Source organism: Ursus arctos, unplaced genomic scaffold (assembly GCF_023065955.2).
Source record: "Ursus arctos isolate Adak ecotype North America unplaced genomic scaffold, UrsArc2.0 scaffold_9, whole genome shotgun sequence".
NCBI lineage: Eukaryota > Metazoa > Chordata > Mammalia > Carnivora > Ursidae > Ursus > Ursus arctos.
Genome location: NW_026623111.1, coordinates 5,377,844 through 5,954,559, shown reverse-complemented (window position 1 = coordinate 5,954,559; position 576,716 = coordinate 5,377,844). Strand labels below are relative to the sequence as shown.

Here is a 576,716-nt window from a genome sequence, read left to right as displayed (position 1 = left end):
GCCCCTGAGCAGGTGCGGACAGGACGTGGCTGCCCATGCCTCCTAGAGCAGCGTCCCAGCCTCACCCCAGGAACCTCAGGCCAGTCATCGGATTTGATTCTACGAACCATTCCTTGAAGAGGGCACAGCTGTCCTCACTTTCTCTAAGGAAACAGAGACTCATCATTTTTCAGCTTTACCACTGACAAGCATCACACCCGACAAATGATATCTGTTTGTTCGATAGCTCTGTTTGTGACTATTCCTAGCAGATTGAAATCCCCATAGAGAGTTCCTGCAGATTCCAGACTTCAGTCTCCAGAGGACAGGGAGACATCTCAATCATCTGGGGCCTCCTGCACCTGGATGTTGGGGGTGCCAGGCGAGTGGTGATTGGAAGCAAACCACTCCCTCCAGAGGAGAGCTTTTACTGAGGCCTCGCAGAAATTTCTCACAAGGACCCCTTGTTGGGCTTCTGGGTCAGTGAAGTGGACAGGCTGATAGGGGGAACTGGAGGGACTGCCTTCCCTTCCCTGCTAATAACCACTACCTTGCTTTCCCCATCTGCAAAAACAGGGGCCGAGGTCTCTACCTTCGGGTGCACTTGGGGGGAAGCAGGGTTTGAAGAGTGAAAGATGCTTTGTCTGTCTGCCCCGGGGAGCCAAGGTGGGACACGAGAGATGCCGGTTTGATCCCCACCCCGCTGTGGACTCCCCCGCGTGGAAACAGAGGGGCTGGTCCAGCATCAGAACTCACAGCATGGAGATGGAGAGGCCCCTTTTACGGGTCTGTGCGTGGCAGTCCTGGCAGGGCAGAAGTCATCCTTCGGGAGGGACGCCCAGACGTCTCCAAGCCAAAGAACATCAGGAATTTGGGCGGGGATGACTGGTACTCGGGGACAACCATTTCAAAGAATTCAGTGCCTCAGCCCAGGATCCCTTAAGACCTCAGTCATGTGTGCAAGGCACTGAGAAGTCACCTAGAGTAGCTGGTGTCTCTCATTTTTCCACATGAGGAAACTGAGGCCCAAACGGGGTGAGTGGTGGCCCAGCACCTTTAGCGCTATGCTTGGCACAAAGCCCATCTTCCCTGGGCCCCTAGTCTCCTTACATTCATCCTCTTGGATTCCAGACACACGCCCAGCTCCCAGACGTCACTGCAAGAGCAGGGCCTTGTCAACGTCACCTGTTTCTCTTGCAACCCTGTCACCACTCCCGGCACACCACAGGTGCTCGTGGGACAGCAGGTGCAAGCGGGTGGAGCGTGGAGACCTAGCGTTACCTCACGTGCCACCACCTAAGAGCTGTGTGGCCTCGAGGGAGTGACTTGACCTCTACAGGCTTCAGCTTCCTTGTCTGCAAAATGGGGAACACACCCCCAAGCAACGTGGCTGGATTACAGGAGGCAGTGTCACGACAGGGCTTAGCAGAATGAACAGTGCGTAGTAGGGGCTCCATTGCCGGCATCCTCCCAGTGCCCGACTTGGAATCTGGTCACGAAACACACCAACGTGTTGCTTCTCTCCACCCCAGCGTCGGGCCTTCGGTGATGACCTCACGGCTCTGTACCTGCCAGCCCAGCGGCAGATCATCACTTTCTTTCCTCTGAAGGGGCAGCTGTGCTGACGACCACCAGGCCTTCTCACGCTGGGACTTCTGCCTGCAGGGCCTTCCCCGCTCTCCAACCAGCGAGACTCTTCAGTCTCCAGCAGCGCCTCCACTGGGAAACCCGACGTCCACTGGTGGATCTGGTCACCGCCACGGGCGGGTCTGACCACTGCCTCACTTGCTCCCGCCGACCTGCGAATCCGTGTGTCTCTGCGTGTGTCAGCCTGGCCCACGTGTGCTCGACCGCTGTGTCTCCGGGACTCGGCACAGGTGGGGCGCGCCCGTGCACCTTGGGCAGCCTTTTGTGCCGATCTCAAGGAGACAGAGACTCGCCCCGGAGTGGAGGTTTGATGTATCCCCGTGATCAGATCATTTCAGTCAAAGGCAGTGATGCCTCCCTGGCTCCCAGTCAGCCCACTTGGCTCTCCGCTGGTATCTCTCCCCTCCTCAAACCCCACGGAAACCCCCACCCACCCACCATGAGGAGTCAGGCCCTGAACCAGCCGCCGGGCCGCCTAAGAGTAAAGCAGCGTAATTATATCTTAATAATTGTTTTGCAGCATAGGATTTATAATTACTAAATGTGTGGTAACTGCTCCTTAAACGCCCATGCTCTTTAAAAAACCTAATTTATAATTTAAAAAGCTGACACTTCTCCGAGTGCTTTATTTTATCTTGTCGGGAGTAATGGAAGAGTAAGTTATTGAAAACCTTTATTTTTCATTAGCCTTAAATTCAACGACAATTAATGTGCCCAATTTGATTATAAACTGCACAAATTAAACAATAAAGAGCTGTCTAATGAGAAATTAATTATGAGGAAGGGAAGGGGAGCCGGGCTGGATAAAAGCAATAACTTATGGCCCGTGGCAGGATGTGTCAGGTTTTAAAGGAGATGAAGGGCCCTTTCCTCAATGTGTGTCTTTGCTGATAGGACCCATCACAGATCAGTTGATCCAGAAACCATAACAGGCTAGTAATTGAAACTGCCAAAATCAATAGTGCTGACAGCCTTAATTAAATTAAATATGGCTGTGATGGGCTCCCAGCGCCCGGCGGCGGCGGGCCACTTGACCCTCTGGCTGAGCACGCCTGATCGAGTGAGGCCGTGGTGTGATGGATCTGACCCCAGGGGACAGTTGGGGACCGGGCTCCTGCAGAAACAGGCTCCAAGAGGAAGGGGGCCGGCGCCCCGCCCCCTGCTGCCGACTGGGCCTGGTGGGGCCAGGATGCTTTCCTCCTGGAGGGCTGGCTCCTTCTGTGGGAAGTTGGGAGGTCTGTGTCCTGTGGCATCTAATTTGGGAGGTGGGGTGGGCAGAGAAGCCTCTCAAGTTGGAGGAGCTGGAAATTAAAACCGCTGATGAATCCTTCTGCGACAAAATGGGGCTGTTTACCACCCCTTCCGGGAGAGGCACTTCATTGGCTTGTCACAGACATCAAGAGAAATGAGACAGGCCTGAGTTTAAATCCCAGGTCTGCACTTAGGACTCCAGGGACCTTCCACAGGTTCCTTAACCTTGCCAAGCCTCACTCTCCTCTTCTGTGAAATGGGCACATGTGCCCAGAGAGTTGTAAGAGATGGTGCCTAAAACGCACAGCGTCGGATGGGGAGTCCAGCCATCCCATTCTGCAACGAGCACGTGAAAGCCCAGAGAGGTGGCATAATATTCAGATCACGATGACTTGGAATCAGAACCTTGATCCTGACCCGGCGTCCTTTCTTCATCACTGTGAACAAAGCAGCTATAGTGTTTGGCAAGCACTTTTCTCCCCCATGCAGAATCCTAACCTATGAGAAAGGCATGAGGTTGTCAGCTCCATTTTACAGATGAGAAAACCAAGGTTCAAGCGGGTTAAGGAACTTACCCAAGGTCATACAGTCAGTGAGTGCTGGAACAAGGGCTAGCACCTTATAAATCCAGGGACAACAGGGCCCAAAGATGGAAACCAAGGATGGATGGAGGAACCCTAAATCCTTGGCTGGGAGGCCCTGATGACACCCAGCACTACCAAGCTCCTAGAATCTGGAATCTTCCCTCTTACCCCAGAGCCCTGATCAAGGAATTTAAAGCCAATAGCAACTGAGTTTTGTTTTTGTAGCTGCTCTTATCATTCATTTTTGCAAAAACATCATCGAGTCAATGATAATGAAAAACCCTGGCAAGATCTAGGTCACACAGTCCCCTCCTGTCACTACTGCAGATTTGGGGTTTAATACAGGTCCTTTGATACCCTACAGCAAGGCCCCACAGCACAGGGTAGCAGAGAGAGCTCTGGATTTTTAATTGAAAGCCTTGGGTGGATTCCTATCCTGACTCCATCAGCTGTGTGACCTTGAGTATGTGACTCAACCTCTCTGTTTCTCTCCTCTGCATCTGCCCATGGGAACAAGAGTGGGTGCTCTGCCTTCCTCTCAGAGCTACTGCATCATGGAAGCTGCAATGCCCAAGGAAGTGCTCCATGAGCCAGACCGTCTGGCACCCACGGGATCTCCCGGGTTCGTTCTCAGACCTTGATCTTCACTTGCCTCAGCTGACGGTGGACGGAAGGAAAAAAAATGCATGATCGCTTTCTGAGATATTGTTATTTCCTTACCCCAAAAAATCAACGACTACAAAAAAAAAAAAAATCCTGGCCTCATAAACCTTGGTTTTCACCATAGGAAGCTGAACAAATAAATATCTTCACAGTTTGCTCGGCTGTCGGCTGGCTTGAGCTGACTTCTGAAACGACGTGAAATCGGCGGCTCGGGTAACCCAGTGTTTATGTCAGCGCTAACAAACTGTCCCTTCATTACTGGCCTGCCAGAGATCAGAGGCCCAGATTATTGAAGGAGACGCCTTTGAGATGCCCACGCGGTTGCCGTGACAACTCCCAGGGGGTGGGAGGAGGGGGAGGGCCGCCGGCTGTTGGCGGGACAGGCTCCAGGCTCTCCAGCCCAGAGTGGGGGTGATCCTGCCCGGGCTGCTTGGCAGGGGGCTCTCTGCACCATCAGCACCTCGGCGGGCCGGCTCTGGCCATGGAGGCCTTGGTGAAGGTGGAATCTTGGAAAGCCACTGGGAAGCCAACAGGCCATGCGGGTCAATGCCACTTTTCTTAAGGCCAATGAAAGAGCAATGGGGGTAAACATTCCCAACAATGACGGCCACTATTTATCCTTCACTGCTGCGGTTCCCCCACGGAGCTGAGAGCTTGGGCTTTGCTTCCGAGCCATCTGTGCTGAATCCCAGTCCAGCTGTGTGACCTTGAGCAAAGTCACTCAACCTCTCTGAGCCTCAGATCTAACAGCTTCTGCCTCTGGGTTTGCTGTGAAGGTCATGGGCAGCCCTGTCCCAAGGACCGCACAGAGGTCAAGCTTGTGGGCTCTGGGGCCACGCCATCAGGGTCTGGACTCTCTACACTACTCTCTAGCTGCGTGATCTTGGGCAAGTCACCTAGCCTCCGGAGACTCCGTTTCCTCGTCGGAACAAAAGAGAATACAGCATCCAACAAAAATGAATTGATATATGTAAAGCACTGATGTAGTTGATAAATATGTATTATTATTATTTTTAAAGGTTTATTTATTTTTTTGAGAGAGAGACAGAGGGAGCACGAGCAGGGGGAGAGGCAGAGAAACAGGCTCCCCGTTGAGCAAGGAGCCCAATGTCGGACTCGATCCCAAGACCCTGGGATCATGACCTGAGTGGAAGGCAGACACTTCACTGACTGGGCCACCTAGGCGCCCCTATAACATTTATTACTACTCAGTACCAGAACCATCAGACAAGGAAGGTCCCGGCGTCCCCTGTCTACACTCCGAGAGGCACCAGGGCTCCCAGGGCCGGGCTGCCTCCTCTCTTCCAAGGGAGATCGCAGCGTCTCGTTGCTGCAATTGACATTGCAGCACGTCTGCGTGCAAAGCCGGTGCTCATTCCACTGTGAACCATGGTGGCTGCAACAGGGAATAATTCATCACACACACACACACACACACACACACGGCCATATATCATGAATTGCTGGTGAAATTATGGGTCCACTGGGGAAAAATTGCAACAGGGGGAAAAACGCTCACTGACTCAGAGCGCTTCCATCCCTGACTCAGGTAGCGCACCCCCCCCCCCCCCCCCCCCACTGCAGGCTGCCTGTGCCCTGCAGCTTCTCCGGGGCTCCAGGAGGAAGGGAGGGAATGGAATTTGCTCCCCTGGCCTGGAGCTGTACCAACTCCAGTAAAGAAATTGTTGGTGGGAATGCAGGCTGGTGCAGCCACTCTGGAAAACAGTGTGGAGGTCCCCTAAAAAGTTAAAAATTGAGCTACCCTATGACCCAGCCATTGCACTACTGGGTATTTACCCCAAAGATACAGACGTAGTGAAAAGAGAAGGGCCATATGCACCCCAATGTTCATAGCAGCATTGTCCACAATAGCTAAATCATGGAAGGAACCGAGATGCCCTTCAACAGATGACTGGATTAAGAAATTGTGGTCCATATATACAATGGAATATTACTCAGCTATCAGAAAGAACTAGTTCTCAACATTTGCTGCAACATGGACGGCACTGGAGGAGATAATGCTAAGTGAAATAAGTCAAACAGAGAAAGACAATTATCATATGATTTCTCTCATCTATGGAACATAAGAACTAGGAAGATCAGTAGGGGAAGAAAGGGATAGAGAAAGGGGGGTAATCAGAAGGGGGAGTGAAGCATGAGAGACTATGGACTCTGAGAAACAAACTGAGGGCTTCAGAGGGGAGGGGGGTGGGGGATAGGCTGGTGATGGGTAGTAAGGAGGGCACGTATTGCATGGTGCACTGGGTGTTATACGCAACTAATGAATCATTGAACCTTGCATCAGAAACCAGGGATGTACTGTGTGGTGACTAACATAATGTAATAAAAAAAATTAAAAAAAAAAAAAGAAATGCAGAGAGGTGGTTCACTTGATGAGGTGGGGGGTTCTTAACTGAGCTTGGCTGCAGAATTCATCCGAAAAACTCTCCGCTAACCCATTCATTCATTCATTTATTCATCCGGCCTGGTGTTACTGGGCCTCCTACCCCACGTCCCATGGTGCCAGCACTAGGGATGCAGGTTGATAAAACGTGGTTTCTTCCCTTGAGGAATATGGACCGCCAGGTGTGAAAAGGAGCCTGATCGAAACCCCAGTGAGATATCAGCCCCCCACGACCCCCCGAGTCAGGATGGCCACTATCAAAAAGAAAACAAAGCAAGGAACCCAGTGCTGGTGAGGGCACAAGAGTTGGAACCCTTGTACATTGCTGCTGGAAGAAAAAGCAGTAGCGAAAGAAAACCTAAACACAGAATTGTCATAGGACCTGGCAATTCCACCCAAAGAATTGCAGACATATTTGCACACCCATGTTCACAGCTGCTCACAACAGCCAAAAGCTGGAAACCACCCCAAATGTTCATCAGCAGATGCGCAGATAAGTAACTGTGGTCTATCTATCAGCTCTGAAAAGGAAGGACATTCTGACACGTGCTACCACGTGGATGAACCTGGAGGACGTTATGCTCAGTGACACGAGCCAGTCAGAGAAGGACGAATACCGTGTGGTTCCACTTACATGAGCTCCCAGAGCGGTCAGGTTCATTGACGGAAAGGAGACGGAGGGCGACGGGGCTGGAGGAGGGGACACTGGAAATGAGTGTTTCGTGGGGACAGAGAATCAGCTTGGGAAGATGAGAAAGTTCTGGAGCTGGAGGGTGGCGATGGTTGCACCATACTGTGAATGTACTTAACACCACTGAGCCGTACACTAGCAATGGGTCAAATGGTAAAACTTGTGTTTAATTTTATCACAATAAAAAAAAATCTGGACAAGAAAGAAAAGACAGTGGATGGAAGGGCTAATTCTAAACGTCAGGGGCTAGGCATAGACCAACGCATGAGGCAATCTCGGTCTAGGAAGTGCCTGCGGTGTCCCAAAGCAGGACGGCCAGGGCAGAGAGCGGATGGGAAAGCCACTGCCACTCAGAGAAGCACCTCTCACTGCACCGTGCTTCTGCGGCACGTCGCCTGGGGTCTTGTTAAAGTGCTGTTTGGGTTGGGTAAGGCTGGGCCCTGATTTCTGGCCTGCATTTCCAACCAGCTCTCAGATGACGCCAAGGTGCTGTCGCTCCATGGGGGGCACCGTGCATGGTGAGGGTTCAGAGAGGACCACGTGCGCCTGGCTCGCCTCATTCAGAGGGGCCCTGCGGGCGGGAAGGCGGACGGAAGCTTGGGGGCGGGCAGCTGAACCACTGCGTCTTTGTGTAGTCCTCAGGGTTCTCCAGGGCATGGGGGGGAGAGAGGGACTGAGGGAGAGAGAGAGTGGGGAGAGATGTTAAGGAATTGGTTCACGTGGTCGTAAGCGCTGGCAAATCAGAAATCTGTAAGGCAGGCCAGCAAGCAGAAAGAGTGGATGTCGCAACCTTGAGGCCAAAATCGGCAGCCTGGAAACTCAGGCAGGGTTTCCATGACGCAGTCTTGAGGAGAATTCCTCCTTCTTTGAGAAACTTCCGTCTTTGCTCTTAAGGCCTTCAGGTGATTGGGTGCGGCCCACCCACATAAGGGAGGCTCATCTGCTTTACTCAAAGTCTACGGATTTAAATGTGCATCGCATCTAAAAAAAATAACTGTCCAGGCCACATCTAGACTAGTGTTCGATCCAGCAAGTGGGCCCCGTACCCTAGCCACGTCGAGGCATAACATTAACCACCACGCAGCTCGCTGGCCAGCAGCCGGGCTGCTCTGGACTACGGCACCCGCCCTCCGTCAGCGGAGATAACCAAGCTCATAGCACGCGGTGATGGGGAGGCCTCAGATCAGAATGTGCTGAGCACAACGCTTGGCCCACCAGAAGTAAGAAACAAACGTCCGATCCTCCCAGCCTCCTCCCAGGGCACTCGGAGCTCAGGAGCCAGGAGCCAGGTCTCATGTGTGACCCCCTCGGGAGCCCCAGAAAGCGTGGATGGCAAGAGCCAGGCCCAGGTTGACAGAGGCGAGGGTGGCAGCTACATCCCCTTCCGGAGACGAGCCTCTGTAGGAGGAAGAAACGCAGACCCGGACACCAGGAGAGAGCTGCCTCTGGCGTGGCCGCCTTTCCCCGCCTTACCTGCTGCCGGGGAACAAACCGGTAGGTGCTGAAGAGCTGCAGACGTACCAGTGAGGAGGAGGCCAGAGGCCCTGGAGTTCACACAGCCCTGCAGATCTGAGGTCCCTCTCCGCACGATTCCACGGGGGGCTCCTGCTGCGAGGCACAGCGGCCTGTGTGCTGTGGGAAAGGGATGTGTGTTTATTGATTTTGCAGTTTGGGTCCAAGGCTCTCTGCGTGGCCTATCAGGGCCTCCAGATCCGGCCTCCAGCTCTGAGCCTTCCCGCCCATGCGGGCCAGCAGCCTCCCCATCTCAGATGACAGTGTCAGTCCCGCTGAGCTGTTCACAGTTTGAACTGCATCAAATCGTGCCCCCCCCCCAATTCACGTTCACCCGGAAGCTGCCCCTGTGGCCTTCTTCGGGAACCAGGTCCTCGCGGGTGTGATTCAGCAGAGTCCATGCTCGTGGGCTGTGTCCGAATCCAGCATGGCGAGTGTCCACGTGAGAACGGGAGACACACAGAGGCCCACAGAGACGGCCCCGTGAAGACAGGCAGAGACCAGAGCCACGTCTACAAGCCAAGGGGTGCTGGGAACCATCCAGAGGCTGGAAGAGCTGAGGAGGGACTGCTTCCTAGATTCTTCAGAAAGCATGATTTTGAGGACTTCGGTCTTGATTTTGGACTTCCGGTCCGCAGAAGAGTGAGAAACAATTTCTGTTGTTTGGAGCCTACACTGCCCCCCACCCCCGGCCCATCTGTGGTTATCACAGCAGCGCCAGGAAACCGATACACAGTTCAGCAGCAGCTCGCGGTCACCCCGTCACAGGCAGAGCCCCCCAGACCGCCCGATTCCAGTCGTCAGGAAGGCCTTGCCGTCTGGGGAGCCCCTGTGAGCCCCCGCCCGAGTGCCCTCTTCCCCAGTGCCGACTGCATCCCTTGTCCCAGCCGGGGCCTGCCTGCCGCCCCCAGACATAGTGCCCTTGGCTCTCAGCACGCAGGAGGGGCCCCGTAGACGAGTGTGGCCCCTTCCCCCGTGACCCAGCGTCTGGAGGGCAGACCTCAGCCCCCCACCTCTCCAGCGCCTGGGCTCGGCTCTGAGGCCGTGACAGTGTTTATTTCTGGCATGGCTGACCTGGAGGTGTAAACACATACCTGGTGGAGACACAGCCTTCCTATCTTGGACTTCAAAACAAACTCATCTCTGTAATTGATAGTCTCTGCACACCACAGGCCCTTAGTAAACCTGGCAGGACCTCTGAAGGGCAGGCAAGGGCACCCAAGGGCATGGACAAGAGGCTCCTGAATTCTCTGGGCAGATTTCTCTCACCCCCCAGCCCCTAGTGAGGAGATCAGCTCTTCCTCCTCCTCTCTCTCCCCCTCCTTCCCCTGCCTCCTCCTTCTTGCCTTCCATCCTTCTCTTTCCCCTCCCTCTCCTCCTCTCCCTTTTTCCTCCTGTCCCCTCCTCCTCTCCTCCCTCCTGCCTTCTTACTTCTCCTTCTCCTCCCGGTCCTCCTCCCCTCCCTCACTCTCCTTCCCTTTCTTCTCCCCCTCCTCCCCCTTCCTCCTCCTTCTCCTCTTCCCTCCTTCTCCTCCTTCTCCTCCCCTTCCTTCTGTCTCCTCCTCCTCTCCTCTCTCCCGTCTCCATTCTCCTCCTCCTCTCTCCCCTCCTCTTCCCTCCTCCAGCCTTTCCTGGCTTTGAAGGGACCACTGTCACTCACAGTCACTGCCCCCAGGAGCTCGGCAGGCGTTCTCAACACACTCCACTCCCTCGCCACCTACATTTTCCTATTTTCTGGAGTCTGCCACCCCCACCCCCATCCCCACAGCCCTCCCTGTGTTAGGAAACAGCTTCGAACCTGCTCAGGCTTCCTCCCTCGCCAGAGCCGTGCTCTTCACTCAGCCACAAGTGTCTCTGCCTAGGAAGTCGGCCTAGCGCCTCCCCCTGCCCAAGCCCTTCCAGGGCTCCCCGTTGCCTCTGGGTTAAAGGTGTGGATGTTCAGTCCCAGCTACCAAACCCTTGAGCTGTGGCTGGTCGCTCCTTAATCACCGCCCAGGGCTGCCCTCCTGGCCTGCGCGCTGCTCCAACCAGAATGAGTCACACAGCAACCAACAAAGGGCAAACCCCAGGCCTTTGAAAATGCTGACCCCTCTTCCCCAGGGTTTCTGTCCTGCTCACCCTTCCAGGCCCCGATCAGATGTCTGCTCTCTTTTAAGTCCATCTGACCGCAGAGTCACGTACCCACCTGCGGCCTTCCCAGCTCCCTTTGTGGCAGTCCGATGACAGGGCCTAGAACTTGCTGGTGGAGGGCTCCTGTAGGCCAGCCCCCCCGCTCAGCCGCGGCTGGGGCAGTTTCTCCCCGGCAGGCAGCCGAGTGGGCACCCACACCGTCGTGACAGTGTGAAGCAGTTGGCCCCGAGAGCCTGGCCTGTCCCTGGCACACTGTGGACCTTTATTCCCCTCCTCAAGGATGAAGAGGAAATGTCTGACTTATCTTTGCATCCCTAGAAGCTAGTCTGAGTCTGGACCAGACCATGTCAATAAATGTTAACTGGATAAAGGAGAGAAATCATCAGGTGTGTAAGGGGCAGACAACAGAGGAGAGAGAGGAAGCAGGGAGGCTGGAAGCAGGAAAAGACACACGCAACACACGCTCATCTCGGGGCACGCTCCCAGGGCATGCACTGCAGTACCCATTTCATAGATGTGGAGCCTGAGGCCAGAGGAGTCCAAGCGAATCACCCTAAAACTACCCACATGTGTGGCCCTGTGACTACATCTGTCTTAGTCTTTGAACGATTTATGGTCACTTTCACAAGCCATTGTCAAACCTCCTATTCGTTCTCCCATACCTGCCCCAGTTTTCCAAAGCTGCTTCCAACTTACAAAGACGGCTAATTTTTGTTCTTTATGAAAGGAGTGTGGGCTTGTTTTTAAAGAATTAAGAAACTAAAGAAACATATGTATTTTAAAAAAAGACTTATTTTAGAGAATGTGCAAGTGGGTGGGTGGGGGGAAGCGCGGGGGGGGGGGGAGCAGATTCCCCTCTGAGGGTGCAACCATTGAGGGGCCCGATCCCAGGGTCCTGAAATCACGACCTGAGCCGAAACCAAGAGTCAGACACTTAACTGTCTGAGATACCCAGGTGCCCCAGATACCCGAAAAGTATTTAAAGCAACAAATTTCCATGAATCTCATCCCCCCAGGACAACCTCTGTTAAAATTGTTATATTTTCTAGAGATGCCTGGATGGCTCAGTCAGTGAAGCGTCTGCCTTCGACTCAGGTCATGATCCCAGAATCCTGGGAGTCTGTTTCTCCCTCTCCCTCTGCCCCTCGTGGCTCAGATGCACATGCTCTCCTCTCAAATAAATAAATTTTTTTTAGAAATTGTTATATTTTCGAGCCTTTTCTCTGTGTTTGTTGCCTAAGTGGTTAGCAGTACGTTTCTATACCATTTTAAATCCTGCTTTTTCATGTAATACTGCATTATAAGCACGTCTCCACATCATTAGAAACTCTTCAGAAGCGTAGCTGGTAACTTTCTCGTTAGGCACGCACCAAGTGCCGGGTCCCGTTGTAGGTGTGGGTCGACATGCATCATTTACTGTGAGGACGCACCATAATTATTTAGTCTTCTCCTGCGGTTAGGCATTTCAGCGGCTTTGGCTTTTCACTACGGTAAGAGTTCCACAATAAACTTTTATGAGCATAATTTTTTTAATGATTTTTTATTATATTATGTTAGTCACCATACAGTACATCCCCGGTTTCCGATGTAAAGTTCGATGATTCATTAGTTGCGTATAACACCCAGTGCACCATGCAATACGTGCCCTCCTTACTACCCATTATGAGCATAATTTTTTATCCATGCTTGAATAAGCAATTAGGTTTGAAAAGTTAACCATCGCAATAGACTGAATTGTGCCCCCCACCAAATTCCTACAGCTCTTCTTTGACTTGCAATGGGGTTACATCCTGACCAACCCATCGTAAGCTGAAAATCTTGTGAAGTCGAAAATGCGTTGACTCTGCCTGAGGCGCGCTAAGGCTAGCCGACCGTAAATGCTCTCAGAACACTTGCATTAGCCTGTAGTTGGGCAAAACCATCTAACACAAGCCCACTTTATAAAAAAGTGTTGAATAGCTCATATAATTTGTTGAATACTGTCCCGACAGTGACAAACAGGATGCTTATATCAGTTGTTTACCCTTGTGGTTGTGGGGCTGCCTGGGGGCTGCGCTCATCGACCCCGCAGAGCATCACGAGAGAGGATGGTACCACATGCCACTAGCCCAGGAAAAAGATCAAAATTCAAAATTTGAAGAGCAGGCGTTACTGAATGCATATCACTCACATTCACCACTGTAGAGTCGAAAAACCGGAAGCGGAACCATTGTAAGTCAGGGACTGTGTCTGCTAAAGCCCGAACCACCCAAGTGACTGTGTTTGGAGACAGGGCTTCCGGGAGGCCATTCAGATTAAACGAGATCATAGAGTGGGGTTCTCATCCGCGAGGACTGGTGGCCTGGAGAGAAGAGGAGGAGAGAGATCTTCTTCTGTTTCCATGTACACTCATGGAGGAAGGCCCACGTGAGCCCACTGCGAGAGCACACACGTGAGCCCACAGCGAGAAGGCAGCCGTGGGAAAGCCAGGAAGAGACCCTTACCAGAACCCGGCCATGCTGGAACCATGAGCTCAGACCTCCAGCTTCCAGAACGGTGAGAGAGTAAAGTTCGGTCGGGTAAGCCCCCCACCCCTCCCCGATCTGTGGTGTTCGGTTATGGAGCCCTGATGCAAGATGGATTTCACGTGCATGGTCTTGGTGGTGGCGAAGACTTTATGGCTGTTTGAATTTGTAAAACTTAATACATTGTACACCTTAAACATATCTATATTTTATCGTAGTCAATTATGCCCTGAAAAAAGTTTTTTAAGGTAAATATCAGTGTTTAGATGGAACTGATTGAACTGCACCATATTTCATCCTCTTAAGTCCTTCGTTTTGGGGAGATTCTTGCAGGATTTCCACAACACCCTCTTCAACCACATCAGTAACGTTTACTGGTTGGTCATTCATCTCGTCCCAGTATGCGAGACCAAGCTCCCCAGGGGCTCCATCGCTCCCCAGGTTGATCCCTGGGTAAGTCCTGTCTTTCTGTGGGTCAGTTTCCTCATCTGGAAAGTGGCGATGCTGACACGCTCCTCTGAAGTCACTGCGAACTGAGACCGCGAGCCCCAAGAGTTTGGTGCAAGGACGTGCTTCACACTGTGTTTTTGGCATGATTGCCGTGAGAAAATCACAAGCGCTCTTGTCAGATGCCGAATTATTCAGGCAGACCAAGCCCTCCACCTTCTCGGAGCTCACCATCAATCAGTCTCCTCAGTGAAAACGGGGACCCGCTTTCTTAGAGCGATTGCACCACGTCACCCAGGAGGCTTGTTTAAAATGCAGATTTCTGGCTCCGGGCCAGGTGCAGGGAATGAGACCCTCTAGGATTGGACCCTGGCATGGGCATTGTCACATGTCCTGGAGCGATTCAGACAACTACCTCCCCGGCACACTGGTCATGTTAATAAGACTCTCAACAGCTCCTGCTTATACGCATTTACCCAGCTCCAGGCACAGCACTGAGGACACGGGGTGGGTAGACGGCCTCAAACCACCTGTGGCACCTCCACGCGCGGTGGGTCCCGTCGTGGCCCCATTTGACAGAAGAGGACAGCGAGGCTCAGACAAGTTGCACTGGCTCAGAGGCGCGCTGCTCAGCTGGGTTTCCGATCTGGGTCCGTCTTACTATGAAAGGCGGCGTCGCCACTAACTGCACGCTTGTGCATCCACCTGTTCAACAGAAGCGCTTGCTAAGCGCCAGGGGCAGTCTGGGCGCCAGAACCCAACCGGGAGCAAAACAGGCAAGGGTCTCCCTACATGGTAACCATGGGAACCGGGCATTTGAAAAGTGTACTAGTCAGGATAGAGGAGGTTTTGCTGCTGTCACAACACTCCCCTCAATGTCCAGGCTCGAAACGACAAGAGTATCTCTTACTCACACTGCCCATCCACCATGGGTCGTGGGCCCCTCTGTTCATCACTCAGGGGCCAGACAGGTGGCGTAGTTACCTCGAAAACACCGCCGGGCCCCACGCCTGTGGGAGAGAGCGTTCTGGAGGATGCACAACAGCTACTAAGTCTTTCTCCCCAGAGTGACATGAGTCAGTTCTGCTCACAGATCACTGGCTAGCATCAGTCACGTGGCCCCATCCACCCAGGAGGGGCCAGGACTGGCTCGGTTAGGACCTGCCATGTGCCTGGGGGCAGGGAGAACACATAGGCGGTAAACTGCTGGCAGAGGAAGAAGCTCATTTACAATCAGGATGCCTGCCAGCGAGGAACTAAACCAGGGTGTGGGGGTAAAGAGATGGGAGTGCACAGGGCAGGGGGGCGCCTTGCATGGGGTGGTCTGGGTGACTGACGCTGAAGGAGTATCAGCTTTAGGTTAAGGGAGGCCCCTGTTTTGATAAGCTTTTATTTGTTTGGTGAATAATGTGGATGTATCAGGTTCAATTTGTTGAGAAAGCCCAAAAGATCTTGGCGCTATTCCTGAATGTGTTGATATTCTCCCGAGCAACCCTGGAAAAGCCACTGTCCTTTCTGAACTCAGGTTCCTCATCTGTAAAATGGGCACGATGGCCCTGCTAACAGGTCCTAGGTTGGCTGCCCCCGTGACAGATTGCATCTAAAGAGCTGTTGCGGCTGCTGTTAGCCAGTGTGAGACAGAGTGTGTGTGTGTGCGTGCGCGCACGGAGGGCAGGGAGGGGCAGAGGGAGAGAGAGAATCTTAGGCAGACTCCATGCCCAGCATGGAGCCCGACACAGGGCTCGATCTCACAACTCTGAGATCATGAGCTGAGCTGAAATCAGGAATTGGACACTTAACCGACTGAGCCACCAGGGCGCCCCCAACGGCCAGTATTTTTAAATTGAGAAATTTGTAATCAAAAGTTCTCCCCGAGGGCCGGTCCCCACCCTGCCCGGGTCAACCTGCCCCTTGGGGAAGTGAGTTCACTGTCTCCCGCCCAGAGGGCCTCTGAGGTTTCCTCCTAGTGTTAGGAATCTCGGGGTCTGTACACTTGCTCAGTGAGAGCTGGGAAATCGTGTGTGTGCATGAGTGTGCAAGCCAGCTGTGTGTGTATACATGTGGTGTGGTGCGATGGTGAGACTGCACGTGAGGCATGATCAAGAGTGTGTGTTAGCACTGCGTGTGAATGTGTTACTACTGGTGTGTGGACGTGTGTGCCTGTATGTGGTGTGTGCGTTGTGCTGTACATGTGTGTGCATGCATGCGAGTGTGTGCGTGTATGTGATGTGTGACAGTGCACGTGGGGGGCATATGAGTGCGTGTGTGTATGGTGTGCGGACACGTGTGCCCGTATGTTGTGTATGGGTGTGTGCTTGCATGTGAGTGTATGTGGGCTGTGAGTGCACGTGCCTGCATCTGAGTCTGTGCGTGTGTGATGTACGCGTGCGTGCGTGTGAGCGTGCGGCGAGTGTGCACGTGTTTTAGGAAGGGTGCCATCCAACGATACAATTGGAGGTTGCAAACCAAGATTATGGCGGATTGCCTCAGAATGAGAATAAAAACATTCATTTTTCAGACCTGGGGCAGAGGCAAGAAACTCTAAGCCCCGTTTCCTCTATGTCCTTAATCAAACCTTTTAACGTCATCGTATCGCCTGTCTTGCAAATCCTGGTCCTTACGGGCTAAACCTCTGGACCCCATGAGGAAAGCAGTCTCTCGAAGGACTGAAGCGATAGCGGTCAGTCTCTGGGGAGAGGGACGAAGAGAGACGAGCCACTGGATGAGAGAGGCCGCATTACCGCCCCGCCTCCCCCGCGCTGTCTCCACGTGCAGCAGCTCCCCCATGCCCCGCCCCCCTCCGGCAGCAGGAATCAGGCAAACAGGTTTTGATGGGTGAGAAGTCCTGGTGCCCTGCGCTGCCTCCTTGCGCTGCCTCAAGGCGGGTCTCCAGCCCCCAGCCTCCCCCTCCGCCCCCCGCGGCCCGGCCTGGTCACCATAAAACCCTGCGGCCGCTGCTGCATGAAAGGGGAGCGGGGAGATGAAGAGCTACCGCGCAGCCAGGGTCGGGCGGCCGGGTCCGGAGAGCAGCCTGAATCACGTGCACCTCTGACCCCGCGGCCTCGAGTGTGTCCTCCTCCTCCTGCCCCGGGGCTCGGCCTGGGGGCCGCTGAGAGACGGCCCCGCACGCACGCGGCCCTGTGCGAGGTTGCAGGGGCACCGCCCCGCCCCACAGGAAGGAGCCGCGCTCGGATTCCAAGCCTGCGGTTTTCTCCTCCTATTTGTAATCGTTTGAATGAGGTCAGAATTAAAATCCGTTTCCATGGTGAGAACGGAGGGAGGGACTTAGAAACCGACACAGACCGGCTCTGAGAGAGACAAGAAAAGGGGCAGAGGCTGAGAGACAGGGACTGGGAGGCAGGAGGGCGAAAACGGAAGGGCCCAGGGGGCTGGGCGGGGACCTCGAGGCTGGTCCCGTCCGCCCTTGCAGGTCGCCGACTGCTTCTTTAGCGAGCGCGGGAGCCTGGCGCTTGCTCGCTGGGACGGGGTGAGAGGTGTCAAGGGCAGGGGCTCCGGGCTCTGAGGCACACCTGGACCTGGACGGAGGTGGCCTCTGGGCCTCCGCCAGGGATCTCTCCCCACCGGGCCCTGGCCCCGGGGAGGGGAAAGGAAAGGAGGGGCAGCGGGAGGGGAGGAGCAGGGAAGGGAGGGAGGGGCAAAGAGGGCCTGGGTTCAGACTGAGAAAAAGGCAAGTGGGAAAGGGGGCACGAAGGCACGGCCATCTGAAGACAGAAGCAGAGGCGGGGTGAGGAGGCGGCCAGGGGAGGCCAGCCCAGGCAGGAGGGAAGGAGGGCTCACTGCCCTTGGCCTTGAGCGCTGCTGCCCAGACCATACCCAGGGCCCTGTGACCCGGCCTAGGGGACCCCTTGTCAGACACAGGGAAGGATGATGATGGGGGGACTAGAGTCCACCTCCCTAGAAGTCCCAGGAACTTCTCCAGCTCAGCTACAGAACGGTGGAGTGTCACCCGAGGGCCACAACTGGAAGGAGTTTGATTCAGTTATCCACCAGGGTCAAAGTGTGGCTCAGAGATGTTAAGAAATCCACCCACAACCAGAAAGCTGACCAGTGGGAGAGAGGAGGCGAGCCAGGGCTCCAGTGGCAGAAGTGGCAGAAGGCAAAGCTGGCCTCCTCCTGCCACAGCCCCCATGGCCCTTCCTGAGCTGGGGGCTGGCGCCGTGTCACCGGGCTCTGTGCACCCACAGGCTCAGTCTGCAGACTTCAGCGCACGTTCAGGCTGTTGGAAATCTTGTTAAAAGGCAGATTTTGCTTTGGCATTCTAAACAATTTCTAGAATGAAAACGTTCATGGCTAACCAGTGCCCCGCGAAGGCTGCCGCTGCTGGTCCAGGGACACACTCGGAGCCGTGAGGTGTCATGCCCTCCTGAGGACGGCAGCCCTTCAGGACTCAGTTTCCCAAGTTATTCAACTGGAAGACTAGGGGTAGCCTGGGGAGCAGGAAGGGGAGAAAAGGAGGAAGAAGAGAGTCCTGGGGTCAGAGGTGTTCTGGTTTAAGTGGTGCTAGGCTGTTAGCACCTGCTTCACAGGGAGGCCCGAGACAGGAGCAAAGAGAAAGAGGTCACAGTGCTGGCCGCCCGCCCACCAGTGGGTGCTTCTGGCCAGCAAGGCTGTGCCGGGACACCTGCTGTTTGGGCTCAGACACATCTCGCTGGGGATCCTGGTGACCCCTGGGTCCCAAGCAACCCTGGGAAAAGCATTCAACCCCTCTGACTCTCAGCCTCCTCCTCTGTGTAATAGGGAATAATACATAGTCTGTCCTTGAGAGACTAACGCGAAATATGCACTCACTTCCTAGGGGTGACATAAGAACCAGTAATGGGGGGGGGGGCTTTTAAACAACACAGCTTTCTCCTCTCACAGTCCTGGAGGCCAGAGCCCCGAATCGAGCTGGTGGCAGGGCCATGTTCCCTCTGAAGGCTCTAGGGGAGATGCTGTTCAGTGCCTCTTTCTGCTTTTGGTGGCAGGGGTGGCGGGGAGCGGGGGCGGCATTCCGTATTTCCTTGTCTGTGGCTGCATCATTCCGATCTGATCAGCCTCTGTCATCACGTGTCGCTGGCCCACACTAGGGCAGGAAACGTGCCCTGTCCATCCCTCCCTACAGAAGGTCTAGAGGCAGAAACGGACAGAATGGGGAAGGGGCAGGTTGCTCCCTGCCTGGGTTCTCCCCCTTCCGGAGCTGCTTGACTTCCCTTCCACCAGCTTGCTCAAGGGCTGTTTTGAACTCAGACCTGTTTCCTTCTCTCTGCAGGCTTCCAGCATCCCCCCCAGGTCTGACCCCCCGGGGCTGCCTTCCTTCCTCCGCATTTGCCCCCAGGGGAGGAGGGCACTCTGCGATCTGTGGGCAGCTGCTGCTGGCCCCAGGACACACTCTTCTTTCTGGCCAGTGTTCTTCCTGCTAGAATCACATCCACAGCCTCATTTCAGCATGAAGGAAGGGATGTCAGTGCCTCCCTGTCTCAACCATTCATTTCACCTCCATTATTGCACACATCGCTCTTGGCAATACCCCACTGGCATCAAATCCTCTGGGGTTTGCTGGGCCCCAGCATTTCTCATTCAGCAGCAGGTCAAGGGTGGGGCCCGACGGTCAGCATTTCTCACAAGTTCCCAGATGATGTTGCTGCTGTTGGTCCAGTTGTGAAGTGTTCTGAGATGAATTTCTAAGGTGGGTGTCATTATCACCATAGTATAAATAAGGAATGACAGATTCAGAGAGGTAAAGTGATTTGCCCAAAGCCACACAGCTCTATGGGTTAATCCCTGTGGATTATGACACCAGTCCCCAACTGATCTTCAGCCTCCCTGTTCACTGCCCACCTCGGTGCCTGCCATCCTCCCCCCACTCCCCAGCACCAGGCACACCCCCACAGGGCTCTGCGCTCATGGAGATGGAAGAGATTGACCGTGAACACAGCAAATCCAGCACCAGGTGGGAAGGGCGGAATCCTATGAATGGAGGGCCAGCCAGGAACTCTGGAAACACCTGGGGAAAGGGACAGCTTCCATATGGGAATGAAGGAGGGCCTCACAGAAGAGGCACTTTTGAGCTGGGTCCCAGAGGACAGCTGAGCTGTCAAGGTGGAGTTGACTTCCTCATGCTTACAGATCCTCCACTTTCTCAGTGGAACTCCCTCTCACCCCACCAACCGCCTCACTCAGCTCCCCCAGCGCAGAAAGGAGGAGGAGGAGGAGATGCACATAGAGGGAGGGGTAGAGGAGGAGGAGAAGGGAGGGGGTCCCCTCTAGGGCTCTGAGGCACAGTGACTTTGCAGACACCCTGGGAGCCAGCGCAGGTCTGCGTGACTGGTGGAGGTTGAATGCGGCCACGAGGCCCAAGTTGGGAAGCCATCCTTCAATTGGTAATAAACCCCTGAAGTAGGGATGACATGCCATAAATCAGCAGTCCATGAGTCCCAGCCTGGGGTAATCTTTTCAATTATCTGCTTGCCCAGTGCGTGTCTCCTAAGACGATCAGAAATGTGCAACAGGGATGCTGGACCTGGCCTGGAAGCACTGAGGCCCGAAGGGTCAGTGTTGGACTGAGACGCCCCAGGCACCTCCCAGACCCCGCTGGCCACAGTCAGAAGGCAGCTAAGCACTGAGGCTCCCAGGGAGAAAAGGGCTACAAGGACTGGGTCAGGGATCGGTGCATTTACAGCATCTAAGGAGAGAGGTCTCTGGGCACGCACAGTGCTCCAGACTCCGGGGACTAAGCAGCAGCAAGGCAAGGTTCCTGCTCTCACGGAGCTGACCTTCCAGTGCGGGAGAGACAACAGACACAGGCAGACGGAGGTGTGACAGAAGCTGGGCAGCCCGAGCCGCACGAAGGCCTCTCTGAGGAACTGCGATTGAGCTTCTCGAATCCTTTCTACCACTTATAGGCTGGGTGATCTGGAGAAAGTCACTTAACCTCTCTGAGCCTGTGTGAGATCTCCACAAAGGGGAGGAGACATCAGCAAGTGGTGAGGGCCGTGGAAAAGTCAGTTGCTTCCCAGCTGCCTCTTTGCTCACCTCTCCTGCCCCAACTCCCCATTTAGTTCTTGCTTCTCCTGGGAGCCTTCTCGGGGTCCCAAGTGTAACACTTGTCTTTCTTCCGTAGGCCCCGGTACATGTCATCCCTTCCCTTCACTCGCTCCCGCACATCACATTCGCATTCATGTTTGCTCACCCCTACAAGGCTGAGAATTCCTTAGGGCCAGGGTCCCAGTCCGACTTGACACCGTGGGCCCCTCAGAGCCAGTACAGGACATGGTGGCTAAGGGACAGATGCGCACATGTCTACTGCCCTGATGGGTGGATGGGGGAGGGGGGTAAATGGGTAGGTGAGTAAGTAGATGGGTAGATGGAGATGTGGATGGGTGGGGAGTGAATCGGTGGAGGGGTGGGTAGATGAATGGGTGGATGCATGGGTGGATGGATGGACGGATGAATGGATGACGGATGGATAGGTGGGTGGATGGATGGATGGAAAGTTGGATGGATGGATGGATGAGAGTGGATGGATGGGTGGAAGGATGGGTGGCTGAATAGCTGGGTGGGTAGATGGCTGAGTGGTTGGGTAGATAAATGAAAGCCAGGGCTTAGAAAAATAAGAGGATTAGAATTAAGGGCTCTGAGGAGGGGCAGCTTTGCGGAAGAGGTGGAATATTTCTTCCTCAAAGACAAGAGAAATTTGTTCTGAGACAGAAAGGGGGAAGTTGAGAAAACTTTCATTTTTCCTTCATTTATCCAAACATTTCTCTGGTGCTGTGCTGGTTTCCAGGGATCTAAAGAAACAGGCTTCAGGCAGATTAGGGAGAGAACAAGCGAGCAGGCACTGAGTATGTGTTGCAGGCCGCATGATGTGAGCCGAGTTTAGGGGACGGGGAAGAGCCGCTGATCTCCCGCGGGCCGCCACAATGAGGGCCGCTGCAGCACTCCTCAGTGCCAGGTGAGGCTGCCTTGTAAGTGGCCTTGGCTCTTGGCACCATTTCTTCGCTACGTCTGGCAAGCCTGCCCACGCCTGAGCCCCAGCTCTGGAGCTAATGCCTGCCTGGGCCCCCTGGGGACCGCCATTTGGCAAATGCTCCTAGAGGCCAGGGGATTTTCTTTGGTGGTTTCCTGTGACCCACCCAGGGATGGAATATTCTCCTCCCTCTTGTATCTGAGGAACAAGCAGCTCAGGAAGGTGAGTTGTTTCACCCCAGGTCACCAACCGGTGGAGTTGAGGGGCCAGAATTCGCACCCCGGGCAGGGTAACCCCAGATCCCATGCCCGTCCCACCACGCTGTGCCGCTGCTCTGCATGGCTGTCCCGTCTCGTTGCTAGGATAACCTCCCTCCCAGCCCAGCAGTCGCCCCTCCTGGAGCGTGATTCTTGCACCTGACATCATAATCCTCTGTGACATCTTAATCAGCTCCCAGGCAACTGACGGTGCCCAGCAAGCAAGCCCAGTGAGTCAGCAGGGCCTGGACTGGGCCCACCTGCCCTGCCTCAGCCTTAACCCTTGCCTACCCACCCCAACCCTGGTTTGGGAGTCAGGCAGATCCGGTTTCAGGTCCAGGCTATGCTACGCACCCTGCTAAACTTCAATTTCCTCGTCTGTAAAATGGGCATAAAGATTCCTGTCCAGCTGGGTTTTGCCCAAGGTGGTGAAGGCACTGCGACGCCTCAGGGGGCTGTGGGTCCCGGGAGTTGTTATCGCCATCATTCCGCTCTGAGCTGGCTGCTCTTGGGGTCTGAGTGTCCGGCAGCACCACAGAGCTCCGGGAGCAAAGGGGTACAAGCATACTTTCTGTGGTGGGCTGCATTGTGTTCTCCCCAAAGACACGTTGAAGTCCTCACTGCTCCCCACACCCCCGTACCAGCCAGTGGGACCTTATTTGAGAAATGGCATCTTTGTGGAAGAAATCAAGTTAAGACAAGGTCATACCTGAGTAGGTGGGATCTTAATCCAATATGACAGGTGTCCTGATAAGAAGAGAGAAATCTGGACAGACGCACAGAGGCAAGATGAACACAGACCCCATGAGGGGGAGCCTGGAAGTTGACAGACACAAGCCAAGAAACACGGAGGGACCCTGGCCACCACGGAAGCAGGAAGAGACAAGGAGGGATTCCACCCAGAGAGCGCAGGGCCTGCAGACACCTTGATCTTGGAATGCTGGCCTCTTGAACTATGAGAAAACGTATTTCAGTGTTAAGCCATCCATTCTGTGGTAGCCCCTTTGCTGCCCTAGGAAATGAACACGTGTCCTAAGGGGACAACCTCAATTCAAAGTCCCATGTGCTGGGGCCAAGTCTCACGGAATCACGTGGACCCTTCTGTACAGTGGGGATGCCACTCTGCTAAACGGCTTTCAGCAAGCCACTTAACCCATCTTGCAGAAGTGGGGACCATGATGCCCCGTCACAGGTCAGAGGTGAAAAGTCTGAGAAGGGTCGGAGTTGATGGGATTCCTTACGTCCTGGCATTCTGTAGCATGATTTCTATTTTTAAAAATTCTCATGGGAAGCCCTGAGTCTCTGCTCAGGAGAGCCCTGGAGCCCAGTAGAGGATGGTCGAGCTCCTCAAAGGCTCCTCTTTGAAGCCCCCCATCCCACCCTGGGCCTTGCACATAGACCGCAAACCTGGCAGGGCAGGAGGCAGGGCCCCTCTGATGCACCCTCATTTCCTCCTCTGCTCTCCTCACCTCCCCCCTCCTTTGCACCTGGCTCCTCCCTAGCTGGGCCCCAGCGCTGGCTTGGTATTTGAGACCATTTCTGCCCCCCACGCATCAGCTGATCAGAGCAGCCTTTGACGTCCATACACACATGGGAAGGGGGCCAGCACAGCACCAAACATTGTTTCCTTTCCTTTTGGCTGCCTGAGCCTTTTTGAGGAGCGTCCTTTGCAAGGTTCAGATCCTCCCTCACCTTCGAGTAGCTGAGTGGCCTTGGCTCCTTACAGGTCACCCTCATCACCTTTGCCTCCCTCAAAGTGGAGAGCACAGCACAAACCCCATTTGGCCGGAAGGATCCAATGAGATGATGTGAGTGAAGAGCCCACCCAAGCAAGTTTCCTTGTGGCCACCATTACCCCATTAGTAGTCTCCTCACACGTGAGGTCAGACACAAACCCAGCCCACTGAGCCCCTTGCCTTCAACCACAGCCTCTCGATGCCTCTGTTTTCTCATCTGTTAAATGGGTTAATGGTGCCTGGGTGTAAGGGCTGTGGGACGCCTTTGCCGAGATGATGAAAGTGCTTAACACAGAGCCAGCATCACTGCTTTCTCTCTCCACTGCCTTCCTCGCACTGTGAGGGTGAAGTCTAAATGTCACTCCAAAGAATTCTTCCAAATTTGCCCTGCAGGATAGAAAGCCCTCAATACACCCTTGCAGGCAACCAGAGGCTCCAGAAGTCACTGCCCAGCCCCAGGAGAGTCTCAGGGAGAGGTTTTCTGTCTGCGCTCAGAAAGTACAACCAACACCCCTGCCTGTGAAGTGGGGAGGGGTGTGCTGAGCTGGTTTTGTTTTTCTGGAAGGTTGTAAACACAGGATAATGAGGGCTTGAGAAGGCAGCTGTAATGACTGTTATTGCTGGGGAATGGAGTCCATGGAAGCCCCACGCTGTCCCATACTGCTCTCCAACCCAAAGTCCAGAGCGTCTGGGAATGCCAGAAGGCAGGTGGGGCTGCTGCCTTGGGGTCGGCTCCCTGGCCTGCGCCCCTGCACGCCCTGCCCCTTCCTAGCTCCCTGCTGTTCTTTTCTGAACTGGCTTATTCTCCTCCACCTGGCATGTCAAACCCTGTCCGGTCCTCCGCGCCCACACCTCATAGGCTGCCAGGGCCCCAGGGTCCTCCTGAGAATTACCCGACACCTGAGAAGGAGCCACACGATGTGAACACGCACGCCAGTCCTTCCAAGAACAGCACCCAGCTCTGGTCCGAGGGTCCTGGCCCACAAGCCTCCGGCCTCTGCATGGGGATTTGGAGCAGGGCCGGGAGAGTTGTCTTGGGAATGTGAAAGAGTTCCCCGGCTGTGCCACCCCTGGACAAGTGTCTTGACTTCTCTGGGCCTTGGCCTTCTGCCTAGAAGAAGATTCAAATATCTCCTGGGCAGCTCAGGCAGTCATGGCAAGGCTCAGTTAACGTGTGAGATGGAAAGTGGCTGTATCTTCTGGGATGTGCTATTAAAAAAATCCATCACCGCGGCCGTTCCTGTCACATCACTCCATTGCATGACGGGAACCTTCCGGAAAGCCCACTGACCTCTTTTAGTCAGAAAACAAGTTTTACCTCAGGTTTCCTCAGTGCCAGTCACCGTGCCAAGTACTTCACATGCTTTATCTTGTATATTCCTCACAATATAAGGTGGGTAGATGCGTTAGGCCCATTTTCCAGATGAGAAAACTGAGACATGAAGAGAACAACAACTTTGCTAAAACCACAGCAAGTATGTGGGAGATTTTTTCAGTCATTCGAAAATATTTCCTGAGCATCTGCTATGTGCTGGGCTCCGTGCTTGGTGCTAGAGAGACTGCTGTAAACAAAACAAGCGTTTGCCCTGATGGGGCTGAATGTGAAGGGGGGGAGAGAGATAACAAAGAAAGAAAGAGAGATAATAAAATGTCAAGTGGCAGCGTGTGCTATGGAAAAAATCAGCAGGCTAGAGGGACCTGTTGTCTGGGGGAGAGTTCTGGTGCCTTAGAGAAGGTGGTGGAGGGAGTTTTCTCTGAGAAAGGCGCATTGCAGCAGAGATCTGAGAGGCATGGAGCTGTGAGGGTGTCTAAGAGAAGAGAATAAAGGGCAGAGGGAACAGTCAGTGCTCCCCCCCACCCCTTGCTTGGACAACTTCGAGGAGCCAGGGTGGCTGGAGGATTGGGCCAGGCTTCAGGGGAGGGGCGAAAGGGAGGGAGGGAGGGAGGGAGGGAGGGAGGGAGGCTTGGGAGAGGTGGGCAGAGGAGGATCCCGAGGAGCCTCACCCGCCCTGCTGAGAAGTCTGCGGACCCCACCGCTCCACCTCCACTGGGCCGTGCCCCTCCCTACACTGCGCAGGTGCAGGGCCCCAGAGGTGGGAGCCAGGCTCAGGGTGTGATGGGGACGAAAGGACACCCCTTGAGGGTCCCAGGGCTGGTTTGGGATGCTGTCTCTAGACACTGGCCCACCTAAGTCACTGTACTTCTCTGGACCCCTGCTTCCTCATCTATTTAAAAGGGCATAGCAGTACCCGCCTGCGCGGGGTGGGGTGGGGTGGGGTGCGGGGGGCGCTGTGTTGGCAGGAACCTAGTGGCCAAGCACCCCACTGAGCCCCCGGACTGTGTCAGGAACAGCTCCAAACACTTAAGAGGTGTTCTTATGCAATTAATCCTCACCCAGAACAAGAAAGGGAGCAGGAGAGGGTCCGTAACTCCGCAGGCACCCACGGAGCGGACTGCGGAGGCTCCTCCGGGTTCCAAAGGTGGCCTCCCCCGCTTCTCTCCCACCCGCCCCGCTCCCTCCCCCAATCCGGAGCGGGCCTCCCCTTACCTGGCAATCACGCTCCCTGCTGGCTCAGGTTACTGGAGGCCCTGAGGGGTCTGTTTAAACAAGTGTGTCTGAGCAGGAAAATCAAACAGACAGCGACCCTCCGGGACCGCCGCGGGACCACCGCCGGGGACTACCCCTGAACCTGATAAGGCCGGATCCCTTTTCACTTAATTGGGCTGCGGCCAGGGGCCCACCTTTCTATCAGATAGGAGGTCTCCCCAGGGGTGGAAGGGGTCCCCTTCAGATGGGGCTGTCGCGCACCCCTGGCTGGGAAAGGAGAAGCCCGAGGGCGTTGGGGGCACCGCCGGCTGGAGAGGTGCCATGTGAGAGTTTGCTCATTCTTGCCTGAAAAATTGGGGAGGGGGCTGTTGGGAGAATACTTCCCCTCCCGGAAAGGCCCAGGGAGGGAAATTCAGCCTCCGGGGAAGGGTGGGGCCTGTAGATGAACGCCCCACGGCCGTGTCCCCGCAGCCTCCGCAGGCCCCGCAGTTGGCGTTCCCCACGCGGCCGGGGGAGGCGCTGCGGAGCGCAGGAGGCCTGCTTGGCCCGGGCACACCGCGGCACTTGGAGTCCATGCAGGCCTTTCTGAGCGACACCAAGCTCGTCGTGTGACCCCTCTGGGCTTCAGATGCCTATCTTCAGAGGAAGAGGCAGCTCGAAGTCCCCTTCAGGTCCAAAGGAGATTTAAAGGCGGCAGAGCCGGCAACTGAGGAGTGACTTCAGTGTCCTTTTAAAAGCGTCATTCAAGAACTATTCGATCAGCACTAAGATGGACTGTCTTCACCCTTGGCCCCAAGGTTCAGCTCTCTGGCCCCATCTCCTGCTTCAGTACAGCTGGCCCAGTGGGGGGTGCGCTGGGCTAGAAGTTTCGCTGGTGCTGACGGTTTTCTGTCACCTGCTAGTCATCCATTCCCCTCTCCTCTGAAGTGTCCCCTCTTTAAGGCAGGCCCTGTGCTAGCCTCAGGGGCCCACACAAGCTTGCTATGGCGGCTAGACCGATGCCCACTCATGGGGATCAGAGCGGGGGCAGCCGGAAGCGCCACGCCTTGTGGATGGGCAAGGCTTTGCAAGCTTCTCTGCCTTTCTCCCGTCAGGGAGTCGAGGGCAGGGGTCTCCAAGGTGGGGTAAGTCTATGCTGTGGGACGCACTGAAAATCCCCTGGGGTGCCAAGAGAAATCTTAGAACACTTCATGCCTTTATGCTGGTCTTTGCTCCTGTAAACTACTTAACTCTAGTTTCCCCATATTGTAAACTAGGATTAAAAACAGTTGCTGCCAGGATTAAAAGCGTCAAGATACTTAAGAGCTCAGAACAGTGCTCGGCAATAGTCATAATTGTCAATACGTGTTAACTACTATTAACAAGACTTAGTGTCCATCCTGGCCTTCCGCTCTTCAGTTTTCCAGTTTCCCTGGACTCGGATCCTCCTCAGACGGTCGCAGGAGCACCGCAAAGCGGGGTCCATTACACGGGTGCAGGAACTTGGGGTCTAGGCGGGCGCTGTCCCCTCGCCCGGATCACTGGCAGGCGGGGCCGGGAGCCCCATTCCGGAGGGGCGTGGCTCCGCAGGAGTCGTGGCCCCGCCCCCTCAGCGCGCTCCCGGAACCTGCGGGTCTGGGGACCCGGCCGTGCGTCTGGACAACGCAGCGCCAAACCTGCTGGAGGTGGAGGAAAATAGAACTGGATCAAAGCCTCCGGCATTTACAGCCTCCACGGCCCACCTACCCCGTGACACCAGACATTCCACTCTCCCCATCACGCGTGGTGCAGTGGAGACCGCCCCGGCGCTGAAACCGGTCCTGGTGTCTGCGACGCCCAGCTGCGCGGCCTGAAGCACGCGGCTCCAACTCTCCGAATCTCGGTTTTCTCATCTGGAAAGAGAGATGCCCACCTCGGGGGCTTTTGTGAGAAGTAACTGTCGTGATGCCCTTGAAGAACCTAGCACATCGCCGGTGCTCAGGCAGGGCGGGTTCCCACCAGCACCCACCGTCCCCGGGGCGGGGCGGGGAACGATGAGCACTGGGTTAGGGTTGGGGAACCCGCACTGTAGTGCCAGTTCTGTCAGTTCTCTCAGTCTGGGCCTCAGTGTCCCTATCTATGCAAGCGCGTGTTCCGTTGCGCACTGAGAGCTTACTGATGCTGGAGGGTTCCCAGCACTGCCGCCCCTAACCCTTCACTCGACCCAGGAAGGCGGCTGCGGCTGCGGGAGCGCCTCAGCTCACTTCATGGAATGGACCTCCTGGTCCCACCTCACAGGCAAGGAAGGGATGCTCCAGGACCTCGGAGGCTGAGGGAGGGAGGGGAGTATAGGGCAGAGGCCAGTCGCTGTCTTTTCCTAACAGCTGAGGTTTGGTGAGAAGAAAGTGCAAAAGGGCCAAGACTCTGGGGAGGAAGGGTCGTCTCCTTCCAGGGGGCAGGCCAGGCCGGGAGGGAAGGGGCAGGTGGGGTGGGGTCTGGTGTCCTTCACTGGGTCCTGAGCTGAGCAGGGCCAAAGGCTTCTCGGCAGGGCAGCCCCTCTGCCATCCTGCTTTCCTATCCTCCACCTGGCCCTAGGAGGAAGGTATATTGTGCAGTTCACCGTCCAGACTCAGAGGAGAAACTACTAGCTCCAGGCCTTTGGCAGGGGAGGCAGGAGCCAGGGAAGGGAGGGACGCTTCCCGCTGCTCTTGAAGGTGTGAATGGCTGCTCCAGAAATCGGACACTCTCTGCAGAAAGAACTGGCTGCTGTTGCATTAGCTTCTGAGCGACTTGAAGGCAGTAATTCTAACTGAATCATGGCGGGGGAGGGTGTGTGTGTGAGAGAGACTCCATCCGAGAAAGGGATGGACAGGTAGGGCTTGAGAAAAGAGACACGGCACTGGAGAAAGACAGAACCACAGACAGAGATCAGAGAGAGGGAGAGATAGAGGCTGTGAGATCCACTCAAAAAGACCAAGAGAGAGACCCAACTGGAGAGAGAGAGAGAAAGAGGCTGTAGGGAAGGAATGTCAGAAGCCAGGGACCCAGGGGAGAGAGACCCGAAAAAGAGGAATGGGGTGGGAGTCAGGGTGGGAGGGGGCCGTGGGCTCCCCCAACCTCATTCTCCATCCCTTCTCCCAGAAAGGGTGCCTCCCACAAAGTCCTGTGGGCTGCCCTGATGGCAAGCGGGGACCACGTTACCGAGGGCCACTCCCTAGGCTCCCCTCCACTGCTCTCTTTTCTAATGTCAGCTCTGGATTTCCTCGGCACCCCAAACTGACCTTCCATTTCAGTTAATATTAGTCTCTGGGAAGTGCCTGGATCACCAGAGGCTCTGGCTGTCAGCATGGCTATATCCATGGCTCTGCACTGAGTCTCATTTTGCCTAGGCTTTTCTGCCTTCCTGCCTCTCTTGTTCAGTGTGCCTGCCCCTCCCTCCCTACCCTGTCTGGGTCTCTCCCTCTGTCTCTTTCCCAAGGTTACAGAGCTGGGGGTGAAATCTGAGGTTCCCCAATATCACAGGTACCTCGGCCTCCCTGGATCTTCCTGCAAGGGTGGAATCCGCCGGCCCAGAGGAAGGCCCCAGCTTTCCTCCCCCCACCCCCTGATGCCAAGTGCTCCCAGCGCCAGGAACCTGCCACAGAGCGGAGTCAGCCTCGTGGCCTGACGAGCAGCAGCAGGAGCAGCAAGGGCCGAGCTCACTGTATCTGAGCTGGGGAACAGCATGCCCATTTCTAAGTGGATAAATCGAGGCTCAGAAAAACTGACCCTCAGCCACGGCCTGCTGACACATCTTGCAGCCCGCATCTGTTTCCTTCTCTGACAAACCTGAGATCTTGGCATTTGATAAATTCATAGAAAAACTTAACAGTCTTCAAGATTCTCAAGTAGGTGGTAGGCAGGGGGAGGGGAGGAGCAGGAGAGAACTGTCAGCTGAACCCAACACCCATTTTGTGGATTGGGGGCAGGGCTAGGAGGAGGTGCCGCTAAAAGTTGCCGGCATCTGCGGTATTTCAGTGCATTCATTTGTCTCTTGAAAGCGCAGTGAGAGAGATCGCTCCCTGCCGTGTAAGGAGTGAATTTCAGGGGTTCAGACCCACCCGCATCCAGATCCCGGCGCTACCACTAACTTGCTGTGTGACCCTGGGCAATACACTCTACCTCTCTGACTCTGTTTTCTCATGTGGAGGCGGGGTGGGGGTGGGGGGAGCCTATAGTAATGCCTATCTCCCAGAGTAGAGAGGATTAAATCGGATAAAGTTTTCGAGACCTCCGAAGAGATGCCTGACACCAGCTCAATAGAAGTCAATTCTCTTCTCCCCATTCCCTCAATCCCCTAACCCTTGCCGGAACAGAGACGGGGCGCTCAGCGGGCTGAGCAGCGCCTGGCAGGCAGAAGGGCGAGCCTTCCTTGGCCAGGGGTGGGCAGAGCCAGGATGGAAGACGTTTGGTCGGCCCCCGGAGCCTCGGGGTCTGCCTGACATCTCCAGGCTTAAATAACCGTGCGCCTTTGTTATTCGTCGGCAGCAAAGTGGTTCGTTACGCCTGATTGGTCTAATTGCTTTGAAATGGGATATATTATCTATAATTATAGAGCTCTAGGAGGAGCCGGCCGGCCTCCGCTTTCATCTTCCCCAAGTGCACCCTCATGTCGCGATCACATTAATTTGGGCCATTTGAAAGGGGGCCCCTCTCTCCCCCGCGGATCCAGGCCCCCTCACCCGCTTCCGAACTTAAAGACACAAGGAAGCCCCAGCTTGAGCGAGGGGAAAGAAGCGAGTGGGGGAAGGGCGGGAAGGGGGGAAGAAGCAGGGAGTCGGACTTGTCTATTTCTTCCTGGCGCTGGGTGAAATCCACCGCACTTGGGCAATTCCATCTTACAAGCTGGGCCAACTTAAGGTGGAGGAATTTGCAAGGAGGAGAAAACAGTTTTTACAGTAGTTTTTTTTTTTTTCCACTTTGCGTTAAAGAAGGGCACCTAAACTCTTAAAAGGCTTAAGTTCTGCACAGGTCACAGGAAAGCAGAAAGCGTGTTGATCTGGATTCGTGCTGTGGATTATTCAACCAGTAGCTGAAGACCCCCTGGAGTTCCCAGCTCTTCGGAGTTTTTCTCTGGGAAGCTGTGAAATCCTCCCGAAGAATACCATCAGTGACTCCCAGACAGTTTCTCAAAACTCTAACTCCCAGAGGTTCACTTCTAGGCGGCAGAGGCCAAAAGACTGGAAGGCGCGGGGTTGGGAGGCCCCCTCCGCAGGTTGGGGGATCCCGAGTTCGTGCTTTCTGTCTACCCGTCAACCTCTCCACCCTCCCCCCCCCCCCCCCCCCGCAACCTCAGGACAAAATACCTCCTCTCTCTCCCCCTCCACCGCCCTCCTGGAGATTGGTGAATTCCCACCAAAATAAATCGTTCCGGGTAATCGGTTTTCATAGCACATTCATTCTATTAAAGAGGACTGTTTGGGGCTCGCTAATTGCCGGGGGATCCCACTGAGCTGCACATTTTTAAAAATGCACGCGGGATTCCTGGGTCGAGGCCACAAAATGCATTGGAAAGGGGGGGGCAGGGGCGTAAACAAAAACCCGACGGAGGCGACAACGAATGCCCAAGTGAGGGGCCAGCCCGCAGGCTCTTCCAATCCTTGCGGCAATATCCAGATAGTGACAGAGCTCTTCAAGATGGGATCCCTCTAAAAACTAGTCTTTGCCTACGAAGGGGGAGTTTAAAAACACCCCCCTTCCTCCACCGCCGCACACCCTCCTAAAATAGGCATTTGGAGGAAAAAGACCAAACCCATCACCAGCCTAGTTGCCCAGAGAGTGGACGCAAGGCAATCCGTCTTTAGAATCCTAAACGCCAAGGCTCTTTGTTGGGGACGGAGAGTGATTTTAAGACTCCTCGGACTGAGGAGGATGGAGCGAGGAGCGAGGGGAGGGGAGCGGAGCGCGCGAGGATGCTAGCCGAGCCCCAGTTCCCGAGCTTTATCTGCTGCGGGCCAGCCCTGCCCTTGCCAGGCATGAATTACAGCCCGGCTTTCTCGGCTGCTGCGGCCGCGCGGAGAAATGCAGGGGTAGAAGCGCCTGGGGGTTAGTGCTGGCGGCGAGATAACGGGCGCAGCCCCCCGGCTCTGTCAGCTCGAGAAACCCACCAACCGGGAAATCCGGAAAGGCCCAGACAAAAATAAACGCAGAGAATGCTCCTTTTCGCCGCGCCAAAACTTATGCCTCCTCCCGCGGGCACCACAAGCTCGGAGAGACACATAGACGTTTTGTTTCCGTGCTCTAATTCCTTTCTCTGAGACCGCAGGCACCCCTATTCTGCAGCTCTAAGGCAGCTCCGTGGAAGAGCCGCGCGCTATTCTGAGCACGGACTCCACGTGGAATCTCCTCGGAACCCCTTTCCCTCTTCAGACACACGCTTCTCGCCTTGCAATGCATGCAGCCGGCTAGCCCGCCGCTCCCGGCCAAGAGCAGACGCGAACCCAGACCGAACCTAAAAAGATACCATGGGGTTCCGGACGCGCTTGGGATGCCTAGGGGAGGGCGGCAGGGCCGGGGGCTGCGGGCGCAGGCGGTCTGCTCCCAGGAGGCGGGGGCGCGACTTCAAGGGCCCCTGAGCCGGCTGCTGCCTTTGATCCGGCCGCCGCTGGCGCCTAAAAACAACATCCTCGTCTGCCTATTAGGCGCGCTGAGGGATCGTGACAGATTGTTTATCCCCGCAATTAGCGATGCGGCCCTTCTCCCGCCGCCCGGCTGGCCGGCCCCCGGCCCGCGCTGGGCCTCGCTGCGCCGCTGCCAGAGACAGCCCTGAGACCCCTCTGCGTCGCGCGGCTGCACTCTCGAGGTTCGAGCCCCTGCTCTGTCCTAAAGCAGGGGTTCTTCGCTGGCGGACTCCAAGTGGGCCCAGAGCCCCTGAAGTTGTTTTTACTGATGCGTATTTTTCTACGGAGGAAGCTCTTAGTTATATCGAGTTCTCAAAGTGATCTGAGAGTCGAACAGTTGAGAAGGGAGACGACGGTGGAACAAAGCAAGCCCGGGTCAGAAAGTCACATTGCTCGCTTTTGACACGATGACCGAAAAAGCCAAGGGCCCTCGGTTTCCTCTCCCCCTATACCCCCAATGCAGAGTGAGATTCCCGTTGGGCTGTAGGGTGCTGTACCAGGGACAGATACATTTAAAATGTAGGCAATGGAAGTTCGCTGTCCGAGCTGGGCTGCTCGCAGGGGTTCGGCCTACAGCCTTGCTGAGCACCATTTCGGTCAGCCCTAAAATGGGCCGTACGGTCTCCTATCCTTGCACCCTCAGGCGTACCTCCCGGACCTCAGTTTCGCTGCCGGGTAGAAGGATTCTCTCTTCCTCCTGCCCGCCCCCCCCCCCACCCCAGGGGTACGGTGAGTTTAAGATAGGCCGCGTGGGTGCACCCGGCCTCCAGCTGGGCCCGAAGCGCAAGCTAGAGGCCCCAAACCCTGCCCCATGCTTGTGTTGCAGTCTCCGGTGAGTAAGAAACCTGGAGACGTAAATATCACAGATGCAAGAATTCCTGAACCTGCCCCAAGGCCTGCACATATCTCCGGAGCCTGCGGACAGATGTGAAGCTGCCGATCACCCTGGCGTCCGCAGCCCGACCCCTCCCGCCAGACCCCGGACGCCGTCAGGGTAATAAAGTTCCCGCTCTAGCAATTCATTTTCCTTAATCTGGACGCCCCTAATCTACAGCTTTTATTGGGCCCAGTTAAAAGGCGAGGGAATTCGCTGTCCCTCCGCGCTCGGATAATTACCCCTAAATGGCCGCGGCAGCCCCTTGTGTTTCCTGGAGATTAGAACCCCGCAGTCATCAATGGCCAGTCCCGGTGAGCCGCCAATCACCGCCGCTGGCTCCCCGGGAGCCGCCGGCCTGGGCCCCGGGATAAGAAGCCATAAAGAGGAGGCGCAGAAAACTGCCGAGCCCCGACCCGACTTTGCATAGATCTTAAGTCTCCCCACACTTTCAGCTCCCTTTTCTCCATTTTTTTTTTAAGCAGGAAAAAAAAAAATCACGTTTCCTCCGAAACTGGCAAAATAGAAGTTCCCAAGCCCAGCTACCAAGGATCCATCCCGGGAACAGTCCTCTTTTCCTCCCTGCCCCCCTCCCACAAATGTGCCTCCCCACCCTTGTACCATCCTGGACCCAGAGACAGGGATGTGTTTTTGTTTCCGCGGACGCGTTGAGGTCACGTTAAGGCCAGACCAGTGTTTTGTTGACGTTTCTGCTGGTTTTATTTCAATAAGTTCTATATCAAAAGGACCCGGCGGCTCCTTCCCCCAGCTGGTTGCCGGTATAGGTGTTGTAATCCTCCCGGGGAAGTTCACAGCGGGGAAAAGGACACATCCTGAATGAAAATCGATTACCGACCCCGGATAATATTATATATTCTTATCCTTAGCATCCACAGCGCCACAGGAGCGTTGCTTCTGTACGCAAACTTCAGCCCAGCGCTTAGAAAGAGACAAAGGCCTTTACTCGGACGTAAAGTTTGCAAGATTGAACAGGGGAAGAAAATAAAGGTGTTTTTTAAAAAAAGGAAATTAACACTCAGTCTTTCTACTACAGTAAATAACCATGAGGATTTTTTAAACTATAAAAGAAATACTCATAAAATGATTCGTCTCAAATGATCATGTAGAGAAGAGGGGAGGCAGGTAGAGGAGGGGGACAGAGAAACAGACCCAGCAGCTGACTGAAGAGGAAGGTCAAGAAGCCTTGGTAGACGGAACCAGGGAAAGAGTAGAGAAAAAAGGGAGGCGTGGGAGAGAGGGGTGGGCAGAAGAGAAGTCCCCCAGGAACACAGAAAAATAGAGACCGACGGGGACCCGGAAAGAGACAGGCGGCCCAGGCAGCAGTGCGGAAGAAAGTTTCTCCCGCGCCCCCTCCCCTGCTCTGCCCTCCCGGGGCCGGGCCCTGTCCCGCGCGCCCCGCGGCCCAGTGCGCCTCGGGGCCAGTCAGCCGGAGCGCTGCCCAATGGCTTGCGCCGGGCCCGCCCCCTCGCGTGCTGATTGGCCGCCGCCGCGCCGGCCTCGCCTTATTAGCAAGTTCTCTGGGGAGCTGCGGCCCGACCCGGAGCCGGCGAGTGCGCCCGGGAACTCGGCCTGCGCGGCGGCGCCAGCGAAAAACCAGGCCCCGAGCGCCGGAGCTGGCCTTCTGGGGAGGGGCGGGAAGCGCGCGCGCGAGGGCCCGCCCGGCCAGGGCCCCGGGCGCTCGCAAAGGCCGGCCGCGCTCCCAGCCCGCCCGAAGCCCATGCCCGGCGGCTGGCCCGTGCTGCGGCTGGAGGGGGGGCCCGGCTCTGCATGGCCCCGGCTGCTGACATGACTTCTTTGCCACTCGGTGTCAAAGTGGAGGACTCCGCCTTCGGCAAGCCGGCGGGGGGAGGTGGGGGCCAGGCTCCCAGCGCCACCGCGGCCACGGCGGCCGCCATGGGCGCAGACGAGGAGGGGGCCAAGCCCAAAGTGTCCCCTTCACTCCTGCCATTCAGCGTGGAGGCGCTTATGGCCGACCACAGGAAGCCCGGGGCCAAGGAGAGCGCCCTGGTGGCCTCTGAGGGCGCCCAGGCGGCGGGCGGCTCTGCACAGCCTCTGGGCGCCCGGCCGGGGTCTCTGGGAGCCCCAGACGCGCCGTCTTCGCCGCGGCCGCTGGGCCATTTCTCGGTGGGAGGACTCCTCAAGCTGCCAGAAGATGCTCTGGTCAAAGCCGAGAGCCCCGAGAAGCCCGAGAGGACCCCGTGGATGCAGAACCCCCGCTTCTCCCCGCCCCCGGCCAGTAAGTAGCCAGAACCCAGGCGGCGGGGGAGGGGGCTGGGCGGGGATGCCGGACCCGAGGGCGCCAGGCCGAGCGCCGGCGCCTGCTTGTCTCCAGCGGCTGCGTACCTGCAGCTGGGTACCTGGAGCCGGTGCTGCAGATCGGTTGGGGGGGAGGCCCGGGTTTACTCCTCTCCCCACTCCCATCAGCTAAAGGGGTGGAGGCCGGGCTGAAACCCAACTCTCGGTCCACTTTCGCGTGCTCCTCGCCTTGGCCAGGGGACGCTGCGGGTGGGAGTTAACTTGTAGGACAAGATGTCTGGGTACCCTCTCCTCCAGCTGCCATCAGAGGACCCAGGAGTCCCCACTTCCCTATCTGCCCTCAAGCCCTGATACTTCGCCGTTATCCCTACGGGTGGCTCCAAGTGGTGCGGACATCCTCCCTGCGCGCAGAGTTTCACTTTCTCGTAGTAGAAGACTGCCCTCACCCCCCGCATTGAAGTATCTCTTTGCCCAGAAGTTCTTAACCTCTTGCAAAATTCCCCCTTCCCCCTTCTAGTTTCAGGCAGATACTTCCTACTCCTGGTGGATGGGTCATTTAGTGGGAGGGGGCGCTCAGGTTCCAGTGGAGGGGGCGGGGCACCAAGTCATTTAGTGGGAGGCGCCCCCTCGATGGCGGTGGGAAGCTCCCAAACCTCGCAGACTGGGCCATTGAAGCGGACTCCAGCCGTCATAGGCGCGTTCGGGGTCGTTCCAAGGCCTTATGGCCCCCCGGCTTCTCTGCCTAGCAAACACGCTCGGAGATATTTCAGGAGCACGGGAAATTCCCAAGTTTTCCTCGTTTCCTCCGATTATTTTGCGCGGCATAATAGCAACCCGAATTCAATGGCGTGATGCTGAGGAATGATTTTTATCTGGGGATTAAAAGTCTTTGAAAGGCCAGCCCCTCCCTGGGCCTAATGGCTGGAGAAGGTGGCCCAGGGCTGTGCTGTCGCTACCGAAGGGAGTGACGTTTTCCTCGGCGCCCGCCCCTCCGGCGGCCGGGCGGAAAGCGAGTCGGGGGCCAACTGCTTCCCGGACTCTCAACGGCCTGGAGCAGGGAAGAAGGGGGGATGTTAACACGAGGTTTCGTTTGACTCATATCCTGGTGGTCTGTGAGCCCAAAGGATCATTTAAAAAAAAAAAAAAAAGCCAACGAAAAAAATGCATGCTTAGGCAAAACCCGCATGGTGAAATATTCTCGACTTGAATTCATTTTTCCCGAGGGAAGCTGCTGGGTAGGGAAAGCAGCCTTTCCAGGACTTGGGAATTCGATTAGGGCCTCCGCCCAGACCCCAAAGTCGTTGTGATCCCCATTGTCCTGGAAATAATTTGTTCTACATTTTATCTGGCCCCGGCTGCCCGATGTGGCGGGGGTTGACTGGCGCAGAGGACTCAGTCTCGGACCTGCGGGAGCCCTCTGTCGGGGTGCTCGCTCACCGCCCATCCTTGAGGTATATTTTGAAGCCATAAGAAATAGGTTGGCATCTTTGATCTCTTCAAATGGAGACCCAGGTCGAGGAGAAGTGATTGCAGTCCCCCTCCCACCCTCTCCCATTTGTGTGTGACCAGAGGGCCAAGGCGCTGGGGGTGGGAGAGACCCAGGAGACAATTGAGACAATCAGAAGCCCCCCACCCCCATTGGCACTTTATGTATTTGAGATATGGCCATGGTGCCACCTCCCCATCGCCTGACAGCCGGCTTTGCTCCGCCTCTGGGTCCCCTGGGACTGCCCTTAGAACCCTGTAGGAACATGCTGTTCCAAGGGAAAGAGTGGAATTTGGAGATCTGGGTTGGATGCCACGAAGCGGCCTACCCTAGCGCCAACACTTGGTGGGCACGGATAAATGTTTGGCCAATTCATGAAACTAGATGAGATCTTGGGTTGGGTGCAGGGCCTTTGCGCGTGTTTCATCAACCTTATGAACAGCTACCGTTCCGACACGGGCGTCGGTGGGAGGAGGCCCGCCCGGAAGGCCCTCCTGAGCAGCCACCTACCACGAAGGCATCGCACCTCTTCCCAGTTAAGTGCGGGCCTTGAAGCTGCGCTTGTTTCCCCTGGAATCTTTGTTTCCTCGTTTGCAAGAAGTAGACAGGAACGTCTACCCCGTGGGGCGTGGCAACTGGAAAAAACCTTTTCCAAGGGTCTCTCCCAGTGCCTGGCACCGAGGTGCTCCACGAAAATGAATAGTTGGTATTGCTATTGACTACGGTTACTACTTCGTGGGCAGATGACTCTCCCGCGCCGCTATCTTAACCCCCTGCCTTTTTCTCGGTCCCCTAGGGCGGCTGAGCCCCCCGGCCTGCACCCTGCGCAAGCACAAAACCAACCGCAAGCCGCGGACGCCCTTCACCACCGCGCAGCTGCTGGCGCTGGAGCGCAAGTTCCGCCAGAAGCAGTACCTGTCCATCGCCGAGCGCGCCGAGTTCTCCAGCTCGCTCAGCCTCACCGAGACGCAGGTGAAGATCTGGTTCCAGAACCGCCGCGCCAAGGCCAAGAGACTGCAGGAGGCAGAGCTGGAAAAGCTGAAGATGGCCGCCAAGCCCATGCTGCCCCCGGCTGCCTTTGGCCTCTCCTTCCCGCTCGGCGGCCCCGCGGCGGTAGCGGCCGCAGCCGGCGCCTCGCTCTACGGGGCTTCGGGCCCCTTCCAGCGCGCCGCACTGCCGGTGGCGCCCGTGGGACTCTACACAGCCCATGTGGGCTACAGCATGTACCACCTGACATAGAGGATCCCAGGGTCCCCTCCCTGTGGTACCAGCCAATTCCTCCAGCCCCGTCTCCTGCCAGCCGCAGGAGCCATCCCCCAACGAGCTCCCTTGTTCGGCACCGCCCGGCTCCTTCCCCTTTAACCCCCAAGCTGCTCCGGTTTATCTTCGGCTGCTCCCTGCGTTCACTCTCCAATGTCTGATCCCCTTCCCCAAAGTGGCTGGAAGGGGCCCTTAACACTCTTCTAGAATCTAGATCTACCCTTTGTGTTACAGATGGAGAAACTGGGGTTAGAGAGGTGTAGACTTCCCAGCGGTCCCCCGCAGAGTTAGCGGTTGGACCGGCACTAGGCGGCTGTGTCCTGTCCTGACACCAGGCAGGAGGAGCACAGAGAAACTCACGATTGAAGATTTTGGAAAATAAGAACAGTTGGAGAAAAAGAAAAGAGCAAGCCAGGGGAGATGGAAACCCCGGTCCTTCCATCGGAAAACTTCAGAGACCTTCAACTGCAAAACGTCTGCTTTTGGTGGGGGAGGGGGTTACACAGATGCGTTGCCAAGGTAGGTTGAAGGGACCTCTCTCACCAGTACCAGAAAAAACTGTAAAATAAAATTTAAAACTCCTGTTTCTATTTAACAGTACATTTGTGTGACTCTCACGAATCCCTTTGGAAGGGGTTGTGTGTAATATACTGTATATTTGAAATTTTATTATCATTTATATTATAGCTATATTTGTTAAATAAATTAATTTTAAGCTACAAGAAACGATCTCTTTATTGATTTAGGCTTTTATTTGAACTTCTTGCCTTCTGTTCACATATACAATTGCTTTTCAGCATGATAGTAGTTTTACACTAGCACCTTTCAAAGGTGACAACAGGATATTCAGGGATGGGGGGAGGTGCCTTTTTGAACATGCAGGACAGATCTGCGTTAGCAAAGTCAAGTGGAGAATTGAAGCAATTACCTAGGATAATTAGGCTCAATTTTCCAATTCACTTTAAGCTGAAATCGACACTTGCCCAGGCGACCCATAACCGACTCTTTCTTTTTTCTTCCCTTTTAACCTGTCTATGAAAACAAAGCGAATCACCCAAATGGTTTGATGACTGCAGACAGCTAATCCAGACAATTCCCACCCCCGCAAACCTGTTTTTCCCACAGGAGGCCAGGTGGGGGGTGGAGGCCATTGCTTTGCTTCTCCAAATCCCCTCGCTGGTGTAGACCCGGTTTGTGGATCTAATTTTGAGCTGCCAGAATGGGAACGCCTTCACACCCCCTATTAGGACCCCTAAAAACAAAACACTTTATTGAAAACCCAAGGCCACAGTACACTTCCCACCTTGCCGTGTCCTTTGCATGAGCCCCTGCCTCCAAACGCTCACAAACTTGGTTTTTCTTTTACAAAGTAGGTTAAATTCAGGCTTCCAGGAGAATATATTTGAACGAGCGCCAAGTTTAGCCTTCTGGGGGGAATTCTGCAAGGATGTTAATGGCAGAAAACGACCTCATAGTAAACAGAGCCTACTATGTTCCAGGCATCGCTCTGTTCCCTTTCGAGTTGGGGGCCCTGGCATAATTCTCTCCAGATCTGCGTGCCCTCCCTCCCCCAGCCCTGCCTCAGTTCCGCATTGGCCCGCACTTCCAAACTCCACGCTGGACAGCCCCAGGAAACTTTTGCTGCGAGCCCTTAAACCTGAAAGCCAGCAGGCCAAGGGTTATTAGAACTCCAGGGACCTGGCGTTGGACTTGGGAAGGGTGGACGTCTCCACAGCTAGAGGCCCGTGGTGCAGGGTGGAAACCGAGTCTGGGACACATGGAGCTGTTTCTAGCCCCAGGGGCCGGAGCTCTGCCTAGGAATTCCAAGAGAGCGCAGGGCTGCGCGCATGCACTCCGGGCGGGCTCTGAGCTGGCGCCGAGCAAGTTCCACGGTACCCTGGGTCTCGGATCCTCCAATCTCGATAGCTCCGGCAAACGTTCCCTCCCGGAGGCTGGGGCTGAAGTCCCAACATGTCACAATTCCCCTTCCTTAAGAAAAGAAAGCAAGCTTGCTGTGAAGCGCAGTTCCGCGGCTCCAGATTTCTGGGCTCCTAGAAGCGCGGTCAGAACCCGAATCTGGGCTTCTTCGTCCCCAAGAGAGAGGAGTTAGATCTAAAAAGGTCTCAGACTCACGTAGTCCTTGACTACGCTTGAGGGCTGAGGTACATCGCTACTTCTTGCAGACGCAGAAAGGACTTGTTTCCTCTTTATACACTAAGCAACCTGACAGTGACGGAGCGCAGGACACTGGCTCCTACAAATTTTTCGGGTTCCTTTCCGGAACACCCCTGGTGATTCTCCTGTCCTGGGGATAGTATTGAACTTGAAGCCAGACAAACCAACGTGATTCATCCCAGCCCTGCCGCTTACTGACTGCCTGACTTTGGGGAGAGATGATTCTCCATTTCTCTGTTGCTCAGTATTCTTGTCTGCGAAATGGGCCTGGGAATCCTCTCCTGGTCCCAGGATTTTGGGGGAAGTGTCAACGAATCCCCGCGAGAGAGGGCGCCCAGGGAATACGGGTGGATCTGATTTTTCTCAGTTCACGGGTGCGTCCGCCGCACTGGAGTCTTTTACTCTAGTGCGGGTAGGGGAATGGTGGGGCAGGATCAGGTGTCTCCTCTGGCTCGGACTCCCGGGCCTCCTGGCTCCTCGAAGTTTGGCAATTTAGGGTCGAGGCAAACTTAGAGCAACATAATTGCAGTAATGAGCAACGGCTCGCGCTCTGCAGACGCGCCGCGGCTCCAGAGAGGCGGTAGCTGCAGGCGAGTCGGGCGCGCCCCCTTCCCCCACGCAGCACCTCTGAGCGGTGGAGGAGGTCGCCGCCCCGGGACCCCCGCGCGCGCCCGCCTCCGCGCGCGCCTCCGCCTGCGTTGCCGGCTTGGGTCCGGGTTTCCTTCTACTCCCGTGCCCCTTAATTTTCCCATTTTTGTTTCTTTTCGTCTAGCTCTTTTTTTCCCCGCTTTTGTTTTCGAATTCCCTTTCTCAATACAGCATGTACACAGAAGGTGCCCAATAAATGTTTGCTAGATCGGAGCGGCGCACCGCTGTGGGGTGAAGACCCTGGGCCAGATTCAGCCAGGTCTGCTGGGAATTGGCGGCGGGAATCCGGGCACCGCTTCTCTCTCAGCTCAGTCCTCCGAACTCTGTTGCTTGTTTATCAAGCGAGGGCAGAGTGGGTAGGGGGTTCCCAGGCCTGGTCCTTTACGGATCAGTTTCCTCCTTTGGCAGGAAACACCGGATCATTCACTCCGAGTCACCACCTATGGCGCCCAGAGGAATTCCCGGCCAAGCCGGCTCCCCCGCGCCTCCCAAGAACCTCATGGGATTTTTTTTTTTTTTTTTTAAACAAGAGGGTGTATGGTGGTCCAGAGACATTACGTGATTTCCCAAGGTCACACAGCCCATAAGGGGGAAAGCAGGGATTCGAACACAGATTACAAGCCGGGTTCCACGCTTTCCACCACTGCCCAGGCCTCTCTCGTTGAGGGTCACCTAGTGCCTGAACGACCCTTTGGTTTTAGAAAAGGTCCACGGAGTGCGCGTATCGCTGGAAAACCGGCGTCTGGGAGCTCAGCCCTAGCTCCACGAATTTAACTCCTTTGTGCTCCGACCACTACCAAGCCCCGTCTCTTGGGGAACAAAAGCGGCATCTCACTTGCCCTGCGAGCTGTCTGTGAAGGCATTTTCGTTTTGTTGGGGAGGAGGCAAAGGCTTAATTTGCAAACTCAGCTTCTGACTACGCAGGCTGGACCGAAAAGGCCCCAGGTCCGTGGCGTGGAAGCCCGGGAAGGAGAGATTACTTCGCAGCAGGAGCCCTGGGGCGCTCTCGCTCCGCGCAGGTCCGCGGGGGCCGGGGCGGTCGCGGATCTGCGAGGCTGGGGTGGGGCCGGAGAACTCGCGCCAAGAGCGCCTTGTGTTAGGGTTCGTTTCTCCGCTCGTTGACCCCGGGGTTGAAGGCCCAGGTCGTGCAGGAAGCCCAGTGGAGACAGTTACTCAGGAGGCGGGGGACCTCGAGTGCGAATCCTACGGGCCGTGAGGCTGGCGGGGTCCTGTACCGAATGATGCCCCCCTTAGTGACCCGCGGCCCGGAGGTGAGCCCGGCCTGCGCCTCGCCTGGAGCCCTCGGGGGCGCAGTGGGAAACAGCGAGGAGAGGCTGCGGCCGCCTTTCAACTTGGCGGCTGGCGCCGGCCTGGCCGGGCCCCCGGGGCCGTGCGGCCTCCCCGGCTCCGTCCCCGCCCTCCCAGCAGCTCGCACCGCGGCACGGCCGGGACACTCCCCCAGCCCCGACTCCGGCCGCTCTTGGGAAACACCTTCACTAACCCCCTACCAACGACCACCAAGTGTCCATTCTCCAGAGCACCCGGAGTCCCCACTCCAGGCTCTCGGATTTCCTTTCGCTCCACTCAGCAGCTTCCACTGCGGCCTCGCGCCGCACCCCTGTTCCAGGCCTAGGAGGACCCTCTCATCACACAGGCCTGCCCCCTGCACAGCGCCCTCCCGCGGCCCCGCAGGCCTACAGCCCCTGCTCTTCGCGGCACAGGAGCAGGACGCTGGAGCAGGCTCCCTCCGAGACAGAGCTATTATGCTCGCGCGTCCTCGTCGTCCTCGTCCTCATCGTCGCATACATAACACACCAACATACCCTGCAACACACATCTGACCCACACACATCTAACACAACAATGCAACACATATTCAACCCAGACATGCCCCCAACACACTCACACCCAACCAGCGTGAGCTAGAGTACACACAGACACACACACACACCCAGCACACACCACCAACCAGACACACCCAGCACATACGCACATAGCCAACAAATTCACACACGCAGACAACACCTCTCAAACAAATGCAATGCGACACACATACCCGTACAACCCACAGACACCCAACCACACAAAATCATCATACGCTGCACACACAAAGCTAACATGCACACGCCAACACACACCCCAAACCCACAATCAACACGCACAACCCAATAAACACACAGCTCCAGCTTATGGGGGCAAACATACAACGTGAAGGCACCACCTTCAACGTCCCTATTGAAGTTCTGCTTCCCAGAACCTGGTGACACTGGGAGACGCACATAATATTGGTGACAGAGACCCAGAGATAGACGTTGAATGGGGTGATCAATCCCGAGAAATTATGGACATCCAGCCGCAGCAAGACACTCCAGGCAGAGGCCTCCCAAAGCCATTTGAAGCCACTGGACTGGGCTGATGAGCTTGACACGGGAGCAGGGCACCCAGTGCAGAACGCAGTGGGTGCCTGGCGGGAGATTCTCTGTGTGGAGGACCTGAGAAGTTCGTGCTTGTGCGTGGAGTGAATCTTAGGACGCAGCGCTTTTACTTGGAGGCTGCTTAGAATTGCCTGAGGGAACGCTGGGAGCTCCCTTACAAGAACCCTGTGCTGACCAGCTTTCCTTTCTCCTCCCAGGGCTCCTCCTCTGGGACCACCCCCCCCTCCACTTCCACCCCCGTCTGCACCCCGCCTTCTCCTGCCTCTGCAGTCTTAGAATGCCTTCCTGGGAATCAGATCCCATGCCTGCTCTTGCTGGGCTCAACTCAGGCCCAAGATCTGGAAATGTCCGTCCAGTCACCCAGCACTCCCCCCCTCCACTGCACCCGGCGCCCCTACTGAGAAGGCAGTGTTTTGAGAAGCAGCTAGCTACCCCACGGTTAGGACAGTGATGGATCGCCAGCCTGGAGTCAGACCATCTGGTCTTATGAATCCTGGTTTTGGCACTTACTAGCTGTGTGACCTTGAGCAAGTTACTTAACCTCTCTGAGTCTCACTTTCCCCATATATAAAGTGTAGAATCATGGTAACAATCTCTTCCTATTATTATGGGTATAAAACGAAATGCTCTGTGAGATGCTTGGCATTTTCATCATTAAACATCGGTTGTGAGTACTTAAAAGGGAGGAATTTCAAAGGCGTGTGTGTGTGTGTGTGTGTGTGTGTGTGTGTGTCCCCTACCGGGGACTCCAAAAGACAATCAGGCAGACACCTCAAACAGGAGGGCTGCAATCAGATTCTGCCTGTCTGGGTGGTGATCTCTAGCAAGTCGCCGCGCCTCTCCGGGGCTTTGGAATCTGTCCCTAACGCCTGGCTCATAAGGGCCTAGAGCACCGCGACAGGGGTGCAGCAGAGACAGGTTTTTAGGGATGGTTAATGCGAATTCAAAGCCTGTTCTTACGTTGGGGACTGACTGGGGGCCCACGGAGGGGACGCGCGTGACCTGAGACTCTGCGTCGGGTGGAGTTGCAGCCCCACGTGGCGGCCTTTGCTGCCCATTTTACAGGCGAGGAGACTGGCTCCAGGCGGCGCGGCACGGGAGCTGGATCGGAGCAGCTCGGGGAACCGTAGGGGCTGCCTCCTAACCCACCCGTGGAAAGCGGGTTTTGACCGACACGCAGGGCTGCGGTGTGTCTGCGAGTCTCCGCGAGCGACGCTTCTGGCTGTGTGCGCGCGCGCGGGTGGGCGTCGGAGGCTGCGTTTGCCGTGTTGCTAAGCATCCCTTCGGGTCGGGCGCGGTCGCCGCCGCGTGGTCCCGACGACCTCAGAGTCTCACCTGCACCGGGCATATTCCCTGTCTCCCCCTCCCGCGACCTTCTGGCAGTCCTTGCAGAACCCTGCCCTTTGTCTCCGCTCAGATGAGCTGCCCTGAGGGTAGGCTGGACTCTGGGGCTTTGGGATGTTATTTTTAAAAGATACCCCGTTTTCCCTGTGATGACGCCCTTCAACCCCCCAGTGGCAGCTGGGGCTCCTCCGCCGAAGAAACAGCTCCAGTCAGGGCCACATCAACTGGAAGCGAATGTTTAAGGCAAGCGGTCTGGTTTCCCAGTACAGGAGACCTGTCCCTGCTATAATGTGACAGCCCCTGACGTGTGCTGAGCCCTTGCCTGCTGCAGGACCACTCCAAGTGGTCCCTGGGGATTATGCCAGTAAATCCACACTACCAGGCGTGCAGGCACCATTGCATCCCCACTTCACAGATGAGGGAGCAGAGGCATAGGGAGATGAATGACTCAAGCAAGGTCACACAGCTGGTGAGAGCTGGATCAGAGCTTCTGACCCAGGCAGCCTTTGCTGAGCCCTGTCACTTAGCCTTTCTGAGCCTCCGTTTCCTGGTCTGAGGAATGGAATCACTCCCAGGCTAGTGCAGGGAAGCTGGGGCTGACCCCACTTGGAACATGCCCTGAGAACTACGGGGCGGGGGAAATGGCCACGTGCTCGCTCTTTGCTGGTGGCTCCCCCGCAGCCCTCCAGCCGCCCCTCCAGCCAGCCATTGGGAGGAAGGCAGAAGGTTCTGATCCTCAGAGGGCAGCAGCAGGGGTGGGGCCGTCCGGATGGCGGATGGCGGATGGCGGATGGCGGATGGCGCACTGGGGAGTGGTCTGAGGCTGGAGGGATGGGTGGGGCTGAAGCAGAGGTGTGCTCTTGTCCTTGGAGGGTGCCCAAAGGAAGGAAGACTACGGCCACTGTGGACTCAAAATTAAAAGAGATTCCTCCTTTAATCCTCTCTTGATGACTCAGGCACCATCATTAACTCACGTTAGCATTGAGGAAATCAAGGCGCAGAGTGGGTGAGTGACTTGCCAAAGGTCACACAGGTGTTTAAGACCAGGTCTGTGTCCACCGATCATGGCTGCTGTCTCCAGAGGTGTGAATGCAGAAATTCATCCACATGCCCATGAGGGGACCTGGAAGCATATACTGCAGGCAACAGCACTTGCCAGAATCCCCCTCCAACCACAGTCAAGGTTGAACAGGTCGCGTTGCTCTGGGTGCCTCAGGCACCCCTGAACCCAGGTGGGAGTAGAGAAACTGGTCTGGATGACGTCTTACAGATGTGCCATTGTCACCAATGGAGTCATGTACTCATTTACAGATGAGAAAACTGAGGCTTGAAGGGATAGTGGGATTTGGCCAAGGTCATGCAGAAAGTCTGGGTAGAGCCCACATCCCTGTTTTTAGTCCAGTCTTCTTTCATTAATTCATTCAACAGCAATGGAACAAGACCCACACACTAACAAATAAATATGAATTTCAGGTAGAGATGAGTGCTTGCAAGGGAAAAAATAACAGGATGAGGACAGGGAGCACAGCAGAGGAAGTCAGAGTGGACCCCTCTTGGGAGGAGCAGTGTGTGGGGTGAGGAGGAACGCGGAGTTCCCAAGAGCCAAGAGAAGGCTCTCCCATGGAGAGGCACCAGCAAGGGCAAACCTCCAAGGCAGGAACAGCCAGCGAGGCTGGAACTGGGCCCCTGGAGAGTTTAGAACAGGAGCCCCACAGGGTCGGCTTCGGCTTCGGTTTTCAGAAGCTCTGCGCGGCTTTAAGGAGGAGAGTGGGGGGGGGGCGGAGTAGGAGACATCTCCGCCCCAGTTACAGGAGCAGGGATCGTGGCCTGGACTAGAGAGAAGCTTTTTCCTTGACCTCTTCTCTTCTGTGACCCGCCCCCCTTCCCACACCACCAAAGGTGTGAGGGTAAGCTGAGAAGCCTGGGGGCTTCGCAGGGTGAAGCAGCCCCTGGGCCCCAAAGATGTTTTTTTTCTCTTGGATTCCAGACCCTGTGCCTTGGCTCCCAGCTCCGGTCCTGGAGTCCCCTGGAGTCCCCGGAAGTCTGCTGCGCCAGCCCCCTGGGGCCAGCTGAGCCTCCGCTGTGGAGCGGAGTTTGGGTGGGCTTCAATTCTTGCCCCAAGTACATCTGTCGATCTCCTCTTCTCCTGAGAGCTCTCTGAAGGCACGCTATGGTTTGACAGATTTAAAAAAATTTTTTATGTCAGCGCCTAGTATGGCCTCGGCCTCGGGAGGGGAAGCAGGTTCTCATCTCCTAAATGAGCGATTACTCTGAGCCAGCCTCTGTGCCAGGCGTCCAACACACATACTCTCACTTGATTCACAGCATGGCCTTTAAAGGAAACATTCTCTTTATTCCCTTTTACAGACGAGTCAGCTGCCGTCCAGAGTGTCAAGTGACGTGCCCAATGTCACCCAGCAGCTTCTGGGTGAACCCTCAGGAACCTGGACTCCTGACCGGGATCCCCAGTTTTCCCGCCTGTTCAGGGGTCTCCCGGGAGAGATTCAAGAGATAGGGAACCGCGCGGTGACTCCGGCAGGACACAAGGAGGCGCCGCGGGAACCTTCCCAAGCGCTTCTGCTTCTCCTGAAACTCCCTTGAGAGGCTGGGCCTTCGGGAGCAGAGATCTAAGGCTCCTCCCCCTGGAAAATCGGCTGCCCTGGGCTGGGGTTGGGGGCAGCGGATCTGCGTGTTTCCAGTCAGGAAATTCCCGGCCCAGTAACCGCTACCAGGTTTGCGGGGAGGGCTTGGGGCAGGTGTGCCCGGAGCCCCACCGTGTAAGGAGTTGCCCCTGCGCCGTGACCTCGACTTCTAGGAGGTGGACCCTGGGTCTGACTCCTGGAGGTCCCCTCACAGCAGGGCAGGGGAGGGAGGAGGTGGAGATAGGACGTGAGGACCCCTCAAAGGGGGTCTTCTCACTTTTTTTTCTTCTCGCTCTTCTTTGCCCCTCCAACTAACTTTCCTTTTCTTCTCTTTTATGTTATATCCAATATGATTATACACTTTCTTTTTTTTTTTAATTTATTTATTTGTCAGGGAGAGAGAGCACATGCAGGGGGTGTGGCAGGCAGAGGGAGAAGGGGACCCCCGCCGCCCCCCCCAGCAAGGATCCCCATGAGGGACTGGAACCCAGGACTCTGGGATCATGACCTGAGCCGAAGAAGGCAGACACTTAATTGACTGAGCCCCCTAGGTGTTCCGGATTAATATACTCTTTTATGTTAAAAAGTTGTAAAGTGTCCAGTAGAGGTGTCCGAGTGTCCTGGGACACTCGCTCATTTAAAGAATTATCACTGTGCCAGGCTGGCTGAGTGAGAGGTACTGGGGACAATGCTGTGACAAGACAAAGTGTCTGTCCCTGAGCAGCTCAGGATGAGACTGGACATCTCGGGACCGGGAATGAAAGGGAAGACAAGGCTCCAGGCCAGGCCATGCATGATCAGAGGGTGGGACTGGGGGGAGGTGCTTCCTGTGCAGGGACAGAGGGGACATTCGATTGAATAAAGGACTTCGAGGCCAAGGGACCAGCAAGCGCAAAGGCCCCCAGTCACTGACCTGGGCAGAATGATGACCCGTGACCATCCTTCAGCTGTGGAAAGTCACCGGCATGATTTCTCTTGATCAAGAACATCTCTGCTTTTAAACTGATTCGCGAATCGAGTCTTCTCTGATCTCTGATTCTAGCAGCCAGCAGGGGCAGGTGCTCACTGCCCATTTTTCAAATGAGGGAACTGTGGCCTGGTGGGGTGTCCTGGTCACTCAGGGGGTGAGGGGGTAAATCTGGAGTGGGAAGGCAGACCCCGGTCAATCGATGACACCCCAGCTGATTCCAGAGGCAGTGGCTTCAGGAGAGTACTTAGATCTGTGCAGGTACGTGTGTTCAGGGGGGGCCACAGGAAAGGCTCCAGCGCCCGCTGGAACTCAGAGCATGGAGCAGATGGAGGAAAGGCACTGCCTCACGACCTCTGGAAAGCGTCAGGAAGTATTGCTCTCTGAAGATCCACAATTCAGAGGTACTCGCTGATCTTGGGGGGGGGGGTCTTCACTTTCCTGTGTAAAATCTGCTCCTCCTGGGTGGGATTGGAAAGCTGCTGGAGTCCTGGCTTCCTTCTGGGAGGGTGCCCAGCCGCCGGTCTTCCTCTGTAGCCAGCTGCGTCCAGCACAGCACTGGCCAGGCTCGAGACTGAGAGGGTCTTTGAACTTGTTTACCAGATGAAGCCCCTCCCCCCACCCCACCTGGAGAGCGGCAGGGCCCATTCTAATTTAATTAGGTTGGCTTCATGGGTGTGACCAGGACAGTCACACAGTGACCAGGGACCCGCTGTCAGAAGGCCCTCAGCTTGGGGTCGAATGCTGCAGGTCCCACCCTGAAGCTCTTAGTAAGTTTAACTTTGAATTTCTGTTTTATAAAAAACGTCTGATGCTCTGGGGGCTTGGCCCTGCCACCAGCAGCTTCCATGGGACAGTTCTTGGCTGCATGCTTCTCTGCTCCCTGGTGAGTCAGTGCTGGGTGCACCCCCCCCCCATGACATTTAGAGGTTGGGCATGGCTGTGGCGTATGTTCGGTGGGCATTGGTGACGGCTAGCCTCTTGCCCACCTGCCATCCAGGTGCCCAGTAAGTCCCAGTACAGAGACTGCAATTCCCCCCCGGGGTCACCCATCTGTGATGGGTTGGGGCAGTGGGTCCAAGGGAAGAGGAGGTTTCTGACTTGAACTTCCCACCACTGTTCGGACCAGATGGCTGGCAGCAGGGCAGCCCGGCAGCTGGACGGACTGTGTGCTTGCATGCCAAGTCACAGTTTGGGGCCCTCAGGTGCCTGTGAGGGTCTGCACTCACCTGCCAGGATCTCCGTGAGTGCACAAGGGAGAGCGACATTAAATTGCAATAAAAAAGCCCAGGGCAGGTCAAGAGTAAGAAGAGCACAAGGAAAGGAAAAGTTTTATACGTGGGTACTTTAACAACACTTCCCCCCACCTGCTTTTTGAACTGAGGGCCGTGCATTTTCATTTGGCACCAGGCCCTGTAAATTATGTCGCTGGTCCTGCCCCCAAGTACTAGATGGCTTCTGGGTAGTTCTTTCTGGAGGCTCGTGTGCCGCTGACCCGGTCAGCAAAGCTGAACCTCCAGGGGTCTGGGCACAGGTAAGAGCAACCTCTCAGCTAATAAACAAGTCTTCATAAAATCGGACGCCTCTTTCCCCATGAACTTCAGCTTTACGAGGAGGGACTGTTGGCAGCATGCCAGCAGGCACGGCTGCCCGGTTCAGGGACGATGTGTCTGTAGCGGGGACTCTGAGAGTTCCATGCTTAGAATCCGAGAGCGAGTCGGGCAGGTGGACAGCCAGCCGTAGGTGAACATCCTGATGGGAGGAGGAGGAAACTGAGGGCCCGAGAGAGTCGGTGACAGTCTTGGTGTCACACAGGGAGGTGAAACAGAGTGAGGTCAGGCATTTGGGTCACTTGATCCAACTTAGTCTAAGACCTTTTGCTTCACCAGTCCATTGGGAGGGGACTCCCTCACCAGTTTTCCTCCTAAACCATGGAGGGAAGAAGGCATATTCCAGCTGGAAGGGATTCTGGAAGCCCCCAGTCTGAGCCTCTTCTCCGATCCTTGAAGAGAAGCATCTGAACATCTCTTTTTCATAGCTCTTGAGAGATGGCTGTGTGCCTCTGTAACTCTCTGCTTTCCATTCTTTTCCCTCCTAGCACCCGTCGCCCCCACACGTTATCTATTCCTTTCTTGTCTGGTTGCCCCACTGGAATGTTCAGTGCTGTGACCCCAGTGCACATGATGGGAGCTGACACATTGTGGATGACCAAGGATGACTATTGAATGAATGAATGAATGAATGAATGAATGGGTGAATGAATGAAGCCAACCTCTGTTCTTCTGCTTCCTTGTACATTTCCAGGAATGGGAGGCTCACTGCCTTGTCAAACAGTGACTCCATCCATCTCTGTCTACCCACTTACTTAGCATTTATCATACCCACAATGCACCAGGCACTCTTAACTCCTTTTACAAGTGTTTATTGAGCACCAAATATATACCAGGAACTGGGCCAGTGCTGGGAATGTACTGGTGAGGAGGGAAAAAGACAGAACCTGTGTCCTTATGGAGCCCAGAGTCTAGGGGGAGACAGACACTAGTTGAATATGACACAAATACACGTGAAATAATCATTTTAATAGGTAACATTCATTATGCTATTTAATAATCACCCTCAACGTAAGGTCGCTGCTGCACGTGGAGATATTATCCCTCTTTGGTCGGAAGGGGAAGTCCAGCTCTGAGAGCAGGGGATTGAAGCAAGGAGAAGGCAGACACAGGAGCGGAGCTGCCAGGGAGGATGCCAGCTCGGGCCCGGCGTTCACGTCCAGGACTCTTTCTACTGTGTTCCACGTGAGCCCTTCTACTTCTCCGGCTGAGTCTTGTTGCTTTGTCCCAAGTTCCTTTCTGCCCTTTGAGGGTATGGGGTGAATTCAGTGAAAACAAGCAGCGATGATGTCATTTGGTCTTCTCCATATTCAAGTCCCCGGCCGAGCCCTTGGACGCATCTTCTCACGCGTGCTGGGTACTGCCGTGAACTCGTTTCATGCGGGCTGAAATGCACCATCTGCGGCTCCGCTAGGATGCTTTCCTCACTAGGTTCACACGGCTGGTAAGCAGCAGACCCAGAGGCCTGGATTCCTGTCTCACTTCTGCCACTTCCTGACCAGGTGGCCTTGGGCAGCCAACTTTCCTCTCTGAGTGCTCATTTCCTCCAATGAGTACGTGCCATTTCGGCTCTGGGTGTCCAGCTCGCCAGGCTTTTGTGAGGGCCGCGTGAGGTCCTGGATGCAAAGTGATCTGTCTAGCAGTGTTGTCTGGGACAATGTGCTGTGTGTTGGACGCTATGCTTTGTTGTGCTATTTCGCCGAATCTTCTTGATGACCCATTTTATAGATGGGGAAACAGAGGCCCAAGGAAGTCAAGGAATTACTCCGAGGTCACATGACTTTTAAATATAGTTGCTGGGGCTCAAACCCAAGTCTGTCTGACTCTGGAGACTGGGCTCCATGCTCTTGGCCCCAGCCAAGTCTCTCCTTTGGCCAAACGTTCCCCTTACTTCAGTGAGTCCTGATATGGTTTCTAAGACCCTCTCATTTGCTGATTGGAGGGATCTGTTGGACATTTAAGTCCAAACACTTCACTCCCCAGGTCTGAACCCCTCAGTGGCTTCACATCTCACTCACAGTAAAATACAGGTCCTTATTCCAGCCCACAAGGCCCTACATGATTTGGCTCCCCTGACGCCTGTGATTTTCCCGACTCCTCTGGCCTTTTGACTGTGTCTCAAGCACAGCACACTGATCTGTGCCTCAGGGCCTTTGCACTTGTCCTTGCCTAGAATGATTTTCCCCTGGGTAGTTGTATGCCCACCCCCCTACCCCCCATATTTCTGCTCTGGTGTCTCAGAGAAGCTGTTCCTGTTCCTCTTTTTTGGAAATAACACTTTCTGCTCACCCCTAGCCTGGCTTTGTTTCTTTTTGTAGAAATCACTACCTGACGGCAGACGGCATGCTTATATGTTCGTATATTCTGTTTCTCCCTCACTTGATGCTTACCTTCAGGAGGGCGGTGACTCTGTAGTTCCCCACTGGATCCCTGGCACCCAGAGCAGCGCGTCAGTATTTATTAATTAGATGAAGACTTGCCCCATCTCGTACACAGGAGAAGCCCAAGGCTCTGAGACGTTCTGTGACCAGATCTAGGGCTCAGAGGTCCTAGTAGAGCAGCCGAATGGCGAACAGGGCTCCCTTGAATACTGAGCTCTTGGTCCCTGTCCTCTCTGCTGCCCATTTCTTAGAGGAGGCTCCAGGGGACCTGGGTGCCCAGGAGGCAGGAAAATGGGCATGAATGACCAGTAGCCTCTGATCTGACCGCTGGCCCTGGAAGGCCTGGGAACCCAGACTGGGGGAGAATGGTAGAGGAGGAAAAGGCCATCGTTTCCATGTGGGTCTGCCAGCTCCCACTGGTATCTTGCTACTTACCCATGCCAAGCAGAGGCAGGACACCTCAAGATTCAAAGAAGGCACAGACTCTGGGTGACAGGGTTTCCTGAGCAGGGGATGGGTGGGGATGCCATTCTCTGGAGCCGGGAAGCTGGGGTTCAAATGCTGCCCCCTCACTAACTGGCCATACGACCCTGGGCACATTTGTTGGCCTCTCGAGGTCTTATTAGTCTTCTCATCTTTGTAATGGTGTTTTAACAATCCCTGCCTCCTAGAACCATTAGAGGATTCTATGAGTTGATGCAGGCAACATGCTTGAGATAGCGATAGGGACTTAGGCCTCCATAAGCCACCAGTCACTCCTATCAGACCCCTGGGACTCAGAAACCAGAAAACCTGAGGCTCCTGCTATTTCCTGCCCTCCCACCCTCACCCCACATCAGCCACAGTGGGAGAAACAGAGGAGAAATGCTGGGAGAAGAGACACATGGACACCAGCCCTCTCGCCTTGGAGACCCTAACCACAAATCGGGTGAGCCTGGCAAAGCGGGGGTTAGGATTTTCTTTGCCAAATGAGGAAGCCAAGACCCAGAAGAGTTGAGGGATTTTTCCCGAGGTTGCACAGTAAGGACCAGGCTGCAGTTAGCCTTGAAGTCTGGATTCCTGGACCTGCGCTATTTTCCCAGCACATTTGCACACTGAACTGCTTCTCCTTGGATCTGCCTTCTTCACTACAACTACTGATGCTTTTGTGTTTTTTTGTTTGTTTGTTTGTTTGTTTGTTTGTTTTTTAAAACTTGGATGAGCCGGAGCCTTAAGATATCACTAATCCTAGACCAGGGCCCAATCACGAAACTATAAGGCTATCACAGAAGTTTTCACCAGGTCCTATCAGACTATGATGTGCTCAAAATGCAGGTGAATGTAGGAAATCCAACTCAGGTGGAATTATGATGAGTCATTCAAACCATCAGTGTTTGAGTACTTTTCTGTATATGCGGTTGGGGGAAAGGAAGTTATTTGTTTCTGGAGCACCGACTGCGTTCCTCATTCCTGTTCCTTAATTTAATATTTAATAATAGGGCATCCCGTCCTTGTTGTCCAGGGACTACGAGAGCCTAGGGTGGGTAAGTCAATTGCTCAAGATCCCACAGTTAACGAGCCAGTATCTGGAATTCATATTAAGTTCTGTGTGACTCTAATGCACGTCCTTTCTCTCTACCCACACTGGCTTTCCGTGCCTCTTTAACACATTAATGAGCTCAGAAAGCCTCTGGAAGTGGTGGCAAAAATACAGATCAAGTGAAATGTTTATAAGAAGAAGAATGTTTTTTTAAAAAGCAAACAAAAAACAAACTCCAAACCCTTTCCTGGTGTTGACGGTTTTCACTGTAGATTATAAAGAAACAGAAACTCTTAAAATCAGTCTTTGGACTTGTTAATAATGAGCTGGTAAGAGAATGCTAATGAAATGTTATTAGTTTTTTTCTTGTTAAAATCTCATTTCAAATAATTCTGTTCGTCATCCATTTTTTACGAGGAATGAAAACAAATGTTTTCCAAAGCTTCAAACCAAAGTCTCTGTGTGGGTTTCTTGTTTTAAGCCAAATATGCCATGTCTTTTCCCAGCTGGGAATTCCCTCCCCCTGTCCCTCTGTTGCTCCAGTCCTGCACGTCCTGTTGGTCCAACTTTTCCCTTTAGTCTCAGATGCTAGCCCTGTCCCCATAGAGTCAAGTCCTGGGTTCAAATTTGAGATCCTTCCTGTTAACCACGGAAACATTAGTTTTTGTTTTAATATAAGCCATACGTCAACACATTCCCACTGTAAAATAAACTGGAGATACATAAAAGTATAGGTCATATTTCACTATTATCTCCAGGGGTTATCAGTTTTTTAAAGTTGTTTTTAGATTTAATTTTGACTTTTTATTAAGGAAGTAAGTTTATATAGTTTTAAAGGTCAAATGGTTCTAAAAGGCTTGTTATAATGAAAAAGAGCAGCTTCCATCTTACCCTTGCCCTCTTCAATTCTTCTGCCCAGATGCAACCATTTCCAACTTTTAGTTATTTCTTCTGGCATTTTCTTACCTCTTTCTAAATAGCATCTCTACCTTAATAATCCTTGATTTTTTTTTCTGTATTAAACATTATCAGTGGACTTCCAATTACAAAGACGAAATTTGCTTTTACGTTAGTTCCCCCAGTTACCTTCTCACTGTTGTAGTTATAGTTTTATCTTTTTGTTAAATCAATATTCGGTGTTTATTATTATGACCATGTAGTGTTCACTAATACACTAATAGTAATGCCACATAGTGTAGTAATTTTAATTGCATTTCCTGTCGTATATAACTTTTTTCTTTTTCCTGGAGTTGATAATTGCCTTTATGTTTTATTTAGTTTCCTACTTGTCTGTCATTAATTCATGTCCTCAACTCTCTCAGAAGTGGAAACTATTCTGGGAAAATTAGCACATACCAGGTAATCTCTTAGATCCATTCCTGCCCCTTCCCCCGCTTGGAGTCATTTCCTGAGGAACACTGCCACAGGTTGCCCTCCAGGTTACTGCACAGCTCGATTATCTCTTGCGCATCATCCAGGAAGTTCCCTTTGCACCTCTCCTGGGTTGGATCCCCAATTTTCTGGGTTCCATGGCTTTCTTTTGTTTGGTTTGTTTCCTGTCTTGGTGGAATATCTCTTTCAGTAGCCTCCTGAGGCAAGATGCTTGGGAGTAAAAGTTTCAAAATTTTGTATCTTTAACACTGTCTTCATTCTGCTCTCACATTTCATGATAATTTGCCTGAATTTAAAATTGTAGTGCTTTCAACCTTGGAACTATGGCTCTGTAGTCTTCTCACTTTCAGCCATTGATAGTATGATGTCATTCCAATTTCTGTTTAATATCTCTGTAGGCTTTTGGGATCCTTTCCTTATTCTTGTTGCTTTTTGAATTTCACCATTATGTACCTTGGTGTGGTTCTTTCTTTATACTTGTGTTGGGCCCTAGGTAAATCCTTTCAATCAAGAAACCCATGGCTTTTGGTTGTAAGAAAGTGCCCTGAATAGTTATTCCATTCAATCTTTTTAGAATTCCTACTATGTCCTATCATTTGGATGTTAGGTTACTTAGAGTGATCCTTTAAAAATAAAGAAAATCTTCTTACTAATCTTTTTTCACCCATGTTCTACAGTGCTATTATAGAAGATTTCTATTTTATCTTTAATTCTTTTCTTTGATGTTTTTATTTCGGTTGTACTTGAGAGTTCTTCTGTGTTCATTGAATGCCCCCTTTTTGTAGTATCCTGTTCTCACTTAACAAATGCAATATTTTCTCTCTCTGAAGCTTTGAATTATAGATTAAAACATTTTTTTCTTCTGCTGCATTGTCCTTCCTTTTCTTCAAGTTTCTTTTGTCCTTAGTCTCCCTCTTTCATGTTAAGAGGTGTTCCCCAAATGGCTGGCAATCTTTGTGCAAAAAAGTTGACCAGAAGCTCTGTGCGCCTGGGCTGGGCATGTGGACAGGTGGGCTACCTAGCTGGGCAACAAGGCCACGATCCACCTTTTCCACTGGGGCAACCCAAATCACAGTTTCTTTGGGTCTTTCCCCTTAAGACAGTGGGTTTCCCAGAGAGGATCCCTCCACTTTCTTTCCTGGGGAGGGCATTAAAGACAGGACCTGGCCACTGGCTTTCTGGCAGTCGAGTAGACAAAGGTGTCCAGAGGTTTTACCATTCTGAGTGTAGAATTTCTCCTAATGCTGTTTTCAGCCAGGTGCCATGGCACCTTCTTCAGATGTATTTGGTGTCTGGAAGCCAGAGCCTGTTTGGGTCTGTCCCTCCGGAGAAGAAAGCTCCAGTGGTGCACTAGAAGAAGAGAAGAATATGTATCTTGCTGCATGTGAGGAGATACTTTCCACCAGTCCTGTGCTCACATCCATCTCTTGCCCTGTCTCTAGAGGCACCTGGGCCTCTAATTCTGAGCTAGTGCCCTCTGGTTCAGGGCATGGCTGGCTCACTTGTAGATGTTCTTCTCTAAATCTTGGATTTCACCTGAGTCTGCTCTGATTAGTTCTGTACCATTTGTCCACCTGCTTACCATCTTCTAATATTTTATTGACATCTCTTGATTCTTGCTTTCCTTGCTGGGGTATATTAATGCCTCTTTAAATTCCTTTACTGTCATTTTAATGAAAATAACTGTGTGCATTTAATCGGCAATGTTTACATGGAAATAGAAATTTTTTGAAATTTATTATTATATAATACTAAAGCTACTGATGGTAATGAAGCTAATAATAATAATAATAATAGCAGTAACTATTTTCCTATCACTTAATTTAATCAAGTATTTTGTAGCCACTATCTCATATCAACTCAGGAGCTAAGTATTGTTTCATCTCCATACTATAGGTGAAGAAAGGGAAGTTCTACGAGGCTATGTAGTATGCCCAAATCCAGTGTTGATGAGTGGAAAGGAGGGAGTTAGGACCAGGTCTGTCTCTGGAGTCTGGTTTCTAACCTCTACCCTGTGTAGCCTCCTAGCCTTGTGGGGACAGAAACACACAGATGGATAGAACATCACACAATCAGGTCGTAAACATCATTCTATAACTTCCCTTTCTAATTCAACCGTAGGTCTTGAATATCAGTCTGCATGAGCCCCATTAGATCAACCTTATTCTTTTTAATGACAGTATGATATTCCACAATAAACCATACCAAAATGCATGGCTCATCTAGAATGTATTTAACAACCCCCCATAGAGGGACATATATGTAATTGCTAAACCGCAAGACCTTTTAGCATGTGATTTGGGGTCAGTCAGGTATTCTCCTTAGGCCTCAGTTTCCCCATATTGAAAAAATGGAGGCATCACAAGAAGGTACATTCTAGTACAATTCCATTATGTAAAATACAAAGGTAGTTGAAAACTCAGACATGCAGCATAGAGGGTTGACTCGGGAATCCAAAAGATATGTTCATGTCCTAATCTCTGTAACTTGTGAATGTGACCTTATTTGGGAAGATAGTTTTTACAGATGCGATCAAGTTAAGGATCTCAAGATGAGTAGACCATCCTGGGTGATCTGTGTGAGCCCTAAATCCAATGACAAGTGTCCTACTAGAAAACAGAGATTGGAGTGATGCAGCTATAAGCCCAGGAATGCCCACAGCCACCAGAAACTGTGAAAGTCAAGGAAGGATCCTCCCTCAGACCCTCTGGAAGAAGAGTGGTCCTACCAACACCATGATTTTGAACTTCTTGTCCCCAGAAGAGACTAAATTTCTGTTGCTTAAAACCACCACATTTGTAGGTAATTTGTTATGGCTGACACAGGAAGATACTATATGCTGTTGGAAAAAGTTTAAAAAAATGAAAGTATCGGCTTGGAATATCTTGGGATTCTGCAATGTACAAAGAACTGGCTCCCTTGTGAAATCTGGTATGGTTTCAGGAGACCCACACAACAGTCTTGGGCCCGTGTTCCTTTCCACTTAAAGCTTGCCTATTTCTTATAGGCCCTATTGTTTTCACTGTAGAGTGTATGTGTCTCCACCCCAGAGCTACCTCTCTTGAGATGAGGCCCAGTCATGGGCATTTAGACAAGGTTCTATGAGTGATTCAGGTAACACGGTCCTGGTGAAGAATCATGGCTCCAAAATCAGCTTTTGGCCCCTAATATCCATGACACAAGACATGAGGTAGGGCCTGGAGAAGTTTCTTGGCCTGTTCTTGACCTCAGAAAATGTCAGGGTTGAAAGGTTCTTTGGAGACCCAACCCTGTTATTGAGAAACTGAGGCCCAGAAAAGAAAAGTGACTTGCCAAAGTCATGTGGCTAGCAAACTGTGGAGCTGGGATTTGAACCCAAACTAGAAGATGGGTTTATCGAGTATAATCTCCAGCCTGCTTCCATTTTCTTTGGGTGTGGATCTCTGAAACCCGGAAATATACCATCACAGATCCTTTCATGGGCCAAAGCCATGTGGTGAAATCTCATGTAGTTTTAACCCCATGTAGCCCACAAGATAGAAAGCGAGGCAGAAGAAAACAAACCCACTTTATTTTTATTTTTAAAATAAATTAATTGACAGTTTTCTTTTAAAATTAAGGCTAATTGCAAGCGTAAACATTAGTAAGGGGGAAAATATGAGGGTTTATAGTAATAAAAATTACTATTTTTATAAAAAGATTTTATTTATTTAGCTGAGAGAAGAGAGAAAGAGCACAGGTTGGGGGGGGGGAGCAGAGGGAAAGGGAGAAGCAGACTCTCCACCCAGCAGGGAGCCCAAATCCGGGCTCAATCCCAGAACCCTGGGATCATGACCTGAGCCAAAGGCAGACGCTTAACCGAGCCACCCAGGTGCCCGCCTCCCTTTCCCTTTCTTTCTTTCTTTCTTTCTTTCTTTCTTTCTTTCTTTCTTTCTTTCTTTCTTTCTTTCTTTCTTTCTCTTCTTTCTTTCTTTCTTTCTTTCTTTCTTTCTTTCTTTCTTTCTTTCTTTCTTTCTCCCTTCCTTCCTTCCTTCCTTCCTTCCTTCCTTCCTCTTAAAAATTCTACATACAAGAGAGATCACATAATAGTTGTCTTTTTCTCTCTGAGTTATTTAATTTAGCATAACACCCTCAAGGTCCATCATGTCACAAATGGCAAGATTTCATTCTTTTTTATGGCTGAATAATATTTCATTTTATATATATATACATATATCAGAATTTCTTTATCCATTCATCCATTGATGGACACTTAGGTTGTCTTGACTATTATAAATAATTTTGCAATGAACATGGGGGTGCAGATATCTTTTTGAGTTAGTATCTTTATTTTCTTTGGTTAAATTCCCAGAAGTGGAATTGCTGGATCATATGATAGTTCTATTTTTAATTTTTTGAAGTAGTGTCATACTGTTTTTAATAGTGGCTGCACCACTTTACTTTCCTACTAATAGGACCCTTTTCTCCACAGCCTCATCAATGCTTGTTATTTCTTATCTTTGTGAAGATAGCCATTCTAACAGGTGTGGGGTAATGTCTCACTGTGGGTTTGAGTCACATGTCCCTGATGATGAGTGCTGTTGAGCATCTTTTCATGTGCCTGTTGGCCATCTGGATGTCTTCTGTGGAGAAATGTCTGTTCAGATCCTCTGCCCATTTTTTAAACTGGATTGTTTGCTTTCTTGCTTTGAGTTGTATGAGGTTTTTTTTTTTTAATATATATTTTGGATTTTAACCCCCTATCAGACATGTAATTTGAAAACATTCAGTAGGTTGCCTTTTTATTTGTTGATAGTTTCCTCTGCTGTGTAGAAGCATTTTAGTTTGATGTAGTCCCACTTGTTTTTTTTTTTTTCTCTTTTGTTTCTTTTACTTTTGGCATCAGATTCAAAATATCATGCCTAAGACCAATGTCAAGCAGCTTACCACCTATTTTCTTCTAGGAGTTTTATGATTTCATGTCTTATGTTCAAGTCTTTAATACATTTTGAGTTTATTTTTGTGTGTGGTCTAAGATAACAGTCCAGTTTTATTCTTTTGTGTATGGCTGTCCAGTTTTCCCAACACCATTTATTGAAGAGACTGTCCTTTCCACATTGTTTGTTCTTGCTTCCTTTGGCATAAATTAATTGGCCATATATGCATGGGTTTATTTTTGAGTTCTCTATTCTGCTCCATTGATCTATGTGTCTGTTTTTATGCTATTACCATATTGTTTTAATTATGATAGTTTTGTAATATACTTTGAAATCAGGGAGTGTGATGCCTCCAGCTCTATTCTTCTTTTTCAAGATTGCTTTGGCTATTTGCTATAGGATTGTTTGTTCTATTTCCACAGAAAATACCATTGGAATTTTGGTAGGGATTATACTGAATCTGTAGATAGCTTTGGGTGGTATGGACATTTTAGCAATATTCATTCTTTCAATCCATGAAACACAACAGATGTTTGTATGTTGATTTTGTATCCTGCAACTTTACTGAATTCATTAGTTCTAACAGTTTTTGATAGAGTCTTTAGGGTTTTCCATATATAATATCCCGTCATCTATAAATAGGGACAGTTTGACTTCTTCCATTCCAATTTGGATGTGTTTTATTCCCTTTTCTTGACTGATTGCTCTGTCTAGAACTTCCAATACTCTGTTGAATAAAAGTGGCAAGACTGGGCATCTTTGTCTTGTTCCTGATCTTAAAGGAAAAGCTTTCCGTTTTCGCGCTGTTGCGTTTGATGTTAGCTGTGGGTTTGTCATATATTGACTTTATTATATGGAGGTATATTCCCTCTATATTAAAACACACTTTAATAAAAAAAGAAAAGAAAAGAAATCATCTTTGTGCCTCCTCCATGTCTGGTTCCACTCTAGGAGCTGGTGATGGAAGAGCGAACATAGTCCTTGCCCTTGAGGATGTGAAGGGAGGGAGGAAGAAGAGGAGGGAAGTTAAGAAGCACCAGACATCGTGCTGAGCCCATGACATGCATGCCACCCATAAGCACAGTCCACTTAACTTGCTTTAGGTATCCTCACTGGACAGGTGACTTCTCAGAACCAAGGCTCAGAGGGCAAAAGAACTTCTCAAAGGTCACACAGCCTTAAAGTGGTGAAGCCAGGTTAGAACAGAGCTCTCTTCAACTCACAGTTCCGTGGGCAAGAGGGAATGGAAACAGGTGCAACCAAGATGTGCAATCCCAGGCAGTTCACTTTTGCCAGAATTCCTACCTGTCTCCGAGCTCGGAAGGTAAGGTTCTGGGAGCGGAGAGAAAGCAGGATGAGCTACTCTGAAAAAGTGTCTGCCCCACAGGAGCCTGTTTTGAGTCTGAGGACTTTGACATAAGGTGTAGTATTGCTGAGTTATGTTTACTGATCCGTGTCTCCTGCTGGGGTGGGGGGTGGTCAGAATAACACTAAGCCTAGGGTTGGCAAGGATGTGTTCAGAGGCCAATTTGGAAGATTTTGCTCAGCCAAGGAGTGCCCCAAGAGGACACCTGAGTAAGTGGGTGCCAGGTAGGCAGCTTCCGACAATGTGGAGTTGCCAGCCCCACCTGCCGCAGGCCTGCCCCTCTTCCAGGATCCCCTGTGAGTGGAGGAAGCCCACACTGCACCGAGGGAGCCCTCTCAGACCTGGGGTAAGGCATGCCAGGCTTCTGGCCAGCTCCCTAACTTCTCTGAGCCTGTTTCCTCATCTCTAACATGGACCAACTACTGGTTATAACACAGTCGTACCGACCATGCAAGTTTGTTTAGAAGATTAAAAATGAGCATGGGACAACATGCGTCATAAAAACACCACTGCCAAACAAACACGCACGCTCGAGGCCCCTTCACCTCCACCCAGCTCCGTTACGTCGCTGTTATTTTTAATGCTCTTCTCCACCGTCAGAATAAGAGTCCTGCAGATAGGGGCTGGGGCTATGCCGCTCACTGTGGAAGTCTCCCTTCTACACAATGCCTGACTCGTAGGTGTGTGCTAGTTATCTGCTAAGTGAATCTGCTAATGTGATTGTTAATACGACATTGCATGATGTAGGATTAAAAAGGAATAGAGTATTACAGAGATTAGTATATACCTAGTGAATATAACTTATAGGAATAGAGCATTATATTGTCTTTATGAGCTGGGAGACTTTTGCTGATCATTCTCTGTCTCTCTCTCTCTGGCTCTCTCTGTCTCTGTCTCTCTCTCCCCTGGGTCTAGGCTCCCACAGTGGCCCATGGTTACCACTCTCTTCTTGCTCTGATGATCTTGGCTGCCCATATCCTCTCTTGGACACAGTCTGGACAGGAGCAAGCAGGGACCCTTCCTCTGTGGTGTTCTTAGGCAGCCCCCAACTTTATCACTGGGCATTTCCAAGCCCAGGCCTGGGACCCTCTAGAGCCCCAAATCCAGGTCCTAGTTCACCCCAGTGTTGGTCTCAGTGACGGGGCTGAGGCTGGGTGTGAACCTCCTGATTGAAGTGAAAAAGATGTCAGGAATCTGAAAAAAATACATGTTTTGGCCAGAGCCCCGCCTTAATTCCTCATGAGCTGTCTTGGTTGAAAGGCTTTTTCTTTCTTTCTTTCTTTCTCTTTCTCTTTCTTTTTTCTTTTTTTCTTTTTCTTTCTTTCTTTCTTTCTTTCTTTCTTTCTTTCTTTCTTTCTTTCTTTTTTTTTTTTTTTTTTGCGTGCAGATTATCTGAGAACTGTTTGGCACTTGGGAATTTTCCATTGGCGTGAGCTAAGCCTTCGGGTGCCAAGAAAGGAGAGAAGAAATATCAGACAAAGTGGGCCCCGCTTTCCTGCCAGTCTCAATTTGGGAGACTTTTTCCATCCTTGGGGCCATTTGTGAGAAACCAAGCTCCGAGGCCTTCTAGGGAAAATCTTCTGACTTTTTTTAATTCTCCTGTGAGGAAATTCTCCACATTTGAATATTAAGTGGTGACATGAGAAGGGTGTGGGGCAGTGAGGCCAAAAACGTTGTGTGCACTTATTTTTTTTCTCTTGTGATAGGGAGGCAGGGAGGTTTCTGCAGGCTGGACGGGCTGAACCGAACTGTGGCTTCACTGCCCACTGCAGCATGCGCTGGGCAAAGCACTCCTCTTCCGATCCGTGTTCCTGCTCTGTAGGAAGAGCTAATGGTACTTACTCCCTTGAGCTGCTGCAAGGAGTGACTGTGAATTCTGTGCTCTGCCTCTTTCTGGTGTGTGTGTGTGTGTGTGTGTGTGTGTGTGTGTGTGTGTGAGCTGGGCCCTTGGTGGGGAAGCTGGACCTTGGAGCGTGGGGTGGACGGGAGAGGAGAGATGGCACAGCCCACTGAGACACTGGCCTTTTATGTTACTCTCCACATTTATTCCCTTTCGAAATCTTTTGGCCTCTAGGGAAAATTCTGGATAGGAACTTTTAGCCATGTCTTGACTGTGCTATAGGACATTAAAGGGAAAGAATCTCTGTGAAGAGGGGGGAAATGTGTGGCAGCCCTGAGCAGGCTGACAATTGGCTCTTCAAATGGGCATTCTCTAGATAGTGACCTTGTGTTTATGGGGAGAGGCGGGAGGTGTGGGAAAGGACCCCCCATCCTGCCTCAACATCCCCTTGGCTGTCAGAGCAATTCAACTCTGGCCCAAACTTGCAGGTGTCGCAGGGTAAATAAAACAAAAAGCCTGCAGCGAACTAGACCCTCTCCCTCCCGAGGTTAGAGTTTATACCCTCCCTTTGATCCTCACACCTAACTTTGGCGGGGGGTCTTACTCCTTAGCCCGTGTGGCTCCTCCTGGGATTCTTTCCAGCCACACCACCCTTGAGAGAAGTTCTGCTGAACACAATTTCCTCCACCTTACCGTCCCAGGAGTGATCGGCGCTCTTACAGTCACTGCACTTGGGGGTCACTTGTTAAACGCTGCATCAGGATTTAGTTCAGACGTGGTCATTCATTGGCTTCCCCCTTGAAGAGCATTTTGCAGCAGGATGTAGAGATGGATGAAATGCAGTCCCTGCCTTACAGCCATGTGAGCTGGATTCCCGGGAAGCAGAGCCTGAGCCCCAGGCTGCTGTGTGAGCACTGTCAGGGCATGTGTCCCACGGGGCCGCGGTGGGGGACGGTGAGGGAAGCTGGGTGCAGGACGCTCTGGCCCCACCATGTGGGACTGTTTACCCGATTGACAGCCTCCATCTATTCCGTGAGAATCATCTCAGTGATTTTCCAGGGAAGAGATGGCAGAGCTATTTTCCATGGGCTCCTGACCCTTCTGGTCAAAAGTGAACTCATGCAATGCTGATTCCTGGCACTTCTGGCTGGTACACATGTGGGCGCGAGCCAGGCGCCGGAGCCCAGCGTGGGTGGGACATCACTGTCATTGGATTTAGGGTCCACTGATCTCATCTCAAGATTCTTATCTTAATTATATCTGTAAAAACATTCAAATAAGGTCAACTCTGAGGTCCTGGGTGGCCGTATATTTTGGGGCCAACCCACAAAACTCTCCCTTAAAAAAATTCCTCTGGACATTTTCTGTTTTAAGGGTCTGAAACTCAACACCAACTTACTTACATACAAGAGAAATAGACGTGAGACTGAGAAGGCCAGGGGTGTGACTGGCCTCAGACATCACCAGGCAATATCCTCCTCTCTCTCTTCTGCCTTTCTCTTGCTTCAGTCCCATCCTCTACCTGTGTGTGTGAGCTTCTGCCAGGTCTGAGGGAAAGGCAGAGTTACAGGCCACCGCCAGCACCAGCCAAGTAAGATAAAAGGGAGAGTGAGATTTACTCCGGAGGACCTGGATGAAGTCTCAGGCGAGGACTTCATTGGCCCAGCCTGGTCACATGTCTATCCCTCAGCCATGCCCCATAGTCAAGGGGGTGGGGACCAGGAGTCAAGCCCCAAAGCCACCTCCAGAGTAGCGAGAGGACATTGTGTAAGGACAAAAAGCCTGCTGTTGTTTGAAGGATGGGCAGGCAGGGGGCTGGGGGGCAGCAGATGTCAGGACACCCCACTCATCTGCTGGCTTTCACTCTGCACTCCCCCATGCCAAACCCTCTGTGCTGTCAAATGCTCTTTCCCCGCCTGCAGTCTTCTTTGGGAAGCCTTACTGCCCTCCATCCTGCCTCTTCCTGCCTACAGCCCCCAGGCCTGGCCAAGTTCGGTCTGCCTTCTGAGCTCCCATGACCTCCTCTGCTTCCAGCCATCACCGAGCTTACCCCACTGTGTCATGAAGACCTGAGTGTCTCCCTCACTGGACTGGGAGCTCATGGAGCTCAGGGGCCAGATCTAGCGATTGGTATATTCCCAGGCCTCATACAGAGCAGGAGTTTAGGGAGTGTGTGCTGGTTGAATGAATGAATGAGTTACCTTGGGCAATCTTGGAAAACTCATAGGAGGCAGTGTAAGTAAACATGGAAGGACAGCTCCCCCATATCCCCTCGGCCATGGTGGTGGCTGCAGCCGACATCTCTGGGGCTCCTATCACATCACCTCGGACCCCTCTGATTTTGACCGCAGCCCTTAGTTCTCTGCCAGCTCAGATTCATCCCCCTCTGAGGCGTTCCTGCTCAAGTCAGCTCTGTGAATCTTTCCGCATCTGTGCTGGGGACGTCTCCAGTACCCTGGCGCCTCCCTTGGCCCTTTTGCAAGTGTATCCGTGAAATGCAGGCAAATTATCAAACCCATTCAACCAGGGGGCTGGGGGCTTGTGCAGAGATGCCGCAGTTCTGCCCTGTGGGCGGGCAGTTATGGGAGGGTTGCATTAGTTCCCTGCGGTTGCCGTAAAAAATTACCACACACTGGGTGGCTTAAAACAGTAGAAATGTATTGTCTTGCAGTTCTAGAGGCTTGAAGTTTGAGATCAGGGTGTGGGCAGGGTTGATTCTTTCTGGAGGCTCTGAGGGAGGAATTGTCCCATGCCTCTCTCCTCGCATCTTGTGGCTCCGGCGGACTTGGTGTTTCTTGGCTTCTAGATGCATCACTACGACCTCTCTCTCTGTCTTCACGTGGCCTTCTTCTCTCCATGTGCTTTTACATGACCTTTCTAAAAGGACACTAGTCATTGGATTTAGGGTCTACCCTGATCCAGTATGACCTCATCTTAACTTAAGTGATTACATCTGCAAAGACCTACTTCCAAATAAGGTCATGTTCTGAGGTTCTGGGTGGAAATGAATTTTGGGAGAACACTCTTCACTTCAGTACAGAGGCCTTCTACATACTTCTCAGGAGGTCCTGGAGGAATGGAATCCCCATCTCCCACTTTGATAATGCTTCTCCATCTTCCCTATTCCACTGCCCCCTTGCCCTTTTCTTGACACCCCCTAAATGAACTACTTGCACCCAAGCCCTGCCTTGGGTTATGCTTTTGAGGGCACACAAACTAAGATAGTGGTAGGCTATCTGTCAACCTTAGATATCATCTTAGTACTAGCTGATGGGGCCACCTTGTTCCCCACCCACTAGCTGCCTCCCTGAGTCAAAGCCCAAGAGCCACAGACCAGAATTTTCACGAATTATTGTTAACGTTAACTGAGAATTCACTGTGTGCCCAGGACTGATCTAAGCAATTTATGTGCATTAACTCATTAATTTTCACATCAACCAGATAGCTATTATCATTGTTCCCACTTCACAGGCAAGGAAATGGAGGTCCAGATAGGTCATCTCACTTGTCCAAGGTCACATGACTAAAAATGACAGAGCCAGGTTTGAATCCTTGCAGCTCACCTCCGGAGCCCCTGCTCCTGACCTGTGTCTTCAGGGGGCATGGTGATCACTTGACTCACTGTGTCCTCAGGCCAGCCAGGGCACTGTGTAACCCCTGACATCGCGTGTATCACTGTCCAGTTCTGCCTTGAACTCGGGGGACATCGTGATGAAAGACGGGATTCTGGCTGATGTTCGCAACAGGAGATGGCCGAAAACACCCATGATTGTTTCCTTTTTATACTTTTCCTTAAAGTAAATGGTGGGTTTGCAAAGATGCTCTTGCCTTGATGGGGATCCTTTGCAGAGTGTGGCAGAGATCAGGATGAAATGTAAAATTACAGGCACTCCTCATTGTCCTGTCCGTCCTGCCTTCTAAGGGCTCTGACTTGCTCTGGCACCTGTCAGGCTCCGATTTGGCCGTCCAGAATGAGGGGTGGAGTGTACAGGAAAGCTGGACCAGGGGAGAGGAGGTGGGGGGAGAGGAGAATGGCAATTTTCACTGGATTTGGGGACAGGAGAGCAAAGAGCATGTCTTATTCTATTTGCGCAAAGGAACTCCCTTTTTGCCACTCCTTCAGAATTGTTTAGGAAGGACTGACATTGCTGTTCAGTGAATTGGAGTCTGACTTGTCCTTCTCTTGGTGATTCTGTGATGTTGAGGAAGTCCTGTAAAAACGACCCCGCAACATGTTGGAAATATCAGAAAGCTCATTTCCAACTGACTTACCTGGAAGGGTGGGGTGCATTAGCTCAGCAATTGGAGCTCAGAGGTGGAGCTGACTTCGGGGTTGTTCAGTCCAGAGTTCACATATCAGACTGAAGCTCAGTTTCTCTGTAACTCTCCTTGTCTGCTTTGCTCTGGGTGTCAATTTGTTGGCTTTGTCCCCAGATTGGCTTCTGTCAGAGAAGCCACGTGGCACCAGGAGCTCCTGGAGCTACACACTTTGTCCTTTGCATCTGGAGGAGACAAAAGGCTTCTCTTCTCTCAGCCACCAAATGGGGGTCCCGTGCCTTATTGTGATGGCACTAACTCAAGCCACTTGTCATCTTTAAGCCAGTTAGTGTGGCTGGGAAGGGATAGGAATTTTTCAGATGGCTTTGTCAGATCAATTCCACCCTCAGAGCTGGGGTGAGGGGTGGTGAGTCCTCACCAAACCACAGGGCTGCTATGCAGCAGGGCTTGGGGACATGGGCCACATAAGGTCTCCTGAGCCCATATGGTCCCTTAATGTGATTTAGGTAAAGGTGCCACATTCAAGGGTGCAGGAGGAGGTGGTTCTCAACCCTTATAACTGTAGGTGGCAGACCCGAGATTGGGTGAGGAAGGAGGGCAGGGCACAACCTCACTGTCCGTTACTGTAAGAATAAGGTGAGAACAAAGAAGACCAATCTTATTCAGGGTACAGGTATTTCCATCAAGGTCAGGACCCTTCCCCTCGAAGTGTCTTCATCTCCAGAGGGGCATGGTCCATCCTGAGCATGATCTAAAAGTACTTTCATGATATGGGGAGGAGCCTGTCCATCTGTCTCACAGAATTTCCTCTCTGCCCTTCCCCCACTCCATTACCCACACCTCTTCTTTTGGCTTCTACCCACGCTGAACAGCTTACAATGCTTTGAAAACAGTCTCATGCCTCAGTACATTGACATGTGCTGTTCCACTTGTCTGGGAATGCTCTTGCTTCCTGTCTATCTAGTTAACTAGGCCTCGGTGTCATCTCCCAGAGGGGCTTGCTGCTCCCTGTTGGGTCTCCACTTGCTTCGTCTACAGTTCCACCACCTTTTCCACTGCGTTGCGTTTGTTCAAGTGGGCATCTCTCTCACTCGGTGATGAGTTCCTTGAGGGCATGGACTGGGTCAAACAACAGCCGCAACAATCCTAGGATGATTTTTCCCATTGTGCACATCAGCAAACTGACCAACCAGACAAACCTCTGCCTCTGCCCATGAGTCTATGTATATCCTTACCTCAGTCTGCCTGTCTTTTCAAACCAAGTAGATGAGCTGATGCACTTCTGTCTTTCGGGGCCATCTTTGAGTTAAGCTATCAGAGAGGGCAGTCCATTTTGTCTCACGCCATTGCACCCAACTGACCTATCTGTGGGCCATGCCCAGGTCTTCTCTCCCCCGTCGGTCTTAGGGAACACCCATGAATAAGACGTGTGAGCCGAGGATGCCATGGGTGTCTGTGCCGCCTGTGTGGTCAGCACACTTATATCCTCTGGACTTGCTTAACCCAGTCTCAGATGCGCCACTTCCATCTTATAAAGGATTGCTGTTGGGCACCCCTGACTCCATGGCTCAGTGGGTCTGACAGTACTCAGCATGTGACAGGCACTTTTGCTGCACGGTCACTTGATACTCTGAGGTCAGACCCTCTCCACCAGGACCCATCAGCATTCTAGGACCTATTTTCCAAATGGTCTCGAGTGTTCTTCTGCAGATGGCATGGCCTTGCTTCAGAGTCCTGGGGGTTTACACTGCGAATCTCCTATTGCAGTTTGCCAGGGACCCCACATGGTGTCTTTCCCTACTATCGTACCTTTGGAACCACAGATCCACTGGTCCGTACAGCCCAAGCAGCAAGGCTGCTGGTACCACAGCCTGGAACTGCTGCTGAGCTGTTCTTTACTCTGGGTGCCACTCAAAGTTAACAAACAGCCTTTTACATCACTTGATACGTTGGAGAAGCAGTATTGCCAAGAGCAGAAGATGCTGACTCTCAAACCCAAAGGGGTGTACCAGTCGTTGTGCTTCTTTCCTAGTGGTAGGAGGTACAAAGTGCAATAGTTTGTCCTTCACTTTGAGGGCATGTCCCAGCACACCCTAGACCACTGGACCCCTGAAGTGGTCCTTACCTTTGGAACTCAGGTATTTTAACAAGGCATTAAGTCCAATGAGCACGGTGCCATCAGTATGGGGGATCAATATGACATTCTGAGGTATGTTCGGATTCTGACATGTGTTCGACTTATATTGTGACAGAAAGTGGGAGAACTAACCTAGACCCAGGGAAAGCTGTGAATGTGTGCTGTTGTCTGCCCCATGTGAATGCATACTGTTTCTGATTCCTTTTCCCAACAGGTATAAAAAACCTGCACATCAACAGTTACGATCCACATATCAGAAGCTGGATTAAATTTGCTCCGATAAAAACGCAATGTCTGGAGGAGCAGCTGCAACTCGAGGAATTAGTTGGTTAAATTTGTGGTCATCTACTGTGGTCTACCATGATCCATCCAGTTTTTCCAGAAGCCGCGCCTGACTCCCTTATGCCTCTACCCTTACAGGGGAGCCATGACAGCACTTTGGCACTTGGAGTGTCAACTGGGACTGCGTTTCTAACAATCCTCAGAAGATATGGGTATTTCTTTTTCCCCGTGTAAGATTAGCCATGCAAATGGTCACAGGTTCTTTTTGAGAAGATCTTGGTAAGTCATTTCTGTTTATCCTTGTTACAGTGTTACATGGTCCTTCCTCATGGGGACTCAAGCTCTTTTTTAAGAAGTGGATTCTTGAGAATCCATTCTTTAAAATAAGCAAGGGATTGTGACTTTTTATAAGTGATAGTGGCTGACATCAGCCTTCTGCTCATCTTTCTGCTTGATCTCTTTTGATAATATATTAATTTATTAACTGATGTCTTTTTTGGGCTTTCTATCTTGCCTTAGGAATGCCATGTCTTATTAGATATATTCATGGATATTTGTGGGTGAGGAACCTTTAGTTGCCTATTTAAAGTGATTATCCACACCTTGTTTCTGACAGTTAAATGCTGCCACCTCTCCTCTGCTATTTGGGGATTCTATCATTCCCCTTGCAACTAAGTAGTCCGGGTTATAAAAGCATGTCCTACCATCAGCCTAGATTACAGAAGACCATGACTATGGAACTTCTCAGTGATGCTTCTGCCTCTCATACCAGGGCATTGGGTCATTGCAGGGTCCTCTGAGCCTTTCCAAAGAGCACAACCTGGCAGTGAGCTTTCTAGTCTGATATATAGATTCATTATTGTATGCTCACTTCCGTTAGTCTTTTGATCTCTTCTTCTAGAATCTTCCATCACAGTCTGGAATCTCTACCTCACATAATGAGGTCAAGCTTCTAAGAACAGCATATTAGAATAATTTCCTGGGTCCCTGGTCAAGACATTAAATCCTGTGCCCCCATGTCAACAAAATCCTTACCCAGCTTTATATTCCGCCTCCATGATCTGGTACCTTCAGGCCTACTCCCCATGAGACGTTCAACTTCCTGCTACTATATGTTAGCCAGTCCTGAAACTTTTTTTGGACATATTACCCCTCTCCTCCCTTAGAAGACTTAGCACTTCCCCAGTTGGGTCATGCTGAGATTAACCCTAACTATCAATCTGATGGCTGGAAGAGAAAGTGGCAAAGATTCAGAGGAGTAATCTACCTGAGGGCTCCTGCATAGTTCTCCACCAAGGGATTCCCATCACCTTCTAATGAGGGGGGTGGGCCATTCAGGGTCAGAGGACTCAAGGGAACTTCGAAGTTCTTGGCCACACCTATTCAGATGTCATCAGTCCAAGTGTCAAGAGTCTGCGTTTTCCTTGCCCTGACATTGGCACAGGAGACTCACTCAGCCTGAGGCTTCAACCTTCCCTGATGTTCTGCCACCTGATAATTAAGTCTTGTGAGCAGTCTTCAGCACAGTCTGCACTCCCACTGCAGAGACGAAAGTTTCTAAAATACTGCCAAGGGATCCTCTGACTCCCACATTTGGCTTTCACTTGAAGGTTAATCAATCGGAGCCTGTCATTTTCTCCCTTCAGCTCATCATCAGTGTTTAGCCACAGCGGCTCAATTGCTCAGATGTTATAGTTCCTATTTCTCCTTTGCCTCCCAAACTTTAGAGACATGGCATAGGCTAATGCATCTCCTTCTGACCTGTGTATTGTCCCAATGAACACAGATAAAATTCTCAGCAACTGCACTGCTACAGCATGCCAGGGAACGGCCCTAGTACCAGTGGTGGGGTTCTCATCACCATCTGGCAGGCAAGGGACCCAACTCCAGACTCTGTCCTGACGATCTGTTTCCTAGGATAAATTCTCATAACAAATGTGTTGGCCTGGGTTCCCCAGGATCAGATCACGAGAAAGGGATGCTTGTACAACTGATATATTGAGGGAATGCTTTCAGATGAAGTCCATAAGAGTGAGAGTAAGACAGGGCAGGGATGCTGCTTGGCAAAGAAGTGGGTTCAGCTGAAGTCTATCCTTAACGTGATCCCACGGGAGCTCTGGGGTGTCTCATTTTGAGGCAAGGTGGATAAGACTTTGTTTACACATATTAGTCAGAAATTGGCTGCAGGCAGACCCTGGCCAGCATGGGGACAGGGTGTAACTCCTCAAATATATTCCAAAAATCAGAAGGCAGTTGTTCAGAGAAGGGGCAGCTGAGAGTTATCAGCAGTCACCATTACACCAGTGAGAGGGACAGGCACCCACCCTGGTGCATGGGGTCTGGCCAGACACCATCAGCATCTACTACAGTTTTTCTTTGGTTTTCTTTTTGTTTTCTTTTTGTTTGTTTGTTTGTCTTTGAAGATTTTTATTTACTTATTTGAGAGAGAGACAGAGACAAAGCATGAGCAGGGGGGCAGGGAGAGGGACAAGCAGACTGTGCACTGAGCAGGGAGTCCGACTCGGGGATCTATCCCAGTACCCTGAGGTCTTGACCCGAGCGGAAGGCAGACATTGACCAACCGAACCACCCAGGGGACCGTACAGCTTATCTTTGAATAAGTATTACTTGGTTCTCTTACCTTTTCAAACCAGCATCGTCATCAACAGCTTCAATTTTTGTCCCAGAAATCCTAAAATGAAGTAAAATTAATGAAATGATGACCAGAAAACAGGACAGAAGCTGCAAGAAGAACTGAACTTGGCCAGTGAAAATGCTTTGACTCAAAAGTTGTTTCCAGTTATTAACTAAAAATCATTTTTACTCCTTGGCACTTCACAGTTTGCAAAGCACACTCAAATCTCTTTGACTTGAGTGATCCACAAAGCAACCTTGCAGTGGGTGAGGGGAAGGGGAGGGCTCTTGGTTCCCAGAAGGGTGAAGTGACTATTCTAGGGTCACAAAGCTGGTAAGTAGCAGTGCCAGAGAGAGATGGGCCGATGACCTAACTCTGTTGACTTCTGTATGTTCATTTTGGGGCTGTCACTTGACCTTAAGTGCATACCTTTTCCTTCACTCAGAGGAAAATACAAGCCAAGTGTAGAGTGTGATTTTCTTGAACTGTAAGCTCATGTTTTAGAGTTGCACATGTGACTATATCCAACTTTTAAAGTCAGCATCATAAGTTGATCTCTCTATTTGTAAACGGACAATGGCCAGGTAGTCAAACAACCATCTGCATGTCTGGCCTCCAACGTGTCCATCCCTTTCTGGGCTGAAATCAAAATTTGCTTTGCCTCCACTTGAGGAAAGGGCTAGATGTTCTGACTAGTGGAAACATTTGGTTCTGTTACCAGTTGACAGCTTTTTGGCAGCAGCAGTTGGGATGATGGGCTTTGCGCACAGTAGGCAGGTTTTTCAAAGTTCTCAGTTTGGAGCTGGGCAGGCGGGGTGTCCAAGAAGCTGTCTTGAAGTCGCTGCGTTATGTGCCGCTGCAAATCACTACAGTATGTCACTGACATTTTCCACCTTTCAAACTGCGCCGTGACTGCTTCCCCCCTCTCCAGATGATAGAAAATGACAGACTTTAGCATCCAGGCCAGCGGCCCTTCCTCCCACCCTGGCTGCATAATCCCTTCTCTCTGGTGACCTCTTCATAGTCTGGACCATGTCTTGACGCACCATTCTAGTTATCCCCCCAACCCACCTCTTCTCGATGCTTGCGACTCTGAAACTTGAGTATCCATCCACCCAGTCACTATCTGAACAACCCATCTTAATTCTTTGCGTTGTTCTCATGACAACTATTTTTCTAGGTTACGTATTTATTTAAGGCCAGCTCCCTCCACCTCCCTTTAGAGCATAAGCTCCGCAAGGGCAAGAACTGCACCTGTCTTGTTCACTGCTGGATCCCTAGTGCTCTGGCACATAGTAGGTGTCCAATAAATATTTACTGATGGGTACCCCTTATATCCCTGATCCTTCCATTCCCCCACCCCCCTCACGGGGAGGTGGGCAGTGTGCCAGGCGTGGAGACAGCCTGGGCTGGTAGATGACTCTCCCAGAATTTCACAGGTGACCCCATCACACTCTCCCCAGAATGTCACGGAAGTGGGGCTTCCCAGTTCATGTCAGGCCCTGCCTCAGCTGACTGAAGACCCTCCACTTCTCCTGGGGGACCCTGTTGGCCACCACTCTGTGCAGAGAGTAAAACCAGACACAGCGCAGATGACCAGTCAGATGGATTTTTGCAGATGCTTTCTGATGGACAAAGTGTCACCCAGAGAAGCCAAGCATAAAGAAATGTCTAAGCTAACGCTACATCCGTTGCAACATCTGGGGATGACACTGTGTGAGGCCAGGGAAACGCGAATCAGTGGATGTCAACAGGACACCCCTAAAGGCCTACCAGATCCTTGACCTATGGAAGGAAAACCATTTCTAGGGCTCATCTGCCAGTGTGGCTTCTCTTGTATAGGTGAAGGGGACAGGGGGAGAAGGGGACAGGGAGCGAAGCTTGTTGCAGCACACATTAGGTATCACCCACCACGTGGCATGTTCCATGCTGATTTCTCGATCTCCTTGTGGAGTCACATGTTAACAGTCCAACTCCGACTTTGTCATCAGAAGACCTAGAGTGACTTACAAACACTCAAAATCCAACTTGATTTGCAGAAAGCTGAAGGAGAGAATTTCAGCTCAAAGAGAAAGTAAGAGTAAAAAACGTCAAAGGCAGCCAGGGTGAAGTTGATCCACAGAATGTGGGGACCTGGCAGCGGGTTGAAGGGTCAGTTCTCACCCCTCAGCCAGTGCAGAGCACATGAGGCTTGGTGTCCCCAAGGAAGAACTAGATGGGCAGCTCAGAAGCCAGTAGGGGGCTGAGTAACACTACCATTTCTGGTTCTGAAGTGAAGAGAAACGTCTCCCACAGGGCCTCAGAAAGATGACAAGGTGTGAAGCAGTGAGCAACGTCCTCAACGATGTCCTCACAGTAACCACAGTGGGCTGTTCCTTATGGCTCCCTGGTGCAGGCAAATAGGGTGACGCCAGCATGAAAACTCAGTAGGACGTTTTGTGATGGGGGGTGGAGTGGGATCGAATTTAGAGACAACAGTTAGACACGGTCTCCAGGAGCTCCTCCATCAACGCTTTGTTTTGCTTTCAATTGAGCTTCCACTACTCTTGGGTGGTAGTCCCGAGAGCTCTGTTTTGTGCTGTCAGTGAGATACTGCTTATCTGTCCATTTGTACAGTCAACCAAGCTGATCTTTTTAACCCTCACACCAACCCTGTGAGGCAAGTGTTACTGTCTCCGTTTTCAGCGGGAGTCAGGAGGACTAAGTGACTTGTCCGTGTCACCCAACTAGTAAGTAACAAAGTTGGGTTCCAAAGGCAGGTGGTCTGATCCCAAAGCTGTGGGTTTTTTTGCCCTACACCATCCTCCTCAGCTTTTGCTTCTCCAGGTGAACAGGCTTGGGAAAGGGAGAGCTGATGGGTTTTACTAATCTTACAAAATGGCGACCAAGCAGCTTCCATCTTACAAAATGGTGGCCAAGCGGCTTCTATCCAGCTATCAGGGCCTACTCTCTCACTCCTGTATAGTCCCTGGAACCCCTGGAACAGCCTGTTCTTTGGGCTGGAAGGAAACCAGGGCGAATTTCAATATTTTCTAACCAGGCCTCGCCCTTCTCACTCTTTGCCTTTGTTTGCTAATCTCCAGTTTTCCAAACCCAAACCCCCTGATTGACTGTGGGCAGCTGCCAAACACATCTGGCACAAAGGAAGTCCAGAATAACAGTCAGTCATCCAGGTGTTGGGGAGACCCAGCCAATGGGTCATCTGCGGTCAGCTGGGCAGCTTCCTGGTTGGTCAAAGTCTGGTCCTCCCCCCTTATCTTTGGAGCCTTCCTCCTGAGGACAGGCAGTGAGGGGGAGGCTCAGGCAGAGGGACTGGGCCAAACATTTGGAAACGCTTGCTTTGCAAAGACTCAGCCAAAAAAAGAGATTTAAACATTTCTTCTACCCACACAATTCAGGAAAGCTTAGCTTGGAATTTCCTAATTTTTATGCTTAATTAAGATAAAGTGTTGTAGAGAGTGTGCAGAAGAACTTGCCTTTGGCCCACAAAGGTAGGGGTACCATGGACCCCTGGCCTGGAGAAGCTAGTAGGATCCATGGAGGCCCCAGGATGGACCCTCTCACGTAGGTGTGGAAACAGCCCAGGGAGGACAGAGAGTGACTTACCTGTGATGGCAGAGTGGCTGCATGGACCGTCCCCCCCACCCCTGGTCCCAGGAAAACCCATCCTGGTCTCTCAGCCTCTCAGGTCCACCGGCCCAATGGAAGGGCGGGCCCAGGGTGGATGGTGCAGGCCGAGCAGGGGGTGGGGCACCGCATGCCAAGGCCTTGCTCAGGAATCAACAAGTCGCTGTCTGAAGATTGCCCGCTGTTCCTTTCCAGAAAATGCCATTGTTTTGTGGATCCTACTGTTGTTTAAATTCAGGCTCAGAGTAGCCAGTTTGCTGAGGATCCTTGGCTGGATGCGTTTGACATTATCACACGTCATCCTGCCCGTCAGCTGTGTGAAGTTACAGATGAGGAGACTGAAGCACAGAAAGATCATGTGACATGGCCAGTGAAGGGAGAGCTGGGCCTTGCCTCCAGACTAGTCCTTCTCTCATCTGGGCACCTGAGAAAGTTTTTAGCATATAACACTGTGTACGCCCCATTATGCAGGAAGCAAATTCCACGGCAAAGGGCCCAGTATAGAGCTGTGGGCAGGGTGAGGGAAAGTGTCAGGGATGTGGGGGCTCCCAGCACTAGTAAAACAGGAATTCATACACTGCTTGACTCCTGGACGTGTTCGAGTTTGCAACCTGGTCATCAGAAAAACAAATCCCCTTCTCCCATCCTTCCTCTTTCCCCCAACAACTGCCAGGAGCCCCCACTGTAAGACCCAGCCCGGGAGGCAGGACTCACAGGACCCTGCAGGATTGCAGCCTATGGGTCAACACCCAAAGATGGGCCTGGCTTGAAGCATGTAGTGTTTTCTGCAGAAAACAAAACAAAACCCACCAAAACCACAGACTTAATATTTTAACATTGCAGCCATCACATAAAAATCTGAATTTTAGGCTTCTTTTGAAAAAGCAGGAAGGGGGTCCTGGGTGGCTCAGTTGGTTAAGTGTCTGACTCTTGATTTCCACTCAGGTCATGATCTCAGGGTTGTGAGATCGGGAGCCACCTCAGGCTCATGGGCTAGGTGTGACACCTGCTTAAGATTCTCTCCCTCTCCCTCTATCCCTCCCCCTCCCCTAAAAAACAAAAAAAAGGCAAGAAGATGTGGTACCATTGGACCTGCACTTCTGTTTGGCAGGGAGCAGCTGAAGCAGGGTCCCCTGCCCTTCACATAAGGCTAGTGTGCTGGCCGGTCCAACATCCATTGTCTTACACCCTGGACCCTCTTTGCCTCTTGATGTTCCTTGCCTGGGCCTCAGAGTTGGTCATGTGCTCACAGCAAAGATGGTGAAACCAGAGCCAGTAAGGAGAGTTGATTTTCCTAAGGCCACCAGAGCTGGGACGAGCATGCGGGTCCCCCCGCCCCAGCTGGGTGTTCTCTTTCAAGGTACATGCTGCCATTTCCCCAGGAGCTTTGCTCTCTGCAGTGAAGCCCCCAGATTCCAGCGGGGCCTGGGACTCTGTGGGCTGCGACCGGGGCTGGAGACCTTTGCAGAAACCATCCATCTCTGAGTCCACATCAGAGAATCCCATTGCATTTCGGGGTCAGCGTTTACCAGGCATCCGGCTGGAGGAGAAAGCCAGCCCTCCCACGTGCACAGGGAGATTACAGGAATCTGGGCTCCATCCCTTGTGGGTTTAACGACGACAATCCCCCCACCACCCTGCTCTGGCCGTGACACACGTCGGAGTACTCTCGGCCGGTGTCCCTGTGAGCTCAGGACAGCCCTGTGGGGCCCACCCGATCATCCCTAATTTCATGGGAAAGGAGGAGAGCTCACCAAGAGACGAACAGTGGGGTCTGGGGCTGAGCTGGGATTTGGCCCCCAGTTATCTTACCAGGGATTCACTCAGTATTTCCCCAGTAATTGGGTCAATTGGAAGTGGATTCAGGGAGGGGTTGCCAATTTCAGCTTTCTGATTTCACCAAATTGGCTGCTCAGCTGTCCCGTGTCAGTTCACTGAAGGACAGGGGGCGCGGGGGGCGGCACCCGGACTTGCAGAGAAGCTCACAGATCTGCGGCACTTCCTGATGCGGCCACCCCTGCCCTCCGTGGCAGGTAGGCTGTGCGCCTGCCATCCGTGTACCGCGTTCTCGGGCATCAGGAGGTTTCTGTCGGTGACCTTAGCCCTGATCTGGAGTCTTCGGCCTGCAGAGACAGTGTCTGTGTTGCTCTTTTGGCCGCCCCATTCCACGACCTCCCTCTTGCTCTTCTGGTCTGAGACTGAGATGATCGCTCTCAGCTCCAGAAACTCACCCCATCCCCATTTCCTGGTTCAAGGAGGAAAATTAGCTAGAAGCTCCCTTGCACATCAGGCAGGGCTGGATTGGGAAAAGGCGCTGTCTTCCCACATCACAGGTTCCGGGACCCCAGAGTGCCAGGACTCCCGCCACTTCTGACCTCCGACTCCCACTGGACACGCCCCCCTCAGCAGAGGGATGAGGACTGGCCGTGAGCTGCAGGCTGCCTGATGGGGCTGGAGCCTCCTCTGCCCCTGCGTGACCCTGCGTGACCTGCCCCCTTGAGGCTCCTGTGATAGGCAGCAGGAGGCTACCACCTGGCAGATCTACGCCCCACCCCTTCCCTGCGAGCCCAGCTCACTGACTGAGCTCCATGAGGGCCCGGGATTGGCTTTGAAGGAACGTGTGTTTTGAAGCCAGGCGTGCGTGGGTGACCCTGAGGTCTTCCCAGAAGGCCTCCAGCCGTCGGCCCCTTCATCTGTCCAGTGGGGCTGGCTTCCTCCCTGGCAATGCTGGGACAGGTGGCACAGATGCCTCTCTCTTCAGTCTGTCCTTTGCTCAAATGCCCCCCCACCCAGGGGTCTGCCCCAACCCACCATCTGAAACCCACCTCCCACGCAGCTTCACTTGGCCTCACCATCCCTGTCACCATCGGCCACAGGATAGGTTTATTTGCTGAGGTTTTCACTGTCTGTGCCCCATGCCCCACAATGTAAGCCTCGAGGGTAAGACCCTGCCTATCTCATTCAACACTGTTCCTTTCGTGCCCCCAATAGTCCCTAGTGCCTAGTAGGCACTTAAAATATTTGTGAAATGAATGAAGAAACATCCGTGGAGTATTTGCCTCTTGCTGAGTGAGGGCCTGCCCCTCACCTGTCTCATCCGTCCCCGTCCCCTCCTGCTCCAGGCTGTCAGTCCTGCCCCACCTTCTGGTCGCTCACCTGCTTCGTACTGAACCAGATGCTGCCACCTCCTCATGACTTTGGTCACTTGCCACCCTCTAGAATCCCTGCCGGGTTGGGCCAATATGGGTCGCGAGACCCGGATTGATTAAGAAGCGCAGTGAATATTGTCCCTCCGATGGGCTGGGCTCTGAACCCTCTGAGCTTACAGTCTTAGGGAAGGGGGCAGAGGAAGACAAGCAGGCAAATGTGGGAGGTCCGTGCAATGCGGTCCTGGCTGGTTGTTGTGGGTAAGACCGTGTCTTTGGTTGCAGGTGCCAGATACCAAACTTACCAGCTGAATTAATCCAAGAGGAACACGTTGGCTTAAGGCATCAACCAGGGGACGAGCAGAGTGGAGACAGCTGAACGGACAGCCACAGCCAGACTTCCAGGTCTCTCCTTGACTCTGTCTATTTCTCTTTGCACACCGGGGGACTGTTGTCTTCCGCTGTGGTGGCCCGGGAGACACAGCCCTGGAGCTCTGAGATCAAGAGGACATGGTCTCCTGCCTCCCATTCCCATCTGATAAATCCTGGGGAGGCCTGTGGCGGCTCCGCTGGGTCTCAGGGGCCTTCCTTGATGTGTCGCTTTGGCCTAGGAGGTCAGGCACTAGATAGGCTGGGAGATCCCACTGCCACCCCTGTGGCTGACACAAAGAGGTCTCGGCTTAGATCTGGGTCTGCAGCCATGGCCCACCTCTCCGCCCTGTCCTGGCGTCTGTGCGCCCTCTGCTCCCATCTCTGCAGCGGCTGCACATGCCCTGCTCTCCAGATCCCTCCCCTAATTGAGCAAACTCCCAGGTGTCTGCTTCTCCATTCTCAGGTCTCCTGGCTCTCACTGCCTCCGCCCCCACCTACTTCCCTGGGTCTCTGAGCCCACCAGGCTGGGAACAATCTGAGGGACCCAGGGCAGGGCCTGGTGAGATCCGAGGGCTGGAGTGTGTCTGCAGAGCGGCTCTCTGGAGCACAGCCGGGGCACCTCGGGTCTAGTGCCTGGCCTGGGACATGTCTTTCTCTTCTCCCCTGCTCGCCGTGCTTTGTCCTTCCCAGGTGAAGGGACCAGCATGCGCCACAGTTTAAATGCTGTACAAAACACCCAGTGGCCAGAAAACTAGTGGAAAAGACAGCAAGGGTCTAGGCAGGGGGCTCAGATATATTCCCTTTGTCTGATTACCTTGGAGGCTCTCGGGAGCCTGTCTTGCTAAAAGGGATGCCGTCCCAGAGCTCTTGAGAGATGAACGCCTTGAGGATCCAGCTTCCCAAGTGGCTCCTTCTGGATTTACTTCATTGGAAGCAACGTGGAATTCTTGGTCAAAGTTGTGCCTGCCAACTGCCACCCAGGGCTGCCCAGAGATAGGTGGAGGACCCCCCAAGACAGGAAGCTCTCTGAGGGCAGAAAGGACCGGCGCTCAAGTGAGGGGTTAACAAAAGGCGCCAAGATATGGCAGAAGCAGCCCTCACCCACCACATCCGGCGCGTCCCAGCCCGTCCTGGCGCCTGCTGCTTCCCGCACGGAGCTCCCGGGCACATGGCAGCTCGCTGTCACGGGCCCTGACTCACCGCTCCCACCCGCACATCTGAGTCATGGGCCTCTGGTTGCCCGGGCCAGGTCCCCGGCCAGGCTCTCTGCACAGCTGGGTAACATTAAGATCTTGGCATCCCTCGAAGCGTGCATCAGATCCTCTGGGCCTTTCTCTTGTTGTTGTTGTCAGATGCTGATGGGAGTTTGGGAAGCAAGTGAGGAAGTGTTTTTCGGGGCCAGGTTGAAACTGGGCTGCAGGGCAGGGTCGGCCTGAGGTGAGGGCCTGCAGGGCATCGGGTCCTCCTCCAAGCGGTGGGCTCTGGGTTGCCAGCTCCAAGTGCTGGGCGCATTAATGGGCACCAGCTTCTCCATCTATAGAAGGGGACAACAGTGGGCCCCACCTCCCAGCCCCGTGGGAGGATGGAGTGAGAGCGTACAGGCAAGGGCCTAGAACAGCACAGAGGCGGCTGCTCCCGGGGCTTCAGTGTCCCCAGCTCTGCTCCTTTCTCCACACTCCACCTGCCTCCACCGTTACCCCCTTCGCACTGGCACAATTGGAGGACATCCACGTTCCTCAGTAGACCCCACCAGTTCCTGCCACCTTCTCCAGCCCCTCCTCACCACGATTTCCTCAGTTTTCCTGGCTGTAGAACATTCTAGGCTCTAGTACTCTAGAACATCCTAAGCTCCACAACAGAGCGTAAGCACTTCACCAAGCACCCCTCCGTGCTTTTGCTTACTTTCTTCCCTTCACGCCCTTCCCCACCATCTTCCTCTTCGGACTCCTCTTCTTCCTCTTGGGGCGGGAAGGTGGCTGGATGAGAGTTTGTACCCACTCCCCCGCCCCCCCCCGGCCTCCCGCCTCCATAACACATGAGAGTGATGTGCCTCAGTTCAAATCACTTCTTCTGAGAAGCCCTTCCTGACCTCGCCGGCCCCCAAGTGGACTTAGGAGATGTGGGCATGCATCCCAGCTCTGGGCCCACGTCCTGGGTCCCGTGTCCTCTCTCCTCCCTGGCTGTGAACTTCTTGACTGCAGAATCGGGACTCATCTCTGCACCACCGGGGCGGGTCTGCAGGGGGCGACCGCGGACATTCTTTGAGAGACTAAATGAAGGACTAACAGAGATGCGGCAGGGCTGGCATCCCGGGTACCGGAGCAAACTTCCACCCCTTGCCCCCCAATTTCTCGCCCAGACAAAATCAGTCCTCAGTTTCCATTTGACGATCTCGGATCTCTGAGAAGACCCAAATCAAGCGCTGCTCAGCCACCCGGTGAAACCCTCCGGTCATTGCAGAACATTGAACATGGCATCCCTGGCCTGCAGGTTGTCATGAAGGGAGATGAGTGAGAGACAGAATGGGGAAGACACCAGGGAAAGTCTTAGTGATGTCTCAGCTGGGAAGATCTTTGGACAGCTCTTCTCTTCAGTCCCATACGGGGAGTACATTTGTGGGAGGGGAGTGGGGTAGGCAGAGATGCGAGGAGGGGTGGGAGGTGCTGATCAACAGCTTCTGAGATTCTTTAAGACTAGCTTTTTTAAAGTTACTCAATGATACCTGAAAGATTAGATTTCTGGAAATGGGACAGGGTTAGTTCCTTGGAAACTGGACACTAAGTGGCTGATTTGTTCAAGTCAGACAGACATTTCTCCCGAAAAAGTTGCCCAGCCCTTGGGACTCTGGGAGACTGCTGGAGCCCTGGCAGGGCTTGGCGAAGGTTAGGGACCCATGCTCCAGCCAGCCTCTATTTTTCTCTTCCCTTGTCTTCCCATCATGCAGGCATCCATCATTGCCACCAGGGGCTGATGTTTTGTGAGTGATCCCAGCAAAGGGACTCTTTCAGTTTCCTCTCTTAGGAAAAGAAAGTGTCTCTTCCCTGCCATCTTCACAGGCATGCTGTGAAGACAAAATGGTTTAAGCCCAAGAAATAACTATTTTCCTCTTAAATGCAAAATGGTGAGTAGGGAGAAGGCGGTGGACTGGGAGCCAGGACACGCAGACTTGACTCTTGGCTTTCACTAATTCACAGAGTGATGGGTCCTTGAGTAACTCACTCGGCCTCTTCTGGGCTCCATTTTCCTGATCTATGACTAAGAGTGCTGGCTTTGCGCATTGCAAACACCCTGCCAGCCCCAGCCTTCCACAGGCCTGCACATCCCACTGCTTCCTGACTCAACAGCCCCTCCGGGTGGGGGCTTCCATCAGATTTGGTTCAAGGTTCTCCGTGAAGGATGCAGCCACAGAATATTGGCTCAGGATCCACTGAGAGGCCCAGACTCCCTCTGCCTGATGAGCCATGCCACTGAGACTGTGGGCTCCCAACCTCCCAGGCATGCTAGAGAATCTGACCTGGCCTGGCTTCCCTGGCAGCAGGGCTGGTCCTTCTGACTTGGTCAGTTGAAGGAGGACCTCAGGAGAGAGGACTCTTTCTCTGACACTGACTCATGTTTATGAAAGTCACTCATCGCTGTTGACTCTTCATGGGTGGGGCTCTCGATTCCTGGGAAAATTTCCTCCAGGATTAGTTTGTCATAACAATGGGCTCTCACGCCACTGCCACCTAGAGCCTCTGGCCAATCATGATGAAGACGGGGACTTGCCTCCCCAGTTGCAGCTCTGCCTCTTCCTATCTGCGCGGCCTTGGAAAACTCACTTCACATCCTAAGGTCTCTATGTCCCCATGGGCAGAATGGTAGGAAAGAAATATCTATGTCCATGTCATAGAATGGTGTGAGGCTCAGAGGAGATAATGGGTGGACAGGGGCTTCACGATCTGTGAAGAATTGTGGAGCCATGCTCAGGAGATGACATTTCTTTGTCAAGGTCATTTAGCAGTGTTAGCACCATGCTATGACAGTTGATGGGCAAAATTCCCTGATATGATGCACTGGAAGAACACAGGAGTGAGGGTCAACTGTACTGCCATTTATCACCACTGGGTTCATGATGGATCCCCAAATCTGGTGGCCCCCAAATCTGGCAGGCCCATTCATAGTAGGCACAGTAATAAAGTTGTCTAGTAACTAGGTTGGGCTCTCCCAAAGCAGACCTCTCCCCCCACATAGATTTGATTCAAAGAATTCATATGTTCTTTGAGAGAGTGTGCAGAACACACTCTAGAGTTGTCCCATGAGGGGCAGGAAGCTGGGGGGATTTATCCTCCTACTCTGGGTGTTAATGCCCCAGAACTACCCACCTGCCTGGTGTGTGGGCCAAGCATGGCCCAGTGACCTGAGAACACCCTCAGGAGAGAAATGCAGCAAGCCATGGATGCATCTGGGAATTCCAGGGCAGGCTGAGGGGGTGGGGGCCAGGTGTTGAGAGTAACTACTATGCCACCTATAGGCTATGTGAGAAAAAAAAAATTGTCTGGCACAGGCAAACTCTGGAGAACTGTGTGCTCTTATTAATATCTATCCCCCAACTTCTTCTGTCCCAACAGAACCCCAACAGAACCTTTTCCTTACAGCCATAAGTTTCAAGAGAGGCTATCTCCAGCCAAGCCACAGGGCTGGGATCTTGGTTCATCAAAATCAATCATGATGCCTTGGGCATCTTGTCCATGACTGGTTTAGACATGGACCTAGGATACCCTCCTGGTCCATGAGACATAAGGGGAGCCAGCCCCCTCCTAAGAGAGACCCAGGAAGAGCATCTTCTGAAAGCTTCTGTGTGTTCCTCTGCCTAGACTTTCCCCTGGGGCCATGGCTGCCATCTGGTCATGGTTCAGGTGGCCTCAGCTGAGGCAGAGGCAATATTCTGGTAGCTTCTAGAAGGTGGCCCCAGTCTAACATCTAAAACTTTCTTCAAGTGGGAAATCAGAGCACAAGTTCAGGTCCAAGATAAGCTTCCTATAGAGTCAGTATGGATGTGTTTCCTTCTTTAAGGAAAAGAAAAAAGAATATTCTGGCATTTTTCCTTTAAAACCACCCTCTCTGTCTCCACAAATGGATCAAATTTGCAATCAGTGTGCGTGTTTCCCATTCTAAAGGTCTGGCGGGCTGGGTCTGGAAAAGAGGAAGGCAATTTGTGACAGAACCGAGGAGGTTGGAGAGGCTTCCACATTCCTACAAATTCACACCTCTCTGAGACAGGATCGGAGCGCTGCACTTAGTGGTATCCTAAGGACTTCCAGTGTCTTCTGGGAGCCTGGGAAGCCAGATGAAATCACTGGGTTATGAAGCAATTTTACTTGGAATGAATGGTGAATTATTTTTCCGTTGACAAAGAAACACTAGATGTATCTGGCCTCTTTTTTCTTGGTAATTAATTTTAAGAAGGACTTTTGAATGCAATTAAGATGAGGTTGGACCAGGTCGTCCTTGGGGTTGTCTTGGAGCTGCAGAGCCCAGCAATGTCTGTAACAAACAAGGAGCTGGAGGGAAGGTTTATAACTGACCTGAGGCCTGAGCTGTGCAGGAGGGACATGAGGACTCAGGCCCCAGATTTGGGGAACCCCCAGGGCTGCAAGCCTCCCCCGGCCCCGTCGCTGGAGAAACAATGCATCAGAGAGAAGACCCATCACTTGGCTACTTTAAAATGCACTGGCAGAGTTGTATGAACCCTCCTGGTAAACTTAGGGCATTGGCCATGGTAAGATAGGAACACAGGAAGAGGGGACATCAATACTATTAATAATCATGATGGTGGTGACTCTGCACAAGGCACTTTTTCTATTTCCTACGGCTCTCCTGCAAGGTAGACATTATTATTCCCATTTTCATATTTGAGGAAATCGAGGGTCAGAGGGGTTGTGTAACTTACCCGGGATTGCCCTATAAGTGGGTAACCAATTGTCCTGGTTTGCCTGGGACTGTCCTGGGTTTAGGACTAAAATTTCCACGACCCTAGAAACCTTCATTTCTGGGCAAACCAGGATGGTTGGTCACCCTAGCGGTATCAGAGCCAAGATGAACACCAAGTCCACCTGGTCTCTAAGCCTGTTGCTCTCATGTCTACACTATGCCATCTGTTGGCTTCCAGGTCTCGTGAGATCCTCAGGAGCAAGGTGACGTTCTTTACCCAAGGCCACACAAGTAGGAATCTGGGGAGGACGAATTAGAACCCAGGATGCTTTTCTCTAGAATCTGTGTTTTTCTTATAAGGCCAGTTGTTGCTGCAAATGAGTAGGTAGGTCTAGTGGTTACACCTTGTGGGGGCAGTGCACACATGCTGGGGGAGAAGCGGAGGCTTTGCACATGTCCACATCCTTGCCTGACCTGCCTGGAGCTGTACCCAGGAGAGAGCAGGCACTCATTAAAACTTTGTGGAGCAAAGGAGAGGAGAGATTACACATGGGTTTGCTTTCATTTAAATAGCAACACAAATGTTCAACTAACTACTCAGTAATTGGCAGACATAAATACAGACATAAAATGAGGATCGGTTTTAAGAGAACTACAAACACATCAGTACAATGTGGTAACTTTTCTCATTAGAATCAACTGTTGTCCCTTGTTATGTGACATAATCCAATTCTGGTGTTCTTCCAGGGCTAGGCTAAAATGAAGCCTCTCACTCTCAATCTCTCTCTCTCTCTGTACATATCTTCTGTGAATATTTTTATATTCACAGAAGTTTTTCAAGCTGTTTCTCCTTCATTGAAGCTGTTTTGAATTTATGAGCAAGTGCAGTGGAAAACTTGCTCTTTCATTGTGGCTGGCATTGAATATCACATTTAGCTGCTTGTCCTAATTATCCTAAGATTTGTTTCTATGTTTTGCTACTCCCCAGCATCTCTGTCTTCCCAGCCACCCCGGGTCCAGGGCCCCCATATCCTCATTCCTCAGAGCTAGAACAGAGCCCCAGCAGAAGGATGTGCCAGCTGAGTCTATATTGAATGACTTCTGAGTCTTGGCTGTTGGCAGACCGCTCTTGTGTTCCGATATCCACTACTCCTGTCTTTCTATGGTAATAGAAGCCTGACATTTTGGCTGAGCACAGGGCCACCCCCAAAGTGAAGACTACATTTCCCAATATTCCTTGCACCTAGCTCTGTCTATTTGATGAAGGTATGAATGTGACTTGTGTAAGCTCTGAGTTGTGCCCTAAGATGGAGGGCTGTACCCTCTCTGGCACCTTTTCTTCCCTTCCTACTGGTTGGAACACAAATGTTAGTGGACTCTGTGGGAGCATTTTTTTCATTCATTTAACTAACACAATCAAGCAAACAAGGAAACAAGACTCCATGAGGGATAATTTGCAGAAATAACAGACCATAGAAATAGACCCACAGAGACATCAGATATCGGAATGGTTGGGGGCAGGCTATAAAGCAACATCATAGGGATGACAGAGAGCACAAGGACAAGCCTGCACCATGGCAGCTGCCTGGCTAGTCTACATATGTGAGGGAGAAACAAATGTTTATCCTGGGCCTCAGTTATAGTAGTTGAACCCATGTTCTGGTCATACAGGGATTTTTCTTTTCTGTTTTTTTTTTTTTTTTTTAAGTAGGCTCCACACCCAGCATGGAGCTCAACACAGGGCTTGAACTCACAACCCTGAGATCAAGACTTGAGCTGAGATCAAGAGTCGGACACTTAATCCACTGAGCCACCCAGTCATCCAGTACATGGCCTTTGTATAGCAGCTGTTGTCACTCATGAGCCATTGTCTTCCAATATTCACATATGCTATCATACCTACTAGCGTGAACATTTTTGTGGAAGAGCTTAAGCTGACACTAAACAAACTATTCACTTCCAGGGTTTTTTGATCAGAATTTTTATTAGAATCTAATCACTTCTTTCTTAAATGAAGACAGTTAGGAGGCAACTGCAGGGGTCCAGTGATGGGGATCTAGAAGTGGTTGGGGGTGGTAGAAAAAGAGACAAAGAGACAATGACGGTAAAGAAGAGAATGAAGAGAGAGGAGGAGGAGGGACAGGCGGAAGAGAAGGTGGCATGATAGCACATGCTTTACTGCGAGTGAACTATGCACCAGACACTATGCTGAGCACTTACATATTAACAATCCAGTGATTTATGTACTATTACAACCCCATTTTGCAGATGAGAAGAACAGAGGCTCTCTGTCCCGGGCACACTGATCTTCCTACTGTTTCTTGCTGATATAGCACTTCCTCCTGCAATCGTGGCTTTGCACATGCTGTTCCCCTGTCCTGAATACCCTTCCCACCTCGAGCTGCCAGACATTCAAACAAAACAAAACAAAAATAGGAGGTGCAGTTAAATTGGAATATCAGATAAACAATGAAAAAAAATTTTAGTGTAAGCATGTCCCATGCAACATTTGTTGTTTATGTGAAATTCAAATGTAAGTGGGTGCCCTGTGTTTTATCTGGCAACCCTCTTTTGACCTCAACCTCTTTACTTTCCCTGGGTGTGTTCTGTGTGTCCTGCCCATCTCAGCTCAAGTGCAGATTCCTTACAGGAACCCATGAACCCCTCATTATAGCTCCTCCCAGAACTGTGCCCCTTGCCTGCAGAGTCCTTATTTTCATTTGACTGTGCAATTAACCTCTTTTCCTCAAATAGGCTGTGAGTACCTTGATGGCAGCGTCCACACCTGCTTTTGCTCACCACTGTCTCTCTTCTCCCACCGTCAGCGCTATGCCTGGCACATTGTATGTACATAAAAATACTTGTGAAATGAAATAAAGTGTGGTTGAGTAACTTGTCTAAAACCATCCACTTGGAAAGTAGAAGAATGGGGGTTCAAATCTAGGGAACAAAGAAAATGCAGGCTCCCTAACATGGTGTATAAGGTCTCCTGGGACACTGTGGAAGGCAGCTCCTTGGGCTAGGCAGAGCTTTGTAGGAAGGCTACCTGAGACAGGATCCAGGCTCTGCTGCTAAGTCTGGGTGGTATCTGGACTTGCCTCTGCGGATTTCACCTTCTTTAACTGTAAAATGAAGATAAAAGGAAGAAGCCTTCTCTCATAGGACTGTTGTGAGGGTTGAGTCAACATCTCTGGAACCCTTAGGACAGCATCTGGCACATCCTAATTGCTCAGTAGATGTGAGCTGCTGTTTACACCATCTCTGCTGCTCACTGTACTCCTGCCACACCCAAAGAACTCTTTTCTATCTTAGGGCCTTTGCATGTGTCATTTCCGCTGCTATCAAAGCCTTTCTCATGCTTTTTTTTTTTTTTTTTGGCCTGGCCAGGTCCTTCTCATGCTACACATCTCAACTCCTTTCTCAGAAGAATTTTCTCTCCTCCCATGCATTGACAAGGCATCTCCTGCCCCATCTTGTCCTGTTGGAACCCTGACCCCAGCATGCAGTGAAATGTGTGTATTCGATATGCATTTATGTAGGGTTTTGTGAGGCTAGGGCCGTCTTATGGCTTGCTCCCTACGAGACTCACAGTGACCAGCAGAGTGCCAGCCATACCATAGCTCTCATTCAGTGTTTGGCAACCAAATCCATGAAGACAAAGCCAGTAGGACACTAGGACACGTAGCTGATGGTATAGAATGGGGAGAGGAATGGGTGGGGAAGGGGCTGGGAAGTGGGGATGACTTTGCCTTTAATGGAAACAGGGAAGCAGGGAGGGACCTGGATTACGTTCAGTTCAGTAAATGTTTATTGAGTGTTCTGCCTGTTGTTCTACTTCTTTCCCATCAGTTAACCACACAAGCCAGTACATGAAAAACATCTCATGGGCCAAGTAGCACAGATGAAAGCTCTTATGACCTTGAAAGCTATTTCCTCCCGTAGTGGCTGCCTTCAGATTTCTGTGTGTGTCTAGGGATGAAAATAAGAGTAGCAATGGCTGCCAGGAATTGCCAATTTTAAAATACACATTATATAAGATAATTTAAAAAAATCCCACAAGGTATTTCCCTCCCCCTTTTACGGATATGCTGAGTCTTAGAAGGGGCATGTGATTTGCCCAAAGTCACAGAAGGTAGGAGGGCTGCCAGGATTTGAACCCTGTCTGTCTGGCCCTAAAGCCCATGCTCTTACGTATCCATCCAACAGCCTCTGAAAAGCTGGACCGTGGCACGATTGGTCCAACTACCCGTCCCAGCTCGGCACAATGCAACAGAGTCTACTGCCAGATGGACGTGTCCACCAGGCCCTGCTACGGGGGAGCAAACTCAGCAGTCATTACCCTGGCTTGGTACTCTTTCTTTGATTCTTTCATCCCTGATTTATCAATCAATCTATTCATTCATTCAATAAAATGAATCGCACAAGGCAGACACACACACACACACACACACACACACACACACACAGGAAATTGCAATGAAATGTAATTACATGGGAGTCACAGGTATTGGGGAGAGTTGACACTTGTGTTGCCAAGGTTTCCAGGACTTGGGCATGAGACAAGCCCTTGCCTCTCTAGAACAGTGTCCAGGAGTCGAAATCCACAGAGGAGACATTGGAGCAAGGTGGTTCCTGTCAGAGTCTGAGGGGCGTCCAAGCACATCTCACCTCTAGCCTTAACAAAAAGTGATTGCAGTGTGTGCGTGTGTGTGTGTGTGAGTGTGTGTACAGGCATGTAAGTGTGTGTATGCTTTAAAAAGAATGGCCAAGAATGGCCATAATGTTTCTTTTCTTTTGTGGTTTCTTTCTTGACCTACCATGATGTTTTTAAAAATCTACTACTTGAGGGTTAAATGGGTGATGGGTATTGAGGAGGGTGCTTGTGATGAGCACCGGGTGATGTATGGAAGTGATGAATCCCCAAATTCGACACCTGAAGCTAATATTACACTGTATGTAAACTAGTTGGAATTTAAGTAAAAACTTGGAAAAAAAAATAAAAGTTTACTACTTGATAGCTATCTAAGTAAATACATATTATTAGCATCTATCTTTAAATTATGTGATACACTTGGAAAATGAAAATATAAGAGCATTTAACTCTGATGCAAATACTCAGGAATTGTATCTTTGTATCTAGTAGCCCCCCCCCCACATTTCTTTCTTCTCAGAACTGTGGAAACACTGCACAAAATTAACTCAACCATTTTTATTTCACTTCTTGGTACATGCAGTCTACCAATGCTCTCTGGCTTCAGTTCACTGATGAGTAGGGAAGCCCTGGAAGGAAAGATACGGTTACCCTATCAGTTTCAGTGCAAGTGATCGGCTAATACAGGGAAGTAACAAGAGCACGGAAGGCTGTGACAAGGATCCTTGGTCATTAGTACCAAGAATGCCAGAACCCTCTTTCTGCATCTGACAGAGGTTCTGGGTGTAATAAAAAGTCTGACCTCTAGGAGATGTTAGAGCCCCTGCTACCAGTCATAGATGTCACACGCTTACTTTGAACTTGCTTTGTGTCTTGCTGGACTCCACATTGTAAGTCCATTGGTATTCTGTGCTCACGGGGTCTCCCAAAGATCCTGTTTGTGAGTGCAAGGGCAAGGAACAGCAGGTGTCCACACTATCTGTATCTCCTCTGCTCAGATTCACTTACAAAACACAAGTTCAAGAATAAAATCATTAAGAATCTCAAGATGTTGATGGCAGAGCATGAAACCAAGCATGGGGCTCTTCTAAGTGTGGCGCCCTGTGTGCCTGAACAGGTCCCATGCCCATAAGGCTGGCCCTATCCCCATGGCCTTGGTGAACTTCTGCTGATGAATGAAAATCTTCCCCAAGGAGGTCATACTTGACTTAGGATGGATTAGCCAAATGGAAATCTCCCAGGCAGAGAAAGGGAGGCCTACCAGGCAGGAGAAGGCATTGCAGATGGGGAATTGTGGTCAAATTGGCACGGCTCAAGGGTCTTGTTCCAAGGAGGGAAGGGTGATGATGAGGCTGAATAGGAGAGCTGGAGCCAGATTGGAAGGGTCTTTGCATTCTAAACTAAGGAAGTTGGATTTCTTACCTATTGGCAATAGGAAAACAGTGAAGATGCCATTAGATCTTGGATTCAGAGAGAGGGCTCCGTTGCGGGGGAGACTGGAGGGGAGGGGAGCAGCAATGAAGCTGGTGAGCACAGTCAAAGTCAGAGGCAGTGTGTCTGGACTTGGGGTGGGGGGAGGTGGGGCTCACTAGGGGGAGAGGTCAGAGGTACCATCAATAGGGCAAATGGGGCAGCCCATGGAGGTGGGGCAGACAGATGAGTGGAGGGCGAACCTTGGGTTTCTCATTTGGGCAGCTGGCTTCTCTGGCATCCAGACCCAGAGGGCCTGGAGATACCACCAGACCTAGAGACTTCTGAAAATCTGTGTGTGATTGGCTGCTTACGAACATCCATTCACTGTTCCCTCCTGCTCAGAACACGAGCATGAAAGCAAGGCAAGGAAAACACAGCACAGGGCATGCTATTTTTAAGAAAGCCCAAGGCACACATAAAAACACGATATTTCAAGGCTTCATTTATTTGCAGGGAAGAGACCGTGTCAGCCTGAGGGTTCTGGACAGTGCCCCACCCCCACTGGCCTCTGTAAACACTCCTGAATGATGAATAAGAGTAGCGCCAGTGTTAGAGCCACTCGTCAGGGTCTTGGCATGAGCACGCCGTGATTTCAGAGGTCCCTCCTGAGCAGTGTGTGGTTCTCTTGAATTCCAAGAGACAGAACTGACTGCGTGTAGTTTCTAAGCAGAGCTATTGCTAGAGGAAGACTGAAAGGCATGTTTGTGCCAACAGAAACTTTTGTTGTTGTTATTTACTTACTAGGCCATAAAGTCATCCACACCGTATGCCTCTTGCAACATACTTTCCCTTATGTTACTTGATTTTCTGAACACTCCTGGGTGGGAGCCTGGGCCCATCTAATTAATGAGAGAAAAAGAGGCTCCTAGAGGCCAGGGGCTTGCTAAGGCCATGTGCTGGAAAACACTAGAACTTTCTCCAGGGCTTCTCGGCCCAACTTCCCCTGAGATCAATGCTTCATTTTCCCACAGAAGCACTTCCTGTCAGAGAGAGGCTGTCTTGGAGGTTCCAGAGGGAAGCTTACAGTGGTCCCCTCCGATCAAGAAAATGTACGTTAAGTCTCATATTTTATCTTAATGCATGCCAACCTCGCATCTTGTGGTTGACTATAATCGAGTATGTTTTTTAACATAGACATAATGCAGGGGATGTCTTAGGCAGTAAAACAGATGCTATGAGAAGACACGCTGCATTTCTCCTGTAGCTTAGCCACTGGGTAGGCGCTCGGGTACTTAACCGTGCGTAGGGGCAGATGGCACCACAGCGAAGCTGCCGCTGTAGTCTAAAGACAGATGAGATGATGCCGGAGTGTCCCCAGCCCTGCTGCACGACAAGAAAGCCAAGGGCCTCAGCAGCACCCAACAGTATGTACTCATCTAGCTCATGGGTCACCCGGAGCTTGTCCCATCTGAGCTGGGCTCAGTCACGTGTCTGCCCACTGATCTGGGCTGGGCTTGGCCCACAGATCTCAGTCAGCCAGGTGTGCTCCACATACCTCTCAGCCTGCTCCGAGATCCGGGGTGCTCACCCAGGCCACCCCATGCATCTTCTCCTCGTGGCAACGGCACAGCAGCCCGATCATGAAAACACATCCAAGCCACTGGTCGCTTCGCACCTGCTAACTTGACCAAAGTCATATGGTTGAACCCAAAGTCAAAGGGGGAGAAGTCTTCCTCTCTGAGAGGAATGAACTGAGAAATCATATGGTGAAGCGCGCAGACACGGAGAGGAGAGGAATTGGGGCTCCTCGCGAAATCCCCCATAACGGCGGGAAGAGGGGCGGGTGATTTGATGTCTCTCCTACTGGCTCGAGCGAGGGAATCTGGAGTTTTGCTGGCAGCTCAGCTGCTTCCTAGCCATGTCACCTCAGAAAAGACCGCTGCTCTCCCTGGGTGTCACTTTTCCCATCTGTATAATAGGGCCAATCAAGCCCCCACGCCTGGATCATCTTAGGAAAGAGAAATCCTCCCCCCCCCTTTTTAAAGAAGAAATCCTCCTCTTACTGAGGATGATGGATGAGCGTGCGTGTTCACGTATGTCCACGCCTCCAGCTGCCCCTGGCTCTGAGGGAGGCGTTGGTACCCATGATTTGCCGAAGGAGCTCTGAGCTCAGACAGATTGTGGAATTTGAACTTGGGGACCAGCTTAGGCTGGTTCCAGCTTCTTCCTAGGCCCCCACTGGCATTAAATACTTGTTACTTGATTGTTCCATCAACTCGTAGGTTGGAAGAAGCTACTATTAAGGTAATAGTAATTTGTCATGAAGCAAAATGTGGGAAAGAGAGAGCCAATACCCACCGCACCCCGGCCCTTTAGGATGGCGTCCTGCACTCAGAAGGGCTCAGTGAAGGTGAAGGGTGATGCTGCCGCTCTCTGGAAAAGAATTCTGGAATTCACTTTTTATCGAGCCTGGGATTTTAAACTAGGCCAAGCACATCCAGAAATTTCTAGGATTCTTCTGGGTTTGAAAACACTGTGGATGTGGTCCAAACCCCTCATTTTCCAGCTGAGAAAGCGAAGTCCCAAAACCGTGAGTGACTTTTCAGGGTCACTCAGCTAGTTCACGGCAGGGCTTGTCTGTCTCTGGTTCCCTGTCTGTCTGTCTCACACACACACACACACACACACACACACGCTCAGCCCAGCTGGGGACAGGGGTGGGAGTCGGGGCGGAGTGGTGGCCATCTTACAGTGAGTGGCCAGGACACAGAAAATGCCCAGTATCCCCCTCTGCCTTTCAGAGCGGTGTTGAGAAAACAGTGAAGGCAAAGGCCTCTGCTCCCCGGAGGCCAGGAGGGTGTGAACACTTAACTGCCCTTCAAACCATCCATTTGTGCAACTTTCCATGGACTGATTCCCACCTCCCCCGCCCCCCCCAGGATCCTCATGGAAACATGACTGACCTCCAGGAGCAGTAGAGCAGGCAGAGGGGGACTTGTCCAAGAGCAGTGACATGGAGGACGGCGGAGCTGTCAAAACAGGAAACAGATTCGCAACGGTTGTTTCAGGCTCGTTAACCGCATGTGCGAGGGAGCCAGCGTGATGTGACAGTCTGGCGAGCTTGGGCAGCTCGGGCTGGGTTCGCGCTTCTGTCCACGTGGTTTGGGCCTTCGCATGGTCCAGACAGCTGCCCCCTTCTGCCTCTTGGCGTGAGTGGCGGAATGGAGATGCTTCTGCCCAAGGACCAGCCCAGCTTCCTAAAAAGGAGGGCTCTGAGCCAGGGTGGCCGCGGGGGCCCCGGCTTGGCTGCTCACTGCTGTGTGATCTCGGGCAAGTAACGTAACCTCTCTGGGCCTGGGTTTCTTCCTACTCAAAATAGGGCAATGCCAGTGGGCGTCAAATTTCATTCATAGTTAAATAACTCCTCTACTCACAGTAGTGGAGGCTAAACTACATAATTAAGAATTCAGAACAATGTGAACGGAAGGCACGCGACCAATGTTCTCACTGTTTCTGACCCCATACTTGGTGACCTGGAGGCCAGTGAAAGGGAGCTTTGGCGACTTTAGCTCTGTCCAGGGCCATCAACACAGATTACTCGGACTCAAGCATCCCTGCACTCTTTCTAAAACTAACACCCATCACTAATTGAACACCTGCTGTATGCCCACCATTGTGTTGGGCACTTCCACACAGTACCTTATTTTTAATTTTTTTTAAAAAAGACTTCATTTATCTATTTATTTATTTGAAAGCGAGGGAGAGAGCACCAGCAGGAAGAGGAGCAGAGGGAGAGGGACAAGCAAACTCTGCAGTGAGTGCAGAGCCCTACGTGGGGCTCAATCTCACTACCTCGAGATCGTGACCTGAGCCAAGGTCAAGAGTCCGATGCTCAGCGGACTGAGCCACCCAGGCACCCCGGTGAAATGATGATATTATAACTAAAAATGGCTGATGACTATTACCTGGACTTTGAACACTTTGCGTGTAGTAACTCTCTTAGGTTTTAGGTCTTATCTCCTTCCTTTTGCGATGGGGAGCCCTTAGTCTCCTCTGGATTAAAAGCAACCATGCACACACACGTTCTCGCACACATGTGCAACTGTTCATGGAAACTTCATCACCAAATGGTGGGGAAGGGGTTCCAGGAGCTAATGACAGCAGCCCCCGCCCATCTGGAGGCCTTGGGCTGCACACTCATCCTTCCGGTGCTCAGCAGGGACTGAGCAGAGCAAAGAGGCCCAGGGGCTCCTGAGGCCAGGGCTGGGCCATCGGAGGGTGGGGCCAAGGCTGGAAGTACAGTTTTAAGAGCAGGAGCGGTGAGCTGGGCACTCGTCCATGGTTATGGATTGGGAGGATCTAGAGACAACATCGCAGTTTCCTGGAGAGTCTGGCGGGCTCCTTTCCATTTCCTCTGTCCTCTAGCCTCCCTCTGCTCTGAATGCCCTCAGCATCACCCGTCCCATCTCTCCCTAGGGAGCTCCTCTGTATCATCATCCCAGACCCAGCTCAGGGCTCCTCCTCTGGGAATCACTGTTCCTTCAAGAGAACGGTTCCCCAGACTCCCAGAGCATCCAGAACCTTCCTCCATGGAACATTTGCTTGTGGTCTGAGTTCCATTCTCGACCGAAGGGATCCTCTGGGGCTGTCCTCGGGTCTGCCCAACCTAGCACAGTGCCTGGCACTTGATGGGACAAGAATACAAGTTAGTTGACTGATGGAGAAGATGAAGTCTGGGGGAGGATCCAATCAAATCAATGGAAGGAGGAATTAATACAATAACCTCATCGTACAGATTAAGAGGCTGGGGCTTGGTGAGTGTGTTATGGGTGAATTGTGTCCCTCCCCACCCCCCAAGTTCATATGCAGAAGTTCTCACTACCACGACCACCTCCCCATTCTCCCATATCTCAGAATGGGACTGTGTTTGGAGAGAGGGACTTTACAGAGTAATTACATTAGGATGAGGTCACTGGGGAGGACCCTGACGCAGTGTGACTGTGTCCTTATAAGCAGAGGACATTTGGACACAGACACACACAGAGGGACAACAGTGTGAAGAGACACAGAGAGAACATGGCATCTATGGATGGAATGGGTTCTCCCTCACCGCTCCAAGGAAACCAGCCCTGCCAGCACCTGGGTCTTGGATGGCCAGCCTGCAGACGGGGAGACAATGAGTCTGCTGTTTAAGCCCCCAGGCCCAGGCACTGTGTGATGGCAGCCCGAGCAAACTCACACAGCGAGTTGAAATGACTTGTTTATTGTCACAAGCCTGGTGGCAGAGTCAGGATCTGAACCCAGCTCAGCTTACTCCAAGGTCCAAATTGGGTGAAGACTTGGTCATGTCCCACACGGTATGTCCTTCTCACCAGTTCTCCCATTTTCCTCTTAGAATAAGGTAGTTTCTCCTATCTGCTCAACATCTGTCTCCTCTTACTCGATACAGAGCCCAAGAGATCCGGGGACAACAGGGATCTGAAAGGAGCCTGGCACTTGCTCACTATTTGAAGTCGGTTACATTTTTATTGTAAAAACCGGAAAACTACATTGACCTTTTCCACCGGTAAAGAAGCGCCTCTCGGTAAGGGAAGCTTTCCTGGTGGCTGGACAAATGTGGGTGCGGTCCTCACGTCACCTGTGGACACACACGAGGGGGCAGCAGCCCGGACCCCGGCCGTGGCGCTCTTGAACCTGGAGTACAGAGGCAGACGCCCTCGGCCAACCCCACCTCCACCCGGGGGAACCCCCGGGATCTGTGCTCCAGTTTCCTCTTCTCAACCACAGGGGCAAGTATGGTACCCACCTCTTCCCTTTCGCCCTTGTGAGGATCGTGGGGCGAGCGGTACATGCCACGTGCTTAGAAGGGTGCCTGGTAGACCTCGCGCTTTGTCAGCGTGGCCTATTGTTCTTCCGCTGTGATCACTGGCATGACTACCCTAGGTCCAAGCGGGCTAGAAGGATACTAAAATAATATAAATCACTGAGGATTCCATCACACAAAGATACTTTAAATTCCCAGTTTTGCGTTTGGCTTGCAGTCATCACTACAGAGGAATGCAGGTGTTTGGCCAGGTTCTGCCACTCGGGGCTCAACACCTCCCGTGCGCCTGGCGCTTTCTGGGGGCTTCCTGCGGGTGCCGGCTTCCCCGTCGATGCCACCGCAACTCCGGGAGGCAGCCGAGCTGAGCCCCGTTTCCAGGGCAGGAAAGGACTCGGCGACCCGCCTAGCGCGCCGCCTTGGGAAGAAGCAGAGTCCGGGTCCCCAAACCCTTCCTCAGGATTCCTTCTAGAAGCTGAGTTTCCCCGGGGGGAACCAGCTTCTCATTCTCCAAAGCCCACCTTCCAACCTCTGTGGCTCCTCTAGGACCGCGGAGGACGCTGTGGTTCCTCAGAAACCCCACGTCTGGATTGAACTCATGAGCAAAACAAAGCCACGACAGGACAGATTAAATCCGCGCCCTGGCTCGGGGCCTGCAAGTCAGGCCCTTCGTGCTTTTCGTGACTTAACCCAAGCGCCCTGCGGAGGCTCTGCGAGCGCGGCAGGTAGCGGCCCCTGGCTGCTTGGGCCGGTCCTGGGAGGGCTGGCCCTGGGACTTGGCTCATGGCGGGGTGTGTGTGTGTGTGTGTGTGTGTGTGTGTGTGTGTGTGTGTGTGTGTGTGAGACAGTGGTGCCGCCATCATTTTGGAAGGAGAAGGAGCTCAGATGTGTCTCTTCTCCCGAGCGTCTCCCTGGGTCCGTGGTGGTTGTTCCAGGGAGGAGACACTCCATTTTCCAGGAACAGCGTGGAGAGGACACCACCTCCGGGAGCAGGGAGGACAGATCCATCACCCAGCCTTCAGGGGCATCTGCAAGGGGAGGAGGGAAGAGATGCACCCCGAATTCCCCAGAGCTCCCAGCACCTGAAATGCAGGTGTGTTGTCCCCCACCCCGCCCCAGGCTTGTGCGAAGATCTGAATAAACGCGGGCTGTGAAGCCCTCCCAGAAACCCTGGGCTGCTTAGAAGTACTGAAAATGGCTGGCGGGAGGAAATGGTTGCTTGGCCGAGGAGCTAGAGGGGGCACTAGAAAGAGCAATCCGTCTCTACATGTAAGGTTTAGTAATAAGGACAAGCAGAGCAATGTTAACTAGGGAGACCAACCTGTCCTGGTCTTTCTGGGACTGTCCTGGGCTTTAAAACTAAAAGTTCTGTATCCAGAAAGCCCCTCAGGGTTGGCACCCCAACAATAATGAGTGTCTTCCATCACCTGAGTTCAACCAGGCAGTTAGAAATGATCCATCTGTGAGACTTTCTGAATAAGGACTGAAACGTGTCATCCCGAAATGTTCCAGGGAGGGACTCTGGTGGCTGACGCCCTGATGACAGTTGGGAAAGTTCAGTTCCTGTTTGTCCAGCTCAGCTGTCTGGCTCTCTTGGAGCCAGCCTCTTCCGCGAGGTGGGTCCTGAGACCCCAGGACTCACCAGAAATGCCTGCCTCCCCATCACAGCCCTTGCCATTGGCAAAGTGATCTGTCATCGCTTGCTTTCTGTCTCCCAGCAGCCGAGGGGAGCAGAAATGGCAGGCCAGGTCAGTCCCGTTGAGCAGACTGGCAAACTGAGATTCAGAGAGGTTAAACCACTTGGCCCAGGTCACCTAGCCAGTGGTGACCCAGACAGGTCTGTGACCCCAAAGTCTGTGGCATTTTTTTCACTTGAATATCTACCGTTTCTCTGAGTTACTTCCCTCCTGTGAAAAACCAAGATCTCAGGCATCGAACAGCCCAAGACCAAGATGCTTCCGTTCAAGTGAGTCTGGTGCCCCTGTCTGAGCTGAATGCCCACATCTCCACGCCCAGCCACCCCGGGACCTCAGGTTCTCCTGGGGCTCTCACCCATGCTTCCTGACTCTGGCCAGCGGGGCTGGGCCTCAGGGGGCAGTGTGCAACAGAGGGAGGGTGGCTTTTGGAGAGAGAGATGGGGTGCACGTGGAGAGAGAGACCTAATGCAAGGCACGATGGCTGGGGCTCATAACGCTGTGCCAAATGCCAGAAATTCTCCAAGGGGGGATTTCAGGTGTCCTCATCACATACGCGAAGAGGGAAGTATGTGTTAAGTGGATGTGTTAAGTAGCCGGACTGTAGCGACCAAGTTACCGTGCATGTGAGTATCGGATCTTCACGTCGCACATGTAAATGCGTGCAGTTCTGAGTTAGAGGAATGTCCCTTACTTTGAGCTTCCGTTTCCTCCTGTAAAATGGAATTACGATAGCCGTGCAAGGTGGCTGCAGGAACTGAATGGGGTAACGCGTTTGTGAAACACGGTGCCCCCAGGGGATAGGAGCACCTCATTTGTTGAGTCAGACGTGGCTCTAAGCACTTTGATGGATGAACACATTTAATCCTGAGCACCCCTGTCTGCAGAAGAGGGGTAGGCTGGCCGTGGGTCAGATGCAGGTCAGCGTGAATGGGGCCGGGGTTGGGACGGGCAGGAGCAGGGGCTGGGCAGGGTTAAAGGATTTGATTTTCAATCTAACAACACCCCATGTGATGATTAGGATGTCTTTAGTCTCTCATGCTTCATTCCCCTTCTTCTCCTACCGATCTTCCTAGTTCTTATGTTCCATAGATGAGAGAAACCTATGGACTCTGAGAAACAAACTGAGGGCTTCAGAGGGGAGGGGGGTGGGGGAATGGGATAGGCTGGTGATGGGTAGTAAGGAGAGCACGTATTGCATGGTGCACTGGGTGTTATACGCAACTAATGAATCATCGAACTTTACATCAAAATAAATAAATAAAAATTAAAAAAATTTTTAAAAAAGGACATCTTTAGACTTACCGTTTACCTGAAACTCAAATTTAACTGGAAAATCTGGCGTCCATAGGTCTGAGTGGCTGTCCCCAATAGAACCAGAGGTTTTGTGGCTCACCTGTACCATTGTTCGGGCACTAGGGGGCTGGGGGGTGCAGTGCAGTGAGTCAGGAAGCCTTAAACGGACCAGGCCAGGGCCACCCTGTAAAGGCAGGTGCACAGCCCCCGGCTTCAGGGTCATCTTCCGGTCTCCTGTCAGTTTGGTTCCTTTGATTAGATCCCAAAGAGGTCATCAGCAAATACATCCCCTGCTTAAATCCCAGTTTCTCTGGCTTTCTACAGACCAAGAGGATTATTTGCCAGACCCCCACGTTTACCTGACCTTCTTTGGTGATGTTAGTTAATCATTCATCTGAACTCCTGTTTCACTTGGTTTCACAAGCCAGTCAGACGATTTGCCTAGTTCCCCGTTTTTTCCTGCTAGTCTTTGCTTGTACCCACAATTACTTTGACTATGAATAGGGGAAGGCAATGTTCTCTTTCGTTATCTTATGATACGTTTCAGGGTAGTGGTTCTCAAAGTGTAATCCTAGGACCACCAGCATCAGGGTCACTGATGAGTTTCATGGGAAACTCTGGGTGGGGCCCACAATCTGTTTCCACAAGCTTCTAAGGCGTGCAGAAGCTCAGGCAAGTTTGAGAACCCTTGGTTCAAGGAACTGCCTTGAATTAGGAAGCAGGAGGCTCAGATCCCAGCTTCATCCCTGCCTGGCTGGGTGTAGGCAAATCACTCACTCTCCAGACTCTTACCCTCCATAGAGGGCTGTGGTGGAAACTAGGATCCCAGAGCCCTGTGCAGCTCTGCTATGTGTCACACTTCCTCTGGCCCCTAAGCAGGCAGCATGCTGGGGGGGTCCCTGGGCACTGTGCCATGGGAGTGGGAGCAGTCCACTAGGTGGGGGCCCATGATGTCTCTTGTCCGGGCCCCTGCGCTGCCTGCTCCCTGCCACCCAGCCTGCGAGTCCCCAGCCAAGAACAAAACGACACGTGCTGCCAGTTGGCCTGGCAAGGCGAGGTGGCCCAGCGCCAGGCCCTGCTAATTGCTAATTTGCACTGAAACAGCAAACAAAACCCCGCATGTGAATGCCCTGGTTATTTGGCTGGTTCTCCCCCAGAATCCTTTAGTCACCACCCAGGGGCCAGCCCCCAAATCTGGAGCCATTCACCCCAGGATTCCAGGAGGCCAGGGGCACTCACCCAGCCCTGGGAAAAGCCAGCTTCTAACCCTGCAGCTAATTGGGACGGGGGAGGGGTTTGCTATCCCTGTTCTTTCTCTCTCCCATGTTTGTGCGTCACCATGAAGAAAAGAATATAATGATTCCTCTCCCATGGGCACGGAGCTTTTGAGAGAAAGCAGGAGAGAAGTGGAAAGAGCAAGGCCTCAGCTTGAATTGCACTGTAACCTCAAGACCCAGCTAAGTCCTTCAGCCTGCTGAGATTCCCTGCTTTAACTGCACTTGGGGATCCCTGGGGGCCTCTCCAGCACTTGAGACCCAGGTCAGATTGCCTCAACCCCCTCAAAACTCCAAATCTCCCCTGAGAGTCTGTTAAACCCTGGCTTTACCTTCCAGTGGTTCAATGCCCATGTCCTCATCCTCTGGTACCCTCACCCGGCATCTGAGGGTTGCACACAGCTCAGCTCCTTCACCAAGGCACAAGAAAGAAACCACCCGCTCTGAGCATTACCAGCTTCGTGTCATTGACAGAAAATTGGCGGGTGTGGAGAGGGCTGCGGGGTGACATGGCACAGCCCACCCTCTGGCTGCCCACCCCTGCCCCTGCCTGGTCCCTCGCAGCTTCCCAGGGGCTCTGAAGTCTGGGAACCAGCCCTCCCAGGTGCCCATCCAGCCTCCCTGACCTTGAGCAGGCTCATAAAGCCATTGGCCCAGCAGGCGTGGCTGTCTTTCTCAGAGGAACCCAGCGTCAGGAGAGCAACCTTTGCCTCATCTTGTTACAAGTCATCAGTGACAATGGAGCCTGCCCTTGGGGAGCCTGTGTTTCAGTGAGAAGAGAAGGAGAAGCACACAAGTAATTATAGAGCCCACACCCTTGGGTTTGGAATGATCTCCTTAGTTTGTGCTTTCTATTCCGCATGGCACTAGAATGTAAGTTCCAAGAGGCGGGATTTTTAAAAACAGCTTTATTGTGTACAGTTGACATGAAATTAAGCTACAGATAAAATGTCCTACTTGTTAAGTTTTGGCAGACGGGTACAGGTGACACCGTCACCACAATCCAGGTAGCGGATGGTTTCCTTGTGCCCTCGGCAGCTCCTCTGCTCTCTCCCATCCCCAGGCAACCACAGATCTACTTGCCGTCACCATAGATTACTTGGTATTTTCTGGAGTTCTAGAGAGTAAATGAAATTGTGCAACAGGTATTGTTTTATGGCCGGCTTCTTTTACGCTGCAAATTACTTTGAGATGCACCTGTGTTGTCGCCCTGATCAATAGTTTGGTCCTTTTTATTGCTGAGTATATTCCATTGTATGGACGCACCACAATTTGTTGGTGCATTCGTCTGTCGATGGACGTTTGGGTTGTTCCAATCTTCTAACTATAAAAATAAAGTTGCTATAAACATTCGTATGTAAGTCTTTGCACAGATGCATATTTCCATTTATCATGGGCCAATATCTAAGAGTGGAATGACTGGATCATATGGTAGATTCATGTTTAACTTTTAAGCAAAACTGCTAAACTCATTTCCAAAGTAATTGTAGCATTTTATGTTCCCATCCATTCTGTGTGAGTGTTCCAGTCGCTCCATTTCTTAGCCAAAAGTTGGTATTATCAATCTTTTAAATTGTAGGCACTTTGATGAGTGTGAAGTGGTATCTCATTGTGGTATGATTTGCACTTTGTAACGACTAATAATGTTGGGCCCCTTTTCATGTGCTTATGCCCTCCACACATCGTCTTGAGTGAAGTGTATGCTTTGCCCATTTAAAAAATTGGGTTGTTTCTTTTCTTCTTATTGAGGCTTCAGCCTTTGTACGTTCTGGATGTAAGTCTTTTATCAGATACATACTTTGCAAAGATTTTTTCCCGCTTTCTGTGTTGTATGTCTCTTTATTCTCAACAGTGTTATTTGAAGACATAAGCTTTACATTTTGATTCAGTCCAGTTTATCAATTTTTTCTTTGGTGGCTCATGCTCTTGGTGTCACAGCTAAAACTTTGCCTAACCCAAGATTGAAAAGATTTTTTCCAGTGTTTTCTCTCGGGTGATTTATGGCTGTAGGTGGTACATTGAGGTCTCTAATCCATTTTGGTTAATTATTGTATGTCGTGCAAGGTAGAGCTCAAAGTTCATTTGTTGCGTAAGACTTCCAATTGTTTCAGTCCTCATTGTTGGAAAGACTATCTTGGCTTCACGTTGAAAATCGACTGACCATATGTGGATGCCTTTCTTTCTGGAATCTAGACTCTGTTCCATTGATTTATTTGCCCATCTTTACATGAATAATGCACGGTATGATTAGTGTGGATTTATAATGTCTTGAAATCAAGTCGTGTAAGCCCTCCAAATTTGTTATTCTTTTTCAGATTTATTTTGGGTATTTTAGGTCTTTTGCATTTCTGTATGAATTTTAGAATCAGCTGGTCAATTCTACAAAAGAACCCGCTGGGAATAAGTTGGGAAAGGGCTGAATCTGTAGATCAATTTGTAGAAAATCGACATCAAACAATATAGTTTTCTGATCAATGAACACAGTCTATGGAATCATGAGCACAGTTCATCTCTCTATTTATTTTTTATTTTTTATGTGTTCTTTAATTTCTTTCAGCAGTGTTTGTAGTTTTCAGTATACAGGCTTGTATACTGAAGATTTATTTATTTATGAGACAGAGAGAGAGAGAGAGGGTATGCATGTGTGTGCCAGAGCAGGGGTGCGGGCAGAGGGGGAGGGAAAGGGACAAGCAGCTTCCATGCTGAGCACAGAGCCCAGCACAGGGCTCCCTCCATCCCACAACCCTGAGATCATGACCTGAGCCGAGTTATTGTTAACAACTAATATTTAGAAATATAATGGAATTTTGTATATTGATCTTGAAACTTACTCTATAAACTTGATAAACTCACTATTTCCAGCAGCTTTAAAAATCGTTTTGGTTCCATCATATTCTCTACATAGAGGATCATGTGATCTGTGAGTCAAGACCATTGTACTTCTTCCTTTCCCATACGGATACTGTTTTTTTCCTTTATTTGCCTTATTGTGCTGGTTACAATCTCTAGCAGAATGTTGAATAGAAGGGAGATGAAACCAAACATCTTTGTCTTGCTCTTGATCTTAGGGGAAAGCTTGCATCTTTCACCATGAATTATGACATTAGCTATAGTTTTTCATTGATACCCATTATCACATGGAGGAAGTTCTCATATACTGACTTTACTAAGCTTTTTAAAAATCAGAAATAGATGTTGGAGTTTATAGAATATGTTTTTTGCTTTTATGATGATGCTGTATGTTTTTTCTTATTTTTTTTGTTAGAATTACATTGATTTTTAAAAATGTTAAACCAAACTTATATTCCTTGCATAAATATTTTTTACATTTATGTTTATAAGGAATGTTAGTCTTTGGTTTTCTTTTTTTGGAAAGTCTTTGTCTAGTTTTGATATCAGGGTTATGCTGGCTGTGGAGAATGGGCTAGGAATATTTCCTCCTATTCAAATTTCTGAAGAAATTTATATAAATTGATATTATTTTTTACATGTTTGGTAGGATTCACTAGCAAGGCCCTCTGGGCATGGAGTTTTCTTTATGGTAAGATTTTTAACTATAAATTCAATTTCTTTAATAAGTATAGGACTATATAAGCCATCTATTTATTCTTGAGAGATCTTAGTACTTTGTGTCTTTCAAGGAATGTGTTCATTTCATCTAAGTTGTTGAATTCATTGGCATAAAGTTGTTTATGATATTTACTTATTATCTTTTTAGTATCTGTAGGATCTGTGGTGATGTTACCTCTCTCATTTCGACATTGTTAATTCATATGTGTATTTATCTTTCATTGCCTGGTCTGTCTGATTAGGAGTTTATCAATATTTGTCATTGAACTTCTCAAAGAACCAGTTTTTTGTTTTTTTGTTTTTATGTCAGTTATTTCACTGTGATCTTCATTATTTCTTTTCTTCTACGTACTTTGATTTCATTTGTTCTCTTTTTTCTAGCTTCTTAAGGTGGAAGTTGAGGTCATTGGTTTGAGAACTTGCTTTTTTAAAATATAGACATTTTGTGCTTAATATTGTTTCAGTATTGTTGTAGCTACATTCCAGAACTTTTGCTATGTTGTGTTTTCATTTTTTTCAGTTCTAAATATTTAAAATTTCTCTTTTGATTTCTTCTTTTACACTTGGGTTTCTTAGCAGAACAATCCTTAGTTTCCAAATATTTGGTGATTTTTCAGATATCTTTCTGTTATGGATTCCTAATTTAATTCTGTTACGATCAGAGAACATACTTTGTGTGATGTGAATACTTAAATTTTTTGAAAATTTATGCCCAAGAATATGGATTATCTTGGTAAATGTTTTATGTGTACTTAAAAAGAATGTGTGTTCTGCTGTTATTAAATAGAGTGTTCTCTAAAAGTAAATGGAGTTGAGCTCTTTGATAGTGTGGTTCAAGTAATTGATATCTTTTATTAATTTTCTGTTTACTTTTTCTATCCATCATGGAGACAGAGATCCACCTGTATTTGTTGGATTTCTCTATTTGGTCTTTCAGTTCTGTCAATTTTTGCTTAATGTGTTTTGAAACTCTGTTTTATGGGTGCATAAATGCATAGAATTATTATGTTCTCTTGATAAATTGACTCCTTTATCATTATGAAATTCCTCTTTGTTCTTGGTAATATTCTTTGCTCTGAAATTTACTTTGTCTGATGTTAATATAGTCACTCCAGCATTCTTTTGATTAGTGTTGGCATGGTGTATCTTTCCTTTTTTACTTTTTTTTTTTTTTATTGGAGCAAGGTTTAGGTTTCTCTTGTTTTGGTGGCAGCATATAGTTAGATTTTACTTTTTTTATAATTGGAAAAACTCTGTCTCTTAATTGGTGTGTTTAGACCATTTGACATTTCATTTGTTTATTGACATCATTGGTTTTAACTTCCTATTTCTTTTCTTTTCCTTTAAAGAGAGAGAGAGCGAGAGTGCACACAAGCAGTGGGGGGAGAGGCAGAGGGAGAGAGAGAGAGAGAATCTTCTGAGGCTAAGTGTGGAGCCTGATGTGGGGCTTGATCCCATGACCCTGAGATCATGACCTGAGCCAAAAGCAGGAGTCAGACGCTTAACCAACTGAGCCACCCAGACGCCCCTTAACTTACTGTTAATTTTCTATTTGTCCCATTTATTCATAGGTCTCATTGTATTCTTTTTCTGCCTTGTTTTGGACTAAATAAGCATTTTTAATGATTCAGTTTAATCTCTTTTGTTGACTTATTAGGTATAATTCTTTGCGTGTGTGTGTGTGTGCATGTGTGTGTGTGTGCATGTATGCTCTGATGTTTGCTTTAGTTGTTTATGTTATACACATTTAAGATATCACTACCTTCTAGTGATAATATTATGCTCCTCTGTGAATAGCATTAGAATCTTATAGCAGTATACTTCTATATCTTTCCAGCCTTTGTACTATTGCTGCTATACGTTTGACTTTTACATATGTTGTAAACCACATACTACATGGATATCAGTTTTAAAGAGTTAATTTTTAAAAATATTTAAATAAAAGTAGTAAAAGTTTTCAAATTTTCTACACAGTCATGATTTCCAGTGTTCTGTATTTCTTTGTGTAAGTCCAGACCTCATCTGGTATGACTATCATATCGTCCAAGGGATTTCCTGTAGTATTTATTGTGGTAGAGGTTTGCTATTGATGAACTCTTTTAGCTTTTGTATGTTTAAAAATATAGCTATTTTGCCTTCATTTTTTGATAGATATTTTAGCTGGGTATGGAATTCTAGGTTTACAGTTCCTGTTTATCTGTACTCTAAAGATGTTACTCTACTGTCTCATGGCTTCATTATTTCTGAGTAGTAGTCTATCGTCCTTATCTCGTCTTCTGTACATGACTTGTGTTCTTACTCTAGCTGCTTTTAATGTTTCCCTTAATCACTGGTTTGAAGCAGATCAGTTCATGATGCCCCTTAGTGTTATTTTTTAAGGTTTCTTGTGTTTGGGCTGTGTTGAGCCTTTTGGATTTATGGGTTTAAAGTTTTTAATAAACTTAAATTTTTGGCCATTATTTCTCCAAATAATTTCTCTTCCCATTTTTTTTCTCTCTTCTTTCTTCATGACTCCAATTACACATCTCCTTATTTTTAAGTATTTTTTCTGTCACTTTGAATAGTTTCTTTTTATGTCTTAAATTTCACTAATAGTTTCTTTTGCAATATTAAATCTTCCATTAATTCTATTCAGTTTATTTTTCATCTCAGACATTAGTTTTCATCTCCGGAAGTTCAGTTTGGGTCTTTAAAAATATCTTTTATGTTGCTTCTTCATATGCTCAATCTTTCATCTAGATTTTTGAACATATGGAATATAGTTATAGTAATAGTTTTGATGTACCAATTTTGTCATCCATGTCATTTCTGTGTCTGTTTGTATTGGTTGATTTTTTTCTTCATTATGTGTTATATTTTCTTATTTCTTTATACGTCTGGTAATTGTATATTTGACATCAAACATTGTGGTTTTACCTTGTTGAGTGCTAGATATTTTTATATTGCTATAAATATTTTGGAGCTTTCTTTTGGGATACAGGTAAGTTACTTGAAAACAATTTGAATATGTTAAGTACAGCTTTTAAGATTTATTAGGCAAGACCAAACCACCATTTAGTCTAAGATGAATTTCTCCCCAGTAGCAAAGCCAGTTTCTAAATACTCTACCTGGTGTTCCATGAATTCTAAGGTTTGCCACTCTGCCTCGTGGGAAGGAAAAGAGGGCTTTTCCTAGGCTTGTGTGAGTCCTTAGAGATTTTCCCTTTTAATCCTTTCTGGTAGTTCTTCCATAGCTTCAGATAGTTCCCTTACGTGCATGAGCAGACCCATGTTTAAGTAAAGATTGGTGATCCCCACGTTTTCTCTCTATGTGCAGCTCCCTCCTGTTTGGTGCTCTTCTCTAGCTGCTTTAACCCTCCTGGACTCTTAGCCTAACCAACCCACGGTGACCACTGGACTCCACTTAGGTTATCCCTTCTTGTGCCACTTCTTGGAAATTCTCTCCAGGCTAGATGGAATAATGACCCTCTAGAGATTTCCATGTTTTAATTCTTAGAACCTGTGAATATGTTATATCACATGGCAAGGGGCAAGGAAGGTGGCAGATAGAACTAAAATTGCTAAGCAGGTGTTCTTAACATTGCAATTTTAATTTAATGCTTGCTGTAAAAGGTTAGAACTTTTGGGAAACTTTAGATCGGGTGAATATGTTTTGCATGTGGGATGAATCTATATCTTGGCCTGAGTACAGATTGGGGTAAGGCAGAAAAATGGCCCCCCAATAATAATCTCCACCTGTATTATTATTTAAAAGAAGGGGCTTAGGAGGCTTTAACTCTGATCACCCTATCCTTATCTTATGTCACTTTATAGAAATACTTTTTATTATTTAAATTATATGTTTAGCTTTATGGTTGTGTTTGATTTTCTTTTTAATCTTCAAATTATACATTATTGTAATTGTCTTATTGAAGCAGTAATTGTTTAGATTTGTTATACATTTACCATTCTTTCTGGTATTTCAAATAGGTCTTCTGGGATTATTTTCCTTTTTCCTGAAATTTGCTACTTAAAATTTCCAGTAATGAGTGTATTTTTGTAGTAAGCTATCTCAGTTTTTGTGTGTCTGAAAATGTCATTATGTCACCTCATTTTGAACAATATTTCAATAAGGATGGGAGTCTTGGTTGAGTTGTTTTTTCTGAGTACTTTGAAGATACTATTCCTTTATCTTGTCATTTCTGTTGTTGCTGTTGGGAAGTCTCTTATCAGTCTAGACTTCATTCCTTGATAAATAACTTGTCCTTGTTCTCCGGATGATTTAGGATCTCTACTCCTTTCCCTTCTTCCCCACTCTTTTCTCTTCCTCTCCCTTTCTGTATTCTGCAACTTCATTATAATGTGACTAGAAAGGGAAGTTTCTTTCTTTCTCTTCTAAATGTATTATCTTTCCTGTAATTCTTGTGTTTCCTGGGTTTGTGTCTTACATCAATTCTGAGAAAATCTTAGACATTTTATAGAAAATACTTATTCCATCAAAATCCTAGAGGAGAGCATAGGCAGCAACCTCTACGACATCAGCCACAGCAAACTTTTTCATGACACACCTCCAAAGGCAAGAGAAACAAAAGATAAAATGAACTTGTGGGACTTCATCAAGATAAAAAGCTTCTGCACAGCCAAGGAAACAGTCAAAAAAAACTAAGAGGCAGCCCACGGAATGGGAGAATATATTTGCAAATGATGTTACAGATTAAAGACTGGTATCCACGATCTACAAAGAACTTCTCAAACTCAATATGCAAGAAACAAATAAACAAATCATAAAATGGGCAGAAAATATGAACAGACACTTTTCCAATGAAGACATACAAATGGCTAACAGACACATGAAAAAATGTTCCAAATCATTAGCCATCAGGGAAATTCAAATCAAAACCACACTGAGATACCACCTTATGCCAGTTAGAATGGCAAAAATAGACAAGGCAAGAAACAACAATTGTTGGAGAGGATGTGGAGAAAGGGGATCCCTTCTACATTGTTGGTGGGAATGCAAGTTGGTACAGCCACTCTGGAAAACAGTGTGGAGGTCCATTAAAAAGTTAAAAATTGAGCTACCCTATGATCCAGCCATTGCACTACTGGGTATTTACCCCAAAGATACAGACGTAGTGAAGAGAAGGGCCATATGCACCCCAATGTTCATAGCAGCATTGTCCACAATAGCTAAATCGTGGAAGGAGCTGAGATGCACTTCAGCAGATGACTGGATTAAGAAGTAGTGGTCCATATATACAATGGAATATTATTCAGCTATCACAAAGAACGATTTCTCAACATTTGCTGCAACATGGACGGCACTGGAGGAGATAATGCTAAATGAAATTAGTCAAGCAGAAAAAGACAATTATCATACGGTTTCTCTCATCTATGGAACATAAGAACTAGGAAGATCGGTAGGAGAAGAAAGGGATAAAGAAAGGGAGGTAATCAGAAGGGGAAATGAAGCATGAGAGACTATGGACTCTGAGAAACAAACTGTGGGCTTCAGAGGGGAGTGGGTTGGGGGAATAGGATAGGCTGGTGATGGGTAGTGAGGAGGGCATGTATTGCATGGTGCACTGGGTGTTATACGCAACTAATGAATCATCGAACTTTACATCAAAAACCAGGGTTGTACTGTATGGTGACTAACATAATATAATAAAAAAATAAAAAAAAAAGAAAATACTTATTCTATTTTATGTATAATATTTGTTATTAATATTTCCTCTTCTATTTCCTATCTTCTCCTTCTTTCATCTATGTCCATTACCCTGTATTTCATCTTTTTGTCTCATTGTACTGTATTTTGCAGAACATATTTAGATCTGCTAGTTTACCAGTGTTCTTGTCAGCTGTTTATAGCTTTCTCTTGAACATGTCTAATGAGAGCATTTTTTATATTTATTTTTAAATTTAAAATTATTTTTTATAATAATTTTCAAACATACAAAAAAGTCTAAAGAATTTTACAGTGAACAACACATTCTCACCACCATCATTAACATCTTACTACTATTGCTTTATCACATATAACTCCATGTATTTATTCCTCTCTCCATCCATAAATCCATCTGAATTTGTTGATGCACTTCAAAGTAAATTACAGATACCTGTACTCTTTCCATAAATATACTAGTAGGCATACCAGTGCCTAAAATTCAATGCTAGTTTTTACTTTCTTTTGGTATAATATATACATACAATAAAATGCACAAATCTCAAGTATCCACTCACTGAGTTTTGACAAATGCATAACCCAAAGCCTAATCAAGCTATAGAACATGACCTCAAAACATTTCCTCATGTTCCTTCCTGATCAGTCTATGACCCCACACCTCAAAAGCCAACTTTTTTCTTCTATCATAGATTAGATTTGCATATTCTAGAATGTCATATAAATAGAATCCTACACTATGAATTCTTTTGTGTAAGGCTTCTTTCACTCACATAATATTTTGGAGATCACCCATATTTAGTGGGGGTATTGGTAGTTCATTTTTTTTTATCACTGAGTACTGTAGCGTTGTGTGAATACCTTGTTCACCTGTTTCTCCATTAGTGGACACATGGACTTTTTCCAGTTTTGGTCATTATGTATAAAGCTGCTATAAACATTCATGAGCATATGTTGCCATTTTTATTATTTTATTTAAAGTTATGGCATTGATTAGGGAAGAGTGGGGCCTTAAGAATTGGAATATGGATATGTAGGCAGATTCCAATGACAACCTTGAACCCCTACATTTTGCCAAGTACCTTTTGCCAGTAGAAGCAGCCCTTCCTTACCTATCTAGGGAGGTCTACCTCTTGCTTGCTAGTCCAGTGAGGTTTTACATGGTAATTACCAATCAAGGGGCTGCTAATCCCTCTCAAGATCCTGTCCAACTATTTCTCATTGCTTTTAAGTCAATAACCACACGCCAGTCTTGGCATTACCCAGGGGATCCAGTGCAAAGTGTGACAGTACCATACATAATAAATAAATTGCAGGATTCTGCCAATTTATTTAAGAGAATCAAAATCCACCATATATATATTTCATATTAAGGATTCTGTATAAATATGGTATTAAGAGAATCTGGTGTTCTAGAGTGGCAGTCTTGTCGCTCCAATTACATATGCAGGTAAATAAATTGATTTACACTTGTGATTTTAAGTAGAAATCTCCTGAGTCTTATATATATTATGAGTTCATTGTTTTTATAAATTTACTTTATTTGACTTATAAAAATTACTTCAGGGGCACCTGGGTGACGAAGTCAGTTAAGAGTTTGACTCTTGGGGCACCTGGGTGGCACAGCGGTTAAGCGTCTGCCTTCGGCTCAGGGCGTGATCCCGGCGTTATGGGATCGAGCCCCACGTCAGGCTCCTCTGCTATGAGCCTGCTTCTTCCTCTCCCACTCCCCCTGCTTGTGTTCCCTCTCTCGCTGGCTGTCTCTATCTCTGTCAAATAAATAAATAAAATCTTTAAAAAAAAAAAGAGTTTGACTCTTGATTTCAGCTCATGTCATGATCTCAGGGTCCTGGGATCAAGACCCACGTCAGGCTCCACATTCAGTGGGAAGTTGGCTTGGGGTTCTCTCTCTCTCTCTCTCTCCCCCTCTTCTCCTCCCCACCCCTCTAAATTAAATGAATAAATCTTTTTTTAAAAAAATTACTTCATTGTCAGGAAGTTTTGTCAGACCTTTGAAATACTTAAAAGTAGTCAAGTGTAAGCAATTTATAAATGTAATTCAAACTTTTGAAGATGTTTAATTATGTAATTTGGTTAATGGGACCAAGTATTATTTTTAGATCTCTTATTAGTGATTGTGTAAGTTTGTGGGACACACAAAAAGCTTTGTAAACTCTGGTAGAAAATGCTGGTGGAGTTTTAAGATCTGTTTCTCTTCCTCCTTGGTGGATATTACCTTCCCCAGCCCATTGCAGTTAGGAGGTGGCCAAAGTCATTGAGTTTTCACCAAATGGACTTGAGCAGAAGTGATGTGTGCCATTTTCAGTATTGGCTCTTGAAAAACCTGTGGGCCTTCATTCTTTCCCTTTTTACAAGCTGGAATGGAGATGATGAAGGCAACTTTGCAAGCCACTGGTTGGAGGGGCAAAACCTTGGTCACTTGGGTCTCTGAATGAGAGAGAATACGGGGTACTTCCAGCCCCACCTCTTACTCGTGCTGTCCTGGCACTAAATGGCCTGCTACATAAGCAAGAAATATACTCCTGTTGTATCAGGCCACTCTGCGTCGAGGCTATTTGTTGCCTAGCTTTCTCTAACTAATGCATTGATAGGATGTCAAAGCCTAAGAAAAGATTAGGTGTCAGGATTTGTAACTTTATTTATTTATTTAATTTAATTTTTTAAAATTTTAATTCAATTAGCCAACATATAGTACATCATTAGTTTCAGATATGGAGTTCAGTAATTCATCAGTTGCATATAACACCAAGTGCTCATCACATCACATACCCTCCTTAATGTCCATCATCCAATTACCCCATCCCCCCCCACCTCCCCTCCAGCAACCCTTGGTTTATTCCCTAGGGTTAAGAGTCTGTTATGGTGGGGCACCTGGGGGCTCAGTCTGTTAAGCATTTGCTTTCAGCTAAGGTCATGATCTCAGGGTTCTGGGATGGAGCCCTGCATCAGACTCCTTGCTCAGTGGGGAGCCTGACTCTCTCTCTCCCTCTGCCATTCCCCCTGCTCATGCCCCGCCCCTCAAATAAAAAATCTTAAAAAAAAGAGTCTCTCATGGTTTGTCTCCATCTCTAATTACTTCCCATTCAGTTCTCTCTCCCTTCCCCTATGTTCTTCTGCTTTGTTTCTTAAATTCCATATATGAGTGAAATCATATGATATTTGTCTTTCTCTGACTGACTGATTTCACTTAGCATAATACCCTCTAGTTCCATCCATGTCATTGCTAACAGCAAAATTTCATTCCTTTTGATGGCTGAGTAGTATTCCATTGTGTATATATACCACATCTCCTTTATCCATTCATCTGTCGATGGACATCTGGGCTCTTTCCATAGTTTGGCTATTGTGGACATTGCTGCTATAAACATTGGGGTGCAGGTGTCCCTTTGGATCACTACATCTGTATCTTTGGGGTAAATGCCTAGTAGGGCAATTGCTGGGTCATAGGGTAGCTCTATTTTTAACTTCTTGAGGAAGCTCCATACTGTTTTCCAGAGTGGCTGTACCAGCTTACATTCCTACCAGCAGTGTAAGAGGGTTCCCCTTTCTCCACATCCTCACCAACATCTGTTGTGTCCTGAGCTGTTAATTTTAGCCATTCTGACCAGTGTAAGGTGGCATCTCATTGTGGTTTTGATTTTTATTTCCCTGATGCCGAGCGATGTGGAACATTTCTTCATGTGTCTGTTGGCCATCTGGAAGTCTTCTTTGGAAAAATATCTTCTTCCCATTTCTTGACTGGATTATTTGATTTTGGGGTGTTGATTTTGTTAAGTTCTTTATAGATTTTGGTTACTAACTAGCCCTTTATCTGATATGTCATTTGCAAATACTTCTCCCATTTTGGAGGCTGCCTTTTAGTTTTGTTGACGATTTCCTTTGCTGTACAAAAGCTTTTTAGCTTGATGAAGTCCCAAGAGTTCATTTTTGCTTTTGTTTCCCTTCCTTTGGAGACGTGTTCAGCAAGAAGTTGCTGCTGCCAAGGTCGAAGAGGTTGCTGCCTGTGTTCTCCTCTAGGATTTTGATGGATTCTTATCTCACATTTAGGTCTGTCATCCTTTATTGAAATTTTTTCAGACATACTGAAAGTACTGATAGCAAACACCCGTGCACACAGGAGAATTTTAAATGTTAACATCTTGTCCCATTTGTGCAAATTTTATTTGTGAAAGAAATGAAACACTCCAGATACAATTGGGATCCTATCCCACCCCTTCTCCAGGGCCGTTCCTCCTGCACCGCAGTAGAGAGACGTTTTCTGACGTGAGGGGAACTTTCCCATCTGGGTGTTTATATTGTTACGTGTCTCCATGAATTCCTATGTAATAGTGAGTGTTGTTTTGTGGGCTTCTGATTTGATGGAAATGTTTCCTGGTGGATGTACCGTTGTGTGGCATGGTTCTGTTCCCACCCAGCCTTGTTCTTGAGCTCTGCCCTTGTTGATCCAAACAGATGCTGTTTTATTTGAACTGCTCTAGAGTGTGCAATATGTAAATAGACTACTCCTAATCTTCCCATTTTCCTTTCGAGGGAACATGTCCTGCTGGCCGTTCTTTGACATTGTAAATGACATGGCAACCAATATCCTTATTTGTGTCTTCCTGTGCAAAGGTTTCTCTAGCGTGTGGCCCGAGGACGAACTGCTGGGTCACCGAGGATGAGCATTTGTCTCCTTCCCTCCCTCTCTTTCTTTACTCGTGCACAGAACTATTCATTGATTCACAACAATCTCTCATTATTGGCTTCTGTGTGGTCCACTTGGGTTACGTGTTCTTTCTCTCTCTCTCTTTTAATCATATTTAATAATGTAACAAGCAATTCAAAATCCATCACTGAAACATAGTCTAACCTAGATATAAGCATATATTCCCATCTCCTCCCGCCTAAAGAATCATCCAGCTGGAGGCAGAGGGACGTCTTGATTTCATTTTGGTGGCTTTAGGTTTCATGTGGGGTCCGAGAATGGCTACAACCCAGCCGTCAGACGGCCTTGTGGACCGTGCTCAAGGGCTCCCTGTGTGTTTTGGCACGAATCCTTTTTGTGTCCGTTGTGTGTATTTGCAACGATCTCCTCTAAACTGTGCGCATTTCCAATTTTATTAACGATTGCCCAATTGCTCTCAAGTGGCCGCGTCAGCTACTCTCCCGGCGTTGTGTGGAAGTTCTCGCCTGCCACGTTGTTGGTACCATCAGACTCTCGTGCTGTGTGCTTGTCCAGAAACAGTGATACCATCCCATCGTCTTTTGATTGTACATTCTGATGAGTCCTGGAGAGAAGGAGCATCTTCTTACATGTTTATAGGCCATCTGGATTTTCTGTTTCGTGAAACGCTCGCCCGTGTATTTTGTCCATGGATTTTCTACTATATTGCTCATCTTTTTCTTACTGGTATAAACACATGTTCACTTGTTGTCTAGTCTGAAAGTTGCATTGTCTTCTCTCAGGTTGTGCTTTGTCTTCTAACTTTTCATGCTGCTTTTCGTCATATAAGCATTAAATTCCTATATAGTTGTTTTTACTCACGTGTTTGTGATTTGTGTGTATTTTATTGTGGCAAAGTCTGCATAGTGTGAAATTTAACATTTTGAGTCTGCAGTTCGGTGGGACTAAGCACATTCACACAGGTGTGCAGTCGTCAGCACCCTTCCCCTCCGGGACCTGCTCACGTCCCACGGCCACCCTGTCCCCGGTGAACACGAACCCCACCCTCCCTTCCCAGCCCTGGCACCCACGGTTGTACTTCCTGTCTCTACGACTTTGACTTCCCTAGGCACATTGTATGGGTGGAATCGTACAGTGTTTGTCCTTTTGTGACTGGCCTCATGTTTTTTGTCATGGAGCATAATGTCCTCAAGGTTCCTCCACATTGTAACAAGAGTAAGAATTTCCTTCCTTTTTAGCCTGAAAAATCTTCCATTAGATTTCTATGTATATCCATATGTCAGTGTAATACAAAAATCCATGGACAAAATATACAGGAGAACAATTCTCAAAACAGAAAATCCAGATGGCCTATAAACATGTAAGAAGATGCTCCTTCTCTCCAGGACTCATCAGAATGTACAATCAAAAGACGATGGGATGGTATCACTGTTTCTGGACAAGCACACAGCACGAGAGTCTGATGGTACCAACAACGTGGCAGGCGAGAACTTCCACACAACACTGGGAGAGTAGCTGACGCGGCCACTTGAGAGCAATTGGGCAATCGTTAATAAAATTGGAAATGCGCACATTTTAGAGGAGATCGTTGCAAATACGCACAACAGACACAAAAAGGATTCGGACCAAAAATACACAAGGAGGGCTTGAGCAGGGTCCATGGGGCCGTCGGACGGCTGTATGTAGATTAGGTTGTGTATCTGTGTCTGCACGTCACGTTTCCCTTATGCATTCACCTGTCGAGGGACAGTTGAGTCACTTCTCTTTGGCTATTGTGAATAATGTTACTATAAATCCAGGTGTACAAATATCCCTGCCTTTACTTCTCCTGGGTGTACACCCAGAAGTGGAATTCTGGGATCATATTTTAATTTTTCTGAGCAAGTGCTATGAGGTTTTCCACTGAGCTGTACGTCACCACCAGTACGGCACGGCGTTTCTAACTTCTCCGCGCTCTTGCCCACCCTTCCCAGTTCCCATTTATTTGCTTTGTTTTGATAGCAGGCACCCTAATGGGTATGGAGTGGCTTATCTCATTGTGGCTTTGCTGTGCGCTCCCCTAGTGATGAGCCGTGCTCAGCGTCTTCTCGGGGGCTTATTGGCCATTTGCATGTCTTCCTTGGAGAAACGTCTATTCAGGTCCTTTGCCTATCTTTACTTGGGTTTTGTTGGTTGATGTTGAGCTGTAGGAGTCCTTTCTATGTTTTGGGTATCAGTCCCTTATCAGGCACATGACTTGCAAATATTTTCTCCCGTCCCCTGGGTGTCCTTTTCATTCTGTTCCTAGTGTCTTTGATGCACAAAAGTTTTTAATTTTAACAAAGTCCAACTACTTATTGTACTTTTGGTGTCACAGCCAAGAAATCATTGCCAAACCCAATCACGAAGCTTTTCTCCTATGGTTTTCTTGGTGTTTTAAGATTCCCCCCTCACTAGGGGTGCCTGGGTAGCCTGACTCTTGATTTCAACTCAGGTCTTGATTTCAAGGTTGTGAGTTCAAGGCCCATGTTGGGCTCCATGCCGGGCGTGGAACCTACTTGAAAAAAAAAAAGTATCCTCACCTACAGTAAATGTATGATACTTTCTTTAAAAATATTTCTTTTATTTTTTGTAACGTAGGCTTCTATTGAGGAATATGTCTTCATATGGACTACGTATGGGTTGTAACCAAACCAGCTCTTGAGTGATACCTTCTTCGTCCACCAACTCTTAATGCTGGCTTTGCTCTTGTACATGGGGGTGGAGGTGTCTATTTCTGGCCTTATCTCCATTCTCTTTGTTAACATAGTTCCTGTTCCTGGGTTGACGCCCCACTGTTTTCGTTCATATAGTGTTATAATAAGTTTTGATATCTGGTGGAGTCAGTTCCCCTTTGCACAGGGAAGAGTTATCATAGCCAGCCGGGGATGGCTCTGCTCTGAAAGGTCTGTGTGCAGGCTTGGCCCTGGGCTGATGTTGGGGAACATGGATTTCAGGAGGGTCCCCACCATTCCAGAACTGGTAAGAGTGGTTCACTGTGCCGAAACTGTTCGAAAAACCAATATGGTTCATGCAGACACCTGCTCTCCCTCCCTCTGGAGATCGGGAATCTTGGTACATGCCAGGCAGAGGGCGCCTCTGTGCCAGCCTCAGCTAAAAGCCTTGGGTGATGAGTCTCAGTCGTCTTCCATGGTGGACGACACTTCACGTGTGTTGTCACATGCATTGCTGGGGTAGTAAGCGTGTCCACGGGGAGAGGACTCTGGCGGCTGGTGTCTGGTGTCTTCTGGCTTTGCCCCATGTGACTTTTCCCTTTGCTGATTTTGCTTCGTATCCTTTCTCTATAATGCATTTTAGCTGTGAAGATGACTACAGGCGGAGTTCTGTGAGTCACCCCAGTGAACCACTGAGCCTGGGGTGGTCCTGGGGGACCCCAAACACACCTTTCCTCCGGACCCTGTTCCTCTTCCTCCTTCTCTTTCTTTTACGTTATGCTGGTTATCCTGGGATCTCTATTCTTCTTCATGAGTCTTATCACTCTTGAGGATTTGATTGGCCTCTCATTACGTGTGTAGGTAGATCGGGGGGGAGGAGGGTAGACAGCCGTGGCGGTGCCAGGTTCCATATGCTCGTTCCCAGTGCCAGCTTTGCCACCTGGCTAGCCGTGCACCGTGGTCTCGTGAAGCCTGGAAGCCGCACGCCTCCGACTCCCTTACCTTAGGTTCAGTGGGAGTCCACCTGTGAGGGGCACCGCATGCCGCTGGGAGGGAGCACTGTTTCCAGGAGGCCTCTGTGGGCATTAGGGAGCTCAGATGCGGGGTTTCAACTGTAGCTTCGAGCACCTTCCCAAGCATTACTCACATCACGGCCTCAAGTATTTTCCTTGTGATCTCTGAACCCTAGAATTCCTAGAAGTGTCCTTCCTGGGCCTTCCTCCCTCAGCTTTCCAAAGCCAGTGGGAGCCTCGACTTCCCGTATCACACTCTTCAGCTCAAAGTACCCAGAGCGTTTCTGGTTCCTTGATCAAACCCTGATTGGTTCTAAGGCCACAACAGGTTACCCCATAAGTTTATATGTGATGTCTCTTCATTTATTTAGGCCTTTTTAATATCATTTGATGAAGTTTGCAAGCTTCTTTTGTGAAGTCCAGGGCAAACACGGGCCCCCGCTGCCCCCAGCAGTGCCCACAACAGCAGACCGTCCCGTCCATGCTTCCCCCTTCCTGTCTCAGCTCCCCGCTCCCTTATTCCCGCTTCCCGGATCACCTGCCCAGGTCTTTGTTTCTGCCTGGGGGAAGCCACGTGAACATCTGCATCTACCCTGATGTCATAGAGACCTAGCCACCAGGTCTTGGGTGTTCACGGTGAGCTGGACAGTGGGGTCATCCTCCCAGCCGTGATCCTGGGCAGCTGTCACTGATTTTACAAACGAGGAAACCAAAGCACGGAGTTGAACAACTTGCTTGGGGTCAGAAGGCGGGGAATTGGCCCTCTGGGTTCTAACTCTAACCCAGGGCTCTCTGACTCCAAGTCCTTGAGCTGGTCTCCTCCACCCTAATGTCCAAGTCTGGCCCTTCCATTAACTTCTGTGACCCTGGCTGAGAAGTTCAGGACCCCTGAAACCTCGGACGGGGCTGGATGATCTCAAAGCCTCTTTCCACGTCACAGGCCACAGCCCAGTGATTCCAGGACCGAGCACCCTCCAAGCGTCCCTTCCCCGCAGGGTTGCGTGCAGCCGAGGAGCCGGTCTGCCTGTGACTGCACAGTCCCTGCAGATCACCTACACCTTGGCTGCCCCCATCCTTCCCGATAAAGGCTGCAGCCGGAGGCTGGAGATCCACAATCCAAGCAGAAAGACAGAATGAGGCTGGGAAGAAGGCACGGGCTCCCTTGAGAGCCCCAGTGGCACCAGGAGCCTTTTAACGCAGTGGCTTTTATGCTTTCCTGCAGAGTGCAACGTGCATAAATTAAGCACGGTTTACTATTTATTGCCATGCAAAGGCTTAGGAGTGCTGTTTTATATGTCTCTGTTTGCACGGCTTTAGCATCATATAGGCTAAAATTAATTCCACCAGACGGGCTGCTCACAGGCAGAGCCAAGAATTTCCTGGGAAGGACTTTGGTCTGGCTTTGGCAGCGGCTGTAGGCAGCGATAAAGCCCTTGCAGACAGTCTCACACAGCCAGGGGCATCCAAGGGTATTGTATTCTTTGGCCCCTGAGGGCTATTTCTCCCTTTTCCAGAAAGCTGGGTGTGGAGTATGGGCTTGGCTTCAAGGCTGATCACAGATGGGAAACGGACCCTGGCATTCTCCCTCATCCCCTTGGATAATTTGATCGATGAGGCTAGTGAGAAACAGGTCAGCTATTGCTCGGCCAGCTCCCCTGTGCAGACACCAGACGCTCTGCCCACAAGATGGGTTGTGTGGGTCCTTTGATTTGCAGAGAACTTTCTAAAGCATCGTCCTGAGCCTCCCCGGAGCCCTGGGAAGTAGACCAGGTGCTTAATGACAGCTCCTCATGAAAACAGTCATGGTGAAGTCCGGCACTTCTGAGCATTGAGTCTGTAGCAACCCCCGTTGGAAGAACGTTCTGCCCCTGAATGCACCGCTTCGCAAACGGGCCCGGAGAGGAGCATGAAGTGACTGAAAGCAGAGAGAGACCCTCCCTGAGCTCCAGTGCACGCCAGCCACCCTCCTCCCCGGAAATTTCACAATCCAGCAATTCTGCAAAGCTTGCAGCTTGCCAAACATATTGTGTTAATCTCATGGTCTGCATAGGCTCTTCCATTTGTCTAGCACTCCCTGAAAAATGCCTATTTATCCCTCAAAATCCAGTTGAGGCGGTGTTTCCTCCAGTGCACCCTCTTTGACCCCTCCAGATGATTCCATCATGCACTCATCAAGCATCACTGGGGAGACTTGGATATGGGGAAAGGACCCTTATGTGACACGAGCTCAGTTTAGTGGTTGCCGAGGGTCACCTGCCTCCCCGCAGAGCCACTCCCCTCCTCTGTGGGCAAGAGGAGACTGACTCTATCATCCGGACCCTTCCTTTCTGCTCCCCAGCTGGGTTTTGCCAATGGGAGACAGCAGCAGGAGAAGCCAGGGCAGGAGGGTGAGGGCTGGGCATCGTTCTGGCTCCTGGGTGCAGGCTATTACCGTGTCTTTTATTTTCTTTCTTCTGATGTCTTGACCTCTGGGGTCTTCCCAGGGCTAACCAGGTCTGGCAGATAGTAGACATCTCACTCACAAGCACACTTTCCAAGTTCAGACCAGCCAGTCCAGAGCCCACACCCTCCAACCACCTGCTTTATGGGGTTCACACACTCTGGGCCACTACCCACTTGTCCCCGTCACCAGGCACCAGATGACTGGGGCAGCCCCTCTGCCCCTGAGCCCGCTGAAATGATTCGAGGCAGCCCCATCCCCAGTCTGCTCACCCTGCTCACTGACTGCCTCACCCATTCCTTCCCATGGAAACCACAGTCAAGGCGCTTACCCAGTTTCCCTGCTCCCTCCGCCTCCGGACCCACCCTGGGGCTTCCCCAGGTGAGGCCATGGCGCAGCGTGTCCCCTCCTTTTGGGATCTGTGAGTACAGCAAACTCTCTCTCCAATGCTAGCTCTCTCCCAAGCTGCCGGCCCCACCACATCCACACGGTGATAAAGCATGTTCTTTCCTGTGGTTGCTTTGGGCCGGCTGCTGCCCCCGCGGGAGCTCCCACCCACCCACGCTCCAGCGGACCCCCAAGCCTGCAAGGCAACGCGGCTTCCTCCCAGCTCGGCACCATCCCCTGTGGGGTACCCGTCTCACCCACGCCTTTACACAGTCTTTGCACTGGAGTCTTCTCACTTACACAGTTTGAGAGCATCTCTTTTCTGCTGGAACCCCCTCTGGTGTGTGGGGCACAGACCTGGGAGCAGACGAGGAGAGTGCCTTCCTAGCCGACCATCCCGACAGCCGTGGTGCTGTCTGTCCTTGTTGCATGGCACCTGAACCTTCTGGCCCCAGATGGACCCCGGCAAGACACGGGAGCTCCCTGAGCCTGGGCCTCTCTTTGCTCACCCTGGCGTCTGTCAGCACAGGCAGACAGCATCTCGTGGGGCCTGACCCGAGGGCAGGAGGGCGACAGCGTGGTGGCTGGTAGAAGGGGAAGTCACGGTGATACCCAGGTTTCTAATCTCATTGACGGCGGTGGTGGTGGGCAGGGCAGTGGGCTTGGGGGAGGACGCAGGTGAATTATTTGGGGGTACATCAAGTTGGAGGCCCTCTGGTGTCCATATGGCCAGTGGGCCAGGGGAGAGGGGAGCCGAGGTGTGGAGAGCCCCCCCAGGGACCCTGCAGAGAGAGAGCCGAGTGGCCCAGTGGGGTCGAGCCTACATGTGGCAGCAGGAGCGCGGGGCCATGGCCGGGGGCAGTGGGAGAGAGCTGGGAGCAAGATCCAGACGGGCGGAGCCGCGGAGCTGAGGGTTCAGGCTGAGAGGAGCCCTTGGATTTGCCAACTGAACCGTCCCACGGGGCCTGCGGCTTTAGGTGAGGAGGGCGGAGGGGCGTCCGCAGTGGTGTCCGCAGTGACAGCGGAGAGTGAGTGAGTCCCGACTCCGTGCACTCAGGACAGACGTGGACACGACTGTGCGTGTGAGGAGCTCCAGGCGGGGTGAGGCCATCTGTTCCAGGTGGGGATGGGCGTGGGAGCAGAGACCTGAAGGATGAGGCAAGGGTGAGTGTTTGAAGGCGTGAAACGGCATTGCGGGCCGAGGGAGCGGCGTGGCCACAGCCAGACGTGGGGGATGTGGGCTCGTTTACGTGGCTGGAAAAAGGCCAGTTCAGAGTAGGATTTGCTCTGTGTGTGTGTGCACGCGCACTCGTGCGTGTGTGTATGCACGTGTGTGTGTATGCACGTGTGTGTATGCACGTGTGTGTATGCGTGTGTGTATGCACGTGTGTGTATGTGTGTATGTGTATGCACGCGTGTCTATGCATGTGTGTATGCATGCATGTGTGTATGCATACGTGTGTATGTGTATGCATGTGTGCATGTGTGTGTGCGTGTGTGTGTGTGACTGCGTATGGTGTTGCTTTATTCTTTTTGTCGTCCCATCCCTCAGGTGCAGAGGTTGAAGCATCCGCATCTCCTGGCGCTGCGCCCCGTCGGGCTGGGGAAAGCCTGTCTTTTCACTGATGCGCTTCCTTTTAGCCTCACACCCTCCTGCCCTCTTTGCGTGTGTACGTGTGTGTACGGTGTGTAGGTGTGTACGTGTGTGTACGGTGTGTACGTGTGTATGTCTTCTTATGTGGATGTTCTTACAAATTGCGTGTTGTTGCTTGTTGGATGTATTTATAATTTTTGAAAGAAGTATTGGGTCATGCATCCCATTTTCTTTCTCTTTCCTTCCCTCTCCTCTCCCCTTGTTTTTCCCTCAGTTTCTCTCCTTCTCTCTCTCTCCTGCCCCGCTCCCCCTACCGTGTTACTCTGTGGAATTCATCACTTGTGACGGCTGCATCGTACTCCAGAATGTGGTCACTTTACATCTCCCCTCCTTCCCCCGGTGACCGACACCCCAGGGCGTCTCCATCTCCCTGTCCCAGGGTGGTAACTTGCAGAGAGTCTGATGAAGTAGGGGTGGAGATGGGAGACCGGGAGCCCCTCAGGAACGGCAGGATGGGGAAGTGGCACTCGGGGTATGGATGAAGGAGGTGTGGAGGGCCTAGGCCTGTGTGGCTTTCTCCAGGGAGACCGTGAGTGGGTAGATCCGCCAGGGCTGGAGACAGCCGAGCTCCAAGTGGTGGCGGGGACGCAGCAGACGCCAGCACCTTCCAGAATACCAGCCCATTCCATCCACAGAGATTCCGTGAGCAGGAGGGCTGCACTGAGACCGGCTGGTTGACCAACCTGCAGGCCTTTGACGGATACTCTTGAAGTATTGGCTCAACGTTTATTTGGTGGGGGGCAGAGAGAAATTTCTTTGTCATTAATAAAAACTGCATGCTTCTCTATGTTCAAATTAAGAGATTTATTATGTGCATTATTATAGGTGATTTTCTAAACCAGACAGCACCTCGGGAGGCATATGAAAGAGTCTAAAATGTAGATAATAAAATAAAGCCCTCGTTTGGTGCAAGCAGCCTTGCATAATGCCTCTTTCTGCCTCCAATCTCAGCTGGCTGGGATTTGCAGTCCGTACTCCCTCTTATTGGCTGGAGCGAGCCGATGTAGCCTGCAAACCCGGTACGGGAATACCTAGCAGAGGGGGGTCATCCCCAGGGGGAAGCTGGGGCTTATTTCCACCCCAGGCAGCATCATGATAGCAGGACAGGGCTTACGCTCCCGCTCTGCCCGCCCTGGAAGGACTTCTGTGCAGAGATGGGCGCTAACTAGCACTGGGTGCCTGGTGTAGGCCAAGGATGCTTTGTGCCCTCGTGGATCGGTGCCCGAGGCAGATGTCTGGCTGGCCACATGTAACGCACCACTAGAGGTGGCTATGGCAGTTTCCGTTGGACAGCCAGTGGACAGTAGGTAACTGGCTGAAAGTCACACAGCTAGTGAGAGGTGGGCCTGGGGTTTAGACTCAGTTGACTCCAGAGCCCTGTTGTGCACTGGGCCTCACTGTGTGTTATTATATCTCTTATTTTCTCTGCTCTGATGCTTTCGCCGCTGGACTGGCTGACCCAGGAGGGACTGCGCCTCCCAGGGCTGGCCATTTCCTGCAGACAGTAGACAACTCACTCAGGAGAGCACTTTCTAACTTCCCGACCAGCCAATCCAAAGCCCAGAGCAACACCCGTCTCCTCTGTCCAGTTCTCACGCTCTGGGTCACCATCCCCCACTCTCCTAATCATCCCGGGGCCAGGCCCCAGACAACCGGGGACAGCCCCCAGCCCCGGAGCCCCGAAATTATCCAAACTCACCCGTCCTGAGCCTGCTCACCTTGCCCCCTGTTCCTTCCCATGGAAACCTCGGTTAAAAGCCTCCTGCATCCCCCCCATCCTCTCCCCGTCCCCACCCCGGCTGACCCTGGGTTTCTTTGTGGGGCCCTGAGAGGCATGGCACACAGTGCATTTCTGGGGGTCAATGAGTATAAAATTTCTTTGGTCTTGACAGGCATGTCTGGGTCCATGTGTCCTGCCATGATTACAACAGATCCTGGGTGCCCCTAAAACTCATGGATTTCCTAACAATCGGGAGCCTCCCCCCACCCTATGCCCGGCCTGGAGATTTCCCTTTGTATATATAATTACATACAGTAAAATGCCACGCGGTCATTTCCATGAGTCCAGCCACCCCTTGTTATCCCATTTTACCCACAGGGAGGTTGAACAGCAGAGAGGACGTGTAACTTGTCTGAGGGCAACAATACATCAGCGGCAGAGGAGGGAACCGAGTCAGCTCCCCGAATCCCCCGAATCTCTGATGACCAGACCAGGGCAACAAACCCCCTGCAGCACATCCTGCTGTCTGACTCAGTGCAGCTGACGGACGCGTCTCCAAATCCCGCCGGCAACAATCACTCGTTCATTCACCCCCTTGCCATCCTTCTCGGCCACCAGGTGGCCCACTGGTGGTAGAGAAACGACTCCAGTGTGGTCTTTGTCCCCAGGTATCCGACTCGGTGGGGCAGGGAAGATGGGACAACGGTCATGGGTTTTCACTCATTTTTGAGGGAAAAAGTAGTGTTCGTAATGTTATTTCTGTTTATGAAAGTGCAGGACGACAGGACCCACTTTAGAACAATTCAGAACGATTTTGCTCTTCTGAAAGACAGATTCGATTGTCTGTCATTTATTAGTTCCTAACCATCTCATTTATTTATTTAAAAAAATTTTTTTTAAAGATTTTATTTGTTTATTGAGAGAGAGAGAGAGAGAGAGAGACAGAGAGTGGGAGCACAAGCAGGGGGAGGGGCAGAGGGAGAAGCAGACCCCCCACTGAGCAGGGAACCCTATGACACAGGGCTCGATCCCAGGACCCTGAGATCATGACCCGAGCCAAAGGCAGATGCTTAATTGACTGAGCCACCCAGGCACCCCCTAACCATCCCGTTTACCATGAATAAAGCTCAAATCTGGTCTCAGCTATTTTGCTGATAGGGGACCCAATGCTGGGATTGATATGGGAACCCAGCATTAAGTGGGATTGCAGCTGGAATTGGGGAAGCCCAAGTGACTGGGGGCCCCCTGAACCCTGGGATGGAGGGAACATCACACAGCCCCTAGGTCGGGGCCACCAGAGGCCTTGCTGTACGTGTCCTCTCCTGTCATGACAAGCGGTGACCTGGAAAGCCATTACCAGCCGCCTCTGGCCTCTATTGCTGTCCTTTCCCCACCTGGCCCTCCTGTCTTTCCTCTCTGGTTCCCAGATCTCATTTGATGTGCCTTTCTCCTCCTCTGTCCTTTAGCCTCGAGGTCTGCTGGCTGGTGGCTGGGCCTGGTGGTTACCTCTCTCCAGGGAGATCTGGAAAGAGATCCCAAGAGGAGCCAAGGTCTCGTTCAGGCACACCCAGCCAGCGGCGGGAAGCGCTTGAGCCCCTCCGCTTCATGGGCAGGGAAGCCGAGACTCAGGGGGGCCAGGAGGGGCTCAGGCCCACAGCACCTGGCATCGCTCCCCCCAGGAGGCCATAGGTGCTGATGTCTTGGAAGCTGAGGTCCTTCTGGGCTTCCTGTTGCGTTGCCTTTAACCGCGGTTAAAGGGCTGTTGCAAATAAGCACGTGCACCTTAGTTACGAGGCTGTCCAACCGGCATTCTCAATCATCGGAAAATACAGAAATAACCTGAGCGTCCACCTGTCGGGACTAGGTTAGAAAACATTCTGTCATGGCCACACGGTGGAACACCCTCCCGCCGTCTCAGCTGCTGCACGGAGCAGCGACTCATGGGAAGTTGTGCGTTACGGTCACTGAGTTAACAAAGAACTTGCAAAGCATAATATGCATTCGATCCCATTTGGCATAATTTAAAAAAAATGTATTTATTTATTTGAGAGAGAGACAGAACACAGAGAGGAGGGGTAGAGGGAGTGGGGGAGAGAGTCTTAAGCAGACCTCACACTGAAGGTGAAGCTCATTGCGAGGCTGGATCTCAGGACCCGGAGATCACGACCTGAGCTGAAACCCAGAGTCAGATGCTTCACCGACCGCATCACCCAGGCGCCCCTCTGGTGTACTTTCTGAAAATGTATGCAACTGTAGCTGTAGATTGCGACTCAGGTGAGCTTAATCTTCCTTGGGCTCATCTGTGATCGTCTCTGTTTCTATAGGAATAGAAACAAACGCATTTTTGTTTGAACAGTCTCTCCCTGGTTTCTACCAAGTGTGTGTTCTCGGGCACAGAGATGGTCCCAGAAGAAGCGAGATGTGGGGAATACATGGGACCGTCCTGCGAGCTGGAGGCCTGCTTGTTCCCCTCGTCCTCCTGCTTGGGGTGAGCCCTGACGCGGCACCCTCGGGGCGGGGAGATGTCCGGGTCATGGCCTCTGCAGTAGAGATTTATCTGCAAAATAAAAGAATGGTCTCCACCGTCCCAGTTTGAGAACCGCGCGGCTCTCGCACAGGAAGCCACCAGCCCATAGCCCGGGGCATAGCATGTGCTCAGTGAAAACCAGGTCGGATTCAATGTGGGCAGGGCTTTTCTGCAGACTGTCCTCCTGCCTCTCCCCTTTGTCTACTCGTTTTCCTTCTGCCTGCCTCTTCCCATTCTGAAACCTCTTCCTTACCCCCATAACCCCTCCTGGGTTTCACTTTCTGGGCAGGAGGGCAGTCAACCCCTGCTGCCGAGCCTTCGCCGTCTCCCCAGAGCTGCTTTCCACCAGTGTGACTGCACTGAAGCCTCAGAAATAGATAGGGTCGTGCCCCTTTAACGGAAGAGGAAACTGAGGCCCTACCTGATGAGCTGTCCCCTGGGGCTCATTCTGGGGGTCTGTCTCCAGCGATATGGCAGCACTGAGGCTCAGGGCTGTGCCCCTGCACCCCAAGCATGGCCTTGAGGGAGTGTCTAGTCTTGTGAAGCCAAAGGCCAGCAGGAGCCGCAGGAGGGCGCAGAGTCGGGGTGGTTGGACCTCAGTGTCAGGGTCTGATGCCCATGGTCAGGTGGGGGCCTTGCACCCCCTGCTCGGGGAGGAACTTCTCCGAGCCTACTTTTCTCCTCCAGTACCAGGGATGACAAGGCTTCCCCGCCCACAGCAGTTGGGAGGGTTACAGGAGAAAACCTGCGTGAGGTGCTCAGCAGGAGAGCCTGGCACGGACAGGAGGGCGTGCAGGACAGACAGGCCAGCAGCATGGAGACGTCAGGGTGCTCTGGACCTGGAGGCCATGTGGCTGTGCCCTGCACAGGGCCGTCCCTCTGGGGCCTCACGGGAAACAATGACCCTTCCCCTGCCTTTCTTGCCTGACGTTCTGGACTCTGCCGTGGGAGGGAAACACGTGGGCTTGGGGGCTTTGCAGCAAGCTCTTTCCAGTCCCCCAGACCATCGGCTGCCCCCTTCCTTACCAGGACCATGAAAACCCAGCCGCATTTTTCCTTTGCTCTTGATGAACCAATAACCTTGCAAATTTGAAAATAAAATGTCTATGGCCGCACAGCCGGCTAAGGCTGCATGGCTTTGCAGACATTATAAAACATCAAATTAGATGGAAAATTGCCCGGGGTCCCTGTAAACGAAAATTACTCTTTTTATAGGGAAAAAATGACCCTTATAATAGCAACAAACAATTCTGGGCTCTTCCTTTTATTAGCCGGCTCACACGGTGAATGGTCTCTGCTCATTCCACTGCCCTGGCCCCGGCCAAATGTTTTTACAACATTTCGCTTTGCACATTTTCACAGCATTATAACATGAAAAATAAGGCTCTGCCTGTGTCTTTGGTTCCTGTCAAGAGAGGACTTTCTTACATCCCCCAAAGTTTTAGCCTCCTGACTGGTGCTGGCTGGATCCAGCCAAGGTGTGGGGCAGGGGGAAGAGCACTGGGTATGGAAAGAGGTGATGAGGTCTGCTGTGTGATTTCAGCCTGGTTGCTTAACCTCTCTGGGCCCCACTTTCTCCCTCCGTGAAAGGAGGGCATTGGGGGAAGAGGGGAATCAGGGATATTCAACACTGTTAGGTACCGGCCCAGCGATGCTGACGTGAGATGGCCTCTGAAAAGGCAAGCCAGGGCCTGGGTCCACCCATTAACAGACTCTTCCCAACATTATAATTAACGATATTTTTCCCCTGTTCCTAAAAATATTTTGGGAACAAGAAGGAAAAATGCTGCTGGGCCTAGCACAGTAGTTCTCAACCAGAGGATGATTTTGCCCCCCAGGGACACGTGGCAAGATCTGGAGACATCTTTGATGGTCACAACTGGGTGGCCCTCTGGTGATGCTCCCGGCATGGAGTGGGGATGGGCCGGGGAGGGGGTTACGCATCCCACACTGTACAGGACAGCCCCCCTCCCGAGGATGAACCGGTCCCCTCCGTGCACGTGCATAGGCTGACCTGCCCGGCACAGAGCACTCGAATGGGCCGTGGACACTGGCTGCCATGGCTGGTCCCCACCACTGGCCTGAGTCCCCATGATGCAAAGCAGGGCCCTGGGGACCCCGGAGTGCTGGCTGTCACGGCCATGAGTCACCAGCTGAGGCAGCCAGGGCACGCCTCTACCCTCCATGCTGTGCGTGTGCAGCCTGACCTTGCTGGGGGTGACAGAGCTGAAGCTGGGGGGTCACATGCTGGGGACCAAGTGGGGAAGCCCAGTGACGAAGACAGAATGCCGGCGTCACAGGCCGATTTTAAGGCATCTCAGCTCCTTCCCCCGCTCGCTTTTGACTGGTGAGGACCAACTTCAGCTTCAGTGGAAGCAAGAACCCGCACTCAACATCTCCATATCCACTTCTTTCTTGCAGATAAGAGGAGATAAACTGACCTGTGAAAAAAATCAGAGGTGGGACCTGATGAAGTGGCGTGAGTCCTGGGTGTCTGGGGTCTGGGGTCCCCCGGGCATGATACAAGTCTGTGTAAGCCTGTGCCACTCTCTGACCCTCTGTTTCCCAGTCTGTAAAACGGGCAAGTGGACACAGGCTCCCCCAGCCCTGCAGCCCTAACAGTTTAGGACATTTCCTGATGCAGAGCATGAATCAAGGCCCTGGGGAGGGCACACCCGGGCATCTCCAGGTCCACTCACGTCTGCCTTTCTTGGGTCGTTCGTGTCATAGATTTATGGATCTGTGCTCTGGGAAGAATGCCTGAGGAGTGCCTGCCCAACTTCAGATGCAGAAATGCCCTCTACTTTCTTCATGAGAGTTGACGTCTTGTCTCTTCTTGACTACTCCAAGGACAGGGAGCTCACCCCATGCCCAGACCAATTTCTCTGCTGGACAGCTCTGATTGGTGGACAGTCTTTCAGAACAAGTCAAACACTGTTCCCTGCAACTTCTATTTCTGCCTCTCAATTTTGTGTTTTGAGAGCAACCAGAACAAAGCTAATAATCAAACCAACCCCAAAACAGCAGCAAGGCACATAGCTTCAGAGAGCTCTTGTCTGTTCTGCCCTGATTCTTCCCATTTTTGGGTTGAACACCCCCATATTCTGCATCTGACCCTCCTAGCAGCTGAAAATGTGCATGTGTATTGGAAGGCCCTTCCTCTGGGTTGGAGTGCATGCCAGGACACATGCTCTAACTGTACCCAGTGGATATCACCTCCCTCATTCTGGCTCACTATCCCTATTGATGTGGCCGATGGTGGTGCGAGCTTTCAAAGCAGTACCATTCAGTGCATTTACACTGATATTGGTGAGGCCTTCTGGATTATTTTCTAAGTGAGAATAAAACAGGTTTTCATGGGCTTAAATCACATTAGTGGCTAACAATCCAAAAAGCTATTGGGAAATGTTACAGAAAAAAAGTCATTTGGGGACATGGGAGGTAGCTTCTATGTTACCCAGCCTGGTCATCTTGCCTTACAAGATCCAGGAATCATGCCTGTCCCCTCACTGCTCCTCTACTGAATGACCCAATCAGTTGCCTTCATACACCTCTACCTGTCACCAACTCTCCAGCGCCCCCTGCTGCCTCCTTGGAGCAGCCTCCTGGGCTGGGGGGGGGGGTCTTCTGGCCTCCAGTCCTGTCCCCCCACCCCCCCCTCCACACAGCAGCCAGAATAACCTTTCTAGACCACTACTGTGGTCAGACACCTCCTGTAATGTGATTTATAATAAGAAATACGTACTTGGTGTTCGTCCCTGTTTCTGGAGCAGTACTGCTAAAACTCAGTTTCTTAAGTGACAAGAGCAGCAAAGGGACCTTGTGTTAGGTTCATGAGGCGATGTTTGGAAAGCTCCTAAGGATGGGGGCTGGTTGCTGGTGGAATCCGCGGTGGGATGGGAGGGTTGAAACTTTCCATCCCCTACAACCTCCAGGGAGGGGAGATAGCTGATGATTGAGTTCCTTCGCCAATGGCCAGTAGTCTAATCAGCCGTTCCTAAGTAATGAAGCCTCCACAACCGCCCCCCCCCAAAGGATGGGGTTTGGAGAGCTTCCAGGTTGGTGACTATGGAAGATTCTGGGGGAGCGACGGCAGGGAAGCTCCATGCCCTCCGCATGCCTTTCCCCATGTGTGTCTTTCATCTGGCTCTTCTGAGTCCTATCCTTTTATGATAAACCTGTAATCTCATAAGCAGATTGGTCCCCTGTGTCCTGTGAGCTGCACTAACCAGTTACCCGAACCCAAGGAGGAGGTCGTCGGAACCACTGATTTACAGCCAGTCGGTCAGAAGCGCAGGTGACAACCTGGACTTGCGATTGGCATCTGAAGTGGGGACAGTCTCGTGGGGTCTCCCGAGGGGTCTGACGCCGTGTCCAGGTAGACGGTGTCGGAATCGAGCTGGATTGCAGGACACACGGCTGCTGGGGAGAACTGCTCGGTGGGGTGTGGGCGGGAGGGGGGGACTGATGTCACTGGTGTCAGAATCATACCTCTCCTGCTTCTAACTGTCCTGTGCCCCCTCTCCCACCCCAAGACCTGTGGGATGAGACCTGCTCTCTTTAATTCAGGGTTCGAAGCCCTTCACCAAGTGGCCTGACCACCTTCCTTCTCTCTCTTGGGTTCCCTGGAATCAACCCTCTCTGTCCAGGCACCGGGGGCTGCCGGCTGCTCCCTGCCCACCTGAGGTTTGCCTTCTCTGCTGCTCCCTGTACCTTCACACCTGCCTCACCTGACTCCTGCTCATTTCAAAACCTACTTCCTAGGTCTGTCACCTCCTCTCAGGAGCCCTTTGATGTTAGAACACTAAGACAGGCACCTCTGTGCCCCGCAACGGTCAGGACACCCCTCACCCAGAGTCATTTCCCTTTCTACGTTAGTTCAGAGCAAGATACTAGGAGCTCGCAGTTGCCCTGCCCAGGACGAGCCAACTTTCTACAAAGCAAAACCCTGTTCACTCATTTGTTTATTTATTCCCAAATATTTATAGAATTCCTGCAATGAGTACATGTTATAATAGATGCTGGGGACAGTGAGTAAAGCAGACAGAAGTCCCTGTCTCTGTGGGGCTGACCCTCCAGTAGGGGATACAGAAATTTGATGAAGTGAATTTGTAAAATACGTCATGGTGCATCCCAGGACGGGAAGTGGTCAGAGCAGAGAGGGTGGTGGGAGAGAGTTGAGGCAAGAGGTCCGAGAGGGTTGGCCCAGGTCTTGTAGGACCTTGGGGGTCATGGCGGGGACTTTGGCTTTTACTCCAAGTGGCACCCAAAATCACTGGAGGACAGTGAGCAGAAGACTTGTAGGATCAGATCACCTTTCCAGAGGGGACTTCTGTGACTGCTGCAGGCGAAAGGGGCAGATGGGGGGGGGGGGTTGCGGGGGCATAGGAGGGAGTAGGGAGACCAGAGAGGCGTGTTGGTGGCTTGGTGTAAGATGGCAGGGGTGGGCATGGCCAGAGGGACTGTGCTCGGGGTACAGATAGTCGTGACTATGGGCTGCACTCAGGAGGACGTTTTCCTTTTAGCCCAATTTCAGTGATGCAGAAATGAAGACAGAAATGTTAAGAAATGTGCCCAAGGTCACCTAGCTAAAGGTACCAAAATGTGGTACGCAGAGAGTCCGCACATCTGTCCCCCTCAGGCGTGAGATTCCTGGGGCGGGGCATGTCTGACCCGTCGCTGTGCCCACACTGAACACCCGGGGACCCGTGCACCCCAAGGACTCAGCGCCTTCCACGCAGATTTCTCTGCATCTCTCCTGCGGCCGCCGTTCATTCTGCCCAGTGGCCACTAGAGGGCAGCGGTGCCTTTCCCTCCGCACAGTTTCCAGGAGCCCCTTTAACCGGAGTCAACCCTGTCTGGTCCCAGGTCAAGGTTGGGAGGTAGGGACCCAAGTGGTGACCACCCTTCCACTAACCGCACCCCCCTGCCCCAGCCAGAGGCAAAGAACACGCTTGAGGACCCTGAAGGAGATCGGGCTGGTGCAAGACCTACATCAGCGTGCCTCCCTGAGGCCCCTCATCCCCTATGAGAAAGTCATGCCAGACTGGTCCAGGTCACCCAGGGACAGATACCAGAATGGCCGCTCGGTTCTCTGGGACCTGCTCTAGCCCTTCTCCCAGGTGACTCCATCCCATGCGTGACCCCAGGAGCTTCCATCAGCCTACACGGGGAGGCATGGGCTGGGGGTTTTGCAGGGGCACACGGTGGTCAGATCAGTGTCCTGAGGAGGTCCCTGGGGCTGTGGGTGGGACTCAAAGGCTGGGGGGGGGGCAGCCAGGGAGCAGACTGGCAGGGGCAGCCTGCTGGCCAGGCCGTGGTCTATTTTATTTTGTCCACAGACTGGAGAGCAGTAATGGTGGAAGGCAAACAACGCTGTTTCTCACTTCGGTTGTTGGTGGCATTAATGAGTGTGGATTGATTTTCAAACATCGACATACCACTGCAACTTGACCTTTGAGAATCTGCCGTCGCTTTAGAAACGCCCGTAGAAAGGTCACATGGCTGCTTGTTTCCAAAATCCCTGCATAAATATTTGCTCAGCCAGCCAGAGCCTTGTTTGCATGTGTTAGTCTGTTTATAATTAATTACATTCGGCAGGGTTTCCCCTCCGCAGCCCAGCCCCAGGCCAGTTTCCAGGACGCCGGCTCTCTGTTGATGGCCAGCACATCCAGGCAAAGCTTCTGGCCTTTTCCAGACAGCGTCCGCTCTCCCTGACTCATTCCTCAGGCAATGCCTGGGCACCGCCCTGCTCTCCAGCCTCACCTCCCTGCTTCCTTGAACCGTCTTAAGATTGGCAGGTGCTGACATTCCCTGAAGTGTCACTAACGTCACACTGGGTGCTGCCTCCTTATAAGTGTTCTCCATCCAATCACTCCCTCACATGACTCTTGGCGCAACCCCATTCAGTAGGGATGATGATTAACCCCATTTGACAGATGTGGAAACTGAGGCCAAGAGATGCCTGTAAGGGAAGGAATTAAGGTACAAACCCAGGTGTCTGGCTCCAGAGGTTATCTTCTTAACCTGTGTGTGGAATTCGGTCCTGCCCAAAGCCATCTGACAGTGTCCTAAACGCTCCGGGTGGGGTGGGGTGGACCCTGCCCACCCTCTAGCTGCTCCCTCCCCCACGCCCTCCTTCCAGTTCTTTCCTTGTCTGGCAACTGCAGCTGTCTTTCAGGTTCTTAGACCCTCACTCCAGGTCTTCCTAATCTCAGGGCCCCTTGCTGGTAACGGGGCAATTCTCAGTCTGCACCCAGGGTTCTTCTGCCGTGGGAGGAAGGAGGCTGGTCAGCACTGCTCTTGGCTATGAGTCTGCACCACTTCGCTTCTGCGCACGGGCAGGCCTTGCCCTGTCCTCCCAAAGCCGGACGCGTGCCGTCTTGTTCCCTGATCCAGTCCCCACGCGATGCCAGGGCCCAGTTTATCCTATTTGCTTTTCCTGGCCAGAGGAGTCATCAGAAATTGAGCGGACAGCAGCTAGGGCATTGCCTGTGGGGTCCAGTTAAGGACCCCCATTCCACCTGTGCCCCCGCCCCCAGCCCAGGGGTGGTAGGGTTTAACTATTTCACTCCTCCAACAGGAGCCACGAAAGAACTTCGCTGTGAAACGGTATCGAACAACGTGCATGCAGGAGGGTGACGATGATTCTGCGGCTGAGAGCCCACACGTGCTGGCGGGCAGCGCATCTTCAGGCCGGAGGCCTGGCCCGAGGCCGCTTCTGCGTTCAGGGAAGCCCCGCACCTTCCGAAGGCTCCGCTTGGTCTCTTTAGGATGGGAGAGATCTGTTTTGCTCTGAATACACCTGGGGGTTGTTTGAAACAGCAAATGGAACGTGGGCCAGTGTGTCTACCTGGGCTCGTAAATCACATAGTGTCAGAGGACCCGGAGGTTGGGGTGACTCCCAGGGCTGAGGTGGGACCAGGAAGGGTCTGGCTGCTCCCTCTTCGGGCAATCCGTCAGCCGTGCCCGTGCTCTGAAGGGGACACTCATTCCTGGGCCCTGTCTCCTCAGAGGAAGCACAACCTGGGGCCAGAGATAAGCAGGGGCTGTAAATGCACTCATCGAGGCCTGCAATCTCAGCCCTCTCGGGCCCCCCCTCTTGGCTTTATGGCGTCTGGGCTCCACCCCCAGTGCCGGGCTGCAGCCCCAGAGGCCGGGCCAGATGTGAGGGAGGCTTATCAGCGGTTTCAGGGCCCCTGCAAGGCCGATAAGAGGGAAAGGAGACCTTGTCGCTGCTGGCGGCTCGGGAGGGGCCAGCACTGCGTCCCTGGCAGCTCTATTTCTGGCAGTGACTTGTCCCCAGCACAGTGCTTACAATTCGCCCCTGTGGTTCTATGGTTCGCGATAAATTTTCCAGCCTCAAAACTACACATGGAAATTAATTTTCTTTGCTAAATGTGTGCCGTAACCATCCGCCTTCCGGAAAACGAGTTGCTGTGTATGACTAATTTTACAGTAACGATTCCTTAATTGTCTCCTCACTTTTAATCAAAACAAGAGCATTTATTTCTTATAAAATATGTTGTGTGAGGGTGTGAACTGGCTGACTCATTTCAGACCCTCCTGTTTGAAATGAAACAAAGGTGAACGAGGTTTGGGAGAGACAAAGAGCAGGTGGGAAGTCCATGTGGCCAGGTCTTGGAGACCCAGGGTACACGGGGCAGGGGGGTTCAGAGGGAATGGCCTAGAAATGTGGATTTATGAGTGGAGGGCCATGGCAAGAGGAAGGAGGGAGGGAAGGGAGGCTGACTCTGCCGCGTGAGAACACCCTACCTAGTTTCTGGGCTGGAGCAGAGAATTCTCACGGCAGGTGATCGAAGAGGCCAACATGGAGGGAGTGCACAGAATAAAAAAAATACGTGGAACGGGGTCTACCAATCACCAGGGGGATGTTTGAAGGAATGCCAAAGCCAGCAAAGATGTCAGGAATGTCATTTCTGGGCCTGAGACCCCTTCCATCTTTACTTTTTTCCTTTTCTCGGGGAGCACACAGGATCGCCAGGCCGAGGCGTTGTAAGATAACGCTCTCCCTTTAGGAGGCCAGGAGGTGGGTCTCCGTGCTGACGTCTTCTCGAACCTGGAGTGGATTGGCAGGTGCGCCGTGTGCTGCTGTGTGCTGACAGGTGCACCATGCCCTGGCCAGCCGCTGAGGTCGGGAGGGGGGACTCGGGTTTCTGAGTTTCTGCAACTGAGCAATCTCTTCTCGCAGCCTCTTGAGCAAATGTCCCATCTTCCGCCCGGCCCCTTATGCTCCTACAGGCACAGCACAAGTCCCGAAAAACCTCCCCAAAGAATCTTTTCAGCTAATTGCTCCACCAATGGAGAGAGCAGTGGGCTCAGGGTCTGGAACCTTCTGTTTGAGTTCCATTCTTGGAACTCCCCACTCCTTGGCTGGCTTACCTTTGGCAAATGACTGAACCTGTCTGCGTATCACTTTCTCCCAAAGCTCTATATGGTGCTGCGTTAAATCACGGAGTTCAGCTCTTCTTTCTGCAGGAAGAAATGAATCTGCATGTTAGAAAGTGGGGAAAGGTAATAATTGAATAATAATTATATCATTTATTGGAGGGTGATTTCAGTTGTCCCAATGAATGAGATGATTATTTTAATGTTTTAAATCCTGGAAAATGTGAAACACTGGAAAAAGGCAGAGAATGATAAGTGAGCACGATGGCCCCACCACCCAGATCCAGCAAATGTTCACGTTTTTGTCCTACACTCAAGTTTTTCTTTTTTTTTAGATCAAATGTTACTGAAGTTGAAATGCTGTTTCCCTTCCAGTGCTTCTCCTCCTCCTCTCTGCTCTCCAGAAGCAACTATTTTCATGCTCGTGATGTGTTTCCAGTCCATTTTGCTATGCTTCTGAGATGTTGTGAAAATCTCAGAAAGAGACAAATATCATACGGGACGTAGACTTGTGCACCTTGTTTTCTTATTAGGCAAAATGCTTTTTGCAATCAGTGCACGTTGAACCTAGGGCACTTGATTCATCACGTTTACTCTCATGTAATATTTCATGGAATGAAAATGTCAGAGTTTATTCATTTTCCTGAGACTTCCTGGATGTTTCTTTTTTTTTCCATCACAGCCAATAATGAGGCAGTAATGAACATCCTCACTTCATCTCCTTGTGAGAGCTTGCCTGACCTACGTCCCCAGAAATGAACTAGCTTTACCAAATATGATGAAACTGCTCTCTAAAAACATTGTATCAGTTTACAGGTCTGAAAGCAGCTCAGGACAGTTCCTGCCTCTCCTTACCCTCACCTCCAGCACCAGCGGTTGGTGTGATGAGACTTTATCTTTTTCCTATTTGGTGGGTATAAAATTGGATCCCATTGTAGTTTAAATGTGCCTCTCTGGTTGGTAGCCACGTTCAGCATCTTTCCATATGGTTAAATGGCCACTGTGATTTTTCTCTTCCTGATTACGCAGTCCACATTCTGCCCATTTCTCGCTCCCTTTGTGACTGATTTCCAGACAATTCGGACAGGAATAGCTGTCAGTCAACACTTTCTGCTTCCTGTGTAAGGGTTTTTTTTTAGCTTTGTTTATTGCGTCTGTTAAAGCCTTATACTATGTTTACTCGTGTTTTTCTTTATTGGAGGCACTCTTTGGGTCTCGTTTACAAATTTTTTCCTTATCCTCATAACACAAAAGCATTCTGCCATGTGTTCTGCCAAATATTTGAAAATATCGCTTTACTTATGACGTCTGTCAACTCTCTCAAATTTATTTTTGAAGATGGTGTAAGGAGATCACATTCCATCTTTTCTAAGTGGATAGCCAGTCGTCCTGGCAATTTTTATTGCGCTATCTATTACTTTTCTACTGTGTTCCCAGCCGTTTATCAAATTTCCATGAGTTTGTTTTTGGGCTCTCTGTTCTATTTCACTGGTTACTTTTTTAAATTTAAATTTAAATAAGTCAATCAATACCCCAGGACACTAATTTCTATGACTTTCTAATGAGTCTTCATACCTGCTAGCAAAATTCCCCCGTCCCTCTGTTCTTCTTTTACAAAATTTATTAATCTTTTATATTTTTCTATAAATTTTAGGCTCATCCTATCAAGATCTACCCTGCTGGGATGTTCACAGGATATGACACACTTATGTCAATTTAAGATTCATAAACATAGCTTATCTCTTTATTTACATATTTTTATGTCTTTTAATAAAGTTGTATAATTTTCTTCATAATGTTGTAAACTTTAAAAAAATTTTTTACACAGTCCAGAGGTCTTTTTTTTATATATATACCTAGCATGCCATGAACTCATAAGGCAAGGGTTCCAGCAGCCCAGGCTCCTTCCCATGGGTTCTGAGCTTCTCTGGGTTAAAGCAGGCTGGCTCTCCAGGTGAACCCAAGTACCTTTCCTTTGGCTTCTTTCTTTCTGGATCATTGTCTTTCACGTGCTTCAGGAAGCTGTCTCGGCTCTTAGAGGCTTAACATGCTCTATACATACATTAGTTCTCTCGGCAAGAATCTTGCCCTTCCCTTGTTTGTTTACATGATGCCAACAGCATGTGGGGTAACACTGGAGGCTCTTCCAGTTTTGCCGTGGTGACATCTGTGGGTCATTCTGTTTGGAACCGTGCCCATTCCCTCCATGTGCACGGCATCAGTTTCCTTGTAGATTCTCACGAATGTGGCCAAAGGCACAGTTCCATGTTTCCCGAAAGGCCTAGGGAATATGCGGGAGGGCCCCTTCTCTTCCGTTTGTGTTGGGTCATTTGGGCCAATTACTGGCGGTTCCGGCCAAAAGGGAGTTTGTAAACACGGTGTCTTATAGTTATACCTTACAGTTTTGCTGCTATTGTAAGTGGAGTTAGTTTTTAAATTGCATTTCCAATGATTTTTGGATGTTTTATGTGAATGCTATTTATTTTTATTCTTTATCAATTATTGGCAAAATTATGTGTGTGTGTTTCTAAAGAGTGACAAAATATTGAACCATTAGAAACCCATCAGGAAAGAAGATGTGTATATGTGTGTACACACACACACACACACACACACACACACAGTGGAATACTACTCAGCTAAATCTTACATTTACATCGACATGGATGGAACTGGAGGGTATTATGCTAAGCAAAATAAGTCAATCAGAGAAAGACAATTATTATAGGGTTTCACTCATACGTGGAATTTAAGAAACAAAACAGAGGATCAAACGGGAAGGGAGGGAAAAATAAAATAAGAGGAAATCAGAGAGGGAGACAAACCATGAGAGCCTCTTCACTCTAGGGAACAAACCCAGGGTTGCTGGAGGGGAGGGGGTGGGGGGATGGGGTCACTGGGTGATGGGCATTAAGAGGGCACGTGATGTGATGAGCACTGGGTGTGATATGCAATAGATGAATAACTGAACTCTACATCTGAAACGAATGATACGCTATATGTTAACTAAGTGAATTTAAATAAGTTTAAAAAAAAAAACGCATCAGTAAGCTTAAGAAAAAGGCGTGCTATTCCTTTGAAAGTCCTCTGTATCATCCTTCTAATATCCTCTTCCTCCACTCCTCAGGGGGATAGCTTCTGTCCTGAATTTTGTTTTAAACACTCTCTTGGAATTCTTCAAAGCTTTGTCCCACATGTTTCTATCCCACAAAATATATTTTATGTTTTGCCTGGTTTTGTTCTTTGCCTAAATGGAATCAACCTGTACGTCTTCTTCTGCTCCTCAACGTTGGCTACGTAGAGTCAGCCATACAGATGTTAATCATCGTTATCATTATATGACTACAACCACTTATTTTTTTTAGTATACTTGAAACTTTATTATTTTTGTATAATAATATTTTATTATATTATGTTAGTCACCATACAGTATATCCCCAGTTTTTGATGTAAAGTTCGATGGTTCATTAGTTGCGTATAACACCCAGTGCACCATGCAATACGTGCCCTCCTTACTACCCATCACCGGCCTATCCCATTCCCCCACACTCCTCCCCTCTGAAGCCCTCAGTTTGTTTCTCAGAGTCCATAGTCTCTCATGCTTCATTCCCCCTTCTGATTACTCCCCCTTTCTTTATCCCTTTCTTCTCCTACTGATCTTCCTAGTTCTTATGTTCCATAGATGAGAGAAATCATATGATAATTGTCTTTCTCTGCTGACTCCAACCACTTATGAATCCATTCTATTAGTGATGGGCTTCTGCATTGCTTCCAGTCACCTGCTATTGTAAACATTGTGTCATGAACATCCTTAGACGTATTTGCTGGGGCCCCTGTGCTGCAGTATCTCCAGGATATATTCTAGGGTTGGAATTGCTGACTCAGAGGGTATACACATGTCCAAATTTACCAGGTGATGCCAAATTGTGTTTCCAGGTATCCCCACCATAAGCAGTATGTCGGTTGCTTTGTGTCCTCGCCAATGCTGGATATTGTCAGATTTTAAAATCTTAAGCTTTTTTGTGGGCATTTTAAAGACATTTTAAAGGGTATTTAATTGAAGCTTTGCTTCAAATCTGTGAGTGGAAACAGACTGTGCCCCTCATGCACCCAGTTGCCGATGTTGGCATAAGGACTGAAGTCAGTAAGGGGAAAAACAGACATGGAAATACTTTGTAAATTGCAAACTTCTCCATGTGCTTAGGACATTAGGAGCATCAGTAAATTAAGAGCCCCTTGGAGAATCAATAAACAATGTTAGAGCACAATTTCAGCCCCTTCCCCTCAGCTGAACGATTCTCGAACTTGGAACGTCGGTAGCCAGAGGAAGGGCGTCGCACCGTGATGGACACGGCGGTCTCAGGCCATCTGCCAAAAAAGGAGCAGTGTCAGATTTCATAGCATCTTGAGCTGGGTTGATGCTGGAATCAACACAAGGTGAATTAAAAAGCAATAAATCCGGGCACCTGGGTAGCTCATTTGGTTAAGCGTCTAACTCTTGATTTTGGCTCTGGTCTTGATCTCAGGGTTGTGAGATCAAGCCCCGTGTCAGGCTCCATGCTGGGCGTGCAGCCTGCTTAAGATTTTCTCTTTCCCTCTGCTCCTCCGTGCCCCACGCTCTATCTCTAAAAAAAAGAAAAGAAAGGCAGGACCTCCAGAGCAGGTTTCCTTGTCTTTGTGTAGCAGCCAGAAAATTCTTTTTTTTTTTTTTTTAAAGATTTTATGTATTTGAGAGAGAGAGCACAGAGGGAGAGGGAGAAGCAGGCTCCCAGCTGAGCAGGGAGTCCGACGTGGGATTTGATCCCAGGACCCTGGGATCATGACCTGAGCCAAAGGTAGACACCTAACCAACTGAGCCACCCAGGAGCCCTGAGAAAATTCTTGAAAAATAAGTAAAGCTGCATTCTGGGAACTTTACTGCAAACGTTTTAGAAACGTATATCCAATGTCCAAATAATTCCCAGGATCCCTTCACTATGAAGGGATTGATACCTAAGTGATGACTGTGGACTTGACCATTTTCTGCATAACTGTGCTCTGTTTTTCTACTTTTTCCCTCTCCTCCTCCAACACTTACTCTGTGTCAGGGCAGTCCCTTACTTCATCCTGTAGTCTATACACCTGCTCTGACAATCTACAGACCTGAAACGTTCTGCAAAGGCAGAAGGTGATTTCATATTATGAGCACTTTTGCAAATCAAGTAGGCTTAAACCATGAGGATTTTTGCCTAATAATTCTGTTGGTTTAAATCGCCCGTGGGTGTGAAGGTGTGATGCTGGCTTCAGCAGTCCCAGTGCTCCGCAGCACCCCAAACCGATGATTAAGCTTTTAAGTGTACTCAGGAAGAAAAGATAAGGGTTTTGTTCAGGTCTCTCCGCTGCTGGCTGAGGTCCAGACAGTCCTGTTTCATGGAAGAGCTCTGTGAGAGCACCGTGAGAACAAGCCCTGCAAGAGACGACCTGTGTGTGCCTGTGCGTGTGAGTTACCGGGATTTTGAAGGGGACCAAACCAGTGAGCATCTGCAATTCCTGACAATAGAAACCGGCCTCTGAGGCTGTAAGTCTATGAGTATGTGCAAATAGCATGTGTTTCATGAAGGCGGAATGCACACGGACCACCTGGAATCACAAGATCTCAACTGTTGACTTTTCTTGGTCTTCCCAGGGAGCAGCATCCAGGATCCAAAAACACCCATAATATAGTTACGTAGCATCTGCTGTGTGTCAGGCATGCTGCTAGGAACAGGCGATAAATGTGGACAGAACGACACGGTCCCTGCCTTCCTGGGGCTGAACCTCTAGTGGGGGAGACACGACAGGTAAGTCAACCAGTGAACACGTGAGAGATTCCTGCAGCCCCTTGGGGAGCTTTACAGAGACTCATGCTGGGGATAAACGGGGCTATGCAGACCCAGGTGAGAAGTTCAACTTTCATTCAGAGTGGGAAGTGTTAAAAAGAAAACCACAGGCCCCAACCAGTGGTGCTTGGACCAGGCCACGTTACTAAAACCGGAGCTTAATACCTAACCTAATCGCGGTTTCACCCTCCCCGGAAATATGGGGCATCACCTGTCAGTCAGGAAGTTTCTGATAAGCGTGTGAAGTAATCCCTCAAGAAGACCTTCTCCATCCCCCAAAGGAAGATGAGTTAAGCCTCATAGGAAGATCTGCTGTCAGTCGGTGTGTCACCTGCTCAGATCTGGTCGTTCAGGCAGTGCAAGGACAATGGGGTGGGGGCAAAATAAATAATAGGTAAACACGCAAAATCAGAAGGTAAATCAATGTTTAATGAGAAATGCCCCGCAGTTTGCACCTGCACCAAACCCCTTTCTCCCTAAGATTTGATGCTTATCGCGATCAGGAGGAAGGTGGGAATAACGGTCATAATGGTGACATTGCTGAGCATTTGCTAAGGGTCAGGACTGTGCTCAGCAACTTACATGACTTATTTTACTGAGTCCTCAGCTCAGCTTTCTGGGGAAGGTGTTCTTACTGTTTTTCAGCTGCGGCCGGGAAAGTGAGGGGAAATTGAAAGACAGCAAGGGATTTGCTCAAGACCACACAGATAGAGGGCACATGAGGCCAGAGGGACAACAGAAGTGTGGGGGCAGCTGATGAAGGACCCCGTGACCACTGGCTGGACTTTGGTTTTTAATCTGAGTGAAATGGGGAGCCAGGGAGGGGTTCTGAGCAGAAGAAAGATATAAGGTGACTAATGGATCACTCTGGCTGATGTGCTGAGAATAAGATATATGGGGCAAGGGTAGAAACATCTCTGAGAGTGGGACACAAACGCCAGTGACCTTGGGCCAGGTCGCTAGTAGTGGAAGTGGTGAGAAGTGATCTGATTCTGGGTCTGTTTGGAAGTTAGAGAGACCAGGGTTTTTGATGACGCATTGGATGTAGATTATGTGAGAAAGAGAAGGATCGAGTTTGACCCCAGGCTTCTTGGTCCTGACATAAAGACGGTGTCTAGAGCCGTGACACCAGGGTGCTCACCAATACGGTGAGTGAAGACAGAGAAGAGGGAAGGACCCAGAGTTGGGCCTGGAACACACAGCTGCTGAGAGAAGAGAAGACGGGGAGTCCCAAAGGAGACAGAAGAGGGGACCAGAGAGGTGGGAGAGACCCTGAGGGTGGGGTCCTGGGCTCCAGCTGAAGGTGGGTGAGAAGGAGGAAGGGATCCACAGGCTTGAGTCTGATGATCGCGATGAGTATGAAAGTACAAAACAATTGCGAGACAGAGAGAGAGAGAGAGAGAGAGAGAGAGAGAGAGAGAGAGAGAGAGAGAGGTTGTCCAGAAACAAGACTTGCTCCTTCTTACCAGGGGTTCAGCATAGAAGTTACACTTGAGTGGAAGGAAGGGTTCTGCAGGTTCTCAAGGGGGGGATGGAAAGACAGCCCAGCATCTGACAAGATTTGCAGTGTTGAGGAAACACTGAGATGCAGTGCCTAAGGAGATGGTATGTGTATGTGTGTGTACGTGTGTGTATGGGGAGGCTGGGGAATAGCAGTGGGGGAGGCCAGAGAAGACCAGGGCCAGATCAGGAGAGCCTTATGAAGAGCCACTGGTGAGCATCCAGAATAATGGAAGTAGTTTTGCACTTTACAAACACCCCTCTGGCTGATGGTGGATGGACTTGGAGGTAGGGAGGAGGAAGTCAAGACACCGCTGCTGTTGTCCAGGAGGGAGGCTAGAAGAAGGGTTTATTGGAAATTGTGATTTCTATCTTGGAAAAGGGAGTACTCAGTACTTTTGCACTGCAAGTACTCTGGTGAGCGAAAGTTCATAAAATTTTTTAAAAATATTATTTAAGTTAAATTTAGCTAAATATATAGTGTATTATTAGTGTCAGGGGTAGAATTTAGTGATTCATCAGTTGTATACAACACCCAGTGCTCATTGCAGTGAGTGCTCTCCTTAATGCCCATCACCTAGTTAGCCCATCCCCCACCCACCACCCCTCCAGCAGCCCTCAGTTTGCTCCCTGTAGTTGAGAGTCTCTTACGGTTTCGTTTTTGAAAATTCTTAGAAGTTCATAAGTTCTTAAGCAGCTACTAAATTTACTCTTGATGTTATTAGAGCTAATTAGAATGAAGTAGAAATCTTACTAGGGGCCAGATATGGTAAGTGCTTTGAAAGCGTGTATTTGCATTATCCCCTAAACAAGCCTATGGAGGTTTTATTATTGTCATTCCCATTTCACAGATGGGAAAACCGAGGGACAATAGGCTAAGTAAATTGCCCACTGACACACAGCTAACAGGAGAGTGGCTCTGCTTTGTTTCACCAGGTGAGTTTAGTCAGTTGAAAAAACGGAACACAGGCTCTGTCAACCAACAACACCATGAGGTTATAAAGCAACCAGAAGCATTTATTTGGGGTTCAGGAATTGCTATCCAGGGGACAGAGTGGATAGACATTAGAAGTGTGCTGGCATGAGGGAGGGAGGGAGGTTACATAAGTTGTTTTGAAAGAATTACGATTGGTGCTGGCAGAGTTTGAACTCACCATCTAACACACGATTGGCTATTTGGCTAATAGACACCCAAAGTAGAAGGATGTGTTCCAGGAGGTGGTTGGAGTTTGCAATTGATTCGTGGGGTTCTGAGAATTGAAATAGGAGAGGTGCATAGGCCCTGCTTCCTAAATATCCTCCCGACTCTACTTTGAGTGACTCTCTTAGCCACGCTTACTTCATTCTGAATCTTCTTTCACAGCGATAACTATTAACAAGTCCATGAGAAAAAAAAAAAATCTCTCCTGACGGGACAGCCTCAGGGGAAAGGACCAGTGATAGCCAGACTCTCACGTGGGACCCACTCTGGTGGGTGAGACCCTTCAGAGGTCTGAGTTCTGAGCAAAGGATGTACGTCGAGTTTGAGAAGATTCGGAGTGGATGCTGCGGTAGTAAAGAGCAAATGTAGAAGCCAAGAAACACCGTGAAGATAGGGTTGACCAGTTGGCTGTAGATAGGGTTGACCAGTTGGCTGTGGAGCAAGGGGACGGGGAGAAGGCGTCCTGGGTGATGCCCCATCTGCTGGCTCAGGGATGCTGACACACAGGACTGGAGCAGTGTCTTTGATTGGTTGTACTTGAAATCCAAAGCACAAGGATCCCTTCTGATAACCCCCAACCACTGGATTCCAGTCTTCCTGCCTTGAAAGGTATTCTCCTTATGTGACCCTGCTTATACAACTGGTGTGGGACAGACACTCTGCCAAAGTGTCCCTGGCAGGCCTTCCCATAAGGAATGCTGTTTATAGTCAGACCCCACTCCATCCACAGCTCCACTTCTGGTCTTCCCCAACCGCACACTGGTGTTTGAACCATCCACGTCCACCTGAAGACGTCATGCTTTTGGCCGTGTTCCATCTTCCTTCTGTTCCACAAGCTCCAGTCATATTTCAAGAGCCTGTTTCTGTTCTGAATCCCCCAGAATCCTTGCTGCCCCATCTCAGGCAGAATTATTTGCTCCTTCCTCTGCTGTCTTCCTAGATTTTGCAAATGTCTCCTCTGCTAATCTAAGAGGAGGAATTCTTTACTTTTCGTCTCCATATTTGCTGAGTTTATAATAAGCACTCGGTCAATATTGAAGACGTGAGCAAACAAACGAACGTCTGAGATGTGGAAATTAGTCCTTGTCCTCAGTGGCTTATTTGCTACCTAGAAATAGCGAAGTGTTAGCAGAACCATGGAAGGAAGGTGCCTGGCACTTGCTCTTCGTCTGGAATCCCTCCACCACCACTTACCAGCTGTCTGGGGGAATCACCTATCCTTTGGACCTGAGTGTGTTTTCTTCTCCGTACATCCAGGTGGCTAATGCCCACCCAGGGACAACATCACTGTGAAGGTTTGGCTGGCGAGCGCGTGCGGTGTGGTTGGTACCAAGCCTCCATATTTGGTGTCTGTCAGGAAGTGGTAGCTGCTGGTTTTGGTGACAGAAAGTTAGTTTGTTGCATAATTTCCGTCTGTGAAGAGTTATCTCTTGAAGGAATGATTGTTGTGAGTTCAATTTTATCTCTCAAAAAGACACATTGAAGCCCTTACCCCTCGAGTGGGTGACTGTGACTTTATTTGGAAATAGGGTCTTGGCAGATGTTATCAAATTAAGATGAGGTTACGCTCCCCTAGGGTGGGCCCTGATCCAATAATTGGTGTCCTTATAAGAAGAGTGGATTTTGTTTCTTTGGTTTTGTTTCTTCAGCTTTATTGAGGTGTCACTGACAAAATTGTATGTATTTCAGATATATAATATGGTGTTTTGACATGTCATATTTTGTAGAATATTTACCACAATCCAGTTAATTAACATATCTGTCACCCCACAGAGCTACTGTGTGTGTGTGTGTGTGTGTGTGTGTGTGTGCGTGTAGTGAGGACATTTAAGTTCTACTCTTAGCAAGTTTCAAGTATATGATACAGTATTATTAACTAGAGTCACCATTAGATCCCTAGAGATTATTCATCTTATAATTGAAGTCTTGTACCCCTTGACCGGCATCTGTCCATCTCCCCCAGCACCCCAGTGCCTGGTAACCACCATTCTACTCTCGCTGTCTGTGGAATTCAACCTTTCCTCCCACACCCCAAAGTTCACATATAAGTGAGATCACACAGTATTTCACTTTCTCTGTCTGGCTAATTTCACGTAGCATGATGCCTTCAAGGTTTATCTGTGTTGTTGCAGATGGAAAGATTTCCTTCTTTCTCATGGCTGAATCATATTTCATTGTGTGTGTATATGTACATATCCATACCCATATGTGTTGCGTACATACATACATACACATGTCACATTTTTTAGGCATTTATCCATGCATGTACTCTCAGGTTGTTTTCATATCTTGGCTTTTGTGAATACACTGTAATGAACATGGTGGTACTGGTATCTCTTCAAGATACTGATTTTGTTTCTTTCAGCTATATATCCTGAGACTGCTGGCTCCTCTGCTAGGTCTATTTTTAATTTTTTGAGGAATCTCCATACTGTTTTCCATAATGGCTCTACCAATTTACACTCCCCCCAGCAGTGGACAAGGGCTCCTTTTTCCCTGCATCCTTGCCAACACTTACCTGTTGTCTTTTTGATAAAAGCCACCCTTGTAGGTATCAGGTGATGTCTCGTTGTGCTTTTGAGTTGAATTTCCCTGATGGCTAGTGATATTTTCAGGTACCTTTTGGCCATTTGTATGTCTTCTTTGGAAAACTGTCTACTCAGGTCCTTTGTCCATTTTTTTTTTCTTATCGATATGATTGTCTTTATTTTTTTTATAATGATTTTTTAAATTGGATTACTTGTTTGCCTTTACTTATTTATTTTTTGCTATTGAGTTACAGAGGTTCCTTATGCACTTTGACTATTAACCCCTTATCAGACATATGGTTTGCAAATATCTCGCCCCATCCCATAATTGCCTTTCATTTCGCTGACGGTTTCCTCATGTGTTTATTTTCCTTTTGTTGCTTGTGCAGCGACCAAAGACTCAGCGACCTGGTGTTTGTGGGAAGTGCCCGGCACCGCACAGCCCGTGGGTATGACACAAGGTGCAGCCTGCCCCCAAGTATACGTGACAGCATCTCCCAACGCTTTAAGGGCGGACATTCATGCAGGTGGATTGAAACAGACTCAGAAACACCTGTGTCTCCCTCAGAAAGAGGGAGAAGGATGCATCTTGCCAAGAGCAGCGACTTTTAGAGCGAGCATGAAATCAACGCTCTCATATCCCGCCTGGACAAATACAGCACGGCACGTGTTTCTCACCGTGGAGATGGCCTTTATTGGACTTTCATCACCTTTCAGTGAAAGAGTGGTTCCCACCAGCACTACATAATGATGAACCTTGCAAATGCACTTTATCTGGCAGTGAAATTTCTTTAACAATGAAAGTTTACTGTAAGGAAAGTTTGTGGTGGGAGAGGCTCTGAAAGAGAAGCTCTGACTATATGTAAGCAGACTCCTGTCGAGAAAGACAAGTGTTACCAGTTCTCCATTAAAGCACTAATACAAACCTACTGTTTTGCTTGTTCTCAAACTAGACATTCGTACAAGGGACGCGGGTGTGGCCTTTTGTTCTCGGGGATCCAGTAAACATCCTTGTGTATCTAACCATCCTGGCAGGACAAAACCAGGGGGAAATGAGAGCAAAGCTTCTAACTGTCTTCAAGGTAGGTTCTGGGAGAGGAGCCCAAGACCTGTTCGTCAGAAGATGGAGAGACGTGACAGCTTCTGGTGCTGTAGGAACAGAGAGGCCTCGTGGGGGGCATGGCTTTCTCCCACTGTGTCTGGGCAGCTGATGTAAATGTCGTCCCCCTGCGCTCTCTCTCTGGGCTGGACTGCCTTATCTCTGACCGTCTGGCAGGACTGTGGTCACCGGGATTGGGTATTCCAACGCATTGCAGTCATCCGAGAGGAACACCAAATCCTGAAAAAGATATGCAGTAAGCAAGAATGTCACTGAAAGTGTCCCTGTAGCCCTGCACAACTGGTTATCTTCAAAGACTGTTCAGCTCTTTCCTTTTGTGTGAAAACTTCCCATCCCTCACTCCCCCAAGGAGAACTGCCCACGTCTTCACATTCCCATAGAATGTGATATAATACTGCATTATAAATATAAATAATACTGTATTATAATGATATCTTCTTCCTGTCTTCCCTCCGCAGACCAAGGGGAGAGGGGAATGAGGAGGGCAATGGGTGTGGGGAGGAAATCCGTAAGAAACCTTCGATGCATGAACAAATAAATTAAACTCGATTGCTAATTATTTATCCTGATGACGTACTCTGGGCCAGGCCTGGTGCTAGGAATTCTATGTGTGGTCACTCTGCTAGGGCTCTTAGGATCAAGGGACTTACTGCAGCCCCACCCCCCCAACATGGTCAGGGTGTACTTCTTATTATCTTCCCAGTGATGGTGTGAGGTGGGCATAACTATGTCTCCAGTTCACAAATGAGGGAACCGTGGCTCAGAGAGGTGACGGATTGCTCCCATCTGGGCAGCAGGAAGACAGACGGGAGCTCAGGTCTCTCTGATGCTGAAGCCTGTGCCCCTGGGATCCCATGACTGCTCTCTTCAGTAGCGCCGATCTTCTGCATTTGTCCGTCTCCTCTCCCTCTTCTACCAGAAGCCCCCTATCACAGAGCATCTGAAGCCCCTCTTCTAGAAAGTCTCCTCTGATCCCGGCGCTCTGGAGCTCCCTGAATTCATAGCCCTCTCCCCCCAACCCCTACCCCATTTGGCTCCTGGCAGAGTCTGTCTTTCATGGTTAGCATGTGGTCCTGGGTGTTGTCCCTACACCAGGGTGAGCTCATGGAAGGGAGGGCCTTGTCCCGAGTGCCTATCACTTATCAAGGGTGACAGTCGTTGAAGAAGGGCTTAGCGAACTGGAAGCACCCTAACGTTTCTCTTCCTCCTCCTCATCTCCCCCGCCCCAGCCCTCCTCTTCTAAAAGCCCTGAGCATCTTGGCTGATAATAAGCAGAAAAGGTGTCTTCAGCAGTGTCGCTTACTCTCCTGCAGAATGAATTCATGATGGTGTACAGTTTCCGCACTTTGTCCTTCAAGGCATCCACCTGGGGCACCTTCCAGCACTGGGGCGATGCCACGAAGTCCCGCAGCCTGGACAGCACACAGTAGTTCTGAGAGTGGACAGCAGGGAGGGCGTCAGGGGGGCAGTCAGTAGCCAGAGGGACGGGAGTTGGGGGCTCCTGCATCCTTCTGCACGGGGTCTCTCCCCACCCCCCTGCCTCCCCCGACAGGAAGACCCTCTTACGTGTATATCCAGGTAGAGTGTGGGCAGGTATCTCACACACGGCTCCTGCGGAAGGGAAGACGGGTCATGATGACGCCCATAGGGATATACTCACAGGTGGTCACGGAAGGCTCTCGGCCATCCTCCAACAACCAGACAGCCCCAGGCCTTCCTTGATCTGATCTGCTTACACACACACACACACACACACACACACACACACACACACACACACACGTATGGATTTGAATCCCTATGCCTACTGGGAAAGCTGAAATACTCTCCCCCAGAATGTTAGAGCAGCAGTTACCTCTAGGTGGTAGGATGGCAAATAATATTTATTTCTTCTTTGTTTTTTGTGTATTTTCCAACTATAAAGTACGGTGGTCTCCCCGTTATACGTGGGGGATATAGTCCAAGGCCCCAGTGGATGCACGAAACCATGAATCGTACTGAACCCTATATATAGTATGTTTGTTCCTATACGTACGTACAAACCTAGGTAAAGTCTAATTTATAAATCAGGCATAGTAAGAGATTAACAACAAGTACTACTAATAAAATAGAACAATTATGACAACATACTATCATAAAAGTGATGTGAATGTGATGTCTCTCTCACAATCTCTTCCTGTACTGTACTTGCCCTTCCTGTGATGATGGAAGAGGATGAAGTGCCCACGTGATGACATGAATGACGTAGGCGTGTGACGTAGGCTTAGGCTACCACTGACCTTCTGACCATACGTCAGAAGGGGGCTCATCTGCTTCCGGGTCGCTGTGGACTGCGGGTCACTGAAACCACGGATATGGGGGGGGCCCACTACGTATGTCTTTTATAATAGGGAAAACATACACATTATTTCAGTTTTAAAAGAAAGTAAAAGGTGTTAAGGTACCATAACCCCACATCTGAGAAACTTTACATCTTGTTTGAAGTGTTTACAAGGGGTGAAGAGACACTTTCAGACACCTTTAAATTCTATCAGAGCTTCTTTTTATGGAGGAAAGGGGCAGAGGGAGAGAAAGAGTCTTAAGCAGACTCCCAGCTGTGCTCAGAGTCCGATGCTGGGCTCGATCTCACGACCCTGAGGTCATGACCTGAGCTGAAATCAAGAGTTGAACGCTCAACTGACTGAGCCCCCCCGCCAGGTGCCCCAAATTTTATTCAAGCTTTTAATAAAGTTTAATTTGTTTGTTTCTATATTGGACAAGCAGCCAAGGGGCCTGGGTTCTAGTTCCGGGCAGCCCCTCTGGAACCTGCCCCCACCCCCCACCCCCCAGCCCTGGGTCTGCCTGGGGTGTCCCCTGCCCAGCACTGTGCCTGCTGTGTCTCATTCACACCTTCACCCTCGAGGTGCCCGAAGCCGGTGGTGGGCGCTGTACCAGCCCTTTCATAGCCCAGCACACTGAGATTCAGGGGCTGAGCTGTTGGCCCAGGGTAATGAGCAGTAAAGGGTGGGCACGTCCTGGGGTCCCCCCCCCGCCCCCCACCGTGCACTCACTCACAATAACCAGGGTCCTGAAGAGAATAACCTTAATTCTGTGCTCCTCCTTAACTCCAGAGTTCCAGCCTCCTTGGGGAGGTTTTTTCTTTCTTTTACATTTTACAACAGATCCTCTGGCTGTTGCTGGCAAGTTACCAACAAAGACAAGGCATTGTGATGTCTCTGATAGATTTCCCTTGTATTTAAAAAAAGATGCAAACCACTGTCATTGTACTTAGTAGGATGGGAATAAAAGGCAAACCCTTGGCCAGAAAAGAAAAATAGTGTTTTGTTCTTTTTTTTCCTGGTCCACAGGCAAGTTTTGGAGAACGGGGTCTGCATTGAACCTCCTGGTGCGCGGAGGGCCGGCGGGAGGGGACTCACCGAGGGCTCCGTGGCCTGCAGGCTCTGGAAGTCACCAGCCACCTCCCGGCTCAGGGTCAGCATCCTGGAGTAGCAGGTCAGGGGAGCCGGCTGTGCGGAGGGGGGCCCGGCCAGGAGCAGCAGCAGTAGGGGGAGCAGCCCGGGCGTCATGGCGCAAAGGCAGCCTCACTGCGTCCTGCGGCTGGCGGGCGCCCCTTTAAGCAGCAGCCTGGGGGTGGTCCTCCACGCCGCCTCCTCCGCTTCCTGTGGGGCCCAGCCAAGGCCATCCAGCACGCCCACCTGGCCCTGGACACTGGATCCTTTCAGACCTGAAGCCCCCCCTTGTAAGAGGAGGGGCTGCCTGGGGGCATGTGGGACACCTGGAAGGGACGCACGGGCCCTTTCTCTCCCACACTTCCAATAGAAGTTTCTCTCCGGGCAGGGGCTTTCCAGAAATGGAAGATCCGGGTGGTGAGGGGGCGGGGGATGAGAGGAAGACAAGGATGGATGAGAGGTAGGTAGTCAGGCTCTGCAGTTAGAAAGAATGGGGACCCTGTCGTAAAGCAGAGCAGAAGTGGGGGAGGGAAAGGGGCTGGAAGTGACGGACTGAGCACCGGGCATCCAGGGCTTAGGGTCAGGCAGCCTGGTGTCAGCGTCCACCCACCACTGGCCACCCAGCAGCAGCTTGGGCAGTCATTTTCCCTTTGAGCAGCTGTGTCTCTGCATCTGGAAGCTGGGCTTATGCTGCGGCTGGAGGGGGGGGGCACGTGTGAACACCCCCCAAGCTACACTTCCAGCCCCGGGCACAGGCCCCAGTACAGAACAGACCCTCCCGAAGGTTGGTTTTCCAAATGCGCAGCTCGTTTAGTGACTAGGGTCTGCAGGCGGCACTCCTGTATGGACAACCCATTAAAAGATGAGCCCTCTCCTTAGAAGCTCAGTGCAGCGATGATTGCCCACTTCCGGTGATGCCGATGATTGCCCACTTCCGGTGATGCCGATGGGCAGGTTTCTCGACTCATTCCTCTCTCATTACATGTGCAATAGAGGTGATAAGAGCACCGTGCTCAGGCACTGTGGTCAGGAATAAAAGACGCCGAGCTAATGTCGGAGGCTCCACTCCCACAAGTGTCCCTGTGAGGCAGCTACCCCAGAAAACAGTCCCACTTTCCAGGTGGGAAAATGGAGGCTCAGACAGTTTCAGCAGCTTGTCCAAGGTCACAAAGCTGGAGGTGACAGGTCCTGGTAGGACTTTGTGCCCCGTCCTCCTCCATCCTTCCATCCCCCTATGAGGAGCGAGACCCTCACGGTCAGAGAAGAGTTGGGGTCCCAGGAACCAGCAAGGACAAGGAGGCGTCAGAGAGAGAAAGAGCGTCACTTGGCACCCCTTCTGTGACAGTCATCCCAGCTGTTGTCACACACTCCGTGAGCCCCACAAGAAGCGCTTCGGGTGAGCGGGGTTATTCCCATTTCCCAGACGACAAGGCGGAAGGTCTCAAGAGACATGAAACTGGTCGCCGTCACAAGGCGAATGAGGAACAGAAATCTGGGCCTGTGTCTGTCTGTCTCTGTCTGTCTCCAAGGTCTCTCTGGCTGTGAGGGAGGGTAGAAAGGATGTGGTGTCCGGCTCCAGCCTCTCCCTGCTCCGTCTGCCCTGAGAAACCCCATCCTGACCCAGTACCCGAGCAGCCCCTGTTTGTAAACAGAGTAGCGTCACCCTGGTCCCTTCCAGGCCTGAGGTGTTCTTTATCTAGCTTTCTGGTGCGGGGACCCCAGCCATGCCCTCCTGTTTGGCTGGTGAGAGTGTTCTCTCCACACCTTTATCGAGATGACCTGGGGACAGTCTCTGCGGGACCCTCCTGGACAGGCCAGGACTATGTGTGCTTGGAGGGGGGCAAGCAGCCAGTAGAAAGGTGGTTTTCTTCTGGATGAAAGAGTCTCCTCATGCCCTCCACGGAGGTGCCCGGGGCGTGGGACTCGCTGGTGGACAAGCCGGCCCGGCCAGGGACGCCAGGCCAGCTTTGAAACGCCCCGGGGCTTCTGGATGGGTTCATCGAACGAGCTTCAAATTCAGGACAGGGAAGAAAAACAAGCCCATGCACCAAAACAAGTCCTTGGACCGTTCAGATGGAGGGATGTTGCTGGAAAACAGGAGCTGTCTGGGCGTTTGAAGTTGAGATAAACATGTTGCTGGGAGAGCAGGCCTCGTCTCACTCAGGACACCATGTGTGGCTGTTGATGGAGCTTCGTGGGCAAATCAGAGGCTTCTGCTGCGCCCCGAGCTCCAGACCCTGAGCGGACCGGACCTCGCCCCCCCCCCCCTTTCCACTCCTTTCTCACCTCTGTTCAGCAGCCAGCAGCCAGCTGTCAGAGCAGACGTGCAAGGGACGCTGTGCTGAGTTAACCTGACGGTTGTTCCTCCTGTTCCGGGGAGCGGGGCATGATCCGGGGAGGAACACACAGGGTGCAACTGCCTCGGCCCCACCCCGGCCTCCAGAGAGCCCCCCGCCCTGCGTGCGGGCAGGCCTGGGGACCCCACGTGTGTGTTCTGCCGTCCAAGTCCCTCGCCGCTCCCTGCTCTGCTGCCCCGGCCCCAGCCCCTCCCACGGTGCCCTCAGGGTCAGGATGCTCCGTCTGGAAGGTGAATGTTAAAAATACAGGCAGGAATACCCCGACAGATTAAAGTGTTTGTCTTCCTCCAAAGGTTTCTCCCAGCCGCCCTTAGTGTCTCAGACAGAGTGTGAGCCCCATCTTGGTACCTCGTTCTGCCGGGAGAGCCGAGCATCCAGAGCTAATGAGCAGCGGACTGTCGGCAGACACCAGTCATTTTCTTTGAACGGATTCTTCGTTGATTCACTGGACACACAGCAATGAATGAGAGTCGGCAGTGCGCAGGCCTGAGACGGACAGTAGGGACAAGATGGTGAGTGAGAGAGAGGGACTTGCTGTCCTCATGGAGGAGAGGAAAGAGGGCCATTGAGTCACCACAGCACAAGGGGTGATGGCGGGACAGCCAACCTCGGGTCTGGCCTTGAGGAGGCTCGCTCTGCCAGGTGAGGGATGCTGTGGGGAAGTGGGATGGGTGTGGAGTGGGGGGGCGGCTGTGGTACATGAGCAAGAGAGAATTTGGAAGATCCTGTTCTGCTGGTTTGGAAGACCGTGGAAGCAGCCATGGCCAAGGAACACAGGAAGCCTCTAGAGGCTGGAAAAGGCAAGAAAATGATTCTCCCCTTGATCTCCCAGAAAGGAACACAGCCCTGCCCAGACCTTGATTTTAGCCCGCTGAGACCCAGAGTGGACTTCGGACCTCCAGAACTCAGTTCATGGGGATTTGTTACAGCAGCCATAGGAAATTCCTGCACTATCTCTCTGGGGTTCGGTAGAATAACGGAGATCAAGGTTGGAGGAACTTAGAAATGACCTCCATCAACCTGCCTGGTGCTTGAGCTTCCTTCCCCATCTCCCTGTCAAGTGTGCATCCAGAGTCTGCTTGCATACCTCCCTGGATGGGAAGCTCATTCCCTGTGGGAGCCGCTCTCCGGGCTCTGGGCGGCTCTGGCTAATGTGAATTCTGCCCAAGATGAAGGTGAGTTGTGATGACTCCCTGGGGCTGCCATCCTTGGCTTAAAACTCGGGTACCTTCTTCCACAGAACGGCCCCATAGATCTTAAGGCCACCTTCCTTCCTCCGTCTTCCTCAAGCACTCATCCCTGCCCCCAGACAGAGTCTGCTCTCTTTCAGATCAAACATCCCCATGTCTTGGATCCTTTTCCATAGAAGTGGCTTCAAGATCTTTTCCCACAGTCACATCATGATTAATGTCTCGCTGCCTGGAGTCCTTTCTCCTTCCAGGAGCCATCTCTAAAGCAGAAACCCACTCTTGCCAGCCCCCATTTCAAGTTCTTCCCTGGCTCCCACAGTCTGAGGTCTCTGGCCCTTCCTACCAGTCCCTTCCTGGTGATGATGGTGATGCGACGATGAGAGCTGCTCTGCTCCGAGGCCAGGGCAAGTGTTAATGCATTTATTCTGTCATTATCCCTTGAGGGCACCAAGGCCCAGAGAGTGACTTGCTCCAAATCACACAGTATCAGCAGTCACGAGGGCTTGTCAACACCATACCCAAGTGGCCTTTCCCTTCCAAATATGCCATTCCCTTTCCCTCACCTCATTTCCCTGGTTTGCTGCTCCTAACCCTCCCAGACAGAACAGAAATGTCACTTTCTCCAGGAAGCCTGCCTCGACCCACAGAAGCTGGATTGGGTCCCCGCTGCCTGCGCAGGCTCCCACAGGCCCTGCCCTCTCCTCTGCTCCACCACAACATTGTCCACTCTGGCTGCCGCCTGTTTGCCTACCCATCCCCCATGGGCAGAGCAAGTGTCCCCTCTATGTCTTTGTGTCCAGAGCGAGGAGCTCAGGGCCAACAGAGAGCACATGTTCAGTAAACATCTTCCTCTGAGTGGCAGTGACCACTCCTCTATTCACCCTGGTGTGTGACAATGTGTTTCACACTATCAGGGACCCAGACTGGAACACAACCCTTCTGGGAGGTTCGGTCAGAATGACGCTGTCACAACCTTGTTTTGGGTCCCTCTGGTGTCAGTTAGGACTGTAAGTTGCAAGTTACAGAAAACACAGCTTGAGATGCCAAAGGCTGAATTTCTAGAAAGTGCAACAGGAAAGTACAGAGGTAGTGGAGTTCAGGCATGGTTTGATCTAGGAACTCAATGAAGTCATTAAGAAATCATCTTTTCCTCTCCCCCTATTCCATACTATGATGGTCTTTTGATGTGTCAACTCTTTTAGGCTACAGTTCCCAGTTATTCAGTCAAACACAGATCCAGGTGTTACTGTGAAGGTATTTGTAGATGTGATTCAAGTCCATAATCAGTGGACTTTAAGGAAGGGAGATGAGCCTAGATATTCTGGGTGGGCCTGACTCAATCAGTTGAAAGATATTAAAATCAGAACTTTCCTGGAGAAGAAGAAATTTTGCCTGTGGAGCAGCTTCAGTTCATCTGTGAGTTTTACTTTGCCTTTCCTGACAGCCTGCCCTACTACTTTGGGCTTTCTTGCCTGGCCCCCACAACGGTGTCAGCCAATTCCTTATAGTAAATCCCTTACTCTTTGTTCTGGTTCTGCTTCTTTGGTTAAACCTGCACTGACACACATACCATCAGCTCCATCCTAAAGCCAGGCCCCCATGTGGTCACAAAGTGGCTGCCAGTAGAGTCCAGGACACATGCTATGTCATCCTGTCCAGAGAAGTAATGTCTCCCCCGTGACCCTCAAGAAAGTCCTGAGCTTCATGCTGGTTGCAGACCCTGCCCTTGCTTGTCTTGTGACCTAGCACTTTCATAGTCTGGGACTCCTTTTTTAGCATTTCTAGATAAAGAACATTTAATCTTTTCCTTCTCACTGTTCAGACTGGCATATTCCAATAAGGGACCCAGGTAACCAGGGAAATGCTCTTTTTTCCTGGCCCGACGGATTACGGGAAATTCCTGAGCAGACTCGCTGTTTTCCTCACCCCTCGTTACCTGGCTCCAACACAGAATCACACCTTCCCCGAAGGTTCCTTGTGTTCCTGTCCTGTGCCTGCTCATGATGGCAGCCCAGGTTGAAGTGGCCATGGCCAGTTTCAAACCTCTGTTCCCTAATGTCCAGCCAGTAGCTGACTTTGGCAGCAATAGTCCGCACCCAGGGGCAGCTTCTGCTCTGCATAAAACAGAGTCGCAGAGGTTAACGTCAGAGGCTAATGTTGGAGGTCACATCTCTGGCAAAAAGGGCCACCTCTGTGTCTCCGCACTCTTGCCCGCACTCTGAGGTCAGAAGCCGGGAGCCGGGGGTGCCTGTGCTGTCCGGACCCAGCGGTGACAGCCGGGACGTATTTGAGTTGAGGGTAGGTTGAGCCACTAGCCGGAACATTGCCTCCAGGGATCCTGTTGACATCAGTGTTCCTTTGATTAAAAGCAACACATCTCCCCCTGTTTGGTGATGTATTTTTGAGCTTGTTACTTGTGCTCTTGGCAAACCCAAGAGGAAAGTTGGCCCACATGGTCCAGAGTGAAGGAATGAAGACAAACACCAAGGCTGGCCTGTGCTTTTGGGCAGTGCTTATAAAAAGAATCCCATGTTTTAGAATACAGACCCTTCTCTAAGCCTCCAAAACATGGATTCAAATTTTAATGGGATACAGTGTACCGGACATGTTCTCCCAAACATTTTCCGGGGGCCTGTTTATGCAGAAAGGACTCAGAAAAAGTCTTTCAAGAAAGATCTCCGTTGGCTTAGCAGAAAGAACACAGGCTTTGGAGTAATACAGACTTGAAGTCTCACTTCTGTTATGATGTGAACGAATGTAATTATGTGTGCAAATCTTGTCATCCCTCCTCAGCCTCTGACGTGTGGAATTTACAACACTTACAATGCTTACTCCGATGGAATAAACAAGAAACAGCAGGGGTGACTGTAGGAGCCGGTGTTCCTTTTATCTTCTCTTTCTTTTCTTTCTTTCTTTCTTTTTTTTAATGCTTATGGACCTTATTCTTTAACACCCTCTCTGGCCAGCTCTTACCTCCCTGCTCTGGTGCTGGTGATGGGCATGGGGCCCCGGGTGGAAAGAGGGAGGAAGCAGCTCTCTCATCCCACTGACGTTCCCACTGAGGCCTCCAGAAGTTCTGTCTCTGCTGGAGGAGCAGGCCGGAAGGTGCATGAGCAGAGCTGGGGGCGGACAGAGGAAGAGTCTGGATGGAGCTGCAGCCCTGATTCCAGTCCCAGAGGCAGATTCGGGCAATTCCTCTGTGGACTCTATAAGCTGCCTGGGCTCATTTCTGGCTGCAGACCTAGGATTGGGGTTTCCCTAGAGCTGCTTTCCATGAGCTTTCTTCTTTCTCTTGCAAATGAGAGTCCTGACTACTTCCATCCCCAGTAGGGTGCCCAGCACAGAATGGATGCTCACACTTACTGCTTTCTCATCGATGACTCACTACTTAATGGCAGTCATTAGTACTGGTCACCAAAGATGTCCAGGCTCCTCTCTCCGGGCCCCGCGCTGGGATGGAGCTTCCTGCCCCCTTCAAGTTACACATGGTCATGTGAGCTATTTTGTGCATTGACACATAGGAGGACATGACGTTGCTGGTTTGAAGGCAGAGGGAGCACCATGAGAAGAAATGCAGTGGCCGTCAGGAGTGGATGGTGACCCCAGGGGGCAGCCAGCAGAGAATGGGAACCATAGACCCACAGCCATAAGGAACTGCGTTCTGTCTCTGAATGAGCCTGGAGTCAGATTTTTTTTCCCAAAGCCTCCAAATAGGAGTCCGGGTCTGTGAGACCCAGCTATCCCCCCAGACATCTGCCCTCCCGAGCTGTGAGCTAAAAACCGGGTGTTGTTTTCAGCCTTCAAGTTTGTGGGAATTTATTAAACAGCAACAGGAAATGAATGCACTGAGCCATGCGTTAGTATTTGAGGTAATTCATCAAGGATTATAATTTTCCACTTAATAACACACAGGTAACATTCCCCGTGCTGCTTTACAATGGTGTATTTGTCAAGGTCTTTGTCAGACTCAGGCTTCCTGGGGGAAGGAGCTGAGCTGGTCCTCTGTGTATTCCGCAGAGAGCACAGGCCTGGACGGGGGGCTTGAAGAGGACGTGAAGCGACACTTAGCAAAATCAGGAAGCTGATGCAATTCTTCCACCAGCTTCCACACCCCATAGTGCCTGGTGGGGAACGCGGGAGTGAGTGACGGCAGACAGGGGTGCAGGGCTTGCTGAGTGCCCGGTGCTGTGTTAGAACCCCGCTGGTAGCTTCTGGAATCACCACATCGCTGTGTTACAGATGGGACACTGGTGGGCAAGAAGTGGAGTAACTTGCTCAAGGTCACGCAATCCACAGTGGAGCCCAGGTTCAAACCAGACAGGCTGGTCCAAACCCGTGTTCTAACCCCCTCATGATGCTGCGGCCTAAAAGAAGGACCTTAATAAATATTTGCCGAGGGACAGAGAAAAGACAGAAAGGAAGAAAATAATTTCCCCAGATGCCAACAAGCTGTGTGACGTAGGGCAGCTCCTTACCGTATCTTGGAGCCTGAATTTCCTGGAGACGTGAGGGGTGACTGCATTTAAAGTGATGTTTTGGATTTTTTCTCCATTCTAAAGGCAGCAATCCCTTGCTTGTGAGGGGCCAGTCATGGGATACTGAGTCCTCTCCACCCTGGGCGGTCCCAGCCTGCTGGCTGCAGCGGCAGGACAGGCTCCTGGCCCCCACCTTGCAAGGTGCTTGACCCCCCCGGGCTCTCAGGGTCTTCAAGCCCCTCACAGAGTGGCGGTCATGAGGATTCAGGCAGAATGGGGGACGCTCACTCAAGAGTAATCTCCCTTCCCAGACCCCATCTCCAGAGCACCTGGAAAATTCCCTGCTGCTAGCAGAGAGCACGTTGTGTTAGAGATCATGTTCAGAGACCCAGGTCTCCCCCCGGTCTCGTTTCTAGAACACTGAACGATACACACAACACATTTGTTTTGAACAAGTGAACAGAATTGACTTAGCTGAACAGGTAGTTGTTTGTATCAGAGTGTCAAACATACACAACCTGACTTCCTTTAAATCTAGAACCTGGGACACCCGACCTGTTACCACTCCTGATCTATGGAAAATCTACACCTCGGTTTCTATCTTTAATGATTCCTTTTATAATGAAAGAGGATCCATTTCTTGTGCAATGTGGTGAGCATTTCTAGAACTCTCCTCTATTCCCCTGTACCTGTGTAAAACAATTTTCCTTGCTCACAGAGGGGGCTCCATGTGCCCAGCGGCTTTCACTCTCCAGCTACCTGACTTGACCTCTCTGTTCCTTGCCTGTGAATGGAGACAGCTCCAGTTGGCCCCTGGGGCTGAGAGAGGAGTCAGTGGTTACTTAGGCAGAGCCCTTAGCCTGGGGCAGAGTAAGCAGTGTGGGTTGGCTGCTGCTACGTATGTGATTTTCAGCCCCAGGAACACAGGGCGCACTCAGTGCAGGCCTCCATCCTGGACGACGAGGGGCTGGGGCCAGGGGCTGGGGCCGGCCCGTCTCCACCCCAGGAACCGGCCCCGGCCCGGGACGTGGGCCTAGCGGAGGGACAGGGAGGGTTGGTGGGCTGAGCGAATACACAACGCCCTTTGTTGTGCCGTGACGTGGAAGGCCACTTGGAGTCCCGCATGGCCCACCACCACCACGAACCCGACATCCACAGCGGGGGCCCCCCTGACACCCCTTCTGCCTTCCAGCTCTGGCCGCCTCCAGCTTCTGTGAAGTCAGGGCTTCCTCCCTTGGGAAGCTCTCTGAGTGCTTTGGCCTCTCTCCTTTCAGGAAGCCTCCGAGCCAACAATCACCCGGGGCAGGAAGCGGGCGCAAGTAACTTAACCCTCGGGCGGAAAGCATTTCAGAAACTGGCTCAGTGGCCTGGTTGCTGGCACAGTGAGCTGGGTCAAGCGTGCCCTCCTGCTTTTTTTTTTTTCTCTTTCGTTTGAATAGCTCCCTTTCTCCTTCCCAAGGAGGCTCCCGTGTCTGAGAGCGGGGCTTTGCTCATGCCATCGCACCAGGAAGGGAAGAGGGGAGACAGTTTTCCTGAGCATCTGTGGCTGCCTCTCCCAGTGTTTTCTCCCTTCCTGAGCAGTGAGCCCCCAGTCCCTGTCTACAGTCAGAGCTCCGAGGCTCAAAGCCACGCTGCTGGCCACAAAGCCTGGGTCTTTGGAATCCCAGAGCTGACGCTCTTTACGGTGTGGGATGTCTGTACACTGTCTTCACTTACGGGCTGCCTATACTTACCACCGATTTTCAAAAGACGGGGTGTTCTGTGAATTGAGCAAAAGTCACTGTGGCACAGGCGCTGCGAGACCATAAACATAGTATAAAATCGTACCATTGAAATGTTTCAGAACAAAGAAGGAAACAGGCAAAAAAGCCAATTGCAGAATATGCTTCCAGACCCATCCGAGAACTGGTGTGGTTACATAGATCTTCCTAAGTCCATTTCAGCTAGATGGGGAGTTAGACTCTAACTTAGTTGCTTATTCATTTGTTCAGCAGAGGTTTATTCTGTAGCAACTGTGCCTCTTACAACTACGGAATTAGTCTTTTGACAAATAAGCCAGCAAATGGATGGAAATTATTAGTCTTAGGGAGTGCACTCTAATAATATCCTCTTATATGGAGGTATCAAATGTTTATGAAACATGCATCTCAAACATGTCATTTTCCCTCTGACACCTAGGCTTCTGGCATGCTGTTCCCTGCCTGGAAAACCCTTCCCCACTCCAAGCCCTACTGTAGTCAGGCTCAGACTCCTGGGCATCTGGATAGTCTGTTTCCCGACAAAGTATTTCCTGACTCCAAGCAAGACAAGCCGCCTGCTGTGTTCTCCCCTCGATTCCTGCACTTCCCTGTCCTCACACAAGGCACAGACCTTTGCTTGCTTACTGTTCTGCCCTGTATTATGCCTCCTTCCCTGCTCACGGCTGGGTTCTGAGCACCCAACACAGGGATTGACTCCAGAAATATTCCATGGGCTCCCTTCCTCCCATATATCTGAAGAACGAAGAGCAACGCAAACACATTCTATCAGTAGCTTTTATAAGTACCATGCTCCTGCTGGGCTTCCTGACACGGCTCTCACTTCCACTCTGGATGCCACTCAGATCTCACCCGATGTCTTGTAAAACTGCATCATCACACTTAGAAACAACTTTGTGGACATGTCAGGGGTTTTGCAGACTAATCTGCACATTTTCCTGCTTGAGCCATCATTCAAAAAGAAGCAAAGGAAAGCTGTCCTCGCATCCTCACACTCATGCAGCTGATTCTCAAGTCGGTCCCAGCCCTTGATCGGAAGGTGGGCTGGAGGGGCATTTGGGGTTCTCGTCCAGGCCCCACCGTCAGACCCTGGTTCTAGATGTATTTTGCAGCCTCATCGCAGAAGTCTTACAGTAAGCGTGGTAGCAAGAGGCGTAGTGAACTTTTTTTTCCTGCTGGTGTCTGCTTTCCCCTCCCTGGCTATCACTGGCTCCCCTCCACTCATGCTAAACATGCATTTTTGTGGTTAGATTTGAATGTGGTTACAGAATCCCAGGAGAACTTCCACAGATGTCTTAAACCCTCTGCCTCCATTTCCAGATGCCGCTGGGGAGACATTTTAGTGCACGGCTGAGCACTTGGAATTTGGGCCTCGGCAGCCTCGGCTCGATCGCTCACCAGCTGTGGGATTTCAGAACGAAGTTCCTCGCGTCACCGGTAGACCGCAAGGACCGCACGTCCTCCCTTCTAGATTTGATTTACAGGAACCGGCAGGGCCCACTTCGTGGTGGGTTTCCACCCATGTTTGCCAAAGTGAGTGGATGAGCCAGTGCCTGAGCGTTACCGTTTACGTGTTACAGAGGGAGAGATGGTCTCTATAGGATGGTTCATGTAGTTAAGTGAAGGTTTGTCACAAGCTTTTTATAACACTTGGCACAGCATAATTGCTCAGTGAACGGAAAAATGGTGACTGATGGTCTCAGTTGCTCAGAGGGACTGGAGCAGTGATAGCAGGTCATGCAGTTGGGGGGAAAGGGGATGATAGTCCCTGTGTCTATGGGCTGCAGGCAGGTGGACGAGGAAGTCTGCACTTTGTCAGGGTCGGAGAGTAGAGTGGGGGCATTTCCAGATGCAAGATGGCTGAGGGCGGCTTGGGGACCGGGTAGGAGTCCCTGTTGGTTTGCAACCCTCTCCGGAGCTTCCCGGGGGTGATCTGAAACTGGCCCCCCGCCCACACACACAGGTCAGGGAGGGAGGAAGAGAGGCAGGCCACTCCGGGGTGGTAGGTAGAAGTTTTAGTAAGCAAGGGAACTTCCATACAAGGCTTGTCTTGGGCAAGATGCAAGATGAATGGATGCCAGCAGCCATCCATCAAATCTGAAGTTTGTATAGAGAGAGGCCTTAACTAGGTTCAGTTCTGCATATCGCGCAGGTGTTTTCAACACCACATCACTAGTTCAAAGCTATGTGCTCAGAACAGCCTCTGGGGGCAGAGCAGGGAAGGCAAGAGGAATCCACATTTCGAGGACCGGGGAAGGAGTGAGGAGCCTCTGAGTGCCCGGTCCAGCTCAGGGGTCACTCTTCTCGATGACCTTCCCCACAGCCCCCTGGTCAGGGAAGAGGGGCTGGCCATTCCCAGCAGAGACTTAGACTCAGAGTCACTGAGCTAAAGGATCTTTGAAAATATTCGTATTCAAAGTACAAAATTACAACGTATTTGCATCAGAAACACAAATTAAAGCAATTGTACAAATTTTAAAAAATTATTCTTCATGAATGTTTTCAAAGGTTACTTTTCTCCTAGAATATTCAAAATTATCTATTAAAACTGAGAGGCAGAGTGTACATTAAATGGAAGAACGACAATTTCAAATAAAAATTCCGTCCATCAAAATGGATTTATTTCTTTGAAAATGTAATGAAATCTCATCGAGTGTTTTTACAAAATAAAACTACTGACGAATCAAGGCTTCAATGTCCATCTAGTTGCCAACATAATCTGTATCACCCCTCAAACAAATTTTATCTAGACTTACCGTATTCAGATATAAGCGTAAGATGAATTTTAATAATGCGAAATGTTCCAGAATCATCCGTGTAATTGTTATCAGTACCATGCTGGTTCATGGGTGCCTCTGGATCTGCTTATTGGAACCAAAAGGAAGCAAGACAAGGACACTCTGCACTGCAGGAAAAAGCCGCTTTTGTTATGCAAGAACCTACAGCATCCTGCACTCCAGAGCAGAGAGGCCGCACCTTAACTCATTTGTCTTTTCTTGAAACGAAATCCTTGGGCTGCTCGAATCCTCCTCACACTTCGAAGTAGTGTCTGTCTCTGAAGTTGGCAGCAAAACTTACAAATCTTGGAAGCATTTGGGTGCAGCCATGCTTTGTTGCCAGGAGATCGTGCCAGAGATGCTGAGAAGCGTTCCAGGCTCCTGAACTGTGTTCAGGACCGCGGGACGTGCTGTGCCAGGGCCCCAGGGACAGAGGCCCCCACGAGTTCTTGCACACGCCGAGAGCGTGTTTATGATTTGCAGGCCCTCTGAAGAGTGGGAGGGCCCAGCGCAACAGCCCCTCTTGCCTTGGCCAAAGGGGATGGAGACATTCTTTTCTACTAGATTCTGATTGACGGTAGTCACTGCATTCTGGGATCAGCTTGACTGGGGGATAGGGTGATTTCAGTTCTATACAGTACTTCTCACTTCCCTAAATCGTTTGTTTTTCAAAAACAAAAAAAAGACTATTTTATTGCCCACCTTCTTTCTCCTTTAGAATGTAAAGTCTAAGAAGGGAGATTTTTTTCTGTTCTCTTCCCTGACTTGAACGGCCCGCAGTAAGACCTTGAAGGACACAGAGTGAACGACTGCAAAAATAAACGAAGGTATCTTGATGGCTCACCACTGCCCAGGTGTGGCTGCTGCTCAGGAGCCCACACAGAGCCCGGCAAAGCAGGGAGCACGAGTAAGGGATTCTGGAAGAGACTCCAATCCAGCCTTACCTGCCTTTCATTCATTCACTCACTCAGCCCATGAGCCCACATCTCCCTCTCCACTGACTGGAGGGACGTCTATTTCCAACGGGTGACTCAGAGGTGCCCAGGTGCTAGGCAGCAGGTGTTCCCAGGCAGGTGTAAGAGCTAGATCCAAAATCCAGCTGGGTGCCAAAAGGGTTAAATTATGCCCGCTTTGGAAGAGTTGCCATTTTGCCTGTCCTGCACACAAAAGAGCAATGAAGGTCAGGGGACCTCCACTGGAGAGTAGATGCAGTCCGGGTGTCCAGCAGAGGAGCCTGGCTCAGCATACCTCTCTGAGGATGTCGCCCCTCCTCATGCTGACCTTGGCCTGACTAGCTTCCCTTCCTCGAATAAAGTCTGTTCCTTCAGCCACATCATGTGGCTTTTGTGGAACTTACCCAAAAGCCGGGTGCACAACCTTCAGGATCTATCGGGTATTATAGTCTGTCCATCATCAACCCCCCCCCCCCATCTTTTCTGCTGTCTTGAGGATTTAAGAAGAAAATGCCCTTCGATAACTTAGGCTAATGCGGGAGCAAGTATGTAAAACTGCACATTCTAGACAGCGTGATATATTCTGTGACATGGAGGTGAGCACAGTTTGAGGGGAAGCACTGAGTTTGAGATAAGGACTTACTCTGTCCTGGTCAATCTGAGAGGGCTTCACGAAGGAGGTGATACCTGAGTGTTCCAACCTGGACACCTTCTCTTCCTGGGTTCATTCCCTTATTCCCCTGTGAGGGTTGTTTGGGGTCACCTCCCCAATAAAACACTGCATTCACATCCTCTTTTCAGGGTTGCTTCTGGGGGAACTGGCCTAAGACTTATCGTTTCTTAAACATCAAACTGACGTCACAGCCAACAGATTGCCATCATCCGGCGTGGTGCTCCCTGGAGAGGCAGGACTCACTTTCCCAGCTCCCCCTGCAGGTAGGATGGAAGCATGTGACCTAGACCCCACCAATCAGGAGCAACCAAAGGAGATTTGGCTTCGAGGAAAGAAATTAGTGGCAGCAGCTCTACGTCCTGCTCAGCATCTCCAATGCTGGTGCCTGGAAGCAATGGGACCGTGTGTGCAGCCTGTTCAATGGCGTGTTACAATCACAGCTCCTGGCTATGTCATGTCCTGCTTGATTCTCTGGGCATCCCAGGGACTGTGTAAGCTCATGCATATCCGTTAATACTCTCCTTTATGCTTATTGGACTGAGGGTTCATTCTGCTCTTTTCTGTTCTTAAAAGGTTTTTAAAATTTATTTATTTGACAGCGAGAGAGGGAACACAAGTGAGGGGAGTGTGAGAGGGAGAAGTAGGCTTCCTGCCAAGCAGGGAGCCCGATGCGGGGCTTGATCCCAGGACCCCAGCATCATGACCTGAGCCGAAGGCAGGTGCTCAACGGCTGAGCCACCCAGGTGCCCCTATTCTGCTCTTTTCGACAAAGAATCTCGGTTGTGAGTTGTCCATAAGTGTCTTTCACCTGTGACCAATACCCTTCCTGCCTATCTCAAAAGTGTGCATAATTGTAATAATACATGCGAAAGCCACCTGAAAGCAGCTAGGTACAAAACCCACAAGGACTGTGTTTGCTCTATTCTCCACTGAATGGCCAGCCCTTAGCACAGTGCCTGGAATGTAGTAGATGCTCCGTGACCATTGGCTGAGAAAAGTGCTATAATCATCACCCCAAACACCCCACTCCTTCTCCACACAGCAGGCCCCTTATGGTTCTGATTATGTGAATTGGGCCCAGGTGTCTCCAAAGTCAGACAATAAACTCCACAGTTGTAGGCCAGACTGGAAGACGGTGATGTTTCTTGATGAGTAATCAAGTGGACCTGAGTGAGGAGGGTCAGGTTTGGCCAGCAACCAGTCATTTATGGATAGAAGGAACTGAAGCTTGCTGCTGGTGTTTAGAGGCCAAAGCTCCCAAAATTCCAGGTGACAGTCACAGAAATACTGTTTTATAATTATCTATTAAATATCAAGGCAAGGGTGGCATTTTAAATTGCGCCCAAGCGATCTCTAGCAAGAGTGTGAATGTCTCATGTTGAGACCGGTGTCTCGATGGACGACAGCAGAGTCACCCAGGGGTGGGGGGCTGTCCTGTGCTTGCAGGATGTTTAACAGCGTCTCTGGTCTCTCTCCACTAGAAGTCGGTAACACTGCTTCCCCCCACTCAGCCGGGACAATCAGAAGTGTCTCCAGATGTTGATCAATGTCCCCTAGTGGGAGATCACCCCTGCTGAGCACTGCCAGGACTGAGCCATTCTTCTAATGCCACCAGACTACCAAACCAGCAGCATGTGTGTGTACTGTGCCTTGGTAGGCCGGGCACTCTGCTGGGTGTTTGCATCTGAAGTTCACAATCACGTCGTAAGGCAGGAGAAGTTATCCTCTTTCCAGCTGGAACTCTGACCCTGCCGGAACCCAGGCTCACTGCTAACTGAGGAGCCATGCAGACAGACAGAAGTAGCGGCCCCAGACTGAGGATGCTCCGAGGACTCTGAGACGAGGTCCTACAGGTGAACTTCCCAAAGCAAACCAAGAACGCCTGGCCGGGTTAAAGCCGGGGAACATCAAGATGGTTCTTTTCTCCAGACCAGCTCTGGGGAGACTCTGAGGACTCAAAGCTGAAAATGACTTCCCGTTTCAGCCCATTTGGATGTCTACACAGTTACATCACGGCTTTTATTTGCCACAGCACTGTTTCTTCACTGGTTCGTGAGGGTTGGCATGGGGACCTGTTCCTTTCCGTACTTGCTGGCACGAGGTAATTAGCGCATGTTTGTTGAGTGAATGAACGAACGACTGAAATGAGCAGCACAGATGGTGAGGGAGAAGAGTGTATGTGACATCTCTTTGATCTCTTTTAGAGCCTCCCGTCCCCATCCTTTGGGAGACAAGTGGCCAAGACAATGCCAGTCACCGCTGGGTTTCCAAGTCATCCTCAGTTCTGAGAAGTAACATAACAGAATCTTGGTATTGGAAGGATCCTTAGACATGACCTCATCCATATTCTATCCAGCCTGTGAATCATCCTGTAGCATTTCTGACGTGCCCATTAAACCCATTCTGTGGTTCATTTGTTCATTCATTCTTTGTGTTTGCGGGCATGTCTGTTATATGCCTATGTTGTTCGGGATGTCAGGGAAGATGATGAACAATGATGAACTTGGAATTCATCCTGTCTGTATTAGTTATATAATGGGCTAACCCAAAAGAAATCCTCAAATCAGTTTAACTGTGATGGTGTACTATCTCTTAACGGCGCAGAAGTAGCCAGGCCATCCAAGTCCAACAGGGCATTCTGCTGCACGAGTTTACCCGGGACCCAGGCTCCTTCTGTTTGCTCTCTTACTTTCTACGGTGTGGTCCTCTCTGGCAGGGCTGAAGCTGGCTCCGGCTGTCATGGCAGCATCACAGCCTACAGCCACTAAGTGGAACTTAGTCACATGGCCACTCCTACTTGCAAAGAAAGATGGGAGATGTAGTCTCTAGCCTGTGCTCAGCTAAAACTGGCTATGTGTGTTGTATTTTTTAAAAAAGAGGGGACAAATGGATACCAAAGATCAAGTCATAGTCTTTGCCATACAGCCCAACTCCTTCATTCTTTCAGTTTACACATAAGGAAAAGGAGGCCCAGGGAGGGGAAGTAGCTTATCTGAGGTTCCATAGTAAGGCAGTAGCAGTACAATTTTTAAGGCCACGGCATCTTTTAGTAAATCATTATTATTACTCCTGCAACGTGTGGCTTCGCTTTCCAGAAGAAAGTATTCTGCATGATATAAATTATTCTACAGATCAGTGGTTCTTGATCCCTGTCTTTGGTGGGGAGGGGTGGGTTCATGGAGCCTTTGAAATAACTGTGGAAGATTTTAACTGTCTCCCCATAAAAATATTCTAATGTGTGTGTGTGCACACACATGCATACATACAAGTACAGTTTTAGAGTGTTCATGACAACTCCTTTAAGCCTCTAAGAATCCCTATAAAACCATGCGGAAACACAAAGAAGCACACCCCACCGATGCCGCATCTGGCAGCTACAGAGCCTTCCTTCTGATTCAGCCTGGTTCACATTACAGCTAGAATTTTCTGCAAACACTTAATTTGAGGTCACCATGGAGCTACTATGCAAATTGTCTCAATGTAAGAAGGAGAAGCTCAGACTTGCTGGTCTACCAAGTTCCAAACTATGAAAATGCCTCCAGGGAAGTTTTATAATGCCAAGAAATGCAGATACACCACATTAGTAGCAATTTATGGGCCCTTATTTTGTGCAAGAGCACACACACACACACACACACACACACACAGACTCTTAACAACAAAAGGTTACTCTTGAAATTACTACTTTTTTTAAAAAAAAATCATTAGGGATAATTTGCTATCCGAGTGTGAGGATTTCCAACCACAGAACTGGATGTGCAAACTGTGCCTTATCTTGGTATGCCACAAAACAGCCTTTATCATTTTTTTGTTTATAATGTACAATGCTGCCAAACAGAACATATTGAAACCTAGCACAAGCAGACGGTATTTAAGTGAACCAGAATCAAGTTTTAAATAAAATAGGCTTAACAGAAATGATAACAAAATCTGATCTAGCAGACTCTAAGAAATGGTTTGGCACACAAGACACCCTGCCCTGGGGAATCACATTAGCCTCTACAGCACGATCGTGTTACATAAAATTAAAGGTTACAGCCGCTGGATCCAAGCATGAATGCTTAATCATGTTCTCAATGAGAGGAATAGCAGCCCCAGGAATCAACTCATGAAAGTTTAAGGCAGGAAAAGAATCCCAGTTCTTACTTCTGTGCTTATATCTGGGATTCGAGAAGTCATGTGCCCTGTCCCTGGGAGAATCCCGTAGACCATAACTATCATGATCTTTTCAAAGTCGACCTTCTGAGAAAACCAGATAGGCTTGGCCCAGAGAAGCAGATGGCTTTTATTTTGCTTATTTATTTTTGCACAGAGTGAGAAGACCATACCGAGCCTTATCAGGACTCGAGCCGGGCGAGAGGGCAAGACCCAGAGTTGGCTTCATTTGGAACACGGATGAAACCAAGTTCAGCCATTCTCTCTTGAGGAGACTAGCCAGCACGTGACATTGGCTAGGAGGTGGGGGAGAAATGTGCTTACTCCAAAATAATTCAGCCAGATTGGGTCAGTAGTACATGACCAATCCCTTCACAATGGAAGAGTCATGACGGGCGTTTCTGAAGGCTCCCACCCTGGAGTTCTGCAGGCCCAAGGCGAAGAATAAGAATGCCTGGAACTGAGCCCCCCTCGAAGCCTCCAGAGGGAACCCATCCTGCTGACAACTTCACGCTGGATTTCTGGCCTCCAAACAGTGAAAGAAACTATTTCTGCTGATTGAAGCCAGCCAGTTTGTGGTAACAGGATGGGAGGAAGCCGTGGGGGAAGGAATGTCATAGTTGTGGTGTGGAGGACAGGCTATTTGAATCCTCTGAGCCCCTCTTCCTTCATCTGGAAGGTGGGGCTTTTGGTAGCACCTTTTTCTGTTGGACAGTAAGGACAGCAACGGGCTGTGAGACACGCCTTGCCAAGTCAGGGGCAATTGAGTGTTCACGAGATTTCTTTTTTTCAAAATGAAAATATTTTTTTTACCAATTATTAAAATAATGTGATTATAAAATAATTCTTTATAATAGCAGTTGTACAGTCATACAAAAGCACTTAAAAAATAAAAATAATCTGAACTTTCCAACTCCAGAAGCAGCCACTATTCCACATGTCCTTTGTCTCGGTTTTGATGTTATGTTTAATTTATGGATCTAAACCTTCACGGCTCCACTTCTCAACCAGCGGGCCTCGGCATCGCTGTGTGTCCTTTAGTACAGGGATGACAATAACACCGACCTGCGGGGTCTGTGGTGAGGGCTGTCAGGGGTAATCCACAAAATTATTTGAAATAACAGGGCCGGGTACTTTCTCTGTAAGTGGGGAGAGGAACAGGGAAGGGGTTGCCTGCAGGGTCGAGCATCCTTAAAGTGGTGGCCCGGAGCTTGGTGTGCGGAGAGCGCTCGACACACGGGCACTGTTGTCACTATCCTGGCCATTCCGCACGCTGATCTGTGTTCCAGTGATGTGCAGCTGCTCTCAACTTCGCCAGGATGCCCTTCTCTCTTGGCCTCGGGGACTTTGCCGAGGCCAACTCTCTTCTTTCCCTATGGCTGATTCCTCGTTGCCCTTCCGGACTCAGCTGTACACCACCTCTTTTGGGGTGCCTTCTTTGGCCCAGAGCATGTTTCAGGTGCCTCCCCTCTGCCCTCACAGCCTATGCTTTTATAATCTATGCATCCACTCCCGTCAAAGTGTGATCCACTCTGCATTTGTTCTTGTCCCACACTAGACTTCTAAACTTCAGCTCCAGGAAAGCACACCCTGTCTCACCCATGGCTGGGTCCATCTCCAGCACCTAGCCAGGGCTCGGCCCACCGGAAGAGTTCAGAAAATGCTTACTTGACAAAGGAGGGAGGGGAGGGGGGAGGGAATGATGCTCTGACTCCTCTTTGGGGGTCCTTCTGCCTTCCCTGGCTCTCAGGGTTGGAACCAGTGCCTGCTGTGTTCTCACAGCCTCCTGGGCTCCCTTCCACAACACAAACCTCCAATCGTAGTCTTTGCCTGTGTGACTGTTAGTATATATATTAATCAGCTCTGTCTGTGATGCTGTGAAACAAACAGCCCTCACACCCAAATCTCAGGGCCTTACAAAAACACATATTTTTCTTAGTCATGAGTCTGTGCTCTGCTTTAGGATACATGTGGGGTTCAGGTCTATTCCTTGGATCTGTCATTCTGGAAACAGAGGATCCCAGGGCCAGCTCTTCTCATAGTAGATAGCAACAGCACAAGAGAGCAGAAATGTGCACCATCTCAAGGCCTTCTTACACTCAGACCTGGGGCGCTGTCACTTCCTCCCATATCCCACCAGCCAAAGCAAGCCCTATGGCCAAGCTGACACCTGCAGTGTGAGAGAAGCAGGAAACGATAGGAAGAGAAGGAAGAATTGTGAGTGGTTAGTACAATGTACACAATTGCTCCTTATCAGAGATAACTAACACCTCTGTTTTGCTTATTATGTTTTAGGCACTAACAGCAATTCATTTATTCCCCATAATAACCCTAAGAAGGGGGAAGTACTATGCCTACCCCCATTTTACAGATGAACAAACTGAAGCCAGAAGGGGTTAAGTAATTTACCCAAGTTAACCTGCTAGAGAGTAGCAAAAGTGGGATAAACCTTGAGCAGAACAGGGCCCAGAACCCTGGCCTGTGACCATTTCCTCCCCCTGCCTCTTGAGGGACACAGAGGCTGTGTCTCTTTCTTCTGCGTTCAGTGTGTTGCCTAGTGTAGACTGGGCACTGAATCAGTGCTTGTTGGCAGAACGAAAGGCAAGAAATATTTATTGACCATTTACTACACGCCAGTACTGCTACCTGCCTCTGTAAATAGTTTCTGACATAATCTCCAAGCAGTCCTGGGGAGTAACTATCGATCTCCCCATTTCACAGATAAGGACTCCAAGGTGAAAATGAAACTTGTCCCACCCCAAGGCCTGGCAGCTTTGGCCAATCTTAAATCTAGCTGGATCGTGCTGGATGGGGCTGGCTCCATCTTTTCAGCTTTTTCCCCTTGCCTCTGGGAGTTTTTTTGCTGTCCTAGACAGAGAGACATCCCCCGACCCCCAGCATGCCTGAGAGAGAGAGAGGGAGAGAAAAGGAAGGATGAGGGGAGGGGGAAAGAAGATGGGGACACTCAAAAAGAACCCATGTTTTCTATCAAAGCACAGACAGTGGCTTAAGGCGCCCAGCAGATGGCAGGAGGTGGCCAAAGATCCCCCGAAGCCAGTCGGGCTGTTCGTGCGGGACCACACCTCTCGGGTAACCTGCACCTCCCCCAGGGAGAGTCTCCCAGGGTCTGTGCTCGACCCACGAGCCTCGAGGCGCACCCATCGTACCCAGCACTTAGCACCCTGGTCCCGGGCTCGTCTCCTCCCCGGATCTGGGCTCCCCAGCTCCCGCTGCAGGGGACCCGCGCACCCAAATTCGAACCGACCCATCCATCAGACACAGTTCTGGGGAATCCCGAGGTACTTGTCCAGGCACTCCTCTTCTAGGGACAATGGTTTGGGGCAAACTACACCCCTTTGGGGCCTCAGTTTCCCCATGTAGAATGAAGGGGGCTCTAAAAGGTCTACACTTTACTTTCATTCATTAAATATTTAGAAAAACATAAAGAGGAAAGGCGTCTTTTGGAGAATGGGTAGACACACCACCGCCAGTGTACCAGCCCGAATGCCAAATAAAGCCCAGTGGGGCTTCCTGGGGGCTCCCTTCGCAGCCGGGGCGGACTGAGAGCTCCTTTCCCTCCAAAGCTCAGGCTACCTGACTCTAAAACGGGGAACAATGATTTTTCTAACGGTTGGGTTGTTAAGAGGTGACGGAGCACGGTGTTTATAAGGCGCTTAGCCTGGGCCTGGCACATAGTAGGCCCACACAAATCGCTTACTGCGCGTAGGAAGAGCCCCTACTCCGGGATCGCCATTCCTCCGGGCCCACCCTGCGCTCAGTTCGGCATTCCCCACCGGCCGGCTGCGCTCACCAGCCGGGGCCCGCCGCGCCCCTCTTCTGGGCGTCCCCTGGGCTGCGCTCGCCCCCCGCCCGTTCCCTCCTTCCCCTCCTCCTCCTCCGCCGCCGCGCAGCCTCCCGTCCCCCGCCCGCTGCAGCCGGCGAGGAGCGCGGCTCGGTGGCCGGCGGCGCCGGGAGCTCGGGGCTTCGGGGCGGGGCGGCGGGGGCGCGGCAGGCGTGCGAGCGCAGCTGGGGGCGCCGGGACGAGGGGGCGCGGCGGGCGCGGTCCCGCCCCTGCGCGGCGCTCGGCCCCCTCCGGCTGGCTCGCGGCTGCAGCTTGGGCTGGACGCTCGCCACGCGTCCCGCGTCCTGCTCCCGCGTCCGGCTCCGCGCTCCCCTCTCCCTGCTCCCCGCTGCCCGCTCCCCGCGGTCGGGCATGTAGCAGCGGCAGGCGCCACAGCGGAATATGGGCGGGAACCACTCCCACAAGCCCCCCGTGTTTGACGAGAATGAGGAAGGTAAGAGCGAGGGGTGCACCCCTCCTTCCCCCTGCGCGGCGCGGGGCTTCCGCCTTGGTTCCGCCTGTGCGCCGCTGCCCCTCCGGGCCGGCGCGCTAATCGGACAGGGGGTGCAGCCCAGCCTTCACTTGGGGAGCGGAAGGAGGAGGTGCCTTGGACGCAAGTCCGGGTGCTGCTCGGCTCCAGCTCCCCAAGCCCCGGTCTCCTTCAGAGCCGGAGGCTCAGGGAGGCGGCCTGTGCGTGTGTGTGTGTGTGTGTGTGTGTGTCCGTCCACGACGCGCTTGGTCTCGTGCACGGGCAGGTTCCACGCTGCTCCTTGCGCCCAGGACAGCCTAGGGAAACTTTTCTTGGTCAAACTCCGTGACTCCAAGGGAGGCGTCCCGCTTGTGGCAGCCTCCCTGGCGGAGGGGCTTCGGGGCTGGGCTTCCTTGTGGCTCAAGTCCGTAGAGCTCCGTGTCTGAACTGGCAAAACGCCATTTGCAGCGCTGTGTGCCCTGGGCAACTTGCTTAACCTCTCTGAAACCTTTGCTTCTTCACTTATGAGATGAGAATTATGATACCACGTGCTACCGTAGGATGCGGGATTGTTTGAGGCTTAACCACACTGGTAATCCATGTGAAAAGTGCCTTAGAAAGATACTCAGTACAGTATTGTTGGTTATCTATTACCTCTGCCTTTAAAAGCTTGGTTTCCTAATGCTTTGGTGTCTCGTCTCCACCATGCCCAACACAAGAGCTAGGATGTACTGAGCACATACTGTTCCAGGCACTGTTCTAAGGCGCTTAGCCTGGGCCTGGCACATAGTAGGGGGCTTTACAGGTTGGGGGCTTTACATGTGTTCTGTCAGTCCTCACAGCAACCGTATGAGGTAGGTGCTTCTGTTGTTCCATTCTGCAGTTGAAGAAAGGGATGTGGCCTGGTCACAGCTTCTAAGGAGCAGAGCTGGCTTGGGGGTTGGTCAGTCTTCCCTGGAGCACCTGGAGGGGGTGCTTCTCCTCACCGCCCAGGCCTAGGCTTGTGGGTACGGATCATGGTTTCTAGAATGGCCAGGGCTGCGGGTGGTAGTCACATGCTGGCCCAGACAGCCCCTTTCAAAAGGCTACGTGAAGACAGTTAATGTAAATTAAGTGGGTCAGCCCTATTTGGTGCTTTCCTAAAGGAGTTCCTTGTCTAGTGGCACCGAATAACCCATGACCATCCATGGTGATAAGGGTGGTGCGTGGGGCCAGTGCAGGCACCTGGGCACCCACGGAGACAGGAGGCCTTCCTCATTCTTTAGTCTGGAGCACAGGCAGGTGGGGAGCCAGGCATGGACAGAGGAGAGGTAGGCAGGGAGGTGAAGGAGGCCCTTGGGTGTCCCAGGAAGAGTCTGGACACATGAAGCTGAACTTGTCCCTGGCCAAGTTCACACTAACACTGAACTTGTCCACGGAAGTCAAAGTGATCTTGAAATCAGTGTTTGTAGGTGTGCTCTGCTATTTGACAGCCTGCTTGGGGTGGCTCTGGGACAGGCTGGTCCCCTTTGGAGCACTTTTGTCCTTCGAGATGACATTCAAGGCTGCTCAGGTCCTATGAGAAGATATATACTCATTGACAGGCAGAGAGCATGACTTGGTGTCAAAAACCTTCTATTTGCAGCAAGTCAAAACTCTGCTCTCTGTCTTGGTGATGGGATCTGTATTAGTCTGCACAGGCTGTCATGACAGAATGCCACTGATGCTTAAACAACAAATTTGTTGGTGCTGGTGGCCTCCACAACAGAGATTTGTTTTCTCACCGTTCTAGGGGCCAGAAGTCCAAGATCACGGTGCTGTCAGGGCTGGTTTCTGGTGAGAGCTCTCTTCCTGGTTTCCTCTGTGTGCTTGGGGAGCTGGAGAGAACTGTCTGGAGTTCTTCCTCTCCTACATGAACACCAGTCCTATCAGATCAAGGCCGCACCGTTGCGACCTCACTTAACATCTATCTCCATAAAGGCCCTATCTCCAAATGTAGACACGCTGGAGGTTAGAACTTCCGCATGAAGTTTGGAGGGGACAACCACTGAGCCCATCACGGGAGCCTTTCATGAAAACCATGGGCTCCCTTCATAGAAGAAAGTACATATGTGCATATCACCTCCAATAATTATAGGGGTTCATGGTTCTAAACTGGACCAAAGGTCGCACTTCAGGTAGTTTTCTTAGCATTTTTCTTTCTTGCATTTGCAGAGGAAAGTTGCCTCCTTTATGTTGACAACTGCCTCCATCCTTTAACCCAGAAAATATGCTTTAAAATATTGATTGGCAAAATAGTTATATTTGGTGGAACCAACATTTGATTTTCCTGCTGTTGTTCCTCATTCCAAAAGCAGATTGGACCCAAGGTTAACTGCCTGTTTCAGGGCTCTTGAAGTGCAAGGTTAGGACTCGCCTCATTTTGCCGGCTTCCAGCCTGGTGAAACATTAACCTGTTTGACTTGCCAGCCTAGCTCTCCTATGTTTTCCTGTGCAAGTAAAGCACTCTTATTGGCCACCAGTTGATTCATTTAGTCTGCAGGCATTGACTGATGATCTTTTTTTGCACCCACCCCTGTGCTGGGCACTAGGAATATGGAGAAGATGAAGGCAAACATCCTAACCCTCAGGGAACTCCCAGAGCAAATAAATACTGAGGACAATGCAGGGAGCTCAGAGAACTCTGGTAATGTAGAGGAGGGTCGCTAACCCTGGGGCAGAGAAGACTTCCTCTTAGTGTTGAGTCTTGTGCAAATGGCAAGCGTTACCAGTAAGGAGGGGCTGGTAGAGAAGGGGAAGGGTGTGTTAGAAGGAGGGAACAGAATGTGCAAAGGCAGATGGTAAAGAGTAAGCAGGGCTCACTGGCGACGTTGTTGGGGGTGGTTAGTACTCCTGCGGTGTGGAGTGTGAGGCTAGAAGTCACAGAGATGAACCCCAAGTGCTGGACCAGCCTTAAAGCCCCAAGTGGCCATGTGTTTGGACTTGATCGTATAGGCATCTGGAGTCACTGAAGAATTTTAAGCAGGGGGGTGACATGGTCCAGTGAACGCACATGCTCTCCCAAACCAGAGTTGGTGGGTGTTGAAGATGCAAACACCTACCTGGGCGAAAACAAGTCTGGTTTGTAAGTGATTTAATACTAACCCCAGCGGAAAGTTTGCGTTGTATAACTGTATCGAGCCCATCTGCATTCGGATGGCAGAAGTTTAATTTGCATCCAGGTAATATTAACAACTAACTTCCTGACACAGTGCACGGGCTCCTTTTTATGCCTAATTGGGAATCATCACAACTCGGCCTGGGGAGGTCTCAGAATCTGCGTTGTACTGGAGAGGTAACTGAATCGGGGACGCCAGGAAGAGCCCGTAGCCTGTGTGTGGATGAGCTGGGACTCACACCCAGGTCTGTTGAACTCCGGAGGTGGGCACCTAACAGGGTTCCCCGTGCTGCCTCTGGAGGCCCAGGGGCAGTGTGAGTCTCACAGATGCATATGGCCATGCAGAGTGAGCCAGCACTCAGGTCAGGCTGAGCCACGCCACCCCACGGGGCTGTCTGCACAGACCTTGATAGGAAGATAGTATCTGACAGCATCTGGTTGTTCACTATAATCATCTCACATGCCATCTTCAAAAAGCATTTGTTGGGTAGTCACATCCCAATACAACCTCTGGGAATGAAAACAAAATCCTCTCCCATTCCAAATTCATGTCAAAATTACATTTACGTTTCTTGCTTTTCCCCCACACGGTCCTTATCCACGTCTAGACATTTTCGCAGGAGGATCCACCTCCTGTAGGTACACGCTTCCTGCTCTTTCTCGTAGCATTGTGTTTAAGGGGCTTAGGTTGCAACGGTGTCTTCAAATCGATAGTTTCATGGGCCGTAACAGTCCATCAAATGGGACTATTATCATTTACTTAAATATTTTCTTATGGTAGACATCGAGGCTACTTTCATTATTCCATCTTTATAAATAAGTTACTTGACAATTTCATACATTTTTTCCCTTCTTTTAAAGGAATTCTTGGGGCACCTGGTGGTGCTGTCATGTTAAGTGTCTGACTCGTCATTTCAGCTCAGGTCATGATCTCAGGGTTGTGAGATCAAGCAGGGCGTTGGGCTCCCTGCTGGGCATGGAGCCTGCTTGGGATTCTCTCTCTCTCTCTTTCTCTCTCTCTCTCTCTCGTGTGTGTGTGTGTTTGAGTCTGTGTGCCCTCTCTCTCTCAAATAAATAAATAAATAAGTAAATAAATACCTTAAAATAAAGTGCAAGGGGAGGGATTATTGGATCCAAGGGATTGAATATTTTTTAGAACTCCAGAAACATGTTGTAAATTATGTTTCCAAAGGGTTTTTAAAAAACTTTTTTTATCAATGTCCTATAAACTTACGGCACGGCTGCCTCCACACATTTGAGGGTATCGATTTAACAACCTGATAACCAGCTCTGGGTATTTTCATTTTAGAGCATCATACATTAAGGGTCATGAAAAATAAGTGTTATTTCTGTATTATTATTGGCCCAGGTAACTTGACATGCAGCTTAGAACATGCAAACATCTTGGTCTAACCAAATCTGCAACAAAAGTTGCTTTCCTCTGGAAATACTCAGACACCCACGGCAATTAAAGAATCACCCCTTAACGGTGCAGTCATGCTTCACCTGGAGACCGTCTTTTGTACCTGGGGTGTCTCTGTCATTTGTGATTCACACAGTGGCTGACATCGGTGCTGCAGGCTTCACTCCCAACTTTGCTTCAGCTTTTTTAGCACTTTAGGCAAACTCAGTCACGTTACGCCGGGGTTTCCATACTTGTTACAGTTGTGGCTTGGGCATAAGGTAGAAGCTAAAAATATTCCAAGAAAGCTCAGAATTGCCTGGAATAAACTTTTCTTTTACAATGCAAGTCTCTACAGAGGTAGAGGCTGGACAGGTGCCAAGTAAGGGATGTGGGTTTGGGGGCTCGGTGTTCATACCTGTATTGGGCATGCACATATTCCGTGCAGGAGTCTAGGATGTGAACCGTAGATTTTAAGATCTAGACCTCATTTGAAAATGTGTTTTGATTTGTCTTTCTCAGGGGTTGGGGGGGGTGAAGAAAATAGCCATAAATCAGTATGAGATGATTTAGTAGAAATGAATAGTAAGATCCATCTCTACCTTTCAACACTCATAGAAAACAGTATGAATTTTATAAGCTTAAAACATGTGTCAATCATCTCTATAAAGTCAGACACGTGTGTGGAAACGATTGTATGTCATTGATTCTAAGGCGCTCATTTTTCCATGTTGGAAATCTCTGAAGTGGGGATGCAGTTTGGCCAGTGTGGTATTTGTGATGTAGTTTTATGATTTGCATGTGGTCATCGCTGTTCACACGAGCATTATATAAAATAGGTCTAAAAGAGCTTTTCCAAGGGACTGGAAAGAACCACGTCGTCGGTTCATTGGCAGCCTTTCCCTCTCAGTGGTACGTAAAATGATGGTGCATTTCACGTGGACGGCATCTGAGAAGAGGGCAGCATGGCGTGGGAGATGAGCCCCCTTCAGTTAACCAACACGAGGTCTTTTGAAGGGAACTAATTGGCTCTAGTCACTTCTCACCACCTCCATCTCTACTACCTGGTCCAAGCCGTGGTCACATCTCCGGCTTAGATTATTATCATAGCCTCCCTAACTGGTCTCCTTGCTTTTGCTCTACTCCCCGCCCCCCTCCCCCGCCAGCATCACCTCAATGCAGCACCAGAATGAACCAGCAGAAGGGGGCGTGGGGCATGTCAGTCCCTGCTCAACCTCCTCTCCTTCTGCCCTTGCAACGAATAAAAGCAGAAGTCCTTTTAGATGCCCATCAGACCTGGCCTCTCTGACCCCATCTCCTTCCTTTCTCCAGCCCTCCTGCCTCCCTCAGACACACGGGCGCCCCATACTGTGGCCTAGCACCTGCTCCCTCCCGCAGGGCTTCTCCCCCAGGACCCACTCCCCCACCTCTGCTGTGTCTTCACGCAAATGCTACCTTCCTTGTGAGGCCTCCACGGACCCCCCTACTTACGATGGCACGCCCAGCCCACCTTCCTGGCCTTCCTTTCCTTCATAGCAATTCTCATCATCTCTCATACTATTTATTTTACTTATTTCCTTAGTGATGGTCTTTCTTCCCCCCTGTGTGGTCACAAGCTCCCTTAAGGTAGGGATGTGGTGGGATTTATTCACTGCTGTGTGCCCAAGGCCTAAAAGAATACTTGGGACACATCAGATGCCCAATAAGGTATCTTTTGAAGGACAGATGAATAAATGAATGACTGAAGATGTGCATCTCCTGGTTCAACCAGGTTCTCAGCAATGTCACCAGGAATCCGCCTCCTTGGATTCTCTGCTCTCCTCTGTGTGGCTCCAGGCTGCTCTGTCATCATGGGGTTCCTATGACCTCGCGGCTCGGAGCCTTACAGCTCTGAGTATGGAGCATTGTCGCTGCAGAAATAAAATCCCAGGGTTCATTCTGATCAGTCGTGGTTAAGTGTTCAGCATTCTTGGACTGATCACCGTGACTGTGGAGAAATGATGGTCCCCGTGGCCAGGCTGGGTGGCACGCCCACCCTCTGATCCTGGGGGTGCAGTTGGCACCACTGGAGGCCTGTGGACTCAGAAAGTCTGGGAAGGATTTTCCCGAGGAGTACTGGGGTATCAAGATAAGAAGGGTGAGTGAAATAAACAGAAAGTTCTACACCAGCCCCTGGTTTACCATGTTCTTGGAGACATGGTTTGGAACACTCTGGCTCATCTCAGTTGACTACATGTCCCTCTTCTGCACTAAACTGAGACCTTCAGAAGAGCAGGAAGCATTTCTTTCTCACCTTTGTCTCTGCAAGGTTTGGAACGGGGCCAGTGAAGGCACATAGCAGCTATTGGTTGAATGAAAGATGAGAGTAGTCTCTTAATGGGGTCGATTTCTTGCGTTCCTCCCGGTTCAGAGGTTATTGAGAAACAAATGCAGAGCGTTCACACTTATCATCCCTAAAGTGGGTTTGGAGAAGGTGCCTTGGATTTGAGTCCAGAATGACTTTTCAACTGTTGTCCCTCCGTTTCGCCCTGGGGACTTGCTTGGGCAGACTGGAGACTGCCAGCAGCTCGGTGGCTCCCAGTTAGTCGCACAGAGAACTCCTGAGAAATGGCCCCACATGTCAACCTGTAAAGATTAATGGATATCAGACTCCTGCCTATCACGATGCGGGATATCACTTCTCTTCCTACTGAGAGAGAAGGCGGTGATGGTTCCGTTACTTTCTGGGTAAGACAGAATCCCTGTTTTATGGGACAGCAGAAGGTAGAGAGAGGGGAGATGGGTTTCCCATGGTATGAGCTGGAGTGAAGAGGGTGTTAAGATGGAGACAGGATTTATGTTGAGTCTTGAGGGAAGGGTTTAAATGCCTTAAGAGAAAAAGGATTAGTATTTTAGGAGGATCAAACAGTAAGCTAGAACTGAACTCAGGCATTTTCCTGAGAGACTTGGAAGGAACAACATATTCTTAGCAGTACTCAGTTGTCTAAACTCTGCGCTGGGAGCAATTGCAGATGGAGTTGGAGAAACTGTTCTAGAAAGAGTGGCGGGGGTCCCGACACCCCAGAGGAATAATCCCAGGCAGAAAACAAAGGGGCTTCCTCTCCCTTGCGGTAAATCTTGGAGTGCCACAAAACTCAGCCCTTGGGCCTCTTGCTCAGCCCTCTGTCCTGTATCCCCGCTGATCTTGTCACCCCTGCATGCCCAGTCACCCCACATCTGTCCGGGTGCAGTCAGGAGACCGAAGCCACACCAGTGTTCAGAAAGGGAACATGTCATACAAAGAATTCGTCTCGTGAAAAGGCTAACTGTGAAAAGGAGTCTGAGAGGGCTCCAGGAGTACCGGAGTAGCAGCTTCAGCAGAAGGGCTGCTCCTGGCAGGGCTGAGGCTCAGGGAGCAAGGAAGGCACTCAAGAGCTGGAAGAGGTCCCCCCTGTCCTGCCAGGCTGCCTTTCAGATCTCTTTGGAGAGGGCGCGGGGGCTAGAGGAACAGGCAGCCTACTGGGGGCAGAGGAACTTTCCGGAGGGTGCAGCTCACCCATGAGGGCCACTGAGGGGAGGGTCTCCGGGCTCCCTGCACACCTGCCAGCTGACAGGTGGACAACCAGGTCTAAGAAGGGAAGTCCCTTCCCACGCTGGTCCGGCAGTGCTGCCTCTCTTGCGCCCTCTGTTGGCAGTGCCTAGCGTGAAGCCGGCTGGCAACGCAGAATTGTCTGTGAAGTCCTGCCCCAGCCTCAGGAAGCAGTGGATCGGGGCTGAGGGACAATACGTTAATAACTGGTGCCTGTTTCTTTCTTTTAACACTCAGTAATTTATTTCCTTCATTCCTACTTCTCTGGACTCCAAACCTGTGTTTCTATATGTAATTCCACTTGGATGTCTCAAAAGAATACCTCAAATTCAGAATAATTTCAGGGAACCTGGGTGCCTCAGTCGGTTAAGCGTTGGACTCTTGATTTCGGCTCAGGTCATGATCTCAGGGTCATGAGATCGAGCCCCACGTCGGGCTTTGTGCTCAGCTGGGAGTCTGCTTGTCTCTCGTCTTCTCCTCTACTCCTCCCCCAGTGCAATCTCTGTCTCTCTCTCAAATAAGTAAAATAATATGTATAAACAAACAGACAAATAAAAAAACCCCAAAGCCCAAAATAATGTCAATCAAACTCACGTGCTTCCAGAGTCTCCCAGCTTAGCATCTCTCCAGTTGCAGAGGCCAAAATATCTCAGGTTTTCCTCAACACTTCCATCTGCCTTCCCCCCACAAGTTCAGTTAGGCACCTGGCTGTGTTGATTTTACCTCCCAAATCTCTCCCAAAGCTGCCCCGTCTTTCCGGCCACACGGCTGCCTCCTCCACTCAAGCATTGCCCCTCAGGGGGCCTCCCAGGCAGCCTCCCACCCAGACTCATGACCAAAGTCACAGCAATGGTGGTAGTCCTGTGCTCAGCACTCGTGAGTGGCTCTCGGGCTAAAGATTCAGACTGTGATATGGTCCCCAAGGCCCTGCGGGGGCAGGAACCTGTCCACTTCTCCCATCCCATCCCATCCCACGTTCTCCCTCACTCGTGAGTTAAATCACTCTGCGCGCTTCAAGTTCATAGCTCAAACCCCGGCTCACTGTGACTGTGTGACGGTCCCATGCAGTCAGCAACCTTCCTTCTGCTTGTGCTCAGTGCTGCTGTTTATACTCTTGGACCACAGGACATCCTTTCAGTTTCTGGCAGGTTTCATGCCACCCTGCCCCAGGGCCCTACCACGTGTTGATGTCTCTGCCTGACATGCTCCCCCATTCCACCCCACTCAGCTTGGTCATCTCCTGCTCATCCTTCTCCAGAGTCCCTTGTCTGATTCCCAGGCTGGGTCAAGGCCACCCGCACATTACCACATACTCCTTCATTGCATTTATCACAGTGCTAATTCTACATTTATTCACGTGAATACTTCATTGGTGTCTGTCTCCCCCGTGAGACTGGAGTTTGCATGAGCACGGGGCCCCTGGCTCTTGTACTGTCTAGTATGGGTACCTCTGCTTTACAAAATGTCTGTCCTCATAGCTGCTTGTCCTTGAGCAGTTTTCAGAAAACACAGAGAAAAATCACTGTGCAACTTACGAAAGGTAACAGGTTCCCTCCCAGTGTCTGAAGAACAGTGCTGTGTGAGGAAGGTATGGTTAGCGGGCGATATTGTGGCTCGGAAAGGGTCACTCAGTGTCAGGTGGTAACCTTGCGGCACTGGTCCCACTTCTTTCTGGGTAACTGGAAAGCTCTTTCCCTCCTACCCGTCTTTCCCCAGCTCCATCACTGGCATCCCCTCTGGGGAAATATTTCCTACCACAGCCCTATATACCCCTGTTGTTATTTATTTAATACTGTTTTTTATCCTGCCTGGTTTTACTTTAACAGAACCTTCTACCGAGGAACTTCATGATTCTTGCTTCAATTGGAAATGGATTAAGACTTCTATAAATAGGAACGAGATGAAGTTAGGGAAGGTGGATGCAGAACAGGGATGCTCAGAGTGGCTGTGTGTGTCTTTTGTAGACCCTTCGCTTTGACTTGCTCCGTGGCTGTTTATGAATGGATTTGTAGTGATGAACAGCAGGGCCTGCCCGGCTCAGGTGCTGGGAAGGTAACAGCAGGCCCCCGAGGACGTACGTGCACCACGCTCCGGCTCCCACGCTGGAGTGCAGTCTGATGCTCTTGCAGTCAGCTCCCCTTAAAGATGGGGTGTGGGCCTCTGGGCCTGTGTGTCTCTGGGATCCCCCAGGTCCCCTGCCCGGCTTCCTCATGGAGTCTTCCAGCAGGGAGGCCCCTTACCTAGCAGAATGGTTAAGAGCACAGACCCGGGGTCAGACTCCCTGGAGCCCCATGCTGGCTCTGCCACCTACTCGCAGAGTGGCCTCCAGTAAGTTTCTTTTCCTCCCTGACTCCTGGTTTCCTCTTCTGTAAAACGAGAGGAAATGGGCGTTACTTCGTAAATCGTTTGGCGGAGTAAGTGAGTTACTCTATGTGATGTGCTTACTGCACAGCCTGGCACGTAATAAAGTAAGTGCTATATAAAGTTCATTAAGTAAGGTTACATTTTGTGACTCAAGGAGGTCACTGCATGGCGGTTAAGAGCAGAGATTTGGGGGTTCCACAAGGTGAGATCCTGATTTTTCTGTGTATTGTCTGTGTAACTGTGGGCCAGCGACTTCACCTCCCTAAGCCTTAGTTTCTTCCTCTCAAGAATGGGGATAGGACTACACGGTTGCCATGGGAACGGAGTGAAGTGATGTCAGCACCCAGCAGCGTAAGGTCTGTCATGTGAGCATAGGGACGTCAGGTGAGAGCCACTGTTTCTTGAGCCCAAAAAAGGAGGCGTTCTGACTTTGTCCCTGCTGACTGCCTGGCACTGCTGTCAAGAGGGTCCTTCCCATTTCCATTCTCCTAGGAAACAGCCAGTCCTGACAGACTCTGCCCTCAAAACTTCCTTGCCCGAGTCCTTATTACATCTGTCAGGAAGGGCAAGGCCTGTGTTCAGCAGCCCGACTCTGGCCAAATCGTGTGGAACAGTGACCAGGGAGCAGGTGTCCTTTTGCTGGTGGTCAGTGTCATTGATGTGGATGAAGCCACCTTTCAAATCTTGTGTTTGCTAAATCCCTACAGAGGGCTGGGGCCTGGAGTGGGGTTTTAGGGAGCATTAGATATTGGGCCCCTGTCTTTTAGAAAATGTCTGTCCTCTTAGGTGTTTGAGGGGAAAGAAGAAGAAGATTTCTGGATGCCTTGTGGTGTGGATGGAATCGAGTCCCCCAGAATAAGTAAGGAAGCCTAACCCCCAGTACCTCAGAATGTGAGCTTATTTGGAGACAGAGATGCAATGAAGTAAGGATGAGGCCACTAGTGCGGAATCAGACTACTGATTTCATGCAGTAGAACTGTGTTCTTATAAAAAGGGGAAATGGGGGCACAAAGGCAGACACGCACACGAGGAGAATGCCATGTGAACATGAAGACAGAGATTGGGACATTCAGTCATGCACCTGCGAGCCAAGGAGGACCAAAAATTGCAGGCAGTCCCCTCGAAACTAGGAGAGAGCCATGGAAGAGATGTCCCCTCACCACTGCTGAAGAAACCAACCCTGCGGGCACCTCGCTCTTAGACTTGCAGCCTCCAGAACTGTGAGGGGATACATTTCTGTTGTTTTGAGCTCCCCCTCCCCCCATCTGGGGTGCTTGTCATGACGGCCCCGGGAAACAAATACACCTAATTTTACCATTATACGGTAACTTCAATGCCCCAAACCAGGTCTGGGAAGTGTTTCCAGAAACCCATCTTGAACAAAGGACAGGTAACAGCCAAGGGGATGTAATGTGGGGAGGAAGGAAACTAGGAAGATGGTGTGGGAATGGGCCCTTCCGGGCAGAAGGGGCTACATGTACAGAGGCAAGGTGGGCAGAGGGAACTGGAAGGTGTTCAGTACCCCAGAGTTAATAGGGAGCAGGTATGATGGGGGAGCGAGGAGGCAGCCTTAGAAATGGGACTGGAGTCTAAGGCCAGCTCCACTAAGGCTAGCACCAGGCGTTCAAGAGCCTAGAATGTCGCACTATGTATCTCATCTCAGGCTGTTGCAACAAATACCCCACACCGGGGGCTTAAACAACAGACGTTTATTTCTCACGCTTCTGGAGGCGGGAAGTCCCGGATCAAGGTGTTGATGAGAGTTCACTTTGGGTTTGCAGACAGCTATTTTCTTGGTATATCTTCATGTGGTGGAGACCAGGGGGACCTCTTTTCTCTTCCTCTTCTAAGGACACTGATCCCATCCCAGGGGTCCCATGTTCATGACCTCATTTCCCCCTGATTACCTCCTAAAGGCTCCACCTCCAAATACTACCCCATTGAGGGTCAGGGTTCCAGTATATGAATTTTGGGGGTATACAATATGCACAGGTCGGTAACACTGAGGAATTTGACTTCTATTCTTAGCAGGGCTGTCTACCTAATTTGTGGGACTCAGCATGGAAGAAAAATGGGGGTTCCCTTGTGCAAGAACCATAAAACTGCCATTAAAGGTACAAAAATATAAAGCTTTTTCCTTTCTTCCATGGTCGTCTCTCTCTCTTGGTTTGTCGTGTTTTTTTTTTTTTTTAATTTGCTATTTAATAGCATTCTAGGCAAACAGTATTTAGAATTTTAAATTATCACAGAAAGAATACTGTGCAATGCTGGTTTTAAATGCAAATACAAGAGCACTTAACTCATGCGCGGAATTGCCAGAACTACACAATTCATAGTTCAAAGCACATACATGCATACGTATGTTGTTCTTACCAGAACAGAGGAAACGCTGTGCAAAATGAACTCAACTGTTTTAATTTCTCTCCTTGATATGTGCACGATGTGCCAGTGCTCTCTACCTTCAGCTTACTAATGAGGAGGGAGACAGAGAGAGGAAAAGGAGCTTTGGTTGGTTGTCCCATCTTTTCCTTCCTTTCTGTGTCTTCAATTCAGCATCTGTGATTAGCTCACATGTGACTCAGGGAAGAGGGTATCTTAGGGTTCCTTGGTCCCTCGTGCTCCCTAGAATGTCACTGCTCTTCATTACTGAGGTGTAGACAAAGCTCGTCTGCCTGGGTCTTGCTGAACGTGCACACATTGTGGTTCTACCAGAATTCTGTGCTTGTGGAACATTACAGATGAGTGGGGGCTGCACACGTTGGGCGCATAGCCTCTGCACATGCACATGTGTCAGTATAATCTCTTAGGGAGCAACATTTCAGGGATAAAAGCAACTGGGTGTTGAACCAAGTGCAAGGCCCTTCTGAGCACAGAGCTCTGTATGACAGCTCAGGTTGCACTTCCATGAAGCTGGCCTTGTTAGTAGAAGATGAAGAGACACTAAAGCTTAATCTGGGGGGTGATGTGACCGGTTTTCATTTTAGAATGATCACGATACCTGCAGAACACAGAATGGGTTGGCAGGGGGAGAAACTGTTGACTACGAAGGCGTAAAAATCTACAAGAAAGGGAGGAGGATCATAAATGTCCACAGTGGAATATATTTGCACAAATATAGATAGTTACTTTAATCACTATATATTGATGTACACGTAAACAAAACTACAACTAAAGATGCTTTACAGATCTTCCAGTCCCATCACCCTGTGGAAAATGCCAGTGAGTTCCTACTTAGAGGTGATACAGCTTATCAAATTCAACAAAATCATGGTGCGGCAGGGTTTTCTGCAGTTCACTTAAGTGATATAAGAAATTTATGAATTCCATTTAAAATGTAATTATTTTTAAGCATACTTTTTAAACAAAATCGAAAAGTCGCTGCATGTCGTATTTAATAAGTTCCAACACAGCTTCTTAACCCTCCTCTCCAGAGTATAATTACTCCATCAATCTTCCTGGAGAATCAAAGGGAGTTTAGTGGAACACACCTTTCATGCGTTAAACCAGAATTATGCTTGCTTTGGATTTACATTTGAAAGTAATTTGCATTGGCATTTTATTTCTTCCAGAAAATAACAAATGTTTCTGTTCTTTCCTAGGTATCATGGTCTTAAACTGAGGTTATAAATCTTTCAGAGCTATTATTTGCCAATCCCTTTAATTTCTGGGGCATGGTGGGTGGGAAGAGAAAGAAAACTATGATTTAGGATTATTTTTCTTTGTTTCTTTGTTTTTTTAAGATTTATTTATTTATTTGAGAGAGAGAGAAAGAGCATGAGCAGGGGAAGGGGCAGAGAGAGAGAAACTCAAGCAAACTGTCTACTGAGCACACAGACTGACATGGGGCTCAATCCCATGACCCTGGGATCATGACCCTGACCCGAGCCAAAATCAAGAGTCGATTGCTCAACTGACTGAGCCACCCAGGCACCCTTGGATTATTTTTCTTTCTTAGCCAGCAGGTAAGACACAAGATCAGGCCCTGGTATGCAGGTTGGCAATTTGGTTTGTTTTTTGGCTTACCCTGAGTTGCCTCCGTGGGAGATGCACCCACTCCTCATCTTGCTAGATGCATTTATGTGTTTGTAAGTAATGGGAACATTGTGTTAGATTTTGTTTTTTTAAAGATTTTATTTTTTTGACAGAGACACAGCAAGAGAGGGAACACAAGCAGGGGAAATGGGAGAGGGAGAAGCAGGCTTCCCATCCGTCGAAGGGGTGTCCTGATGGAGGGCTCGATCCCAGGACCCTGGGATCATGACCTGAGCTGAAGGCAGACGCTCAACGACTGAGCCACCCAGGTGCCCCCACATTGTGTTAGATTTTGATACAGATTTCTGGTTGAGGCCAATAGGGCAGAGGGTCTCAAATATGAGGTTGTTTGAGATGGGGTGGAAGAAATACTATTTAAAATACCACCAGTATATTATCTGCTGACAACTACCTCATTTTCCCCCTAGGCTCAGCCTCCACCTTGCAGACTTAAATTTTCAATTGCCAACCCAACTCAAAGGTTGTACATGGATATCTAGTAGGACCCTTACTCTTAGTGCTTCTCAGTTGAGCTCTTGCTTCTCTGCCCCCTCCCCAAATATGGTCCTTCCTGTCTTCCCAACTTCAGCAAATAGCAGTTCCATTCTTCCAGTTGCTCAGGCTAAGACATTAGAGTCATCCTTGACTTTTCTCTTATTTGCACATCACACCTGCCCTCTGACCTATAGTCCTCCTGTTCCTGTACCTGTATTTCCATCTTCCAAGCCCACCATTTCAACACCAAGACACTGAGAAAACTAGAGCAGGAGTCCACAGAGACTCACCTCTCTCCTTTGTCTGAGGCTCCCACTCCCAGTTCCATTTATTTTCAGTCTTTAGGAATTTATTTAGACTTACTTATTATGTATTGGCATTTGACATATCTTGGCTAACTTGCCATATATTCTTTTTTTTTTTTATTAATAATGATTTTTTATTATATTATGTTAGTCACCATACAGTACATCCCCGGTTTTCGATGTAAGGCTCGATGATTCATTAGTTGTGTATAACACCCAGTGCACCATGCAATATGTGCCCTCCTTACTACCCATCACCGGTCTATCCCATTCCCCCACCCCCCTCCCCTCTGTAGCCCTCAGTTTGTTTCTCATAGTCCATAGTCTCTCATGTTTCATTCCCCCTTCTGATTACCCCCCCTTTCTTTATCCCTTTCTTCCCCTACTGATCATTCTAGTTCTTATGTTCCATAGATGAGAGAAATCATATGATAGTTGTCTTTCTCTGCTTGACTTATTTCACTAAGCATTATCTCCTCCAGTGCCGTCCATGTTGTAGCAAATGTTGAGAACTCATTCTTTCTGATAGCTGAGTAATATTCCATTGTATATATGGACCACAACTTCTTAATCCAGTCATCTGTTGCAGGGCATCTCGGCTCCTTCCACGATTTAGCTATTGTGGACATTGCTGCTATGAACATTGGGGTGCATATGGCCCTTCTCTTCACTACGTCTGTATCTTTGGGGTAAACATCCAGTAGTGCAATGGCTGGATCATAGGGTAGCTCAATTTTTAACTTTTTAAGGGACCTCCACACGGTTTTCCAGAGTAACTTGCCATATATTCTTGAAAAGGATATGTAACCTATAGTGCTTGCTGCAGTGTTCTATAAGTGTCACTTAGAGACGTTCAGATCTCTTATATCCTTAATAAGTGTTGCTGCTTTTTAGAAAAAAGAAAGATTACTGAGAGAAGAGTGTTAACATCTCTATACATGATTGTGAATTTTTCTATTCTCTGTAGTTTTGTCAGTGTGTATGACTTTTGAAATATGTTAATAGTTATATGCACATCGAGGATTATTTTGATGAGATGATGCATTTATCATTATGAAATAATCTTTTTCTTTGGAAGTATGGCTTGTTTTGAATTCTGCATGTTTGTGATTAATATAGTCACCCCACTTTTTAATGCTTAGTGTGTGTGTGTTGTACATCTTTTTCTATCCTTTCACTTTCAATTTCAGTTTTCTGTATCTTTGAATTTAAGCATCAATTTACACAGCTTATGGTTGAATCTTCCTTTTGTTTTCTCTGAAAATCTGTCTTTTAGTTGGAGTATTTAGTTCATTTATGTTTAATATAATTTTTGATAAGTTTGGGTTTAGTTCTGTCACCTTGCTATTTATTTGTCCCCCCTGCGTTTTGCTGTTTTTTTCCTTTAGTATTTTTTGTTCATCTAGTGTGTTCTTATCACAGCCTAATTTGAATTAATATTATATCACTTCATATATAATGTTCAAGTCTTACAAGAGTATAATTCCATTTTCCCGTTTTTGACCTGTTTTATAATATGCTTTTATTTCTACATATGAAGAATCTATTGTACATGGTTATTATTTTTCTTTAAATATCAATTGTCTTTAAAAAAAAGAAAAAATATTTTATGTTTGCCCAGATGTATACTGTTTTCAGTGTTCTTGATTACTCCTTGTAGATCAGAGTTTTACCTTATGTCATTTCCTTTCTGCTTAAAAATTTGCCTTTACCCCTGTGGTAATTCAGGTCTTCTAACAACAATTCATTTTTACTTTTATTTAACTAAAATGTCTCTATTTCACCTTCATTTTTGAAAGGTATTTTCATTAGACACAATTCTAAGTTGATAGTTTTTTTAGCACTTTAAAGTTATCATTCCATTATCTTCTTGGTTCTTGTTTCTGATGAGAAGACAGGCATCATTCAAATCATTGTTCTGTATGTAATGTGCTTTTTTTATCTCTGGTTGCTTTGACAATTTTTCTTTATTTTTGACTTTCATAGTTTACCTATGATGTGCCAAGAGGTAATTTTCTTTGTATTTATTCTGTGTAGGTTTCACAGAGCCTGTTGGATTGTGGATTAATGTTTTAAATAAAATTTGGAAAACTTTTGTCCAATATTTTTCTCTATTTTTCTCTTTCTTTCTCTTTTCCAGCACTCGAATAACATGCATATCATACCACTTGATAGCATTCCACAGATGGTTGGGGACTTTGTTCATTTTTCTCTCTGTATGTGTATTAAATATATTTTCTCACTTTGTTTCAGTTTGGATATTTTTCCATTGCTGTGTCTTCAAGTTTGCCGACTCTTTCTTCTGCATTATGCAGTCTACTCTTTCTGTTAAATGAATTTGAAAATTTAAGATATTGTATTTTTCAGTTCTAGGATCTTCATTTGCTTTCCCAAATTTTCCATCTTTCTCCTGAAGTTCCTCATGTGTTTGTCTTCCATATTCGTTTTTTCCCTTACAAATTCTTTAATAATTCTGCCAATTTCAAAATTTTATTTGTGTGTATCCATTTCTATGGACATTGTTTTTTTAGACCATGGGACCGATTCTCTTGTTTCCTTACATACCTAATAATTTTCTTTATATGCTAGGCATTGTAGATGGTACATTGTGGAAGATGATACATGTAAAGCACTAAACACATACCAGGCACAATAAATATTAGCTAGCATTATTATTTTAGAAGGTTTTATGAATACACCATTTTATTCAATTAATTTTATATTTCAATTTTTTATTTTTATTTTTCAGTTCTAGGATTTCCACTTGGTTACTTTCTTCTTCTGAAGAGTGTGAGTTTTGTTCCATCAGGATAATAAATTGATGACAGTTCATTTTGATCTTCAGAGTTTTGATTTTAAGTTGTGTTAGGATGGGTATCTTTTGGTTTTACTTTTCGTTCTAGAGTATATATAGCTTTTGTTTCTGGGACTTGATACTTACTCTTAGTGGACTTAACTTGAACTTCAAACTTTGTGTCCCCAACTCTGGAAAGCTTCTGAAATGTCTGCTCATTTCTTCCAGTTTTTCACCTGTTGTTTCACTGGGTTCCTTGGAGTCCCATTCCATTCATGCTCATGTTGGGAGTCAGCCAAGGACTCTAAGCAGAATATGTAGGCACATCTTGGGCATTACAATTAATTGTGTCCTGTTGAGTTATTTCTTTAGTATAAATTCCAAGTGTGATTATTGAAATAAAGAGTTTGAATGTATTCAGAACTTTATAACTTGTAAGACATTGGCATCCCAGAACATTTGTTTTAAGTTTTATTGCCAGCAGCACAGCATAAGTATAGCAATTCTACCAGACTTTCTCTCCAAAAAGTGTTAGCATTGTTAAATTTGTTTTCTTAATTTAGTAGATTTGATTTGGGACTTGAGAATTTCATTAATGTCCATGATATTGATTCCTGAGAAGAATGAACCCCTTTTTCATGTCTTCATTCACTATTTATATGTCCTCTGTGAAAATTGCCTTTTTGTTTGCCCACTTTTTCTGCTGTCTTTTTTTTATTAAAAATATATCTAAATAGGCTTTTAATTCATTTAACTATTAACTTTTTAATCAATTTTTCTCTCTCCTTTAATGATTAGTTTATCATTGGATAAATTGAATGTTAACCCAATTCAGTTCCGGTGCATTATTTTAATTCTTTTTATAGTTAATACATGCTCATTATAGAAATATTTAAAAATTTCAAAAACTTGAAAAAATTGTCAATAATCTTTTTTTGATGGATTTCCTAGTGTTTTCTTTCTGAGCACAGGGACCCCCATCCTCCCCTCTTAGACTGAAAATGCCATTTTTATTCCACTTTTCACTTAACAATGTCACAAACATTTTTTTAATCTTTTAATAAATATTTATTGCTGGGCCTCTACCTTGCATAGTACAAGGTTCCACATAGCTCCAAATTTGCTTTTTTTTGGTCAGTTTTTGCTGCATAACATTCCCACCCATCATTCAAATACATACAGCAGTAGGCATTCAGAATTCTTGTTCATGTTTCTGAAGCCAAGTCTGGAGATGCAGAAGCAATATGGGCCAAGTCCTCATGGCAATGGCAGAAGTGCATGAGGTCAAGCCCAACTGTGCAAATGCATTTCATACTTCTGCTTGGGTGACTCTGTTACCATCTGCTGGCTGAAGAAAGTCACATGACCAAGTGAACCCAAAGTCAAGGGGTGAAGGTACACTCTGCTAACCATGAAGTCATGGCACCCATATGTATGTACAGTGTGACTATGGGGGAGTGAAAAATTGGGACCAATAATCCAATTTACAACAATAAGAGATAAATGTTATGTTTTAACCATTGTATATCATCCTGTCATATGGATATACTGTAATTTTCGTAAATTCTCTCTTATTTTTGGGTATTTAGCTTATTCCTAGTTCTCTTCTCATAAATGATGCCAAATTGGCCATCTTTTAAATAAGTTGTTCCCTTGCATTCAGCACTATTTTCTTACAGTTGTAATTCCCTGGAGTCGAATTATTGGATCAAAGCGTAGGGGCATTATTAATGTCTTCTGAGCCACAGTTTGTTACTCTGTACTGCTGACAAGCATTTTTCCTGTGGATTATTTTTTTTCATTGACTAGTAAATGAAATTTACTTGCATATTCACAAGGCTGATCTATATTGACATAATCTGCATTTTGCATCTTACAGCTAATGCTGTGGGAAAATATGCTAAAAAGATGTTAAATTTTAAGCTGGTGAACCATGTACACAGTAATTGCAGGTTGTACACAGTAATTGCAAGATGATAATGATGATAAACTCTGCGTGTGTATGTAAATCTTTGCCATGGTTACAGTGGCCACAATTATGGGAAGAGATATTGACATCATAGACTTCGTGGACCTTTTTGGTAACCAAGTCTGGGTCAGAAGGGAAATCTTTATTTTTCATTGTGAAAGTTTACTGGGCAGTAATTTTTCTTTCTCTGAATTGTTATGGGAAGGATAGTTCACTGGGGGAAGAAGGGCAAGGAAAAGAGAAAAAGGGGTGCTTATTTGCTCAGGCCTCACCATCTGCAGGGATACTCTCAGGACGGGCTGCTCTGTGATGCTGGAGGACTCCCATGTTTCAGGGCTGCATCCCTGGACTCAGCTCCGCCTGAGTAGGGGCTTTGCCCACCATGTTTCACCTTACATTCAGCAACTACAACACTGCATGGTACTCTACACAGTGGTCCCCAAAAAATATTCACTGAAAGAATAAATGAGCCTCCAAGTGTTCGTTATAGTTAGTGTGGCCTTCCCCATGTCAGTTTACCAATGACAAGAATGTCATGGTTATGAGACATGACCATGAGAATAAGCAGAATCCCGGCAAAAATCTGGTAATGTGTCACTACCCTGTCCATCTCCCTGCTGCACACAGGCACTGTCTTTTAGAGCCCAACCCTTTTGTTGGTCTGGCCTTATTTCTCAATCTCACCCCAGCCACTAAAAAAAATGTCATTGATGTGTGCCCACTTCCCCAGCCAGCTGTGAGGGCAGACCCCACTAGTTAGTTATGGCAGCGCTCTCACTGACCCCCGATCAGCTTCAGAATCCTCCCCAAGACACCTCGGGGTAGCTTCTGCCCAGTGACCAGAGAAGGCACTTGAAAACCTCTTCCTGGTCGACCCATTATTCAGCCTTCCTAGGGGTGTACCTCTCAGCTGTCTTCAAAAGACCTCCTCTCCTTTCTCTTCTACCCGTGGTTAAATGTTCAAAATATGTCCTACCTATCTGTTTGCCTAAGACATCAGGCAGCTTTGTATAATAACCCAAGTTTCATGTGATGCTTAGCAAGGAGGCTACATGGAAAGCAGGAAATGGGTTCTTTTCTAACATCAGGGTGTCCTGGGGCCCTGGAGGACCCTTACCAATGTAACAGTTTCAAGCCTACTTTAGAGCAGAATGTGGCAGGAGCTCCTATTGCTAAAGAAAAAAAATATTCAATGACACCTGTTGAATACAGTAAGGAAGACCTTATTCAAGGGGCGTGGGCATTGTGATAGATGGAGGTACCATTGCAATGTGGTCTTGCAGTGGGGAGAGATGGGACTCAACTCTAAATATAGTATGGGCAAGTGGGAAATTACAGCCAAGGAGCAGGGTGGGGATCAGTGGATGGAAAATTACTGAGAGAAAACATGATGGCTAATGGTGGGGGGTGGGGTGGGGGTCTCACTAAACTGAGCTAACAGGATTCTTGCTGAAGGCAGGCCAAGGTGATCAGACATCACCTGGAGGATGGTGGTGAGTGAGGAACCCAATTATATGTTGAGGGTGATCAGGTGTGTAGGATGGAACTTTCTAGCTAAACCAGTGTAAAGGATTCTTGCTAAAACTGGACAATACAGAGGTGAACACGGAAGCTCAAAATTCAGGCCTAGGTGAAAAGTTCAGAGGAGCCTGGGTAGTTTGGTCAAGGAGAGAATCTTTGTCCAGTAGGATGCTTTGTTACTAAGGAAGACTCAACGAATAGTAACTGGAATTGTAAAGATAATCTCTCATGTCACTAAGAAGAAGTCCAGAAGGATGTGGTCCATGATGCAGTGACATCTTTGAAGATCCTGGCTCCTTCTGCCCCACTCCACTGTGTTCCAACTCTTGGCTCTTTTTCTCAGGCTCATCTCTCCAGGTTTCAGGATAACAGCTGCAGCATGTCCCCACATAACACATCCTCACAGGACATATCCCCAGGTGACAGTGTCTAAAGCAGAAGAGAGTGAAGGGAGAAGGGGGGCTTTTTCCCCTTTTGCTTCTTACTAGGGAGGACAGTACATCCCAGAAGCTACCTGCACACCTCCCCTTGTAGTTCATTGGTCATAACTAGGTCACATGTCCATACCCTCGACCAATCACTGGCCCAAATGTACTGGACTGCCATATTGGTCCTGGATAAACAAGAATTCACTCCTTAGGGCTGTCTAAAGAAGCTGGAACTTTCTGCCAGGAGGGGGTAGAATGGTTTTAGGGTAGAGGAACTCTGTGTCTGCCACCATCTTAAAAAAAATACTATACTTGCCATGATGTGAAAAGTGGAGGCTAAAAAATTGAACTGAGTCAAATGTAAGGCCACATTACTGTGAAGTTTCCCATTAGCTATCTAGTGGGAACTTCTGCGGGTCCAAAAATTCTGGGGGATCTGAATCTTTCCAAGCTCCAGATTCCATTTGGCCTTCCTGGTGGCTTTTGTCTGCTTTGGCTTACATGTCACCAGGGTCGCTTCCTGTTGTCAGGTTGAGGGGCAAAACTTGGGAGGTGGGGAGCCACCTTCCACCTCCCAATTCCAAGTCAAGGACACCAGCATTTGCTTCCTGGCCTCAGCCTCCCCTCCAGATCCCCCTGCCATCCACTTCCACCGGAGGGTCAGGCTCAATCTGCCTTTGAGATGAGGGCCAGTACGAGGAAGGAAGCCCTGTAGTGAAGTTGGTGTTACCATAGCTTTTAGTGTACGTTGTGTTACAGCACGGCACCTTCTGAAATTAGAATATTTCTATTAAAAACGAAATTGTTTTTCTTCATGAAACTGAAGTATTGAAAAGACTGCAATTAGAAGGAAAAAAATATTCTCGTCACCCAGAGACAACTGCTATGCCTTAGTAATTTTTTTGCCGAACATTTTTAAACTGGTCTCTTAAATTTTTTTTAACACTGTAGCCGTACTGTATTACATTTTATATTGCCATTTCCCTTTCATAACTGTTTTTTAGGGCATCTCGGCTCCTTCCACGATTTAGCTATTGTGGACATTGCTGCTATGAACATTGGGGTGCATATGGAGCCGAGATGCCCTTCAACAGATGACGGGATTAAGAAGTTGTGGTCCATATATACAATGGAATATTACTCAGCAATCAGAAAGAACGAGTTCTCAACATTTGCTGCAACATGGACGGCACTGGAGGAGATAATGCTAAGTGAAATAAGTCAAGCAGAGAAAGACAACTATCATATGATTTCTCTCATCTATGGAACATAAGAACTAGGATGATCGGTAGGGGAAGAAAGGGATAAAGAAAGGGGGGGGTAATCAGAAGGGGGAATGAAACATGAAAGACTATGGACTATGAGAAACAAACTGAGGGCCTCAGAGGGGAGGGGGGTGGGGGAATGGGATAGACCGGTGATGGGTAGTAAGGAGGGCACATAGTGCATGGTGCACTGGGTGTTATACGCAACTAATGAATCATCGAGCCTTACATCGAAAACCGGGAATGTACTGTATGGTGACTAACATAATATAATAAAAAATCATTATTAAAAAAAAATAACTGTTTTTTAAACTCTTTACACAAATTTTTAATGGCTGTACAATATTCTGTTGTGTGGGTGGGCACAATAATATGTTTTACTATATCTCTATTGTTGGACAGTTGGGCTCTTTCCAGTTTTTATTTTTAGAAATAATAATGTACCAACTAGGTACAGAAATCTGTGCACTTTTTACAGTTTTCCTAGAATAGATTACTTAAAGGAAAATTAGCAAGGTAAAATTTGTGAACATTGCTAAGAGTCTTAATTTTTATCCCTAAACTATTTTTCAGAAAATGTAAGCCAGTGCTTGGTTTACCACATTTTAGCCTGCAAAGAAAATTATAATATTTTACATCTTTGCTAATTAAAAGGGCAAAAATTTAATCTCATTGTTTTAAATGGGATTGTTATTCCTTAGTGAGCTAGAATATTTTTACGCATGGTAATTAGCTACGTATCTAAAATTAAACTTTTGATCTTCACCCCTCAACAACTCCTGTCTGCTACTTTACTCTTGCAGATGCTCGGGCCAAAACGTTGCTGTGATCCTTGACATTTCTGTTACTGTCTTAGACCCCAACCCTCCCTCCCCAGTCTGCAGCAAACCCTACTGCACCACCCCCTCCACTCCCACCTGGACCAGGCCCATCATTTCTTCTCTGAATCAGTGCACCAGCCTGCTGATTGTTTACCCTACAGTCAGGTCTCAGCAGAGCAGCCAGGGTCATCCCATTAAACTGTAACTCAGATAATGTTGCTCCAGTGGACAGAGCCCTCTGTGGCTCCCCATTGCAATCAGTGAAAAAGTTGGAGGTTCAAATTCTGCAAGGCCCTTCATGATCAGACTTCCTGCCACCTCTCAAATACCATCGCCTTCTACTTTCCCATCACTATCTTGCCGGCCCTTGAATATACCAAGGCCATGCTTACCTCAGGGCCTTTGCTCTCACTGTCTGCTTCTGCAACATCCACTCTCTTGCTGTTCTTTGGATACCAACACAGCCACAGGGCCTTTGTACTTGCTGTTCTATTTGCTTGACATGCTCTGACCCCAGATACCTGCATGACTGGCTTCCTTGCTTCCTTTAGGTTTTTTCTGGAATGTCATTTTCTCAGTGAGCCTTCTCTGGCCTTCCTTTTTAAATTCTCCATTCCTCCTGACATTCACCTCACTCTTATCACTAACTCATATAGGGTTTACTTACGTATATTAATCGTTGTTTGCACCCTCACTAGAATTAATTTACAGTAAGATAGGGACTTTTTTCTTTCTGATACACCCCTGTATCCCCAGCATTTCGTGGCTTCTGGGAATTTACTAGCAGCTCTAAGTACTTGAATGAATACATGTGCATTTCCTTCCTAGTGCGTTGTCTGCTCAGATCCTTTTGCATTTGTTTGTTTGGGGTCCCCATTAAAATTTCTTCAATAATAAAATCAATACATGTTCATGATTTAAAAAATTGGGGAAAATTCATGGGGAAAAAATTACTGATGTGATTCTAACTTTGAGAGAAAACCAGTGTTAATTTTTACTTTATTTCCTGGGAAGATTTTTTTCTGCCTATTTTTAAAATGTATTCATTGTACAGCATAGTTTTACACTCAGATTTTCTACTTCCATTATGGCTGACATGTATTTTCCACATAATGGCAACAATTAACAAATTTTTAGAGATTCAGAATATCACATTGAATGAACTACTTTATCTTCCTTATGTATTGTTGGCTGTTGGTGTTATTTCCATTTTATTTGCTATTATAAATAATGCTGTGATGAACATCCCAGTTCATATCACTTTATTTTGGTCTTTCAGATCATTTTCTTGGACTAGACTTTCTAAAGTAGAAAGAGGTTATGAAGTTTTAAGGCTCTAACATTTTGTCATCTTTCAGACTTCCCTTGGGGAGTTCTGGAGATGATGAGAACTCAATTTCTTTTTTTTTTTTTAAAGATTTTATTTATTTATTTGACAGAGAGAGGGACAGCCAGCAAGAGAGGGAACACAAGCAGGGGAAGTGGAGAGGAAGAAGCAGGCTCCCAGCAGAGGAGCCTGATGTGGGGCTCGATCCTGTAACGCCAGAATCACGCCCTGAGCCAAAGGCAGATGCTCAACCGCTGTGCCACCCAGGCGCCCCTAGAGAACTCAATTTCAATTAGTAGTTACCTTTCAAAATATATTTAGAAATCTGTATTCTGTTTGCTTCAAGTGCCTTTTGAGATGAGTTCATTTCTTTTTATGGAGTTTATCAAAGAGAGGCCCCTTGGTATTGTGGAATGTAACGGGCTCTGGCCTGAGATGTGTTTTCAACGTGGACTCCCTCACTTGTTGCTGAAAGACTCTGGGCACGTTACTCAACCTTTGAGTCTCATTTTCTGCATGAGTCAATTTTGTATTAATTGAATCTGCTTTGTGGTGAGCGTTAGATGAGATGGAGTGTGTACACTGTCTTGCACAGAGGCTGGCACGTGGCACACACTCAGTAAGTGGATATGGGCACCGCCTCTTTGGTTTATACGGGTAAGGACTAGACTTAGTCCTGGTGTTCCCCACACACAGAAGTAATAATTGGCCAGACTGTGGAAGGAGCCGAGATGTCCTTCAACAGATGAATGGATAAAGAAGATGTGGTTTATATATACAAAGGAATATTACTCAGCCGTCAGAAGGGATGAATACTTACATTTACATTGACGTGGATGGAACTGGAAGCTATTACGCTAAGTGAAATGAGTCAGTCAGAGAGAGACAATTGTAATATGGTTTCACTCATATGTGGAATATAAGAAATAGTGCAGAGGATCATAGGGGAAGGGAGGGAAAACTGAATGGGAAGAAATCAGAGAGGGAGACAAACCATGAGAGACTCTTGGCTCTGGGAGTCAAACTGAGGGTTGCAAAAAGGGAGGTGGGTGGAGGGATGGGGCAAATGGGTGATGGGCATTAAGGAGGGGACCTGATGTGTTGAGCGCTGGGTGTTATATGCAACTGATGAATTATTGAATACTACATCTGAAACTAATGATGTTTCAGCCAAAATATATTGGCTAATTGAATTCAAATTAAAAAAAGAAATAATAGTTGGAACACTGTTTATGCACATGTTTTTTTAATAGCAAAAGGGAGGGATAGCATCTGTTTTGCTTCCTTAAATGTTGACAGCTCCTGTTCTGCTACCTGATTTGTTGAAGTTTGTCTATTTCTCCAAAAGATGATACTTTTCAGTAATAGCCACCCCACCAACCCCTGCTTTTAAGTCCTGTGGTTTTAGTGGGTGTTTCATGTACTTGATATAATTCTCTTTGCTGAACTTGTGGATTCTTTAAATATTTCCACAAATCTCTCACTGTGTCACATTTGTCCTTTCTTCACTTCACCGTGGCTGAAGATGTGGTTGCCACCTGTCGCCTTGTCAGGTGGCATTACTGTGTGTGTTTGACTGTGCACTTGCTGCCTGAACCAACCCCTTGTATCATTCCGAGATGTTGTCACAGCATTATGTAAAACATGGAAGATAGGTAACAACCTAAATAGTCAATCTGAGTGGAAGGATTCAGTAAATTATGATACTTGCCTGTAATGAAATATTTTGAAGGCATGCAAAAGAGACATTTATGAAGACTTTTAATGGTATGAAAAAATAATTATAATAATAAAAATCATATTCATGGCAGGATTCCAAGGATGAAAAGAAAATGAGATACTCAAAATGATAGAGCTATGCTGACAAAAATTACCTCTGAGTAGAAGGAATTAAGATTTTTGTTTTATATTCCTTTACATATTTTTATTTTCTTTTTTAAATTTTTCTGAGTTGAGAACAAATTATTTTCTTGAAAAAAATAACCTGTGCAAAAAATTGAAGAAAACCAATCTTTAAGATGGATTCAGTAAAATTATATTGTTAAACCCTGCCTCAGGGTAGAATCTTCTGGTTTTGTTTTTGCTTTGCTTTTTGTTAAGGTAGCCTTTAATGCCTGTGCTAGAGGAGACAATAAAATTCAGAAGCTCCTATGTATTGATAATCTGTAGGTTGGAGGACTCCATGTTCCCTTCGTCAATCAATATTTAATGTTGTAGCAAGGGTCTATGGCATGATTTATGACAACAAAAGTGTCAAGAAAAGCACACACTGATTCTTCATTTATTAGGTGTGCTTTAGCTCAGCATTTTCCAGAGTGGATTGTGAGACACATTAGTTTGCCAAGATTCTCTCTGAACAGATGTGTCTGTGGTCCAATTAGAGAAATCCTTCAGTATGGTACACTGACTTAGGGCACATGCTGGAAACTACTTTGATTAAATTCTCAACTCTGGCAATTACTATTTGGGGTCATTTACTAAACTCCTATGCTTCAGTTTCCTTGACTGTAAAATGAGAATAATATATATGGTGGTGTGATTCAAATGATATAATAAATAGGAGTATCTAGCACTGTTCCTGGCCCACAAATTACCTGCTGTTATTATTTATATATATATATGTACTCTGTTCTCCTATTTACGCAGCATCTTTAGGATAGCATTTTATGGACTCTGAGAAATCCTGTGGTAAGGAAACATATTTAAGCAGTATTTCCACAGAATATAGCGATAGTTGTTCTCTCATGGGACTGGTGTTATAGGGAACAAGATAATTTCGAGGGAATAAATTGTAAAATCCAAACGCACCCTTAGCCATGTTCAAAACAAGCACCAACATGTCGTTAGTGAAAGTGGCAGAGTAAGGAACTCTGAAATTCTGAAAAAAAAAAAACAAAAAAACTTTCAAACTTTCAAACTTTTTGGAAGTCTGGAAATTGAACAAAGATTTGTAGAACCTATTGGGCACTTATTTAAAAAAAAAAAAGGTGAATCTTAGTAAGAACAGCAAGATTTGTGGTGTTTTAACTTACCATAGCCCCATTTCCCACTTCTTATCCCAGCAATAGCCTTGAAAATATCAGCTCTTTTTCCTACTGCTAGAGGGAACAGTCCAGATCTCATTCACAAGGAATTGTTGTTTAATCTGTTTTTTCCCTGAAAGAAGACTGGCTGGAATGCCTTATCTTTATTTCACCTGACTTGGAACTTGCCCACTGCTACCTGGGGTGTGATCAAAATCATTTACAGGCAAGTGTTTTAGTCCTTGCTGCACAAGGCAATAGATAATGGAGTGAATAATAGACTAACCAAAAGTCTTGGGTGGAAATGCTGGAGAATGAAATGCTTTGGGGGAATAAGGGCTTTGGAAAGCTCCTTCATATTCCTAGGATTCTAGAAGGCTATATGCACTTCCAGAGCTGTGCACATGCTCAAGAAAGACCTGAGAAGGTCCTAAAACTCTCACCTTTTGCTGACCTCGAGAGTTCGTACCAGGAGGAAGTGAAGGCTAAGGTAGCACTGTCAACTACCTGACTGGGTGTTGAAAGTGTGCTTCAACATACACACGGAGCCCTTCTGCAAAGAATGAGAGGTGTTTTTTTTTTCAGTCCAAAAGTGTAAGAAAATCTTTTTCCAATCACTAGCTGACCACTAAGCTAATGAGAAAGAGATCTCATGGCCACACATGGTGAGGAATACAGACTTTACAGAATTCCTTCAGAAAAGTCATGAAACAGGGTGATGGGTATTAAGGAGGACATGTGTTGTGATGAGCACTGGGTGTTATACATAACTAATGATTCAATGAACACTACATCAGAAACTAATGATGTACTACACAGTGGCTAACGAACAATAAAAAAATTAAAAAAAGAAGAGTTACACTAAAAACAAAACAAAACAAAAAAAGAAAAGTCATGAAACAAACAGCTATAAGAAACAGTAACAAAAACAAACCTTGAGAAGTTGGAAAGAGTCTGATTTCCAGAGTTGCCACAATATAACATTGTGTCCAGTTGTCAACAAAAATTTGCAAGGACTGTGAAGAAACAAGAATGTATAACCAATACACAGGAAAATAAAAAAGGCAATGAATAGCAACTCTACCCAAGGAAGCCAAGAGATTGGATTTTCTAGGTAAAGACTTTAAATCAAGCATTTAAGCTATGTTCAGAGAGCTAAAGAAAACCAAACCTAAAAACCTAAAGGAAAGTATAAGTATCACCGAACAGAATTATGTTTCACCAAAGAGCATATCAATAAAGGGATAGAAATTATAAAAATGAACCAAATACAAATTATGGAGTTGTAAAGTACAATAACTACAGTGAAAAATTCACTAAAGGAGTTTAATGTTGGATTTGTGTAGGTAGAAGAAAGAAACCATGAACTTGAAGATAGGTCAGTTAAGATGATTCAGTCTGAGGAATAGAAAGAGAAAAAAATGAAGGAAAATGAACAGAGCCTTAGAGACCTATGGGGTACCATCAAGTGTATCAACATACTCATATAATGGGAGCCCCAGAAGGAATCAAGGGAGAGAAAATGGCAGAAAGAAGATTTGAAGATCTAATAATGGTCAACAACCTTCCAAATTTGATGAGAATGTTAATCTACACATATAAGAAGCTCAAAAAAACTCCAAATAAGATAAATTCAAAGAGATATACCCTTAGATTAATCAAACTGTCAAAGGTTCAAGATGAAGAGGATCTTAAAAAGAGAAAAGTGACTCATGATATGCAAGGAGTTCTCAATAATATTAACAGATGATTTATGATCACAAGACATGGAGGACAAAAGGTAGTGAGATGAAATATTCAAAGCACTGAAAAAACATATTGTCAACCAAGTATTGTGTGTCCAACAAAACTATTCTTAAAGAATGAAGGAGAAATCAAGATAGCCCCAGATAAGCAAAAATTGAGAGCTTGTTGCCAGCAGACCTACTCTGCAAGAAACACTAAAGGGGAAGTCAAACTGTCTCTCTTCGCAGATGACATGATACTCTATATGGAAAACCCAAAAGAATCCATGCCCAAACTACTAGAAGTTATAGAGCAATTCAGTAATGTGGCAGGATACAAAATCAATGCTCAGAAATCAGTTGCATTTCTATACACAAATAATGAGACAGAAGAAAGAGAAATTAGGGAATCCATCCCATTTACAATAGCACCAAAAATCATATGTTACCTTGGAATTAACAACCAGAGACGTAAAGGATCTATATTCTAGAAACTATAAATTGCTCTTGAAAGACATTGAAGAAGACACAAAAAGATGGAAAAATATTCCATGCTCATGGATCGGAAGAATTAACATAGTTAAAATGTCCATGCTACCCAGAGCAATCTACACTTTCAATGCTATCCCGATCAAAATACTGATGACATTTTTCAAAGAACTGGAACAAATAGTCCTTAAATTTGTATGGAACCAGAAAAGGCCCCGAATCTCCAAGGACCTGTTGAAAAGGAAAAACAAAGCTGGGGGCATCACAATGCTGGATTTTGAGCTGTACTACAAAGCTGTGATCACAAAGACAGCATGGTACTGGCACAAAAACGGACACATAGATCAATGGAACAGAATAGAGAACCCAGAAATGGACCCTCGGCTCTTTGGGCAACTAATTTTGATAAAGCAGGAAAAAACATCCAGTGGAAAAAAGACAGTCTCTTCGATAAATGATGCTGGGAAAATTGGTCAGCTACATGCAAAAGAATGAAACTTGACCACTCTCTCACACCATACACAAAGAGAAACTCCAAATGGACGAAAGACCTCGATGTGCGACAGGAATCCATCAAAATTCTAGAGGAGAGCATAAGCAGCAACCTCTATGACATCAGCCACAGCAACCTTTTTCATGACACATCTCCAAAGGCAAGAGAAACAAAAGATAAAATGAACTTGTGGGACTTCATCAAGATAAAATCTTCTGCACAGACAAGGAAACAGTCAAAAAAACTAAGAGGCAGCCCACAGAATTGGAGAATACATTTGCAAATGACACTACAGATAAAAGACTGGTATCCAAGATCTACAAAGAACTTCTCAAACTCAATACACGAGAAACAAATAAATCATAAAATGGGCAGAAGATATGAACAGACACTTTTCCAATGAAGACATACAAATGGCTAACAGACACATGAAAAAATGTTCAAAATCATTACCCATCAGGGAAATTCAAATCAAAACCACCTTCAGATACCACCTTATGCCAGTTAGAATGGCAAAAATAGACAAGGCAAGAAACAACAATTGCTGGAGAGGATGTGGAGAAAGGGGATCCCTCCTACATTGTTGGTGGGAATGCAAGTTCGTACAGGCACTATGGAAAACAGTGTGGAGGTCCCTTAAAAAGTTAAAAATTGAGCTACCCTATGACCCAGCCATTGCACTGCTGGCTATTTACCCCAAAGATACAGATGTAGGGAAGAGAAGGGCCATATGCACCCCAATGTTCATAGCAGCTCTGTCCACAATAGCTAAATTGTGGAAGGAGCCGAGATGCCCTTCAACAGAGGACTGGATTAAGAAGTTGTGGTCCATATATACAATGGAATATTACTCAGCTATCAAAAAGAACGATTTCTCAACATTTGCTGCAACATGGACAGCACCGGAGGAGATAATGCTAAGTGAAATAAGTCAAGCACAGAAAGACAATTATCATATGGTTTCTCTCATCTATGGAACATAAGAACTAGGAAGATCAGTAGGAGAAGAAAGGGATAAAGAAAGGGGGGTAATCAGAAGGGGGAATGAAGCATGAGAGACTCTGGACTCTGAGAAACAAACTGAGGGCCTCAGAGGGGAGGGGGGTGGGGGAATGGGATAGGCTGTTGATGGGTAGTACGGAGGGCACGTATTGCATGGTGCACTGGGTGTTATACACAACTAATGAATCATAGAACCTTGCATCAGAAACCAGGGATGTACTGTATGGTGACTAACATAATGTAATAAAAAAACATTTAAAAAAATAATAATAAAATAAAAAAAATAAATAAAGCTGAAAAAAAATACATGAATTTAGCAAAGTCACAGGATATAAAATCAACATACAGAAATCTGTTGCATTTCTATACACCAATAACAAAGCAGTAGAAAAAGAAATCAAGGAATCAATCCCATTCACAATTGCACCAAAAACCATAAGATACCTAGGAATAAACCTAACCAAAGAGGTGAATGATCTGTATTCTGAAAACTATAGAACACTTACGAAAGAAATTGTGGAAGACATAAAGAAATGGAAAAACATTCCATGCTCATGGATTGGAAGAATAAACATTGTTAAAATGTCTATCAGAATACCAACAGCATTTTTCATAGAGCTAGAACAAACAATCCTGAAATTTGTATGAAATCACAAAAGATCCTGAATAGCCAAAGCAACCCTGGTCAATAAGGTTGTGAAGACTTTGGTTAGAATGACCAAGAGAAAAACAGAGATGATTCATATTGCTAAAATTAGCAATGAAAGTGGTGGCATTAGTATTGACCTTATAGAAATAAAAACGATTATCAGGCAATACTACGAACAATTGTATGCCACCAAATTAGAAAATCTTGGTGAAATGGACAAACTCCTGGAAATACACAAACTATAAAATCAAATTAAGAACAAATAGAAAATCCAGACAGAGCTTATAACAAGGAAAGAGCATTTGGTAGTAATCAAAAATCAAAATCTTTTAATAAAGAAATATCCAGGACCAGATGATTTCACTGATGAATCTACCAAACCTTTAAAGAAGAATTTACACAATCCCTCTCAAACTCTTCAAAAAATGTAAGAGGAGGGTGTACTTCCCAACTCATTCTTTGGGGCCAGTATTATCCTAATACCAGAGCTAGACAAAGACAACATCAGAAAAACAAAATACAGAGCAATAGCTCTTAATGAATGTAGATGTAGAAGTCCTCAACAAAATACTAAAAGCTGAATCCATATAAAAAGGATTATGCACTATAATCAAGTGGGATTTGCCCAAAGAATACAAGTTTGGTTCAATGTAAGAAAATCAATTAATATAATATGCCATATTAATAGAATAAAAAAATATGTCACACAATCATCTCAGTAGATACAGAAATATCATTTGACAAAATCCATAGCTGCTTATTATAAAAAACATTAAGCACACTAAACGTAGAAAGGAATTTCCTCAGTCTGGTAAGAGCATCTATAAAAAACCCAAAGCTAACATTATACTTAATGGTGAAAGATTGGATGTTTTCCTCCTAAGATTAGGAACAGAAAAGGATATCTACTCTTGCCACCTTTTTAAAGATTTTATTTTTAAGTATTCTCTGTACCCGATGTGGGGCTCAGACTCACCACCCGAAGATCAAGACTCACGTGCTGTACTGACTGAGCCAGCCAGGCGCCCCTGCTCTTACCACTTCTATTCAGCATTTTTTGGAGATTGTAGCCAGGGCAATTGGGCAAGCAAAAATAAATAAATAAACAAAAAAAATGTTAAATAAATAAGCAACTAAGTAAATAAATGGCATCTAGATTGGAAAGGGAGATGTAAACTTATCTCTATTTGCAGATGACATGATCTTTTTATTTTTTTTATTTTTATTATGTTATGTTAGTGACCATACAGTACATCATTAGTTTTTGATGTAGTGTTCCATGATTCATTGTTTGTGTATAACACCCAGTGCTCATTACAAAACGTGCCCTCCTTAATACCCATCACTGGGCTGCACCCTCCCTCACCCCCTCCTCTCTGAGACCCTCAGATTGTTTTCTGGAGTTCATAGTCTCTCATGGTTTGTCTCCCCCTCTGATTATCCCCTGCTTCAGTTTTCCCCTCCTTCCCCTAATGTCCTCTGTGCTATTCTTTATTTTCCACATATGAGTGATACCATATGATAATTGTCTTTCTCTGCTTGACTTATTTCACTTAGCATAATCTCCTCCAGTTCCATCCATGTCGATGCAAATGGTGGGTATTCATCCTTTCTGATGGCTGAGTAATATTCCATTGTATATATGAACCACATCTTCTTTATCCATTCATCTGTTGAAGCCACAGTTTGGCTACTGGGGACATTGCTGCTATGATTGGAGAGGATGTGGAGAGAGGAGAACCCTCTTACACTATTGGTGGAAATGCAAGTTGGTACAGCCACTTCGGAAAACAGTAACGAGGTTCCTCAGAAAGTTAAAAATGGAGCTACCCTATGATCCAGCAGTTGCACTACTGGGTATTTACTCCAAGGATACAGATGTGGTGAAAAGAAGGGGCACATGCACCCCAATGTTCATAGCAGATGACATGATCTTATATATAGAAACCTGCAAAGAATCTGCAATAAAGCTGTTAGAGCTAATAAAAAAGCTTGGCAGGGGTGCCTGGGTGGCTCAGTCGTTAAGCATCTGCCTTCAGCTCAGGGCGTGATCCCAGAGTCCTGGGATTGAGCCCCACGTTAGGCTCTTCTGCTGGGAGCCTGCTTCTTCCTCTCCCACTCCCCCTGCTTGTGTTCCCTTTCTCGCTGGCTGTCTCTATCTCTGTCAAATAAATAAATAAAATCTTAAAAAAAAAAAAAGCTTGGCATAGTTGTATAGTACAAGTTGTATGGTACAATATGATGCATATTAAGTCAGTTTCACTTTTATATGCTAGCAATGAACATTTTGAAAATGAATTTTAAAATATTCCATTTACAATAGCATCAAAAATATTAAAGTACTTAGGAATAAATTTACTGAAAGAAGGATAAGACTTGCATAATGAACACTATAAAACATGTTGAAAAAAATTGAAGTCTACCTAAATAAGTAGAAAGGCATTCTATGTTCATGGATTGGAATATTGTTAAGATGTCAGTAGTTCCAAAATTGATCTACAGGTTAAATGCATCCTCTATACAAAAATCCAACTGCCTCTTTGGCAGAAACGGAGAAACTGATCTCAAAATGTATGTGCTGATGGAAGGGACTGAATAGCCAAGAAAAATCTTGAAAAGGACAAAATTGGAGGACTTGTACTTGATCATTTTAAAACTTAATACAGAGCTACAGTAATCAAGAATGTCTGGTACTGGCTTAGGATGGACACATAGACCAACATAATAGAATTGAGAATCAAGAAATAACCCCATTCATCAGTGACAAATTGATTTTTGGCAAGGGTGCCAAGATCATTCAATGGGAGAAAGAATAGTCTTTTTAGTAAATGGTGTTAGGACCACTGGATATGCACATGCAGAAGAGTGAATTTAGACTCCTCTCTCACAGTATATGCAAAAATGAACCCAAATGGTTCAAGGACCTAAATATAAAAGCTAAAATTTCAAAAATCTTGGAACCATAGGTGTCACTCCTCATAAGAGGGTTATATGTAACTCTCAAATCATAAGAAACCAAAGAAAAAATAGGTAAGTCAGACTTCATCAAAATGCAGTACTTTTGTGCATCAGAGTACTCTATCAAGGAAGTGTAAAGATGACCCACAAAACTGCAGAAAATACTTGCAGATCGTGTATTTGATATGGATCTAGTACACAGAATATATAAAGAACTCTTAAAATTCAAAATTAAAGACCACTCAATGTAAAAATGGGTGAAGGATTTGAATAGATAATTCTCCAGAGATGTATAGGGGCGCCTGGGTGGCTCAGTTGGTTATAGCATCTGCCTGCAGCTGAGGTCATGATCCCAGAGTCCTGGGATCAAGCCCCACATCAGGCTCCCTGCTCAGCAGGGAGTCTGCTTCTCCCTCTCCCTCTGCTACTCCCTCTACTACTCCCCCTACTACTCCCCCTACTTGTGCGCTCACTGTCAAATAAAGAAAGAAAGAAACAAAGAAACAAAAAAGGAAGAAAGAAGATGTACAAATGGTCAATAAACAAATGAAGAGATGTTCAAGATCATTAATCATTAGGGGAATACAAATCAAAACCATAATAAGACACTATTTCATACCTACTAGGAGGGCTATAATAATAATTTTAAAATTAATTTATTAATAATTTTTAAAAACGTGAGTATAGTTGACACATAATGTTATATTAGTTTCAGATGTGTAGCATAGTGATTTGACAAGTTTCTATAATATGCTGTACTCACCGCAAGTGTAGCTGTTACCCCCTGTCATCTCACAATGCTCTTTTAATATCATTGACTATATTCCCTATGCTGTGACTTATTCCTGGGACTTACTCATTCCATACCTGGAAGCCTGTATCTCCCACTCCCTTTCACTCATTTTGCCCTTCCCCCCACGTTATTTTTTTTTTAATGGAAAATAAAAAACATTGGCAAAAAACGTGGAGAATTGGAGCCCTCGTGCATTGCTGGTGGGATGTGAATTGGTGCAGGTGCTATCAAGAGCAGTTTGACAGTTCCTAAAAAACTCGAACTTACAATATCACCCAGCAATTCCCCTCCTAGGTATATACCAAAGAATTGAAAACTCATGTCACACAAAAATGTGTATATGGGTGTTATGATAGCATGGTTTTTAATAGGCAAGAAGTGGAAACGATTCAGATGCTCATCAGCTGATGAGTGGATAAACCAAATGCGGTTTATGCATACAAGGGAGTATTATTTCAGCCATGGAAAGACGGAAGCACGGGGGCGCCTGGGTGGCTCAGTTGGTCAAGGGGCCGACTCTTGATTTCAGCTCAATCATGATCTCAGTGTCCTGGGATCGAGCCCCACATTGAGCTCTGGGCTCAGAGGAGAGTCTGCTTGAGGTTGTCTCTTTCCCTCTGCCCCCCCCCCCCCCCCGCCAGCTGTGTTCTCTCTCAAATAAATAAATCTTGAAAAAAAGAATGAAGCACTGATACATGCCACAACATAGACAAACTTGGAAAACATTGTGCTAAGTGAAACACGTCAGTCACCAAAGGCCCCATCGTGTATGATTCCGTTAATTTCAACTGTCTGGAGTAAGCAGATCCATAGACACAGAAAGTACATGAGTGTTTGCTGAGGGGGTGGGGAAGGGTTGTGGAGGTGAGAGGGCATCAGGAGTGACTGCCGACAGGTACGGGGCTTCTGTCTGGGGTGTTGAAATTCTCTGGACTTAGAGGTGTGGTTATACAACATTGTGAGTTTACTCAAATCCATGAACTATACACACCTTAACGTGATGAGTTTATGTTGTGTGAAACGTATCTCAGTAACAATATTGTAAAAAATAATAAAACAAGCATGATAGTTAATTTTATGTGTCAGCCTGACTGGCTGTGGGATGCCTGGATATCTGGTTGAACATTTATTTCTGGGTGTGTCTGTAAGGGAAGAGATTATTAGCCTTTGTATCAGTAGACTGAATAAAGTACCCCAACATGGGTGGTCAATATCCAGTCCATTGAGGGTCTGAATGGAACAGAAGGTGGAGGTAGGGAGATGTCCCTCTCTGCTTGACTGCTGGAGTAGTCATCACCCTGCAGGTGTCATAGGTGCTCAGCCCTTCAGACAGACTGGAACCTTTGCCATTAACTCTGTGGCTCTCAGGCCCTGCAACTCTATTACCAGCCTTCCTGGGTCTCCAGCTGATAGCAGATTATGAGACTGCTCAAACTTCCTATGTATGTGAGCTAAAGCTTTATATTAAATTTTATATAGATATGGCTGTAGATCCCATAGATTCTCTTTTTTTTTTTGGAGACCCTGATTAATGTGCCGGAACAAAGAAAAAAATCAGCAGAAACCATATATTTATTTTCTGTTCCTATTACTTCTGAATCCACAGCGCAGTCTTAGGGCAAGTCCTTACAATTTATTAGTTCATCCAGCCTGCATTTACTGCACATCCATTAGCTGCCAGCCCCTCTAGTGCAGAGAGGAATGAGACTCAGGCTTCCCTTTGCGGAGCTCACTGTTTCGCAGGTGAGAGAGACATGAGGTCTCATGGTACTGAGGGCAGATATTCCTGTTGGCAGCAACCAGCTTTCCTTGGGTGGGTGGGGGGGGCTTTGGGAATGAGGGGTAGGGGCCTTTTTACCAGGAGAGGAGAGTCTGAAGGCATAGAATGGTGTGGTTGGGGTCCATGCAGCAGTGGCTGAGGGCCCACTAGGAGAAGATCATCCTGACCTCAGATACCAGGCTGGGGGTTTGAACTGTGACTTTAATGCTAAGCTTAAGGTGATGTGGCTTTAAGAACATTAATAGACATTGCATTCTAAAAACATAACGGGGATTGTTCGTTAAAATAGTGTGTGTTGTTCTAGGCCCTGTACTTGGTTTGGGTAAATGTTGGCCAGTAAAAGAGGCATCCTTTTTGATGACGGCATGATTTATAATGGGGAGCACATGCATGTTTCCGTGTCCCTTCTTAATAGAACGGTTACGTAACTAGGGGATATATTATGATGAAGTGCTATTAATCACTCAAAGTGATGTTTGTTGGTAACTTGGATGGGAGGTGTTTGAGATTTAAGTGAGAAAGCAGGTTGCAAATATGAACTAAAAAAATTATTGCTGAGAATTATAGCAGTTATTTCATTGGTTGGTGGAAATACAAATGATGCTCATTGTCTTTTCTCTACTTTTCTATAATTTTCTCGGTAGGAAAATAGTTTCTACAACATGTACAGTAACATAGTAAAAATGTTGGTTAACTCACCTTAGAATACTCCTAAGAAAGCTAAACCTTCAGATCTATACTAAAATATTCTTTTAGAATTTTCAGATAGCTGGTATGAAGGATAAAGAGTACAATCTTAGGACTTTAGAATTTTTGTACTTTCCTGTAAGAATAATAATAAAGCAGCCTCTCCTTTCTCAGCATGGTGAGTTGTTTGTGATGCTGAAGGAGCCAGCAGGTGATCAGCATTTCTGCAAACCCACTGTTGAGAGTGACCACGTTATCCAAGAAAATTGATCTGCAGGTTTCCTTCACTCCAGATGGCATTTTGACAACAAAGATAAAACGTTCACACAGCCACAGCACACATCCTGCTCAATTAGACTCCCTCATCTCACCCTGGATCTGTTGAAGGGGCTGCTTTATTTTTAGATCTTCACTTTGAATTTGAGGAGCACTTTTTTTTTTTAATCGAGCTATACGCCTGAGTGGTGTTTTACCGCGTGGTAGCATTTAGAAACTTGGTGTCTTTGGCTTGCTAAAGCCAGCTGAGAGCACCCTGAGGTTTACCTGAGATTGTGGGAAGAGGGAGGCTGAAGTACACATGTGTCAGCCCACAAGGAAAGACTCTGACTCCCTTTGCAGATGGGCTGTGATGCATAAAATGCCAGGGCGACTGCCAATGGGCAGAAAAATAGCAAATATTAACACTCATAGCAACTGAAATGACTTCCACGATGTTAGCCATTTGTAAAAGGGGAGGGACTAACATTTATTGAGTTCCTGCTAAGTGCCGGGCACATTGCATGCAGAAGCTCATTCAACCATCACAGTGGCCCTTCAAGATGTTTTTATTCCACTTTACAGAAGGTGAAAGTGAAGCCGAGAAAATAAGGAATTTCCCCAGCTCATAAGTGGCAGAGCTGAGATTTGAACCTCTACCATTTCAATTCTAAAAACCCTGTTTTTTCTTCTTATCCTGCTGTTGCTTTATTTTTTTATTTATTTTTTAAAAAGATTTTATTTATTTATTTGACAGAGAGAGACAGCCAGTGAGAGAGGGAACACAGGCAGGGGGAGTGAGAGAGGAAGAAGCAGGCTCCCAACAGAGGAGCCTGATGTGGGGCTTGATCCCAGGACTCTGGGATCACGCCCTGAGCTGAAGGAAGACGCTTAACGACTGAGCCACCCAGGCGACCCCTGCTGTTGCTTTGTGTACATGAAGTCTCATTTAACCAAATTGGCTTTCTTGCCCATGATACTTTTATTGTGGGATGGAAAACAGAATATGGAAACCATTATTTCACTAACTAGGGAAGCCTGCCTGATTTTTGCCTTAATTGGATGTGGTCACACTCCATCAATGTTTGTTGAATGAGTGAATGAATGATATACTTCAAAAGCATAAGCCTTAAAAATGGTGCAAATACTGCTGCTTCTGATACTCTTGTGTACACATATATGTATACGTGCACGTAATTTTGTTGTTGTGAAACACTTAACAAGAGAGCTACCTTTTAAACAAATTTTTAATTGTGTAACATACTACGGTTGACTACAGGTGCAATGTTGTACAAAGAACTCTCGAGCTTTTTCATCTTATATAACTGAAATTTTATTGTCCCTTGATTACGACTCCTCATTTCTCCCATTCTCTCAGCTCCTGGCAACCACCATTCATTATACTCTTTGAGTCTGTGAATTTGACCTTATAAGTAAAGTCAATCAGTATCTATCTTTTTATGACTCGCACAATTCACTGAGCATAATATCTTCAAGGTTTATCCATGCTGTCACATATTACAGAATTTCCTTTATAAAGAAAGGGTTAGTATCCAAAATATATAAAGAACTTATAAAACTAAATACCCAAAAAACAGATAATCCAGTCAAAAAATGGGCAGAAGACATGAATAGGCATTTTTTCAAAGAAGACGTCCAGATGGCTAACAGACACATGAAAAGAGGCTCAACATCACTCATCATCAGGGAAATACAAATCAAAACCACAATGAGATATCACCTCACACCAGTCAGGGCTAAAATAAAAAAACACAAGAAACAACAGGTGTTGGCAAGGATGTGGAGAAAGGGGAACGCTCTTACACTGTTGGTGGGAATGCAAACTGGTGCAGCCACTCTGGAAAATAGTATGGAGGTTCCTCAAAAAGTTAAAAATAGAACTTCCTTATGATCCAGCAATTGCACTGCTAGGTATTTACCCAAAGAATACAAAAATATTGATTCAAAAGGACACATGCACCCCAATGTTTATAGCAACATTGTCAAAATAGCCAAATTATGGAAAGAGCCCAAATGTCCACTGACTGATGAATTAATAAAAAAGATGTGGGGTGTGCATGCGTGTGTGTGTGTGTGTGTGTATAAATACATTATATATGTACATATATAAAATATAATAATGGAATGTTTCTCAGCCATAGAAAAGAATGAAATCTTGCCATTTGCAATGATGTGGATGGAGCTAGAGAGTATTATGCTAAGCAAAATAGGTCAGTTAGAGAAAGACAAATACCATATGATTTCACTCATATGTAGAATTTAAGAAACAAAACAAATGCACATAGGTGAGGGGGAAGAGAGGCAAACCGAGAAACAGACTCTTAATTCTAGAGAACAATCTGATGGTTACTGGAAGGAGGTGGGGGGAGGATGGGTGAAATAGGTGATGGGGATTAAGGAATGCACTTGTGATGACTACTGGGTGTTGTACGGAAATGTTGAATCACTATATTGTACACCTGAAACTAATATTACACTGTATGTTAACTAATTGGAATTTAAATAAACATTTGGAGAAAAAAATAAAAGGCTGAATAGTATTCCATTGTACCTATATATTACATTTTGTTTATTCATCTTTTGATGGACATTTATGCTGTTACCACATCTTGGCTATTGTGAATAATGCTGCAGTGTTATAGGAGTGTTAATATCTCCAAGATTCTGATTTCAATTCTTTTGGGTAAATGCCCAGAAGTGGTTTTGCTGGATGATACGGTAATTTTATTTGCAACCATTTGAGGAACCTCCATACTGTTTTCCATCGCCACTGTGCCATTCTGTATTCCTACTAACAGTATGCAAGGGTTGAAATTTCTCCGTATCATTGCCAACACGTTTTTATGATAATGGCCATCCTAACAGTTGGGAGGTGATATCTCAGTGTAGTTGAGGTTTACATTTATGTCATGTTTATTGATGTTGAGTATTTTGTCATATATCTCTTGGACATTTGTATGTGTTCTATGGAGAAATGTCTATTCACATCTTTAGCCTATTTTAAAATTGGGTTATTAGGGTTTTTTTAAACTATTGAGTTGCAGAAATTCCTTATATATTTTGGAAATGAACTCCTTATCAGATATATAGCTTGTGATATTTTCTCTTATTCTGTACGTTGTCTTTTCACTCTATTGATTATTTCCTTTGCTGTGCAGAAGCTTTTTATTTTTAATGTACTCTCACTTGTTTATTCTTATTTTTGTTGCCTGTACTTGTGGTGTCATATCCAAAAAATCATCAACTTCATGTCATGAAGTTTTCCCCTATGTTTTCTTCTAGAATTTTATGTTTATGTCTTAAACTCTTTTGAGTTGATTTTAGTGTATGGTATAAGATGAAGGTCCGATTCCATTCTTTTCCATGTAGATATCCAGTTTTCCCAACATCATTTTTTGAAGAGACTATCCTATTCCAATTGTGTATTCTTGGTGCCCTTGTCAAAGATCAGTGGACCATATGTGTGGATTTATTTCTGGGTTCTCTATTCTGTTCCCTGTCTATGTATCTGTCATTATGCCAGTAAAATCCAGCTTTGTTCTTCTTTCTCAAGATTGATTTGACTGTTTGTGGTCTTTTGTGGTTCCATATGAATTTTAGAATATTTTTTAAAAATTTCTGTAAGAAATGCCAATGGGATTTTGATAGGAATTTTATGGAATCTGTAGATTGCTTTGGATAGTATGGACATTTTGTTAATAATGTCTACCAATGTCAAGCAGAGGAAGACAATTATCATATGGTTTCACTGATTTATGGAACATAAGGAATAGCAGGGAGATCGGTAGGAAAAGGAAGGGAAGAATGAAGGGGGGATAAACAGAAAGGGGAATGAACCACGAGAGACTATGGACTCTGGGAAACAAACTGAGGGTTTCAAAGGGGAGGGGGGTGGGGGATTGGGATAGGCCACTGATGGGTATTAAGGAGGACACGTATTGCATGGAGCACTGGGTGTTATACGCAAACAATGAATCATGGAACACTACATTAAAGACTAATGATGTACTGTATGGTGACTAACATAACATAGTAAAAAATAAAAAAAAATAATGTCTACCAATACATGAAACAGATGCCTTTCCATTTGTTTGTATCTTGTGCAGTGTTCTGTAGTTTTCTATACAAGTCTTTCACCTCCTTAGTTAACTTTATCCCCAAGGATGTTATTCTTTTTGCTACTATTGTAAATGGGATTGTTTCTTGAATTTCCTTTTAAGATAGTTCATTATTAACATATAGAAACACAACTGATTTTTGTAGATTGGTTTTGTATTCTATAACTTTACTGAATTTATTAGTTCTAGTAGTTATTTTAAGTCTATAACCATAAAACTATAGTCATGAAAACTTAACACTGTAAAACTTTGGTTTTTAAAATTTATAGCATGTCATCTGTAAACAGGGACTGTTTTATGTCTTTCTTTTAGTTTGGATGCTTTTTCTTTTTCTTGTTTAATTGCTTTCTCTAGAATCTCCACTACTGTGTTGAATACAAGTGGTGAGAGGAGGCATTGTTGTCTTGTTCTTAATCTTAGAGGAAAAGCTTTCAGTTTTTCCCCCTTTATATATGTATGTATGTATGTATTATACATTTATCTTTTACTAAAGTAGTCACACAATGTTTCAGGTTTACAACATAGTGATTTGACAACTGTATATGTTATGCTATGTTTACAAGTGTAGTTACCATCTATTGTATTGTGTTGTAATGCTATTATAATACCATTGACTATATTCTCTATGCTGTACCTTTTATCCCCATGAGTTATTCATTCTATAACTGGAAGTCTATATCTCTCACTTCCCTTCACCCCTTTTTGCTCATCACCCATCTCAGGCAACTACTAGTTCTCTGTATTTATGGGTCTGTTTCTGCTTTCATTTGTTTTGTTTTTTAGATTCCACATATAAGTGAAATAATACGGTATTTGTCTTTCTCTGTATGACTTATTTCACTTAGCGTAATACCTACTGAATATTATGATGAGTATGATGTTAGCTGTAGGCTTGTCATATATGACTTTTATTACATTGAGGTAATTTACTTCTGTTCCTAGTTTGTTGAGAATGTGTATTATGAAAGGGTGTTGAATTTTGTCAAATGCTTTTTCTGCATCTGTTGAGATGATGTGATGTTTATCCACCCTTCTGGTAATCTGAAGTTATCACATTAATTGATTTGTTTATGTTAATCCATCCTTATATCTCAGGAATAAAACCACTTGGTATTGGTTGGTGTATGATCCCTTTAATGTGTTGTTGGATATGATTTGCTGGTATTTTCTTGAGGATTTTTGTATCCATATTCATCAGGGATATTGGCCTGTAGTTTTCTTGTGGCGTCTGTCTGGCTATGGTATCAGGGTAATGCATGACTCATAAAACGAGTTTGGAAGAAGTCTTCTATGTCACTTTTTTGGAAGATTTTGAGAAGTATTGGTTTTAATCATTCTTTAAATGTTTGGTAGAATTGACAGTTGAAATCATCTGGTCCTGGGCTTTTCTTTGGAGGTTTTGATTATTGATGCAATCTCCATGTTAGTTGTAGGTCTGTGTAGATTTTCTGTTTCTTCATAACTTAGTCTTGGTAGGTTATATGTTTCCAGAAATTTATTCATTTACTCTAAGTTATCCAGTTTGTTGGTGTATAACTACTCCTGCTAGTCTCTTATGATCTTTCTTATTTCTGTGACATGAGTTGTAATATCTCTTCTCTCATTTAGGATTTTTAATCTGAGTCTTCTCTCTTTTTTCATAATTAATCTAGCTAAGGGTTTGCCAATTTTATTTATCTTTTCAAAAAACCAACTTTAGTTTTATTGTTTTTTTCCTTTTTTATCTGTTTAATTTCATTTATTTCTCTTTTTCCATTCATCTATTTTTTTAAATTTAAATTCAATTAGCCAACATCATTAGTTTCAGATGTAGAATTCAGTAATTCATCAGTTGCATATAACACCCACTGCTTAAATATTTATTTCCTTCCTGCTGTTAAATTTGGGCTTAGTTTGTTCTTCTTGTCTTCTTTCATGAGATGTAAAGTTGGGGGGGGGGTTGTTTGTTTGTTTTTGTTTTTGTTTCTTGTTTTTTTTTTTTTTTAAGTGAAGTGAAAGTTTATTAGGTGAAGGTGAGAACAGAAAGTAAAGAAAAGGCTTTCTGGTGTGATTGGGGTCCCGAATGAGTGGCCACTGAGGGCTGTCACTGGAAGTCTTTTTTGAGAACTGAGCAGGAAGCTTGAGCCCTTGAGATTCTGGTCCCGTCTTCATTTGAGCACAGACTATATTGATAACCCCCTTAATGGCTTACTTCTTTGAGGTCTGGTCATTTTCTGTGATTACAGTGTAGCCACCAAAGAAAAATACTCCCTAACATCCGGGGCCAGATGGTCTGTTCTGGTCTGTTCCCTTATCTCTCTTTCTCTCTTTTTTTTAAATTTAATAATATTTTTTTTATTATATTATGTTAGTCACCATACAGTACATCCCAAGTTTTTGATGCAAAGTTCAATGATTCATTAGTTGCGTGTAACACCCAGTGCACCATGCAATACGTGCCCTTCTTACTACCCATCACCAGCCTATCCCATTCCCCCTCCCCCCTCCCCCCTCCCCTCTGAAGCCCTCAGTTTGTTTCCCAGAGTCCATAGTCTCCCGTGGTTCATTCCCCCTTCTGTTTACCCCCCCTTTCTTCTTCCATTTCTTCTCCTACCAATCTTCCTACTTCTTATGTTCCATAGATGAGTGAAACCATATGATAATTGTCTTTCTCTGCTTGACTTATTTCGCTTAGCATTATCTCCTCCAGTCCCATCCATGTTGTAGCAAATGTTGAGAACTCATTCTTTCTGATAGCTGAGTAATATTCCATTGTATATATGGACCACATCTTCTTAATCCAGTCATCTGTTGAAGGGCATCTCGGCTCCTTCCACGATTTAGCTATTGTGGACAATGCTGCTATGAACGTTGGGGTGCATATGGCCCTTCTCTTCACTACGTCTGTATCTTTGGGGTAAATACCCAGTAGTGCAATTGCTGGATCATAGGGTAGCTCAATTTTTACTTAAAAAAAAAAAGGTACAAAGTTAGGTTTCTATTTGAGAGCTTTCTTCCTTTTTAATGTAGGTATTTATCACTATGAAGTTCACTCTTAGTACTACTTTTGCTGCATCCCATAAGTTTTGGTATATTGTGTTTTCATTTTTATTTGTCTTGAGGTATTTTCTAATTTCCTTTTTGATTTATCCTTTGACCCAATGATTGTTCACAAACATAAGTGTTTAATATCCTCAGAGTTGTGAATTTTCCAGTTTTCCTTTTGCTATTGATTTCTAGTTTTCCATTGTTGTCAGAAAAAAAAATACTTAGTATGCTTTCAGTCTTCTTAAATTTGTTAGGACTTGTTTTGTGATCTAACATGATCTGTTCTGGAGAAAGATCTCTGTTTGCTTGAAAAGAATCTGTATTCTGTTACTCTTGGATGGAATGTTCTGTGTATGTCTGGTAGGTCCATTTGTCTATAGTGTTATTCAAATCTTTTTTTTTCATTTTTTAATTGTAATGTTAGTCACCATACAGTGCATCATTAGTTTTTGATGTAGTGTTCCATGATTCACTGTTTGCATATAACACCCAGTGCTCCATGCAATACGTGCCCTCCTTAAAACCCATCACCAGGTTAACCTATCTCCCTACACCCTTCGCCTCTAAAACCCTCAGATTGTATCCTGGAGTCCGTAGTCTTTCATGGTTCGTCTTCCCCTCTGATTCACCCCCCACCTTCAGTTTTCCCTTCCTTTCCCTAATGTCCTCTGTGCTATTCCTTATGTTCCACATATAAGTGAAACCATATGATAATTGTCTTTCTCTGCTTGACTTACTTCACTTAACATAATCCCCTCCAGTTCCATCCTTGTTGATGCAAATGGTGGGTATTCATCATTTCTGATGGCTGAGTAATATTCCATTGTATATATGGACCACATCTTCTTTATCCATTCATCCGTTAAAGGGCATATCTACTTCTTCCACAGTTTGGCTGTTGTGGGTATTGCTGCTATGAACATTGGGGTGCATGTGCCCGTCCTTTTCACTACATCTGTATCTTTGGGGTAAATACCTAGTAGTGCAATTGCTGGGTCGTAGGGTAGCTCTATTTTTAACATCTTGAGGAACTTCCATACTATTTTCCAGAGTGGCTATATCAGCTTCCATTCCCACCAACAGTGTAAGAGGGTTCCCCTTTCTCTGCATCCTAGCCAACACTTGTTGTTTCATGTGTTGTTAATTTTTGCCATTCTAACTGGTGTAAGGTGGTATTTCATTGTGATTTTGATTTGAATTTCCCTGATGGCTAGTGATGTTGAGCAGTTTTTCTTGTGTCTGTTAGCCATTTGTAATTCTTTTTTGGAAAAATGCCTATGTCTTCTTCCCATTTTTTGACTGGATTATCTGTTTTTTGGGTGTTGAGTTTGTAAGTTCTTTATAGATCTTGGATATTAGCCCTTTATCTGTAATGTCATTTGCAAATATCTTTTCCCTTTCCGTAGGTTACCTTTTAGTTTTGTTGACTGTTTCCTTTGCTGTGCAGAAGCTTTTTATCTTGATCAAGTCCCAATAGTTCATTTTTGCTTTTTCACTTGCCTTTGGAGATGTGTCTTGAAAGAATTTACTGTGGTCGATGTTGAAGAGGTTACTGACTATGTTCTTCTCTAGGATTTTGATGGATTCCTGTCTCACATTTAGGTCTTTCATCCATTTTGAGTTTATCTTTGTGTATGGTGTAAGGGAATGGTCCAGTTTCATTCTTCTATATGTAGCTGTCCAATTTTCCCAGCACCACTTATTGAAGAGACTGTCCTTTTTCCATTGGATATTTTTTCCTGATTTGTCAAAGATTAGTTGATCATAAAGTTGAGGGTCCATTTCTGGAGTCTCTATTCTGTTCCATTGGTCTATGTGTCTGTTTGTGTGCCGGTGCCCTGCTGTCCTTGTGATCACAGCTTTGTAGTATCGCTTGAAGACATATTTCCTTATTGCTCTTTTGTCTCGATTTTCTGTCCGTTATTGAAAGTGAAGTGTTGAAGTCTCCTACAATTATTAGATTGCTGTCTATTTCTTCCTTCAATTCTGCTACTGTTTGCTTTCTGTATTTAGGTGCTCTGATGTTTGGTGCATATATATTTATAATTGTTATATATCTTCCTTGTGGATGGATTGTTTTATCATGATATAGTGTTTAATCTTTATCCCTTGTGACAGTCTTTGACTTAAAGTTTATTTTGTCTGATATAGCCACTCCTGATTTCTTTTGGTTATCATTTACATGGAGTATATTTACCCATCCCTTCACTTTTAGCCTAAACGTATCTGTCAGTGTCAAGTGAGTTTCTTATAGGCAGCATATAATTTTTAAAAAACTTATTCAGCTACTGTACGTCTTTTGATTGGGGAGTTTCGTCTCTTTATGCTTAAAATAACTATTGATAGGCAAGGATTTTTTATTGACATCTTGTTAGTTTTCTGTCAGTCGTGCAGTTCTTTCTTGTATCTTTTCCTCTCTTGCTGTGTCTTCCTTTGTGTTTTGTTGATTTTTTTACATTGATATGTTTTGATTCTCCTTATCTATTGTGTAACTTCTGTAGGTATTTGTGTTTGTGTGGTTACCTTGGCGCCCTGATAATTTATTTTATAGTTATAACACTGTGTTTGAAGTTAACATCTTCAGTTCAAGCACATATAAAAATGCTGCCCTTTAACTTATACCTCTCCACACTTTATATTATTGTTGTCACAATTTGTATCTGTTCATATTGTTTATCTTTTAAGATATATTTTTTTAGAGATTTTATTTATTTATTTGACAGAGAGAGAGACAGCCAGCGAGAGAGGGAACACAAACAGGGGGAGTGGGAGAGGAAGAAGCAGGCTCACAGCGGAGGAGCCCGATGTGGGGCTCGATCCCATAACGCCAGGACCACGCCCTGAGCCGAAGGCAGATGCTTAACCGCTGTGCCACCCAGGCGCCCCTTTCCTTAATTTTTGAAGGACATTTTATAGTACTTTTGGTTGGCAATTTTTTTTTCTTTTGGGACTTTTAATATATCATCCTACTGCCTTCTGATCTGCAAGGTTTTTGCCAAAAAGTCTGCTGATTGTTTTAGGGAATTTCCCTGTACATGACAAGTCACTGTTCTTGTTCCTTTCAAAATGGTCTTTTTATCTTTTTTTTTCTTTATTTAAATTCAGCTAGCCAACATACAGTACATCATTAGTTTCAGATGTAGTGTTCAGTAATTTATCAGTTGTGTATAATACCCAGGGCTCATCACATCATGTGCCTAAATAATCCAGTCAAGAAATGGGCAGAAGACATGAACAGACATTTCTCAAAAGAAGAAAAAAAAAAGTTCTCTTTTTCTTTGACTGTTGACAATTGGATTATAATGTATTTCAGTGTAGATTTCTTTGGGTAACTCTTTTTTGCTTGTATTTTTTGGGCTTCTTAGATCTGGATGCCCATTTATTTTCTCAGAGAGAAATTCTGGGGAGTTTTCAGCCATTATTTCTTTGAATTATCTTTCTGGCCTTTTCTGTCTTCCTTCTAGAATTACCATAAAGCATATATCAATCATTTGGGGGTATCTTATAAGTCCCTAAAACTTTATTCATACTTTTTCTTTTTGCTCCTTGAATTATTTCTAATAGCTTATTTTTGAGTTCACTGATCCTTTCTTTGGTTTTATCTAATCTACAGTTATACACCTCTAGTGAATGTTTTAGTTACATTACTATGCCCTTCAGCTCCATGATTTCTGTTTGGTATTTTAGAAAATATTTTCTGTCTCTGTTAAAATTCTCACATTGTGCATGTGTTGTTATCTTGACCTTGGTGAATATCTTTGTGAAAATTATTCTGAATTTCCTGTCAGATAAATCATATAACTCTGCCCTACTATGATTAGATTTTGGAGGTTTATCTTTTTCCTTTAAAAGGAACATCTTTGCTTGATTCTTTATTTTCCTTGACTCTCTGTTGGAGTCTGTGCATTACACAAAGCAGGCAACTCTCCCGGTATTTACCAACTGGCCTCACACAGTGGAAAAAACTTCACCAGTCCATCTAGCCAGACAATCTGGGGGCTTCTACCAATTCTTTCCCTCCACAGGGAGAAACTTGCAGCTGTGGTTTTTGTCTGCTTGGTCTTTGCTGATCCAGGGGATGGGGAGCTATGGTGTTTACCAGTCCAAACCACCATCTCTGTTCCTAGGTATCTACACTGTACCAGATCGGTCAGGATTTTTAAACTGGAAAGTCAGATGCCTGTTCTTTGGGGATCCCTGGAGAAGGTGGTGTATTTAATGTACACATCAACTTTTTCCCTCCTTAGGAGGAAGCTGAGAGCTGGGATATTTTGTTTGCTCACTCCATGCTGAGCAGAGGGGCAGATCTGTGGTATCTACCAGCCAAATCATTATCTTTCTTTTCCCCCAGGTGGCTAGACTTGCCAGACTCATCTTAACTCCAAGGTTGGCAAGACAAAACCCAGTTCTCTGGAGAGCCCCCCCTTGAAAAAGTTGGGGTATGGGGTATGTGAATCGACCCTCCCACAGGTGAAACTGGGAGCTGGTGTTCTCCCTGATCATATGGCACTCTGGGGGGGGGGTAGGCATTCTGGTAAGAGGGTGTCCCAAGTTAACCCATGAGTTTCAGTGACTCTGATTTTGCTTCCTCATGGGGTGCAGTAGCCTTTCAATTAGTTTCTGGATTTATCAGAAAGGCAATTTGCCATGAATTATTGCTGAATCGGTGTGTCTGTGTGTAGAAGGAGGATCCAGGACTATCTATTCTGACTTCTCAATGATATTACTTGCTGAATTTGGAGAATTTAAATGATGCCATCCAACTTCTCCCTTGCTCAAGAGGACACATTAGGTTCATCCAGAAGGTGCTGTTGCAGTGGTAACTCTACCTGTCCACAGAGGAAGAGTCCCTGCCTGCTCCTCAGTGGACTGTTAGTGTTTTGCCAGGCACCTCCTCATCTTGCCAGTCCTGTCTTGTTACTGATATTCTAGACTCCAGGCACTAAAGTGCAGCCAGGAAGGGGAATCTGGGAGCCAGGACTCTTCATGAAGTGATCTATGAATTTTAGTCTCTAACTTGGATGATTCTTTTTTTTTTTTTAAGATTTTATTTATTTATTTGATAGAAATAGAGACAGCCAGCGAGAGAGGGAGCACAAACAGGGGGAGTGGGAGAGGAGGAAGCAGGCTCATAGTGGAGGAGCCTGATATGGGGCTCGATCCCATAACGCCAGGATCACGCCCTGACCGAAGCAGACGCTTAATGACTGCGCCACCCAGGCGCCCCTAACTTGGATGATTCTGATCAGACTTGTTCCAGAGGAATAGTTTTCATAATTTCTAAAGGCCTTAAAGGTTAATACAAAAATAGCGCCCTGGTCACTCACTCATTAGTCATCTAGATATGCGATTTAGATGTTTCTTTATTCACTAGTGAGTAAGAAAGGAACATGTATCAGTTAGCTATTGCTGCATAACAAACCACGCCAAAACTCAGTGGCTTGTAACAGTAAACTTTTTATCACTGCTTAAGAGTCTGTAAGTCAGCTGGGCAGTTCTCCTAATGTTGACTAGGCTCAGCTCGTCTTGTGTGGGTTCACCCAGGTGTCTGCATCAGCCGGTGGGTCAGCTAGGCACTGGCTGTTCTAGGATGGCCTTAGCTGCGGTGAATCATCTGTTTCACATGGTCTCTCATCTATTAACTGGCTAGCCTGTGCTTGTTCATAGATAGTGGCAGGTTCCAGGAGAAAGGGCTTCACTGTGCAAGGCCCCTTGAGGCCTAGGCTTGTAACGGACACACTGTTACTATCACCACATTTCATTGGCTAAATCAGATCTCTAAGCCAGCTCAGATGCAAGATGCAAGGGATAGGCTCCATCTCTTATGGGAGGAGGCAAAAGTTGCAGTGCAAAGGGTGTGTATGGAGATGGGTAAAAATGGGTGTCAAAGTCAGTGACTTAGAGCACAGAGTTGTTTTCTTCACAGTAGTGTGGGGGAGGAGACAGGGCTTTAAGATCTGCAGGTATTATTCATGTGACAGAGGAACCTAGAACAAGTGCACTCCAGTATCTCTTGGCTGAGAACCAGAGCTCTTGCCTTGGTTATAAAACCCACCATCGGCAGCAGAGAGTGGGTTGAGACGCCCTTCTAGGGGTTTATAATGAGTATGTGGTGTTTATGTGTGTGCCAGCCATTGAAATAATTCTCATGGGTGTCCCGGTTTCTCATCACAGTAATTCTGTAGGGAGTGCTGCTAACCCCATCTTACAAGTAAGGAGACTGAGACTCATTGGTGAAGAAACTCACCTAAGGTTACCATAGGTATGAGGTGGTGGTCAGGATCCTAGCCCCCATCTTCTGAAGCCACATTCCCTGTACTTTGCCTATTTTCCAGCTGCTCTCTCTGTTCTAGGCAGGTTTCTCGTTAGGAGCTCAGTTCTGTGCCCTGGTGACTCAACAGTGTGGTGTGAGGGCCAATGAATCCTTGTCCTTATGTGGTTCTGGGACCCAGGGGAAGAAGATGCTGTCAGATTCAGCATCCATAGGCAGACATTGAGCACCTGCTGTGTGGAAAGTGGGTATATTAGGTTCCTATTCTGCCCTAACAAATTACTGCCACCTCTGGTTAAAGCAACACAAATTTATTTTTTTATAGCTCTGGTCATCAGAAGTCTGAAATGGGTTTCACTGGGCTAATATTAAGGTGTCAACAGGGCTGCTTCCTTCTGGAGGCTCTGGGGGAGAATATGGTTCTTGCCTTTCTAGCTTCTCTGTGTCACCCGCATTCCTGAGTTGGTGGCTTCATTCTGTTTTCAAAGGCAGCAGTGGCTGGTTGAGACCTCTCGCAGTGCATCACTGTGACTTCTCTGCTTTGCCCTCTACGTCTTAGGATCCCTGTGATTACATCGGACCCGCCTGGATAACCCAGAAAAATATCCCTAACTCCAGGTCAGCCGATTAGCAACCTCAGTTCCGTCTGTTACATTAATTACTCTTTGCCCTGTAATGTAATGTTCACAGGTTCTGGGAATTAGGATGTGGGCATCTTTGGGGAGCCCACCATAGAGAGATTGTGTTAAATTGGGAGCACAAATGAATAAGGGCCTGTACTGTCAAGAAGTTCATAATCTGGTGTGTGTGTGTGTATATATAGATGTGTGTGTGTGTGTGTGTGTGTGTGTGTGTGTGTGTGTGTGTGTGTTCACAGCTAAGTGGATACAAGGGACGATGTGAAAAGTGACATGGCGGTGTTAAGCCTCGGAGTTAGAGGCAGTGAGAGGAGGGAGAATGCCTCAGATTTGGGTATTGGGGTAGACAAAGGCTGTGTGGAGAAAGTGGTCTATGAACTGGCCTTGAAGGATGGATAAGCTTCCGAAGGGTAGAGTTGGTTGAAAGAACATCCTAGACAAAGGACTTGGTCCGGAAACCCAGTTAGTACCAACAGGATGAGTGCTGTGTTGGACGTGTGTATGTCGTGGTCCCTGGCTCAGCTGCCCTCGGGGCACGGCACTCACAGGAACGAGAGGAGCCTCCTTCCTGCTGGGTGGCTCCTGTGTTTTCAGGCGGGGTCTGTCCCAGCCAGAGTGGCCAGCCGGCACCCAGCTCCAGCAAATTGATGCCTTGAAGGAAATTGTGTCAGGGGCGTCCAGATTATTGCTTTTCTGAAGAAGCCAGAAAATCTGGATTTTTATGTCAAAAGTTTGGATTTTCAACACATTTAAGACTCTAAACTGAGGCCTCAGGTCAAGGGAATGAGATCAAACCTGTCCCTCATGTGTGCCAGACCCCCTGGCAAAAGGATACATAGAGGCCCAGGGGCCAAGTGTCTAAATATTTTAGTTATAAACCAAGTGAATAAACTGTTCAATAAAATATAAAAAATTATAAAATTTAGTATTTTTATAAACACTGAAAATTTATAAAATTCATTTTTTTTAAAAAACAAGAACACTGACTAGGCCGAATAGAAATCAGAAGGCTTCCATGTGCATCCTCTGATGTGAGGTACAGAGGTTGAGTTACTCGTTCGAGGCCACACAGTTGTGAAGTGACAAGGCCGACATAGTCAGTGATCCTGGGTTCTTGATCCCATGATCCAAATTACATGACCATCATAAGCATCCTCTGGAGAGGTGGGTGGGCAGCTGCCATGGGCCACGGGAGGTGTTCAAGCCAGGAATAGATGGCCGCTGATCAGAGAGATGGCCTTGTAGGAACATCGGTGCGAGCGGACAAGATTTCTTTCAATCCTGGGATGCTGTCATTCCAGGAAGATTTGGGGCATGCCCCATGTGGCTTCCCGGGAGGGTCTGCACTGTCCCACAGCACGAGATCTGGTGCACTCATTCAGGAGTTTACATACGCACGTTGTTTCTCTGAAAGGTGGAGGGTGGGGAGGGAGGACGGGAAGGAGGAAAGAAGGAGGAGAGAGAAGAAAGAAAAACTAAAATTACCTCTTTGTTTATGCCAAAAGAAAAGGCATTTGGCTCACAAGAAGGGAATAGATAATTAAGACCATTATTGATATGAAAGTTCATTGGAAACGCCATTATTTTTTTCAAGAATGGAGCGATAGAAATGACTCCTTTATCATCATCTCTGATAGAATAAAAATTTTATCCCATCTTGTACCCCAATTACGGATCATAATGACTTAGCCTTCTGAAAGAGTTTTTTTTTTTTTTTAATACAAAGCATTTCTTTAATTTGCATTTCCACCCTCTGGAGCTGAATAACAGTTTGTGCAGTGATAAAATTGCAACAGAAATTCCTGTCTGATGTGAATTGCTGTAGATTTCCATCCAGGAGCATGCTTTTTTAGCAAATGCCCCATGTAAGTACAGTTTGGTTTTGCAAATACATCTTGCTAAGTCTTATGTGGTGACTAGAGTCTGGGTCCTTAAGCAGGACAGGCTTGAATTCATTCATTTGACATATATTTATTGATAAAGTAACCTTACATCCCAGCATTCCCAGAACTGCACTGTTTTTCCAGTGTCCTCTCAATTTAGTGTCCCTCTTATTATCACAAGTGTTCTGGTTCTAACACTAAAAAGTATTTGGTCGTGTTAATGCTGGCGTGCCTGCTCTGTACCAGGCATTATTCTAAGCCCAGAGGGAAGGGGTAGATAGGGCAGACACATCCCTGCCCTTTCCCGATATAATCACCTCATATCGTTGTAACTCTGGGTAAGTTACTTTCAACCCCGTGCCTCAGTTTCCTCATCTGTAGAACACAGATGGTTGTATTTAACTTGTGAGGTTGTCATGAGAATTAGATGATCCATTCCTTGCAAAACACATAGCAGAGTCCCTGGGACAGAGAGAGAGTTGGAAACATGTTAGTTACCATTGTTAGCTGGCACTTCTCTTGAATGGAGGGGAATGTGCCTGGTCCAGATTGTGGAGGAGGGGTGGGCACATATAGATGTGCTGTTGACCAGTGAAGGAGAAAGGAACATGCACAGAAAATCACCGAGTCCAAAGGCATTTTTTAATTCATTCATCTGTTTAACAAATAAGTTACATGTTTTCTACCAAATCCAGGCTCTGAACTGGGCTTTGGGGACTCACTGGTGAACAAGAAACAGTCCCTTTTAATATGGCCTGATAGTGCTGGGATGCAGCTGAGGCCCCCGTGCTGTGTGAGCTCCAAGGCGGGTCTCCGGGTTAGTTAGACAAGTTAGGGAATCCTTCTGGGTTGTGTTGAATTGTATCCTCTTGAAATTCATATGCTGAAGTCCTAACCTCCAAGACCCCAGAATGGGACCTTCTTTGGGGATAGGGTCTTCACAGATTAAGGTTTAAATGGGATCATCAGAGTGGGCCCTAATGCCATATGACTGGTGCCCTTAGAAAGAAGGGAAATTGGGACACAGGCACACACACAGGAGAACACCATGTGAAGATGCAGGCAGAGATTGCGAGATGCTTCCACAATCCTGAAAACAGCAAGATAGCCAGCAAACCCCCAGAAGTTGGGAAGGAGACCTGGGACAGATTCTCCCTCACAGCCTTAGAAGGAACTCATTCTGCTGACATGTTGATCTCAGAGTTGACGGTCAAGTTCTGCTGTTTAAGCCCCCCAGTCTGAGGTACTTTGTTGCCCCAGGGCACTGACACATGCTCCTAATGGACCCAGCGTCTAAGCAGGTGTTGCTGGGTGAGCCAGGAGCATTTCCAGTGATGGGACCTGCCACTTGGCTAGCATTCCTGTGGGGCTAGCCCACTCTCAGAGCTGGAGTCCAGCCTGGTTACTTGACATGACGCCACATCAGTATCCCAGTGTGACGAACAAAGGAATTAGGCTCCAAAAGTGTGTTCTGAGGGAGAAAGATGCAAATGGTTTTCCAGAGGCAAGATACGCCACTGGATCAGATGCAGGAGGAAGAAACAAAATTGGCTTCAAGTGAACCACAGATTTGGAGTTCTTGGAAACACAGCTGCTCTGTTGTGTGCCTTCATCATTTCTGGTTTCTGTTTTCTGCCGCGGTTCCAACGACTGGCTGGCTGACTGCTTTGACCACCTCACAGAAGGGAAGGTGTTCAAGTGTGTGTTCCACTGGCTCTCTCTAGACCTGTGGGGAAACGGTGACATCTAAGGGGTGGCCAGATATAGCTGACCCTGGACATTTGCAAGGGTATGTCTAGAGTCCCTTAAGAATTTGAGGATTCAAGAATAATATCACTTTTTTGTGAATGATTTTTTTAATGAAATGGGTCAAACACAGACAATAGTATAATGTACACCAGTGTATCCTTCCCCAGTGTAAGAAATGAAACATGGTAGACACAGTTGAAGCCTCTTGTCTATCACACTCTAATCCCCTCCCCACCCATTACTACAAACATTTCCATGGGGATTTTTATTATTTTGCTTAATGTTATGTAACTCAAAGCAATATATCCTATTTTTAAACTCAACCAAAGTGAAATCGGATCATTCTGTCTTGCTTTTCTTACATCCCATTATGTCTTATGTTTATTCATAGGATGCATTTCATTTCTTTTAACTGCTCTACAGTGTTGCCTATGATTATGCCACAATTTATTGACTCATCTCCTCATTGATGGTAGATGTGAGCATTCTTGCTTGGGTTTCCTCCTGCACACCCATGGGAGTTTCTCTAAAGCACATTCCATGGGATACACACTGAGGAATAGTAGAATTGCCAGGTCATAGGGTTTGCCAACTTGGAATTTACAAGATATTAACAGATTATTCCCCTGAAGGGTAATATGTACTTCCACCTGCAATTTTTTAAATTTAAATTCAATTAGCCAACATATAGTACATCATTAGTTTCAGATGTAGAGTTTAATAATTCATCAGTTGCATATAACACCCAGTGCTTATTACATCATGTGCCCTCCTAATGTCCGTCACATAGTTAGCCCATCCTCCCACTTCCCCTCCAGCAACCCTCAGATTGTTTCCTAGAGTTTAGAGTCTCTCATGGTTTGTCTCCCTCTCTGATTTCTTCCCATTCTGTTTTCCCTCCCTTCCCCTATGATCCTCTGAGCTGTTTCTTATATCCCACATATAAGTAAAACCATATGATAATCGTTTTTCTCTGATTGACTTATTTCACTCAACATAATACCCTCCAGTTACATCCACATTGATATAAATGGTAGGTATTCATCCTTTCTGATGGCTGAGTAATATTCTATTGTGTGTGTGTTCTTTATCCATTCTTCTGTTGATGGACATCTCAGCTCTTTCCACGGTTTGGCTATTGTGGACATTGCCGCTGTTAACATTGGGGTGCATGTGCCTCTTCAGATCACTACGTTTGATTTTTGGGGTGAATACCTAGTAGTGCAATTACTGGGTCATAGGTAGCTCTATTTTTAACTTTTTGAAGAACCTCCATACTGTTTTCCAGAGTGGCTGCAGCAGCTTGCAATCCCACCAACAGTGTAGGAGGGTTCCCCTTTCTTTGCATCCTCCCCAACATCTGTTGTGTCCTGAGCTGTTAATTTTAGCCGTTCTGACTGGTGTGAGGTGGTATCTCATTGTGGTTCTGATTTGTATTTCCCTGATGTCAAGTGATGTTGAGCATTTTTTCATGTGTCTGTTAGCTATTTGTATATCTTCTTTGGAGAAATGTCTGTTCATGTCTTCTGCCCATTTCTTGACTGGGTTATTTGTTTTTTGGGTATTGAGTTCGAGAAGTTCTTTATAGATCTTGGATACTAGCCCTTTATCTGATAAGACATTTGCCAATATCTTCTCCCTTTCCAAAAGGTTACCTTTTAGTTTTGTTGACTATTTCCTTTGCTGTGCAGAAGCTTTTTATCTAGATGAAGTCCCAAAAGTTCATTTTTGCTTTTGTTTCTCTTGCCTTTGGAGGTGTGTCTAGCAAGAAATTGCTGTGGCTGAGGTCGAAGAGGTTGCTACCTGTGTTCTCCTCTAGCATTTTGATGGATTCCTGTCTTACATTTAGGTCTTTCATCCGTTTTGAGTTTATCTTTGTGTATGGTGTAAGACAATGGTCTGGTTTCATTCTACATGTGGCTGTCCAATTTTCCCAACACCGTTTGTTGAAGAGACTGTCCTTTTCCATTAGATATTCTTTCCTGCTTTGTTGAGGATTAGTTAACCATAGAGTTGAAGGTTCATTTCTGGGTTTTTTGTGCCGTTCCATTGATCTATGTGTCTGTTTCTGTGCGGGTACCATACCGTCTTGATGATTATAGCTTTGTAGTAGAGTGTGAAGTCAGGCATTGTGATGCCCCCAGCTTTGGTTTGCTTTTTCAACATTTCCCTGGCTATTTGGGGTCTTTTATGGTTCTATACAAATTTGAGGATTATTTGTTCCAGCTCTGTGAAAAATGTTGATGGTATTTTGGTAGGGATTGCATTGAATGTGTAGATTGCTCTGGATAGTGTAGACATTTTAACAATATTTATTTTTCCAGTCCATGACCATGGAATGTTTTTCCATTTCTTTGTGTCTTTCTCAATTTCTTTCATAAGTGTTCTATAGTTTTTAGAGTGCAAGTCTTTGGTTAGGTTTATTCCTAGGTATCTTATTGTTTCTGGTGCAATTGTAAATGGGATCAATTCCTTAATCTCTCTTTCTTCTGCCTCATCGTTAGTGTATAGAAATGCAGCTGATTTCTGTGTGTTGGTTTTATATCCTGCCATGTTGCTGAAATCCTGTATGAGTTCTAGCAATTTTGGGGTGAAGTCTTTTGGGTTTTCCACATAAAGAATCATGTCATCTGCAAAGAGTGAGAGTTTGACTTTTTCTTTGCTGATTTGAAAGCCTTTTATTTCTTTTTATGGTCTGATTGCTGAAGCTAGGACTTCTAGTACTCTGTTGAACAACAATGGTGAGAGTGGGCATCCCTGTCATGTTCCTGACCTTAGGGGAAAAGCTCTCAGTTTTTCCCCATTGAGAATGATATTTGCTGTGGGCTTTTCATAGATGATTTTTATGATATTGAGGAATGTTTCCTTTGTCCCTACACTCTGAAGAGTTTTAATCAAGAAGGAATGCTGTACTTTGTCAAATGCTTTTTCTGCATCAATTCAGAGGATCATATGGTTCTTTTCCTTTCTTTTATTAATGTGATGTATCACATTGATTTGTGAATGTTGAACCATCTTTGCAGCCCAGGAATAAATCCCACTTGGTTGTGGTGAATAATCCTTCTTTTTAAAATTTTATTTATGTATGTATGTATGTATGTATGTATGTATTTATTTATTTATTTATTTATTTATTTATTATGTTCAATTAGCCAACATATAGTACTGGGTGTTATACGCAACTAATGAATCACTGAACACTCATCAAAAACTAATGATGTACTATACGTTGAATAATCCTTTTAATGTACTATTGGATCCTATTGGCTAGTATCTTGGTGAGAATTTTGGTATCCATGTTCATCAGGGATATTGGTCTGTAATTCTCCTTTTTGGTCAGGTCTTTGTCTACTTTTGGGATCAAGGTAATGCTGTCCTCATAGAATGAGTTTGGAAGTTTACCTTCCATTTCTATTTTCTGAAACAGCTTCAGAAGAATAAGTATTAGTTCCTCTTTAAATGTTTGTGGAATTCCCCCGGGAAACCATCTGGCCCTGGACTCTTGTTTGTTGGGAGATTTTTGATTACTGCTTCAAATTTCTTGCTGGTTATGGGTCTGTTCAGGTTTTCTATTTCTTCCTGTTTCAGTTTTGGTAGTTCATAAATTTCTAGGAATGCATCCATTTCTTCCAGATTGCCTAATTTGTTGGCATATTTTGCTCATATGTTCTTATAATTGTTTGTATTTCCTTGGTGTTCGTTGTGATCTCTCCTCTTTCATTCATGATTTATTAATTTGGGTCCTTTCTCTTTTCTTTTTTGATAAATCTAGCTAGGGGTTAATTGATCTTATTAATTCTTTCAAAGAACCAGCTTCTAGTTTCGTTGATATGTTCTTCTGTTCTTTTGGTTTCTATTTCATTGATCTCTGCTCTAATCTTTATTATTTCTTTTCTCCTGCTTGGTTTAAGCTTTATTTGCTGTTCTTTCTCCAGGTCCTTTGGCTGTAAGGTTACCTTGTGTATTTGAGACTTTTCTAGTTTCTTGAGAAAGGCTTGTATTGCTATGTACTTACCTCTTAGGCACACCTTTGCTGCATGCCAAAGGTTTTTGAACAGTTGTGTTTCCATTTTCATTTGTTTCCATGAATTTTTAAAATTCTTCTTTAATTTCCTGGTTGACCTAGTCATTCTTTAACCTCCAAGCATTTGAGTTTCTTTCAAACTTTTTCTTGTGATTGAGTTCAAGTTTCAAAGCATTGTGGTCTGAAAATATTCAGGGAATAATTCCAGTCTTTTGGTACTGGTTGATACTGGTTTTGTGACCCAGTATGTTATCTATTCTGGAGAATGTTCCATGTGCAATTGAGAAGAATGTGTATTCTTTTGCTTTAGGATGGAATGTTCTTAATATATGTGTAAAGTCCACCTGGTCCAGTGTGTCATTCAAAGCCCTTGTTTTCTTGTTCATCTTCTGCTTAGATGATCTGTCCATTGCTGTGAGTGGGATGTTGAAGTCCCCTACTATTATTGTATAATTGTATTGTAAGGTGTAAACCTTATACCTAAAGGACCTGGAGAAAGAACAGCAAATAAAGCTTAAATTTCTTTAATTTTGTTATTAATTGGTTTATATAATTGGCTGCTCCCAATTAGGAACATAAATATTTATAATTGTTAGAGCCTCTTGTTGAATAAACCCTTTAAGTATGATATAGTGTCCCTCTTCATCCCTTACTATTCTTCATCCCTACTAGTTAAAATCAGACTTGTCTGTTGTAAGGATTGCTACTCCAGCTTTCTTTTGATGTCCGTTAGCATGATAAATGGTTTTCCACCCTCTCACTTTAAATCTGGAGGTGTCTTTGGGTCTAAAATGAGTCTCTTGTAGACAGCATATGGATGGGTCTTGCCTTTTTATCCAGTCTGATACCCTGTGTCTTTTGCTTGGAGCATTTAGTGCATTTACATTCAGAGTAACTATTGAAAGATATGAATTTAGTGCCATTGTATTACCTGTAATGTGACTGTATTTTCTCTGTTCTCTTCTGGTCTATGTTACTTTTGGGCTTTCTCTTCGCTTACAGGATCCCCTTTAATATTTCTTGCAGGGCTGGTTTAAGCTCTTTATCTCTCCTTCCATTCTGAATGACAACCGTGCTGGAAAAAAGTATTCTTGGTTGCATGTTTTTCCCATTTAGTACCCTGAATATATCATGTGAGACCTTTCTGGCCTGCCAGGTCTCTGTGGCTAGATCTGCTGCCAGTCCAATATTTCTACCCTTGTAGGTTATGCACCTCTTGTCTTGAGCTCCTTTCAGGATTTTCTCTTTATCTCTGAAATTTGCAAGCTTCACTATTATATGTTGGAGTGTTGATCTATTTTTGTTGATTTTGAGGGGGGTTCTCTGTGCCTCCTGGACTTGATGCCTGTTTCCTTCCCTAGATTAAGGGACTTCTCAGCCATGATTTGCTCGAATATACCTTCTGTCCCCCCACCTCTCTTTCTTCTTCTTCTGGGACCCCAATAATTCCAATAGCATTTTGATTTATGGTATCGCTGATTTCTTGAAGCCTCCCCTCATGATCCATTAGTTGTTTTTCTCTCTTTTCCCCAGCTTCCTTACTTTCCATCATTTCGTCTTCTATGTCACAGAGTCTCTCTTTTGCCTCATTTACCCTAGCCATTAGAGTGTCCATTATTTTTTCTTTTTTAAAAAGATTTTATTTATTTATTTGAGAGAGAGTGAGAGAAAGAGAGTGAGTGTGAGAGAGAGAGCACGAGCAGGGGTAGGGTCAGAGGGACAGGGAGAAGCAGGCTCTCTGCTGAGCAAGGAGCCTGAGATCTTGACCAGCCGAAGGCAGACGCTGAACCGACTAACTACCCAGGTTCCCCTAGAGTGTCCATTTTAGACTGCATCTCAGTTAAGGCATTTTTTATTTTGGCCTGTGTAGATTTTAGTTCTTTTATTTCTGCACTATGGGATTCTCCAGTGTCCTTTTCTGAAGCCTGGTAGTATTTTTATAATCGTTATTCTAAATTCAAGGTCAGACATTTTACTTATATCTGTATTGATTAAATCTATTGCAGAGGGTTCTTTCTGGTTCTTTCTTTTGTTGTGAATTTCTCCTTCTAGTCATTTTGTCCAGAGAAGAGTAGATGAATGAGAGAACAAAATGAAAACTATGACCCATGACCCCAGCAAAATATACACTAGACAAATCCAAAGAGATCAGAAACCAAAAAAGAAAAAAAAATTGGGGTGAGGAGAGAGATATGATGTAACAGACACTAGATCCCCAAATTGAAAAGAAACCAAAACTTATATATATACAAAAATAAAATTGAATACATGAAAGGAAGCCAAAAATGAAGAATATATCTATAAAATGTACATGCAAAAATGAAAAATAAAAAAAGACTTATAAGAAAGAGTTGATAAAATAAGAAGCTAGTTGAAAAGAAAAAAAGAAAAAGAAAAAGAAAATTTGAAATCAAAAGACTAAAGAATCATGAGAAAAAAACCTGAATTCTAGATGCTGTTTTCCCCTAGTGCAGGCATCTTTCAGGTCTGTGTGATCTGTAAACTTGGTGATAGCCTGATGTTCCTGCTGGTCTTCTGGGGGAGGGGCCTGTCACATTGATTCTCAGGTGCCCCCCCTTTTTTTATAATAATTTTTTATTATGTTATGTTAGTCACCATACAGTACATCCCAAGTTTTTGATGTAAAGTTCCATGATTCATTAGTTGCGTATAACACCCAGTGCACCATGCAATACGTGCCCTCCTTAATACCCATCACTGACCTATCCTGATCCCCCACCCTTCTCCCCTCTGAAGCCCTCAGTTTGTTTCCCAGAGTCCACAGTCTCTCATGGTTCATTCCCTCCTTTTTTTCACCCCCCCTTCCTTCTTCCCTTTCTTCTCCTACCGATCTTCCTACTTCTTATGTTCCATAGATGAGTGAAACCATATGATAATTGCCTTTCTCTGCTTGACTTATTTCACTTAGCATTATCTCCTCCAGTCCCGTCCATGTTGCTGTAAATGTTGTGAAATCGTTCTTTTTGATGGCTGAGTAATATTCCATTTTATATATGGACCACATCTTCTTAATCTCAGGTGCCCTTTGCAGAGGGTGAGCTCAGTGTAAGCTACTTCCTCTTGCTGTATGTGGTTTTTGGTACCTGAAGGCTTTTCCTGCCACTTTAGAGGATGAAAAAGAAAATGGCAGTGCCCCGATCTGCAGCCCTGGTGGCCCCCACTCTTCAGTGCACCCTCAGGGAAAAGAGTCAATCACTTTTGTGTGCGCTGAACTCTGCAGACCCCTGTGGTGCACATCCACACCAGTCCTCCCAGGGGAGGCAGGGGGGTCTCACCGCAGCCCACTACTCTCTGGGCCCCTGCTCCAGGAGCAATTGCCCAATTGCGAGGCAGTTCACGGTTTAGGGCAACACCTCGCTGAGAGGCCACTCTGGGCTCACTAATTGTAGCCAGCCACCCCTCTCCGCTGCTTGGGGACTCTGCCACACTCAGGCACCCCCATTCTTTCTGTGACCCTGGCGATCCTGAGACCACACTGTCCTACCTAGCGTTCTTCTCCACTTTGCCACCTGAGCACCTTTCAGGCAGGGACTTCCCTCATAGGAGCAGACTTCTGAAAGTTCAGATTTTGTGCTCCGGGGCTGTCTCACTTTCTGGTAGCCGGCTTGTGGAGGCTCCCCCCTCCCACAGTTTATCTTCCGATAGATCCCCTCAGATTCATTTCCCCGCACCTCCTACCTTGCAAAAAATGGTCGATTTTCTATTTGTAGAATTGCAGCGATTCTTTTCTTAGAGCTCAGGTTGAATTCACAAGTATTCAGAATGATTTGATAGATATTTACTGAATTCAAGGGACCAGATGAAAGGAGGGTCCCCTACTCTTCTGCCATCTTCCCTCCATCTACCCCACCTGCAATTATTATTACTATTATTATTATTATTATTATTATTATTATTATGTATGGTTAGTCACCATACAGTACATCATTAGCTTTTGATGTAGTATTCCATGATTCATTGTTTGCATTTAACACCCAGTGATGGGTATTAAGGAGGGCACATATTGCATGGAGCACTGGGTGCAATTTTTGATAGTTCTTCCTTATCTACACCTAGACAACACTCTGTATTATCAAACCTTAAATTTTTGCCAGTGTGGTAAGTTTTTTAAATGGCATGTTCTGTTACTAGTGAGGCTGAATCTGTTTTGAAATGTTTATTGTTTATTCAGATTTCCAAAATGGGGAAGTAAATTGTCTATTTATATCCTTTGCCCGTTTCCCCCAATAGGTTGAATCACTGGATGGCATCAGTAATAGAGGGCATTCTTTCTTATTCCTGACTCCAGTGGAAATGCTTCTAAAGTTTTAACATTAAGAATGATGTTATATGCAACTGATGAATCATTGAACTTTACATCAGAAACCAGGGATGTACTGTATGATGACTAACATAATATAATAAAAAAACATTAAAATTAAAAAAAAAAAAGAATGATGTTTATTGTAGGTTTTTGATCTTCAAGTGTTGCCAGCTTAAGGAAGTTCACTATTTTCCCAGTTTTCTATGCGTTTTATAAAGCATTATGAATGGGTGCTAATTTTAACTTTTTGTTTCTTTTTAAGTGGGCTCCATGCATGAGCCCAATATGGGGCTTGAACTCACTTACCCTGAGATCAAGAGTCACATGCTCTTCTGACAGAGCCAGGCAGGCATCCCTAATTTTAGCTTTTTAATTGAAATATGACACATATAAAAGTGCACAAGGCATAAGTGTAAAGCTTGATACATTTCCAGAAAGTGAACACACCCATGTGATCAACAGTCAATTAAGAATAGAACATTAACAATAACCCTTAGAGCTCCTCTATGCCTTTACCCCTCAAAGAGCCCCTACTCTGTCTACTCCTCAAAGGTAATCTTAATTATGACTTATAAAGCTATAGATTAGTTTCTCTTGTTTTTGACCCTGATATACATAGAATCAAGAAATATGTTATTTTGTGTCTGGCTTCATTTCTTCAGCATTGTTGGTAGTTTTCATTCATATTATTTCATGTAGTTTTAGTTTATTTTCATTGTTGCTGTGTTCATTGTGTGACTGTTCCAAATTATATCTTTCTGATTTGATACGCATATGATGATAGAATGGCATTCACTGTTTGTGCATATGCCCTAGAGTGAAATTTCTAGTCATAAGATATGCCTGTGCTCTATCTGCCAAAGCAGTTGCAACAACTTAAATTTCTACCCATAGTATAAGGGAATCCTCGCTCCACATCCCCACTGACAATTGTCATTGCTTGTCAGTTTTGATTTGGCATGTGTGCAATGACATTTCTCTTTTTTAAAAAAAATACTGGGTGTTATATGCAACTAACGAATCGTTGAACACTACATCAAAAACTAATGAGGTACTATATGTTGGCTAACTGAACATAATAAAAAATATTTAATTCAATTTAGTGATGAGCACTGGGTGTTATATGTAACTTGATAAATTTTTGAACACTACATCTGAAACTAATGATGTACTATATGTTGGCTAATTGAATTAAAACAAAAACTATATTCAATTTAGTTAACATATAGTGTATTATTAGTTTCAGGGGTAGAATTTCATGATTCATCAGTTGCCTAGAACACCCAGTGCTCGTTACATCACATGCCCTCCTTAATGCCCGTCACCCAGTTACCCCATTCCCCCACCCACCTTCCCTCCAGCAACCCTCAGTTTGTTCCCTATAGTTAAGAGTCTCTTATGGTTTGTGGGGCGCCTGGGTGGCTCAGTCAGTTGAGCAGCTGCCTTCCATTCAGGTCATGATCTCAGGGTCCTGGGATCAAGCCCCGTGTGGGGCTCCCTGCTCAGCAGGGAGTCTGCATCCCCTTCTACCCCGCCCTCTGCTTGTACTCTCTCTCTCTCTCTCAAATTAACAAATAATCTTTTTTTTTTTTAAAAAGAATCTCTTATGGTTTGCCTCCCTCTCTGTTTTTATCTTATTTTATTTTTCCTTCCTTTCCCCTATATTCATCTGTTTTGTTTCTTAAATTCCACATATGAGTGAAATCATATGGTATTTGTCTTTCTCTGATGGACTTATTTCACTTAGCATAATACCCTCTAGTTCCATCTATGTCGTTGCAAATGGCAAGATTTCAATTTTTGATGGCTGAGTAATATTCCATTGTGTATATACGTCACAATTTCTTTATCCATTCATCTGCCAATGGACATCTGGGCTCTTTGCATATTTTGGCCATTGTGGACATGCAATGACATTTCATTGTGGTTTTAGTTTACATTCTATCTATCATTAGTGATATGATTTTTAAAAATCTTTTTATATGATTATTTTGATCTGGATATCTTCTTTTATGAAATACCTGTTCAAGTCTCTTTGCCAATTTTTTATTGAGTTTGTCCCTTGTTGACCAGTAGAATTTTCTGCGTTCTCTGGATATAGGCTCTACCATAGAGGTTTTAGCTCTCCAATGGAAATATCTTTTCCTATTCTGTATTGTGCATTTGAACTCTCTTAATGGTATTTTTTGATGAATGGATGTTCTTAAATTTAATCTAATTTATTAGCCCTTTTTTTTAAGGCTAGTGCATAAGAAATCTTTGCCTGCTCTAAGATCATGAAGATATCCCAAATGACAAAGTTATGTTGCCCATTGGTATCCTTTGTCCATTTTTTTCCAGTAAGTTGAATTATTAAAACGCATCAGAAATAGAGGACATCCTTGTTTTATCCCAGACTTCAGTGAAAATACTTTTCATGTTTTAATTTTTTTAAAAGATTTTTAAAAATTTTTAAGTAATCTCTATACCCAGGCTGGGGCTTGAACTCACAACTCCAAGATCAAGAGTCACACACTCTGCTGACTGGGCTAGCCAGGTGCCCTCAAGTTTTAATATTAAAACCTATGTTTGTTTAAAGTTTTTCATTGTTACCTATGATCACATTAAGGAAATTTACTATATCCCCAGTTTCCTCTAGAAAACCTATGGTTTTACCATTTGTACTCAGATCTATGACCTATGTGGAATTGATTTTTGCGTAAGGTAGAAGATAGAGGTCTTTATCACACATAATAAAATTAACAGTAGTTCCTTAATATCATTCAGTCCATATTCAGATTTCCTCCATTGCCTAAAATATGCCTTTTGTCGATTATTTGTTGAAATCAGGATCCAAATGAAGGCTCTGCTAAAAAATTACTTTCTCATGCTATTTACTTGTGAAGGAAGTAAGTTGTCCTGAGAAATGTTTCATGTATCAGGTTTTATTATTGCTTCATTGTGGTATCATTTAATTTGTTCCCCTGGCCCGTATGTGTCCTGAAGGTCTTATGTTAGAAAAAAAGAGTGAATTAGGTTTAACTTTAATAATTTTTGGCATGAATACTTCACCAGTGGTGCTATGCCTGGTATCCAGTTTGGGGTTGTGTCCTGTTTAGTGATGCTAAGCTTGATAAGTGAGCTGGGTGATGACAGTCTCATCCTTTCCTTGTAAAATTCCTCATTAACTGTCCACATAATAATTTTACCATCTATCATTGACCATTGCCTGAATCAGCTATTAAGTGAGAAATTGCAAAATTGGAAATTTTAATTTGCCCACTCATTCTGTATTTAGTAAGTGAAATCAGTTTACTTTATTACCTTTGATATTTGGTACTCTGAAGTAGCATTCATATTAGATGGCAGAATACACGTGTAACTTCTTCCCTTTGTCAAATTTCAGAGGAGTTGGTGTCTTTGCCAGTTTCAGTGTCATCCTTCCAGTGAGTGAGTTTCTCTCTCTCATTGTTTATTGAGGTTCATTATGAATTCATTGCTTTTCATATATTCCACGTGTTTTAGTAAATTGCAGTCTTTTTTTAAAGAGATTTTATTTATTTATTTATCTGAGGTGGGGGAGGGGCAGTAGGAGAGGGAGGGAGAGAATCCCAAGCCGACTGCCCGCTGAGCACAGCCCTACACAGGGCTCTATCTCATGAGCCCAGATCATGATCTGAGCCAAAATCACGAGTCAGATGCTCAACCGACTCAGCTACCCAGGCACTCCACAGTCTTGTTTTTTATGAATATTTTTATTGAAGCACAGCATACACGTGCTATGGTCACATGAACCATTAACATACAACTCAAGGTTATCGTCACAAGATGAACATGCTTGTATGACCACTGTTTATGTTGGGAGATACAAAATAGAAAAGCATCTTGTGTTCACGGATTAGATTTAATAATGTTAAAATGCCCATACTATTCAAAGCGATCTACAGATTCATTGCTATCTCTATCCAAATCCCAACGACATTTTTTACAGGAATAAAAAAAAAATTCTAAAATTCATATGGGGGGCGCCTGGGTGGCTCAGTCGTTGGGCATCTGCCTTCGGCTCAGGGCGTGATCCCAGAGTCCTGGGATCGAGCCCCACATCGGGCTCCTCTGCTGGGAGCCTGCTTCTTCCTCTCCCACTCCCTCTGCTTGTGTTCCCTCTCTCGCTGGCTGTCTTTCTCTGTCAAATAAATAAATAAAATCTTTAAAAAGAAATAAAATTCGTATGGAACCACAGAAGGCCACAAGTAGCCACATCAATCTTGAGAAAGAAGAACAAAGTTAGAGGCATCACACTTTCTGATTTCAAAATGTTATGAAGTTATGGATCCAAATAGTCTGGTGCTTTTCAGAGCACAGGTTTATTGTATCTTACTGTTTCTGGTGCAGTTGTAAAAGCGATTGATTCCTTAATTTCTCTTTCTGCTGCTTCATTATTAGTACACAGAAATGCAACAGATTTTTGTATGTTGATTTTGTATCCTGCAACTTTACTGAACTCGTTTATCAATTCTGGCAGTTTTTTGGTGGAATCTTTTGGGTTTTCTATATATAGTATCATGTTATCTGTAAATAGTGAAAGTTTTACTTCTTCCTTCTGATTTGGATGCCTTTTATTTCTTTTTGGTGTCTGATTGCTGTGGCTAGGACTTCCTGTACTACGTTGAATAAAAGTGGTAAGAGTGGACATCTCTGTCTTGTTCTTGTCCATAGATGAAAAGCTCTTAGTTTTTCCCCATTTAAGATGATACTAGCTGTGAGTTTTTCATATATGACCTTTATTATGTTGAAAAATGTTCCCTTGAAACCTACTTTGTTGAGGGTTTTTATCACGAATGTGTGTTGTACTTCATCAAATGCTTTTTCTGTATCTGTTGACATGATCATATGGTTCTTATCCTTTTATTAATGTGGTGCATCACATTGATTGATTTGTGAATATTGAACTACCCTTGCAACCCAGGAATAAATCCCACTTGATTGTGCTGAATGATTTTTTAAATGTATTGTTGGACTCAGTTTGTTTGTATTTTATTCAGAATTTTTGTATCAGTGTTCTTCAGGAATATTGGCCTGTACTTCTCTTTTCTAGTGGTGTCTTTATCTGGTTTTGGTATGAGGGTAATGCTGGCCTCTTAGAATGAATTTGGAAGTTTTCCTTCCTTTTCTACTTTTTGGAATAGTTTGAGAAGAATAGGTATGAACTCTTCTTTAACTGTTGGCAGGATCACTTGTGAAGCCAGCTGCTCCTGGACTTTTGTTTGGAGTTTTTTGATCACTGATTCAATTTCTTTCTGAAAAACAACTGATGAAAGAAATTGAAGATGACACAGAGAAATGGAAGGACATTCCATGCTCATGGATTGAAAGAACAAATATTGTTAAAATGTCTATATTACCCAAAGCAGTCTACAGATTTAATGCAATCCCTATCAAAATACCAACAGCATTTTCACAGAGCTAGAACAAACAATCCTAAAATGTGTATGATACCACAAAATACCCCAAATAGCCAAAGCAGTCTTGAGAAAGAAAAGCAAAGCTGGAGGCATCACTATTCTAAACTTCAAATTATATTACATAGCTGTAGTGATCAAAACAATATGGTACTGGTGGAAAATTAGACACATAGATCAATAGAACAGAATAGAAAACTCAGAAATGAACCTACAACTATATGGTCAATTAATCAACAAAGTAAGGAAGAATATGCAATGGAAAAAAGACAGTCCCTTCAACAAATGGTGTTGGGAAGACTGGACAGCAACATGCAAAGAATGAAACTGGACCACTTTCTTACACCACACACAAAAATAAATTCAAACTGTGTTAAAGACCTGTATGTGAGAATTCAAACTGTGTTAAAGACCTGTATGTGAGAACTGAAACCATAAACATCCTAGAAGAAAACACAGGCAGTAACTTCTTTGACATTGGCCATGGCAACCTTTTTCTGGATATGTCTCCTAAGGTAAGGGATACAAAAGCAAAAATAAACTATTAGGACTTCATCAAAATAAAAAGCTTCTGCACAGTGAAGGAAATAATTGACAAAACTGAAAGGCAACCTACAGAATGTGAGAAATATTTGCAAATGATAAAGGGTTAGTATCCAAAATCTGTAAAGAACTTTTTTTATTATTACGTTCAGTTAGCCAACAAATAGTACATCATTAGTTTTTGATGTAGTGTTTAACGATTCATTAGTTGCATATAACACTCAGTGCTCATCACAACATGTGTCCTCCTTAATACCCATCACCTGTAAAACAAATAATCTAATTAAACAATGGGCAGAAGACATGAATAGACATTTTTCCAAAAAAGACATCCAGATGGCCAACAGACATATGAAAAGATGCTGAACACCATTCATCATCATGGAAAATTCAAATCAAAACTACAATGAGACATCACCTCACACCTGTCAGAATGGCTGAAATTAACAACACAAGAAACAACAGGTGTTGGTGAGGAAATGGAGAAAGGGGAACCCTCTTGCACTATTAATTAGGAATGCAAAATGGTACAGCCACTGTGGAAAACAGTACGCAGATTCTCCAAAAAGTTAAAACTAGAGCTGCCCTATGACCCAGCAATTGCACTACTAGGTATTTACTCAAAGAATACAGAATTCTAAATCAAAGGGATACGTGCACCCTAATGTTTATGACAGTATTATCTACAATAGCCAAATTATGGAAACAGCCCAAGCGTGTGTGTGTGTGTGTGTGTGTGTGTGTGTGTGTGTATACCCACGATGAAATATTACTCAGCCACCAAAAAGAATGAAATCTTGCCATTTGCAACAGCATGGATGGAGTTAGAGTATTATGTTAAGTGAAATAAGTCAGTCAGAGAAGGACAAATACCATATGACTTCACTCACACGTGGAATTTAAGAAACAGATGAGAAAAGGAAAAAAAGAGAGAGGCAAACCAAGAAACAGACTCTTTTTTTTTTTAAGATTTTATTTATTTATTTGACAAAGAGAGAGACAGCCAGCGAGAGAGGCAACACAAGCAGGGGGAGTGGGAGAGGAAGAAGCAGGCTCATAGCGGAGGAGCCTGATGTAGGGCTCGATCCCATAACGACGGGATCACGCCCTGAGCCGAAGGCAGACACTTAACCGCTGTGCCACCCAGGCGCCCCAAGAAACAGACTCTTAACTACAGAGGGAAAACGGATGGTTACTAGGATGGAGGTGGGCGGGGGGATGGGTAAAACAGGTGATGGGGATTAAGGAATGGATTTGTGATGAGCACTGGGTGTTGTATGAAAGTGTTGAATCACTATATTGTACACCCAAAAGTAATATTACACTGTATGTTAACTAACCAAAATTTAATCAAAATTAAATAAAAACTTAAAAAAAAAAGATTAGTGGGCTGGAAGGGAGTGTGGTATGCATATGTGATCTACCAATCACAATTCTGGGTATTTATCCAAAAGAACTGAAATTGTTATCTTAAAGAGATATTAGCATTCCCGTGTTCATTTCAGCTCTGTATATGTTAGCCAAGAGGTGGTAACAACCTAAATGTCTATCAACCAATGAATAGATAAGGAAAATGCTCTGCGTGCATACCTTGGAATTCTATTCAGTCTTAGAAAGAAGGAAATTCTTTAATATATAACAGCATGGATATACCTTGAGGACATCATGCAAGTGAAATAAGCTAGTCACAGAAAGATAAATATTACCTGATTCTTTTTAAATGAATTATCTAAAATAGTCAAATTCATAGAATGGAAGAGTGGAGTGGCAGTTGCCAGAGCCTGGAGGAGAGGGAAATGGGACGTTACTAATCAATGGGCATAAAGTTTCAGTTAAGCAAGATGAATAAGCTCTAGAGATCTGCTACAACATTGTGCCTATGCAATATTGTAGGCTTAAAATTTTGTCAAGAGAGTAGATCTCATGTGAGGTGTTCTTACCACAAAAAATAAAATTAAAAACAAAACTAACATAGCATGATAGTAATAAAAATACATGTCCTAATACTAAACTAAACAAACAAACAAAACAAAAATCAACCGAGTCTCTGGCACACCAAATAAATAAATAAATATATATATATATTACTGACCCCCTTCCCAGAAGCCCCCCTCATGCTCTTTCACTTGTCTGCTCCCAAAGGTTACTGTTGCTCTGACTTCACGACCTTCATTTGTTTTTTTTTTTCAGGTTTGGAACTTTGTATAAAAGCAAACCCATCATGTATTTTCTTTTGTAGGTGACTTTTTATTCACCATTATGTTTCTGAGGATCACTTGTTTCGTTTCATGTAGTGCTAAGAGTGTTTATTCTTGTTGGTGTGTTGTATTTCAGTGTTTGAGTATGTTGCAGTCTCTCTGTTCTATTGAAGGGTTTGGGGTGTTTCTGGTTTGGGACTGGAACAAGTCTTGTGTATGTCTTGCACATGGTTTTAGATGTACCTGCAACTCTTTGGATATTTACTTTAGAATGGAATTGCAACGTCGCATGCAAAAGCTCAGCCCTGATTTTCATATTTTTACCAATTTCCACTCCCACTAGCAATACGTAAGAATTCTAGTTTTTCCATATCTTTGCCAACATTCAGTGTTGTCATTCTTTTTTTTTTAATGTTTTTTTATTATATTATGTTAGTCACCGTACAGTACATCCCTGGTTTCTGATATAAAGTTCGATGATTCATTACTTGCTTATAACACCCAGTGCACCATGCAATACATGCCCTCCGCACTACCCATCACCAGCCTATCCCATTCCCCCACCCCCCTCCCCTCCGAAGCCCTCAGTTTGTTTCTCAGTGTTATCATTCTTTATAATTTTAGAAATTCTAATGGGTGTGTAATAACATTCTACTATGATTTCAATTTCTATCTCCCTAGTGCCTGATGAGATTGAGCGCATTTTCGTACATATATTGGCCATCTTGATACTCCTTTTTTGAAGTATCTGTTCAAATCTTTTGCCAATAATTTTTCAGATCACAGTATTTCTCTTCTTTTTCCTGATTTCTAGGTGTTCTGGATGTGCTTTAAATGAGAATCATTTGTCACTTACATGCATTGCGAATATTTTTCTCACACTTTGGCTTTTTTACTCTCTTAAAACTCTCTTTTAGTAAATAGAAATTGTTACTTTAATGTAGTCAACATAATACATTTGTCCCTTATAATAGATATTTTGTTTTTCCTATTTTAAAAATCTTTGCTACTTCTAAGTCACCGAGATTTTTTTCCTATATAACCTTTGAAGGTATATTTTTACCTTTCATTAATGATTTTCTGTCCATACAAAGTTGACTTTTATATTGTGGGGTGAGGGGATGCTATTTGTTTCCAGTTTACCGAGTACTATGTATTGAGAAGACCATTGTTAAAGTTTGCCATCGCTGTAAGAAAAACCACCAAAAACTTAGTTGCTTAAAACAACTACTGTTTATTTTGGTCACAATTCTTTTTTTTTTTAATGTTATGTTAGTTACCATACTGTACATCATTAGTTTTTGATGTAGTGTTCCATGATTCGTTGTTTGCGTATAACACCCAGTGCTCCATGTAATATGTACCCTCCTTAATACCCATCACTGGCCTATCCCAGTTCCCCACCCTCCTCTCCTCTGAAGCCCTCAGTTTGTTTACCAGAGTCCATAGTCTCTCAAGAGAAACAAAAGAAAAAATGAACTTGTGGGACTTCATCAAGATAAAAAGTTTCTGCACAGCAAAGGAAACAGTCATCAAAACAAAGAGGCAAACACACAGAATGGGAGAAGATATTTGCAAATGAAACTACAAATAAAAGGCTGGTATCCAAGATCTATAAAGAACTTCTCAAACTCAATACACGAGAAACAAATAATCAAATCAAAAAATGGGCAGAAGATATGAACACTTTTCCAATGAAGACATACAAATGGCTAACAGACACATGAAAAAATGTTCAAAATCATTAGCCATCAGGGAAATTGAAATCAAAACCACCTTGAGATACCACCTTATGCCAGTTAGAATGGCAAAAATTGACAAGGCAGGAAACAACAAATGTTGGAGAGGATGTAGAGTAAGGGGAACCCTCTTACACTGTTGGTGGGAATGCAAGTTGGTATTTTGGTCACAATTCTGCACATCAGCAATTTGGGCTCAGACTCACTCATACCTCTGCAACTAACTCCTGGGTTGGCCGGGGCCCCTTTCCGTGCGGTTTGTCATGTTATAGCAGGATAGCTTGGGCTGATTCACATGGTGGCTGGGTTCTAAGAGTGAAGAGAGACCATGTCATAATATGAAAGCATTTTTTAATCTCTGCTTATATTATATTTGCTGTCATCCCTTTGGCCAGAGCAAGGCTACTGGTCAACCCGACTCCATGTGGGAGGGGACTGCTCTATGTCACGGATGCAGGGTGGTGTAGTCATATTGGGGTCTGTTCTGCAACCATCTACCAAAACCATCCTTTCTTCATGATACTGCAATGTCACCTTTGTCTCAGAAGAATTGACTGTATATATGTGAACCTCTTTTGTTTTTGGACTCAACTCTTCTTTATTGTTCTGTTTGCCAGTTCCTCTACAAAAACATATTCCCTCAATTCCCCTAAACTTCTTTTTTATAAAAAAAGATGTATTTATTTATTTATTTATTTGAGAGAGAGAGAGAGAGAGAGAGAGAGACCGGGGGTGGGGGCAGGGGCAGGGGCAGGGGGAGATAGAGAATCTCTAGCAGACTCCCTGCTGAGCATGGAGCTGGACACAGGGTCTCGATCTCATGACCCTGAGACCATGACCTGAGCTGAAGCCAAGAGCTGGATGCTTAACCAACTGAGCCACCCAGGCACCCCAGTTCCTCTAAATTTCTAAGTTTAGGTATGACATTTTAACTTCTCTAACTATTTATTCTTCTTGACGATTGCATTGGCTACTCTTAGTTCTTTGCATTTCCGTACAATTATAGGAGCAGGTAGTCAGTTTTCTTTCAAAAATGGCTAGGATTCTGTTAACTAGGCAGACAAGTGTGGATGACAGCGAGCATGTTTGAAATACTGAATTTTCCAATCTGTGAGCATGGTATGTCTCTTTTTTAAGTCTTATTATTTTTCTCTCAGTAAGGCTTATAGAGATCTTGCACATCTTTTTAAAAATGTATTATTAGATATTTAATTAATGCTCTCTGAATGTGATTTTATAATGATACATAGAAATATAATTGCTTCTTGCATATTGATCTTATGTTCTCTGCCCTTTCTAAGTTCACTTATTAAGTATATTAGTCTGTAGATTCTTTTTGACTTTCTACGTATTTACGTATCATGCATAAAGATGTTTGATATTTTCTTTTTTTAAAATTTTTTATTATGTTAGTCACCATACAGTACATCATTAGTTTTTGGTGTAGTGTTCCATGGTTCATTGTTTGCGTGCAATATGTGCCCTCCTTAATACCCATCACCAGCCCAGCCCAATCCCCCACCCCCCTCTCCTCTGAAGCCCTCGGTTTGTTTCTCAAGAGTCCATGGTCTCTCGTGGTTCATTCCCCCTTCTGATTACCACCCCTTTCATTCTGTTCCAAACCTATACCTTTTATTTTGCATGTGTGTCTGAGAAATTGTCCAGCACCTCTAGTAAAATATTGAATAGAAACGGTGGTAATAAGCATTTTTCTCTTTTCCTTTTTTTTTCTCTTTTCTAGAGTCTTTAACTATCTAACCATTAAGTGAAATGTTTACTGCAGTTGTGTTATAGATACTCTTTTTCAGATTGAAGAGAATGCTACTCCTAAATTTATTGTTTAACCCTGAATGGGTATCGGATATTATCGAACATTTTTATACATCAATTAAAAATTATTTCAGATGGCTTTTCCCCCTTTAGTCTGTTAATGTTATCTTTTGCGTTTCTGGGATAAACTGAATCTGGTCATGATGTAATCACTTTTTTCCATATTGCCAGATTCAATCTGCTAATATTTTGTTTAGAATTTTTGAATCTATATTCATGAATCAGATTGACCTGTACTTTTCCTTTCTTACAATGTTCTTCTCATGTTTTTGCCTCAAGATTATGCTGATGTCATAAAGCACATTGGGAAATGTTCCCCCTCTTTCTGTTCTCTGGAAGAATTTACATAATTTTGGTGTTCTTTTTTACTTCCAATGGAATAATTCACCATTGAGGCCATCTGGACCTAAAGTTTTATTTGTGGCAATATAGTTAATTGTAGATTCAACTTCCTGATAGATATAGGACTCTTCAGATTTTCTCTTTATTCTTTTGTCTGTCAGCCAGTCAGGGGACTTGCAGAGTGGGTGATTCAAGTTCATATTCAAGTTCCTGTGACATTATGCATCTTTACATGTCATGGCTTTAGGATCACCTGCAAACCTTAAATCTGCCGATACTGAGGGTCGTTGACTCCAGGAAGCAAGCTCGTCTTTCTACCTCCTAGAATCACAAGTAGAAATCATGAGGAAAAACAGGAGAGTGACTAAAACAGTAATTAGTAGAGAATAGTTGTGTTTAAGTCTGAAACACTCATTAGTCTTGAAGAATGGAAACCTTAAAAGGCAATTTATATGCAAACACTCCAATGTCCCTGCTGCATAAGGCTGCACTCCATCATTAGCCGCCAAAGACCACCTCGAAGGAGGATTTTTTCCCCTTTCCCTTCCCCCCCTCCTAATTGCCATGCTCTCAACAGCTTCCTTGTCAAATTAATGCAGACGAAGCCACGTTCTTATCTAGAGTCTTGTCCAGCAACAAAACCATGAGCTTCGTTATCCTGCAGCTCCTGACATCTCAGAGTCTCGGGATATGAAAGCCAGAAGCGACCTCCCAGATGGCAGGCACAACTGTTTCATTTTCCCAATGAGGGAGCCAAGGTTTGGGAAGAAGACACATGTTTGGGGTTAATCCTTCCTTCATTCATTCACTCGACAGGTAATATTTATTGAATGACGGCTTCACACTAGGCACAAGAGAAACAAAAATAGACACTGCCCCTGTTAAGACAGACGATGAGCTGATAAATACACAAAAATGAGAGAATCTGATAGACGCCAGGAAGGAAAGAACAGGGTGCTGTGACAGAAAATGATGTGCGCGGACGTCCTTGAGTGGGTTTGTTTCAGTTTGGGTTTCTCTAGAGGTTAACCAGGAACCCTGTGCAGGTGCTTTGTGTAGGGAGGTAGGGAAGTGAGGCAGCCGAGAAGAGGTGTGTTAGTTACCACTGTGGGCACCTGCAGACTTTGGGAAGCAGTGTAGAATGTGCCTCAGAGTCATCCCGCCACATGTTTCAGGGGTTGGGGTAGTGATCCACCCATGGCCATTAGCCAGTGGTTGAGGGTTGCTCGATTCTGGGCATTTCCCACCTGCTGTGCAGGACAGAGCAGGGTCCCGTCACCAGAGAAAGCCCTCCAGCCAAATGATGCAGCTGTTTGCAGTGTGTGCACCCAGATGGTGAGGGATTGAAGGGAGATGGGTGGGGCACCAGCAGGGCCTGCTACAAGTGCTATTAGGGAAAACAGAGACAGAACCGATAGGATAGATAGATTCAGATAGAGAGATACATAGACTTATAAGGAATTGGCTTGTGCAGGTATGGAGACTGAGAAGTCCCAAGACTGCAGTCGGAAAGTTGGAGAGCCAATGATGTAGTTCCAGTCTGAGTCAGAAGGCCTGAGAACCAGGAGAGCCGAGGGTGTAGGTTCCAGTCTGAAAGCCAGCAGGCTTGAGACCCAAGAAGAGCTGATGTATCAAGTGTGAATCCAGGAAAGACTGATTTCCCAGTTCAAGGCAGTCAGTCAGGAGGAATTCTCTCTTACACGTGTGAGGATTAGCTTTTCATTTTATTCAGACCTTCAACTGATTGGACGAGGCCCACCCACACTAGGGAGGACAATCTGCTTTATTCAGTCCGCTGATTCAATTGTTAATCTCATTCAAAACCACCCTCATAGACACACCCAGAATCCTGTTTGACCAAATATCTAGGCCCCTCATGCATTAAGTTGACCATCACAAATGTGGTCCAAGGAAGTTTTTCTGTGGAGGAGAGATCTAAGCTGAGACCAGAAAAATGAACCATGGCTGGAGTTCACAGAGAGCTGGGGAAGAGTAGTTCTAGGAGTAGGAAGAGAGGTGAGGGGCTGACTCTCAGGGTCAACTGATGGCTGTGACCCACCAAAGTGAACAAGATGAATTTATTTAACAGATACAGTAGAATGCCCACAATGTGCCAGGCACAGGAGAGAAGGGAGTGAACGAGACATACAAATATGCTAGTTTTGAAGAGGAGAGGCAGACAGTAGTGAAAGGAGTAAAATACATAGTGGTTCAGATGCAGCTTCTGTCAACCTGCGTCCCTGAGTGAGTGCAGTCAGCAGAGCCACGGACTGGTTTGTGTGGACACGTAGTATGAGTGAGAAAAATGAGCATTTATTGTTGTAAGACATCAAGATTTGGGGTTTGTTTGTTACACAGCACAACCTAGCCCGTACTGATCCATGAGCCATTTTGTTAAATGTCAAAGCCCAGCACTTTACTCCATCCTTTAACACACACACACAGTCACACGCACACACGCACACATTCCTCTCTGGCACTCAGCCCTGTAGTGTCTCCCGTTGCCCTCAGGGTAAGGAGCAACATCTTCACCCAAGCCTTGGTCCCTGCCGCCTCTCCAGTGCCATCTCTCACCACTCCCTTCATCCGAGCGTCTTTGAACCTGCTGTTCCTTCTGCTTGCAATAATCTCACACTCTCCCCAGTCCCACCCCTCCTGCCGTACTTCTGACATTGCCCAACTCCTGTGCACCCATCCAGTCCCAGTTTTGAATTCGCTTCCTCATAAGAGCCTTCCTTGCCCCCCAGGTCTATTCCTTCTCACGATATGTCTTCTTACAGCACTCACTTCTTCTCCAGATTACAGGTGAAATTCCTGTGTAGTGTCAGGCCTCCTGTTAGATTTTAGGCTCCTAGAAGGCAGGGATGATGTCTGTCTTATTTCTTCTCAGCACAGAGCACTGACAATGTTGGAGAAAAGCTCCCAGTAAATATGTATCAAATGAATAAATAAAAGATCTTTCTGACATTTTCCCACCAGAGAGCTTTTATTAAACGCAGATTTTCTTTCAAAAGAAAGCTCAAGTAGAGAGACATAGGACTTCCTTTTGTTCCATCCAGATCCTTTCAAAGAACTCCTTCCGGCTTCCCATAAAGAGACTTTAGTCTCTGGGAAGCCCATCTCCAGAACACGCTGTTCCTCCTACATCTGCCGGTGGCCGCTCGGGGCGACGTGCGGTGCTCTGATGGGGAGCAGCGCGGGCTCATTATTTCATGGGCTGGTGGCATGCTGAATGTCACAGGTTGGAGCTTGTCATTTGTTTGGGATTACTCAGCAGCCCCAGCTCTTCCTGCACCCCTGACCCCACGATAATGAACCCTGTCGGGGAGAGACCAGCTGTTCAGACAACTTTGTGAGTCCATAGTTTGCAAGAAACACATTCTGCAAGTGAGAGAGTAACTGGGGACGTTCCCTTGAGATGCTGTCATATGTTTTCAGAGATCATGGTGAAATTAGGACTTAATTTGGTTGGGAGCTCAGGGATTTGGGAAATTCGCATGGGCAGTTCTCTGTGAGTGTGTCATCACAAGCCGTCCTGTGTTGTTGGTAACCTTCACCCTGTTGCTCTGCCACCTGAATGGGAGACCCCTTCTCCGATTCCTCAGGGCTCTCCTGGTACCCCTGGGGCCTCTTGTGTTCATTTGCACACAATCATCCAGTTGAGCCAAACCCAGGTCCAATCCCTGGACCACCAGTCTTCTCAAACAGCCCCTGCCCTGAAAACAATCACAGTGGGGGAAAACGTGTGTAAGCTTGAAAGTTGTTGTCCTACCTTATTCTAGAAAAGATTAAGTTGGCTCAGCAGGTCCTTGAAGCCTAAGAGGATGGCACCAAAGAAAACATGAGTGAAGACAAAGCAAAACAAGGATGGGACAGAAATGACATCAGGGTCAGGCTTGACATGCGTACCTTAAAAGCCCCCATGTGCATTTCAGCTCCCTCACAGCCAATGGGAAAAGTGCAACTAGGACGGCTACCCAGTTCACAGGTCTTTACGGGGAAACCAGACGTGGAGCTGAGGAGAAGCACATGGACTCCCAGGCCTGAGGGGCAGCCCCTGGACCCATCATCAGGAGAGCTTGTGCTCGCTGTGGCGCGGTGGCTTTGCTGGTCATAGGACCTTCGCCAGGTCCTTTGACTCCCGGGAAATCAAGGACGAGCATCTCTGCGCTGCCCTCCTCCCAGGGCTGCCATGAAGGTCAGACAAGGGTGAAAACACTTTTGAACCAGAAAGAACTACACAAGCATGAGATGTTATTATCTATGAGAAATTGATGGCATTAATTAACCTCTTGGAGCTCCGGTTATCCTAACTGTAAAATCAGACCTAATGATAACTCATTGGGTTTTTGGAAGGATGAAAATTATCTGATTGATGGCAGGACCTCTCGAATTCTTAATTCTGTCCCTCCCCAGCTTTCTCTCATGAAGCAGGAGGGTCAGCCCCTCAGACTGAAGAGGTGAATGGACCCAAATCATCATGACATGGTTTCTGCTTGGAACATTTAATGATCTGTTAAACACTGTGCCCGCATGGGAGGCTCTGCACACTGACAATGCTGCACTCAACACGTGCACACACACCGTGCAATTTCCTGCATCACCCGTGAGCACGGACAGCTACGCGGGTGTGGGACCAGGGCTGTCCTACGGGCCTTCCCACTCACAGGGGCCCCATGCTGGGCTGAATGCTCTACCACTGTCTTGGAATATTTAATAACTTCTGAATGTTCACTTCACACCGAAATTTCACTTTACACCGAGCCCTGCAAGGTGGGTAGCTGGGCCTGCCTGCAAGAGTGGACGGCCAGCACGGCGTGTAAGGAAGAGACTGTTCGAGTTGGAGGCTCGGGTTCCTGAGCGGAGCAGGAAGGGGTGTCTTCCTCTGGTGTCTGAGTGTCTCTGCCTGCCGGAGGCCACCCCCCCCTCCCAGAGTTGAGGGCTTCCACCTGCTTCTGGAAAGAAGCAGGCACATGGTGAGACGTGTCCTTAGGCAGGGCCGGTGCTTGCTGAGTCTTTCACGTCTGCTATCTTCGTGGCTCCCCCTGGCCTCCCAGACACGCCCAGGGAGTGTGTTCTAACAGGGCCTCTGATCCTGTCATTGTTACTGGTGCCGCCATGTCTCTCGTGCCTGGTGCTGTGGGGCCTGGGCTTTCAGTTCAGCCTCTGGCGCTCATGGCCTGGGTGCAGGTCCTGGCCCTGCCCCTCGGCACCTCGGTCCCACAGGGCAAGGCTCTTGGCTCGTGCAGCTCTCAGCTTCCTCCTGTGAAGAGCAGAGAGAGGTGTGAGCTCCTTGCTGTGAAGGCTCCGAAGCAGGCCCGGCCCAGAGCCCTCTCGAATGTCAGGGAGATTCACGTTGCTACTGCATGCTGTACGTGACACCCCCTGTTGTGTTTGCCCCCAGCCCATCCACTTGCCGCAGGCAGCAAAAGGGATCCTCTGAAAACCTAAATCGGGTCACGTGCCAGGTCAAGTTGGGACTCTTAGATAGCTTCCCATTGTATTTAGATGCACTCCAAACTCTGACTAGTGGCTGGTCTGGCCCGCGTGAGGTAACCTTCCTGCCTCTTGGACCTCACCTCCTGCCTGCCCTTCCCAGCACTCTCTGCTCCAGAGACACACGCCTTTTTATCAGGTCCTCGGGACACCAAACTTGTGCCTGCTCTGGGCCTTTGCAATGGCTGTTCCCCGAGCTAAGTACGAATGTGCTTCCCTGTTCCCAGACAGCTGAGACTTCTTTCCCTCTAAGTCCTGTTACAGAGGCTGCCTGCTCCGAGAGGCCTGCCCTGGCCACCTGTGCAGAGTCATCTCCCCTGTGACTGGCTACCCGCCCCCCTGCCGTATCTCCTTTATGCAGCTTTTTGCCACTTGCAATTATCCTAGTTATTTGATTACTTCCTCCCAGACTTCTTGCTTAGAGGGTAGATTCCACAGTGGTGGAGGCCCGTCCTGTCCTGGCTGCTGCTCTTTGCCAGGCACCCAGCCTGTGTCTGCCTGTGTAAGTACTCGTGCGTGAATAACTAGGGTGACTTACAGATGCTTGGCCAGATGGCACATGGTCGCCTCTTCCTCCTCATGCTGTCTGGTCTCCACGGCCCTGTGCTTCTGTACCCTTCTCCGCATCATCACTTCCTCACCTCTGCCTTTTGGACATTCGGAGGCTTTGGGGACACTGGCTTTCTGAATTGCCTCCTCCACTCCCGCCCTGCCGTGGTTCTTTGATAGGACAGATGTACCGCATACCTGCGTGTGCTCTCTGCGTACGTCCGTGCTTTGCACATACAAGAATGGGACGATGTTGCCCCCAGAACCCCCAGAATTTCATGTCTGGGAGGGATTGCACGCTGCAGGTGTTCCTGAGGGCGGAGCCCTTCCACACCTGAGGCGGGCTCCCCAGTTTAGGAAGCTCCTCTGTGCCTGGTGTGTGAAGCCCCGGGGGCAGAGTGGAAATGAGAAGCTTGATGCCCTGTTCGCTGGGCGAGCTCATGGAAGGAGGGGAGCATGTCCACCCGCGGGGGCAGCAGGCCGATGTCATACCAGGCGGGGGTGTTTTCCATTTCCATGTAGACAAAGGAGGAAATCGTTTAGTCTTTTTCTTTGCAACTTTCTGAAAAGGAGCACTTTGGAGCTCTGCTCAACAGTGGGGAACAGAAGTCCAGAGAGCTCTCATTTCCTTTTTTTTTCCGCTCTCAAATATCGTCAGTTTTTTCCTCCCCGACTTCTGTTCTCAAGGTTTTATCTCCTTCCAAGAATCTGACACAACCCGGGCGGATGCTTAGCAATTTGTGTTACGGCTGTGTGATTCTGTTACAAAATGTTCCATTTTTAAAATAAATTAGATAAGGACATTTTCAGTTTTGAAAGAAGGCACTCAGCTTATAGCTGTGAGGAAGGAGCATCGTATATGAGCTAACCAAATTGCAAGGAACACATTTTTATAGTCTGAAAATAACGTAGTCACTTGAGCTACAAAAGTTGCTTTTTTTTTTTTTTGCACAGATTCCATTATTTGCTTAAAGTTTTAATGACATCTCCATCCTCCGCATGCATGTGTTTCAGGATCCCATCGTTTTATAAGCTTTACACGTAGACGCAGGACTCACATACACATAGACACCTGTTGAATGAACGCATGTCGTATTTAGGGATAATGTGTGAAATCCTGAGAATTTTTGACATTTCCTATCTGTCGGTAACAGAACAACGACTAAATGACTAGGGACAGTGATTGGGAACCTACCTGGCACTGTGCTTTGATCTGAGAGCTTTATGAATAGCATATAATTTAATCCTGTAACAAGCCATCATATAGCTGCCGTTACTATCCCCTGTGAGAGAGGAGGCGGAGGGTCACAAAACTAGGAAGGGAAGAGCTGGCTTCAAGTTCGGTGTTTGTAATCATGTCATTAGAACGATGATTAACGATAACAACAACCAGCGGTCATGGTGGGAATCGTAATAACGTCAAGAACAAAGGACAACGGCCGGCATACTTTCTAGAGCAGGTCTGATCAGTCAGGTAGAACACTGGATGTTTCCTGAAATTCATCTCTAAGTTTTATAGTGACTTTTGAAGGTTAGCAATACTGCTGATCTTATTTTGCAGGCATGGAAACAAAGCCCACAAAGGTTAAGGAAGCCCCAGGCCAAGCAATGTGGATGGAGGGGCTGGGGCTGGGTTTGGGCCAGCCTGCACCTGAGTCTGTGCTGGGTTGCCCCCTCGTGAGAGCTGAGGAGACTCCAGCCCCTGATAACAGGCAGGAGACAACCATCTGCTCAGGAAACGTCTCCTGGACACCATTGGTGGCCAGCCACGTTGAGGGGCCGGGGAAGCTGAGTAGTATAGACACAGGCTTGTCCATGCAGATCTCCTGGGCCAGTGGGGAGGCCAACAGGAGAAGGGAGAAGCATCCACAGAAATGTGGCTGCGTGGCCATGTGTTCTCTGTGACCATTCATTCATTCATTCATCGGTCCATTTACCAATGCGTCAGGGCCTGCTTTGTGCAGGCCCTGTTCTACCAGAGATGCCGAACACGTTCATGCCTGTGGCACTTGTCTCCGTGGACCCTTCTGTGGACTCTCCCCTGCTGGGATCTTGTATGAACTGAATTATGCATCCTCCCCCTCCAATTTGTATGTCAAAGCCCTAACCCCTAACGCGATTGGGAGGTGGGGTTTGGGAAGGTGATTAGGTGGAAAGCGGGTCATGAGGGTGGGGCCCCACGATGGGATTAGTGCCCTGGTAAGTCGAGGGAGAGAGGAGAGCTCTCTGTCTTCACCATGTGAGGGCACCGTGAGAAGAGAGTTGTCTTTGAATCAGGGAGCGAGCTCTCACCAAGAGCTGAGCCTGCTGGTGTCTCGATCCTGGATGTCCCGGCCTCCAGACCATGATAAATAAATGTCTGTTGTTTGTGCCCCCGGTCTGCGATATTTGTTATAGCTGCCCAAGCTAAGACAGGTCCCATGATATGCTCCCCGTTCCCTCCCACCTCTCTGAGCTCAGTTTCTCCTCTGGGGTTCCTGCTCTGTGTGCCTTCAGCTGTTGGCATCTTCCAGGTTCCATCCTCAACCCTTTGCTCTTGACTCAGCATGCCCCACCTGGGCCAGCTCGTTCATTTCAACCATGTTCCAGATCCCAGCCGCTTTCCAGGTGGGTCCTCCTGCCATTCTTTATCCCCACGGGAATCTCAAGATCAACATGCCAAGCCAGGCTCTCTTCTTTCCCCACAAATGGTCTTCTTTTCTCCCCCAGTCTTTATCTCCTCCGGAGCCTTTACTCTCTGTATCTCCCCCGCACTGGGGAGCCAGAAGTCATCTTGGATTGCACACCTCCTTCTCTCTGGCCACATCCAGTGTCCTCACTGATGTGTGTCCTGTGTCTTTCTCAGGTCTTCTCCTTTTCTCTCCCCCGTCCTGCTCCTGTTCAGGCTCTCCTACTCCCTTGTCTGGATACTGAATGTCTCCCTCTGCTCCTGGCCCTTCTTCCTTGGATCTGCACTGCGGTGGGCTTGGAAGATTATTGAATAGTTTCCCCTCTGTTAGCCTGGGTCCCTCATGATGCCTAGCCCCATGCTTTCCCAGCAGCAGCATCCACATCATCATCACTATTGTACTAGGCTGCTAGGACCACCATAACAAAGCACCATGGACTGGGGGCTTAAACAGCAGAAACTTACTGTCTCCTAGTCTTGGAGGCTGGAAGTCCAAGATCAAGGTGTAGGTAGGGCCGGTTCCCTCTGAGGCCCCTCTCCTTGGTGTGTAGATGGCTGTGTTCTCTCTGTGTCCCCACACAGTCATCCCTCTGTGCGTGTCTGTGCCTGTTCTCCTCCTCTTATAAGGACACCAGGCCTATTGGATTAGAGTCTACCCCAGTGACCTCATTTTAACTTAATTGTATGTCTAAGGCCCTGTCTCCAAACATGGTCATGTGATGTGCGGGGGGCTAGGCTTCAACACAGATTTTCAGGGAGCATGGTTCAGCCCATAATAATTACCATCATCATTGATCATGCCACTTTTGTTATCATCCTGTCATCTGCCCCATGACCATTTATTGATCACTTAGTACGAACTGGACTCTGGCCTAAACCTTTTCATGCACAGTCTCATTGATTTTACAACACACCCATGACCTACATTTTTCCAGGGATGGAGAAGAGAAGTGAGGCCAATCCCCCGTGTTGCCTACTCAAGAAAGTTGCTCTCTCATGCCCTGGTTCTGCCAAAATGTCATTATCTCCTCAGTCTGCAGGCCAGGGGAACCGCCATGCAGCCCATCAGCTTGCAAACCAGACCCATTTTTTCTGACTTATGTAATTTGGCTCTCTCACAGAGAAATCGTCCTGAACTTTTGACTATGTTTATGAGACGTCTGAATGAGCCAAATGTTTCACTGTGCTTGTCGAGAGATAGGATCTCTACCTTCTCCTCCAAGCAATCAGCATTTTCCTGGCCCTGAAGCCTCCTGATGCCATCCGAAGATGGTCCCTTCCCTGCCCCTTCCAAAGCCTCCTGAGTTCACCCCCATCGTGGTACTTCCATGGTGCTTGCTTACCCTCTTGACAGGGAGAGCATGGTGGCTAGGACTGACTTTGGTTTGTTTCTGGCCCAGAGCCTGGAATAGAACCAGATCTCCAAGAAGGTCAGGAAGGAAATACAGAATAAACAGAAGATCCTGTAAACCCAAAGGGACACCAGAGGCCACGGGTATTGAGTGTCGATGAGGCTTCTCATCTCATTATTGGGGTTTGTGTTAGGCTAATAAGGGATTAAGACTGTGCACATGTGTGCATGCCCATATGTGTCATGTGTGTGTGTTTCAGGGGACATCACTACTCTAGCAGTTCATGACAATGAAGTCATCATTAATTGACCTTGAGAAAGGCAGAATTTTACGATGGCCTCTTGACCTTCTTACGTACCCACCCCCTCACTTCCATGATTATGTCACTTTACCTTGTAAAAGAAGATTGTCAAGATGGACATGATCTAGTCACACGAGCCCTCTAAAAGCAGAGAGATTTCTCCGGAACCAGTCACTAAAAGGAAAGTTAAGAGAGATTTGGTGCATGAGAAGGATTTGATGCACTATTAGAAATCTCTAGATGCTCAGAGCCAGGAAAGAAACAAGGACCCTCATCCTTCAATCACAGGGAGCTGAATTTTGCAAGTCTGCCGCCAGGCCCCCTCCTCCTCCCCCAGACCTCACTGCAGGCCTGTGTCTTGTTCCTGTCCAGGCACATTGTCCAATGATCTGACCCCAGCCCTCTGCCAAAAGGCTCTTGCCTTGACTTAGGTGGAGGGCCGTTTTTTGGCCTGTGGATGTCCAGTTGCTCCATTTATTGAAAGGCCATTTTTCCTCCACGGAGTTGTTTTTGCACTTTTGTCAAAAATCAGTTGGGCATATCATGTGAATCTATTTCTGGGGTCTCTGTTCTGTCCCATTCATGCATATGCCTATCCTTCTTTCTATACCACCCAGTCTTTTTTTTTTTTAATGTTTTTTTTTATTATATTATGTTAGTCACCATACAGTACATCCCTGGTTTCTGATGTAAAGTTCCATGATTCATTAGTTGCGTATAACACCCAGTGCACCATGCAATACGTGCCCTCCTTACTACCCATCACCAGTCTATCCCATTCCCCCACCCCCCTCCCCTCTGAGGCCCTCAGTTTGTTTCTCAGAGTCCACAGTCTCTCATGCTTCATTCCCACTTCTGATTACCCCCCTTTCTTTATCCCTTTCTTCCCCTACTGATCTTCCTAGTTCTTATGTTCCATAGATGAGAGAAATCATATGATAATTGTCTTTCTCTGCTTGGCTTATTTCACTTAGCATTATCTCCTCCACTGCCGTCCATGTTGCAGCAAATGTTGAGAATTCGTTCTTTCTGATAGCTGAGTAATATTCCATTGTATATATGGACCACATCTTCTTAATCCAGTCATCTGTTGAAGGGCATCTCGGCTCCTTCCACGATTTAGCTATTGTGGACAATGCTGCTATGAACATTGGGGTGCATATGGCCCTTCTCTTCACTACGTCGTATCTTTTGGGGTAAATACCCAGTAGTGCAATGGCTGGGTCATAGGGTAGCTCGATTTTTAACTTTTTAAGGGACATGCACACTGTTTTCCAGAGTGGCTGTACCAACTTGCATTCCCACCAACAATGTAGGAGGGATCCCTTTTCTCCACATCCTCTCCAACAATTGTTGTTTCTTGCCTTGTCAATTTTTGCCATTCCAAACTGGCGTAAGGTGGTATCTTAGTGTGGTTTTGATTTGAATTTCCCTGATGGCTAATGGTTTTGAACACTTTTTCATGTGTCTGTTAGCCATTTGTATGTCATCATTGGAAAAGTGTCTGTTCGTATCTTCTGCCCATTTTATGATTTGTTTATTTGTTTCTCGTGTATTCAGTTTGAGAAGTTCTTTGTAAATCTTGGATACCAGTCTTTTATCTGTAGCATCATTTGCAAATCTTTCTCCCATTCCGTGGGCTGCCTCTTAGTTTTTTTGACTGTTTCCTTGGCTGTGCAGAAGCTTTTTATCGGATGAAGTCCCACAAGTTCATTTTATCTTTTGTTTCTCTTGCCTTTGGAGATGTGTCATGAAAAAGGTTGCTTTGGCCGATGTCGTAGAGGTTGCTGCCTATGTTCTCCTCTAGGATTTTGATGGATTCCTGTCTCACATCGAGGTCTTTCGTCCATTTGGAGTTTATCTTTGTGTATGGTGTGAGAGAGTGGTCAAGTTTCATTCTTTTGCATGTAGCTGTCCAGTTTTCCCAGCACCATTTATTGAAGAGACTGTCTTTTTTTCCACAGGATGTTTTTTCCTGCTGTATTAACGATTAGTTGCCCAAAGAGCCGAGGGTCCATTTCTGGGTTCTCTCTTCTGTTCCATTGATCTATGTGTCTGTTTTTGTGCCAGTACCATGCTGTCTTTGTGATCACAGCTTTGTAGTACAGCTCGAAATCCAGCATTGTGATGCCCCCAGCTTTGTTTTTCCTTTTCAACAGGTCCTTGGCGATTCGGGGCCTTTTCTGGTTCCATACAAATTTAAGGACTGTTTGTTCCAGTTCTTTGAAAAATGTCATCAGTATTTTGATCAGGATAGCATTGAAAGTGTAGATTGCTCTGGGTAGCATGGACATTTTAACTATGTTAATTCTTCCGATCCATGAGCATGGAATATTTTCCCATCTTTTTGTATCTTCCTCAATGTCTTTCAAGAGTGATTTATAGTTTCTAGAATATAGGTCCTTTACGTCTCTGGTTAAGTTAATTCCAAGGTAATGTATGGTTTTTGGTGCTATTGTAAATGGGATGGATTCCCTAATTTCTCTTTCTTCGGTCTCATTATTCGTGTATAGAAATGCAACTGATTTCTGAGCATTGATTTTGTATCCTGCCACATTACTGAATTGCTCTATAACTTCTAATAGTTTGGGCGTGGATTCTTTTGGGTTTTCCATATAGAGTATCATGTCATCTGCGAAGAGAGACATTTCGACTTCTTCTTTGCCGATTTGGATACCTTTTATCCCTTTTTGTTGTCTGATTGCTGTTGCAAGGACTTCTAGTACTATGTTGAATAATAGTGGCGAGAGTGGGCATCCTTGTTGTGTTCCTGATCTTAAGGGAAAGGCTTCCAGCTTTTCCCCATTGAGAATGATATTTGCTGTAGGCTTTTCATAGATGGTTTTTATGAGATTGAGGAATGTACCCTCTATCCCTACACTCTGAAGGGTTTTAATCAGGAAAGGATGCTGTATTTTGTCAAATGCTTTTTCTGCATCTATTGAGAGAATCATATGATTTTTGAATTTTTCTTTCTGGATAAAATCTAAGACACTGATAGATTTGCGAATGTTGAACCACCCTTGTATCCCAGGGATGAATCCCACTTGGTCATGATGGATAATCCTTTTAATGTACTGTTGGATTCTATAAGCCAGGATCTTGTTGAGGATTTTGGCGTCCATATTCATTAGGGAAATTGGTCTATAATTCTCCTTTTTGATGGGGTCTTTGCCTGGTTTGGGGATCAAGGTAATATTGGCCTCATAGAATGAGTTTGGTAGCTTTCCTTCTGTTTCTATTTTTTGAAATAGCTTTAGGAGAATAGGTATTATTTCTTCTTTGAATGTTTGGTAGAATTCCTCAGGAAAGCTGTCCGGCCTGGAGTTTTGTTATTTGGAAGGTTGTTTATCACTAACTCAATCTCTTCATAATTAATTGGCCTGTTTAAAAAATCGATTTCTTCCTGTTTCAGTCTTGGTAGTTTATAGGTTTCCAGGAAGGCCTCCATCTCTTCCAGTCTTGAGTTGTGTAGCTACGTAGTAGGTCTTAATATTGAATAGAGTGAGTCCTCCCCCTTGATTATTCTTTCTCAAGACTGTTTTAGCTATTCTATGGCTAAAATACCCCACTTCTCTTAGGTAGTCCTTGGGCCCTATATCTCTTTCCCTCCCTTCTTGTCTTTTTTCTTTTCTCCCTCCGTCCCGCTGTCCCTCTCAAATTCATTGTCAGTAATGTCATAGAGCAACTGCTCCAAAGCTAGGGGCTGACACCAGAGAGACTTCAGCTCCTTACTATGCAGGTTGGCTCTCTTGATTTCAGCTGGTCTGTCTCTCACTTATCTGGGGACTGGCTGGCTGTCACTCTGGGATGGCTTTACCCGGGAACTGCGCTGCTGGCATTGCCAGTATGTCACTGTCAGGAAAGAAGGTAGCCTGCCATGTCCCTCTGGTGGAGGAAGATAAGCCAGGGGGAAGCAGATGTACACAAGCACGTTCTCAAACCTCAGCTTGAATCAAGCCTGCTGACATCCCACTGGCTGAGTCAGTCCACATGCTATGGCTGAACGGGGAATCCGTGCGTGGGAAAGTATGCTTTATCTCCTGAGCAGAAGGTCACCTTGGACTTGGGTACAGGGAGGGGTGAAAAATTGGGGCAATTAATGTTGCCAGTCTACTACAGCCCCAAGCTCCTCCCTTTACTCTTGCCTTCTGGGAGCTGCCCTGGACCTGTTCCCTATCAGACCCTCCCACCAGGCCAACTTCACCTTTAAAGATTCAGCCCCAGGAGCTCGAAGTTTAAGGTCTTGGTGTGGTGAATACCCAGCATACACACTGAGGACCTTTAAAATTTCCAGGACCTCAAATATATGCCAGTGGAGATTGTTTGCTTATGTTTAATGAGAAGATAAATCAAAACATAATCATCTGAGTCCAAATACTGGCTTGTTTCTTCCTCCTGTCTGGCTAAGTTCCTTTCAGTGTTCATGATGAATAAAGCAGATAGGCAGAACCCGTTTCCAGAGCGCCTTTATCTTGGCATTGAGCAGGAGATTAGCAATACTATCACCTGTGCAAAAGAAGAGGCAACAGACATTTTCCTGACTATAGCTGCCACCTCCTTCCCGTTCTACTGATCAGTAGGTAAGTTGAAAAATACTAGTAGAATCTAAACCACGAATTAGGCCCCTAACCCTATACTGTTCTTTCCCTGAAAAGATCAGGCAATGGATACCTTTGTTTGCAGGAGAAATGGTCATGCTTTAAGTATTTGCAGAGCTCCTCTTGGGAGCCTTGCATGGAGAGTGAGCTTGGACCTAAGAGATAGATGATCTATTTGTATCTCTTCTTTCAAGTGATTTGTCCTAAGGTTGCACAGCTGGAAGTTAGTTTGAGAAGTGACCAAAGCCTGCGTTACCCAGAACTGGTTAGCTTTGATTCTACCCTACCAGGATGAAGAACCAGTTGACGCGGTGTTTCCAAAATATATTTTTGTTTCTATGATGCAGACAGATACAGGTGTGTACATACAGGTACACATGGATGTGGGCTCATTTGTTGGGTCAGCCAGCCAGCCAGCCAGCCATCATTTGTTGAACCTCTTCTCTGGGCCAGGTGCTGTCCTGGCCACCCTGGGTTGAATAGCATCTCTCCAAAATTCATGTCCCCCGGGAGCCTCAGAGTGTGACCATTTTAGGAAGTAGGGTCTTTGCAGATGTTATGAGTTAAGATGAGGTCATACTGGATTAGGGCCCTAATCCAATGATTAGGGTCCTTGTTAGAAGAGGAGAAGAAAGGTGGAGACAGACAGGGCAGGGAGAGGGCCATGTGACAGCAGAGCCCGAGACTGGACTAATACAGCCACAAGCCAAGAAGGATTGCTGATAGCCTCTGGAAGCTGGAGGAGGCAAGGAAGGATACTGCCCGAGAACATTAATCAGCACCTTGATTTCAGACTTCTGGTCTCCCTCCTGTGAGAGAGTGAATTTCTGTTGTTCTGAGCCCCCTGTTTGTGGCTGTTACGGCAGCCACAGCAAACTAAACCACAGGCTGTGGAGGAAGGAGATTGTCTTAGGTAGCCTTGCTTTCGAGGAATTGTTAGCCTCGCTGTTACTCTCCTCTCTCAAACACGTGTTTGACACTTTCCTTATCATGGATTCCACATTTCCACCAGCATCCAAATTAGCTTCTGTCTTGAGATTATTGCCATATGATGTTTTCCTGTATGAATTAGGCACGTGATTTCCTAAATGTTTATAGATACAGTGTTTACGCTGATAACAGTGCAGAGTGAGGGGGAAAAAAGGCCTTTTGGGCTTTATGAAACACATTTATCAACTAGAAAACAAAACCGTTTTTAATGAGGCTACAAGAAGTGTTTGCAGCTCAGTTCAGCAAGCATCGTTGTCTACTCCATGCTGGGGATATAAGCAGGAGCGTACGAGAAGTCTGTAGGCGCGACTGGTCCAGCTGTGGCTGTGGCTGTGGCCAGCCAGAGTGGACGCTGGCCAGGGGCTGGCTCCTTGTCTTCAGCTGAACATGAGTCCTGGGTGCAACCATGGCTGAGACCTACACCTTAGGGCAGAGGAGCCAGAGATGAGTGAGGGTGGCTGTGTGTAAAGGGAAATGGGCCCTTTGAAGTAATGCTTTTCCAACCTCTGCTGAGGCCTGATGCATCCTTGCCCTGAAGAAATGTCCAGTGATCTGGTGCATTAATCATCCCACTCATTTCTCTCCAGTCGCACCCTGGTCCTGCTGTTCTGAGAACTCATCCTGCTGATTCGTGCCCCTGGGTTCCTGCTTTGCTTGGACCCCTTCCTGAAATCCCTTACTGCTCCTTACCCCCTGCAGAACTCTTGTAATTCCTCAAACCCACATTCAGGGTCTTGTGCTTTTGAAAACTTTCCCGGACTGGGATGCCTAGGTGGCTCAGTCGGTTAAACATCTGCCTTTGGCTCAGGTCATGATCCTAGGGTCCTGGGACGGGGTCCCGCATCGGGCTCCCTGCTCAGCGGGGAGTCTGCTTCTCCCTCTCCCCCTGCTTGTGCTCTCTCTCTCACTTGCTCATTTTCTCTTTCAAATAAATAAATAAAATCTTTAAAAAAAAAAAAAGAAAGAAAGAAAAAACTTTCTCAGACGGTCCCTGCAGCATGGAGCGCATCCCCCCCGGGACCTGGTATCTAACCCTGCTATTCTCGAGCACCTGTGTCCATGTCTGCGGGACCTGGCTGTGTCCCCTGCTGGGCTGTGAGCTCTTTGTGAGCCCAGCCTGTCACCTCCGAAGTCCCGGCTCCCGTCAGGACCCACATACCGTAGACGTAGGAGACGTGAGAACAGACCTGAGTCTAGTGATGAGAATGTCCCTGACCCTGTTTCCCACGTACGGACTGGCCGGACCGACACCTCTGTGCACTTGCTTCTCCCTTCCCTGGGCTGCTGACTGACCACCCACTCCATCTGTTTTTTTTTGTTTTGTTTGTTTTAGTAGACTTTTTAAAAAAGCAGTTCAAGGTCCACAGGAAAATTGAAGGGAAGGCACAGACCTTCTCCCCTGCCCCCGGCTCTCACGCATGCGGCTGCTCCCCGTTATCCACTCCCCGCCAGAGTGGGGCGTTTGCGTAAGCTGATGAACTACACTGACGCACCGGCACCCAGAGTGCGTAGGTTACGTTCAGGTTCCCTCTCGGTGCGAGCATCCGGGGAGTTGGACGAACGTATGACAGGTATCCCCCACTAGGGCGTCCTGCAGAGTATCGTTACTGCCCTAGGAATCCTCCGTGCCCACTGCATCTCTCAGGGAAACTTGCTTGTAGCAGGACTGACACAACGGCTGGGAGCCGTGTCCTTCATTACCATCGTGTGGCAGTTTGTCCCTCTGGGTTCACACCTAAATTTGGATCTTTCCAAACAGCTTCAATAAACATCCCCAGACCAGTTTTCTTTCCCCTACTCAGAGCCCTCCAGCACTTTCTCATCGTGTTTAGAAAACCTCCCAAAGCCCTTACCCCAGCCCCCAGTGACCAGCTCCCCCACTTTCTCTTCTCCCCAAGCTGCAGTCCGGCCAGCCTTGCCTGCCCACTGTGCCCGGGGACCATCATGCACGTTCCTGCCAAGGGCCTTTGCACATGCTTTTCCCTCTGCCTCCGGTAACCCTCCCCTGGATATCTTTGTGGCGTGTTCTCCCACCTTCTTCACAGCTCGGCTCAATCGTCCTCTCCTTAGAGAGTCCTGCTCTGGCCATCCTGTCTGAAATAGTGGCTTCTCTCCCAAAGTAGTCCCTGTCTGTTCCTCTACCTGGTGGGGTTGGCAGAATAACAGTCCCCCAGAGATGTCCACGTCTTAATCCTGGAACCTGTGTATATAGTACATTACAGGGCGGAAGGAACTTTGGAGGTGTGATTAAAGTAAGGACCCTGAGGAGGGGAGGTTATCGGGATTGTCTGTGTGGGCACAATGAAATCACAAGCAGCCTTATGAGGGAAGAACGGAGGTGGGGGTCAGAGAAGGAGACACAGCCATGGAAGCATCGGTTGGAGTGATGTGGGGCAATCGGCCAAGGAATGCAGCTTCTAGAAGCTGGAGAAGCCAAGGAACCAGTGATTGCCTAGAGCCTCAGGAGGACCTCAGCCCTGGTGACACCTTGCTTTTAGCGCAGTGAGGGCTGTGTTGGGCTTCTGACCTCTGGGCCTGTAAGATCGTAAATTTGTGTGATTTCAGCCACTTCCTTTGTGGTAATTTGTTACGGTAGCACGAGGACACGAACACACATGGATTTGTTTCTCTTCGTAGAATTTACCACCGAGTTATGCATTAATGGGTTATTTGCCTTGTGCCCCAAAAGGTCAGCTCCAGGATGGAGGGTCATTTTGTCTTCTGTTTGCTGCTGGTCCCCAGGACCTGGAACAGGGCCAGGCACACAGCAGACACGCATTCAACAAGTATGAGTCCCTCAGTAGGTCTTATTTTTTCACCCAATAAATATTTGTTGAATCAGTGATTAATAGAAGCGTTCCATGGTGATGCCTGACGACGCTGGGTCACCCCTCCTTTGTGTGTGGAGGTCAGTAATTCCTGTAAAGAAGGTGACCCCGGGTCCCAGTCCCTGATGAGTCCCCTTCCTGTTCTCCCGCCTCACTCTCCAGTTCACTCCTGCGTGTACTCAGGTGTCTCGAGAGTGCGTAGTCTCTGTTACTTCCCAGGCACCTGGGATTCAAGGAGGCCCAGGGCTCAGCTCCATCCTCAAGGAGTCACCCGGATACCCACATTACCTCTGCTAATGACAGACAAAACCAAAGCGAAATGATCGCTGCCGTTCTGTGCTATTTACAGAATAGCCTTACTTTGAGAAAAATCCAACCAGATGAGCCTTACTCCATTTTAAGGATGCACAAACAGAGATTCTAAGATACTAAGTGGCCAGGCCAAAGGTCCACAGCTGGAGCAGGGGTTTGGATCAGTACCCTTCGGGGCACTCAAGGGTTTGGTCTGCTACTCTTCTGAGTGGCTTCTGTTTGCTGAGTCAGCCTTTTGCTTTGTCATTGCCTATGGCCCTGACCCTGACTTGGGGAGGTAGGCCTCACTATCCCCATTTTACTGATGGGAAAATCAAGGCTTGGGAAAGTTCATTTATTTCCTCAGGTCCACAGTGACTGAAATGGTGAAGCTGGGTTTAAAGCTAGCCGAGTGAGGCACCAAACCCTCCCTTCCACCTCTGCCCCTTCCCATCTCCCCCGTCTGTTAAGTCTTTTCCTGCTGCCATCCCGTGGCCAAAAGCTCAGGTGCTTACCGAATCAGGCAGGAAATAGAGATGCGGGAACTGGGCTGGCACGGACACTGGTGAATCATGAAACTGTTGTCCTATTGTCAAGGGGCATCATAGGGCCAGTTTGGGCAGATCTTCAAATTATTGAAATGATGTTGGAAATCAGCATTTTTGGGTGGAGTTTCCCACACAGGCATGGCCAGCCCATGCGCGATCTGGGTGCGTGACACTGGTGGTACAAGGAAGGAGCTTCCAGGTTAGCTTCTCAGGGAGGCGAGAAAGGGGCCATTTGCTTGCTTTCTTTGCCTGGTGCGTGCAGTACTCAAATGCGTATATTTTTATGGGATGTTGATTGGGGGTTACCTTCCATTAGAGATTGTTTGAAAGAGTTATTAGCTATCTTGAAAATTCACACTTGCCTCTGAATAAACTGCTTCCTGAAGATAGCACATTGAAAGAATGCTATGAATTTCCTTAGAAATAATTGGTCTGATGGAAATGAGAAGAGCCCACAGGCTTGAAAGGCAGAACCACCAGATTTCCCCAGTGTGATAATCACCATCAACAACCAACGGGTACTGATACAGTTCCAGCTTTTATCACCCCTGTGATGCTTGGTCATGATTTAATGAGACTAGCGTTGTATCGTCAAGGTGAAAAATGGGGACAAGCCTCTCATGCAGAATATTCATGATGCTAATGCCTACTCTTTGTAGCCTTGACTTCAAGGCCAGCCCCGTTCTAAATATTTTACCTGGATGGATTCGTTGCATGTGCACAGCCACTGCAGGTAAGCATTTTAGTACACCCATTTTATAAGTGAAGAGACAGGCACAGAGAGGTTAAGTGACTTCCCCAAGGTCACCCAGCTCGTCAGCGGTGGAGTCAGACTTCATACCCAGGCAGCCTGGCCCCTGTGTTTATACCCCCAAACACCTTTCTTCTTCTGCCTTTTAGCAAAATTATGATGAGGCTGGAAATCCAACAATAAAATAGTTGGCATTTACTAAATCCCTATGTAGCTGGCTTTGTGTGTCAGAAAGGAATGCTTCCAGCTTCCAGTAAATAGCAAACTTGACCCACAGTGGTTTGAACAAATAAGATTTGTGTGTGTGTGTGTGTGTATAATACAATAAGTCCAGAGGTAAGTGGTTCCTGCTATGGCTTCAGAGGCTCGACAATAGGGAGTGGTTTCTCTGCACCTGTCTTGGTCCATTGCCTCATAGTCACAATATGGCTGCTATAGCTCCTGACATCATATCCATATCCATTGTAGGAAGAGGCAGGAGGATTGAAGAGCCACTCTACCTGGAAGTGTCCCTTTTCATCAGAAAAAAAAATGCTTTCCCAGAAATACCTCCATAATCCTCTACTGAGATCTTATTGACTAGGCTTGTGTCACAGGGTCACTGCCAGCTGCTCAAGTGTCTGGGAAAGTGGGGTGTGCAGTTGTCCCCTGGACTATCAGTATTACCTGGAAACTTATTAGGGATGCAAATTCTCTGGCCCCTCTGCAGAAACTCAGGAGTGGGGCTGTGATCTGTCTGAAGAAGCCTCCCGGGATCCCGACCAACACCACTGGATTAGACTTACTGCCTGGGGCTGGCCACCCTGGTCTCTAGACAGACCTGAGGCTTCCTAATCCAGAAAGCAGGGAGAGTTGAGCCTTGCTGGGCAAACGAGTTATTTAATGTCCCGTGTGTCATTTCCTTGCCCCTGTGACAGTCCTCTGGGTGGATGCCACTTCTCTCTTGTTTGGGTGAGGTCACTGGCATGGTGTGCCCCTTGTTTCTACCTTCACAGCACACTTGTCACAGTGTCACCCTTGGCAGCTCCCTCTGTGTCTTGTCACTATCAGTGCTAAGACCAGGCAAGTCCCAGGCAAATCAGGATAAGATGGTCACCCTAAGAAACTCTCGTCAACCCCCCATGTCCCCCAGCCAAGTCCCCTTGCTCTGGGCCAACAACCCTATGTGATGATACAATTTCAAAGTCCGTCTTTGGCTTGGCACTGTCACTGAAGCCGTTTCAAACTGCTTATCAGCCGACTGGAAACCCTCCACTTATTCGAAGTGTATTCATGTGGGCACTATTTATGTAAGTAGCAGTATACCAGGCCTCAGGGAGATGCCAAGTAAATGGAAAGCACAGGCCATATGCTCAGTCATTTCAATCCCATCTAGTCCAATAAGCAAATAAACATTAAATAACTACCTATTTGTCTCATATATTATGTTAGAAGCCCACAAGGAAGACACATTTTTGCAGGGGATATGGATGAGTGAGATTATTTACAGCATTGTAATACTAATTGTTAAAATAACAACAGGTTTTGGCATTTGACAATGCTGGGTAATTAATACCTCTCTCCAGTTAAGAAACAAGACAAAAGTGGGGGGCATTGGAGAACCACACGTTACCTGGGGTTGAGGGGTGCAGCCCAGGAGGGCACCAGCAAGGGGCTTCCCAATGCTGAATCCCAGAATTAGCCAGACTCCCCCCGCTGTTCATGGCAGCTCTGAACCCTGCAGACCCCTGCGCATGGCGGCTGGCCCTAAGAAGCTTCTGGCAAGAAGGGTCAGAGGAAAACCTTGCTCCCTGAAGACAGACAGTTTGAGGAGAGAGACCAAAACAAGCAGAAATACATTTAGCAGTTCCTTGTCCAGCTCACCACTCAGAGAGCTCACACCACCTTTGACGGGGCAAGAGGCCATGGATGTTCAGGGAAGTAGCCCTCCTCGGAGACATCAGATGAGAGGGAGGACTGCTCCTCGTCCCCAGCACAAAGAACGAGGGCTTTTTGAGAGGTTGCGTTGTATCAGGCACTATTCTACACTTTGTGGAAGGCAGGCACTGATGCTCCCACTTTACAGGTGGGATAAGTGAGGCACACGGAGGCCCAGTGACTCACCCAAGGCTGTGGCAGAGCTGGGTTATAGAGCTAAGCAGTCTGACTCCAGCTGGGTTCTCCTGATGGGTGGCCAGATGTCTACAGGCGGTCCGGAGATGGCATGAAGGAGAAGGGGATGCATTGGGAGGGAGGAAAGCCTTCATGAGAGAGCATGTGAGCCATGTGTCCGAGGCCAGGCAGGAGTTGCGGTGTTGAGGAATGGCTTTCCGGGCCCGTGAAACCACGGCCCAGAGACATGGCCTCCCGACACTGCAGGGAGCCTTCGGGGAGACAGAGACGTTTGCTGCTGAGTGGGGGGGGGGGGGGGCGGCTGGCAGATGCCAGCAGTGATGACTGCCCTGGGGGGCCTTGGGGCTCACGAGAGGATCTGCACAATTTCCTAGCTGGGCACATGGCAAATGCAGTCCAGGCACCTTGTTTTTCTCTTCTCCTTTGACTTTTGGTGGGTGGGCAAGAGGTGAAAGCCCGAAATTTCTTTTCCTGGCAAGTTCTACGCAAAAGAAACCAAAATAGGTCAAAGAACGAAGGTTTTGCTGAGTTAACCATTAACGTCGTCTCTCTGTTCTAAGCACGTGAGGCGTTCGATGGCGCACCGGCTTCTGACTTGGCTCTGTAGGGACACAATTCAGCGTAATTGTCCTTCTTCACGTACGTTTAATACACAGGGAACTAATTGTGTTCATTCACTCCCGCACATCCTCGCCCCCATAATGTAGTGAACTAATCAATTCACTTCATCTTTTGTAAACGACATGTCTCTCCTAGTTATTGGGAACTGGCTGTAATTCAATCTAATTAAAAAATATTTACTGAGCACTCATTATGGACCAGCAGTTGTGCTTGGCACTGTGAATGTGGGCATCTGGTTTCAGTCGGCCCTTTAGTTGGTGCATAGCTGTTGAATACTCGCCGTGTACTAACACCGTGCTAGGTGCTGGGGATGCAGGAGGAACAAACATGTCCTTTGACTTCAGGGAGCTTAGCGTCTAGTGGGGAAAAACTGATTTAAATCAAATCCATGTACAATAATACAGAACGATGTATTTTGGAGGGAAGTCCCACAGCCCTGGGAGAGCGTAGCAGGGGAGCAGACTCGTCGGGAGGGTGAGCTCAGTTCTTTTCTGGATGCAGAAGGGTGAAGAGGAAGCAGAGTTTGCAAGTGTACAGCCAGGAGAAGAGCCTTAAAGGCGCGGAGAATGACTGTTCTAGGCACAGAAAAGAAGCTTGTGTGTCTGGAGCTCAGTGGGTGCGGGGAGCGTGGTGGGTCGTGCCACAGAAGTGGCAGGGGTCTGATGTGTATGGATTTGCTTTTCTGGAAAGCAATGAGGGGGCATCGAGGGGGTGGGAGTAGAGGACGAACAAGACCCCTTGCCTGCCACCAGCACACATCCCAGGGTGGGAGGGTCAAGAGAGGATGGAGGACTGGACCACAGGGTGGCTACCGGGGGACAGATGGGAGAGATAGCCAAGAGGTACAGTGGACCTAACCCGGTGAAGGGCTAACTAAGGGGTTGAGTGAGAGAGGGGTGTCGGATGAGGCTTTGAGTGCACGAGGTCAAATGCACGATGAAGTACTCCTCCTACGCTCCATTTGGACCTGTTGGGTTCAAGGTGGCTTTGAAGCCTTCAAGAGTTGTTGTGGGGCAGGCATCAATCAGTACATACAGGCCGGAGGCTAGAGAAGAGGTTCCTTGGAGAGTCATTGGCCATTAGGTGGTCGCTGAAGCCTTTAGAGCCAGCAAGGAAAGGAAGGTGGTAGACGGAGGCTTGACGGACTTTAGTTTTCAGTGGCTGGGAGGACGAAGCTGAGTGTGTACAAAGCATGAGCTGAAGCATGAACTGGCTTCCATAGAAGCCAAGCAGGTGCTTCAGAAAGGGCAGAGTGACCAAATACGAGGAGGACAGAAAGGTGTCCATTGGATTTAGTGGCATGGCCATGTGTTGTTGGTCTGTGTGCTGTAGGGATGGGGCAAAAACCAAACCAGGGTAAGTCAGTAAGTAGAAATAGCAAGAATGGGGAGACCTATGAAGAAGGGGGGGCATGAGACAGGGCGATACCAGGATGAGACTGAGGAATCATCATCTCCATTCTCCACTAGCTCACAATCGCAAAGCCAGACAGATGTCCAAGCAGGAAAGACCCACGATATGGTCGTGGCATTTGAGGGTTCAGATACCATAAAGGAGGCGGAACTAACACCTTGGACACTGGACAGGTGAGCTGAGTGTGTAAGATCCGAGTGTATAAGATAAGAATGCCAGGTGGACAAGACGAGAATCAGAGGTAGGAAAAAGTCATCCTGGCAAAGGGAACATCAGCAAATTACCAAGAATTTGGTAATCCAAGTGTCCAGATTTTTCTCTGTGAGCTCTTCCCCTGGGCTTATAAGATGTCTCTCATCCCGTATACCCACTGGGGAGCTGCTGAGCGGGGGGGATAAAATGTGGTAAGAAGTATCCCTTCCGTGGTGGAGTGCTGCCATGGCAGATGTAATGCAATTGAAGCCAGAAGCCCATCTGGAACACGGGGAGGTATGTAGGAAGGACTTTCAGGAACCCGTGCAAGGTTTGGCAAATCTGATGTGTTTCTTTCTTTCCCTCGTTTTCTTTTGCAGTCAACTTTGACCATTTTCAGATTCTGCGGGCCATTGGCAAAGGGAGTTTTGGAAAGGTAAGGATGACGGATTTTTAAACATTTCATTAACAAAATATGAAAGTCCCAACCCCTAGGGTCATGGGCCTGTGCATGTCTGTGTGTCTGATTCTGTGTTGGTTGCCGGGCACTGGGAATTTCCTGTTTGACAGAAGATTTCAGTTTGCCAAATTTGAAATGCGAAAGAAAGTCTGGATAGTTTCCTTTGGATCCGCTGTAATTTCATTTGGAAAATTAAGTTACCACGGCAGCCCTGGGTTCGGTGGATTACGATGGTAATTACTTCAAGATTGCTTATGCTGTTTCTTCCTGGAGGATCCAAATGAGGAAAGTGGAAAAACAAAAGCCACAAATTTAGGAGATGGCCAACATCAACTCTTTCCTGCAGCGTAAGCATTTTATAAAGAATTTTTATTGTGGAAAGAATCCTTGACATGAGATCTACCCTCTTAACATTTTTAAGTGCAATATATTATTGTTGACTGTGGGTACAATGTTGAGCAGCAGAACCCTGGAGCTTATGCAATATCTTGCATAGCTGAAACTTTATGCCCCTTGGTTAGTAAGTCCCCATTTCCCCAGCCCCTCAGTCCCTGGCAACCCCATTCCTTTCTTTGATTCTAGGACTTTGATATTTACGACTTTTTAGATACTTAGTATTTGTAGAAGCCTGCGGTATTTGTCTTTCTGTGACTGGCGTATTTCACTTAGCATGGCTTCCTCAAGATTCACCCATGTTGTATTACAGAATTTGTGTTGTAAAATTTCTTTCTCTTTTAAAGACTGAATAATACTCCATTGTACCTATATGCCACATTTTTTTAATAATAATTTTTTATTATGTTATGTTAGTCACCATACAGTACATCCTTAGTTTTTGATGTAGTGTTCCATGATTCATTATTTGCGTATAACACCCAGCGCACCATGCAATATATGCCCTCCTTAGTACCCATCATGGGCCTATCCCAATCCCCCACTCCCCTCCCCTCTGAAGCCCTTAGTTTGTTTCCCAGAGTCCACATTTTTAAAATTCATTCATCTGTTGTTGATGGACGTTTACATTGTTACCACATCTTGGCTATTTGTGACTAGTGCTACAATGAATACAGGAGTGTAGTTATCTCTTCCGGATCCTGATTTCAATTATTTTGGGTAAATATCTAGAAGTGAGATTGCTGAATCATATGGTAGTTCTAGTTTTAATTTTTTGAGGAAGCTCCATGCTGTTTTCCATTGTGGCTGAGCTGTATTACATTCCCACCATAGAAATATTACATATTACATTCCGATAGAAACAAAGAGTGTGCAAGGGCTCTAATTTCTCCACATCCTTGCCAACATTTGCTGTCTTTTGTTTTGTTGTTGTTTTGTTTTGTTTTGTTTTTTGATAGTGGCCATCTTAGGTGATATTGTGTGTGTGTGTTTTTTAAGATGTATTTATTTATTTGAGAGGGAGAGAGGGAGAGGGAGAGGGAGAGGGAGAGGGAGGGAGGGAGAGGGAGAGAGAGAGAGAGAGAGAGAGAGAGAGAGGGAATGATGGGAGGGGCAGAGGGAGAGGGAGAGAGAATCCCAAGCAGACTCTGCACCAAGTGCAAAGCCAGACATGGGGTCCCTCCCACAACCCCGAGATTAGGACATGAGCCAAAACCAAGAGTCAGAAGCTTAACTGACTATGCCACCCAGGTGCCCCTTATTGTAGTTTTGATTTGCATTTCCCTGATGATTAGTTCTGTTCAGCATGTTTTAACATACCTGTGAGCCATTTGTACATCTTTGGAGAAACATCTGTAAATCCATAGCCCATCTTAAAATCAAGTTCTTAGTTTCTTAATTTTTTTAAACTATTGAATTGAAGAAGCTCCTTACATATTTTGGAGATGAACCACTTATCAGATATAAGGCCTCTGAATATTTTCTCCCATGCTGTAGGTTGTCTTTGCATTCTGTTGACTATTTCCTTTGCTGTGCAGAAGCTTTTTAGTTTGGTGTACTTGTTTATTTTTGTTACTTGTGTTTTTGATGTCATATCCATGCAATCATTGCTAAGACCAGAGTCATGAAGCTTTTTTAAAAATGTTTTCTTCTAGGAGGTTTGTAGTTTCAAGCCTTAACATTTAAATCTTTAACCCATTTTGAGTTGACTTCTGCATGTGGTATGAGATCAGGGTGCAAGTTCGTTTGTCTCCATGTGGATATCCAGTTTTCCAGCACCATTTGTTGGAGAGACTGCATTTCCCCCTGTGTATTCTTGGTACCCTGCTCAAAGATCAGTTGACCATATATGCATGGATTTTTTTTCTGGGATCCGTTTTCTGTTCCATTGGTCTCTGTGTCTGTCTTTATGTCAGCCCCATGCTGTTCTGATGGCTGTAACTTTGTAATATAATTTGAAATCAGTAAGTGTGATGTCACCAGCTTTGCTTTTGCCCAAGACTGATTCAACTGTTTGTGGTCTTTTGTGGTTCCATACAAATCATAATTGTTTTTTCTATTTCTGTAAAAAAAAAAATGCCATTGGGATTTTGATGGGGGTTGCATTGAATCTGTAAATTGCTTTGGATAGTATGGACATTTTGATAATAGCAAGTCTTCCAGTCCGTGAAATGGGTGCCTTCTATTTGTTTGTGTCTTAATTTCTTCTGTCAATGTTTTATTATTTTCTATATACCAGTCTTTCACTTTATTAGCTAAATTTATTTCTAAGTGTTTATTCTTTGTGATGCGATTGTAAATAGGATAGTTTCCCTAATTTCATGTTCAGCTAATTCATTATTAGTGTATGGAGACAACTGATTTTTGTATGTTGATTTTGTGTCCTGCAACTTTACTGAATTCACTAGTTCTATTTTCTCTGTGGCATCTTTAGGATTTTTTATACATTGGATCATGTCAACTGCAAACAGAGATGATTTTACTTCTTCCTTTCCGATTTGGATGCCTTTTATTTTGTTTTCAACTAAATATTCTGGCTTGGACTTCCAGTACGGTGTTGAGCAGAAGTGGCGATAGTGGGCATCCTTGCGTTGCTCCTGATCTTAGAGGAAACTCAGTTTTTCACCATAATGTTAATTGTAGGCTTTTCATATATGGCGTCTGTTGTGTTGCGGTGGTTCCCTTCTATTCCTACTCTGTTGAGGACTTTTATCAAGGAAGTGTGCTTACTTTGTCAAATGCTTTTTCTGCTTCTATTCAGACAATCATGGGATTTTATCTTTTCTTTTGTTACTGTGGGATATCACGTGAATCGATTTCCATATGTCGAACCATCCTTATACCCCAGGGATAAATTGCGTTTGCTCATGGTGTGTGATCCCCCGAAGTGCTATTGATTCGATTTGCTAGTGGTTTGTTGACGAGTTTTGCACCCAGTACATCGGATAGATTGGCCTGGAGTTTGTTTTCTTGTGTCTGTCTTTGCCTGGCTTTGGTAACAGGGTCATGCCAGGCCTGTAACATGAGTGGACGTGTTCCCTCCTCTTCAGTTTTGGGAAGAGTTTGACAAAATTGGCATTAAATCTTCTTGAAATGTTTGGTAAAATTCAACAGTGAATCCAACTGTCTTGGGCTTTTCTTTGTTGGGAGGTTTGACATTTGTTTGTGGAAAGTACGTATTTGTGATCCTCGACTGTTTCCAGTGACGGGCTCTTGGAAACAATGAAAAGAAGGCAAGGACTTTTAGAGAACAAGAAGGAGCCTGTCTGTTCTCACTTACTCAGAAATCTCCTCTGGCAGTATTTGCTTTGGGTACATACTGAATGCCAGATATCCTTATATCCTCAAGGAAATATTATTTCTATTATAGAAGTGGAAAAACCTAGACAAAATACTTAGACTTGGCGATTCCAAAGGATGGAGTGGCCCACCCATGGTCACACAGGGAGGAAGTGTCCCAGCTGGGATTTGAACCAAAGACTGATGGATGACCAGGCACCTGCTGTTTTAACCACCCGACACTCTTGATTGGACCAGTCACAACTCATAGAGTTAAACTGAGATATTGATCTAAGAAGCTGGATAGAATCAGCCTCTCCTCTTTTGTTGCCTCCACTCCTCTCAGTTTCTCTTCCCTGCTCTCCTCCCTCCCCCCTCCCTCTCTCCCCTCCCTTCTCCTTCCCCCATTCCCTCATTCCCCCCTTCCCTCCATCCTTCCTTCCTTCCTTCCTTCCTTCCTTCCTTCCTTCCTTCCTCTTTCCTTTCTTTTCTTCTTTTATTAATTCAATCCATGACTATTGAGTGCCTACCCAGTGCTAGGAACTAGACTTTGATCCGAGTGTTTTTCCTTACATTTAGAAGGGAGAGAGAGGACAAACGGGTAAATGTGTATATTTATGGCACATTAGATAGTAATAAATACATTAAAATGTAGGAAGGTGGGGAGTATGGTATTCTGGAGGTAGTGGCAGAGGGAGGTTACTGATTTATAGAGCTGAGCTGTCATAGGGTAGCCACTAACCACATGTGGATATTTAATTTTAAATTAATTAATGATAAAGAAGATGATAAACATTCAGTTCCTCGGGCACCCTAGTCACATTTTCAGTGCTTAGTAGCCACATATGGCTGGTGGCCACCCTACTGGACAGCTCAGATTATGGGTCATTTCCATCATCCTAGACGCTTCTGCTGGACAGTGCTGTCACAGAGGGTGGCAGGGCGCCCTCGGTGGTGAGATGCTGTGTGAGCAGAGTCCTAACGGAAGTTACGGAGGAAGACAGGTTCCAGGCGAAGGGAACAGCAAGTTCAAAGGCTCTGGAAAGCAGTGTGGTCAGTACTTTTGAGGAGCTTCAAGGTGGGGAGAATGGCAGGACAGGAGGTCAGTGATGTCAGCGAGGACCAGGTCACATAGGACCTAGTCAATTGTGCTAAAGATTGAGAAGGGAAGGCCCTGGGAGCTCTGGCTGCAGGAGTAACACGATCTGCTTGTGAAGTTTGTAGAAGGTCACTTTGGCTGCCATGTTGAGAATAGCCTGTGTGGGTCCAAGGGGGCATTAAAATGACTGACCGTTTGCATTATCAAGTGAATTGAGTTGCCTGTTAATTTAACAGACATTCACTGAGCCACTGAGCAGGGCCATGTGCTGCTTTAGGTATTATGTTCCTGACAAGACTGAGGACTTCCTGAGGGCCGAAATCTTATTGAAAAACCAGGTATGAGAAACAGTAAATTGTGGCAGGGGATGTGATGGTTCATCTTACGGGTCACGTGGCTTAGCGGTGGCACTCAGATATTTGGTCAGACGCCAGACTAGATGTCCCTGTGAAGGTAGTTTTTAAATGAGATTAACATTTAAATCCATAGATTTTGGGTAGAGCAGATGAACACCCTCCCCCATAATGTGGGTGGGCCTCATCCAATCAGTTGAAGGTCTTAAGAGAAAGACAGAGATTCCCCTAAGGAAGAAGGAATCCAGGTGGCAACCCCAACTCCTCTGGGTTTCCAGCCTGCTGGCCTGCCCTGCAGAATTCAGACTTACCAGCCACAATTGTGGAACCAGTTCCTTAAAATAAATCTGTCTTTCCCTCTCTCCCTCTCTCTTATTCACTGGTTCTGCTCCCCTGGAGAACCCTGATTACCACGTGGTGCACTAAGAAAGACAAGAGCATGTACAAGGTCCAGCCAAGGTGGGGAGAAGGAGGGTTTGGGAAGAACTTCCTAGCAAGAGGCTGGAGCAAAAATCCCCCGGAAGCTGTTTCAGGCGCATGTACTCTGCTCTGGGCGCTTTGAACCCAATCTGACTCAGCGAATGATTATTCAGAAATAGTACTTCAGATGTGACCTGGTGCCACTTTGGAAATCGTGGTGAAATGCCCCACTCCTGCTTTTATTCTGGGCTCACCCACTCCCCGGGGCCCCCTTTCCCTAGCTCACACTTCGCAGCAGCCTGAGGAGGGGGATGACCAGTTTCCCAGGCCTGGACCGTAGGGTAGAGTGTCACTGAGGTTTGCGCTGTGTGATGGGGGGGACACACGGCCCTTCAGACTGACACGCGGGTCACAGCCCAGTTCCCAGATGTGTCTCTCGACTCCTCCCCGGCCCGTCCCCAGACCCCTCCCCGGCTCTTCCCCAGCCTGCTGTCCTGTCTGCTTTGACAGCTACACTGTCCCTCGGCATTTCCTGCCTCCACCTCGGCCAGAGCAGGACCAGCCTCTGGGTCCCCTCCTTCCTTTCTTCCCTGTGCTTCACAAAGCCAAGGCAGGTGCGGCTGGGACCGAGCTGCCAGAATCCCCAGAAGTCCGAGGAGCTGAGGGAGGCCCTGGGTTCCTGCTGTCCTTCCGCAGGTGGGCCCCGATGCCCCCACAGCGCTCTGCTCTTCTCTCTCTCTCTCTCTCTCTCTCTCTCTCTCTCTCGGAAGGTGGATCTTAGCAAATCTTCCCCTCCTTCTGTCCCCAACCTCCCGTAGTCCCCACTGGCCTCTTCCTCCATTAGGACCCTTCTCAAAAGGCAGCTTGTCGGATCACTATGTTGTACACCAGAAACTGATGTAACATGGTGCGTCAACTATACTGAAATAAAAAAAAATTTTTTTTTAAAGAAAAGTTATCTTTAATTGGCCTTCTCTATTGGCACCCCCGCTCCCACCAGCCAGGGTGCTGGGGAGTCAATGACGGTTTTCCCTTGAACCGAATTCTCTATCTGCACCTCCACTTACCTCCTCCATCCGACTGGCGTGGGCTGTATTTGGGAGGGGTGCGCCAGGGCTGACTGAGCCGTCCTGGTCTGGGTTTATGCCGAGCAGCTCATCCTTATGCAATATCCTCGGGCAAACAAGGGCTTCCCCTGGGATGGTTACTGCCCCAGGACGTCAGCCAGCAAGGGTTTCTGAGCGCGCAGACACTCAGGAGTCAGGCACACAGGGTTCACATGGCAGACTTGTAGGGTCCGAGCCTCTGTTTGCTCACATGTAAAATGGGCATGTCGATGTATTCCGTGTCAGGCTGCATGAGGTCTCAATGAGGGGGCACAGCTCAGAATCCAAAGTGCGGCTTGGTAGACAGTGACCCCTCAGGGTGTACGTACTTTTCCCCGAGGCAGCAGGGATCAGGTAGGGGAGGCTTTTACTGGATGTGCTTTTTTTTTTTTTTTTTTTTTGAGAAAGAGCGTGAGTGTGTGGGGGGGAGGGGGCAGAGGGAGAGAGAGAGAGAATTTCAAGCAGACTCCCCACTGAGCACAGAGCCCAATGCAGGACTCCATCTCGCGACCCTGAGATCATGACCTGAGCTGAAATCAAGAGTCAGACGCGTAACCAACTGAGCCGCCCAGGCGCCCCCCGAATGTGCTTTTTTGGAAGTAGGTGACATGCACAGTTCTTGCATGAAGGGTCATTTGTTTGGACGTAAGTATGACATTGGGGCAGGCAGGTACACCTGTTTTCCCAGAATATCTCACCGTGCGTGACGTCTGTCACTGTTGACAAATGGCAGGCCAGGCTTGGCAAGGCTCATGATCTTCCATGGCCCTCATCCTCTTGGCAAACCGTCTAGCTCTAGCTCTAACAGGACCCTTGTCATTGGGGTTTCTCTTAGTTTTCTTGTCCCCGAGTCCTGTCCTGTTATTGGCAGTTTCCGTGGGGCTCATATAAAACCAACCAGCTTTGGTTTGTTTCTTCCTTTCTTCTGTTGCCTCATTTATTCGCTCCTCCGTGGTCCCGCCATCGTATGGGGGATCGGTTTGTTCTGGGCCCTGTTCTAGGTTCTGAGGTCACAAAAATGAACCAGACGTGGCGCCTGCTTTCTAGGATCTCTTGGATACATGCAGGAGGCAGAGGAAGAAACAGATAATCAAAGTCCAGTCTGAAGAACACTGATGGAGAGAAGCCCAGGAGATTCAGGTGTACAGGGGTGGGTTTGGAGGATTTGAATTCAGGCTTCAAAAAGTACTTTCTGCAAAGGGCAGGGCTGACTGGATGTGTATTAATATTTTCTAACACTTTAGTATGAAAATTTGCAAAAATACAGCAAAGTTGAAAGAGTTTTATAGTCAGCACCCACATCCACCATGTACACTCTACCATGAACATTTTACCAAACTTATGTAATTCCTATCCTTCTGATTTCATAGGGAATTGCAAATATCTGTACACTTCCCTTAAATATTTCAGCAAAGAGATTTGTCTAGTTTTTCTTAATGTAAAGTGTACGTACAATGAAATGCACAAATCTTATATTTGCATTTGCTGAATTTGGAGAAATGCATATATCTGTGTGATTTGCAACTTCCCCAAGATAGAGAAGATTCCTGTCACCCAGAATTCCCCTGCTGAGCCTTTCCAGTCAAAACTCATCTTCACCCCAGTCTCTCCTCCTCCATAGAGGAGGTCTGCCTGTTCTAGAACTTAAGGCAAATGAAGTCCTACGTAAGTGCCGTTGTGTGCAATGCTTCAGAATATTTTGTACTTTGCATAACGATTTTGCAGCCTAATGTTCCTGAGTTCATCCATGCTGCTGTGTAGCGGGCACATTTTTCCTTTTCATTGATAAATAGCATTCCGTTCTATTAATATATCAGTTTGTTAATCCATTTTCATCATGATAGACTCCAGAGCTGTTCCTAGTTTTTGCTGTTTTTCATAAAGTTGCTGCAAAAATTTGTGTTGTCTTTTTTTCATACGTATATGACCTCATTCCTCTTGGGTAAATATTTAGGAGTGGAATTGCTGGATCATGCACTGGGTGTATGTTTAGTTTTGGGCAAAGCAACCAAAAGGTGTTCCAAGACAGTTGTGCCATTTTCTATTTCTCCTAAAAGTTCCTCTTGTTTCACATCCTTGCCAGCAGATTTTCACTTTCACTTTTCTGATGGGTGTTCCGTAGGATCTCAGTGTAGCTTGAATGAGCATTTGCTGATGACTAATAATGATCAACATTTATTTCATGTGCTAATGGCCAGTCATGTATCTTCCTTTCTGGAGTTTTTGTTCAAAACCTTTTGCCATTAAAAAAAAAAAAAAGGTTAATTGTCTTTTTTCCCCACTTTTCTAAACATCTTTATTGCATGTGTTTTGTTAGAAAAATGTATTGATATGTAATTGACATATACCATTGTGTAAGTCTGAGGTGTATGTGTTGATCTGATACCTTCATATGTAGATGTGATTACCGTCTCGTGTTAGCTGATCCGTCTGTCCTGTCACATAATTATCATTTCTTTGCTGTGGTGAGAACATTTAAGATCTAGTCTTTTTGCAACTTGCACGTGTTTGGTATTGAGTGTGATCACTATACTGTGCATTAGATCTCCAGAACTTACTCATCTTCTGGTTGCAGGTTTGTACGCTTAAACATCATCTTCCCAATTTCCTTACCCCCGGCCCCTGGTAACTACCCTTCTACTTTCTGTCCCTACCAGTTCAGCGGTTTTAGATTCCACAGAGAAGTGATATCATGCAGTATTTGTCTTCCTCTGTCTGGCTTATCTCACTAAACATAATGCCCTCCAGGTCCATCTGTATTGTCTCAAATGGTAAGATTTCCTTCTTTCTCAAGGCTGAATGATACTCCATTGTTTAGGAACACCACATCTTCTTTTTCCATTCATCATGGATGGACTTTTAGGTTGTTTCCATATCTTGGCTATTGTAAATTATGCTACAATAAAAGTGAGAGTGCATATATCTTTCTGGCACTAATATTCGACAAAGGAGCCAAGAACACTTAATGGAGAAAGGATAGTTTCCTCAACGAATGGTATTGGGAAAACTGGATAATCACATGCAGAAAAATTAAATTGGACCCCTATCTTACACCACCCCAAAAAATTAACTTAAAATGTATTAAAGACTTACACATAAAATCTGATAGCTTAAAACTCTTAGAGGAAAACAGGGAAAAATTTCCTTCACACCGATCTTGGCAAAGATTTTTTGGATATGATACCCAAAGCAAAAGCAATATAAGCAAAAATCAACAAGTGAGACTACATCAAACTAAAAAGCTTCTGCACAGCAAAAGAAACAATTGACAAAATGAAAAGGCAACCTACAGAATGGGAGAATATGTTTGCAAATCATATGTCACATAAGGGGTTAATATCCAAACTATATAAGAAGCTCCTACAACTCAGTAATAACAACAAATTCCTATTAAAAAATAGGCAGAGGAACTAAATAATCATTTTTCTGAATAGGGCATCCAGATGGACAACACGTTCATGAAAAGGTGCTCAATTAGCCATCAGGAAAATGCAAATTAAAAGTACAATGAGATATTGCTCACTCATGTTAGAGTGGTTATCATGAAGATAAGAGATAACAAGTGTTGGTGAGAATGCGGGAAAAGAGAACCCTCGTGCCCTGTTGGGAATGTAAATTCCTTCATCCACTATGGAAAACAGTGTGGTGGTTCCTAAAAAAATTATAAATGCAACTACTGTGTGATCTAGCAATCCCATTTCTGGGTTAAATATCCAAAGGAAATGAAAACAGAATATCAAAAGGGGTTGATTTCTTTTTATTATTGAGTTGTGGGATATATATACAGATAGCAGTCCTTTGTCAGATATGAGACTTTTTTTTTTTTTTTTAACCAGAATATGGTTTGCCTATTACTTTTACTAGTGGTGTGTTTTGAGACACAGAGATTTTATATTTTGAGGAAGTCTAATTTGTTAAGTATTTTTTGCTTATAAATGTGACTTGTGTGAGAAAACTTGGCTCAAGAAAATGTACTCAAGTCATGAAGACGTTTTACTGTGTTTACTTCTGGAAGCTTTGTGGCTTTAGCTTATAGGGTTAGTTACGATGCATTTTGAATTAAACTTTGCGTGTGTGTGAGGTAAGTGTTGAGGTTCATTTTTTTGTATATGGAAGTCCATTTCTTGAAAAGACTTTCTTTTGTTCACTGGATTGCTTTGGTGACCTTGTATAAAATGGGATACCTTCCATAAGTGGGAGGTCTACTTTTAGGCTCTTTATTTTGCTCAGTTGACCTACTAGTTGATCCTTAGGCAAGTCTTAATTACTGTAGGTTTATAGTGAGTCTTGAAATAAGGTAGTATAAATCCTCCAAATTTATTCTTTTTCAAGACTGTTTTGGGTATTCCGGGTTTGTGGATTTTCATAAAAATTTTGAAATTGCTTGTCAATTTCTCTGAAAAACTGGTGGCATTATAATTAGGATTACATTAAATCTAGTATCAATTTGAAAGTAACTGACATCTTAACAGTTTCAAGGTTTCTAATCCATGAACATTGTATATGTCTTTATTTCTACTTACCTCTACTTATTATTAGATATCTTTAATTTCTTTTAGCAATATTTTGTGCCATTTTTTTGTATTAAAAATTTCCTTAAATATTTCATGAGGATTTTTTGGACACTGTTTTTTTTTTTTATGAAAAATCAAGTTCAGTTTTATTGTGAAAATACCATATATAAAGAATATATGATGAATATATGAAGAATACCAATGAAAACCATCCATCAACCACCCAGCTTAAGAAACAGAACTATCAGTACCCCAGAAGATCCCATGTGCCCCCATCTAAATCACCTCCCCCTCCCTGCACCCATGAAAGTAATACTATGCTGAATTTTGCACTGATTAGTCCTTTGCTATGTAACAGTTTTACCATCTAACACTATAGTTTTGTCTGTTTTGATATTTATATAAATAGAATCATACCATATGCATTCTTCTGTGTATTTTAATTTAAATTCAATTAGCCAAGGTATAGTACATCATTAGTTTTGATATAATGTTCAGTGATTCATTAGTTGAATATAACATCCAGTGCTTATCATATCAATTTTAATGGAATTTTTAATTTAATTTTTCATTGTTTGCTGCTAGATATAAAAATACAATTAATTTTTATTCTTAATCTTCTATCCTGAAATCTTGGTTACTAATTTATTAGTTGTGATAGTTGTTTTGTGGTTTCCTGGAGATTTTCTGCGTCAACAGTGATGACATCTGCTAATAGAAGTAGTTTTCCCCCACCCCCGTATTCATTTTTTTTATCCTTGCCTTATTGCAATGGCTATAACCTTCAGTACATCGATGAGGAGAAGTCATGAATATGAGATTCCTTGCCTTGTTCTTAACGTTAAAGGGTAAGAAGCATTCAGTATTTCATTGTTAGGCCTCTAGGTTTTTCAGAGATGCCTTGGATCAGATTTAGCAACTTCCTTTCTATTCTGAGTTTCCTGGAGGTATTTATCATGTCTGGTTGCTGAATTCTATCAAATGCTTTCTCTTCATTTATTGAAATGATCATGTCTTCTCCTTATTTTGTTACTATGATGAATTGCACTGATTGATTTTTAGATTTTAAACCAATCTGACATTCCTCAGATAAATACCACTTGGGTATATTTTATCCTTTTACATATTGTTGAATTCAATTTACTAATATCTTACTAGAGATTTTACATTTATGTTCAAATGTTCAAAAGGAATATTAATCTGTAATTTCATTTGTTTGTAATGTATTTGTCAATTTCTTTTTAAGATTATACTGGTCTCATAAAATGAATTGGGACATTTTCCTCTATTTTCTGGAAGAGTTTGTGTAAAATTGGTGTTACTTCTTTAGATGTTGGATAAGATTTATGAATGAAGTCATTGGGCATGGGCTTTTCTTTGTGGAAAAGCTTTTGACAGGGGCGCCTGGGTGGTGCAGTCGTTAAGCATCTGCCTTCGGCTTACGGCGTGATCCCGGCATTCTGGGATTGAGCCCCACATCAGGCTCCTCTACTAGCAGCCTGCTTCTTCCTCTCCCACTCCCCCTGCTGGTGTTCCCTCTCTTGCTGGCTGTCTCTCTCTGTCAAATAAATAAATAAAATCTTAAAAAAAAAAAAAAAAAGCTTTCGACAACGAAATCAATTTCAGATTTTCTGAGGTTTTTCCTTATGTGAATTTTGTTAAGCTGAAATGCTCAAGGAATTTAGCAACTTTTCTGGTTTATCAAATTTGTTGACATAAGGTAGTTTATAATAGTCTCATATAATCCTTAAATTTCTATGCCATCTGTAATTATAACTTTTCTTTCATTTTTGAAATTAGTAATTTATGTTCTTTCTCTTATTCCCCTGATCAGTTTATATATTCTTAGATTGTCAAGATGGAGGCATAGGTTACAAATTTTATATATTTTAAAAAATACAACTTTATTAAGCTGTAAATCTCCAAGTACTGCTTTAGCTATATCACACAAAATTTGAAATATTGTATTTTTATTAGTATTTAGTTTATAGTATTTTCTAATTTCTCTTGTGATTTCTCCTTTGACCCATGAATTATTTAGGCATGTATTCTTTAATTTCCAAACATTTGGAGTCTTCTTCTAAACTTATTATTGTTCTTCATTCTTATTTATTCCATTGTGGTCCAAGAACATACTCTGTAAATTTTTAATCCATTTACATTTATTGAGACTCATTTTATGCCCAATGTATCGTTTCTTTTAGAATACACCATACATACTTGAAAGAAACATGTATTTTAAAGTCATTGGGTGTAATATTCAATAAATATCAGTTGAAGTGATTAATGTTATTCTGATCTATGTCATTACTGATTTTTAAAATCTAGTTGTTTATCCATTTCTGAGATAGTTGTGTAAAATCTCCAAGTTTCATTGTGGAGATAATTCTTCCTTTAGTTTTGTCAGTTTTGCTTCTTATACTTTGAATGTGTAGTTAGACATATACACATGTATGATTGTTATGTCTTCATGATGAATTGACCTATTTATCATTGTGAAATGTTCTTCTCTGTCTGTGCTAATAATATCTAATATATACTTTGATGCTTATTTTCTCTGAGATTAATATAGCCATTCTATCTTATTGGTGCTTACTGTTTCCATGACATAAATTTTTTCCATGCATTCACTTTCATTCTCTCTGTTTTTATATTTCACTAGCATATAGTTAGGTCTTGCTTTTTTAAAAATCCATTCTGGCAATCTCTGTCGTTTAGTTGGAGTGTTTGGTTCGTTGATAGTAAATGTAATTATTGATATGGTTTGATTTAGGTCTACCATGATTTTATTTGTTTTCTGCTCCTCTCCCTCTCTTTTTCGTATATTATTTTGGATTTGGATTAATTGGATATTTAGAAACCCCATTTAATTTATCTATTGACTTTATAGCTTTACTTTCTTATTCTATGTTTTAAAATTATACTCTAGGGATTATATAATATACATCCTTAATTTAATTCACAGTCTGCTTAGAGTTAATATTTTATACTTGGCATAAAATATAAAAATCTGACAACTGTATAGGTCCACTTACCACCTCACTCAAACTTTATACTACAGTTGTCACACGTATTACATTTTCTTAGGTTATAAATCACCAATACAATATTACAGCTTTCTGCTTTAAATATATATATATATTTTTTCATTGTTGCATATGTGTGTATATATATATATATATACACATATATATATATTTAAACTGTATAAACACACACACACATTAACAGTGCCTATGTATTTTTGAGAGGTTTTTAAAAATTAGGAGGAAAATAGTCCTTGGTATTTACTTATATCTTCCATGAAAGCCTGCATTTTTCTCTGATGTCATTTCCATTCAGCCTGAAGAATTTCCCTTAGTATTTTATGTGGTGGTCTGCTGCCAATGCATTTTCTTAATTTTATTTTATCTGAGATGTATTTATTTCACTTTCTTTTTTGAAGAATATTTTTATCGAACACAGATTATTGGGTTGACAGTTTTTTCCTTCATTACGGTGAAGATTTTATACCATTGTCATTTGACCTACATAGTTTCAGATGAGAAATTAGGAAATTTTGAATCATTACTCTCTGGTATGTAATGTCCTCCTTTTAAGATTTTTCTTTACTCTTTTACTTTCAGCAGTTTGACTATTATGCGCTTAATGCCTAAGTGGAAATTCTTGAGTTTTTAAAAATAGTTTTTCTCTGGCTCCAGTGAGCACACCGGAGCTCCGTGAAAAGTCTGGTCTCGCGTGCTCCCTGGCTCACGGTCTCAATCTGTTGTCTCGCGGGTGCCGGTCTGCGAGTCCGCCCACTCCCCCGTGCAGGTGGCTACCGCTTCCCGGCGCCCGAACGCGGTGGCTCCCGCCCCCTTCCGTTTATCTTCTGATATCTGTGCGCGGTTTCACGGCTCCCCGCTTTGTACCTCAATACTCAGGGCTGGAGATGTTCATTTGTAGAGATCCAGATGCATCTTCCTGCGTCTCAGGCTGGTTCCGTGGATGTTCAGGCTGGTCTGTGGTTTTTGACTGTCCAGTGTGTTTTGCAATCCCGTCTGTTATCATCATAACATCCCTCTTTTTAGAGAACACCTCTCCACTCCATGTGTGCCCAGGGCCCCCAACTCACCCTCGCAGAAGGGCATATGATATGTCTATGCCAGCCACACAGACCATATTCAACTAGACCAGTGTTTGCTCTAAGGAGTGGCCTTGAGACCCAAGCCCAGCCATTCAGAGACTTTCCATGGAATCAGCAGTGAAAGGCTTGTTCTCTTCCCCTCACAAATGACACGATGTAAGAAAACAGGTCTGAATTTGTTGGTTACTATTTTCCTCAGCAGTTGGTGAAGGCAAAGGTCTATTTGTTTTGTTTTAAGATTTTATTTATTGTAGAGAGAGAGAGAGAGAATGAGCAGGGGGAGGAGCAGAGGGAGATGGAAATAATCTCCTGCAGACTCCGTACCGAGCACAGAGCCTGATGCAGGGCTCAATCCCAGCACCCTGAGATCATGACCTGAGCTGAAACCAAAAGTCAGATGCTCAACATCTGATACCAGGAGTCTGGTTCCTGAGCCACCCAGGTGCCCCAGGCACAGGTCTATTTGTAGAAGGAAAGAATGAGGCCCCCAGTAAAGAAACAGACAGATATAAGAGGTGGGTGGAGAAGAGAGGGTCCCTGTTGGGTAGGGTCCAGACTAGAGTGAGCAAGCATGGCACCTGGGTGCAAAATTCAAGGAGGCATCGCTCCCAGGGTCCTGCAAGTGCAGGTCAGTACTTGCTTCCTATCCTTTATACTCTAGACTTCTTGCTTACCTCACTGTAGATGGTCCTGCTGGTCATTGCCTGAGCTTGGGTTCTTCTAGAAGCTCATACTGAAGTACAAGTGGTTTATCAGGAGGCAAACCCAAAAACTACCTGCAAGAGAAGGGGTGTGAGACAGAGAAAGGGAGGCAGGCAATGATAGGTGTTGGATGAAGCCACTCACCACTGTGGCACCTGGATTTACCTGGTCCTCCCCATGGGAACTCTGGGTGACAGTGCAGAATGTCCCCTGGGGGAAGCTGACCTTAGAGAAGCTGATGTTTTTATGCGCAGTTCCCTCTTCTTCATTGGTGGAGGGCTGCTCCAAGCTACGTTACCTCCTGCACTTCTGGCCTGTCCCGTTCAGGGCAGAAAAGATCCCCCAGCTGTTCATAGTGAGCTGTCTGCAGTGTGTGGAGGCGAATGAGAGGGGACACAGGCATGCACCCCCACTGTCGCCATCTGTGTGTCCTTCCAGTTTTCTGGGCTCTCCACTGTCTTGACCAGCTACTGAAACTGGCATCCTGTTTTGCTTACATGAGATCATGTTGGGTGCCCAACATTTGCAACCTATGGAGTCTTGACCAGTCAGAAACTCACAGTCATCGTCCTGGGAACCAGACTCCTGGTATCACCCTGTCCCCCCTAACAGCCCAATGTGCTGGGCATTATTATCTCCCTCTTACATGTAGGATGAATCTGAGGCCCGGAGAGGACACCACTGCCACACACAGCTTGTCTTCTTTCCACATGTCCCTCCCAAATACAGAAGTTAGGTTGAAACCAGCTTTTGTCACATGCTTATCAGTGGGAAACCGTAGTCGTCAGGAGGAGATTCCTATCAGGGTCCAACAACACTGGATATTTGGTTTTGGAAGCAGCAGAGCCCAGAAGAGAGAGCATGGGCTTTTGAGATGGAGAAGCCAGGGCCCAGATTCTGGCCTTGCTACTTCTGGCCATGTGAACTTGGACCCATCACGTAGCTTCTGCAGACTTGTTTGTTCTTCTGAAAAGAATGCCCGTAGTGTTCTTAAAGGTTTAATATGAAAATTAGGGGCAGAGACCATGCAGCTCCCAGAACCGTACCTGGCATATGGCTGGCATTTTCAAATGCCTTCAGTGTCTTCCTGAAGCCAGTGTGGCTGGGATTTCCCTGCATGACCTGGTGGGTTCTGGGAAGGTCTGGGTAGCCACCTAGGGGGACGTGTTGGGAAGACCTGGTTCTCTTAGCTTCACCTGGCCATCTCACCGCACAACTGGCTGGTGGGTGGTGCACCTTTACCGTCAGCTGAGAGTCCTGAGAGGCTGGGACTGGTCGTATTCATCCACCCCGTCCATCAGCGCCAGACTCAGCGCTCGGCACATGGCAAAGGCCTGATAAATGCCGCCTAGGGAATGGATGAGAGAGCGAGGAGAGAGCCTGTCCACATGGTGGCTGGCGGTATGATAAAGCGTAAATCTGATCGTGTGGTTGCTGCTTCAGATGCCCATCGGCTGTCCCACCGCTCAGAAGGAATGCCAGTCTCTCAGTGTCAGCCTGCAAGACCCCACAATCTGGCTCACGTTTTTTTTTCTGACACCCCTGTCCACCCACTCTGTCTTCCCGCTCATTGCACTCAGTCCTTCTTGTCTCTCAAACACGCTGAGCTAAACTCTGACTCAGAATCTGTAAGCTTGCTGCCCCCTCTGCTTGATTGCTCTTTCCTGGTCTCTGCAAACCTCACTCATACCATACAGATCTCTGCCTAAGTGACCCCTCCCTCTGCTTTGTGCCCCCCCCCCCCGCTTTGTGTCCCCTCCCCCTCCCCCCTGCTTAAGTGTCCCCCTCCGCCCTCCCCTTCCCTCTGCTTTGTGTCCCCTCCCTCTTCTTAAGTGTCTCCTCCCTCTTCTCAAATGTCCCTTCCCCCTCCCTCTGCCTAAGTGTCTCCTCCCTCGGGGTCTTCCCTGAATACCCACCCCACTTGACCACCCACCCCCCAAGTGTTCTATATCCCTCACCTGTTCTAGTCCCCTGCTTCACAGCACCTGTCGCTACCTGGGATTCCATTATGTGTTTATTCATGTGTGCTCTTGGTTGTTGGTCTTATGCACCAGAATATAAGCTCTGTGAGGGCAGCAGTGTTTCCTCATTGTTCACTGTTGTATCCCCAGCACCTTGTAAGCAGTATATATATGCACATATATACTTATGTACACACATATGTGCAAAAAGCATATATATAGTATGCAACCCACTAAGCAGGTATATAGAGATACATATACAGAGACACTAAGCAGTGTGTGTTTGTGTGTGTGTATATGCACACACATGTATGTACATGCATATACACACATGCAGTAATCAGTATATGTACACATGTGTGCATGTAGATGCACATACGCCCACATCTATAGATACGTATACACACATACAGTATATATACACATATATATACACCCACATGCACGTATATGTATATGCATGTGTATATATACACACATATATAGATATATACCCTATAAGCAGTATCTATATATGGTTTAATATATACAGTATATACCTTATATAATATATATTAGCATATGTGTTATGCCATATACTAATAATATACTATAACATATATTTTGCTGTAATATATTGATATAGTTATATATAATATATATTAAGCATTTGATATACAGCAGTAAATATAGTATATAGATACACACATATGTATATGTACATACATGTATACATATACCCATCAAGCAGCATATACACACATATATATATACATACCCACCAAGCAGTGTGTATTTGCCTATACGTATATGTGCGTATATATATACATCTGTGCTATGTATATGATACCTATATATGCATGAATATATGTAAGTGAATGAGGAACTTAACCAGTCGGCCGATGAAGTTGGCTGACTATCTCTGGGTGGGGGTCCTGAAGTGCACCTCTGTCTCCCCTGCTGCAGATTCATGTCTCACGATTGGCCCTCCAGCTATCTCGGTCCCTCTGCGGCCTCCCTCTCCACCCTCTGCATACACCCCTCGACCCTTCAGTGATGGAGGCAGTCCGAGTTTTCTTCTGTGCCAGCAGAGAGAGTGCAGGGTGAAGTGTCCTACTCTGAGTTAACTTTGAAGTCAATAGAGCATAATTATTTCAAGGAAGGAAGAGGAACCTTTGGCAGAACCTTCTGAGCAGTTTGCTTCACAAGTGTCTTTCTTGGATTGGCCATTGGGCCCTCTGCTTAAAGAGCTGCCGGGTTGAAGCAAAATAAACAGGAGTTAATTAAAATTGATAGAATAGCCAGCAGTAGTCTGCATATAAAATAGAGGGTGGCACAGAGTTATATGATAATAGCTCTTTATGTCCCCAAAGGAAGATTCTGGATAAGACTGAGCTGGACTTGCACAAATGATCATCCCAGCCTCCACACGGCCTTACTGTGCAGAGATGACCATTTCTATGCCCAAGCATGTTACTAGTTGTCTCATTCATCAGTCCAGACTTTCATCTGCATGTAAATTTGTGGTGTAAAAAAATATATTTGATTAATAGCAGACTAACCAATTTAGTGACCAGACTGTAATAAATCCATTCTGGAATTAAACAGAGATCAGATTTTCTATGTATGTTTATAAGTTTGAATATTTAAAAACATTTGACTTAGGTGTTTTTGGTTTTTTTTATTTAATGTTTTGGATTTTTTTTTTTTGATCTTTTTAAGTGCTGGGCCTCCAAGATAACAGGAGCATGGAGGAACACACAGCAGGAATCCAACAGTAAATGTTGATGGCAACTGCTCTGTCCTGGCATTATTCCAGGTGCTTGTGCGGGTGTGGTAAACAAGCTGGACAAGGTCCCTGATGCCACAGAGACTAACACACCAACATTAAACAAACACGGTGACATAGTGATGATCATTGCTCTACAGAAAATGTATAGAACCTAGGAGGGTAAGACTGCTTTCCTCGGAGGAGAGGACAACAGGGAAGGTCTGAGAAGGAGAAATTTAAGCTAAGACCTGATTGCTGACAGGAAAACAGATCATGTGAAGATCTGAGGGAAAGAACATCATGGCCAAAAGGGGCAGCAGGCGCAAAGGTCCTGTGGCAAGGGCAGTTAGCAATGGGGCAAGGAACAGCAGAAGTGTGTCAGATGCTCAGCCAGCACCATGTCTGCCGCAGTGGGGACTCGGTGTATACGGTTGCTCTCTTTAGGAAAATGCACAAGTTAATCAGTTTATAGCACCAGGGTTAGAGAGATACCACTCCAGAGCTGAGTTGGAATTCTGGCTCAAGCAGGTGACTCTGGGCAAGTCACCTGACTTCCTGTGCCTGTGAGCTGTTCCTCTTACGTAAGAATCATTTTTAGAATTCTTAAACATGATGCTTTTACTACAAACCTTTATTGTTTGCACAGGCATCTTTTATAAAAGATGGAATCCATTTCTTTTTAATGAAATATTTATTCATTTCATATTAATTAGGTCGTGTTTTGCTTGAGGCATACTTTGGAGGAATTTGCCAGCTCCTGGGGATAGCTTTATTAAGAGCTAAATATCACAGGAAATGCAGGCTTACTCATGAATGGCTTTCAAGCATCGACCAGAGCAAATGGTCCATTACCGACCAATCTGAGAGACCTCACTGCTCTCCTGCATTTCCTGACATCTTCCCATAATGATGTCTCATTCCGTCCTCTAGATGAGGATTTTCAGGCCTTGTCACGCCCATGGAGTGGTCCCCACTTGCTTCACCGGAAAGGATGCATTTCCAGTAGGGTCTCTGAAGCACCAGGGTTCGTGCTGGGGTATTGTTCCCATGACTGTTTTTGGCATTTCCTGACACTGTGGTGTCCCCTGTGACTCGGGCACGGAGGGGATCAGTGTATACGTAAGCATTCATTTTTTAGAGAACACAGGATCAGCTTTTGGAATGGCCTTCAAAGCCTCCTCCACCTTGCCATCAGAAAGAACTCCCCTCCTCCCCAAACCCTGATTTTCCATGTTGCTTGTTTATTCATTCAGTCAGTCACAATGGTACACCTAGATCCACTTTTAAAACCCTTCAGTAGCACCTTCACAGACACATCCAGAATGATGTTTGACCATAGACTTGGGGACCGTGGCCCAGCCCAGCTGACACATAAAATTACCGGTCGTGACAATTGTGAAATTGTTCCTGAGGTCTTTCTTGGGCCACTTCTGTGATCTCTGTGACATTTGCTGCTTCTACCTTCAGAACACACATGAATGATGATCAGAATGACAGCATCAGTAAATAATGGAGAAAGTGCTTGACTGCGCAGCCTTTGTGACCCCCCCTTGAGGACACTCCTCTCTCCATTTTACAGTTGAAAAAGCTGCTGACCCATGCTAACATGCGCCAGTGCATGTTCTATTTCCTTGTACTTCCAGAGGGGCTGTGGTAATACACTTCCCTCTCTCTCCTCTATACCTCCAACCCTTGATGACCCAGAAACAGTCTCTTCCAGAATGCCTTTCCCTAATCCCATAACCTGGTCAGGATCCCTCTTCTGGGTCCCTTAGACTCATGTGTTCACCTCCCCCATAGCACTGCCTTTTCCTAAATAATTATCCATTCATTCCTTCAGCCAGCCACACTTACCAATCAGACACCTGCCACGTGCCAGGCACCGTTCTAGTTACTGAGGTTGGAGCTGCAAACAAAAGAGACAAAAATCGCTATTATCATGGAGGTTTATGACACAGAGAGGAGACCAACAATGGATAAACAAATCAAGCCAGAAGCATGATCAGTGACAGGAGCTGGTCAGGTGGTAGAGGAGGGCTTAGCTCTCTCACATGGAGAGGTCAGGGATGCCAACCTGATTAAGGTGACTCGTGAGCCGAGCCTGGAGGAGGTGAGGGCCCAAGACTGGGACGTGTGGGGAAGGGTGTGGTGGACACAGAAGGGCATGGAGACCAGTGTGGGAAGCGAGCAGGGAGGAAAGAAACAGATATGTGTGGAGGGGAGGTAGGGCCAGGCCATGGAGGGCCCCGTGGCTAATGGTGAATGACTTTGGCTTTTATTCTTGAATATCGTCTGCTTATCCCGTTAACTTTGAGCTTGTGGTGGTGGGGGGGGGGGGCGGTGTGTGCCGTATCTCCGTAGCTAGCATGGTACCAGGCCCATGGCAGGCATTTCATAACTGTTTGCTGAGTAAAATATTCATCCAGATGAGTATTTTTCTTGAGGCCAACTTTTGATGACTCCAATGAGGCCACCACCGGTCAGAGGCCACATGTGTTATGAAAAATGACCGTATAGTTTATGTATCAGATGGGAATCTTCTCAGCAGCCAGAAACAGAAAGTCTGCCTTTTGATGGTTTGAACAAAGAGGGGTTATTTTTTTCACATACCAAGAGATCTGAAGGTAGGCGACTCCATGATAACAGGTTCAGCATCTCTATGATGCCGTTGGCCTCGTGGTCACAAGGGGCTGCTGCAGCCCCAGACATTACACATGTGTTCAAGATAGGAGGACAAGAAAAGTGGTGAAGGGGAGAGAATGGGTTCATCTGTAGTTATTCCCTGTTATCCAGAAAGCAAGACTTCCTAGACGCCTCCAGCAGACTAATATCTTATCGACCAGAACTATGGCATCCTCTGGCTACAAGTGAGTATTTAATGGATCACATTGCCTCCTTGAAGAAAATTGTCCTATTATAGAGGAGGAAGGGGGAGGAGGCATATTGTGCAGTTCACAATCATTATCTGCCAAAGACAGTCTTCCTGTCACGTAGGATATTTGAACAATGGTATCCCGCATGATCACTCTCTTTAGTGAACCTATTTCATCCTGATTTTTTTTCTTGCTTGTCGCCTTGTTGGTTGTATCCCAGAATCTCGCTCCTGCAAGCATAACCAGTGTGCTTTAATGCACACCATGGCAGTATATTCACTCAACAGGGTTCGCTAAGTGCACTGTAGCTGGGAGTGGGTGGGCAGCAGAGAGATTAACTGAGTCTGGTGGGCTCCAGGGGGGCTCACGGAAGGGCGGTGCCAGCCTTTGCACCCACAGAGCTCTGGGTTCCCAACTTGGCTCTGACCTCTGATTCGGGGTCCCCTGAACCCCAGAGGCTGGCTTGCCTGAGCTGTAACATAAAGGTTAGAGTGCTGACCGTCAAGGTCACTGAAATGCAGCCAGATAGAGACTTTCCTGGAGCCCAACAAAGGGATCTCAACCAGCTCGCACATCAGACTTTCCGGGGGAGTTTTTGAAAACCAGGAAATCCCAGGACCCTCCCAGACCCCTGGGTGTGCCGCAGAACCCGCATCGCCAGCACTCTGAATGTGAAGTGGGGCTGGAGATCCCCGGACTCCGGGGCTGTGAAGGTTTGCAATATGCATCGGTCCCCTTCTCCACTCCGACGTAGAGATGTCTGTGTGACGCGTGCCTTCCTTCTGGCAAGTCACCTGAAATTCACACTAGCTAGCATTTATTTATCTGTCCCAGTAAATTGTGATTCATTTGATAACCTCAGTTCCTAATTGAATTACAATAATGAGGAATGCTAATTGAGTGTTTGCCTTTTGGCAGCTTGGGTGGCTTTGGCCAAACTGCTCACTCTCTGCCTCATAATTGTGATTCCTCAGGGAAGTCTGTGCTGTGCCCCGAAGGAGCTGTGGTGCTGCTGGGGACACCTCTTCTCTTTTGAAGTTGGAGTTCCCAGGACCTGGGCAGTCACCTGGTGGGGAGGAGTGCTCACCTGGCTTCCAGAGCACCTGCCTTGAGCTCCTGAGCTCTCAGCAGATTCCCTCCATCACGAGGTTGCCAGGGGATTCGGAGCTGGGAGGAATGGAAGCCCCTTCTCTTCCGCTGTCAATATGGTGGCACCCAGGATGCCGACCCGCCTGCGGCCACACAGGGCGTGGTGGACACAGTTGTCAATGAGATCCAGCTCCTTTGTGGACTCTACCTCAGGCCTGGAGGTCAGCGTCAGGGAGGCCTTGGGATCAGGAGGCCGTGATGCCTGCAGGGAGTGAGGCCCGGGGAGGCCTTCAAGAAGGTATTCTAAGCAGAGGGAACAGAATATGCTCCTGCCAGGAGTCCAGGGCCAAGGTGATAAATTCACATGTCTGAGCCCCTGAGAGTGTACCCAACGTTAGACAATAAATAGGGACTTACAGTCCAGTGTAGGAAGGAGCACGGGATTCATAATCTAGCGTTTGAAACAGCACAGGATTCATAATCCAGGGTGTGAAGCAGCACAGGATTCATAATCCAGGGTGTGAAGCAGCTTGCTAAAAATAGGGGCTCTGGGAGCCCATTGGGAAGGGTCTAAATATGGACTTCAAGGATAAAGGGAAACCCCTAAAGAAGGCAAGGAACGGTCACAGAGTCAGTGGGGGGGGGGAGGAGGCAAGAAGGGTAGAAGGCAGTAATGGGGGTGGAGGAATTCTTTAAAGAAATCCTAGAGGGTTGGAGGAAGTTGACGTAGTGTATTTGTATGTGGTGTGTGTTTGTGTGTGCACACATGTGTTTGAATGTGTGTGTGTGCGTGGCATGTGTTTGTGTGTGCACGCATGTGTTTGTGTGTGTGCTCTCTGTGGGGTGTGTGTGTGTGTGGCGTGTGTTTGTGCTTGTGTCAGAGGTAACATGGGCAGGGAGGGCTCAGAATGCCAAGATACAGACTTTGAATGTTTCCTGAAAGTGAAAGAAAACCCTTGAACAGGGTTCCATCTTTCCAGTCCCATTTTTCAGAAGTCCCCACTAGGCAGCAGGACACCAGCAGAAACCAGAGCAGAGGTGGGATGGTCCGCTTAGGAAGCTGTGACAGTGAAATTTTCCCGTCTGAAATTTCACGCATTAAACTCTAAATAGCAGAAATTGCTCTGCTCACAGGGACTCGTGTGGAGAAAACACAAGTGTGGGCTTGGGCTGGAATGCGGGGTCCCGGGAAGCGCAGACTTTGGGAGCTGAGTGCACTCAGTGCCCCCTACTCCAGGGCCCAGGCGTCCGTCTGTCCATCACTCACCAGCCCATGTTTACTGGGTGCCTGCATGGACCACATGCTGGGCTGGGCTCCACGGACAGCTGACTGTAGACCCGGGAGCTCACGCAGGAGAGTAAGGATCACAGAGACGCTTGGTTGAGTCGGTCAGCCGCGGGTGGATGACCGTGAGGAACATGGACAGACTGTAGTTTCCTTTGGTCGTCATGACAAAGAACCACAGGCTGGTGGCTTAGAACAGAAGTGGATCTCAGGGTTCTGAAGGCTCAAGGGAGGAAGCCTGTGTGTGCCTCTCTCCTAGGGGGTTGCCAGCAATGCTCGGTGTTCCTCGGGCTGTAGACATGTCATCTCCCCCAGCTCTGCCTGCCATGGTCCCATCCCCCTCTCCTCTGGGTCTGCTCACTTCTGTTCTCTTATAAAGGTGCTGGTTGGATTTAGAGCCCACCCTAAGCCAGAGTGATCTCAGCTCAAGACTCTTGATTATATCTGTGAAGGCCCTTTGTGCTGATAGGATCACGTTCCGGGGCTCTGGGGGTTAGGACATGGACGTCTCTTGCTGAGAACTGCTGCTCAACCAGTAACTAAGCCTGCCCTTCCCCTGCCCTTCCCTTCCTCTCTGGTTTTGTTCATTCCATTCCCTGTGCTTCAGCCACCTGCCTGGGACAATGGCTGGGGTGGCTCCCAAGGGTCCCCACTTCCTTAATTCTGCAGTGTGAAGGGCTCCACCCAACCACCCCAGCAGGTCAGGAGGAAATGTTGCCCCAACCAGCCCAGAACCCTCCCTGCAGCACCCCTGGCCTTCCTTTAGGTTAACCCTCTATGACGGTTATGATGAAGGCCTGGTAGTCATAATAATAGCTGCCATTTGTGGAGGGCCTCTGTCCCAGGAGCATTATATGTGCATAATGCCGTGAGAAGTAAAGAAAACTAGCCCCAGTTCAGCACCTATGACGTGTGGCACCATACCATACCCTTCAGACACATCCCCTTCCGCGCCCGCACAACAGCCCTTGGAGGAAGGCCATATCATTCTCACTTTACTCATGAGCAGACTGAGGATCAGAGAGGGTGAATGACTTACCCAGGGTGACACAGCAAAGAGCTGGGTCATAAGCCCTGGTCAGAGTGTCCCCAGAGCCCAGACCTTCTGCGTGTCTGCGACTTCCCAGCAGACGTTCATCCTACACAGTGCATTAGACTTGCCTTACTCCTCTTGTGTCAGCCTCGATCTCATGGTCAGGTTGGTTCAGTTGTTGCTATGAGCCTTGCTTGGCCAATGAGGAAGCGAAGCCAGACATAGGTGGGTGGTCCCACTCTTGGTCAGCAGGAGGGCCAGGAGCAGGGCCCAGCTCTCCTGGCCCTGGGTCCAGCCTCCTGAGCTCTGCTCTTGAGAAACATAAGATACCTCTAAGATGCTTTAGAAAATAGACCCAAGCCCTCAGTTTACCCAGGAGGGAGTCAAAGTGCAGCCACACTCATTCATCAGTGTTGAGCTGGCAGGGCCCCATCCCTTGATTCCCCACCCTTCATTTGTTAGTGAAACCAAACTTCCAAGCTGTCCCCAACACCCTGTGTCGACTCCCCTTCTCTGTCTTGCTCTGCAAAGTCTCACTTCCAAGCTCCATCCAAATCCCCAGCTCTCTTTGAAAGCTGGAATGCTAATTGCACCTTGAAGAGCCTTTTCCAGGCCCTCCCCTGGTCCTGTCTCTAAGCTGCAGTGAGTGTCATGCTCCCCCCTGCCCAGGAGGTGAGAACCATCTCTTGGCACCTCTGTGCCCTGTAACTGAGGGCAGTCATGGAGGTCTTTATCTGCCAGGCCACGGAACCGGGTCCTTGCACGGACTTGAACTAATCACAGCCTGAGCTTCTGTAGCTGGTGCACGCGGCTCACTTGGCTGGACTTCAGGGCTCCCCACGCTGGCAGAGGCAGTGTCCGCCGAACATCTCTTCTGAGAAGTCACAAGAGAAGTGAGAGGGATAAGAAACCCTGCCTACCGCATGTCTGCCTGCAGATGTGGGTCTCAGGGACTCGGGTCCAGGGTGCCAGAAGTCTCTGCTAGGATGCCCACAAGCCAGGGTCCCCGTGGTACTTTTGCACAGCACACCTTTGCTTCCTTATGTTTTCAAGTTCACTGGAAAGGAAGTTCCACGGACCTTCAGTCTCATCAGTGATTTTATTGCCTGGGAGAACGTCCTTTCGGAGGGTGCATGAAATGTCCTATTTAAGACATTCAGATTCAGGACATTTATTGCCCCCCTGATATGTTGGGCCCTTCTACTTCCTCGGTCTCGTGTGGTCTCATGTAGTTTCCCCTCTCCAGTGTGCAGGTGGGCCTGGCTAACTCTGTTCAGACAGATCCAGAGACTGGGGCTCAGGGAGGCAGAAGTGAAGCGTAGCTGGGGTTCAGGTTTCCCCACCGTCTTGTATCTACCTCAGACACATTTACAGCATGTCAGAGCTAAAAGGAGTCCGATTCCCAGCAGAGGAGCAATGTGGCACACTGGAGAAGACCCTGAGCTCCTGAGGTGGCAGCCCAGGCCCATGATCTTATCCCTGACCTTGTGTCTCGAGGGTCCTGTTCTCACGGAGGAAGCGTGTTGGTGGAAAGTGCCTGCTGGGGAGGCAGGGTCTGGGTTTAAGTCCAGAGATGTGAGGAGGGTCTACAACCTTCCTGTGCGTCTCTCCCTTTATCTGACAAGTGAGGGTCATAGTAATAGCTGGCTGTATGGGGTTGAATAGTGTCACCCAAAATTCCTGTCCTCCTGGAACCTCAGAATGGAACTTATTTGGAAAACGATCTTTGCAGACGTAATTAGTTCCGATGAGATCGTACAAGAGTAGCGTGGGGCCTGAATCCAGTGACTGGCGTCCTTAAGAAGAAGGTGAAGTTCGGACACAGAGATGCAGACACACAGAGGGAAGAAGGCCACGAGACCGCAGAGGCCGGATCGAAGTGCCCGCTGCAGCCCCACAGATGCCCAGGGGTGCCGACCACCACCAGGAGCCGGAAGAGGCAAGGAGGGACCCTCCCCTGCAGCCGCAGAGGGGCATGGCCCTGCTGACGCCTCGACTTTGGGCCTCTGGCTTCTAGAACCGAGAGACAGTAGGCGTCTGTGGCTGTAAGCCGCCCAGGCTGTGGTTCTGTGTTACGGCGGCCCAAGGAAGTAAGGCCAATACCTCATCAAGTGTTTGGGAGGACTGGCTAATACAGCCCTTGTTAGCTGTTCATGGTGCACACGAACGTTCGCCGCCGTACCACACTCCTTGCTCCGTGTCCTCAGGCCCTCCTGTATGCCCCTCTGTTTCCCTAAAACTTCTTCCTTTCCCATCGTTCCATCCTCCTGTGCTCGTGCTCTGGCACTAACTCCTCCAGGGAGCCCTCCCTGATGGCCTGTCCTCCCACCTGCCCCCACGGCCCTGGCAAGGGGGTCATTCCAGAGTAGGACTGTCTGGGTTTGACGCTCTGTCCTGACACGTAGGGGCATGTTGGATGCTGGATGTACTGATTAGTGCACTCAGGGCCACTGCTTCTCGAGCTCGAGGGAAGACAGAGGATTTATTGGAGAGGCCCTTGAGTGGATTGTCAGCGAGAGCATTTGCTCGGCCTCTGGCCCTCAGTAAAGTGCTCAGTACTCTGCCCTTGCTCCCCCAGGGCCTGAGATTGGGGATCTCCAGGACCAGGGTGCAAGGCAAGGACTCGAGTCCAGGCACTGGAGAGGTGAAAACAGCATGGGGAGGTGAGCTGGGAAGTGAGTCAGGGGAGGAGAGGCAGGAGGACATCCCATAAAGGGTGTGCCATCAAGCCAGGTGCCCCATGGGCCACTTCTCAGACTTAACCCACGGAACAGGCAAGGGGCCTGGGGTCGAGGCGCTGCTCCTGCCGGCCTTGACTCTCTGGCATCGCCAGTCTGCTGCCTGGGCAGCAAAGTGGGCACTGCTGGCAGTGAGAGTCCTTGAGCAGAGGAAAGCGATACTGGCAGACAGGTGTGTGCTGTGGTGGGGCAGGCCAGGGGGTACAGCGGGCACTGACGCCACGTACTTCAGGGCTGCAGACGTGGGTGCATTGTCTGTTTTCCTCCTGGTCTGTGCACTCCTTGAGGGCAGGGCTGCTCCTTCTGTCTCCTGTACCTGCAGCTCCTTTTCCAGCACTTGGCACACAGCTAACGCTTCGCGTAAACATCTGAGAACAGAACAGCTGGAGCCGGTCCAACTCCTCCACTTCACAGCTGTGGGGAGGTGGTGGCACGGCCTGAGCCGCTCCGCCAGCAACTCCTCAGAACACGGGCTTCAACCCAGAGGTAGAAGCGCAGGGAGGGGCTGCTTTCTTTCTTTTTTTTTCTTTTGGCAAATGTTGGCCTGAATGTTCTCCGCTCTGGCTGTTGCTCAGGTGTGCATCGTGCAGAAGCGAGACACGAAGAAGATGTACGCCATGAAGTACATGAGCAAGCAGAAGTGCATCGAGAGGGACGAGGTGCGCAACGTCTTCCGGGAGCTCCAGATCATGCAGGGGCTGGAGCACCCCTTCCTGGTCAACCTGTGGTGAGTGACCGCGTGCCGGGCCCCTGGGGCAGCCTCGCCGCCGAGCCACGTGCAAAGCCCGCTGTGCTGGAAGGAAGCTTCTGCCTGGTAGAGAGACAGGGGTGAAACTTTCCAGGTGCAGATACTCCTTTGAATATTTTATACGGTTATGTTCTCTGATGGGTATTTTGTAAAGTACATTCTCTCATGGAATCTGGAAGCATCTGCTCACTTTTAATTTTAATTCTGTTCTCTTACCTGATGAATCAGACTTGAAAATAGATTTTGAAGCGAAAGCTTCAAATTTTGTGTTTCTGAGCAAATGTGCGGAATGCTGTAAGAGAAAGCCAAAGAGAGGGAACTTCAGCTTTTTAAAAAATGTCACCCGTAGTGTTGATGGCAAGAAGGCCTCAGGGTGGCTGCCCAGAACAGATATGCTAAATTCCAAGTCCTGAATTTGGCCCACAAGGCCTGCCATGATCCATGTTCTAGAACTTTCTCTCCATCCCATCCGTGGCTATTGTCTCTGCTTTAAATTGGCATCCTTGAAATGCCACCTACTGGTGGGTCCCTGCCCCTGTGCCTTTGCAGTGACATTTGCTTTTCCTGAACTTTCCACCTGCCTCTCCCCCTGACTCCTGCTGGCCCCACCTGCGCCGTGCCCACTTCCTCTAACCAAATCCCACCCACTCCTTTCATCCAGCTTAGGAGACACATGGGGGCAGGAGCCTTCCCTAACCTGCAGGCCGACTGAGTGCCCCTCACCGTCCCCACCGGCTCTGGGCTTGACCCACCCAGCACAGCCTTTCCCGCAGTGAGCCTGAACCCAGATATCTGGCCTCACCGAGGCATCGCTGGCTCCTCGAAGGCAGGGGCTCTCTTGGTTCTTTGTGTCTGGGAGTCTCACACGGTCGCAGGCATGTTGGGGGGGGCTGCTTGCTCAGTGTTCCTGGAGCTGGATTTAGTTGAAGGGCACAGAACAGGCTGTTCTAGGAAACAAATTCTGGCTGTCTCATTCTGCACCTCAGCTGAACATCACGAGTGACCCCCGAGGGGAAAGTCTAGTCTAGCGCGTGTTCCTAATAGGCTACCGCCCGTTATTTCCATTGTTCTCCACGCTCCGAGGCACCCCGAACAAGGGTGATAGACCAAGGCGACGTGAGTTTCCTACTTGGGAAAACCCAGCAGACGCCGTACACCTGGGTGTCTCCACGGGGACAAGACTCTGTGTTACAGCCTGAGTACCAAGTACGGGTTCTCCGTGTCTCCAGGCAGCAATCCGAACACTTCCGTGGTTTGTCGAAATAACGCCTTCCACGGGACTCCCTAGAGTGGACTGAGGGGTGTGCGTGTATGCGCGGTGCGTGGTGCGTGTTGGAGGGGTGAGGTTGGAGCAGCCCCTCTGAAGGCACCGCCTTTCCCTGCCCTGTTTATGTGCTCCTAGACACAGGTTAATGTCGCGCACCCATGATTACAGGACTGCGGGGTGAGGGAGGGAGCTCTCTGCAGTCGTTGGGCCCTGTGGCAGTACTTTCCCATCGTGAGCAAGAGGGAGTGACTGGCTGCTGAAATTTAGAGTCACATCTCAAACTGTCACCCATTAATGGTGATAATAATGTCCTAGCTGGGGGCGCCTGGGGGGCTCATCAGTTGAGTGTCTGACTGTTGATTTCAGCTCAGCTCGTGGTCCTCAGGGTCATGAGATCAAGCCCTGTGTCAGGCACTGCACTGGGTGTGGAGCCTGCTTGAGATTCTCTCTCTCCCCTCCCCCTCCCCCTCCCCCTCCCCCTCCCCCCCCTCCCTCTTAAAATAAACATAACTAATGCTCTGGCTTACTGCTAGGACCGTTTGGAGAATCAGCTGAGAGGGAAGGATATGAAGGTATGTTTTCTGTAAATGAAAATACTGCCCATTGTAAGAGGTTCTGTGTACGTGCGTCAGTGACTATGTGATGGACAGATGGGCAGTGCTCCCGCTAGCTCTGAGCCGACAGCAGGGAGGCGCCCCTCCGTCCGTTGGTCAGTCCTGAGCCCTTCGCACGTGGTATGGCTCATGGTTTATGCGGCTATAGGGGCAGAAACTTAAATTTGCTTCAGCGCAAAACAGAATCTCTTGGGTTTCATAGCGAAGAGGTCTAGAATTCCCGTGGCTTTGGTCCCTCTGTCTCTCTCTGGGTTTCCCCTGTGTTAGCTTTGTTTTCAGAGCCGTGGCTCGTGCTGACCGCTTCTTGCTCCAGCTTCTCCTGTTAGCCCAACAGCACCAACAGAGGACGATGGGCATGGGGGGATGGACCTGGTTCGGGTCACGTGTCCATTCCTGAAGCAGCAGGGGAGGGGCAGGAGGTGGGTCCCACCTGCGTGTCTGGAACCCAGAATGAGGGAGGAGATGGAGACCCGCAGAGGGAGACTGGAGCCTGTTTCCAGGAAACCTGTGCCTGCCAGGTGTCTGGAGCCTGTCACTTGTGCTCCCTGTCAGCCCGCGCAGCCTTCCTAACAGCCCTGCGTGGTGAGGGCCGTGGGCTCCCTTCCTCAGGGAAAGCAGGACTCAAAGCAGCTCACCGCCTGCCTGAATCAATTGAACGGTGATTCAAACTCAACACCATCCCATTGTGCCCTGAGGTTTCCAGTTCTGTAGGGAAATGACCTGTAACATTTTCTGATAAGGATCCCTTACTTCCCTAGTCCCGCTAACAGCCTCGTTGGTTTCCTACTGTCATCTTAATATTGTCCCCATTATATAGATGGGGTAACTGAGTCCCACTGCGAGTAAGTGGAGGAGACGGGACCGAAGCCAGGCTGTCTGGCATCAGCCCTTTCCCCACAGCTGCTGAGAGAAGGTCCCAGCCCTTACCCTCTGGACGGAGTTCCTCCTGCCAGGCCTCTGTTTGGCTGCCTCTCTGGCCCCTACTGGAAGGGAGCAGAGTGAGGAATTGCTTGATGGGTTCATAAGAACACTGGCGCTTTGCATTAATTATATGTCAGCTTTTCATCTCGTTACATGGAGGGTGAATTATCGCAGCCCTGGAAATCCTCACCGTGCCCCTTCCTGTTCTGCTTTTTTGCTGACGTGCTCTGTAACTGGCAAGGTGAAGTCTGGGCATTGATTATTTGCACGGCAGTGTTGCCTCTGAGGAATGAATGATGTGTGCTCCCAAGCCTGTGATGGTCCAAGTCTTTGTCAAGAGCAATATTTTCACCCGTTTTTTTGCAAAGGGAAAAGGCAATGAGAAATTACACCCACAGGAGGGTGAGGGTGCTGCATTAGCAGGGGTCCTGGAGAGGTGGGGGGGGCAGGAGAGAGGTGGGGGGAGGGCAGGAGAGAGATAGGCAGGGGAGCATTTCAGCACTCGGGGTCCAAATCTGACCTCCCGGGTACTCAGGGCAGCCCTGCCTCTTGCACACTGCGAGGCTGCTATGGACTGAACCATGTACCCCCCCCCCCCCCGCCACCCCCAGTTCATATATTGATGCCCTATTCCCCAGTGTGACCGTATAGGGGACAGCATTCAGATGGTTATTAAGGTGACATGAGGTCATTAGGGTGGGGCCCCGAACAGCACAGACAGTGGCCCGTGATGATGAAGAGGGCTCTCTGCCAGGTGAGGACGCAGCAAGAAGGCGGCTGTCTACAAGCTGGGAGGAGGCTTCCCGCCCGAACCCGACCATGTCGGTGCCTTGATCTTGGGCTTCCAGTCTCCAGAGCTGTGAGAAAATGACCTTCTGTGGTTGAACCCTGTCAGGTCGTGGACTATAGAGGCCTCGAGAGCGAATTGATTCTCTTCTCTGTGTCTCAGTTTCCTTCTTTGTAAAATGGGAAAAGAAGGATAGCTACGCCGTGCGGCGACTGGCAGGACCGGGCAGGGAACTAGCGAGCAGGGGCCGCAAGTCTCGGGCAGGAGGCAGCCCTGGATCGAGGACCGGAGGTGGTGTTGACAGTCTCAGCGCTGCTCACTCAGGAGGGCCTCCGCGGCTTGCACAGCTCACTTCCTCCCTCATTCTCATTATCAAACCCGTTTCCACTTACCGGATTGCCTACATGGACTAGACCAGCTGTTAAAATGCTTCACTTCAAATTGCTCGGGTGCCTCCCCTGCCCATGTTACCGCTCAAGTCACTGTAGGAAAGAACATCTGGTAGGGGAGGGTGAGGACAGACAACCTGCAATCATTTCACAGTCCTCATAGCCAGTGTGTATTTCTAGAAGCTTCCCTGAGTAGCGATGGACCGATTCAAGACACAGATCTCTGCACACCGCTCTGAGCCAAGAGAGAACCACTGACATTAGAGGCTGACACTGTTGTAAGTGCAGAGACTTTGACCAAAGTGAACTGCGTAAGGTGTTTCAGTGTGGGGCTGCTCTGACTTGAGCAGGGGGGCAGGAAGGAGTCCGGAGGGAGGACAGAGACTGCCCCCCCTGGGAACCTTTGATGAAGGGTAAACGTACTTTACAGTCCTTCGTTGCTGACCTTGACTGTTGCTGCATCCTCTCGCCTGGCATTTCGACTTTCAGCCGCCCCCCTCCCTGTCCATCACCCCCTGCCCTACCAAGGTGTCCCAGTCATTTCAGGCTGCCATCACGGATTCTGATAGACGAGGCAGCATTCACACGAAAGTGTATTTCTCACTGTTCTGGAGACTGCAAGTGGCGGTCAGGGTGCCGGCATGGTAGGGTCTGGTGACAGCCTTCTTCCTGGTGGGCAGGGGGCAGTGTTCCTGCTGGGTCCTCATATGGGGTAAGGGAGAGAGCGCTCTCTATCTCTCTTGTTCCTTCTTAAAGGGGCACTAATCCCATCATGAGGGCTCTACCTGTAACCTACATCTCACCCAAAGGCCCCATCTCCAAATACCATCACACGGGGGACAAGGTTTCAACATGTGACTTTTTGTGGGGGAGGAAACACCGAGTCCATGGCACAGAGCAAATCTTACCACAGTGCAAATCTGAGGCCACCATTTCTCGATGTAGAACCCAACAGTGGCGTCCCCACACCCACAACTTCATGTCTCTCCATGACCAGCCGTCTGACGCTATGCCAGCCTCTCCTGCTGACACCAACCTCTGCTACCGTCTTGCTGCATTTTTGTTCCAACCAAACCAACTGATGAATGACACCTGTCATTCGTCTTGCTGTCTTCCTCTCTCGGGCCTTTGCACAGGCCGTTCCTCCCGCCTGGAGCACTGTCTCCCTTTGTTCACTCTGAGAACTTCTGCTTCTGCTCCCCCAAGTATCTGTTCCTTACATAGGTGTGTGTTGTGTACCAGGTAATATCTTACTTTCTCAGGGTACAGGGATGAAGAGAACCTTGTTCTCTCGGAGTTTATAGGCCAGGTTCATGGACTCTGTCGAGCTCCCTCAGCGCTGCCAGACGTGCCCCCAGCTGGCGGTGCCTTCTCCTGGACTGTCCTACCGAACAGGGCAGCTCGGTCACATTTCCCGGCTTGCGGGTCTGTTTCCACCATCAGCAGGGAGCTGCTTGGGGGATGGGCCACATCTTACTCATCTCCGCATTCCCAGCATCTGACGTCCACAAAGTTCATGCATCCGGTGCTAAGGGCTGGCACGCAATACGGCAAAGACCGTGACGCATTGGAGACAGAACAATGAGCCAGAGTCGCTCTCTGTCTTCACATAGCTTGCACACAGGAGAGGACAGACGTTGAGCCAACAGTTGGTGTGCTCCTCTGCTCTCTTCCTGACATCTTGAGTACCCACTGTCCTTTGGGGTCCTGGGATAACTTAAAAATATATAGATGGCTCATGTCCCCCACGTTCCGGGGTCAGGTGATCTTCTGGTCCATCCCGGACATGCCGATGGAAAATGCTCATGGGGCTTTTCCCAGTCAGTAACCTCTTCAGGCTCCATCACCATGGAAACTGCCTTAATAAAGGGGGCAGGTGGTGAGGCTGTCTTGTCCAGGATCCTTTTCACAAACTTTACTATTCTAGGATTTGTTAACCTCACTTGTAACTTCCGGCTTGTGCTTTCAAGATGACAGATTTCCCACATTTTATTTTTAAGTGTCATAAGTTTGTTATTCTTAAGGGGACTGAGTTGGGGTCGTGCCTGTGGATTACCAGATGACCCAGGCTGCTTTCTGATATCCGGAGGGTGGGCCCTGGCTGTGGAGAGGGTTGGGTGAGGAGACAGAGGTTGTGCCGTGCAAAGACAGGGAGAATGGAGGGTGGGGTGGGGCCCAGGGTCCATCATCTGATGTATCAGACAGTCCCTGTGGGTGAATGGGGGATCCTTCAATCAATCGGGAAGGGCATGGGATTTGCCCAAGGTCATGTGGAAGAGCAAAGATTGACCTCGGACCTGCCGGTGGTCTTTGGGGTACTCTGCTTTCCCCATCTCCTGACCCACCACACCTTCTTGTGCCCATTTCTGACTGCTCCTGATGTTTCCTATGTATTTTTCTGTAATTAGGAGTGTCCTTGGCCCATGGGGAGTTACGAAATTCATCCCTCACTTCTTCAATGCCTGATAATATTAGTAACACTGCTCTTTATGGATTACCTACAGTATGTGGCTCTTTTCCTATTATATCTTGATTAATCCTCAGAAGCATCTCACGGGGTGGATGCTACTGCCCCCAGTTTACAGTTGGAGAAACTTAGGACCGGGGGGCTAAATAATTTGTGCAAAGCTACGGAGCTAACAGGGATTAGAAGCAATAACATAGCAGTAAATAAATCCTTAACAACCTGTGTCCCAGGGGAAAGACAGCAAGCCCTGAATCGTAGTTAGCTGATTTCCATGTCAGCGCTTGCTGTGGACTGAATGTTTGTGTCTTCCCCAAATTCGTATGTTGAAGCCTAACCTCCAATGGGATGATACCAGGAGATGAGGCCTTTGGGAGGTGATGAGGTCATGAGGATGGACCCTCATGAATGAGATTAGTGCCTTTATAAAAGAGCTCCCTTTCCCACCTTCTGTATGAGGACACCATGAAAAGCCATCGATGGACCAGATGCTGCTGGAGCTTCTAGCCTCCAGGAGCATGAGAAAGAAATTTCCGCTGCTTATAAGCCACCCATCTATGGTATGCTATTATAGCAGCCCGAACGGACTAAGACATGGTTGAATTCAAACCGACAGCATGATGTCAACCAGCTGGCAAAATTTCTGGAAATTTAACAATTCTTGTAAGCGGTGTAAGCCAGCTCCAGCACAACCCCGACAGTCCCAGATGTAGCAGCAAAGCCTTTGCTGTCTCTAAACCCAATGTCTGTGAGCTGGGACCAGGGGTGAGCCTGCCACACATGAAGATGAGCCAGGGATGAGCCCCGTCTCCATGGAGAGGGACGCTTCAAGAGGAGTGGAAAGAGGAATGTGGTGCCTGAACACTGGACAGAAAGGGGAAAGTGGAAAAAGGTCCTTCCCTTCCTAGGATGGTGTTCTTGGAAAGCCTCAGTTTTCTTGTCTGGAAAATGGGGACAGTAGCTCCCTCCCTTCCATGCTTTGTTTTTATTTTATTTTATTTTATTTTATTTTATTTTATTTTATTTTATTTTATTTTATTATTTTATCTTATTTATGTGAGAGAGAGAGAGAGTAAGCTAGGGAGCAGGAGTGGGGGGGGGCGTGTGGGGAGCGGAGGCAGAAGAAGACTCCCCACTGAGCAGGAAGCCATACTTGGGGCTCTATCCAGGGACTGGAGGATCGTGACCTGAGCCAAAGGCAGATGCTTCACCGACTGAGCCCCCCAGGCACCTCGCTTCCGTGCTTTGTGAAGGCCAAAGCAAATGAGATCCAGTGGATGAAAGCCCTGTGGAAATGATCATTTGTTGGAGAGATGTACCTTATTATACTTCCTTCTGATAAAAACTGAAATATGACTAATGACCTGTAAATCCTTTGAACGGTTTATATGCATGGAACTCTGCGGGGAGGCAGGGAGCCTGGTTATACCTGTGAGGACGCAGACAGAGCTGGCGGATTCTCAACCGCCCGGCAATTTCGTGTTAAGCTCACATCCCAAAGAGACACAAACATTACATTGGAATGTAATACATTTTAATGGGGAAGTGCTTACCTGCTGTAGTGAGCTTAATTAAACTGCAAGCAGCAGCGCCCTTGTTCCTCAAGTTTTTGGAAGTCACAAGGCAGCCTCCCTGATGTTCTTCTGCCAGCCAGGCGCCCGCCTTCCCCCAGTCCACCCAGGTCTCTGCTCTCCGCCTCCCTCTGCCTGGGATAATCTCCTCTGGCCACCTGCAGGCACAGCCCTTCACATCCCTCAGATCTTTACCAAATGTGACCTTCTATTTGAGGCTTTCTCTGACCGCCCAATTTAAAAACCCCACACTGGCTGTCCCAGTCCACTAGCCTTTACTTTATCTGCTATGGCACATTTCACCTTACAGCACACCATGCCTAGTATGTTTTTCTCTTCTTTTCTTTTTTTCTTTTTCTTTTTTATTAACTTATTTAAATTCAGTTAGTTAACATATAGTGTATTATTAGTTTTAGAGGTAGAGTTCAGTGATTCATCCATTGCATATAACACTCAGTGCTCATCACATCACGTGTCCTCCTTAATGCCCACCACCCAGTTACCCCATCCCCTCACCTACCTCCCCTCCAGCAAACCTCGGTTTGTTCCATAGAGTGAAGAGGCCCTCATGATTTGTCTCTTTCTCTGATTTCCTCTTAATTTATTTTTTCCTCCTTTCTGAGAAGGAAACTCTGGGACTGAGAAGTAAGTGGACGTTGGCATCCCTTCGTGACATCAGGGATGCCCCCTGAGGAATCGGCACCTTCTGGATGTCGTGGCTCATGGTGGCTCCCCGTGACAGGGGTTGTTACAGATGCAGAAACTGAGGCTCACGGAGGCTGAGTGGTTGACTGTGCAGGCCCCACAGTGAGTAGGGGCTGGATCCGGGACTCACGCCCTGCCTGTCTGACTCCAGAGCCTACTTTCTAGAACATGGCACTGCCTTCATTTTTCTGGCTGATGCCATACCATTGCTTAAAATGGTGAAGGAATTTCAGAGGGAAAACAGACCTGCCGTTGGGATCTTATCCACTAACCGGAAATGTGATGCTGTCCTTCTCTGGGCTGCAATTTTCTCAGCTGTGGACTGAAAGCCTTGGACTCTGTCCACTGGTTTTCCCTTGGTTTCCACAGAGCCCTAGGGGGTCCAGGAGGTTCCTTAAGGGTCACTGGGGGCTGATAGGGTTGAATGTGTCCTGCTGCTTTCCGCATTCCCTACTTTTATGTGTTAGTGGTTTACCTTTGGTTTTATTTAAGTAAGGGTTTTTGCTGCTTACCCGTTTGACAGCCAGGAGCCTAGATTGTTCTCCTATTCTGAGTCTGAGATTTGACAACCCTCAGGCTGCTCTGTGGGCTGAGAACTGGACCCAGGCACAGCTAGCTTTGCTAAGCAGAGAGGCATGACCTAGACTAGGTGATCAAATTAAAAAAAAAGAAAGAAAGAACGGGTTTAATGAAAATGAATCTCAGTTTGTAGAATCAGAGGCGGCACATTAATGGTGAAAGAGTGTTGTGTTCCCCGTGCAGCGTGCTGAAGGCTGTGCCCAGGCCAGTGGCGAACACCACAGGGGAGAGGAAAGTACCACTGTGCGTGCTCCCCACTCGGCCAGCGGCCTCGCAGCGCCCAGGAAGTCAAGTGGTATATCCAGACAGTAGAGACCAGAAAACAGATTGTGGTAAATGTCTGCTCTCAGGAGAGCATGCTTACTGATAAATGGCCCCTGGTGCTTCTGCTGGGAGAACCGTTGCAGAGATGACAGTAAATGACAATATCAGTTTAAAAGCCACATTGCCCATAAAGGGCAGGTGTTTGCAGGGTCTTATATCCAAAATGGTGGTATTTTCTTAGAACACCCATCACCAGGAACCACCGTGATGCTTCCTGCTGTCGAATCCCCAGCCAGACTTCTGCTCCGCATACCTGCTGGGGGACCATCATGTCTTCACATTCTCCTACAGCACAGCAGCCTGGTCCTCAGGGCCCTGGAAGGTCAAGGTCGGGCTTTTGATCTCCTCGGTTCCCCACTACTGCATCCTTTGCTGGCTGCCCCCGAGGAAGTGCCCACAGCCACTGCCCTCTCTAAGGCTCTGGCTGTGCCTCCCTGGGTCACAGGTGTGGGGGGCGGGTTCCCATCCCAGGACTCTGTGGGCCGTTGTCCCCCTCTGAGCCTCCTGACCTCCACAGTGCTGCTGGACCTTGCTCTCTGCTTGTGTTACTTCACCTCTGAAAGACTGGATTTCACTCACCCTCCATGCTTCCCAGCCCCTTCCCTCCAGTAGACCATGGGCCTTCCTCCCATGCAAAAGAGAAAGGAAGGATGCGGTGGTTAGCTTGGTCTGTAGATGACACAACAGAGACATGGAGGATGGAGTCATTTCCCCGGCATCGTGGGGCCAGCAAGGTGGGAAGTCAGTATTTTGACCCCTGTCCAACGGACAGATGTGCAAGAAGGGATTTTGGGAAGTCTGCTGACTCCAAAGCCAGATGTGTTTGCTGGGTTGTTGACGCACTGGACTGCACTGGGAACTTAACAAAGCCTGCCTTATCCTTCAGCGCCCTCCCTGCTGAGCACCTCCTCCCAGAGGCAGAAATCCTTCTCCCTGCAGCACGTGGCTTATGCTCGTGAGGCCCTGCCCTTCTTCCATCTGAGCCTCTTGAAAGGGGCCACAGCTTGTTCGTTCACGAGAGGCAGTCCCAGACCCATCAGCTTCATGAAGCTCCGGGCTTTCTCTGCCATGCTGTCCTGTTTTATTTATGAAGCGTAGTGCCTTTCTGTCTCTGATGTTAGCGTGTTTGCTCCTTTCTTTGTAGACTTTTTTTCAGAATGTCTAAAGCACTTAAAACGGTAGTAAGCATATGTCAGCACTTGATAATACATTCGTTATGTGGAATTGGATGTTTGCACCCGATCCATGACTTAGGGCATGGTAGGTTCTCAAGAAATGAAAGAGAAAAGAGGGAGGGAAGTTTGGAAGGAAGAGGGGAGCTACCTGTCCCCTCTAGTGGGTCCTTGAGGGCAGGGACCATGCCTTTTCATGGCTTCCTCCATGGCTCCTAGCACAGCAGCACACACTGCACATCTGATAAATCACCGCATAACACGCTGAGTTTAGTACGCAAACATACGTGTCAGAGCAATAGAACAATGCACTTCAATGCTTCTTGCTCTCAGAAATCTTTTTCAGCTTTGATTTTTAATTATTTTCTCCACCATTCATTACAGAATTGCTTTTTTTTTTTTTTTGATTGGCAGGGCATGCTCCATAGTTTGCCACTATGTTCTGCAAGATGGGTCTGAGGCCGTTTGCTTACACTAAAGAGGGAAATGGGGCATTTATAAAACGTATTTCTACCAGATTATGTTACTCCAGCCCTTTGGCTGCTGTCTCCCTTCCCCCACATCCTACTTCCTATGCCAGCAACCTGGCATTCCCCAGGCTCATTTCAACCAGTAAAACAGTTGTTGAAATGACCCTGCAAAATGATTATCCACGTTCTAGATGATAAATTGATTCTGTGAGGTCATGAAGAAGGAAGCTGGAGAGGCCTCGCGGTCCCTCATGGTCATGTGCACACCACCTTTGTATCTGCATGTTACAGACTTAATATTTTTATATCAACATGGTTTCTTATGTAAATGAATATGATCTTAAAAGCTTGGTATTACCCCTCTAAGTAAAAAACGAGTTTCCATGTCTTAAACAGAAGGTGACTCCATTTCATGGTATAAGAATATATAAGAGATAATATATTAAAATATATGAGATAATACATACGAATATATAAGAATAATATAATATATAAGAATATATACCATGGGGGCGCCTGGGTGGCACAGTGGTTAAGCGTCTGCCTTCGGCTCAGGGCGTGATCCCGGCGTTCTGGGATCGAGCCCCACATCAGGCTCCTCCGCTATGAGCCTGCTTCTTCCTCTCCCACTCCCCCTGCTTGTGTTCCCTCTCTCGCTGGCTGTCTCTATCTCTGTCGAATAAATAAATAAAATCTTTAAAAAAAAAAAAAAAAAAAAAAAAAAAAAAGAATATATACCATGAAATTTACACTGTGTCATTAAATGCTAGCTAAGTGCTGTTGTCTGCTGAGGTTGTGAACTTGAGACCAGGTCTTTCATTGTTCGAAATGGAGACTCTGCGGGTGGTGGGAGAGTGTTGAAGGCAAGCCAGCATCAAAGCCAGACTTTCTCCTTGTTATAATCAGGATGGAACTGCGATAGGAATGGGAGTGAGTAGCCTCCTTGTTCTACATTCAATGGCATTCAATGCCGTGCCAAAGGCACCAGGATCGCCTCATTGACAGCACCTATGATACACAGGCCACAGCCTCAGTGACACTGACGCTGAGAGCCCGCTGTGGGCCGGGTACCACTCTGAAGGGTCTTGCTCTTTCTCCCCACCCCCATCCCTCCCTCTTCTTTCTTTCATTCCTTTCTCACCCTATAGTTTTGTTCTAAAAATCACTTAAAGCCACCATCATAAATTTTTAAAAATTCAATGCAAGATATATTATTACTAAGTGAGAAAACATAGGAAGAACTCACGTGAGGACTGCAGGGAATGAACGCGTAGCTAGGACTCAGTCCCAGTGCGGATAAGAACACTGCTCCACTGCACAGGGTCGGGGTGGGGAGCAGCTTTGCTCTTGCTCAGGAGTATCTACAACAGCCACAGTAATGGGGGGCACCAAGGCAGATGTGCTTCTCCCTTCCCCCCATTCAAACCTCTTTGGAACCAGCAGGCACCCAGCCTGCCAGGACCTCAGTTGGTTTCTTTCCATGAGCAGGTAGGCTTGAGAAATGAGCCTTACTCTTAGGTTCTTGGGCCCAAGAGCCATGCCAAGTCAGGACTTACACATTCAGATGCTTGCAGGGGCAGGCAGATAAGAAGTGAATGAAGGAATGGAGTGCGAGGAGCTATTAGGGAGTGGTGGGGAGTGTGCCAAGTAGAGAGCTTATGCTGCTGATGGGCCTTGGTGCATTGCAAGGCCCTGTGGGAATGATACAGAGTGGAGCTATTAGCAGGTGCCCAACCCCATAGATCACCCGCTGTCCGGGGTTGACCCTCTGTCATCACTGGTCTTCCTCTTGGTCTTACCTTGCTACAAGGCACAGGGGAGGTAGATTGACCAACAGTTTTCAGGCCGAACTCTGTGGAGCCCTGTTGGTTGCTGGAGGTAGAGGGAGAATGTGCAGGGGAAGATTGCAGTGTTGCTGTCCTTCCGTCTTTCTCACTGCCCTGTATCTCTTTCTTCAGAGCATTCGTCACCGTCAGAAATTATCCTGTTTATTTATCTGCTCCGTTACCTATTTACTTCCTCCTCCAAAGTGAACGCATTGATTCTCAGCCACTGGAACTTGATCACAAAGACTTCCCTCTGGAAATGCTGTTAGAATGAATGAGTGATTGAAGAATGAACAGGTTCTGTTTTTCCAATAGTTACACCTCTTAACTAGTTCCCTTGTTTGGTTGCATCGGTAACAGTTGTCCTTACATTCCTGGTTCCCTGTTTTTTATCTTTGGAATTGATTTTGAATTTCATCAGATGCCTTTTGAAGAATTATCAAGAGGCTCAGATGCTTGGTTTTCCTGACCTGGAAGTATGGTCAGTTGTGTTAATAAATTTAGCAACAGTGCGTCGTCCCACCTGGGGTAGGTCCCACCGTGTGTGTTCATGGTAGAACGTGTGTCGTTTTCCAGAAAATAAGAGTGGCAGCACTAGCAATATCTAAAATACACTGCATTCCTGCTGCGTGTCAGTTTCTCTTTAAGGTGGTTGACGTATGCTCTTCTGTGTCACCCTAAGCACTTCTCAGGATGGACTGTTCCTACTTCCCAGAGCGGGAACCTCACAGAATCTAGGCCTGATGAGGGCATGGTGCCCAACAACGGTTAAATCTCAAAGTTAGCGATTATGATGACTATAAAACTTTTGCATTTCTGATTATTCGCTTAAAATATTAATTCCTAGAGTCAAAAGGTGTTTGGAATACACTGCGAAACTGTATTTTAAAATATGACCACTTGATAAGCAATCTGTGGGAATGGCCTCCTTCACCTCCTTCTCCACAGCAAATTAGATGGTAGGTTCTAGTGGTTTCAGTATATATTGTCTTCGATTACCAGTAAGACTGATCTTTCTAAGCAGATTGGTGGTCATTATTTCTTTTTTAGGAAGAGATTTATGTATCTAAGCTGGAGAGACCCGAGACGGGGGCAAGGGGATGGGCACAGAGAGAGAGGGACAGAGAATCCCAAGCAGACTCCACACCCAGCATGGAGCCTGACGTGGGGCTCGATCTCACAACCTTGAGATCATGACCTGAGCCGAAATCAAGAGTCAGATGCTTAACAGACTGAGCCACCCAGGCGCCCGTTAATAAAAGCTTTCTGAATGGATATTGGAGTTGGGTCCTGCAGGATAAATAGAAGAAAGTGTTGAACTTCACCCTGTGGGGGAATGGTCAGTTTGACAGGAGTGAGGGGTCAGAATGGGCTCCATACTCTGACCCCTGCACAATCAGCTCCATGGTCCACATTTCATCCTGATAGTCCAGGCGACGATGACTTCGTCCTCCACCCTAAAGAAGAGGTGGGATTTCGGGAAGCAGGAAAGAGGAAGCAGGAAGCTCTAGGCAGAGGGACGATGTGAGCACATGTGCAAGAGCTTGGCCTTCACGGCACGTGCACACGCCACGTCCTCACTTTGCATTTGGGGGAGTGGGCTGTGTGGGAGGCACGATGGCAGATCTTGGTGTCAGGCTGGCTTAACATTCCTGCTGTGCACAGCGTCGACACAGAGGTAGTTAACCCTGCTTTCTCTCCTAATCATGCACTTCTGTGTGAGGTGCAGTGAGAGGGAAAATCAGCCTAAACCACTCTGACAATTTCCATTTTGTCCACACCCTCGAGGTCTGTATGGGGAGTAATGAGATTTCTGAGGAACCACGAGCCAGTTGCAGGTTTTGTCTGGACGTTAATCTCGAAGGAGTCTTGGGCCTACAGAGATCCTTTATGGGGCAGTAGAATGCAGCTTGGTGGAGTGGGCTGCCCTTCTCTACGCCAGGCCCCGCTAAAGTCAGGGGCATGCAACGAGTGTCTTTTTAATTAAGGATGCAAGGTGGTTATTTGTACAGAAAGAGTCCAAGTGAGGCAGGCCCATGTACATCAACACCGTGCAGAAAGTAGAAAGCCTAATAAGGTGTAGACAGGAGCAGTACTACGGGGACCTATTTTAATGAATATATTAAGTGTTTGTCATTAGCATATCTTTGTTGCTATGTGACCACGTACTCCTGCGTATTTGAAAACCAATGACTGTCTATGTGGTTTTGAACTGTTGCCTCCAATCTTGCTTACATTATACATCAGCTCCACCTCCAGTCTTGCTTACGGTATTAATCAGCTCCTCCAATGCTCGGTTTTACCTCTCTGAATTACTGCATGTTCCAAATTAGTGGAGCCTGCTGTAATAAGATTTTATTCCACTCCTTTAAATTAAATTTTCTCCTCACTTCGCTTTGGTTTTCCAACCTGACTAGGCTTTCCGACGTTATTAAATTAGCGAACGTCACGTGGTGTACCGCAAGCACTGGGCTCCCTGGAGCAAGCTGCGACATCAGGTGGTTTTAGACGGTTGTCCAGGTGTTTGCATGTGCTGTTCCAATTCCCTGAATTCCTCCTCCGCCTGTTCACTTGGTGAGCTCCTTTCTGCATCACAAAACCCTGCCCACGGCTCGCCTGTGAAGCCTTCCCTGACTCCACCTGGATGATGCCTTTTTTGAAGTTAGTGCTTGGAAAAATGTTTGCTTTTTCTGGGGAGCTGGAATGCGTCCTCATCCTGATAAGGGAGATTGTGTGTCTGGCTGTGTCATCCTCTCCTCTCTGATTGAAAGGAAGCTCAGAGCTAACCCACTTCAGAGAGGCCACGTGGGGCTGCGAAACTAGAGAACCCCCAGACGGGCGGGCCTGAATTTGAGTCCCAGCTCACTGGCTGCGGGACAGTCTGTTGAGACTCAGTGTGTCATCTGTAAAATGGGACTAATATCTAGTTCTTAGATTTTATTTTTCATTTTTTTAAAGATTTTATTTATTTATTTGAGAAAGAGAGAGAGAGAGAGAATGAATGAGCAGGGGGAGGGGCAGAGGGAGAAGCAGACTCCCCACTGAGCAAGGAGCCCGATGCGGGGCTCTATCCCAGGACCTTGAGATCATGACCTGAGCCGAAGGCAGACGCTTCACCGACTCAGCCACCCAGGTGCCCTAGTTCTTAGATTTTAAGTGTATGTTATTAAGTGACACAATGCGTGATCTCTTGACATGTTTAAACAACATTCATTCTTTAACGTTTGTGTTCATTTCCTGCTTTGTTTTGGTCTGCATTTCTCTGATCTCCTTTTAAAAATTGTCTTGCTTTCTACTTGACTTTAAAATTCCTTGGTCCCAAATCTCTTTCTATTTTTATCATTTTGTTTTCTACATTTATATTGTTAGCTACCTAACCTCACCTGTGAAACTGGCCAAGATCTACTGAAATAAGCAATTCTATTTTTAAAGTGCTTGCAGTTGTCCCACGCAGATTTTGAGGGAGCCATGGTGCCCTGGTCCTCCCACACTGCTTTTCTCCTCCAGGGTTGGGGCGATGATGGAGCAGTCCACAGGGATGCTGAGCCAGATGGGCAAGTGCTGCTTTATTAATATATTGGCAGAACCCCCACACCTCATTGCATGATTCTGCCAAAAGCGGGTTTGCAAAGTTTGGCTTGGGCTTGAGGCCAAAAATGGAGACTTCTTCCTCCAGCTCATCTAGATGCAGGGATCCATGAACTCAGACGTAGCTGCAGAAATAGGAAGAGCCGTGTGAACAGACCCCGAGTATACGTACCCAGACAGCCCCTCTGAATACTGGATCATCGAGGTGGCTTTACTAACTATGGGTGCTGTGATCCCACTCAACAGGGTGTCAGTTGACCAGGATTCAGGCATCAGGGACTTGAAAGGTGATTCTAAGGTACAGCCAGTGTTGGATCTACTGAGCTGCTGAGCCTCTCAGCACCAGGTGGTGCATATTTGAATGGATGTAAGAAGCAGAGGCCAGATCCCTTTCTGGGACTCTGTGGATGGAGGAATAACCAACAGGAAGATACACACAGACTTGCTTTTTTGAGACTCTGCAGATGAATGTCAGAGTCTGACCAGCTGGATGGGCCTCTCCTCCCCTTTTAGGGAGATGCGAGTGGGGAGGAAAGAGACCAAGAGTGTTCTTAATGATATTCTGGAGTGAGAGAGGCATGAGCTCCCTGCTGTCCAGAAAGGCAACATTGCTCAAGGGGGACACCTGGGTCTGAGGGTGCATTGAGCATTCTTGCACCCCACCTAGCCTTGGGAGATCTCAATCCTGTGGGTTTCCACTGAGGAAGCTGTCAGCCCAACATCTTGCTTTAGGAAAAGTTCTCTTTGATATCCACACGTGCTGCTCAGTGATTGGAAGGCAACTTTACCCTCTCAGTTAACTGTACCCTAGTCTTAAAGTATGAGGAAGGGCATGAAAAGGAAGCAAAGTTCTTCTGTGCAGGGCACTTTTGAGGGACAACCAGTGTGGTTGCCCATCTTCTTTTGCTTAAGCTGACCAGAGTAATATGGAGCTGTCCTTAGATGTCCTTGCATTCCCTGAATGGAGGATCTGCAAGGTGTGGTACCTGCAGTTTAGCCACAGAGCTGTTCGTTCCTTCTACCCCCAGTGTCTGTCATTTCAGGACTCTTCTCTAGGTAATTTAGTTCAGATTCAGCTATTACTGTTCATCTTGGGAATGGACAACTGAGCTTGGTGCCAAATTAACTTGGCTGATGTTGACTTCAGCTTCTGGCTTCATGGCTCATCGTGGGACTGACTTGTTTATTCTTCTCAGGCACACACAGATCGTTCTCCAGGAGGACCACGTTTGGCCACTAAACAAGTCCAACAAATTTAATAAGGTTGAACTCATATGAAGTACCTTTACATCCATGATGGTATGAAACTAGAAATCATTTGTGGGAGAAAAATTCACAAATACATAGAAATTAAACAACAAAATCCCAAACAACCAGTGGGTCAAAAGAGAAACCAAAAGGGAAATTAAAAAATATATTGAGACAAATGAAAATGGAAACAAAACACAGCAAAAGTTAAATGATGCGGGAGAAGCAGTTCAAAGGGGGGTTTTATGGCAATAAATGTCTATGTTAAGAAAAAAGTAAGATCTCGCATAAACAATGTTAACCCCAAGGAATTAGGAAAAAATAACAAACTAAGCCCAAAGTTTGGCAGAAGGAAGGAAATAATAAAGATCAGAGCAAAAATAATTCAAATAGAGACCTAGAGAAACAATAGAAAAGAGCCATGGAACAGAGTTGGTTTCTTGAAAAAAATAAAACTGACAAACCCTTAGCTAGACTATGAAAAAAAGAATACTCAAATAAATAAAATTATAAATAAAGAGGAGATATTACAACTGATGCCATAAAAATACAAAGGATTGTAAGACACAGTTCAGCTACTATGAACAGCTATACCTCAACAGATTGGATAACCTAGATGAAATGAATATATTTCTCAAAGCATACAAACTACCAGTCTGAATCATGAAGAAATAGGGAATTTGCACAGACCAAAGACAAGTAAGGAGATGGAATCAATCATCAAAAACCTCCCAGCAAAGAAGAGCCCAGTACAACATGACTTCACTAGTGAATTCTACCATACATTTAAAGAAGAATTCTACCATACATTTAAAGAAGAATTATGCCAATGTTCATAAAGTCGTCCAAAAAAATGAAGAGGTGGGAACACTTCTAATCTCTTTTCACAAGGCTGGCATTACTCTGATACTAAAGCCAGATAAGGACACCATAAGAAAAGAAAATCACAAGCCCATATCCCTGATGTACATAGATGCAGAAATCCTCAACAGAATACTAGCAAACCAAATTCAACAGCACATTAAAAAGATCATACACAATGATCAAGTGGGCTTTATCCTTGGATGCAAGGATGGTTTAACACCCACAAATCTATAAATGTGATACACCACATTAACAGAATGAAGGATAAAAATCATGGTCATCTCAATAGATGCAGAAAAAGCATTTGACAAAATTCATTCTTTCTTGATATAAAATCAACAAGTTCAGTATAGAAGGAATGTATTTCAACATAACAAAGGTCAATTGTGACAAGCCCATGGTTAACATCATACTCAAAGTTTATAAACTGAAAGTTTTTCCGCTAAGATCAGGACCAAGACAAGTATGTTCATTCTCACCACCTTTATTCAACACAATACTGGAAATCCTAAATAGAACAATTAATGAGGAAAGAGAAATAAAAGTTATCCAAACCAGAAGGGAAGAAATTAAGTTGTCTCTGTTTGCAGATGACATAATCCTATACATAGAAACCCCTTAGGACTCCACAAAATCTGCAGAGTGAATTGAAAAAAGTTACAGGATACAAAATCAACATACAAAATCAGATGCATTTCTATGCAATGGCTACAAACTGTCCAAAAAAGAAATTAAGAAAATAATCCTATTTGTGATTGCATCAAAAGGGAAAAAAATGCATAGGAATGAATTTAACCAAGAAGGTGAAAGATGTGTACACTGAAAACTATAACACTGATGAAAGAAATTAAAGAAGACATGAATAAATGCAAAGATATCCCATGTTCATGGATTGGAAGACTTAATATTGTTAAAATGTCCATGCCAACCAAGGTGACCTAACAAATCAATGCAATCCCTACCAAAATTTCAATGGCACTTTTTACAGAAATAGAAAAATAATCCTAAAATTCATATGCAATCACAAAAGACCTCTAACAGTCAAAGAAATGAGAAAGAAGAACAAAGCTGGAGGCATGGCATTTCTTGATTTCAAACTATATTACAAAGCTATAATAATCAAAATGACGTGCTGCTAGGAGGTGCCTGCTAGGAGTGGTTCAGTTGGTCAAGCGTCTGGCTTTTGATTTTGGCTGAGGTCATGATCTCAGGGTCATGGGATCAAGCCCTGCATTGGGCTCCATGCTGAGCATGGAACCTGCTTAAGATTCTCTTTCTCCCTCTCCCTCTGCCCCTCTCATCCCCTGCCCCCCAAAACAAAAACAAAACCCCAATATGGTGCTGACACAAAAACAGATACATAAAGCAATGGAACAGAAAAAGCAACCTACAAAATAGGAAAAGATATTTGTAAACCATAGAATTGATAAGGAGTTAATCTCCAAAATACGTAAGGGCCTCCTACAACTAAATAGAAAAATATCCTATTTTAAAAATGGGTAGAGGATCTGAATAGACATTTATCCAAAGAAAATATACAGATTGCTAACAGGTATATGAAGAAATGCTCAATGCTACTAAGCATTAGGGAAATGCAAATGAAAACCACAATGAGAATCAGCTCACACCCATCGGGATGTCTATTATTTAAAAATAAAATAGATATCAATTGTTGGCGAGGATGTGGAGAAAAGGGAACCCTTGTACACTGTTGTTGGGAATGTAAATTGGTGCAGACATTATGGAAAATGGTATGGATATTCCTCAGAAAAATGAAAAATGAAACTACCATATGATCTGTATTCTCACTTCTGGGTATTTATCCAAAAACATTGAAATCAGAAACTTAAGAGTTACCCCTGTATTCTTTGCAGCATTATTCACAATAATCAAAATATGGAAACAACCTAAATTGCATTGATGGATGAATGGAAAAAGAAAATGTGACACACACACACACACACACACACACACACACACACACAGGAATATTATTCAGACTTTAAAAAGAAGGAAATCCTGATATTGGTGATAACATGGATGGACCAATGATAAATGAAATAAGCCAAACACAGGAAATCAAGTACATATGTTCTCACTTGCATGTAGAATCTGAAAGTCAAACTCATGAGGAGGGCACATGCTGTGATGAGCACTGGGTGTTATATGCAACTAAGGAACCATTGAACACTACATCAAAAACTAATGATGTACTATAGACTCGCTAACTGAACATAATAAAAGAATAAAAGTCAAACTCATAGAAGCAGAGGGTAGAATGGTGGTTCTAGGGGCTGGATGAAGGGGAAATGGGAAGGTGATGGCCAAAGTGTACAAAATTTCAGCTATGCAGGATAAGTAAGTTCTGGAGATCCACTCTATAGTATGGCAGCTATAGCTAACCATACTGTGTTGTAGACTTAAAATTTGCTAAGAGGGTGGATCTTATGTTAAGTGTTCTTAACGCACACACATCATCATCATCATCATCATCATCATCATCATCATCATCATGAGTAGGAAGCAACTTTGGGAGGTGGTGGATGTATTTATGTCCCTAATGGTGGTGATGACATCACAGGTGTAAACTCAACCCTATACTCATCCAGCTGTATACATTTAGTAGGTATGGCTTTTTACATATCAATCACACCTGAATAAAGTGATTTAAAAAAAAAACCTGTAGATTATTTAGCCTCGGCTTAGCATGCCTCCTATTGGCAACAGTCCTTTGGCTTAGAATTGTGGAAGGGGCTTGGCCTTTGGCAAGTGGGAAACCTGAAATGGCATCCTAGCTCTAGTAGGAATCAGTGTGACGTTGGGCAAGTTATTCAGCCTCTCTGGCTTCTTTGCACAGATGAAGCTATTGTTGTGATGAATAAGTAAAGTAACTGATATACTGTGTATCCTACCTAGGACAGAGGTGCTTACCCGCCGATAGTCTCCCCATCTTCCCCAGATCCATCTCTTTAGATTACCTTTAATGTTTTTCCCCCCAAACAGTTCAATTACCAGAATTTTTGTTTCTGACATTTTCTCGCTCCTTCTTTCATTTCACAATTTGCACACTCTGTTCCCTCTGCCTGGAATGTTGGTCTTTCCCCTCCCATTGCAGCTGTGCTTGCTTAATACGTCTCTTCCCTCAAAAGACAGTACATCACCCGTCTCTTACATGTTCTCCCAACACACGTGTTCCTCTTCTTGCAGCACCTACTACTGCTGTGACTTTACATGGATTTGGGTCATGCTTTCAATTAGTGCCTGCTTCTCACTGTAAACTCCATGAGGACAGAAACTAGATCCTTTTGTTTTCACTACTGTCTCCTCAGTGCCTAACACACTGCTGGTATACAGTAGGTATTCAGTAATTATTCATTGCAATCTAGAAGTTCTGTGTTTTCATTTCCAATGTTTGTATTTATAGCTAATCTCATGGCTCTAGACCTTTGAGATCATTCCTGTAAGTTCTTTCTGCCCAACCCCCTTCCTTATGTATCACCTCCAAGGGCTGCCACCTACCAGCTTCTTTAGAGCGTGTCCTTGTGCTGGATGGAGTTGCTTTGGCAATTTGCAGAGCCAGAAGTGCCTGGGAGCTTACACAGCCCTCCCAGGTGGTCCTGTATCCCATGATGGTGGTCCCAGGATTGTGAGCATCCAGCTGTCTAGCACTGAGGTATGGCATGCCCTCCAGTGCTCCCCATGGGATCAGGCTGGGGCTGCACTTGCGTGATGTCACCTTCCCTCCCTATCCTAATGGTCTTCCTGGGAGAACTCTTTAATGAATCACTTGCCAGCGAATCCTTATCTCAGGGTCTCTACCTGGAAAAGCCCAGCTAAGACAAATGTATATCTGAAAGGGTAGAATCATGGATAGAAACTTAGAACTTGAGGGCTGGACAGAGTCCTAGATGTTAACCAGTGAGATTCCTGTAATTCATTTCTTCAGACATTTTTTGGAACATGTGTCTTGGACTGGGACTGTGATGGGCTACAGATGGGTAAACTGAGGCCTAGAGAGGGGATGTGGGTCACAGAGCACATGAGTGGTAGTGACAGGACAAGAATCTGAGTCTCCTGGTTCTTGGGCAAAATACAGTCCTTGGCTCCAGTTCTTCCTTTATGAAACTCTGGTGGCTGTAGGTAGGGTGGGCTCTCAAGATTCCTCCCCTACTTCACTCTCTCCAAAGGCAAGGCAGTGTCCAGGGCACACGGAAATGTGAAAGATGAGGGGTGTTGCCCATGGACCCAACTGGACTGTTGTCGGTGGATGGAACCTTTTCTGACTGTCTGCTCTCTGCTTCTGTGGGCTCTGGTGATGGCAAGGATGGGTTTTCATCTTAGTTGAGCTGTAATTTCAGAGGTTTGAGTGTGGAGGGGTGGATGTGACCATGGGGGGTGGGGGGCTGAGATGGCAGTAGACTATGTGTGTCTGGGGTGCCCCGAATCCTAGGGAAGCCTAGGATTATACAGACTACTCATCCTCCACTTAGAGGAATTCCCTCCTCCTTGCTTTCATCCTTTCACCATCAGAAGATACTGGGACACAAGGTTAGGGTGGGGTTCGGGACAAAGGCTTATTTCAGGCTACCTGGGTTGTCTCTACCTAGGTCAAAAGGAATATTCTTAGCACCAGGTGGCTCAGTTCTGTCCAGGCTGTGAGGGGGCAAGACTTCCCAACTGATTTGTTCTGGAGTGTCCCCTTTGCTATTTTCTTCTCCAATCTGTGCCAGTGATTCAGAGCTGTTACAGGTTCTGAACAAATGTCTTACGCCATTGTGCCCAGCAGTAAAACAAACAAACAAAAAAATCAAGCAAACAAATCCCTTCTATTCCAATGAAAGCTGTGAGCTTCTTCTCTTGTAGTAGTTCACTGAAATCTTCCTTTCAATCCTGATGTTTTCTCAACAGAAGGATGGCCTCGCCACAGGACAGGCAGTGGCTTCCTGTGTGCACGTATCTGCAGGAAAATCCTACCAAACACGCACTCCCGGTTCCCTGACTCTTGTGCTCCACCACAGAGCGGCCATGCTTCTTGGAGATGATAACATGGTCAGTGGTTTACGGTGGTTAGCCCATGGTGAGATCACCACAGCTCTCCAGTCCCGAGCTAATAACACAGTCATTACCTCTCAGTGGTGACGGCTGGTGGCTGGTGGCCTGGCAAGGAGGAGCCCTGGCAGATGGAGGGGCTGGAGAATGGCAGCCTCTGTGATTGACATGGCTGACAGTGAGTCATGCATACACGAGCGGAGTGGGGGCAGCTGTGGAGGGGGGATGTGAAAAGGCCCATCTGTGGAGCATTTTCACAAACCAGGTCTGTTTCTGTGGAGACAAGGCATCATCTGCCAGAACCATTCTGCACCCACAAGGACAGAGACTCATATGAAGGGGAGCCTGAGTCAGGGGTCTGGGAGAAGACATGGTTGGGGGCTGGGCCTGGAGCACCTCTGTCTTCGAGTTTTCATTGGCTGTCTTCTCTCCCTTCTCTCTGCTCCCACAGATTCGTCTCTTTTTTTCTTCTTAGTTATCCTTTTCTTCTGCTTTCCACTCTGGCCAGCTGCTACCTGGACCAAAGTGCCATTGCAGATTCAACTCGTTCTTGATTTCAAACTGCTTCAGATGTTTCTGGTTTTTGGTCTTGGTGGGGTCAGCCAACTGTGACTCATGGGCCAAATCTGGAGTGCCTCCTATTTTTGTAAACAAAGTTTTATTGGAATACAACCATGCCCATTTACTGATGTATTGTATATGGTTCCTCTCATATGACAAAGGCAGAGCTGAGTAGTCCTCACAGAGACCATATGGCTGCAGAGGCTAAAATATTTAGCCTATAGCACCTAATCTGACCCCTCTCATCCCGCCCTTTGTCTCCCTTCTCCAGCATCTTGGGGAACAAAAGCCCATTTGATCATCGCCAGGCCTAGGTCCCAACCACCCTCCCACTTATCACAGCCCAGGCTGGTGGGGATAGACCTGGGAGGGGAGCTGGCCTATTATTTTTTCTAGCCAATAGCAAAGGGCTGGTCATGGCTGCCTAGAGCACCAAGAAAGGGTCTGAGTCTACATCGAATCTCATCAGGAAAGAGGACCATGATCACTTTTTGCTACCTGTTCTGGGAGTTCAAAGAGGGAGGCATGTGACATTTGTCATGTATTTGTTGTCCTTCATCTGGACATTTCCTTTCATTCCTTCCCTCTCCCTCTCCCCTCCTCTTTTATCCCCAATTCCTTTAATATATATTTACTCAAAAGAAAACATTCTGATTTGCTATTATGTTGTAGGCACTGCTGTATTCGTCAGGAGGGGCTAAGCCATGCTGCAGCAACAACCACCCCCGATTCTCAGGGGCTTGAAATGCAAAGCTCTCTTGGTTGTTCACACCACAGTACACCCATCCTGGCCTGGCAGAAGGCCCTGATCAGTACAGTGACCTAGGTCCGTAGGTCAGTGGTGTATCTTGAGAATTGTCCATGTCAGGGAGAGAGAAAGAGCTCAGCCCAAAAGTAGCATACACCCATTTCTGCTTGTAAGTTAGAATTACAGGGCTCCATTCAACCACAAGGAGGTCGGGAAATGTATTTCTACTGCGTACCTAGAAAGGAAGGAGAACCAGATGTTGCTGAGTAGCATAATGATCACCAAACACTGATGATTCGAGATAAATATTAACAAACCACACAGTCTGTGCTCTGGAGCAGGACCAGGTCTCAGATGTGACTTACTGAGTTTTTACTGCAAACCCAACACTCTGTAGTCATTATGACATCTGATCTTCGCACCAGCCATGAGAAATGTTCTCATTTACAGGTGATAAAACTGGGTCCCAGCAAGGCTAAATGACTTGGTTAGAATCACTCAGCTCATGGGCTTTGAAGGCTTAATCTTGATTTCAAAGGAAGACCTCCGTCCATGATGCCACAAGGGCTCCTAGTCTCACTGCTGTAGCTCTGGCTTTGGGTTCCTGCCTGTGGTGTCCCAGCCACTGGTGGGGCAGGGGGTAAGATCCATTTAGGAACTCATTGATCATGGTGAGTAAAGATGAGAGAACCAAATCCTGGCTTGGCTCACCTAAATTAGTCCCACCTGGTAAATACGATCATTTTGTTCAATGTCAGGTAAATCATCGTAATCTTCACAAGCAACCTTCATTAAATTCCATTTTTAGAAACCACTTCTTCCCCTCTGTGAGATCTTTTCATGACTCCCAATTGCCTTCAGGAAAAAGTCTAAATTTCTTTGTTTGAATTTCAAAGTCCTTCTCAGTGGGGCATTCATCCTCCTCACAGCCCCTCCTCCTTGTTCAGTGTGCTCCGTCTCCATCCCAGATTCCACCCCTCTGTGCTTCTTAGATGCAGAGGTTCAGGGCAGAGAAGGTGCAAGTCTGGATGAAGACATTAACAGTGGGATGGCTGGAGAGAGACTAAGGGACCATGTACGAGGAAGTAAAGTGTACATTTCTTGACTGGGGCAACCAATGGTCAAAATTCTAAAGACAGTGAAGGGAATAGCAGGTGCAGGAGAGTGATCTCAAGAGGTTGCTTTGTCTTTGCCCCATTCTTGTGTCCCAAGGAGTCAGGGACCCACCCTTCCTCCCCCTTGACTCTTGTATATGCGATCTTTTAGAGAACTAACTGCCTGGCACATAATTCACCATGTGACTCAGTAAATAGTTGTTAAACTGAACTGATTCGATAATGATGATACGGCAATAACCATAGGAGCAGCAGTCAGTATTGCACACCTACTATGTGCTTGTCTCCATGCTAGATCCCTCACCTACATCATCTTACTTGAGTATTGTAACCCCCGGAAGCAGTTGTAATACCCCCAGTCTACATATGAGAATATAGTTTGTAAACTTAAAAAAACCTCTGAAGAACCTGAATCAGGGTGTGACCCCACAACTGTCTACTTGCAAAACCCAGACCATTTCCTCTGCCACTACTTCGTCCAAGGACAATATGTTTCCTGTCGCTGATGCAAGGAATTTAGGTCAAATACATGAGTTTTTAGAGGCCAACTCCCTGGTTGGCACGTAACAGCAAAATTCCTAGAAGGCTTAAATTATGCACCATTGCAGCCATTCCATTAGAAAGTGAAAATGTCAGACACACACCCACAACTCAGCACATATGCAATCTAGCAGTCATTTCCTTGAAAATAGCATTCTTGTTACAAAGGCATAATGTCGCAGACTGAATCTCCAGCCTACATATGCAAATGTAGGTTTTCTATGTGCTTTTGAGGAAAGGGATGGAGTCTGCTCAGGGCAAGTGGTGTGAGGGCAGAGGCACCCTCTTTCCATAGCCCCAGGCATGTGGCACAGAGGAAGGGGGCAGCTCAGTCAAGAGCAGCTCAGCCAAGGGGAGTCGAGGGGTGGCCCTGGCTTACTCTTCCATGAGCCATTTCCTTCATCTCAGGATGGGGAGCAGTTTCAAGCTGTTCACATCACCCCGTTCTCTGGACTCATGTGCCCCTTTGATCACTGTGTTTGTGTCCATTGGATAAATACCTAGAAGTGCAATTGCTGAGTCGTGAGGTTTTTCTATTTTTAATTTTCTGACGAACCTCCATACTCTTTTCCAGAGGGGCTGCACCAGGTTTCATTGCCACCAGCAGGGTAAGAGGGTTCCCCTTTCTCCACATCTTCACCAACATCCGTTGTTTCCCGACTTGTTCGCTTTAGCCATACTGACAGGCGTGAGTGGTATCTCCTGGTGGCTTTGATTTGTATTTCCCTGATGCCGAGGGATGTGGAGCAATTTTTCATGTGCCCGTTAGCCATCTGTAGTTCTCCGCTTCTGCATCTATTAAGTAGGTAATAGTAATTGTATCTACTTAATTGGATTGTTGCTGAGATTAAATAAATACATGTAAAGTGCTCAGGACAATGAGCAAGCACTCAATGAATATTAATTGTTTACTGTCATCATCACGGTGCCTGAGTTCACTGTGGGATGAGCACTGACTTTGGAGTTGAATGCCCACTCTTTCATTGATTAGCTGTGTGACCTTAGGCCACTCATTCATGCTCTCTGGATCTCTGTTTCCTCAGTCGATGCATATTGATCTAGGACTTTCTAAATGTCAGGTACATTGCTGAGCACTTGCCATATATTATCTGTCAGCTTCCAACAATACCGTGAGATAGATTACAGATCCACTCTTACAGATACGGAGACAGAGGTTCAGAGAAGCTAAGCAGATTGTCCCATATCACAGTCAGTACGTGGTGGAGCCAGGTTTGAGCCCAAGTATTTCTGTTTCCAAAGCCCATGCTCTTCACCAATGCAGCGGAGCATTCCCAGCTCTGAGGGTTCTTGAGAGGTCTAAACAAATCTGAAATTGTCAAACACCTATTACAGGTGTAGACTGTAGTGGGTATTCAAACATGGGAGTAAAGCACCTGTATCATTGTGGTTATCAGCAGCTGTTCCTCCTCCTTCCCCTCCCCATCACCAGGCTTTCTCCGGGATGCCCTTGACCCACTGTACATACCTTGCCCTTCCTCATGCTGCACAATAACCTGGGCCCTGTGTTCTCCAGCCTTCTCGTCCTTGTCCATGCTGTTCTTTCCACTCCCCCATCTTTGCACGTTCACAGCTCAGCCAACCTTTCATCCAGATCACAAATACTTCTTTTCCATGGAGACTATACTTGTCCTGCCCTTGCCTCAAACTAAGCCTGAACTGTGGCACTTCTGCATCCTTAATGGTGTGTGTTATGAACTCCACTTGTGGGTTTATTGACTTGTCAGTCACACCCTTACTAGACTTCAGGCTTCATGAAGGCAGGGACCAGCTGTGGTGTTCACTGTCATGTCCCCAGCCCAATTGGAGGCATGACAGGCATTCAACAACAGATAAATGGGCATTTAATACATTCTTATACCTGTTCCTTGGAACACTGTTGCACCACAGTGTGCAAAAGTGTATTTTACCCAAGGTTTTCCTGGTCAACTGAGTTTTAGAAGTACTTCTTACATCCCCATTCCTGAAGAGCCATGTAAATAGTGACATGCCAAAGGCTCTGAGAAGTCCCGTAATAAAGAAACCCATTTTCATTTTCTAACCCTAGGAAACTTTTTTGCCCATTAATCTCCTTTTCATGAATGCCCACTACTCCTCAGAACTCTTCCCTGTGTATGTCATGAGAAATTAAGAAGATAAGGCTTTTCTTGTCCAGTGTTAATGGATAATATTTGTAATTCTCATCGAGAGAGAAGGAACTTCCTTCAACTTCAACTAGAGCTGCCCCATGGAAAAAGAAGCATCAGTGCCCACCAGAAGTGGCCTAGTCAATAGTGGGATGAGCAGAATTACCTCGCCGTCAGTGACAGAGCTGAAACCACAGGAGGTCAGCAGGAGGGACCAGGGAGAAGCTGGAGACCTTGTGTTCCTGGCCTGTGGGGCTCAGGGTAGGGGAGGGAGGGAGATGGAGACTGACAGCTGTGATTCCCTAGTGGGCATTTTGTTTGTTTTGGGAAGGAGAGACTGTCAAATGCAGACAGTTGCCTATTTGCCTGGCTTCTCTTGTGTTGACTCGTTTACTCTGTATAATGACCTCATGAGGTAGGCATCATCCCCTTCCAGGGAGAAATAAACAAAAACAAACGAACAAACAATCTTGTGTCACAGTTTAAAATGCAAGTTATATGCAACTGATGAATTATTGAACACTACATCTGAAACTAATGATGTTCTTTATGTTGGCTAATTGAATTTAAATTAAAAAAAAGAAAAAATGCAAGTTCTGTTATTTAGAAAGTAAATAAACTTGCATTTTAAACAGTGAATCAAGCAAGCTCTAAAATAATCATGTGGCAGGTTTCCCTGGTTTCATTTTTAGTTCAGTAAATGGGGCTTTTGAAGTTCATTTCATACCCACCAGTCATTTGGTATCTGCCATATTCTTTCCTCTTTCTGACAGCCTTGGGGGTTAATATTACTACTCCCTTTTACCAACGAGGATACTGAAGCTAGGAAGGCAGTGATAATGCATTCAACATCCATGCAATGAAAGATTGCTTGGCTCCTACTGGGTATTGGGCGCTGTATAGAATGTGCTGTAGGAGGAGATTATTTAAAGTATTACACGCTGGTCTTTGTTGTGCTGACAGAGGTATGTGTTCTGAGGTGCTACGGTGCTGTGACTCTTTGTCCCTCCAACATTCGTATATTCAGACCTAATCCCCAGTATAATGGTGTTTGGAAGTGGGGCCTCTAGGAGGTAATTAGGTCATAAGGGTGGGGCCCTTGCGAATGGGATTAGTGCCCTTATATAAGAGGCCCCGGTGAGTTCCCTCACCCCTTCCACCCCATGGGGACACAGTGAGAAGACATCTGTTTATGAACCAGAAAACAGACGCTCACCAGACACTGAGTCTGTTGGCTGCTTGATCTCGGACTTCAGCCTCTAGACCTGAGAGAAATAGAAGTTTCTTGTCTAGTAGTGAAGAGAAGGGCCATATGCACCCCAATGTTCATAGCAGCAATGTCCACAATAGCTAAATCGTGGAAGGAGCCGAGATGCCCTTCAACAGATGACTGGATTAAGAAGTTGTGGTCCATATATACAATGGAATATTACTCAGCTATCAGAAAGAACGAGTTCTCAACATTTGCTACAACATGGACGGCACTGGAGGAGATAATGCTAAGTGAAATAAGTCAAGCAGAGAAAGACAACTATCATATGATTTCTCTCATCTATGGAACATAAGAACTAGGATGATCAGTAGGGGAAGAAAGGGATAAAGAAAGGGGGGGTAATCAGAAGGGGGAATGAAACATGAGAGACTATGGACTATGAGAAACAAACTGAGGACTTCAGAGGGGAGGGGGGTGGGGGAATGGGATAGACCGGTGATGGGTAGTAAGGAGGGCACGTATTGCATGGTGCACTGGGTGTTATACACAACTAATGAATCATCGAGCCTTACATCGGAAACCGGGGATGTACTGTATGGTGACTAACATAATATAATAAAAAATCATTAAAAAAAAAAAAAAAAAGTTTCTTGTCTAAGACCCCCGTTCTCCCCCCACCCGTCTGGTCCTATAGTGTTTTGTTATAGTGACTCAAACCAAAGAAATGGTGTTTTATATAGGTCATCATTTTTAATCCTCACCATTAGTAGGCACAGAGATGGGATTAGTGGTGACATTTAACAGATGGAGAAACTGAGGCATGAGATTCAGAGAAACTTGTCCAAGGAGACATAGCTACCAAGTGGCAGGCCAGGATCCAGGCCCAGGCATTCAAGGTTACGTGCCCAAGTAACGCTCAGATGTGACATCTCACAGAACAAATGTTCCTTCTCTACAGCCTGTGGCCTTGCTGTCAGCCTTATTAATAAAGAGCTCCCGGGACATGATTCACGATTTTCTGCTCTTCAGTGATGATGTAGACGGCATGATGGGTACAAAAGATGTAGGTGAACCCTAGCCCCCTCCCCATGGTCCCTCTGAAGAAACACTGTCTGCTTAATCAAAGTTAACTGGCATCCCCCAAGTCAGAACGCCCATCCTGTGATTTAATCCAAACTTTACAATTTTGTTATCTTAGTAAAGGCCACTAGGCGATTTCTCCCACATTTGTCATCGTCCCTTAAAACATGATATAATTGGAAGCTGCTGTGCCAGGCTGAGGGTAGGATGACATTTTATGCACATTCAATGTGGACATAAATGTCATATTTGCACTAGGCTGGCGCTGCTTGTTGTAAGGATAAAATGTTCACGAGTAGACCCACCGGAGATCTTGGTGAACCAGAGGAAAGCAGCTTTTGGTGACCCAGGCAGAGAGAAATGAATTATTCCAGGCAGAAGGTCACCATGGTTCTCTTAAAAGCAAGTGCTTCCTCTCTTTGCACTTTCTTATTCAGTCCCTACAGAATATTTTCTCTCCATCATCCTGCTCTGTCAATCAGATAAAACCTGATCAGTAGTCATTTGTTCATTAAATATATATAATTTAAAAGTTATTGTGTGTCAGCACCTCTGTCTTCAGATTGTTTATATCCATTATTTTGTTTAGTTTTGATTTACTTCAAGGGCTCATCCTTGATGGCCTCCCCTCCCTCCCCCACCCACCCCATCCAGTACACCAGCAAAGCCTGTTGGCTCTGACAGCTTAGTTCTCCTCCACTGTCATCAAGCCACCCTCACACCTGTCCTGGGCCTGGAGGAAGCCGACTAATGATCTTTTAGCTTCCATGCTTGCCCCCTGCAGTCTATTCTCCATAGAGCCACCAGGATGAACTTCAAAAAAAAGCCTAAGTCAGATCATGTTATCCGTGTTCAAAACCATCCAAAATAAAGACATCCAAATTCCTTTCTGTTGGGATTTGAGTCTAATAAATAATGCCACTGCCTTCCTTTTGCCTGCCCTGGCTTAGAACCAACTGAGAAATGAACGCAGAAGTGAGACAGATAGAGATCCAAATATCATGTTTATTACTGATAAAGAGGTCATTGTTGAAGAACAGAGCTGGCGTCTGCTCAGCGAGTGGGCTTCTACAACTCCCCCCAGCTCCACTTTCTCTCCGTCATAGAAGCCTGCCTCGTTAAAAGCACAGAGCTGCCTTCTCAGGAAGACCTTCACTGTCTCCTTTCAGACTGCAACCCTCCCATCTATGTTCATGCCAGTTGCTCATTTTTAACAAAATTGCCTATTTCCTTATTGATTTAAGGGGGGGGGTTATATATGTTGGATATCTTCTTAAAATATGTAGCTTGTATTTACATGTTATGGTGACTTTTGAAAAATTGATTTTAACTCTAATGGAATTAAATGACCAATCTTTCCTTTTTAAAGTTAGCCTATTTTATGTCTGCCTTGAAAAATATTTCCCAGTCTCCGGGTCCTAATGAGATTTCCTTATATTTCCTTCTGACATTTTGAAGTTGGGCTTTCCCCATCGATTCTTCAAGCCGAGAAGCTTCTGTGTGCGGTGTGAGGTGTTGATTTGGATACGCTGGTATTTAGGTCCGTTGTTACTTTGTTCCTTAGAGAGAACCCTCTGTTGCAGCTTCATTTATCATAGTCCCTCTTGGGTAGACTGACCCCTTTTCCCCAGTGACCTGCTACGTGCATATCATTTCCTTGTACCTGCAGGTTTGTTTCTGGCTTGTCCCTTCTGTTCCTGTGATCTGTTTGCCCAACTCTCTACCTCAGTCACACTGTATGAATTATTACAACCTGATAATAATGCAAGAAAACTAAGAAGAAGTTATGTCTTTCATGATTCCATGAGATAAAGACTGTAGCTCGGGTTCTTTGGCATTTCTCTTTAGTCTTTTGCTTATGCTTTTTTTATACATTCAGGAGAGACAACATATACAGGTTGGAATTTTCATTCTTTCTTAACATCTGAATTTTCATTTTTCCTTATGTTTTGCGGCATATTGGCAAATGCTCCAAATTTATGTTTTTATTATGAGAAAGATGTGAACAAGGGTTCAAGTTTTAAGAAGAAGCAAGATAGTATTTTCGTCTAGGGAGACTGCATCTCTAAACACGTAGTTACATAGTTGTTTTCTTAATGGCATATGAACTGTAACAACATGGGGAAAGGCTTGGGCCATCCATTCAGGAGCGTGACATGAAGGCATATGGAAGTGATGGATGCATTCAAGGCTAAGCAATGTCCTTCAAGTCCTTTAGGTGAAAGCAAACCATTTGCCTTATGAGATCATCACTGAACTATTTATTTTGGAACAAACAATGACGCAAGAATATGTGGAAATCCCTTCAGCAATGGGTCAAGAACTGTAGAGAAATAATGTTTCCTCTGGGTTCTAAGTCAGAAGGGAACCATCCTGGAAGCTGTATGGGCAAAGGTGTGAACTGTGATTTCTAAACAGGGAGTTGATGCGTTGCTTGTAACTAGGGGGATGTTTAAAGATTTCAGTCACTACAGTCAGATTTTACAACTTTCCCTAATTTGACTACAGGACGTCCAACATTATTTCATCTCCAAATGATTATCTATTCAGTCAGCTCCAACTAGGAGATGAAGTGCAACCTTGAAGAACCTTTCACATGGGAACACGTTCCTTTTAACTTCTGGGGTTTCTGGGAGAGGCAGCTTCTCCCCTCAGTCTCCTGGAGACAGGGCTTCCTTGTTCTGTCAAATAGTTTCCTACTTGGATTTAATTGGGACTTTTATTTATAACCGTTTATACAATCCTCATTGCTTAGTTTCTCCTGAGGTGGGTTGGGTGAGTGTTGATGTTTTTGTGATATTTATTCAACATTAGATGTTGTTTTAACCCAAACAACTCCAAGCTTTGTTAGACTCCTTTAAACCTTCAGAACATAATTGTGGTGTCTCTGAGAGTCTCCAGAGTCTTAGAGGTGCCGGGAACTCAGAAAGCAGCTTCTCCTACCTAACTCAGGAATCTCTTCTCTAGCATTCAGGCCAACATTTATTGAGAGCTAACTCGAAGCCAACAAGGCACCTGCATAATTAAGTACCTGTTGTGCCCTGCTCACTTTCTCAAGTGCATTATGTTATGGAGTTTTCCTAATGGTGCGAAAATCCCTCCTGCCCCTTATCCAAACTTAGCCTGCAAAGGATATCCATACACTGGTTCCAGTCTTGCCTTTTGTGGTGGCACAGTCTGTCTTGCTTCCTGGATTGTGAGCACCTTCATGTTACAGACCCAGTTCTCAAACTGCATGTGCACCAGGGTCACCTAGAGGCTTTGTTGAAGCTGCTGGCTCTCACCCAGGACTTCTGATTCCATAAGTCCAGGACCAGACCAGAGAATGTGCATTCCTAACAAGTCTTCGGGAGATGTTAATGCTGGTGGTCTGGACCACAGTTGGAGAACATCTCTAAGAGACAAAGAGCATCCTCTTCTCTAGGTGCTAAGCATCTTATTAGCTGCCAAGGAGAAGCGATGAACAGAACAGGTACAGCCCTTTCACTCATGGACTTTATGGTCCAGTGGGACTTGTTGGAAATATAAACAGTAAGGTGAGGTGTGTATTAGGACAGAGAAAGGTTCAGAGACTCTGAGAATATAAAATAGGGGACTTCATCTGATCTAAAGTTCAGAGTCAGAGAGGCCTCTTTACAGAAGTGATTTTTGAGCTGTGACCTGAAAAACAGGTTGGAATTTCTAAGGCTGAAGAGAAGAAGATGGGGCAGGAGAAAGAGGAGTTCTCGTGAGAGAGCCTGACAGCAAGGGTGAAGATGGGCAGCACCATCCATTCAAGATGCATAGACAGCCAGTGCCATGGACACCGAGCAAGGAAGGGGAGGCTGCAGGAGTTGGAGGTGCTTTCTGAACTAGCTTAAAAGGTTTAGTTTTTATTCCAAGGTAAATGAAAGAGGAAGCCATTAAAATGCCATAGGGTGTTAAGCCAGGGAGAGTGGGTATGATTTTGTTTTAATTTATAAAATCAAGTCTTTTTTGGCACTGTTTCCAGTACCTAATGTGGGTGCACGGAGAAGCGTACATGCGCTTTGCTTTGGGTATCGAGAGTAAGCCAGAAATATTCCCCTAAGTTGGTAGATGGATGCATGTGTGTGTGTGTGTGTGTGTGTGTGTGTGTGTGTGTGTGCGTGCATGTGCATGTGTGTGCGTGCGTGTGTGTGTGTGGACATGTGCATGTTGAACATTGCGGCTTTTCAGGACATCCCTGTATATGTGGGTGCCAGTGACACAGTAAATAAATAGTTTACCTGCAGCAAACCCAGCCTATGTCGTAGTGCGAACTGCTAATGCTCAGGTTCCCTGAGGCTGATTGCATTGCCCGGTGATTAACACCAGGGCGCTGGCCCTCGAGCAGTCACTAATTCAAATTATAGAAGACACAGTTTTTCATTCTTTCAGATTTAAAGGCAAGGTGATGATTGACTGGTGTAATTTAAGGTTCATAACAATATTGCTGACCTATAAAACGGAAATATTTTTTATTCTCTCTTACCAGGAGATCATTCTGCATTTTATGAGAAGGAAGGGGTGGGGAGCAGTGAAGGTCATGGGGCAATGGGGAAGGAAGTATTTAAGAAGGTGGCACTGACTGCTACCTTCAGTAGCAGATTTTGCTACTGAAGCGATACAGGAATGCCAGTCCCTTTCTACCTCATTAGTGTGTTTTGAAGAGCAATGAAACGTGGAAGGAGAGAATGTGCAAATGTGTTTAGGGCATTGCTTAACATATGGCTTTAATTACAGGATTTGGCCCTTGTACTTAAGGGGAGTTTCTTAGGGTAGGAGAGATATCACAGGCATACCATGTGGCATCTGAAATATGATTTTAATAATTTGGAGAAAATAAGATCTCATCAACATTTGGACTTGTCTTTTCATATCAGTGTCTGGGCTTGGAGAAGAACATTTGCCACAGCCTCCAAATAGAGTGGATGGATGACTTGAGGGCTGGTCCTTCAGGTAAGGAAGATGGAAAGAGCTAGAGTGTCAGTGTCAGTTAGCCCTGGATTTGAAAATTAGTCTGCTGAGCCACAGTCTTCACATTTGAAAAACAAATTTAATATGGCCAACCTCAAAGAATTTTAGGACATAATGAAATTTATATATCTCAGGAGATCTGGGGTCTTCTAAGGATCCTTCTTAAATGGAAGCTATTATTATTATTATTACTATTATTGCTATTATTTTGTTGTAATTTTTTCCCCTGTGATGTATCAGTGGGTCAAGTGCCTTGTCATCAACCTTTTGGGGCTCTGTAAACTACTCACATCTATATGACTGTTCTTTTTTATTATTTTAATTCCGGTATAGTTAGCATATGGTGTAATATTAGTTTCAGGCATACAGTATAGTGATTCAGCACTTCCATACAACACCCAATGCTCATCACAAGTACACTCATTAAACCCCATCACCTATGCCCCTTCTCCCCCCACCTCCCCTCTGTAACTATCAGTGTGTTCTCTAGAGTTAAGAGTCTGTTTCTCAGTTTCTCTCTCTCTCTCTCTATTCTTCCCTTTGCTCTATATGACTGACTGTTCTTTAAGACTTAGCCCCAGAGGTTACACGGAGACACTTTGGCTGCATCCTGTTAGTTAACACAAGCCACTGCGCCAGCCCAGGTTCAGAGGAAGAGGAAATAGATTACACCTCTTGATGGAGCAGTGACAAAGAATTTAGTGTCCATCTTTAATTCAAGCTGGTTTGTATGTTTGAAAGACCGCTCTGGTTGCTGTGTGGAAGAACGTGGGAGTGCCAAAGCAAGCAGCCTACTTAGAGGGCTTTTGGAAAAGATAATAATGTCTTGAATTAGGTGTGTAATAAATAAATTGAGAGTAGATGGATTTGAGATACATTTTGAATGTAGAAGCAGATAATGGATACAGTCTTTCTAGGTTAAGAACTAAGGAGAGCATGTGTTGTGATGAACACTGGGTGTTATATGTCAGTGATGAATCACTAAATTCTACTCCTGAAACTAATATTACACTACATGTTAACAAACTAAAATTTAAATAAAAACTTGAGGAGGGCACGTGTTGTGATGAGCACTGGGTGTTATATGCAACTAATGAATCGTTGAACACTACATCAAAAACTAATGATGTACTGTATGTTCGTAATTGAACATAATAATAAAAAAATAAAGATCACCTTTATTGGGAAAAAATTTAAATAAAAACTTGAAATATTTAAAAATAAATAAATTACTTTTTCAAAAAGAAGAAGAAGAAGATGATGATGAAGAAGAAGAAGAAGAAAGAACTACAAAGCCCAGTCTGTGGGATGTGAGGGATTCCTAACAATTCAGAGTCCTAAAGAGAAGGTAGTATTCACCCCAGAACCCTCTCTCAATAATCAGAAACTTAGAGCGGAGAGACTCCCTGGGAACTGTCCAGAGTTCTGAAGTGCTCACTGGGTCGTTCATCCATCCAGTGGCCTCTGGCTTTGTGCCAGGCACTATGATCAGCATTGGGAGTATAAAGACCCATAGGACATGGTTCCCACTCTCAGTAAGCTCAGAGTTCTTTTGTGATGATTCACAAGTTTGCAGGAATTCCCAGGACGGTGTGATGAGTAACTGAGATAGAAAGTATAGGAAGGGGACACCTATGCCACCCTGCTGAGGTCAGATAAAGCTTTCTGGTGAAGATCTCTGAGCTGAATACTGCATTTTTCACATTCTTTTACCTTAAAATCCTCTAGTCTGTCTTGAAATTTAAGGGGCTCTTTTAAATATGCATGATTTTGTAACATAATACATTGGTAATTTGGACAGTTGCCACTGATTTATTTAGATCCTCTAAGCATTGGCACACTCCATTATACAATATTTAAAAATCACATTTATTAATTTCACTACTAAACTCATCGGTAACATCTTTGAGTATTGGAAAGCTTTCAAATTCATGTGACAGACACAAGTTTCTCAAAAGTCTAATTTTTTCTCGAAAACTCAAATTTTACCATTGCCAAAAAAATACAGTCAGTTATTTTTTCTTGAAATGACAGGCTTGCTTCATTCATCTTCAGTTTTGTAAGTAAGTCAATCTCTGAAATAAAAATGGTGTCCCTTGAAAAAAAGCATCTAGTTCAGCTTACAATTTAATTGCAAACGTGTTCTCTTTTGTTTTTCTGGAAGAGAAGTGTTTTATACATACTTTCTGTCACACAGAATATTCAGAAGACGTATTCAAAGATATACATTTAATATAGTTAATATTTTCCCCTGCTTTGTCAAAGCATTCTTAAGTGAAATTGGCTTTCATTTATGAGTGTGTGGCAGTGAGAATCACTTCTTCATTTGTGCAAAAGTGCCATCCGTGTTACCCATCACTATATTTGCACTGTCAGTGAGAACGCATTTCAAGATTCAAAAGTTTGTCAGTGCTTACAGTATTTCAGGACCACTGTTGCAAGGTATTTACGTCAAAGATTTTCTTGATGATTAGTTGGTGCTGATACCAGAAGAACATAAGCAATACTGCAAGTTATCCATGTCTGTAGGCTCATCCATTCGTAAGACAGAAATAAAGTCCTACAGTTGATTGGTTGACTCAGTCTTCATGTTTGCAATGAAATCTTTAATTCAAAGGGCTACTCTATTGTTGGAAACTGGAAACGCTGTGACTTTCCGTCCAGCAGGTGTTCAATAATGTCAAGAGCATAAGGCTGTATTAGTCTCTGAGCACTCATTTGTGTTTCCCCAGCCAATGAAATATGATAACTTATTCTATAAGGTGCTTCTGTGGCTTTTTCATTTCTAGTTTGGAAAACCATATTAAACTTTTTTTTGGCTTTTAAGGAACCTGTTTTATCTCTGCTTAAAACAAATAGTTCCTTTTTCTTTAAACTCTGTCATTGATATCAAAGAAAAAATAGTAACTTCCCAGTGGAGACATCTGGCAGACAACACCTCGCCCATATGATCAAAGTCAACAGTACCGGCAATGAGATTTCTCAACGTCGTGGACCTCCTTTCATGATGCATCGAGAAGGACACGACATCATTTCATAAGGCTCTTGCCAAAAATAGATCACCTCGGTGTAAACAGAGAACACATCAGCCAACCCCCAACCGAGGCACATTCTATTAAATTATTAGCCAGTATACTTCAAAAGATGATGAAACTTCAGGAATTACTAAAGAACTGTCCCAGATTGGAGGAGACAAAAACAGCCTGTGATCACGGTTTAGATCCTGGACCAGAAGGACATGAGTCAGGGAAAACTGTCAACATTCAAATAAGTCTATAGATAACTAATAATATCGTATTTAGATGATGAGCGTAAGCGAAGCCTGTATACTCTTTGTAAATTTTCTGTAAATCTAAAATTATTTCAAAATGAAATCCATTATTTTTTCAAAAAAACCCCCAAACTCTGAATGATTAGTCTGTAATGATGCCATAACTTAACTCGCACCGTCATACTATTCTCAAATACTCTATTCCATGAAACACAATAAGATACATGACCAACGTCTGTGAAGTTGAGGGAGAGAAAGTAGTTTTTGTTTTTAATTGCAGTTCCTTTTGTATTCTTACCTCATTCCTTGTGGTAGATTCTTTCCTCTATGAGTCAGAGTTCTCTGAAATGACAGTTTCATCTTTTTCAGTGTCTTCAGACATAGATGATTCAGCTAGGGATTGAGGGGGTGAGTAGTCTAAACTTTTCCATGCTAATTATTTATTCTTAAACATAAGAAAAATATAAGCTGACTCTTGTACAACATAGGTTTGAACTGTGTGGGTCCACTCAGACGTGGATTTTTTACAGCACAGTACTATAAATGTATTTTCTCTTTACATGTTTCTTAACATTTTCTTTTCTCTAGCTTACTCTGTTGAAGGAATACAGTATATAATTCACATAACATACAGAATATGTGTTAACCAACTGTTTATGTTATCAGTAAAGCTTCCAGTCAACAATTAGCTATTAATAGTTACGTTTTGGGAAGTCAAAAGTTACACACGGATTTGAAGCTGCTCAGGGCTTGGCACCCTAACCCTTGCATTGTTCAAAGGTCAACTCCATTGTAAATTAATGTTGGTTTATTTTAAAGCAAAATATTACAAAGTTACAAAATAACAATAGTTTACATATAAGGTTTACAATTTTATATTTCTTGTTTTCTAGAAACTGTTTAGAAATTATTTTCTAAATATTATTATGAAACAGAACAACAAAGTATAGTTTTTATATTTCCAAGTATAAGGGAAACCAGGATTTCAAATAAAAAATTAATTGTATGATAATGAGGCTACAGATACTAAGCACGTATACCCAAAGAGGGTTAATAAGAACATAGTAGAAATTTTAAGAACAAACTGAGATCATCTCTGAGAAGGTCTCTATTTATACCTCAAACCTACTATCTTAGAAGGTTCTAGGAAGCACAAGAATACACAAGCACACATTGATTTTGAATTGGCATCATTACAGGTCATGTAGCCTCTGGAAAACTCCACCACATACTCATGAGAGTATGAAAGTTTTGTAAAGTCTTAATCTTATGAAAATAGTTTTGGCCTGTACAGACCCTGGCAGGGTCTTGGGGGACCACACTTTGAGAACGGCTGCTGCAGAGCATTGAGTGCTTATCTGGGATAGCAATCTAGCGTTAAAGAGCATCTGTGCCCGTGGACAGATGTAGAACACTGAGTACAGACTCTAACACAGCACCAGGAAACATTGTCACTGTTATTACAGAGGATCGAGGAAGCCACAGAGAATTTTCCCATGAGATTACTTGACAATAAGGGAAGTACTTAGAAATGAACCTTCTGGATGCCCAGTGTTGAAGGAATTAATTAGCAAGAAGTTTCTGGAATGGTGGAGGTGGAGGACACTGGACAGAGGGTTTGGCTATCACAATGATGGGTGGAAAACTGCCAACAGACCTATCTAGAGTCTATGGAAAAGGATATAAAAATTTTTGGAGACAGAGAACAAAACACAGGAGGTAACCAACAAGCCGGCTGATGTAGGTAGTTTCCCAGGCCCTCCAGAGTTCCCCGTGGGGCATATGGCAGTGAGCACACTCCCCAGGGGAAGGACCTGCCATGCATGAGAAACTCTGTGCTCTCTGTCTCACAAGGATTTGATGCCCTTCTCATACCCCTCATCACACTTGTGATTACTTGCTTCGTTTGGGTCTTTCTGAGAGGTGAAAAGCTCAAAAACGACTTCTTCCATGCCCGAGCTGCCTTGCCCCACATCCAGCAGACACTCAGTAAGTATTGACTGATCAAATGAATGGATGGTTGTGACCTTAGAAAGATTAGTCCTTGACGGAATGCCTGGGGGTGGAAAAGAGAAGACCGATTACAAAGCACTGTGTGCTGATGGTCAGGGAAGAAGCAGAGGAAACGCACGCAAACAAATCTTTATAAAGAACCGTGACTGGGAAGAATAGGAGGGAGACAAATCAATAGTCTCGTGAGGATCTGGGGACAAGAGAGGAATTTTTTTAGAGGGGAGGGACTAGCAGAACTATATCTTGAGACAAAAGAGCAAAGTGAGACAGAGAGAGAGAGGAGACAAAAATACAAGGGAGAAGGAGTCCCATAATAAGATTGGTAAGCATTCATTCATTCATTCATTCATTCATCAAATATTAACTGAGGGCCTGCTATGTGACATTTCTTGTGCTGATTGCTTGAGATGGGGTAGCGAAGGATAGAAGTGTGTCCTTGTTGTGCAAGAATTCGGAGGGGAGTTTGACTTGGCTCTATCTTATACTAGTGAGTAGCTTTGGGCAAGGAGATCAGTCTCTGTAAACTTCAGATTGCTCATGTATAACACAGGTACTTTGCTGCCTGCTGTGTGAGGTCGTCGTGCAAAGTGCTGTGTATAGTGCCTGGCATGCAGCAGGTGCTGGGGGGCATAGCCTAGTGGTCACGAGCCTGTTCTCTGGAACCCGAGTACCTGATTTGGCATCCCATGTCCACCACTTATTTCTTGTGTGATGGAGGGGAAGCTACTTAATCTCCTTGTGGTTTTCTCACCTTGGAAAGGGAACGGCAGCAGTGTGTCCCTTCTTTGTGTTACGGTAGAGATAGAATGAGGTTGCCTGTGGCAGGTGTTTAGAACAGCCCTAGGCAGGGACTGGGCACTCTGGAAGTAGCTGCTGCTTTTCTCATGCCTTCCCCTCCCCTTCCCGAGGTTTGACTGTAACACTGTAAAGATGTGCTCTTCTGGGCCATGCAGAGGATAGTTTTTGAATATGAGTGTAGAAGAAGAACGTTGTCCTTCTTTAGATTACTCATCCTAGATTGCATGTCAAACAACCTGGTAGCTTCATCTTGTCCACAGGAGGAGGATTAAAGATGCATAGCAGGTTACACGTTAGCTAGAGAGGTCAGAAATCTGCCTACACTTGAAAAGTTGGCATCATAATTTAATAAATCCAAGTTATAGCACAACATGTTCTTTTTCCTGGTTAAGGTTTTTGTCATTGTGGAGGAGGGTCCGTTAAGAACAGTCTGCTCCAGGCTCGTTTTGCTAAAAATAGAATCTTCAGTTTGAACCTTTGAACCCAACAGCACTTCAGATCTTTAACAAGACTAATAACATCAGGTCCTGGTTATAACTTCCTCCTCCTGAAAGTGAGTCCGTAGAAGTGAGGACAGAGACGCAGCTGGACACAGAGGAGAGAAGACGGGCTGTCGGAAGGCAGACGTGGGCTGGAGACATATCCCTGTCACACACAGCTCTTCAAGCCAGCAGGGACAGCTGAGCATGCAGCAGGACCCTGGGGAGGACAGTAGGAGGAGACAGAACAGGAGGGAGACAGGGATGGCATGGGGTGACTGTGGTAGCATCTGCAGTCTTCCTGGTGGTCAGAGCCACCTCTCAGGGCTGCTCGTTTGTTTTGGGGAAGTTTTGATTCTCAAAATCTCACCTTTACACTCAGCCATCCCCCTTGTTCACTTTCCTGAACCTCATGCCTCCTTCTACCTGCCATTCTCTTAGATAATGTAAAGACTTACATTCTGCCTCCTCACCTAGTCTCCCCTTTTCCTGGATGAATAGCCTTTGTTCTTTCTTTGAGACTGTTTTGCTTTTAGGGGTGCCTGGGTGGCACAGTTGGTGAAGCCTCTGTCTTATGGTTTTTGCTCAGGTCGTCACCTCTGGATCGAGCCCTGTGTTGGGTTCCACACTCAGTGTGGAGTCTGCTTGAGACCCTCTCTCCCTCTGCCTCCCCCACGCACATGCACGCACACACACACACTCTCTCTCTCTCAAATAAATAAATAAATCTTAAAAAACTGTTTAGCTTTTAGAAAAATTACATACATACAGAAAAGTGTGCACATGAGAAGTTTATAGCTCAGAGTATTTTATTTTATTTTTTTTAAGATTTTATTTATAATTTGACAGAGAGAGAGACAGCCAGCGAGAGAGGGAGCACAAGCAGGGTGAGTGAGAGAGGAAGAAGCAGGCTCCTAGTGGAGGAGCCTGATGTGGGGTTCGATCCCAGAATGCTGGGATCACGCCCTGAGCCGAAGGCAGACGCTTAGCAACTGCACCACCCAGGTGCCCCAGTAGCTCAGAGAATTTTAAAACTGAACACACCCACATAACCAGCACCCAGAACAAGAAACAAAACATGTCAGCACCCCCAGGATCCCTTCCAGTCTCTGTTCCCCAAAGGTAGCCCCTATCCTGGCTTGGGACAGCGTAGGTCGGCTTGGCCTGCATTTGTACCTTACATAAACGCAGTTGTACAGTGGGTGTGACGTGCGGCTACCGTGCGCACAGCACCACGCCTGGAGCACAGCATGGGGCCAGAGCCTTGGTGTCTGGATTACCGGGTTCAACACTGTGTTTTGAGGTTCAGACAGAGTGTCATAGGCAGTTTAGATTACTTGTGCTCATTGCTCTGTAGTATTTCTTTTTTAAAAATTTTATTTAAAATCAATTAACTAACATAGAGTGTATTATTAGTTTCAGAGGTAGCATTCAGTGATTCATCAGTTGCATATAATGCCCAGGGCTCATGACATCAAGTACGCTCCTTAATACCCATCATCACCCCATTACCTATTCCCCCCAACCACCCCCCTCCAGCAACCTGAGGGTTGCTACATAGCATTTCACTTTGCACATACACCACGATTTATTCATTCTACTGTTGACGGGCCTTTTTGGAGTTATTTCCAGTTTGGGGCAATTACAAAGAGTGTGTCGCTATGAACTTCCTGCCCCAAGCCTTTCAGTGCCAACATATGCACATTCTGTTGGGTATGTACCTTGAAGTGGAATCCCTGGGTCACGGCACACAGGTGGAATGCACTCAGTTCAGTTTGAATAGAAACTCTCGAGCAGTTTGCCAAAGCAGCTAGACAACATCATCTGTTCTTTACCCCATTTGCTACTGACTGCGCTGCAGGGAGCTCTCTGATGAACTTGGTTTGTAGGATGAGATGTGGAGTACATAACCAAGAAGAAGAAAAGAGGTTGTCCAGGAGTTTCCAGGGTTGTCCAGCCTGAATTAAGGCCAAATTCTGCAACCCCCAGAAGGGTGTTCTCTGGCCAGGCTTGGTCCCGTGCCCGTCTCTGGGCTACTCCCTGTGACTGGCGCCATGGGATCATCTGGCCAGCTAGCTGGGCTGTCACGCTAGCTCCCTACTGCTCTGCCAGGGGCAGGACACTGTGGTTGACAGCTCCATCAGGAGAGAGGACTGTTCCCCTGCATTAGCAACTCGCCAGAGGCGAATAGGCAGTCGTGCTGGGCAGACAGACCCTTTTGATCACGGCTACCGCGACATCCGGGAGCCAGAGTGCTCCAGCACCGCAGCGCCTGCTTCCCGCTGCCTGGGGGGCCCGTTGGGAGCATCACGGGAGGAACTGGATGCCGCGTGAACAAGGAAAACATCTGCAGATGTTCCTTATTAATGTCCTGCTTCCGTGTAATCCATTACTGTGAAGAGTTTTCACACTCGGGAGATTAATAAGAACAAAACGGCCTTCTTCGATGAGTTCTGCACACCCAGCTGGATCTAATTGTTGAGGAATGAGGGGTGTGCAGATGTTTTCTCTGAGGCCTTACCAGGAATATGAAGACAACAAATCTAGGCTGAGGGAAAGGACATCTTAAAAAGAAAAAAGGAAATGTGCGTGGGATCCGAATGTGAGGTTTAACGAGAGGGGGTTGTGGCCGTGGAGAGAAACCGGCAGCAGCACACTGGCACCGACGATGTGTCATGCCACAGTCACCTTTCCCCCAGAGACAAGCATGGCAGGGGGAGGTCTGTCTGGACGTCTGTCTCCACTGCCAGGTGGCGTGTTTGGTGACGTGGGAGATCTAAAGTGGATCTTCTGGTCAAGGGCCACTGGACTCTTCCCTGGATAAGATGAAAGGGAATCAGAGTACCTGGGTCCAAATCAGAGTTAGAGGCCTTTCCTCTACACCCCAGAGACTTCCTTCTCTAGGTTTTGGCTTCCTTATTTGAAAACAGTAGAGTTTAATCTACATCTACTGAGAGGATCATAGGGTTCTTGTCCTTTCTTTTATTCATGTGGTGTATCACGTTGATTGATTTGCGGATGTTGAATCACCCTGGCAGCCCAGGAATAAAGCCCACTTGGTCGTGGTGAACAATCCTTTTAATGTCCTGTTGGATCCCATTAGCCAGCATCTTGGTGAGAATTTTTTGCATCCATGTTCATCGGGGATATTGGTCTGTAATTCTCCTTTTTAGTGGGGTTTTTGTCTGGTTTTGGAATCAAGGTAATGCTGGCATCATAGAATGAGTTTGGAAGTTTTCCTTTCATTTCTGTTTCTTGAAACAGTTTCAGAAGAATAGATATTAATTCTTTTTTAAATTTTAATTCAATCAGCCAATATATGGTACATTATTAGTTTCAGATGTAGTGTTCGACAATTTATCAGTTGCATATAATACCCAGTGCTCATCAGATCACGTGCCCTCCCTAATGCCCATTACCCAGTTACCCCATTCTCCCACCCACCTCCCCTCCAGCAACCGTCAGTTTATTTCCTAAAGTTAAGAGTTTCTCATGGTTTTTCTCCCTCTGATGACTTCCCGTTCAGCTTTCCCTCCCCCTCTATGATCCTCTGCGTTGTTTTTTATATTGCACATATGAGTGAAACCATATGATAATTGTCTTTCTCTGATTGACTTACTTCACTCAGCATAATACCCTCTGGTTCCATCCACATTGATGCCAAAGGTAAGTATTCATCCTTTCTGATGGCTGAGTAATATTCCAGTGTGTGTGTGTGTGTGTGTGTGTGTGTATTACATCTTCTTTATCCATTCATCGGTCAGTGGACATCCTGACTCTTTCCACAGTTTGGCTATTGTGGACATTGCTGCTATGAACATTGGGGTGCAGTGCAGATCACTGCATTTGTATCTTTGGGGTAAATACCCAGTATGTAACTGCTGGGTCATAAGGTACCTCTATTTTTAACTTTTTGAGGAATCTCCATACTGTTTTAAATGTTTTTGTAAAATTCCACTGGGAGGCCATTTGGGCCTGGACTCTTGTTTATTGTGAGACTTTTGATTACTGATTCAATTTCTTTGCTGATTATGGGTCTGTTTAGGTTTTCTATTTCTTCCTGTTTCAGTTTTGGTCATTTATATGTTTCTACGAATGCATCCATTTTTTACCAGATTGCCTAATTTGTTGGCGTATAATTGCTCTTAATAGTCTCTTATATTTTTTCAGTGTTGGTTGTGATCTCTCCTCTTTCATTCACGATTTTATTAATTTGGGTCCTTTCTCTTTTATTTTTGAAAACGCTGGCTAGGGGGTTATTTATCTTATTAATTCCTTCAAAGAACCAAATCTTAGTTTTGTTGATCAAAGCATTTGATGAAATATAAAGCATTTTCTTGATAAAAAAAGCTCTACACCGTGTAGGGATAGAGGGAACACACCTCAATATCATAAAAGCCACACATGAAAGACCCACAGTGAATATCATTCTCAATGGGAAAAACAAAGAGCTTTTCCCCTAAGGTCAGGAACACAACAGGAATGTCCGCTCTCACCACTTTATTCAACATAGTACTGGAAGTCCTAGCCTCAGCAATCAGACAACAAAAAGAAATAAAAGGCAACAAAATCGGCAGAGAAAAAGTCAGACTTTCACTCTTCACAGATGACATGATATTCTATACAGAAAACCCAAGACTCCAGCAAAAAATTGCTAGAATTCATATGGGAATTCAGCAAAGTGACAGGATATAAAATCAATCCACCGAAGTCAATTGTATTTTATACACTAAAAATGAGGCAAAAGAAAGAGAAATCAAGGAATTGATCTCATTTAAAATTGCACCCAAAACCATAAGATACCTAGGAATAAACCTAACCAAAGAGGAAAAGGATCTGTACTCTGAAAACTATAGAACACTTAGGAAAGAAATTAAGGAAGACACAAAGAAATGGAAGAACATTCCATGCTCATGAATTAGAAGAACAAACATTGTTAAAACCGCAAAAAAAAAAAAAAATTGTTAAAATGTCTATGCTGCTTAGAGCAATCCATACATTCAGTGCAATCCCTATCAAAATACCACCAGCATTTTTCACAGAGCTGGAACAAACAATCCTAAAATTTGTATGGAGCCAGAAAAGATCCCAAATAGCCAAAGGAATGTTATCAAAGAAAACCAAAGCTGGAGTCATCACAATTCTGGACTTCAAGCTATATTACAAAACTGTAATCATCCAGACAGTATGGTACTGGCACAAAAACAGACACATAGATCAATGGAACAGAATAGAGAACCCAGAAATGGACCCTCAACTCTATGATCTTCGACAAAGAAACAAAGAATATCCAATGGAAAAAATACAGTCTCTTCAACAAATGGTGTTGGGAAAATTGGACAGTAACTTGCAGAAGAATGAAACTGGACCACTTTTTTACACCATACACAAAATAAAACTCAAAACTGATGAAAGACCTAAGTGTGAGACAGGAATCCATCAACATCCTAGAAGAGAACATAGGCAGCAACCTCTTCGAACTCAGCCGGAGCAACTTCTAGCTAGATACATCTCCAAAGGCCAGGCAAACAAAAGCAAAATTGAACTATTGGGACTTCATCAAGATAAAAAGCTTTTGCACACCAGAGGAAACAGTCAACAAAACTAAAAGAAAACCTACAGAATGGGAGAAGGTATTTGCAAATGTCATATCAGATAAAAGGCTAGTATCCAAGACCTATAAAGAATTTATCAAACTCAACACCCAAAAAACAAAAGATCCAGTTAAAAAATGGGCAGAAGACATGAGCAGACATTTCTCCAAAGAAGACATACAAATAGCCAACTGACACATGAAGAAATATTCAACATCACTCAGCATCAGAGAAATACAAATCAAAACCACAGTGAGATACCACCTCACGCCAGTCAGAATGACTGAAACGAACAAGTTAGGAAACAACAGATATTGGTGAGGATGTGGAGAAAGGGGACCTCTCTTACACGGTGGGAATGCAAGCTGGTGCAGCCACTCTGGAAAACAGTATGGAGGTTCCTCAAGAAGTTAAAAATAGAGCTACCCTACGACCCAGCAATTACAATATTAGGTGTTTATCCTATGCAAACATAATTATTTGAAGGGGCACTTGCACCCCAATGTTTATAGTGGTAATGTCTACAATAGCCAAACTATGGAAAAAGCCCAGATTTCCATCAACAGATGAATGGATAGAAAGAAGTGGTATATATATTTAGTGGAATATTACTCAGTCATCAAAAAGGATGAAATTTGCCATTTGCAATGATGTGGTTGGAACTAGAGGGGTACTATGCTAAGCGAAATAAATCAGAGAAAGACAAATACCATGTGATTTCACTCATATGTGGAATTTAAGAAACAAAACAGATAAACATAGGGGAAGGGAAGGAAAAATAAAATAAGATGAAATCAGAGAGGGAGGCAAACCATAAGAGACACTGAACTCTAGGAAACAAATTGAGGGATGCTAGAGAGGAGGGCGGTGGGGGGAATAGGTAATGGGGTGATGGGCATTAAGGAGGGCCCTAGATGTAGTGAGCACTGGGTGTTATATGCAACTGATGAATCACTAAATTCTACCCCTGAAACTAATAATACAGTATATGTTAACTAAATTGAGTTCAAGAATTTAAAAAAAAGGAAGAGTTTAATTTAAAAATATCCAAGATTTTTTAAGCTTACATTCTGTGATTGTGTGATTCTTTGATGGAAATATGGAAGGAGGTGCAAAACATTGGACTGGTTTCCGATGGCCGCCATACCACACACTGGATGTGGTAAAGCAACGGACATGTTTCTCACATGGTTGTGGAGGGCAGAGTCTGAAATCAAGGTGTCGGCACGTCTCTGCTCCCTCTGAGGCTCCAGGGGAAGCTCCCTTCTGCCTTTCCCAGCTTCTGGGGCTCCAGGTGCTCCTGGGCTCGTGGTCGCACCATTCCGTCTCTTCTTGTGTCTTCCCATGGCCATATTGCTGTTTCTTTTCTTCCTTTTTGTCTCTTATGAAGATACTTCATTGGATTTTGAGCCCATGCTAATTCAGGATGATCTCACCATGAGATCCTTCACTTAATTACATCTGCAAACGCTCTTCTTTCCAAATGAGTTCACACTACAGATTTCACATGGACATGTCTTTTGGGGGCCATAATTCAATGCCCTACAGAAGTTTTGAGTGACATCTTTTTTAAGGGATTTTTAAAATTGTGGATAGAAAAAATGGAATATTACTCAGCCACCACAGAGGATGAACACCTACCATTTGCATCGACATGGGTGGAACTGGAAGGGATTATGTTATGTGAAATAATCCAAGCAGAGAAAGACAATTATCATATGGTTTCACTCATATGTGGAATATAAGGAATAGCGTGGAGGATCATAGGGGAAGGGAAAGAAAACTGAACAGGAAGAAATCAGAGAGGAAGACAAACCATGAGAGACTCTGGACTCCAGGAAGCAAACTGAGGGTTACTGGAGGGGATGGGTAACTGAGTGATGGGTGTTAAGGAGGGCACGTGATGTGATGAGTACTGGGTGTTACAGGCAACTAATGAATCATTGAACACTACATCAAAAACTAATGATGTATTATATGTTGCTAATTGAACATAATAAAAAATAAATTTCATTTAAAAAAGGAAAGAAAAAGTGTGATTTACTTGCATCTGTTTTGGCTTAAATCCTAGGTTCAAACCTGGCAATTTCATTGTAATAAGTATCAAGTTCAGCATTTAGAATCAAGCAATTAATTGCCCAGAAAATGGTGGGAAGACCTAGCTTGGCAATAGTTCATAAAACATTTAATTTAATAAAAACATTGCCACACACAGTCATTGCCCAGTAGCTGCTTATTGATTCATTCACTGATTAGACATGTTCTGACGTGTGCAACTGTCAGGCACTGGTGACCTTCTGGAGACAGAGAAATTACATGTGAGCCCTATCTGCCATGGTGAAACCAGCACCCAGCAAGCCTTCTTGGCTGAGTATTAAATTAAGGAGCCTTGTCTAGTGATGGATGCAGACCGGCCAGCAGACCGGTTAGCACACATTTATAGTTGATGTTTGCAGGAGGCATTGTAAAGGTTCGTACCTGTGCACAGAGGAGGCAGGCATCAGTCCTCCAGGGAAGGGGTAGAGAAGTGGCAAACAAATCAAGGTCAGTGTGCCATGGGGTTCTGTTCTGTACAGACCATCATGGCAGAAGTGGGGTCAACTCTAGGGAGCCTCATGTTAGGACATTGCACTGAAGGAAGATGAAGTGTGACAAGGGGCCATAAATTATGTCTAAGGAATTCTCTCTTTTAATAAGGTGAGGCCGAGGCAAGCCAGATGGCATAGTAGTGGGATGGAGATGACCAGAACACCTGGTCTGTGGGCAGGATGACCTTTCAGGCCAGTGTGAGGGGAAGAAGGCAAGCCTGGGTGGGGATGGGTTGGGGAAATGGACACACGTCCATCACTGGTCCTGGTGGTGCCCAGTGAGTGTCCACTGGATGTCGTAGATTCAGGCATGACTTAAGCAAGTGGAAGGAGGTAGCATCTAGAAGGTGGGCCATGATAAATCATTCATTCATTTATTCATTCACTCAACAAGTGTGTACTCAGCTCTAAATGTATGCCAGGGATTGTGCCAGTACCATAGGATGCAGATAGGAATATGCCAGGGTCCCTGATCTCAAGAAGTTCAAAGCCTAGTGGAGAATATGGGTGAGTGGATAAATATAAGGAATAAATTGAGTGCTACAACAGAAAATGACAAAGATACTATGGAAAATGGAGAAGGAACTGCTTAATGCTTTGTGGGAAGTGTTGGAGGTATTTAGAAAACATGATGTTTATCTTTAGTCTTGAAGGATGAGGGATAGAGATTAATCAAAGAAGGCATTTTTGGGGTGGGAGTGCATTTTAAGCTTCAAGAACAGCATGTGAGAGACCCAAAATGAGAGCAGAGTGAAGGTTGGTGTTACTGAAGCCAAGCAGCGAAGAGAGGGAGAGAGACAGGAGAGGTGAGCAGGGACGGGTGTCTGGACTTTATTCTGGGATACCATTGGAAGGGTTTAACTAGCAAAGAGAGAAGATCATATTTTCCTTTAAAAAGCTTTCTCTGGCTGCTGGGTGAGTAATGGATTGGAGTGAGCTGGGGTGAAGGTTAAGTGTGCCAGGGACAAATGTCAAGTGACTGACAGAGGCAGGAGGGCAGCATGGTATCTTTCCAGATGATGTATCCTTTACTGGTAGAACTGGGCTTGTAGCCTGAGGATGGGGGGATGGAAGGGTGGTTATGGGTAATAGGACTCAGCCCTGTGGGGAAGTGTGGCCATAATTTAGTACCAGGCTCTGAGTCCTGCTTAGTATTGCCTGGAGATAGGAGTTCTAGAGAGAGATTTTAGGGCTCTTCAGATGGAGATGCTGAGCACCTGCAGAGACGTCCTGCCCGCTCAGGTGCCAGGCAGGGCTGAGGCTGCAGGTGGCACCCATTCTCAGGCCATCCAGAGGCGATGCAGGTGCTGTGGAAAAGACTCAAAGGCAAGTTAAAAAGACAAATACCATAGGACTTCACTCATTTGTGGAATCTAAAAAAACAAAACAAATGAACATACAAACAAAAAACAGAAACAGACCCATAATACAGAGAACAGGCTGATGGTTGCCAGAGGGGAGGTGGGGGTGCAAGGACTAAATGGGTGAAGGGGAGCAGGAGACACAGGCTTCCAGTTATAGAATGAATAAGTCATGGGAGCAAAAGGCCCAGCACAGGGAACATAGTCAATGATAGTGTAATACGTTGTATGGTGACGGGTGGCATCTACACTTCGGGTAGGCACGCAGGGTGGATCACTATGTTGTACCCCTGAAGCCAATGTAACATTGTGTGCAGCTATACTCAGATTTTTAAAAAGTATATCCAATTGTACAGTTTGTTTAATATCACAGATGAACATCCTCAGTTATCTGAAAGATACTTTAAAATATTCATACATATTTATGTTAAGCTGGATTTTTTCAAGTACTTCAACCAAAATAGCAAATTAAATACAAGGCGATATGAAAGTCCAGCAGTCTTCTAAGAGACAGACAAGAAAGCAACTTGCGAAAATGCAAAATGTTGAAAAGATCCAATCTTTTCACTACATTGTTTTATTTTGGAAGATGGGATTTTTTTAAAATAAATATTCAATTTCTGTTCACATGTCAAAAAAGTATATACAAAATATATAATCAAAATATAATATATGTAATATATATAAAATATATAATAAAGAAATACACGAAGTAGAAATCAAAATTACTGTGTAATTGAATCCCTAGGAAATAATCACTGTTAACAGATAGTTTTATAATTACAGACCTTTTTCTGTATACATATATGCATACCTATTTAAAATGCTTAATATGAAATGGGTCATAAAATAAATATTATACTACAGCTTAAAGAAAATTGGGTGTTGACTATCAACTTTATTTATATGGCTGTGACAGATCAGAGGCAGGGTTTTCTTTTTCGGGTGACACTGAAGGTTAGCCTGGTCTCTTTTTCTCCAGCCTCACTCCCCAACAGTGCATCTGGTCCCAGCGATATGAATGACAGCGTCTGTTCCAGTGTGTTGTGCACACCTCCATGACTTGACCTTGTCTGTTCCCTCGGTCTGGACTCCCCATTCTCTGTAAGGTGGACCTCCCCACTCTTCACCTCCTCCCGGAGGCTTGCTTTCCCTGAAGCCGCCGGGTTCATTTGTGCCCTCATCTCGATCTGTGTTTCGTCTCCTTCACAGCACTTAGCAGGTGGCATTGCAATCGTTTGTCAACTTCTCTGTTACCTGCTAGACTAGAAGGTCGGTGGAGACAGGAGCCATGGCTCACCACCTACTTTTGTGGCTAGAGCAGTGATTTCGGCATAGGCTCTCATAAATGTTTTTGAACATGTGGGTGAATAGGGAGCGAGCAAGCAAGGGTACGAGTGAATGAATGAAACCAGAAGCAAGGATGACATTCTGCAGTAAGGAGGCATCTTTCCTCTTAGATGAAGAAAGAAGCTTCTCTCAGGTACATCTGTCCAGGGAATGAATAGGCTGCAGAGGTGGGAGTGGGCTTTCTGTATCTGGAGGACTTTACCTGTGGGCTAGATGACCATCAGACAGTCTCTGCCTTAAGTGGGAGGCTGGTTAGCAAGACTGCTAACTTTCAGTTTTAACTGTAAATTCTCTTAGGCTACTTGTTTGCAAAATGAGTCAAGTCAGGGATTGGGTTATATTATTTGTCGGAATGACACTTATTGGACTTTACAAATAATCAGATTAAGAAAAATTAATCTGTGAGATCATATGGTATTTGTCTTTCTCTGACTGGCTTATTTCACTTAATGTTATACCCTAGGTTCATCCATTTGTTGCAAATGGCAAGATTTCATTCATTTTCTTTTAATTTTCTTAAATTTTATTTTACTTAAATTCAGTTAATTAACATATAGTATATTATTAGTTTCAGAGGTAGAGTTCAGTGATTCACCAGTCTTATATAACACCCAGTGCTCATTACATCATGTGCCCTCCTTAATGCCCATCACCAAGTTATCCCCCCAGCCCCCTTCTTTCCAGCAACCCTCAGTTTGTTTCCTAGAGTTAAGAGTCTCTTTCCGTTTGTCTCCCTCTCTGATTTGTTTATTTTATTTTTCCCTTCCTTCCCCTATGATCCTATTTTGTTTCATTTTATGGCTGAGTAATAGTCTATTTTATATATATATATATATATCTCACATCTTCTTTATCCAGGAAGTTAAGAAATAAAGCAAATGAATAAAGAAAAACAAAGAGGCAAACAAGGAACCAGTCTTTTAAGTACAGAGAACAAACTGATGGTTACCAGAGGGGAGGCGGGTGGGAGAATGGGTGAAGTAGGTGAAGGGGATGAAGAGTGCATTTACCATGACGAGCCCTGAGTAACGTATAGAATTGTTGAATCATTATATTGTACACATGAAACTAATATAACCCTGTATGTGAAATGTACTTGAATTTTTTAAAAAATTAAGTTAATTTGTAAATATATCCATCAAGAAACAGGAAAAAAAAAAAACCCAAAACATAGGGTTTTAGAGGAGGGGGTGGTGAGGGGATGGGTTAGCCCGGTGAAGGGTATTAAGGAGGGCACGTATTGCATGGAGCACTGGGTGTTGTATGCAAACAATGAATCATGGAGCACTACATCAAAAACTAATGATGTGCTGTATGGTGACTAACATAACATAGTAAAAAAAAGAAAAAAATGAAGTGGAGAAATTTTGGCTTAGCTATTAAATATCTCTTGGCTCAAATAATCAAATTAATTCCTATCTTATAATTTTACCTATAATAAGTAAGCAATCATCTTTCTATATTTACCATAGATTTTAGCATGTTAACCTTATTAAAAAATGAATTGCTGAAATTTTTATCCTGAACGTCTTAATTTGTAGTTATTTCTAAGACTCAATTACCAAATCAACAAATATCTATTGAGTGCCATGTGCTTTTTCATATATTCTCTTCCTTAAATTTGAAAACAAATACTGCAAGAAATGTATCGTTATTCCAATTCAGATTTGCAAAAACAAAACAAAACAAAGAAACACCACGATCCCGTTCACCTTCCTTAAGAAATCATTGAGGATGGCAGATAGACTGAAACATGATCACCGACCCACCCAACCATATAAGTTTACATTACTTTTCTACATATGAAGTATCACTAAGCAACATGTGGTATGGTTTGCGTGTTTTTAAATGTTACATAAATGGTATCATAAGTAGGAAACTTTTTCAACTTGTTTTGTTGTTGTTTCGTGTTTGGAGGTTTATTCATTTTTATTGCAATAGAGATCCTATCATATGAAAATATCACAACATATTTATTCCTTCTCCTACTGGAGATTATTAGTGTTGTTTCTAGTTGTCTGTTGTCACAAATAATGCCACTATGAACTTTATACCTGCTGTTTGAATGTGTATGAATTAGTGTTTCTCTATGTTTATATGTTTATGACAGAAGTAAGATTGCTAGGTCCTGTGGTACAGCAACATTTAGCATTATCCGATAATGCCAGTTGCCTCCAAAGTGGTCTTACCAGGTTGTGTTACATCTAGAATGCTGCTTGTTCCTGTTGCTCCACATTCTTGTCAACACATGCTATTGTCAAATTTTAATTTTCTTGGCAATGTGATAGTGTGAAATATGTTTTATTATGTTATGTTAGTCACCACACAGTACATCATTAGATAGTGTGAAATATTTTCTTACTGTTTTAAATCTCATTCAACCAAATAATCAAGTTGAAAAATGGGCAGAAGACATGAACAGACACTTCTCCAGAGAAGACATATAAATGGCCAACAGAGACATGAAAAAATGTTCAACATCACCAGCCATCAGGGAAATTCAAATCAAAACCATACTGAGATACCACCTTACACCAGTTAGAATGGAAAAATTAACAAGTCAGGAAACAACAAGTGTTGGAGAGGATGTGGAGAAAGGGTTGGTGGGAATGCAAGTTGGTACAACCACTCTGGAAAACAGTATGGAAGTTCCTCAAAAAGTTAAAAATAGAGCTACCTTACCACCCAGCAATTGCGCTACTAAGTATTTACCCCAAAGATACAGATGTAGGGAAAAGAAGGGGCACAGGCACCCCAATGTTCATAGCAGCATTGTCCACAATAGCCAAAGTGTGAAAGGAGCCGAGATGGCCTTCAACAGATGAATGGATAAAGAAGATGTGGTCCATATATACAATGGAATATTACTCAGCCATCAGAAAGGATGAATACCCACCATTTGCATTGACATGGGTGGAACTGGAGGGGATTATGCTAAGTGAAGTACGTCAAGCAGGGAAAGACAGTTATTATATGGTTTCACTTACATGTGGAACATAAGGAATAGCATGGAGGACATTAGGAGAAGGAAGGGGAAAATGAAGGGGGTGAGATCAGAGAGGGAGATGAACCATGAGAGACTATGGACTCAGGGAAACAAACTGAGGGTTTCAGAGGGAAGGGGGTTGGGGGATGGGTTAGCCTGGTGATGGGTATTAAGAAGGGCATATATTGCATCAAGCACTGGGTGTTATACACCAACAATGAATCATGGAACACTACATCAAAAACTAATGATGTACTGTATGGTGACTAACATAACTAACTAACTAAATAAATAAATAAAAATACCACGTATGGATAGCATTGTCCAAGTAAGGAAACTGAAACAGATGTCAAGTAACTGCCCTAGTTTAAGTAAATTATTGATTGGGGAATAAATAAATAAATAAATAAATAAATAAATAAATTGCATTCAACCACTACTTGTGAAGTTGTCTTTTGTTTTTGTTGATTTGTAGGACTCCTTTATATATGCTGTGATCAAGTAAAATCCATGCATCATTTTGCTAACATTGAGCCCTTCAGTCTACAAAAATGTATTTCCCCATTTATTTAGAACTTCTTTAATTTTTTTTCAGTATGTTTTGGTAGTTTTGGGAAAGAGACCTTGCACATCTTTTTAAAATTTATTCCTATTTTCATGTTTTTGAAATTATTATGTCATCTTCTCTTTCACTTTCAATCATTTGTTTGTAGTGTATAGAACACACCTGACATTTTAATAATGTCTTTGTGTCTTAAAGCTTGCTAAATTATTGTGTGAGTTCTAGTGTTTGCTTTCATTCTTTTAATTTCTATATGGTTTTCTACATACATGCTATCTGTCACTAAGGATAATTTACTGTTTTTTTTCTCAATTTGTGTGTTTTAAATTTTATTGTAGTAGTCGTAGTGGTGGTGGTGCTGGTGATATTTTGCCCTTTCGGGTGGGCTAGAATGCTCAGTGCAGTGTTGAATAGAAGACATCCTTGCCTTGTTTTTGATACTGGGGGAGAACATTTAGTTTTGCACCCTTAGGAATGATGTCAGCCATAGGTTTTTCAAGGGTGCATTTTATCCAATTGAGGATGGTCCCTTCTGCTCCTTGTTGAGATCAGGACTGGATACTGAATTTTGATGAATATTGTTTTCTGCATGTATTGAGATGACCACTTAGCTTTTCTCTTTTAGCCTGTTGGTGTGGTGAATTGCATTGATTGGAATTTGAATGTTAAAAAAAACAACCTTGCATTACCAGGAAAACCACACTTGGTCTTGGTGCATTATCCTTTTTGCTCGATTCAATTTCCAAACGTTATTTATTTTTGCATCTGTGTCTATGTGGATATTTATCAATATTTCCTGTCTTTTAGTATCTTTTTAAAGTTCTGATACCCAAGTTATGCTGGCTTCATAAAATGAATTTAGGAATGCCTCCTCCTTTGTTTACTGAAGAATTTGTGGAGGCCTAGTATTGTGTCTTCTATAAATATTTGTTTAGATTCGCCTGGGAAGCCATCTAGTCCTAGAGATTTCTTTGCAGGATTTTTTTTAAATTAAAAAATAAATTCATTTATGGAAAATTTTCCATTTCTCTTGTGTCAGTTTTGGTAAGTTATATTTTTAAAGAAATATGCCTGTTTTATCTAAGTTGCCAAGCTTATTGGCATAAAGTTGTTCATAATATTCCCTTACCTTTTTAAATGTTTGTGGAACCTGTAGAATTCCCTCTTTAATTCTTGACGGTAATTTCATTTTCTGTCCCTTTTCCCCTCTGGATCAGTGTTGCTAGGAATGTTTCGCTTTTATTAATCATTTCAAATAAAGATCTTTGACTTGTTTTCTCTGTTCCTTCCCCTTTCTGTTTAATTGTTTCTTTTAATCTGGTTTAATCTCAGTTTTCTTTCTCCTCCTTATGTTGGATTTACTTGGCTTCTTTCTAGCTTCTTCAGGTGGAAACAGCATGGATTTCACACCTTTCGTCTTTTCTAACACAAGGATTTGAAGTTACACATTTCCCTCTAGACACTGCTTTAGCTACACAAAATAATGTGTTATTTTTCATTTCATTTATTTCAAAGCATTTAAAATCTTTCCTTGTTATTTCTTCTTTATATGATGGGTTGAATAGTTGATGACTGATGGGTGCCTTGTTCGTTCGTTTGTTTGAAGTACAGGTAACATACAGTGTTACATTAGTTTCAGTTTCCCTGCCTTTGGCAACCACCAGTTTGTTCTCTGTAGTTAAGAGGCTAATTTTCTGTTCGTCTCTTTTTTTTTCTTTCTTTGTTCATTTGTTTCTTAAATTCCACATATAAGTGAAATCATGTATTTGTCCTTCTCTGGCTGACTTATTTCACTTAGCATAATGCCATCTAAGTCCATCCATGTTGTTGCAAATGCTTTTCCAGAGAATTCTGTTATTGCCTTCTCACTAATTCTGTAGTGATCAAAGAATATAGCCTATTTAATTTCAACCCTTTGATATTTATTTGGGCTTCTTTTATGGCCTGTGATGTGGTCCACCTTGGTGGATATTCCACGTTCACTTGGAATGAGGAAGTGTTCTGAACTATTGACCAGAGCTTTCTACAAATGGCAATCAGGTCACGCCGGTTAATTCTGTTGTTCAAGGCTTCTTAATCCTTGATTATTTGGTCTGTTTGTTTTAAAAATTGCTGAGAAAGGCTGTTAAAATCTGAACATATATTTGTGAATTTGTCTAGTTCTCTCTTTAATTTTATTTTCATATAAAGTATATTTCTTATGACCACTACGTAGTTGGGTTTTGCTTTGTTATTCATTCTGACAATTTCTTCCTTTCGACTGGAATATTTAGTGCAATTTGCATTTAAGGTAGATATTCATATGGTGGGATTTAAGTCTCCCATTTGGGTATTTGTTTGATATTTATCCCATTCATTATTATCTTTTTCTGCTTTCTACTGTGTGAATATCATAGTTTTTTATTCCACTATATCATCTGTACTGACTTTTTATCTATAGCTCTTTTTAATGGTTACTCTAGAGATTATACGTCTTTAAGTTACCACAGTCTGCCTTCAAATTTTTTGTAGTCTGAATTAGCAACATAAGAACCCTACACTATTAAAATATCACTCATCCCCTCCTGCCCTTGGCCTTTGTTTGGTTTCAGTTGACTTACGGAGTTTTTGTTGTTTTGTTTTGTTTTGTTTTTGGCATGTTAAACATGCTGTACTGTCTTCTGGTCTCTGTTGTTCTTGGTGAGAAGTCAGCTGCACTCATGGGCGAGTTCACTATACCTAACTGCCATCCCGTCCACGTCCCCTCTTCTCTTACATGTTTCTCTTTCTCTTTAGCTTTGAGATGTTGGACTCTCATGTGCCTAGACCTGGTTTCATTGTATTTACCCTTCTTGGGGTTCATGGAACTTATTCTCTTTCCTTTCGAACAGTTCTTCCTTGTTCTCCCTCCTCTTTTTCCATGACCCCTATTACATGTATGTTAATCCACTGATGTCATCCCTCTGACCTTGAAGCTTCTGGTGTTTTTTTTTATCCCTTGTTTTTATTCTTTTTCTTTTTTTTAGCATTCAGTAATTTATCATTTGCATATAACACCCAGTGCTCATCACATCATGTGCCCTCCTTAAAGCCCATCACCCAGTTACCCATCCCCCTACCCACCTCCCCTCCAACAGCCCTCAGTTTGTTCCCTTATTTTTGGATGTGTATGTAATTCAGTTTAGGTCTTCCTATTTCCCTGACTTAAAATTGCCTGATTTTAATCAAGTTTGTTCTTTGGCCCATCTAATGGCCCTTTATTTCTGATGTTGTATCAGTTACGTTTAACTATTCCATCTGGCTCAATGTTTATAGTCATACCTCTGTTGAAATTCTCCATCCCCTCACACATGTCGTCTTTTACATGAAATAACTTAGCGCTTTACCATAATTATTTTAAAGTGTCTCTCTGATAAATCCCCCTTCTGGGCCATGCCTTTATGTGCTGCCATAGACGATGTCCTCGACCATAATTATTTTATATTTTTTGTGTGCTTTGAAATATTTTATTGCATCCAAAGAAATTTTGTACAAGAGTAGTAGATACTGAATTAAGTAATACTTATGCCCAGAAAAGTGTATGCTGTTACGTCAGGTCATTAGAATAACAGACTGAAGTAATCTGATCTCTAGCTGGGTGGGATCTCAGCTTTCTTAGAATTTAATTTGACTCAGGGCACCCCTGGCTTCAAATGTTTTGATTGTGGGGTCAGGACTTTCCTTTCTGTTGTGCTCAGAGACTGAGCACAGGTGGGATTCTGGAAACCTCTTTCCACTTAGCTGGGCTACCAGCTTTCTGGACCATGGGGGATTTCTCTCTTTGCTTTAGAGCCTGGTTGCTAGCTTTTCGTATCCCTGGGAAGTTGTCTTCCTCCTCCAGTGCTACCCCAGCACCTCAGGAGATGTCCCTACACCCTGAGTGCCTCAGAGGGTATCTCTTGCCCCGTCCCTCACATCCAGAGTGCCTATGATTTGTCTCTCTTAGCTCTCCTGCCCAGCACTTTCAGAGAGCAACTGTAATGGACTTGCGGAGGCCCCACGTGCCTCATAGAGGAAGTGCCTCTTAGCCCTCATCCTTTGCTGTCTGTCCCCTGAGCTTTGACGTAAACCCCTGGGACACAGCTGGCAGGTAGATGCAGACACGTTCGGTGGCCAGTGCTCCTTAGGTTGTAATCCGTTGTACCAGCTCACACACGGTGTTCCAAGTTCACTAAAGCTTTAATTAATTTCTCCCTGCTCCCATCTGTGATGGGGTTCTCCTTCTCCCGGTGTTCTGCCAGGCATGAGGACAGCTGGCTCATCACTTTCTGGAATGTAGCTCACATTCCTTTTACACCTCAGCTCTTTCTCATGGTTCAGAAAAGCTACGACGTTACAGTGTTTGTGGATTATTTTTCACATTTGAGTTGAGGGAAGTCTCTTGGGACTTTCTATATCCTAACTGAAGAAGGATGTCTTAGGTTTACTCCTTTGGGGTGTACCCATTTGACACTTGGAAATTCTTTCTGGACCGTTGTTTTTGTTTTTCCTTATTAACACATAGAGCTCTTCGTACAACCTGGATATGACTCTTTTGTCTGCCAGGAACACCGCAAATATATTCTTCAAGTCTGTAGCTAATTTTATTTTTTTACTTTTTTATTGTGCATTTTGACACATAGGGGTTTCAGTTTTAATACAGTAAATGTATCAGTCTCCTTTGCTGGTTGTGCTTTTTCACATCTGTCTTCACTGATGTACAAATGCTCCTTTGTCACTCATCATGTCTCCGTATGGGCTTGGGTCTGGTCCTCTGATCTATTTATTTATCCCTCCACCAACCACTCGCTCTTTCTAATTATAGGTTTTTTAAAATAAGTTTTAGGTTCTGGTTGGTAAAGATTTTTCCATCCTGTGTATCTTCACATTTTATCTTGGCTATTGTTACTCTTTGTTATATCCATACAGACTTTACAGTCAATTTGTCAAGTTCCATTAAAACTATCACGTTTTGACAGGAAACACATTGAATTTATAGATTAATTTGAGGAGAGCTGACATTTTTATGTTATTGAATCTGTGAACATGTTATTTCTCTCCATTTATTTATGTCTTTTATAATGCCTTTCATCAAGTGTTATAATTTTCTCTGCAAACAATTTTCTCCATAAACAATTCTCTGTCAATTGTGGAATTTATTCCTAGGTGTCTTATATGTCTTATATTTGTGTATCTTTTTAAAAGTATATATTCCTTAAGTTATTTTTTTTTATTTAAATTAAATTAGCTAACATATGGTACATCATTAGTTTCAGGTGTAGTGTTCAATGATTCATCAGTTGCATAGAACACCCAGGGCTCATCACATCACAAGCCCTCCTTAATATTCTAGTTATTTGTGCTGGTAACAATAATGCAATTTATTTTCTTTTATTGATCTTATATGCAGAACCATTCTAATAATTTGTATTCGATTCTTTTGGGTCTTTCTAGGTAAGCAAACATATTATCTGCAAATAATGATGGTTTTGTTTCTACCTCAACAGTTCTTACAGTTTTCACTTTTTCTCATCATACTGTTCTTTTTTTTTTTTTTTTTTTTTAAAGATTTTATTTATTTATTCGACAGAGAGAGAGACAGCCAGCGAGAGAGGGAACACAAGCAGGGGGAGTGGGAGAGGAAGAAGCAGGCTCATAGCGGAGGAGCCTGATGTGGGACTCGATCCCATAATGCCGGGATCATGCCCTGAGCCGAAGGCAGACGCTCAACTGCTGTGCCACCCAGACGCCCCCATCATACTGTTCTTAACTGGGATCTCTGCACAATGTTTTAGTGCTGATCTTAAATAGAATGGTTCTAATATATTTTTTGCCATAGGATTTCAGAAAAAACAAAACAAAAAACCTTATCAGATAAATTCCTACTGTATGGTTTGTTATTATTATGAATAAGTGTTGAATCTTATAATATAGTTTTCCTGCATCTATTAAAACTATATCATAGTTTTTCTCCTTTGTTCTGTTACGATGGAATATTACATTGATGGATTTTGTTTTGTTTATTATAATAGCTTCATTGAGATATCAATCCACCCATTTAAAGTTCACAATTCATGGTTTTTAGTGCATATCATCATCACGATATTGTTTTTTTACATTTATTTATTTATTTATTTATATCGAAGTATAGTTAACATACTATATTATATTCATTTCAGATCTTTATACAGTGATTTGACATTTATATACATTATGAAGTGATCACCATGATAAATATATCATAGACATAATCTAGCTATTGATGAGGTTGTGGGATATAGGTGAGGTTCAGTGGGGTGGAGTCTGGAACCGACCACCAAGAAAGAATTCTTGAGGCGGGCGTCCTTGGTGCAGAATGGTGATTTATTTAAGCACTGGGACAACCTGCTGCCCCAGGTTGTGAGGGGTGGCTGATTATATACCATGGGGTTGGGGGAGGTAAGGAAAAAGAGAGGTTGAGAAAATACTTTCATATGTTAAAGAAGATTCACAGGATACAGGAGGCCTTGCCATCCTCAAGTTAAGGCTGTTTTTCCCTCTTGCAAGGCATTAACATTAAGATGGTTGGGAATTTCCTGGAGGCTGCAAATTATAAGGACATTTAATTGTATCTACATTCCCTTCTGGAAGCTTGGTTATTGATAGAAATGCTTCGTTTTGTAAACTGCTAAGACATTTGTAAACTGAGGGAGACTTAAGTCTTGCAGGATTGTGGTATCTATAGGTTAACTGTTTCTTTGTCCTTTAGGGCAGCCAGGGGTGCCTGAGGAATGCTGCATACATTCCATGGGGGAAGGGGTTGCGGGGTGTCAGCCTCAGCTTGCCTTCCTTTTCCTCATCAGCATCATATCACCATATAAAGTTATTACAGTACTACTAACTATATTCCCTATTCTGTATATTGCATCCCGTGTCTTATTTATTTTACAACTGGAAGTTTGTACCTTTTATTCCCCTTCCGTTATTTCAACAAACCCTCACCCACCTCCCCTCTGGCAACCACCAGATTGTTCTCTCTATCTGTGAGTCTGTTTCTCTTCTGTTTTGTTTGTTTAGATTTTACATGTAAGTGAAATCATATTGTATTTATCTCTCTGTCTGACTTAATCACACTCACTGTAATACCTTCTAGGTCCATCCATGTTGTTGCAAATGGCAGGATTTCATGTGTTTATGGCTGAGTAGTATTCCGTTGGGTGTGTGTGTGTGTGTGTGTGTGTGTGTGTGTGTGTATACCACATCTTTCTCCATTCATCTATGGATGGACACTTAGGTTGCTTCCATATCTTGACTATTGTAAATAATACTGCAATGAACAATGGGGTGCACATATCTTTTTTAGGAATACATTTTTTCATTATATTCAGGTAGCCAGCATATAGTACATCATTAGTTTTTTAAATTTAATTAATTATGGTGTATTATTAGTTTCAGGGGTAGAGTTTAGTGATTCATCAGGGGTGCACATATCTTTTTCAGTTTATGTTTTTGTTTTCTTTGGATAAATACCGTTAAGTGGAATTTCTGCATCAAATGGTTGTTCTATTTTTAACTTTTGGGGGAACTTCCATACAGTTTTCCATAGTGGCTGCACCATTTTGCATTCCCACCAACAGTGCACAATGGTCCCTTTTCTCCACATCCTCTCCAACATTTGTTATTTCTTATCTTTTTGATAATAGCCATTCCAACAGGTGTAAAATGATGGTTTTCATTGCATTTCTCTAATTTTTTATAATAATTTTTTATTATGTTATGTTAGTCACCATACAGTACATCCTTAGTTTTTGATATAAAGTTCCATGATTCATTATTTGCGAATAACACCCAGTGCACCCTGCAATACATGCCCTCCTTAATACCCATCACCGGCCTATCCCAGTGCCCCACACCCCCTACCCTCTGAAGCCCTCAGTTTGTTTCCCAGAGTCCACAGTCTCTCATGGTTCATTCCCTCTCATGGTTCACTCATGGTTCATTGCCCCCCCCCTTCATTCTTTCCTTCCTTCTCCTACCGATCTTCCTGCTATTTCTAATGTTCCATAAATGAGTGAAACCGTATGATAATTGTCTTTCTCTGCTTGACTTATTTCACTTAGCATAATCTCCTCCAGTCCCGTCCATGTTGCAGCAAATGTAGGGTAATCTTTCTTTCTGATGGCTGAGTAATATTCCATTGTATATGTGGACCACATCTTCTTAATCCAGTCATCTGTTGAAGGACATCTTGGCTCCTTCCACGATTTAGCTATTGTGGACAATGCTGCTATGAACATCGGGGTGCATGGGCCCCTTCCTTTCACTACATCTTTATCTTTTGGGTAAATACCTAGTAGTGCAATTGCTGGATCATAGGGTAGCTCTATTTTTAACTTTTTGAGGGCCCTCCACACTGTTTTCCAGAGTGGCTGTACCAACTTGCATTCCCTCCAACAGTGTAAGAGGGATCCCCTTTCTCCACATCCTCTCCAGCAGTTGTTTCCTGTCTTGCTAATTTTTGCCATTTTAACTGTAAAGTGCTATCTCATTGTGGTTTTGATTTGCACTTCCCTGATGGTTAGTGATGTTGAGCATTTTTTCATGTGTCTGTTAGCCATTCGTATGTCTTCTTTGGAGAAGTCTTCTGCCCATTTCTTGAACTTGTTCCTTCTGTATTATTTTTCTATACACTGCTGTTTTTGATTTCTAGTTCAGGAATTTTTTTGTTAACTCTGCTTATAAATGAGACTGCCCTTATCTGGACTTTGGTCTCAAGATGATATTAGCCTCATAAAAATATTTGAGGATTATTATTTTCCCACATCCCATTATTTTCATCTATAAACACTTAAAGTTCAGTTACAATTTTTTAAATCATTTGTCCCTCCAAAAGGTGTTTGTCCTTGGTTCTGACAGGCATCAAGGAGAGAAAACAACTTGGGACAACTTTAAGTTAATTATTGAGCATGAGGGAGGTTCCAGGATCACGTGGGTGGAGTACGTTCGAATGCCAAAACTACAGGAGGGCAGGGCTATGGTTATACCTTTTTAGAGATGCCCTTCTTTCTTCCATCCAGAATCCTGGCCAAGATAATTTTTCTTTGTGTCTCCTTTCACTGATTCATGCTGTGTAGCTCTTATGTTTTTTTCGTATACTGCTATATCCCTGAGAATGTAGCCTTAAGAGAGGCCTGGCTTTATGGGGTCTCTTTTCCAACTCTTCTCGCATACGCAAGGCCTTGAATCTCCTTGGGATGATGGAAACACATGCCTGTTTTTTCCCTGAGATCAGCAAATATATCCAGGGCAGCCATGGACTTAGTTTCAACCCACCTCTTATTTCCAGCTGTCTTTGTGTTGGCAACCTCAGCTATGAACGTACTGATTTCTTCCAGCACTGCTAGGGTAATGCTGTGGGTGTCTCCAGGATATGCCATCTGCCATATTGCTGAGAAGTCACCTCCTTTCCCATTTTACAGGTGAGAAAATGAGGCTCAAAGTGATGAGAAGTGCTTTGATGAGTGTAACACAGCTCGTGATTACAGGAGCTGAAAGGCAGACTTAATGTGGCCGGGGCTCCAAAACCCATGCCCTCAGAGATGCGTGTTGTGCTCTACGCTGAGGACTTCAGGTGTGCAGATGTTCCATGCTTTCAGTGTCAGTCACGCTGATGTGGTTTTGCAATATAGGTAAGGTTCAGTGGGGTGGAGTCCACAGCCAACGACCAAGAAAGAATTCTTGAGACGTCTTTGGTGCAAAATGGTGGTTTATTAAAGCACGGGGACAGGACCCCTGGGCAGAAAGAGCTGCTGCCCAGGGGTTGTGAGGGGTGGCTCATTATATACTATGGGGTTGGGGGAGGTGAGGAAATGGAGGTTGAGAAAATGCTTTCATATGTTAATGAAGACTCACAGGATACCAGAGGCCTTGCCATTGTCAAGTTCCAGTTGTTTTTCTCTCCACCAAGCCATTAGCATTAAGATAGTTGTTCCTCCAGGAAGTTCCCATCACAAATCCCACCGAAGAGTGGGGTGGGGTGGGGGGTGGAGGCTTATGCTTTGTCTTCAGCTTGCCTTCTGTTTCCTCATCAATGCCCCTGGGGCAGCTGTGATGCTTTTCCAGGGCTCTCATGTTACAAAGAAGGGGACCAGAGATACAATGTACCCTGGTGTATCTTTGTTCCTTATTTTGCTAAGTGAGAAAGAGGAATTCTGGTATTTTTCCTTTTGCATTCTAAACCTAGGACCACCATTGCTAAACTATGTTGGTCAATTTCGTTGCTCATATTAGCCGAAGTGGTGATTTGGGAGATACGTACCCGTTTATGCAATGGGTTTTAATGCTGGACACTCTTCAATGGCTTATTTTAGGGTTTTTCCAAAATATGAATATAAAAATACCATGTGTTTTTACACCAGTACTTTTGCAACCACCACTGACTGCTCTTGCTTCTCCTCCTATTGATGAGGGAACAGAAGGCAAGCTGAGGACAAAGCAGAAACTGACACCCTGCAACCTCCTCGGCCCACGGAATGTCTGTAACATTCCTCAGGCACCCCTGGCTGCCCTAAAGGAAAAAGAAATATTTAACCTATAGAGACCACAATCCTGCAAGACTTGAGTCTCCCTCAGTTTACAAATGTCTTAGCAGTTTACAAGAACAAAGCATTTCTTATCAATGACCTAGCTTCCAGAAGGGAATGTAAATACAATTAAATGCCCTTATAATCTGCAGCCTCCAGGAAGTTCCCAACTATCTTCCTGTTGATGCCTTACTATAGGGGTGAACAACTTTAACTTGACAATGGCAAGGCCTCAGGTATCCGGGGAGTCTTCTTTAACATATGAAAGCATTTTCTCAACCTCCCTTTTTCCTTACCTCCCCCAGCCCCATGGTATATAATCAGCCACTCCTCACAACCTGGGGCAGCAGCTCTTTCTGCCAGGGGTCCTGTCCCCGTGCTTAAATAAACTACCATTTTGCACCAAAGACATCTCAAGAATTCTTTCTTGGTCGTCAGCCCGGTCTCCACCCCACCGAACCTCCCCGGTATCCCACACCCCATCGCTGCGGCGGCGGCTGCTGGAGGCGAGCTTTTTGCTGAATTTTGAGGTTTATGGGAGGTTCTACCTTCATTATCTCAGTTCCCAAAAGAATTCTGGCCATTGGGTGATGCCCAGACATAACTGATGTCAGAATGAGCCCCGGGGAGGTTGATTAATTTTAAGATTATACATACTAAGAGACAAAGCTGAAACTGAGAGAAGTTTGTGGAGTATTCGGGTTAATGAATGAATTGTGACAAGTGATTCAGTGTTAATTCTCCCATCCTCCCTCCTTCCTGTCCTTCCTGCCTTCCTGCATTCTCACCTTTCTTCACCTACTAAATATCTCCAGACCACCTACTCAGGCAGACAGTGTCTCTAGAGTTTTTATTTTTATTTTCTGATTGTGGTTAAAAAAAAAAAAAACAAATAACATATGTACCATCTTAACCATTTTTAAGTATAAAGTATTATTAAGTATATTCCCAATGCTGTACAACCAACCTCTAGAACATTTTTTGTCTTGTGAAACTGGAATTAAAACTCTGTTCCCATTAAACATTAATTCCTGATCCTCCTGTCCCTGCAACCCCTGGCAACCCCCAGTCTACTTTCCCTCTCTATGAATTTATTCTGGGGACCTCACAGAAGTGGATTCACACAGTATTTGTATTTTTGTGACTCGTTTCTTTCTCTTAACATAACATCTTCAAGATTCACCCATGCTATGACATATGTCAGAATTACCTTCTCTTTAAAGGCTGAATAATAAGGAGGGCACGTATTGCAATGAGCACGGGGTGTTACACACAAATAATGAATCATGGAGCACGACATTAGAAACTAATAAAGTGCTGTGTGGTGACTAACATAACGTAATACAAAATATTCTAATATATATTCTAATATATATAATATCCTGATATGTATAATATTTATATTGTGTGTACACACACACACACATACACACACACACACACGTGGTTTATTCATTCGTCCAGGAATGGACATTTGTGTTGATTCCACATTTTGGCTATTGTGAATGCCATAAATATGGATCTCTTTGAGATCCTGCTTTCCGTCCTTCTGAATATACATACCCCGAAGTGGAATTGCTGGATTGTAGGGTAGTTCTGTTTTTAATTTCTTGAAGAATCTCCATTCTGTTCTCTGTAGCAGTCGTATATTTTACATTCCCACCAACAATACATCTGACTCATTTGACGGCAGCCGTCCTAATGGGTTTGAGATGGTATCTCATGGAGGTTTTCATCTGCGTTTATGCTAACTTTTTGCACACATTTTCTTTAAACCCTACAACAATTCTGTTCACTAGGTATTTTCATTTATATATTATATTTGAGGAAACAGAGGATAGAATGTTTAACTGACTTGCTTGAGATCACACAGGTATTAAGTGGGAGAATCAGAATTTGAAACCGGGTGTATCTGACTCTCTAGCCTGCTGCCTCTCCCTTACCTACTAAAATATTAAAAACACATGCTGGCATGTATCATTTCACAAAAAACCCTTGTGTGGGTTATTTTACACAATTTGATCTCATTTATTTCTTTTAAAATAGACACAGTTTCTCTGTGTAAAGATTGTTGTGATTGTTGTTATTATTATTATTATTACTGATATTCTATCTTCCACACAAGGCAAATGAGGCTGAGGGAGCAGATGTGATTTCTATGAATCCCCCAATTATTGAGCACTAACTGTGTTCCAGGCCCTGGGGATGCAGAAGGAGACAGGCGTCCCTCCAGACCACAGCATTTGGGGATGAGATCAGACCTTGTGATTTTTAGATTCTTAGGGAAATAAAAAGTCTAATCAAATTACTGATGGGCTTGGAAGCATCTCTGTGGGGGGAAATGCAAAGCTTTGCTTGGGGTTAGTCGGCATGCGGAGAAAGGCCCATCTCCTATCCAGAGGTCCATGGGCTTTCCGGGAGGCACAATCTGTGATCCACAGTCTACAATCCGTGATTCGCAATTCGCGAACCGGGATCCACTGGGCATTGTCTCCTCAGGCAAAACAAGCCCCTGGCAGAGTAGGTAAAATTTTCTCCAATCAGAGAGGATTCGCCCCTTCCCTGTCAGACAACTAGATTGCTTCTCAAAACACTGCTGGGAAAACTCCTTCCAAAGTAAAATTTAATCTGGAATGTCAAATGGCAGGGGAGGATTTTCCTCTGACTCAAAATCTATATTCTTCGGCGGTTTAGAGCAAGCCACCAGCTGAGATTCTCCAGCAACTGCGCGTGTGGGAGGGAACTGCAGAACAACACCGTGCAAGACAACGGGGGCTTCAAACAGCGGCCGTTTGTTTAGCTCATGATCTGTGGGTCAGAATTTGGGGCTGACCTGACCGGGCTGTTTCTCAAGTGGTTCCGACGGGGCCATGTGCCCCCCAACCGTCCAGCTGGCTAGCTCAGGTTCGCTCCCAGGACAGACTTAGAGCAGCTGGGGGGTGAGGCCTGGCCCAAGAGCAGGCTGCAAGCCCCACCTCTGCATGTGTGTTGTTGTCCCGTTGGCCGGGGCAACTCACATGGCTGGAGGTCAGTGTAGGGAGTCAGGTGTGGGGAGAGGGGTGGAAACAAATGGAGGCCATTGCTGCAATCAGCCCATTATAAAGCGTCTCTTTGCCTGTGGCCGTGGCATAAGGGATGAGAACAGGACTTCCAATCACACAAACCTTTGCTTGGTCCTGGCTCTGTGGCTTGCTCAGCAGGTGGCCTTTGCCACCTCTCTAAGCTTTACTTTTCTTCTCCGAAAAATAGTAAAGCATCAGGGCGCCTGGGTGGCTCAGTTGGTTAAGCATCTGCCTTTGGCTCAGGACATGATCCCAGGGTTCTGGGAAGCCCCGCATTGCGCTCCCTGTTCAGCAGGGAGTCTGCTTCTCCCGCTCCCTCTGCCCCTCCCCCCACTTGTGCTCTCGCTCGCTCTCAAATAAACAAATAAAATCTTTAAGCATCATGTGCAGCTTAGTGATTCAATGAAATTGGTAAGCTAGCATAGAGGAAGGGTCTAGACTGTGACCATAAAGTATGTTTTGTAGCATTGGTTTGTAAACATCTAAAGCTATATTGATTATGTGTAACCTTTTTTGAATCTTTTTTTACTTTTGTGCATTACTGGAAGCTCCTTTATAGATATGGCCTCTGCTCTACCCAATATACTCCTTAGTAATCAGTTCTGCAGACGTAAGCATATGATCTTCTCTCATGTCTGTGTAACACTCGCAGTTAGATTATCAGAGCCCTAGAGCTTATAATCCTTCCCAGTCTCAGTACGCTGTAAGGTACTCCAGTCTGGCCTCCAGGTGCCTCCACGGTGACCCACCCAACCATAATCATGCTCGTGTTATTTCACCCCTTAAGAATCCACTGGCAATCTGTGTCTTACAAGATAAAGTCCAAACCTGAGCCAGGCATTCTAGATCCCAAATGATCTGGTCATTGTGTTTCTCTTCAGCTCCCACCCTTCCTCACGCATATCCTGTGGTGTCACACAGCTCAGATGTTTGCCTTTGGGTGTGCTGCTCCTCCACCTGAAGTGCCTTACCTTCTGTTTCTTTTCCTAACTCCTAATCATTTTCCCTCACTTCTTCCAGGAAGCCCTCCCTGACTACCCACCCCAACCCCACTAACTCTAGTTTGCATCATTGCTTCCACCTAACTCTCAGAGTCCCCTAGGTTCACCTTTATCATGTCACTTAACACACTTTATAAAAATTACCAGTTTACCTATCTGAAGTTTCCATCAGTCTCTGAGCAGCTTGAGGACAAGAACTGATAATGAATAATAGAATAAATGACCCATCTTTCTCCAAATTAGAGTTCAACCCATGGCTTCCAAGCCCATGATCCATTCAGTGTGATATGTGAGTTGTCTTGGGCAGCACAGAGCATGGTTTATTTTATAAGTAAGGAGACCGAAGAGAATGCTGGTTCTAATTTATATGAAACTTATGTGTATTAGAGCTAATTAAAAGATTTCTTATTGTAATTGATGGGAAGGGCGGAAGAAGCAAATGCCATTGTCACGCTTGAAGACTCCGCAGCCTCATTATCCAATTTCAAAGCATGGCTCTGTGTGAATGAGTGCTGTGTTTCTGTCCGTGGTCAAGAATAAAGGCCTCAGTATTTCATGTGCTATCATTTTGCTCCCAGGACTGCCCTACGCTGATTCCTTTTCATAATCCCAGCTGATAGAACCAAGCACTTTGCCGTCGTAGCTAAAATGAGTCGCTGAAGACTTTCATATTAAATTGTGTGGTGCCTTCACAGCATACCAAATATTCTGCAGTCAGCTCCACTCGCTGGAGGCTTGGTCACCATGGAAAACCCTCATCCCCTAAGTGCAGTGAACAGGAAAAGGATCTGTCTGTTTTCTGCCATCATTGGGGAGGCTGTAGGCTGAGACGGGAGGGGGCACAGGCTTTGCAGCCAGGCTCCATTACATCCTCACCGTAAAATCTCAGCACATTCCTAAACCCCCCAAACCTATGTCCTCATCTGCGAGGTGGATTCAGTGGAGCACCTCTACAGTGCTGGTCGGAGGTTGGGCCTGGATGTCTAGATTGTTCACACAGATAAGTGACTTCCATTGCTGAGAAATGGAACTCAGTCTCAGGCATTCTGATTCTAGAACCCAAACTCTTAGCGACTCTCCTCTCCTCCTTCCCTCCCTCCTTCCTTTACCTTTCTTTCTTCCTCTCTCCTTCTTCCTCCCCTTTCTTCCAAAGCTATTCATTGGATACTGTGTGTCAGACACTATGTTGAACATCAGGACACAGTGGTGACCGCAGTTAAATGTGGTTCCTGCCCTAGTGGGGGGAAGTGAGAAAAAAAATCAATTATAAAATTGCAAGGAGCTAAGACAGCAATTATTTTATTGCGGTAAGGGGAAGTATATCTGTGTGTATCTTCAGGGGCTAGCAAAAGCCCAAAGCAGCATAGCATTCCTAATAAATCATAGGTGTAGTGTTTATTACAATAATTTTCTCAGCATGATCTCACTTTTCTTTGATCTAGATATTAAGCACAGAGATAGGTGAAGAGCCTTGTCTCCCAGGGTCTGAACACCTGAGGTCTCAGCCTGGCTCTCTCACTAAATTGTTTTGTGACATTTGGTAAGATGTCAAACCTCATATCAGCACTAGTTTCCTTACCTGGGATATGAGACTGATAATCCAGGGGCACCTGTGTGGCCCAGGCAGTTAAGCGTCTGCCTTCGGCTCAGGTCATGATATTGGGGTCCTGGGATTGAGCCCCGTGTCAAGCTCCCTGCTCGGTTGGAAGTCTGCTCTCTCTCTCTCTCTCTCTCTCTGCTCCTCCCCTGGCTCGTACTCTCTCACTCACTCTCTCTCTCTCAAACAAATGGGTAAAATCTTCTAAAAAAATAAAAATAATGATTGATAACCCTGCCCTCGCTGCTTCTCGGTAGGTTATGCAGACGGTGGGTGATGTCCCTGAAAGCTCCCTGAGAAGGTACAAGCTGTGAATGGAGACATTTAAGGTGTATGTTAGGAAGCTCACAGTCCTTGAACTTCTTCAGTGCAGAGATCTCCAACTAGTCTACGGCAAAGCTTAGCCCAGGTGACTCTAGGCTGCAGTGCTCCTCTTCAGACATCTCAACTGAGGCACTTCCAGAAACAAGACAGGAAAGGAGGAGTTTTTGTGATGAGTTGCTTTTCTGTGCTCAGAATTACTGCTCTTTATCCTTTCCCCCTCACATAAATTCCTATTGGATATTTGTTATTGTTGACCATAATAGAACCATTTTGTGAGTATCTACCATGTGCCAGGACCTGTACTAGACATGCTGGACAAGGAATCTCTGATTCTTACAAGAACACTATGAAATCAGTTCCAATCCTCATTTTACAGGAAGTAAAACTGAACTCATGGGCACAACGTCCCATTGTCTGTTCCCCCTGGAAGAAGCTGGATCACCTTCTGTACCCATGGTAACAACAGCCAGTGCTGCTGGTCATCATGTCAAAGAATGATACTGGGCAGGTAGGTGATGCATAGCGCCATCTGTATATCTTCTTCAGCCCTGTGTCCTCCTTTGTCCCTAGCCCTTTGGCTGATCTGCTTCACAGCCTGTCCGTCCTGTTATACTTACCATGGGCTCTACCGTAGGCTGTCAATGTCATTCATTTCACTTTGCGGAGAGGGGCAGAGAATAAAGAGAAAGAAGCTGGGCTGGAGCCACACCTGGATACAAATTCCAGTAATACCACTTCTAACCTGTCTGATCTTAAGCTGTTTTTAGCCCATGCCTTGGTTTCCCCATCTGCAGAACAGAAGCAGTAATAACATAGAATCAGTGTGAAAGCCACATGCAGTGAATAATACAGTGCTTGGTATAATGACCGGCTTTTAGGAGGAGCTCAGTTAATGTGAATTTCTTTCCGTCTCACCCTGATTGTTGTAACCTGGCGACTGATCACCCTTTTCCTTTTCTAATCATTTGTTCCTTTTAATCCTTCTGCCACTACTTCTGCCTTAGTCTTCCAGGACTTCGCCTTGCTCTGCTCCTTAGCTCTGAAACACTGCCAACATAATTGCGGCTCTTCATTCTAACTTGTTAAGATCTGTGAAATTTGACCTTAACATCCCTTTCCAATGCTATCTCCTGGAAATCCCCTGGGGTGCCCAGGGCTCTTGTAACACAGGGTTTATCCACTTGCTCTTGCTTCTTGGATAGTTGCGTTGTTCCCTCTGCCTTAGAGTCTCCTCCCCTCCATCCACCTCCACCTGAAGAAAGCCTTCATAGTTCCTCCAACTATATTTATTTCTCACTGAGTGTTTCTCTGGGGCAAGGGCAGGGGCTTTTTCATCTGGAATGCTCTGAACCTGGCAAAATGTTTATAATTTCCTTTTTTTTTTTTAAGAATGCAGCTTTTTTCCCCTTTTTAAAAAAAATTTAAATTCAAGAATTTCTTTCATAGATATAGGACCACTCAGATTTTCCATTTCCTCATGTGTTAGTTTTGGTAAGCTACGTTCCTCTGGAGTTTTAAATTCATCTAAGATTTTCAAATTTATTTTCACAAGTTAATTTATGAAACTTCTTTATTATATTTTTAATGTCTGAAGGATCTGTAATGATGCCTCTTTCATGCCTGATGTTGCTTGTGTCTTTTTCCTATTTTTAAAATCAGTATTACCAAGGGATTATCAATTTTATGTGGTTTCTAAGAAATAACTTTTTAGTTTTATTGGTCTTTAATATTGTGCACTTGTCTATTTCACTGATTCTGCACTTTAAAAATTATTTCATAATTGTAATTTTAAAATTTTTTTTCTAATTTCTTTAGATGTATAGTGTATCATTAATTTTTAGCATTTGTTTCCCTTTCTAACAATGCAAATAAGGATGTAATTTTCTTCTAAGCATTGCTTTATCTGAACCACATGAATTTATTAGTTTTGTTGAAGAATAATTGATAATATTGTATTAGTTTCAGGTGTACAACATAGTGATTCTGTGTTTAGATACAGTATAAAATGGTTATCCTAATTCTAGTTATCATCTGTCATGATAGAAAGTTGTTTACAATATTATTGACTGTGTTTGCTATGCTGTACATTACATCCCATGTATTTTTATAACGAGAGGATTTTATAACTAGAAGATTGAAACTCTTAATCCCCTTCACCTATCTTATACATTCTGCCACCTTCTCCTCTCTGGAAACCATCAGTTTGTTCTCTATATCCTATGAGTCTGTTTCTGTTTTGTTTCATTTGTTCATTTGTTTTGTTTTTTATATTCCACACAAGTGAGATCATATGGTATTTGTCTTTCTCTGTCCAACTTATTTCACTTATCATAATACTCTGTAGGTCCATCCATATTGTTGCAAAAGGCAGGATCTCATTCTTTTTTGTGGCTAAGTAATATTCCCTTGCACATATACTCCACATCTTTATTTATTCACCTATTGATGGACACTTAGGTTACTTCTATATCTTGGATATTTTAAATAATGCTGTGACTGGTATAGAGATGAATGTCTTTTCAAATTAGTGTTTTCATTTTCTTAGGATAAATACCTAGAAGTAGGGGCGCCTGGGTGGCACAGCAGTTAAGCGTCTGCCTTCAGCTCAGGGCGTGATCCTGGTGTTATGGGATCAAGCCCCACATCAGGCTCCTCCGCTATGAGCCTGCTTCTTCCTCTCCCACTCCCCCTGTTTGTGTTCCCTCTCTCGCTGGATGTCTCTATCTCTGTCGAATAAATAAAAATAAAATCTTTAAAAAAAAATACCTAGAAGTAGAATTGCTGTATTGTATGGTTGTTCTATTCTCAATTTTTTGAGAAACCTACATATTGTTTCTCATAGTGGCTGCATCAATTCACATTTCCACCAATAGTGCACAAGGTTTCATTTTTCTCCACGACCTTGTCAACACTTGTTATTTCTTGTCTTTTTCATACTAGTAATTATGACAGGTGTGAAATGATGTCCCTTGTAGTATTAAATTGTATTTCCCTGATAATTAGTGATGTTGAACATCTTTTCATGTGCCTGTTGGCCATCTGTATGTCTTCTGTGGAAAAATCTCTATTCAGGTCTTCTGCCCATTTTTTAATCAGATTGGTTTTTTGATATTGAGTAGTATGAGTTCTTTATGTATTTTGAATGTTAATGCCTTATTGAGTATATAATTTGCAAATTTCTTCTCACATTAATCAGGTTGCTTTTTCATTTTGTTGGTGGTTTCCTTTGCTGTGAAAAAGCTTTTTAGTTTGATGTAATCCCAGTTGTTTATTTTTGCTTTTGTTCTCCTTGTCTGAGAAGATAGGTCAAAAAAAAAAAAAAATCACTTAGATATTACTGCCGGTGTTTTCGTCCAGGAGTTTTGTGATTTGAGGTCTTACATTTAAGTCACTAATTCATTTTGGTTTAATTTTTCTATACGTATAAGAAAGTGCTCTAGCTTTATTTAGCATGTAGCTGCCTAGTTTTCCAAGGACCATTTATGGAAGAGACTGTCTTTTCTCCACTGTATATTATTGCCTCCTTTGTCATATATTAATTGACCAAATAAGCAGGGGTTTATTTCTAGACTGTCTAATCTGTTCTGTTGATTTCTATGTCTGTTTTTGTGTCAGTACCATAGTTTTGGTTACTATAGCTTGTAGGATCATTTGAAATCTGGGATCATGATACCTCCACTTTGTTCTTCTTTCTCAAGAATACTTTGGCTATTTAGGGTCTTTTATGGTCTCATACAAATTTTAAGATTGTATATTCTAGTTCTGTAAAAATGCCATTGGTGTTTTGATAGGAGTTGCTTTGAATCTATAGGTTGCTTCGGGTAGTATGGACATTTAACAATATTAATTCTTCTAACCCATGACTGTGGTGTGTCAGTCCATTCGTTTGTGTCATCTTCAATATCTTTCATCAGTGTCTTATAGTTTTCAGAGCACAGGTCTCTTACCTCCTGGCTTAAATTTATTCCGACATATTTCATTCTTTGTTATATAATTGTAAACGGAACTGTTTTCTCAATTTTTCTTTCTGAGACTTCATTGTTAGTGTATAGAAGTGCGACTGATTTCTGCATATTGATTTTGTACCCAGTTATAATAGTTTTTTGGTGGATGCCTTAGGTTTTTTACATATACAATTATGTCAACTGCAAGTAGTGATGGTTTGACTTCTTCCTTTCCAATCTGGATGCCTTTTATTTCTTTTCCTTGCCTAATTGCTCTGGCTAGAATTTGTTGTTGTTGTTATTATTATTATTATTATTATTATTATGGCTAAAGTTTCTAATACTATGTTGAATTAAGTGGCAAGAGTGGGAATTCTTCTCTTGTTCCTGATCTTAGAAAAAGAGCTTTCAGTTATTCACCATTGAATAAGATGTTAGTTGTGGTCTTGTCATATATAGCCTTTATTATGTTGAAGTATGTCCTGTCTATACCCACTTTGTTGAGAGGTTTGTTTATTATTATTATTATCATAAATGGATATTCAATTTTGTTAAATGGTTTTTCTTCATCTATTGAGGTGGTCGTACAATTTTTATCCTTCATTTTTTAATGTGTTATATCACATTGTTTGAGTTGCAGATATTAAACCATCCTTGCATCTCTAGAACAAATCCCACTTGATCAAGGTGTGTCATCCTTTCTAGTGTATTGTTTGAATTCAGTTTGCTAATATTTTGTTGAGGAGGATTTTTGCATCTATATTCATCAAAGATACTGGCCTGTGATTTCCTTTTTTTGTTTTTTGTAGTGTTTATGTCTAGTTTTGATATCAAGGTAATGCTGGATTCATAGAATAAGTTCATAAGCATTCCTATTCTTAAATTTTTTGGAATAGTTTGAGAAGCAAAGGTATTAACTCTTTTTTAAATGTTTGGTAGAATTCACCTGTGAAGCCATCTGGCCCTGACCTTTTGTTTGTTGGGAGTTTTAAAATTGCTAATTCAATTTCATTACTAGTAATCAATCTGTTCAGATTTTCTGTTTCTTCCTGAGAGAGTCTTGAAAGATTTTATGTTTCTAGTAATTTACCCATTTTTTCTAGGTTGTCACACTTGTTGGCATATAATTGTTCATAGGAGTTTCATGATTCTTTTGTATTTCTATGATTTGGTTGTAACTTCTCTCTTTTTTTTAATTTATTTGGGCCCTCTCTCTTTTTTCATAATGAGTCTGGCTAAAGGTTTATAAATTTTGTTCATTGTTTTGTTTATTATTTTAACCAGCTCTTAGTTTCACTAATCTTTTCTCTTGTTTTTTTTTTCTTTTAGTCTCTATTTCACTTATTTACACTTGATCTTTATTATTTCCTTCTTTCTATGGGCTTTGTTCTTCTTTCTCTTTAATTTTTTTCTTGAGTTTTAAGTTTAGAGTGTTTTTTGAGATTTTTCTTATTCGTTGAGACGGACTTGTATTGCTGTAAGCATCCCTCTTAGAACTGCTTTTGCTGTGTCCCATAGATTTTGTGCTTTCACTTTCATTTTTCTCAAGGTGTTTTTTGAATTCCTCTTTAATTTCTTTCTTGACCCATTTTACTGGTTTTTTACGTTTTAGGTAGTTCAGCTCCATCTTCCACTCTGGAAGGAATAATCTTATATAGGAGATGGCCTCTGGGGCCCAGAAGCACCACTCCCTCTGTCCACTAGAGCAAAATACTCCAAGCATGTCCCTTGTGTGGGCCACATGAGCCCTCCAGTTGTGGTGGAGCTTTGACTGCTCTGGGTATGCTGGTGGGTAGGGGTGGCCCATGACCCAGTTGGCTGCAAGGCCCAGCTGTAATTACTATAGGCATGCTGGTGTGTAGGGTTGTCATCCTGTTGGCTGCAAGGCCTGGCCAAGGCACAAGGTCATGCAGGACTCTCAGCAGGCATTAGCAGTCTTGAGGGAGGATTTGGAAAAGGCATCTGCCAGTTCCCAGATCAGTAAGGCACAATGAGATAGTAAAAGTGGCTGCCAAAATGGCTACCTCCAGAGTCTCTGGCCACAGGGAGAGGCCCACCTGCTCCCTGCCTCTTTAGCAGACATTCCACGATTAGTAGGTAGGTCTCCTTCAGCTATACCCTAGGGACAGGTTGATCTGGTTTCCAGGTTGAGCGAGTCTGTGCACCAGCCCTTTTAAAAGCAGGGTTTCCTATTCCCACTGTTGTGTAGTTTTAATGGACATATTCCCCACTGGTTTTCAAAGCCAGTTGTTTTGAGGGTTTGTCTTTTTTGTGCAGGATCTAAGGGCTGAGGTGTCTGCTATGGAGCTTGAGACTCTCACACCTCAGGGAAAAGTTCTATACCATTGAGATCCCTCCTAGCCATGGAATTCTGGGCCTGCGGTGTGGTTTTTTCATTAACACATCTGTAGCTCTGCCTCTTGTACCCATTTCGGTCTGCCCTTGTGCTGGAGGCTCTGTTCATCTGGTTTCCATGTCCCCTTCAGAGGGAATTGTTCCATGTTTAGTGTTAGGTGTGTTGTGTCTATGGGAGGAAGTGAGCTCAGCAGTTTCCTGTGCCACCATCTTGAGCCCTCTCCTCCCACACAAGTTTTAATACATCATATTTTCATTATTATTCAGTTTAAATTACTTTACAATTTCCATGGTAATTTCCACTTCGACTCATGAATTTTTGAGAAATGTATTTTTAAATTTCCAAACGTCTGGGGATTTTTGAGTTAATGTTTTCTTATTAAGATCTAGCTTCATGGGGCACCTGGGTGGCTCAGTCATTAAGCGTCTGCCTTCAGCTCAGGGTATGATCCTGGCGTTCTGGGGTCGAGCCCCACATCAGGCTCCTCTCCTGGGAGCCTGCTTCTTCCTCTCCCACTCCCCCTGCTTGTGTTCCCTCTCTCGCTGGCTGTCTCTCTCTGTGTCAAATAAATAAGCAAAAATCTTAAAAAAAAAAAAAAAAAAGATCTATCTTCATTTAACTGTAACCAGAATGTAATCTATATGGTTTCAGTGTCCTTAACCAGAGTCAGGCCTTGCCTTCTGACTTCATATATGCTATGTTCTTTGATAGTTTTTCAGATTTGTCCTCATTTTTAAGGATTAGAAAAAATAAAGGTAAAAGCTTCAATAAGTGATCCATATATAGAATTCTCAGTTTATTGCTAGCTGCCATTATTCACTGAAAACATATTTATTGAGCACGTTCCACACCATAGGCACTTAGCTAGATGTTGGAGATTGCAGTGAGTAAAATCAGACATCATCCCAGATTTCACAGCCCAGTGGGGCAGACTGACATTAATTAAATAACCAGCATAATGGTGTGCTACTTTACGCTGAGGTAAATGCTCTGAGGGAAATGAATACAGTTCTCTGAGAGCATCTACCAAGGGAATCTTGCCCATTCGGGGTTGGTTGGAAAGGGGGGCAGGTCTATTACTCACATCCCAAGTCGTCATTGTATGTAGGAAAACTAATGGGATTTGGTGTATCAAGGACAACATGAATAACTTGCGTCAGCAAAGCTTTTGTATTATTTTGAGACCATTACAACCATCTGATTTTCTCCTTTGGTTAATTAACATTCACCTCATAGGATTTTTAAAAATTTATCCTTTAATGTATAACATACATAAAGCAAACTACGTTAATCTTAACCGTACAGCTCAATGAGTTTTTACGTCAGTATTTACTTCAGTGACAAGACCCTAGTCAAGATGTGGAGGACTATCACCGTCAGGAAGGCTCCCTTATGCTCCTTCCCCGTCAATACCCCACTAAGAGGGGATTAGTTTTCTAGTCTGTATCATTTGATGTTTGTGTGGCCTCTTTTTAGAACTTACAGGAGGGAATCATGGAATAAATATTCTTTTATGTTTGTTTTTCTCTTAACATAATATCTTTGAGATTCATGTGTCATTACGACAGAAGTTCTTTTCTACTGCTGGGTGCTGTTCTGTTGCACAGATATTTGTTCCGTCGTCCTACTATTGATGGGGCTGGGGTTGCTTATAATGGGGAGCTGCTGTGAGTGCTCTTGTCCATGGTGGACATGTGCATTCATGTCTCTTGGGCAGTTTATACCTCGGGGGTATTGTTGAAAGGAGCATGGTGTGCAGAGTACGTACACGTGGGGGTGTTGCCAGCCGCCATGCTGCACTACATGCCAACATTACTGTTACTGTTACCCTGAGGTTAGAAGAGGGAAACTGGGGCTTGAGCTCTAGAGGTGACGTTTGACCTCATCAGGCCTCCTGTCCATGTAACAGGTGCAGTTACTGAGCCAGGGAGAGGACATGACACCCCTGGGTGCACACAGGAATTTACAAATGGTTCACCTCACAAACTTAATTTCCTTTAAACCAGAGACTGTCTTTCATAGACGTGTATGAAATTTAATGGACAGAAAGTTTTGTAGGCTGAATATTATTGACAGGATGTCCAAGCTTGGACTTCTAGGAGGAGGACCTAAGGTTTTCTAGGAAAGTGGGGGTGGGGGTCATGGAGCAGAAGAGAGTTTGATACCTAAAAAAGCAGACCCATGGTGAGCATCCCTCAGAGGCGCTCCTTCCCTGACCCCAGCCCTTCGCTCCCACCTCCCCACCAAATCCTTCAGCTGTGCCCTTTGGTACAGACGTAGAGAACCACGTGCTCTCTGGCTGTTCAGCTACTTTGTCCGAGTGCTCATTCACTGCTTTCTAACTTTAAGGTCAGACATGCTGTGCCCTCTCTCACTGGGTTCCTGCAGCCCTGTATTAGCAGAAATCAACTTGGCCACACACCGGATGGACTCCTCTGATACATGCTCCATTGAACCCGACCTTCTCCTTCACCATGTGTATGCAGATCCTCATTTGTTTCTCGTCTCCTTCTGGTGAGGCGCTGATGTCCGTGAGGGTGTGGCTTGGGCCTGTCTTGACCCCACTCAATCCTTGGCGCCTAGTACAGAGCCTCACACAGGAAAGAATGGAGCTGCCTCTGTGAGTGGCACAAAGGGGACACCCAAGGAATGAATGAATGAGTGAGTGATCAGTGCAGAGTGCTGTCCAAACACGCAGCTCCTCTCCAGTCCACCATAACCACTCTCTTCCAGGCACCATTTCCTCAGCCCTTAGTGGTCTCCCTCCTTCTGCCCATGGCCTCCTGCAATCTCTCATCAACCACAGCAGCCACTGGGAACTTTTTACCTCCTATCAGGTCACTCTTCTGCTCAGAATCCTTCAGTGGCTCCCGTGTCATTTCAACAATATAATGAGGAAGAATGTGGGCCATGAGGTCAGACTTTAGAGTCCAGATCCCTGCTCCTCTGTATTGGCTGTGTGACTGTGCTCACTTACTTTGCCTCTCTGTGCCTCCTGATGACTCATTGAGAATACTCAGTGAGTCAGTTCCTGGGAAGCACTTAGAACAGTACCACAGCATCGCTAGTGCTTAATAACTACAGTTATTAGTGTTGTGAGGATCAAGTCAGAGAAGAGAAACAAAAATGGTGGTGGTGTTGAGAAGTGACGGAGCTTCAGGCTAGAAGTGCAGGTGCAGACAGTGCTGGGCTCCGGGCCTGGTCTGCCCCTTACCTGCTGCGTGAACTTGGGCAGGGTATGTAAACCTTCTGAGTCTTAGCTTCCTCATCGTACATTGCAAGAATCATAGCTCATCTCTTGCAGGTTTTGAGAGAATTGCGTAATTTGAGCAGTGCCCGACATGCACCCCACTCTCAATAATGTTGCAGATACATGTCTGTTTTATTCGCCTCCATAGCCTACCAGGGCTTACAGAACTTGCCCGTCTGCCTGTCTCAGACTTCACACATATCAGCTGAACTCTTGAACTTCTACGGAAACAGATTCTTTTAAAGGCATCTTTCTTTCAGTAGGCAGCCTTGTCTCCCCGACAGGAGGTCTCAAATGTCAGAGTGATCTTTGATTCTTTGCTGTCTCTCACACCCCGCACCTAATCCATAGGAAATCTTGTCTTTCTCTTCATTAGGTCCAGGGCCCACCCCCTTCTCACCACCTCCCAGCTCCCACCACCCAAACCACCATCATTTCTCCCTTGGGTGGTTGCAACATCGTCCTGCCTGCTTGCCCTGACTCTTCCCTGGCCTGCGTCAGTCCATTCCCAGTGCAGCCTGCGGGGCGATCCTAGTAAGACCTCAGCCAAGTCAACGTTACTCCTCTGCTCCCCACACACCAGGGTAAAGCCAAATTCACTGCAATGCTCTAGAAAACTCTGCATGATCCAGCCCTGCTCTTGCTCTAGCCCGTCTTCTGCTTTGCTTCCTTCCTTCCAGGCTTGTCGACCTCTGTTCCTCAGGCATGACAAGCACATGCCTGCTACAGGGCCTTTGCACTGGCTGTGCTTTCTTTCTAGAATACTCTTCTCCCAGATGTCCACATGGGGTTCCTCCTGTCTTCCTTCAGGTTTTTCTACTCAAATGACCCCTTCTCAAGGTCTTCCCTGGCCACTCCATCTGAAACTGCAACCCCCCAAATTCTCCACACACCCCTTAACTTTTTCTCAGTCACATCTAATAACACCTGCCATGTAGTTTTGTTTCCCTTTTTACTGACTATCTACCTCATTTAGAGTGTAAGCTTCATGAGGACAGGAATTTTTATTCCTATTTCTCCCCTACCGTGTTCTTGACACCCAGAACCATGGAACAGAGTAGGTGCTCAGAAAATATATGTTCACTGGATAGACATCCATGGACTACAGCCGAGTCAGAACAGCATCGTGGGTCAGAGGCCCAGCTCTGGCATCTGACTGCCAGCATCGTGGTCCAGGTTCTATCACCTGCCAACTACGGATCCTGGTCAAGTTAATGCAGATCTTTGGGCCATCATTTCCTCCTTATAAGATGGGGAGACGAACAGTACTGTTTGATTCAGTTATGTAAGAATTTAATAGTTAGCAGTCATGAAGCTCTTAAAACATTGCCAGGTACACAGTAAACACTCAGTGCATGTTACTTAAAGTTTCCAAAACCTCTTTCCTTCCTTATTCTTTCTAACAACCTGTAGCATGCTGCGCAGACTAGCAGATGCTGGGAAGGGGGTGTGTATAGCACAGACCTTTCCTGCAGGAAGATATACGCTCGTGGGTGAAATAGATGCACCCAGCCTGTTTCAATGCAGGGCAGTAAGGGATGGACTCAGGTGTGCCGCTGGGCACAGAACATGAGACTTCCTGCAAGTCTGCATCAAGGCAAGGAGGTTCCAGAAGTCTCTGAGTTTTCCCAACAGTGAAAATTAACAACGACCTTATCAAGTGTTCATTGGGTGCCCAGCACTAGGCACGGTGGGATTTTCATATATTAAACAGAACTTTGCTAAGCTCCTGCCACATACCAGAACCTGGTTGGGCACTGAGAGGAAGGTGCTCACAGCTGATGTAGGAAGCAGCTGGCTAAATTGGCAATTACAGCTTAATCAGCACTGTACAGAGACACAAACAGGCCTTGCAGACCCAGAACTTACCTTTGCCTGGGACAATCAGGAGAGGCTTCTCAGAGGAGGTACCATTAATTCCGAAGCTGCTGGAGGAGTAAGAGCTCTCTAGGCTCACGATTTCAAGGGGCCTGGAAAGGGTGAGCAACATGAGTAGCAACAGAGAGCTAGGGAAGGAAAGATATTTGACACATGCCGGACAGGACAGGTGGGGCACAAACTGAGATAGGTAGCTTATGTTACAAGTGGGTTTCTTGGGACATAGACTTTGAGGTAGAAATAAACAAGCAAGGGTTTACTAGGGAGCACCTTATTAGGGGGTACCCTGGGGATCAGCATCTGGGGAGGGAGCAGAAGGAAGGAAGCAGGGTTGAGCAGAGGGGCAACTGGCCTCGGTGTAGTCGTAATGAAGCCTCAGGTGACCCCCATGGGCACTGTGAAGCTGGTCAGCTATTCAGAGTTATCCCAAGTTGGGGTGACAGGGCCAGGTTTTTATACTCCCATTTCATCCACTCAGTGGCTATAGGCTCCCCCAGGGGAGAATGACCATGGTGGAGGCAGCTCTTTTTAGCTGAAGCAATTCTAAACACAGCTGATGGCTGATGGCTGTCTGCCATCAGCTCCCCCAGAAGCTGGGGGGGGGGGGGGAGTGTCTGCAGTCCTGTGAGGGGGTCTGTGTCATGGCCTCTGTCCCTGCAGCCTGGCCCTGCATGTGAAGACTCTGTGTCCTTTCGTGAGGCTTGGAACATGTCCTGCCGGCTGCAGAGTCATCAACAGCCTGTGAACATGGAAAAGACATGCTTCCAGTCTGTTTGTTAGAAGACTGGTATGTCTCAGCTGGAGGAGAGAGGAAGGAGGCCGTGAGACCGTTACAAATGTATGGCATCCATCTAGGTGCACCATGATGACGCCCTTGGCAAAGATAGCGGCAATGGGGACACAGAGGGTTTCTGGGTAAATTAGAGTAATAACAGTCACCCTCTGTAAGGGCCTGCCACATGTAAGAGTCTTTAACCTGTTGTTAGCTTTCACAATAATTATGCAAAGTATGCATTTTCACACAGGGTGAAATTGAGGATCAGAATGGTTTAGTAACTTTCCTAAAATCACAAAGTATAAGGAACCAAGCCAGGAATGAAACCCCATGTTATCAGGCTTAAAATTCTGCACTGTTCTGTATGAGGCAGCACCTAGGACAGCTCCTGAAACATGGGGGGCACTCCGAATGGGAGTCTTCATTGTATTGTTCTTATCACTGCTCTTGCCATCATTATCTGGATGAAATGAAGGCCCTTGTAGCAGATCTGCATTTCATTAGCAGAAAAAGCACTAAGGATTGCTGACAGCCGATGATGATCTTGATGGTATTAGCGGCAGACATATTCAAATGCAATTAAAAACTACAAATATAATAATCAAATGTAAATGAGCAGCACCAACAATTACTGGTGCAGCTACAATTAGCACGCGTGGTAATTTAGCGGGAGGCATAGCTCGATCCTTTTCACTGCCTCTAACAAATTGCTGATTCCCCGTCCCCCCTCCCGTCTTACCCTCCTCTTCTCTGCTGACAATTTCCTCTCCATGTTTGTCCACTCTCTTTGTTGGCAGACATGAGTCTAATTAGCTGGACTCTTTCAGAGCCAGGAAGCATCCCGTCGCAGCTCAGAGGAGGAGCTGGTAGCGCGGCATGCCTGGGGCCAGTGGGCAGAAGCAATTGGAGAACTTAATATCTTCTCTCTCTTGGTGAAAAATAATGTTGCTCATGGAAAATGTGGACCGTCTTCTTGAGCAAGTATTTGTTGAACGACCCCTGTGTTCCAGACCCTGGGCTGGGCACCAGGAAGACAGAGGTGCGTTGGTTCACACTTTTGTTTATTTATTTGCTAATGATTGGCTGATCACCTGGTGCGTATCAGCATCTGGACCAGGTGGTGGGGACACAGAGAAGAATGAAATAAGGCTGATATTTTTAGGGAACTCCCATCTTTTGGAGGAAAACAGAAAAACAAATAGGTAACTTCTGCACAGCATGTTGCGTGCACAGTAGAAGTTAGGGTTAGGTGCCAAGGCTCTGTGTGTGGTGTACCTGCCAAAGGCTCGGGCTGCCTGTGACGGGACCCTAGAACTTCCTCAGACAAGGGAGGTGACCGTGGGCACATTGCTTACTCACTCTGTGCATGTTTATAGTAGCAATATCAACAGAACTGACTCACAAAGGTGGGTGTGAGGATTACATGAGTCTGTACTCGCAAAGCACTTAGCATAGAACCCAGCACATGACAAGTGCTCAGTAAATGTCCTTACTGCTGCTCTTGGAACACAGAGGAGGGAAGGACTGCACTCCCACCCCAGGAGTTACTGAGCTCGGAAAGGCAAGAGAACATCTGAGAGGAGGTGGTAAATTGAGCTTGTCTTGTGGAAGGAACTGCGCTGCCACTTACTGGATGATGTCTTAAGCATTTTGACCCTCAGTTTTGCATTTGTAAAGTGTGGATGAGAATGCAAGCAATCCTCATTATCCGTGGATGCTATATTTGCAAATTTGCCTACTCACTAAAATTTATTTGAAAATCAATATTCATGGCACTTTCACGGTCATTCCTAGACACGCATAGAGCAGGAGGAAAAAAAAATGAGCCACCTGACATGCATGCATGTTCCCAGCTGAGGTTAAACAAGGGACACTCTTCTATGCTTCAGCTCCCACACTGAAAACAAGTATCCTTTTTGTAGTCTGCTTAGCACTCACTGCATTTTTCACATGTGTATGCTTTTTATTGTTGCAGTTGCTATTTTATCTTTAAAAAAAAGATTTTATTTATTTATTTATTTATTTATTAATTAAAGAGAGAGATTGAGCACAAGCAGAGGGTGTGAGGAGCAGAGGAGGAGGGACAGGCAAGAGTCAGACTCCCTGGGAGCTCCATGCAGGGCTCAGTCCCAGGACCCAGGATCATGACCTGAGCTAAAGGCAGATGCTTAACCGACTGAGCCACCCAGGCACCCTGCTGTTGCTATTTTAAATGGCCCCCAGCCTAGGCTGCAGGGCTGTCCACTGTTCCTAATCATAAGAAGGCTGAGACCTGCCTGACAGAGAACACCCCTGGGTTAGAGAAACATTGTTCAAGCATGAGGTATAGTGCAGTTAGCCGGCTTCTCTCTCTCCCTCTGCCTGTCCTCTGCTCATTCCCTCCCTCTCTCTCTCTCAAATAAATAAATAAAATCTTAAAAAAAAAAAACAACAACTAAATACACACAGAGATGAGTACAAGTAAAACTGGGGAAGCTGAATAAAATAGGTGATTTATATCAATGTCTCTACCAGGTTGTAATATTGCACCGTAGTTTTATAAAACACTACTATTGGGGGAAAAATGGGTAAGGGGCACATGGGATCTCTGTATTATTCCTTAGAACCCCATGTAAATCTAAAATCATTTCAATAAACTTTACATTAAAAAATTGCAGATATTACCTAATGATAGACATGTCTCCAAAGGCAAGGGACACAAAAGCAAAGATGAACTATTGGGACTTCATCAAGATAAAAAGGTTTTGCATAGGAAAGGAAACAGTCAACAAAATTAAAAGGCAACCTATGGAATGGGAGAAAATATTCACAAATGACATTTCAGATAAAGGGCTAGTATCCAAAATCTATAAAGAACTTACCAAACTCAACACCCAAAAACAAAAAATCCAGTAAAGAAATGAGCAGAAGACATGAAGAGACACTTCTCCAAAGAGGACATACAGATGGCCAATAGATACATGAAAAAATGCTCCACATCACTTCGCATCAGGAAAATACAAATCAAAACCACAATGAGATACGACCTCACGCCAGTCAGAATGGCTAAAATTAACAAGACAGGAAAACAGATGTTGGCGAGGATGTGGAGAAAGGGGAACCCTCTCACACTGTTGGTGGCAATGCAAGCTGGTGCAGCCGCTCTGGAAAACAGTATGGAGCTTCCTCAAGAAGCTAAAAATAGAGCTACCCATGACCCAGCAATTGCACTACTAGGTATTTACCCCAAAGATACAAATGTAGTGATCTGATGGGACACACGCACCCCAATGTTTATAACAGCAATGTCCACAATAGCCAAACGGTGGAAAGAGCCCAAATGTCCACTGACAGATGAATGGATAAAGATAATATGGTTCATCTATACAATGGAATATTACTCAGCCATCAGAAAGGATGAAATCTTACCGTTTCCTTCAACATAGATGGAACTCGAGGGTATTATGCTGAGCAAAATAAGTCAGTCAGAGGAAGACAATTATATGGTTTCACCAATATGAGAAATATAAGAAACAAGGCAGAGGATCATAGGGGAAGGGAGGGAAAAATGGAATGGGAAGAAATCAGAGAGGGCGACAAACCATGAGAGACTTTTAACTACGGGAAAGAACAGAGTTGCTGGAGGGGAGGGGGGCGTGGGGTAACTTGGTGGTGGGCATCAAGGAGGGCATGTGATGTCATGAGCACTGGGTGTTATACGCAACTGATGAACTACTGACCTCTACATCTGAAACTAATGATGTTCTTTTCATTAGCTAATTTAATTTAAATAAAAAACAAAAACAAAAAAATAAACGAAAGAAATGAAATTCTCTGGAGAAGACTCTGGATCTGTGTTGTATCAAGAAGAAGCTATTTCAACGTAAGAACAGAGGAGGTTGGGACATCAAGGACTGAGTTTTGCTTAAGATATGACTGTGTTTTAGCTCCTTCTTAATCTTTATGAAATCACCGTGAAATGAACACTTCTCTTGCATGCCTGCTTAATACAGTTGCCCCATGCCATGCCCATGCGACCAAATGTCCTCCCTTTTTTCTTTCATGGGCTATAAATGTATCATGTGTTTAGCTGTGGTTTGGTCAATGTACATGTCCACTGGTTGTGGTGCAATCAAGTGGCATAATTTCAGCACTGCTGAAATTACTTTTTATGTTTATTTATTTGTGGTCTCCCCCTCCTAAATGAAAGCTCCCTGAGGACAGGGTTTTGTCTCTTCTGCTTGCAGATATATTCCCATCGTTCAGAATGGTGACCAGTACTGAGTTTGGGCTATTTTGTTATCTTTCAAATTTATTGGGCTTTTTAAAATTCTCAGTTTCTTTTATTTTTGGATTTATGGCTTCTTACTTTTGTTTCTTTAAATATTTTGAAAATATCTATCTTGAACTCCTTTTCAGATTGTTCCTTTATCTCCATTTTCTGAGATGCTAATTTTTTTCAACCTGAGGTGTGGCTGAGGTTTGTGGTAGGCAATTCGTCATCAGCAGATTTTCCCTGTGTCCCTGAGTTGTAGAAATGTTTCACTCTTTCTTTTGCTGGCTTCTCAGGGTTTTCACTTGTTCAAGACCAGTTTTTTAGTTAAATTCCTACAAGATGAGTAGTATGAATTCAGTCTTCCAACTACATTTGATACAGACTTTTTATTTCTTGCAGGAGACTTTTCCCATTCTTGCAGAGTGGATGACATGGTTTTCTTGTATTTCCCTGGGCATATGGGAGGTGTTTTCAGTCTATTTCCATAGATGATGCAGCCTTTGAAGGCTCCCTGCTTCATGAACTCTCCATCCTCCTTCCTTACACTTAACCTCGGCCTAACACCCCATCTCCTTCCCCCTATTTGGACTAATTCTACCCTACCTTGAAGGTCTATTCTGACTTTGCAAGCCTGTTGACTTCATCTCCCACTCAGCCCTCTGACGTGGACACCCCACTTGGTTTCTGGAACTTGCTGCCTTTAACTTTCTTCCTCTTGAGCTTGTGCAGATTATCCAGAAGTCGTGGTTATTTTTTATTCAGAATGTATATACTCTGAGTGGGAGAGCGCTCATCCCTTGTCACCTCAGTCCCCTGGACTCTTTTCCTGTCGATCTTACTTCTTGCAGTTGTCCCCTAAAGCAGAGAGTGTCAGCCAAACCACATAATCCCAAACCTGCAATATGTCCCTGAGCCAAGCAATCTATCCAGGAGCCAGGTGTTCAGGCCTAAGGGAAAAAGCAGAAAGCTGAGCCAAACCCCAAAGGACAGCTGTTCAAAGGCCAAGGTATCCACGGGGAACAAAGCTCAGTGAAAGGAGTTGTTGGCTGCCTCTGGCTTATATTCAGTGCCTATGGTCTTGAGTGGGAGGTGTTTCCTAAACTGATGAGAATAGATACCCAGGATTTTCATTAGTATGTAAGGCAACAAAACGCTCAGGGAGGAAAAGATGACCTTCTAAAACCCAAATATACTGGTATCACTTCACTGACTTAGGTTTTTATTCACTCCCCGTGGCTTTCAGGATCTGGTACAAATCCCTAGACTGACCGCTAATGCCCTTTGTGTTTTGACCATGTTTACCTCTCCCATTTTGGCATTTTCACTCCATTGGAATCTTGCGCCCCAGCCTCACAGGAAGGGTGGTGTTCCCCAAATGCCTGTCCACTTGCCTTCTCCGTGGCTTTGTGTCTACTGTCCTTTCTACTCTTCCCCTCACACATCTTCACAGAAGCCCCTCGTTCTCCAAGGCCAAGCTAAAATAAACACTTGTAACAGTTGTAAATGATTATAAACAACTTAAAACAATTGTGGCTTACCCAGAAGGTTGGTTAAACACGGGACACAGCTCCCAGTGTGGAATCCAACACAGCCATTAAAGATGGCCTTGTGGACTCATATAGGCATGAAGAGCTAGCAAGAATATCTGGCTAAGTAGTTGACAAAATATGTGTAATATGATCCCATTTTCATATGAAACACAGAGCATATAGCATGGGAAGGTCTGACAAGAAAGACACGATCATAATGGTTACAGAGCTTATCTCTAAGTGATAGGATCTAGGCTAATGTTCACTTAATACTACACGCTTTCCTATACATAGTGCTGATTTTAATAGGATAACATTCCATAGTATAGATGTACCAAAATGTATTATCCATTCTCTTATTATTAGATAATGGGATCAGTCCAGTATTTGGTAATATATAAAATGGTAAGCATCTTTGTACACAAACCACTTTCCCCTTATTTTGACTTAGTTCTTTAAGGTAACTTTCTGGATCTTAGATTGCCATGGGAAAGGGATGTGTGAATAGGTATTTTTAGGTATTTTAGGAATAGGTATTCTGCTGATATACATGTAGTCTCCTGATAATACGGGAGTGCATTAAATAGGTTTGGGGTTCAAACCAAAAAGATGCTACAGTGAATGAGTTAACAATTTTCCTAATTACCTAAAATTAATAATAACGAAAGCACAACAATATTTGGAAGCAAGTTCTTGTGTTTGGATTTTGACAAAACATATTCAGAGCTGGCTCACAATCTGTCCCTGGAGAAATTAACTTTTTGAGATAGTACGCTTATAAAACTCTTTTGCAAACTGAGCATATAATGTGGGGTTAAAATAAACAGTTATCTTCAGAGCTGTTTGAAAGTCTCTGGGGATGGCTGAGGGTAAAGGGGTTAGGTCTGGTTTCAAGGAAGATCTTAATTAATGATCTGGAAGACCGGGACAGCAGCTGGTTAATTAAATTCACAGATGGGACTCCCCTGAGAGGTGGTGTGAACTCTGGGGAAAGGTGAAGAATTTCTATGAAGAACTCCGTTGTAATACCGAGGAACACAAAGTGAAAGTGAAAATTTTCAGTAGTCTGGATCAAAATAATTTGGTCTCCCATTAATCCAGTGTTCTACCTCCGTCCCAGCTCCCTCCTCGCATGGCTTGCTTAGAGGAGCATTGAGTTTGGAATGGCGGTCTGGGTGTGAATCCTTTCCCTCCATCTTTGTGACCTTCCACAATTACCCTAGACATTTCTGAGACTCAGGTTCCTATCTGTAGACGGGGAGTAATAGTTATACTGACTTTGCAAAGTGAAATAACAGGAAGAATGTGAAAATGCATGGTCAAATCTAGTTACTTTCCTTGTTGAATCATTATATTGCATACCTAAAACTAATATAACACTGTATGTTAGTTATACTCAAATATTTGTTTTTTAAATAAAGTTACCTATAATTCTTTAAATCTCTGACATCTTTTGCCTGAGTTTGGATCATACATATACTTTTTTTTTTCACAATTTTATTTGAATTCAAGTTAGTTCCCATCTAATGTACTATTAGTTTCAGGAATAGCATTTAATGATTCATCAGTTGCAAAAACACCCATGCTCATTCCATCAAGTATCCTCCTTAATGCCCATCACCCATTTACCCCATCCCCCCACTCACCTCATCTCCGGCAACCCTCAGTTTGTTCCCTAGAGTTAAGAGTTTCATATACTTTTAAATACTATTTTACGCCCTGCAGAGCATATTAAATAAAGCCCAACTACAGGACTCCCCAACTCAAACACCCAAACTCCTGGGGGCCAAGATAGAAACCAGAGGTTGGGTTCCTGAACCATGGAACAAGGAAGGCATGGAATGCTTGGGTGGAGAAATTTACATGGAAAATATGTCTTGTGTGCAAAAGAGCAAGCCATGTTTTCAATCATCTTGTTAAAACAGAGTGAGGAAAATCTGAAAGATTCCCAGGGAGCAGTGGGTGGTAAATGGGAAAGAACTGTTCAGTGTCTGTTATGGATGAGTCAGCGGGTACTGTGCCATTGATACACTCTAAAGTTTAGGTCAGTCTGTATCTTTTTAGAATTAAATGAAGGGAAAAATATTTATTACAGGCCATGACTTTGATTCCTTCCCTCTCCCCACCCTCTTGTCCCTATAGTTTGCTCAGCTCAGCAACACATTATCTTACATGGAGGACTGTATGCCTAAGCCTTATGTCTGAGTAGGGAAGGATTCCTCTGCTTCTAACATGGTTAATAACAGCTCCCCACAGAGAGGGTGGAAAGATGAGAACATCCTCATATCTCAGGGAAGGAAAATAATTCTCAAGTTAAATGACTTGCCCAAGGTCACAGAGTAAGTAAGTCACACAGCTGGGACTAAAATCAAGTTTATTCATATATTCTGGTTGTGTAGTTCTCTTGATGCCTCATCCGTTTTCATAGCCGAAGTATAGAGAGAGAACAAATTACACCAGAGTGCGGGGGGAGGAAACTGGAAAGTGGTTCTGCATGTTATTGTAAACAGCAACCCACTCTGAAGAGGCGCTGTTTGTATCACTTTTCCTAATGACAAGAGAACACTTGAATACTTCATCTACCCTAAGCTCCATCATCGTTGGAAGGAAATGGGGCAGCTACCAAACAGCTTGCCTCTCTGCCACTTGTCTTCTGGGAAGAAACATGAGAGTGGTGATGGCCTGTACGGGAACAGCTTGCCAGCAGTGCTTGGGGCGCACATTGGGAGGCTGCCTTGGATGAGGTGCAGGACAGCAGTTGCTTTAGGAGCCGATCTGTCCTGGCTGCCAGCAGTCGTGGGCTGAAAATGCTCTGCAGCCACAAGGAAGAGGGAGCCAACTGCTCTGCTGTTTGCTGTTCATCAGGGAGGACTATAAAGAAAGCTTCACTTTGGTATTTCTTTGTGTGCTGGACCCCTCCACTCCACACCCCTCTTCCTGATGTGTAAGACTCCAGCTGATCTGACCCCCTGTCTGCCTCATCTGTCTCACTACATGCCAACCCTTCTGACCCTCATTTTGCATTGCAACATGCTAATAAGCTCATTCCCCACCCAGGACTTTTATACTTACAGACTGTCTGCCTGGAATTCTCTTCCCCAGGACCTCTGCATGGTCACCTCCACCTCAACACTTAGCTCAAATCCCACCACCTCAGGGATGTATCCCCTGACCAATATCTATGAGGCTGTTTTCCCCATTCCCTCCCAGTCCCCATCATATCACTCTCATTTGCCTAACAGTATCTGAAATTGTCTCATTCACATGATTATTTTTTCCTTCATTTTGATTGGCTGTCATTTCCAACTAGACTGCTCCATGAGTACAGGAGTCTTTCTGTCATGTTCACTATACCTTCCTGGCACCTAGAACATTCTACAGTTATTAATTCCATAAACAGTTCTTTTGGAATATCTATTTTATCCAAAAGTAGGCTAAGGGCTTCTGGCCAAAGTGAAGTAATAGAGACCAGATTTACCCTCTTGACTGAAACAATCAAAGATAGGAAAAATTATGTAAAGCATAGAAGGGCATTAAAAGTTATTATACTGTATTCAGTATGTTCAAAAAGTTAAGTGGAAACACGGAAGGTATAAAAAGACCTATTTCAAACTTCTAAAGATGAAAACTGCATTGTTTATGTGGAAAATACATTGGATAGAACAAATGGCAGATTAGACCTTGCAGGAAAAAGATTAGTGAACTTCAAGACATAGCAGTAGAAGAATATTCCCCAGTTCATTCTGGGTCAAATATTACCCTGATATGAAAGCCAGACAAAGACATTACAAGAAGAAAAAAAACAGAAAACAGAGACACTATATTTAATTTTTTTAATTAATAGATTTTATTTCTAGAGCAGATTTAGGTGTACAGAAAAAATGGGAGCAGAAATACAGAGGTCCCATACCTTTGCGCCCACCCTCAGTTTCTCCTAATAACACCTTGCGTTACTGGTAAGGTACATTTATTACAATTGATAAACCAATATCAATACATTATTCTTCTTTGATGGAATAGTACTCAGCCATCAGAAAGGATGAATACTTACCATTTACATCAACATGGATGGACCTGGAGGGTATTATGCTGAGCGAAATAAGTTAATCAGAGAAAGACAATTATCATATGGTTTCACTCATATGTGGAATATAAGAAATGGCACAGGGGATCACAGGGGAAGGGAGGGAAAACTGAATGGAAAATCATCAGAGAGGGAGAAAAGCCATGTGAGACTCTTAACTATAGGAAACAAACTGAGGGTTTCTGGAGGGGAGGTGGGTGGGGGGTAAGGGGTAATTAGGTAATGGGCGTTAAGGAGGGCACATCTTGTGATGAGCATTGGGTGTTATACGCAACTGATGAATTACTGAACTCTACATCTGAAACTAATGATATTCTGTACATTGGCTAATTGAATTTAAATGTAAAAAAATAAAATATAGTGCAAAACTGTATATTAAAGGACATTGTAAATCACAAAGTGAAAAAAAAAGACACTATATATATTTTAAAAAGCAGACCAATATGCCTCAGGAACATGAATGTAAAAATTCTCCACAAAACTTTAGAAAGTCAAATCCAACAATATATGAAAAGGATAGTACATTATTTCCAAGTGATATTTATCCCAGGAATTCAAGACTGGTTTAACATTTGAAAACCAATCAATGTAATTCACCATATACACAGACTAAAAACAAATATGATCGTCTCCATGCATATAGAAGAAGTATTTGACAAAATCCAACATCTATTCCTGGTAGAACCTTCTAACAAACTTGGAGTAGAAAGGAACTTTGTCAACCAATAAAAGGTCATCATAGAAAACCTACAGACATCATATTTAATGGAGAATGATTGAATGTTTCCCTTTAAAATCTGGGCCAAGACAAGAAAATCCACTGTCACTACTTCTATTAAACATTCTACTGGAGGTTTTATTTAGCCAGTGCAATAAGGCACGGGGAAAAAACGTTTAAAAAGTTTGGAAAGGACAGATAAAACTCTATTTGCAAATGACATGATTTTATTGTTTATATAGAAAATCTGTTAGACTCTACAGAAAAACTAGAACTAATAATTGAGCTTAGCAGGGTTCCAGACAAGATCAATATATTAAAAGTAACTGTATTTCTATATGCTAGCAATAAATAATCAAAAATTGAATTTAAAAAATTTATAATAATGTCAATAATTTAGGGATGAATCTGAATAAACATGTAAAAGACCTGTAATACCAAATACCACAAAACATTGTGAAGAGAAAAGAAGGGAGACTTAAGTAAGTGAAGAGATATACCTTGTTCATGGATCTTAATAGTCAGTATTGCTAAGGTGTCAGTTCTTTCCAAATTGATGCATAGATACCACACAGTCTCAGTCAAAATCCCAGCAAACTCTTTTGTAGGAATTGACAAACTGCTTTGAAAATATACGTTTAAATGCAAAGCACCTAGGATAGTGAAAATAACTTGTTTTTTTTATTATGCTCAGTTAGCCAACAGACACTACATCATTAGTTTTTGATGTAGTGTTCAATGATTCATTAGTTGGGTATAACACCCAGTGCTCATCACAGCATGTGCCCTCTTCAATACCCATCACCTAGCTACCCCCTCCCCCACTGTAACCCTCAGTCTGGTTCCTGGAGTCCAGAGTCTCTCATTGTCTGTCTCCCTCTCTGATTTCTTCCCGTTCAGTTTTCCCTCCCTTCCCCTCTAGTCCTCTGCATTATTCCTTATGTTCCACATATGTGGAACCATATGATAATTGTCAGTCTTTCTCTGACTGACTTATCTCACTTAGCATAATCCCCTCCAGTCCCATCCATGTCGATGCAAATGTGGGTTCATCCTTTCTGATGGCTGTGTAATAGTCCATTGTATATATGAACCACATCTTCTTAATCCACTTATCTGTTGAAGGACATCTCAGCTCCTTCCACAGTTTGGCTATTGTGAAAATAACTTTAAAAATTAAGAACATAGTTACAAAACTAATACGACTTGATTTCAAGACTTATTATAAATATACGGTAATCAAGACCGTGTTGGCATCAAGATTGACAAACAGATAGTGGAACAGGATCGAGAGTCCAAAAGTATATCCACAAATACATGGTCAGTTGATTTTTTTTTTAAAGGCCTCTGCCTTCACGGAGCTGATTTTCAGTGGGTACAGAGGGACAATATTCAGATACAAGAAATAAATCATGTATGTGATATTAAGTGGGGAAGTAGGTTCAGCTTAGTCACTTCCTACCTCGCATTCATGTTCTTGCATTATCACAAAGAGAAAGAGTAGTTGATTCCGTTCCAATATGTCAGATCATATTTTATGGCAGATAGTTGCTTTCCAGTTATAATTTCAAAAGTCTGTTGTTTTCATTTTATTTAAGGAGGGCACTTGATGTAATGAGCACTGGGTGTCATGTGCAACTGAGGAACCACTAAACTTACCTCTGAAATTAATAATACACTACATGTTAATTAATGAAATTTTTAAAAAATAAAGAAAAAAATAAAATTGCCACTAATCAATTTTGATTCAGATATCTTCATACTGCAGATACGTCTTACTTGGCGTCTGTGCACTCTCTGCCCCAGCCTGTGGAGGGAAATGAGAAGACACCTTCTCAGAGGAGGTGTGCTGTCTTCCAGGATTGTTTTACCCTTTCCCCACTTCTGAACCCCCATGAATCCTTTGCTAACTCATGTTTACTCTTGAAATCTTAGCTCTAAGGTTGTTTCAGTGACTGCCATCATCGTCCCTCCATCCGTTTCTTCAGCAGCTGGTACACAGTGGGTGCTTTGAAGACACTGGAAGAATGGATGGAGGAATGGATGGGGCTCAAGGGTTGAGCTGAAGCCCTTCCCTGTGGGAAGAACCACCATGGAGCAGTTCACACTGAGGATAGCTGGCGCTCAGGCCACTGGTGGAATGAGGCCAAGAAGTCAGGGCCCACATTCAAGAAGTCAAGGAGGGCCTCATAAAGGATTTCCAGCGTTTTAAACAGGACCAGTGTTGGGGCCTTGCAACAGTCCCGCCGCCTCGTCTAGGTGCCCCAACACACCACGTCTGTCATCTGTTGTAGTGGTCCCAAAGCATCTCTTTTCTTCTAAGAACAAAGTGAGAATACAGTCAGCCTACATTTTAAAAGACATTTTATAATTTTTATCAAGTTTTGATGCCTTTTAAAAAATTGAACACCCTTGTTAAAATTCACATCCTACCCGGGGGCGTTCGGCTAGGGACCCTCTCTTCAGTGCTGTCTTGTCATGCAAGGGTTTCATTTCAAGCACTTACCTGGGACTGCAGCTTAAAGACAGAGAATTTGATGTTGCTGGAAACTCTTATGTCAAATCTTGGATGAACTCAGTAAAAGGATTGTTATACATCATGCTTCTTTGCCGAGAAGAAAACCAAAGGACTTAAAACACTGGCACATTCTTTTTTCTTTCATGTATTATTTTAATGGAATAGTAATTTCATCTAGTTTTCAGACTGCCTTTGATGCACCTTCTCGTAGGTTCCTCATAACCACACCGTGATTTGTTAATATTTTTGCAATAATCATACTACAAAGAAGGGAAATGCCGCTCGAAGACCTGGCGTACTTGCCTAGGGAGGCACCACTGGCAGATGGTGGGATGTGGTCTCCACCTCTGCTCTGTGCAGAAGCCCAGCTCTTGGGTGTTTCTGCAGCACCAGGTTGCCTCGCAGTGAGAACAGAAGCCTGTGGGGTTTTCCAATTTCCTTGTTAATTGACGCATATAGAGGACACTCTATAAATACTTGTTTAATTGCCATGCATTTGGACTGGTTCCCACTGAATATGAGTGCCAGACTTTGGAACTGGCATGGGTTTCTCCAGATAAATTTTTATCTCACTGAATTCCTTCTCTCCAAATCCAAATCCTTGTAATAAACGTGGGGCATTTGAAAGTCAGCAGCTTTACTTGTTTGTTGTTTGTTTGTTTGTTTGTTTGTTTGTTTGTTTGTTTTAAATAGAGTCTTTCAAGCACGTTCAGTTTTGCATTGCTGGACTGTCACGTATAGATGCAGAGTGCGGAATCAGTGCACATGCCAGGACTGGCTTCCACCTGCTGACTTCATTTCAATTATCGTTTGTGCAAGTGTGTATCTCAGTTTTTTATTTTCCGTACAGGACAGTGGAGGAACTGCTAGGAAACAGGTCATCTCCCAAGCAAAAAAATAAATAAGTAAAAACAACTGTGTGGAGTTTTTAGTTTTAGTTTTTGTTTTTTTCCCCATTAGTTCATTCTTTTTAAAATAACCTTGGAAGCATTAGAACGTCACAATCAGACAGTAGCAATTTCAGTGGCTCGCCCGTGGATGGGCTAATACAGATGTTAAGATGGTGATGTTTCATTCGTCGTTTATGAGTGTATTCTCAGAGTCCTTTTCTCCGTTCGTTAACATGTGGATAAAATCTCTTTTCACCTGCCTACCTGGCTGTGGTGTGAAAATTAACATGAGCTGTTGTACTCATCCAACAAAAAAATGACATAAAGAGCTGATAGGAATTTTTTGTTGTAGCAACATACACATAAGAGTTACCCTCTGATCCGTGTTTAAGGGTACGGTTCGGTGGTATTAAGTATATTCACACTGTCGTACAACCACCACCATGCATCTCCCACACTCTCCAGCTTGCAAAACTGAAACTCTCCCCATTAAACACTAAACCTCCATCCCCCATCCCCCAGCCTCTGACTCTCAGTATCCTTCTTTCCCTCTCTATGGATTTGACGACTCTTAAGTATCTCTTGTAAGTGGAATCCTACAGTATTTGCCTCTTTCTGACGGGCTTATCTCACTTAGCATAATGACCTCAAGGTTCAGCCCCTTCGTAGCCCGTGCGGTATTTCCTTCTGTTTTGTTTTTGTTTTTGTTTTATTTTCTTTTTCTTTTCTTTTCTTTTCTTTTTTTTTTTTAATGTTTTTTTTATTACATTATGTTAGTCACCATACAGTAGATCCCTGGTTTCTGATGCAAGGTTCGATGATTCATTAGTTGCATATAACACCCAGTGCACCATGCAATACGTGCCCTCCTTACTACCCATCACCAGCCTATCCCATTCCCCCACCCCTCTCCCCTCTGAACCCCTCAGTTTGTTTCTCAGAGTCCATAGTCTCCCATGCTTCATTCCCCCTTCTGATTACCCCCCTTTCTTTATCCCTTTCTTCCCCTACCGATCTTCCTAGTTCTTATGTTCCATAGATGAGAGAAATCATATGATAATTGTCTTTCTCTGCTTGACTTATTTCACTTAGCATTATCTCCTCCAGTGCCGTCCATGTTGCTGCAAATGTTGAGAACTCGTTCTTTCTGATGGCTGAGTAATATTCCATCGTATATATGTTTTAAGGCTGGTTGATAAGGTATTTCATTCTGTCATTTTGGTACTTGTTTTCTATACGCCTTATAGCTTTTTGTCTCTCATTGCCTTCATTGCTGTCCTCTTTCATGTTTAATTTTTTTGGTAGTAAAACGTTTAAGTTCCTGTCTCATTGCGTTTTGTGTGCTTACCATAGGGGCTGCATTTAATACCCTAAGTTGTAATGCTCGAATTTGGAGTCGTACCACTCTGACTTCAGCAGCACACAGAACTCTGCGCCCTTACGTCTCCCTTCCTGCCCCTTTCAGTTGTTGATGTCCCCAGATCACATCTTTATATGTTGTGTGTCCAAAAACTTAAACTAATATTTTTTAAAAGTAGATCAGTCTCTAAAGCTATATAGAAAACAAAATGTGGAGTTACCAATACAAGTTATAATACTAGCTTTTAGACTAATAATTGCTTTTTAAAAATGTATTAATCTCTTAAGTCTTACAATTGCCTATGCATTTACTTTTATTGAAGCTTCATTTCTTTGTTTGGCTTTAAGTTACTATCTAACGTCCTTTTATTCTAACCTGCAAGACTCCCTTGAGCGTTGCTTGAAGGGGAGGTCTAGTGGTAATGAACTCCCTCAGCTTTTGTTTATCTGGGAATGTCTTATTTTCTCCCTTACTTTTGAAGGACTGTTTTGCTGAATATAAGATTCGTGGCTGACAGTTTGGTTTTTGGTTTTTGATTTTTGATTTTAGCACATTGAATTTATCAGCTGCCTGACTTCTGGCCTCCGTAGTTTCTGATGAGAAACTAGTAGAAAATCTTCTTGAGGATCCTTGTATGTGACAAGTTGCTTCTCTTTCGCTGCTCTCAAGTTCCATCTTTGTCTCTCAGCAGTTTATAATGGGTCTTGGTGTGGGTCTCTTTGAGTTCATCCTACTGGAGTTTGTTGAGTGTCTGGGTTGCTTATATTCATGTGTTTCATCAGATTGTGGAGGTTTTCAGCCATTGCATCGGATATGCTCTCTGCTGCTGTCTTTCTTCTCCATCTAGGACTCCCACGGTGCATATGTTGGTCCACTTGATGGTGTCCCACAGGTCACTAGGCTCTGTTTGCTTTTCTTTAATCTTATTTTCTTTCTGTTCCTCAGACTTGATAATTTCCATTACCCTATCTGCAGGGTTACTGATTCTTTCTTTTTCATGCTCAAGTCTGCCTCTGAATTCCTCTAGTGGAGTTTTCATTTCAGTTATTGTACATTTCCACTCCAGAGTTTCTTTTTGGTGTCTTTAGAGTTTCTACCTCTTTGATGATATTTCCATTTTGTTGTCTTGACTCTCTCCATATTTTCTTTAGTTCTTTAAGCATCTTTAAGTTGCATATAACACCCAGTGCTCATTGCATCAAGTATCCTCCTTAATGCCCATCACCCAATTACATTCCCTCACCCACCTCCCCTTCAGCAACCCTCAATTTGTTTCCTATAGCTAAGAGTCTCTTATGCCTCCCTCTTGGTTTTTGTCTTATTTTATTTTTCCTTTCCTTCTTCTATGTTCACCTCTTTTGTTTCTTAAATCCCACATATGAGTGAAATCATATGGTATCTGTCTTTCTCTCACTGACTTATTTCACCTAGCATAATACCCTCTAGTTTCAGCCCTGTCATTGCAAATGGCAAGATTTCATTATTTTTGATGGCTAAGTAATATTCCATTCCACACACACACACACACACACACACACACACACACACACCACATCTTCTTTATCCATTCATCTGTCAATGGACATCTGAGTTCTTTCCATATTTTGGCTATTGTGGACATTGCTGCTATAAACATTGGGGTGCATGTGCCCCTTTGGATCACAATGTTTGTATCCTTTGGGTAAATACCTAGTAGTGCAATTGCTGGGTTTTAGGGTAGTTCTAGTTTAACTTTTTGTGGAACCTCCATACTGTTTTCCAGAGTGGCTAAACCAGCTTGCATTCCCATGAACAGTGTAAGAGGGTTCCCCTTTCTCTGCATCCTTGCCAATATCTGTTGTTTCCTCACTTGTTAATTTTAGCCATTTTTGACCAGTGTGAGGTGGTATCTCATTGTGGTTTTGATTTGTATTTCCCTGATGCTGAGTGATAGCGAGCATTTTTTCATGTGTCTGTTGGCTATTTCTATGTCTTCGTTGGAGAAATGTCTGTTCATGTCTTCTGGCCATTTCTTAATTGGATTTTTTGGTTTTGGGTGTTGAGTTTGATACGTTCTTTATAGATTTTGGATACTAGCCCTTTACCTGATATGTCATTTGTGAATATCTTCTCCTATTCCATAGATTGCCTTTTAGTTTTGTTGATTGTTTTCTTTGCAGTGCAAAAGCTTTTTATTGCATGGTGACTTTTTAATTTCCCCTTGTATATGTGGTTTTAAATGTCCTAGTCTTTAATCTCTGGATCCCAAAAGGAGAAAAGAGAAAAGTGAAAGGAGGGAAAATGGGCATTGGTCCTTTAAATTCTCTGTAAGTCACGTCAGCCAGTGGGGGAGGGGCTTGCAGCAAGGAGGGAAGGGGTCACAACAATGTCACCCACCTCTCTGTCTGCACCTCTGTGCTCCGAAGCAGCAATCAGCAGTCAGAGAACAGATCTCCAATGTTTGGAGGACAAGGTCCTTATTGCCTACCTTGACTTCTGCAAGCCATGTGCACCCCACTCCTGGAACCTGTGAGCAGCTGGGGGCTCTGGGGCTAGGGGTGGGGGATGGGTAGCTACTAATATGATAAGAGCTGAAATTGCCTGAAAATAACTGCAATTTATCATTCAAACCTTCCCCTGGAAATTGCAAGTTTTCATCAAACTCCAGAATTCCAAAATAGTTACATTAGATAAATTCTACCATCTTAACTATTGTCTGGGTGGGGATAGAGATTCCTGATGCTTCCTATACGACAATCTTTCCAGAATCAAGTTCTGTTTAAGCTGGGTAGTGGCTACACAGTTTATTTATTATTTAGATAATAATAAGGACAGATAAGTACAAGTACATGGGATACATATATTTTTCTGTTCTTTGAAATACTTCTAAGTGATGAAAAAATTGAACAAGATTAAAATAAAAATAAAATTTAATTCTAATGGCTAGGCTTTAAAAGAGTCTAGGCAGCAATAGTATAAAGGATATAGAGGAGGGGATGATTATGGTAAAACTGCTTAAAGGTCCTTGTGTATTTTTTAAGTAGAAACATTATTTAATTCAATGCCTTGTTAAGTAAGGAATGAATGCTGAATTTAAATGTAGGCACTTACAGTTTAGAAATAGGCTATATAACCAAAAGGGGAAATAAAGAAACTCAATTGATAAAATTCAACAGATATGAAGAGGAAAAAAAGTAAGAAAAAAGCATGGTAGAAAGGAGTATTATATGAAAAGGTCACAATAATTCAAAATTTATCAATTTCCACTATTGGTATAAGCATACTGAACTCGCTAAAGGATTCCTAAACTCTCAGTTTGGATATTTTAAAAATCTATGTATAGTCTATTTATAAGAGTCACAGAAAAAAAAAATGAACATAGTAAAAAAACTGAACATAATAAGATGTAAAAAGACAGACCAAGAAAAGAATATAGAACAAAATTGATGTCCCAGCAAAAAAAGCATTTCTTCAGGATAATGAGAATATAACTATAAAATGGTAAGAAAAGTTCATGTTTCTGAACTTGTATGCTCCTGATATAAAACTGAAAAATATCTGAAGCAAAAATTGCTGGAGTTACAAGGAAAAATAACAAATCAAATATTTGGTGAGACATTTTTAACTCACCTCTCTAATTGGTAGATAGATCAAAGGAACGGTAAGTGAGACACGACGAACAAGTTAAGCAAGTGCAGAAAAAAAGAACCCGGCAGGAGACAGAGCGAAGAGTCAGAGTACTGGCTGGGGGAAGGCGCTCTCAGCGTATATGCATATCCAGGGTTAGTCTCCAGTATATAAGTAGCTTTTGCAAATAGCAAAGGAAAGGTCAAAAAGCCCTGTAAATAAATGGACAACAAATAAGGACAGACAGTGAGCAGAAGACAAGGCCCAAGTGACCAATCTACTTCATCAGAACTCTTAATAATGGTCAGTAGTACTTAGTTTAGCTATTTTGTTGAGTGCAGTGAGATGTCACATTTTTATTTTAATTTGCATTTCTCTAATGGGGCCAAACATTTATCTAGCTGTCTATCTATCTATCTATCTATCTATCTATCTATCTATCTATCTCAGTTGTATATCCCCACTTTTTTTGAAGCACCTCTTAAGTCTCTTGCCCATTTTTATTTCCATTTAAATGGATGAATATGATTTTACTCATTTTCGAAGAGGTACCTTATGTGGTTCATTAGGCAAAAGGGTATATAGTAAAAACTCCCTTCTCGTCCTGAAACCAGGCCATCGAGTGATCCTGCCCAGGTCACAGTTGTCAGTCTTGTGAATATAATTCCATAGATCTTTAATGTATGTATAAATAGTACATATATTGTTTTCCCCTTTTTACACAATGTTCTTTGACCTTTACACAAATGATGATACTAAGCATAGTCGTACATACGGCTTTTTTGGTAACAATTTCACTGAGATATAAATTCCCATGCCATAAAATTCACCCTTTAAAAATGTGCAATTTAGTGGTTTTTTTAATATATTCACAGTGTTGTACAACCATCACCACTGTCTAATTTTAGAACATTTCATCATCCCTAAAAGAAATCCCATACCCATCAGCTGTCACTCCTTATTTCCTGCACCTAGAAACCTGGAATCTGCTTTTGTCTCTATAGACTTGCCTATTCCATAAAAATGGAATCACACAATGTGTGTTCTTGGGTGACTAATTTCTTTCATTTAGCATAATGCTTTCAAGGTTCGCCCATAGTGGTGTGTGCATCAGTACTTTGTTCCTGTTCATGGCTGATTTATCTTCCGTTGTGTAGATACACTGCATTTTATTTATTCATTCATTCATTCACTCATTCATTGATAAACGCTTTGGTTGTTTCAACTTTTGCCTATGATGAATAATGTTGCTATGATCGTTTGTGTACAAGTCTCTGTGTGGACGTATGCTTTCAGTTTTGGGGGGTATATATCTAGGAGTGGAAATGCTGGATCCTGTGGCAATTTTTTAACATTTTGAAGAACCACCCCGCTGAGTTTCACAGTGGCTACACCATTTTGCATTCCCAGCAGGAATGTATAAAGATTCCCCTAATCCATGTCCATGTGTGCTGTTGTCCATTAGCCATTCTAATGGGTGCAAAATGGTGTCTTCTTGTGATTTTGATTTAAATGTCCCTAATAACTAATGATGCTGACATCATTTTGTGTACTTATTGGCCACTTGAATATCTTCTTTGGAGAACTGTCGATTCAAACCTTTGCCCATTTTTAAATTGGGTTGTCTTTGTATTTTATAGTTTTGAATTATATTTATTTATATTATTGATATTTATACTTATTTATATTATTTAATATTTATATTTATATTACTGAGTTATAAGAGCTCTTTATACTGAATAAATGCCACTTAAGAGATATACGACTTGCAAATAGTTTCTGTTCCGTGGGTTGTCTTTTCACTTTTTTGGTTGTGTGCTTGCTTATTATTTATTTATTTATTTATTTATTTATTTATTTATTTATTTATATTTTAGAGAGAAAGAGAGAGAGAGAGAGTGCATGAGTAGGGGAAGGGGTAGAGGAAGAGGGAGAGATTCCTCACGCAGACTTCTCACTGAGTGCAGAGCCCAACCTGGGGCTCAATCCCCGGACCCTGAAATCATGACCTGAGAAGAAATCAAGAGTCGGATGCTTAACCAGCTGAGTCACGGAGGCTCCCCTTGGTAGTATGCTTTGAAGCACAAAAGATTTACATTTTGATGACATCCAATTTCTCTATTTTTCCTTTTGTTACTTGTGCTTTGTCATATCTAGGAAATCGTTGCCTAATCCAATGATGAGGTCATGAAGAACTAGGCCTATTTTTTTTCCTAAGAGTTTTTAAGTTTTAGCTTTATATTTAGGTGTGTGACCTATTTTGAGTTAATTTTTGTGTATGGCGTCAGGTAAGTGTTCAGCTTCATTCTTTCGCATGTGGGTGTTCAGATGTTCCAGCACCACTGTTGAAAAGACTTTTCTTTCCCCTATTGAATTATCTTAACATTCTTGTCAAAATCAATTGATACAAACGCTAACTTCTGGACTCTCAGTTCCTTCCATGGAACTACATGTCTGTCCTTAGACCGCTACTGTGCTGTCTTGGTTACTGTGACTTTGTAGTAAGTTTGAAATTGTTGGGGTGAGTCCCTTAACTTTGTTCTTTTTTTAAAGAGTTTTTGGTTATTATGTGTTTCTTGCGCTTCCATATGAATTTTAGTATCAGCTGGCAATTTCTGCAAAAAACTGTAGCTCGAATATTGGTAGGGGTTACACTGAATTAATAGATAAATTTAGGGAGTATTGACCTCTTGATATTTAGTCTTTTGGTCCATAAACATTTCCATTCATTTATGTCTTGTTTAATTTCTTTAAATGATGTTTGATATTTTGCAATTGTAAAAGTCTTGTACTTTTTTTGTTAAATTTATTCTTAAATGTTGTAATCATTTTTATGCTATTGTAAATGAAATTGTCTTCTTAACTTCCTTTTCAGATTGTTCATGTCTAGTATGTAGAAATCCATTTGAGTTGTTGCTTGATTTCTGTTTCCTGTGACCTTAGTGACTCCATCCATTCTGAAAGGATTTTTTTTATAGATTCTTTCAAATTTTCCCTACAAAATATCAGGTAATTCATGAATGGAGGTAGTTTTACTTCCTTTCTAATCTAGATATCTGTTTTTTTCTTTCCTAATTGCCTTGACTAGAGCTCCAGTACAGTGCTGAATAGAGGTGGTGAGAGTTGACATCCTTATTCTGTGTTATTTTTTAATTTAAATTCAATTAGCTTACATATAGTACATTATTCCTTATTTTTTAAAGAGAAAGCATTCAGTCTTTCCCTCCTAAGTCTTATTTGATTGTGTGGTTTTGTTTTATTTTTATTTTATTTATTTTTTTTGTAGATGCCCATTATCAGGTGGAGGGAGCTCCATTCTCTTCCTAGTTTGTTGATTAATTTCTTTTATCATGAAAGGGTGTTGAATTTTATCAAATTCTTCTGTAGCTATTGAGATGATCATATTCTACTAATATGGTATTTTACATTGATTTTTATATATGAAAACAACCTTGCATTTATACCATAAATCATACTTGGTCATGATGTGTAATTGTTTTCTATGTCGCTAGATTCTCATCACAGTATTTTGAGGATTTTTGTGTCTATAAAGGATATAGCTTTCCTTTCTTGGGATGTCTTCATCTGAGTTTGATACCAAGATAAAGCATACCTCCTACAATGAGTAGGATTATGCTCTGCCCATAGCAGAAACAAAAGGATTAAAAAGATAATAATTCTTCTATTTTTTTAAAGAATTTGCAAAGGATTATTGTGAGTTGGTTTTTGTTTGTTTGTTTTTTGAGTTTTTTTTATTATTATGATATGTTAGTCACCATACAGTACATCATTAGCTTTTGATGTAGTGTTCCATGACTCATTGTTTGCATATAATACCCAGGGCTCCATGCAATACGTGCCCTCCTTAACACCCATCACCGAGCTAGCCCATCCCCCCTCTAAAACCCTTAGTTTGTTTCCTGGAGTCCATAGTCTCTCATGGTTCATCTCCCCCTCTGTTTTCCCCCTCTCCATTTTTCCTTTCCTTCTCCTAACGATTTCCTGGCTATTCCTTATGTTCCATAAATGAGTGAAACCGTATGATAATTGTCATTCTCTGCTTGACTTACTTCACTTAGCATAATCCCCTCCAGTTCCATCCATGTCCATGTAAATGGTGGGTATTCATCCTTTCTGATGGATGAGTAATATTCCATTGTATATATGGACCACATTTCTTTATCCATTCGTCTGTTAAAGGGCATCTCAGCTCCTGCCACAGTTTGGTTATTGTGGACATTGCTGCTATGAACACTGGGGTGCATGTGCCCCTTCTTTTCACTACATCAGTATCTTTGGGTTAAATACCCAGTAGTGCAATAGCTGGGTCATAGGGTAGCTCAATTTTTAACTTTTTAAGGGACCTCCACACTGTTTTCCAGAGTGGCTGTACCAACTTGCCTTCCCACCAACAGTGTAAGAGGGATCCCCTTTCTCCACATCCTCTCCAACATTTGTTCTTTCTTGCCTTGTCAGTTTTTGCCATTCTAACTGGTGTAAGGAGGTATCTCAATGTGGTTTTGATCTGAATTTCCCTGACGGCTAATGATGTTGAACATTTTTCATGTGTCTGTTGGCCATTTGTATGTCTTCATTGGGAAAGTGTCTGTTCATATCTTCTGCTCATTTTTTAATTTGATTATTTGTTTTTTTGGGTGTTGAGTTTGAGAAGTTCTTTCTAGATCTTGGATACCAGTCCTTTATCTGTAATGTCATTTGCAAATATCTTCTCCCATTCTGTGGGTTGCCTCTTTGTTTTGTTGGCTGTTGCCTTTGTTGTGCAGAAGCTTTTTATCTTGATGAAGTCCCAAAGTTCATTTTTGCTTTTGTTTCCCTTTCCTTTGGAGGCATGTTATGAAAGACGTTGCTGTGGCCGATATCAAAGAGGTTACTGCCTATGTTCTCCTCTATGATTCTGATGGATTCCTATCTCACATCGAGGTCTTTCATTCATTTAGAGTTTATCTTTGTGTATGTTGTGAGAAAATGGTCAAGTTTCATTCTGTATATAGCTGTCCAATTTTCCCAGCACCATTTATTGAAGAAACTATCTTTTTTCCATTCAATCTGTTTTGTTTTTTTGAGAAAGAGAGAGCAGGGGAAGAGCAGAGGGAGAGAAAGAATCTTAAGCAGTTTCTATGCCCAGTGCCAGACTCAGGGCTCAATCTCACAACACTGAGATCATGACCTGAGCCAAAATCAAGAGCCCAGTGTTTACCTGACTGAGCCATCCAGGTGCCCCAGCAAAGGATTTTGGCTAATTGTTCTTCAAATGTTTGGTAAAATTCACAGTGAAGCCATGTAAATCTGAACTTTTTGTGGGCAGTCATTATTACTAATTGATAGTTCAATTTCTTCACTTTAAACTCTATTCAGATTTTCTGTTTCTTTTTGAATAAGTTTTTGTAGTTTACATATTTCTGTGAATTTGTCCATTTCATCTAGGCTATCTGATTTGTTGACATAAAATTCTTCATACTATTATAACCTTTCTATTTCCATGAAGTTGGTAGTAATGTTTCTTTTGTCATTCCTAATTTAATACTTTGTCTCTTTTTTTCTTTCCCTCCTCATTCTAGATAAGGTTTGCAATTTTCTTCCTCTCTCGAAGAACCAACTTTTGGTTCTGCTATTTTTCTTTACTGTTTTTCTATCTCCTATGTCATTAAATCCTGCTCTACTCTCTATTATTTCCTTCTGCTTGTTTGGAGTTTATTTTGCTTTCCTTTTTCAATTTTCTTAACATAGAAGCTTTGAGATTTTTCTTCTTTTTTAACATAGATGTTTATAACTAAACAGTGCGGGAGCCACATCCAACGTTTTATGTTGCAGTTTTGTTTCCACTCATCTCAAAATATTTTCTGTTTATAAATTTAAAAATAATTTTCATCATGATTTCTTCATTAACCCACTGGCTGTTTAGGATTATGCTGTTTAATTTCCACGAATTTGTGAATTTTCAAAGTTCTCTTCTGTTGTTGATACCTAATATCATTCCTTTGTCATCATGAAACACTATATGATTTCAGTCACTTTAAGTTTACCGAGACTTGTTTTATGGTCTAACACATGGTCTGTCCTGGAGAATATTTCATGGGTACTCAGAAGGTTGTATATTTGGCTCTTATTGGTTGGGGTGTTCTATCAATGGTAGTGGGGCTTTTGTCTTTGTTCTTTGGGATGAAATGCAGTTCAAGTCTTCTTTTTCTTTATCTTTTTCCTACTTTTTCTACTCACTGTTGAAACTAAGGTATTGTAGTCTCCAACTGACTGTTAGTTTGATCATTTCTTTCTTTAGTCATGTCAGTTTTTGCTTTGTTTTCGGACTTTGCTTTTACATACATAGTTATCTATAACAGTTTTTCTCTTCAAGTCTGTTTTGTCTGATAATAGTATAATCACTATAGCTCTCTTTTGGTTACTGCTTGGATGCTAAATCTTTTCCCGTTTTATCTGAAGCTTAATTATTTCTTTGAATTTAAAGTGTGTCTCTTGTAAACAGCATACAGTTGAATCATTTTTGAAAATCCAACGCACCAATCTCTGCCCCTTTCCTTTTAAAGATTTTATTTAGTTATATGACAGAGAGAGCACAAGCAGGGGAGAGGGAGAGAGAGAGGAAAAAGCAGGCTGTCCACTGAGCAGGGAGCCCAATGAGGGGCTCGGTCCCAGGACCCTGGGATCATGATCTAAGCAGAAGGCAGAAGCTTAACTGACTGAGCCACCCAGGTGCCCCTAATCTGCCCTTTAACTGCATTGTTTAGTCTATTTATATTAATGTAATTACTGGTAATATAGTATTTACATGTGCCACTTTGCTACTTTTCCTATATGTCTTATGATTTTTTTAATAATTTTTATTTTGTTATATTAGTCACCATACAGTACATCCCCAGTTTCTGATATAAAGTTCCATGATTCATTACTTGTGTATAACACCCAGTGCTCCATGCAATACGTGCCCTCCTTAATACCCATCACCGGCCTATCCCATTCCCCCACCCCCTCCCCTCCTAAGCCCTCAGTTTGTTTCCCAGAGTCCACAGTCCCTCATGGTTCATTCCCCCTTCTGTTACCCCCCCTTCATTCTTCCCTGTCTTACGATTTTTTCCCTTCATTCCTCCATTCCTGCTGTCCTCTATGTAATACAAATATTTTCTAGTATATTTTTAAAAACTTTGTTGCCATTTCTTTTACTGTATTTTTTAGTTATATTCTTATTGTTTACCCTGAGGTTAACAATATTTTAAATGAAAACAATCCCATATGTGTGTGTATGTGTGTGTGTGTGTTTTCGTAATTTTTATTTTGATTTAGTTTCAAAGTTACAGAAACTGCAAAAATATTACAAAGAATTGTATATGTTTTAAATGTATCCCCAAATGGAGAAAATCTTGCCCCATTTTTATTCTCTGTATATTTTGAGAACTGAAGTTCTCAATTTTAACCAAGTCCAAACCAATGCATTCTTATGATTAGTGCTCTTAATACCCTGTTTAGAAATTTTTGTCTACCCTGAAGTCATGAAGATCTGTTTATTTTTCTAAAAGTTTCAGTGTTTTACATGGCACATTTAGATCTATAATCCCTCTGAAATCGATACTTGTATACGATGTGTGGTGTTTGTCAGAATTCAGTTTTCCCCATAAGGATATCCAATGCCAGTTGATACAGAACCATTTTCTGAGAAGACCTTCCTCTTGCCCCAGGTTAAAATGACCTTCCTTTTACAAAATAAGTCAAGAGCCTGCCTTTCAGTAAGCTAGATTTTTTGGTGACGGCTCCTTAGTGAACTACGTATCACTGGGTACTCTGGAGTTACTATAAGGATTGTAAGAAGAAGCAGTGTGGTGCATGCGGGTCGCTCAGTATGTTTGCTGTCAGAATGCTGGCTTTCTTCACGATTCGCTCATTCTTACAGCCAGCACGTGTAGAGTCTCCTGTGTGCTGCCCACTGTGCTGGTTGCTCCGTTCACTTTAGGTGAGCCCGTGGAGACGGGAACATGGTTCAAAGTGCCTAGATCAGTGTCTGACATACAGTTGGCGCTCAGTGCATATTTGTTTAATCATTACCCTGCGCATGTAAGCACAAGAGGCACTCTTTGAGCACCTCATTGCAGCACTGCTTAGAACAAGGCAAAAGCAAAAACAATGTATATGTGGTAATACGATATAGAATATTAAAAATGGCCTGAACAATAATGAGGTATAAATGAGTCAAACATCGCAGCTTCCAAATACATGAATCACAAATTGATAGAGCTGAAAGGAGAAACAAAAAACCCCACAATTATCACTGGGGACTTTGACATTCATTCCTAGCCACCATTGATAGAACGTCTAGCTAGAAAGTCAGGGAAGATACAAGAACTGAAACACGATCGACCAGTAATACCTAACTGGCATTTACAGATCATTTCACCCAGTAGCAGCAGGATGTACTTGTTTTCCAGATGCCACGGGACATTCATATAGATGTACCAATTCCTGGGCCACAAAACAAACCTCAACAAATTTTAAAAAACAAGATCAGGGGTGCCTGGGTGGCTCAGTCGTTAAGCATCTGCCTTTGGCTCAGGGCGTGATCCCAGCGTTCTGGGATCGAGCCCCACGTCAGGCACATCCTCTGGGAGCCTGCTTCTCCCTCTCCCACTCCCCCTGCTTGTGTTCCCCCTCTCACTGGCTGTCTCTATCTCTGTCAAATAAATAAATAAAATCTTTTAAAAAAAAAATCTTAACAAACATGTTTTCTGCCCTTAACAGAAACAAAGTAGAAATAAATAATAGAAGGATAATAAGAAAATCTCCAAATACTTAGAGATTAAGCACAAACTTCTAATAATTCTTGGGTCAAAGAAAAAAGCATCAAAAGAAATAAAGATAAATACGTGAATGAAAAGGAAAACACAACATATAAAAATTTGTAGAATTCAGCTAAAGCAGTGATGATGGTGTTGATAACTCAAAATGCTGCATTGGAGAAGGGGAAAGGTCTCAAATTAATAATCTAGTTTCGATCACAAAAGACTAAAATTGAAGAGGAAAATAACCCAAAGCAAGAAGAAAGAAGGAAACAATCCAGAGTGGAATCAATGAAATTGAAAATGGGACAGCAATAGGAAAAAAAATCAATGAAACAATCAGCTGGTTCTTCAAAAAAAAATTAAAAAGTTTGACAATCCTGTGGCAAAACTGACCAATAGAAGCTGAGAGAAGACACGAGTCATGAATATCAGAAATAAAACAGAGCCTATCACTCCAGATCCTGCAGCCATTAAAAGGATAATAAAGGGGTACTGTGAACAATTTTATACTCATAAATTTGACAACTTACAAGAAATGGACCAATGCCTCAAAACCACAAACTACCAAAACTGAGCCAAGAAAAAAAAAAAAACTAACCCAAATAATCCTATAACTGTTAAGTGAATGGAATTCATAATTTAAAATCTCCTGAAAACAAAATTCCATGCCCGGCTGGTTTCCCTGGACAATTCTATCAAATATTTAAAGTATTAACACCAATTTTTTTAATACAGTTTCTTCCAGAAAACAGAAGAGAGGTAAATGCTTCCCAGCTCGTTTTACGGAACGTGAATTACTGTGACACCAAAAGCAGATAAGCGTAGTACAGAAAGAGAGAACTAGAGACCGATATTTCTCACGAATACAGATGTATACCAGAAGACCTCCACAGTGTGAATTACCATTATTCACTTCCCATTCTTCTACCCAATGCCCCTTTTTTTAAAAATGCAAGTTATACATTTCTTTTGGAATTCAGCCCAGTGGGGGGAGGTTTGGCTTCATCTCCTGTGCCCACCCAGAGCGCTGGGCTGTCCGTCCTGCTCTGCCCATTGCTTACTCGCCCTGGGACGGTCAGAGCTGCCCTTCCACACTCACAGTTTGTCCAGGTGAATGGTACATGTACTCCTCCATTATTCCACATTTTTCCTGTCTTTTCCCTCAGTCTTACTTTGTCACCACGGCAAAACCTTTAGAAGCACACAGGATACAAACTAAATAAAACCATTAACCATTAAGCCACAGGAACAGGGTTCTGCATTTACAGAGACAGACCCACTTGACGGTCTGCAAAGGCCTGCTGCATAGCGACAGGTGATGGAGAAGCTGAGCTTGCCTGGTCCTGGGACGGCTCCTGCCCTGGGGCGCCGATCGGTGTGAGAGTGTCCCCTTGCTTCCACTTGGCCCGCGGCAGGTACCTGGAAGCCAACCCGCAACACTGACTTCTGGGAAGGTGACAAGGACAGAATCAGCTCGATGTGGAGCACGATGAGGGCCAGGATGTATGAATGGCTTGAGCACTTCTGTAGCTCAATTCAAAAATTTTTAAAAAGGTTATTCTTGGGAATGTTATTAAAGACTTTTACGTATCAAGCACAATTCAGGTTTGATAAGCTCCTTGTTATTTGTACAATATGTGCCGACGGAAGGCCCCAACCTCCCATTATTGGATTTCGGAGCCTAAGAGGGTATTTTTAGCTGTTCTGTTGCTGCATGTTCAGTCTGGGAGAATCGCTGGCAGTGAGCGTGGTCGGCGAGCCCTCCTCTCTGTCTGCTCCCCCTTGGAGATTGGATTGCACGGGAAATGGTCTGAGAGATGCTCAGCTCCTTGTCCCAGCAGGTGCCACACAATAAGGACACAGGAGGTGAATGTCGGAGACATGTGGCTCGTCCCGGCTGCCGGGGCTTCCAGAGGACTAACCTACGGGGCGTCTCCTGGCTTGGCTCCTTTTGCCCAGGGAAGAAAAGTGGAGAACAGCGTGTGTTTCGAATGGCTGAGTGGTGCCATGCTGCTGGAGCTCTAAGAAAGGTTTACAATTTCGTGCATGAAGTGCCGTTTTTTTCCCACGACTCCCTGGCCACTGACAATACATGGTTGGCTGGCAGCTTCCTGGCACCAGGTATGAGCAAGGGGAGATGAAGAAAGAGGGGGAGCTGGGCCAGGTGTTCCCACTCGGGTTTCCCCCTGGACACAGTACCTCTCTCATATGTGCTCATGTGGCTTTTCACACGTGGTTAACGTGGCTGGCCTTCAGTGTGCAAGCCTCCTGAGGCTGGTTGTAGTGGACACGATGTGTTATTGAAGAAAGGCCTCACCTGGAATGGGCACAAGTCAGCCTCTCTTGACCTTGGTTTCCTCCATTGGAAAAATGAGAGGCATAATGCCCACCTCGCACGGTTAAATGGGATAAGTGCTGAGGGATGATTGGAGGTCTGCAGATAGCACCCCTCCTTCCCACCTGAGTGTGGGACCACTTAAGAGACGCCACGGGACTCACACGTGGGAGTCAAAGTATCAGCTTTGTTGCAGATACAATTGATTGAAGAACTTGGCTTTAGTTCTACACCCGAAGGGCTTGCTAACACTTTGGCTTTGAAAAGGAATCACCCTGAAGGTATGGGCTCATCTGCAAGCCTCCTCTCCACCGGCCAGGACCCTGGCCACGGCAGGGAGTGGACTGAGTACGAGCCCTCGGAGGGCAGATCCAGAAGCCCGGCGGGAACCCAGAAGGGGCTCAGCTGAGCACACTGGCCTCTCCTTCCAAACAGCTCATCAGACAGGTCACTTCTGCTCCCTGCATGGGAGTGAGGCTCTGGAAAGAGGCTGGGAGAGTCACTCTCAGACCAACAAGAGATCCTGGTCTCTGTGAGGAGAGGAGGCCAGATGAAAAGAAGGCTCCCGTAAGCAATGACATCAACAACATGCAGAGCCAGTGCCCGTAGCGCTTTGCGTCCAGTCAGTCCTCCACCTCCCCTGTCTCCTTCCACACTGCCTTCCCCCTCTTCCCAGCCTCCTGCAGAGAAAGACACAGACTAGCACGCTCACAGGCCACGGGTGCTTTGTGACCCGTTCATTCCTGAGTGTGGGATGCGCTGGGCGATGTGCGAAATGCAGGGGGACAGTGCCAAATAAGCCTGGTCCCTGTGCACAGAGAGATGGCTGGCTGGTGGGGAGAGGAGACCAGGAGAGAGAAGATCCCTGTGCCATGAGGAAAGTGCTGCCAGAGCCTCAGGCAAGGATTCTAACTTCTGGAAATGGGTTATCTTGGTTCAACTCCCCGCTCTGCCATTGCCCAGGAAATGTTCTTTAACCTCGCTGAGTCTTGGTGTCCAGATCTGCCCAAGACAGATCCTACAGACACCTACCTCAAGGGCTGTTGGGGAATGAAATGAATTAGCGCACGTAAAGCTCGTAGAACGGTCCTGGGTGCGTGGGCGGTGCCTTATCAGCGCTGTTCTATTGTAGGGCACCAGAGACCAAAAAGATTGTTACCCAACTCAGTCTTCCAGGGTTAGGGAGGGCTTCTAAGAGCAAGAGCGTGAATCTAAACCAGGGTTTCTCAGCCATGGCACTGTGGACATTTGGGGCCAGGTCATTCTTTGCGTGGAGGCTGTCCTGTGCCTTGGAAGAGGCTTAGCAGCAGCCAGATGCCAATAGCATCTCTCCCAGTTGTGACAACCCAGAGTGTCTCCAGACATTGTTAAATGTCTCCAGGGAGCAGTGTTCCCCTGATTGGGAAGCATGCTGCACACTGAGAAGGGAAGGATGGACAAGCACGGAGAGGTGGGAATCGGGGATGTTGTCAGTGAACTGGTAGTGGTGACCATGACAATATGGAGCTCCTTGGGAATGTAAGGTCCACGTCCAGGGTGAAAAATGGATCTCCAGGGTACTGGTCATGGCACATGACATCAAACTCCGGCCCCCTTTTGATTGTCGCATACTCAGGTGAACGATCTAGGGCGACCTCTTCCAATGAATCCCAGCCTTTGGCGTGGGGCAGATGTGCGGCCGAAGCCTACTGAGTATTTGTGGGTGAGCTCGCGTTGGTGACGTGATCCCTGGCGGCATGCACTGGGTGTTCTCTCCATTTATCTTTTCGTTAAGAGAGCTCATCTGTGAGCAGGACACCAGACCACTTTCCTTCCCCCATGTAGCACTCCTTTCACAGGCTTGGACTTTGATGTCTTCAGTGTACCTTGAAGAACATCATGCAAAAAAAATCCCTGTTAAACGTGTTACTCTGTGTAGAGCTGTTTTATGTAGATGGTTGTTTGTCACATTACAAAATACTGTCTTTGGGAGGATCTAGTGGGAGAAATTCCTTCTGGCTTCAGTACCAGGAATAATCATGCTCTTCCTAAACAACTGATTTTTCCCTGAATCGTAAGGCCGATCATGCTTCTCACTTTGCTCTGGTTGCCGGGAAGGTTAGGTTCACGTTAATGGCCCATTTCAGGCAAGCTCTTTGGGCATGAATTGGGGTAAGTTTGCCTGCTTACATTTTCTTGAATTCCCTCTTTATTTTTTGACCTAATCTATGGCTTACTTGTTTTTAATTTTATTAAGTTATATGTATTTTGCAAATAACTTTTAAAGCTTTTTGGAAAAAGATTGGAAATTAGTAAAAAAAAAAAAAAAAGTCTTAAAGCAGACATTGGGTTCTTTGTGCTGGTCTACTTTGATGTCCAGGCCAGGCCCAACTCCTGAACTTCTTTGATGTTGGAAGGAGAGCCTAATTGCCCAGATTTCTCCATGGGTTGGCATTATGACGATAGGATGTAGATTTCTCACTTGTGGTCTTCATCATTTCCACGACAATGTGCAGCATTATCATGAGAACATACTTATAATTCCAGTCCAAGAAGAGGCAAAAGGAAAAATGGCACAAAGCTTTGGAATAGCGCAAAACTGCAGAGATAAATGAAAGGTCATTCTCTGTTCTCTGATAACAGCATTGAGTCTCCTTGGGGATGTAGAGTCCATGGCCCAGGGCAAAAAAAAAAAAAAATGGATCTGCAGCAAGAGAAAGCCATAACCTGACTTATTGCTCAAATTATCGTTCCCTTTGCATTTTGGATTTCCTCTTTAGAATTCATTCTGGTCTGTAAGTTTCTCTCCTAAAAATTCGTGTTGCTCCTCCAAAGAGTTCTGGCGGAATATTGAATGAGATACCCTTTGACTGTCTAGCTGTGAACGAGGGTACAGAACTCACTGCTTATGAATGTAATGTTTCAATAGTCTTTCAACTATTAGAATACAAATTGGGCATCTGTAGGAGGCATTTATAGCTGATTCCTGTGGTTCCTTCCTGAACATCTATACCCTTCTCTCCAGTAGCAAAGAGGTGGAAGGATGTACCAGATGACTCTTTCGGTTCCAAATAACAGAAACACCGTGTCAAGTAGCTGAGGTCCGAAAGTGGACTCTTTGCCCATGAAAACGTGACGTTCAGGCTTCTGCCCAGGCTGGAGCCAGCACCTCCGACAGGACCCCTCTCTGTGTGTGTGTAGCTCTCAGCCTGCTTGACCCTCTGCAGCTTCATGCTGCCGATGGGTCGTACCCCCATTTTTGGCAGGAGGATTCCAGGCAACCTCTTAGTCACACAGCGTCTAGCCTGGCAAACCCAGAGGAGGAGGCTTTTCTTTTGTCCACCCCAAGGAGCACCCCCAAGGGGTCCTGACAAACCGACACCAGCAGCCAGGGGATATGTGTTCACCTCCTAGTGAGCCCAGGTCACTGATCTGCTCATCTCTTTGTTGAAAGGAAGGAGCAGGACTCCTGGGCCAGCACCAACAGGAGCACCTTCAGTGACTCAGAAGTGTGGGAATGGAGGGCATCAGGAGACCAGACTTTCTGCACGCCAGTGATGCCTCTCGTCAACTCTTCTTGAACAAACGTAGACCACTTCAGCATACAAGTCCGGTATTACCGTGATACCAAATGTGGGTCAGGGCAGTAGCAGTTAGGAAAATATGGGCTAGTGTCCCTTGGAACGTGATATGCAAAATCCTGTAAGAGATACTGGCAACCTGCGTCCAGGAAATGCCCCCGGCTTATAGAAACACACTGTGGGCGTCACAGCAGCCCCCAGGGTGTGTAGTCATCACAGCAGCCCCCAGGGTGTGTGGTCAGAGATGCTCTGGGAGTGGCGGGGTCTGGGTTCCTCTGGTTGACTTGCTGGGTCCCTTCGTCCCTCTGGGGCTCAGTTTCCTCTTCTGTCAAACAAGGGGGATGGCCTGGCTGGCCCAGGTCTGATACCCGAGGGTGTGAGACAAAGGTCTAGGCCTCCACGGTAACAACCGGCCATTCTGTGATTACCGCTCCGGCTTCCCTTGTTAGCTTCCGCGATTCTGCATGGAAGACGGTTCGCGACGCTGAGGTTCTGCTTGACAATTGGGTAACACCGTTCTGAGACTCATAGGTTAGCTCTTCAGTCCTTAGGAGCCTAAATGTGTTTTGCAAAAACTAAGTACTGGGTCAGTTCTCTATGGCTGAAAAAAAGACAACAAAACAGGAAAACTCCCCAAAACCAAAAACAAAATCCTCACAACATCAGTGGCTTAAAACGCAGCTCTTTTATTATCCTGTGTTCCATGTGTTGATGGGGCTCAGCTGGGCAGTGTTTCTGCTCCGGGTGACGCCAGCTGGGGCTGCCCTGGCTCCCAGCGCCCGAGGCGGCTGGCTCCCCCAGGGCCCGTTGGTGCTGGTTGTGCCTGGTGGCTCAGCCAGGGCTGTTGCCTGGTGCTCCTTTGTTTTCCTTCTCATGGTCTCTCCATGGGGCTTGGGCTCTGGCTGCGTCCTGGGAGGCAGTTCAAGTAGAAACCGCCAGCTCCCTTGAGCCCTGGGTGTGAACTCGCCGAGCATCGCTGCATACGGGGGGTGCAGAACCAAGCCCCGTGTGGGGAGTGGCGCGTGGGGCAAGGGAACCGGGAATGCTGGGGCGGGGGATGAAGCTTTGGAGACTACCTACTACTAGCCCTGAAAACACCCCCTTAAAGCAGTTACTAAAGACGAAGTAATATACACAATGGGATAGTACTCGGCCATCAAAAAGAATGAAAGTTTGCCATTTGCAACAACATGGGTGGGGCTAGAGGGTATTATGTGCAGCAAAATAAGTCAGTCAGAGAAAGACAAATACCACATGATGTCACTCATATGTGGAATTTAAGAAACAAAACAAATGAGCAAAGCGGGCACGGGGGGAGGAGAGATAAACCAAGAAACAGACTCTGAACTCTAGAGAACAAACTGATGGTTACAGAGGGGAGGTGGGTGGGGGGATGGGTGAAATAGATGATGAGGGGTTAAGGAGAGCACTTGGGATGAGCACTGGGTGTTGTATGCAAGTGTCGAGTTGCTATATCGTACACTCGAAACTAATATTACGCTATATGTTAACCAATGGGAACTTGGATAACAACTTTTAAAAATTAAAAAAAACAAAAACGAAGTCGTACGTTGGTGTCTACTATTGGTTAAAATGCCATTTGCCGGCCAGAGCCTGTGGATGGTGCACGGGACTTCAGGGGCACAGGTGCCTCTCTCTGAGGCTCAGGCTACGCTTCTGTAACATGGGGGCGTCGGTCTTGAGGATGCGGGAGTGTCTCCATCCCTCACCCCCTCTGTCCCTCCGCGCCCGCAGGTACTCCTTCCAGGACGAGGAGGACATGTTCATGGTGGTGGACCTGCTCCTGGGCGGGGACCTGCGCTATCACCTGCAGCAGAACGTGCACTTCAGCGAGGGGGCGGTGAAGCTGTACATCTGTGAGCTGGCGCTGGCCCTGGAGTATCTGCAGAGGTTCCACATCATCCACAGGTGATGGGCTGCTGGAGGGGTGCTGGGGACGGCGGCGTGGGGGGAGCAGGCCGCGGGGGCGCAGGGCCTTCTCTGGCTGGCACTCGTTACAAGTGGCCGCACGCGGAGCTAAGGAACGCAGAACAGCGCATTACTGCTCTTACGTTCTCCACCGACAGCCCGTTCCCTGGTCCCCTGCGTCTCAGGGGCAGCGCCCCACTGCGGAGAGATGTGTCGGCGGTTGGCCTTGGCTTCTCTCTTCCAGCGTGACTTTGGGAGGCTGGAATATTCTGTCCCTCCAGTCTCAGAAAGGTCATGTGGCGTTAGCTGGGAGAGTGAGGGAATCTACTCTCTTCCTTTCCATACCTTGAAATCGGTGCTGTGCCTCATGGAGAATTTCTCTCTCTTGGAAGCTTCAGTGCTGGCCCTGGGCTTGGGTTAGAAGCTCTGAATTTCTGCCTGTTCTTCAGGGCCTTTGCTTCTCCCCACCCGTGCACAGCCCTGCCACTCCAACCAGGCAGGCAAAGTGAGTTTGTCTGCAGAGGCAGGTGGCCAGGGAGAGGTTTCGGAAAGCGATGGTATCACGAACGACGTCTTCTTGCTCTTCCCAGCGGAGGGGCTGGCATGAGTGGCTCCAGATTTGTTCACCTGGGGTCTCGCATTGTGCCTAGTGGCTCTTCTTCTAACCTAGGCCATTTTAGAAGATGTCGTAAACAAAGCCTTGACTTTCTAGGTAGAGATGGTAGCTTAGGCACACACCCATGCACGCATGTCTGCAGTTGTCCCTCCTGAAACCCCAGTAAAACGACAGCAAGAGGATTTGAGAAATGACAAACTCCCAAGGATAGGGAAGACTAAAGAGGAGACTATAGAAACACGGGGCGGGGTGGGGGGGGGAGGTTCTGAAAGAAGAGGAAGACCAGTGAATGATTAGTGTCCAAGAACGTAAATTCCAGGCTGTCACTGGGGTGAGCGCTGATGGACACCGAAAAATCCCCTGAAGGTGCAGAAGTTGACAGTAATCAGCATCTTTGGAGGGAAGACAGGAGGTAAAAAGGAGGCTAAAGTAAGGTGAATTGTTTGAAAGCCTTTTAGGAAGTCCCGAGAACCCCAGAGCTGCTTGCCCACTGTGAATAGTTCGATGGCGGAATAGTCATCTGAGGAACTTCACCCAAGCAGAAGACGAAGGCTTGCTCCCTAGAGATAGCAGCTGAAGGACATCAAGCCTACTTTATTTTTTTTATTATTTTTTTTTAATGATTTTTTATTATATTATGTTAGTCACCATACAGTACATCCCCGGTTTCCGATGTAAGGCTCGATGATTCATTAGTTGTGTATAACACCCAGTGCACCATGCAGTACGTGCCCTCCTTACCATCCATCACCGGTCTATCCCATTCCCCCACCCCCCTCCCCTCTGAAGTCCTCAGTTTGTTTCTCAGAGTCCATAGTCTCTCATGTTTCATTCCCCCTTCTGATTACCCCCCCTTTCTTTATCCCTTTCTTCCCCTACCGATCATCCTAGTTCTTATGTTCCATAGATGAGAGAAATCATATGATAATTGTCTTTCTCTGCTTGACTTATTTCACTTAGCATTATCTCCTCCAGTGCTGTCCATGTTGTAGCAAATGTTGAGAACTCGTTCTTTCTGATAGCTGAGTAATATTCCATTGTATATATGGACCACAACTTCTTAATCCAGTCATCTGTTGAAGGGCATCTCGGCTCCTTCCACAATTTAGCTATTGTGGACAATGCTGCTATGAACATTGGGGTGCATATGGCCCTTCTCTTCACTACGTCTGTATCTTTGGGGTAAATACCCCGTAGTGCAATGCAAGCCTACCTTTAGTTGGGATACTGTACTGAAAACAGTATACCAACCAAATGCTAAAATACACAGCCTCCCCCCCTTCCAGCTGGGCTCCGAGAGTAGCACATTCAGGCCTTCCTCCAGGCTGGACACTGATTTCAGTGAGGATGCGACTTCAGTGGGGATTAGCCAAAAGTAAGAGATTGTGACATCACAGCTTCCCCACCACCCCTTAGCACGGAGTTCACAGCCCACAAGCCCCACTCACTTGCCATGAGCTGCCAGCTAGGTTACCGACAACCAAGGGTTATCAGACTCCCCAGGAAATCTGGCCTGAACAGTGAGATCGACACAATCAATAGACAGAGGGGGGAAAACTTGGAAGAAACAGACACTATGCAAGGGGAAGAAAATACCAAATAACTATGATCAGTGTTTCCGGAGGGAAAAAATATTTTTGCTATTATAAAATAAGGGAACACTGTGTTTATTTAAAATTCAGAGAACAAACATCAGAGCGCTTCTAAGTTGAAAATATGACAGTAGTAGTGAAAAATTCAAAAGATGTGTGAGAAGACAAAGCTGACATCCCTCATACAGTACAACAGAAAGACAAAGAAAATATGAGAGAAGATATAAGAAAATACGAGAACCAATCCAGTAATCCCAGCATCAGAAGAGAGAGAAGAGAGAAAACATGGCAGGAGAAATCGTCAATGAAATAATTACAGAATGTCTCCAGGACTTGAAACACATGCGTTTCCAGACTGAAGGGTCTACCAGGGATACAGTGCAGAGATCAGAAACAGACGCCTGTCAAAACAGACTTCAGATCCCGTAGGCTTCCACAGAAGAGCAGCAGGCCATAAAGGCTGAGGAATCAGATTGTTTTGGGCTCATCGGGCCCTAGAAGGCAGTGGAGACATGCTGGTCAATCAAGTGTGAGCGTGCGCATTTTCACAAGTTCAAGGTCTCCAAAAAACGTACCTCATGTTCACCTTTTCTCAAGTAACTATTAGAAAAAGAGGTGGACTCCACAAAAATGAGGGACTAAATCAAGAAGAAGGAAAAGATGGAAGACGGAAGTGGGGCTCTAGCCGAGGAGGGAGGCATAGGGAATCTCGAGGATGGTAGTGAAGGGAGGTTGGAGGATGTCAGCTGTGCCTAGGGTGTAGACCCTGACCCGTGCTATCTGAGTGGATCAGAAGACCCCGGCACAGACTTCTTCAGGAAGCATGGGATGACGGCATTCCTGATGCATCTGGATGCCTTGAGAGGAAGTTCTTTAGCTGGTGGAGAATCCAAAGTCGAATAACTGAGAAGTCTAGTAAAAAGCTCGACAGAAAATGATAGACATTATTAACTCCCGGGAATGGAAGTGTTGTACAGGATGTCATCTGTTATAGTACAGCTCACAACCCGAGCCAGCTCTGCATAGCATAATCATAATCCTGGCAGCCCTGAAAGTCAGTCTCACCAGAAATACAGCACTCCATTGGGGAATGACTGAATGCAAGGATGAGCATGTCTCCTGGGGGCTTCGGGGAGGAGAGACTGCTACATCCTCATCTTCTGCAGTGGGAGGCCAATGGATGGAGCCTCAAATGCAAAAGTTATCTCTGTCATTGAGAGAGAAGGGGCTAAACATACCAAAATTGTCACCTGAACGAGATGGATGGAGAGGAAGAGATGGGGAGAAAGTGGTAGGGGTTGTTGCTGTATTATAACAAAACTTGCAGAAGTATTGATCCTTTGAATGATAGCCATGCATAATTTTAATACAAATAACAAACACAACACAATGAATAAGAACAAGAAGGAAGAGGAAGTTGTAGTAGCGACAGTAATAGTATATACTAGAAAAGGGGTTGTTTGGTGCAATGCAGAGAGCGTTCGCTGAGGGCCGTTGTTCGTTCACTCAGTCACTCACCAGCCTTCGCACGCGGCCGTTTCTGGCTCCGTACTCTGTGTTTGCAAGCACTGTGCGATATTTGTTGAGGAAGGTTACCCCATGCCAGAGTAGCCTCTGTGGGCCAGCTGGGCTTTTTTGAAGGTGCTTAAAGGAGCAAGTTCTTTCCCAATCTGTTATACAGATGTCATTGACGAATTATTACAGCCGTTTCTGCACTAGTGTGCAATGGATGACCAATTTGCCTAATTTCCCCCAGACACTGAGTCATGTGGACATGGGGTGAGATGGATGCCAACTTCTCAGAGCAGAGCCAGGGATAGACCAGGCAGACGTTGGAACTGTCCCATGAGAGCATGATGGTTGGAACCTCTTCTTTACCTGAGCAAATGTTTTTAAGTCACTCGATGTGAGATCATCTGTCCTCAGATTCCAGATCTATCCTGGAGAAAAGGAGCTAGCCAACAATTTAAAATTTTTAAAAATCCACTAAGCAGGATTCTCTTACCATTTCTAAAATGGCAGAAATTTGAGTCAGCTTTTTGCCTTCCCATATAGTGCAATAAATCCCTTTTTCAATGTGTTTGTGTGTTCAAACTTGAAATTACGTGTTGTACACACCGTGCATAGGGATATTTGCTAATGCTGTGCAATGTGTTGTGTTAGTTCAACAGATGAATTTATAAATCTCCCACTTCTTATGTGCCAGAACTCCCAATGTCGTATTTTATACAGACAAAGGAATGTTGCTTTTTTCAAAGTAGCCACACTCGAGGGGTGCCTGGGTGATGCAGTGGGTTAGCCATCTGACTCCTGGTTTCAGCTCACGTCATGATCTCAGGATCATGAGATCGAGCCCCGACTTGGGCTCTGTGCTCAATGCACAGTCCGCTTGAGTTTCTCTCTCCCTCTCTATCTGCCCTTCCTGCTCATGCTCACTCTCTCTCTCTCTCATATAAATAAAAATAGATCTTTAATTTAAAAAAAGAATAAAACGACAAGAAAAACGAAGTACACACTTGAAAGTGGTAGAATCATCCTACAAATGCAAGCCTGGGTTGGATTGCCAAAAATCTGTGTCTTCCATCTTGGTGGGCTTGGGCAAGTTACTTGACGCCACCTACTTCACTTTTTTGGACCACAGTTTTCAAATCTGTAAAACAGACCTGATGATGCCTACTTTATTGGGCTATTGTGCAAATTCCATGAGGAAGAGGTCATAAAGGACTGAACTGTGCCTGCCATCTTGTAGCACGAATCTTTCCTTCGTCTGCAGCATGGACTTTGAAACCTGGTATTCAATCTTTCTTTAAAAAAGATTTATTTATTTGAGAGAGAGAGCAGGAGGAGGAGCAGAGGGAGAGGGAGAGAGAGAATCCACGAGCAGACTCCCCACCGAGCCCAGTGCAGGGCTTGATCCCAGGACCCCAAGATCATGACCTGAGCCAAAATCAAAGTTGGATGCTTAACCTACTCGCCACCCAGGTGCCCCTAATCTTTAATTATATATTTTCTCAGTAGTGACAACTCTCCATCCTTTGAGGATGGTGTTACAGATCTATAGAAAGTATAAGGCATTTCAGAGTATATACCCCTTGAGTTTCAAAGTGCCCAAGTTGAGAAATATTATTGTGTGTTCAAAATAAATCATTGTTTTAAAGCAATTAGAGATCGACATGTTAGAGCATTTGAGTCGGCCCTTCATTCTTCCAACCAGGAGGAGTGCCAGCCCCTGGGAAGAAAATGACGGCTAGGACACTGTGTGTGCAGCCGAGCAGCTTTCCCAGGTGAAGAGGCAACCATTCTAGGGGTCGTATTACTGCAATTCAGGATGAGGACCCAGGTCAGGGTGCCGCACAGCGGCTGCAGGAGCCCTGGGGAGGGGGTGCCCAGCCCAGACTGAGGGGGTGGGTGGAGCAGGGGGCACAGAGGAGGCCGGGAAGGCTTCCCCTGGGACACTTGACTTGTCCTGATTTGTGGGACAAGGAGGGATTAGCCCAGAGAAGAGGAATGCAGAAGGCTCTGGGCAGAAGCCCCCAGATGTGAGAGGCAGAGCCTGCACTGCTCAGGCTGGCAGGGAGCACGTCCTGAGGCCCTCACCGGTGTCATCCATAGGTGGGTTGAAGCTTGGGAGCGACATGGTGCAGCTGGTAATTGAGAATGACCTTTCTGAAGGTCCTGAAAGCCCTTCCCAAGGGGGCTCTTCAGCCAGGGTGGGGTCACTGGACTAAGTAGAAAAAGCAGGTGATGCAGAATCTAATGGGTAACAACAGTGGCGACAAATCAGGTTTATTAAGCTCTTGTGTGTCAGCACAGATACATACAAGCACACATGTGTACACACGCAAGTATCATCTCATTTAATCCTCACATCGGTGGAATGGGCTCGGGACCACAACTGTCTCCGTTTTGCAGAGAGATTGGGTGATTTACCCCCAGGCCCACCACTGGAGATCGTGGAACAGGTTTCAAACCAAGACACTCTGACGGCAGATTCCCTGCCGATCACCACTGAGCCCTTATTGTTCAGACCACATTGAACTGCTTCGAAGGGCTGATGAGAGTGTGCATGCACGGACAAGCATAAAAATAAGCACACGTGGATCTGTCGACTCCTCACAACCGCCCCCAAGGAAGGCTCTGTCCCATCCGCATGTGAAGCTTCTGGTGGTTGAGCCCCTAGCCTGAAGTCATGCTGTTTAAATAGCAGTATTATGCTTCTAAGTTGGAATATGGCTCTTTCCACCACACCTTGCCACCTTCCCAGATGCAAAAGACAAGCAAAGGTTATGTCCTAATGTCCTGTCCAGCTAAGCCTTAGACAGAGCCTGAATAAGGACAAGGACCCCACTTTTTCAGAGGGCGTCCCTGGCTGGCTTTTATCTAGGCAAGGTTCCTACCCCAGTTCCCACCTTGTTCTCTCCCCAAGCACTTTGTCCATTCCCTTCCTGGCATCCGATCCCCGTTGGGTGATCGAGGCCTTTGTCGTTGTTTCTGGGTAGCCAGAGAAAAACCTGGCTGTCTGCAGATGCTCTGAGGGCAAGCATCTAGTCTACCTTACTCATCTGCATATTTTCAGCACCTGACAGACCGTGGGGCATGGAGCAGGTGCTCCCTGACTACGTGCTGAGTCACTGAAGAAGTCATGAAGAAAGGAAGGAAATTCCTTACAAATACAAGTTCACAGTTGATAGGTCAATATCCATCTGTCGCACTGCTTCTTACAACTTTTCTGCCCATGACTCTTGGTTTGAACTCAAGTCATGATCTTGGGGTCGTGAGATGGAGCCCCGTGTCAGGCTCTGCACTCGGTGGGGAATCTACTTGGGCTTCTCTCTCTCCCTCTGCTTGCCCACATGCGCGCTCTCTCTCTCTTTCTCTCTCTCAAATAAATAAATAAATCTTTTGAAACAAGAAGTCTCTGCTGGGACCCAAAGTTGTGTGCCACAGACATGAAGTTCCTTTGAAATCTCATGTTTGATGTGACAAATGTCTCAATGTTTTCCATTCCACCCCATTGTGTAGTCATGATTCTTTTGATACATAAGATAATACTTTACCTTTCATAAAAAAGAAAAAAGAGGACATGAACAATAATGGCTTCTCGGCATCTCCTCGGTCTGTGGCAGATGCTGTTGCCTTATGTCCATCTATTAGGGGAAAGCGAGCTGATCTGAAGGAAGTTCATGGCTCAGGTGAGGTCAGGCCACCAGGAACCCTCTCCCCTCTTGCGTTTTTGATACAGTTCAGTCACGTAAATGTGAGCCGTAAAGGGCAACCGTGTAGTCACTGTCGTGAACTGTGCAGTGATCTAAATGCTAATTAGAGCAGGTTTGGGGCGGCGTTTTCGAGCTTCTTTTGGAGGAAATTTTCAGCAGAGGGGTTACTTCAATCGGATTTTGCTCTGAAATGCCTAACCCCCCAGGAGGGTGTCTTTGACCCCCTTGGGAAGCGCTCTCGGTGAAGTGTGGCTGACTTGTTCTGCCCTTTCCTGTGCTTCCGGCCCCGATTTTGCCGCACACGTGAATTAATGCACAGTCTCAAAGCTTCGTGGTCGCAGTGAAGCCTCACCTCGTCAGACCCCAGCCGTCCCTCCTTCGGAGACAGGAGTCCCGTCAGGGGCTTCACCTTGGAGTTGTGGGCGGAACATACTCAGCCTTGATACAGTATCTGCTTGCTGTCAGGTTTTTGTCAGGAGTAATTCTTTTGGTAACCTTTTGACTTTGGGAAACCTTTTATCTTTAGGACCGCTAATAGTTTAATCCTGCTGGTTTAACACTGGCAAACTCGTTTCTTTACTTTAAACTAGCATTATCTATGCAGCAATTCTTTTGCTACAGATTGTCTAAAAGTATACAAACTCTGATTTGTAGAAGTTTATCAGTTTTGTCACCTTATTGAATATACTGAGAAAATAAAGTGAATCCTTTTTTAATTTTTTATTTTTATTTACTTTTTTTTTTTTTGCTCTGGAATATAGGGTTAAATCCAGATCTTATATATATTTTTAAGACTTTATTTATTTATTAGAGAGCAAGAGAGAGCACAAGCAAGGGAGCTGCAGAGGCAGAAGGAGAAGGAGAAGCAGGCTTCCTGCTGAGCAAGGAGCCGGGCAAGGAGCCCGATGCGGGGCTAATCCCAGGACCATGACTTCAGCTGAAGGCAGACTCTTTTCTTTTTTTTAAAGATTTTATTTATATATTTGACAGAGAGACAGCCAGCCAGACAGGGAACACAAGCAGGGGGAGTGGGAGAGGAAGAAGCAGGCTCCCAGCAGAGGATCCTGATGTGGGGCTCGATCCCATAACGCCGGGATCACACCCTGAGCCGAAGGCAGACGCTTAACAATTGCGCTACCTAGGGGCCCCTAAAGGCAGACTCTTAACCGACTGAGCCACACAGTGGTCCCAGATCTTATTTTTTAATAAATAATATGTGTATGTTGTAAAGTTCAGAAGATTCAAAGGAATGTGTGTGAAAAATAAATGACAATTCTCCCATTTTTGTGAGCATTTTCACTGATTCAAAGCACATGCTTCAAACTTCCTCTTCCAGTTCACTATTTGTGTTTGCCACAGACGATTTCATTTTGAAGCGTTAACATGTAAAAAGGCACGCACGCAGGAGCTTTTTGACATTTTGTGTCTTTGGATGGGAATAAGATGAGGACAGGAGTCCTTTCCAGGGCAGGGCTTGGAACTGAGCCTTGCTCATATGTACGTGCAGTTAGCATTAAAATGTAGTGGGTAGTCCCCATTTTTGCAACATGTAATTGGAAGTTACCAAAAAAAAAAAAAAAAAAAGCGTGCTTGTAGGATGCTATGCCCATGATGGCCGTCAACATTTGCCAAGCACTCTGCATGTGCCTGGCTCTGTTTTATGTGCTTTACAGGTGTGACTTCGCCTGCTCCCAACAGCCAACTGAAGGGGGTCCCATGATCAGCCCCATTTTACAGGTGAGACCACTGGGTCTTGTGGAGAAAAGTAACTACCCAGGAGCAAACAGTAGGTGCTCACCCCAAGTCACCAGCTCTCACTGTCTCTGTGCTGGTGACCCATGGGAGCCCAGTCCTCCACTCATATTTACACTAGAATCTGTCCATTATCCAAGCTTTCATGAAGGAAAAAATCATGTGACCAACGCTCATTGTAAAGGCAAACCCCCAGGCTTTTGCTGGCACATGCAAATAAAAAAATATTTTAAGTGACAATATTCAACCTCCTCCCTCTTTGAAGTCCTTGGCATTCCCTGATGAGCTGCTTATTTTCCTGTGGGGACAGCACCCGTTTCCAGTTTGGGTTGCATGAATTGATGGAGATAGAATTTGTGTCCTTTGCTTGGAAGCTCGTGTGTTTATAGTTTAAAAAAATACTTTTTTTTTTGTAAATAGACTCACTTGCTTACATTTATGCTTCCTGAATTCTGTAAAGATAACTGTTTTAACTCCTGATAATTTGGGGAAATTGCCTATGTGCCTTTCCCAGGAAATTGCTTGCAGAATGAGGCTGGGATGATGCTTTTCATTGGCCAATCCCAGTTAATTGGGAAATCAAATTTGTCTAAGTGGTAGGAGTAGAGACTGTGCCAAGTGTTGAAATATGGCTGGGCTACTTATCTCATATCTTTGGCAGTGGGGACTTGTCACTCGTGTAATGGCAACGTAGGTAAAAGAAGGGAAGAGCCAGGATTTTCCTAACCAGTGCCTTTAGTGGCTTGAGTTGGGGAATGGGCAGTAAGTAGCCTGCCCTCCCTGGCTCCCAGTTTGGGTCTCATCTGACGACCAGTGGAATTTGTGAATAAACGAACCAAACCTCTGACCTAAACCCTCCAAGTGGTGGGACACGGGGAATGAGATTGTGAGGGAGAGAAACCCAGACTCTGTTCCTGACAGTAGGGTGAGGGGTCAAGGGCACCCCGTGTGTAGGCAGGGGCGTGGCCCACCACGCACCGCTGTGAAGGCTGGTGTTGAGAGTTCTCATGTTGTGTTCCCGGTGCAGAGGACCTTGGGCAAGTCCATCACCGCTCTGATGGGAGTTTGCTTCTCTATTAACAAGAGGAGTGATCTCCGTCCACAGGGCTGCTGGGGGATGGAATGATGTGTGGCTTACCTTAAACCCAGGGTGATCTCATCTCGAGTAACTTAATGTATTTACATCTTCAAAGACCCTATTGCTGAATAAGGTCACATTCGGAGATACCAGGCTTAGGACTCGGACATGTCTTTCAGGGGGTGCAGCGTAATGTACTGCAAATCATATTCAGCTCGAAGGCGGCTCCTGGATCAAGACTCCCCACTTCCTTGGGTGGTTTCTCCTTTGGGCATCAATGTCACTTCTGTTCATACTTCAGTGAGGACTTTCCTCTGGTTGTTTACTGTGTACAGGACCCCTGCTCCAGAAGATGCTTTCAGAATTATGTCTTTCCTAATTACCCATTATAGGTCCTGGCACATAGTAGATATTTATAAATGTTTATGCCTTAAATGAGAGCTTGAGGCCCAAGGCGTTGAAAGGATGTGTCTCGCTAGTGAGTTCTTTCCGCCCAGGCAGGCTCTGAAGTAAGTCAAATTTCAGGTTTATGTTCATTGAGTTAGTACGTATTTAATTGGCACTTACTGTGTGCCAGACAGCACAACAGCAACCCTGATACAGGGGCACCTGAGTGGCTCAGTCGGTTGAGCATCTGACTCTTGGTTTCAGCTCAGGTCATGATCTCAGAGTTGAACTCCAGCCCTGTGTCGGGCTCCACGCTCAGTGCAGAGTCTGCTTGTCCCTCTCCCTCCCCCTCTGCTCCTCCCCTCACTCTCTCTCTAAAAATGAAGAAGTAAAAAAAAAAAAAGGAAAGAAAGGAAAGAAACCCTGATACACAAGTATGTGGTCTCTTTCTTCAAAACCCAAATGCTTCATAAGTATGCATTGAGCACCTACTGTATGCCTGCCACCTGACTCACAGTTGGGTTAGGGAGACAGACATATAATGACCATCTCAGCCAGTGTGGCAAGTGGTTGGTGAGTGCCTAGTCAAAGCAGTAGAACATAGAGGAGGCAGGATAAAATTTGTCTCTAAGGATCAGCCAAGCTTTTGGGTCATCGGTGATGGTATCTGGACTGGGCTTTTCTTGTGGGATGAAAAGGGTATTTCCGAAAGCAAAGTGTTCTGGAAAAATGTTCTCTGGGGAGTCTGAATCTTATTTGCTGGTGGCAGAAACTGTTACAGCCCTTTTGGAGAGATCCTTGAGAATAAGAATCAAGTACTTGGTGAATATTCATACAGTTCGACCCACTGATTTCACTTCTTGGAATGTATGGTAAGGCTCCACTCTGGCCTGCGTTAGAGACTCTAAGTTTTGTACAGCACAGCTTATGATGACCGATAATCCTGAAATAACCCAAAGCAAAGAAATTGGCTTTGTAAACTGTATACCTCCTTTTTAGAGACTTGAGACTATGGTCCACCCATATGTAAGCGCTTCCTAGGAAAACCCTGCACTGTTAAAAGCAGTCATTGTTACGATCTTGAGAGGGAATTATAGCTTATAAAAATGCATGACCCTGTAAACAGATGTCTGCTTACTGAACAGAAAAGACTCGAAGGAGGTTTCCCCCTGGGCTGGCGTCGAAGGGAGATTCCATGCAAATCGCTTTCCTTTTTTTCTCCATTTCGAAATTTTCTGTAATGGGCACCTCATCCTTTTTAATGAAGAAAATCAAAGCATAAATAGCTTTCTCCCTAAAGGGAAGGTGTTTCTCAGACACTAACTTTATTTTTTGTTAGTTTTATTTTTTAAAGCAGCAATGTTTTATTTATGTATACATTAATAATCATGTTTATTCGAATATACAGCATAACTTTTTTCTGTAGATATTAATGTATTTTTGATGCTGATTAAAATTCTTATGTTTCATATATATTTCTATATATTATCTTATGTTTCATATATATATATATATATATATATATATATATATATATATATTTCTAGTTCTTTATTGAAAACTACATATTTGGGGAGAGGGAGCAACTTGGAAGGAAAGAAAATACATTCAATAAGAAACCAGAGCTATAGAAATCACTTTAATATCATCCTAAATTTTGGCACTTTGCACTTGGACTCAGCTGTGTCCTATGTCGTGTCTCTCAGACATGGGCATTGGATTGGACTGCCCAGTTTGGAGTCCTGATGCCACCACTCATTGCCAGCTCTGAGAGCTCAGAAAACTCATCTCATCATGCCTCAGTTTTGTCACCTTTAAAATGGGCTTATGTGGATATGGAATAAAGATCCGTGTTGAACTCCTGACACAATGCCTGCCTAGCACCCTCCAAGCCTTTGGTGAGATCCATAATAAAACAATAATGATCAATAAGCCTAGTATAAAACTGATAGGACCTATTTTTACAGGTCTGAATATCCTCCCGATCCTTCCCTGCCACCACTGTGCCAAGAGTAACCTGCTGGTTCTCATCAGATCCGAGAGGGACCGCAGCAGTACCTCTTCGTTACTGTGGTACTGGGGTCATAGCAACGAGAAAGAAATCTTCAGATGGAAAAAAAAATAGAAAACACGCAGAAGTGTCATTTAGGGTGGAAATTCCAATTCAATTTCAGGAGTAACTTCGTTATTTCCAGGCACAGAGCTTGGAACCCTTCTGTTACAGGCCGGCATTTTGAGAATTTATGGCTTCGTGATGATATAAAAGTGAGATACAAGAGAATCCAATTTATCCCTTAAAGGGACTGTTCCATCTCCTGGGTGTAAATTGCTCCTGTGATTGGGCAGAGAGTGTTTATGTTAGATAATAAATTGTAGAAATAAGGACCCGGGTCTCAACTTAACATCAGAGAAACTGGATTGAAATCTGGGAGCAGAATATGAAAGCGGAAAACAAACCCGAAAATGGATCCAATAAATTCGAGGCTGTTCTGCAGAAATTGTTCAAACCCGAGATGATGAATGCAGTGTCCGAAAATCGGCTCAGCGGTTTTGGAAATGTCAGCATGCCGCAAAAACACTAAGATTTCTGAAACTTTGTTTCCGTGCTGTTCCCCACAGCTCTGAATCCCTTCCCCGACTAGTATCCTTCATTCATTCATCAGTCAATAAACAATACCGGAGAAGGGTCAACGCTTGGGCACTAAGGACAGAAACACTAAGGCAACAAATATCTACCTCAAGAAGCCTCAGTCCTGTGGGAGGAGCACACTGGTTATTAGTAATAATAGTTAGCATATTTGGGCCCTGACCACCATGTGCCAGGATTTGTGTATGTATGTGTAGAAACACACACGCATATATACACATATACATACGTATAGTCACACAGTTGCCAGCGTATGTATCTCGTTACAATTCAGTGTAGTCTCCCTCTCCTTTTGCAAGTGAGGGAAAGACAGGGCTGGGAAGGATAGGAATCATAAGAGAGGTAAGTGGGAACACAATACTTGCAGAGTTCTGAGAAGTGACAGATCACATATGCTTTATGCCTTGCTTGGGCTTATGGAGAAGATGGGCTTTGAAGTCTGAACAGCATTTTAACAACAGTGACAGATGGTGGAGAGCGTGTTTCCAGGAAGACTTGATACAAGAAAGGGGTTGGCTTACTCATGTCTCCTTGTGCAGGACCTTGAGTGCAAGATTATTAAATGTGAACTCTGTCTTGTGACTGTTGCCACAAGGATTGTTGAAATAATTCCTTACGGTCACATGGGGGTTGAGATAAGGAAAGAAGAGAGGAAGGTGGTGTAGCGTTTCCATATTTACAGGTTGGTGCTACCACTGTGGCATTCCGCATTCCTCCCTTGTGCTGGACCAGACAACCTGTGCAGTCTTCATAGGTATTCATTCATTCATTCATTCATTCATCTGTCCATCCTTTCATCCATCCATCTATCTGTCCATCTGTCCATCCGTCCATCCATCCGTCCATCCATCCTTCCAACCATCCATGCATCCATGCATCCCTCCACTCAGTAGTGACTTACCAAGTACCTGCATCGTGTTGGGCTATGGACGCAGCAGTGAACAGTGCACTTGACCTTATCAAGTTTCTGTCTTCTTGGTGCATGTTTTCTAATGGTCAGAGGCGGACAACAAACAAACAAATATGTTTGTAATATGTCAGAGGATGACAAGTGCTGTCAAATTCTGTGGCAACATGGAGTGAACCACAGGTGGTGGTCTGGCTTGTTTCTGCTTTACGGAGAGTTATCAGAGAGACCTCTCTGATAGAGGGACATGCAAGCAGGGAGCTGGAGGAAGTGAGGGGTGAGATGTGGCAATCCTGGGGTGCCCTCTTGAAGTAGCAGCATGGAGACCCTGAGATGGGGTGTGCTTGGTGTGTCTCAGGAACAGCAAGGAGACCAACATGACGAGAGAGAGTGGTGGAGGTGAGGCCAGGGGGAGAGGTGAAACAGAAGGTAATAGGGATTTATCAGCTTCAGCTTTTATCCTGAGAGCGGAAAGCTATTGCTGGGCTTTCGACAGAGCAGTGACGTGATCTGATCTACACTTTCAGTAGGGGTGGGTGTTGACTGCTGTGTACAGGTTCATTCTGGCTGCTTTGTGGGAGATGGACCGGCGGGGGGCAGCCTTCCCTCCTGCAAACGAACAGAAGGCAAGGCTCCTGCTGGGAAGAGAGAAACATTTTGATGGAGGCTCAGTTACCCTGTCCTAATACCTCTATTGGCCAAACTGGACACAGTTCAGTTGCCTGGAAAGAGAGACTCAAAGAACACTTGTTGTCTATTGGACAAACTCTGCTTCGTGATGCCAGATCCAGCGCTGTGTTCTGGGGCGACAGAATTGGGCCAGGACCACACCAGTTCTCAAAGTACTTCATACCCCGTGCAGGGAAGATCCATAGGCTCACATTTACAATAAAACAAGGCAGAGAACTCCACGTGCTTTGCAAGAGGAAGCCCTAAGTCAGGGGCAATGTCACTGTGGGCCCACCCCGGGGAGGGGGTGCCAGGTGAAGTCGCACAAACCTTTGTGCAATAGGAGGGCTGTGTGCTCTGCCCTGAGGGGCTGGCTGTCTTCTGATAATGGTAGCTGTCATGGGAGGGAGGACGGTTGCTCCATGTTGTAGCGTATGTTGGAATTTCCTTTTTTTTAAGGCTGAATAGTATCCCATTACATGGGTATCCCACATTTTGCTTATCTGCTCATAAGTTTTTGGACATTTGGTTTGCTTCCACCTTTTGGCTATTGTGAACCGTGCTGCTCTGAACAATTTGGGGGGAATATATCTAGCAGTAGAATTGCTGGATCATAGGGTAATTCTATTTTTAATTTTTTGAGGAACCATGTGGGCTAGAGTTTTCTAATGAAGAGCTTCACTGCTGGACTAAAGGACTCAGGCTTTCTTCTGTAGCCCTTGGGGAGATGGATAGTGCACTCGAGGAAGATACACGCAGCAGCCCCACACAGCAGGCATTTGAGGAAACAGAGGTTTAGGTCAGGGCAGCCCATGGGGACCTGGCTACAAATGTTAAAGTCATGTGACACTTCTGTAAAAGGAAAACATGAAACCAGTGTTTTCAGTTGGCAGGATCCTAGCCATTAGAACGAACCTCCGGGACTCAACGCCAATGAGATTGCTTCCTTTCACCACCATGGAAAGCATATGCAAATTATTAAGTGTCTTGATGCAAGAACCAAATTTTTCTCTATAGTAGTAAACAAACGTTCTTTTAACACGAGAGATTTCATCACCATCAAGATATCTGTGGCACTATTATTTTTTGAAAGAGTAATAGAAATTGTATATTGCAGGAGGAACTTTCAGAGCTGAGAGCAGAAATGTCACATGTGTTCCTTGACTTCAGGTTGGCATCGCAGACATGAAGGCAAAGAACAAATCATAGGCCGTCAATGAAGCCCCAGGAATTGAATGAATGAATTCAAGCCCTGATGCCCTCATGATCTGTTTGCAAATTGGCAGGTACTGTCGTCGTGGGAACCACCCCCTGAAGCCTCCTGTCTTACTCCCGTGTTCACTGAGGTTCGAAATCCTGGTTCACCTTTCTGCCTCCATCCATTACCATCATTCACTTGGACTAATCCACTGACCTTTATAATAGGGCAGGATGCAGGTAGAAAACAGAAACCACCTGAGTATCTCACACAGAGACAGTACAGGCAGCTGGTGACATGGATGGATTTCTTCCACAGTGAGGAGCAAATGGATGAGGCAACGTGGAGATTAGACGCAGCACGAAGATGCATACGCTGGAGCTGGAGGGACACAGGGACAGGACAGGGGGGAGGGTGTTGTCCTGAGCTCCGGAGCCAGGTCTCCACAGCAGCTGGACCCTCAGAGGACCTGCTCAGTGAGAGCCAGAGCTGGGCAGTTCCATAGAGGCAGGGACTGTGTGCCACATGCCGGAATGACAGTACAAAGAGAGGCAGCCCTGCCTGGGGCCCTGCCCAGAGAGGTATCCTGGCTTCTCCCCAACTCCCACTCTGCAGTGTTCCACACCACCTGGCAGATTTCCCTAGAACGTTGTTATGATGTCACTTCCAACTCATGTATTGTCCTCTCCATGATGGCTGCCATGACTTTGGAGGGAAGCACATTGGAGTTCCATGTTTCGCTCTCTCTGCTACCAGATTATCTTGTACAGACCTCCACTATCACATGACCATCCTTGTAGTCGGGTGATGTCTTTCTCCCACTTGGTTTCTGTCCCCCACAAGCATGGAAGCATGTTTTCTCATTATCAGTGTAGCCCTGATGCCTCACATAGGACCTGATTATCAAGTATGTGGGACTGATGACCATGGAATGTCTTAATAAGATTATACATGTTTTTCCACCAAAAAAAAACCCTCTAGAACTGATAAATGAACCCAGTAAAGTCACAAGATACAAAATTGATATGTAGAATTGTATTGCATTTCTATACACTAAAATAAATTAGTAGCAGAAAGAGAAATTAAGAAAACAACCTCATTTACAATTACACCAAAAATAATAAAATACAAAAATAATGAAATAAACTTAACCAAGGAGGTGAAAGACCTGTACTCTGAAAACTATAAAACACTGATGAAAGAAATTGAAGATGACACAAATAAATGAGCATTCCCGGCTTATCGACTGAAAGAACCAATTCATATTAAAATGTTTATACTACCCAAAGCAATCTACAGTTGTAGTGCAATCCCTACCAAAATACCGTAGCATTTTTCACAGAATTAGAACAAGTAATCTTGAAATTTGCATAGACCCACAGAAGACCCTGAATAACCCAAGCAATCTTAAAAAAGAGTAAAAAACCGGAGGCATCAAAATCCTTAATTTCAAGATAGACCACAAAGCTGTAGTAATCAAAACAGTACGGCACTGGCACGAAAATAGATGCATAGATCAATGAAATAGGATAGAGAGCCCAGGAATAAAACCACAATTATACGGTCAATTAATCTACGACAAAAGCAAGAATCTACAGTGGGGGGAAAGACAGTTTCTTTAACAAATGGTGCTGGGAAAACCGGAGGCTGCCTGCAAAGGAGTGAAAGTGGACCACTTTCTTACACCATGCACAAAAATAAACTTAAAATGGATTAAAGACCATAAAATGTGAGACCCGAAACCATAAAAATTCTAGAAGGAAACATAGGCAATAGTTTCTTTCACATCGGCCATAGAAACGTTTTCCTAGATATGTCTCCTGAGGCAAGGGAAACAAAAGCAAAATTAAACTACGGGTACTATGCCAAAATAAAAAAAGCTTTTGCACAAGGAAGGAAACCATGAACGAAACAAAAATGCAATGTACTGAATGGGAGAAGATATTTGCAAGTGATATATCCAATAAGGGGTTAATACCCAAAATATATTAAGAACTTATAACTCAACACCAAAGCAAACAAATGATTTGATTAAAGAATGGACAGAAGACCTGGATAGACATTTTTTCAAAGAAGACAGACAAATGGCCAACAGGCACATGAAAAGATGCTCAACTTCAGTAATCATCAGGGAAATGCAAATTAAAACCACAGCGAGATACCACCTCACACCTGTCAGAATGGCTAAAATCAAAAACACAAGAATTAACAAGTATTAGCAAGGATGAGGAGAGGAAGAAAGCCTGGTGTGCTGTTGGCGGGAATATAAATTGGTGCAGCCACTGTGGAAAACAGTATGGAGAGTCCTCAAAAAATTAAAAATCGAATTACCATATGATCCAGTAATTTCACTACTGAACTTACCCAAAGAAAATGAAGAAAACACTAAATCAAAAAGATACAGGCACCCCTATGTTTCCTGTAGCATTCTTTACAATACCTAAGATATGGAAGCAGCCCGAGTGTCTATCAACAGATGATTAGATGAAGAAGTGTGGTGTGTACCTTTGATGGAATATTACTCAGCCATAAAAATGAATGAAGTCTTGCCATTTGTGGGGCACCTGGGTGGCTCGGTCAGTTAGGTGTCTGCCTTAGGCTCAGGTCATGATCCCGGGGTCCTGGGATGGAGCCCCGCATCAGGCTCCCTGCTCACCAGGGAGTCTGCTTCTCCTTCTCCCTCTGCCCCTCCTTCCCCACTCATGTGTGTTCTCTCTCTCTCTGTCTCTCTCTCTCTCTCTCAAATAAATAAATAAAATCTTTAGTTAAAAAAATCTTGCCATTTGCAACAACATGGATGGACCTAGAGGGTATAATGAGTAGTGAAATAAAATAAGTCAGAGAAAGACAAACACCATATGCTTTCATGCATATATAGAATCTAAGAAACAAAACACAGGGGAAAAAAAGAAATAAACAAAGAAACAAAAAACAGACTCTTAAATACAAAGAACAAACTAGTGGTTCCCAGAAGGGGGTGGAGGGTTGGGTGAAGTAGGTGGACGAAGAGCGCTCCTGCCGTGATGAGCACTGAGGAATGTCTAGAATTGTTGAATCGTTATATTGTACACCTGAAACTAATGTGACACTTTATGTTAATTACACTTGGATTTAAAAATCTACATCTTTTCTATAAATACGTACTTTGCGTAACTGTTTTGATGCTGTGACTTTAGCTTTACAGAGTCTTGTCTTAGTTCACATAATTCAATCCACAATTCTTTAGCTTGAGCTACTTATTAAGGTTCCACTTACTTTGCAGAAGAGGGAAACAGAGGTTCAGAGACAGGCTACGACTCGTCAAGGCCACAGCGTCAGCCAGGGCTGGAAGCAGGTCCTGCCACTGGTGTGCTGGCTCGGGGTCCAAGGCCTCGGTGATGTGTCTCCTGTGGGTTCCGGCAGCCTTTGCACGTTAAAGACGTACTCCAGCCTTGGTGCTGGCTCAGGTTCCGTGCCTGCCATTGCCTCTTGGCTCTTTTAGAAATTATAAGGTTTATCAAAGGTTCAGACTTTCAGGCCAACACAGAATGACTTCTAGTTCGGGGCTACGAAGAAGAAACCGTCCAGAGCAAAGCTGCTGCAGTCAGCCAGAGTTAGATGAGCAGAAAGCACTGGGCCAACCTCCCTCTTGTGACTGTTCCTTTGTTTCCTTTATTGATTGACGTGCTTGCTAATTGTGAAACATGTCCTGTCACCTGTGAAGCTCTTGCGGTATGAGAGACGTTCCTTTGAAGTGCTTACTCCATTATTTGACATAGAAAAATTTCAATATTCGTTGCTAATTAAATAATCTTAGTTACTAAAGAGGAAAACTGCCTCTTGCGTATTTGAGAAATTATCAGCTTGGAAATATGCCTCCTTCTCTCTCCACCCCCACTCGATAAGTGCAAGCTCTCACAATATTTGCAAGAACGAATGAATGAAAGATACCCTGACTCATCCGCCTGCTGGAGATGTCTTTTTAAAACAAAATAGGACTGTATCACTTTGCTTCTCAAAATCACTTGCCAACTCCCCATTGCCTTCAAAGTAAAAAGCCTGAACGCCTTATCGCTGCCATTACAATTCAGCCCTTGATTCCTATTTTGCCCACTAGTCCTGTTAGTTGCTAAGGTATGGCAATTTGTCAAAGCTGTTTTGATGAATTCAGGGTAATAGAAGCCCAAATCCAATGAGTTTGAGAAAAAAGGAAATTTGATTTAAAAAATCTGGAAGTTCAGCATATCTGAGGTCATTGAGGCTCAGTCTCAGAGGGAGAGAGAGAAAGAGAGATCTTGTTTTGTAGGTCTCTGCTAACTTCATTTGGCAAACTGGCTCTTTTCAATGGGCCAGCAACATGGTGCCAGACCCCTGCGCTGCCATGGGCTCAGCTGTACCACCGCAGTGAAGGTGGGTTTTCTCTTCCACCAAATTCATTTATCAATCCCAGAGAAGTTTCTCATAGTTCTGCTCAAGTCACATGACTATCCCAGAGAAACCTCTGATTGGTTGTGCTCAAGTCACATGATTATCTCTAAATACTTCTGTAGCCAGAGGAATGGAATATTCTAATTTAGCCAACTCCTCTGACTTCCATGGGCAGCCCCTCTGGGACCACAGTGAGAGGGGAGGTGGTTCCCCAAAGGAACCAGAGAAGACGCAGGAAGCCATGCTAAGCAGAAAGCACATAGTACTCTAGTCCACACCTACACGTCGACTTTTAGGACTCCACATGGTCGCAGCGTTCTCTCTGCCTGAATGCCTCTCTTCTATGAACTCTTCCTGAAAAAAGATACTGCCTCCTCCGGGAAGCCTTCCCAAATTCTTCCGAACCATGTAGTTACTTCCCGCTTCTGCATTTACACTGAACTTTTGCATATTTCTATCATAGAAATGACTATTCGCGTATCTGCCTCCTCCAGCAGACTGTGGGTTTAGTTTGAACCCTTTTACGTAGCTCGCTTCCTTCAGGGTTTCAGGGTTTAACACGGTGCTTGGCGTGTCGTAGGTTCTAGATATATCTAGAAAAAGTGAATGAATTGAACAATAAGAGCCTCTAAAATTTCTCTCAATTAAACCCTAAATATAACCTGCTTTCATTCTTATTTTAAAATTCCTTCTGTGTCTGCACCGTTCGTCTTGTTCATATGCATTGTTAAAAAGCGGCATATGAAATAACATTCTGTTTTATACAGTGAAATTAGATGCTGGGCTGGAGAAGAGATCTTCATGTTTGAAAACCTTCCGCTTCATCAACTGCATGAAAATACAGAGAATTCCTATTGAGGGAGCCAGCAGGTGACATTCTTCATGTTTTAACACACATGTTCCTGGGGGGTATTAGAAAGGTAACTTGGGAGCTTGTCTTCAATGTTGATATTACTCATTTTTCAAAAGAGACTGATTAGTGACTCACTGGGGAAGAGGAAGTGATTAAGAGTGAGGGAGTGTGAGCGTGTGTGTGCCTGTGTGTGTGTGTGTGCTCCCTGAAGGGTATGTTGCTACGTATTAGACCTCTAATGGCGTGGGATTTCAAAGGGCAGCGTAGACATCTTGGTTTAGAGCTTGCAACTCTGCACTATTCACGCTCGTCCCTGTTACCGACGTGTGTTAAGACTTTATGAGCAATTCACAGTTGTACCGACATGGACGGATTCTCCTGCTGTGTATTTATTTCTGTAAGATGTACGCATACCCCGAATCTACTTCCAGAGGAGCCGGGGGGACTGAGAAATGGAAAGAGAACATGAGAGGCCATGAGCAGGGGATCCAGCCTCAGGGGCTGAACCCAGTGGTGCTCTCCATGGAAATCTGCTTCAATCCCGAGCCTTGAGCCAGTTCTCTTCCTCAAAAATGGGGACAGTACTCGTAACCCCAGGGTTGCTGTGAGGATTAAAGAGAGAACGTTTGCAAGAGCCAAAGCTGGGGCCTGTCCTGCCAGTCACTGGGTCCAGTTGTTGAGTGTCCCCACCTCTTACCTTCCTGAAGGCTTTGACAGGCAGTCAAAGTAAAACAGAGTGAAATGTTTCATAAATAAAGCTGAGTCTGGAGGCTGTTCTCCCAGTCTCTCACTGAGTCGTGGGAACAAGTTCATCAATCTCTTCAGCCCTCATTTCCCTCATCTTTAAAATGGGGTGAGTATGTCAGTCCCAGCTGGTGGCAGAAAGGAGGGGAAACAATGCATGAGAAGATGCTCACACCTGGGAGGTACCAAAGCGGCGTGTGTGGGGAAAGGAGACTCGCATGTCAGTCCCCCCGAAGGGGACAGGAGCTGCGACGGCCCCGGGCCTTGGCATCAGCCATACCTGACTTCCTGGTGGCCTCTTGTAGTGCTGTAATTGTTGTTTTTTTAAAGATGTATTTATTTAGGGGCACCTGGGTGGCTCAGTTGGTGAAGCATCTGCCTTCGGCTCAGGTCATGATCTCAGGGTCCTGGGATCGAGCCCCAAATCGGGCTCCCTGCTCAGTGGGGAGCATGCTTTTCCCTCTCCCTCTGGCTGCTGCTCCCCCTGCCTGCACGCGCTCTCTCTCTCTGTCAAATAAATAAATAAAATCTTAAAAAAAAAAAAAAAAAGAAAAGAAACATCCTGTTATTAAAAAAAAAAGATTTTACTTATTTGTTTGTGTGAGAGAGAACACAAGCGGGGGGGGGGGTGGCAGGCAGAGGGAGGAGGAGACTTCCCACTGAGCAAGGAGCCCGATGCAGGACTTGATCCCAGGACCCTAAGATCATGACCTGAGCCAAAAGCAGATGCTTAACCGACTGAGCCACCCAGGTGTCCCCTCTGGTAGTGTTTTGCATTGAGTAGAAGCCCCTGGCATTTTACACAGATGGGCTTGGGTCCAGATCCTGCCCATGGCTTTGTTGGAGTTGACGCCAAGTTCCCGGACTACTAAGTTTCAAAGGCGGACTGCAGTGAGCGATAAGGAGAGTGCCCCCGGTGCACCACCGGGGTCGTCACGCTCACCAGGTCTGTTGGGCGTTAGTAGCCACTCCTCTCCCATGAGCATCCATGAGCCTGGAGGCTCAGGGAGCGTAAATAGCTTGTGGGAGGCGATGTGGCTAATTTAGGTGGTAGAAGTTTAAGCCCTCATCCGCCGATTTCAGGGCAGGAGCACTGCCCTTCCCCTTCACTCCATGTTTAGATTGTAATTTCAGAAGAAAAAAGGAAAACACCCTTATCGCTTGGAAATTATTCACATTTCTCCCTAGAACTAAACTAAAAGAGAAGTGTAACACATGAGCTTTTTATAAGACACTGAAGATGGGGTTTTTTGTCAATGCCCATTGAAAGACCCATTATTCAGAAATGCTCCAAGGAAGCTCCAGGATAGCTCTTTATGCCCTTCCATTTGTCACATGGAAGATGCTTACACTGTGTGGTCCCAGAGGCCGGAAATGGAACAAGAGGGTGAACGTGGCAGGAGGCTGGTTGGATTTTCCACCACACAGAGAAGGATTTGGAGCTGTCCAGCCCTGTACCCCACGGCCTCACCAGACAGTAGGTATGTAGTTGGCTTTCACTGACCCCACCTCAGTGGGGGCTGAAGGACCACTGAGTAGGATACTAGAGCGAGGGTGCATACAGAGATGGAGCACTGGGCTGGAGGGCTGGCAGCCCCCCGCACCAACAGTGAAATGCCTGCTGACTTGTCCATACCCACACATTTCAACCACCTTGGGGCTGCTGCATTTGGCCAAGTACAAGTTAACTTTAGGAGGGCAATGTAAGCATAGCCAGTCTCTTGTGTTTTCTCTGCTTATCGGGCTATTTAAATCAAATAGTTGTTACTGTTCTCGAATCCTTCCCTATTTGTGCTATGGCAAATGTCCTTTCTCTGTTGGATAGCAGATTCCATTTTGGGCAGATTCCATTACATCCCAGGAAAGGTTGACAACTGAAGTCCAATCTAGAGTTTAAAACTCTAATCTCATATAAGATTGAGAGCTTTGCCCTCCCAGTCACTGCAGTTGTGGCTGAAGGTCACCCAGGTGGAGAAGGGGCTTAGCTGCTCTGTCCTTTGTTTTGCTTCCTGCCCCTGGAATGTGAGTGTGGAGGGAAGGGTCTGCCTCCAACATACCCAACCCCAATTCCTCTCTCTCCTGGGTCTTCAGTGTGTTGGATCAAAGAAGATGAAAAGAGACTTATATAACCAACTATGTTTGTCCTTTTGCTGTTGACTGCCTGGCCACTGACGTTCTGTCTTACTAGTAATAAGGACAGACTCACCACTGGTTGGTTCTGGTTCGAAGGGCTTTGCATTTGATGACTCACTTAATCATCACAATTTCCCCTGAGTTAGATCTATTATTATTCCCAGTTACAACTAAGGAACTCAGGCAAGAGGCCCAGCAACAAGCCCAAAGTCAAATAGGATGTGAACCCGGGCAGTCTAGGTGACAGGTGGCATCACCTCTTGTGGGGCACAAGTGAGTTCTTAGGAGTGCATGGCAGGGATTCCCTGACATGGGAGTTTCAGAGCAGACCCTTTTCCTTCCACTGCCGCTCCGTTTCTGTCCGCAGAAGAACATCCCAAACTCACTGCTGGTATCCCCTTGCCAGGAGACGTTCCACAGGAGACTCCTGCATGCTTAATGTGCCAGTTGCTGGGGGTAGGGGGAGGAGACTGCTCTGCTGCTGTCCTCTTCCTCTTCCTTGCTGTGGCAAAGATGCTGAATGGCCCATAGTATAGGACCGTAGCTGGCATGTGGCTGCCCAGATAAACATGTTGCCTGTCTCCGTGTGTTAGCTGTGATTACGTGGACTGGTGCTGGCCAGCCACGATATGTGAGCAGAAATATCAAAAGGCATCTTCCATGAATCTACGTAATACCCAGAGGACACTTACCCTTTGCCTGTTCTTGTACCCTTCCTCCCTCTTGCTGCCTGGATGGAGATATGAGGCCTGGAGCTCCATCCCAGGGGGTGGAAATGCACACCCTAAGGATGATAGAGTGGGGCTGGAAGGAACCCGGTTCCCCAAAGACTTCATGGTGCCAGGCTACTGTGCCAGCTCTGCACTGCCTACCTCTGGGTTTCTGCATGGGAGACAAATTTTGTTTTGCCATAATTATCTACAGGCCAAACCTAATTCTGCCCAGTCTATGTCTCTTGCTGTTATTCTCTCTTCTCCTGCTCAGATCAGCACAGGGGCAGGCAGCAGGCTAACTGCTGGGCAGATGTGTGGCCAGCAGACAGAAGGCCATTCATCAGGTCTTGCAGGCAGCTTTCATCTCTACTTATGGGTCTCTTAGCCCCTTTCTTGGCTTCAGAGGTGGGGGGCACAGCTCCCTTCTCCACACTGGCATGTCGTACCCAATGACCCCCGCTTTCTGCTCTCTCCAGTTGCTTTATGTGAAGGTTTGGTGAGAGGCCAATGGCTGTTGGTGATCAGACCAATTGTGCCAACATTTGGCAAGTCCATTCCTTGGGCTCAGTGGCCGGTTCTCAGGCAGGATGAAGCTCTCAATCCAGATCCCGTTAGGGGCATTCCCCAGATATGGGCCAAGATTAATTGCCTATGTAGCTGTGAACCAGCACATTAAGTAGGATTGTGTTAAGCAGTTCACTAGTGATGGTTCTTGTGGACACCTTCTCCCTCACTGGGGTAGTCTCATGGCTGACTCAGCACCTGCCTCATTGGAGGCATGCCATGTTTTTGAAGGAATGAACAAATGAATGAATGAACCCTTTGGAAACCCTTCCGAGAGAGTTAAATCCTAAAGAGTGACTGATGACATCCGTGGGTAAAGATGGGGATGAAGAGAGTGAGTCAGAGATTTGTTTACGCTTCTGCAGTGAAAAACAACCTTCTGTTCAAGCAGAGAGGACCCTGAAACTCAAGTCCAGGGTTCAGTGTGTGCACACAGCTTCTGAGCTTGGATTCCTACCTGAAGAGGCAGGTGCCACAGGGCAAAGTCACTAGAATGGCTGCCATAGAACCTGGATGGGAGCCCAGGAGACACCACTTACTGGCCGTGGGACCTCAGGTCAAGTGTTCACCTCTGCGAAAGAATAGATTGTTCTGACACTTGTTAAAACGGTAAGGAAGACTCTATTCAGATCTGTTGCAAGGGACCAAGGCTATTGCAATAGAGAAGTTTGGGCTTAACTCCAAACGCAGCAAGGACAAGTGGGGAATTCTAGGCAAGGAGCAGCACGGAAGATCGGGGATGAAGATTTACTGAGCGGAGACCTTAAGCATAGAGAGATTCTGTCTAAAGCGACTCAACAGGATTCTCACTGGGGGCAGACAAGCATGATCAGATGTCAGAGGTGGGACATGAAGAGTTTTATCAGATATCAAGTATGGGGGTTCTTGATAAACTGGTTCAGTGTAATTCTTGCTGAAATAGGACTCCACAGACCAAAGACAGGGCCCCAGGACAAGGTCTGGTCCAAAAGAGGGCTGAGAGGAGCCTGTCTGAAATTTGGTCAAGACGGGAGATTGCCACTCTTGGGCTGACTCTTGTCGTATGTCCCTCACATGGCTGCAGTGAAGATACCACAAGGTGGGGCAACAGGTGGGAAAGAGGAGGCTGGATCCAGCCCTTAGGTCACAGGGGCTTTGTTATAATGACTGAGCCCCGCCATTGTGCTATGAAAGCAATCATAGACAATATGTCAACTAGTGGGGTGACTGCATTCCAATAAACCTTTATTTGCAAAAACAGGATTTTTGCTCCAAAGTGTAGGTTGATGACCCCTGTCTAGAGAGGGCAGGGAGCCTTTCTAATTAATACCAAAGTGCTGTAGAAGGTAGTGGTGAGTTTTCATAGAGCCTTTATTCCCCCACGTTATCATTACTATTTATATTTCATAATCCATACTAATATATGTATAGTAGCAACCACTTTACAAAGCCTTTTGGAATAAAGGGAATATAAAATTTTTGGAACACATTTTCTGTGTGACCCTCCCAAGATCTGTGGAACCTGGGATCTATGGAAACTGGGACAGGGAGAGCATGGAGGGACAGTGTCCCAAGAGGTGACAGTACCCCATAGGGATGGGAGCATCTCCATGCAGAACACAGCCACATGATGACAGAGATCTCCCGGGGCCACAAGCCGCTTCTCTCTGTCCCTGCAAACAGGCCAGGAGATGGGCTGCATTACTTTGACCCCACTCACCCCTGCAGACAGGGAGCAGATTGAGCATATGGTCCAGAATGAGAACACAATCAAATCAGTCCACAGTTGACTGGCCCCATTGAAGAGAGGCGAGCGCTGGTGGTCAGAAGGGCTTACATTTGAGGATGGAAGACAAAGGACTGGGGACCAGGGTAGCCAGCATGACACGGGAAATGTGGAAGCAAAGGATGGGGGTGCCAATCCTGATGCATTTCTGGCCAAAAGCAAGGCAGGAGCAGCAGCTTTTTGAAACTGCCACAGGCCTGGTCCCCCCAACCCCGTCCGCCAGGTTCATGCCACCTGCCTTCAGCCAGGTTGTGCGCGGACTTGGTTAATTTGCTGAAAACACCATGGTGCCATTCATTCCTTTTGCAGGAAACTTGAAGCTTTGGGCAGGCGAGGACTCGCAGCATCTCGCTCCCCTGAGCGCTCGTTCACATTCAAGACATTGTCATTGCTGTTGTCTATTGGCGGCCTACCGAGGGAATTGTCATTAATCTAATGTTTTATCCTATGCTAGACCAAAAAATTCAGGATGTTTAAATGGGAGAGGATGACAGCTCTGCTCTCATCTTTTCTGGGTCAGTGGACTATTTAATAAGGTTTCGGCTTCATCCCTATCATTGCAGTAATAACCGCATCTACACCCTTTGAGCTCAAGGCTCCAGCAGGAGAAAGGAGATTCTGTCGGACTCATATTCCAGCTCTTCCTCTCTGCCACACATCTGTATGTCTTTCCTGAACTCAGATTGATTTTTGCAGGGCATTTCATGCTCCAGAGCGTGAAAGCTGAGTTTTCTGCAATGAACTCAATAAAGTTTGAGATTGGGTTCAACACAGTTGAGCTCCTTCAAGATATAAGACCCACAGTGTGCGTGGTGAGTCCTTGTTTCACTCACCTGAGGTCAACAAAGAGGAGCTGAATGCTGACTAGGAGACCAGCATTTCGTTCATGCCAGCTGGGAGATGTGATTGGAACTGGGGTTAGCCTGTGGGGCCAGGAAAGGCTTTCTGGGTGGGAAAGCTTGGGAGCTCTGACTTGAAGTATCAGCAGGAGTCACCCAGAAGACAGAGAAGCAAGGTGAGGCCTCCGTTTGTGAGTACTCCTGAGTATAGCTTGCCCGTCTGTCTCAGGCAGGGCTCCCAGTGAAACAGAGCCAATATATATATATGGAACTGGTACACACGATTACAGAGGTGGGCAAGCCCTCACATCTGCAGGGTTAGCCCTCAAGCTGGACAGCTAGGAGAGCTAGTGGTATAGTTACCATCCAGAGGTGAGCAGGCTTAAGACCCAGGAAAAGGTGATATTTCAGTTCAAGTTCGAAGGTCCTCAAGCAGGAAACAGTTCTCTCGTAAAAGAGGAGCAGCCTCTTGCTGTATTCGGGCCTCCAACTGATTGGAAGAGGCTCACCCATATTGGGGAGGGCAATCTGATTTGCTCAGTCCACTGACTCACATGTTACTGTCATCCAGAAACGTCCTCATGCACACACTCAGAATGTTTGACCAAATATTTGGGCATCCTGTGGCCCCGTTAACTTGACCCATAAAATTAACCATCACAGGCCCTAAATCCAATGACTGGTATCCACATAAGAGACATACAGGATACACAGAGACACGGGAGAGAAGGCCGTGAAGAGAGGCAGGGAGGGCAGTGATGCAGCCCACAAGCCAGCCATCACTGGAGCCACCGGAAGCTAGAACACTCAAGGAAGGACCCTCCCCTAGACCCTCAGGAGGGAGCCTGACCCTGTTGATACCTGTTTCTTGCCACTGGATGTCCTGCTCTCGGCTCTTTCTTTGTTAAAGGATGGTTTTCCGGTGTCCAATGTTAGAGGGATTCTAGATCCAAATGAGGACTCTTTTTGACCTAATTAGAAGGACTGAATGCAGATTTGTAGAGAATAGCTTTCTCATCCTATGATCCAGTGTGACAGAATGAGGTCATATGTGCTCCTTAAAGTTACCACCAGTGGCCTGTGGTCCCCATAGCCTCACTTGGTGGACATCCAAGGGGTGCTAGCCCAGCCTATGCTCCCTCCCCCTGCACCATCCTGCCCGCCGCTTCCAGGCTCAGTGCCAGAACTCTGCATCAATGGGGCCTTCTGCCCTTGCAAATCATTTATCTGCAGTCCTGCAGGACATCCCTCCCCACTCACCAGGAGTGTGTGCGTACCCCTTTCCCTGGGCTTCCTCCCCAGGAAAGAAGGACACCCTCCTGCTTCCTCCTCCTCCTCTCTTTCTGGAACTCCTATTGTATGGCTGTTGGACTTGCTAGAATGATCCCCTGTGCTGCTCTTATTTTCCACTTCCAGGACTTTTTACACTGCCCTCTGGGACGTGTCCTTGAGTTTATGTTCTGAACCTGTTTATTGGTTTGTTCTGCCATCCTCCCACCAGAGCTCGTCTCACTCTTTGATTGTTCTTTTTCCGTAGCATCTTGTGTTTTATGGGTGCAATATCTTCTCCTCCCTCTTTGAGGATATTCGTCACAGTTATTTCCAAGTTCCCTCTTCCCTGCATTTGTTTCTGCATCCTCTGAAGGCCTTTTATCGGTTTATTTTGGTCTTTGTCATTCCTTTTGAAGGTTTTCCTCAAATGGCTACTGGCCATTGGCAGGTGTTCACTGCTAACAAAGGGGGAAGCTGTGAAAGGCTGGCGGCAGAGTCTGGGTGTGAGGGCCCCACCGTGGAGCACAGACAGGTGCCTCCCTGGGAGGTCACGCAGCAGCGGGCCACGTCTGTGTCTGCAGGTGTTCCCCGGGGACCTTCATAGTCACGCGAGTGGCCTTCACTTTGGCCTGGCTGCTGAGGATGTGGCTGTAGGGCAGGAGAAGGTAGGGAATGGGGACACTATTCGTGCTTCAAACCATCTGTCCCCCTCCCTCTTTCCAGCCCTGTCCCAGCAGCACTCGTTTCTGTGTGTGCCCCAGCAGCACGTGGCAGTGGGGTAGCTTTTTGGGCCAACAGTCTGGATGCAGAGTCCACGACCTAACCGTCAGGACCACCTATCCTAGTGCTCGCTGGTCCTCTGAGGGCTGGAGTTTCTCCCAGGTTCTGTGCGGTGACCGGCTTGCTGGGCTCTGCTCTGGGAACCCTGACACAGAGATTTCTCCAGAACACCAGGTCGGCTCCTCTGTCTGCTTTAGCTTTTTTTTTTTTTAAGATTTTTTTTTTAATTTATTTATTTGACAGATAGAGACAGCCAGCGAGAGAGGGAACACAAGCAGGGGGAGTGGGAGAGGAAGAAGCAGGCTCTTAGCAGAGGAGCCTGACATGGGGCTCGATCCCAGAACGCCGGGATCACGCCCTGAGCCGAAGGCAGACACTTAACAACTGAGCCACCCAGGCGCCCCACGCTTTAGCTTTTTGAACATGTGATGACAGAGTTCGTCTTTTGGTATAAAATGTCTTGGCCTCTTTGCCCCAGTGGGTTGATACTGTTTTTATTCCTTTACTCTCTGGCTAAGGGACTCATTCAGTCACTAAGTAAATACTTACTGATTACTTATGCTTTGCCAGGAGCTCTTCCACAGCAACAAGCGGAAACCCGAGCATCCTATCTCCCCGGGGCTTGCGTGTCTCCCTGGGGCTTGCGTCCCAGTGCTCTCCTGTGTCTGGTCAATCCCCCTGTTAATTGGAAAGTGTCAACCATCTTCCTGCAGATCACACTGTGTCCCCCTGGTGGAAACCCCTACCGGATCCTTACACTGCAGCTGTATTGGACCGAAGGCCCTAGCCCTGGCCTGAGTGTATCTTGGGCGGACCCTCCCCAGCCCCGACTCTCCCCCTTGTGCCCTCACTTCTGACTCTGCCCCCTGCTCCTGCCTCTCCCCCCAGCACTAGAGGGACTGAGTTTCCTGTTGCCATGGTGGTCTTCACAGCACTCCATGGGGACAGGACTTGTCACCTCCACTTTGCAGGTGAGGAAGGCTAGTGTCAGAAAGGTCCAGTCACAGTTAGGTGAGGTCAAACAGTGAGCAAGCCTTGCCAGCTGGGTTCAAGGGAGGGATCTCTGACTTCATGGTCCCCTTAGCTCCAAACCACCGCCCTTGTCCTGCAGAAAAGGTCTGTATTCCTTAGGAAGATATGGAGCCATTCTTCCTCTCCCTTTCCCCCTTCTAGCTCCTTCTCTCTCTCCTTCATTCCTCCCATCAGCCATCTGACACAGAGCAACCCATGCCCAGTTCTGGCTGAACCCAGGAGCCAGGGACCCTCCTTGCCTTAGGAAGGTCAACACTTAGAGAGATTTGCTCCTTTTCTCCTCCCTGAGGGCACACAGATCCCTGGGAACTGTCACCAATGTGGCCACTCGTCAGCCTCAGCTTGATGATGAGGCTGCAGGAAGTGGAGGCCACATAGGATATGAGTCCCCTTCTCAAGTTGTTGGGCAGAGTTTGCGGACCCCCCTCCACCCACCACCCTCATCTCCCACCCCCCCACCTCCCACTTCTCCCTCCACCCTCTACCTCCCACCTCTCCATTTCCCACTCCTTCACCCCCACTTCCTCCATCTCCTTCCTCCACTTCCCACTTCACCCTCATCCTGCACCCTCTATCCTACCCCTCAGTGTCTGTTCCCTTCTCTCCGTGCTCACTCACTCTCCTTGGCTCACTGAAATCCCTCCCAGCCCCCCCCCCCACCTGCCTTGCCTTCTTCCTTTCCCCCCTTCTGTTCCACACACTACCCAGCGGGGTCCTTTTTCAAATACTAAACAGATCAGTCCTGACCTTGTTAGAAATTCTTCAGTGCCTTCTCCTCAGGTCGCAATAAAGAGCCCAAGCTCTAGCAGCCCTGTGCCTCATAACCCGCTGCTGCTGCCTTCTGATTTAGCCCGGTGTCCCCCCAGCCCATCCCTCTTCAGCCCCCCACACCACGTGCCTCCATCCTCCACAATGCCCACTGTTCATGGGGTTCCAGGCACCTTCCAGTCTGCCCAGAGGCCCCCCCTTGCTCTCAGCCACAGGAAGTCTCCGAGTCGTCCACCCTCCAAAGGGGCCCGGAGCCCCCCACGCACACTCATAGCCCCTTTGCATCCCTCCAGCTGTCTGCCCCTGCATGTTGATGGTACAGATTGGGCTGCCCTGCCTGCCCAGCCATGCTTGATTCTAGCAAGTTGCTGGACTGCTGTATGATGTGGTGTGTCCAGAAGTACTTTCAAATTTAAAAATATCTGACCCTGATGCCTAAAATTTCACCATTAAAATTCATATATTTTTATTGAAGCCAACAGTTCTCAAATTTAAAACAGCATCCAAAGGGGTGAAACATTGAGAGCGTACCTTTGTGGCATTCCGCTTCTCAGATTGCATTCTGGGCTGACAGAAAACTTAGAGAAGTGGTTCCCAACCTCAGATCCACGAACCCCCTTTCCCGTGTGTCCTGGCACACCTCCGACCGTGTGCCTCCTTGCGATTTTTCTTTGTCGATTTCTTTGTCTTTCACTTAATGGATTTATATTTTAAAAGACTTTCAGTATCTTAAATAGCCAATATTACGAGCTTTTAATATAAGGTAACTGGAAAGAAAAATCAACGAAAACGAAATAGAATTATGAAATTCAGGTTGGATCGGGAGCCCATCACGAGTCTGAGCTGAGTCCTTTTCTCTCTGCATTAAAAGGGTGGGAGAATTAGCAAGTGCGAGAGATACTGAAGGCGTGGGGGGCCAGGTTGAGTCTTGCTTCTTGACATGATCAGGAAAATCTAAGAGCTGAAATGTCTGTCGGGGTCCTGTCCATGTAGCTGTCAAAGTAATCAGGCCGGCCGCTGGCGATGGCACACGCTTTGTGAAACAGTGGCTGCGTGGAAACGGAACACAGGCAAGGAGGAAACTGGTGAGGAGGGAAGTAGACCCAGAGGTCACCGTGGTGCTTCTCAAACTTGAGGATGCATATCCACACCCACAGAGCAGACCCTCGTCCAGGTCCCCCGAGGCCCGGACTTCCTGTGTCTGGGTTGGGGCCCCAGAGGGGCCATGTGTCGTCAGCATGCCTGCAGCTGGTCAGTGGAGGCTTCTTTGAGAAACACTGGTCCAGCAGGTGGGGCTGTGACTGGGAGTGTTTGTGGAGCCCCATCCCAAAGCCCCGGGCTTCATTTCTGTCTCTGGCTCTCCCTGGCATGGGCCCTCAACACCTTAATGCCCTTCCCCAAGTAGAAGATCCTTCGCCTGCAAAAGTGTGACAGTTCTGCCCCACCGTGGGGAGATCTGGGCGAGGACAGGCGACAGGCTCTGTGCAGCCAGGTGAAACCACTGGGCAGCTCTGGGCTATGCTGATAGACCTCAAAGAGTTTGAGGGGTCAAGGTCAAGGTCAGTAAGAAGGGAGCACCAAGAGGAAGAAACCTCTGGATTTAGCCCTGAACCAGCTCCCTGCTCCCCATCTTTGCTGGTCATTGATAACCATGAGGCTAACAGTAACCAGTTATTGGGGTGCCATCAGTGGATATTCTGATGTTCCTTATGAGGTATTGGTAGGGCTGGATTCAAACCAGCCTATGCATTTGCGTCTCTGCTAGCCCTGGCTGCCCCCCCCCCCCCCCGCCATTCCCCATCTTCCCAGACCTTTCACCAGGGCCCCCTTGAATGCCACTACTCAGTCCACACTTCTCTCTGACATCCTCATCCTTATCCCGACACATGCCCCCTTCCTGACTTTGGGGAACCTGGTTTTTCCTGGACCCTTATTCTTCTCACTGTCCAGAATAGGCAGCTCGTACCTCCCTTTTTGCACCCCAAGCTCCAGAGAGCTCTCTGCTCTTCACATAATCCCATGAGAGGAGTTATGGGCTGAACTGTGTTCTGTTATGTGGAAGCTCTAACCCCCAACACCTTGGAATGTGATTATATTTGGAGATCAGACCTTCAAAGAGATAATTAAGGTAAAATGGGATCTTTAGACTGGGCTTTAATCCAATCTGACAGGTGTCCTTATGAGAACAGGGCATTTAAACACAGACGTACATGGGGGGACAACTCTGTGAGGACACAGCAAGAAAATGGCCACTTCTGTGTGAAGGAGGGAGGCCTCAAGGGAAACCGATCTGCAGATACCTTGATCTTGGACACGTTGATCTTGGACTTCTAGCCTCCATGACCATGAGGACAGACGTTTCTGTTGCTAAGCCCCTCAGTCTGTGATGTTATGTTGTGCAGCCCGAGCTGACTGATTCAGAAAGCTATGGTCCCTCTGGTGCATTCCTGGAGCCTCAGACAAGCACAACGCCTAGATCCCAGCCCCACCTAAGTCCAGCTGCCCAAGGTCACTTCCTCCAAAGAGGCAGGACACATGAGGAAACTTGCTGATCATCTTGGAGATGAGTCCGATGCTGGGAACCACTCAGCGCACGTTCCAGGGCCTGATGGCATTAGCACCACTGGGAATACAGCTGGAGCCACCATCGTCCCAGCTGCGTGTCACAAAACTGCTCACCGTGAGACTGCCTGAGTCATAGGCCCACATTCCTGTGCCCAGGGCATCTACCAAGCCCATTCCTTGTTTTTTAAAGGCAATTTGGATATGTTTATTATTCTGGTGAAGCCACCCCGGACCAGACATTCCTCTAGCTGGCCATGAGCTATTTCATTGTCTCTTCCCTCAGCAAACAAAACAGAAAATGGAGTGAGGGGCTGCGTCGGAGCCAGCCTGACCCTGTGGCCATGTACCACCCGCCTCCGTGTCTAATCCAGACCGTCCTGGCCCTTAACAAACCTCTCCAGTGCTACCCAAGAAAACACAGAGGGCCTAACTTCTGCACTGAAATTATACTATGAAGTAGAAGGATGTTGCTCTGAAGACATATGGGGATTGTACTGGTGCTTTGTCTTATTGTATGAACAGATATCGTAGAGAAAGTCTCGTGTCCAAGGTGAGGGCAACTTAGGCAAGAATCCTGTCCCAGCCACTCACTACCTTGAGGCAGCAGCTTCTCGCCAAGCCTCATTGTCAGGGGGAAGCAGAAAGCACAATTCCCATCTCATCATGGGACCAGCATTGACTAAGAACCTATGATGTGCAGGTGTCTTTACCCAGGGACGGCTGAGCCACACAGGGCACCACACTCAGTAGTGCTGGTGCTTAGTGTAACACTCTGCTATAGCCATCTTGAAATTCTTTTTTTTTTTTTTTTAAAGATTTTATTTATTTATTCGACAGAGAGAGAGACAGCCAGCGAGAGAGGGAACACAAGCAGGGGGAGTGGGAGAGGAAGAAGCAGGCTCATAGCGGAAGAGCCTGATGTGGGGCTCGATCCCAGAACTCCGGGATCACGCCCTGAGCCGAAGGCAGACGCTTAACCGCTGTGCCACCCAGGCGCCCCATCTTGAAATTCTTGCTAAGATTTGAGCAAGGGGCCTTGCATGTTGATTTTGCACTGGACCCCACCACTCATGTAGCTAGTCCTGCTTTTACTCCAATCATGTAATCCCTATCACATCTTGCAAGGTGGAACTTAGCATCGTCATGGTAAAGAACTTGAGACTTGGAGAAGTTCAGAAGCCTGCTTAGAAGTCCAGCAGCATGTTGGCAGTATCACCATCACCATCATTATCTCTGGTGGCCTGCTCATGGTCCACAGCCCATCATCATCACTGTCATCATCATCATCGTCGTCATCATCATCATCACCGTCATCGTCGTCATCATCGTCATCATCATCATTGTCATCGTCGTCATCATCATCATCATCATCACCATCATCACCATCATCGTCATCACCGTCATCACCATCACCATCACCGTCATCACTATCATCTCTGATAGCCCGGCCCTCCCCTACTTCTCTGTCCCGTTGCCCAGGACACATTTTGAACTGCAGTGACACAATGCAAATGACCGTGTTTATCACCTGTTTTCATTTCTCATTTCTCCCTACTGGCATGTAATCTCCATGAGACTAAAAACTTACCTGAGTTTTGTCCATTCTCTTCCAAGCAGAGAGCAGCACGTGGCACACAGTCAGCTCTGAACACGTTGTGCAGTAAGTGCGAGGAGTCAGTGATTTCTCAAGACTCTATCGCCAGGAACTGTGTTGTCATTTTAGGTCCGTTATCTTAATCTTTACAACCATCCCTCAAGGGAGGACAAATGTCCCCCTCTGACGGATGAGGAAGCTAAGACTTACAGAGGTTAAGTCCCCAAGTCACACTGCTCATTAGTGGCGGAGCCAGACTTTGACCCCACATCTCTCTGGTGCTATTGGAGGGAGAGATGCCCATGGTATCCTGGACCAATGGGGTCACAGCGAGCAACAGCCTTGTCCCCTGTACCGTGAGCTCAGTAGCAATCCCCACACACCCTGGGGTTTCAGACTAAATGAGAGGAGTGTGTGGCAGCATCTTGTGGTGTAGCAGGTAAAAGGTGGACAGTACGTGTTAGATGCTGCCCACCCTTGACTCCTGCACCCTTCCCACCATCCTATACAGGACACTCACCTGTCCTGCCCAGAGGTGTAGATTGCAGGAAATGGCGTGTGGATTATTGGTAATACAATTCTTTTTCTGAAAGTTGCTCTGGCCCTCCCTGCCACCACCTTGTGCCTCCCCCGTGTCCTTGGGACCTTGTTAATGTGGTCACCGGCACAGGTTCTAGGAGCAGGTGCCTAGGTTTGAATCAGGGGGCTAATGGGTGAATGGAAGGTTGGATGGATAGAGAGAGAGAGGGAGAGAGAGATGTATGTATGTATTTTAAGGACTTGATTCACACAATTGTAGAAGTATAATTCAATATCAACAGGATGGGACCCCGTGAAGAGTTATAATTCAAGTCTGAAAACTGTCTGTCGTGGATTTTTTTTTTCCCCTGGGGGAAGTCAGACTTTGTTCTATTCAGGCCTTTAAGTGGTTGGATGGTTTTCTTATTTCTAAATTAAGCATTTAAAATCTTTTGATATATTGATATGTCAATATATCAAATGTATATTGATAGCCCTCACCTTGGTGCCCAGCTTGGGCTAATTCTTTTGTATACATTGTGGCCTTTTTAATCCTCACAATCCCAAGAGGGACGTGATGATTGTCCCACTCTGCAAAAGAGGACACTGAGGCTCAGAGAGGTTAAGAGCCCCAGAGCCAGTTTGTTTCAGGTCAACGTAAGGTCCCTTCCAGTGGTGGCAGACGAGGACTCTGTGACTTTACACGTTTTGGCAGCATGCCCCCTTGGACAAAATACAGAGAGAGTGGGCCCTAAAAATAGCAACTCTTAAAATATTAATTCCCTGTAATGCTCCATGTATATGCTGCTTTCTAACCAGGGCTCCCACAGCCCTAGTAGAATCAGGGAAGGGAAATCCCTCCTTCTTTGTTTCCACCCTGGGCCCTGCCCTCCCCCGTGGGTGGGTGGGTGTCAGTGGTGTTTGCTTGTTTCCTTTGCCAGTGGATCAGCACCTGTCTGGCTGGTTGCTTTCGAGCCCCTGGAAATCAGCCCACTGTCACTCCTATATCCACGCCCCGAGCCCAGGCCACCCTCCCCAGCCCCCTCCCCATCAATCAAACTGAACATGCCTGCCATGAGGGAGCCCGCAGGGCTCAGCAGCTATAACGCCAGCCTGCTAACTGATTCCCAAAGGAATCAGAGCCCACGGCTGGTGCCTGTATTTTAATGAAGCTACGCCTACACGCCAGGGGTTTTAAGACTGAGAGTTCCCAAAAAATCCTCCCCTGAACACAGCCTCCCCTGGTGAGCCAACTCCGATGTCTGGGCTGCTCTGTAGCAGAGCAGGGCTTTCAAACCCCAGGAGGCATCAGAATCCCACTGGGGCTTGTCCCCAGAAATGCGGGTTCCCAGGCCTCACCCACAGAAGCTGAGGCTGTGACTGGTCGGGGGTGGGGAGGGGCTACTGCATACAGTGGACTTGGCCGTGGCTTCAGGGCGGGAGGCATTGGGGGTTTGAAGAGAGACCATATAACATGGTTCCCGGAGAGCGAAGAGCGAGAGGGACCAGGAGGGGAGGATGTCGTCCGGGGACAGGGGGCGACACGAAGAGGATTCAAAGCCAAACTCGGGTCCTGGTTGCACGTTTCTGCGGGAGTGCACCATCGGAAAGCAGGATGTAACCAGAGTCTGGGTTTGGCCTAATGCATCAGGGTCAGGAGCTGCGGGTCAGGGGCAGGGGTGGTGCTGGAGATGAGGACAGTGGGCTTTGGGCGGTGAGAGCTGGGGACACCGAGCCTGGCAGGCGGACAGCGAGGAGGCAGTGGGCCCACTGGGTTGTGGATATGGCGGGTGGAAAAGCTGTAGGAGGCAGGAAGAGAGGACAGGGGTGCTCGGCTGGAAGGTGGCCCCTGGCGGCTTGAGAGTGCAATGCCTGAGGGGTCTGGGGATGATAAGGCCTGGGGTGTGACTGTGGGGTGAGTGGTGGGGGCAGAGTGAGCACCGAGATCGTTGCGAGACAGGTCAGGGACTGGAGAGGCTGGGTACCCAGCCACGTGGCTGTCGTATCACCAAGAGTCACACCTGCGGTGCGCTGCAGGGAGGCAGGGAACCCGGACTGAGTCCTGTGACCTTCCCAGGTGTCTGTAGGGGCCTAAAGCAGGGAAGGGAGGAGACAGTGTAGTCTGATGGCCCCATCTTCGAAGACGGTGGAGTTGAGGTGGAAGCTGGGACGGGGCAATGCGGAGCAAGGGGACACCTGCCCTCTTTTGGCCTAGAGCTCTGAGGGGTGTTGGGAAAGTGCCCGCTAGAGACGATTGGGGTGGGGGCAGTGTCCTCTGCGGATAGCCCATGCGGTTACAGCAAGAGGTGAAGGCAATGCTCAGAGTAGGAGCTGAACTGTGGGTTCCAGAGGGGATGGTGGAGGGGCTGGGAGCAGGACAGGTGAGGGAATGGGTGGGGGCTGGGGATGTGTTTCCTGTGGGGATGGCACTCCGGTGGATGACGCATGGCTGGGATCCTGTGCCCAACATAGAAGGAAGAGAGGGCAGGTAGATCAGTCTGCGAGGTCCCAAGGCAGGATGCTGTGATGAGCTGCCAGTGTTGGGAGTGCAAGGACAGCGTTTTTCCAGGGCTTCTGGGGCTCCCTCTCCACTCCTACAATGGGCTGATTCCATCAGGGCGGGGGGACTTTTCCAGAGGCCAGCCACGTTCTGGGCACGTTACCAAACATTATTAGGTTCAAGATTCCTCAGCTGGAAAGTGGAAATAATGACCCTGATCCCACGGCTGTTGTGGAGACAACAGTGAGGTGCTGTCGTCCTCAAGGATCCCCAGGTCTTTTCGTCACACTTAAAGTAAAGAAGCTTCTGGTCCCCCCCGCGCCTGAATGCTCTGTTGTGTGTATTCTCCAGGGAGCCCCTCCCAACCGTCTCTCTCAAACAATACCCTCCCCGCCTCCGTGATTTTCCCCCAGTGCGTAGTGTGCGTCTCTGTCTCTACCTGTGTACCTCCTTCCCGCTAGAATGTAAGCCTTGTTTTATCAACTCTGGATACCTGTTCTGTTCGCTGCCATATCCACAGCACCTGGACCATTGCTGGCAGAGGGAGGTGTCAATAAATGTGCCTTGAATGCCCAAGAGATCTCACATCGGTGTGAGCCCAGAGCCCTGGCTACTGCATGGTGATGAACCAGTCTGGAGGGACGAGTTAATAGGAAGAGCAGTGGATGCAGGAAAAGCAAGTTCTTGGAGGCACAGAGAGCACCAGCCATGGAGATAGATCAACCCTGACCTGAGCCCAGTTGAAAGACACATATGTGTGATTTAGAGCAAGTAGTTGAACCTCTCAGTTATTCATAATTAACACAATTATTTCCTAGGTCTGTTTGAGTTCTAAAATACCTTTATCTTTGTCAGTGACTCAGAAAAAATCCACACTATTAAGTTTATGACAGTTGGGGAAGCAAAGTTCGAATCCCAGGCCTGGTGCCCCTTTACAGGAGCACCCAAGGAAGTTACTTGCTCTTCTGAATGTTAGTGTCTTCGTCTGGAAGACAACGGGGCCTTTCCTGACGGTGGCCCGGCCTCCCCTTGCCCCCGTGCTGTGCATTCCAGTAGCAACCCTATGGAGGTATGATTAGATCCTGATTCAGACATGAACTCTCTCCAGCATTTGCCTCAGAAAGGAATTCTGGGATTACAAACGCAGGGCCCATCGTCTGAACATCGTAACAAGAGAGGAAAGAATCGGATGCCATGGGGGGACCAGGGGGCTCCTGAAGTTTCACAGCACCGCTCAGGCCCAGCCACTCAGAACCCGGCAGGTTGACTCAATCCGGGAGGAGAATACAAAACCAAATCATCGTGACAATTTGCAAGTTTCCAGAAGTGAGTGAAATAAAATGAGAGCAAGGCTGTGGTTCCTGGAGAAAGCTGAGTCCTGGAGGATTGGGAAAACTGAGACCCAGCAGTAGGAGCGATTTAAACCATTGTTTGTGTGTGAAGGGCTCAAAGTTTTATCCAGCATCCCAGGATGTCTGGGCAAACATCCTGTCCTTCCACACACTTTCCGTGTTCTCCATACGCCGTGCAATAGCTCTTGTCTTGAGTTTGCAGTCTGGCGAAGCAGGCTGACTCCCAGACACACCATGGCAATTCAGGTTTCTAGGAGCAACTAGAAGTGATATCACTGAGCCGGGTGGGTCTCTGAGGGCTTCACAGACCCTTCCTGACCTGACTGGGCAGGTGACCCCCTCACTGCATCTCAGACAGCGTGGTGGGTATGTCGTCAGGCTCACCTGTCCGCGAATGAATTAATTGAACCCAGTGCATCCTTGAACATGTTTGTGAATCCTGAAAGCTTCAAAATCTCCGTGAGATATACTTGGGGATAATTAACTGAATGCGATTGCCTTAGTAACCAAGTTTACACCCGACCCCGTGGAGAGGCAAGCTCTTGAACTGGATTAATCAATGTCAACCATGCTGATGTTTGTTCTTTGCAGGATTAAAGGAAAACGAACAATCCCCAAGCGTGGCTTGACCGGATGCTCTTTCTCTCTCAGATAATAGAGAGGAAAATGACTGGAGGCGCAGGATGGGGTCTTAGCTAGACGAAAGGCAGAATCCTTACTAGGCTGAGCATACATTTGCAGAATGCTTTCGTGCCTTTAAACCAAGACGTGGGTCTCTAACTGGCATGTCCTGGCTCTACCATAGATTGACTCTGTGGCCTCACTGCACTCAGCCTCATTTTTACTGACCAATGACAGGGATGGTAATATTGCCTACCTAGATGGGTTTCGGGGGGGGGGGGTTGCTGCTATTGCAGAATACCACGGACTGAGTGGCTTAAAAAAGATAAATTTACTTTCTCACAATCGTGGACGCTGGAAATCTGAGATCAAAGTTTCAGAAGGGCTGGTTCTTCTGAGGCCTCTCTCCACGGCGAGTGGATGGTCGTCTTCTCCCTGTGTCCTCATAGGGTCGTTCCTCTGTGCCTGTCTGCGTCTTAATCTCTTCTTCTTATAAAGATACCAGTTAAATTGGATGAGGGCCCGCCCTGATGGCCTCGTTTTACCTTGATTACTTCTTTGCAGACGCCATCTCCAAATACTGTCACAGTCTGAGGTCCTGGGGGTTAGGACTCCAAAGCATGAATTTGCAGGGGGACATGATGCAGACTGGATCACAGCCCCCCAACAATGCCACATCCTAATCCCCCAAACCCTGTGAATGTGATACTTTTATACAGCAAAAGGGACTTGCATGTGTGATTAAGCGAAGGATCATGGGATGGGAAAACTCTCCCGGATCGTCTAGGTGGGTCCAGTATGACCACAGGTGTCCTTATAAGAAAGAGGCAGAAGGGTCAGAGTCAGGAGGTTGAGGGGAGGGGAGGAACGGCCACCAGTCGAGGAACGCGGGTGCCTCTAGAAGCCAAAAGGCGGGAAACAACTTCCCCCTAGAGCTTCCAGAAGGAACACACCTTATTGACACTTGATTCCAGCCTCTGAAGACTCATTTTCTCCTGCTCCTCTGCCATCTTGGAACCTTTTTCTTTCAAATCCTCATTTTGGACTTTTGGCCTCCAGAACTATACAAGAAAAAAACCTGTTTTGTTTTAGGTCACTAGGTTCGCAGTGACTTGTCACAGCAGCCCCAGGAAGCGAGCGCAGGTTTACGAGAACAAATGAAGCAGCCCATGCTGAGTGCCTGGAAACCTCAGGGTGAGGGACAGAGTCATGCCGGGCTGTGCGGCAGGCTGCGACACAGGGACGCAGGGAGGGGCCGTGCGCCAAGGAGACGCTACATCCCGCAAACGGGGTGGCCTAAGACAATATGAATTTATTCTCCTCCAGTTCAGAAGTCCGAAACCAAGATGTTGACATGCTTGTTTCTTCTCAGGGCTCTGAGGGAGAACCCATCCCTGTACCTCCCTCCCGGCACCTGGCCCTTCCGGGCGACCTTGGCTTGTGGCTGCCCCACGCCGAGCTTCTCTGTCTTCACACAGCCTTCTCTGTCTGCCTCTGTGTCTTTTCCTCTCCTTAGAAGGACACCAGTTTGTGGGGTTTAGGGCGGACCTAAACCAGTACAACTTCGTCTTCATCACCTCTGCAAAGACACTATTTCCAAATGACATCCGTTCTTAGGTGCTGGGTAGACCCGAATTTGGGGGACACTGAGCCACGACAGTATTCCAGTTTTGCAGTTGAACCGTGTCCTAAAACCCGCGGCTTTGGGGGCAGGTGGTAGTGGGGAGGGCATGCCACTGAGAGCCAAGGCCGGGGGGAAGCCACGGTGGTCTGCTCTGCTGAGCTGTCTAAACACGCGTCCGTGAACAGCCCTGGGCCTGTGAGCCCCGCGCCCCGCTCTGCATTGCATCCTTACGACTTTTCTAGGGGAGAGTGTCTCCTCTTCCCCTGCTGTTGTGCAAGTGCGAGGGGGTCCCTGGCTGTGTAATGCCCCAGCTGATGGATTTACAAGCTGACAACCACAGCTCAGCATTCACTTTTTATTTTTGAGATTATGCTAGAACCGGCCAGCGGTGCTGTGGGTACCAGAGGGCCATTAAGGGGATTTATGTAAGAAGAGACAGAGATTTACGCTTTGTAAAGCCATTCGGGTCATATTAAAAAAGAAATACGACCTGTGAGTGGGTGTTGTAATAAAGAAGTGTATCCTGAAATACGAATGGTGCCATCGTATCTATCGAATTGGGTATTTATTGGGCTGTGCTTCCCCGTCGTGACCGCCTACTTTAGATTCCCGGACCTCGTGCATTTTTTCCTGGAGATTTTTTTTTTCTCCCAGGCAGAGAGAACATGGATCTAGAGACCGGGTCCCATGCGAATTGGGTCTTGTCTGCCAACATGTGAACTCTGACCCCTGTAATTGTTCTTTGTTCATCGGTAAGACGGGAGCAGTGTCAGCACTGAGGTGAGGTAGGAAGTGCTGCGTCGGCACCTGACGCGGAGCAGCCGCAGTCCGTGCGAAATCCATGCAAGCTTCGAGAACCTGCCCCCGGCTCGCAATGAGCACTCAGTACAGGTTTTCTGTTAGTATGGCCGGTACTGCTGTTAACACTCGTGCGTCGTGTTGGAAGCTGGGGTTTGTCCATGGTCCCCGCCTTCCACAGGAAGCAGGAGAGAGAGGAGAGAAAGAAGTAAGATTTGAGTAGCAACCATGTGCACTTTCATCGTTGTTTCCCAGTTTCTAGAACAGTCCATGCCAGTATGGTGAGATCCAAAATAGGAGAACCATGGTCAGTAGCTTCCTGCCCCATGTCGTCTTGCTGGTGGATGGGTGCAAGGCCCCACCAAGCTGGCTCAGACGGAGGTCAGCAGCCACGGTGACTCCCACCAATCCCCGCAGAGCCCCACAAATGCCTCCACACCTTCCTCCTGGGCCCGTCGTGTTAGCCCAGCCTCCCACTGACGCGTCTGCGTCTCCCTCTGTTAGCAATGAGCATGGCTTCCATGCGCCTGGCCCTGTGCTGCTCACTCCCCGAAGTCCTCACCGACGTCAAGCGGAGTCCCTGGCATTCAGCCAGACCAGAAGGAAAACCCAAGAATTCCCTCTGAGGTCTGACCACCTAAAGTTGGCTTCTCTATCAAATAATGTGCCTCACAAGTGGCCTCAGCTCGCCTCTAGAAACATCTCCCTGACCACAGCCTCTGCCGACCACTCCGGCAAGCCTGTCTTCCCTCTGCCCAGAGCCGCTCCTTGGTAAACAGTGGGGAGCCACAGAAGGTTCTGGATCAGACGACTGGCTCATTGAATTTGTGTATTAAAACACACTAGGGGACTTGGGTGGCTCAGTCTGTTAAGCATCTGCCTTCTGCTTGGGTCATGATCTCAGGGTCCTGGGATCGAGCCCTGTGACCCACTCCAAGCTGAGCGGGGAGCCTGCTTCTCCCTCTCCCTCTGCCCCTCCCCCCACTCGTGAGCTCTCTCTCTCTCTCTCTCTCTCAAATTTAAAAAAAATTAAAACACAAAAAGTTAAGTTCCTGTAACAGGATGTACACGAGGTGCTTTAACAACGTGCAGAGTAAACATGACTGACGCCACCCAATCCTCTCCCTAACCACGTGCAGTGCGCGTCCTCCAACTAGGAGTGAGGAACCCGAGCCCCCCCGGGGGGCGTGCCAGGGTCCCAGGGCCAGCAAGAGGCGAGCTCAGGATGTGTCTTTTCCCACCTCCACCTGCTACCTCCGTGCATGCCTGCTGCGCGTTTCTCCCTCCGGTGGTAAAATAGCCACAGCTTTCCTTTCACAAATGGGGCTCTTCTGCAGTTTTTGTCTTTATTGCTGCGAACGATTGCTGACGGAGGATACTCCGAGGCCCTGCAAAGGGACACACAGAGAACTGTCTTCATCGCCCTCCTTGCAGTGGGGATCAGAGCCACTTCTGTGCTGTTTTTTAAAAAAGCCCAGCTGACATTTTATGCTTTGTTTTATTCGGGGGCTGGAGAATAATTCAAGAGCAAGAACCGGGTTTTATAGCCTCGCCTGCATACTTTCCATCAAAGTGCCAGTTTGCCCAGCTCTGAAATGATGGGCCTGTCCTCAGAAAACATCGTCACAGCCTTCCATCCACACAGAGCTCCTAATGCGCCTTCCGAACGCACGAGCCCATTTGGAATGGGATGACGCGTTAGCGCTGAGATACCATCGATGAGAAAAATAGAGCTGGAGGGAACGGCCCTGAAACCCACGACCCCGCGGCTCTGATAAGATGCTCAGCCCGTAAAATGCTATTCTTACTAAATCTCAACTGACTCAGGCTCTCTGGCTCCTCTGTGCGGCTTTGCCGGAGTCTGCCTGGTGAGTCTCCTATGAAAGAGATTTTTTTTTTTTAAAGATTTATTTATTAGAAAGGAGAGAGAGAGCGCTCGTGTGCTTGCACGAGGTGGGGAGAGGCAGAAGGAGAGAGAAAGAGAGAAGCAGGCTCCCTGCTGAGTGCAGAGCCCAGTGCAATCTCAGGACCCCAAGGTCATGACCCGAGCCGAAATCAAGAGTCGGACCTTCACCGACTGAGCCACCCAGGTACCCCAAAGGAGACCTCATTCACTTTCCCAAAAGTACTTTCCCCAGGTGCTCCCCAGCTCCATGTAAACAGCAGTGCCCGTGACCCATCATTTCCGCACTCCTTCAGCATGGGGGCCGGGCTGGGCTGGCTGTCAGCAGCACCTCGTTGTCTTTTCCCTGCAAGAGTCAGAGCAGGGCTGTTTCCATTTTCCAGATGAGGGACGAGGCTCAAATTGCCTGCTATCCTACGGCTAGCACATCCCGTTTCTACTGCTGCGTAACAAACAGCCACTGGTACGGCAGCTTACACCAGCTCTCGCTGACTCTCGCAGCTTCCGTGGCTCGGGATCTGGGCCCAGCTTCACTGGCTCCTCTGCTCAGGGTGCCCCAAAGCTGTGGTCCAGGTGCCCAGGGGCTGCACTGATTTCTGGACCTCTCCCGAGCTCCCATGCTTGTGGGCAGAATGCCGTCCCTGTGGCAGCAGGCCCGAGCTGCCTGTGTTCTCGCTGGCTCTCGGCTGCTAGAGACACCTGCGGCTCCCGCCCTGTGGCCCGCTCACCCATGACAGTGCCCATTCTCAAAGCCAGCAAGGGAGGAGCCCTCAGTCCAGCCTGCAGAGAGGAAGTCTGATATGATGTCATCTCAGGGGGGAGGGGGTGACACCTGTCACCTTTGTCACATTCCCTTGGCTGGAAGCACATCACAGGTCAAATGACCTGTCCACAACTGACTCTCGCCATCCAGGTGTCACCCCGATGTCAGGTCTTCGGAAAGTCCTTCTCTGACCTCCTACCAAAAGTAGGACCTCTTTTGGTTTTTCTTCTAGACCCTGAAAGCACTCGTCCCGACTTGAGATGTGTCATTTTATTCCATGTGCTCCCTGGCCTGTCTCTCCTCCTGGAGCCCAAGCTCCATTCAGCTGTGTCTGTCTTGTTCCCTGTTGTGTCCCCAGTGACCACAGCGGGGACACCTCATAAATGCTGGGGAACCATTTGTTCGCCTCTGTGCTAAGAGCCGACACAGAGGGAGCACGTGCACACATCAGATTTAACCCACACCGCGAAGGAAGCTGGAGCAGGGGCACCCTGGGAGCAGCGGAGGGCAGGTCTGGGAGCCCCGGCAGCCTGCTCCTGGGCAGGACTCACCAGGACAGACAGCCTCTGTCCTTGGAGCCGCGGTATCTAGTTTACCAAGCTGCTCGCAGCTGTGCCCTGTGGTCCTCATGATATGAGAGATGGCAAACGGGGCTTTTCAGATGTGACTGCAGGCCCCATGAGCAGTGGGCCTGTCCAAGGTCGCACTGTGGTTTCAGGGGGGACCCTGGCTGCCACGTGAGGTTGGCCAGCCTCCTGCATCAGCTCCCCTTCTGCGTGGCCGACTGTGTTCACTTCTTGTGCCTGTGGCAGCAAATCACAAAATCTGTGGTGTAAAATGATACAGATTCATTCTCTCACCCTTCTGGCCGGAGGACTGAAATTAAGGTGTCAGCTGGGCCATGCTGCTCTGAAAGCTCTGGGAAGAACCCTTTCCTGTTTCTTCCAGCTCCGGGTGCCTCCTGGCACTCCCGGTTTCTAGCTCTCCAAACGCTGCCTCTGTCTTCACCAGCTCTTCTGTCCTTCGTGTCTGTGTGTCCAGCACTCCCTCTCCTTTCCCTTATAAAGAAGGAAGCCATTGGATTGAGGACCCACCCTAAACCCAAGATGCTTTCGTCTGGAGATCCTTAACTGATTCCATCTGCAAGGCTCTGTTTCCAAGTAAAGTCACGTTCTCGAGTCCCAAGTAGACATGAATTCTTGGGGGGACACTTCCCCCCACTCCACCAGGTCACCTCTCCTTAGGTCTGCCCCCCACCTGGGATTGGCTCTGACACCCTGAGCCCTGCTGGGCCAGTGCTCCGGCCATTTGTTCTGCAGCGGCCCTTCCGCCTCCCCTTGACCTTGGGGCCACGCTTGCCCCTGCACTGCAGTGTCTGTACCCCTCCAGCCCATGGCACCAGCCCACGTGGCTCCCTCTCCCGTGGATTCGGAGCCTCGGGAGGGGAGGGACGGTGTCCCGAGCCTCTACAACCCCACCTCTCCGGTGTTTGCAAAATGTAGGTGGAAAGAAAAGGAAGAGGAGGAGGAGAGACGAGGGAGGGAAGAAGGGAGACGGGAGAGGGGACAGTGAGAGTGAAGAAAGGCAAGAGGAGGGTGAGGAGAGGGGAGGGGGCAAGCACAAAGCCCCAAGGGGCCCCTTTAACATCAGAGCAGGTGGTGGCTTCTGGCGGTGGTCCTTGCAAGCATTTGGGGTTCATGCTTCATAGGCCACAGCCACCTTCCTTCTCTCCACACCCCAAACAAGGTCATGCCAGGCCTTACAGGATTGCTCTAAAATAAAATAAGACAAAATCTGAGAGGGAGACAAACTGTGAGAGACTCTTAACTCTAGGAAATAGAGGGTTGCGGGGGGGGGGGGGGGGAGGGGAGGGAGTAACCAGGTGTCAGGCATTAAGGAGGGCACGTGATGTAATGAGCACTGGGTGTGACATGCAACCAATAAATAACTAAACTCTACATCTGACACTAAAAATATACTATATGTTAATTAATTGAATGCAAATTTAATTTAAAAAAAAAAAAACATTAGCTGCTGTGTCTGCATTCTCGACAAGTCCTTATTTCCCCTTTTTTTGAGAGCCCTCCCAGGAGGTGCCCTGCACGGGGACCAAGTGCTTGCTGGTCCGATACACAGACCTTTGACTCCGGGGTCTTCTGCCCTTCGTTTTAATTTTGTCAGCTCTCAGGCTCATCCCCCGTGGGAACTCCGGGATCATCTCTGTTCTCTGTGGGTGTTTGTGAGCTCAGCAGCTGCAGGGGCTCATCTTAATGCACGTCCATATTCATGGCTCCAAAAGTCCCCATGAAAATAAAAGTTTAAATATATAGGTTGAGTGTTTCTTTCATCCCGATAGCCATAGACATTGCATTGCATGATTGCAAATAACCATGGCGCGTTTTCAGGTAGAATTGCTATTTGATAAACTCAGGAGCAAATGCTTTTTATTTCGAAACAAACTGTCATTCGTCTCAGATTTGACATTTGTTATAAGTGAGTGAGTGGGGTTTGCCTTTCTCAAGTCTATGGTTTTAATACAGAGCTTTGGAAAATGTATGCATGTTAACGATAGTAAATCAGGGCTGAAGATGTCAATTGAGTGTCTCGAACGCTGTTTTTGTGTTTTCGGGTTTTTTTACATCCATTCTTCCGTCCTCCCTCACTCGTGTTTCCTGTATGTTGACAAAAGCTCTCCCTCCTCAGCCAAACTTCATCCAGGCTCTTCTGAGTTCTTCTGCAACTAGACCTCAACTTTTCGTCCCTGCATTATCCAGTCTTAGTGAGGACCGTGACATCGGTTTAGCAGGAAGCCCCTCCCTCCTCCGTATCTGGTCGGGTCCTCATCCCAACAGACATCAGCTGATGTCTGATGCCCCAGCCTGCCTTCAGCAAGAATCCTATGGGGTGGCTTTCTCCAGAAACCCCCTCCCTGGATGTCTCCAGTTATTAACTTTGCATCCACGACCCCCACCTGCTCCTGGGCTGTAAATTCCCACTTGTCCATGTCGTGTTCAGAATTGAGGCCAGTTTTCCCCCTACTGAAATCGTCCGGAGTACAATGTCTTCCTACACGTGGACTGCTGTCCCGCTCTGATTTTTCTCTGACGGTGTCTACTAGTGACAGGCATCGTGCTAGGCACGTGGAGCAGAGGGGAAGAAAGCAAACCCCTGCCTTGAATAAGCACAACTTGGAGCTGGAACCCATTCGTTCTAATGGCGATGTAGAGTGGAACTTTCCAGAAACTCCCCAGCCCCTGCCCTAAAAAAAAGATCAGCAAACTTTCTCCCTGAAGGACCAGATAATAAATATTTCAGGCTCTGTGGGCCACGTTAGTCTCTGTGGTAACATCCTTTTGTTTTTGCTTTTTGTGTGTGTCTTATTTTGTTTCCACAGCTCCTTAAAGATAGACAAGCCCTTCCTAGCTCACAGACACTGTGAACAAACTGGCTGAGGGCTGGGTGCGGCCGATCTGTGACCTGGACAAACTGCCAGCCCTCCCTGAACACCCCCCCCCCCGCCCCCGCTGTGTCTGTAGAGCAGAGAGCGGAACCCTGGGGAGGTTTCCTTAGCAAGGTGGGAGGTCTCCGTTACACCAGGGGTGGGGGGAGCATCTCTACCTGCTGGCAGAAACCAGGTGCCCAATGAGCAGACTCACAAAGTCTCAAAACCAGAAATTGTTAAGAATATTCAGGAAGAGAGTATTCACACAGTCGAGGTGCCGTTCTGCAAAACAAGAAGGAAGCGCGAACACAGGCTCTCTGTTATCCTAATTACTTCCCTGCTCCCCGTCTGAGTCAGCATTTGTCCCCAAGCGTCACGTTTGTCGTGTGCTCATCGATAGGAACCACGTTGTCAGCCTATTTGTTTTCTCTTACAGAGACATCAAGCCAGACAACATCTTGCTGGATGAACACGGTAAGCCTGTCATGCATGCTCTAGGGGACTCTTTCAGCGGGAAGTTTGGGGCTCTGGGAGACCGGCGTCCCGGGGAGTTGCATTTGAGGGTTGACTAGAAGGCCTTTCTTGCTGTAATTTGGGCGGAGGCACATCTGTGTAATTTCTGGTCTGTGTCCAGCACAGTGAGTCAAGCCCAATGTGTTGGAAGGTTTCATGGCTAAAGGCGTAGCTGCTCGTGTCCCCGTGTGAGGATGATGGGGCAGAGGTGGGTATGAGAGGTTCACTCACGTGGGGACCCATGGCTTCAGAAAAGTCAGTTACCTCTCTGAGCCTCAGTGTCATGTTCTATGAAACATAAAATGGTGTCCACCTTCCAGATCATTATGGGGATCCAATGGCACCGTGTGTGCCTGGCCAGCCAGGAATCAGTAATCAATAATCCACAAAGCCTTCCCTCCTCCTGGCTTCTCAAGCCTTTGTGTGCACACAGGCCCTGATGCAGTAGGTCGGCGGTGGGGCCTAGACTCTGCATTGCCAACAGCTCCCAGGTGAGGCCCGTGCTGCTGGTCAGTGGACCACACCTGGAGAAGCAAGGCTCCATGCCCGACTTTGGTCTCACTGGAATCTCCTGGGGGACTTGGTAAGAATCCAAGGCCGTCCCCTGTCTTGGTTCGGCAAGCCAGGGCCTCTGTGTTTGGGCTCACTCCCAGGGACGTGATGCCCATCACAGTCAGGACCATAGGTCTAGGCCCGACAGCGCACAGCTCGGCTGATCTGAAGGCCCGGGGCAGCTTTGCAGCCGACTGTCACAGCAGCCTTGAACACTACATTCAGTGACGTTGCTTTGGGGGCCTGATCCCCAAGGGCTTTCAGGAGGATGGGATGGAGCGAGCAGCTGGAGAGTTTCCTGGGGGCGCTGCTGCATCGCGCAGGGATGAGTCTGGGGCCTCTTCTACACGCCTCCTCTGAGCCTCCCTCCCCGACCCCAGCAGGTGCAGGCTGTGGCTCCTGCTAGAAGCCCCTCTAGAACTTCGTATGTGTCCCCAGCGTGTCCTCAGCGGGGAATCCTACCTCATTATGTAGGCTCCTCAGTATGGGAGGTGGAGCGGGAGTGGTGGAATCTGGGCTCGAATCTCCTGCCAGAAGCTGACACCAGCCTGGGTGCTTTGGGGCAGCGGGATGAAATTGCTGTGCTCCGAAGTGGAGGGGCCTAGTTAGTATATACAAGTCAGGATCTCCAGATGTCCTGCTCAGCTGACCCCCCCAACTACCTGTGTGTCTCCAGGCCAGTCACTTCACCCCTCTGAGTTTGGGCCTTCGCAGCAGTAACAGAGAAGCAGTGGGGCCTTGCAGGCGTGGTGCAAGTGTAAGACGGGACAGCGAAGGTCAGCCGCCAGTTTGGCAGCAGGAGAGGCGGCGGTGAGAAGGGGCCCAGGCTGGGTTATGCAGGACAGATAGCAGGGCTGTCCCGGGAGTCACGGGTCTGGACTAAGGGTCCTGTCCCAACAACTGACAGAAGACCCTGCTTCTGATTCTCCCAGCCCCTGGCCCCGGGGCTCCTGAGGCCGCTGCCACAAGGACATAGACAGGCAGCCCCTTTCCACTTTCCTTCCAGAACTCTCCCCAGCTCTCTGAGCACCCGGTCCTCCGCCCCTCCCACATGGCTTTCACAGGGTCCCGACCCTGCCTCTGGCTTTGCAGAATCCCACACACTCCCCAGGGGCCTGTGGACCCACCCTCCTCGCTCTTCACTAAGCTCCTATTTCACCGTGCTGTCTCTTCTCAGTGTTGACACACAGCGCTGAAACACTGTTTCATACTAAAGAGTGTAGGACTCATTCACCATCCCCGACTTTAACATTCAATGAGTGCCTTTTCAGGCAGTGGAGAAGGGGAATCCAGGAGCAGGGAATTCTTCACAGAACACACAAGTCTTCTCCCCAAGAGCCCGTGGCCACGGTCCTCCTTTTCCTGATTTCTATCAGGAGCCACTCATCAGCTTTTTTCTTTCTTAGTCATTTTTGCCTTTTTTACCTTGGGCTCTATCGAGGTGTGATTGGCAAATAAAACTTGTATATACTAGGTTGCACAATGCGGTATTTTAAAGGCGCCCCCGGAATGATTTAATGTATCCATGCTGATTACCTCAGTCACATTAATTAGCCACCCATCACCTCACATAGTTACCTTTAAGTTTTGTGGATGGTGAGAACACTTCAGATTTACCTTCTTAGCAAATTTCAAAAATATAATACGGTGTTACTAACTATAGTCTCCATGACGAACATTAGATCCCCTTAACCTTTTGTTAATTGCATTACAAAAAAGTACAAAACAGATGCTATGTGTTGCTATTGAAAGAGGTTTTTTTTTTTTTAAGATTTTATTTACTTATTTGGAAGAGAGAGAGTAAGAGAGAGAGAGATCACGAGCAGGGGGACAGATAGATGGAGAAGCAGACTCCCCGCTGAGCAGGGAGCCCAGTGTGGGACTCGATCCCAGGACCCTGCGATCATGACCTGAGCCAAAGGCAGATGCTTCCCCGACTGAGCCCCCCAGGCGCCCCACTATTTAAAGAGTTTAATCATGTATCTCATTGACTGTTTTTTCTGAGAACAAGTTGGTTGGCTGTGTTTATAATGAAATATAAACATAATTAAATGCATTAATATTTTAGTAATAACGTTCGAGTTCTGCTGTTACACAGAATCCCAGGCTTTCTTATAAGCTTTTCTTGTAGCTTTTCTCCAGCGTCTGCTGTGCTTTTGATCCTTCAGACAGGGTTTTGTCTTCTCGAACAGGCACTGTAATTCTGTTCTGAGATGGGGGGTATTCTTGGCCAGCAGCCAAAGCAGAGAGAGACCATACCTGGAGTAAAATGAAGTTAAAGGAAGAAAGAGCATCTTAGGGAAGCGTGGGGAGAGGGTTGAGTGTAGGTTAGGGCTGAGGGCGCACAGCTCAAGGATAGAAATTTAAAGCTGCAAAGGGAAGGGGAAGGGTTACCTCCTTTTCTATTGGAACAGTAAGGCTCCATGATGAATAACTGCATGACTTTAATGCACAAGCAGGGAGCATCTAGTAAGCTCACAGATCTGTGGGGTTAAGCTCTTGTCGGCAAGTCTGGCTCCTAAGACTGAGGTCAGGTGGGGTCAGCCCGGCAGCTCTGGGGTGTTGGCTGTGCTCACATCTGGGGGTTGCCTGCTTCTGGCTGGTTCACGCTGGCCTTGGCTGGATAGCTCAGCCTTGCTCCTCGTGGCTCAGCCTCCAGCAGGCCAGCCCCGCCCCGCATGGCCTCACAAGGCCACAGTAGCAACAGGACCATAGAAAGCCCAACCCATCAAGCCTGTGTCACATTTGCTTCCATCCCAGCACGAAAAGCAAGTCATGAGCCGACCTAGAGTGGGGATTGAGGGGACTGCACGGTACCCGGCTAGATGGCTGAGACAGAGCGGGGGGTGGGGTGGGGCGTGGGGGGTCCTGTGGCAGTTAATGCCACCATCTGGAAGAGGCAGGTGGAAAGGGAAGAGCTGCCTGCACAGGGGGGCCCATGGGTCTTTTCCACCTGAGGAGCTGAGCTTCTCCAAAGAGGAACAAAGAGTCGAGAGTCGGAAAGCCTGCATTTCTGCCCTGGGTGTCCCTGGGGGCCCTCGTTTAGAGTTCACTGATGCTGTAGCCCTTGACCTGAATTCGGGAATGATCCCTTTGTTCTTGCAGACCTGTCATAGGCCACCCATTGTGCCAGATGACCCAAAGGACAGGGTCTAGGGTGGCAATTCTCATGTCCCCCGGGAACTGTAACAAGTACCGAGGCAGAGCCCTGCCCACAGGAGTGATTCATGTTGCAGGAGACAGTGCTGGGTGGGGGAGTTTTGAAGGTCCCTGGTGGTTCTAAGGTGTAGCCAGGGCTGAGGGAGCGACAGAGAGCAAACCCACAGGGTCAGCGCCGGGACAGGGCAGGGACAGGGTTGGGTGAAAATGGAAAGACCGGGCAGGGGGCTTCCTGGGTCCTGCAGCGTGAGTGGGGTCAACAGAGCATTTGGGGGCACATGGGGACACCCCACTACATGAGGCCATGAAGAGCCCACACAGTTTAGACTTTTCACAGCTGGCTGTGAAGTGTGTAACTCGCTCGGGCATCAGAAACCTGACCTGAACCTTTAGTAACAGGTAACACAGCCGCGCCCCGGCAGAGGGAATTGGTTTTCTCGTATTAACCGTGTCTTTTTTCCCTGAATTTTGATGCCTGACTTCACATCACCACCTGCCCCAGTCACCCCAGGGCCAGGCACCAAACAACTAGGGACAGCCCCCGTGTCCCAGAGCCCCTAAAATTATTCAGATCAGCCAGTCCTAAACCTGCTTGCCCCGCCTCACCCATTCCTTCCAAAAGAAACCACCAGAAAGGCTCCTGCCCAAGTTTGCACCCTTCTCCCTCAGCTTTGTGGTCAACCCCATGTTTCCCCATGTGGCCCCCATGGCGTGGTGTGCCCCCTTCTCTTGGGAATAATGAGGAACAAACTATCTTTTCTTTCATTCTTTTTTTTTTTTTTAAGATCTATTCATTTATTTGTCAAAGAGAGAGAGAGCACAAGCGGGGGGAGCAGCAGTCAGAGGGAGAAGCAGGCTTCCTGATGAGCAAGGAACCCGATGCAAGACTTGATCCCAGGACCCTGGGATCATGACCTGAGCTGAAAGCAGACGCTTAACCGACTGAGCCCCCCAGGCGTCCCCAAACTATCTTTTCAATGGCAATCGTCTCCTGATCCGTTGGCCTTACTCCTCCTCAAATTAACTATTAATTGATGTATTTTAGAGCACTCATTAACTGGAGTTGTTTCAAAGAATCAACCCTCCGTCACTAACAAATTTGTTGATAAATGTGGCGAGTACCCCCCAAAACGGCCGTGGCCAGCAGCATCGACACTCCCTTCTCCCTTGTCCAAACATTTTACAGGCTGTTTCCATCATGCCTGGAGGGAAGGACGGTAGGGCATTAACAGAGCAGGCCTGTGTTGTTTCTGATGCCTCAGATTCAGGGATTGGAGCAGCTGAGAAGGAAGTGGGGGGCAGCTGCCCAGGCACCGGGGAGGGGGGGCAGTGCTGTTTCTAACCAGCAGCACTGTCATTACTTCGAGAGGGTTCTCAGAGTTTAAGGACAGAGTGCAGGAGTGGGGTTTAAATTCTGGGTGTCCTTGGGAGGATTATAATGTGGTTCTTTTCAGAAGGCCACAAGGAAGAGAAGTTTCTGCTGCAGCCCGATACCAAGGGAGTCTTAAAGCCCTAATAACCCAGCGCCGAGAGTCCCTGACAGCCCCCAAGAAATAGTCCCTGTCTTAGTTTTCTAGGGCTGCTGTAACAAAGTCCCGCAGGCTGTTGAGAGGCTCAAACAACAGAAATGTATTGTCTCGTTGTGCTGGAGGCTGGAAGTCTGAGGTCAGGGTGTCGATGGGCAGAGCCACACCCCTCGGAGGTGCCAGGGACGGGTCTGTTCCAATTCTCTCTGCTAGCTTAGGGCGGTCCCTCGGCTGGGGCAGGATAATTCCAGACATCACATGGTGTTTCCCCAGGTGCATGTCTGTGTCTAAATGTCCCCTTTACATAAGAACACCAGTATTACTGAATTAGGGGCCCACCCCACCTAGTATGAGCTCATCTTAACCAATTATATCTGCAGTGACCCTACTCGTATGAAGTCACATACTGAGTTCATGAGAGTTAGGACTTCAATATATGAATGGGGCAGGGAGAGCGGGGAACACAGTTCAACCCATTACAACCCCATCTTCCCTATATGGGATTTTAACAAATAAAAATAAAAGAAGGAGGTGGCAGATAGGGGCCAACATATCACCTTCATTGCTGATAAAAGCTTGCATTTGTGTGGGTCAAAAGGGGCCTCCTACTCCAAGACCCCGGAGAGAGGAAGGTTCACCACATACAAGCCAAGCTGGGTAAGTGACTGCTCGGATACCACCACGAGCTCAAAAGACCAGAGGAGGGGTCCCGTGTCTGCCCAGGCAGAGCTAAACTGTGTAAGCCTAGCTTCTTCATCCCAAAATGACCCTTCACATAATCTCTCCAACCTCCCTTGGGGGGTGCGCAGTGAGGAAGGGGTGGAGAAGGGCTAAGAATCTACTGAGGTGAAAGCCTTCGTTGTGAAATTGTAAGCTTCTATGTCTCTGCTGACACTGGGTCCAAATTCCTGCTCTGCCTGAAAATGATCATCTTAATTACTCCCTGTTTCCAGAACAGTGTTTGATACCAGGCTGGAGGCACAGTGGCCTGGTCCCTGGCTTCAGGGTGCACGTTTGTATGGAGGAGAGGCTTACATCCTGGACTGACTGGGAGGGTGATCTGCGGGGAGAGCAGTGACCTGGCCATCCCCCAGGCTGGAGTGGAGGCAGCTGCACATCCCTCGGGCATGTACCAGTCTGGGCTGCAGGGCCCTCAAGAGAAAGCAGCTTGATGAGGAAGGGATGTGGTGGGCCTTGGGGCAAACCTGCTTGGGGCTTGGATTCTGGCTCAAGGACCTTCGGCTGGACAGTCACTTCCTAGCTGCTCACACCAGTGACGAGGCCACCTTAACAAATGTCCAGCCTCAGCAAAGACCCCTATCTACCCAGCTTGTCCACCCTTTGGCTCCATCCCAAACAGACGGACTCTGCTTTCCTTCCACTTTGCAAACCTCTCCTGAGTGTATCTTGTTGGGAGACCATAAGTCTCATTGAGAACCCTAGCTGCAAGAGAGTCAGGAAATGTGTTTCCCACCTGCCCCCCCCCCAGCCCTTGTGATACAGGAAGTAGCAAAGAAAGGAGTGGAATGCGCTGAACATAGCACAATGTATAAGCTTGTTGGACCACTACGTTGTACACCCGAAACTAATGTAACATTGTGTGTTAACAATAGGAAGGAAAGAAGGGAGGGAGAGAGAGAAAGGAAAAGAGAAGAAAGAGAGGAAGGAAGGAAAGACAGAGAGACAGGAAAGTTGGAGGAGGGAGGGAGGAAAGGAAGGAAGGAAGAAAGAGAGAGAGAGAGAGGGAAAGAAAGAGAGTCAGGAGATCATCTCCAGCCTGGTCCTACGGAGTCGTACAGAGCAGATCACAGCTGGGAAAGCCTTTGAAAATCTCTCTACAAATGGTATTCATTGTGATTCATGAATCACATTTAATTGCATGAAATTACATGCCCAACACAGAGCCTGGAAGGAAAGTGGATTGGTGGGGTGGCCTTGGCCACGTGGCAGGGACTAACCCAGGAACCTGGTGGCTGGAGAGAAAACAGGGGGAAACAGAACTGTTGAGAGCTGCTCCCACAGAAGCCTTGGGCGAGGCGGATGCCCCGGGGTAGATGAGCCGGCCACCAATCCTGCGGAGGAGTGCTTTATGAAGCCACGATCAGATTGTGGATCCCTGGATCTTTGGGTCCCTGGATCCCGCCCCATGACCAAGACACTGGAGGACACCAATCCAAATACAACAAAAGAAAACCAAAGGGACATTTCTTCTTATCAGGCAGGCATGCTCTGAAATAGTCAGTCTTCCTGCTGCTGTCACCCGATGAAGCCCGGATAAGCTTGTGCCATAGGATTTGATTTGGTTTCTTCTTCTTTTTCTTTCTCTTTTCTGTTGTCCTGCAATAAGTTCACTCTGACGTCCATGAAGATTAGCGGGATGGGAGAGTACCCGGGGTGCGTGAGCCCGAGTGGAAGATCAGGGCCAGCGTGACATCACACTGACATCTCAGAAGTACAGTAATTACCAGCGGGTGCCCGGAGCCTGCTGTGGGTCTCATCAACTCTGGTTTCATCCCCAGGGGGCTTCCAGCTGCTTCTCTTGGGCAGTATCACTCTGGCCTCCACTTAGGCATGACATAGCCCCTGTAAACTGGGGAAGGTGGGGACAGATGTCCACGAGAAGCTTTACTCCAAATTCAAGTATGATGAAAGGGAAACAGGCAGGGAATAATGCAGGAGGTGATCTTCCCTTGTAAGCCGAGCGCCTTCCATCCACACTCCCGGTCTAGTGCCCCCTAGTGGCACTACCCCAGCACCCACTCCCAGGAGTTCACAGGGAGGCATGGCAACGTGTTCAAGTATGGTGTCCAGAGGACAGATCCAGAGAGAATTCACTCTGCCCCAACACGCAGACTGCCATTCCACATTGACTGTCCCCTTCCAGCCGTACCCGTCTTCTCCAAGCTGTGGGCTTGTGGGTCTCAATGAGATGAGTGCATTGCCCTCACACATTTGGTAAATACCCTCCCGGGGGGGACTTCATTACAGGCCTGAGAGGGGAGAAGGGAAGGCAAGGGGCACGGTGGACCGGAAACTGATATTCGTGCAGCGTAGCTGTGGAGGAAGGAAATGAAAATGCAGCGAAATTCAAGAAGGCTTTGGGTGCCTTCTCCCCGAACACGTCGGGGAGGTGCTGGAGCCAGCCTGCGAAGTGGTAGTCACTGGTGGCACCAAGGTGACTCTGGGTGGTGGCAAGGCAATTACAGCCCTGGGGAGGGATTGTGGGTGGGTCTTCAGCGCCATGTAATTCCCACCATCCGCACCCCTAAGTCCATGACACAGATCCCTGGCGCTGCAGTTTCAAGCCCCTCCCGTGATAGCAGACTGGATGCACTCCATAACTAGTCCCTGCCTGAAGAAATGGGCGAGAGTCCTTGAAAATCACAAGGCTGTCAAAATCACAAGGCTGTCAAGTATCTCAGAAAATAGCCCTGGTTACAACTCCTCATAGCACCAACCCTGCTACTAACACCCGTGAGTACAAAACTCATGGAGGGGGTGGCTTGTCCCACCCTCTGAGTTCAGGCTGAGAAAGTGACATTGCTGCAGTCTTCACAGTCGAAAGTTGACATGGAATGTTGTTAACTCCTGTAAGTATTGTGATGGCTCTAAGCAGTAGGGAATGAAGAAAGGTGATAGGATTTGCTCACCATATCTCTTTCATTCAGTCTCTTATTTGGTCAATCAGTCAGTCAACAAACACTTGATGAATACCTTTCCCAGGCCAGGCCATTGCTAAGGTACTGGAGACGGAAATGAGCAAGGCAAGATTCTCAGCCTCAAGGAGACAGACAAGGTAACAGATACAATATAGTGGCTGCTACAATGGGAATGACATTGGAGGGGAGTGGAGGGCCCAGGCGAGAGGCCTAAATCAGTCTGCTATGGGTGGAATGCTTGTGTCCCCCACTTAGAATTCACATGTTTAAGCCTTAACCCCCAGTGTGATGATACTTGGAGCTGGGGCCTTTGGGAGGTAACTGGGTTTGGATGAGGTCATGGGGTTGGAGCCTCCATGATGGGATTGGTGCCCTTCTAAGGAGAGGAAGAGGACAGAGCTCTCTCTCTCCACCATGTGAGGATACAGCAAGAAACCTGCCATACAAACCAGGGAGAGAGCTGTCACCAAGAATCCATCCATGCTGGCAACCTCACCTCAGCTTTCCAGCCTCCAGGACTGTGGGAAATAAATCTTTGATGTTGGAGCCCCCCAGTCTATGGTATCCTGTTTTAGCAACCTGAGCTGACTAAGACACAGTCAGATACTCTCCTCTGTGGTAGTGAGTTTCCTGTTGGTGGAAGTATTCAAGCAAAGGGTAGATGCACATCCACCAGTACTAGAACTCCGGGGCCAGGTTTTGAAGAATGAACGGAAGTCTACCGGGCAGAGGAGAGGGATGAGCATTCCAAGCACTGTCAAAGGCTCGGAGGTGAGATGCGTTTCCCTGCATTCGGAGAGAGGAGAGAAGCGTGGCTGGCGTGCAGGGTGCGTACCAGGGCTGGCAGAATGATTACTGATTATTGATACCAATATTAACACTTGTACTGATGGGTCTCACGCAACATCTTGAGCTCCTCCTCTTGCTGAGTTTTGAATGTTTTCAACCTGTGGAAAGCAAGTAGCCTAAAACTCAGTTCATATTTGCAAATTTTGTAGTAAATTTCCACTCTCCTGAGAAGGAACCCGTAGGAGGCCTTGTATGGCACTAATTTTCACTCTCCCACATCTTCACTCAATTGTTCAAGGAAGCTCGCTGGGAGGTTACAGCTCATCAGTTAGCACAGTTCACGGAAAGCAGAAGTGGGACTTGTTGTCTGTCATGCCTGCTGGGCGCGAATTCCCGGGGGAGCCCCAGCGGGTCTGTTGCAGAGCTGTCCGCCAGAGCCCTCACACCCCCTGAGGACCAGGAGGAAGCAAGGGCAGGGCTGTCCGGCTCAGCTCCGCAAGGGGCACCAGGGGGCCCAGGGAACCACTCACCCCAGACGAGGCCGGGGACCCACTGAGCCTTCCTGCAGATCAGCTGCATGACCGTGCCCAGCTCCCTGGTCTCTGCAGCCTGAGGTTCCTCTCATGTAACCCTGCGGGTGATCCTAGCCTCCTGACGAGTACTGCAAGGATTACCGTGAGATTTGGCACCAATTAGATACCCGTTATGCAACCCTACGTAACAGTGGCTAAAACTAGACAGGGGGCTGCATTTTTTCTCCCTGGTTGTCAGCCTTCCCGTTTTGGCCTCGGCCCTGTGTCCATTCACAGCAGGCAAAGTGATATTCAGAAGTGAGTCAGCTCTGTGGCTGCTTCTCAAAACCATCTCACTTGCAGTAAAAGCCACTGTCTTCCCTGCAGCCCTGGGGGCCTGGCACAGTCTGCCCCTCCTTTCTCTGTCTGAGCTCTTGTCCCACTTTCTCCCTCTGGCCTCCTTGCCAGCCCCTCCATGGCCTTTGTGCTGGCAGAAGCACAGTCCTCCCTGGTGGTCCAGTGGCTTTCTCCACCACATCCACCCTGGCCCCCATCTTCTGGTCTTGTTCAAATGTCACCATCTCAGTCCCTGACCGCTCTGTTTAATGCTTCCAACTACCCCATAATGTACTTATTAATATTAGTTCCTCTCTCCTGTTGAGGAACTGGAAGATTACAGAGTGGAGTATCCTGTCCAAATCTCATGGTAAGTGGCTGTATTGACCACGATGCCAGTGTTTTTCAGGCATGGTTCGATCAGGTTCTGGCACCATTTCCCTTCTATGCTTGCCACTCTATCTTCTCCATGGATAATCTTCATCTTTAGACTGTCTTTCTTTATGCTAGTGAATAGCTTTTACCGTTCTGGGGTCATAGTCCCACCTCACACTGGCCAAAGACAGAATATCACTTTAGGTACCTCCTGAATAAAAAGACAGAAAAGCCTTTATTTCTTGAACCCTCTGGAAAATCATCTGCCCTAGTATTCATGGGCACCAGTTAGGTCATATGCCTAACCCTGAGTCAAATGCCAGAGTGAAAGGGTAAGGTTAGCGTGACTGTTTCCAGACGGAGCCACATGCCCCACTCTCAAAGCCAGGTGTGCAGGGACGAGTAATTGCTAAGACAGGAGATAGGAGTGACCGCAAACAGCATATGCCCACCAAAGTAGCACAGCCATTTGTTCTTCAGCAATCCAACACCCCAGACTGTGTTCTTAACCACGCTGCTCTGAGCCCCCTAACAAAGGAAGGAGGGTCATCACAGCTTCTAGGCCTAGGAACACCGAAAGGCTCCACTAAAAAGCTATCAAAATTAATAAGGGGTTGTACAAATTAAGAGACAAATGAACTGCTTTTCAAAGACTAAAAAATGAAATAAGAATAGAGTCCAATCTCTTTCCCGTGGTTGTTCAGAGGGGCCCAGGCTCCTTCTATCTTGTTCCTCATCTGTGTGGCAAGAAGTGTTCTGCCAAAGCCACATAACAGGCCACAAAATGGAAGGGAGGTGGAAGGAAGAAGGGAATGAAAATTCTTTCAAAGGAAATATCCTGGAAGGGGTAAAGATCAGCCTGCTCGCATCCCATTGGCCAGGCTTGGTCATGTGACCACAGCGGGCTGCAGGGGAGCCAGGAAGTGGAGCTATTAGTGGGGTAGCCCTGAACCCCACTATGGAGTCCGTTGCTGTCGGGGAGGGGGAAATGGGATTTTGAGAGATAACAAACAGCTTTTGCAATGAAAGATTAAGAGAGTAGCCAAATAGGAGATAAGTAAGCATAACTCAGCAGCTTTTTATTATACTAAAAACAGCTAGGTAGAAAAAGAAATGGAGAATATTGTCATTCGAAAGAGTGACCAAAACTATGTAACCCAGGAGTAAATGTGCCCAGGAATTTACAAGGCCTAAATGAAAGGAACACCAAATGTATTTTGAAGGAATCAAGCAGGATCTGAGTGAAAAGCCTGGCATGACACTGCCTGGAAAAGTCCCACGTCCACACTTTTCAAGTGAATGCATGAGTCAATGTAATCCCCATCAAACTCTTAATGGGGGCATTTTCTAAAACTGGACACAACTTGTCTCAAAGGAGTAAATGTCTGAGAGTTACCAAGAAAACACTGGAAGGAAACAACAGTGAAGGTTAGCCGCTCCTATCGGGTATTGGAATAGTCCTCAAATCTGTAATCACACTGATCTAGTCCTGGCCCAGCAGCAAACAGGTCATGGAACGGAAGAGAGAATCCATAAGCAGAGCTACATGTATGTGGAACTTGATATAAAATGAAGGTCTCACACAAGTTATTGGGAAAGACTGAATTTTTCAATAAATATTGTTGAGACAATTGGCTATCTATTTGGAAGAAATAAAATCAGAATGCTATAGTGTAACAAAACGATATTCTATTTTTATATATCTATGGTTGGAAGATTTAAATATAAAAGATATATAAGTATTAAAATATAGAAGGATAGATAAAATCTTGGGGGTGGAATAGGCTTCTGGAAAATTATAAGGAAAACACAGTCAAACTAAAAAATAAACTATTTAAGCTAAGTGAAATAAGTCAAGCAGAGAAAGACAATTATCATATGATTTCTCTCATCTATGGAACATAAGAACTAGGAAGATCTGTAGGAGAAGAAAGGGATAAAGAAAGGGGGGTAATCAGAAGGGGGAATGAAGCATGAGAGACTACGGACTCTGAGAAACAAACTGAGGGCTTCAGAGGGGAGGGGGGGGGAGTGGGATAGACTGGTGATGGGTAGTGAGGAGGGCACGTATTGCATGGTGCACTGGGTGTTATAAGCAACTAACGAATCATCGAGCCTTACATCGGAAACCAGGGATGTACTGTATGGTGACTAACATAATATAATAAAAAAATATTAAAAAAAACAGATGACTCTCAACCCAGCGAGGTAGGACCACCAAACATTTATAAATAAAGTTGTTGTATATTTTCAAAAAAAACCCCACAAACCTCTTGTATGGCTACAGATACTGTAAACGGAGTCCAAAGACAAAAAGTAAGCTAGGAGAAGATCTTCACAGTACACAGGGCAAAGTGTAAATGTATCTCACAGACAAAGCTCTGATTGAAAATTGATCAGGATTCTAGACAGTTCCCTGGAGGGTTGGGACTGATCATGTGGAAAATGTGCAGCCTTATCTGCAGTGAGATATCGTTCCTCACCGTGTGATTTGCAACAAGTGAAATCATTGATTACAGTGCTGGTAACAATGCAGAGAAATACAAACTCTCATATCCTGTTTAAAGTACCATAAATTGGGCATCTGGGTGGCTCTTTCATTAAGCGTCTGCCTTCAGCTCAGGTCACGATCCCAGGGTCCTGGGATCGAGCCCCACGTCTGGCTCCTTGCCCAGTGGGGAGCCTGCTTCTCCCTCTCCCTCTACCTGCCGCTCCCCCTGCTTGTGCTCTCTCTCTCTCTCTCTTTGTCAAATAAATAAATAAAATCTTTTAAAAAAATAGAAAATAATAATAAAGTACCATAAATTATAACTGTTTGGAACGTAGTATGCAAACCCTCTGACCCTGCAATCCCACTTCTGGGGATTTATTTAGTCCCAGTGGAAGTACCGGGACGTAATGCTGTGCTCAAGAATGCTGTTGCTGACCCGATAGCAACACCGACGCATCAGCAACCAAACCTGGAGACAGCCTGCGTGCCGTACGGGAGCACTGCGGGACAAAATGTGACGTAACGGTGCTACGGATGCTTCACAGCTGCGGGGCCAGCGTTTCTTACTTGAAACTTGTGGGGCTACATATGTTTTCATACCTCGAATTTCTCAGATTTAAAAACATTTATATTAAATCATACATATCTTAATATGAAAATAATATGTCTGTAGATAATAGTATTGAAAAACAACATATACCGTATATTATGTAATACGTCCACAGGGGTTAAATGAATCACTAAGGGGGACCACCCTGTAATCAAATACATTAATATTTTTCTATCAAAACATGAATATTCTTGCTAAGTGGAATAAATAGAACAATGAAGAGAAGTTCCAGGTCAAGTCCGATTACCAAATAAATTACTAAAATCATTGGATTTCTTTTATGTACCGAGTTCCGCAGAAGGCCAGTACCAACTGTCAGGATGTCCCTTCCTCCCTCCCACCCACCTTCCTTCCCTGCTTCTCTTTATCTCTTGTCTCCTTCCTCCTCTGTCCCTCTTACTTCCTTCTCAGGTTTCTTGAACACTTACGTGCAGGGGCACCCAGCCTATCCATGTCCCATGTGCTGCCATTACTTTAAGCTGGATGGAAGGTGGTCTCAATCCCCAGCCCTCTCCCCGTGGGATTCCTCGGGTACAGAACTAAGGCCCCCACTGACCATAGACAAACAGTGGAACAAGAGTGTCCTCTAGGCATGAAAACCCTCTCCACCCTTCCACCCCCACCATGACCACTCAGCTTCCTGAGCAAGGGAGTCCGGACTCACCCTTCTCGTCCATTTACCATGAGCTTTTACTCTCCTGAGTCAGTGCCTCCAAAATTTAATATGTACAATTTTTTTTATCAATTATCGTTTTTGTTTACTTATAAGTAATATGCATGTGCCGCCAAAAAATTCAGATTATAAAACTTGCACATAACATAGACGTGTTTAGGGTGGGTGTGTTCCTGTGTATATATATGCAAGTTCTACTCTCTTCCCAAATTTCAATTGTACAATACAATGCTATCAACTGTGTCTCCACATTGTACATTAAATCCTCAAACTTTATTCATCTTATAGCCGAGAGTTTGTACCTTTGACTAAACTCTCCTTACTTCTCGCACCCCTCTCAGCCTATGGCAACCACTTTTCTAGTCTCTGCTTCTATGAGCTTTTTTTAGATTCCATATGTAAGTGATACATGTAGTATCTGCCTTTCTCCATCTGGCTTAGTTCACTTAGCTTGATATTCTCAAGGTCCATCCATGTTGTCATAAACAGCAAGCGGTCCTTCTCCGTCATGGCTGAACAATATTCCATTGTATATACGGACCACATCTTCTATATCCATTCATCCACTGATGGACACTTAGGTTGTCCTAAGTTTGTCCCAAGTTTGGTTACTGTAAATAATTCTGCCAAAACTAGACATTTTCAGAGTATCAGATAAAACACGATTATAAGGAGAAGTTCTACTATGTTCCTCTTGCACACACCGTAGAGTCCACAGCTTTAAACCGACAAGGAGCCAGCCCAGCTGCCTGCAGCTCTTGCTAACTGGGGTTTCTGTTTCTTTATCTGCAGGACACGTTCACATCACAGACTTCAACATAGCGACGATCGTGAAAGGAGCAGAAAAGGCTTCCTCCATGGCCGGGACCAAGCCCTACATGGGTGAGTGTTCCAGGCCCCTTGAGGTGCCATAGGACCAGTGCTGAGGCCCCAGCGTTCCCGTCCTTCAGCCCCACACCAGGCCCCAGCCATTCCCAGTATGTGCTGGGCTCTCTCACACTTCATCCTTGCTGTCCCGTCTGCGGGGAAGACCTTCTCCTCCTGTGATTTCTAGAGAACTCCTACCCAGCCAGAAAGCCTTGCTTCAGGCTTGGGCAAAAACACGCAAAAACAGACAAACAAAACCGTATCTTCTTTTGTATTAATGTCCAGTAGTGTGGCCAGAATATAACCTTGGTGTTGGTCATTTAGGGTCCGTGTTCTTAGGTACACGGTGCTGCTTTTCCAATGTGTATTTTCAATTTGGTTTTTCTTTAGGACCTTTGATGGAAGTATCATTTTTAGTAAGCATTCCATTCCCTTACTTTCGTTTTTTCTAAGGATGCCTGTTATTTAAATGTGGAGTCTTTATAAATTTTCAATATTTGTTTTTTTCAAATCTTTGTATCTCTTCCTTTATTAGTTTAAAATTTTCCCCATTTTTCTCTTTCTCTTTCTTTTAAAGATTACCTGTTGTGTTTATTTGCTTTATATGCTTTCTAGTGAAATATTTATTACTGAAATAATTTCCCTTTTATTTCTAATTTTTCTCCTGAGTTCTCTTGCCTGATTTCTGAGTTTTTAAATTCCAATTTATGTTGTTCTTTCATGTCTTGTATTATTTTCTTAATGTCTATATTAATTCTTAATTCTTCATATCTGTATTAATTATTGATTACTGTATAACAAAGCAAGTCAAAACTTAGTGGCTTAAACCATGTTCATGGATGGGAAGAACTGACATGGTTCAAATGTCCCCACTATCCAAAGCAATCCACAGATTCAGTGCAATCCCTATCAAAATACCAATAGCATTTTTCACAGAACTAGAAGAAATAATTCTAAAGTTTGTATAGAATCACAAAAGACTGCTGAATAGCCAAAGCCATCTTGAAAAAGAAGAAGAAAACTGGAGATACCACATTTCCAGATTTCAAGATATACTACAAACGGTACTGATCAAAACCGTATGGGACTGGCACAAAAATAGACACACAGATCAGTGGGACGGAATAGAAAGCCCAGAAATAAACCCATGCATATATGGTCAATTAATCTATGACAAAGGAGACAAAAATATGCAATGGGAAAATGACAGTCTTGTTAACAAATAGTCCTGGGAAAACTGGACAGCAACATGCAAAAGAATGAAGCAGGATGACTTTCTTACAGCGTGCACAAAAATATGCTCAAAATGGATTACGACCCTAAATGTGAGACCTAAAACCGTAGAAGTCCTGGAAGAGAGCACAGGCAGAGAGACATGGGCCGTAATCACATTTTTCTAGATCTGTCTGCTCTGGCAAGGGAAACAAACACCAAATTAAATTACTGGAACTACATCAAAATAAAAATAAACAGTGTCGGGGCACCTGGGTGGTGCAGTCGTTAAGCGTCTGCCTTCAGCTCAGGGCGTGATCCCAGCGTTCTGGGATCGAGTCCCACATCAGGCTCCTCTGTTGGGAGCCTGCTTCTTCCTCTCCCACTCCCCCTGCTTGTGTTCCCTGTCTCGCTGGCTGTCTCTCTCTGTCAAATAAATAAATAAATAATCTTTAAAAAAATAAAAAATAAAAAAAAATAAAAAGCGTCTGCACAGTGAAGGAAACAATGAGCAAAACAAAAAGACAACCTACTGAATAGAAGACATTTGCGACATATCCAATAAAGGGTTAGTATCCAAAATATGTAAAGAACTTATACAACTCAACACCAAAATACTAAAAACAACAACAACGACAATAATAATAAATTTAAAAATGAGCAAAGAACCTGAATAGATATCTTTGCAAAGAAGACAAACAGATGGCCAACAGGCACATGAAAAGATGCTCACCACCGCTCATCATCAGGGAAATGTAAATCAAATCACAGGGAGATGTTCCCTTATACCTGAAGAATGGGTAGTATTAAAAAAACAAGAAACAACAGGTGTTGGCGAGGATGCAGAAAAAAAGGACCCCTCGCGCACTGTGGGTGGGAATGCAAGCTGGTGGAGCCGCTGTGGAAAACAGTACGGAGGTTCCTCAAAAAGTTGAAAATAGAACTACCCTATGACCTAGTAATTCCACTACTGGGTATTTACCCAAAGAAAATGAAAACAGTAATTTGAAGCGCATTACGTATGCGTCCCTACCTGTATTGCAGCATTATTCACAACAGCCGAGACACAGAAGCAGCCCAAGTGTCCGTCGGTAGAGGAACGGATAAAGAAGATGTGGTGTATACACAATGGAGTATCGGTCATAAAAAAGAATGAGATCTCGGCATTCGCAACAACATGGATGAACCTAGAGGATATTCTGCACAGTGAAATAAGTCCTACAAAAAAGACAAGTACCATATGATTTCACTCATATGTGGAATCTAAAAAACAAAACACACGAACAAACAACAGGCAGAAACAGACCCAGAGAACAAACCGTCACCAGAGGGAGGGGGAGGGGGATGGGAAGAGTGGGTGAAGGGGAGTGGGAGGTGCACACTTCTAGTTAGGGAATAAGTGAGTCACGGGATGAAAGGCACCACACAGGGAAGATGGGCAGTGGTACTGTGTTGGTGTCGTGTGGCGACAGACGGCAGCTAGTGTTGTGAGCAGAGCGTAAGATACGTGTTGTAGAATCGCTGTCGCACACCTGAAACTAATGTAACATTGTATGTCAACTATACTTCAATAAAAAATAAAGAAAGGAAGGAAGTTAAAAAATAAGTTTGGAGATATAGTAAGTGAACATTTTTTTTCATTTAAATTCAGTTAGCCAACATATAGTATCATTAGTTTTTGGTGTAGTGTTCAGTGATTCATCAGTTGTTTAAATGAACGTTTTTAAAAAAAAACACGTAGTGGCTTAGAACAGCGACAATGTGCTGTTTCTCACAATCTGCCATTTGACTGAGGGGTTCCCCGGCTGGTTGAGGCTGGGCTCACTCATCCCCCTGGTGGGTCCGCCGGGGGCTGGGCTCAGCGAGGACAGCTGAGTGGAATGGGTCTTTCTCTACATGGTCTTTCATCAGCCAAGGGACCACAGTGAGCTTACTCACGTGGTGGCAGTAGTTTCAAGAAGGAGAACCCAGTTCCCACATGCTTCTCAGGCTTCTGCTTGCTTCACATTTCCTCATGTCCAGTTGGCCAAAGCAAGTCACGTGACCGAAACCAGAGACCACGTGGGTGGGGGAAAGAGGAGAATGGATACCAGAAGGCCTGATTCATCCGGAAACCGTTAATGAAACAACCCACCACCCCATCTTTAAACGCTTTTGAAATGGTAGGCTACAGTTTTTCCCTGTTGTTTTTTGGTGGGGGATGGGGACACATCTTTCTGATTAATCATCCTTGTGAAGTGTGTTATTCTGCTCTTTATTTTCCTTCCTCTTATGATAACTTTGCATGGAATTTGACTTTGATACCCTAATGTTTCTTTTTCTTTTTTTAATGTGAAATTAGTTTTCCTGAACTTTTGGAAGATGATATCCTTCAGGGTAGCTTTTCTCATTGAACGTCTTCTGTTGTTTTCATGAAGTGTCCAAACCCAAGGCAGCTTGCTGTCTGCGATTTCCTGGTTCGTTCTACTTGCCTACTTTTGTCTGGAGCTTCTCTTTCTTGTGTCTGTAGGGTCCCCATCCCGCTCAGTTTTGGTTCTACTTCCAACAGTTTCTCCTTGGGGCTCCTTCTAGAAGGGAGCGCCAGCTGGAGGATGACAGAGATTTGGGGTTCCAGACTGACCTGCTCCTGCAGAGCTGACCACGGGCCCCTTCACCCACCTGACACTGGACTAGACAAGTTCTTCCAGGTTTTAGCCACTGCTCCCCACCTGGCCAGCTGGGCCCCCCTGCAGATCTCACTGGCTGTCTTGCAGCTCTCTTCTCTGGTCCATCATATGCTGCCTTGTTTCTTCTCTCTGTTTCCTTCTGTACAGAAGTCCCTCCCATGGGAGTCTTGTCACTGTTGCTGGTTTGTTCCCATGCACTTACATTTTGGGGCTTGTGGGGGGACAATTTATATTTTGTAGTAAGTGTTCCTCATGGATTTTGGCTTAGCTCTTCATCTCTCTGTCCGTTTATGTGTGTTGGTCTGCGGAGAGTCGAAAATCATGTCGTCACCTCCCAGGATTCACCACGTGTGTCAGTCATCTCTTACTTACTAAACAAAGTAAATAAATGAAGTTTGGCCACAAGTCATGGTAAAAATAGTACTTCTTAGTATTTGCTATGTGCCCAGCCCTTGAGCTAAGTTCTTTCCATCCACAGCTTTATCTAATGCTCACAAGCACGAAGCAGGCACAACTATTTATTCCCACTTAAGAGCGGAGGAAACGGGCTGAGGGGGGACCCACCCAGGCAGACATCGGTGACGAGAGTCAGACCCAGGTTAGCACAGACACCAGGTTTGCATACAAGTGAATCTGTTCTCCTCAGATAGTCCCTTTGGGATGCTGAACACTTACACCAATAAGGCTTTCACTCTTGAAGGTCTTTCTGAAATCCCTTTCCAGAAGGTTCCAAAGCTGAGGCCAGTCCGTCCGAGGAGACACTGACTGGACAAATGTGTAGGAGAATGGGAGGAAAGGGGTGCTAGGCTGCTGCTCAGGCTTCCGGTGGAGGTGTGTGAGTCGCACAGTGGGGGCCGCAGGTGTGCGGGGTTCCGGGAGTCACAAGTTTGAATTTGAGGTGTCTCTGGGAGATGCTGTCCAGGCTTCTGGAGTGTTGCGGACAGCATCTGTGGACTGGGAAGTTACTAACACTGAGATGCAGCAAAGCCAAGGCGGGGACAGGAGAGGATGCAGGAGAGAAGAGCACCAAGCCCGAGGCCGAGGGGACACCGTGCCAGGAGGAATGGGTAGAGCGGAAGGAGCCATCGTCTCCAGGGGGCGGTGAGGAGAGAACGATGACATGGAGAGAAGCAGCTCCCATTTGGAGCCGCTGCCATAACCCTATAAAGTTAGTTCTGACTTTCTTTAGGCTGTTCCCAAAAAAAACAGAGCAATCTCCGGGAGCGTAGAGCCCAGATCACTGGAGAACTGCAAGGCGGTTTTGTACCGACCCTTTCTCTTCTGCCTCTGCTCCCCACCATGCAGAGAAGACTTTCCCAGCCCCTGCTCAGAGACCCCACCGGGCCTGCCCCAGTCTCATTCCCTGGCTGCCCACTGATGTCCTGGCTCTCAGCCTCTGGAAAAGCAGACCACTGGTGACCCAGCTGGCCACTCTCCACAGGGGCCCCACCGCCAAGAGGGAGAAGAAAACCAACATGTACTGTGACCCTGCTGCCTGTTTGTCATTGGCTTGAAGCCTCAGAAGACTCACTTGCAGCTTCTGCATCTCTCCAGTTTAGCTATGAGGAAGCTAAGGTCCAGGGGGGTTAATTCACCAGCCCACGGTTACCCAGCTGGCAAGTGAGGGAGCCAGAATTGGAAGCCATGTCGACATGGTCCAAAGCCCATGCTTTTGCCACGACACCAAGCTCCTTTTGACATTGCATTCCTGTGTCCTAAAGCCATATTTCTCAGACAAGAAAAAAGTTTATTGTCCCAAGTGTAGGTAGGATTTGGGGCTCCGGGTGTCCTTCCATTTAGAGGAGCTTCAGTCCTGAATTAATAAACAGGTGCACAGGGGAGGTTTTTATGGGATTTAGCGGGTGCCAAATGGATGTATTTTCAGACACCAGCGGGGTTGTCAGTACCAGGCAGTGGGAGTTTATTGGGGAAGACAGGATGAGGGAGAGCTCGCTCAATAAATTCAAATCCTACAGCTCCCAGGGCTGTAAACTCCTGAGGTCAAGTGGCAGGTTTGTCGATTTTGTTCACTTGTACTGTTCAGTTCAAAGGCCCAATAACAAGCTCCCAGAATGTTCCAAACATGGATTCAGAGAACAGGCTGATGAGTAAGCTCCCAGAGGTTGCTCATGAAGGATGATCCTGGAAGAAACATTTGCATAGAACTGAATTTTCATTAATTAAAGGAGCAGATGGAATTCACAATTAGAGAAAAAAGGAATCTCTCTGAAATGTGCGAGATGAGAAGTCAGAAATATTCCAGCAGCTGCCCCAGGCTTTGGGGTTTATTCAGCGCCGGTGAAATAAAGAGCTGAGCATTCATTCAGCAAATATTTGTGGAACGTTTAGGAGACAAAGGGCTCGGAGTCAGGCACTGGGGCTCAGAGGGGAGGGATGCTCTCCGGGGCCTCGGGGGCTCGCTGTCTAGCAGGGCAGACAGATGCACAGGTGTGAACAAGACACTGTCACGACGGATTCCTGGAGAAGGCGACAGTGTGAGTTAGACTCTGAGGGTGTGCTCAGAGTCTGCCTGTTGGGTAAGGACAAGGAGACACCATTCCGGGCAGAGGCCTCAGCCTGGGTGGAGGTGCAGGGGAGGCCACAGCATGGCGTGTTGGGGGACAGTCGCAGTTCCATTAGAACTGCATTCCATAGAACAAGATGGGGTGGGGAGGGAGCAAAGAGATAGGCCAAAGCACGAGGGGCTTGAATGCCTTGGTAAGAGCCTGAGGAAGCAGCCGAAAGCCAGGAGTGGGTCCAGGGGAAGTGTCGCCTTCAGCATGGGGCAGTCTGGGTGTCTTTCACTTACTGGCTGCCTGAACTTGGACCATCTCGTTACGTGACATCATGCACATAAAGTGCTCACGTGGTGAACGCTCAGGAAATGTTGGCTGCCAAACCACGTGACTTAACAGTTTTCTCATCTGAGTGAGATGCATCTAGCGATGATGCAGTCCGCCTTGGTTGGTGTCTGTGAGGGTTTCATGGCATGGCTATGGAAGGTACGTAACATAATGTCTGACAAATGGTAGACGCATGGATCTGGGCGCTGATATTGTTGTTGTTGTTGCCATGTTGTGATTTAGATGGTTGATTATTTGGTACCTGCTTAGCATTGGGAATCCAGGGTCTGGATTGGGAACTCCCTTGCCTTCTGGCACTCACAGTCCAGCAGGGAAAATAGACCCTAAACAGCTGGTTCATTATAGGAGCCGGGTTGGCTGGAGGATGCTGGGTGCACTGGGGGATCACAGGCTGGTGCCTTGCCTGCATTCACTGAACGTTAGTTCCCTTCTCCAGGAGCTGCAGTGAGCAGACAAGGGTGGTTGCCGAGCCATCATAATGATGCTAGTATGTTCTTTGTTGAAATGATCAAGGCCTGAGCCAGAGGAAGTGACAGAGTCAGCGTTCAGACCCAAGCCAGTGAGGCTGTGGTGCCCAATATCTCCCCTGAGAACCTGCCATTCACTCATTCATTCATTGCGTTCATCCATCCCTCCCTCCCTCCATCCTCACATAATGATGCTAGTATGCTCCTTGTTGAAATGATCAAGGCTAGTGACGTTTGCTTTTTAAAAGGTAGACAATCACCTTGAAAATCATGAAACTGATAAATACATAGTTTGAGATGTTTATTTTTGGGGCGCCTGGGTGGCTCAGTCATTAAGCATCTGCCTTCGGCTCAGGGCGTGATCCCGGCGTTCTGGGATCGAGCCCCACATCAGGCTTCTCCACTGGGAGCCTGCTTCTTCCTCTCCCACTCCCCCTGCTTGTGTTCCCTCTCTCGCTGGCTGTCTCTGTCAAATAAATAAATTAAATATTTAAAAAAAAAAAAGATGTTTATTTCTGAGTGACAATTTTCCTGCAGTAAAATGCAGTCTTTTAGTGCACAGTTCTATGAATTTGGACAAACACAGACAGTCACGTAAGCACCAGCACAATGAAAGTATAGAACAGTTCCATCAACCCCCAAATTCTCTCATCCCAGACCCCAGCCACTGGTGATTGGTTCAGACTATTCCAGAGAGGCATAGAAATGGAGTCTATTTGGTCTATAGCCTTTTGAATCTGGGTTTTTGGTTTTTTTCACTCTGAATGATGCATTTGAGATTTACTCATGTTGTGTGGATCAGTAACTTTCCTTTTGAGTGATTATAAGTAGAACTGTATTGGATGAATAGACGCAATGAGCTCATCCCTTCACCGGCTGAAGGACACTTAAGTCGTTGCCAGTTGTACGTGATTATGAATGAGGCCACTATAAGCATTCACTTTCAGGTTTTTATACGAACTTAAGTTTCCACTTCTCTAGAATAATTACCTAGAAGTGGGATTGCCGGGTCATATGGTAAGCGTATGTTGAACTTTCTCAGAACCTGACAAACTGTTGTCTAGGATGACTGGACCATCTTACATCCCCACGAGCAATGTTTGAGGGCTCCGGCCGCATCCTCACCAGAACTGGGTATTGTCCGGTGGTTATTGCTCTGGTTATCAGCCCTTCTAATAGGTAGGGAGTAGTTTTATTTCACAAGTTCCTAATGACTAATGGTGTGCTACGTATTTTCATTTGCTTTTTTGCCATCCATTTACCTTCTAGTCAAATTGCTTAGCCATTAGTGATTTGTATTAATCAAGCTTTGAAAATTCTTTATATATGCTAGGTATAAGTCCTTCATCTGATAGGTGGTTTGCAAAAATTTTGGCCACTTGGTGACTTGTCTTTCTGTTGCCATGATAGAATCTTTTTAGAAGGAGAAGTTTTAAATTTTGATGAAGTCCAATTTTTAAAAGATTTTATTTCTTGATCATGTATTTGGTGTCATATCTAAACATCTTTTCCTCGCGTGAGTTCACAACGATTATTTTCCTTTGTTTTCTTGTACAAGTTTAATACTTTGGGATTTTACATTTAAAGCTACCTGCATTTTTAATTTAATTCTTAATATGGTGCGAGGCGTGAATCAAGCTTTATTTATTTGCATAGAGCTGTCCGGTTGTTCCAGCACCCTTTGTTGAAACCATTGTTCTTTCTCTACTGCATTGCCATTGCAGCCCGGCCAAAACTCAATTGACCGTAAATGTTTAGGTTTATTTCTGGATTTTTTTCTGTTTCGTTGGTCCATTTGTTTGGGTTCTACCTGATATCATCCTTTTCCTGTACCTTTGCAATAATACTTGAAATCAGGTAGGGAGAACGCTTTTTTTCTTTCAAAATTATTTTGGCTGTTCTAGATCCTTTCTTTTTTCATTGAAACTTGAGAATCCACTTGTTAATTTTTACAAAAAAAAAAAATTCTGCTGGATTTTTGTTAGGATCGTGTTGAATCTATAGATGAGTTTAGATAGAAATGACACCCAAACAGTGTGGAGTCTTCCAGTCACAGAATATCTCTCCAAGGGGCGCCTGGGTGGCACAGCGGTTTAGCGTCTGCCTTCTGCTCAGGGCGTGATCCCGGCAGTCTGGGATCAAGCCCCACATCAGGCTCCTCCGCTAGGAGCCTGCTTCTTCCTCTCCCACTCCCCCTGCTTGTGTTCCCTCTCTCGCTGGCTGTCTCTCTCTGTCGAATAAATAAATAAATAAAAATCTTTAAAAAAAAAAAAAAGAATATCTCTCCATATATTTAAGGAATCTTGGATTCTCTCATCAGCATTATATAGTTTTCAGCATACAGATTTAGTACATATTTTGTTACATTTATACCTGGATTTTTGATGCTATCCAAATGGTACCTTAAAAAAAAATTAGTTACCATCTTCTTTATCTTTTTCTCAGCAGATGGACATTTGGGCTGTTTCCATAATTTGGCCATTGTAGATAATACTGCTATAAACATCGGGGTGCATGTAAGATGTGGCATATATAAAAATATACTTACATATGATATATATTATATATATAATGTAATATTATTCAGCCATCAAAAAGAATGAAATCTTGCCATTTGTAATGACATGGTGAGAGCTAGAAAGTATTACACTAAGTGGAATAAGTCAGTCAGAGAAAGACAAATGCCATATGATCTCACTCATATGTGGAATTTAAAAATTACAACAAATGAGCAAAGGGAAAAAAGAGGAAGAGAAGCAAACCAAGAAACAGACTCAACTATAGAGAACAAACTGATGGTTACCAGAGGAGAGATAGGAGGAGGAGCGGGGAAATAGGTAGTGGGGGTTAAGGAATCACTTATGATGAGCACTGGGTGTTATGCTCTATGTTAACTAACTGGAATTTAAACAGAGCATCGAAATACATGAGACAAAACTGTAATGTGCTGTGTTGTAAGGTGTTTACATTTTTAGGATTATTACATCTTCTTGGTAAATTGCTGCATGTATCATTATATAATATCCCTCTTGTTCCTTGTTCTGAAGTCTACATTGTGTGATGATAATATAGCCACTTTGGCTTTCTTTTGTTAATGTTTGCATGGTAATTCCAGTGGTGTGCTGGTGAATGTTTAACCACTAGCTCTCTAGTGGTTAACAGACAAACAAACAAAACACACACACCACACAAGAAGAAGAAGAAAGAAGAAAGAAGAAAGAAAAGAAGAAGGGCAGCACTGATTTGTAGATTTTGCTGATTTTGGTGATGTAAGTCCACTCACCATGGCTGACTTCAAGTTATCAGTGTGACATCATCAAACACAGAGGAGGGGAGAGTTGAGCTAATATACCTTTTCCAGCACACCCCTGATATATCTCTTTCCATCCATTCATTTTTAACCTATATCTTTATATTTTAAGTAGGTGTCATGTAGGCGGTCTTTTTTATCCATATAATAGTCTCTGCCTTTCCATTGATATTTAGACCATTTATATTTAACATAATTACTGATCTGGTTGGATTGCAGTCTGCCACCTTGCTTTTTCTTCTCTTTGGTCCACTTGTTCTTTGTTTCTTTCCTGCTCTTTTTCTGCTTTATTTTGGATTAGTTGATCATTATGAATGATTCCACTTTAACTTCCCTATTGGGTTAGTATTTGTACCTCTTTTTAAAAAATATAGTTTAGAGGTTGCCCTATATTTATAATACACATCATCAATTAATCAGAATCCACCTTGAAATCATACCACTTCATAATAATGTAAGAATCTTAGAATAATATACTCCCAGTTCCTCCCATCCATCTTTTGTTTTATTGTACTGTAGATACATAACTAATTGATTTTATTTTTGTTTCAGACAGTCAATTATATTTTACAGTGGAACATAAGAAATAGGAAGATCGGTAGGAGAAGGAAGGGAAGAAGGAAGGGGGGTAAACAGAAGGGGGAATGAACCATGAGAGATTGTGGACTCTGGGAAACAAACTGAGGGCTTCAGAGGGGAGGGGGGTGGGAGATTGGGATTCTGGACTCACAGGGGTTTTTTTCCTCTTTCAACACTTAAGTATGTCACCCTTGCTTATGGCAATGTTTCTAACAACAAATTTGCTGTAATTCTTTGGTTTTAGATATAATGTGCCTAAGTGTGTGTGTGTGTGTGTGTGTGTGTGTGTGTGTGTGTTTGTGTATGTGTGTGTGTGTGTGTGTGTGATCCTTTTGTGTTTATCCTGGTTTGTGTTCTCTGAATTTCTTGGATATGTGTGGTTTGATGACTCATAACTTTTTGGAAAATTCCTGGTCATTATCTGCAAATATTTCATATTTCATTCTCTATCTATCTATCATCTATCTATCTATCTATCTATCTATCTATCTATCTTTCTTTCTCTCTCTCTCTCTCTATCTCTCATCTGTTTTTGGAATTTCAATTACATATATGTTAGACCTTTCATATTTCCTCATAACAATTGGATGCTGTTATTTTTCTACTTTTTTCTCTTAGTGTTTCTCTTTGAATAATTTTGTTTGACCTATCTTCAAGTTCACTTATTTCCTTGGCAGTTTCAAGTCCTGTTGGTGAGCCTGTTGGAAGCATGCTTTATCTCTGGTGCTATGTTTGGTTTGTTTTTATTATTATTAGCATTTCCATCCAATTCTTTTATAGATTCCATCTTTTGGTTGAAGTCTCCATCTTTTAATGTGCACTGTCTATTTTTTCCACTAGAATCTTTGAAATGTCTTAAATTCCTTGTCTGTTAGTTCTAACATCTGGTTCATATCCTAATAGGGTTCTTTTGATTCCTGTGTCTCTTCACATTGGGTTTCTATTTGTTTTTGTTTTTCTTCTTTCCTTTTCCTCATGTGTCTCATAACTTTTGGTTAAAGACTGAACATTTTGTGTAGGACAGTGTTTATGCCTGGAAATGGGCATGTCTCTCCCACAACTATGCCTTTAGCATTGTGTGTGTGTGGAAGAACTGAGTTAATCTAATCAGCAGTTGAGCTGAGTCTGGTTTGGTATGATTATCCTCAATGTACCTCTTCTCGAGTTAGTGTTCCCTCAATGTTCCTGTTCCACCTCGAGCTTTAGGTTTCCCCACGGGCCTGTGCCTTTAAGAGGGTCTCACTCCTGTTCCTTCTGTTTCCTGGCAGGAGACTTCTCTTTCTTGTTACTTGATATTTGGTCTGGCTGGGTGGCAGGGGGGAAGGGAGTACATGTTCCCTGTTGTCTTGGCTTAGCCAGTCTTAGGTGGGCTCGGTGTCATCCATGGTCTTGTCTTGGGGGTTGGTCTTTCTCATTGACCCTGTGTCTCTCACAGCAATGGGAATTCATGAATTATCTGAGCCCAGGATGACTTTTTGTGTGCCTTTCCCAGGGGTAGAGATTTTATTTTTCTGTTCTTTGCCCCTCATGCTCAATGAATATTCACCCGTGCCCTTGTGGTCACAGAATCTTCTGCCCTTCCTCCTTTAGCTCAAGGATTTTGCTCCATAGGGGCATGGGGAGGTGGATCCAGGAAGGACTTTGTGCCCTCTTGAAGCAGTAGCTGCTCTCTTCCCCAAATCCCGCATCAAGGTTTCTATAGCCTCCTTGCCTTCTCCTAGTCCTTTCATTAATTCACAGGGAGGTCAGCAGAGTAGAGCTGTGAGGAGGGGTGAATCCCCTTGCATCTGGACAAATAATGGTTCTGTTCTCTCACTTAAGTCTGAACACAACCTTCAGCAATTTGGTAAGCATTTTAGCAGAAGTCTCTTACCCTCTTCTGTGGCATCCCTGTCTTGTTCCCATGCTATTCCCAGGGTAAGCCAGTACTCACAGCCCTCTCTCTTCTCAGAGTAACTGTCTTTCCTTAGACAACTTCAGACTAATTGGGTTTGAGAAAAATTATGGTTTTGTAGATGATCTAGATTTTTCTCATTGTTAGGCTGGGAGAGACACTCTTTCTAACTCCTACATTTTGAATGGCAGAATTGCCTGAGGTCTTTGATATGACGGAAAAGAGAGATGAATTAAATTGGAGGGGCCAAAAGTAATTTTGCTGAGGAAGTAACTTTTCAGATAGGTCCTAAAGGAAGAGTAGGTGTTGTTCACTATAAAGGGATGTAAAAGCTTTGCAGAAAGATAGAACTGCATTTGCCAAAGCCCTGAGGCAAAAAAGGAGCTTTGTCACATAGAAAGAACCGCAAGAAAGCCAGTGTGGGCTGAGCAAAGTGGGCCAGGAGAATGTGTCTGCAGAATTGTGCAGGGCCAGATCATGCACTACCTGAGTGCCATGTCCAAGCTTTTGGTTTCTATATATAGCAAGTTCAGTGGGAAATTTTAAAGAGCATTAATTTTCAGGGTACCTGGTTGGCTCAGTGGGTTAAGCATCTGACTCTTGGTTTTGGCTCAGGTCATGATCTTCGAATCGCAGGATGGAGCCCCGTGTTGGGTCCATGCTCGGTGGGGAGCCTGCTTGAGATTCTCTCTCCCTCTCCCTCTGCCCCTCCCCTCACTCATGCACTCACTCACTCACTCCCAAATAAATAAATAAATAAATAAATAAAAGTAATTTATTTTTTTTGGATAAACAGAGAATATGGAATCCTTTAAGAGAGTGGTGGTACATAAACGAACTTTTCTATCAGCATAACGTGCTATTAGAGCCCCAATTTCACATATTGACTGTGTAAAATGCACTGAGTCTACCCTGTGCTTCCAGCTAGGACACCATTCACTAGGAAAACTTCCTAAGGCCTTTTTTTTAATCTACTAGCTTAATCTAACATGTTTCGCATGGAGTCATTTTCTGGTCCTGGAGCTTCATTTATTTCTGCACCTCATCAGAGCTTCTGGATTTACTTATTGGCCAATGACACTCCTCCTCCTCCTCCTCTTCTAGTGTAGACTTGTGAAGTCTAATAATTGTCCGCCCCTGAGCAGCATCTCACATACTTTAATGAAACCAGTTTTCAGTTGCTGTTAATGCTGCTAATGTCCCAACAAGGGAGAAGTTATCAGATTGACACAGCAGTTTCATTTTGTCTCGGTGTAATATGTAAGCATGGGACACCTGAGTTCATCTGGCTAGCTACAGAGCCAAAGAAATATAAATTACCCCCAAGGGCTCTAGACAGAAAGCCAGGCATGCTGCTTATCTCTGCTTTCCACAGCTTTTCAACACACTTTAATACAAAGAATTATGACGGAGCTCTGGAATCATTTGGGGAACAGGTACAACAGGTGCCTCTATGAGCTGAGCTTTCATTCACGTGTGCATTTCATTGCTCGTGCGGTAATGAGTTGGTATAATGGTAACTAGCTCACATCTGTTGAGAGCTTGCTATGTGTCTGTCCCTGTACTCAATGCATCACATATGTTATCTCGCTAGGGGGTAGGGTCTATTATTGTTGCACAGAATCTGACACTTACAGCAGAGGTTAAGTGCTTGCCCAATGACAAATAGCCAGCAATGGTAGCCACTGAGATCTGAAGTTAGGTCTCTGTGACCAACTTCTTTGCTGCTATGATGCATTGAGCATCTACTTCTAATCCCTGAGCCTCTGGGACTGACTTGGTCATGTCCCTGCCCTCAAAGGGTTCACAGCCCAGTGAGGAAGTACATTAATGGAAATGTACGCCATTAATTAAATTATAGCATAGTCAGTGCTGCAAGGGAGGTACAGACCCAGGTTTGCTGAGAATCCAGAACATAGATCGATGTACTTGGCCAGGAGAGGGGGAAAGGGGGGAATAGAGGAATAGCATGAGACTCCATGAACATTCCACAGGGAGAGTGAAATTTGGTCTGGGTCTTGAAGTGTGAGTAGGAGTCCATGAGTATAAACAATAGGGTTAAGATTATCGGACAAGTCGCAGATAATTAAAAGTAAATAATATCCTACTTTTTGCAGTTGGCATAATGAGCTGTATTACAGAGGCAATACCCAAATATGAGGTTGGAGCCGGTCTTTAGGAATTCTTGTGCTAGGGCTTTTGAACTTTATTCTATAGAAAACAGAAAAACTTGGAATGATTTTAATTATGTGATTTGAACACATGAATAATAACAATATGACAATGACAAAATTAGATAGCATTTCCTGGCACTTACTATGGGCTCAGTAAATACAGTCCCAATTTCATTGTGTCTTCACAAGACTAGGTAGCAAATATTGCTCTTCCTTTTTGCAGATGAGGAAAGCTGAGGTACAAATAAGAGGTGGAGCAGCTTGCCCAAGGCCATCGTACCAGTAAGCATAGGAGCTGAGCTTCATTTGCAAGCCTGAAAAATTCCTACATTCACACCTTTAACCCCCCTGTTTCATTGATTCTACTGACTCAGATGGAGGTGGTATTAGAATGCCAGGCTGGAGTAGGTGAGAGGCCATGGCGTGTCCAGGCAGAGATGAAATATAGTAGCGAGGAAGTTTCTGGAAGAGGAAAATGAAAGTCTTGGGGCCAGTCAAATGATCAAAGGCAGAGACGGAAGTGGGGGCAGAGTCCAGACTCCCCGGTTCTGACTCATGCAACAGAGAGCAGACCATGGGCTGGGACCAAGACCCCAGGAGGAGGACAGCTGGAGAGGGACGAGTTTGCTTGGGCATGTTGAGTGAGCACTGCCCACGGGACTGCTAGGTGGAGGTGTCCAGGAGGCAGTTGGCTGCACAGATCTGGCCATCCCACTGGCCAGGCTGTATAAGCTGGAGACAGGGTCTTGCCATGAAGAAAGGACCAGTGGGCAGAACACCTGGGTTCTGGTCCCAGCTGGGCCGGAAGTCACCGAAATCCTCCAATTGGCTTCACCTCCTTCCCCTAGAAAGTGTAGGGGAGAGAGAAAATTACCATAAAGGTCCCCTCTAGGCTGAAACGTGGTAATTCTATGTTCCCAGTCAAGGAGGCAATTATGTGTCGGAACAGATCCTGGAAGCCGTGGACTTTAGGCTAGACATTGGCTAGCATGCCACACTCTGCTGTGGCAATCAAAGCCTTCAGCAATATCCATAGAGCTAAACCAACAGGATCATAATTATAACTTAGGAAGTTATTGTATTCTTTTCATATTTTTAGTCTTGTGTGGTTAGCATAGAGTGGCCGATCCCACCGCATGCGTATTTACATTTCCGGAGAAGGGGGGGATGTTAGCAGGGGTGAGGCTGGTCTTCCCAAGCCACTGGGCTGGGCTAGAGAAGCAGCCATGGGTTCCATGGCTCCGGAAGGCAGCCCAGTGTGTTAGCCTGGTGTGCTCACAAGTACACATGGGGTGTACAACACACACTGGGCTCCGTGAAAGATCCCGGGGATGTCGCAGAGAAGGACACAGGCGCTGTCAAGGAATGGGAATCAAGAGCCAATTTTCATAGGGTTTTAAATCATTTTTATCAGTGTGCATGCTCGTGGTGGACCACTTAGTTATTTTTCTTTTGGGTTATGTTGAAATCCTGATTTCCTCCAAGAGAGAATTCCTGGATCTTCGTACACACCCTTGGCTTCGGTTCCAGTTGTATTAGCAGATTTAATACAATGACCTTGTAGAGGTTTTGAGATGTAAAACATAAATTATATATTGTGTGTGTGAAAATAAAAATAATTAATTATACATATTTATATATTTATATATAAAAAATGAATTTTTATATATAAAAAATGAATTATTATATTTCAGCATAAGCGTGGTGTAATTCGGTGGAAAATGTCTGGATTTTGCAGGAGACGTGGTTGTAGTCTAATCATCATTCTGAATGACCCCCGGAGAAAGGGGCAGGGAGGCAGGGGCAGATAAGGCTCTGAGTCTCCCTGCTGTGTCACTCAGGCATGTTACTTGACTACTCCAAGCCTCAGCTTCCAAGATTAAAGGGAATAATAGCACTGCCTCACAAGGTCCTTCTGAGGATAAAATGAATTAACGCATGCGAAACTAGGACATGCTCTGTAAATATTAGCTTTGCTGAGGAGTAAATAATATACGTAAAAAACTTTGAAGAACTTCTGGCACATAGTGGATGCTCCATAAATGGCCACATGAATATTGCAACTCTTGGCGTTGTCAATAAAATCACAGCTCGTGGTAATAAAGGAACAGGTGTATTGGGCACTAGGCTGGAAGTCCTAAGAATGGCGGTCCGGTCCAGGCTTTTCCACTCACGGTTTCCATGGCCCTGAAATTACGCCTTTATCTCCTCACTTTCTCCATCTGTGCGTTGGGTGCTTTGGGGCTGGGTATCGGTAATGTATGAAGGAATTTTGTGCCCTAGAAAACTCTGCATGCCTATGTTGTGCATGACGGTGGAAGTTAGAGGTGGCATTTCCAGTGGCTGAAGATAGATTCAGGGTTGATTGTTCCCCCACTGGGTCATTGCCAAGAAGTTTTAATCAGGAAAGAGTTAGGGCATTTCATTCATCTCTAATCCAATCAGGGGTACCCAGACCTTGGATCCTGGATGTCGTTTTTGGGTAAGACCATAACCAACTCCTGTTATCTGCCTGGTTTGTCATTTGCTGTCCGGGGGAGGCAAGGTGCTGTTGTCACTCACTGTCCTGCAGGGAAAACCCGGTCCTAGCCATGGCAGTGTTGGCCCATCCCGTTCCTTCTGTAGCCAGACTCAACAGCAGCTAGCTGTGCCATTGTGAAGATTAAATGAGCTTCTACTTATGAAACTCTTAAAGCAGAGCTTATTGATACACGCAGATGCTCCGTAAAGATCAGCTGTTTTTATTAGCAGTGTACCGAGAGCTTAGAACAGTGCTTGGTACATAGCAAGGTACATAGTTTGTGGTTTGTATTATAACCGTTCATTTATTTAGTCAACAAACCTTTCCCACTTGTCTTCTTCATGGCCCACATGCATGAAGAACAAGCAAGACACCATGACAGTCCCTGCCCTCCGGGACCTCAGGGTCTAGAGAAAAGCAGACAAATAAGCAAAAATGCAGCTTGGGGTTGTGAATGTTGCCTTCAAGAGATGCCTAGGGGAGGTGGGGTGAAGAGGAAGCCCAAATCTAATCTGGAGAGAGGGAGATCGTAGGAAATAATAATATCGGAGAGGTATTTTGAGGAGAAAATGACACATGTAACGAACGTTGTAGTATCTGGGACCTAGTAGCTTCCTAAGGGAGATGACCCTGGAGCTGTACCTTTTGTGGGATAGCCCTGGTGAATTAGGGCAGAGAACAAGAGACAGACAGGCAGACAGACAGACGGGGAGTTCCAGGAACAGCGAGCAGCATGAGCTGCTGGAGCCCGGGGTGGTGTGGGTAAGCCCAGTACAGCTTGGAAGATCTACAAGCAGGCACTAAGGGCACTGAATGCCAGACCACAGAAGTTAGACTCATTTAACCACACAGGTTCCCGGCCCTAGTCCCTTCCATTTCTCCACTAAAACTTAAAAAAGATTCCAGGATCAAGTCACATTTCCAAGCCATGTTTGCTTTTGAGTTAGACCACCTTTGAAAGCCAGTAAAGCACATGAGCCGGCTAAAGGCTCTGACAAGTCCAGCAGGAAGGAACATGGTTGAACCTCATCACTTCCCAGACACATTTGACCTCAGAATCCCTCCTTCTCCAAAATGTATTCGCATCACACAAAGCAGGTGGTATTCCCAGGAACGCAGATTGTGAGACAGCCCTGAGGACAGGGAGACCTCCAAGCTGGGTACCACCATGGTCTGAGTCCCGTATCAGAAAGCCAACTCCCCCATCAGCAGCAAGAAGGACAGGCTGGAGAAGATGACTCTGGAGGCCTGAGGAGTGGTGGGGGGCCAGCGCAGGAGATCTGAGCAAGGGCCGCACCTCAGCGCAGAGGAGGAACGGGTACAAGAGCTGTGCGGGGTGGAGTCATCTGGCGCCGACTGTGGAATTCAACTGTTACAACGATGGGACTCTTGGATGTGGGCGTCAGGATCAGGGGTTCTAGACCTGACCATAGAGCTGGTGAGTGGGTGGCCGAGGCAAGCCACTCCTCCCCGTCCAGCCCGGTGGCCAGTTCCAAAACAGGGGGGACGATGGCAAGGTGGTTTCCAAGGGGCCCTTCATTTGTGCTGTGCTGACACTCTGGGGCAGAAAGCTGTCTCTACTCCTGAGTCACATGAGCAGTAAGCCCTGCCAGCTCTATGGCATCAGGGGTGGAAGAGCCAATCGATATGCATTTACTACATGCCAACTGTGTACTTGCCTGAGTGCCAGGCCCTGGAAGGGAAGAAGTAAGGGCGCATCCGGACCTGTCCTGGTAGTCACTTTAATACAGGAGGAAGGACTTTGGAGCCAGAAAACAGAGAGAGGCGAACCCCAGCTCTGCCACACCTGCTGGATGGAGTGAGCAAGTTCCTAGCCCCTCTTACTAATGTCCCAGGGCTGCTCAACGAAGTTCACAAACATGGCTGGAAACAATGGTTCACTCTCCCAACGTTCTGGAAGCCAAATCAGTATCAAGGTGTCCGCAGGGCTGCGCTCCCTCAGGAGGCTCTAGGAGAGAAGCCTGCCTTGCCTCTTGGGGCTCCGGTGGCTCCCGGGCTCCTGGGCTTGCGGCCACTCCGATCTCTGCCTCCTCCCACGGCCCCTTCTAGGTCTCCCAGCTCCCTCTCCTTTCTCCTGAAAGGACATCAGTAATTGGGTTTAAGGTGGGCCCTGCAATTTATCTTGAGATGATTTTATCTGGAGATCCTTAACTTAATTATATCTGCAAAGACCCTGTTTTCAAATAGGGTCCCATTCACAGGTGCCCGAGGTTAACATTGGATCTATCTTTTGAGGGGATACTCTTCAAGCTGCCACACCCCTTCGTGCCTCTCCTTTCTTGTCTGAAAACGGAGATCATTACAGCACTTGTCTCATTGCGTGCCTGGGACGCTGGTGAGAGAGGTTACATGCGTAAAACCCTCAGCGGAGGAAATGGACAACTGGTTGCTCTTACTCATCCATCCACGTATGGCCACGTACCCATCGTCCCATCATTCCAGCTTTACACCTGCATCACTCTCTCGTTCCTCCATGCTATGATTCCGGGCCACCAAAGTGGTCATTTTGGTGGCCTGTGGATTATGACAAAAATGATTTCATGTTCTGTCATCAGTCCCAGGTATGTAGGGGAGGAAAGAATGTCACCGACTCTGGGAGTGCAGTCACAGGCCACAGATATTTGTCACTTGATTGGTCATGACAGCTGGGACAGAATGCTGCTTGTATCCTGAATTCCAAATGGGCTGGGGCTGCTGGGTCTGACAAGGGTTTAGGGGGAGCACCTCGGCACACACAGCCCCCCACTGCGCTCACGGGCGCATTCCTGCCCCCGCACTGTCTGAGCACACGGGCTGGGCCCGGAGCCCGGCGTCCAGGCCCTGGGGATGCACGGAGGGCACGGTGTTCTAGAACACTCAGCACAGAGAGAAGAGGGCAGGTGCACAGACTGAGATGCGAGGAAGGACTTCCCTACATATGGGAGCTCAGTTTCAGAGTCACAGTGAGACCCAGTTGGGATGTGGAGGAGCTCCGCGCTGGCTCCCACCGAGAATCAAACACTTGCTCACGGGATGCTTCACGAACGGGTGAGATCGCCACCTTTGAAGTCAAGCGGATCTACAAGGGAAAGGCGGGGCAGACATCAAGATGCTAAAATGCACCAGTCAGAGTCTGGATGAAATTCAGGATGGCCCCCAGGCCTCTGGGTGACGGGGGGGGGGGGGGGGGGGGGGGAGGGCGGTGAGGCTGAGCGTGACAGGGAGAGGAGATCGGAATGCCAATCCTACTAATGAAAACCCTGCCTGAGGTTTCTGGAGCACTGACTCCAGCCCAGCCAGGCAGCAGGCTGAGCCCTTGGCGCACATTTGCTTATTTAATCCTCGTAACAGCCCGATGAAGAAACTGTCCTTATTATCCACATTTCACCAAACCGAGCCAAAGAGAAGCGTACCTAACTTGTTAAACTCAGGTCCAGCCACGCTGACCTGCTTCCTGTTCCCCAGCATAGCCCTCGGTTTCTTTGTAAGGCTCAAATAACAGAAGGGGGCATTTCCTCTCATTCCCAATCCTGCCTCCCCCTACTGTAGACTGAGTACCTTTGTGTCCTTAAAGAAATGCTGATATGAACCTTACTTCAAACGAGGATTCTGTCCGTACGTGAGGCACACCTCAGCTTGGCATTTCCCGGCTGTGTGACATACTTCACACCGCTGGGCCTCTCTGAACCTCATCTGTAAAATGGGTCCCAGGCAAACATGATCCTGGGGGCTCTTGTGAAAAGGTTCTCATTAGAACCCAAGGGTGAACGTACACTCTAAGATATGGAGCAAATGGGGAGCACTGCCACAGGGCAGCCGGAGTCCGGCCGCAGGTTGGGGGCAGGTGTCCGGCTGCCAACCCAAGAGCCCAGGTTGGAGCGTATGCGTCCTGCCCCAACCAGCCCTCCCCGTTCCCGTGCCCGCTGAATGCCAGTCGGAAAACTGAGCTGAAGCATCTTTCATCACAACGTGTTGTGGCTCCAAGGAACAGATTTTGGCTGCTCTGACAACTATAAAATGGAGTTATGTCTGCAAGTTAATTTCCTAGAAAGGATCCGCATTTCACAACATTTTCCTGGAAGCCAATACGAGCAATTAGAGCGTGGGCGCACTCCTGGCCTAGCGACTCGGGGGCGGAGCCGTGAGAGAAACGCACCTGGCAGCGCAAGAGAGCACCTGAGGGCCGAGGGTCCCCCAGGACAAGCACGGTGCTCTGAAGACTCCGGGTCCACCTCCCCGGGGCCTCCAGCCTTCCCTTCTGGTTCCACTGAGGTGAAATTCACAGAATGGAACCACCCATTTGAAAGGAGCGATTCTGTGGCATTTAGTACATTCTCAGTGTTGTGGGACCACCACCTCTCCCTAGTTCCAGAACGTCTTCATCTCCCCCACTGGACAACCACTAAGCGGTTACTCCCCCCCATCCCCGAGCCGGGCAGCCCCCAATCTGCCCTCTGTCTCTGTGGATTACCTGCCCCGGGGGCTTCCTATTAGAGCCCACCTGTGCCAAACTAAGACTGTCCCCTGCGAGAGGCAGCAGGCTCCACGGGTTCTAAGTATCCCCCATTGTTGGGACGCCTGACCCGGTTGGTGTTGGTGCCAGAAGCAGAGGGACATTTACGAGGTGGGGTTTCTTCATCTTAACTCAGATCTTACCCCACATGCTCACACGGGCCATGATTCACTCTCCACTGGTCCACCTCCTCGGGGCTTGCCCCACCTCCGCCCTAGCAGAGCCCTCCACCGCACACTGGAGCACCCTTCCTCCCCTGGGGGCCACGGCAGTGTTTCCTGTGATGCCTGGAACTTGTTCTCAAGCCCGCACGTGGCTTACGGAGGGCAGGAACCACATGGCACGGTGGACAGAGTCCTGGCTTTGCCCTCCGAGAGGCAGGGTTCCTGTCCCCCCATGTCCCCTCTCTGAGGGGTGGTGAGTATAAACTGTGGCATGCAGTGACCTTCTCTCTGTCCTGTCGTTGGCAGCCCCAGAAGTGTTCCAGGTGTATGTGGACGGAGGCCCCGGCTACTCGTACCCTGTCGACTGGTGGTCCCTGGGGGTCACGGCCTACGAGCTGCTGCGGGGCTGGGTAAGAGGTGCACCTGCATGGGAACATGGGGAGCCCTGGAAGTCGGGGCTCAGGTCAAGCTGTACCTGGGTGCTGTTGGCCAGCCAAGCGGGTGGGAAGAGCCCATGTGAGGTGTCAGAGGCCCTGGGTTTCCATTCGGATGGCCCGTGTGCCTGAGGTCCCTGAGCATCAGAGGGACCCGGACGGAGCTTCTGGTCCAGCCACCTCCGTCTGCTCGTGGGGAAGTGGATGTTCACGGTGAAGGTCTTACATAAAGGTCAGCATCTAACCAGCAGCAGTTCAAACACCTCGGCATAGTTATTTCAAACACTGTCCTCTTTCGACCCACAACACTATGGGCCCGTGCCTGATTTTCCAGCTTGATTTGAAACTCTTTAAATATGAGGACCATCCTTCTTTTCCATGTTGTTTGTTCTGTATCTTCCCCAAATATGTAGCTAGATGTCCCATAAAAATGGGGTTTTCAGTATGTATTTTAATTTTTATTTCATCTAATTTAATAGCTGGAGATAACTAATGGCAACTAATAACTCATTTTTCCTTTAGTAGAAAGAGTTGTGGCAAACTAATTTTGAGGCATTTTTCTTTGCACAAGTATTGTTGGAAAATGATGCCACTGAACCTTGGTTTCCTTCTTGGTACAATGGGGTTAAATGCCTTCAGTGTGGTTCTTGGAGCTGAAGTTACCATGGGATCGCTCTGCCCCTGGACAGAGACCCAGGGTTTGCATGTTACCCACCTTCCCCACTCCAGTCCTGGCACAGAGCCACTGGCTGCGATGTTCAGTGTCTCACAGTGATTTGTGTCCATGCACATTCAGGCCAGTGGAGGTGCATTCTGGAGGGTGGGGGTCGCCTGTGCGGGTGACAGAGGGTGAGGAATGAATGAATGAATGAATGAATGATGAGAACAGTTTGCAAACCATCGAATCCATGTGAGTGCAAATAAGTATTATTTTTCATCCTGTAGTTTAAACAACTATTGTCTGCTCTTGATCTCAGTTATTTCCTGTGAATTCCTCAAAAGCATAATTACTATACATGATGTTTTTAGAATTTAAAAAATCTATATTAATCTATATTATTATATTATTAATTATATAATTATATTGATTATATTATTAATTATATAATTAATATATATTAATTATATTTATATGTATATATGAACTTGTTAGTTTTCTCAGGCACTGAATGAAAACATTCATCTTCTTCTTGGCTGGTTCCTTTGTCATCTGCTGGTTTCGCTGATACGTACAGTCAGGAGGGAGTATGAGGGTCCCAATGCTGTATGAACCAGAGGACAGAAGCATCCGCCAGATGCTGTGTATCTGATGTCCTCAGTCATATGAATGCCCTCCACGAGCATGGCCCCAAGCATGATTGCATGTTCACCAGCAGAAAGTACGTTCTCTGTGTTAAATAAAAATCAGTCGAGTAAATCTGAAGATCTAATTGGCTTCATTAAACAATCCATGAGTCGAGCAGCACCCCATCTCGCACGTTGCAAGGTGCTCCAAGGAGTCCTACAAAATGGAAGGTTTTTATAGGAGGGTGAGGCAAGATGTTATTAGCAAAAGAAAAAGATTCTTTCAGGCAAAGAGCTTTCTAGGGGGAAAAGGAAGGTGTCCTATTATATCAGATTATTTATCCATCTTTCTTCCCAGGGTGGAGAGGACCCAGGGGGCAGGCTCCCAGGCCAGGATTGAAAAATTTCTGACCCACCGGTTAAGACAACATTTCTGGGGGGAAGTTGGACCTGCAATTAGATTATGTATTAAGCCCTGGTTTGGGAACTATTTCTAAAGGACAACATTTTGGGGCCTGTGGATTTTGTGTTGCTTTTTTTTTTTTAAACATCTGTCATTCCTCTGGGTCAGAACAAAGATGATGACTTGGCAAAAAGCCCCAAGGATAGAGTGGTTCTTGCTGCTTCCAAAATAAGTCATTTCATTTTTAATGCGACGGAATTTTCTGCTCAGAGATCCAAATGGCACATTCAAGGAAAGAAGGAGAAGCACAGAGTGGGATCGGGCCCTTGATGTAGTGACAGAGCGACTGAATGAAAGGATGCCTGTTATGGGCTCGTGGAAACCTTTCTCACAAATGTCGGTCTGGCTTCACCTTTGACAGGTTTATGCAAACAGTTAATTCTTTGGTTTTCATACATACAGGAAACAATCCCATTTGGTGAGAAAACTATACCGAGATGCATTCCTACTTACCTCTGGGGTGTGTAAATAGAGGCTGTCCTTCCTCCCCCGAATTCCTCCACCATGTCAGTGACAGCATCCCTGACGAGTGGTCATTCACCTGTTTGTTCCTTGATTCCCTCAAAATCCAGGGAGCTTCTTACCTCCCAAAGATGAAAGCCATAATGGGAATTTTCCAGTGTGTGTTCTAGGATCTTAGAGTTTGGAAAGAGTTAGAATGGATAACATCAGGACAGCCTGCTGGCTAAAGACCCAGGAATACTCTAGTCCCAGCCCAGAAAACAGCTGTCTCTTCCCAAATGCTCTGTAGGGAGAGCAGAAGAATCGAGTGTCATTAATGGCTTAAGATCTCAACACAGAGAATCCCATGAGCCTGGTTGGATCCTATAGCCTGGACCAGGGACATAAGTAGGATCTCTGAGCCCAAAGTAGAATCTCATTCCTCACCCCACATGCCTGCTGAGTGACAGAAAGAGACCCACGACTGTGCCGCCCGGAGAGTTCCCTGTTAGAGCACAGGTCCCTTGGTCTCCCCGCCTGCCAGGCTCCAGATGGCGTCCCTGACAGGTGATCACCCACCTGTTTACTGGTTCCCCTCAGCATCCAGGGAGCTCCCTACCTCCAGAAAGAACTTGTTCCTTATTTGACAGCTCTAATGGCTAGATCTTCTCACTCAACCGCAAGCTGCCTCCCTTTTACAGACAAAGAGGATCTTAGAGGAATTCACAGGGTCAAACCCTGGTTCTACTCATCACTGATGTTAACCAAAGCCCATAAACAGATCCAGTGCTCAGAATCCTCAGCTGTTAACTGGGAGGAAAAAATTAATAATACTTTCTACCCAACAGGGGTGCTTTGAGAATTAAGTCATTGCAATGGTGCTGATTACCCAGCACGTGCCTGATGAATGTCAGCAAGCTTCCACTCCTCGCTGTGATTCCGGCCCTAGGGAGCCTGCCAGCAGGCCTGCGTCCTCTCTGACTTAGCACCTTTCCATGCTGGAGCCGGGCACCCGGAGTGGAGGCTGGGTCACGCCTGGTGCATGAGCGCCGCGGGGGGAAGGCCCAGGGGCCCCGTGAGCAGGTGTGTGTGCTCCCTCCCACACTCTGGGCGCCTCGGTGCTCTGATTCCGGCTCAGTCACTGACCTCATCGAGCCCCGGTTTCCTCCGTATGAAGTGGGGATTACGAGGCCGACCCACAGGGCCACCGTGGGGATACGTGAGAAAATGCGGCAGCGCCCACGCAGCGCCGGCATGCGCGGTAACGACGCTCCTGGAGGTGGAGCTGAGACCGGGAGACACAGATAAAGTGCTGGTGATTTGCTCAGAGGAGCGTGGAGAATACCTGAGGGAACAGACATTTAACTTGGGTCACACAGGAGCTGCTGGAGGGAACAGTGTGAGTACAGATGGGGAAGGGCCGCTGAGGTGGACACAGCAAACATTTCTGCCTGACCAGCCATCAGAGGACAGGCAGGGGACAGTCTGTAGAAGCCGCCGAGATCAGCTGGAGACACTCGGGCTTACCAGGCCGGCAGGGTGGTGCGTCCGTGGACGTGGCAGCACCGCGGTTGAACGAGAGACAGTCCTTTGCAGTCACGCATTTCCGGGCTCACATCCTGGATTTGCTACATAGGCTCTGAATGATCTGGGTGAGCCCACTGCTCATCTACCAAGTGGGGGGATGGGATTTGCGGCCCCAAGCGCAGGGCTCCTCGACTTCGGCACTGCGGACACTTCGGGCTGGGGAATGCTCTGTGCTGCGGGTGGTCCTGGGCGGTGCAGGACGTTGGCAACATCCCCAGCCCCTCCCTACCAGATGCCGGCAGAAATCTCCCCCACTGAGTTACGGCAACCGAAACAGTCTCCCAACATATGCCCCGGGGAACAAATCGTCCCTGCTTGCGAACCACCGCCATAGAGTAACCAAGAGGACTAAATGACACCCTGAATGCCAGGCTCATGGCACATTGCATTGCACAGTGGGCTTTCATTGTAGACAAAGGAGACCCCCAAACCCCACCTGTGGTGCCCTGAGACCTTGTACCCTCTCTGCTTCTCACCAGCCACCTCCCTGACCTTGCCTTTGACCCCAGTAGGTCGGGGTGCAGAGAGGAGAGCAATAAAGAGGGAGGGTGTGTGGAGCTCCCCTGGAGGCTGCCGTGCAGAACGAAGAACCCGGTCTACACCCGCTGGGTGGGGAGTGTAATGGTGTGCAAAGCTGATGGAAGGAGAGAGGCGGTGACTTCTGATTCCTGGGCAAAGCAGACAGAGCGGTGAGCCAGGAGTCAGGACCTGGGAGGGAACGGGCTCTGCGACCTCACTCTCTGGGTTTTCTGTCTCCATGAAAGGAGGGGAACGGGCGGGTGGGCTGTTCCATGGTTTTCAGGCTGCTGTGTTTCCTGGACCTCTAGCACCCAGCAGAGGTGGTTTAACAGTTCTGGGGGTTGGGGAATGTTTCTTCTGGCTTTGGAGATTTCATAGCCCGAGGACTCTTCTTCACTTTCATCTGTTCGTGTTTGGGATCTGGAGTAAAAAGGTTTTGGGAAAAGACATTGGATTAGATGGTCCCTGAAGCCCAGCTCAGCTCTAACAGTTCAAATGACAAGTCTCCAGCAATTCTTGTCTCCTCTCTTCCATTTCTCGGTCATTTGGCATTTTTTGTAAACCGAGTGTCCTGGAATAGAGAGCCACCTGCGCTCCGGAATGAGTCTATCCGGTGCCCTGCTGCTAAAATCACTTTCCCCAGCAGTACACGCAATTACTTTACCTTAGAAATGCCACTTGCTTTTCTGAGGCAACACATCCTAAGGCCGATGCGTGAGAACCAAGCTTCAATAGAATTCTTTCCCTGAGCAGGTGAAATCTCAGGATTTGCCGATATTCTCGTGGAAGGAGCTGGGCTTCCCTGCAACCACCCACATGACGAAGGCTGAGCCCAGAACCGCAAGCTGCAGAGCATATCCCATGCCTGGCGTTCCCAGCTTATCTGTGAATGTATTTAACCGCTGTATTGGCCTCGTGGCTTCTTAGGGTTACCATAATGATCACCATTGCTACTCTTATTGGTCTGGCCCCCTCCAGAAGCGGAGAGGACGGAGCTAGAGAGTGGTGGGGTTTGGAAGGCGGATGGAAAAGCAGATTGTTGGATGCCTTGAGGCAACCGGGAAGGAACGACAGAATGCAATGTGAATGAAAAGAAAAGCCTTCCCGTTTGTCGCTGGCTGGTTCTCAAGCTGGGCGCTCGGCCAGCAGGTTCTGATGGCATCGGAGAAAGAGCAGGGAAGGAGAACCTGCATCTCTGGGATGGGGCAAGGTCGCTGTTCCAGCCTCAGTGTCCCGATTTCTAAAATGAGGAGGTGAGATGCTTCATCTCCCAAGGTCCTCCCGCCTCCAGCAGCTGGGTTTCCAGGTACAGCGGGGACCGGATGGGAGGAATGGTTTCTCCAGAGACAAAAAGATGGGAAGAAGCGATCCGGAACAGTCCAGAAACTGACATCTCCGCTCTCAACGTTCACTCCCGTCATTTCTAATGAGGGTAGCTGTTTCTGGTGAAGTCAGGGGGGTCCTGCAAAGGCAGAGACAGGCAGCAGCCCCAGGAGGAAATTATAAAGTGTCCATTACTGGAGACATACTCCACTTCCCACGACATTGGAAGAAAATGTTTGAAGACATTTATAAAGAATGTTAGCATATCTTGTTAGCTGGCCTTTCTAGGGAGCCCACAGGTTTTGGCTTTGCTCTGCAGATTATAGGGCAAAAGGAGGAGTTTCCAATTCAATTGACAGATGAAAGAGGAGGCAGCCCATCAGGAAAAGGTCCTCTTCTGGGTAGGCACATTGCAAGGCACAGCCACACGCCCACGGGCAGACGTCTTCCCCAGGGGAGCCCCATTTGGTGAAAATAAAGATGTTCCTCCATGCCAGGGAACTGTCACATTCCCCGGGCTCAGGACGCCCTCACCTCCTTGGGCTAGCACCCCCTATTTGCAGCAACCCTGTGGGAATCCAAATTGCACGAGGTTGGGGCCCCCGTGCCTTACAAACCACGTGAGCCCAGTGCAGGCTCCGACCCCTGCAGGTGTCCAATCAGTGTTTGTGGATGGACGGACTCATCATGCGTGTCATCGTGCGTGCTCTGCTGGGTGGCTGAGGCTGCCCGAGAGCCTGAGAACACAGAAATGAGCACAGTATAAGCCCACCTGCGAGGATGCCCCAGCAGGAATTCCAGAGCCGACAGTCAGGTCACATGGACAACTATGAACTCATTGCTCTTGGTTTCTCTAGTTGTTGGACCACACGTGCTCCAGGGGTGACTGCCTGTTCCAGTCCTGAGCCATTTGACCATGATACAAACATCAGAGCACCTTTGCCCATGAAGCTGTGTGGAGGGTGAAGAGGGGGAGAACCTTGGTTGGCGGGGGGGCAGGTGCAAAGTTCAGACAGTGTCCAAGCTGTGTACCCGGGGTCCCATCCCAGGTTTTGAGAGGTTCTTAAAAGCAAGAAACTGCCCAGGCAATGTTGAGAAAATGTGTCAGGAGGTTTAATGCTCTGCCGAGCTGGCCAGCTGGAGAACAGAGTTATGTATCCTCACTGTTGGGGAGAGGGGAGATGGTGGCAGGTAGAAGCCCAGCCTCGCCCCATCCATCCAGCCCACCAGACCCACACCTTGGTGATTCCAGTCCTGCACACTCCCAGCTGGTTCAACCAGTGCTGGGAAATGTGGCATGAAGCCCACCAGCAGGTAGGGGGTTTGACTGGAGGTGATGCTGAGTATCCAGTAGATGGTGAGAGCCCCCCACCCCCAAGGCTGGAGCAGGGACTCAGGAGTTAGGGTGTTGGGTGCGGATCCTGCCTCTGCCACCTACAGCTGTGTGACCTTGCCAAGTTCATTTAACCTCCTGTAGCCACAACAGAGTGCCCACCTGCTGGGTTCTGGCACCACCCTACCCGCCTGGACCCTGTTGGCACATGGGTAGTGGCCACCTGCTCTGCTATGAAAGAGGAACGCCCACGGTTACGTGAAGGGAAAGAATAAACCATGCCCTGTGTATACACAGTTTTAACCACGTGGGCGGTGTCTTGCGGTTGGCTTCTCTCTGACTCCCTGTCTGCACCTTTGGTTGCAGAGACCGTATGAAATCCACTCGGCCACACCCATCAATGAGGTCCTCAACATGTTTAAGGTGGAGCGCGTCCACTACTCCTCCACGTGGTGCAAAGGCATGGTTGCCCTGCTCAAGAAGGTAAGGGGACAGCCACCAGCCCGCCTGGCCTGGGGGCTGGAGGCATTCAGTGCACGGACAGGCATCCCAGCACGTTCGGGCATGAGAGAGGGAGTGGAATGCCAGTGGGGGCCTGGATAAAGTAGGCAGCACGCTCACACCACATCGTAAGCCCTCTCACTGTCTCGCATCCGGGATCACGGAGCCACTGGGTGCTAGAGTCCTGTCGGAGACACATCTGTGACAACAGAGCCCCAGACTCTTTTCACTCCAAGCTCCTAATAAATAGAAATACATATGGTTCTTTAAAATTGTTGCCACAAATGGTCTTTTAAGTCGCTGAGCTTTAAGAAATGAGGCATCTCCCGACTTTTTCCAGGAACTAGAATTTACTAGAATAAAGCAGTGGTTCTCCAAGGGTGTCCCCTGGGCCAGCAGCAGCAACAGCAGCAGGGAGCTAGTTGGAAATGCAGATTCCCAGGCTCCACACCAACCTTCTGACTCAGAAACTCTGGGGACGGGGCCCTGTGGTTTCTACTTCTTCCATCAGCTCCCCGGGTGGTTCTGAAGCCCACTCGAGTTTGGCACAGGCAGGAGGTAGTGTTCCCCTTTGGAGGCTGGCATTTACCTTTCCTGCCTCGGAATCCCCTGGGATGTGCAGGGTGGACGGAATCTGGCATGTGGTTGGGACCCAGTCATTTGCAGGAAAAGGACAATGGTAACCGCGGCCCCCAGGACTTGAGGGAATGTCCTGTTCTGGGCCGTGCACTGGCTCTTCACTGTCCCCACAGCCCTGGAGGCCCATATTAGAGGTGAGAACACGGAGGCTCAGGAAGGCACAGTCCTTCCGTCCGCGCCACTGGGCTGTCGGAGGGCGGAGGCGAGGTTTGATTCCAGGCTCTCCCAACTCCAGACACCAGCTGTCCTTCCCTACACCGCCGTCCATGACTAAGTCGCTTTAGAGGAGATTCAGTACTTGCTTCTTAGAAGTCAGGGGTCCTTAGAACCCACTGCTCACTGGAATTACCTGGATGCCCTATGCACGTGCCAGTGCCTGCATCCCTCCCCCACCCCTGCACCCAGGAGAACTGCTTGTCCTGAATGGGGAACTCCCATGGAGCACCGGAGGGCAGTCTCTGCTTTAAGCACCCATTGTTTTGGGGCAGCCCCTGGGAGGAGGCTGCCATGACCCGCAGGTAGGACCTTGCCAGGTGTCCTCACGTGGTGTGACCGCAGCCCGCTCGCTGGGTACAGCTGCGAGATTTCTGCAGGGTCAGGGGCCAGGCAGGGAACAAACTGGCAAGGGGGCTCTGACTTCTAGCTCCCCCCTTTCGGCAGCCACACCCCCTTTCGGCAGCCGTACCCATCCCCGTGGGTCCCATCCTAACCATGCTCTGGAGATGGAAGAGTTGCCTTTGCCCTTCCTGCTCTGGTGGAGGAAACAAGGGCAGAGCCTTCAGTAGCCTACCCAAGGCCTTGAAGCTGGGGTGGGGGTGGGAGTGGAGGTGGGGGGGTGTCAGACCCGGGGCAAGGGCCCCGCCTGTCACTGTTAGCCCAAGTGTGCTTTGTGCTAGGTAAGCCAGGATGTTTTTGAAAAGCTGAAAGCCCCCTTTGGGTGCAAGGAAGTCCTCTGTGGCTGCTTTTTATACTGCGTCACCCCGAATTAGCAGAAATTCTATTTGCGGAGAAGCTAAAAATTATACCTTCGGCTACAAAAGAGGCCCCTTCATCAGGCCACAGAGGTCGCCACAGAGCTGTCCAGGGATAAATTCCATTACACTTTCAAACACCCATTACCAAGCCGACAGTCTCAAGACGAGGTGGCAAATTCCTTTTATATTTAACCGGAAGCCTCTGCAGACATTAGCGAGTAGGACGTCCTGGGCGCTAGTCCCCAAGGACAGCATGGTGGCTGAAAATCAAGGTCCTGCCAAAGAGTCCCTCTCTGGGTGACCGTTTGGAAGCAGCCTGCCCTCTGGGTTCCTGTCTGGCGACAAAGGGGTGAGTGTAGGTGATGCTTCCGACAATGGCAACCCAGAGCTCTGCATTAATGGAGCATTAAAAGCAGAGGCACCTTCATTTTCACTAGAATTCTACCTTCAGGGTCCCCGCTAGCCTCAGTGGGACACATAGCTCCAGCAAACACATCTGCTTCTGCCCGCAGCTCCTGACCAAGGACCCTGAGAGCCGCCTGTCCAGCCTTGGTGACGTTCAGAGCGCACCCTACTTGGCCGACATGAACTGGGATGCGGTCTTCGAGAAGGCGCTGACGCCTGGCTTTGTGCCTAATGTGAGTGGGGGTCTCATCCAATGGCATGCCATCCCTCTGCAGGGTCCCCTGCCCTGCTCTGGAGGAAGACCCAGAAGCTGGCCAGGGAGGCCTCTGCTGGCCATGGTCCCAGGAGCTCCAAGGAGTTCACAGTACGCAGAGATTGAATGTGGATTTGGACCTCATTTCCAGTATTCCACGTGGAAAGCTTCTCTCCTTGTAGAAGGTCTTTGTGGGAACAGAGCCTCCTTTCTTTTATTGAATCACACCCGCTGTGCGCGCAGGTCCAGGCACTGGGGGTGGAGAGGGGAATATCACCCAGGGTGCGCGCAGGTCCAGGCACTGGGGGTGGGGAGGGGAATCACACCCGCTGTGCGCGCAGGTCCAGGCACTGGGGGTGGGGAGGGGAATATCACCCAGGGTGCGCGCAGGTCCAGGCACTGGGGGTGGGGAGGGGAATCACACCCGCTGTGCGCGCAGGTCCAGGCACTGGGGGTGGGGAGGGGAATATCACCCAGGGTGCGCGCAGGTCCAGGCACTGGGGGTGGGGAGGGGACTCGCACCCGCAGCGCGCCTCCACCCACTCGCCGATCCAGCCGGCCTGTGCTCGCTGAGCACGTACGCATGCGGCACTGTGCGTGGCTCGAGGTGAAGCCCGGTAAAGAAAACAGTCTTGGTGCCCATTGTCAGGGAGCTTGCAGATGAGAGCAGACCTCAACTGTGCTACAGGCAGCTGACCTTCGGGCTGATGAGCCTTTGGTGGGGGCCTGGCCTGTCCCTCAGAGATTGTTTAGCGACATCCCTAACTCTACCCACGGAGTGCTAGTAGCCCTCCCCAGTTGTGACAACCAAAACCATCTCCAGACATTGCCAAGCACCTCTGGGGACAGCTGCCCCCTGTTGACAACCCACGGGCCAGGAATTTTGTACAAATAATAAGCCAGTCAACATAAAAGTCACCTGTAATGACCCAGGGCTGCGTCCTGGAAGGAGGCTGCAGGCTCTCCTTTCCCGGGGGCACAGGCCATAGACACTTGGTTCACTACCACCTCTGTGACCGCAGGTGTGCTCCAGAAGGTGTTCCTCACCTGTGCTGGGGAGAGAAGAGGGACCACCCACCCTACACCAAGCTTGGCAAGAGTAAATGCCAAGAGGCATCCAAAGACCAAGCAGGACCTGGTACTCAGGGAGCCCTCAGTAATTACCACCCTGGTAATGGCTGGTTTAATTAATAAACCTGCTGGGGGTCTGGTCTCCCTTCCCTTGGCTGGCTTCCCTCAGAATGCACATTCTGGAGACGCCAGAGAAATACGCTAGCCTCCTTGGTGGTCCCCTTCTGCCCCACTCCAGCCACGTTGACGAAACCCAGGGATCTTGGTGCAGTCCTTCGAATGGAGGCCGTGTGCCAGATGCCTGGGTGACCCTTGGGGCCAACGTGGGTTGTGTCTGTCAGCCTTCTAGAGACCACATGCGCTGCTCTTCCCCAAGCCCACCCAAACACACTCAGGCACACTCACAAGCACACTCACACGCACACTCGCACTCATGCACACTTCCATGCAAACACGTGCAGAGGACCCCTGCTTCAGCCCCACCCGGATGGCTGTGCTTGTGCCCTCTGGCCACACTGTTTCTTAGCCGTGCGCCTGCGCACACGCTGCTTCCTCCTCTAGGATGCCCTTCCTCTCCTTGTCCTCTGGCCTCTCCTGTCCCTCCTCCAAGGCAGCTTCAAACCCAGCAACTGGCCCATTTGAGGGTCTTGGTAACTGCCTTCTGGAAGAGAGGCAAACTGAAGCATTTTCTCCCATGAGACAGGCCTCAGGCCAGCCCCCCACCTCCTTACCCGGAATTAATCACAGCCTCTCTGGTCCTCCACTGGGCAGGTGCGTAGATCGACACGAGCGATTAACATTGTTCTGTTCCAATGCATCTGCCATTCCCCTGAGAGCTTCGGAGGCCAGAGCTCGTGTATCTGGGCTGGCCTCTGCCTGAGAGAGCCCCAGAGCAATGGGTGGCTCTAGAAGGGACTAGAAGTTCTCAACGTGTGATTGTCACACAGATACAAACGGATGAATGATAATGGTCCAACAGGATTGAGGGTTCTGCGAGCCAAGCATTGTTCTAAAATTCCATGTCATAGGAGCTTCACGACAGGGAAGTGGTTCTCGTAGGTGGTATTCTCAGGTTAAGTAACTTGCCCACGATTACCCAGTGAGAAATTGACCTCAGGGGTTTATATCCAGAGCCTGCATCGGAATGAATGAATGAATGAATGAATGAATGAATGAATGGTAGATAAATTAGTCTGGGGAAGACTTGGGCCAGCTTTTTGGAAGAGGTCCCTTTGGACCTCCAGACTGTGGGTGGCATAACCACTAGGCTGTATTGCCTGAGGGGACTGGCATCCCTAGTTGTGTGTCAGGAGGGACAACGGCCACCTGGCACCTTGGGTCCATGGTCCAGAAGTCAGGGGGACAAAATTCCTCCTGACCAAAGTGGGTGGAGCCCAGCCTGCCTCCAGCTGAGGGGTAAGAGGGAGCTGGCACGGGGAACTGGAAGGATTATGGCCAGATACAGCATTTTAAAATTAAATTATTAAAAAAGGTAGTTATAGAAAAAATAGTCATAATGTGAGAACGTGTGTGTGATAAAATAAGTGAATAAGTGATATTGGGAAACTGAATTCAGCCTGGCAGAATGAACCTTTGCAGGAAGGAGACTGAGTCGTCCTGTGGATGTTAAGGGGGGTGGGGGGTGTAGCGGGGGCGGAGATATGGGGATGAATGAATGAGGTCTGCAGGGAGAATGTGTTGTTTCTCGTCACCAGGAAAAAAGACGTAACTCTGTACCCCACTGTAGTAGTCAATCACTGTGTGTTGAATGAATGATGGATTGAATGAATGAATGAAAGTCCAAGGATGGGTGGAACCCAGACAGACCGAGTCTGCTTCCCCGCTTGCTTTCAGAAAGGGAGATTGAATTGTGATCCCACATTCGAACTTGAAGAAATGATCCTCGAATCCAAGCCGCTTCACAAAAAGAAGAAGAGGTTGGCGAAGAACAGGTCCAAAGACGGCACGAAGGACAGCTGTCCCCTGGTGAGCGGGGTCTCGGGAGCGGACCGGGAGGGGAGGAATCCTAGAGTCCAGGGAACGCAGAGCAGCGAGGCTGCTTTTTAGGCAGATGGAGGCGTGTCCCTTGGCCTCTCCACATACCTTCATTTGCGTCAGTAAAATGGCTCCATTGACGGAGTGGTTCTTACAGCGCGAGACCGCAAGCACCGCTGCAGGTGCGCCTGTCCATTCGCACCGCGGACATGGCCGCGCGTCCTAGGGCCGGAGCCTCATGCATCTCTGAGCAGCACTGGAAGAATCCATGCCGTGCGGGGGGGCACCGCACCGAGCCGGGCAGTCCTGGGCGCCCTCTGGAAAGACTCTGTGATGTGGAGGCCCGGGGGTGGGGGTGGTTTGACTTTCGGGGCCCCAGGCACAACGTGGTGACTTAAAGCCCCCAAAACGTGTTCTCTCATAATTCTGGAGGCCAGAGTTCAAAGTCAAGGTATGGACAGAGCTACACTCTCCACAGAGGCTGCAGGGAGGGTCCTTTGGTGCCTCTCCTGCTTCCAGGGGCTGCCAGCATCCTTGACACCTTTGGCCCGCAGCTGCTTCCTCCCCTACCTGCCTCCTCGCCACGTGGTGCTTTCCTGTCCGTGTCTCTGTGCCTTCACACGGCCTTCTAAGGACACCAGATATTGGTTGGGACCCCATCTTACTCTAATAGGACCTCAAAGACCCTGTTTCCAAATACGGTCACATTCACCATTACCAGGGCTTAGGACTTCAATACGTCTTTTATTTTATTTTTTATTTTTTGGAACATATTATTTATTTGAGAGAGAGAGAGAGCTAGTAGGGAGGAGCAGTGAGGGAGGGAGGTGGAGGAAGAATCTTAAGCAGACTCCTTGCTCACCCTGGAGCCCGACTCAGGGCTTGATCTCATAACCTGTGAGATCATGACCTGAGCCCAAACCAAGAGCGGGAGACTTAACCGACTGAGCCAGCCAGGCGCCCCTTGACACATCTTTTAAGGGGCGTGATTCAACCCACAACTGCCTATTCCTCCTTAAAAATATTTAAAATTATATTTTACACCTGTATTGGTATGAAGATGAAGATAGCTCTCAGTGCTAAAAGTTCTTTTTTTTTCTGCTTATTTAAAAAGAAATCAAAACATCTTTGTAGCCCCTAAAAGTATGGTGGGCCCTAGGCCCTACACCTGCTGAGCCTAATGCAGAAGCTGGCCTGGAGGCACCTGCGTGTGCACGAGGGCGGGCGGGGCTCTGCACAGGCATGCAGTATCCACTGGCGTTCAGGCAGTCTCTAAGACGTGGGTTACAGGGCCCTTGTCCTTGGCATCTGTTCTTGAAGAGGAGGAATACCTTTGCACTGTGGTCTGGAAATTCTCCTCCCCCATCCCACTTCTTAATTGGGCCTAATGAACATTCCAGCAATCGGGAAACCAACTTCATGATTTTCAACCCATATTCCATTCCAACGTGACTTTTAAGTTGGATTTAATGGCTTAAAATTGAGGCACACATCTTCCCCCGCCAGGCTCCCCTTACAGCCGCCCATACCGTTGGGGCTACTCCAGCCACGTAGCTCACCCTCGGCCCCAAGCATCTGCAGTCCCATTTAGATGCAGCTTTGCTCCTTGTCACTCCTTTGTCATGGCTCCCTGGAGGGCGCTCCGTCGTTTACGATCACCTCTCTGCTCTTTGGCAGAACGGACAGCTCCAGCAGTGCTTGGAGACCGTGCGGAAGGAATTCATCATATTCAACAGAGAGAAGTAAGTCCTCGGCCAGCATGTGCTAGACAGAGCCCTCCCAGATGGCAGCGGGTCTGCCTGGGAGAATGGTGGTCGCTGCCCCCCCCACAAAGCCAGCCATGGTGTGGGAAGGGAAGCAGCAGGTGGCCCTGTGTTCTAATCCTGCCTCTGCCATGCGAGCCAGGCACTACCTTCAGCTCCCTGGGCCTCAGGGTCTTCCTGAGAAGTGGGGTGGCTGTGGCAGGACTGGGCCGGCTACGGGGATGTCGGTGCAGCGGGGCGGGCTCACACATGGCTCGGTGCCCGAGCTCCGCGTGAAAACCGCCCAGGGTCTGCCCTTTCCACACTGAGCTGCCCCTACAGAGTGACCGGACGGGACGGGTCGGCTCACTTCACTGCGCCTCTCACTTTCAGCATTGACAAGATGCAAATCCCTCCCTTGCGGTGTGGTTGTTGCAAGGTTAAATGATTGTGGATACCGTGCCTGACAAGGTCGGAGTCCTCATGAAAAGATTACTGTTATTGTTATTATTTACTGGGGTGAGATGGTGTGGGCTGGCCGTGCAGGGACTACGGCATCACGGGCTGGACAACGCCAGGTTAAGAGGGGCTCGGGTGGGGTCTGAGCTGGTGCACGACCACCCGTACAGGGGTCGGTCAGCAAAGGAAGCAGAAGGCTCAGGCTTGGTCCCCCAGCCAGGTTACCATCAGCGGCTCATCCAGCCGGGGCTGATAAGCCAGACAGGATTCGGGCAGCGGTGGGCTTGTTCCCTGGGCGCCGAAGCCCTGCAGGTGGGACCAGCAGCAGACAGGTTCTATTTGACTGACACCGAACTGGGCCTTGGGCTCGCAGGGCCTCTCAGATACACTTCCGGCCCTGCAGGAGAGCCGGGTGCGTAAGTCCCAGCGGGAGCCCTGTGCCGTCCCCGGGACTGTGCCGATCTCGCTCACAGCAGGTGATGGCAACAGAGGGAACGTCTGTAGTGGGAAACATGGCAGCCCAGGCAGGGGCTCTCACAGCAGGGGCCAGGCTCAGCCTGGGTGTCAGGGAAGCTTCCCGAGGCGTCCTGCCCTGCTGAGTCCTGAGGGGCGAGGAGGGGAAGGGCATGGAGGGCCAGGAGTGAGGACGGTACACAGAGAAGCAAAATGTATGCACAGCAGCCGGCGAAGATGTTTGACTTTGGGGAGCATGCATGGGGGCGGGCAGTGGTGGAAGGTGAGGGAACCCCATTCAGGGTTGCTCGGGCCCCAGCCAGTGGGCTGCCAGGCAGGGCAGGACCCCATTCTCCGTGAGCCGCTGGGATGGGCCTGTCATTTGTCCTGGGCGGTGACAGCTCTCTGACCGAGGAGTGCCAGGGTCAGTCCAGACACACAGCAGCTGCAGGCCTCACCCCTGTGGGGCCACGTGTGTCTGGTGCCCGTGTTCTGGCGGCAGAACGGGAAAGGCGTCTGTGACCGCAGTCCATCAGACCTGGGGAAGGTGGCCGCTGACATGGGGCTGGTTTCAGGGCTCACCATCATTTCCCTGCCGTCCTGCCGGCTCTGAGGCTCACGGTCCCTCCCCAGCCTAGAAGCTCGGCTCCAGGAACTTTTGCTCAAACCAGTGCGGGGACTCTGGACCAAGGCTCCAGGAAGCCAGAGCACCCCTGGCGGACGTGAGCCTGTGGAAAGCCCGAGCAGTGACAGACCCAAGCAGGCAGCGGCGGCGGGTCGCACTGTGCCTGTGCTGGAAGATGCTTCACTTGGAACCCAGAGAATCCAAATTCTTTCCTTCTAAATGAAGATGAAAACGAGATCTTCATCCTTGTGTTGTCGAGGGGTTGCCTTTGATGGCCACCGCACAGCGGCTTCAACCAACAGGATGGTCTTTGTCACGTGGAACGGTGGATCGATCCGGGAAGTGTGGTAGGATCGCCCAGCCATGCGAAGGCCCCGCCCCTTAGAGATCCGCGGTCTTGGATTCGCAGTGAGGCCGGCACAGTTAACAGAGTGGGCAAAAGAAAGGAAGAGAGGGGAGTCGTCTCCCCGACGGGCTTTCAGCATCAGCGTGTGCGGAAGCAGCCTGAGCCGGGAAAGACACGGCTGACCGTAGGGGGCTCTGTGGCATGGGCGCCGAGCTGCGGTTCCTGTGCTCCTGTCCCTCCCTTGCTGCTCATCTGAGCTGCCCCCCATCCCACACACCCAGGGGCCCCGAAGGCTGGTAGGCCCACCCCCACCTGCCACATGCAAGGATCCAGGTGGAGGGCCTAGCTGCGTCCCACCAGGATGCTGTCTGAGCACCACGGCGACCCCTCCACATCCAGCCCCATTCCCACTCCACGGTGAACATGGGAAAGGTGCCACGTCACAGCCCTCCTGCCGCAGTTTCTCATCTGCACCTGCCTGGGAGGAGCCCATTCATGAGGCACAGTTTCCCCGAAGCCAAGAGTTTTCCTTCTAAGCCAAGGAAAAAAGTGGCACCTGTTCATCCTCCCCCCCCACCCCGTTCCGCAGCCCTGAGACTGCAGCACCGGCCACGCTGGCACTTGGGCAGCTGGAACATTAAACCCTCCGACCTGACATCCGCCAGTGGCCGGTGGCCTGACTGGGGAGGGGAGGCCGAGATGCTGAGCGGGGCTCCCCTTCACGCTCGCTGGGGCCACACCGCCCCGGGCAGCCCCCAGCGGTGGTCAGATTTCCTTCTCCATGGACCAGGCCATGAGCTCCCGGCAGACTGGGCCAGCTCCGCGTATACTGGGCTGGCTCCCGCTGCACAGAGGGCCTTCAAGGTGAAGGGCCCTGGTCACAGGAGCACACATCACACACCCCGGGGGACTGTGGGGGGAGGGGGTATTAGCATTTAGAGTTGTTGCCCCTGTTATGGGTTTAATTGTGCCCCCCAAAAAGATATGTTGAAGTTCTAGCCTCCAGTCCCTTAGAATGTGACCTCATTTGGACAGAGAGCTGTTGCAGATGTAATTAAGATGAGGTCAGTTGGAGGAGGGGGGTGTCATTCCCACTCCAATATGACTCCAAAGGCGCAAGGCTCCGGAGGCAGGAACGCCAGGGATGGCCAGCAGCCACCAGAAGCTGGAAGACAGGCCTGGACCAGATTCTCCCTTAGCCTCCAGGAGGGTCTAACCCCGCTGCCCCCTTGAGTTCAGACTTCTGGTTTCCAGAGCCAAGAGACGATCAGTTTCTGTTGTAAGGCCCCGCAGATGGTGGCGATGTGTTACAGCCGCCTTACGAGACGGATACCGCGCCCTCTGAGTCAGAAGCTGGCTGGTGAGCGAACAGTCCTGGTGATCGGCATTTTAACCTGCTCCTAGTGTCATTGGGATGCCTTGTCGTTCGAGAACTTCTGCGGAGAGAGACCGAGTGTGCCCAAAGGGGGCCTCCTATGGCAGGTTCTGAGCTCGTCACAAGAATTCCCATCTAGAACCGCAAACCTTCCAGCCCTCTGTCTCTCTTGCTCTGGGGTAGTGACCTGCAGCTCTAGCCCTCGTGGGCTTAAGCGTGCTCCCAAGGGCCTCATCCCTGCATGGCGACCTGGCCCCTGCACAGAACCTGTGTGCTTCCTCAGCCAGAAGGAGCTCCGGAGCAGAGAAAATTCCCCCCGTCCCCCCGCCCATGCAATGAGGAAGCCGCCTTCAGTGTGCAGTGCCCAGGGGACGCGGGCGGGCATCAGCCACGCCAGCTCCTGTAGGAGAGTCTCATTCAGTCCTTCAACAGGAAGCCGTTGGACTGGACCCGGAGACACCGAAGCAGATCTAGCAGGACCAGTGCCCTCAGGATGCTTGCAGGTGGCAGGAGAGATGCAGGGATGCAGACATACACGGACCACTGTGGGGACAGAGGACGTGCCCTGGGTCTGACTTCTCTGGATCTCAGGTTCTAAACAGGGAGCAAAATTAAAATGAGCACTGCCTAATATTCTAGAAACACAGCCTATTACTACTTTATGGTCTCAACAGGCAGAGGCCACCAGGCCGGGTGGAACGTCTGCTTCCAGGGAATGGTCCAGGGACTAGAAGGCCTTGGCAGCTGAAGTTTCCAGTTTGAGAAACACACTGTGGTTCATGTCCTCCTATTTTTGGCCAAAGAGATGAGCGCAGTTTTTCCAAAAGGTCTTTTCAATAGCCTATGATAGAATTTTCCAGAATCAGGAGCCCCTGATGAGAGAGGAGTTTCAGGAGCTGAATTTTCTATCCGTGTCATCTCATAAAGAAAGCAGCAGACTTGAAATCACATTAAAGCAACGTTTGAAGGCCCTGAAAATGTTATATTTAAAAAACCGAATACTGCATATATTATACTTAATAATACTAGTAATCATCATCATCATCATCATCATCATCATCATCGACATTGGTATATGATTTTATGGTTTGAGATCCCATTTCTTTAATCCGGATTTCTCAGCCTCGGTCCTGTCGACATTTGATGACGATGGACATCAGTGTTCTGATGTGGGGACTGTCCAGTGCATTGTGCGATGTTTACCAGCATCGGTGGCCTCTGCCCGGAGATACCGGTAGCACCTCTGTCGTTGTGACGACCGAAACTGACCCCAGACATTGCCTGATGTTCCCCAGCCTGCAGGTCACCCTGGGTAGGGGTCACGCTTTGATCCTTACTTTCCACACTTCCTGAGGTGCGTATTAAGATTCCCAATGTCTGCAGCTCTGAACTGGGACGCGAAGGACTTGAAATCTCATCCCCCTTCCCCTAGATTCTGGGCTCTTCCTGCCGCGTGTGCTTTCATCCAGATGTTCAGCACACACTGATTCAGGATCAGATACAAGGGGACACGGCCAGGAGCAAGCCCCCCTGTTCTCACGGGGCTCACACTCTGGGAGAATAAGCTTCAGGACCTGAAGGGAGGGGGTACTTCCGTAAGTGGTGTCTTGGGGTCTCTCCAGTGCATCCAGCTGGGGCAGTGACTTGCATGGAGCGGATGGCCTTGAGGGCACGTTTTATTGGACACCCAGTCTATGCCATGCAGTCTGTCCATCCTTCCTATGAGCCAAGTACTTTTAGCCCCCCAACCCCCCGTTATAGGTGAAGAAGGGCATGTTGAGGGCACATGGCTAAGAAGTGGCAGGGCTGGGGTTCCCTGGAGGTAATCAGGCTCCAGAGCCCAGGCACTAAATCAAAATGCAAAATGGCTCCACACGTTTAATGTTGAACAAGGAATTTCCACTAGCTGCGTAGATATTGTCCGTCGGTGAACCCGGACATTACAGGCACAAGATCGTACAAATTCACATGACAGCAGTCTGTCCTCCTTACCCACCTGAGACAGCACAGTAGCAGCAAGCCACCGCCAGGCTCGGTGGGGGACAGACCAAGGCCACAGAGAGATCAAAACGTGTTGTGACCTGATCCGGCCAGGTGGCCTCCCCAGAGGACCCCGGCAGTGAGATAGGGACCCTCTATTGCGGCCTGGAGCCACTGGGGGAATGGAGGCCACGAAGCGTGAAGTTACGATTCATTCCAGGCTTGGGAACTGGATGAACGGGGCAGGCTCAGGTCCTACTGCCCTGAGTGCTGTGAGCTTGGGGGCAGGGGTGGTCCCAGCCTCTCTAGGCCTCGGGCTCCGCATCAAGGGCTGGCCTGGGTATCAGCGATCCTTGACTTTACAAGGCTTGTGCCATTTGCAGAGTACTTTGATATCCCTCTCATTTCTTCAGCAACCCATCAGGAAGGCAGGGAAGGGTTCTACCTGCATCTTGCAGATTAATCTGTAAAGACGAGACTTTCTCCACTGGCGCATCCCCTGGCCCGATTGCTAGGAAGAGGCGAACTGCAAGGACCCCGCCTTCTGAAATCAAGGCCAGCACATTCAGGTCCTCTCCGTCCTTGAGATTCCGATTGTATGGTCCAAACGTCATTTAGAGGTGAGGATAGACAGGAAACGGAGCCAACAAACAGCTGAGAGCACCTCTGTTCTAAACTGTGGGGCAGGGGAAGCCCCTGCAGCCATCTGCTCTTTCCGTTATCATCGCGGTTCTATTTGTAGGATTTTTTCTCCCATTTCACACTTAGGGAAATGGATAAAAGCCTAATTCTGACTATGGTGGCGTCTCTGAATCGCAGAAGGCCTCGAGGCTTTCCTGCCCTCGAGGTGGAGGGGAAGAGCCCAGGTGACTGTGTTAGGTGAGGCCCAGCTTTCTGGGATCTCTGCTCTGCTAAGCAAGGTGGTGCCTTTCCAGAGCCCGGGAAGATGGCCAGGGAGAATCAGCTCAGTGACCTGGAGCAGCAGGAGGAATTTCAGCCACAGATGAAGATGGCCCAGCAGGTGCTTGGATTGCAGAATCCTGATAGTTCCATGAAAACTCGAGATCAGGAAATCACCCAGGAGTCAGGGCCCTCTGCCAGTTCCATCAAGGGGAACTGCAGCCTGATTGAAAAGGGGCCTCTGATCCTGACACGTTCCCTCCAGCCAGTGAAAGACCCGGGAAAATACAGTGTGGTGGGTTTCCAGTGGGCTGACGCGTGGTCCCTGACAAGTAGCCCTGCATCCATACAACCCTGTCTGACTTAGAAGCACATGCTGTCATTGGTCCTCTGAGACTTAGCTTAAGTCCCGTCTTCTTTCCCCTTCGATCAGTTCTCCATAGGAAGACAGAGGTACCTTATTTTGTAGGGGAATATTTAGAGGCCTTCTTAAATCCTTTATGAAATGAGGATGTGTATAAATTTGGAAGTTATAAATAGGATCTAATGGTCTGTTTTGAAGTAAATATTGTTGTTTTAATCCTGCTCTAATTTTCTCTCTGTTACATCTACAAATCGCATTACCAGCCAATTAAATGAAGTAACACTCCCACTATGGGCATATGTTGCAAACCAGGCGTATGCCGTGCACTGCGCCAGGTGCGTTTGCATTCTGTCTAAGGTGAGTCCTCACCATAGCTTTGATTGGTAAATGCTGACATCGAGAGAGAAGGAGTCATTTCCCTGAGGTGAGCATTCAGTGTTTTATGGAGCTGGGATCACACATAGGTCTGGGGTGGCTGAGCGCGTTCATATTCTTTCCACTCTACTACTCTCGTGCCTTTAACTTTTTATACATGTTGAAACTTTAATTAAAATATCCAAGTGAGGGGCGCCTGGGTGGCACAGTCATTGGGCGTCTGCCTTTGGCTCAGGGCGTGGTCCCGGTGTTATGGGATCGAGCCCCACATCAGGCTCCTCCGCTGGAAGCCTGCTTCTTCCTCTCCCACTCCCCCTACCTGTGTTCCCTCTCTCGCTGTCTGTAAATAAATAAAATCTTAAAAAAAAAAATATCCAAGTGAAGCAAAGGAAGAGCGTCACCCAGAATGTACGGAGAAAATGGAATATAAACAGGAAGATGGTCTGAAATAAGTGCTTGGGGGCAATTGGCAACTTCTGTTCGGATCCTTATCTTTTTATTTTTTTATTTTTAAAAAAATTTTTTATTATATTGTGTTAGTCACCATACAGTAGATCCCCGGTTTCTGATGTAAAGTTCGATGATTCATTAGTTGCGTATAACACCCAGTGCACCATGCAATATGTGCCCTCCTTACTACCCATCACCGGTCTATCCCATTCGCCCACCCCCCTCCCCTCTGAGGCCCTCAGTTTGTTTCCCAGAGTCCATAGTCTCTCATGTTTCATTCCCCCTTCTGATTACCCCCCTATTTCTTTATCCCTTTCTTCCCCTACCGATCTTCCTAGTTCTTATGTTCCATAGATGAGAGAAATCATATGATAATTGTCTTTCTCAGCTTGACTTATTTCACATAGCATTATCTCCTCCAGTGCCGTCCATGTTGCAGCAAATGTTGAGAACTCGTTCTTTCTGATAGCTGAGTAATATTCCATTGTATATATGGACCACATCTTCTTAATCCAGTCATCTGTTGAAGGGCATCTCGGCTCCTTCCACGATTTAGCTATTGTGGACAATGCTGCTATGAACATTGGGGTGCGTATGGCCCTTCTCTTCACTACGTCTGTATCTTTGGGGTAAATACCCAGTAGTGCAATGGCTGGGTCATAGGGTAGCTCAATTTTTAACATTTTAAGGGACCTCCACACTGTTTTCCAGAGTGGCTGTACCAACTTGCATTCCCACCAACAATGTAGGAGGGATCCCCTTTCTCCACATCCTCTCCAACAATTGTTGTTTCGGATCCTTAATGTTGATTTCCTCCACTTAATCCGGCTCCCGGCCCGCCCCCAGGCTTCTTATGAAAAAGCCTCAGATTCTCTGCCTGAAATGCCTGTTTCGTGGGTTGCACTGTGTCCCTAAAAGGATATGATGAACTCCTAGACTGCCCCCTGTACTGTATTTGAGAAGAGGCTCTTTGAGAAGCAATCAAGTTAAGATGATGTCAAACTGATGAGGAGGGACTATAAATCCAACGACTAGGGTCTCAGTAAGGAGAGGGACACTGAAAACAGAGGCAGAGACCAGAACCGTGCAGCCGCAGACCAAGGGAGGGCCAGGATTACAGGCAACCACCGGAAGCCGGAGGAGACAAGGAAGGATTTTCCCCCAGAGGCCTGCTGACACCTTGAATTGCAGACTTCTGGCCTCCGGAACTTCGAGAGGACACACTGCACCCAGTGGCCGGTACTTCGTCAGGCAGCCCTGAGAAACGCACACACCTTCCAGGGCCTAATCAAGGTTCCATGACTGGTGACCATGAACCCTGGATTCCTCCCAAATTTTAACCAAAATTTTAAGCATGCCTGTTAGTCTCAGAAAAGTTATTTTTACAAATAGTGTGAAATAAATAAAAATTGTAGTGATTTTGAAAGGATGGACATCTGACATAAAAAAAATTAGTGATATTTTAATAAATTTTAATTTACTAACATATGTTCCATTGCTTCACCTGGAAAAATTGTGGCCCTGGGAGGTCACAGAGACAGATACCAGCATAAATGCTGAATTCTCTGAGACTGATGTGGCTGCAAGGGATGGAGAGAAAAAGCTAATGGTTTAGGTGAAACAGGATTCACTGGGGGGCTCCTGTGGCCACAGGAAGGGCTGAGGTGCAAGAGTACTCCAAGGTCACTGGGACCCAGGCAGGACTCACTCCTTCCTCCTCCCAGCGATTTCTGTTTCTCTGCACTTTGAAGTCATTTTCTTTTACTGCAAATCAGTTCTTTCCACATAGTGGAAGACACAATGCTAAGAGCTCCAGAGTCTCCCAGCTCTACCACCAAACTCAAGAAAGTGGATGAAAGAGGAAGCTGAGGGAAAGTCAAGAAGGAGAAGGATTTCCAGATCTCAAATTCTAGTATCCCAGGGAATGGCTCTGATTGGCCCAACTTGGGTCAGGTGACATTCCCTGGACCAATCCAATCTGGCTATCAAAGGAGGACTCTGATTGGTACTGCTCGGGTCAAGTGCCTGCCCTCACCCAATCAATAGCGAGGACCAGGGAGATGAGGTCTATTAAAAGGCAGCAGCTGCTGTCTGAACCCAGAGCCACAAGGGCAAAATAATGGCAGTGCTCCCCACCGGGAAAGCGGAATATATAGTGTAGGGTTAATTGAGTCGAGGAGAGGAAAGACAAGGGTGAGTGATGGATATTGAAGGCTAGGGCCGATTAATAAAGAAAAAGCAGGCAGTCCCACTTGCCTTCGCATCTGACCCCCTCTTCTTCTGGGCAGGTGAAACATCCTGACCTTACATGGGGCGGGGAGGGTAAGGGGACAGACAGGGCTGACTGCCCAGGTACAGAGGTGAGCAGCCCCAAAGTGGACCCCTAACTCACACCCCTCAACTGCCAAAGAATTCATTCTGTCTAGAGCCACAGTGTTTCCCCAAGGGAACTGCACTGAGGCCATAATTCATCAACAGACCAGTGTCCAGACCTCCAGATCCCCTCTCTGAGCCTGCACCCAGATCACACCCCCAATCTCAGTGGCTTACAACAACAAAGCTTGTTTCTTATTCACGCTGTATGTCTATGGCAAGTCATGGTGGGGGGGGGGGTTGCCGCTCCCACATCACCGTCATCCTCCTCACTCCGGGACCCAGCCTGTTGGTAGTGTCACCTGCAAGCCAGCTCAGACACAGAAGACCAGCCTCACCCTTAAATCTAGAGAGAAACCTGCTTGTGCAGGTGTGCAGGAAGAGACACGTGGCTGGGAAGGCAGAAAAAGCAAAATCCTCCCTTTGAGCCTGGGCTTGGGTCTGAAAAGCCGTGTGACCTACCACGAGTTGCTCATCTTTTTGATGTCCCCTTCTCATCCTCACCAGGGGCATTGTTAATTCTTCTCCAGAAGGTGGGCGTACATATTCAGTGAAGAGGTGATGGAGAACACACTCTATACATCTCAGTCCCCATCACTAAGAAACCTGAGGCTGCTCTCCCTTCCGTTTTCCCCCAGCAGGATCTATTTGCAAAGGTGGGGAGAGGGGGAGAGGATAGTAAGATAATCTGCTACATTTGCTGTATCACACTGGTGGTATAGCAGCTCTGTCCGAAGACTCCCTCAAATACGTTTGCTTTAGGCAACCGCAGATAAAACAGACAGAATTTTAATGCTTCTGGCCAAAGGCTGTTATTGAATTTGTGAGATAAGAATTGCATACAAGGTGATCTTCCCAGTAAGTGATGAAGTTTGAAAGTAGAACAGCCAGTTATACTGAGTCTTTGCTTAAGGAAGAGTCTTTCTGGTCTTGTGTTTTATCAGTCAGAATCCCAGAGGAAATTCTCCAAGGAGATGTTAGTTGAGAAGACCCTCTGTATGTCCCACTGCTTACACACAGGCTAGTGCAGTGGACTGGGGCTTCACGGAAGCCAGGAAGAGAGGGGAAGGGAGAGACCATTGGGGACAGGGCTACCTGAGCTGGAATAACGACCTTCCAGTGTCCCCAGCAGCTCAAGGAGACCGTGCGGGGAGGGCCTGGGGAATAGATACCCCAACTTGACTCCCCTTGCTCCTCCTGATCTCTGCGGGGATCCCCACTGGCTAAGCGAGCTGAAGCCAAGGACTTGGGAGCTCCCCCCACACACCCCAAGTCAGATTTCCAGGCACTGAGCAGGGCTGAATGAACGTAGGGGACAATGGGAGATGGTCAGCCCAGGAATTAAATTCTAAGAATTAAAGAGAGAGAATAATTCTAGAAAACACACCAAAGGCCAAAAGGGAGCAGCTGTCACAAGCAGATTTCTGTTTTGTTTCTAAGTGGAAGACGTTTCTAAGGGTCTGAGCTGTTCCTCCACGCAGAGGGCTGTCTTAGGTGGTGGGTAGCAAGATTTTGCTAACAGTGGTCTCTGCTAGGGGTGCTAGAGAAGGGATTCTTGCAGTGTAAACACAAGGAATTGCTTTCTTCCCTTCAATAGCCGCCTCTCAATCCTAACCCGACAACCTTTGCTCAGTTTGGCGTGTGCCCTTCCAGAACTTTCTTGTACTTCAACTCTGGTGTTTATGAACCACAGAGAAGCAGTATACATAATAGCGAAGAGCACAGACTCTGGAGTCAGACTGCTGGGTTTTGAATACTGATCCTTGCGAGCTTTGTGACCTTCGACCTCACAGTAGTACCTCAGTCTCCTCATCTGCAAGATGGGATGCAAATATCTACTTCCTAGGATGGTTGTTAGGACAAGGGAGTTAACACATGTTAAGTAGTGAACAGCCTCTGCCACAGAATCCTGACTACACAAGTGTTTGCTCATATAATTCATTATATACAAAATTATCAGACCATATCCATTAAGTGCTGTGTCAAACATCGTTTTGCCTTAATTTTTTTTAATAACACACACACACACACACACACACACACACACAGTAACAAGCTATCCCAGCTCCCTCAGCTACAAGAGAAAAAGCTCCATGCATGTTAACTCATGTGAACTGTTGCCCACAAGGGCCATGACTCACCAGTTCTGCAAATGGCAATCCAATTTTTGTCCAGCTAGGATGCCCTCTTGCTTCATTTGATTACGACTGGCCTTCTTTCCCCCTTGGGATGTTGACACAGAGTCTACCAACCTGGGCAGACACCCTGCCCAATAGAGAGTGGGCATTTATTCCTTTATTGGCCCACCCATCCTTCCAGCCACTTGGTTTGTGCACCTGCTGTGGGCTGGGTGCTGAAAAGACAGATGCCTTGCCGTGGCCCCTTTCAGTGGATGAGAGACACACAAGGCAGGAGACCTAGTTCCAGTCTCCAGTTCCATGCCCTGGTCTTCCCTGGTTTGAGGGCCCCTCTGCACTCCGCCACAAATGCTGGGGGTAGATTCTCGTACTTAGCTTGTCCTATTTCACCCACTTCTGGGTCCTGACCCTCAGCCACTCCTTGTGTACCCCATTCCAGCACCCTCTGCTCCTCCAGTTCTTCTGCCCTGACCCCCTCCCCACCCAGGACATGGCCTGCAGAGCCATCTCTGGGGACCTCCTTGCTGGGAGACATTCATCAGAACTATGGCAGGTAGTTCAGTTTTACTTACTGATCCTCAGTTTCCCCATCTGCAAAAGGGGAGGACCTCCACACTGTGGTCATCATCATAAAAATAGCTGCTCTTTGCCTGGGTGGCTCAGTCAGTTAAGCATCTGCCTTTGGCTCAGGTCATGGTTCCAGGTTCCTGGGATCGAGCCGCGGGTCAGGCTCCCTGCTTAACAGGGAGTCTGCTTCTCCCTCTGTCCGATGCCCCCCACCCCAGCTTATGTGTTCTCTCTCTAATAAATATATAAAATATTTTTAAAATACATGGCTTCCCTTTATAAAGTACCTGCTATGGGACAAATAGGCGGATAGCACACAGTGGTTCATCTTCTCCCATCCCTGTGTTACAAGTGAGGAGAGAGAGGCTTGAAGAAATTGCTAGTGCCCAGCCAGTGATGGTGAAGCTGGGCCTCTGACCTGACTCTGCAGATACTCGCAACCCTGCACTGTCCCACTATGCCACTTTGCCCCTCCAGCCACGTTTCTACACAAGCCAGGAAACTCACACGGGGAGGGCCAGTGGAATGCTAGGAATGGGTGTGAAAGCACTTTATGCTGACTGCATACATGAAAACCGGGCTCTCACATCAGAGGCCAGGCCTCACCTGCAGAAAGTCCGCAGCAGCTGTTGGACCCCATCCTGTGTGTGTGAAGTAGCTTGATTGGAACTGACTTTGATTGCTAATCACTTTATTTTACTCTTCAGAAATGCTTTGCCTTTGAAATATACCTCCAGCCCGATTTATTACGTATTTTAATGTGTGTCCTACTCTCCTTGGTCAAGGTTCGCTATCTCAGAGTGCTTTCCTTCTGGCGTCTGATAGTAGAGTTCGGGAGGTTGAGGGAACTCGTGTCCGTCACTCGGAATTCTGGCCACAAAGCTGACAATTAATTTGATAAGTTGGCTGAGTAAATTAAATGTTCCTGCCATTGCAGAGATAACCAGCCAATTTGCATCAACACATTGAGCTCTGCCTAGTAGGATATGTAAATCCTTTTTCATCTCTTCCTGAGTTACAGATAACCGAGCTGTGGGCTAGTCATAGAAGTGAGCTCTCAGAGCCACAATCATAATGGTTTCATATCTCTGTCTTGGTTCACAGATTCCTAATTTGAGCAACATGAGCCTTTCTAATTCCTTCAGAGCGTGGAAAAATCATTCCATGCTCTCTTCCGTCCAGGTCAGGATTTGAATGGCACAGGAGTCAGTGGAAAGAGCAGGGGACTTGGAGAACGATAGCCCTGGGTTTGAATCCAGCCTCCCAAAGTCACATAGCTAGTAAGTGGCAGACACAGGGACAGAAACAGCTTGACTCAAAGCCCAGGCCCTCCGTGCTATGCTGTGCCACTTCCTTCCAGCAAAGATTTCATCACAGGGAATGTTCACTGTTTGCTCTGTGTCCTGCTCCACAGCCCGTTCCACTGGGAGCCACAGACAGTGCTGGTGGAAGGGGAGGGGACTGAATGGGTGGGTGAGTGTGTGGAAGGTGGATGGACATTGATATGATGGGAGGGTGGTGGGTGGATGGATGGATGGATGGATGGGCAGATGATGACTAGTGATGGATGGGGGTGGGTGTATGGGTGGGTGGGGAATAAGTGGGGAGATCAACAGATTGATGTATAGTGAATAGATGAAGTGGATGGATGGATAGGTGAAAAGGTAGATAAGGAGATGGATGAGGAGTAGGTGGGAGGATAGACGGATATATTGATGGATGTGTGGATGATGAATGGATGAGGTAGATGGATGGGTGTGTATATGAGAGGTGGGTGGGTGGGTGGTAAATAGGTAAGTGGATGAGGAGTGGACAGGTGGGGCTGGGAGTGGGACAGATGGGTGGACATATGGAAGTGGATGTATGGGTAAGTGGATGGATGGATGGATGGATGGATGGATGGATGGATGGATGGTTGGATGGATGGATGGATGGATGGATGGGGTAGATGAATGGGCAGATGGGTAAGTAAGTGGATGAATATATGGATGAGTGGGTGGAGAATGGATGGTGAATGGTTGGTGGGTGAGTGGGGGTGCAGATGTAGTGGGAAGAATGCAGGCTTTGGTGTCTCCCAGAACTGGATTAGAATTTCAGCTCCATAGGCTATAGGTGGATGGATGGAAGCCTAGAGAAAGGTCTTTCTTTCTTGATTCAACCACATTGGTTCACACTGAATCTGATGAAAGATTGCCAGGGGGATGACCCATACCTCATTCAGTTAATGCTGTAGGGTCTAGTACTCATGGTCACATGTATGGGGTTTTGAAATTACTAGTTCTACTCTAAATAACTCTGGCCAAAAGAAGGAGCCAAAGTGCCTAAGCCATCAGCTCCAGAAAAGATGCTGGTCCAGGCTGCAATGTTCTGCTCTACCCTCTATGCCTTACCCCACTCATGTCCCTTCATTTCAAATCCTTGTCACTCCCCCCTGCTACTCCCATTGCACACCAATCCTTAAAGTCCAGCTCAAATGCTGCCTTCTGCAGGAAGCCTTCCCTGACCTATACAAGACTTCTGAATCCTTCTCTCCCTCATCTGATCCACTCTTTATTATGCAACTTTTGAAGCTATACTTTGTGTCAGAGAAGTACAGGAGTCTAGAGACAGCAATGATCTATGCTATGTTTGAGCATTTAAAAGAAAATCCTAATGGGATGCACCTTTATCTTGTGATACACCCGGAGAATTATGTGGCGTTACATTTGTGAACCAAACAGGGAGTACAGGCGTTTCCCATTCAGTTTCTTAGCCGTTTGAGTTTTCCCTAGTTTTGGTCTGATTTTCTTTCCGGAGGTGCCTGAGAGAGTCTCCTAGGGTAGCGGGGAGGACAGAGAAGGAATGGGGGGGGAGTTTCCGAGGCAGTTCCCAGCCCTGCCCAGGAAGTCTGCCCACCCCCTCTCCTCGCACTAGACTCTCCCTGCCCCCCTACTTTGCCCTCTGGATCCCAGCCTGCCCTCTGGGTGCTGACCCCTCCTCCACTAGGATGATGAATGTTAACCCTAACCGCCCTTCCCAGGTGTGCTACCCAGGCAGCCACAGCCTCGGGTTCAGAGGGACCACATACCTGGTCCTCGTCCCTGTGGGTGGACAAAAGATAGGAGGCAGTGGCCACCAAGTTTATAGTCTTCAAAATACTGTGTTGCTGCTGGTACTTCAGCGTAACCCGAAGGACTCACTCAAATCCTGACACTATTGAGAACACTAGAAAACGCCCCTAAGCGTGCATGGATGCATACGCAAGTGCGCACGCGCGCGCGCACACACACACACACACACGCACACGGGTCCTGTGACCCGTCGAGACCGTGGACTGTGTTGCAGTCATCAGGGGGTCATCTCTTTCACCTCCAGGCAGTAGGTCTGCACCCTGTTTGACAGAACCTACTAATGTGAAAAGTAAATTTGGGCTGAATCCTGCATTTTTCAGAATGAGAATTGTGGCAATCTTACTATTTCCAGCCTCACAGTAGATAATTCGCACACATTCTCTGTGATCCCCTTAGCCTCCTCCAAGTGAATGCTAGAATCCCAGGTTTAGATAGGGAAACTGAGGCAAGTACTGAGAGCTGTGTTCTTCATGCTTTCAGACTTTTAGCTCTCTCCTTAAATGTCTCCGTTTTATTTTTTGCCTGTACCGCGCATGCTGTGACAGCTGTGGGAAGAGAAGGATGTTGACATCTTAGATCATGTGGAAGGTGACCAGGAGGCCTGCTGTTAAGAAATGCAGTGTTTAGGGACGCCTGGGTAGCGCAGTCGTTAAAGCGTCTGCCTTCGGCTCAGGGCGTGATCCTGGCGTTCCAGGATCGAGTCCCACATCAGGCTCCTCCGCTGGGAGCCTGCTTCTTCCTCTCCCACTCCGCCTGCTGTGTTCCCTCTCTCACTGGCTGTCTCTCTGTCACATAAATAAATAAAATCTTTAAAAAAAAAAAAAAAGAAATGCAATGTTTAGAATCATGCTTCTTAACAGTTTGTCACGGGCCATTTTGTAAGGCTGGATGCCCATCTGTTTGGATATATATTTGGCAGATAATTTGATTAGTGTCCATTGCCCTGTTTAGACAGTAAATTCTTAGAGGACAGAGAAGATGACGACGTTGCTGGCCAGGGTTTCCCCTGCTCCCTGGCACGAAGGCTGGTACATCAGTGGGCGTTCAGTACATACATGTGAATGAATGATGCGTGGGGCTCATCACCTACACTGATGGCAAATTACACGCATGATTTCCTATAGTCTTCACAGGGAGTCATAAGGCAAGAATTGTCATCTCTGTTTTACGTATGGGGAAACTGAGGCTCTGTTATTAACACAGGAGTGCACCTGACCCAGGCTTCGACCCCAGGCCTGCCTGGCTCCAGGGCACCACACTCTGGCCCGGGGAAGGCGTGGGTAGAGGGCTTCCCAGTTGCCCTGTTTGCACAAAGGCGTCTCCTGGACATCCTGCCGCCCCCCTGTTCTGCATCACCATCTCAGGCCTGTGCTGTGTTTGTTTGCAGGCTAAGGAGGCAGCAGGGGCAGAGCGGCCAGCTCTTGGACACAGAAGGCCGGGCCGGGAGCCAGACCCAGAGCAAGATCCAGGATGGATGCAACAACAACATTCTGGCCCACGCCTGCTCCCGTGGCTGCAGCAGCTAAGCCACCACCTGCGACCACCTGACCGGACTGCGCACATCTCTGTCCTGCCCACCGAAACCCCTCTCTGTGCCACGATGGTCCCTGTCTCACCCCTGATGACATCAGATGCAGAGAGAGCCTTGAGCTTGGAGCTGGGAAGCCCAGGTTCTGGTCCCAGGTGCCAGACTGATTCTCTGCGTGGCTTTGGACAACCTTGCCCTTCCTGTGCCTGTTTTTTGCATCTGCCAAAGGGTTAAAACAACTCTCTGTCCCACCTCTATCTGCAAGGTTATTGGGAGAAACCAAATGGGGAGCAGACGTGCAAAACCTGTGACATTTATGAAATTGCTTACACAGGCAAAAAAACCAACTTGATATTCGAAGTGCACTCCCAACTTTGGGGAGTAAAGCAATTAGACCATCCCAACTTTGCAATTCGGTCCATCATGGCTCATCACACAGCACTTTTGAAAATGCAGCCCGGTGGCAAAATAAACATGCCTGCGCCTGCCCTTTCAACGGGAACACCAGTCCCAAATCCCGGAGCAAAACCTGAAGTGTCTTCGTTTGCCTTCTCTGCCAGGCCAGTCTTTCTGACCCTCGAAGAGGGCGTGGCCTGCACACCAGCCTGGTCCCCGGGGTCTCGATGCTGCAGGTGCACGTCTGCCCTTATTCACAGAAGACTGCCTCCCACCTGTAATTTCAGCAGCTCCCCACGCCCACCCCACCCCCTGCGCCGGGGTGGCAGGCAGATGCCCTTCAGAAGGTCAGGTCCCTGACTATCAGTCACCCCTATCGAATGCCATCAGAGTTCCTCCCAAAACCAGTCCCACAGCCAAATTCTGAGTCCCCATCCCTCCTTCTAGGTGTTTTTCCTGCGAAGGGTATGGTCTCCTCAGCATTGTCTTAAAGAGGGTCCCCAAATGCCATTGATGAGGTGGCCCTGTATTGATGGGTGAAGAAGCATGGGCGCCTAGGAAGTTCACTCTGGAAGGACAGTAGACTCACACAAGGAACAAACTGCTGAATGACCTGTTCGGGGAGCACTCGGGCTCTGAATGGGGAGAAGCTGTAGCACCAGGGACAGAGCTCAGACTGGAGTCAGGCTCGTTCGGAATCCAGCCCTGCTGTTTACTAACCGGAAGACCTTAGGCAAACTGCATAATCACTTACGTGTCATTTCCTTGTTTTGAAGCGGTGATGACAACACCAGCCTTGCACGGTTGTTATAGGGCCAACAGCATCCGGTGCGTGACGCACCCAGCGTGCACCACTCACTGGATGGTTAGCACGTTTTGTGGGCATCACCATCATCGTCTGGAGAAACTTTGCTGTGTCGCTCATTTAGCAGGTCACTTTCTGTAGAAATAAGCTTGGTGTTTAGGATTCCTTGAACTTTTCTCCTGGAGTCTTTGTCAAAAGTTCAAGTGTGTTTTTATTTTTTCTTCCAGCTTCTGGTTTTTATTTTTTACATCACGAATCCATCTTCGGGGCTGTCGAAGTCATCTCTTGGATATCTTAAGAGACATTTTAATGGATGGTGTGGTTTTATATTTTTATTTTAAAGACAGGAAATGGTCATTATTTTCCTTCTTTGAACCAAGCCTATTTCTTGGTTATGTTGCCCACGTAAGTCTACTTGTCTTGCACACTTGTCACTGTCTGTCCCCCATCAGCACTGTCCTGTTCCCTCCAGGAAACCACAGAGCTGCTCCTCTCTTCACTGTGACCTGGGCAGCACATCAGAATTCTCGCTGGGATGAATTTGTGAAGTAGGGGGCAGGACCTGGAAGCAGCCCGAGAGACGCTGGGTTTCCTGGCTCTGTTTAAGTCAGTGTTGTCTCTTGTTCAGAATAAACTATTTCTTGGACATTCCTTCTTATAACTTTGTTCTTATTTGGGGTTGTGTGGGATGGGCAATGTTCCTCTGAGTCAAAAGGCTCAAGTTGAATTAGAAACCTAAAGATGAGAAGGGAAGGATCCCAAGTTGGTGATGCATTTATTTTACTCACTGAATACAACCAAACTTGGCCATTCAAGACTCCATCCAACTTGATCACAATTTGTATTATTATTATTACTACAACTATGATCATCATCATAACGATGATTTTACACTAGAAAGGTGTGATCTATTTATTGGCAGAAAAACTACAGAAAATTTTCCACCTAGATGAAAACACTCTTAAATGTCAAATTCCCGCTCAGACCTTTATACAGCACACATGTGGGCGCAACTGAATGAGCGTTTGTTTTATAGCACAGACTTCTCGATACACTGCCTCCGTGCTTTTGCCCACCCTGACATCCCTACCTGGGATGCCTTTCAACTCCCATCTTTGCACGTAAATACGTGCTTCTTAAGGGTCAATTCCACCTCTTCCATGATGCCTTCTGGTCTCCTGGCAACACTAACAGTAGGGCTACTTTTGCCCACGGCTCATCCTCCTTGCCTTCAAGCCCCTAAGAGAGGCCAGGTCCTCTTCATGGTTGTGTCCACACCCCACCCTCCATATTCCAGTCCCAACGCTGCCTGGTTCATAAGAGGTAATCAATAATTTTGGAATGAGTGAGATAAGAGCAAACCCAACACAAATTGGGATGAGCTGGGTGAAGTTTGCTTTTCTCATCCTCCTGTCTCCTGTCTGGCCCCACTCCCACTTCCTGGGGCTTTTTTCTCTCCAGTTCCCAGTGCTGCCCCACCCCACTCAATGGAGTGCTCAATCCCTGTCCAGCCCCCTCAGAGACATCATTCCTGAGTTCCAAGTTCCAAAAGAGTTTTCCCTTCTCCCTCATTCAAACCCCCATTCCCAGAGTACATAGCCAGCCCAGTACTGCTGAGCAAGCAATCTGATTAGAGAAATTTGAACCCAAGCAAGAATTTGCATTAGGATTTTGATTTGAAATCTAGGCATCATAGGAAAGTTACAGACTGGTGGTGTCAACAGGGCTCCCCCGCCTCCTCTGGAATATACTGCAGCCTTCTCATGCCAGTGAGTAAAAACGATTCATATTTAGAGTAACAGTAATCCCAAAGCTGGATGCTACGAGTCCCTTCCCGTTTACTGGCACATATTAGAGTATATTGTCCCAAACCCTCCTCCCCACTCCAGGCTGTGAACTCCCATTGGGGTGGGCTATGCACAGGTAGCCCCCAGCACAGAGCTGCCTTTAGGCAGGTTCTCAGTGGATGTGGAAGGAGTGCACACACCCCCATCTTGGCGCCCAGCTCTGGGGTCGTTTAGCAAATGCCTGTCGCTCTGATGATTCAGCTCATGCACTGTGCCTCTCACCATTTCCTCTTCCAACCAGGAGCATGAAATCATGGTGAGGTTTCTCTCATGTTTAATTACTGACTGTCACAAAACACGAGTAGCTTTTTCTTCCTGGGTAATCATGGACAAACATGATTAATGGATTTCCCTCTCAATGTCTCTGCACTTTGTGTTGATCCCCCATCCCCCAAACACACTTCCTAATTCTTTCCTCTCTCTAGATAGAGTGATGCATTACACACAGATCCTTCCCAGGTGTCAACACTGCCATTTTGCATTGTTCTGATTCTAGGAAGTTATTTGTACAACCATGTTCTATGCTTAACCCAATGGCATTTCCTAATAGAAATTCATTTCTCGTGTCATGTTTAGCCAACTCTTAAAAATTAAGGGTGAGAGTGGGGGGCTCTCAGATGATGTTCTGGACAAGATGAGAAAAACCTGAATCCTGTTGTTCTGACAGCCCTTCTTCATGTCCCCAGTCCCCACTATAATAGGTTCTCAAAGGAGCTCACGAAACAATAGCAAAATAGGATTCAGTGAACAAGTGACCATACCAACAGTGAAGCCTTCATGCACAACCCTGTGAGAAGTTCAAGTTAAGCAAGAAGACCAGGATCAGGGTCTTAGCAAGGCCCTCTACTCTTCTCAAATTTTGACCTTGGCACTGGCGAATTCAAGATGCCAAGCAAAGCAGCTCCAGCCATTAGTAATAGTGGCCCCATCAATGACTCAGATTCTAACCAGCCAGAAGAGAAATTCCTCCTTTGTTGTGGGAGAGGTGGGAAGGGTTGATCACAGCCATTCCTGGCAGAGGACAGTGTGTGAAAATCCCCTTCAGGCAGTTCTAGTCCATCAGAGATCGAAATCAAATGAGCCCAAGACGTATTCACTTTCCTTCTCTATATCTCCTTCCATAGAATTTCCACACCCTCACCTACTTACCACTCATTGAGGTCACAACTGGGTTGTGTTTTCCTGTAGTATGTTTTATGTCTATACCTCTGGAAGAAATAGTTCCATATCCTGTAGGGTTTTGCTAAAGTCTTTTTTTTTTTAAGATTTTATTTATTTATTTGACAGAGATAGAGACAGCCAATGAAAGAGGGAACACAGGCAGGAGTAGTGGGAGAGGAAGAAGCAGGCTCCCAGCAGAGGAGCCTGATGTGGGGCTCGATCCCAGAACGCCAGGATCACACCCTGAGCTGAAGGCAGATGCTTAACGACTGAGCCACCCAGGCGCCCCTGCTAAGGTCTTTTTTGCAAAGTTCGAAAGGTAAGAAAGAAATCTTGGGGCCTTCCCGTTTCTCTGTCTCTCTGGTCTTTTTTGCAAAGTTCGAAAGGTAAGAAAGAAATCTTGGGGCCTTCCCGTTTCTCTGTCTCTCTGTCACATAAATAAATAAAATCTTTAAAAAAAAAAAAAAGAAATCTGGTCATCTTCCAAGAAGAGCAAATCATTCCAAAAGGCTTAAGCAGAGAGTAGGTTTTGGCAAGTGTCATGTGCCCATCTACAATAGGAAATTTCATTGCCATAATAGGTGAATTCCTCCTTCCAACCATTTATAATCAGTTGGGTGGTTGCCACAGTGACTGTGGTATGATTCAGCTACAGGCTACATCTGCAGTCTGGGTCCCAGAGTGGAGACATGTGTAACAAATCAGCGGTCAACCCAGGTTGGATGTGTGGCATGTGTATGTCTTTGCTGTTTTAAGCCACTGAGATTTGGGGGATGTTTGTTACTGCCACACAACCTAGTCTATTCTGACTGCCTCAGTGTTATTGTCTCTCATCAGTCCTGGTCCTAGAACCATGATTATCAAGAACACACACTTAGAAGCTCAAGGAAAAGGAGATCTGTCAGAAGGACCGAGAGGAATCCTACTGATCTCATCTGGAGCACTTCAGATGCCCTTGTGGGAACTGGGGAGTCAGCCAGCAGCCACTGTTGCCTGTTCACTCTCTGAAGCTTCTCTAGCTCCTCCCTCAGCTCCGTCTTCACAACGTGCATGCTGTGCTCTTGCTCTTCTTGGCACACTAGCTTTTCCAGCTGTTTCATCACCTTGCCCAGCTCTTGAGGCTTCATCATCTCACAGTTTGGGAGCCATCTCCACCTGAGTCCTTTCCTGTATCCCTTGGTAGAAGTTCCCCAGTGAAAGAGTCTGACTGGCCTGGCTCAGGTCAGTGACTCCTAGGCCAGTCAAGTGAGGCTGGTTGGGCACGAAGGACAGATCTAGAACACCTTGACATTTACTAATGGTTTTATTTAGCTAACAAGGATCCCAGAGCCAAGATTAGGCTCATTTGTAATGACTGTGTGAGGCTGAGAATGTGGTATTGCTCTTGTAATCTAATTTACCATTTTTTCTATTTCTCATGTTTTATCTTTTAATGTATTTTGTTCTGTTATTGGATTTCTTCCATATGAGCTATCTCAAAACCTTTGTGGAATAGATGAGCAAGAAATAAATGCAGAGCTCTTCCACATTTGCTCATTCATTCAGTAAACACATATTGAGAACCTCTCACGTGGTAGACATTGTTCTGAGTCCTAGAGACTCAGTGGTAAGAAGTTCCTGGCTCTCATGGAGTCAATATTCTCAATAGGGGAGTCAGTCAAGGCTAAAGTAAGTAAGAAGAAAAAATAATTCAAGTTAAGATGAAGGTAATCAATGCAGTTGACAGGGTGGCACATGGAGGGGGCTACCCTGGTGTGCTCAGTGAAAGCCTCCTGTGTCAGGGCCTGCAGGTCAAGAAAGAGTCAGCTGTGCAAAGAGATGATGGTTGATGATGTCTTCCAGGCACAGAGAACCAGCTGGGCAAAGGCCCTGAGTTAATAATTACCTGGGTTATTGCAAGAAAAGTAGGGAGGCCAGGGAGGCTGAAGATTGGTGGATGGAGTGCAAAGTGGTAGAAGATGAGGCTGCAGAACCAGGCAGGACCAGATCATGGAAGTGCTGGGGAACCACAGGGAGGAGTTTGGATTTGCACAACGAGATGCCCTGGAACTGTTTAAGAGAGGGGGGTGACTGCTGTGCAGACGAGACCATGGGAAGTGGGAACAAGGGTGGCAGCTGACAAGACACCGTCTAGATGGATGGGCAGCAGCCTAGAAGAGACACTGGAGCTTGGATCATGTTGGTGGTCCTGGTGATGGGGAACAATGGATGGATCCAGGACATTTCCGGGGGACTTGGAGGATTGTATTGGGGTGGTAAAGTAAAGTGGCAGGACTTTGGAGTCAGTTTTCAAGCCTTTTGAAATCTCTGCGTCCCAGTCATAATACCTCAGAGAACCGTCATGGTGATTAAGCAAAATCATGTGTTTACTGCTCCTGTCGCCTAGCATACAATGCACACTCAGTGAAAATTATCCTCTCCTCTCCTTCCTCCCTCTTGTGAGAGCAGTGAGAACTCTGGATGCTTTGGGTTGAGCTCTTTCCCATCTGCTTCTCTTAGCGGTGAGCTGCCCACCACTCTATAACCTACCCTGTGAACACGGACACACACACACACACACACACTTTCTCTCTCGAAAACAAACATCTGCCATGTTTAAAGAACATCTATGTAAGAGTCTCTGGAGAGGTATTTTTTAAAGGCTGCTTGTTTGCAGAAGGATTCTTCTAAAAGTATATCAGTTTGCTTTCTGCCATAAGCAGGAGGAAATCCAATTTTAACTGCCTGACACACAAAAAAGTACTATTCCTCCTAGAGTCCCAGAGAGGGACAATTCCTGGCACAGAACAGGTTCACAGATCAACAACACCAACAGGGGCCCAGGTTCTGTCCATCATTCTACACCGATATCCCTAATGTGTTGGCATTGTCTTCAGGCTGGTGCCCCACAGTTGCGCACATCATATCCAGACACGAGCTTTCAAGGAAATAAGAGGGACTCTACATTCCTGCAGCTTTCTCTCAAAGAAGGGAAGTCTTTCCCAGAATCCCCCAAACTTTCCCTCATGACTCTGGTCAAAATTGGGTCTCATGTCCCTCCTAAACCAAGCACTGGCATGGGTGATAAAAGTGGTTTAGGCTGCAGTAAGCTGCAGATGGGGTTATTTTCCTCTGTGTGATGAAGGAGTGAGTGATACAGGTGACCAAAAGGGAACGTGCATTAGGAAAAAGGGAGGGAAAAATGAATTTTGGCTAAGCACATGGCTCTTAACAAAGGGAAACCCAAATATCACTGAATTTGAAAGAAAATATTACAATTTTATTAACAATGGTCCCCCCACAGAACTTCCTGGCTCTGATGTACCAAAGACAGACAAGAGTAGCAGAAATAGTGATTTCATATTTTATGAAATATGAAATAAATTTTTTCATATCCATTTTAAAATTCTATCTATGAAAAGAACTACCTCCAAGTTGTGTGTGCTTTATGGTGACTGTAAATTGCAGGACTTTAAAATGTTAGAGATGGCAGGCAATGCGGATGGCTCAGGCAATGGGGAACTGGCATCTGTTGAGACCCTACCACCTGCCAGGCTCCAGGGCAGCCGCTCCACCCAGCTTGTCCCAATGGATCCTCAGATCTTTGCAAAGCCAAAAGCATTAACCCCTTTTCAAAAGGAGCAAACTGGGACCTGGAGAAGTCCCAGTTTATGGCATTTTCCCAAATCACAGAGTAGCTTTTCACACATGATAAATTGAAAAAAGTATCCTTATACATCTCTAATTCTAAAAATTAATTGTAGAGAGGGGTCCCTGAAGGTCTGCATCTCCCAAGGCCAAAGCCCCAGAGAATGCACCAAACTTGGTTGAGATCCCAACTTGCCCACCAATGAAGAGTGGTAGGAGGGTAGGTCATGGGCAAGCATGGCAGTTATCCTGGAGCCTGGTGACCTGGACCTAGTGACTCACTTCTAACTGAGAGAGCATGGAGAGAGAAAGGCAGTAATGTGGCTGTGGAGAAGTCTGACAGACACCACCTAAACCAGGTGATCAAAGAACAACACCTACGATAAGTCATGTTGATGTCAGGACCCACCGAGAAGATGTGACAAGAAGGATGCGTCATCCTTGTGGTGTAATTTCCCCAAATCCATAACCCCGATCTAGTCATGAAAAAATCCCACCAGACAAACCTCGACTGAGGAGCATTCTACAAAATGCGTGACCATCACTACCGAAGGATCACGGCCGTGAAAAATAAGGGAGATGGGGAAACATCACAGATCACCGGAGACAAAGGAGGTATGACAACTACATGAAATGAGGTGACCTCAAATGGCTCAGAGAACAGAGAAAGGACATTAGTGGAAAAACTGGTGAAGTCAAAAAAAAAGAAAAAAAAAGAAGAGAAGCCTGTAGTTCAGTGGATGGTAACGTAGCGATGCGAAGTTCTCAGTCTCGGCAAATGCATGTGTTTAAGAAGATGCTGACATCAAGGGGCGGCGAATCAGTGGTACACAGGAGCCCTTCTATGTTATCACTGAAGCTCTTCTATAACCCTAAAATCACTATTTAGAAAATTTTAAATATATCTGTGAAAGAGCTGGGTATCAGCACCCCCAGAGTTGCTACCTCCACCCCTACCCCACTAGTTGCTGTGTTTTTTCCAAACTGAAACTGGAATTCCACTTTCTATAGAAACAGAAAAGCCTGAAGAGGGCAAACCTCCTAACTGCAGAAATTCGTGTTTGGGGCAGAGTTTACATTTGGGAGGAGGGGCATTCTGTCTGTCTGGACCAGTTCATACAGACTGACATCAAGCCATTGGCTGACAAAACCCACGCCCAGGTGAAAGCGCACATCAACCTTCCCTCCGTGGGGGAAGCTGAAAGGTCACACACAGTCACACATACCCAGCAGCAACGCTCGGAGCCACCTCTTCTCATCAGCTTGGTGCTTTACTGATAAACCAGGACAGGTGGAGATAAGCAGACCTTGGGGAAAAACATTACTATGGGAGAGGGGACCAGGATAAACACAGAACTCTCCCCAAAGGAAATGGCTCACTTAGAGAAGAGACCCTTGAAAGATTGAATTCATAACTTCAGAGAGATGTGAGACAGTCTCACAGCCATAATACATGAGAACAAGCTATTCTGAAAATAAGGGAAGAGGATGAGAGTTCCTGGAAATGAAAAATCATTGCCAAAATAATAAACTCAGAAAAGGGCTGGAGGAGTAGGTGGAGGAAACCTCCCAGAACTCAGAGTACAGAGAATATGAAAAAAAAACACAAGATCTGTCACCGTAATGACAGTGGGGTGTGCTGAACGATCCCTACAAGCTGAGCAAGGACCACACGTGCACACACATAACTCTCACAAGCCAGTGAGGCGGATGCAGTCAGGACCCCTATTTTATAGATGGGGAGACTAAGTCACGGGGCGAGCAGTGACTTGTGGAAGGCACACAGCCAGTGAAGGAAAGAACAGGACCTCAAACCAAGGCGATTACCCCTTTCCCCCTCAGCTACTTTCACAGGTGGTGCTTCTCCTTGGGTCTCACCAAACTACTGACTTCAGAGAACATTATATTCATATAAACGTAATCAGCATAATCTTATTCGTTTAAAGATTTTAGAATCAAACCACTGACAAAGCACAGATGCTTTCCTTATATTGGATAAAGAGAGTTGACCATGATATAGCTTACATAAGTCAGAGGCAGCTGTGGGGTGAAGCAACGGGGAGAATCCACAACGTGCTAATCAACTCATTTCTAAAATGGGAGTCTCCACAACAATTGAAGATTGGTAAGATAAGAAATAGAGCTTATTTTTTTTCACCTTACTTTTATTTTTTTTTATTTTTTAGTTTTTTATTTTTATTTTTTTAAATAATTTTTATTTTGTTATATTAGTCACAGAAATAGAGCTTATTAGCATCCTCACTATAGAATGGGGATCATGCCTCATTAGTATAGTTTATACTATATATCTATATACCTATTACATCTTTGACACTATAAAGTTAAGAGGGCAGATCCAGATTCTGAGGGGCTGGAGCTTGCATAACTTGGGGACCATCTTTAACAAAATGAGTGCAATACTGCAAATTCAAAATTAGGTTCAGAGCTTTGGAAGGAGCCTGAGAAATTAAAGAACCCAAAGCTCAAATTGATTTTATTTACAGTCAGTCTACCTCTAATTAATCCATAGATGACACCAAAACATCGAGAAAACTAAGAAAATGTAGAGGAGGGAAAAAGAAGTGGATAATCAAGCAAACAGACTAGATGCCTTATTTTTTATTATAAAGAATAACTCAAATACAATCTCAAAAATAAATAACCTGAAAAAATTGTACATATAATAATTATAGGAACACATGCATATATACATATTAAATTGGGTGATAAACAATCAGACAAAACAAAAGCAGAATGGTGGGACATGATTTCTGCCACAGGAAGTGCACACCTCATCTGGAGGTGGGGTGGCAGCAATGAGGACACTTCTATTTTTCATTTCATCCCACTCAGAAGTGTTGAATTTTCTTTTCCTTTTTTAAGATTTATTTATTTATTTGAGAGAGAGAGAGAGAGAGAAAGCACACACACACACAAGAAAGGGGAGGGTAGAGAAAGAGAGAGAATCTCAAGCAGACTCCCTGATATATGCAGAGCCCTATGCAGGGCTCGATCTCACAACCCTGAAATCATGACCTGAGCTGAAATCAAGAGTCAGACGCTTAACCGACTGATCCACCCAGGTGCCCTGAATTTTCTTTTTTCTTTTCATGTATTGCTTTTATAATTATAAAAGGGCATTGTATCAGAGACCCAGGAACACCAGCCTCCTACCTTCTGTAGCCACCTCCATGCCCACAGGCTTCAGGTAAGGCCAGGTCAGGAAAAATTTGCTCCAGCTGGTGCAACAGCCCCCAATTCCAGGATGACCGTCCCCAATGTTCATCCACCCTGAGCACAGCTGTGAAAATCTCCTTCTCCATAAGAGAACCAATGCAGGCTTACTCTTGTCACTAGTCCCTGACTCGTTCCTAGGATTCAGGGAAAGCACAGCAGGTACCATTGGTGCCCATCCCAGAGCTCCTCAGCACTGTCTTACCAGGCCTTTGTGTCATCCCCAGCCCCTGGATGCTTTGCTGCTAGGGGTTTGCCCCGCGACCTTCACAGGCTTGCCCTGAGCACTAGACCTTCCTTACTGGCATGAATTTCTGGAATTTCAGCCCACCTCTTTGCCTCATAGCAAATGACTGACCAGTGAGGGAACTAAAAAGCCCATACCTTCGCTGTGGGCAGGACAAACTCTGAGATGTAATCTCTGCTTCAACATGCCACTCAAGATCAGACAGGCAGTCACGAGGCCAAGTCTCCCCCCTCCCGCCCCTTCCCACACCCGCTAACTGGGGCTTTCTGGGAGAACTTTCTTAATAAGTCACTTGCACCTGCCTTGCCTCAGACTCTGCTTCCAGGAGAATCCAACCTAAGGGGAGGAAAAGTTATAGGAATACAGTGGGGAAGCGAACAGTGCAACCCCTTACTTGAAGAAGCTAATGGAGAACGATGACCTCATTGATTGGTCCCTACCCTATGCCAGAACTGAAGAGGAGAGGGCCTATGTTCATGGATGAATTCTGTTGAGCAGTTGAAGGTCAGGGATCGCTTCAGCCATCCTCCATACGTGTGCATTCCCCAGGGACCACTCCCACCTCTGCTTCTCAAAGGCACCTGTGCTGCCTTCAGGCATGGACCCTAAAGAACCTGTGGTGGTGTTTAAGGGCAGGTGGCTAGCCAATCCTGGGGCTCCCCTAAGCACCCTTGCCTTGGTACCAATTCTCTTGAGAACAAACACATGGAACCCAACATACAAATAAGGCTGTAATTGGACTGAGGTTCAATTTCCTCTGTCTTCTGAGACTCTGCCTTGAAGAAGTAGGGTTGTTTCTGATGTTTTTGTTTGTGAAGGCTTTTTTAAAAGTCTTTCCTGAGAAAACAGTACTGAGCGTCAGCAGAAGCTGGAGATGACAAGGCTGGGGCATGAAGGCTGCATTTGCCCACCTGCGCTCTTCTGACAGCTCCCAGCTGGGAGAAATCAAAACAATGAATGACCGAGAACACCAGGGAAGAGAGGGGCGGGCAGAACGGTGCCCTCATCCCCTCAGAAGTTTCTCTTAGAGTCTGATTTGACAAGATGCCTCCCCACCCAGGAGGACCCCACTGGGAGTGTGCCTCGTACCCCACCCATGACCTCATGTAATCCTCACAACAAATGTAGGATTCCCAGTATTTTTCCCATTTAGAGATTAAAAGTTGAAATTCAGGGAGGTTACAGAACTTGCTTGATGTTGTTCACTTTAATAAAAGAAGCTGGATTAGAACCCAGACCCGTCTACCGCAAAAAAGATCCTTTCTTGCTGGGTGACAAACATCTCAAGGACATAATCTCACCCACATTCTTTCCTCTTTCTACCTGTTCAGGCAAATCCCATGAGGGTTAAATGGGATGACGCGTGTGAGGTAAACACGCTGTTGCTCCCTGGGAGTGTTGGTCATGGTGCCACTGCTGTTGTTGAAGGGCTGCTGTTGCTGCTACCGTCCTTGTCGTTGACACGTTGATGATGCTGGTGGTGTTGATACATGCTCTGCGCTCACTGCTTCTGCTACAAACTTCCAAACCAGCCTCCACTTCAACCAGCCACGGTTTACCAGCTTTGCAAGGAGATGTGTATTCCCCACTCCCAGCAGTTCCAAAGAGGGAAGAGAATTTCTGTTCCACTTCCCAAGAGGTAAAGTTATGAGAGCAGAGTCCAGCTTCTCTCTGCCTCACCCCTGAATGGGGCATGCTTCTCAGGGACCTGAGCTGCCCAGTGTGCACCCCAGACAGCACCACTGACCTGGGTTAAATTCCTACTCATCTAATATGTGTGAATTGCTATGACTGGCAGAGCAAGTCTACCTAATGTGGGGGGTAAGGTAGGAGGAAACCCATGGAGCCACACAGCTCAAGTGCATGGACCAACCCAGCCTTTAAATATATACTCTCACTGCCATCAGTCATGCTTCAGTGGCTTAATTCATTCAAAACTGGGTGTTAATTTTGTCTTCAAGGCACCTCTAAATTCATCATGATATAATTCAATTTAATTTTCACCTCCCCAAAGAGGTTCTTCCCTTATTTCTTTTTTAAAATTTAAACTCAATTAGCCAACATATAGTACATCATTAGTTTCAGATGTAGAGTTCAGTAATTCATCAGCTGCATATAACACCAGTGCTCATCACATCACATGCCCTCCTTAATGCCCATCACCCAGTTATCCCATCTCCCCACCCACCTCTCCTCCTGCAACCCTCAGTTTGTTTCCCATGGTGAAGAGTCTCTCATGGTTTGTCTCTCTCTCTGATTTCTTCCCATTTAGTATTCCCTTCCTTCCCCTATGATCATCTGCACTGTTTCTTATATTCCACATATGAGTGAAACCATATAATTCTCTTTCTCTGATTGACTTATTTCATTTAGCGTAATACCCTCCAGTTCCATTCATGTCGAGGTAAATGGTAAGATTTCATCCTTTCTGATGGTGAGTAACATTCCATTGTATATATATAACACATCTTCTTTATCCATTCCTCTGTCAATGGACATCTGGGCTCTTTCCATAGTTTGGCTATTGTGGACATTGCTACTATAAACATTGGGGTACAAGTGCCCCTTCGGAAACAATAAATGTTGACGAGGATGTGGAGGAAGGGGAACCTTATTACACTGTTGGTGGGAATGTAAGCTGGTGCAGCCGCTCTGGAAAACAGTATGGAGGTTCCTCAAGAAGTTAAAAATAGAGCTACCCTATGACCCAGCAATTACAATAACTAGATATTTACCCCAAAGATACAAATGCAGTCTTCCCTTATTTCTATCACCCACACCAACCTCACCCACCTGTGAATCTTGGTAGCAGTTGACTATTTATTTGTCTACCAATATATACCGTGAGATACGTGAACTCAGCTAGACAGGGGAGCTCCTTCAGGCTGAAAGCATACTCTAAACATCATCTGCACTTCACCTGTCATGAGAACTAGTAGGCAGTCAGTAAATGCTTATAAAATTGAACAAATTGGGAGCTTCATAGTTAGAAATATTCTCACATGGCTGAGTTTTTATACCACCCTGCCTCATGGAATAAAAAACATTAACGAGATATGCATTTCAGAACTTACATATGATGTGTGGATGCCCTGATGGCTATAGCAATAAGGGAACTGACTAATACTTCATGAAGACGGCCCTAGGCTATTCTATTTAAAATTCTTTAATTTTCCAGATTCATCAAATTCCCTGCCTTTGATATTAACTTCTTGCCATTACAAGCAATTCAACAGAAGTGCAAGTCCTTCCAGTAGGACGGGAGCTGGGCTGGATATCAGGATTCTAAAGCTGATCAAAACGAAAGGCCAAGGGTTGGGAAGTCAATTAATTCTTTGATGCTTTGTTTTACAGATGACACTGATCCAGCAGCCTGGGGGCTCAGGAACTTGAGGACATTCCCTAACTCTTCCCACAGAATCAGTCGTGTGGCTTTGGATGGTACATACCCCGTATGTCTCTAGGATCTCCCAATTCCTGGATTTGTCAGCAGATTCCACATGACTGAGATTACCAGACATCTGACCATCTCAAAAAGTAAATTCCTATTTTAAAAAGTATTTCTGACTTCTTATGGTCTGGGCTGAATTTGTATTCATCTTGTGAATAAGATTTCATTCACTTACAAAGATAACCATGCCATCTAACAGGTGTTGAGAACTGGCAGTGAGCCTGCAGACTTAGCGTGCTCACTGCCATGTTCTGTGGCTTCATGCGTTTTCTCTGCCTTCACGTGCTCTGAAGCGGTGCTTCTCCTGCTGGTAGTGGTCAGTGCATCTCTAGTTGGTCAGCACATATGGACACTAGTTCATTTAATTCTCACACTAACCCCACAAGGGAGTTAGCCTGATTATCTCCCCTGCTTGCGGAGCCTGAGACACAAGGGGGTTCAGTAATTTGCTCAAGGTCACAGAGCTATGGAAGGAGGGGAGAGCCAGGTCAGCTGGCACTAGGGTCCATGCTTCTACCCATTGAACACACTGCCTCGTTAGTGACAAGTGAACTGAGTGTCAGTTTCATCAAGGCATAAAGATACTTGCCCAAAGTGTTAGTCAGGATTATCCAGAGAAACAGAAGATGTTGAGATTTACTTTAAGGAGACTGGCAAATCCAGAATCTGTAGAGACCCAGATAAGAGTCACTGTTTCAGTTCAAGTCCAAAGTCTATCTGGGGCAGAATACTTTCTTGCTCAGAGGAAGTCAGTCTTTTGTGCCATTCAGGCCTTCAACTGATTAGATGAAGCCCACCACACTGTGGAGGGCAATCTGTTTTACTTGAAGTCCACTGACTTAAGTGGCAATCTCATCCAAAATCACCTTCACAGAAACATCCAACATAGTGTTCAACCAAATATCTGAGTCCATGGCCCAGCCAAGATGACACATAAAATGAACCATCACACCCGATGTCACATGGTAAGATCTAGGACTCAGGCTCCTAAAGCACAACTGAGGCCACAGCTGTGTTCATAAAAGCTGAAATGGGGAGCCTCTGTTTTCATTGATTCTCTGCCCACCCCATCTGCAGGTGAACAGGGACTGATTATGTCCTGCTTCCTTCTAAAGTGGCGTGTCCTTGTTCTCTCTCCCCAGGGGCCACCCAAGTGTAACTACTGCTGCCTCTGGACTAACCTTCTAGCAGACAGAGTTTAGTGCCTGATATTTAATGGCTTTAAGACTTCTTCAAACACAGTCCTCAGGATCCTCAAGGTGAAGAGTGTTAATCAATCTGTCTCCTGGGCTGTCTGTCTTGGGTGGGTAGTTGGGCCTGCAAGCTGAGTGGGGAGAACCTGGAGACTGCCAGCACCTGCAGGCAATGTGTCAGACACTCTAATGACTTAATTCCATTCATCCTCACAATCCTAACATCAGGACAGAGCTCTAATCACCCACCACACAGAAGAGAAAGGAAGTGAGACTTGTTCACTCATTCACTTAATGGATTTGTGTGTGCCTGTATTCTAGGTGCTAGAACACATTGGTGATGAAGCATCCTTTCTCATGGAGCAGTCATTGGCGTGAGGGGAGATGGACAATAAACAAGTAAATGAGTAAGGGATGCAGTATGTTGCATGCTGATGAGTCCTATGGAGAAAAATAAAGCAGGGATAGGTATAGAAGAGGTAGGGATGGGGCTGCAATTTTCAACCAAGGAGGGTTTCTATGAGATGGTAACATTTGAACAAAGTCTTAAAAGAAGTGAGGGAGCAAGCCAGGCTGATGTTCAGAGCACAGCACCGAAGAGAGAGTGATCAGTAAGTGCAAAGGTCCTGAGACAGCAGCGAGTCTGGCTACTCAAGGGCCAAAGTGGCTGGAGCAGAGTGAAAGGGAAGCCATGGAAGAAGAGGTCAGGCAAGGAATGGTCCAGTTGGTATGGCTTTCCAGGCCAGAGAAAGGAGCCTGATTTTTCTCTGCCTGAGATGGGAAGCTTCTAGAAGACTTTGAGCAGGGAAAGTACATGACATGACTTACATCTTTGTAAGATCACAGAAATTAAGGAACGTGTCACAGGCTTTGCAACTGGTAAGGAATAGAAGAACAAGCCAGTATGTCTAGCTGGAAGGCTGTTTTTTCCCTCACCATGACATCAGCCAGAATCTGTTTCCATTGGTTCTAAGAAAACTGACTGATAGTGCTTTGTGAAAAATAAAACAAATGTTGCAGGAAAGATGGATGGGTGTGGGCTAATTTAAGGTAAGAGACAAGTCTAAGAAGGTCTCCCCGAGGAGGTAGTATTTGAGCTGAAACCTGAATAGTGACAAGGAAATATACAGGGAGTAGAGTGTTCGGGAATAGACAGTGCAAAGGTCCTGAGGCAGGACCCAGCCTGGAATACTGGAAGGATATAGAGAAAACAATTGTGGTTGAATAATGGTGAGTAAGTCAGGGAGAGGTGCAAGATGAGGTCAAAGAAGAGGCAGATCCTTCAAAGCCTTGATGAGAAATTTGGATTTTACTCTTACGAGTGATGAGGACTCCCAGATACCCATTGACAGATGAATGGACAAAGATGTTATGTGTGTAAATATATATTTATATGATGGAATATTACTCATCCACCAAAAAGAATAAAACCTTGCGATTTGCAATGATGTGGATGGAACTAAAGGGTATTATGCTAAGCGAAGTAAGTCAGTCAGAGAAGACAAATACCATATGATATCACTCATATGTGGAATTCAAGAAACAAAACAGCTGAACATAGGGGAAGGGAAAGAAAAATAAGATAAAAACAGAGAGGAAGGCAAACCATAAGAGACTCTATAGGAAATAAACTGAGGGTTGCTGGAGGGGTGGTGGGTGGGGGTGGGGGGTAACTGGGTGATGGGCATTAAGGAGGACACATGGTGTAATGAGCACTGGGTGTTATATGCAACGGATGAATCACTGAACTCCGCCCCTGCAACTAATAATACACTCTATGTTAACTAAATTGAATTTAAAAAATAAAAACAGTGATGAGGAACCGCTAGAGGATTTTAAACAGGAGTGATCTGCAGTTTTTAAAAGATCAGTCTTGGGGTGCGTGGGTGGCTCAGTTGTTGAGTGTCTGGCTCTTGGTTTCAGCTCAGGTCATGAGCTCATATGTCATGGAATCGAATCCCATGCGTCGGGCTCTGCAGTCGGCAGGAAGTCTGCTTGAACATTCTGTCCCTCTGCCCCTCCCCCCACTCTCCCTCTTTCAAATAAATAAATCTTTTTAAAAAGAAAAGATTACTCTTGCTGCTCTGTGGTGAACAACCCGGGGAAGGGCTTACAGGCTGTATGACCTGAACCCCAATTTTCCACTTGGAAAAATGGGACTTATTTAGGAGAACCGTTCGGCCATGTTGTGAGAGAATGAGTGTTACCTCCACAGAGGGAGGAATCTGTAAGGAGTGTTGACTGCTGCTCCCGGTTCTAGAGCAGAGCCTGGCATACAGTAGACGCTCCGTTAACTGCTGGTTGAAGGAATGGATGTATGTGCTTTAAAAACTGTGAGGGGCCACATAGAGGTGAGAGGCTGGGGGGTTTACGTTGACCATTAAACCTGAAAGTCTTTCCCAAGAGAACCTAACTCATAGCAATGGAGCTGAAGGGCTCTGGGGACAGCACTTCCAGAGACTTTTCTTCTGTCAAGTATTGCTATTCAGTCCTAACCAATTTCCTGTAATCTTCTGGGGGGTTGGACGGAATAACTTGCCGCTAATTTATCAAATTAACATGTCTGGGCTTCATGTAATTTTAAATATCTCGCCCTGTGCAGACTGCACACAATTATCTTCCAGACCAGACCACACTGAGTGATGGAGGCTTTTGTTGTTTTGATATCCTCGCTGGTCACAGAGTTTTGATAACCTGGTTTTCCTCCTGCATAATGATCGGTCGCCTAGCACAGCCTTTGACACATAGAAAATGCTAGATTCCTATTCCACTGAACAAAGGGAATGGCTGGTGGCTGGAACACAATGGTTGTACTGTATGCTGTCCCTACTCTCTAAGGAAAACAAGGAGAAATTTTTATTTCTCTCTCTCTCTTTTTTGTCAGCTGTGAAGAAGCTGCAAGTTTCAAATGTGTCTCCTTACTGACAAGCCTGAAATAATAGGCAACATCCCGAAGTTCCCCCTGCACCAATTTAAAGGTATTAGGGACCTTCCGGACGACCCCCTCACAAAGGGCCTGAAGATCAGGGTTGGTACCTAAATGTCCCAGTCCCCCTGCTGGTCACCTCCAGTGAAGTTCCCCCATTGGCACCTCAAGTGAGCCCAGACATCTTGGCTCACAGGGCAGACTGGGAGGCTGGAGCCCAGAACCCCAGCGCTGTCTGCTCCTCCCCAAAAGCAGCCTCGGCTGTAGGCGTGCACCTCATCCAATCATTTCTCTCTTCCGAATCAGAGGTTCACCTCCGTGCATCTGATTGGTGAAGCCGGAGTCACACACCTGTCCTGAATCGCAGGGGAGCTGGGAAAGTGAGTTACTGACCTCTACTTCAGGGATGCAGGTCTGACGAGGAGGGAGAGTTTCCAAATTTAGGAAGGGTATTCCAAAGATGAGGCAGCAACAAACAGGACGATATCCGCTGCAGCTCTTGTCTTACACAATTGTCGTCTCCAGGGGCTGCCACACAGCAGGTGCTCAAAAATGGTGGCCCTCTTTCCCCTAGTCATGCTTCCCTGTTCTCACTCGTTGCCCATTTCTGAATGGGAGTCTTTCTGCTTCCATTCCTGTGCTCAGGGTTTCTTCCCAGGCACTATTTCTCTAAAACCGGAGCTTTGAGAGGAACAACAACTGAATTCAACATGCAGAGTTTCACCTTACCCAACTTTAGCAACTGATTTCAAACATAGATACACGTAGATATTTAATACCAATATATTTCAAAGATACTATTCTCTAAAAAAAACCTGGGTACTGAGAGTCTAGCTATTATATCATAACCTTAGTGTCCCCCACTCCAGGGATGCTTAACAAGTTTACTGGGTGTGGGGGTGCCTGGGTAGCGCAGTCGTTAAGCGTCTGCCTTCGATTCAGGGCGTGATCCCGGCGTTCGGGGCGCTGGGGGATCGAGTCCCACATCAGGCTCCTGGGCTGGGAGCCTGCTTCTTCCTCTCCCTCTCCCCTGCTGTGTTCCCTCTCTCTCTGGCTCTCTCTGTCACATAAATAAATAAAATCTTAAAAAAAACAAAAAGAAGTTTACTGGGTGTTATACGCAAGTAATGAATCATGGAACTTTACATCAAAAACTAGGGATGTACTGTATGGTGACTAACATAACATAATAAAAAAATTATTTAAAAAATATGGACTTTAGTTAATAACAATAATAATAATAGAGAAGTTTATCTGTATTATTTGATTTCCACCTAATGTGCTTATTTATGTTGTTTGTTTTTTAAGAAATACATTTAATAATTTAGAAGGAATAGGAAAATATTTTTTACATAAAAATCGAAAACATTTGCATGATAAAAACCATAAAAATTAAAATGACAAGTGCTATATTTGGGAAATATTTGGAATTAAAATTCACAATGACAACAGGAGTTATTATCCTTAATATATAAGTCTCTATAGAGTTTACCAAAATCATAGGAGGAAGAAAAACCCGAGGGAAAAGTGAATGAAAACTGAATAATTTACAGAAAAAGAAAAAGAATCATAATTGTATGATTCTGATGTGTAATCTTGCTGATATGAGAAAGGTAAATTAAAACGACTTTTGTGCAAAGCTTACAACCAAAATATAGTAACAAGGATCAGATTAAGCCTTTCACTGGAAAAACAATTTTAATAAACAAAAGGTACAAACGATAGTTTTCAAGACACTGGACATCAGGCAACGAAGGACAGGACCATGACAGATGGGAAATAAATGATGTGAGCCCACAACTACCCTCACTTTCTTTTTTTTTTTAAGATTTTATTTATTTATTTGACAGAGAGAGAGACAGCCAGCGAGAGAGGGAACACAAGCAGGGGGAGTGGGAGAGGAAGAAGCAGGCTCCCAGCAGAGGAGCCTAATGTGGGGCTCGATCCCAGAACGCCGGGATCACGCCCTGAGCGTGAAGGCAGATGCTTAATGACTGCGCCACCCAGGTGCCCCTACCCTCACTTTCTGCCTTGTGAGACACTCTAGGCACTGCTGCAGAGAAGGGAACCCAGGTGGGGCCGGGGGCTCCCTGAGTTAAAGAGACTGAGCTCAAAGTCCAGACAATTCAAGGTGTCCAGAGATTCTGGGAGGAGTACAGGACAGGGAGAATTCCAGAGACCTGCAAAAGGCCGCCCTCAACTACTCAGTACAGTGCTGTCAGCAGGTGTGAGAAAGCTACCTGAAGGCCGGGAAAGAACCACCCAAGGAGATGGGAGGGATGAGCATTCAGTGCTCACAGGGGGTTGGAAAGAGTGTTGTTTCCTGCCAGCCAGACTTGAAAGCCTTGTAATCCAGGGATCAGCCTGTAGAGTACTTAGAGCATATCCCAGTAGTGGGGAAGAGTCAGCCATAAACTAAACTCTGTTCTGGTCCCACCCAGTAGGTCTTAAAAACCAGACTCGAAACCAGACTCAAAATATTTCCAAGTGCTTAACAGCATCTTAGAACAAGGCTTAAGGGTTATTTATAAGAATACAAAATATCTAGCACTTAACACACTAAAATGATTGACCCTGAGCGGGTCCCTGCGTGTCTCTGAGTAATACCAGGCATGTAAAGAAGCAGAAAATGTGATGGAAAATGAGGATAAGAAATCAACTGGACTCCACCCAGAACTGACACTCTCAAAATTTGTTGGCTATGACTAACATATTTATTAGAGGGGAATTCGCAGCACTGACTTCCTGTATCAGAAAAGAGAAAAGATCTCCACTTTAAATGTCCCTTAAGAAACTAGGAGGAAAAAAAGAGCAAATAAAATCTAAAGGATTTCTTTATTTCACTGAAATAAAGAAAAAAGAAAAAAAGGAGAGAGAGAGGCAAACCAAGTAACAGACACTTAACTACAGAGAACAAGCTGATGTAATTACAGAGGGGAGGGGAGGGGAGTGGGGGGGCGCATAGGGGAAACAGGTGATGGGGATTAAGGAGGGCACTTGTCAGTGATGAGCACCGGGTGTTGTAAGGAAATGTTGAATCACTATATTGTACACCTGAAACTATTATCACATTGTATGTTAACGAACTAGAATTTAAAGAAAAACTTTAAAATTTTTTAAAAGGAAAGGAAATTGGGAAAATAAGATCAGGGATCAATGAAACAAGAAGGAGTAGTGAAAATCAGTAACTAAAAGCTGTTTCTTTGAAAATACCAATAAAATTGACAAGCCTCTAAGCAAGCTGATTAGGAAAACATAAAAGAAGAGAAGGCAGATTATGCAGACCAGGAATGAAGCAGTGACATTATTACAGAGCCTACATGAAATCAAAAGAAAATAAGGAAATATAAGGAACAGCTTTATGAGTTGAGATGATATGAGAAGATCCTTTAGAAGACACAAACCACCCAAGATTATTCCCAAACCCCCAGATAACCTGATATGTTCTATATATTTAAAGAAATGGAATTTTTAGTTAAAAACCTGCTAATAATAAAAAACCCAGGCCCCAAAATTCACTGGTGAATTCTAGCAAATATTTATGGAAGAAATAAATGCAACTCCCCCATACTTTTCCATGTAAGTAAAGTGAGAATAGACTTTCCACCTAATTTTATGAGGCCAGCAATACCTTGATTCTAAGGCCAGAAAGGCATTACAAGAAAAGTACAAACCAATATTCGTTATGAACTTAGATGCAAAAGTTCCAGCAAAATCTCTGCAAATAGAAACCAATAATATATTTAAAAAGAACAGCATATCATGACCAAGTTGGATTTATGCTAACAATACAAAGTTGATTTAATATTTAAAAATAATCAGTGTGATTCATTCTCTAACAGGATGAAAAAGAAAAACCATGCGATCCTCTTGATAGATGAAAATAAAGCATCTGACAAAATCCAACATCTATTTCTGATTGAAACTATTAGCAAAGTAGGAATTGAAAGGAAATTCTCCCACATGCTAAAGAGCATCCATGAAAAACTTACAGCTAACACCATACTTCACGGCAAAAGACTGAATCAGGAAGAAATCACTTATATGTGCTCTAACCACTTCTATTAAACATTGTATTGGGGGCTCTAGCCAGTGCAATAAGGCCAAGAAGAAAATGAAATGTATCCAGGTTGGAAAAGATGTAGAACATGTTTGTCTAAATAGAATCGATGGAATCTACAGAAAAGCCGCTAAAACTAATGAGTGTGTTTAGCAAGCTTGCAGGATACAAGTAAACAAACAAAAATCGATTGAATTTCTATATTTTATCAGTGGAAAAAAAATTGAAATTTTAAAAAGCAACATGATTTACAATAGTATTACAAATATTTACCCCCTATGGGTCAATCTGACAAAAGTACCCCTAAGACGACAAATCACTGCTGAGAGACATTCCAGAAGACTGGAGTAAGTGGAGAGCTACACTGCATCCATGGGTCAGGAGACTCAGTCTTGTTAACATGTAAATCCTCCCTCAACTGACCTATGGATTCAACACAATCTGAACCAAAGTCACAGCAGACTTTTGAGTAGAAATTGACAAGTAATTCTGAAATGTGTATGGAAATGCAAAGAACCTCTTCTAGCCAAAGCAACCTTGTAAAAGAACAACTAGTCTACATTTCCAGCACTGCCTCATCAAAGGCAGTAAAGCCATAGCAATTAAGAAACTGCTATTGGTATCAAAGTAAACCAATGGATCGATGGAAGAGAACAGAGATGACAGAAATAGACTGACTCATGCGTGCAGCTGATTTCTGACAAAGATGCAAAGCCAATTCAGTGGAGGAAGAATAGCCTTTTCAAAAAATAAGGCCGTGACAATCGGGCGTGCACATGCAAAAAAAGAGAGAGAGAGAGAACTATGGAGCATAGCTTGCACTATATACCAAAAACCCCCACTCAGAATGGATCACAGATGTAAATGCAAAGCTATAGAACTATACACACACACTATTGTAGAAGGAAACGCAGGAAGAACTCTTTGTGATGATGAGTTGAGCAAAGATCTCACAGTTATCTATCTATGAAAGGTATCTATCCGTGAAACAAAAGGCTAACAAAGTTGACGTCATCAACACGAATAACTCTACTCTTCAAAAAGTCGCTGTTAAAAGAATGAAGACAGGGCGCCTGGGGGGCTCAATCGGTTAAGCATCCGACTCTTGATTTCAGCTCAGGTCATGAACAGCAGCTTATACCCGACCATGAACAGCTTTATTTTGCAGTAGCCCAAACCTGAAACAGCTCGTCTGTCCATCAGCTGAGTGATGACCGAGTGAGCTGGGGTGCATCCGTGCACTTGAATGCTCCTCTGCGACACGAAGAACGAGCTGCTGATCTGTGCAACAACATGGATGAGACTCCAAGTAACTACGCGGAGCGAAAGGGGTCGAACAAAAAAAAGGGTATGTGTTGCTTGGCTCCATTTACATAAAATGCCTTAAAACGCAAACTAATCTATAATAATAGGACAGGTTGGCGGTTGCCTAGGAGAGGGGCGGAGTGCCTCTAGAGGGACGGTTGCAGAGGCATACAGGGAAACTCTTCTGGGGGATGGATATGTCCATCATCTTGATTTTGATGATGGTGTAACAGTATCCATAGGTCAAAATGCATCAAGTTGTACATTTTAAGTCCGTGCAATTTATCATAGGCCAGCTATGCCTCAATACAGCTTTTTAACTATGTTCACGTTCAATTTTTCATCTATCAGATTGACAAAATTCTAAGTGTTGGACAACATATACTCTCGACAAGGTTGTGAGGAGTCAGCTTTTCAGAGAAGCTCTTTCAATTTACACTCCACCCCCAGTATTTGAGCGTCCCCCTCACTGCACACTCATCCATGCTAATGAAGTTTAAAATTTTAATTTTAGCTGTTCCAGCTGACTGTGACCTTTCCAGACAGTGGAGCTCCGGTCTAACGGCCATAATAAGATTGTTCAGTGAGAAGAGATGTTTAAGACAGGAAGCAGCATATGAGGACGATGCAGGTTTTTTTCATTTATGCATTTTGTTCACTTTGCGTTGACTCTGCAACGTTTTACTGAGTGCCTTCTAGGTGTCAGGCACCATTCTGGTCACTGGGGATAGACGTGGCTGTGAAGAAGCCTGCCAGAGTCCCCATCCCCCAGCGTGACACCGCAGCTCCATGGCGCAGCCACAAATAGCCCATCAGGTACACAGGGAATGTGTCAGACGGTAGTGAACACAGGGAGAAAAACAAGCAGGCACGGGGAAGGGGGAAGCTCAGGGTGAGCTGTTGTTTCAAAGTAAGGGCTCAGGCAGGTCTCTAGAAGGTGACAGTTGAGCAGACACCTGAAGTGAGCAAGTGTGGGAATAAGATGATCTGGAAGGGTTGAAAACAAGCTCCTGTTCAAGCGTGTGTTTTCTTTTCCCTTTGTACGTGTTTGGAATGCAGGAATGATTTCCATGTCCTTTCTTCCCAGTCTCTCCACCTTCCCACAGTGCTCCGATGCAAGCCTTTCAGCACCTGTTGATGTCGTTGGGATGGTAAGCTCAGAGTCGCAGGCCAGCCGATGCCTCTCGCCAGCTGGGTGACCCTGAGCGGGTCCCTGCGTGTCTCTGAGCCTTGTTCCCCTCCTGTGTGCAAATGGAGATGCGAAAAATTCACCGACTCATCCACCAAGTGCGAACCGAGCCGTTATTATGTGTCTGGCTGTGTGCGAGGTGCTGGGGACACAGTGGTGGGTAAGGCAAAGTCACAGACTTCCCCGAGTCTGCCCAGCCAGGCACGCTGACTTGTACAAACTACCAGGGTGATGGATATTTTAAACAAGACATGTAGGACTATGGGAGCATTACGAGGGTACCAGACTAAGTGTGGACATCAGACAGTGCTTCTCAGAAGGAACATTTAAGTGGGACCTAAAGACCAAGAATGGCGTGTATGTGCGCGTGCATGCAAGCATGCTGCCGAGAAGGGAAATGTCCCAGGACGTAGGAACCAGTGGGAAAGACCATGAAGCAGAACGGACACTGCGAGTTTTCGAGGAATTGGGAAACGATAGGACCAGCATTGGTGGACTTGGATGTTCATCTCACAAGGTCAGAGTGTCAAATGGGATCAGCTGAGAGAACACCACTCCCTCCACGAGGTGCTTCATACACGCGACATCTTTTCTCTCCTCCCGGAGCTCTGAGCCACCAGCAATGTGCAGGACGCTGTCACGACACCTGCCACCCATCTAGCAATCTTCGGTTCTGTTGTTGCAAGTGGTCTACACGCAAGCGCCTGACGGTAGAGCTTCCTGTGTTTGTTCTGCAGACGAGGACTGAAATCTGGGAAGAAGCGGCATTGACAGCAGCTTGTGTCAAGCCAGATACCTGGACGTGGGCCAAAACCATTCTGGGCTAATCCAGATCTCCCCATTGCACCCCATTTCCTTGTACCCATCACCCACACAGGCAGCAACGTTCAACACACATGGTCGTCACCTCTGAATGACCCAGAAGAGATCAGAGTTAAAACAGAAGCAATGGACTTTCAAAATTAT

General features: G+C 46.6%; 3 protein-coding genes across 3 annotated transcripts; 2 read left to right on the top strand and 1 right to left on the bottom strand.

Moving 5' to 3' along the window:
• Nucleotides 1-35,376: 35,376 nt before the first annotated feature.
• On the top strand, nucleotides 35,377-39,550 carry MSX1 (msh homeobox 1). Its single transcript, XM_026514388.4, has 2 exons — nucleotides 35,377-36,067; nucleotides 38,370-39,550. Exons 1-2 carry the CDS (start codon nucleotides 35,599-35,601, stop codon nucleotides 38,810-38,812), a joined length of 912 nt encoding a protein of 303 aa, XP_026370173.1. The 5' UTR covers nucleotides 35,377-35,598; the 3' UTR covers nucleotides 38,813-39,550.
• A 110,617-nt stretch (nucleotides 39,551-150,167) lies between these two features.
• CYTL1 (cytokine like 1) lies at nucleotides 150,168-154,114 on the bottom strand. The gene is made up of 4 exons (XM_026514463.4): nucleotides 153,965-154,114; nucleotides 152,115-152,159; nucleotides 151,852-151,980; nucleotides 150,168-150,767 (listed from the first exon to the last, which is right to left on the bottom strand). Exons 1-4 carry the CDS (start codon nucleotides 154,112-154,114, stop codon nucleotides 150,684-150,686), a joined length of 408 nt encoding a protein of 135 aa, XP_026370248.2. The 3' UTR covers nucleotides 150,168-150,683.
• Nucleotides 154,115-176,431: 22,317 nt separating this feature from the next.
• STK32B (serine/threonine kinase 32B) lies at nucleotides 176,432-552,167 on the top strand. Its single transcript, XM_057309658.1, has 12 exons — nucleotides 176,432-176,629; nucleotides 279,163-279,218; nucleotides 308,539-308,690; nucleotides 430,090-430,263; nucleotides 480,313-480,350; nucleotides 495,864-495,953; nucleotides 518,609-518,712; nucleotides 526,053-526,169; nucleotides 528,313-528,438; nucleotides 531,384-531,515; nucleotides 533,202-533,266; nucleotides 550,169-552,167. Exons 1-12 carry the CDS (start codon nucleotides 176,578-176,580, stop codon nucleotides 550,305-550,307), a joined length of 1,245 nt encoding a protein of 414 aa, XP_057165641.1. The 5' UTR covers nucleotides 176,432-176,577; the 3' UTR covers nucleotides 550,308-552,167.
• The last annotated feature ends 24,549 nt before the right edge of the window (nucleotides 552,168-576,716 follow it).

Bases quoted from the DNA above. Each gene is read 5' to 3' on its own strand.
- MSX1 (XM_026514388.4), top strand. From the start codon at position 35,599: ATGGCCCCGGCTGCTGACATGACTTCTTTGCCACTCGGTGTCAAAGTG. The intron at 36,068-38,369 runs GTAAGTAGCCAG...TCGGTCCCCTAG, and splicing joins CTTCTCCCCGCCCCCGGCCA to GGCGGCTGAGCCCCCCGGCC.
- STK32B (XM_057309658.1), top strand. From the start codon at position 176,578: ATGGGCGGGAACCACTCCCACAAGCCCCCCGTGTTTGACGAGAATGAG. The intron at 430,264-480,312 runs GTGATGGGCTGC...TTTCTCTTACAG, and splicing joins AGGTTCCACATCATCCACAG to AGACATCAAGCCAGACAACA. The intron at 518,713-526,052 runs GTAAGAGGTGCA...CTTTGGTTGCAG, and splicing joins ACGAGCTGCTGCGGGGCTGG to AGACCGTATGAAATCCACTC.
- CYTL1 (XM_026514463.4), bottom strand. From the start codon at position 154,114: ATGACGCCCGGGCTGCTCCCCCTACTGCTGCTGCTCCTGGCCGGGCCC. The intron at 152,160-153,964 runs GTGAGTCCCCTC...TCCCTTCCGCAG, and splicing joins TGCAGGCCACGGAGCCCTCG to GAGCCGTGTGTGAGATACCT. The intron at 151,981-152,114 runs GTAAGAGGGTCT...GTCCACTCTCAG, and splicing joins CACTCTACCTGGATATACAC to AACTACTGTGTGCTGTCCAG.